This window comes from Ornithorhynchus anatinus, chromosome 5 (genome assembly GCF_004115215.2).
Source record: "Ornithorhynchus anatinus isolate Pmale09 chromosome 5, mOrnAna1.pri.v4, whole genome shotgun sequence".
NCBI classification, from domain to species: domain Eukaryota; kingdom Metazoa; phylum Chordata; class Mammalia; order Monotremata; family Ornithorhynchidae; genus Ornithorhynchus; species Ornithorhynchus anatinus.
Window position 1 is genome coordinate 97,487,587 of NC_041732.1, and position 544,159 is coordinate 98,031,745.

General features: G+C 43.5%; 1 protein-coding gene and 5 non-coding genes across 6 annotated transcripts; 2 read left to right on the forward strand and 4 right to left on the reverse strand.

Moving 5' to 3' along the window:
* Positions 1-23,688: 23,688 nt before the first annotated feature.
* LOC114812523 lies at positions 23,689-23,826 on the forward strand. The gene has a single exon (XR_003760174.1). It is a non-coding gene; the product is annotated as a small nucleolar RNA SNORA7 (small nucleolar RNA).
* Positions 23,827-37,647: 13,821 nt separating this feature from the next.
* L3MBTL4 (L3MBTL histone methyl-lysine binding protein 4) lies at positions 37,648-474,863 on the forward strand. Its single transcript, XM_029064475.2, has 19 exons — positions 37,648-37,735; positions 101,978-102,058; positions 103,865-103,965; positions 117,760-117,814; positions 140,460-140,542; positions 149,054-149,158; positions 151,497-151,632; positions 152,912-153,003; positions 156,705-156,859; positions 159,609-159,685; positions 176,793-176,878; positions 179,619-179,729; positions 216,787-216,901; positions 263,445-263,547; positions 309,253-309,426; positions 324,602-324,672; positions 443,609-443,778; positions 471,785-471,847; positions 473,957-474,863. The coding sequence occupies exons 3-19, from the start codon at positions 103,897-103,899 to the stop codon at positions 474,122-474,124; spliced, it is 1,833 nt and encodes a 610-aa protein (XP_028920308.1). The 5' UTR covers positions 37,648-37,735; positions 101,978-102,058; positions 103,865-103,896; the 3' UTR covers positions 474,125-474,863.
* On the reverse strand, positions 183,494-183,631 carry LOC114812424. The gene has a single exon (XR_003760077.1). It is a non-coding gene; the product is annotated as a small nucleolar RNA SNORA7 (small nucleolar RNA).
* Positions 213,861-213,998, reverse strand: LOC114812554. The gene has a single exon (XR_003760205.1). It is a non-coding gene; the product is annotated as a small nucleolar RNA SNORA7 (small nucleolar RNA).
* On the reverse strand, positions 339,824-339,961 carry LOC114812616. The gene has a single exon (XR_003760267.1). It is a non-coding gene; the product is annotated as a small nucleolar RNA SNORA7 (small nucleolar RNA).
* Positions 474,864-520,355: 45,492 nt separating the features above from the next.
* LOC114812315 lies at positions 520,356-520,493 on the reverse strand. Its single transcript, XR_003759971.1, has one exon. It is a non-coding gene; the product is annotated as a small nucleolar RNA SNORA7 (small nucleolar RNA).
* Positions 520,494-544,159: the final 23,666 nt, after the last annotated feature.

Here is a 544,159-nt window from a genome sequence, read left to right on the forward strand (position 1 = left end):
TTCCTAGGTTGGCCAGTGGCAAGCAAGTGGAAGGCCAACTGCCCCAAGTCAAAACTCACCAGTGCTGGGCAGCAGTGGCATGGGAGAGAATCAAGGGTGGAGACTCAAGTTTACTGCTTGGAAGAAGGCAAAGGTAAACCACTTGAGTATTTTTCCCCAAGAAAATTATATGGATCCATTACCAGAACGATTGCAGATGGAAGTGGGGTATTCTGGGAGAAATGTGTACATGGAGTCGTTATGGGTCAGAGACAACTCGACAGCATAAGACGAGACAAGAACTAGTCAGTCAGGCAGTCATCAGCATCTACTGAGACCATGCTGTGTTCAAAGCACTGTACTAGGTGTTTGTCCTAGCTCGTCTTATGCTGTCAAGCCGCCTCCGACCCATAGCGACTCTATGGACACATCTCTCCCAGAACCCCCCATATCCATCTGCAGTTGTTCTAGTAGTTTATCCTTAGAGTTTTCTTGGTAAATATATGGAAGTGGTTTACTATTGCCTTCTGCGCAGCAAACCTGACCTCCGTTCTCAACTCTCTTCCATGCCGCTGCTGCCCAGCACAGGTGAGTTTTGAATTATAGCAGATTGTCTGTGACTTGCTAGCCACTGCCCAAGTAAGGAGTGGAATGGGTATGCCTCTGCTTCACTCCCCCTCCCATAGACAAGCCTGGTAGAGTAGTGGAAACTCTCCAGGTGCCATCCTGAGAGGGGACTTGGTACTTAGGAGAAAATAATAAAGATAGAAGACTTTCTCTACCCCTGGAGAGTTTACTCTCTAAATGGAGGACCAGATTCATGCCTGAACTACCCTACAGAGCGGTTAAATCCAATCACCTTGGCCCTATTTTCAGTGGGACTGATTATGGTAGGTGTAAAATTACTTTGAATTCAGTTTTCTCTTCCATTTTCTTTGCTCAAATCATGGAGGTTAAATCAGCTTCAAGGAACAGCTAAGAATCCAAAAACCTCATGAGATTAAATTACTTGTAACCCCAGGCAGTAGATATCTGGGTAATTTGTTCAGATGTGAACCATTTGAATTCACTTCCCCAGGTTATGAAAGGAAGACTCATTGGTCTCCACGGGGTTGGGTTGCAAAATCCACTCTATTCAAATGAAACCATCCCTGAGTTTGTGTACCTTTCTCTACCAACTGCTGTTCCAGCAGATTGATCTAGTGCTGATCAGAAAGGCTTACACTTGCAATAAATCTTCCTTTAATATGGAAGTTAACAATGTGTTCTAGGATAATCATATGCAAACAATGACAATCGCGTCTCTGTGTGTGTGTGTGTGTGTGTGTCCTTTTGAGGATCTAGTGTTCAGAATATGTGCTACAGACCAACCAATGGTATGGAAAAGTTTTCCAGTTGCCTACAAATCTATCAAAGGAAGGAAAGAGTTTTCTTGTGGAAGCCCCAGTGGAGTTTTTTGGCCTATAAAAAGTTACACCAGGTACTGGGAAGTTGTATAGGCATAACCAAAGTGAGTATACAAAATAAGATTGTCTCCCGTTACACTGCGGTCCAACAGATGGCAAATTCTGACCAAACATAGCCTGTGCCTACAGCTACCAGTCCCAGGTGGCTAGAGATTCCTCCAGCTCATGCCAACAGGCAGAGATAAGGGACCACTTCCCATTAGATCACTCTGTCTCCAGCATCTTGGACCCAGACATGTGGGAAAAAACTCTGGACATCTCTCATTCCCACTTGCCTGCTGTGTGACCTTGGAAGGGTCACTGAAACTCATTGTGCATCGGCTTCCTTATCTGTAAAATGGGCAGGGGACATGTCTGCTAATTCTGCTGTATCGTAGTCTCCGAAGCACTTAGTACAGTGCTCTGCACATAGAAAGCACTCAATAAATATGATTGATTGATTGAGTGACTGTAAGGAACGGGGGCAATTCAGCCTTGATGTAGCTCTTAGACCTAGTGCCTGAAACAGGATTGAACTTGCATCATTACTGATTCGACAATCTATTGATGATAATCTGTAAAATGGGGATTACTGGTTCTCTCCTTTAGACTGTGATCCCATTGTGGGACATGGGCAGTATTTGAGCTGATAATACAGATGATTGTGGTATTTGTTAAGTGCTTACTATGTGCTAAGCACTGCACTGAGTGCTGGGGTAGATACAAGATATTCATATCAAATTCAATCCCTCTCCCAAATGGGGCTCACAATCTAAGGGGGAGGGAGAACATCTATTGAATTCCCATTTTAGAGATGAGGGAAACTGAGGGAAGGAGAAGTTGTGAATTGCCCAAAGTCTCACAGCAGGCAAGTGGCAGAGCCAGGATTAGAACCCAGGTCCTCCAACTTCCAGACCTAAGCTTTTTCTACTAGGCCATGTTGCATAATCAGGTCCACAACTCATCTCATCTAGTCTTCTCTTTGCCTCCACGCAGGCCTGGAAAAGCAAATATTCCAATCTCATTAGTTCTCTTTTCCTATACTGCTCATGTTTAGATTGCCCATTAGATGGGAAGCTCCTTAAAGGTAGGGACCATGTATTTTCCTTGTACTCTACTGTACCTAATACTCTGATGTACAGTAAACAGTAAATAAAACTGAATGAAGGAATAATGCTCCAAGCAAATAATGAATGCAGAATCCTAGAAGGGGAAGATAGCTCATTAGCTTAATTTCAACCATCCCTCACAGGGGCCCCAGTGCTTTGGAAATGTTTGAAGATAGATAACTAGCATCCATATTTTCAAGTAATGCTTCTCCTCCAGACTTCCCAGAGGCCTGTTTGAAAGCAAGACATTTTGAATTGCTGAAGCTCAATCAAGTAGCATAAAGAGATGGCAAAGTTGCTGTTTAAATACAAGACATAGGTCTTTTTACAGTGCTGTGGCTATAGGCATCAGGCAAGTCACAAAATGATTATGTAATTTTGCTAATGGCAAAATTTGTCCCAATTTGTCCTGCATTGTTGTTCTATACACCTGAGGAAACATTCACACAGAGAAGCAGCATGGTCTACTAGGTAGGACACAGGCCTGGGAGTCAAAAGAATCTGTGTTTTAATTCTGGCTCTGCCACATGTCTGCTGTGTGACTTTGGGTAAGTCACTTCAATTCTTTGTGCCTCAGTTCCCTTCTCTCTAAAATGAGGGCTAAGACTGTGAACCCCATGTGGGGCACAAACTGTGTCCAACCTGAAAACCTTGTATTCAGCGCATAGTACAGTGTGTAGCACACAGTAAGCACTTAACAAATACCTTAAAAAAAGTATGTTTAGTTGGAATAAGGCATATTTGCCTCAGTATAATGGATGTATCTTTAGGTCTATCTTTCCTTTTCAGTTATCATCCCTGAATCGCTTCCAGTATCAGGGTTCACTAGGAGAAAGGCTATCAGGGTTTGAGTAAAGTAGAAAGTTACAGAGCACAGCCATCTATGTGACTGGGACTGCACGTGAAATTTAGCCATTTAAAAAAAAAATGGAATTGGATACCTGACAAAGGTTGATTCTGACCAGAGAGGGCTGTTGCTGACATCAATCCTTTTCTTCTCCCTCCCACGAGAGAGTGGGGAGGGGGGTCTAAATCCAAGGTGGGAATTCATTCTAGAGGGGCCCTGTGGGGTGATGGGGATCATTTTTTCTCCTGCACTATACTCCGCGATGAAAATAAATGTCTTGTTTGGTAGTGCTTACCTACTGCCGAACCTTGGACTAAGGACTGGGCTTAGATATAAGATAATCGGGCTTAGATACAAGACACAGTCCCTATCGCACATGGGGCTGCCTGCCTAAGAGGAAGGGAGAACAGATATTGACCAAATTACCTTACATCTTCCCTGGAAAGTATTTAACAAAGACTACAACTATTGTTATTTTTTCAAGATTATCATCGACTGATTGATCGTGATATTCCTAGTGATCAGTGAGTAATGCAGGTTCAACCCTGATTCAGGCACTGAATCAGTGTGGGAGCTACATCGAGGCTGCATTGCCCTCTATCTCTCACAATCAACCAATCAATCAATCGTATTTACCGAGCGCTTCCTAGGTGTGGAGCACTGTCCTAAGTGATTGGGAGACTGCAATACCACAGAATTAGCAGCCATTTCCTGTCCTTAATGAGCTTAGCTGTGCTTCTGGAGAAGACTGGCTTCTTTCACCAGCATCGTCGCTGCTCAAAGTGGAAGATGAGTTGCCATCATTATCGTTTCAAGTATTGGGAATTGAATTTAGACCACGATAGGAAAGGGAATGTATTATTTTTGTGGAAAGAGTCCGAGGTCACAGTCCATAATCACCCTGTTGGCTCTGTTAAGTTCTGTAAACTGTGTTCTTTGCCACTGTTTTCTTTTGTAAAACCATTCCCCAAGTGGATGTAGTTAAATGTGGAGGTTTGGAGCAATTATTCATAAATCATCCCACCATAAGACCTAATTCTTTTCTTGCTTGTTAAAAGATCAACCATTGAGGAAAGGTAGAGAAAAAGCATTTTGGTCCCAAAATGCAGTATCCTTGAAATGTCATTATCAACAATAATAATAATAATGATTTTTGTTAATCGCTTATTATGTGCCAAGCACTGTACTAAGCACTGGGGTGGATATAAGCAAGTCAAGTTGGACACATTTCCAGTCTGACGAGGGGCTCACAGTCTCAATCCCCATTTTGCAGATGAGGTAACTGAAGCACAGAGAACTTAAGTTACTTGCCCAAGGTCACACAGCAAACAAGTGGAAGAGCCTCTGCTTCTGTGACTATGTCCAACCTGATTACCTTGTATTTACCCCAGTGCTTAGAAGGTGCCTGGCACATAGTAAGTGCTTAACAAATGCTGTGAAAATAAGGAGCATCCCATCAAGCAGTAGAATTATGTGTGCAATACTGAAATAAGTGCTTAGGTAAAGACAATAGAGCTAGTAAACATGATTCCAGCCCTCAGGAAGCTTACACTCACTCAAGGAGGACAGACTTCAAAATAAATTGCAAAAAGTAGGGAGGAAAAAAAGCAAACACTGTATTTTCACTTTCCAAAAGTATGGACTTTGATTGCTTTAAAATTGGGTCAAATTCTCTCCTTCTATCTTTCTCTGTTTCCCTTTACTCCCTACAGTGCCCACTGAAGCAGAGCTTTGAATTTATCATTTACTTATATTGTAGTACAAATTGAGAAATGAAATAATTCATGAGAGAATTTATAGCTTATCATCCTGTTACAAGAGATGAAGTTGGCTGTTCTAAATAAAAAAGTCAAGGAGAACGTATGCTGGGCTTCAAATTGCTGTCTCAAAATCAGCCAAGTGGAACATCGAATTTATGTGAGAGAAGTGCTAGGTTATAACCCTTCTGCTAGGGCTACAAGTTAATTTGCCATAAATATTTCACTCTTACAAATAGTTTTGGTAGGGTCAGTGCATTTTACTGAAAGAAAAACTCTTTATTTATTAAAAGATTAACTTTTGGAGCACTAACTTTCTTATTTCTTATTGATGCCTTAGTTTTATTCATCTTCTAAGTACCTTTTAAAACACTGTATTTGTGGAATTAAATTGCTAACATAAAAAATTTCAGGATCAAAACATTTTTTGTTATAGGGGTAATCAAAAAAGTTGTTCATTAAGGATTCCTAGTGAAAAGAGCATGGATCTGGGAATCCGAGGTCCTGGGTTCTAATCCCAGCTCTGCCACTTATCTGCTGTGTGAGTTTGGCAAGTCAGTTCAGTGCCTCTGTTTCTTCATCTGTACTAAGCTCTGAGGTAGATACAAGATAATCAGGTTGTACACAGACCCTGAACCACATAGGGCTCACAGTCTTAATCCTCATTTTACAGATGAGAAAATGGAAACAGCCTAAGTAGGAGGGAGAACATGCATTTAATCTGCAATTCACAAAAATAATATTACAGGTACTTAGAAGGGCAATAAAACTAATAAAGTGTTCAGGTTTTAGTTTTTAAAAAAAACAGTACAAATACACTGATCTTTGCCAAGACTATTTATGAGTAACATATTTTAGCCAAATTTCCCCAGTGTCCCCTGTAATTGACAAACCTATGAGGTTCAGCGGGAATAGATTAAACAGATATCTAGCAAAATCAGTTTAATAATTGATAATAATAATAATTATGGTATTTCTTAAGCACTTACTATGTGCCAAGTACTGTTCTAAGCACTGGGGTATATACAAGGTAATCGGGTTGGACACAGTATCTGTCCCCGATGGGGCTCATAGTCTCAATCCCCATTTTACAACTGAGGTAACTGAGGCACAAAGAAGTTAAGTGACTTGCCCAAGGTTACACAGTGGACAAGTGGCACAGCCGAAATTAGAACTCAAGACTTCTGACTCCTAAGCCTGTGCTTTTGCCATGAGGCCATGATGCTCTTCATTTAGATGTAAATGTAAATAAGGGTCATACAACCCTTAACTAAGTTAAGGTAGTAGTGAAGGATTTCATAGATTGTAGGCAGAGTAATAAATATTCAGACTCTCCACCCTTTTACCATAGTCTACGATGTTTGCTCACCACTTCACATTTGTGATATTTCAAAGTTCCAAAGGGTTGGGTTTGGCTCAAAGTCAGGTGAAACATTTTACCTCAATCTACTTTTTTTCTTATTTGTATCAATAAATTAATGTTAATCATCTTAATTGAACATTTATTGTGTGCAGAGCACTGTATTAAATGCTTGGGAGAGAATGGTATAACAGTTGGTAGGCATGTTCCCTGCCCAAAGTGAATTTACAGTCTAGAAAGGAAGACAGACATTGATATAAATTAATAAATTACAGATATATACACAAGTGCTGTGGGGCTGAGGGTTGGGTGACTAAAGGGTGCAAATCAAATTCAAGGGTGATGCAGAAGGAGCGGGAGGAGAAGAAATGAGGATTTAGTTAGGGAAAACCTCTTAGAAGAGATGTGTTTTTCACAAAGTTCTGAAGGCATGGAGAGTGATCATCTGTCGCCTAAGAAATAGGAGGGTGTCTCAGGCCAGAGACAGGATGTGGGCAAGAGATTGTAGGTGAGATAAACAAGATCCAGGTATAGTGTGTTGGCTGGCATTAGACCAAGTGTATGGGCTGGGTTGAAGTGGAGAGAAGAGAGGTAAGGTAGGATGGGGTAAGGTGATTTGAGTGCTTTAAAGATGATAGGAAGAAGTTTTTGTTTAATGCGGAGTTGGATGGGCAACCACTTGAGGTTCTTGAGGAGTGGGGTAACAGGGACCGAACAATTTTGTAGAAAAATCATCCAGGCAGCAGAGTGAATTATGAACTGGAGTGGGGCGAAACAGGAGATGGGGAGGTCGGCAAGGAGGAGGATGTAATAATCAAGGCAGGGTAGGATATGTGCTTCAGTTAATGTGGTAGCAGTTCGGATGGAAAGGACAGGGTAGATTTTAATATTGTAAAGGTTAAACAGAAAGGATTCGGTGACCGATTGAATGTGTGGGTTGAATAAGAGAGATGAGTTCAGGATAACCCCAAGGTTACGGGCTTGTGGGATAGGGAGGATGGTGGTGCTGCCTACAGAAACAGCATGTCTTTGTGGAAAGAGCCCTAGCTTAGGAGTCAGAGGTCATGGGTTCTAATCCCAGCTCCGCCACTTGTCAGCTGTGTGACTTTGGGAAAGGGACTTAACTTCTTGATGCTTCAGGTACCTCATCTGTAAAATAGGGATTAAGTCTGTGAGCCCCATGTTGGATAACCTTGTATCTAACCCATTGCTTAGAACAGTGCTTGGCACATAGTAAGCACTTAGTGAATTCTATCATTACAATGATGGGAAAGTCCTAAATAAAGTGTGAGTGCATATTAAATAAGTCCATTTCTGAGCTGGAAATAGAAAACAGCCACATGAATTTATCATTAGAAAGAACATTAAAAAGAAAAAAACTTTTTCTAGGGGTTCTCTTCATTTCACCAACTTGGGTGAGAACAGCCTATCTGTAACATCCCATATAGCTTGTGACAATTATTAGGCCATCACTCAACACTCACACAGGATAAATGGAGTCTCTGACAGTTACCATAGTTACCCCAGAGAAGCCAAATGTGAAGAAATGAAGACAATTAGAACACGTAATTTGCCTAATTAATGGGTGACCTAGGGCAAGTCACTTAACATCTCTGTGCTTGGGTTTCCTTATCTGTAAAATTGGATAAAACACCTGTTCTCCCTCCCCCTTAGACCATGAATCCCATGGGAAGTAGGGACAGGGTCCAATCTGCTTATATTGTACCAACCCCTTGCAGTTAGTTCAGTAAAGGTAATAAAGGTAAAAATAAGGAGTGCAAGCAGCGTGGCCTAGTGGATAGAACACAGGCCTGGGAGTCAGAAAGTCCCCTGGTGGATCTAATCACGGCTCCTCCACTCATCTGCCCTGTGAGCTTTTGCAAGTCACTTCACTTCGCTGCACCTCAGTTTCCTCATCTATAAAATAAGGATTAAGACTGTGAGCCCCATGTGGGACATGGACTGTGTCCAACCTGGTTGCTTTGTATCCACACAGTAAAGTCCCTGGCCCAAATTAGGCATTTAACACTTAGAGCTTAACAAATACCATAAAAATCTCATTATCATTTAGCATAATCTCACAGTACATAAGGATTATTTGATTCCATGGATATACCCTTCCTGAGTTACAAAGTGGAACTGGATTAATTGGTATAGTATTGTCCTCATGGTTTTACTTAAAGCCCGGCAGGCAGAAGTATGTGTTGGTGGGTGTAGCCATTCCCGGCACACGTGGGCCAAATCAAAGAAAGTCTGTTAAAGCCATTGTGCTTCTAGGCTAAATGGAGTATGCTTACAAACACAAGTCTGTGAAAAAGTTCATTATTTCTGTCTGATTTTCAGGTTCTTTCCAAAAGCAGACAGTAAGGGACTCTGTTCAAAAGGATCCAGGGTCTTTACCACAAGCGTCTTGGGACAGCTCCACCCTGATTTTTACATAAATCAATCAATTAAGGTGTTTGCAGCCTAGAGAAGCAATCTTTTCCACAGAGCTCTAAATGGTACATGGAATATGCTTACAAGTACAAGTCTTTGAAAAAGTTCCTTTTTTCAGCCTGATTTTCAAGTTCTTCCTAAAAGTAGACAGCAAAAGACTCTGTTCAAAAGCATCCAGCATCTTTACCGCAAGCATCTGTGGACAACTCCACCCCAATTTTTACACAAATCAATCAATCATTTAAGGTGTTTTCAGTCTAGCGAAGCAATCTTTTCCACAGGACACTAAGTGGTAACATCTGTGTAAAACATTTTGATTTCAGTCAAATTTTTCAGGCAAACTTTCAAAGTAGATATTAGAGATTTCTTGCAAAAAGCATCCCAGAATCTGTATTGCAAATCATGTGGAAGCAATTTCACATCAAAATTAATCAATCCAATGGTATTTTTTGAGCACTTAGTGTGTATTTAGTGCTGTGTATATGTCTGCTGTGTGACCTTGGGCACCCTTCACTGTGTCTCAGTGCTCTTGTCTGCAAATGGGGATTCATTATCTATTCTCCCTCCTACATAAACTGCAAGCCCTAGATGGGACCCGATTATCATGTATCTAACCCAGTCCTTAATACAGTGTTTGGCATATAGTAAGCACTTAGCAAATACCACAAATCTGTGGTACTTAGTGCTTAAAAATATGCATGGAGCTTTTCATTCTTAGCATCTTAAACTTAGGTCATCAGGCAAAAAAGGCAGAGCTCAGGTATATTTTTGGCAAGATTCTTGGGGGTTTATGTTTGTATTTTTGGTCTTTGTGAGCTTTACATAATCAACTCTAGACTTCAAGAATATGAAGGGATACTGCATCGGTGATGAGTATCTAGTCTCCATTTACAAGAGCCCTGGTTTCCTGACATTGAAGGTTGTGGAGATTTTTGAGAACAGCTTAAGAGTTCATCTGTCTGAGATGGGGGAGGAGCAATTTTGATGCCTCGTTCAGCCTTTTAGTTTTGTGTTTTTTAAGAGTTAGAAAATTGTGCCAGGATATCTGTGAGTGTAGGATCTCAGGAAAAATTTTGGAGGATGATAATTCACTCTCTGATGGCTCCTTCTCCTCTGCCTTCATTCAATTGTATTTACTGAGCACTTACTGTGTACTAAGCACTGCAATAAGTGCTTGGAAACTACAAGCACATTCAGTCTCTTCTATCTTAAAAAAGGAACAAACAAAAATTAGAAACTTTCTCTGGATCCCCTTCTACCATCAGGCCTCCCTCTCCCTCCTCTAATTCCTCTCCAAACCCCTAGACAGGGTTTATATACTCGTTGCTTCTACTTCTCTTCCAACTCCTTCCTTTACCTTTTATAGTCCAGTTTTTGCCCCCTTAATATTTTGAAACCACTCTCTCTCTAGTCAGTCAATCAGTTGTATTTATTGAGTGCTTACTGTGTGCTTAACACTGCACTAAGCCCTTGGGAGAATACAATATAACCAAGTTGATAGACCTGTTCTCTGCCCACAACGAGATGGTAACTATGGTATTTGTTAGGCCCTTACTATGTGCCAGGCACTGCTCTAAGCCCTGGGGTATGTACAAGATAATTGCGTTGGACATAGTCCCTTGTCCCACATAGAACTCACAATCTTAATCCCCATTTTACAGATGAGAGAACTGAGACACAGAGAAGTTAAGGGACTTGCCCAGGGTCACACAGCAGACAAGTGGCAGAGCCGGGATAAGAATCCATGACCTTCTGACTCCCAGGCCCATGTCCTATCCACTAGGCCACACTGCTTCCCTAAGATCTAATGGACTCTCCTTTTTTCTGACCTTTCTCTCCTGCTTGATTGCATTGACCCCATGGACCAGCCCGCTCTCCTGGTGACACTATACCTCTCGGCCCTCTCACAGGGCTTCTCCTATGGTCGGTTTGATGCCCCTCAGTCCGTTTCATCTGCTCTTCATCTGCTTCCAGAGCTCCCACTGCTACTTCTTTGTGGATGACTTCCAAAATCCACCTCCCCAGTCGTGACCTCTCACCTTCTCTGCAGTTTTGCATTTCCTCCTGTCTCTGGTACATCTCTACCTAGGTGATCTTAAGCTCTCAGTACAGTGCTTTGCACACAGTAAGCACACAATATAGAAGATTGAATGAATGATCTGCTAGCACCACAAGATCAACATATCCCAAACGGAACTCCTCATCTTCCTTCCCAAATACTCTCTTCCACCTGACATTCCCAACACATTCCTAACATTCTCTAGATGGTAAGCTTCTCTCTAGACTTCTTGTTGTGGTTATGGAATGTGTCTATCAACTCTGTTCTACTGTACTCTCCCAAGTGTTTAGTACAGTGCTCTGTGAGCAGTTAGTGCTCAATAAATACAAATCATTGATTGATTGAAAACAGTTGACAACATAAATTTCCTCTGCATTTCTCAAAACTTGCCATTTTCTCTTTCGATACCTACATTCCATCTGTCCTTAAATCTTCTCAATTCTCCCCCCACACCCTTTCCAGAATCTACCCTTTTTTCTCCAGTAGAACTACCATTATGTTGGCCTAAGCTTTTGGTATATCCCATTTTGACTACTGCATCAACCTCTGAACTTCCTACCTCCAGATATTGAAGGACAAAAAAGTTTTTCAGAAAGAGTCAATCAATCAACTAATTTCTCAGTGGTATTAATTGAAAGCTTATTGGGTGCAGAGCATTGTCATCATCATCATCAGGATTTATTGAGAGATCACTGTGTGCAGAGGACTGTACTTTGCAGATGATTCCCAAATCTACATCTCCAACCCTGACCTCCCTCCTTCCCTGTGATTTCACATTTCCTCCTGCCTTCAAGACATATTCACTTGGAAGTCTCACTGACACCTCAAATTAAACATGCCCTAAACTGAACTCCTTATCTTCCCACCCAAAGACTCTACTCCCCTTCTTTCCCATCACTGTAGAGAACACCACTCTCCTCCCTATCTCACAAGACAGTAAACTTGGGGTTGTCCTCGACTCATCTCTCTCACTCCACCCACATATTCAGTCTGTCACTAAATCCTATGGGTTTTACTGCCACAACATTGCTAAAATCCACCCTTTCTCCTCCATCCAAACCACTACCATACTGATCCAAGCATTTATCCTATCCTGCCTTGACTACTGCATCTGCCTCCTCACTGACCTCCCAGCCTCCTGTCTCTCCCCACTCTAGTCTGTACTTAACTCAACTGCATGAATCATTTATCAACAAAAACATTCAGTTCATTTCCCCCCAGTCCTCCTGATAGTTACCCATCTACCTTCTCATCAAATATCCTTACCATTGGTTTTAAAGCACTCTATCAGCTTGCCCCACCCTACCTCCCCTCACTAATCTCCCACTCCAGTCCAGCCCACATACTCCATTCCTCTAACACCAGTTTAGTCACCATGCTCTGGATTCATCTATCTCGCCACTGACCCCTTTCCCCTATCCTCTCACTAGCCTGGAACTCCCTCCTCCTTCCATATTTGCCAGACCACCACTCTCTCCCCCTTCAAAGCATTACTAAGGTCTCATCTCCTCCAAGAGGCCTTCCCCTCTTTTCCCTGGCTAGCTCTCCCTTCTGCGTCATCTTTGCACTTCAATCTGTGACCTCTGGACACTTGATATTCTCCCCAACTTTAACCCCAGAGCACATGTGCACATATCTTTGGATTATATATTATTAATTACTTTTTCAATCATATTAATGACTGTCTCCCCCTCTATACTGTAAGCTCATTATGGGCAGGGAACGTGTGCTAATTCTGTTGTAATGGACTCTCCCAAGGACTTAGTACAGGGTTCTGCACATAATAAGTGCTCAATAAATATGATTGATGGATTGATCGATTACTAAGCAACTGGGAGAATACAACAGAGAAGGTAGACATGTTCCCTTACCATGGTGAGCTCACAGTCTAGAGAATTGCCTGGGTACTATCTGGTGGCATCCCTACATTGTTTGATGGATCATTTCTCATTCATCATTTTATATGCCCATTATTGACAAGGCTAGATCCAGTGGCAACCCTGGAGACAAGATTGACAGAAGCAAATATCAAAAAACAATGTGTCTAATAGAAAGAGCTTGGGCTGGAGTCAGAGGATCTGGGTTCTAATCTGGATTCCAAACCCAGTTCCACTACTTATCTGCTGTGTGATTTTAGGCAAATCACTTAATTTATCTGTGTCTCTGTTACAGCATCTGTAAAATGGGGAGTTAGACTGTGAGCCCTTTGCAGGACAGGGACAGTGTTCAAAGGGATTATCTTCAATCTTCCCTTGAGTTTAGTACAGTCCTGGCACATAAGTGCTTAACAAATATCATTTAAAAAAGTAAAATATTGCACTATTCAGCTTGGCTGTTATGCTGTAGGTCAGCCCCAATACGCCTCATTTTTCCATTCTTGGATTAATGGTTTTTTTTCTGGGTTCTCATCCCGACTCCACCACGTCTGCTGTGTGACCTTGGGCAGTCACTTAACTTCTCTGGGCCTTAGTTACCTCATCTGTAAAATGGGGATTAAAGGGTGTGAGTCCCATGTGGGATAGGTATTGTGTCCAACCTGATTTTTTTGTAAACGCCCCAGTGCTTGGCACATAGTAAGTTTAACAAATACCATCATTATTATTATTATTATTATCTATTGAGTGCTTGTGGTGTGCAGAGCACTGTGCTAAGCACTTGGGAGAATACAAAACAACAGAGTCAATCAAAATGTTCCCTGCCCACAAGGAGCTCGTGGTATAAAGAGAGAGACAGACATTTAGATAAATGAATAAATTCCAGATATGTTGGAGAGGAGAATTCTTGCTACTTCTCTTCCTTCCTTCCTGCTAGAACACTTTTCCCTGGCCTGGCCAGCTATTCGAGACTTATGGTATTTGTTAAGCGCTTACTTTGTGCTGGGCACTGTACTAAGCACTGAATATTAATAATGGTATTTGTTAAGCACTTATCATGTGCCAGGTATTGTACGAAGCACTAGGGTGGATACGAGCAAATTGGGTTGGGAACAGTCCCTTTCCTGCATGGGGCATCTTAATCTCCATTTTACAGAGGAGCAACTAAGGCACAGAGAAGTTAAGTGACTTGCCCAAGGTCACACAGACAAACAATGAAGGTGGGATTAGAACCCGGTCCCTTCTGACTCCCAGACCTGTACTCTATCCACTAGACCATGCTGCTTCCCCCTTAAATATAAATGTTCCCTAGGTACTTTGTACATTGAAATACGCACACCCCCCCTTGAAAAATCATCAGTTTACTCTCTGGATGAGGGAGAGAGGCCTGACCATCCAATAGTCCTTTCCATGCAACAAGGCTTAGTGGATAGATCATGGTCCTGGGAGTCAGAAGGTCATGGGTTCTAATCCCAGCTCTGCCACTTGTCTGCTGTATGACCTTGGAAAGTCACTTCACTTCTCTGTGCCTCAGTTACCTCATGGGTAAAATGGGGATTGAGACTGTGAGCCCCACTTGGGACAGGGACTGTGTCCAACTCGATTAGCTTGTATCCACCTCAGTGTTTAGTACCCTGCCTGACACATAGTAAGTGCTTAACAAATACCATCATTATTATCATTTTTATTATTATTATCATTAACTCTAAACTTGCTCAGATTTGGGATTCTGTTTCTGGGTAGGAGTGTAAATGCAGTCTTTTCCCTAGTGTAAAGCCTCTGGGACTTATCTTCTGTTCTGTTTCCTGTCGGGAGCGCAGGATTCTCTCTTTGTTAAGCCTATCTCTTTCGTTTCCACCTGTGACTCAGGCAGTATGCTATCTTTCTATCGTATCAACAAGATTAAAATATCCTAGCTCCAGTATCTTTCTGGCAGTACAGAGAGCCGGCTGTCTGAAGGGAGGTCTGAAGCCATCATGAAGACTGTGCAAGGAAATGAACAAACAGCAACAGTGACAGGAAGGACAGAGAAAAAGACAGGAAACCTATAATTTTAAAGTAATTATTATCGTAGACTAGTTTCGTCTTGGGAAAAAACCTGAAATTGGGCAATTTGGAGGGAGGGAAAGTCACTGGAGAGGGTGACTCAAAGGTTCAAAGGGAAAATAATAATTCTAAGGATCAAGCTCAGGGGCAGGGCAGGTAAGAGGAATAGCTTTTGTCTTTTCTGACCCAGAAAGAAAATAAAAGGCTCTCTCCACTGTAAGTCCTTCTCTAGACTGTAAGATCCTTGTAGGCAGGGATCATGTCTACCAGCTCTATCATATTGTTTTTCCTTAGCGCTTAGTATGTTGCTCTGCACATATTAAGTGCTCAATAAATGCTACTGAATTATTGATTAAGCTTATTCAAAGATTGTGGTAGTTTCTTCTGTCTATACCAATGAGGAATAGGTGAGTTTATTTAGTAGTAGTAACCAGAAGCAGCATGGCTTAGTAGAAGCAACGTGGCTTAGTGGAAAGAGCATGAGCTTGGGAGTAGAGGTCGTGAGTTCTAATCCCAGCTCTGCCACTTGTCAGCTGTGTGACTTTGGACAAGTCACTTAACTTCTCGGTGCCTCAGTTACCTCATCTGTAAAATGGGGATTAAGACTGTGAGCCTCATGTGGGACAACCTGATTGCCCTGTAACTACCCCAGTGCTTAGAACAATGCTCTTCACATAGTAAGCGCTTAACAAATGCTAACATTATTATTATTATTATTATTAACTTCTTTGTGCCTCAGTTACCTCATCTGTAAAAGGGGGATTAAGGCTGCGAGCCCCACGTGAGACAACCTGATTACCCTGTATCTACCCTAGCACTTAGAACAGTGCTTGGCACATAGTAAGCGCTTAACAAATACCATCATTATTATCATTAGTAGTAGTAGTAGTAGGTATAGCAGTTGTAGTAGTAGTAATACTTGAAGCAGCATGGCTCAGTGGAAAGACCCCGGGCTTGGGAGTCAGAGGTCATGGGTTCTAATCCCGACTCCACTGCTTGTTAGCTGTGTGACCTTGGGCAAGTCACTTAACTTCTCTGTACCTCAGTTACCTCATCTATAAAATGGGGATGAAGACTGTAAGCCCTACATGGGACAACCTGATTACCTCGTATCTACCCCAGTGCTTAGAACAGTGCTTGGCATATAGTAAGCGCTTAACAAATATCAACATTATTAATACAAAGCTTGTTGTGGGCAGGAAATGTGTCTACTAACTCTGTTATATTGTACCCTCCAAAATGCTTAGTACAGTGTACTGCACACAGTAAATGCTCAATAAATATGATTGATAGTAGTACTAGAAGAAATAGTAATGGTAGTTAACTATCAAGTGCCCATTTGACGTAGAGCACTGAACTAGGTGCTTGGGAAGTACAAAATAAAGATATGCCCTATTCCGGTTCACAAGGATCTTACATTCAAATGGAGGAGATGGACATAAAAATATTTAATCAATCAATCAGTGATATTTATTGAGCACTTTATGCAGAGGCCTGTACTACCACACTGAACTGTGTTGAGAGAGAACAGTAAAATTGGTAGACAAAATCCCTAATCTCAAAGAACACATAATCTGGTGATGGACCCAGGCATTTCAAGAAACTCCTTTGAAAAAGCAGTGGAGTAAAACAATCTTTACATAGCTGTGCGGGCGGGGGCGGGGGCGGGGGCGGGGGGGGGGGAAAGGGAGGGAGGTGGAGGCGTGATTATCAGAGTGCTTAGTGGGGAAGCTCTCCTATCAACCAACTCCTTATAGGGACAGGAGAGTTTGCATAGGTTAATGAAGCTTAGAGTTATGCCATTCAAAGACATTCTCTCACCAAGGTTACTCGTAATGGAAAGGTCTAAGCCGAAGCATCAGAGTCCATTCATTTGTGCTGGGCAGCAGCAGCATAAGAAAGAGTCAGAGGCAGATGATCAAGTGATCAAAATGTGATCAGAAGACTGTGGCAGAGACTTAAGTTTCTACTTTGTGGAAGAAGGGAACAGTAAACCACTTCTGTATTTTTTTAACCAAGAAATCTCTATGCCTACACATACCAGAACAACTACAGAAGAGCAAAGATAGGACGTTCTGAAGAAAATAGGTCCATAGAGTCGCTAAGGATTGGAAACAACTCGACAGCATTTGATAATGATGATTATGGGGGTAAGATCTGAGTGCAAAGGTGACAGAGAATAAAGAGAAAATAGGATGGAGTGAATCAATCAATCACTCAATCGTAGTTATTTAGCATTTACTCTGGGTGCACAGCACTGCACTAACTGCTTGGATGAGTTCAAAATAATAATAATAATTGTGGTATTTGTTAAACCCTTAATAAGTGCCAGGCACTTATTAAGAGTTGGGGTGGACACAAGCAAATGGAGTTGGTCACAGTCTCTGTCCCGCATGGGCCTCAGAGTCCTACTCCCCATTTTACAAATGAGGTAACTGAGGCCCAGAGAAGTTAAGTGACTTGCCCAAAGCCAGAGAGCAGACAAGTGGCAGACCCAGGATTAGAACCCATAACTATCTCACTCCCAGGCCCATGCTACTTCTCACTATGTCATGCTACCAACAGAGTTGGTAGGCACTTTCTATGCCCAGAGCCTGTTTACAGTCTATGATAGATTAATCAGGGAAGGTTACTAGGAAGAGAAACCCTAAAATAGTGTTTTCAATCTGGGGAATACGATGGTCTGTCAGACTTGAAAATGATGGGCGTTCCAGGCAGGAAAGCTTACATTAGCAAGGGATTGATGATGAGAGAGGCCAGATCAAGGCACAGTGAGTAGGTTGGTATTTAGGAGCAAACTAGAGAGGTCACACGTGGCAATGACTTTAAGGAGTGTGGCTGGGGTATTTTAGTCGTTGTTCAGGAATTGGCCCAAACTCCCAGCATAAAATGGGCCCAGCTTAAATGGCAGGTGCATTTGCACTTGTTGCAGAGTGAGAAAGTCTCCAATCGAGATTGAGAGGCAAGCTGTCAAGCTCTCTGAAAGAAGCAGATATTTCATCCTGACCTAAACAACATAGCTCAAGGAAAACCGCTCCATCAAACTCATCTGGGACTGAAAGCCTTCGTGTGGAGTGAAACTGAAAGATGGCAAGATTGTATCACAGCTCTTGGAGCAAGAGGAAGTGAGAGTTCGTCAGGGATCATTTTCTGGCCCTTGATAAGCCTTATCAATCTTTCCTCTTTAGTTACAGCTGCCTTGGGCATTTACCATAGCATTCAATCACTGTCCAGCATTTAGCAGCTACTGTCCGCTAAACTTTGGAGAAATGGGGATTGTTCATGCAGTCAACACTAATGAATCGGTGGAATTTATGGAGCGCTTGCTGAGTGCACAGCACTGAACTGAGCACTCGGGGGAGGACACTATAACAGAGTTGGTAGGCATGTCTCCTGCCTACAAGGAGCTTAAAGTCTAGAGGGGGACAGAGCTATCAGTCAATCAATCAATCAATCATATTTATTCAGCATTTATGGTCTGAAGTTGATAGGCACGTTCCTGCCCACAAGGAGCTTATGAGCTACAGGACAGACCCAGAACAGGTTTTAGAAATTTGAGAGATCCCACAAGCCACAAACACTGGCCTTTAATGGGTCATCTTACCAGGGCTTTAAACTCCAAAACTTTCTGCTTGGAGAGAAGCCATGTAGCCTAGTGGAAAGCGTTAAGGCCCGGGGGTGAGATGACCTGGGTTTTAACCTCAGCTTTACCATTTCCCTGCTGTAGGACTTTAGGCAACTCATTTAACTTCTCTGTGCCTCAGTTTCCTCAGCTGTGAAATGGGGAATAAATACCTTTTCTCCCTTCCTCTTCACAATACTGGGGTATTTGTTAAATGCTTATTATGTGTATCTACTATGTGGATACAAGATAATCAGGTGGGACACAGTCTCTATCCTACATGGGGCTCACAGTCTAAGTAGTAGGAACAGGTATTGAAACCCCATTTTGCAGATGAAGACACTGATGCATAGAGAATCAATCAATCAGTGATTTTATTGAGCACTTACTGTGTGCAGTGCACTGTACTAATAGTTATAATTAATAATTATGGTATTTGTTAAGCCCTTAATATGTGCCAAGCACTGTTCTGAGCGTTGGAGTAGATACAAGGTAATCAGTTTGTCCCACGTGGGGCTCACAGTCTTAATCCCCATTTTACAGATGAGGTAACTGAGCCACAGAGAAGTTAAGTGGCTTGCCCAAGGTCACACAGCAGACAAGTGGCAGAGCTGGTATTAGAACTCACATCCTCTGACTCCAAAGCCCATACTCTTTCCCCTAAGCCACGCTGCTTCTCAGTACTAAGTGCTTGAGAGAATACAATATAAGAAGAGTTGGTAGACACATTCCCTGCCTAGAGAAGTTAAGTGACTCGCCCAAGGTAACACGGCAAGCAAGTAGCAGAGCCAGGAGTAGGACTTGCATCTTCCGACATCCAGACCTGTGGTCTTCATTCATTCAATCATGTTTATTGAGCACTTACTGTGTGCAGAGCACTGCTCTTTCCACTTGGTCACCCTGTTTGAGAGCCCCTGTGGTTAGGAGACTCAGTCTCAGATCTCATTGCATTATATAATAATAATAATGTTGGTATTTGTTAATCGCTTACTATGTGCCGAGCACTGTTCTAAGTGCTGAAGTAGATACAGGGTAATCAGATTGTCCCATGTAAGGCTCACAGTCTTCATCCCCATTTTACAGATGAGGGAACTGAGGCACCGCGAAGTTAAGTGACTTTCCCAAAGTCACACAAGTGAGAGGTGGCAGAGCTGGAATTAGAACCTATGACCTCTGACCCCTAACCCCGTGCTCTTTCCACTGAGCCATGCTGCTTTGCTTAGTAAAGTGCTTGGCATACAGTAACTGCATCACAAATACCATAATTACTATTGTCTTTATTCTTGCTTAGATATTGAGCATGGAGGGGGTCCAAGAAGGACTAAAACTCATGCTGGGGAGTAAGGGTCTTGATCCCCCTCTGAAGGAGGATGCTTAAAAAGGCACTGCAACCCTTCCTTCCCCAACTTTTCTCAGAGCCATCTCCTAGAGCTCAGCTGTCTGTCCCCTGACTGGTAGAATGAATCCCCCAGAACAATAATAATAATAATTGCAGTATTTTTTAAGGGCATACTATATGCCAGGCATTGTTCTAAGTGATGGGATGGATACGAGCAAATCCGGTTGGACACCATCCCTTTCCCACATGGGGCTCACAGTCTCAACCTCCATTTTATAGTTGAGGTTCCTGAGGCCCAGAGAAGTGAAGTGACTTGCCCAAGTTTCACATAGCAACAAGTGGTGGAGCTGGGATTAGAACCCATGATCTCCTGAACCCATGACCTCCTGACTTCCAGGCCCGTGATCTATCCACTATGCCAGGCTACGCCTTTATGTGGGCATTTTCAATTCTAAACACCCAGCTTCCCCTTCACCTTGCCTTTTGCCCCTAAGTGCCACCTCAAGGAAGTAGTGTCCGTATCTTTAGGGTTCTGGGAGGGGAAGGCAGTGATCTGTGGGTATCAGAGGGCATCCCTCAGCAATTACAGGAGATGGACAAATTGCCACCGAGAACATTTTTGTGCATGTCCTTATGATCCCCTTATTTACGTGATGTTAGTTCTGTTGCTCACCTCATGATTAATGATGGCAGTTTTCTTATCAGTTTTGAAACAAAAGAAACATAATATTGCCAGGAATAAATAGAAATACGAACACTAGCCTTTCGCACAGGATGAGTATACATTAGTCATTTATTTTTGATACTTTAAATAGAAGCTATCATTTATTTAAATTAAGGAATGTAGGCTATACAAAGGCTTATCTGGAACCCATTAGTGCCAACCTTTTGACCCTGGGGTCAGAAGCAGATGATTTCTTAGTCATTCATTCATTCAGTGGTATTTATTAAGTGCTTACTGTGTGCATAGCACTGTAATAAGTGCTTGGGAAAGTAATGTTAATGTTAATGTTGGTATTTGTTAAGCGCTTACTATGTGCCGAGCACTGTTCTAAGCGCTGGGGTAGACACAGGGGACTCAGGTTGTCCCACGTGGAGCTCACAGTCTTAATCCCCATTTTACAGATGAGGTAACTGAGGCACAGAGAAGTGAAGTGACTTGCCCACAGTCACACAGCTGACAAGTGGCAGAGCTGGGATTCAAACTCACGATCTCTGACTCCAAAGCCCGGGCTCTTTCCACTGAGCCACGCTGCTTCTCTAAAGTACAATTCGGGAGTTAAAAATGCAAGGGTTCTAATCCCGGCTCCACTACTTGACTGCTGTGTGACCTTGGACAAAACACTTCACTTATCTGTGCCTCAGTTACCTCATCTGTAAAATGGGGACAGATGAGCCCAATGTGGGACAGAGACTGTGTCCAACCCTGTCTGTTTGTATCCACTCCAGTGCTTAGTACAGTGCCCAGCACATAGTAAGAATTTAACAAAAACCATTATTATTATTATTATTATTAATAATACAACAATAAACAGTGACATTCCCTGCTTGATGTACCCAGTGGATCTATGACAAAAAACAACAGCTAACTACATAATATCTCTACTGAGTGGGGTCACCTTGTCTTTTTCTTTCTCTCTCACTTTCTCCCACCAACGTTTTTGTCTTCCAATATCTACCTTGCTTTCCTGCCTAAAACTCCTTCCTTGGCTCATCTCATCTCTTTAGCTTCTGAACATATTTATCTGCAAATATATTGCCCGAGAAGATATTTTCCAGGAGATTTGGGAATTGGAAATCTTGCTTATCCAACTCTTAAAGATTTGGAAATTCTGTGGTGGAGATTCTAAGCCTTTCTCAGAATCACAAGACAGCTCCCCAGTGGGCTGTCTCCCCTTCTAGACTGGAAACTCCTTGTGGGCAGGTAACTTGTCTACCAACTCTTCTATAGTGGACTCTTCCGAGCACTTATTTACCCTTCCTTCATCCTGGAGCATCTATGTGAATATACATAATTTATTTATTAATCAATAATAATGTTGGTATTCGTTAAGGACTTACCATGTGCACAGCACTGTTCTAAGTGCTGGGGTAGATGCAGGGTATTCTGATTGTCCCCTGTGAGGCTCACAGTCTTAACCCCCATTTTACAGATGAGGTAACTGAGGCACAGACAAGTTAAGTGATTTGCCCACAGTCCAACAGCTGACAAGTGGCAGAGCCAGGATTCAAACCCGTGATCTCTGACTCCCAAGCCCGGGCTCTTTCCACTGAGCCACACTGTTTCTCATCAATGTGCCAAGCATTGTTCTAAGCACTGGGGTAGATAGAAGGCAATCTGGTTGTCCCACATGGGGCTCACAGTCTTAATCCCCATTTTACAAATGAGGTAACTGAGGCACAGAGAAGTTAAGTGATTTGCCCAGAGTCACACAGCTGACATGTGGTATAAAGTGTCATCCTTTACAGGTTGGTCCAGAGAATGGTATTACTCATCGATAGTTTGAATGATAGAATTTGTATTTTCATGTTGTTTGTTAAGAGTTTACTATGTGCCAGGCACTGTACTAAGCTCTGGGGTAAATGTAAGTTAACCAGGTTGGACACAGTCCATGTCCCACAGGGGGCTCCGAATCTTAATCTCCATTTTACCAATGAGATAACTGAGGCACCGAAGAGTTAAGTGACTTTCCCAAAGTCATACAGAAGACAAGTGATATAGCCAGGATTAGAACTCAAGTCCTCTGACACCCAGGTCAGTGCTCTTTCCACTAGTCCATGCTGCTTCTCAATTGAGAGCCATCTCATTGTGTTGGTAGTATTGTAACAATAATAATAATGGTATATGTGAAATGCTTACTATGTGTCAAGCATTGTTCTAAGCGCTGTAGTAGATACAAGGTAATGAGGTTGTCCCCCGTGGGACTCACAGTCTTAATTCCTATTTTACAGATGAGGTAACTGAGGCACAGAGAAGTGAAATAACTTGCCCAAAGTCACACAGCTGATTAGTGGAGGATCTGGGATTAGAACCCACGACCTCTGACTCCCAACCCCAGGCTGTTTCCACTAAGCCACGCTGTGACTCTAAGTGCTTGTACTCTCCCAAGTGCTTTGTATAGTGCTCTGCATAAAGTAAGTGCTCAATAAATGCAATTGACTGGATGACTGATTGACTGACAGCAAATTAGGCAGAGTTGTTCACATTTCAGAAGCCAGGATTGGAATTCAAAGTGACTGTAGTAAGCTAGAAAATGTTCCAGTGAAGCTGGGACACATTCATTAGGGAAGGCAATAGAAGATGAAGTATCGAGTCAAAAGCAGTGGGAATGATTAATTAGATACAAGTATGGCTGAAAAAAATCAGGGGGATTCCAAGCAGATCACGATCAGTTATGCAAAATGACAAAAGGAAAAGAAATGGAGACTTGGTCATGTGATGGTCAATTGAAGACCAAAAAAAATGGTGCTATACAGACTGGCCGATTACCTAGAGCTAATTAACTAAGTGATTGCCTATTTCTCCCTTCCTTCTGTTCAGTGTAGTCTGTCCTATGAGTAGCCACGCAGCTTTGCTCAAAAAGAGCAAACATTTCATTGTAGTATAAAAGCAGAAATATTCCGTGCCAATGCGGTAAGATAATCCTGCCCTAAAATAGAGTTTTGGCCTGCAGAAAAGAAGACCAAGGGTCACTAACTGTCTTCCAAAGTTTTAAGGGAAACCTTGGTATGAGAGGGTACTTACTGAGACTTCTCTCCATCTCTACAAAGGGTATCTTCAGGAAATGGGCTTAAATCAAAGCTAGTCAGTTCTTCCCCTGTCAGGGTCACACCTGGAGAGTTTCCAGTTCTCTACCAGTCTCGACTACGGTAGGGAGAGTCAAGCAGAGGCCTACCTATTCCATTCCTAGCTTGGCCAGTGGCTAGTGAGTGGCAGGCAATCTGCTACAAGTCAAAATTCACCTGTGCTGGGCAGCAGCGGCATGGGAGAGGGTTGAGGGTGGAGACTTAGGTTTACTGTGCAGAACGAGGCAATGGTAAACCACTCCTGTATTTTTACCACGAAAACTCTATGGATCCATTACCAGAAAGGGTGGAGGTGGGGAGTTCTGGGAGAGATGTGTCCATGGCATCGCTATGGGTCAGAGGCGACTCGACGACATAAGACAAGACAAGTGAGTTCTTAGTTTAGAAATAATGAAGAACTTGTTGACAGTAGAAGTGGTTGAACTGAAATATTCTAGCCAATGTTAATTCAACTCAGACCCAATATTGCCTCTGATGTTTCTCTGAAAAAATGACTTCACGATACCTCTGGGGAATAAATGCGATAGCAGCAATTATGTCCATCAGGAAGCATCTTTTCTGGTAGCCTATTCATCACAAATTAAAAAACATCAGACTTTAAAATGAACTCCATGTAATGCATTAATTATAATTAGAAAGACATTAATCTCTTGGTCAGTGCGAGCCCCAAAAGGAGTTCAGAGAAAGGCCGGTATTTTCCTGCTTGGTGTTGACATCCTCTGAGAAAATACCTCTCAGACTAAATTACAGTAGTCAGAGCCTTGGGACAGAGGGCAAATTTTTTAAAGAGAATGGGTAGATTCTCTATGTTTTGCTGGTAATGAGTACATGATAGAAATTAAACTGTAATAGCAGGAAGGATTTTTTGATAACTAACTTAGGATTTCTGTTTTATAACATTACTAAACAATGAAAATACAATCCCTGCTATCTTTGAGTTCTCCTGCTAAAGAAATGTGGGTGCACCTATTAAATAATCATGCAATCAGTGCCATGTATTGAGCGCTTACTAGGTGCAGACCACTGTACTAAGTGCTTGGTAGAGTACAACAAAGTTGGTATACGTGTTCCTGGCCCACAAAGAGCTAACAGTCTAGAGGGGGAGGCAGACATTAATATAAATACTTTATTGAAATATTCATACATACTGTGGGGTTGAGGGTGGGGTGAATAGCAAATGCAAGTCCATAGACAGTGCAGAAGGGAGAAGGAGCCGGAGAAAAGAAGGCTTAATCAGGGAAGGCCTGTTGGAAGATGTATAATTTTAATAAGACTCTGAAGGTGGGAATGTGGTGGTCTGGCGTATATGGAGAGGGAAGTATTAGCATAGATTCTTTACTTTCTATTTTATTTTTATAATGTTCTATGAATCCCATAAGGCCTAACCCTTCTAGACATCTAAACCGTCTTTGTTATAAGGACATAGGATATATTCTAATATATGAAAGTATATCTTAATGCAGTACTGTGCTCCTCGTTATCTACTTAAATGGTCTAAAGGGGATTAAAAAAATGAAGACGGACAGAATTGAGTCTGTGTCAGGATGACATAAAAAGAAATGTAGATTTTTAGCAATTCTAAGACATATCCAACACTTTGTAGCTTATGAAATTTCATTTTTAAGGTCTACCATAGTAAACCACGATCGAGTCATTTCATCTGAACATTGAAGAATAAAAGCTATTCGAGGTGTTCTTTCACATCCAAATATATTCTGTGCTAAAAGAAGTTCTGAAGAATTGCAAAGTGTATCACGTATTGCAATGCCGTGATTTCTGGAAGAATGGAGGGGTCCTTCAGGATAGTTGAAATCCACTTGTCTGGGGGAAAGCTAGTCATTATTTCAACAAATGAAAAAGGTGGGGAACTTAAAGGGGTAAGTTAGATTTTAAGTTTAACTAAAATTTTAGAGTAGAAGTGGTTGAGAATTACAGAAACCAAATGTGAGGTCATGGGAATCGTGCCTTAACTCTACAGTCCTCTCCCAGATTCTCAGCAGGCAGGAAGTACTCAATAAACACTACAAGTTAATTGATTTATTTTGCCTGTTTCTCAAACATCTCTTCTTTAGGTCAAACAGGAAAATCACAGTACAGACCTGTTCCTCCAAATGGCCAATGTTAATAAATGGACCCGATTAATCAATAGTATGTATTGTGTACTTCATTCATTCAATAATATTTACTGAGCGCTTACTATGTGCAGAGCACTGTACTAAGCGCTTGGAATGGACAAATCGGTAACAGATAGATACAGTCCCTGCCCTTTGATGGGCTTACAGTCTAATCGGGGGAGACAGACAGACAAGAACAATGGCAATAAATAGAATCAAGGGGAAGAACATCTCATTAAAACAAGGTTGTCCCTCGTGAGGCTCACAGTCTTAATCCCCATTTTACAGATGAGGTCACTGAGGCACAGAGAAGTTAAGTGACTTGCCCACAGTCACACAGCTGACAAGTGGCAAGCAATGGGGTGGATACTAGCAAATCAAGTTGGACATAGTCCCTATCCCACTTGGGACTCACAGTCTCAATCTCCATTTTACAGATGAGGTAACTGAGTCACAAAGAAGTAAAGTGATTTGCCCATGGTCACACTGCAGGCAAGTGGTGGGGCTGGAATTAGAACCCATGACCTTCTGACTCCCAGGACCGAGCTCTATCCATTATGCCATGCCGCTTCGTGATCGCTGCTCTGAAGGAGCTTACACTGTAGTGGAAGAGCATAGGCTTGGGAGTCAGAGGTCATGAGTTCGAATCCCACCTCTTTCACTTAGCTGTGTGACTGTGGGCAAGTCACTTAACTTCTCAGTGCCTCAGTTACCTCATCTCTAAAATGGGTATTAAGACTGTGAGCCTCATGTGGGAAAACCTGATTAACCTGTATCTACTCCAGCACTTAGAACAGTGCTTGGCACGTAGTAAGCAGTTAAATACCAACATTATCATTATTATTATTATTGTTAGTGTATGGGGGCTCTGGAATAATAATAATAATAATAATGTTGGTATTTGTTAAGCGCTTACTATGTGCCGAGCACTGTTCTAAGCGCTGGGGTAGACACAGGGGAATCAGGATGTCCCACGTGGGGTTCACAGTCTTAATCCCCATTTTACAGATGAGGCAACTGAGGCACAGAGAAGTTAAGTGACTTGCACACAGTCACACAGCTGACAAGTGGCGGAGCTGGGATTCGAACTCATGACCTCTGACTCCAAAGTCCGTGCTCTTTCCACTGAGCCACGCTGCTTCCAAGCTCTGGAAGTTGTAGTAAGTGCCCTCTTCCCTATCCCTGGAAACCTGTCTCTAATTTCCAATAACTAGTGGGCTCTTCTGAACTTCACCTCATGTCCTCATTCAAACCTTCAATTATAACACGATTATTTTGAGCCTTATCCTGAAGACAGATTGTCTGTGAGTTCTTTCTGTCTTTTTTTCCTTAGATATTTTTGTCATTTGAAAGATTTAAATCAGTAGACATGCAGCTTAGTCTTTATAATGATTTTATGGAAGACAGACTGTTAGCTCATTATAGGAAGGGTCAGAAAATATTTAAACTGAGTACTACAGAAATAGGTTTGATATGCCTGAATTCAGTGCTGTGCTTATCCTCACCCCTGAAAAATAAGAATTTAGTTGTAGTCGGATGGTCCAATGCACACATTCTAAAGATGCTTCTTTAGTCCTGATTATGGAAATAAATTCTACCAGAGTTAGCGGTAAAGAAGATGTAGACTGTTTCCCTCCTCATGGAACTCTCCCAAGGCTTCTTCCCATTCTTCCCAAATCACAGACCTCAACACCTGAATTCTACCTGAGGCCCTAGCTTCCAGTGGACTTTCTGCCCATTCTGCTGGGTTATCACCCATCCCCATCCCTGATCTCTTGGCAAAAAGTACATAGTTATAATAAAATAATTATGGTATTTGTTAAGCGCTTACCTTGTGCCAGGCACCGTATTAAGCGCTGGAGTGGATACAAGTAAATCTTCTCACTCACTCACTTCTCACAACAAAAACTTCTCACTCTAGGCTTCAAGGCTCTCCATCCCCTTGCCCCTTCCTACCTCTCCTCTCTTCTCTCTTTCTACTGCCCACCCTGCACGCTCCGCTCCTCTGCCGCCCACCTCCTCACCGTCCCTCAGTCTCTCCTATCCCGCCGTCGACCCCCGGGCCACGTCCTCCCGCGGTCCTGGAACGCCCTCACTCCTCACCTCCACCAAACTAATTATCTTTCCCTCTTCAAAACCCTACTTAAAGCTCACCTCCTCCAAGAGGCCTTCCCAGACTGAACTCCCCTTTTCCCTCTGCTCCCTCTAACCACCCCCCCTTCACCTCTCCACACCTAAACCCTCTTCTCCCCCTTTCCCTCTGCTCCTCCCCCTCTTCTGTCCCATCCTCTCAGCACTGTACTCGTCCGCTCAACCGTATATATCTTCATTACCCCATTTATTTTGTTAATGAGATGTACATCACCTTGATTCTATTTATTTGTTATTGTTTTAATGAGATGTTCTTCCCCTCGATTCTATTTCTTGCCATTGTTCTTGTCTGTCCGTCTCCCCCGATTAGACTTTAAGCTCGTCAAAGGGCAGGGACTGTACCTGCTACCGATTTGTACATTCCAAACGCTTAGTACAGTGCTCTGCACATAGCAAGTGCTCAATAAATACTATCGAATGATTGAATAGGGAAGTCAGGAAGAGGACAGGGCTTGGGAGGGAAGATGAGGAGCTCAGTTTTGGACATGCTGAGTTTTAGGTGGTGGGCAGACATCCAGGTAGAGACGTCCCAGAGGCAGGAGGAGATACGAGCCTGAAGGGAGGGGGAGAGGACAAGGGCAGAGATATAGATCTGTGTGTCATCTGCATAGAGATGGTAGGTGAAGCCATGAGAGCGAATGAGTTCACCAAGGGAGTGAGTGTAGATGGAGAACAGAAGAGGGCCGAGAACTGACCCTTGAGGAACTCCTACAGTTAGAGGATGGGAGGGGGAGGAGAAGCCTGTGAAGGAGACCGAGAATGAACGGCCAGAGAGATAAGAGGAGAACCAGGAGAGGACCAAGTCAGTGAAGCCAAGGTGAGATAAGGTGTGGAGGAGAAGGAGATGGTCTACAGTGTCAAAGGCAGCTGAGAGGTCAAGGAGGATTAGGATAGAGTAAGAGTGCTTAATCTGAGTGCTTAATCTGTGCAGAGCACTATACTAAGCACTTGGGGGAATACAATACACCCAAGTTGGTAGACATGTTCTCTGCTTACAAGGAGCTTAAGGTCTATAGGGGCAGTCCCATGTGAAAATGAATTACTGACATGCACATAAATGCTATGGGACTATAGGTGGAGTGAATGTAGGGTTCAAATCCACATCTGTGGGTGATGCAGAAAAGAGAAGGAGTAGCACTGCGTAATGGATAGAGCACGGGCTTGGGAGTCAGAAGGTCATGGGTCCTAATCTCAGCTCCTACCCTTACCTGCTGTGTGACTGTGGCAAGTCACTTCACTTTTCTGTGCCTCAGTCACCTCATCTGTAAAATGGAGATTGAGACTGTGAGCCCCACATGGGACAGGGACTGAATCCAACTTGATCTGCTTGTATCCATCCCAGCACTTAGTACAGTGCCTGGCACAAAGTAAAGTGCTTAACAAACACCATCATTATTATTATTATCATTGGAGGAAATGAGGGTTTAGTCAAGGGAGGTCTCTTGGAGGAGATGTGACCTTAAGAAGGCTTTCAAGTTACGGAGAGTGAGGGTCTGTTGAACATAAAGTAGGAGGAAGGTCCAGGCTGTAGGGAGGGCATGGGTGAGGGGTCAGGGGTGAGACGACGGGATGAGAACAAGGGTCAGAGGTGAGATGATGGGAAGAGAAATCCATGGCTGTGTTCTGCACCAAGTATTTGGATGTTGAAAATGTCCTGCTTCCTGAAACATTTATCAGAGTTTTCATAAAATTAAAATAATCAATCAATCAAATTTATTGAGCACTTACTAAGTGCAAAGCAATGTACTAAGCACTGGGAGAGTACAACTGAATTAGCAGACATGGACCCTGCTGTCAAGCTTGCAGGCTAGAGGTGGAGACAGACATTAATATGAACAAATAAGTAATTTATAACATGTAATTTCAAGATATGTACATAAGTACTGAGGGGTTAGGGGTGGTTAGAATATCAAGGATCCAAAGGTCACAGATTGTGGTGCATAGATGACGCAGAAGGGAGAGCGAGCCGGGGGAAAAGAGGGCTTAATTCAGGAAGGCCTCTTGGAGGAGAGGTGACTTTAGTAACGCTCTGAAGGTGGAGAGAGTGGGGATCTGGATGATACAGCAGGGACAGGAGTTCCAGGCTAGTGGGAGGATTTAGGAAAGGGGTCAGCAGCGAGATAGATGAGTTCAGGACACAGTGAGTAACACCACAGAAGAACAAAGAAATGGAGATATCTGAGCTGTAGGCAAGGCCAAAAATGGATATTCATTGAGGTTTCGAAATGGCCTGTGGGACTGTGGCCTCATGCGATGCTGGGAAAATCCACGTGGGGTGGGATTCATTCATTCATTCACTCGTACTTATTGAGTGCATAATATGTGCAGAACACTGTACTAAGCACTTGGGAGAGTACAAGACAACAACAACAAACACATATTCCTTGCCTATAATGAGCTTGCAGTCTGAAGAGGGGGAGACAGACATTAAGAATCAGATCAGACCATGTGGCTCACAGAAATTCATTTACTTCCTTCTCATCACTCTAACTAGCGTCAAGCCAAGGGGCCAGTACCCACAGCAGTTTGGGAAAGTTGTCCTTCAGTTTCTACACCCCGAAAACTCTGTAGACTGTAAGTTCCTTGTGGGCAGAGAATGTGCCTACCAACTGCATAATTGTGTACTCTCCCAAGAGTTTAGTACAGTGCTCTGCACAGAATAACTACCCAATAAATATGACTGATGAAGGATTGATTGGTAAATACTTTCTATTGACATTTATTTATCCCTCTGTTCATCTATCCATTCACATCTTAACTGTAAATTATTTGGTGTCACTATTCCCCATTTCATACTGAACTCCCTTCAGGCCATAGATCAGGTCATTCATTCATTCATTCATTCATTCATTCATTCATTCGTTCGTATTTATTGAGCACTTACTATGTGCAGAGCATTGTACTACGCACTTGAGCAGTGTACTAATGTCTTCTTCCTGTACCACACTTCTCGAAGCCCTTAACAATGATGATGGTATTTGTTAAGCATTTACTATGTGCCTAAGCACTGTTCTAAGCAGTGGGGTAGATACAAGGTAATCAGGTTGTCCCACGTGGGGCTCACAGTCTTAATCCCCATTTTATAGACGGAGTAACTGAGGCACAGAGAAGTGAAATGACTTGCCCAAAGTCACCAAGCTGACAAGTGGACGGGCCAGGATTAGAACACACATCCTCTGACTCCCAAGCCCGTGCTCTTTCCATTAAGACATGCTGCTTTCTTTGCTCAGTAGCTGCTCAATAAATACTATTGATTGATGTTACTAATAATACTATATAACATCTCAGTACTCAAAAACACGGTATTTAATTTATTTGTATTTAATTCGATGAGAGGAAATGAAATACATGATGGTACTTGAAGGCAGTAACTAAATTTAGTAATTCTGAAAGCATAGAAAAATAGGAAAATATAATTTTCTGGGGTATGTAAAATTGGTCCTAATTATACAGATTTAACAACAGGAGAAAGTATTTGGTTCAACAAACATACTTAAAAAATATAATGCATAGTTTGTGTATAATTAAATATTTAAACCATGCAAAATATTGATTCATCATTAGTTATATGAGAATTTAACTTCAAAATGAATTCACAGAATTGGAAATAATCAGACCTGAAAAGCAGGGATGTAATATCATTAGCGAATGCTATTTCTCTTTTGGTGATCGCTTGATAACGTGTCATACTTTCTCATTTAAATCCATCAGTCATATTTGATTTAAACTCAATTGACATAAATTGAAATTTAAAGAGAAAATTCCAACTCTTCCAAATTTCCACTCATTTATTTTGTGGGGAACAGGGAATTTTCAGTCTCTTGGTTTCATTGAGAAGTCAGACTTTAATTGGGGTTTGAAAACTGGGTGGAAAAGAGCTTGAGCGACCAGTAGTTTACCCTGAACAATGGCAACAGTGGTATTTATTGAGCTTATTATGTGTTTAGTACTATACTAAATGCTTGGGAGAGTACAGTACAACAGAGGTGGTAGCCACTCTGAGAAGCAGCATAGCACAGGGGCTGGAACACAGGTCTGGGAGCCAGACGGTTGTGGGTTCTAATCTCAGGTCCACCACTGTCTACTGCGTGACCTTGGGCAAGTCACTTCTTTCTCTGGTCCTCAGTTACCTCATCTGTAAAATGGGGATTGAAACTATGAGCCCCATATGGGACCGGGGCCTGTGTCCAACCTGATTTGCTTGTCTCCACCCCAGCGCTACGTACAATGCCTGGAACATAGCAAGAGCTTAACAAATACTACAGGTCTTATTATTTATTATTATTATTATGGACACATTCCCTGCCCACCATGAGCTTTAAGTCTAGAGGGGAAGATAGGCATTGATGTAAATAAATAATTTATAATATATGCATTTTGGAAGGGCATTTGAGGAAGAAAGGGTGGGGTCAGTTGCCCAGGACCCATTGTTCCTTCCAGGTTCTCTCTCGCTGTCAGTTTCCCCACACACCCTAGCCAATTCTGGGCCAATTTCACAGCATTTACACCAGCTCAAGTGGATGGAGAGGGGAAGTAGATTTCTAGGTGTTGATTTTATATTGGTTTTAATAAGAGGATGAAATCTCAGTAAATAGCACTGACACTGAAGAATGGGCTATTTTTTTGCCTTGTTTATTTTCAAATTTGATTTTATTCCTTCATAATTCTGTTAGGCTTGTACACTAAATCCATGCTATCTTTTAGCTCAAATAATCTATGTATTTTAAATGGAAAACAGAGCAATTATTTTTGCCTGTGATGATGAAAAGTTCCTTCCAGATGTTTAGAGTGGGCAAATTCTACAGAAAGTGGAAAAATATATAATACAAAATAATAACATTAGAGGCAGTGGGACATTATCGGAGTGTGCAGCCTGCACAATCCGCTCCTCTGCCTCTAACCTCCTCACTGTGCTTTGTTCTTGCCTGTCCCGCCGTCGACCCCTGGCCCACATCCTCCCGCTGTCCTGGAATGCCCTCCCTTCTCACCTCCACCAAACTAACTCTCTTCTCCTCATCAAAGCCCTCCTGAGAGCTCACCTCCTCCAGGAGGCTTTCCCAGACTGAGCCCTCCCGTTCCCTCTGCTCCTCCTCCCCTCTCCATTCCCCCTACACCTTCCTTTTGCTCTACCCCCTTCCTTTCCCCACAGCACTTGTCTATATTTGTATATATTATTTACTACTCTATTGATTTTAATAATGATGTGTATATGTCTATAATTCTATGAATTTATATTGATGCTATTGATGCCTGTCTCCTTGTTTTGTTTTGTTGTCTGTCTCTCCCCTTCTAGGCTGTGAACCCATTTTGAGTAGGGATTGTCTTTCTTTGTTGCCAAATTGTACTTTCCAAGGGCTTAGTACAGTGCTTTGCCCTCAGTAAACACTCACTGAATAGAATTGAATGAATAAATGAACACAGTGGAAAGAGTACAAGACTGGATGGGAGTCGGGAGATGTGGGTTCTGCTTTTGGCACCTCCAACTTGCCAGCTCTGTGAGACTAGGAAAGTCACTTAACCTCTCTATACCTCAATTTTCCTCATCAGTAAAATGGAGATAAAATATCTATTCTTCCTCCCTTTCAGATAATAATAATGGTATTTGTTAAGCACCTACTCTGTGCCAGGCACTGTACTAAACCCTGGGGTAGACAAATACCATCAGTATTATTACCAGCAAATTGGGTAAGGCACAGTCCCTGTCCCACGTGAAGCTCATAGTCTCAATTCCTGCTTTAAAGATGAGGTAACTGAAGCACAGAGAAGTAATGTGACTTGCCCAAGGTTACACAGCAGACAAATGGAGAAGCTGGGATTAGAATCTATGACCTTCTGACTCCCAGGCCCATATTCTATCCACTATGACATTCTCCATGGGGCCAAGGACTGTGTCTGATATGAATGTCTTTCATCAACACAGTGCTTAGAATTTAGGAAATGCTTAATGGGGGAGGAAGCATCACTCTTTCAGTCTACCAATAGACTATGTAGTGCATATATATATATATGTATATATATATAGTAAACACTCAATGAATAGGATTGAACAAATAAATGAACATAGTGGAACGAACATATACATTCATTCATTCAATGAATAGGATTGAATGAATAAATGAACATAGTGGAAACATATATATGTACATATGTATATATGTATATTTGTGTGTGTGTGTGTGTGTGTGTGTATATATATGCATATATATATGTACAAGCACAAACCATTTAGGACTCTCTAGCCCCTTCACGCTCACATCTGGTGCATGAAAAATTTAGCCCCTCTGCCCCCGGCCTCCTCCCCTCAAAAAAAGGCCCAGTTTACTTCTGGGACTCTGGGAAAATTCAACTTAATAACAGTGATCACCATAAAAATACTTTTTAAAAGAACCCCTCTGATCTCTCTCTCTCTCTTCACCACTGTCCATGGAAAGAAGTCTATTTTATCAAGAACTTGGTTATTTTAATCTCATCATCACTTGTTCAAATAGAAAAGATTTTACTCGAGTTCTTTTATTTTCTATGAATTGCATAAACTCTTTACTGATTCTTTTTCCATATAATTTGAAGATGTAACTTTCAACTGCCTTCGGCCCTTTGAATGGATTCAGTTGTACTTATCCACTATCTACAAAATATGACTTTTAAGAAGAGTTCTGAATTGAGGTGATCTGCTTTCTATGAGGTGACTACTAGAGTTTCATACTTGCTTTCTTTTCAGTAATGAGTCATTTAAATGGAATAAACATTCCCAAACTGTTGGTAAAAATGCCACTGAGGAGTTGCTCTGTGAATCAATTCTACAGTTGAAACTAAGGACACGGTGTGATTAAACAACTCTAGTTAGCACTGGCAATGGATTTAAGTGAATATATTTCCAGGATTGGTGGTTTTATTATCAAATCGATGCTGATCGGAATGTGTTTTCCCCCATCGTTCTATCATATTTATTCACCTGGAATCTTGTAGTTGGTGATATGGTTTGGTATGAATTTAGCGCTTATCGCAGTGTTCTGCACCTAGCAAACACTTAATAAATGCAATTACTACTAGAGTTTATTGTGTTAAAATCAGTTTTTAATTTTTATAGCAATATCAATATTAAAATTAGTTTGAGACTAAGATTTGCCATTAGCAATTTCACTTGGTGAACACTTCATTATTTACTCGGTTGTAATCACAGGGCAGAACTTTTTTTGTTTTGTAGAGTTTCAAAGCACGCTGTACTCAACAAAATGGAAAGAGCCCAGGCTTGGGAGTCAGAGGTCGTGGGTTCTAATCCTGAATCCGCCACTTGTCTTGCTGTGTGACCTTGGGCAAATCACTTAATTTCTCTGGGCCTCAGTGACCTCAATTGTAAAAATGGGTCTTGAAAAATGTGAGCCCCACGTGGGACAATCTGATTACCCTGTATCTACCCCAGCGCTTAGAACAGTGCTCTGCACATAGTAAGCGCTTAACAAATACCATAAGTATTATTATTTATTAAATATTGGATACTAATGATTCTGCTTTTAAGCAGCAAACTGAAGTGATGTTCATTTGCTAGTCTCAATTCCCGCTTCGTGGAGAGTGTGCAAGTTGTTGAAAAGATTCAGTGACGATTGTATTCACCGATACAAGAATAATGATAATGGTATTTGTTAAGTGCTTACTATGTGCAAAACACTGTTCTAAGCACTTAAGGTGATCAAGTTGTCTCATGTAGGACTCACATTCTTCATCCCCATTTTCCAGCTGAGGGAACTGAGGCCCAAAGAAGTGCAGTGACCTGCCCAAAGTCACGCGGCTGGCAAGCAGCAGAGGCGGGATGCGAACCCACGACCTCTGACTCTCCAGCCCGGGCTCTTTCCCCTGAGCCATGCTGCTGTAAGAAGAGAAACATTGTAGCTCAGGGGAAAGAACCTGGGCTGGGAGTCAGAGGTCATGGGTTCGAATCCAGCCTCTGCCACGTGTCAGCTGTGTGACTGTGGGCAAGTCACTTCACTTCTCTGTGCCTCAGTTACCTCATCTGTAAAATGGGGATGAAGACTGTGAGCCCCACTTGGGACAACCTGCTCACCCTGTATCTACCCCAGCGCTTAGAACAGTGCTCTGCACATAGTAAGCGCCAACTGTATATATCTTTATTACCCTATTTATTTTGTTAATGAGGTGTACATCACCTTGATTCTATTGATTTGCTATTGTTTTAATATGTTCTTCCCCTTGATTCTATTTATTGCCATTGTTCTTGTCTGTCCATCTCCCGCGATTAGACTGTAAGCCCGTCAAAGGACAGGGACTGTCTCTATCTATTATTAATTCATTCAATAGTATTTATTGAGCGCTTACTATGTGCAGAGCACTGTACTAAGCATTTGGAATGAACAAGTTGGCAACAGATAGGGACAGTCCCTGCCGTTTGATGGGCTTACGGTCTAATCGGGGGAGACGGACAGACGAGAACAATGGCGATAAATAGAGTCAAGGGGAAGAACATCTCGTAAAAACAATGGCAACTAAATAGAATCAAGGCGATGTACATTTCATTGACAAAATAAATGGGGTAATGAAAATATATACAGTTGAGCAGACGAGTACAGTGCTGAGGGGATGGGAAGGTTAGAGGGGGAGGAGCAGAGGGAAATGTGGGGAAAAGAGGGTTAAGCTGCGGAGAGGTGAAGGGGGGTGGTAGAGGGAGTAGAGGGAGAAGAGGAGCTCAGTCTGGGAATGCCTCTTGGAGGAGGTGAGTTTTAAGTAGGGTTTTGAAGAGGGGAAGAGATTCCAAGTGCTTAGAACAGTGCTCTGCACAGAGTAAGCGCTTAACAAATACCAACTTTATTACTATTAAAATGGGATGAAGACTGGGAGCCTCACGTGGGACCACCTGATGCCCCGTATATACCCTAGTGCTTAGCTCAGTGCTCTGCACAGAGTAAGGGCTTAACAAATACCAACATTATTATTATTAAAATGGGGATGAAGACTGGGAGCCTCACGTGGGACACCTGATGACCTTGTATCCCCCCCAGCGCTTAGAACAGCGCTCTGCATAGAGTAAGCGCTTAACAAATACCAACATTACTATTATCATTAACTTCTCTGGGCCTCAGTGACCTCATCTGGAAAAGGGGGATGAAGACTGGGAGCCTCCCGTGGGACAAGCTGATGACCCTGTATCTCCCCCAGCGCTTAGAACAGTGCTCTGCACAGAGTAAGGGCTTAACAAATACCAACATTCTGAGCCCCACGTGGGACAACCTGATCATCTTGATTCCCCCAGCGCTTAGAACAGTGCTCTGCACAGAGTAAGCGCTTAACAAATACCAACATTACTATTATTATTAACTTCTCTATGCCTCAGTGACCTCATCTGGAAAAGGGGGATGAAGACTGGGAGCCACCCGTGGGACAAGCTGATGACCCTGTATCTCCCCCAGCGCTTAGAACAGTGCTCTGCACAGAGAAAGGGCTTAACAAATACCAACATTCTGAGCCCCACGTGGGACAAGCTGATGACCCCGCATCTCCCCCAGCGCTTAGAAAAGTGCTCTGCATAGAGTAAGCGCTTAACAAATACCAACATTTATTATTCCCCAGCCCCGCCCCCTGCCCTAGGCCCCGCCCCCTGCCCTAGGCCCCGCCCCCTGCTCAGGCCCCGCCCCCTCCGGCCGCGCGGCGTCGGCATTGGCTGCGGCCTCCTCCCAGCTGGCGGCCCCGCCTGTCAATCAATCGTCCCGTCCGTCGTTCCGTCCGTCCTCCGGCAGAGCGCCCCCTGTGGCGGCGGGCTCGCTGCGCGGCCGTGGCCGGGGTAAGGAAGCGCTCCCGGGCCGGGGGGGGCGCGGGATCCGGGGACGCCCGGCAGGGTGGGCGAGGGCCGGCTTTCCTCTCCTCTCCGCTCCCTTCCCCTTCCTTCCTTCCTTTCTCTTTCTGTTTGTGCCGGCGGCGCCCTGCTTTTCCGCCGCCTCCTGTCCCGCTCTGCGCGGATCCCGTGCGCCCCGTGCAACGCGTGCACCTCGTACAACCGTGCAACGGATGCGCCCCGTGCAACGCGGGCACCCCGTACAACCGTGCAACGGGTGCACCCGGTGCAACCCTGCACCCGGTGCAACGCTTGCACCCCGTGCAACCGTGCAACGGGTGCACCTCGTGCCCCCCGGGCCTCGGCCACTCCTGCGACCTTCGGGCACCTGGACCCCCCCCCCCCCCCCCCCAGCTCGGGACACGTGTCCGTGCTTCTGGAAGGTGAGGGATGATGGGCCAACACTTGCAGCAGCCCCGAAAAGGGTCGGGGCTCGCCCCGCTTTTTACCCCGGAGGCGTGGGGGACGGGGCAAGAGCTCCCCGCTGCTCCCCTCTTCTCCTTTTGGTCTCATCTCGGGGGTTGGGGGGCTTTTGCTGGGATACCCCCCTTGCCCTGGGGTCTTCCTGGGGCACCCCCTGACCTTTGCCTTCGCCCCCCCTCCCGGGACCGGCCGGGTCTGGGGGTGCAGGGTGAGCTGCTCCTCCTCCTCCAGCAGCTGCGGGCATCTTTCTCCGGACACTTTGGAGCTGAACCGACCAGCTGCAGGCTTGATTTGTTATTTTATTTCTTTTCCTCGCCCCTGCCCGTCTTTACCATCAACACATTTACCATCAGATTTATCAACAAATTTACCATCAACAAATACCATTATTATTAATAATGTTGGTATTTGTTAAGCGCTTGCTATGTGCAGAGCACTTTTCTAAGCGCTGGGGTAGACACAGGGGAATCAGGTTGTCCCACGTGAGGCGCACAGTTAATCCCCGTTTTACAGATTAGGTAACTGAGGCCCAGAGAAGTTAAGTGACTTGCCCACAGTCACCCAGCTGACATGTGACAGAGGAGGGATTCGAACCCATGACTTCTGACTCCCAAGCCCGGGCTCTTTCCACTGAGCCACACATTAGTCATCCGGAGGAGGGGCGGTCGGTTAGCTTCCCCAACTGCCCTGGGGAGAAAAGGGAGGGAGAAGAAGCAGCGTGGCTCAGTGGAAAGAGCACGGGCTTGGGAGTCAGAGGTCGTGGGTTCAAATCCCGGCTCAGCCGTTTGTCAGCTGTGTGACTTTGGGCAAGTCACTTAACCTCTCTGGGCCTCAGTTATCTCATCTGTTAAATGGGGATTGACTGTGAGACCCCTGTGGGACAACCTGATCACCTTGAATCCTCTCCAGCGCTTAGAACAGTGCTTTGCACATAGTAAGCGCTTAACACATGCCATTATTATTATTATTATTGCATCCCTCTGCCCCTCCCCGTCGGGATGCACCAAGCGACAAACCAGTCAACAAAAAGGAACCGGGAAAATAAGCTGGAAACCCAGGGTGACCCATCCTTTCCAGGCCCTAGGACAGCAGGGAGGGACTGTCCCTGCTCCAACAGGGATTTTGCAGGGCAAAGTAGAGTTTATTGAAGCAGAACCTTATTTACTCTCTCCGATGGCTACTTATCTTGTGTGTTTTGGCTCCACCAAAGGTATCGAAGTGTTTTCCCTGCAAGGGTTTTGGGGAGGGGGATGTGGAAAATGGGCCGCAACTTTTAATTAGTTCAGCTTTCCAAATGGTCAACCCGTGCAGAAAGTCAGAGTCGAAACGAGTTTGGAAGAAACGGCGAAGGTTGATCAAAGTAAATGTGAGTTTTGCAGAGACAGGAAAGACCAGCGCTTTGCACACCCTCGGGATCGGTGTAGAGGTGGTGATGGCGGTTAGAGCTGTTCCATCCTGGGCCTGTCATTGCCCGCAGCTCTGTCCTTGGCTTATAATATTCAGTAGTATTTATTGAGCGCTGACTGTGCAGAGCACTGTACTAAGCGCTTGGAATGTACAATTTGGCAACAGATAGAGACACTCCCTGCCCAATGACGGGCTCACGGTCTAAACAGGGGAGACAGCAAAGCAAAACAGAGCAAAACCAAAACAGGACAACATCATCAAGATAAATAGAATCAAGGAGATATACATCTCATTAACAAAATAAATAGAGTAATAAGTAATATATACAAATGAGCACAGTGCTGAGGGGAAGGGGGAAGAGCAAATAATGTTGGTATTTGTAAAGCGCTTCCTATGTCTGGAGAACTGTTCTAAGTGCTGGGGGAGGGACAAAATATAATCAGGTTGTTCCACATGGGGCTCACAGACTTAATCCCCATTTTACAGATGAGGTAACTGAGGCACCGAGAGGTGAAGTGACTTGCCCAAAGTCTCACAGCTGACAGGCGTTTTATCTTAGACTCTCCCCTCCTCTGTTCACCAGGGGCTGAACATTGAGTAGGCAGGTTGAAGTCCAAATCTGGATGGAGAATCTTTTTTTCATAGGCCCCTGGCATTGAGGTGTGGCCTATGAGTGCGATCCTGGTGTGACGATGACCGGGGTCTCCCTTAATAAATGAGGGATAAATCCTGCTCCAGGCTCAAAGATTCTGGGATCCAGGTCCAGTGTATAGTGATAATGGTGCGCATATTTCCACTTTCACCCCTGTCAGTGAGGTTTCAGATGGGGAGCGGGTGGTACAAGTAAGGAAGTAAAGCAGCCATGGAGCACATTGCAAAGTGCTATATCGAGCATGGTCTGGGAGTCAAAAGGGCAAGAGTTATAATAATGTTGGGATTTGTTAAGGGCTTTCTATGTGCCAAGCACTGTTCTAAATCCTGGGGTAGATACAGGGTAATCAGGTTGTCCCATGTGAGGCTCACAGTCTTAATCCCCATTTTACAGATGAGGTAACTGAGGCACCAAGAAGTTAAGTGACTTGCCCCAAGTCACTCAGCTGACAGGTGGCGGATTAGATCCCATGACCTCTGACTCCTAAGCCCCTGCTCTTTCCACTAAGCCACATTGCTTCTCTATCCCAGCTCTGCCATTTGTCTGCTGTGTTACTTGGGGCAAGTCACTTCATTTTTCTATGCCTCAGTTACTTGATCTGTAAAATGGGGATTGAGTCTGTGAGCCCCTTGTGGGACAATGCTTTGTGCACAGTAAGTGCTCAATAAATACAGTTGAATGAATGAATGACAGGGTCTGCGTTCGACCCGATATCCCTGTATCAACCCCAGCGCTGAAGTACAGTGCTTGGCACATAGTAAGCACTTAAAAATACCATAATTGTTATTATTTACAGCCAAAATGACTGCGTTGTCCATTCCAGTGTTGTGTCATAATATAGTATATCTGGAAGCACTGTCAATCGGTGTTATTTATTTATTTTTTTATGGTATTTGTAAGTGCTTACTGTGTGCCAGACACTGTTCAAAGTGTTGGGGTAGATACAAGGTAATCAGCTTGAACATAATCCCTGTCCCACACAGGGCTCACAGTCTCAATCCCCATTTTACAGATGAGGAAAATGAGGCACAGAGAAGTGAAGTAACCAGCCCAAAGTCACAGAAACAGTCAAGTGGCAGAGCTGCGGTTAGAACGCAGTTTCTTCTGATTCCCTTACCCGTGCTCTATCCACTAGGCAGTTCTGCTTCTCGAGCTCTTTCATTGAGCTCTTACTGTGTGCAGGGCACTGTACTAAATAGCTGGCAAAGAACTGTGTCAGGTGCCGGTGGAGCCATCTCAGTAATCAGTGTGGCCTTTGCCTCCCATGTTAGCTGGTTATTTTGGATCAGTCTATTAACCAGGGGCATTTATCGAGCACTTATTGTGTGCAGAGCACTGTACGAAACGCTTGGGGGAGTACAACGCAACCCTAACAGAGACATGCCCTGCCCTTCTTGGAAGAGATGTGATTTCGGGAGGGTTTCGAAGGTGGGAAGAATAGAGGGCTGTCAGATAGGAGAAGCAGTGTGGCTTAGTGGCAAGAGCACGGGCTTGGGAGTCAGAGGTCGTGGGTTCTAATTCTACCTCCACCACTTATCAGCTATGTGACTTTGGGCCAGTCACTTAACTTCTCTGTGCCTCTGTTACCACATTTGTAAAATGGGGATTAAGACTGTGAGCCCCACGTGGGACAACCTGATTACATCTACCCCAGCACTTACATCTACTAAGCGCTTAACAAATGCCAGTATTATTATTATTATTATATGAAATGGGAGGGAGTTCTAGGCCAGAGGGAGGATGTGGGCAAGGGATAGGTGAGATGGAGGTACACACATTGGGTTGGCGTTAGAGAACTGGAGTGTGTGGGTTGGTGTGTACTAGGAAACCAGTGAGGTAAGGTAGGAGGGACGAAGAGTTGATTGAGTGCCTTGAAGTCAATGATTAAGAGTGCCTGCCGAGCCTATCTTTTATGCAAGATGGCCAAGATCTCCCTTCAGTAAAAACTTTCAGTACTGGTGGTACATCCTGAGCAGGATCTCCCTCAGCCCCCCGCATACCTCTCCCTCCCCCAATTTTGGTGGTCTGAGCGAGATGTGGGCTGGAGTTTGAGGAATATTTGGGTCAGTGTCCTCCCATGATAAGTTTGTCTTGCATTGCAGAGATGGGGAGTGAGTGATCTCCCCCCACCATTGGTAAGATTAGATCAGTTTGGCACTCAGTCTCCTTGCCCCCTCCTACGTCACCTCGCTGCTCTCCTACTACAATTCAGTTCACACACTTTGCTCCTCTAGTGCCAACCTACTCACTCTACCTCCATCTCTTTTATTTCATTGCTGACCTGATGCCCACATCCTGCCTCTGTCCTAAATGCCGTCCCTCTTCATATTTGGCAGACGAGTCTCCCCGCCTTCAAAGCCTTATTGATGGCAAATTTCCTCCAAGAAGCCTTCCCTGACTAAGCCCTCATTTCCTTTACTCCCATTCCCTACTACGTCACCCTGATTTGCTTCCCTTATTTAATGCCCCTACAGTCCTTATGAACACATCTGTAATTTATTTATATTAATGTCTGTCTCCCCCTCTAGACTATAATTCTTTGTGGGCAGAGAATGTATCTATTTTCAAAGCATTAGGTTACATCTTCTCCAAGAGGCCTTCCCAGATTAAGCCCTTATTTCCCGGGCTCACTCTCCCTTCTGCATCATCTCTGTGCTTCAACCTGTGACCTTTGGACACTTGATATTTGGCCCACCCTACAACACTTATGTACATATCTTTAAATTATATATTGTAAAGTTCTTATTTATTCATACTAACATCTGTCTCCCCCTCTAGACTGTAAACTCATTAGAGGCAGAGAACTTTTCTGATAATTCTATTGAATGGTACTTTCCCAGGCGCTGAGTACAGTGCTCTTCACATAACATTCAAATACTAGTGATTGATATTTTTATATCTTACTCTGCTGAAAGCTTAGTACAGTGCTCTGACACAGTAAGTGCTCCATAAGTGCGATTGACTGACTGACGATGTTAGTGCTGATCTTGACAAGGTGATGTCACAACAGATGTAAAAGAATCGGGTCTGCAGAGGAAGGCCCTCCTCCCCAATTGGTTTTATGGCCCCTTGCATAAATGTGGTGGACTCATTGTACCAGGACTTCTGATTCCTTCATCTTGTTGTGCCCTTGGTTATTGAGCTTTTCTTTTGTCCTTAGAAAAAGCTCCTAGAATGTCTCTGGGGGCTCCAGCATCCTCTCTGTCATGTGAGCATGCGTTTTCGAGTGTGTGTGTGTAACAAATGGCATCAACTCTATGCCACCACCCCTGGGAATTGTGGGTTGACCCACATGAGTGTAACAAGATACACAACTGCCGAGACGTGACTTATGTTGCACAAGGCACAGAGAGAAGATGGGAGATTTTCCTGTTCTGTGGGGGTAGAATAAAAAGTCCTAGTACAATAGTTTAGCTGTTTCACATCTGTTAGGTTTGAATTGGAGGCAGTGTGTCGCGTTGGTGAAGCTGTCCCTGAATTTGTAAGCGACACCTATGATTCAAAAGTTAGAGTGCCGAGAGGTAGCATTAATGCTCTCTAGGGACCCCTAGTCCCCCAGCGTTGTCTTTATATCAACAAAATATGAAAACTGAGGAAAGAAATGTTGGAGAGAAAAATGTGTATCAAAAATGAAAGCTGGCAATATAGAATAAATGGGCACTGGATTTTGGAGCGTGTGGTCTTTACAAATTCTTGTGACAGAGTAACATTTCTAGTTGTTGGAACCAGTAATTAATTAAAAGTTGTATTGGCTAATGGGTGGAGAGCACTGTACTAAACATTTGGTAAAGTACAATAAGAATTAGAAGATTTGATACCTATCATCAAGGAATTTAGAACACAGTGGAGGAGACAAACACTAAAATTCAAAATATTACAAGTGGAGACAAAATATATTGATATATATATATATAAATCTTGGGTGGGGGAAGCTGTTGAGTTCTCATAGTTGTACATGCTGGGCAGGTGCTGGTATGGCAGTTGTGGGGCATGAGAGATAAATAAGGGAAGGCCCCTGGGGAGAGGTGTGAATGCCAAAGGGCTTGGAAAATTGGAGGGCAGTGGTTTGCTGGATGCCAAGGGGGAGGGAGGTTCCGCCAGATGTTTTGAGGTTATTAGTAGCGAGAGAGAAGAAAATGAAGTACAGTGAGTACTTCTCCCTTTGAGAGTAGTTTGAGAGTAGTGGTGTGAGCTGGGAAAGGTTGGAAAGAACAGAGAATAAGAAGTGCAGAGAGAGTTGATTGAAGGCCTTAGGTTCACTGGGCAGGAGTCTCTGATGGATATAGGGAGGAGTATTTATTCATTCATTCATTCATTCATTCAGTAGTATTTATTGAGCGCTTACTATGTGCAGAGCACTGTACTAAGCACTTGGAATGTACAAGTCGGCAACAGAGACAGTCCCTGCCCATTGATGGGTTTACAGTCTAATTGGGGTAGACATACAGACAAAAACAATAGCAATAAATAGAATCAAGGGGATGAACATCTCATTAAAACAATAGCAATAAATAGAATCAAGGTGATGTACATCTCATTAACAAAATAAATAGGGTAATGAAAATATATACAATTGAGCAAACGAGCACAGTGCTGAAGGGAGGGGACGGGAGAGGGGGAGGAGCAGAAGGAAAGGGGGGAAAAGAAGGCTTAGCTGAGGAGAGGTGAAGGGGGGGTTGGGGGGGAGCAGAGGGAAAAGGGAAAGCTCAGTCTGGGAAGGCCTCTTGGAGGAGGTGAGCTCTAAGTAGGGTTTTGAAGAGGTGAAGTGAATTAGTTTGGCAGAGGTGAAGAGGGAGGGCGTTCCAGGACAGCGGGAGGACATGGCACAGGGGTCGACAGCGGGATAGGTGAGAATGGGGGATGGTGAGAAGGTGGGCGGCAGAGGAGCGGAGCGTGTGGGGTGGGCTGTAGGAAGAGAGAAGGGAGGAGAGGTAGGAGGGGGCAAGGTGATGGAGAGCCTTGAAGCCTAGAAAGTTTTTGAGGAATTGAGGGACATGTAGAACAACCTCAATAGATTGAAGTAAAGACTCGAAGGGAGAGAGTCTGGAAGTAGGGAGGTCAGCAAGGAAGCCGATGTCGCAGTCATGTTGGGATATGATAACTGCTTGAATGGGGTGATGGTAGTTTGAATGGAGAGGAGATGGCTGATTCTAGAACTGTTGTAGAAGAATTGACAGGAACTGAGAAGCAGCATGGCCTAGGGATTATAGCATGGACCCGGAGTCAGAAGGACCTGGGTTCTAATCCTGGGTCCCCCACTTGTCTGCAGTGTGACCTTGGGCAAGTCACTTAACATATCTGTGCTTCAGTTCCCTCATCTGTAAAATGGGAGTTAAGACCGAGAGCCCTATGTGGGACATGAACTGTGTCCAGAGCAATTAGCTTATATCTGTCCTGACCCTTAGAAGATTGCTTAGTAAATGCTTAAATACCAGTAAGAAAAAAAAATTTGGTGACTGGCTGAATGTAGGAACTCAAACTGAAAGAGAAGTCTAATTTTGGAAGCATTCTAATATAAAGGGGAATATATGTGCATATATATGTCTGTATCCCCTAAGTTTATTATTAATAGAAGTGGCTTCAGAAGAAATTTTTCATCATTTGCTAGGTGCTAGTTCTTCACTTCTATTATTATTATGGTGGCGATCTATTTTGTCTTTTAATGCTTTCACTTTAATCAGGTTTTCCAGCTAAAGGACAACAGCTTGGGTTACTTTCATTAATTATGTCTTTGGTGACATTGGGAAATCATCATTTTTGGGTGGCTATTCTATTAGAATGGCCAACTATACCATAACATGGAAGGTGATCTGGTTTTCATTTGTACTGTCTCATGTACGTTACCATGTGTGGCATTTTTGAATGCTGTCAGTGGCCACCATAGTTGCCCTTTAGAATGTTTAATTTTGGGGATCACCTTCCAAATTCAAAAGTGTTTTTTCAGTATTTTTTAGATTTTTGAAATGATATTTGAATGTATTAAACGGAAAGAAGGCTGGGTAGCTTAGCTGTCGTGAAATGGTGGTCTTTGTATTAATTGGATTGACTGTTTTTTAAGCTTGTCGTGGGCAGGGAATGCATCTACCAACTCTGTTATATTGTACTCACTTAAGCACTTAGTACAGGTCTCTGGGCATAGTAAGCGCTCAGTAAACATAATTGATTGACACGGAGGTTTTTGTTGTTCCTAATGACTAGTTTAGACCCAACCAAAGCCAAGTGGAGAGTGGTGCAATTATAAGGTTTTATTTGGATGACTTAGTCAATCCAAATCATTTTTCTGTCTCCAGAGTCCATCCAGTAAGTAATTGTGCTCACTGCCTTCCTTTGCGAGTGGACTGTGAGAGGCACAGAATTGATTCTGGGGTAAAAGAGGGCTTGGCATCTGTCATTCAGATTCCTTTGACTTCTAAAGATTTTTCTTAAAGCTTCTAACCTCAGTCTTCTGCCCTCTTGCCAGCAACTCCACTTCAAGAGCAGTCAGATCCTGGCTCACTTATTTCCCCTGATCATTCATTCATAACTTCCCTCATTTGATCGAGAATGAAATATTACTTGATGACCCAATTGTAGTCTATTGTCTAAAGCCATGGGTCCCACAGCATGAAAATTTTCAGCTCTGGTACCAAGTGTTAAATCCTGAGGATGCAAATAATCTGTTTCTCATTTTGCAAAAATAGAGTAACAGAATTGTTCCAGACATTAATCTTCAAAATTATCAATTACAAGGGAAGCCAGTTTAGATGTGTAGAAATCAATGAAAACTGGCTTGCCATTTTTATTGGTCTTTGTATGGGAGACATTGGACTTGTAATAATAATAATAATGTGTTAATTGCCAAACACTGTTCTAAGAGCTGAGGTAGATAAAAGTTATTCAGGTTGGATACAGTTCCTGTCTCACATGGGGCTTATAGTCTAAATTGGAGGGAGTGGGATTAAATCCCTATTTTACTGATGAGGTAACTGAGGCAGAGAGAATTTGTGATTGGCCCAAGGTCACACAGCAGAAATGTGGCAGAGCTGGGATTAGGACCCAGGACCTGTGACTCCCAGATCCATTCTCTTTCCACTAGGCCACGCTGCTTCTAGGTCCTTTAGATGCTCTTAGTTGAATAAGCTCAATTTCTTCAGTTGTCTGTAGCCTTGCTGTTGTACTAATTAATAGTGATAGTATTTCTTAAGCACTTACTATGTGTCAAGCACTGTACTAAGCACAGGGGTGGATACGAGATCATTAGATCCCACATGGGGTTCACAGTCTAAGTAGGAGGGAGCACCAGGTATTTAATCCCCATTTTACAGATGAGGAAACTGAGGCACAGAGAATTTAAATGATTTGCCCAAGGTCATACAGCTGGCAAGGAGGATCCAACATTTGAATCCAGGTCTTCCAACTCCCAGGCCCTTGCCTTTTCCACTACACCAGGCTGCTTTAGACTCTGAGGTCATTGTCGATAGGAAACATGTCTACCACCTCTGTTGTATTTTACTCACTCTAGAAAACACCACCACTATCCTTCCTGTCTCACAAGCCCATAACCTTGGCATTGTCCTTGACTCATCTCCCTCGTTCCACACACATATTCAATCTGTCACCAAATCCTGTCTGTTCTACCTTTACAACATTGCTAAAGTCCACCTTTTCCTCTCCATCCAAAATTCTACCATGCTGAGCCAAGCACTTTTCCTGTCCCGTCTTGACTTCTGCATCTGTCTCCTCACTGACATCCCGGCCTCCTGTCTCTCCTCTCTCCAGTCCATACTTCACTCTGCTTTAAGGATAATTATTCAACAAGAACGTTCAGTCCACGTCTTCCTAATCCTCAAGAACCTCCAATGGCTGTCTCCAAACCAGTGGTTTTGAAACAATCAGCTCACCTCATCCTATCTCCCACACTAATCTCCTACTAAAGCCCAGAGTGCACACTCTGCTCCTCTATAGCCAGCTCATTCACTATGCCCCAGTCTTGCCCCTGACCCCTTCCCCACACCCTCCCCGTACTTTGGGACTTCCTCCATATATGCTAGACCACCACTCCCTCCACCTTCAATGCATAATTAATTAATTAATTCCTTCAGTTGCATTTATTAAGTGCTTACTTTGTGCAAAGCACTGTTCTAAGAGCTTGGGAGAGTATTTTATTAAGGCCTTCACTGATTAAGCCCTCTTTTCCCCAGTTCCATTTCCCTTCTATATCGCTTATGCGTTTGATTCTGTGACCTTTGGACATTTGATTTTCGCCCCACCTCAGCCACACAGCACTTATTTACATATCTTTAAATTATATTTTATAAATTATTTATTCATATTAATATTTCTCTCCCCTCTAGTCTGTAAGCTTGTTATGGGCAGGGAAAGTGTCTGATAATGCTGTTGTCTTGTACTCACCCAAGTGCTTAATAGAGTGCTCTGCACACAGTAGGTGCTCAGTAAATTGGCTCTGCCACTTGTCAGCTGTGTGACTGTGGACAAGTCACTTAACTTCTCTGTGCCTCAGTTATCTCATCTGTAAAATGGGAATTAACTGTGAGCCTCACTTGGGACAACCTGATTACCCTGTATCTACCCCAGCACTTAGAACAGTGCTCTGCACATAGTAAGCGCTTAACAAATACCAACATTATTATTATTATTATTATTATTATTAAATACCATTGATTATGATACTGGTGTGGAAACTTTTCCAGTTTTATAACCTTGTTCATTGGCTTTTCTTGCATGTGGTTGTGAAGTTTTGCCCACAAAGGGTGAACGTAGTTTCATAAAAAAGGGATGTCAAATGTGTGCTCTTAAAATCAGTCGTATTTTTTAAGCTCTTACTGTTTGCAGTGCACTGTACTAAGCACTTGGGAGAATACCACATAGTATAACAGACACATTTCTAAAACTCTGTCCAACCAAAGCCCCTAACATTCTAGGGCTTGCAATACACATCATCAGTTAAACTCAACTGATGTAGCTTCTAAAACTTCAAATGTAGAAGACGAGGCATTTTCCAGCCAAAAATTTATGCTGGTGCCAATGCAAGTTAGATAACCTTTGATAAACTAGCTGGAACACTTTTACAAATTCCAAAACTGTCTTCAAACAAAACTAATTTGTGCATCCTGAGAACTTTTCTTCAAGCACAGTTATCTGATGTTATATCTCAATCATATACTTTTAATAGCAAACCATGCAGTTTATAGGTGCCTGAGTGCACTTTTATTGATTGGATAAATACATTTTTTTTCCCTGTCCCAAGTGGGATGCCTAACATTATGAGGTTTCTTATTAGATAGTTAAATAGTACACTGACCATCATTTCAAGTCAAAAGGCATTAATTGAACATTTGAAGTGTTCACTTTCTTTTTATGAGTGTATTAAGAACAGCAAACTACTGTATAGCTAATTCTCTGTCTCTTTCTGCCCCTTTTTAAAATGTATGAGTTTCTTTTAATTGTCCCAATTATTTTTTAATGGTATTTGTTAAGTGCTTATTGCGTGCCAGGCACTGTATAAGTACTGGGGTAGATACAAGATAATCAAGTTAGACACAGTCCCTGTCACACAGGGCTCACAACCTTAATTCCCATTTTACAGGTGAGGTAACCAAGGCACAGAGAAGTTAAGTGATTTGCCCAAGGTCACACAGCAGACAAGTGGCAGAACTGGGATTAGAACCCAGTTTCTTTGACTCCCAGGTACATGCTCCTTCCACTAGGCCAAGCTGTTTTGATAATTATTGATATTTCTAACGGCAGTGAGAGGAACTTGGTGCAAAAATTTCCATTTGTACTTCTCAAACCATGGCTTAATCACGTGGTCTGTCGAAAGTAGTCTCTCACTCAAGCTTACTTGCTTGGTATCATCTTGGTTCTAAGAGATAGCTGACTTTTCTGGGCAGCTAATAGATGCCTTTCTGACTGCAAGGTTAACAGGGAGAGTTCTGATGAAATTTTGGCAGGCTTTGAAGGAGTTTGCTTCTGTCCTGGGACACATTCTCAAACATGAAGACAAATTCATGGTACAAAACTAATGCAGCAGCATTTCTGTCTTCCTCACTTATGCCCAGAGAAGACTTATTTTATCTTTATCAAAAAAGAATACATGTGGTGAGCGGGACAGCATATGCTAGCTGGCCTCCAGTTTTGAGGGCAGGGAACATGTCCGTTAACTCTGTTGCACCGTACTCTCCCAAGTACTTAGTATACTTAGAATATTCATTCGTTCAGTTGAATTTACTGAGCACTTACTGTGTGCAGAGCACTGTACTAGGCACTTGGGAAAGTCCACTATAACAATAAAGACACATTCCTTGTCCACAATGAGCTTACAGTCTAGAAGGGAGATATGGTACAAATGTACAGATATGTACATATCTGACATTAATGCTGTGGGGCTGGAAGGTAAATGAATAAAGGGAGCAAGTCAGGGTGACACAGAAGGGAGGGGGAGAAGAGGAAAGGCGGGCTTTGTCAGGGAAAGCCTCTTGGAGGAGATGGGCATTCAATAAGGTTCTGAAGCAGGAAAGAGTAATTGTCTGTCAGATATGAGGAGGGAGGGCATTCCAGGCCAGAGACAGGGTTTGGGTGAGGGGTCGCAGGCGAGATAGACAAGATCGAGGAACAGGTTAACATTAGAGGAGCAAAATATGCGGGCTGGGTGTAGGAGGAGAGTTGCAATGTAAAGTAGAAGGGGGCAAGGTGATTGAGTGCTGCAAAGCCAAAGGTGAGGAGTTTTTGTTGGATGCAGAGGTGGATGGGCAGCCACTGAAGTTACTGGAGGAGTGGGGAAACATGTCCTGAGTGTTTTTGTGGAAAATGAACATAATAAGTGCTTACCAAATGGCATTGATTGATTGAACCTGTGCAACCTGCAGGGGCACAGTGTGACTTATCTTCCAGCTGCTGAAACCTTGGCTTGCATAAGTGCTCATATCCATTTGTTGTTTCGCAGTCACCCAGAATGTTCAGGTCTGACCTCTCAGGATCGGCAACAGAGCTGGATCCCTCACAGCTGCTGCCTTAGTATTTATCGGCATCGGAAAAGTCTTATGGGATTTATGGACAAGACCAGTTAGAACTCATTGTCATGGTCTGTCTGTGAATATACAGGGTGTTGGCAGTGGCTGCAGCTGATCCAGCCCTTTTGGCGACAAATTTATGGACTGTTTGCAAACCTGAAGCAAGGAGACTTTAACCTTGAAGCTTTATGAGCATTAGCTTGGGCTAATAAATCTACTCCCTTGGTTTTATGAGAAAAATAAAAGGAATGGAGGCAGGTGGATATCAGAAAGGCCTAGTGGAAAGAACATGGGCTTTGAAGTAAGAGTATCTGGCTATGCCTTTTGCCTGCTGGGTAACTGTGGATGTCACCTAATATCTCTGTGACTCAGTTTCCTCATCATAAAATGGAGATGCAGTAACTATTCTCTCTCTCCCCTTAGACAGTAAACCTGTGAGGAACAGGGATTGTGTCTGATCTGATTATGTGTGTCTGCCCCAGTGCTTAGTACAGTGCTTGGCACATAGTGCATAACATACCATAATAGTTAAAGTAATAACATAATCGCAAGTATCATTAATGTTTAGTGGGTTGGGCCAGGATTCTTGCCCCAACAGATCGTTTCTATTTTTGTTGGAGGCTTCTAAAGTGTAAGCTCATTGTGAGCAGGGACGGTGTTTACCAACTCCGTTATATTGTACTCTCCCAAGCACTCAGTATAGTGCTCTGCACACAGTAAGCACTCAACAGATACGATTGATTGATTTCACTAGAGCATTCCTTCATTCATTCAATTGTATTCATTGAGCACTTACTATGTGCAGAGCACCATACTAAGCAATGGAACGTACAACTTGGCAACAGAGACAATCTCTGCCCAATAACGGGCTCACAGTCTAAAAGGGGGAGACAGGCAGCAAAGCAAAACAAAACAAGTAGTCTGGCGTAGATATCAAGATAAATACAGTCATAGGTATATGCACATCATTAGCAAAATAAATAGAATAATATATACATATATGCACAGTGCTAAGGGGAGGGGAAGGGAAAGAGCAGAGTGAGGGAATAGGGGGAATGGGGAGGGGAGGAGGGGCAGAGGGAAAGGGAGGGCTCAGTCTGGCAAGGCCTCCTGGATGAGGTGAGCTCTCAGTAGGGCTTCAAAGAGGGAAAGAGTTAGTTTGGCAGATGTGAGGAGGGAAGGCATTCCAGGTCAGTGGTAGGATGTGGCCAGGGGTCATTCATTCAGTAGTACTTATTGAGTGCTTACTATGTGCAGAGCACTGTACTAAGCGCTTGGAATGTATAATTCGGCAACAGATAGAGACAATTCCTGCCCATTGACGGGCTCACAGTCTAATTGGGGGAGACAGACCAAAACAGTAGCAATAAATAGAATCAAGGGGATGTCCCGGGTCAACGGCGGGACAGGCGAGAACGAGGCCCAGTGAGGAGGTTAGTGGCAGAGCAGCGGAGTGTACACGGTGGGCTGAAGAAGGAGAGAAGGGAGGTGAGGTGGGGGGGCAAGGTGATGGAGAGCTTTGAAGCCAAGAGTGAGGAGTTTTTGTTTTATGCGAAGATTGATAGGCAACCACGTGAGGTTTTTGAGGAGGGGAGTGACAAGCCCAGAGTGTTTCTGCAAGAAAATGAGCCGGGCAGCGGAATGAAGAATGGAGTGGGGAGAGACAGGAGGAAGGGAGATCAGAGAGGAGGCTGACACAATAATCCAGTTGGGATATTATGAGAGCAGAAAAAGCAGTGTTCCATAGAGAGCACGGGTCTGGGAGGCAGGGGAGCAGGGTTCTAATCCCAGTTCTGCCACTTGTCTGCCATGTGATCTTGGACAAGTCACTTCACTTCTCTGTGCCTCAGTTTTCTCAAGTTCCTTTGGTTAAATAAGGGCCTTGACATGGGTGTCTGCTAGAAAGCTGAGTTAAGGAGGGAAAGAGGAACATGGGCCAGGGTGAATCTCCTTCCACATGGCTGATATTGAAGGTTCATGAACTTGAAAAAATCCATTCCTTTGAGGCCCAAACATTCTGCGTAATCTGCCATTTTACACCTACCTCCCACTGGGCTTCCAAGAAAGAGGCTCTTATTTCCTCCAGAACAGAGTAGGATAGAGAGTGAGACCAGTGGTCCAAGATAGTAGGGAGGGGAAAAGGCAGAGAATAGGTTTGGGGGAAGAAAGGGAGTGAAGAGCAACAGAGCTAACAAAGCTCTGCTCTCTCCCCTTCATTAAAAAAAAAAACAAAAACAGCAACAAAAGCCCCAGTACTCATGTTCCTCTGCATCTTCTCTACCTCACCCTCAGCCTGGCAGGTAGGTTCCCAGTTCCAGACCTGCCCTGAGTGGTTGCTACTCTGTCAGGTGGAACCACCACTGTCAGCTCTCTGCAGGGTTTTGGCAACCCCCAGAAATCTATCTGAGGGAAGCAGGGGCAAGGCTGGGCGTCCTTTCACAGCCATGGCCCCAAAGCCACTAGTCAAAGCCAGTGCTGGCTGGAATTGGATTGGCACGATAAGGATTAATATTAAGACCACCGTACCCAAGATGGGACATCTGGTCAATTTCCCCTGAAGTTGCATTAAAACAACCCAACAAACAGAAATGCAAATTTAGGTTTGCCTTTCTTCCTTTCTTTACCCTCAGTTGGCTTCAGTCTCCCCTTCTTGTGGGCAGCCAGATTCTATGGGATTTACCAGCCGCTTAGGGCATTCTCTTCCCCAGCTCTCTGTGGATCCATGGGCAACTGTGAGGTTAAGTGTAGTAGAGGATTAAGGCTGTGGTGTGTTGGTGTGTGTGTGTGTGTTTGTGTGTTGAGGCAGGAGTTGGAATGAAATTCCACCCAAAGCCCCACCCTATAAAGGAGAGGATTATTCCTAGACATGGTCCCTTCCCTTAGCACAAATAAATACTGGCCAGACCAGCTAGAGTAGCTCTTTCGAATCCTCAGCCCTGGACTTCAGGGGGCTTTGGACCATTGAGATCAGAAGCAAGAGTTGGTTCTGGTTAAAAAGCCCACTTTTCATACAGCCAGTTCCCCTGCCAGAATGAACTCTTTAACAATTTGGTGTTTGTCGTTGAGATGCATTTATAATCTTATCAAAGGCACGTCTCCTGCAAGAGGCCTTCCCTGCCCAAGCCCTCCTTTGCTCTTCTCCCACTCTCTTCTGCATCACCCTGACTTCCTCCCTTTATTCATCACCCCTTCCCAGCCTCACAGGACTTATGTACATACCTCTAATTTTTATTTATATTAATGTTTGTCTCCCCCTCTAGACTTAAAGCTCAATTTGGGGAAGGAATGTGTCCGTTTATTGTTGTATTGTACTCACCCAAGGGCTTAGTGTAGTACCCTGCTCACAGTAAGTGCTCGATAAATACAATTGACTGAGATTGACCAAGTAATACAGATGATAATAATAACAATGATGGCATTTGTTAAGTGCTTACTATGTGCCAAGCACTGTTCTAAGTGCTTGACATCAATGCTAGGAAGAGAAAGTTTTCACACTGTTTTTTTGGTTTAAACTAAACTATGCATGTTTTGATGGAACTCCATTCTAGTTCCACAATTTGCCTGTTGTGTGACCTTGGGTGAAACATTTAACTTCTCTGTGCTTCAGTTTCCTCATCATTTAAGTGGGGTTTTTAATGCCTGTTCTCCGTCTGCTTCAGCTGTGAGTCAACTGTCAGACTGTATCTGACCTGATTCTCATGTACCTAACCCAGCGCTCAGTACAGTGCTAGGCACATAGAAAACTTTAAGCAAATACCACAATTGTTATAATTATTAAAGTTCAATTTTTTCCAGGCACTCAAATAAAACTTGACAGTTCCTCATTAGGTTGAGGATACCTTCCTAAATTTTCTTCCTCATACTCTTTTAGTATGCATTTAGAAAGGGGTGCCGGTTAGTCAGCGTATTGAGAGCTTACTATATGTACAGAGCACTCTATTAAGCACTTGGGAGAGTACAGTGTAACTATATAACAGATAAAGAGACAACTTTTAAAATATGAAGCATCAGGCTACAAATGAATGAATATTTTCAAATATAATAGTAAAAATGACTGTACGTGCTTTTGGGTGTTTATGTAGATATTTTAAAACTTAGCTATGTTCAGAACAGCTAGAATATTCTGTAATAACCTGTTTCCACGGAAACTAAATATTTTGGTTGAGTATCAAAATAGACAGACTTGTGAAACATTACAGAGGGGTTAACTTAGAAGCGCAGGCTGTGAGATGTTGTAATTAATATGTTCCCATTTCCCAGGGTATTTCCCAGTTTTTTCGAGTAGTCTAAAATAATATCATTGTAGCTCATTGTGGGCAGGGAACGTGTCTGCTAATTCTCTTGTATTGTGCTCTCCCAAGAGCTTAGTACAGTGCTCTGCATATAGCTCTCAATAAATATGATTATTTTCTGAGGAACAGTCTCATATTTTCATCTGTATCTCTCTAGTGATTAACCTAAAACAGATTTTGATAAAATGTGGTTGAAGATTTCCTCTCAAGTTCCTATAATGGTAATTCATTTTTTTAAGAACCCATTTTATATTGTCTTGGCTGTCTCTGCTTTTCAGTAACACTGAGGGTATTTTTCATTGTCATTTTCGTTGAATGGGAAAAGGACTCAATTCACTATCAACTTAAAAATAAAATAAAACTGTCTTAAGACAATTTTTGAAAGACGTCTACTAATCTTCAAGGAAGTTTAGGAAGGAAGTGGAAAATCATGAGTGGAATGCTTGGATGTACACATTTTTCTGGGGTGATAGAATTTGAATTTTAATAGGAAACTTCCTGGAAGCTTGACAGAAGCAATCTGAAGTTTCCCATTGACATTAAGCGCAAACTTGCATGACTGCTGCCCTGATTGTTCTTCTCTTAACTTAAAAATACTGAATTATATTTCCAAATCATATTCAGCCTATTTTCCTGATACTTCTTGCTAATGCTTTTTGAGAGGTTGGTAACTTCTGTGTGTGTCTGGGTAATCACAGCTCATCAAATGCCTGTTTTTCAGGTTGTTTATAAGCCAGTGCTTATAAATGTAATTTTCATGTTAAAAATGAGGCAATTTCTACAGTTAGGTGGCACTGTTCCCTTTTTCTTATGAAAGCTTTGATTCAGTATATATAAAATAATGAAATGCTCAGTTCTTTTGGGTGTCATTAGGTCAGAGGCATAACTAGGAAAATGAAAGGAAAATTCAGGCTTTAAACACAGACATGGGATCATGGAGCTGGTAAAGACTTCAAAAAATCTTCTAGCCTGATCTGTTGCCTCCAACAGGAGAATGGCTAAAGGCTCTGAGGTTTCCTTCTTCCCACACGCCAAGACTGGGGACAGCACAGTCTCCCTTGGCTGCATTTCCAGTATTTTATCACTCATATTTGAGCTGTGTATATTGTGGCCGGGACGAGGTACAGGGGTACTTCAAACCGACACTGGTCCTGATGAATGAAGTGTCTACATCCCTCTAGACCATAAACTCGTTGCGGGCAGGGAACATGTCTGCTGATTCTGTTGCATTGGACCAAAGCAGCACCTAAAGTAGCATGGACAAGTGGAAAGAGCACGGATCTGGGAGTGAGAAGTACCGGGTTCTATTCCCGGCTCTACCACATGTCTGCTGTGTGACCTTGAGCAAGTGGTTTCATTTCTCTGTGCCTCAGTTACCTCATTTGTAAAATGGGGAGTGAGACTGTGAGCCTCATGTGGAACATGGACTGTGTCCAACCTGATTGCCTTGTATCTAGAACAGTACTTAGAACAATGCATGGCACATAGCACTTAAATACCACAGTTGTTATTATTACTCTCCCAATTGCTTAGTACAGTGCTGTGCCCATAGGAGGCACTCAATAAATACCATTGATTGATTGGTTGTCTTTTCACGAACTGAGAGTCTGCAGAGATGGGGCCAGTGGGAGAGTGTTTTGAAGAGTTAAGCACTTCTTACTCTCCCTCCAGCCTCGTCACATGCTCTGATTCCTTGTCTGATGCCCGGAGACTGCTGGCATCTCATCCCAGACCTAGACAGCATTTCCATACTCTAACCATCCAGATATTAATTGAACGCTTACTCTGTGCAGAGCACCGTATTAAACCCTTCAGGGAGAGTACTCTATAGTAGATGTGGTAGTCAAGATCCCTGTCTTCCAGGACCTTACAGTCTAGCTTGGCCTCTAAAGGTCCTGGGAATCTCCTTAAAGCCCCCAGGGCCCTGGAATCGGTCCAAGGATTCTCTGGTGACAAGTCCTCAGAATGAACCATAGCAAGCCGAGGAACAAATTATGCCCCCTGTGTGAAGTTTCTTCTGAATCTCCAAAACCCTCCCGGTTTAGTGAAAGCTCCTTTCCTCTTCTCCAGTCAGTCAGTGGTATTTATTGAGAGCTCACTGTGTGCAGACCACTGTACTAAGCACTTGGGGAAGTACAGTACAACAGAGTTGGAAGACGTAATCCCTGCCCACAAGGAGTTTGCACTCTACAGTCCTTAGCAGACCTAGAGCCCAGGCCAAATAAATATGTGCTTTCAATGCTGTTGCCGACTCTCTCCTTTAATCTCTCCATTCCTCGACAACCCCAAGTTGTGTTCCTTTAACTTATCGGATATACTGGGAAGGCCTCTCCTCCCAGAGGTCTTCCCAGACTAGGCCGCCTCCTTTGCTCTTCTCCCCCTCCCTTCTGCATCACCCTGACTTGCTCCCTTAGTTCTTTCCCCCTTCCAACCCCACAGCACTTACATCCATACCTGTCATTTATTTATATATATTGATGTCTGTCTCCCTGCTCTAGACTGTTCGTTTTGGGCAGGAAATGTGTCTGCTTATTGTTGTACTTTCCCAAGCACATAGTACAAATCTCTGCACAAAGTAAGCATCCAATAAATACGATTGAGTGAATGAATGAATGAATGACTATCTTTTCCTTTGTCACTAACCCCTCATCAGTTTTTTCCTGTTGAGTTGGCCTTTTTTATGTTATTTAAGCTCTTACTCTGTGCTAGGCACTTTCCTAAATACTAGGGTAGATACAAGCTAATGAGGTAGGACACAGTCCATGTCCCACATGGGGCTCTCAGCTTTAATCCCCATTTTACAGATGTGGAAATCGAAGCGCAGAGAAGTAAAGTAACTTGTCCTAGGTGACACGGCAGACAAGTGGCAGAACCAGGATTAGAACCCACGTTCTTCTGACTCCCAGGCCTGTGGTCTAAGCACTAGGCCATGCTTGCTTCTGTTGAAGGAACTGAAGGAGGGAAAATGGGTTTGGCAGTATTTGCTGTCCGTAAAGTCATGCTTTTTGCTTCCTATTATCTTGGACTCTTCCTGGAGTTTGGTCATTTATCGCCCCACATTTTAATATTAACCCAGTGCGTAATGCCGTGCTTCACACATAGTAAGCACTTAGCATATACCAAATAGAACCATGAACAAAAATGTCAGGATAACTGTTTGTAATTACCATGTTTCTTTCCTCTTCTGTTTTTCCAAGGATAGACACATTCTTTGCTCTTTTCCTATCCCTTTGGAATTCTGCTGTCATCCATAAATTCATGAAAATAATGTCTAGGTCCAGCCGGGATCATCCACCCATTCATTTGGTGTCCTGGTTGTTCCAGTGGGCTTGTTTGGCTCTTTTTCAAGATCTTCCTTTCTTTCACAGGGTCTGTTTAGCTTTCAAACTTTCTTCTCAAATGGGACTTGCACTGGACTGTTCTGCATATTTGATCAGTTTCTTAAAGGCAGAAAATAAGAAAAATTAATTTCTTTGTACAGCTTTCTGTTATCAAACTGTCTCTTGTCTGTTGTGTCCAAACTGGAGTATGAGGAGACCAAAGCAGGGAACTGACAGCATTTTCTATAATATAATTGAAGTTTTTAAAAATGTCTATCAAAAGTACCGCCAAGATTCGCCTTTCCTCTCCATCCAAACTGCTAACCTTGTTGGTACAGTCTCTCATCATATTCTGACTGGATTACTGCATCAGCCTCCTTTCTGATCTCCCATCCTCCTTTCTCTTCCCGCTTCAGTCTACACTTCACTCTGCTGCCCGGATTATCTTTCTACAGAAATGCTCTGGCCATGTCACTCCTCTCCTCAAAACCCTCCAGTGGTTGCCTGTCAACCCTCACATGAAACAAAAACTCCTAACTCTTGGCTTCAGAGCTCTCCATCACCTTGCCCCCTCCTACCTCACCTCCCTTCTCTCCTTCTCCAGTCCAGCCCATACACTCCGCTGCTCTGCCACTAACCTCCTCACTGTGCCTTGTTCTCACCTGTCCCACCGTCAACCCTGGCCCCTATCCTACCTCTGGCCTGGAATGCCCTCCCTTCTCCCAACTAACTCTCTTCCCCTCTGCAAAGCCCTACTGAGAGCTTATCTCCTCCAGGAGGCCTTCCCAGACTGAGCCCCCCTTTTCCTCTGCTCCTCCTCCCCTCCCCATTGCCCCTTCTCCCTCCCTCTGCTCTAACCCCTTCCAATCCCCACAGCACTTGTGTATATTTGTACATATTTACTACTCTGTTTTATTAATGATGTGTGTATATATATATCTATAATTCTGTTTATCTATTTTGATGATATCGATGCCTGTCTACTTGTTTTGTTGTCTGTCTCCCCGTTATAGGCTGTGAGCCCGTTGCTGGGGAGGGAATGTCTCTATTGCCGAATTGTACTTTCCAAGCGCTTAGTACAGTGCTCTGCACACAGTAAGCTCTCAGTATATACGATTGAATGAATGAGTAATTCAATCAGTGAATCAAAGTCATTGAGCGCTGTGTGTAGAGCACTGTACTAAGTGCTTGACAGTACAGTACAACTGAGTTGTTAAACACTTTCCCTGTCCATATCGAGTTTACAGTCTAGAAGGGAGACAGACATTAACACAGATAAATTATGGATATGTACATAAGTTCTAAGGGGTTGAGGTTGGGTGAATAAAGGGGGCAAATCCACTTGACACAGAAGAGGAAATGAGGGTTGAGTTAGGGAAGGCTTCTTGGAGGAAATGTGCTTTTGATAAGCCTTTGAAGGGGTGGGAGAGTGATCAGTTATTGGATATGAAGAGGAAGGACATTCCAGGCCAAAGGCAAGAAGCTGGTGTGTCTTTGTCTTGTTTTAGTTACAGCTCTTTTATGGCTTTAACTTGCTCTTGGTCCCAAGATAGTCTCTGTCTCCTTAGGGGTCTTTCTTTAATGCCTCATGTGGATTTCATCCAGCGTGGTTCTTGGTTTACCCAACCTAATATCCTTCTAGCCTTCTCTACGTTTTGGGCCATTGGAGTAAGTTGTTTCTGAGCCTGATGAACTATCTTTTTGAAATCCAGTTGCTTTCTTGGACTCTCATTTGGGACAGGAATGTGTCTTCCATCTCTGTTACATTGTATTCTTCCTTGTGCCTAGTAGGGTATTCTGCACACAGTTAACACTCAACATATGTGATTGACTGATTGACTCAGCCTTGTAGACAAACCTTTTCCCCCACTCAAGGTTCTTCCCTAAATCTGTTAAAACCCTGGTTTGCTAAAGTCCATTTTGTTTATCTCGCTGACTTTCCTTCTTCTCCTTGGGACCTTGAGTATGACCATCTGTGACTGTTTTCCCCAAGACTGGTTTAATGAAAATGACTCTGAGATTAAAAAGATGATGTGTAGCCAAACAGATACTTCATCGTTGACACCTTCCAGTAGCTCATGATTCCGATTTAAAAGGAAACTTACTGAAGCCTGGATCAGGATGTGAAAGTCAAGTTAAGTGAGATGTCCAGGAAGTCAGATGCCAAAGCTGAATGAGAAGAAACTGAAGCAGCCTAGCCTAGTGGATAGAGCATGGGTCTGGGAGACAGAAGGATCTGGGTTCTTATCTAGGCTCTACCACTTGTCTCCTCTGAGGCTTGGGCCAAGCTACTTAACTTCTTTGGGCCTCAGTTACCTTATTTGTAAAATGGGGATTAAGATTGTGAGTCCCATGTGGGAGAGGGACTGTATGTGGCCTGATTAACATATATTTACCCCAGCGCTTAGTACAGTACCGGACACAGAGTAAGTGCTTAACAAATGTCATTCAAAGAAAAGAAACAAACATAATAAATGATCCAGGGTGAGGCAGATTGTCTCTAAAACCATTACTTATTGGTGCTAGCCACACTCTCACAACCCTTCTGGAAAGTGAGGATGGCCCCTGACTCATCACAGAAGGAAAGGAATCCTGAGAAAATCAGTCAGTCATATTTTTGAGCTCTTATGTGTGTAATGCACTCTACTAAGGGCTTGAGAAAGGACAGTGCAACAGAGTTGGAAGAAATGGCAGTAATCCTTCAATATTTTTATGAACATTCCTTTTATTGCCTTAAATCAGACCCAACAAAGCACAGGACCCTTTTACATTTAAATAGGGCTTTCTGGTCACGGCATCAGATCACTTGGTGTTCATCCCAAGCGCTTAGTACAGTGCTCTGCACATAGTAAGCGCTCAATAAATACTATTGAATGAATGAACTTGGTAAATCAATAAATTACGTTAATCAGCATTTACTGTGTTCAGAGTACTGTACTAAGAGGTTGGAAGAGTGCAATACAGTCAACAAGTAGACATGATTCCTACCCACAATGAGCTTACTGACTAGAGAGGGAGCCAGATGTTTATAGAAGATGAAACTGTACTTAAGTGGTGTAGTTCAACACCTGAACTACCAAGAGTGTGCCAAAGGGTATTGGCCAGTCCTATATAGTAACTGCTTTCAAGAAAAATGGGCAAGGTCAGACAACAACAACTACTGTAGTGTCTAATGACTCTTCAGTGCAGTGCTCTGCAAAGAATAAGTGCTCAATAAATACGGTTGAATAAATGGTGAGGTCCTAGCCAGAGGTTTTCGGGTATAACCACTGGCTCTAGACTGTAGACTCCCTCTAGACTGTAAGCACGCTGTGGGCAAGGACTGTCTCTCTTCATTGCTGTATTGTACTTTCCAAGCATTTAGTACAATAAGTACTAATGAGCACTCAGTAAGTGTTCAATAAATATGATTGAATGAATGAATGAAGACTGTTGTTGACTTTTTCTCTCTTCCCTCTCCTTTTTGTGTCGCCCTGATTTGCTCCCTTTGTTCATCCCAACCCACAGCACTCATGAGAAGCAGCATGGCTCAGTGGAAAGAGCACGGGCTTTGGAGTCAGAGGTCATGAGTTCAAATCCCAACTCTGCCACTTGTCAGCTGTGTGACTGTGGGCAAGTCACTTAACTTCTCTGTGCCTCAGTTCCCTCATCTGTAAAATGGGGATGAAGACTGTGAGCCCCACATGGGACAACCTGATTCCCCTGTGTCTACCCCAGCGCTTAGAACAGTGCTCTGCACATAGTAAGCACTTAACAAATACCAACATTAGTATTATTATGTGCATATCTGTCATTTATTTATTTACATTAATGTCTATTGCCCCTTCTAGACTATAAACTCATTGTGGGCAGGGAATCTGTTATATTGTTATAATGTACTCTCCCAAGTGCTTAACACAGTCCTTTACAGTAAATAAATACAATTGACTGACTGCTGGTCTTGAAATCATAAATGGGTGTGGCACACCAGATATGGGCTTTGAAGTCTTTCAGATGAGGCAGTAGCACCACTTTTTATGGACATGGGGGAAAAAAGACTTTTTTTTAGTGGTAAATGTTAAGTACTTACTTTGTGCCGGGGACACAGCGTGCCTTATTGGAAAGAGCACAAGTTTGGGAGTCAGAGATCATGGATTCTAATCTCTGCTTCTTGACTTGTCTGCTGTAAGTCGAGAAGCAGAGATTAGAACCCATGATCCTTGGGTAAGTCACTTAACGTCTCTGTGCCTCAGTTCCCTCATCTGTAAAATGGGGATTAAGACTGTGAGCTCCACGTGGGACAAACTGATAACCTTGTATCTACCCCAGCGCTTAGATCAGTGCTTGGCACATAGTAAGCGCTTAACAAATACCATCATTATTATTATAAGCAGTGGGGTAGATGCGGGATAATCAGGTTGGATACAGTCCCTGTCCCACATGGGCCCATAGTCTTAGTCCCATATTACAGATGAGGTAACTAAGATACAGAAAAGTGAAGTGACTTGCCCAAGGTCACATAGCAGATGAGTGGAGGAGCTGGGTATAGATCCCAGGTCCGTCTGACCCCCTGGCCCCTACAGTAAATCTGAGCTCTCACAGTATGCTTGGAAACTTTCCCTTTTCTTTATGAGGTGGTGCTGACTCAGTTCATTATCTCCTGTCTATTAGTGAGGAATTTGACACTCTCCTTTTGAAACCAGGGAGGTAGCCAGGTGTAGACTCTAAGGTCATTAAGGGTAGGGACTTTGTCTGCTAATGCTGTTGTACCCTTTCAAGCGCTAAGTAAAATAAATAAAATAAATGGTGGTATTTGCTAAGCGCTTTCTATGTGCAAAGTACTGTTATAAGCACTGGGGGATATAAGGTGATCAGTTTTAATCCCCATTTTACAGATGAGGTAACTGAGGCCCAGGGAAGTTGTGACTTGCCCAAAGTCACACAGCTGGCAGGTGGCGGAGCCGGGATGAGAACCCATGACCTCTGACTCCCAAGCCCGGGCTCTTTCCACTGCTCTGTACATAGTAAGCATTCCGTAAATACCAATGATTGTGCGATTTTTGTTTTATTGTATTTATTAAGGACTTGCAATGTGTCAAACATTGTTCTAAGCACTGGAATTTTTACAAGTTCATTGATTGATTCATCTCTAGAGAATATCCATCATAGAAGTCAGATTTTTCTGTAATCAATCAAGGGCATTTATTGAGCACTTACTGTTTGCAGAGCATATGTTCATTCAGTCATATTTATTGAGCACTTACTGTGTGCAAAGCACTGTATTAAGCACTGCTTGGGATAGTACAGAATAACAATAAACAGACTCATTCCCTGCACCCCTTGTGAAAACTGTACTAAACACTTGGGAGAGTACGATATGACGGAATTGGTGCACATGCTCCCCGCCCACAAAGGCTTTACAGTCTAATTGACTTCCTCAACGTATTTGGGCTTCTTGAGCTGTGAGGAAGAATGGAAACAACCTGACCTCTTCCTCTTTTTTTTATGCCCTTCACTCCTGTTTCTTTCTTGGTGAGTCTGAACAACTGTCTTTGTTCCCCACTGGGATAAGATGCTTGATTTAGAAGTTGTGGGGGGTGGGTCTCATAGGAAAAGATCTACTTGTCTCATTCTTCATTTTTTATGGGTTTTTTTATATTTAATCATATTTATGGAACGCTTACTGTGTGCAAAAGCACTGTGCTAAGAGCTTGAGGGAGTACATACAACAATAAACAGGTACATTCCCTGTTCACAATGAGCTTACAGTTTAGAGGGGGAATCAGACCATATGACTAAATAAGGAAATTCTCATGGCTACAGATAAAATAATGACTGAATCACGCTAGCTTTGGACTTGATTGAAAATGTTCATGTCTACCAGTTTATCGTGGCCTCCTTTTTTGTCAAATTACAAAATTCCAAGATGGACAAAGAAGAATTTTTGGGACACTTAAAGAGCCTTTCTTCTTCTTGGACTATTTTACCAATTACCAATTCTAATCTAGTTTTAACAGGAGATGACAGTTTGAGCTGAGGAATTGTTCTCGGACAGGCCCAGAGCTGCCTGTTGATTTGCGATGGAGAGGAAATTCATTGATTCATTCATATTTATTGATTGGTTACTGTGTGCAGAGCTCTGTACTAAGTGCCTGGAATGTACAATTCAGCAACAGATAGAGGCAATCTCTGCCCAACAACAGGCTCACAGTCTAAAAGGGGGAGACAGACAGGAAAACAAAACAAGTAATCAGGCATCAATACCATCAAAATAGATAAATAGAATCAGAGATACATGCACATTATTAATAAGATAGAGTAATAAATATATACAAATATACACAAGTGCTATGGGGAGGGGAAGAGAGTAGAGCAAAGTGAAGGAGTAGGGTGAATGGGGAGGGGAGAAGGGGCAGAGGGAAAGGGAGGGCTCAGTCTGGGAAGGCCTCCTGGAGGAGGTGAGCTCTCAGTAGGGCTTTGAAGAGGGGAAGAGAGTTAGTTTGGCGGATGTTAGGAGGGAGGGCATTCCACGTCAGTGGTAGGATGTGGGCCAGGGGTCAATGGCGGGACAGGTGAGAACAAGGCCCAGTGAGGAGGTTAGTGGCAGAGCAGCGGAGTGTACGGTCTGGGTTGGAGAAGGAGAGAAGGGAGGTGAGATAGGAGAGGGCAAGGTGGTGGAGAGCTTTGAAGCCAAGAGTGAGGAGTTTTTGTTTCATGCGAAGGTTGATAGGCAACCATTGGAGGTTTTTGAGGAGGGGAGTGACATACCCAGAGCGTTTCTGTGGGAAGATGATCCGGGAAGTGGATTGAAGTATAGACTGCAGCGGGGAGAGACAGGAGTATGGGAGATCAGAGAGGCGGCTGATGCAATTACCCAGAGGGGATATTATGAGAGATTGTACCAGCAAGGTAGCTGTTTGGATGGAGAGGAAAGGGTAGATCTTGGTGATGTTGTGAAGGTGAGACTGGCAGGTTTTGGTGATGGATTGGATGTGTGGGGTGAATGAGAGAGATGAGTCAAAGATGACACCAAAGTTGCGGGCTTGTGAGACGGGAAGGATGGTAGTGCTGTCCACAATGACGTTAAAGCCAGGGAGATGACAGGGTTTGGGAGGGAAGATAAGGAGCTCAGTCTTGGACGTGTTGAGTTTTAGGTGGTGGGCGGCCATCCAGGTGGAGATGTCCTGAAAACAGGAGGAGATATGATCCTGGAGGGAGGGAGAGAGAAGAAGGGAGGAGATGTATATTTGGGTGTCATCTGCGTAGAGATGATAGTTGAAGCTGTGAGAGCAAATGAGTTCCTCAAAGGAGTGAGTATAGATGGAGAACAGAAGGGGACCAAGAACTGAACCTTGAGGAACCGCTACAGTTAGGTGATGGGAGGGTGAGGAGGAGCCCGCGAAGGAGACCAAGAATTAACAGCCAGAGAGGTAAGAGGAGAACCAAGAGAGGATGGAGTCCGTGAAGCCAAGGTTGGATAATGTGTTGAGGAGAAGGGGATGGTCGGCAATATCAAAGGCAGCTGAGAGGTCGAGGAGGATTAGGATGGAGTAAGAGCCATTGGGATTGGCTAGAAGGAGGTCATTGGTCACCTTTGAGATGGCAGTTTCAGTGGAGTGGAGGGGATGGAAACCAGATTAGAGGGGATCCAGGAAAGAGTTGGAGTTGAGGAATTCAAGACAGCGAGTGTAGACGACTCATTCTAGGAGTTTGGAAAGGAAAGGTAGGAGGGAGATAGGGCAATAATTGGAAGAGGCATTAGGGTCAAGAGAGGGATTTTTTTTAGAATGGGAGAGAAATAGACATGTTTGAAGGAGAGGGGAAGAAGCCATTGGAGAGAGTGATTAAAGATGGAAGTTAAGGAGCAGAGGAGGGAAGGGGAGATAGTTTTTATAAAGTGAGCGGGAATGGGGTTTGAAGCAAAGGTGGAGGGGGTGGCACTTGCAAGGAGGGAAGAGATCTCCCCTGAAAATACTGCTGGGAAGGATGGGAAAGGAGAGGGGAGGGTTGAGAGCCGGGGGGATGGAGAGGGTGAGGGGTGACTTTGGGGAGCTCAGACCTAAAGCTCTATCAGAAGAAGTGAACCTTGCGACCTAAATCCTCCTTTGGGATCACTTGTGGTGAGAAGTTTTCTGATGACTATTGATTTTTAGAAGGTTGTTCCTGTGGTCATCTGCCTCCCAGGTCTGTGCTTTTTCCACTAGGAGATTAGCTTCTCTTCTTAGCTAGATGTACACAGAGTGGAGAATCTATGTTCCTGTCTTTTCTACCACGTTCTTTCCATCTATCTCAGCCGTAGGTGTAGGGCAGTGGCAAACCCTCTGCCCATCCTTAAGAGCCATGAGAGAGGCATGAGATGAATGGCCAATTTGGAAATGAGATAGCAGGTGGCTCTCTAATGGTAATTTATCAGCTCAAAGAAAGGTGATCCTGGAAATTACGGAACTCTAAGGCAGGCAGGAATAATTTATAAAGTCACGGAACATACATTAAAAAAGAAAATCTGCAAATGTCAAGAGGACAGTGGCTTCATGAGCACTAGTCAGTTGGAGTTTATAAAGAATATGGTGTAGTAGAAAAAATGAGATTCTTTTTATAGCTCCCCTTTAATTTAATGGCCCAGCGGAACGCAATGGGTACACCAAGGGGAACATAGTGTGGATAATGTGGATTAGGATTTTCAATTAAAGCATTTGAGACTCAGGACATAATTTCTTTCTTCTGTAAATTGGAAATTAAATTTGTGAGCCTCATGTAGGACATAGGCTGTGTCCAACCTGATTGTCTTGTGCCTATCCCAGAGCTTAGTACAGCACCTGGTATATAGTAAGTACTTAAATACCAATTAAAAAAGGAATTTACCATCTAGAGGAAGGAGAGTATCAAAGGGCTTTAAAGGTGATGAGGGTCTGGTTAAGATCAAAGTGCTTAAGGCATTCAGACCAAAGTGCGTACTTCGCATAGAAGAGAGGGTGAATCTATTCAGGGATAGTCCCGTAGTTTCAGAGGAGGCCATATTTGAAACCTTTGGTGATAAAAGATGCTTTTCCTGTCAGAAAGAGATGTAGAATTTCAGTGCTTTTTCAAGAACCTTCCATTTTTACTTTCCACCTGGCCACGATGCTTGTTATTCCTGCGGCAGGCAGGGCCCCAAGAGAGAAGTGAAGAGATGCGGTGTTCTCAGTGGCTCTCTTTGCCTCCTAGCTCTCGGGTGACAGGTGCGTTAAGCAGTGCGGCATCAGAAGCACATCTTAGTTAGGCCTCTCTCTTTCAGGAAGGATTACTGCCTGGTTATGTTGCTGTGCCACTGAGCTTCCCATATTGGGAGGATTTTCAGGCTATTCAATGCTGATCAAGATTAACGCCCTGACACCTGCTAGGAAAGCACTATATTCGGTGGCATTTTGGCAGAGATGTAAAGTCTCGTTTGTGCCTAAACGGTAGATGCTAAAGGATTGTGGTCTACCACACACTTACTGCAGTGCTCCGCACATAGTGAGCACTCAGTAAACACCATTGAATGATGATGGAAATGTTGCTGGATTCTAAATGCAACTACAAAACTGTGGCAGATGTTTGAGTCCTAAAATTAGACGAGACCTCGGTAGGTCGTCTAGTCCAGCTCTCTGAGCATAGTAGTTTAATGACCAACTTCTTCCTCCCCACTAAGATGGATGGATCAATTGTTGGATCAGACATGTTTATTGAACGTTTACTGTGTGCAGATCACTGTACTAAGTGCTTGGGAGAGTACAATGTAACAGATTTGGTGGACACATTTCTTGCCCACAATGAGAGGATGCATGTCCTCCCTTTAAAGATCCCAGGAATGGATGTTCCACAGCGTCTGCTTGGAATTCTAGTCTGCATTTTTCTAACCAGGCTGATCCCAGGGTTCTTCCTTTGAGACGACTGAAATATCTCATTTGAATCCATTTTATATGCTTAGGTCCTCAGTGAATGTAGAGAATAAGTAGCCCGCTTCGTCCTATGAAAATACCTCATGTATGCATTTCTCCATGCTAAACAAGCCCAATTCTTTTAGTCTTTCTTCACAGGTAGATGGATTACTTAGTGCATTAAATCAATTAATGGTATTTTGGGGGGCTTACTATACAAAGTACTTGGGAGAGTACAATATTCATTCATATTAAGTGCTAACTGTGTGCAAAGACCATACCAAGCGCTTGGGAGAGTACAGTGCTACAGTAAATAATGTTGGTATTTGTTAAGCGCTTACTTTGTGCAGAGCACTGTTCTAAGCGCTGGGGTAGCTACAGGGTTATCAGGTTGTCCCATGTGAGGCTCACAATCTTCATCCCCATTTTCCAGATGAGGTAACTGAGGTACAGAGAAGTTAAGTGACTTGCCCACAGTCACACAGCTTACAAGTGGCAGAACTGGGATCTGAACCCATGACCTCTGACTCCCAAGCCCGTGATCTTTCCACTGAGCCACTCTAAACAGACATATTCCCTGCCCACAAAGAGATAACAGTCTAGAGAGAGAGACAGACATTAATATAAAGTACAGATGTGTACATACGTACTGCGGGGCTGGGAGGGGGAGTGAATAAGTGAGCAAGTCAGTGTGACGCAGAAGGGTGTGGGAAAAGAAGAAAGGAGGGCATAGTCAGAGAAAACCTCTTGGAGATGTGCCTTCATTAAGGCTTTGAAGCGGCGGGGTGTAAATGTCTGTTGGATACGAGGAGGGAGGGCATTCCAGGCCAGGATATGGGTGAGAGGTTGGCAGCGAGATAGGCAAGATTGAGGTACAGTGAGAAGGTTAGGATTAGAGGAGCAAAGTGTGCAGGCTGGGATGTAGTAAGAGAATAGCGAGGAGTGTTTTAAAACCAATGTTGAGGAAATTGTTTGAGGAGGTGAATGAACAACCACTGGAGGTTCTTGAGGAGTGAGGAAACATGGCATGAAAATTTTTGTAGCAAAATGATCTGGGCAGCAGAGTGAAGTGTGAAAAGACAGGAGGCAGGGAGGTTAGCAAGGAGCCTGATACAGTAATCAAGGTCGGATAGGATAAGTGATTGTGTTAATGTGGTAGCAGTTTGGATGGAGAGGAAAGGGCAGATTTTAACAACGTTGTGAAGGTGGAAACAACAGGATTTAGTGATAAATTGAATATGTGGGTTGAATGAGAGAGAGAGGAGTCAAGGATAATGCGAAGGTTATGGAGTTGTAATAACAATAATTATGGTATTTGTTAGGCACTTATTAGAGAAGCAGCATGGCTCAGTGGAAAGAGCCCGGGCTTGGGAGTCAGAGTTCATGGGTTTGAATCCCGCCTCTGCCACTTGTCAGCTGTGTGACTGTGGGCAAGTCAGTTAACTTTTCTGTGCCTCAATTACCTCATCTGTAAAATGGGGATTAACTGTGAGGCTCACATAGGACAACCTGATTACCCTGTATCTACCCCAGCCCTTAGAACAGTGCTCTGCATATAGTAAGCGCTTAACAAATACCAACATTATCATTATTATTATTATTATTATGTGTCAGTCACTGTATTAAGCGCTGAGGTGGATACAGTCAAATTGGGTTGGACACAGTCCCTGTTTCAAGTGAGGTTCATAGTCTCATTTCCCATTTTAGGGATGAGTTAAGTGAGGCACAGAGAAGTGAAGTGGCTTGCCCAAGGTCACAAAGCAGACAAGTGGCAGAGCTGGAATTAGAGCCCATGAGCATCCCCCCAGCGCTTAGAGCAGTGCTTTGCACATAGTAAGCGCTTAACAAATGCCACCATTATTATTTTGACTCCCAGGCCTGTGCTCTATCCACTACACCATGCTGCTTCTGGGAGACAGGAAGAATGGTGGTACCTTCTACAGTGATGGGAAAGTCAGGATGAGGACAGGGTTTGGGTGGGAAGATAAGTTCCTTAAAGTGCATTAAAGGTGATGATGACACATCTCTATTTGGTGCAGAAAATGATTTTCCAGAAAAATAATCCAGGCAACAGAGTGAAGTTTGGACTGAAGCCGGGAGAAGCTGGAGGTAGGGAGGTCAGCAAGGAGGCTGATGCAGTAATGGAGGGAGGATACTCTAAGTGATTGCCTCAGAGTGGTAGCACTTTGGAGAGGAAGAAGCAATTCTAGAGGTAACGTGAAGGCAGTACTGACAGGATTTCACTACAAATTAAATGTATGGATGGAATGAGAGAGATGAATGAAGGTTATGGGCTTGGAAAGCAGGGAGTCTGACCTGTGCTCTTTCCTCTAGACCGTGCTGCTACTTCATTCTGTCGTGAGCCTCCGGTTCATACCAACAAGGACCTTCATGGGCCAGGTTGGTGACATATAGTAAAGTTCAAATTACACCTCTGATCACCAAGGTTAATGTGGAAAGTTCTTTTACTTAGTTTTACCAACATTCAAGGGAGTGATGCATACACACCCTCACTCCATTCCACTAAGAGTCCAGTATGAGTCTGCTGGTCAAAGGAGCCCTTTCTGCCAATACTTCTTTCTGCTTCTAAATAGGGCTACATTCCGCTGCTTCTGAGTGCTGTTCTCAGCATGCTTCCTTCTTCTGCTCTGGTTGCTTGCCTCTGTGTGTGCCCTTTGCGTGCCTCCTCGTGAATCAAAATGACAATCTTTTATCTGACTTAGGCGTCACAACTGGGACTCTACTTGACAGTCATCGATTGGTCCAGGCCCATTACGGGGTAGAACGGGGAGAGAAGGCTGCACCCCCCCCCCCTCCATGTTCGACCCCCAACAGGTCAGCAATCACCTGTCCCAGGTAGAGCTCATCAGTGCCTTTGCGAGACTCTTCTTTATTCATTCATTCAGTCGTATTTATTGAGCACTTAGAAAGTGTACTAAGTGCTGGGAAAGTACACTTCTGGTCAGGAATTGCAACAACAAACTCTTTGGCTGTGTACTCTCCCAAGGACTTAGTACAGTGCTCTGCACAGAGTAAGTGCTCCAATATGATTGATTGACTCTTTGCTAGAGCTTTATAACATTTTGTTGCTGATGCATAATTCTGCTTCCACCCAGCAAGGGACTGCTGGGCTCCTGGCCTTTTTTTTCCTTTTTTTTTTTTTTTTTTGTATTGGAGCTTAGCCCGGCTTTTCCCTCCAGGATTTGTGTTGTTTGCTTTTCATCCTTTAACATGATCTTACACTTAATGTAGCATTAAATATCTTTATTTAAATGCTAATATTATCACATAAAAATAAACACATAAAGCACTTTAGCTTTTCTCTCAAAACAATCCATATATTGACTATATTCAGCAGGCAAACAGAAAATAACCCGGGAGAACTCTTGTGTCTGTTAGTATTTCATTTTTCCTATTAACACCACCTTTAAATGCACTTGAAAAGGCTACGGTATAGTGCTACTTTTTATCCTTGCCAGAGGAAAACAAAGAAGTGAACTCACATTTTTATATTTTCAGAAAGTAGCTTTTCTAATTTAGATGTAATTTCTTTTCAGCTCTAGAGGTACCCATACAACAGTTGATTTTAAGGCCTACTGAAAAAACTTTGTGGGCCTTTGGAGTAAAAGCCTTGAGGTAGCTATTTTAAAGCTAATATTTTAAAAATAAGGAATGGGTAAACTGGTTTGACTCAGTGAACTGAAATTTAAAATATATCTGAGAGTTGAGGCAAGTTCTTACTTTTTCTTTCTTCTTGTGCTTTAATATTTCTTGGGAAGCTTCATTGTCACCTGATTAAGGAAACCCTGAAGTTTTATAGAAAGTTTGGTTTTTTAGACAGGTTGTCTCAAAGAGGTTAATTGTCCTCTCTAATCATACATCAGAGTGATAGGCATTATTTTGGACAGGCTCCCTGGATTTGGGTCAATCAATTCATCAATGATATATATTGTGTTTACTCTGTATAGGGACTGTACTAAATAATAATAATGATAATGATGGTATTTGATGATGATGGTATTAGTTAAGTGCTTACTATGTGCCAGGCACTGTACTAAGCGCTGGGGTGGATACAGACAAATCGGGTTGGACACAGTCCCTGTCCCTCATAGGCTCACAGTCTCAATCCTCATTTTACAGATGAGGAAACTGAAGCACAGAGAAGTAAAGTGACTTGCCCAGGGTCACACAGCAGACAAGTGGCAGAGCTGGAATTAGAACCCATGACCTTTTGATTCCCAGGGTAAGCGCTTACTATGTGCCAGACACCGTACTAAGTGCTGGGGTGGATACAAGCAAATCAGTTGAGATCAGGGATTGTCTTTCTTACTGAATTTTACTTTCCAAGTGCTTAGTATAGTACTCTACACACAGCGCTCAATAAATATTATTGAATGAATGAGTGATTGAATGAATGAATGAATGAGTTGGACACAGTCCCCATCCCATGTAGGTCTCAGAGCCTCAATCCCCATTTTACTGATTAGGTAACTGAGACACAAAGAAGTAAAGTGACTTGCCCAAAGTCACACAACAGACAAGTGATGGAGCCAGGATCAGAACCTCTGATCTTCTGACTTCCAGGCCTGTGGTCTATGTACAATGCCTTGCTGCTTCTCACTATGCCATACTAAACTCTTGGGAGAGTACAATACCAAAAAGTTACAGAGACATACACGCATACATACATAAAACATAGAAGAGCTCCTTCTAGACAATAAGTTTATTGTGGGCAGAGAATGTATATGATATTATATTGTATTCTCCCAAGCCCTTAGTACAGGGCTTTCACACAGTAAGGACTCAATAAATGCAATTAATAATAATTAATAATAATGTTCCCTTCCCCCAAGGAGCAGGGAGGGGAGGAGAGACAGACATTAAAAGAAATTAGGAATAGGAGAAAGTGTCAGAATATTTACATGACTATTGTGGGGCTGGGATGATGATGATGATGCTATTTGTTAAGCGCTTACTATGTGCCAAGCGCTTTTCTAAACTTGGGGTAGATGCAAGGTAATCAGATTGTCCCACGTGGGGCTCACAGTCGTAATCCCAATTTTACAGATGAGGTAACTGAGGCACAAAGAAGGTAAGTGACTTGCCCAAAGTCACCCAGCAGACAAGTGGCGGAGCCAGGATTAGAACCCACTACCTCTGCCTCCAAGCCCGTGCTCTTTCCTCTAAGCCATTTTGCTTCTCCATTAAGCCACTCTGTGCTTAAGGGGTACACAGTCAAGTTCATAATGGATGCAGAGGAAAGGGCACATGGGGGAATTAAGAACTTTGTTTGGGAGGCCTCCTGGAAGACATGTAATCTTAAAAAAGACGTGTTTTGAAGGTGAGGAGAGAGGTTGAATGTCAGATATGAAGTGGGAGGGAGTCCCAGGCCCAAGGGAAACACATGCTCCAGGTGGTGGAATAGGCAGATCAAGGTCCAGAGAGTACGTTGGTGTTACGGGAGTGAAATGTGCAGGTTGGACTGTAGGAAATCAGTGATCTCAGGTACTACGGAGAGAACTTATAGAGTACCTTAAAGCTGATGCTCAGGATTTTCTTTTTCATGCAGAGGTGGGTGGGCAAGCATTTGAAGTTTTTGAGGAGTGGGGAGATATGAGCTTAACCATTTTTCAATGAAAATGATTCAGGTAGCAGAATAAAGTATGAACTGGAGAGGGGAGAACCGTAGACAGGGAGGTCAGTTGGGAGGCTGATGCAGTTATCAGGTGAGACCTGATAAGTAGGTGGATCAGCATGTTAGCAGTTTGGTTAGAGACGAAAGGGCAGATTCCGTAGATGACCTGAAGTTAGAAATGACTGCATTTCATTACAGATTGGAGGTGTGGGTTGAATGAGAGAAATGATTCAAGGTTATGGGCTTGTGAGATAGGAAGGAATCGTGCTATTGTCTTGAGTGATAGCAAGGTCACGGGGAGGATAATGTTTGGCTGGGAGTATGAGGAGTTCTTTTTTGCACATGTTAATTGTCTCTTTTCAGCGGCACATCCACATAGAGATGTCCTGAAGGCAAGAAGAAATATGAGACTGTTGAGAAGACAAGACATCAGGGCTGGAGATACGGATTTGGAAATCATCCTATAAAGATGGCAGTTGAAACTTTGGGAATGGAGGCATTCTCCAAGGGAGTGGGTATAGGGGCAGAATAGAAGATGATCTAGAACTGACGCTTGAGGGATCCTTATAAATAGAGGAGGGGAAGCAGAGGAGGAGCGTGCAAAGGAGACAGAGAAGGAGCAGTCAGAGAGATAGGAGGAAAACCAGGAAAGGACAGGGTCAATGAGGACAGGGTCAATGAAGCCAAGTTTAAAAATTGTTTCCAGAAGGGGGTGTTCCACAATGTTGAAGACAGCTGAGAGGTTGGGGAGGATTAGGATGGGCTAAAGGCCATTGGATTTGGCAAGAAACAGATCATTAGGGATCTTAAAGAGGGCTGTTTCTGTGGTGTGAAAAGAGAGGATGCTAAATTGGAGGGGTTCAAGGAGGGAGTAGAAGGAGAGGAAGCAGAGGCAGCAGGTGTGTACAACTCTCTCAAAGAGTTTGGAGAGGAATGGTGGGATGGTAATAGTGTCATAACTGGCGGAAGCCACGACGTGAAGGGAGGGTTTTTTAGGATAGCGGAGACATGAGCATGTGTGAAAGTGGGGAAGGAGCCATTTGAAAATGAGTGGTGTAAGGTGACTGTCAGGGAAGGAAGAAGGGAGGAAGCGAATGTTTTAATAAGGTGAGAAGGGATGGTGTCAGAGTCAGTCGGACGGGGTAGAATTTGGCAGGAAGTGGGCAGTCTCCTCTTGGGTTACTGCTGGGTAGGGTGGGAGAGAGAAGGAGCATGATGACTTAGGAAAATTGGAGGAGGTCACAAGGTCAGAGGTCCCAGGGGAACATGATAGATTTGTGGAGAGGCAATGTATGGGAAATAAAGTAGGTGAGGAAGTTGTGATTAGAGACTAGAATTTCAGAGTGGAAGAGGTTGGTGATTTTACAGTGAAAAGAGATGATGAGATCTCACATGTGTCCAAATTGGTGAGTGAATGAGATGGAGTGGAGAAGTAATGATTGGAATGATGGAACAATTGGTCAGTCTTTTTAAGTTTTTGGATAAGCTCAAATGGAATGTTTCGGGGAGCGTAGATGAAAACCAGATTAAAAATCAAGTCCTGACAAAATGACTGATAGACATTTTCATCCTGATTCTATCTCCAAAATGACAGGTAGTATCAGAACATATATATATATATGTATGTGTATATATATGTGTGTATACATATACTCATATATACCGATGCATAGTTGTCTTTATGCTTGAAGAAGGTGGCAGTGATTAAAGAATTCAAGTGTAGTTTAATGCATTCTTCACAATCTCATCTCTACCGTGCACCCACAGAGACTGCTCAATCCAATCACTTATTCTAACCTGCCTTGATTACTGCATCATCTTCCTTGCTGACTCCCAGCCTCCTGTCACTCCCCATTCCAGTCCATATTTCACTCTGCTGTCCGGATCATTTTCTGCAAAACTGTTCAGTCCATGTTTCTACAGTCCTCAAGAACCTCCAGGGGTTGCCCATCACCTCTGCATTAATCAGAAACTCCTTTCTACTGGCTTTGAAGTACTCAATCACCTTTCCACCTCCTACCTTTCTTCTTTGATTTCCTACAAGAACCAAGCCCTTACACCTCACTCCTCTATCCCAGCTCTGCCACTTGTCAGATGTGTGACTGTGGGCAAGTCACATAACTTCTCTGTGCCTCAGTGACCTCATCTGTAAAATGGGAATAAAGACTGTGAGCCTCACATGGGACAACCTGATTACCCTGTAAATCTACCCCAGCGCTTAGAACAGTGCTCTGCACATAGTAAGCGCTTAACAAATACCAACATTAATACCAACCAACTCATTATACCTTGATCTCTTCTATCTCTCCTCCCACTCCTCGCCCATGTCCTGCCTCCGCCTAGACACTCCCTCCCCCTTCATATCCTTTGAGCAGTAACTCTCCTCTCCTTGAAAGCCTTATTAGAGACACATTACCATCCTGAACTAAGTCCTCAATTTTTCTCTCCCACTCCCTCGTGGCTTAGTGGAAGGAGCATGGGCTTGGAGTCAGAGGTCATGGATTTGAATCCCGGCTCTGCCACTGTCAGCTGTGTGACTTTGGGCAAGTCACTTAACTTCTCTGTGCCTCAGTTACCTCATCTGTAAAATGGGGATTAACACTGTGAGCCCCACGTGAGACAACACGATTACCTTGTATCTATCCCAGTGCTTAGAACAGTGCTTGGCACATAGTAAGCACTTAACTACTATCATTATTATTAGTATTATTTACCTTTGCACTCAGGGTTTCTCCCTTTATTTACCCTAACCTTAGCCCTACAGCACTTATGCACATATCCAAAATTTGTCTATATTAATATCTGTCTCCCCTACTAGACTGAAAGCTCTGTGTGAGCAGGGAATGTCTGCCAATTCTGTTATATTGTACTCTTCCAGGTGTGTAATACATTGCTGTGCACATAGTAAGCACTCAATTAATATCGTTGATTGATTGAGCTGTTTTTGTATTGGTGATGATAGTTTGCACTGAGCCATTCACACTCTAACTTCTTAGCCTACAGCAGGAAGCAGCATAGCATAGTGGAAAATAATAATGTTGGTATTTGTTAAGCGCTTACTATGTGCAGAGCACTGTTCTAAGCGCTGGGGTAGATACAGGGTAATCAGGTTGTCCCAAGTGGGGCTCACATTCTTAATCCCCATTTTACAGATGAGGTAACTGAGGTTCAGGGAAGTGAAGTGACTTGCCCACAGTCACACAGCTGACAAGTGACAGAGGCGGGATTCAAACCTATGATCTCTGACTCCTAAGCCCGTGCTCTTTCCACTGAGCCATGCTGCTTCTCTAAGGCAGGGGCCGGTGAGTCCTTCTAAACACAGATCTGCCAGGCCTGCTGTGTGACCTTGGGCACGTCACTTCACCTCTCTGTGCTTCAGTTTTCTTAACTGTAAAATGGGGAATCAATGCCTGCTCATACTTAGACTGTAAGCTCCATGTGGGACAGGGATAGTTCCCAACCTTATTAACTTGGGTGTACCCCAGTGCTTGGAACTGTGCTTCCTATATAGTAAGTGTTCAAAAAATGCCATTAAAAAAACAAAAGCAACACATATTGGGAAATGATTAATTAGAGTATGGGTGCTGTCTGGAGGGAGCTTTATGGATAGGAGCAACGTTGTGAAGGTAGAATCGACAGGATTTGGTGACAGATGAATATATGGGTAGAATGAGAGAGATGAGTCCAGGAAAACACCAAGGTTACAGGCTTGTGAATTAGGGAGGATACTGATATTGTCTACAGTCACGCTTTTGTTTTGTACCTCAGTGCATTTCACTAAGTGGATGCTCATTGCCAATACTAATAAAACTACATATTTCTGTGTATCTTCTTTAGCATCAGACGCATAATAAAGAGGATTAAACTGCATTTTGAATTCAGTGGCAAACCAAAGCTGAATCCTTTTAGAAATCTACATTTTTATACATTTTGAGAACATATTCAGTAACTGAGAAAGTCATCAAATTTTGTTTGGTATGCATTTAATATAAATTATGAATTAATTGAAAACTTTTGATTTTGAGAATATTTTTCACACCCATGTAGACACATATTTACTGTCTCCTGATTTGGTGCTGGCAAAAAATAACTGCAAAAGAGGAACTGTGAAGAAAGGGCTGTGGGAAACTGTGAAGTTGATAGTAAAGCAAGGGTTTTAACTGTAACCTGGTGAAGGAGAACGGAGGAGTTTCGTGTATAGAGAACATTTGGTGTTTGTTATTGGAGCTCCCTTCTACATTGTCTATGCAATCAATTATTCGTATTTTGTGTGCCGAATTGTACATTCCAAGCGCTTAGTACAGTGCTGTGGACATAGTAAGTGCTCAATAAATACTATTGAATGAATAAATGAATTTCTTGAGTGCTTACTATGTGCAGAACATGTACTAAACACTTAAGAGAGTACAATTCAACAGAATTAGTAATGTTTCCAGCTCCTAATGAGTTTACAGACTAAAGGGGGGAAACAGACATTAATATGAATAAAGAAGCAATTTGTAATGTGTCATTTAAAGATATATACATAAGTGCTGCGGGGTTGGGGTGAATATCAAATTTCCAAAGGTCACAGATTAAAGTGCCTAGGCAAAGCAGGAGGGAGAGCGAGATGGGGAAAAGAGGACTTAATCAGGGAAGCCTTCATATAGGAGATGTGACCTTAGTAATGCTTTGAAGTGGGAGTGAGTGGTGGTCTGGCTTATATGGAGAGGGGAGGGAGTTCCAGGTTAAGGGGAGGATGTGGGAAAAGGGTTGGCGGCAAAAATAGATGAGATTAGGGTACAATAAGTAAGATGGCCTCTCTCAAGATCTCACCTGGAGATTTTCCAATACACTACCAATCTCGGCTACAGTAGAGAGAGTCAAGCATTCCATTCCTAGTTTGGGCAGTGGCTAGCAAGTGGAAGGCATCTGCTACAAGTCAGGACTCCCCTGTGCTGGGCATCAGTGGCATGGGAGAGAGTTGAGGGTGGAGACTCAAATTTCCTACATGGGAGAATGTAATGGTAAGCCACTTGCATAATTCAAACCCTACTGATACACTACCAGAATGCCTGCAGATGGAGATGGGCGATCTGGGAGAGATGTGTCTATGGAGGTGCTATGGGTCAGAAATGTCTCGAAAGCATAAGACAAGACAAGTAAACTGAAGCTGGGGAGGAGAGTGTGTGGGCTAGGCTGTAGATTAATGAGGTGAGGTAGGATTGGGCAAGCTGATTGAATGCTTCAAAGCCGATGGTAAGGACATTCTTTTTGATGCAGAGGTGATGGGCAGCCATTGGAGGTTCTTGAGGAGTGGGGGACATGAATTGAATGTTGATAAATGATTCCTGCAACAGAGTTAAGTATGGACTGGAGTGAGGAGAGACTGGAGACAGGGAGTTTAGCAAGGAGGCAGATGCAGTATTCAAGGCAAGATATGATGAGTGTTTGGATCAGCAAGGTAGCAGTTTGGATGGAGAGCAAAGAGCAGGTCTTAGCAGTGTCGTGAAGATAGAACTGACAGGATTTGGTGACAAATTGAATATGTGGGTGGAATTCATTCATTGAATTATATTTATTGAGGGCTTACTGTGTGCGAATAAGAGATGAGTTGAGGAAAATGCCGGGTTATGAACTTGTAAGTTAGGGAGGATAGTGGTGTTGTCTACAGTGGTAGGAAAGACAGGAGGTGGACAGGGCTTAGGTGGGAAGATAAGAGAGGTCAGAGCTGGAGATGCAGATTTGGGAATCATCTGCATTGAGGTGGTAATTGCAGCCATGGGAGCGAATGAGTTCTCCAAGGGAGTGGGTGTAGAGACAGAATAAAAGGAGACCTAGAATTGAACCTTGAGGGACCCCCACATTTAGGGGGTAAGAGGCAGAAGAGAAGCCAGCAAAAGAGACTGACACGAAGAAGTCAGAGGGATAGGAGGTGAACGAGAGAGGACAGTATCAGTGAAGCCGAGATTGGATGAAGTTTCAAAGAAAAGTAGATGGTCTAAAGTGGGTGAGAGGTCTAGAAGGATTAGGTTGGAATAGAGGCTGTCAGATTTGGGAAGAAGAAGGTTGGTAGTCAGGGAATGTGTCTATTTTATTGTTATGTTGTACTGCCCCAAGCACTTAGTACAATGCTCTCCACTCAGTACAAGGACAGATTTGCCTGGGATGAGTGTATGGGAAAGACAGCAGGTGAGAAGGTTGTTGTTAAATAGAGAAACTTCAGAATTGTTGAGGGTAGATGTTGAACAGCTACTGGAGATTATAAAATCAAGTGCCTGCCTAGGTTGATGAGTGTGTGAGGTGGGATGGAGCAGGAGGTCACTGAGATAAAGGCATAAGAGGAGGTGAACAGTGGAAGGATCATCGGGCATATCCACTTGAATAGTGAAGTTCCCAAGGATCAAGGTATGGAAAGAGAATCATTGAAGGAATGTGAGAAAGGGACCAAAGTGGTTCAGAAATGTGGCAATGGGGCCTAGAGGGGTGGAAGTTGATCGTGACTAGTAAAGGCAGATGATGTAGGCTTCAACAGAAAGGAAAGAGAGGGATGGGGGAGGTGGGGTGGTGCGAAAGCGGCATTGGGGAGCAAGAAGGAAGCCGATCATCCCCCTTTCCCAGTGAATCTAGGGGAGTGGGAGAAGATAAGGCCTCGTCTAGAGAGAGGGGCAGGGGAGACTGTCATCTGGGGAGAGTTACAGGCAAAAAGGAGTAATGATTGGGACAGAAACAGGTCAATAATGAAGAGAAGCTTCCCCCTGATGGAGTAGGGGTTCCACAGGCCACATTTAACTGAGGCTGTGGGGAGGGTGTGTGGTATGAGGACAGGGCAAGGAATAAGAAGGGGTTTAATGGGGGTGAGCTGGCGGGGGGAGGGGGAATGAGGGGCCATTCTGGGACAAGGTAATAATAATAATGATGATATTTGTTAAGTGCTTACTATGTGCCAAGCACTGTTCTAAGTGCTGGGGTAGATACAAGGTAATCAGGTTGTCCCACATGGGGCTCACAGTCTTGATCCCCATTTTACAGATAAGGTAACTGAGGCACAGATAAGTTAAGTGACTTGCCCGAAGTCACACAGCTGACAAGTGGAGGAGTGGGGAATAGAACCCATGACCTCTGACTCCCAAGTCCATGCTCTTTCCATTGAGCCAAGCTGCTTCTCTGGTGGCAGGAATGGGGTAAGGAGAGAGGTCTGGGGAAGTGCACTTGGATCTGTACCCTTTGGGCACATGGTATTTACCCCACTGTCTATCCCACTGTACTTATATCCATATCTATGACTTATTTATTTATATTAATATCTGTCTCCCTCTGTAGACTGTAAGTTCATCCTTTAGACTTTTAGCTCGTTGTGGGAAGGGAAGTTGTCTACTGACTCTTGAGTCGTACTCATCTAAGCACTTAGTACAGTTCTCCACAAAGTAAGTGCCCAATAAATACCATTGATCTATCGATTGAGCTATGGTGTCTCTCCCTGATTAATTAAATGCAGAAGGACTGATGACTCCATTCTATTTATTTATATTAATGCCCATTTACTTGTTTTGATGTTTGTCTCCCCACTTCTAGACTGTAAACCCGGTGTGTGTCTCTTTTCATTGCTGAATTGTACTTTTCCAAGTGCTTAGTACAGTGCTCTGCACACAGTAAGCCCTCAATAAATATAATTTAATGAGTGAAGGAGAAGAATTGTCTCTCGGTTTGCGTCTCCTGAAGAGCTCAGAAAGGACTAGGAAGCGGTTAAAGTGAAAAATGCCCTGCATCAAACAGATTTTTTTTCTTTCCGCTGGAAATGTAAAATGGAAACACTTTGGTGGCTCACCAATAAAGGAAAACAATAGACTCGCTTTCTTCTCGAACAGGAGATAGGCAGAGGAAAGACAAATGAGTTTCTTTTGAAAATCAGTTTTATTTCTCTCAGCGGAACATTTCTCATTTCAAAATTGGCACAGTCATAGTTGGATGCTGCTGCTTTTTCATTCCACTGCCACTTACCATTCAGACAGCTTAGAAGCAGATTGTGAAAGTGTCTCATTGTCCAGAATTACTTAGGGAAGAAATTTTACAAGGGGAGGGAGATCCTGATGTGGAACATTATTGACCTACTCTCCCTGCTGCATCAAGACCATCCCTTGGGCCGGGCGTGGATCACCCCGGTCACTGGCAGGCATCCCAGAAGTAGCAGCATGGCATTTAGTGGTTAGGGCATGGGCCTGGGAGTCAGAAGGACTGGGGTTCTAATTCTCGCTTTACCACAGGTCTGCTGTGTGACCTTGGGCAAATCACTTCACCTCTCTGGGTCTCAGTTACCTCATCTGGAAAATGGGGAGTAAGACTGTGAGACAGGGACTGTGTCCAACCCAGTAACGTATAAGGGCTTAACAAATACCACCGTTATTGTTATTAGGAGCTTCTGTCCGTTAATCAGTCATTGGCATTTATTGAGTGCCTACCTTGTTCGGAGCGCTGTTCTAAGTGCTTGGGAGAGTATGATAGAGGTGTTGGGAGAGTTCAGTAGAGTTTTCAGTCCGGGCTCTCAGATGTTCCAAAACTGCTTGAGTGTCAGTCAGTCAGTCAGTCAGACATTTGAGTTCATTCATTCAGTCGAACTTATTGAGCACTTACTGTGGGCAGAGCACTGTACTAAGCTCTTGGAAAGTACAGTGCAGTAATAAAGAGAGCTCCTGCCCACAGAAGTCTCACAGTCTGCAGGAGGGACAGACATCAATACAAGTAAACAAGCATCAATATAAGTAAATATAATGGAGTGCTTAGTGTGTACAGAGCACTGTACTAAGTGTACAAAACTGGACAAAACCTATTCTTCCTCCTTCTTAGGCTGCGAGCCCTGTGTAGGACAGGAACTGTGTCTGACTTGATTATTTTATATCTAGTTCAGTGCTTGGAATATAGTAATTATTTGTATTATTATCATGCCCAGTACTAAGCACTGGGTTAGATACAAGATAATCAGGTTGAGCTCAGTCGAATCCCACCTAGGGCTCATGCTCTTAATCCCCATTTTACAGATGAAATAACAGTTACAGAGAAGTTAATTGACTTGCCTAACGTCATGTGGCAGAAAAGTGGTGGAGCTGGGATTAGAACCAGGTCCTTCTGACTTCCAGGCCTGTGTTCTATCCATGGGCCCTGCTGTTTCCTTATCTGTAAAATGAGAATAAAGTTGAGCCTGAGCCCCATGTGGGACAGCGACTTATCTGATCACGAGAAGCAGTGTGGCTTAGTGGAAAGAGCCTGGTCTTGGGAGTCATAGGGTTGTGGGTTTGCCATTTGTCTGACCTGCCACTTGTTAGCTGTGTGACTTTGGGCAAGTCACTCAACTTCTCTGTGCCTTAGTTACCTCATCTGTAAAATGGGGATTAACACTGTGAGCCCCGCGTGAGACAACCTGATTACCTTGTATCTACCGCAGTGTTTAGGACAGTGCTTGGCACATTGTAAGTGTTTAATAATAATATTATTATGGTATTTGTTAAGCGCTGACTATGTGCCAAGCACTGTTCTGAGTGCTGGAGCACTGATGCCATGATTATTATCTCGATCTTGTATATTCCTGGGTGCTTAGCACAGTGTAAGCACTCACTCAGTGTCTTAAATGTTCTGTGGATGAGCCCAATCCCCAAATAACTGTGGACATCAGGCGCAGGTCAGCACCTGGTGGCATGGGTACAACTGAATCTGGATCGAGAGGTAGAAACAAGCAGAGATTGGATTAGGTTTTTCTAACTGGATTGGTCTCCCTTAATTCATGGCACCAAAGAGATGGTTCTTAGAATTAGGACCTGTCAGGTCTGGTGCAGCCCTCCAGCTGGTAAATGAGGTAATATTCCTATCACAGTCAGAAAAATTTTCTGGATTTCCTGAAGAGGAAATGACATTGTGGTCTAAGGGAAAGAGCACCAGCTTGGGTTCAACGCCCAGGTCTACCACTTGTCTGCTGTTTCACCTTGGGTCCTTTAACTTCTCCATGCCTCAATTTCCCCAATAAATTGATCATATTTATTGTGCGCTTACCATGTGCAGAGCACTGTACTAAGCGCTTGGGAGACTAGTATAACAGAGTTGGTAGACACGTTCCCTGCCCACAGAGAGCTTACAGTTTAGAGCTTACAGCCACATTTGTACCAGGGGATTCAAAACTTATTCTTCCTCCATTTTGGGATGTGAGCCCTGTGTGGGCCAGGGACTGTGTTTGACTTGATTATCTTGTATCTAGTTCAGTGCTTGGCTTATAGTAATTATTTGTATTATCATCATCATCATTATTATTATTACTGTCTCTAGGCACTTAGCGTGAACTCCAGTGAGAACCTAGATGACGTGCTCTTCTTTTCTTTCTAGGTGAGGTGCTTTATTCAAGGGTGACATTTTTGTTCTGGTCTTTGTTATCTACATCAGTGAATCATCTCCAGGAAAGGTTCTAGGATATTTTAGTTCAGGGTGGAGGTCATTGAATTAGTCACATAACTGCCAACCAATGGGAGTCTTTATGAACTCATAACACTATATTCCTCTCCTCAGAACCGGGTTTCTTTGTTTAGAAGACGATGTTTCTCCGTGGTTGAGAGAGACTGCTATAAATATAGATTCCCCTTTCCAAAAGAATTAATTTGTATACTTGACTCTTTAAGAATAAAGCAGGCAGACGGTGTGGGAAAATACTAGCATTTCAGTGGCTTCCTGATCTCCAAATGTAGAAAACAAACATCTGCACTGAGCATACTGTATATTAGTCATTTACTGGGACTATTCAAAGTCTGTCCCTTCTGCAACAAACGTTTTTGGAGACATAAAGTCGAACAACTATTTTTAAACATACTAATGGAGACATTTTCAACATCAACTCACATGTACTCAGTCTCTGACCGTTAACACATTTCTGTGATGAGCCTTCTGAGTTATATATAAGTCTCCTAAATAGATAGTTTTGCTTCAATTTATAGGGTTCTTTTTGTTCTGGAATAGTTACTTCTAGAGAATGGTCATGAACAATCAGATCAAAGGGAAGTTGAAATGGCACTGGCTAAATAAATTACTCTGAAGCCTCTGAACCCAATACCTCTTTGATGTGGGGGTTAGAGGGGAGAAGGAGAAGGAAGAGTGATTATCATCTCTGTGTTTTTCCTTCCTTTCTGGGTTCATAGGTGAGTGGAGGAAGAAGAATTCTGCCAAATTGTGAAGGTGGAGGAGGGAATATATGAGCAGAAAGCTATTCAAGTGCTGAGTCCTATTTCTCTAGCATGGCTAGGTATAATTTTAGAGACCAAAGATGCCTATCCGATATATGCTTTGGATAACTGACAACTGTCATTCTTTCTTCCCCCGGGAAGATATCCTTATCCTCAGGCAACTCAGTATTGGCATTTGTTAAGTGCTTACTATGTGCCAAGCAATATTCTGAATGCTGTTGTCAATACAAACCTATGAGGTTGGACACAGTCCCCGTCATATATGGGTCTGATAGTATAAGTTGGCGGGAGGAGGATTTAATTTCTGTTTGACAGATGAGGTAATTTAGGCACAGAGACTTGCCCCAACCAGCATGGCTTGAGTGGACAGAACACTGATCTGGGAGTCAGAAGGACCTGGGTTCTAAACTCAGCTCTGCCACATGTCCGCTCTGTGACCTTGGGCAAGTAACTTCACTTCTCTGGGCCTCAGTTACCTCATCTGGAAAATTGGGATTAATAATGTGAGCCCTACGTGGGACAGGGACTGTTTCCAACCCAATTACCTTGTATCTATCCCAGCGCTTAGTACAGTGCCTGGGGCAGAGTAAGCGCTTAATGCCAGTTATCATTATTCTTCTTATTATCATCACACAACAAGCAATTGGCAGATTGGGGATTAGACCCAAATCTTCTAATTCCTGGGCCTGTGCTTGTTCCTCTAGGCCACATTGCTTCTCCTGATGATGTGGAACAAAGCACTTGGGCTGTCTTCTCTATCCTCTGATGTCCTCCATCTGGGTTTAGTCAAAGAGAACTGAGTAAAAATTCCCAATCTGTGAGAGCAAGCAATAGGTGGAAGTGGGATTTTTGCAGGTTGTTGTGGTTGTTGGCCACAGATTGTGGTCTGAAGAGACAACAGTAATAATAAATAATATTAAAGAAGAAAATCATGGTATTTGTTAAGCATTTATGATGGTCCAAGCCCTGAGGTAGATGTAATAAAGACAGATTGGACAAAGCCTCCCTCCGGTGAGGGGTTTATGGCCTCAGAGGAAAGGAGAACAAATATTTTTTCCCCATTTTATAGTTGAGGAAGGCCAGTCAGTCAGTTATATGTAATTATCGAGTGATTACTGTTTGCAGAGCAGTGTACCAAGTGCTTGGAAGAGGACAATAAAGCAATATATTTTATTGAGTCACAGAGAAGTTAAGGGACTTTTACAAGGTCACACAACAGACAAGTGGCAGAGGTGGGATTAGAAACCAGATCCTCTGACAGCAAAATCCGTGCTCTTTCCCCTCGCCCACACTGTTTCCTCCCAGTCCCCAGTCACCCAGAAATGGAGGCACATTGGAGTGACAATAATTATTATATCAATAACTAGTGATATTAATTATCATTATGGTATTTGTTAAGCACTTACTGTGTGCCAGACACTGTCCTAAACTCTGAGGCACTGTACAAGGTAAAACAGTCACCCTAATCAAATTTCCCAAGTTCATCTCTATGTAAGATAATAGTTTGGCTAACCTGCCATCATTCTTTCTCCTCACATATCCCACCCAGTGTAGCTGTGTTGAAAGAAGCGTAACTTTGTTGCTAGAAGACTCCTTACCATCCAGAATTTCATTATTTGTAATTTTGTTTTACCATTTTGTATGGGTAACATAATACCATTTATAGGACACTGGCTTGGTTGTCAGAAGGACCTGGGTTCTAATGAACCACAGCTCCACCACATATCTGCTGTGTGACCTTGGACAAGTCACGTAAACTTCTCTATGCCTCAGTTACCTCATCCGGAAAATGGGGAATAAGACTGTATACCCCATGTGGGACAGGGACTCTGTCCATCCCCATCACTTTATATATTCTCCAGAGCTTAGAACAGTGCCTGGCACACAGTAAGTGTGTAACAAATGCCATTAAATAAGTGTATGAAGGATTTCTATGGGGCAGAGATTGGCCAGCATTTCTTCTTGGCCACCGAGGGCTGACCAGGTGGAAGTGGAGCCGACAGGTGAGAAGGAGACAGCTGGAGAGAACAAAAATAACTGCTTTTTCTGTTTGGCGTGTGGACAGGAAGAATGTATTCATCTGGCTTCTGGCTCTGGAAACAGGACTATTTTTATTAGATTTGGCACTCTTGTCAAAGCTGTTTTGTTTTGAAAGAAACTAGCTTGCAGTCTAGGGCATTCTCCTCCTGAGCCCAAATGTGCAGGGTTAAAGTCTGTCACATTTAATGGTATTAACTAAATGTGTCTTTAGGTGAATTCAGGGTGATCACAAGGTGACCTTTATGGGCTTCTAGCATATCTCTAGACTGTAAACTCATCACTAGACTGTATGCTCGCTATGGGCAGGGAATGTGATGCTAAATGCATGTGATTCGAGCCCGTTGTTGAGTAGGGATTGTCTCTATCTGTTGACAAATTGTTCTTCCCAAGCACAGAGTACAGCGGTCTGCACACAGTAAGTGCTAAATAAATACGATCGAATGAATATGATGTCATATGCATTATGCTGGGCATGCAGCATAATGTGGTGATGAGGACCTGTGCACCATTTTGTAAAGGTTTGTTAAGTTTACCTGAACCTAGAGCATTCTCCCAGGGGACCACTGACCTCTCCATTTGGTTAAAAACCTCTCTGTCACATGCCTGCCATGTCCTGGTAAACTTGGGGGATTCGTCTGCTCTGCAGAATACAGTGGCGGGAGCCAAGTTGGATGGAGACTGGATGCTGAAAGTAAAAGTATCAGATGTAAAGGTGTTTGGTGCTATACCACCCCATAAAAACTGGAGTACTGGCCACACTGAATATGAGATACTGACCTAAGGACTACTCTGGAACTCATTTTGGTAATTTCCTTATGAGGAAGGAGCATGGCCTAGTAAGAAGCAGCATGGCCTAGTGGATAGAGTCACGGGCCTGGGAGTCAGAAGGTCATGGGCTCTAATCCTGGCTCTGCCACTTGTCTGCCTTGTGACCTTGGGCAAGTCACTTCACTTCTGTGCCTCACTTACCTCATCTGTAAAGTGGGGATTAATACTATGAACCCTACATGGGACAGGGACAGTGTCCAACCTGATAAATTGTAACTACCGCAGTCTTAGTACTGTGCCTGGTACATTCATGCATTCATTCATTCATTCAAGCATATTTATTGAGTGCTTACTGTGTGCATACTAAGTCCTTGAAAAGTACAATTCAGCAACAAAGAGAGACAATCCCTGCCCACAATGGGCTCAAAAATAAAGTTTTTATCTACCCCTCTGTTTAAAACAGTGCTTGGCATATAGGAAACATTAACAAATATCCTTATTATTATTTGTAGTAGAAGTACTAAGCACTTTATTAAGTACTGTTCTGAGTGCTGGGGTAGATACAAGATATTCAGTTTGGGTATAGCCTTTGTCCCACATGGGTCTCATAGTCTAAATTGGAGGGAGGAGGATTCAGGCCCTATTTTAGAAATGAAATAACTGAGGTGTAGAAAGGTTCAGTGACTTGACCTAGGGCAAGTCATACAGCAGTGGCAGAGCTGAGATTAGAACCCTGGTTCTGTGACTTCCAGGCCCGAGCTCTCTACTAGGCCAAGCTTCTTCTGCTTGTATCAGGGGAAGGCATTTTGGGGCAGAGTTGTCATTTCCCCTGGATCACCAATCGACCCAGTCTGTTGGATAAAACAGACTACTTAACATTGCAGGGCTGTTCTCATCCTTTCCCTGAGGAAAGTCTGACACATGTACCTAAGGACTCCATATCTTCCCACCCAAACCCTTCCCTTCCCGTGACATTCCTATCACTGTAGACAGCACCACCACCCTCCCTGTCTCGCGAGCCCATAACCTTGTTGTTATCTTTGATTCATCTCTCACATTCAACCCACATATTCATTCATTCAATAGTACTTATCGAACATTTAGTATGTGCAGAGCACTGTACTAAGCACTTGGAATGTACGATTTGGCAACAGACAGTCCCTGCCCGATGACAGCTCACAGTCTGAACTGGGGAGACATCAAAGCAAAGCAAAAACAAGACAAGACAACATCATCAAGATAAAGAGAATCAAAGGGATGTACACCTCATTAATAAAATAAATAGGGTAATAAATAATATATACAAATGAGCACAGTGCTGAGGGGAGGGGAAGGGGGAGTAACAGAGGGTGGGGAGGGGGGAAGGGGGAGCAGAAGGAAAGGGGGGGCTCAGTCTGGGAAGGCCTTTTAGAGGAGGTGAGCTCTCAGTAGGGCTTTGAAGTGGGGAAGAGAGTCTGGCGGACATGAGGAGGGAGGGCATTCCAGGACAGTGGTAGGACATGGGCCAGGGATCGACAGCGGGATAGGCGTGAATGGGGGACGGTGAGGAGATGAGCGGCAGGGGAGCGGAGCATGCGGGGTGGGCAGTAGAAAGAGAGAAGAGAGGTGAGGTAGGAGGGGGCATGGTGATGGAGAGCTTAGAAGCCAAGTGTGAGGAGTTTTTGTTTCGTGTGAAGGTTGATAGGCAACCACTGGAGATTTTTGAGGAGGGGAGTGACACGCCCAGAGCATTCCTAAAGGAAGATGATCTGGGCAGCAGAATGAAGAATAGACTGAAGTGGGGAGAGACAGAAGGAAGGGAGAACCAAGAGGAAGCTGACTCCGCTCTCTTGACCCCATCCGTCTCTCCCAAGGCATCTCATTCCACCTTGCCTCCCTATCCTCTCTTCCCACTCTTGATGATCAGGTTACACCTGTCAACTCCATCCTCTCTATTCATCTCAACTCGCTCGCTCCCCTTTCCCTCCGCCACTCTCGCTCCACTAACCCGCTGCCCTGGATCTCTGCCTCTGTCTGCCTCCTTCGCTCTTATGCCTGAGCTGCTGAGCGCTGCTGGCGAAGGTCCAAGTCCCAAGCCAAATTTATCCATTTCAAAGTTATCCTTTCCTGCCTTAACTCTGCCCTCTCCTCAGCCAGGCAGAACTACTTTTCTTCCCTCATTGATGCCCGCGCCAATTGTTCCAGACTTCTAAGTCTCTCCTTAAGCCCCCTGTTCCTCCCCCTCCCCCATCCCTCACCCCCAACGATCTGACCACCTACTTCATCACAAAAATTAACACAATCAGGTCTGAGCTCCCCAAAGTCACCCGTCCCCCTTCTCCTTCCCCCCCGCTCCCAACCCTCTCCCCTACTTTCCCATCCTTCCCTGCAGTATCCTCAGAGGAGGTCTCCTTCCTCCTCACAAGTGCCACCCCCTCCACCTGTGCTTCTGACCCCATTCCCGCTTACCTTATAAAAACCATCGCCCCTTCCCTCCTCCCCTCCTTAACTTCTATCTTTAACCGCTCACTCTGCAATGGCTTCTTCCCCTCTGCCTTCAAGCAGGCCCATGTCTTCTCCATCCTAAAAAAACCACTTCCCCTTCCAGTTATCGTCCTATCTCCCTACTACCCTTCCTTTCCAAGCTCCTAGAACACGTCGTCTACACTCGCTGCCTAGAATTCCTTAACTCCAATTCTCTCCTGGACCCCCTCCAATCTGGCCTCTGACCCCTCCACTCCACTGAGACTGCTCTCTCAAAGGTCACCCATGACCTCCTTCTTGCCAAATCCAATGGCTCCTACTCTATCCTAATCCTCCTCGACTTCTCAGCTGCCTTTGACACTGTCGACCATCCCCTTCTCCTCCACACCTTATCTCACCTTGGCTTCATGGCCCCCGTCCTCTCCTGGTTCTCCTCTTATTTTTCTGGCCATTCATTTTCGGTCTCCTTTGCGGGCTCCTCCTCCCCCTTCCATCCACTAACTTTAGGGGTTCCTCAGAGGTCATTTCTTGACCCTCTTCTGTTCTCCATCTATACTCCCTCGGTGAACTCATTCGCTCCCTCGGCTTCAAATATCATCTCTTTGCAGATGACACCCAAATCTACATCTCCTCCCCTGTTCTCTCTTCCTCCCTTCAGGCTCGTATCTCCTCCTGCCTCCAGGACATCTCCACCTGGATGTCTGCCCTCCACGTATAACTCAACATGTCTAAAACTGAGCTCCTTTTCTTCCCTCCCAAACCCTGTCGTCTCACTGACTTCCCCGTCACTGAGGATGGTACGACCATCCTTCCCGTCTCACATGCCCGCAACCTTGGTGTCATTCTTGGTTCAGCTCTCTCATTCACCCCACACATCCAATCCGTCACCAACACCTGCCGGTCTCACCTTTACAATATCACCAAGATCTGCCCTTTCCTTTCCATTCAAATGACTATCGTGCTGGTATTGGGCTGCGGATTAGTGGAACGAGAGCGGCAGAGGGAAAGGGGAACGAGCGAGTTAAGATGAGTAGAGAGGGTGGAGGGAGAGTGGCAGAGTAAAAGGGGGGCGAGCGAGTTAAGATGAGTAGAGAGGGTGGGGTTGAGAGCCATAACCTGATCATCCAGAGTGGGAAGAGAGGATGGGGAGACAAGGTGGGGTGAGATTCAATCTGTCACCAAATTCTGTCTGTTCAACCCTCACAAGATGGCTAAAATCGCCCTTTGCTCTCCATCCAAACTGCTACCACGTTAATCCAAACATTTTTCCTGTCCCACTTTAATTTCTGCATCAACTCCTTGCTGATGTCCCTGTCTCTCCCTACTCCAGCCATAGTTCACTGTGCTGTCTGGATCATTTTTCTACAGAACCATTCAGTGCATGTTTTCACATGCCTCAGGAACCTCTGGTGGTTGTCCATCCACTTCTGCATCAGACAGAAATGGCTTACTGTTGATTTTATAGCACTTAATCAGCTTGCCTACTCATACCTTACCTCCCTGATTTCTTAGTGCAACCCAGCTCACGTACTTCGCTCCTCTAATCCCAACTACTCACTGTAGCTCAATCTCATCTATCTCACCCCTGCACTCTTGCCCATGTCCTGCCTCTGGCCTGAAACACCCTTCCGCTTCATACCCAACAGATGATCACTCTCCCCACCTTCAAAGCCTTTTAAAAAGGTGGTTTTAAAAACCACATCTCCTATTTAACTGAGCCCTCATTTCACCTTTTTCCACCCCCTTCTTTGTAACCCTTGCCTTAGGATTTGCACCCTTTATTCACCCCTCCTCCAGCCCCACAGCATTTATGTATGTATACATATTTATGTTAATATCTGCTACTTGTCTGCTTTGTGACCTTGGGCAATCAATCACTGACATTTATTGAGCACTTACTAAGTGCTGTACTAAGCACTTCGGAGAGTGCAATACAACAGAATTAGCAGACACATTTTCTGCCCATAAAGTCTAGAGAGGAGATAGACATGAATATGAATAAGCAATTTTGTAATGTATTACTTTAAGTAATGTACACAAGTGCTGTGGGGTTGGGGAGTAATTCACTCAACTTCTCTGTGCCTCAGTTCCCTCATCTGTAAAATGGAGATTGAGACTGCAAGCCTCATGTGGGACATGGACTGTGTCCTACCTGATTACCTTGTATCTACCCCAGCACATAGAACAGTGCCTGGCACATTAGAAGCACTTAAAAATACTATTAAAAAAATTCAGTCCAAGTGAGCATTTAAGTGTTTTTCAGATTTGTGTTTTCAAGGCTCTGTATGGTTACAAAACATTTAGTTTAAGTGAAACATGCAGTAAAGAGAAACTAGGGAATTTATTCCCTGTCCTATCTAGCTGTATAATGTTGAATAAGGGGATCTATTCACGCATTTGTTATAGTATTTAGGTGACAGAGAATTACCTTTCACTCGACAACTTGTTATTAATATGTCATGTAGCAGTTCTGGATTATCAACTTGTACTTAAATAATCATTAAATACAGAGTAAAAAAAGAGGAGATGCAGTTTCAAAAACTATACATCTTTCGGCATTTGCTCTGGACCCCTGGCATTTTTAGAAATCGACAGATACAAAGAGCAAGGTGATAGAGTTTTGGGATTTAAGATTGAAAAATCAGCTAAGGCTCTCAGCGCCCAATAAATAAATGAATAGTATTTATTGAATACTTGCTGTGTGTAGAGCACTGTACTTAGAACTTGAGAGAATACAGTGCAGCAGAGTTGGTGAACACATTCCCTGCCCCCAAGGACCTTACAGTCTAGGTGGGGAGACATTCAATAGATATAAGGATGATTGTGACAATCACTGGGCATTTCAACATGCAGGGTTAGTCCTGTTAAACTCTCTGGAATTTTTTTTTCCAAGTAATTTAAATTAATGTGAGTAATTCTGTTTTAGATTTCTAGAGTACGAACCTCACCTGGAAGGAACCATTTGTGAAAAGGATTTAAGCCTTTTAATCTTCATACCTGTTCATCTAAAGTGGTTCTCAGGCCCAGAGGTGTAAAAAGTCCACCCAGCTCTGAATTGGTAGATACTGTTTTTAACTAATCAGACAGGTACACAAAAATGAAAAGCTTGCTAGACTTCATTAAAATGTGACTTGACAAATACAAGCCATATTTTTCTGGATTTAGAAAAATCTGTGTGTGTATGTGTGTGTGTTGGTATATATGCGTACGTGTGCTGTTTGGACAGAGGGTGGGATGAGTGTCTAGTGAATATCTAGTGTACACCTAGTAAACAGGTGTACTAGGAATTTATAAAAAGGAATTTATAGTTCCTTTTAAGCCCTCCAGCATACTTGGTGGTGCCAATAAGGAGGGACAGAAACAGATTGGTGGATTGGAGTAACATGATCAAAATCTGGGAATACAGAAAAAGCAATTTCCTTACGAAGGTCAAAAATATACATGCCCTTCTCCAGAGGTTTCAATTTGATGTGGCAGTTTTATCATGTTCGTATGCATTTCTTCTCAAAGTAAAAAATAAAAATCCAGATGAAGGAAAATATGCCAAAGGATATCATCCTTGGCTTTGATATTGTTTGTTCCTTCCTTACATGTGTCTGTCTCCTGTCCTCCCACCTCCCTTATTCTTACATTGTGAGTCCCTTAAAGGCCAGGGTCTGTGTCAGATTTTCACCTGTGTATTTATTTTAAGCCCTTAGTACAGTGGTCTGAAGAAAATATTTACCACTGCTACTTCCGTTACTACTTTATTATGTGTTTTATATTGTATGCTGCTGCTGAAGACATCTCTTTTTTAGGTGTAAAAAAAATTTCTGAATCCCTAAGCAATGGCAGAGGAATCACTTCAGTCATATTTATTGATTGCTTTCTGTTTGCATGGTACTGTACTAAGCACTTGGGAAAGTACAATATAACAGCGTTGGAAGACTTGTTCCCTTCCCACAAGGGGTTTACAGTCTAGAGGAAGGGACAGAATTTAAAATAAATTATGGATATGTACGTAAGTGCTATGGGGTCAAGGGTGGGCTGACTAAAGGTTGCAAATCCAATGTTTGAATATGCACAGGGCAACAGTTATCCTAGGTTATGAATGACACTTAACAAAAGTGGAAAAAAATCCCTTTGTTCACTAGCAAAGAGTATGTGTGTTCAGTCTATTCAATCCGCACTCTCACCTATTCTCAGATTCCTCTACCTGAACACAACCTCCTCACCTACTCGCTTTCCCATACTCCCACCCCTGGCAAACCTGTCCTTTTTCCCCACAGAGACCTCCGTTCTTTTGATCCGCTCCAATGATCTATAGCCAACCTACCCCAAATGGTCTCCATATTCAAACTACCTTCACCCGACGCACAAATCGACACACTCAACACCACCCTCTCCACTGAACTGATCTCCCTTGCTCCCCTGTCCTTCCACCAGTCTCATATCACTGACCCCCAACTCTCCCTTCTGCATCATCTATGCACTTCAATCTGTGACTTTTGGACATTTGATATTCACCCCACCCTCAGCCCCACAGTACTTATGTACATATCTTTAAATTTTGTATTTAAATTACTAATTTATATTTATAATTTATAAATTTATATTTATATTAATGTCTGTCTCCCCCTGTAGATTGTAAGCTCGTTATGGGCAGGGAATGGGTCTGCTCATTTTGTTGAATTATAATAATGATAATGATGGTACTTGTCAAGTGCTTCCTATGTGTCGGGCACTGTACTGAACCCTAGGGTCAATACAAGCATATTGGCTTGAACACGGTCCCTGTCCCATGTGAAGCTCACTGTCCTAATCCCCATTTTACAGATGAGGTAACTGAGGCACAGAGAAGTGAAGTGACTTGCCCAAGGTCACACAGCAGACAAGTGGCAGAACTGGGATTAGAACCCATGACCTCCTGACTCTCAGACCTGTGCTTTATCCACTATGCCATGCTGTGATAGTGGAAAAGGAGAGTATAGGGAAGACCTCTTGGGGGAAATACGAGTTTAGATGGGTTTTGAAGATGGGGAGACGGGTAGATTGTCGGATATAAAGGGGAACTGGAGACTCTAAACTCGTGGGCAGGAAATGTCCTGTTTATTGTTATATTGTACTCTCCCAAGTGTTTAGTATAGTCCTCTGCACACAATAAGCACTCATTAAATATGATTGGCTGAGGAAATGTGGGGCCAGAAAGAGAGCATGGGCAAGGAGTTGGTGCTGAGATAAATGAAAGAAATTGAGGTGCACTGAGTGGGTTGGTATTAGAGGAGGGAAGTGTGGGAGTTAAGGTTTAATAATAATAATAATGATAACTGTGGTATTTGTTTAGTGATTACTATGTGGCAAGCACTGTAATGAGCACAGGGGTAGATACGAGGTAATCAGATTAGACACAGCCCCTATCTTATATGGTGCTCACAGTCTAAGTGATGTCTATGTAGTAACTCCTACCCGATGCGTCTTCTGACAGAAGGATGAGGCAGATCGAGAAGGACACAGTCCCTGTCCCACAAGGGGCTCACACTCATCCCCATTTTACAGATGAGTAAACGGAGGCACAGAGAAGTTAAGTGACTTTCCCAAGGTCACACAGCAGGCAAGTGAGGTTGCTGGAATTAGAACCTAGGTCCTCTGTCTCTTGAACCCATGCTCTTTCCATTAGGCCGCATTACATTCTTCTTAGGAGGTGAGTGAGATGAGACAGGAAAAGAGAGAGTGTGGTTGAATGCCTTCAAGTTGATGTTAAGGAGTTTCTTTGTGACCCAGAGGTGGATGGGCAACCATTGGAGGTTTTTGAGAAGTTCTTCCTCCCTCTTAGCCCTGGAGCCTCATGTGACACAGGGATAGTGTGTAAATGAATTACCTTGTATCTATGCCATGCTTAGCACAGTTATGATTATTAAACATTTAATTATTAAAAAAATTATTAAAGAGGGATTATGCAGGAATAAAAATGCCTCATCAACATTAGTTCATGGCTAAGTGTTCTTTCATCCACTGAGATGATGTAATTGTATGTCTAAATTCCTGCCGGATGTACAGCGTGGCCTAGTGTCTAGAGCACGGGCCTGGAAGTCAGAATGACCACTTGTCTGCTGTGTGACTTTGGGCAAGTCATTTCACTTCTCTGTATCTCAGTAACTTAATCTTCCAAATGGGGATTAAGACTTGAGCCCTCTGGGTGCCATGGACCATGATCAACCTGATTATCTTGTACCTATCCTACCGCTTAGTACAGTGCCTGGCACATAGAAAGCACTTAAAAAATCATTCAAATTTGTACATGTAAATGGAGATATTGTAGCTATGTTCACCTCATTTTTCTACCCAAACCCTGGCCTCTTCGGATCTTTTCCATTACTCTAGACAGCAGCAGCATCCTCTTTTCTCACAGCCTACATGTAACCTTGGCCTTATCCTCGACTGAGCTCTCCCACTCTTTCCACCTTATCAGAACTCTGTCCCCCTCCTTTCTTCCCTTCCTAACAACCATTCTCTCTGACCTCCCTTCCTCCTCTCTTGCCCCGCTCCGGTCTATTCTTCACTCCTCTGCCCGGCTCATCTTCCTGCAGAAACGATCTGGGCATGTCACTCCCCTTCTTAAACAACTCCAGTGGTTGCCTATCGACCTCCGCTCCAAACAAAAACTCCTCACTCTAGGCTTCAAGGCTCTCCATCACCTTGCCCCTTCCTACCTCTCCTCCCTTCTCTCTTTCTACCGCCCACCCCGCACGCTCCGCTCCTCTGCCGCCCACCTCCTCACCGTCCCTCGGTCTCGCCTATCCCGCCATCGACCCCTGGGTCACGTCCTCCCGCGGTCCCGGAACGCCCTCCCTCCTCACCTCCGCCAAACTGATTCTCTTTCCCTCTTCAAAACCCTACTTAAAAATCACCTCCTCCAAGAGGCGTTCCCAGACTGAGCTCCTCTTCCCCCTCTACTCCCTCTGCCATCCCCCCTTTACCTCTCCGCAGCTAAAGCCTCATTTTCCCCTTTTCCCTCTGCTCCTCCACCTCTCCCTTCCCATCCCCACAGCACTGTACTCGTCCGCTCAACTGTATATATTTTCGTTACCCTATTTATTTTGTTAATGAATTGTACATCGCCTTGATTCTATTTAGTTGCCATCGGTTTTTACGAAATGTTCTTCCCCTTGACGCTGTTTAGTGCCATTGTTCTTGTCTGTCCGTCTCCCCCGATTAGACTGTAAGCCCGTCAAACGGCAGGGACTGTCTCTATCTGTTGCCGACTTGTTCATCCCAAGCGCTTAGTACAGTGCTCTGCACATAGTAAGCGCTCAATAAATACTATTGAATGAACCATCTTCCACTGTTGCTCTCCCATGGCTTCTTCCCCGCCGCTTTCAAACATGCTCATGTCTCCCCTAACATAAAAAAAAAAAAACCTCCCTTGACCCCACGGCTCCCTCCAGTTATCGCCCCTTCTCCTTGATACCATTCCTCTCCAAACTTCTTGAGCAACTTCTCTACACTTGCTGTCTTAAATTTCTCTCCTTGATGCCCTCCAATCTGACTTCCATCCCCTTCACTCCACAGAAACCACCCTCTCAAAGGTCATCACTGATCATCTTCTTGCCATATCCAACGGCTTCTACTCCAGCCTCTTCCTTCTCTACCCCTCATCTGCCTTTGACACTGCGACCATCCCCTTCTCCTGGAAACCTTATCCAACCTTGGCTTCAGACTCTGTCCTCTGCACTGGTTCTCCTCTTATCTTCCTGGCTGTTCATTCTCAGTCTCCTTTGTGGGCTCCTCTTCTGCCTCCCTCCCCCTAATTGTGCGACTCCTTCACGGTTCAATTCTAGGTCCCCTTCTATTCTCCATCTACACACATTCCGTTGGAAAACATTGCTTCTCCTGAATGCTTAAAGCAACAACTTTCATCCTGAGTTATGATTAACACCTAACAAAAGTACAAAATACCCCTTTATTTTCCAACACATTGGTGCATGTGTGTGTATGTGTGTTTTCTGTGCAGTTCAAAGGCTTGGGTATACAACCTGTACTTAAATCATTAGGTTTATTAGGAAATTCGAATTTGCTATAAGTTTCAAATTATGGAACACATTATGGGAACATAACCCCAATTTAGAATGAGGTGTTTGCCTGTAAAGCAGCTGTCCTAGTTTTGATCTTTGAAGCATTAAAGATAAATTTAAGGAGAAAACTACTTTCGTTAATGGATGAGTGAATAGATCAAGTTTCTTGTGTCTCAAATTATTTTTACAGCTTGCAAGTATCTCTAACACTCAGATCCCCAATTCATCATCTGAGAGATACACTAATAGTGCCACATTTTAGCCCTTATGCTTGTAGTTTAATTTTTCTAAGTATTTTTTTCCCTCAAAAATTTGCATTTAAACTGATGGGTATGTGGAGTCGAAACAAGATTAAGGACCAGAAAAAGAGGCTGTTAGCACACTCAGGATGACTTCATTCTTCCATAACCAAGAAAGATTCATCTTCTTTCCCCTTCAGTGCCTGGGAATCATAATAGATATCGTACTTGGCTAGAAAGAGTCTCTGTGGAAAGAAAGATGCTAAATTCAAAAAGAGTTTGCTAACAGATACAGAGCAGGAAGCAGTACCTATTTCCTCACGTCTCAAGATTCACACAATATGGATATAGGTTTTCTGAAGAAAATTCAGTCTGAAGAAAATCAGTCATGTCAACAATAACCATTAAACAGTGTGATTAACGAATATGACATGCCCAACCTCGCACATCATAAGAGAAATAGCTGGGACCAATACTTAAAATCCCGGTGTGAAAAGGACTTTAAGGATTGATTCCAGCTATAGGGGAATTTATAAGCCACTTTCCTGCCGTGTGACTTGGGGCAAGTCACATGACTTCTCTGGCCCTCAGTTCCCTCATCAGTTAAAAGGGGACTAAATACCTGTCGAATCTTTTGAAATGTGGTGTTGGAAAAAGCTTTTACAAATACTGTGGACTGCCTGAAAAACCAACAAATGTGTTTTGGAGCAAATTAAGTCAAGGTGCTTTTTAGAAGGCCAAATTACTCGACTTAGATTAGCATATTTTGAACACATAATCAGGAGGACTAATTCTCTGGAGAAGACAAAGTCCAGGGAAAACGTGGAAAAGGCAGTCCAGCAGCTAGATGGATAGAAACCATAACAATGATAACGGAAGAACCGTTAGCAAAGTTACGGATTATGGCAGAAGATAGGACGTTCTGGAGAAAATATATCCATATAGTCTCCTGAGTCAGAAGTGACTCGACGGGATTTGATACTAATAATAAGTACTTGTTCTCCTTCTGACTTAGACTGTGAGCCCCACGGGGTCAGGGAGTGTGTCCAGGCTAATGGTCTTGCATCTATCCCAATGTTTAACAATTACCACATTTATCCTTATTATATTAAAGTGTGTCTTCACAGTCTGTGGTGTTACTGTAGTTTGAGCATGGGTTTTACAGGGGATAGAAAGGCAGGTTTCTCTCAGTTGAAATATGCCTGGCTAGGTTGCTCTTGCTGATGCTGACTTGTGAAGATATTACTTTCAAATTTCTTCTTTCTGTCTGGCTTTCAAGGACCTTTCTTTTTTGATTGAGAATGAGATCTTAGAGGACTCTAAAAGAGTTTTGAGAGTTGAACAGTTCTGTTGTTATTGCTTTATTGATTATAAATTTAAAGGCCATGCAGTGAATTCTAAACACAGTTATTTTTCATTAGTAATTAAAAATAGCGATTGCATTTTTTAAGTTATCACAATTACCATGGAGATATTAAGTTAAGGTAACCTTGAGGGGTTCTCGTTATTTTGGAGAAATGTTTAGAGACTGGTTGATAACGAGAATATCAAAGAGAGTCAGTCATACAGGTAGAGAAAGGCATAGGAAAACAGGGCGAAAAGTAAGATCAGATTGTCTTATTTGAGTTTGCCAAATTTGAGGGGATTATTAATAATTAATTAATTCAATCATATTTTTTGAGCACTTAGTATGTGCAGAGCATTGTACTAAGTGCTTGGAAAGTACAATTCGGCAACAGAGACAATCCCTACCCAATAACGGGCTCAAAGGTAAGTTAGACTAGACAGTGCTTATAATGCAGAGTTAAACTAGGGTGATAATGTGTTTCCAAGGCATTACATAGTAAACATAATAATAATGATGGCATTTGTTAAGCACTTACTATGTGCCAAGCACTGTTCTAAGTGCTGGGGTGGATATGAGGTTATCACGTCCCACGTGGGACTCACAGTCTTAATCCACTTTACAGAGGAGGGAACTGAGGCCCAGAGAAGCTAAGTGTTTTGCCCAAGATTACACAGCAGACAAGTGACGGAGCCAGGATTAGAACCGACGACTCTGACTCCCAAGCCTGTGCTCTTGCCACTCTGCCATGCTGCTTCTCAAACAATCAACTAACATAGCTAACATAGGAGCTGTTTTGATAATGTTATTCATATACAAACCGTATATAAAAAATCAATCAGTCATTTATTGAACACTTTCTCTCTACAGGGCACTGTAGTAAGCATTTGGGAGAGTACATTATAAGAGAGTTGATAGCCATGTTCTCTGCCCACATCTAGCTTACAGTCTAGAGGAACAGGACTGTAATTAATATAAATATTCATTAATATTAATTAATATAAATATTATTGTTTCAAATTCAGTTCAGTGGGAGCATCTCTTAAAGGCATAAATACCTCCTGATAGAAGCAAGTATTCGTGACTTAGAATGGTAACTCTTCCCTGTTAAAGGAAACGGAGAAAGGAGGTGATCTTGATGATGTAGGTTCAGTCAACTGTGGTAATACTTTAGCATAAATCTCTTTGACAAAGAAAAAATTGATTTGTAGATGGATTTCTAACTCATTAAAAAGATCGATAACTTCTGTGTGTCTCTGCCTGAATAGAAGTACTTTGTCACTTTCACTTTTTGGCTTTAATGCTATCCAGGAAGGGTTTGGTAATCAGTTCTTCAAGTAGCTGAGATCTTCTAAGACACCACTCTTCTTGACTCTCTCTTCAAAGCAGGTGCCCGCTTCTGTTTATAAGTACATTAATAAGGCAGGGAGCGACAATGCCCTTAATGTATCTTTTCATGTTTGCTCTGTTACAGACTGCTGTGATATACCTCTCATGACAAAGACTATTACAAAGAAGGCTGTTTTCCTTTGGCAGCTTTGATCCATAAGGAAATGTGAGTATAGATGGAATGAAAATTTGGTTGGAGAAAAATGAGATATACATTTGCTGAAAGCAACAATAACAAAAATTGGAAATGCTTTTATAATTATAATAGCTAAGCAAGCTTTTTAATGTAGATTTAGTCTACAAATGCTGTTACATTGATCAAAATATCACTTAAGAGTGTTAAGTATTGCACTTTCTGTTCTTCTGAAGTGGATTATGAATTGCCGACGTTATCTTCTCAGTACTCTCAAGTACCCAAGCAAGAAAGCAGAAATGACCTAATAGATCATAACAAAATAAATAATATCCATTTCCACTTTTAAGCTACTTTGTGGTAAAGAATCCACCTCATCTACTTATCGATCAATCACTTGATCAGTGGTTTTTATTGAATGTGTGCAGAACACTGTAACTAAGCTCTTGGGAAAGTTCAGTTTGAGTTAATACATCTCTGCTAACAAGGAGGTTGCATTTCGGGGGGGGGAACATGAAATACATTAAATGTTAAAATGTTAAAACATTAAAATGAAATACATATAGAGGAAATGGATCTGTACATACGTATATAAGGCTATGAATGTATGTGTTGAGTGCTGTGGGTGGAGTGAATATCGAGTGCTTAAGAGGTACAGATCCGAGTGCATAAGTGATGCAGGAAGTGGGCAGTGAGCGTATAGTCAGGGAAGGCCTCTTGGAGAAGATGTGATTTGATGAGGATTTGGGAATGGGACTATGTCAGGTATGAAAGGGGAGGGTGATCCAAGCCAAAGGGAGGACATAGGCCAGGGGTCGGTGGTGGGAAAGACAAGATCCAGGTACAGTGGGTAGATTGGTGTTAAAAGAACGAACTGTGTAGGCTGGGTTGTAGTGGGAGAGCAGCAAGGTATGGTAGGAGGAGGAGAGCTGATTGAGTGCCTTAAAGCTGATGATAAGGCGTTTCTGTTTGTTACAGAGATGACTGGGCAACTGCTGGAGGTTTTTAAGGAGGGGGGAGAAATGTATTGAAAGGTTTAGTTTTTTAAGAAAATGATCTGGCAGCAGAGTGATGTATGTATTGAGGGAGACAGGAAATGGGAAGGTGAAATAGGATGCTGTAATCAAGGCCAGAGAAAAGTGCTTAAATTAGCCTGGTAGTAGTTTGGATGTTGTGAAGGCAAAATTGACAGGATTTGGTGACAGATTGAATGTGAGAGTTGAATGAGAGAGGAGAGTCAATGATAATGCCAAGGTTATGGCCTTGTGAGTCAGGGACGATTCTGGTTTTGTCTACGGCTATAGGAACGTTAGGGAGTGGATGGGGTTTGGTGGGAAGATGAGGAGTTCAGTTTTGGACATGTTAACTTTGTGATGTTGGTGGAACATCTAAGTAGAAATATCCTGAAGGCAGCAGGAAATGTGAGACTGCAGAAGAGAGAAGGCTATGAAGGGAGGTGTAGATATGGGATCATCCCTTAAAAGATGTAGTTGAAGATGTGGGAGCAATTGAGTTCTGTAAGAGAATGAGTGTAGATGGGGAATAAAAGGGAACCCAGAACTGAGCAGTGAGGGACACCCAGAGATAAAGTGTGAGAGGCGGAGGAGGATCCACTGAAAGAAATTGAGAAGGAGGGGTCAGAGAGAGGAGGAGAACCATGAGAGGATAATGTAGCACAGTCTATTATTTCAGTTTTAACAGTTGTGAAATTCACTGTGTAGTTTTTATTTGGTCTGTTTGCCAGGCAGTTTATAACCTCTACATATTCTAAAATATAAAGAATATGTAAGAAAATGCAGAAAATAATCCAAATCTCTTGTATTTGACATTGTTTTGTAGAAAACCTGGTGGCAAGGAACCCGGAAGGGACGATGAGACAGCTGACCAGAAAGAGAAGGCTGAGTGTGAATTCAAAAGAGCAGAAACAAGATGACAACTTGGTGAGTTGAGTTGTCACCTTCTGATCTCTTGGTGTACACTCCTACTCCTGGTTGGCGTTCAGAGTGCAGTTGCAGCATCCTATGGAATATTTACCAATGTGTTTCTCCGCTGCCTGACTTTGCAACATTTAGGATTTTGAACCTGGTGGTATAGAATCCCCAGCATGATTTAAATGCTGGTAAACTCAGCACCTCCACAGGTGGCCTTGTCTGAAAGCAAGCCAAGTACTGAATGCTTTAGAGGTGAATGGAAAGTATTTTGGTTTAAAAAGTCCGTTTCTATTGGGGCCTAGTGGAAAGAGCACGGGCCTGGGAGTCAGAGCACCTGGGTTCTAATCCCAGCTCTGCCCCTAGCCTTTTGAATGACCCTGGGTAAGTTACTTGGCTTTCATGGGCTTCAGTTACCTCACCTGTAAAATTGGGATTACATGTGATCTAGTTGGGCAGCGTCCCCATTTTCTTGCTAGCTGTCAGAGTTTCTTGGGGTCCTGCTACATCAGCCAGTCAGTTGTATTCATTCAGTCATATTTATTGAGCGCTTAATGTGCACAGAGCACTGTAATAACTGCTTGGGAAGTACAATTCAGCAACAAATAGAGATCGTACCTGCCCACAACGGGCTCATAGTCTTGAAGAGGGGAGACAGACATCAAACAAGTAAACAGGCATCAGTAGCATCATTGTAAACAAGCAGAATTATGGATATATACATATCATTAATAAAAATAAATAGAATTAGAAATATGTAGATAAGTGCTGCGGAGGGGATGGGGAAGACCAAAGAGAGCAATTCTGGCTATGGGAAGGTGGGGGACGGGCACTTACTAAGCACTTACTATGTGCAGAGCACTGTACTAAGCATTTGGGAGAGTACAATATAACAGACATATTCTCTCAGTTTACAGTCTGGGGGGAGACAGACGTTAATATAAATAAATGAATTACAGATATGGACATAAGGATTTTGAGGCTCCAAAAGGGGATGAATAAAGATAGCAGGTCAGGGCAATGCAGAAGGGAGTGGGAGAAGAGGAAAGGAGGGCTTAGTCAGGGAAGGCCTCTTGGAGGAGTTGTGCCTTCAATAAGGCATTAAGGGGGGTGGGGGAGTCATCTGTCGGATATGAAGAGGAAGGGCGTTCCAGGCCAGCGGCAGGATGTGGGTTGGAAGCAGAGCTGCTGGGTGCCTTTAGGAGGGTAGTGGCGGCTGCTGCTGCCATAGCTGCCTTACCTGGTCCTGCACCAAACCACTTCCCTCTCATCAGGAAGACAGAGTGGACAGCCCCAGTGAAAACCTTGGGTCAGCCTCCCAGTCCCACTAGGCCAAGCTGCTTCCTCACAGGCCTGGGAGTCAGAAGGACCTAAATTCTAATCCCAGCTCTGCCAGTTGTTGGCTGTGTGTCCTTGATCCCTGTGTGTCCCTTAGTGCCTGGCACATGGTAAGCACTTAAATGCCACAATTATTGTCATTATTATTAGGTTTGAGAGAAATTCCAAGCTGAAGGGCCCCTGAAAGATTGAGTGTCTGGGGATGAGGATGGGAGGTGTCAGGAGGCAGTACATATATGCTCTGGGTTCTGGTTCCTCCAGGTGAAGTGTAGTGGATCCTCTTGGTTCTGAGATTAAAGTATAACCTCTTTTGTCTGCAGAGGATCAGGATGGATTCTACAGGGCAAAATGGGTGGAGCCTTTTAGGTCATCAGTGTCCTCAGCATTTTTCGAGAAGCAGTGTGATAGTGGAAAAAGCCCATTCCTGGATGCCAGACAATCTGGGGTCTAGTCATGGCCCCCGACTTGCCTGCCATATGAACTTGGGCAGATCATTTCCCTTCTTGGTGCCTCCATTCCTTTATCCATAAAATATGGATTCAAAACTGTTCTCCTTCCTACTTAGATTGTGTGTCCCATGTGGGATAGGGAATGTTCCTGACCCGATCTTCCACGGGGCTTAGAATTGTGCTTGACACATAGTAAACGCTTAACTAATATTACATCTATAATAATAATAATTGTAATCACATTTATTATCATTATTAAGTGCCTCCTGTTTACAGAGCACTGTAGGAGGCATTTGACAAAATTCAATAGCGGAAGAAGAAAGGACTTTGGCCCTTGAGGAGCTTGCAAGGCAACAGGGGAGACAGGCAGGCAAATCTTGCAAGCATATAATACGAATGAGAACCAAACCACTGTCTAGGAGAGGGCTAGATTTGACTAAAGGTGAAGAGAAGGTACACTTCAGTCATTGATTTGGCTGGCCCACTACTCCTTGTTGAGTAACATGTTGTTGAATTCTGTCCTGTGGGCCATTGTTTGGGGGTACAGCAGTTCTACACCTGCCCAGAATCCTATCATAGTCAATGCTGTAGGTTCTTATCACTTAGTTGGCCCTGATTAGAGTACTAGAAGAGAATGGTTGAACATAACCACTGATTCCCTTCAGGTTTCCAAGAAAACACATGCAGTCGAAGGAGCTTCATCAGGAATAAGTTAAATTGTGGGGTTTGGTTCGTTGGCAGGAGTTTATCCATTGTCGTTAGTTGAATTTAACAGTTTTGTCCAGTGAACAGGCTCACATCTGGTAATGCATTCACTCTGGGAAGCGGGGTCCAATTTCATTTCAATTTAGTTAGATTAATTGGAGTACTGCTATATTTCCATATTTTTAGTAATGGTTCTCATGTCTGACGAGAAAGTGAAAGAGATGTCCTCGTAACCCAATGAATTGTAACTAGGCAAGATAGCGCATCTAGAAATATTGAGTGTTAATATTTAGACACTCTCAAGACCTGGTTAGACTCTGGAAAAAAAAAAGCTCACTCGAAAAATAAATAATGAGAGTCATTCATTCAGTAGTATTTATTGAGCGCTTACTATGTGCAGAACACTGTACTGAGCACTGGGAATGTACAAATGGGTAACAGATAGAGACAGTCCCTGCCCTTTGATGGGCTTACAGCCTAATCAGGGGAGACAGACAGAAAATAACAATAGCAATAAATAGAATCAAGGGGATGAACATCTCATTAAAACAATAGCAAATAGAATCAAGGTGATGTACATCTCATTAACAAAATAAATAGGGTAATAAAAATATATACAGTTGAGCGGATGAGTACAGTGCTGAGGGGAGGGGAAGGGAGAGGGGGAGGAGCAGAGGGAAAGGGGGGAAAAGAGGGCTTAGCTGAGGGGAGGTGAAGGGGGGGTAGACGGGGAGCAGAGGGAGCAGAGGGAAAAGGGGGAGCTCAGTCTGGGAAGGCCTCTTGGAGGAGGTGAGCTCTAAGTAGGGTTTTGAAGAGGGGAAGAGAATTAGTTTGGCGGAGGTGAGGAGGGAGGGCGTTCCAGGCCTGCGGAAGGATGCGGCCCAGGGGTCGACGGCGGGATAGGCGAGAACGGGGGACGGTGAGGAGGTGGGCGGCAGAGGAGCGGAGTGTGCAGGGTGGACAGTAGAAAGAAGGGAGGAGAGGTAGGAAGGGGCAAGGTGATGGAGAGCCTTGAAGCCTAGAGTGAGAAGTTTTTGTTTCGTGAGGAGGTTGATAGGCAACCACTGGAGGCTTTTAAGAAGGGGAGTGACATGCCCAGAGCATTTCTGCAGGAAGATGAGCCGGGCAGCGGAGTGAAGAATAGACTGGAGCGGGGAGAGACAGGAGGAAGGGAGATCAGAGAGAAGGCTGATAGAATAATCTAGCGGGGATATTACGAGAGCCTGTAACAGTAAGATAGCCGTTTGGGTGGAGAGGAAAGGGTGGATCTTGGTGATATTATAAAGGTGAGACCAGCAGGTCTTGGTGACGGATCGGATGTGTGGGGTGAACGAGAGAGCTGAGTCAAAGATGACACCGAGGTTGTGGGCCTGAGAGACGGGAAGGATGGTCGTACCATGCACGGTGATAGGGAAGTCAGGAAGAGGACAGGGCTTGGGAGGGAGGATGAGGAGCTCAGTTTTGGCCATGTTGAGTTTTAGGTGGCGGCAGACACCCAGGTAGAGACATCTTGGAGGCAGGAGGAGATACGAACCTGAAGGGAGGGGGAGAGGACGGGCAGAGATGTGGATCTGTGTGTCATCTGCATAGAGATGATAGTCGAAGCCGTGAGAACGAATGAGTTCACCGAGGGAGTGAGTGTATATGAAGAACAGAAGAGGGCCAAGAACTGACCCTTGAGGATCCCCAACAGGATGGGAGGGGGAGGGGGAGCCTGCGAAGGAGACTGAGAATGACCGGCCAGAGAGATAAGAGGAGAACCAGGAGAGGACGGAGTCCGTGAAGCCAAGGTGAGATAAGGTGTGGAGGAGAAGGGGATGGTCAACAGTGTCAAAGGCAGCTGAGAGGTCAAGGAAGATTAGGTTAGAGTAGGAGCCAGTGGATTTGGTGGAGATAAAATGATAGATTCCCACGCTAGGCTCTAAACTATTTATGGGGAGAGACTATACCTGCCATTTCTGTTGCATTGTATGTTCCCAAGGTCTTAGTACAGTGCTTTGCACACAGTAAGTTCTCAATAAATACCTTTGATTGAATACTCTTTGAAAGACGTGTTCATCGGTTTAAATTCTGGCAGCTCCCTTTGAAGTCCCCTTGGTGAGTGCATCATAAAGGGAATAATCTGTATAGGATTGATTTATTTTTTATATTTTACAAGGCACCACTGATTCTCATTATTATTGGTATAATTCTTCAAATATAAAATAATAATAACAATGATAACAATAATAACAATGGTACTTGTTAAACACTTTCTCTGTGCCAAGTACTGTAATTAGTGCTGGGAAAGATACATAATAGTCAGGTTGGACACAGTCTCTGTCCCTAATGGGGCTCACAGTCCAAGAGGGAGGGAGTACAGGTGTTGAATCCACATTTTACTGATGTGGAAACTGAGGCACAGAGAAAATAAGTGCTTTGTCCAAGGTCACACAGCAGACAAGTGGTGGAACCCAAATTAAAACCTAGGTTCTCTGACTCCCAGGCCCATGTTCTTTCCACTGGGCCACACTGCTTCTCTGAGACAAGTTCCCTATACTGTTGTGGCGCAGTGGAAAGAGCATGGGCTTTGGAGTCAGGGCTCATGAGTTCGAATCCCAGCTCTGCCACTTGTCAGCTGTGTGACTGTTGGCAAGTCACTTAACTTCTCTGTGCTTCAGTTCCCTCATCTGTAAAATGGGGATTAAGACTGTGAGCCCCACGTGGGACAACCTGATTCCCCTGTGTTTACCCCAGCGCTTAGAACAGTGCTCTGCACATAGTAAGCGCTTAACAAATACCAACATTATTACTGTTGGGCACCTGTACCTCCTCTGATCATGATTCCCACCCTGCCCTACATGCAAGACTTATTTTACCTCACCCCATTGTTACCCTCAGCACCTAAACATTTACTTTTAGCCGTTGCCTTATTTTAAGAAGAGAGATTTTTGTGAGTCACATTTCCATTTTGACCAACCACCCCTCTAAACTGTATGCATGTTGTGGGCAGGATATGTGCCTACCACATATATCCCCTCCCAAACCCTTTCCTCTCCCTGACTTGCCTGTCACTGTGGCTGGCACGACCATCCTTCCCTTCTCACAGTCCCACACCCTTGGTGTCATCCTTGACTCAGCTCTCTCATTCTTCCCACACATCCAATCCGTCACCAACACCTGCTGGTCTCACCTTTACAAAATTGCCAATATCCTCCCTTTTCTCTCCATTCAAACGGCTATCGTGCTGTTACAAGCTCTCATAATATCCCGGCTGGATTATTGTGTCTGCCTTCTCTCTGATCTCCCCTCCTCCTGTCTCTTCGCACTCCAGTCTATTCTTCATTCCGCTGCCCGGATCATCTTCCTACAGAAACGCTTTGGGCATGTCACTCCCCTCTTTAAAAACCTCCAGTGGTTGCCTGTCATCCTCCGCATGAAACAAAGCTCCTCACGCTTGGCTTCAAAGCTCTCTATCACCTTGCCCCCTCCTACCTTACCTCCCTTCTCTCTTTCACTCTGCTCCTCTGCCGCTCACCTCCTCACGGTCCCCCGTTCATGCCTATCCTGCGGTCGACCCCTGGGCCACATCCTCCCGCTGTCCGGGAATACCCTCCCTCCTCAGGTCCGCCAAACTAACTCTCTTCCCCACTTCAAAGCCCAACTGAGAGCTTACCTCCTCCAAGAGGCCTTCCCAGACTGAGCTCCCCCCTTTTCCCTCTGCTCCTCCCCCTCCACCCTCTGCTCCTTCCCCTCCCCTTTCCCCTCTCCTCAGCACTGTGCTCATTTGTATATATTATTTATTACCCAATTAATTTTGTTAATGAGGTGTACATCCCCTTGATTCTATTTATCTTGATAATGTCTTGTCTTGTTTTAGTTTTGTTTTGATGTCTCCCCAGTTCAGACTGTGAGCTGTCATTGGGCAGGGATTGTCTGTCTTTTGCTGAATTGTACATTCCAAGCACTTAGTACAGTGCTCTGCACATAGTAAGTGCTCAATAAATACTGTTGAATGAATGAATGAATACCAACTCTGTTGTCTTGTATTCTCCCAAGCACTTTGCACAGTGCTCTGCATACAGTAAATGTTGAAAAAATACCATTGATAGATTCATGTCTGACTTCTGAAGATTGCATATGGAAAATTTTAGTCTTGATAATAATAATAATATTCTTTAAATGCGTAGTATGTTCCATTCCAAGCGCTAGGGTAGGTACAGTATATTGAGGTCAAACACAATCTCTGTCTTAGATGGGGCACACCATCTAAGAGGGAGGGAGAGAAGGTATCAATCCCCACCAAGGCAGGAGTTCTCTTCTTGAGATACTGCTGGGAAAGATGGGAGAGTCGAGGAAGGGCCAAGAGGTGGAGGGGCGATTTTAGATGACTCCTGAGCGTTTCTACTTTATCAGTAAAGTACATGGGCAGTTCATTACAAGGAAGATACAGGGGTAGGGGGAAGATGGATGGGGGTTTGAGGAGGGAGTTAAGCATCTGAAGGAGCATGGGAGTTATTTATTCAATTCAATCATATTTATTGAGCGCTTACTGTGTACAGAGCACTGTTTTAAGCATTTGGGAGAGTGCAGTACAACAACAGACACATTACCTACACAAAATGAGCTCACAGACAAGAAGAAGAGAAAGACATTAATACAAGTAAGTAAAAGAATAAATTGCAGATATAATATGGCACTTGTTAAGCACTTGCTTTGTGCCAGGCACTCTACTAAGTTCTGGGGTGGATACAAGCAAATTGGGTTGGACACAGTCCCTGTCCCACATGGGGCTCATAGTTTCAATTCACATTTTACAGATGATGTAACTGAGGCACAGAAAATTATATGCATATGTGTTATGGGGATGGGAGGGAGGGTGAATGAAGGGAGCAAGTCAGGGCGATGCAGACGGGAATGGGAGATGAGGAGGGCTTAGTTAGGGAAGACTTCTTGGAGGCGAAGTACCTTCAGTAAGGCTTTGAAGTCGGGGAGAGCAATTACTGTCTAATATGATGAGGAGGGCGTTTCAGGCTAGAGGTAGGATTTCGGCGAGGGTTCAGTGATGAGACTGTAGGGGTTCTTCACAGGTCAGTTCTTGGCCCTCTTCTGTTCTCCATCTACACTCACTCCCTTGGTGAACTCATTCGCTCCCAAGGCTTCAACTATCATCTCTATGCCAATGACACCCAAATCTACATCTCTACATCGCCTCCCCTGTCCTCTCCCCCTCCCTTCAGGCTCGTATCTCCTCCTCCCTCCAGGACCTTTCTACCTGGATGTACCTCTCTACCTGCCCGCTACCTAAAACTCAGCATGTCCAAAACTGAGCTCCTTATCTTCCTTCTCAAACCCTGTCCTCCTCCTGACTTCACTGTCACTGTGGACAGTATGACTATCCTTCTCATCTCTTAAGCCCACAACCTTGGTGTCATCCTTGACTGCTCTCTCATTCACCCCACACATCCAATCTGTCACCAATGCCTGCCTGTCTCACCTTTACAATATCGCCAAGATCCGCCCTTTCCTCTCCTTCCAAACGGCTATTGTACTGGTACAAGCTCTCATAATTTCCCGGCTGGATTATTGTGTCAGACTTCTCTGTGACCGCCCTTCCTCCTGTCTCTCCCCACTCCAGTCTATTCTTCACTCCGCTGCCCGGATCATCTTCCTGCAGAAATGCTCTGGGCATGTCACTCCCCTCCTTAAAAGCCTCCAGGGGTTACCTATCAACCTCCGCATGAAACAAACACTTCTCACTCTGGGCTTCAAGGCTCTCCATCACCTTGCCCCCTCCTACCTCACCTCCCTTCTCTCTTTCTACTCCCCACCCCGCATGCTCCGCTTCTCTGCCGCTCACCTCCTCACTGTCCCCCGTTCACGCGTATCCTGCTGTCGACCTCTGGCCCACGTCCTCCCACTGTCCTGGAATGCCCTCCCTCCTCACCTCCACCAAACTAACTCTCTTCCCCACTTCAAAGCCCTAATGAGAGCTCACCTCCTCCAAGAGGCCTTCCCAGACTGAGCTTCCCCTTTTCCCTTTGCTCCCTCTGCTCACTCTCTGCTCCCCCTCTGCTCTCTGCTTCCCTCCTTCCCCCCTTCGCCTCCCCTCAGCTAAGGCCCCTTTCCCTCTTCTCCTCCCCCTCTCCCTTCCCCTCTCCTCAGCACTATGCTCATTTGTATATATTTTTATTACCCTATTTATTTTGTAAATGAACTGTACATCCCCTTGATTCTATTTATCATGTTTATGTTGTTTTGTTTTGTCCATCTGTCTCCCCCGATTAGACTGTAAGCCAGTCATTGGGCAGGGATTGTCTCTATCTGTTGCCAGATTGTATATTCCGAGGGCTTAGTACAGTGCTCTGCACATAGTAAGCGCTTAATAAATACTAAATGAATGAGATAGATGAGCTCGAGGTACAGCTAGAAGGTTAGTATTAGAGGAATGAAGTGTGTGGGCTGGGTTGTAGTAGGAGAGTAGTAAGGTGAGGTAGGAGGGGGTGTGGTTATCAAGTGTTTTAAAGCCAATGGTGAGGAGTTTTTGTTTGATGTGTAGGTAGATTTGGAGTCAATAAGAATGGAGTAATAAAGTTGCCTGGTGGAGGAAAGGGAAAAATTAAAACAGGTGAGGATGAATTTCTGATGGATAGCATCAGCCAGTTATCTGAATTTCTATCAGGAGTGCTCCAAAGTCCAAGCATAGGATCAGAGGAAAGTGTATCGTGGAGGTGATTCAGGGCTGTAAGCTCACTGTGGGCAGGGAATATGTTTATTATTTTGTTATATTGTACTCTCCCAATGCATAAGTGCTCTGCACATAGTAAACACTCAGTAAATTTGAGTGACTGACTAGCTGACTGACTGTGGGTTAGTGGGCTGAGAGGCTGGAGGGCCAGGAAAACAAGAGGGTTGAGGGGAGATGGTAGTGTTTTGAGCATTGATTATGTGCCTTGAAATACAAAAATAATACTGATATCCTGAAGTGTATTTGTTCCATTGTAAATTATTTTTTCATACGATTGAGAGACTTCTTTGTGTGACTTCATCTGGACCACACTGCTACCTCTTCACTTTCCTTGGAAAGTATTTACTAAGCACATATGTGCACATAACCTAATTCGGGCTGTTGTTCTCTACAGGATAATAGACAAGGCCTATATACTGTAGAGAGTTTGTGTATGTATGTAAATATGTACGTTGCACACACACACACACACACACACATATGAAGAAAAAGAGAGCGTTGTCGTTTACAGTTAAAGATACCTTATTAATGGTAAACCCGTATCCACACATAAAGCCCAACTCTCAGCCTCTAATCCCATCCACCTTAGACCTACAAGTGGAAGGATTCCCAGGAACAAAAGGACATTTAGACACACCAACAAATACAAAAAAACCCACAAGGCTTCTGCTAGACAGAAGGAGAGGGAAGGATTAGGGACTACATCTTTTCTTACCATTTTGCCCAAATGTTAATAAATACAAAGGGAAATCTCCCTTATCAATCTATCATTTGTATTTTTTGAGTGCTCACCTGTATGCCGAGTACTGTATTTGACATTTGGGAGAGTAAAGTTCAGTAAAGTTGGTAGACCTGTTTCCATCAATCAATTGAATTTATTGAGCATTTACTGTGTGCAGAACATGGTATTAAGTGCTTGAGAGAAAACAATATAACAGAGTTGGAAGACACATCCCCTACCTACAATGAGTTTACAGTCTAGAGGACTGTTTCCTGCCTACAAGGAGTTTGCAGTCTATAGGGGGAGACAGACATTAAAATACATTTCAAAGAGGCTTGGTGGGTCCACCAACTCATTCATTCATTCAGTCGTATATATTAAGAACTTACTATGTGCAGAGCATACTGTGCAATTCTATTGTATTGCACTCTCCCAGGAGCATAGAACAGTGCTCTGCACACAGGAAGTCCTCAACAGATGCATTTGATGATTGATGATAAGAATAATAATAATTCTGATGTTTGTTAAGCACTTACTATTTTCCAGGCACTGTACTAAGTGCTGGGGTGGAGAGAAGCAAATTGGGTTATAGTGACATGTACATAAGTGCTGATGAGTAGGGAGAATATTAAGTGCTTAAGGATATAGATCCAAGTGCATAGGTGACACAGAAGGAAGGGTGAATAGATGTTTCTCAGTTCGGGACTCAAATGTTTTCGATGTTGCCTTTTCCATCATGCTTTTCCTTCGCAAGATTCAGGCGAACAGGTAGAGCAGCAGGGATGAGCTCTTAAATTTCCAAGCATGGTGAATGAAGGGTTAAATGCCTTTCTGCATTTCTAGTCTCCACCGATTCTCGGTGACCTACTTTGTCTGGGAGCTGAAGGGAAAGAGGAAGGTGTATCAAAAACATGGGGTCAGCTTTGGGTTACCATTTATGTTAATAGATTGATTAAATTGGCTTTCAGTATTTTCCACAGTTCATGAGGCCATTGTGCAGCACCCTGTGAGGCAAGGATGTCAGGGAAGTTGGAAAGAGAAGCCGCACCAATAAAATTCTCAATTCCTGGGCAGGGTGGTCCTGGTTATCAAGGGAGTAAAGCGAAGGGAAAGTTTTCTTTCACTGCCACGATGGTGGCATGATTGCCACAAACAAATCAACATTAATATTAATTCAGTTGGATTTATTGAGCGCTTACTGTGTGTAAAGCAGTAATAGTAGTAGAAATAGTGGTTATAGTATTTAAATGCTTACTGTGAGCAAAGCACTGTACTAAATCCTGGAAAGAATATCAGGATAAGAATTAGATGGTGTCTGTCACTCAAACTACTCATAATCTGCTGATTATCTTTATTTTGCTCCTTCTCATAGGTTTTATGAAATGGAGCCGTTGATTAGTTAGGGAAAAAAAAAAGATGAAGCAGCTCTATGGAACAAGATTTATTGTGTGCAGCTGGGGAAATGGAACCTTAGGACCCTTGCCATTTTTTCCCACCTATCAGTCCCCTTTTTAGAACAACTAAATTGTTAGTCAGTGGATGGATATTTTTCTGTTCCATGGCAAGAATTTATGTTTCTTTAAAATCCTTTGCTTGGGACTACATTATGCAAATTGTATTCACCTTTTCTAGTAGGATTTATTTGTGCAGAGAGATATTCTGAAATTTGTTCTCCAGTTTCAAAACTAACATATTGCACCCTACTCTCTTGACCATACACAGGTAAGGATAAAAGCTACTGGGACCACTTTTTCTTCCCTTAAGTTTTTTTTTTAAATTTCTTCCAGTTATTTGCAATATGCATTTATATTGTGCAGACCTATTAAATCATTAATCATCTCTCCATTCAGCTTTCATCACCTATCCACTACGAGGGATAAGCGATCAGAGTAGGAGGACAGAGTGGTCTGGAATGCAGTGAACAAATTAAAATGGGCTGAAACATTTTTGGGGTAGCTACTAAATTCCGCTACTGAGAGAAAAAATGAGCCGAACGAGGACTGAGGCAATAAATTTTTCCCAGGTTGGAGCAATCAAAGCAAAATGCGAAAGCAGATAGAACGGGGACCTGGGAATCAGAAGGGTCTGGGTCGTAATCCTGCCTCCCCCACTTGTCTGCTGTGAAACCTTGGGCAAGTGGCTTCACTTCTCTGTGCCTCAGTTACCTCATCTGTAAAATGGGCGTTAAGACTGTGAGCTTCATCTGGGACAGGGACTGTGCCCAACTTGATTAACTTGAATCTACCCAAGTGATAGAACTTTATTTGGTGCATAGCAAAAGCTTAGCAAATACCATTGTTATCATTATTATTATTATTATTATTATTATTATTACATGAAGCTTATTTCGTTGGCTGGCCGAACTTCACTGTTGAATGGAGAAACGTGAATCTGACATGTTATTTCTGTGTCCTTATCTGAGCGACAATGAGACTGGATGATACCTTTCTCTAGGGGAATGTTCAACGCTGCCAAAAACGATTTGCTAACACAGGGAAGTTGGGAATCTGTTGCGGCACGAGTTCATCACCTCCCCAGTGCCAATTTTGTCCCAGTTTCAGATGTGCCGCAGGAAGTTTTTCGTTCAGAGATCCGGGCGGTGTTCTGAATTAAAGTCTTTAGGTGGGAAGAAGCCACACATTGGGGGTAGAAAACACCCCTTTGGGATTGACAGCAGTTCACTAATTCCCAGGGAACCCATTAGGTTCGGATTAAAGTCAAACTCCTTGTGGACACAAGACTAGTGCATTATTGCCCATTCTTGTGCCTTTTATCTTTTTATGCCATTTATTTTTCTCTCAGGTTTTTGGGGTACATGAAGATTTGTAGTAGCAAGGGAGACAAAAGACTCAAATTAGAGCTGTGCTTTTATCTTTTGTGATATTGGTCCACCCGGCAGGAGGGGATAAAAAGGAAGCCAAAGATATTTTGTGTGGATGATTCCATTACAGGGCTTTAAAAGCCATCCATCCAACATCACCCCTGGATTCCTCCCTGAACAAATATCTTCAGTGCTTCTGTACAACTGAGATCTGCATTACAAATAAGTTAAAATTGATAGTCAATTTGGATTGTGGTGGGCAGGGAATGTGTCTACCAAATGGAGAAGCAGCGTGGCTCAGTGGAAGGAGCACGGGCTTGGGAGTCAGAGGTCATGAGTTCTAATCCCAGCTCTGTCGCTTGTCAGCTGTGTGACTGTGGGCAAGTCACTTAACTTCTCTGTGTCTGTTACCTCATCTGGAAAATGGGGATTAAGACTGTGAGCCCCATGTGGGACAACCTGGTGACCCTGTATCTACCCCAGCACATAGAACAGTGCTCTGCACATAGTAAGCACTTAACAAATACCAACATTAGTATTGCTTTCCCAAGCACTTAGTACGGTGCTCTGCGCACAGTAAGCATTCAGTAAATATCATTTATCGATTGAGTGGTTGTAGTTGTTTTCTTAAGATACCTCCCTTCCCTGCCCCTCTAGACTGAAAGCTCATTGTGGACATTGTGTCTGTTTATCATTGTATTCTACTATCCCAAGTGCTTAGTACAGTGCTCTGCACACAGTCAGCGCTCAGTAAATACAACTGATTGACCGGTGCATTTTATGAATTGGCAGAAAGAATGCATTAGCTGTGGGGAAGAGGGAATTAGGAAGACCAAAGATCCAGAAGCCAAAATAAATCATTGGAATTCATATCAGGAAATTGTATCAAGCAGCTGTATTAACTGATCCAATGAATAGAATGTTCCCCCAAACAAACTGCTGCCCATGAACATTATTCTTGCACTGATAAAATTCAATGTTTAGGGTTTTTTTGGTAAAAACTATCCAGAAATGCTATGTTAACTGGAAGTTTTCTGTCTCATAGGTGCAAAGTGAAGAAGAAAAGAAGCAGATGGGTAATATGGCTTCTTCCTGTGATGGTAATTCTGATTGCAGTTCATTATTATTATTATTAATAATAAAATAATTATTAATATTATTTAAAACTGTAGCAAAATCCAAAATCTAAATTTTATTTAATTCTACTAATTTGTAAAATTTCTGTACGAAATCTAGCTTAGGGTTTTTTTTTTTTTCCTTCAGTGGCCAAGATTCTGGTACATGCACACAAGGAAATGGTTCAACAAATAAATTCTTTTTTGCTTATTTAAAAGTGTTATGGGTATATTTTTTATTCTTTTGACATTTCAAGGTAAAGAAAATTAATAATTCAAGTCACATCAATCAATCAATATTTATTGAGTTTATGTATTTATTGAGTGTTTACTGTGTGCAGAGCACTGTACTAAGTGGTTAAGAGAGTACGGTTCAGTGGATTTGATAAACATGTTCCCTGCCCATAGAAAGCTTACAGTCTCAGGGGGAGACAGATATTAATATAAATGATTCTTTTTTATGCAGGAAATGTGGAGTAACCGAATGAGCGCAGTCTTGGAAGTCCGAGGACCTGGGTTTTAAACCTGGCTCTGCCACTTAATAATAATAATAATTATTATTATTATGGTATTTGTTAAGTGCTTACTATGTGCCAAGCACTGTTCTAAGTGCTGGTGTAGACACAAGGTAATAGGTTGGTCCCACATGGGTCTCACAGTCTTCATCCCGATTTTACAGATGAGGTAACTGAGGCACCAAGAAGTGAAGTGACTTGCTGAAAGTCATACAGCTGACAAGTGGCAGAGCCAGGATTAGAACCCACGACCTCTGAATCCCAAGCCCAGGATCTTTCCATTGAGCCACGCTGCTTGTTTGCTGTTTGACCTTGAACAAGTCACTTAACTTCTCTGTTCCTCAGTTTTTTCATCTGTAAAATGGAGATTAAGAGTATTAGCCCCATTCGGGATATGGACTAAGTCCAACCTGATTGTCTTGTATCTACCCCAGGGTATAGGACACTACATGGCACATTGTAAGTGCTTAACAATAATCATTAAAAGTATGTTTTGTATTATACTCTAATGCAACATGATAACATATATTTATTTTCACCTTGTGCAAAAATTCTACAGTCCAAGCAGTAACCCCATCAGTGGTTTAAGTAGCAATCGAGCTATCTTTGTCAAATGAAAGTAGCCAAAAAATTGAAAAGAATTATCAGTTACAATACTATCTTGGTGGTATTATTATTATCCATAATAGGCAAACTTAATTGCGTCTAAAACATAATTTTAAGAGTAACTAAAAGACCCGTTAATTAATTGGATTCATTTGAAGAACTAAAGCAGTGGTTTCAAAATCTGCCATGTGATCTCACCACCAACCCCTTCCCCACATCCTCCCACTGGCCTGGAACTCCCTCCCCTCTATATACACCAAGACCACGACTCTCCCCACGGTTTTAATACCCATTTTACAGATGAGGTAACTGAGCCACAGAGAAGTGAAGGAAAAAAAAGAAAAAAATCTTCTTGAACTTCTTGAACTTCTCCTAGGTCAAATGGCAGACAAGTGGCTCTTTCCACTAGGACACACTGTTTCTCACTTAAGGCAAAACTGGGAAAATGCTCGATTCTAGTTTGATACATTTTAAAAAGATGATTGACATAGCTAAAAATGGGGAAAGTAAAACCCCCAAAATGAGTTTAACTGTGAGTCATAGGAAAAAGCTTGTGATTGGGAGGGAACATGTCTACCAACTCTGTTGTATTGTACTATCCCAAGTGTTTAGTACAGTACTCTACACTGAGTAAGCACTCATTAAGTACCATTGATTAACGCTTGGTGCTTTTCGTGTTATTTCCTCATGACACCATAACATAGTAGGTTTGTTATATTCATTCTAAGATTTTTCCAGCAAGAGAAACCTTCTTTTCTCTAAGCCAGCAGTTACTGCTCTGGGTTTATGTGTTTTGCAGAACTCTTAGTACTTTGCTGAGAAGTAAAGTATGATGCAGTAATTTTAGTAATTATGTATCTTGACATTTAGGTTTAGTAAAATGCATTCTAGTCATGAATCACTGGAGATTCCTGGGCAAATTTGGATGTGCCTGGCCTTAGCAGGTGTAATTTTTCTGCTAACTTTTCCTCATCATAAGTAAATTGTGATTTGCATATGATGTTATTCCCTTTCATCTCTAGTTCATTTCATTATAATAGTTGCTTTTTGCTACCATTCTATAATATTTTCCTGAGAAAAGCCAATTACTTTAATTGATTTAGTGTCAGACAGTGAAATTTCCTTAAGTCGGTGTGTGATCAGATTACTATATTCTGGATTATTTTTATTTTTTAATTTTTGGTATTTGTTAATCACTTAGTATGTGCCACACACTGTTCTAAGGACTGGGGTAGAAAGAAGCTAATCAGTTTGGACACAGTTCATGTCAGTCTGTCACGTATTTATTCAGGGCTAACTGCGTGTAGAGCACTGTACTAAGCATTTGGGAAGTTACAGTGTAACAATATAACATTCCCTGCCCACAACAAGCTAACAGTCTAGAGTGGGGGAGACAGACATTAATATAAATAAATTCCCTATATGTACAAAAGCTATGGGGATGGAAGGAGAGAGGTGAATAAAGGGGCCAAATCAGGTTAACGCAAAGGGAGTGGGAGAAAAGGAAACAAGAGTTACTTCTATTGAAACCACTGATATTTTCTGCCTAACCAATTTCCTGTGGTACCAAATTTTGTATGCTTTCTCCCCTGTGGTGTCAGACTGAGTTTTCTTCATGGCATTGCTCTCCCCAGAGGAAAGGCAAAAAACTATTTGACTTTCTTGATCATACACTATTTTCTTGAAAAATGTCAGTCAAAAAAATTCCTTCATTGATTTAATGAGCAGTCTCTTCACTCTCCTACTTAAAGATATCTGTAGAGTCCAGAAAAAACATCCCAAAATGATTTCATCTTGGTTAATTTCCTTTCCTGAGATTTATGAATACCATTTTTAAATGCACAATGAAATACTTAAATTGATAAATATTTTGGTCCCAAATGATAATTCTAACATTGCATGTTGCATTGTGATGTTTTTTATCTTTCTACATCCAAATTGAACTTGGAAAATCTGATAGTTCTGCCAAATCATTTTTTTTTTTCAGTTTTCTGGCAAATCACGAGGTCTTTCCGGCTAAAGTGTATCAACCAAGAATAATAATAATCAATAATAGTTGTGCTATTTGTTAAGGTCTTTTATGTGCCAAGCACTGTACTAAGAGCTGGGGTAGATAAAAGATAATCAAATTGGGCATAGAATATGATCTATGCAGGGCTCACATCTAAATAGGAGGGAGACTGGCATCGGCTTTCCAAATTACAGATGAAGAAACTGAGGCCCAGATAAGTTAAGCGATTGGGTTCTAATCAGTTCCACCACTTATCTGCTGTGTGACCTTGGGCAAGTCACTAATTCATAAAATGGGGATTAAGACTGTGAGCCCTATGTGGGACAGGATCTGTGACCAACCTAATTAACTCACATCTATCCCGGGGTTTAGTACAGTTCCTGGTAGATAGTAAGTACTTAACAAATGCCATTAAAAATAGTTAGAAGTAGGAATTCTATGGGTCACCTGGAAATCTACAGATTTTACTTTTATTCCACCCACTGCCTGTTGCTTGTATCCTGCCCACTTTACTCAGAATAATACAGAAATCTGCCCCCATTGAACAATAATTCCTACAAGTGCCCCTCTTCCTAGCTCCTGAGTTCCTTGAGGGCAGGTACTTTTCTCTCTGTTTTCTGTGTCATCCTCAGGGTCCAGTACAGCTGTCTGCAGAATGAGGTAGTCACTCAGTAAACAGTTTCTGTGTTAACTCATTTTGTACAATGCCTTGTACCCTACGGGCACTTAAATCCTTGTTGATATCAGGAAAGCTGTAGCATTTGAGATGTTTTTAAGCAATTACGTTTTAGATGAGGATCTGATGGAACTTGGAGTGTTTAAGAACAAAACAGCAATTTTTCATCGCCTCATAATTTTGTGACTCTGTAGTGTTCTTAAAACTCAAGCAAGAAGTTGTACCTCACGGACCGGTTCGGTTTGAAGTGTAAAAGCTTTAAAGCTGATTTGGTTTTTATTAGTTTTACTTTCCTTGCAAAATGAAAATCACTCAAATAGATTTTCCTCAAACCTTTCCCAAGCAATCACTCTGGGATGCAACTAAGTGTGGAAAATAATTTCTGTGGAAAGTATCTGAGGAAAAAGGAGAGGTGATTATGAAAGCCCGGAATGTTCAGTGTTCCTTCAGTCTGGGAGCACTGGGATGAGAATGAAGACAGTAGGTGGTGGCAGAAACAGATCTTGGACCACGTGAGACTCACAGTCTCAATCCCCCTTTGAAGGTGACTTCAGCTCTGAGTCCCAGCAAAGGGATTGGAATATGAATGCGACTCCTATCTAAACTCTTGTTCAAGAGGTTGGCCTTTTTAGAATGTGAAAATCATTTTAGTGGAAGAAATCTTATAAGGTTATCCATCAATCAGTTGTATTTATTGAACGCTTACCATGTGCAGCACACTGTACTATGTGCTTAGCAGTGTGCAGTGGTGTGCAGTAAGACTGAGTTGGTGGGCTTGTTCTCTGCCTACAATGAGCTTAAAATCTAGAGCGGTGACAGACATTTAAAACAAACTGTGGCTATGTACGTAAGTACAGTGCTTTCACATAGTAACCTTTCAGTAAATTTGATTGAATGAATTCTTTGTGGCTGAGGGTGGGGTGAATAAAACTTTATCTCCAGCCCTGATCTCTCTCCCTCTCTGCAGTCTTGCATTTCTTCCTGCCTTGAAGACACCTCTATTCAGATGTGCTGCTGCCACCTAGAACTGAACTTGTCCAAAACAGAACTCCATATCTTCCCAACCAAACACTGTCCTTCTCCTGACCTTCCCATCATTGTAGACAGCACCACCATCTTTCATCTCTCACAAGCCCTTAACCTTGGCATTATCCTTGATTATCCTTTACTCCTCTATCTCATTCATCCCACATATACCCTATCACTAAATCCTGGCTGTTCAGCCATCACAGTATTGCTAAAATCCACCCTTCGTCTTCATCCAAACTGCTTTCACGTTAATCCAAACACTTATCCTATCCTGCTGTGATTACTGTGTCAGCCTCCTGTAGACCTTCCTGCCTTCTGGCTCTCTTCACTTCAGTTCATACTCTACTCTGCTGCCCAGATCATTTTCCTACAAAAAGGTTCAGACCATTTTTCTCCACTCCTCAAGAACCTCCAGTGGTTGCCCATTCTCCTCCACATTAAATAGAAACTCCTCACCGTTGGCTTTAAAGCCCACAGTCACCTTGCCTCCTTCTACCTCACGTCTCTACTCTCCTACTACAATCCAGCCTGCACACTTTGCTCCTCTAATGCTAGCCTTCTCACTGTACCTCAGTTTCATCTGTCTAGCTGCTGACCCCTTGCCCATATCTTACCTCTGTCCTGGAATGCTCTCACTCCTCAGATCCGACAGACTCCTGCTTCAAAGCCTTATTGAAGGAACATCTCTTCCAAGGGGCCTTCCCTGACTAAGCCCTCTTTTTTTTTTCTTCCACTCCCTTCTGTGTCACCCTGACTTGCTTTCTTTATTCATCCCCTGTCCCACCCCCACAGCACTTATGTACATATCCATGATTTATTTATATATATAAATGTCTCTCTCCCCCTCTAAACTATAAGCTCGTTGTGGGCAAGGACTGTGTGCTTGTACTACTTGTACTGTAGTCTCCCAAGCGCTTAGTTCAGCACTCTGCACATAGCAAATGGTCAAAAAATACGATTGATTGATGGATGGATTGATAAAGGGTACAGATCCAAGTGTAAGAGTGATGCAGAAGAGAGAGTGAGTAGGGGAAATGGCTTAGTTGTGGAAGGTTTCTTAGAGGAGATGTGTTTTCCATAAGTCTATGAAGATGGGGATAATGATCGTCTGTTGGATATGAATTGGGAGGGAGGTCCAGGCCAGATTCAGGTCGTGGGTGAGGGGTTGGAGTCAAGATAGACAAGATGGCGTTATAGTGAGTATGTTGGTTTTAGAGGGCTGAAGCGAGCGTTCTGGATTATAGTAGGAAATTAGCCAAGAAACATAGGAGGGGGCAAGGTGCAAGAAGACTGCAACCCTTTACAGTGGGTTGAAGGGAAGGCCAATTCTCAGATAATGATTTAGCTGCATTTTACACCATTGGAGGCTGAGTGGGACTGGGGAGGATTGGGGAAGGGAGGTTCAGACTGGAGAGCTAAAACAACACTTTTAGGCGCCTTGTCAACTCTGAACAATAAACTCTCATGGAAGAAGTCCAACAGTGATGTAGGGCAACAAATCACCAGCTATATGATCCCTCATTCTTCTCTACTCTGGCAAATACTACATTTGGTTTTTCTGCAGACCTAAGTTGTTACGTCTGCCCAGTCAGACAAAAATTGTCCTTGTTCCAAAAGAACTCTAGAGAAGAAGACAATTCTGCAGGCTCCATTACTAACCCATTCTGGTGCTTTAACCCTCCCTGCCAGTAAATTCTCTGTCTAACCTTATCCCTTCTACTACAGTTTTACCCCATCACCATCATCCTTGTCTACACGAATCACATCTACCAATTCTCTTGTATTATACTTTCCCCAGTGCTTAGTAAAGTAAGTGCTCAATAAATACCATCGATTGATCTCCTTTATAGCCACTCTTCATGGACTTGAATACCATTTAAAAGTCATTTCTGTATGTGGAGGGGTTGGTCACTCTGCCACCAGATTTCATTGGTTATATCTTCACAACATCACTAAAATCGGAAAAGCAGCATGGCAGAGTGGATAGAGCACAGACCTGGGAGTTAGAAGGTCATGGGATCTCATCCCATCTAATAATAATAATGTTGGTATTTGTTAAGCGCTTACTATGTGCAGAGCACTGTTCTAAGCGCTGGGGCAGATATAGGGTAATCAGTTTGTCCCACGTGAGGCTCACAGATAATCCCCATTTTACAGATGAGGTAACTGAGGCACAGAGAAGTTAAGTGACTTGCCCACAGTCACACAGCTGACAAGTGGCAGAGCTGGGAGTCGAACCCATGACCTCTGATTCCGAAGCCCACACTCTTTTCACTGAGCCACGCTGCTTCTCCACTCTGCCACTTGTCTGCTCTGTGACCTTGGGGAAGTCACTTCACGTCTCTGGGCCTCAGTTACTTCAACTGTAAACTGGGGATTAAGGCTGTGAGCCCCAAGTTTGACAGGAACTGTGTCCAACCTGACTTGCTCGTGTTCACCCCAGTGCTTAGTACAGTCCCTGGTTTAACAAATGCCATTATTGTTATTAATTAGACGAACATTGAAACTTCAGTCACTCTATTTTTTTTCCAGTTTCTCATAAACAGAGATGGGGCCTTGAGTGCCTGTCATGATTCTAATTAATATTTACTGGCTCAGATATCAGGATTTCAGATGCATAGCTGAGTTAACTATTCCCCACAGCTTACATCAAAAAGGGCTATCATTTCATAGAAATTAATTAGATTATCCCTGCATTTTATCAATATATTCGGTCGCCTTTTCTCTAATCATGATTATTTAAATTCCAATTTTTCAGTGATAAGCACCCGTCATAATTTATCAGACCTCCAGCTTCAGAAAATATTTTTATACAGTTTAAAACAAAATGTGTATTTTCAAGCCCTTAAGGGTTCTTGAATCCCTCAAATCAGAGATTTGATCTCAGGGATCATCTCCCACCTTTTCCTCACTCTTCTTCAAGTTTTGCATGAGCCAGTTTTGCCCAGCCAACTCTGAGCTCAGAGACAAGATAAAGAAATCAATACTAATCCAATTAGTTCTAAGAACTGAAATGCATAGAGGTGAGAGTACACAAATCTTTTTTATTTGTATACCTATCTGCATATAAAGTTATGCCTGATCTTGTCCCATTATGTTTTCTTTCTGAATAATCTTCCTTCAAAGCCACCTTTCTCCATGAGGAATTCGATTGGCTCCCACCATCAGACGACCCTTCCTTTTGGCAACTTCAAGCCCTTTTCATTCATCTTACATCCTTTACTGTTCATTTGCTACTGATTTATTTGTCCACCTGCATTTCTTAGTGGTAATGGTATGAGGAAGCAGTGTAAGCTTAGTGGATAGAGCACGGACCTGGGAGTCAGAAAGACCTGAGTTCTAATCCTGGCTCTGCAAACAAGTCTATTGTGTGATCTTAGGAAAGTAACTTAACTTCCCTGTGCCTCAGTTATCTCATCTGTAAAATGAGGATAGAGTGTGAGCCCCATGTGGGACAGGGACTGTGTCCCTCTTGATGCTGCCTCATCCTTCTGTCGGAAGACGCATTGGATAGGCGGTCTCTGCATGTAGCCTCCCAGGCTTTCCAAAGTCCAGTCTTGACCAGAGCCCTCACGGAGTTCTAAAATTGGTCAAGATAAAGTGCTGTTCCAAGTCAGATCTTCATGGTCCGTAGGCAGAGGCACATTGGGAAGGCGGCAGAAGATACTGGGGCATATATATTAGTAGCTTATGTGTTCACCTTCCCCATTAGCTTGTTAGGGAACTTAAGGCTGGGACCTCTAGACTGAAAGACTCTAGACTCTAGACTGTGGGAGGGGACTGTGTTTGTTATATTGTTATATTATGCTTTCCCAAGAGCTTAGTAAAGTGCTATGCACCCAGTAAGTGCACAGTAAATATGATTGACTGACTGACCGTGTCTTCCACTTCCATTATATATTTTCTTTATATATTGCTTGTATCCACCCCAGGGTCTTTAGTATTCATTCAGTAGTATTTATTGAGCACTTACTATGTGCAGAGCACTGTACTAAGCATTTGGAATGTACAATTTGGCAACAGATAGAGACAATCCCTGCCCATTGACGGGCTAACAGTCTAATCGGGGGAGACAGACAGACAAAAACAGTAGCAATAAATAGAATCAAGGGGATGTACATCTCATTAACAGAATAAATAGGGTAATAAAAATATATACAAATGAGCGGACGAGCACAGTGCTGAGAGGAGGGGAAAGGAGAGGGGCGGGAGCAGAGGGATGGGGGGAAAAGGGGGCTTAGCTGAGGGGAGTTGAAGGGGGAGGCAGAGAGGGAGCAGAGGGAAAAGGGGAAGCTCAGTCTGGGAAGGCCTCTTGGGGGAGGTGAGCTCTCAGTAGGGCTTTGAAGAGGGGAAGAGAGTTAGTTTGGCGGAGATGAGGAGGGAGGGCATTCCAGGACAGCGGGAGGACATGGGCCAGGGGTCGACAGTGGGATAGGTGAGAACGGGCGATGGTGAGTAAGTGGGTGGCAGAGAAGCGGAGCCTACAGGATGGGCAGTAGAAAGAGAAAAGGGAGGAGAGGTAGGAGGGGCAAGGTGATGGAGAGCCTTGAAGCCTAGAGTGAGAAGTTTTTGTTTCGTGCGGCGGTTGATAAGGCATACTTTTGTACAGTGCCTGGAACATAGTAAGCGCTTAACAAATACCATCATTATTATCATCATTATTATTATATTTCCCAAATGCCTAGTCTGTGCTTGACATACAGCGAAATATTGCTAGTTGTAGTTGTTATTGAAAAGCAGGTAGGTAATATGGTTCTCTTAATCCCTGGATTAAAAGATTGCTTTTGCATGGCAGCAGAGCATGAAACTGGGAGTACAATGTAAGAAGCGTGGCTCAGTGGAAAGAGCACGGGCTTTGGAGTCAGAGGTCATGAGTTCGAATCCCGGCTCTGCCACTTGTCAGCTGTGTGACTGTGGGCAAGTCACTTCACTTCTCTGTGCCTCAGTTACCTCATCTGTAAAATGGGGATTAAGACTGTGAGCCCCCCGTGGGACAACCTGATTCCCTTGTGTCTACTCCAGCGCTTAGAACAGTGCTTGGCACATAGCGCTTAATAAATACCAACATTATTATTAATGTAAGTGTGTTCCCCAAGTACAGTGCCCTCAACACATGAAGGTCTCAGTAAATACCACTGATTGATTGATCGATTGATTGGGAGTTAGAAAACACAGGTTACTTTCATTTTAGCCTCGGAAAAGTCACTTGACTTCCCTGCCCTCAGCTTCTCCATCTCCCTCCCTCTTAGACTTTTAAGCGCTCATGGGATGGAGCAACATTTAATCTAATTGTATTGTATCTACCTCAGTGCTTTGTTAGCACTTAATAAGGACCATCATCATCATCATAATTTAATTAGACATGCAGGAGATAACCAGATTATACAAAAGAATTCATCAGAACCATGCCTTGAGGAATAGCCTTATGATTGGTGCTGGAATTGAAGATTCAGCAATCGCAAATTGTATTTTCATTTTTTTCTATGGTATGCGTTAAGTACTTACTATGTGTCAAACACTGTTCTAAACACTGGGGTAGATGCAGGTTAATTAGATCAGACATGGCCCTGTCCCACATGGAAGTAGGAAGTGCTAAGTAGGAAGGCACACAGGTATTTAATCCCCATTTGAAAATTGAAGAAGCAGAGGGACAGAAAAATGAAGTGTTTTGCCCAAGGTCACACAGCAAGCAGTTGGTAGAGCTGGGATTAGAAACCCATGTCCTGTGACTCCCAAGCCCTGCGCTTTTTCCACTAGGCCATGCTGCTTCCTCATCACGAATCCAGGAGCCTGATGATGTGCACATTTTATTCCTAATTTTCCATCCCTCTAAAAAATGCAGTGAAATTACATCTCAGAAATAAGGTATGAAAGTGCATTGTTATTCATTTTGAGGTCCTGAGATGTAATAGAGTATTCTCTAGAAGGTCATAGTTGTTTGTAAATTGTATTTGACCAGTTTTCAGTTGTTGTGGTTGCCAGGTCAAAGGGTCTGTTGAGATCTAGGTCTTTGAACAGAAACATGCATTAAAAAAGTGGCATTTAACAGTCCAAGAATTCCAAGTCAGATACATGTTTATTATAATGTGAGGCATAACAGTGGCTATGTATCTGTTTCGTGCTGATAAACAGAGAACAAGCTTAAAGGTTGCAGTTGTTGTACTTTCATTTATCTGCAGCTTTCTCCCTGTACGCAGGGTCTTGGAAAGAAAATGATAGACTAATCTCAGCTATTTCAGTAAGCCATTTGTGATAAACTAATTTGAACTTAGCAAGGCTTGAACTAAATTCAAAAGGCAGGTGTCGTCATGTAGATGTTAACGCATAAGGATAGTTGGAAATGGCAGGCAATTTCCCAACTGTTCCTTGGATTATCTTTCGATTTTTAGTGTTATTATCAGGGCATTGAGATGTGGATAATCAGCAGGAGTAGCTTAATAAATTTGAGAGCCGAACACACACTCCCATGAACCTGGTGTTGTCTTCTATTTTGTTCTGTATTAACTGTGCCATTCCCTGTGAACTCCTAAAATATGTTATCACCCAAGGCCAACTGTCTGTTACTTCTCTGTAACTAAGGCAATAAGGGAAGAGAATAACTATTCCATTAGGCAGAATAACAGTTCAGGTACATTAGGTTGCATTTGAAAGTCATCATGCGTTGGCATAAAAGTTGTTGCACATTCCCACTGTCTTTCCATGGCTTTCAATTTGAGATGCTCCTAATGTTATTTTTATATGGAAAAGTCCAGTGGGAAAACCAAATGCTACAGGCTAATGGTAGGAGTCTATTAACAGTTCTGCTATCATTTCTGTAATCCGGGTACATTGAAATTTAATTTCCTGAGTCAGGTTTTGGGCATTTGGGTTTTTTCATAATAATAACTGTGGTATTGTTCAGCACTTACTATCTGCCAGTCAGTCAGTCAGTCAGTAGTATTAACTGAACTCTTACTATGTGCTGAGCACCGTACAAAGCATTTTGGAGAGTTCACTTCATCAGAGTTGGTAGACATGTTCCCTGCACACAATGAGCTTACATTCTAGAGGGGAGACAGACATTAATATAAATAATTAATAGATATGTATATAAGTGCTTTGGAGCTAAAGGGAGGGTGAATCCCAAATGTCCCAAAGCTCCCAAAGATACATGGGAGTGTTTCTAAGTGCTTAGATAATACAGAAGGGAGAAGGGGTGGGGAAAAGAGGGTTTAATCAGGGAAGACTTCTTGGAGGAGGTGTGACCTTAGTAAGACTTAGAAGGTGAGGATAGTGGTGGTGTGGCACATATGGAAGGGGAGGGAGTTCCAGGCTAGTGGGAGGATGTGGCAAAGAGGTTAGCAGCGAGGTAGATAAGATCGAGGCAGAGTTAGCAAGCTGGCACTACAGTAGCAAAGTGTAATAATAGTAATGATTATGGTACTTTTTAAGTGCTTACTTTAACCAAGCACTGTTCTAAGTCTTGGGGTAAATACAAGGTAATCAGGTTGGATGCAGTCCCTATCCCGCATGGGACTCACAGTCTTAATCCCCATTTTAAAGATGAGGTAACTGAAGCACAGAGGAGCGAGGTTACTTGCCCCAGGTCATACGGCAAGCATGTGGTGGAGTCGGGATTAGAATACAGGTCTTTCTGACTCCCAGGCCCGTGCTCTATCCCTTAAGCCACACTGCTTCTCATGTGCAGGTTGGGCATTAGTAGCAGATTTGTGAGATAAGGTGGGCGAGGTAGAGCTGAGTAAGGATTTATAGCCGATGGTAAGGAGTTTCTGTTTGTGGTGGAGGTGGGTTGGCAACCACTGGAGGGTCTTGAGGAGTGATCTTTCTGATCTCCCAACCTCCTGTCTCTCCCTGCTTCAGTCTAGACTTCACTCTGCTGCCCAGATTATCTTTCTACAGAAACGCTCTGGTCATGTCACCCCCCTCCTCAAAAATCTCCAGTGGTTACCTATCAACTTTTGCGTGAAGCAGAAACTCCTCATTATTGGCTTCCAAGCTCTCCATCCACTTGCCCCCTCCTACCTCACCTCCCTTCTCTCCTTTTCCAGCCCAGTCTGCACATTCTGCTCCTCTGCTGCTAACCTCCTCACTGGGCCTCGTTCTCGCCTGTCCCGCCGTCGCCCCTTGGCCCTCGTCCTTCCTCTGGCCTGGAATTCCCTCCCTTCTCACATCTGCCAAACTAGCTCCCTTCTCCCCTTCAAAGCCCTACGGAGAGCTCACCTCATCCAGGAGGTCTTCCCACACTGAGCCCCCCTTTTCATCTCCTCCTTCTCCCCTCCCCATCGCCTTTACTCCCTTCCTCTGCTCTACCTGCTTGTCAGCTGTGTGACTTTGGGCAAGTAACTTAACTTCTCTGTGCCTCAGTTACCTCTTCTGTAAAATGGGCATTAAGATTGAAACCCACGTGAGACAACCTGATCACTTTGTATCCTCCCCAGCACTTAGAACAGTGCTTTGCACATAGGAAGAGCTTAACAAATGCCATCATTATTATTATTACCTCTTCCCCACTCCACAAATATGTGTATATTTGTACATATTTATTAATCTATTTCGTTAATGAGTCTATCTATAATTCTATTTATCTATTTTGATGGTATCGATGCCTGTCTACTTATTTTGTTTTGTTGTCTGTCTCCCACATCTAGAATGTAAGTCCGTTGTTGGGTAGGGATTGTCTCTACCTGTTGCAGAATTGTACTTTCCAAGCACTTAATACAGTGCCCTGCACCCAGCAAGTGCTCAGTAAATGCGATTGAATGAATTAATTAATGAATGAGAGGGGAGATGTGGACTGATAGTTTATTCAGAAAAATGAACCGGGCAGCAAAAACTGGAATGGAGTGGGGAGAGACAGGAAGCAGGGAGGTCAGCAAGGAGGCTGATAGAGTAGTCTAGATGGGGCATAAGTGCTTGGAACAGTGTAGTGCAGTTTGGATGGAGAGGAAAGGGTGGATGTTAGTTACATTGTGAAGGCAGATTTAGTTCAAATATGTGGGTTTAATTAGTGAGTGAGTTGAGGATAATGTCAAAGTAATGCATTTGTGAGATTGGAAGGACAGTGAGACTGTCTACAGTGATGGGTAAGAAAGAGGAAGGGTTTGAGTGGGAAGATAAGGAGTTTTGGACATTTTTAGTTTGAGATGTCAGCGGATCATCCAGGTAGAGATGTCCTGATGGCTGGAGGCGAACTGAGACTACAGAGAGGGAGAGAGATCAGAGCTGGAGATGTAGATTTGGGAATCATCCACATAGAGATGGTAGTTAAAGTGATGGGAGCGAATGAGTTCTCCAAGGGAGTGGGTGTTGATGGACAATAGAAGGGGACCCAGAACTGGACCTTGAGGGATGCCCCCCCCACAGCTAGTGGGGAGGAGGCAGACAAGGAGCCCACAAGAGAGGCAGAGAATGAGCAGTTAGATAGGAGGGAAACCAGTATCAGTGAAGCCAGGGTTAAATGATGTTTCCAGGAGAAGGGGGTGGTCCATAGTGTCAAAGGCAGCTGAGAGATCAAGGAGGATTAAGATGGAGTAGAAAGCCGTTGGATTTGGTGGGAAGGAGGTCATCAGTAACTTTAAGAGAAAGCCGTTTCTGTGGAGTGAATTGGTGGAGGCCAGATTGCAGGTGGACAAGGTTGAAAGAGAGGAAGTGGAGTCTGTGAGTGTAGACAACTCACTCAGCGTATTTGGAGAGGAATGGTAGAAGAGAGATGAGGCGATAACTCGAGGGTGCTAGAGGGGAGTCAAAGGAAAGTTCTTTCAGGATAGGGCCTACCTATATTGATTTATGGATCTAATTATAGTCAGATGTTCCTCTCAGGATTTCTGAATGCCTATCAGGTAAGAGTTAATTTCATGGCTTTCTTGATTCCATATCAATGTCACTTGAGTTACTTGAGGTCTCAAGGAAAGAGAAGAAACTTAGCCGTTGGAAAGGATAGATGAAAAGGAAAAATTATTTCATTAGAACCCTGCTAAACATGCTGCAGTGCCATTATATGGGGTGAGTTTAATAGGCTCGGTGATTTACATACGAAGTTAAAAAAGAATCTTTACGATTTCATTACAGTGCAGTAATGGTTGGATGACACCAGGAAAATTCTTTTATTGCACTTCTGAGAGGAATCATTGTCCATCACAGCCTGCTCCAGTATTAGATAATCCTTGACATTATGGGGCCATACTCTAAAATAACATAACTGGAATAATTGAAGTTCTAATGTTGGTGAGGAGAATTGAGAGTGTTAGTGTGGCTTTAGAAATGCATTCCTCTGAGTCATAACTCCGAGTTCTAAATTCCTAGGTTCTAAAGAGTAGAATTGCTTTATTTTCCATTCCAGCTTTTAAGTTTCTGCTGAGTTGAAAAAAACCCAAAATACACAGCAGTGAGTGAAATGCCAGCATAGTCCCTGCACCTAGGGCAGAATTTGTAAATATAAGTGGATGGGTATCAGAATCAATATTCTTCTTCGTTAAGTTTATAACAATATTGTGTTGTTAAAATATTGGACTGTAAAACTCAACAGTTAGCTTAAATTCCAACACACAAATAGGATAGTAATAGTGATAATGATGATAATAATGGTACATGGTACTTCTTAAGTGCTTACTATGTGTCAAACACTGTAATAAGAAAAGGAGTAGATTGAGTAAATTAAATCACATTCAGTCTCTGTCCCACACTAGGCTCACAGTCTGAGGGAGAAAGAGGAGGTATTTAGACCCTATTTTATAGATGAGGAAACTGAGACACAGATAGATTAAATGACTTGTTTAAGGTCATGTAGTAGACAAATGCCAGCATCTGGACTAGAACGAGGTCTCCTTTTTTTTTTTTGCACTGCAATTTAAGCGCTTACTATGTGCTAGGCACCGTACTAAACATTGGGATAGATACAAGAGGGTCAGATTGGACAAAGTCTGGTGTCTCACGTGGTGTTCACAGTATTAATTCCCCATTTTGCAGGTAAGAGAACAGGGAAGCTAAGTGACTTGCCCAAGGTACACAGCAGACAAGTGGCAGAGCTGAGATTAGAACCCGGGTCCTTCTGAATATAAGACCCATGCTCTTACCACTAGGCATTCATGCCTCCCCATATTGTCTTTGATATTCAGTAAGGACTAGGGATCAGGTCGTGGGTCAGTGGAACGAGCACGGGCTTGGGAACCAGAGGTCATGGGTTCAAATGTCAGCTCTGCTACTTGTCAGCTGTGCGACTGTGGCAAGTTACTTAACTTCTCTGTGCCTCAGTTATCTCATCTGTAAAATGGGAATTAAGAATGTGAGCCTCACGTGGGACAACCTGATTACCCTGTATCTACCACATCCCAGTGCTTAGAACAGTGCTCTGCACATAGTAAGTGCTTGAATAGCAACACTATTGTTTTTATTATTAATAATTATCTGCCATATATTCTTCCCCGGCACTTAGTACAGTGCCATGCACAGTCTAAGCTCTTAGTAAATGCTATTAGTACTATTACTGCAAATTTATTTTCCATAGCTGAGTTTGTCCATTTTAGCTTCTTCTATGCCGTCCATTTTAGCTTCTTCTATGATTCCTATTTTGTCTTCTGTTCCTGATTATGAGCCGTTACCATGAATGTGATCCCCCAAATTATGCATATGAATGTTATTTCTGTGGAATTTTGTGTTAGAAAGTTATGTTCCTGCTTTTCTGACTAGAGCTATACAAATGATACAGTGTTTACTTGAATTTTCTATTCCTCATCTTTTACCTTGGTTTTCATTCATTCATTCAGTCATATTTATTGAGCTCTTACTGTGTGCAAGGCACTGTACTAGGTCCTTGGGAGAGTTCAATATAACAATTAACAGACACATTCCCTGCCCATAACAAACATTTTCCTAATTTTCATATCTGATTATATTCCCTCAAGTATGTTTCCTCTCCCTAGCATGCTATTTGGAGCTCCCATTGCCCATTCAGCTCAGGATCACCCTGTGTTTTCCACAGAGTAATAATAATATTAATTGTGGTATTTTTTAAGTGTTTACTGTGTGTCATCAAGTGCTGGTGTGGATACAAGCAAATGGGGTTGGATAAAGTCCCTGTCCTACATGGGACTCACGGTCTTAATCCCAGTTTTACAGATGAGGTAACTGAGGCACAGAGAAGTGAAGTGACTTGCCCGAGAACAGGAAACAAGTGGCATAGCTGGGGTTAGAATCCAGGTCCTTCTGACTCCTAGGCTGGTGCTGTATTCACTAGGCAACTGCTTCTCTAGCTAATGTCAGCAGCACTCAACTTTACAATTGGTAGAAACCTAGGGCAGAGAAGTTTGGTAATTTGCCAGCCTACTATTACCCAGGAAATCAGATGGACCTGATTTGGTTTTCCCTTCTCTCCAAACCCCTGTAATGGTTGCCTGCCTGTCTCTGCATCAAGCAAAGACTCCTGACCTTTTATTTTATGGCTCCTACTGCATTACTCATTGGCTCTCCTGTCAATCAACAAATCCATCATAATTATTGAGTGCTAATTGTGTGCAGAGCACTTTACTCAGCATTTGGGAAAGTAGAATATAACAGAGCTGTAGACATGTTCCCTGTCCATAAGAAGCTCACAGTCTAGAAGAGGAGGCAACTATTAATATAAATAATTGAATTAGAGATATGTAATAATAATAATAATGTTGGTATTTGTTAAGCGCTTACTATGTGCCGAGCACTGTTCTAAGCGCTGGGGTAGACAAAGGGGAATCAGGTTGTCCCACGTGGGGCTCACAGTCTTAATCCCCATTTTACAGATGAGGGAACTGAGGCCCAGAGAAGTTAAGTGACTTGCCCACAGTCACACAGCCGACAAGTGGCAGAGCTGGGATTCGAACTCATGAGCCCTGACTCCAAAGCCCGTGCTCTTTATTAAAGTGTTGTAGGGCTGAGGGGAGGGGTGAATCAAGACTGCAAATCCAAGTGAAAGGGTGGCACAGAAGGGATTGGTAAAAAAGGAAATGAGGGGTTAGTTGGGAAGACCTCTTGAAGGAGATGTGCTTTTAATGAGACTTTGAAGATGGGGAGAATGATCTTCTTCTGTAGGATATGAAGAGGGAGGGAATTCCAAACGAGAGGCAGGATGTGGGTGAGAGGTTGGTAGGGAGATTGATGAGATTAAGGTACAATGAGTAGGTTGACATTAGAGGAAGGAAGTGTGTGGGCTGGGTTGTCACAGTAAATCAGAGAGGTAAGATAGGAGGGTGGCAAGGTGATTGAGTGCTTTAAAACCACTAGAAGTTTTGGTTTAATGTGGAAGTAGATGGGCAATCACTGGAGCTTCTTGAGAAGTGGGGAAGCCTGACCTGAATGGTTCTTTAGAAACATGATCTGCTGAAATGTGGACTGAAGTGGGGAGAGACAAGAGGCAGAAGCATCAGCAAGGAGGCCAATGCAGTAGTCATGGCAAGATAGGAAATACGCTTGGAACAAAGTGGTAAGCAGTTTGGATGGAGAGGAAAGGGTAGATTTCAGTGATGTTGTGCAGGTTGAACCAAGGTGTGGTGACAGATGGAATATATGGGTTGAATGAGATAGGTGAGTTGAGGACGCCAAGGTTATGGTCTTGTCAGACATGGAGGATAGTGGTGCTGTATACAGTGTTGGGAAAGTCTTGGGGAGAGCAGGGCTTGGGTGAGAAGATAGGAGTTTTGTTTATATATTTTAAGTCTGAGGTGTCCACAGGATATCAGAGGAGAGATGTCCTGATGGCAGGAGGAAATGGGAGATTCTAATGGGCTGGAGATGTAGATTTGGGAATCACCCTCATAGAGATGGTAATTGAAGCCTTGGGAGCTAATGAGTTCTCCTGGTGAGTGGATGTAGACAGAATATTCGTTCATTCAGTCATACTTATTGAGCACTTACTCTGTGGAGAGCACTGTACTAAGCTCTTGGAAAGTATAATTCAGCAGTAAAGAGAGACAGTCCCTTCCCACACTGAGTTTACAGTCTTGAAGCGGTGAGACAGACATCAAAACAAGTAAAAATGAATTAATATAAAGAGAATTATAGATATATCTATATACATGAAAACAAATAAACAGGCATCAATATAGGTTAATAGAATTATAACTATATTTATATATACATAAGTGCTCTGAGGTGGGGAGAAAGGAGTAGAGCAAAAAGAGCGAATTGAGGTGACATGGAGGGGGGCAGGAGTTGAGGAAAAGGGGGGCTTAGAGAAGGCCTCTTGAGGAAGTGAGCCTTCAGTAAGGCTTTGAATGGAGGAAGACTGATTGGCAGGTTTGAGAAGGGAGGGCAACGAGGCCAGAGGTAAGACATGGGCAAGGGGTCGATGGCGGGAAAGGCGGGAACGAAGCAAAGTGAGGAGGTTAGCGGCAGAGGAGCGGAGTGTGCGGGCTGGGCTGTAGAAGGAGAGGAGGGAGGTGAAGTAGAAGGGGACAAGGAGATGGAGAGCTTTGAAGCCAAGAGTGAGGAGTTTTTGCTTCAAGCGAAGGTTGATAGGCAACCACTGGAGATTTTTGAGGATAACAATAATAATAATAATAATGTTGGTATTTGTTAAGCGCTTACTATGTGCTGAGCTGTTCTAAGCGCTGGGATAGATACAGGGTAGTCAGGTTGTCTCACGTGAGGCTCAGAGATAATCCCCATTTTACAGATGAGGTAACTGAGGCACAGAGAAGTTAAGTGACTTGCCCACAGTCACACAGCTGACAAGTGGCAGAGCCGGGAGTCAAACCCATGACCCAAGAAGCCCAGGCTCTTTCCACTGAGGATGGGGATGACATGCCCAGAGTGTTTCTGTAGAAAGATAATCCGGGCAGCAGAGTGACGTATGGTCTGAAGTGGTAAGAGGCAAGAGGTTGGAAGATCAGAAAGGAAGCTAATGCAGTAATCCGGTCGGGATAGGATGAGTGACTGTACTAATGTGGTAGAGGTTCAGATGGAGAGGAAAGGGTGGATTTTGGTGATGTTGTGAAGGTGAGACTGCCAGGTTTTGGTGATGGATTGGATGTGTGCTTGGCACATAGTAAGCACTTAACAAATACCACCATTATCATTATTATGTGTGGGGTGAATGAGAGAGAGGAGTCAAGGAAGGCACCAAGCTTGCGGGCTTGTGTGATGGGAAGAATGGATGTGTTGTCCACAGTGATGGGAAAGTCAGGGAGAGGACAATGTTTGGGAGGGAAGATAAAGGAGTTCTGTCTTTGACATGTCGAGTTTTTGGTGGTGGCAGGACATCCAGTTATAGATGTCCTGAAGGCAGGAGGAGATGCGAGCCTAGAGGGAGGGAGAACAGATGAGATATAGATTTGGTTGTCGTCTGCATAGAGGTGGTAGTTGAGGCCTTGGGAGCAAATGAGTTCCCCAAGGGAGTTGGTGTAGATGGAGTATAGAAGGGGACCAAGAAATGAACCTTGAAGGACTCGTACATTTAGAATAGAAGGGGACCCAGTACTGAGCCTTGAAGGATTCCCACATTTAGAGGGTGGGAAGCAGAGGAGGAGCTAATGAAAGACTGTGAATGAGCGACCAGAAAGACAGGGGGAGAACTAGGACTGTGTCACTGAAACCAAGATGAGATAATGTGTCCAGGAAAGGGGGATACATGGCAGTGTCAAAGGCAGCTGAGTTATCGAGGAGGATTTGGATGGAACAGAGGCAGGTTTTGTGGCATGTAGGGGGACAGAAGCCAGATTGGATTGGACCTAGAAGAAAATTGGAGAAGAGGAAAAGGAGTCAGTGTGTGTAGACAACTCACCCAAGGAGTTTGGAGCAGAATGCATGCTTTCTTTCAGATCTTGGGCAAGTCACTTAATTTCTCTGTGCTTCAGTTTCTCTTCTGTAAAATGGGGATCCAATTCTTGTTTTCCCTTCCACTCAGACTCTGATTCCAATGAGAGACAGGAACTGTGTCCAACATGATTATCTTGTATCTTAATACAGTGTCTAGGACATAGTGAGCACTTTACAAGTGCTATAATGCTTACAACATCTTCCCTGGCTAATTATTAGCTTGCCATTTCTCATCATCCCTTCAGCCACTTCTTGCCCTTATGCACGTATTAGTGTCCATTCTCTTTATGGGCAGGGAGTGTGTCTGCTAATTCTTTTGTATTGCATTCTTCCATGTGCTTAGATCAGTGCTCTGCACATAGTAAGTGCTCAATAAATATAATTGATATCAGTGTTTAATTTTCATGTGTCTATCTTCCCAATTAGAGTGTAGGTTCCTTGTGAGCAGGAAACTTCTGCTTCTGCAGTATTTTTAAGTGCATAGTTCAGCACAGTCCTCTCAGTCAGCACCTAAAATACAACAACTGCTGTTGAGCCCTCTTGATGGTCAGCATTAATCACCAAGTCCTACCTAATAATGGTGTGGAATCTGTTAATCGCTTACTACATGCCAAGCACTGTATGAAATTTTGGTGAAATTGTAAGATAATCAGGTTCCTCAGGGGCTTCACAGTCTAAGTAGGAGGGAGAACAGGTATTGAATCCCCATTCTGCTGATGAGGGGACTGAGACACAGAGAAGTTAAGTGACTTGCCTAAAGTCAGTTAGTCAATCATATTTATTGAGTGCTTACTGTGTGCAGAGCACTGTACTTAGCACTTCGGGGAGAACAGAATAACAGACATATTCCCTGCCTACAACGAGCTTACAATCTCGAAGGAGAGACAGACATTAATATAAGTAAATCTCACTCTAGGCTTCAAAGCTTTCCATCACCTTGCCCCTTCCTACCTCTCCTCCCTTCTCTCTTTCCACTGCCCACCCCGCACGCTCCACTCCTCTGCCGCCCACCTCCTCACCGTCCCCCTTTCTCGCCTATCCCACCCTTGTCCCCTGGGCCATGTCCTCCCACGGTCCTGGAACCCCCTCCCTCCTCACCTCTGCCAAACTAATTCTCTTCCCCTCTTCAAAACCCTACTTAAAGCTCACTTCCTCCAAGAGGCTTTCCCAGACTGAGCTCCCCTTTTCCTTCTGCTCCCTTTACCCCCCCCCCCCCACCTCTCTGCAGCTAAACCCTCTTCTCCCCCCTTTCCCTCTGCTCCTCCTCCTCTCCCATCCCCTCAGCACTGTACTCGTCCGCTCAACTGTATATATCTTCATTACCCTATTTATTTTGTTAATGAGATGTACATCACCCTGATTCTATTTATTTGCTATTGTTTTAATGAGATGTTCTTCCCCTCGATTCTATTTATTGCCGTTGTTCTCATCTGTATGTCTCCCCCGATTAGACTGTAAGCCCGTCAAAGGGCAGGGACTGTATCTGGTACCGATTTGTACGTTCCAAGCGCTTAGTACAGTGTTCTGCACATAGTAAGCTCTCAGTAAATACTATTGAATGAATAAATCAGTGACAGATATGGATGTGAGTGCAGTGGGGTTGGGAGAGGGGATGAATAAAGGGAGCAAGTCAAGGTGATGCAAAAGGGAGTTGAAGAAAAGGAAAAGAGGGCTTAGTCAGGGAAGGCTTGTTGGAGATATGCCTTCAGTAAGGCTTTGGAGGGGGTGCAGGGAGTAATTGTCTGCCAGATATGAGGAGGGAGGGTGTTCCAGGCCAGAGACAGGACCTGGGCAAGAAGCTGGTGGTGTGATAGATGAGATTGAGATAACAGCAGACAAGTGGTGGAGCCAGGATTAAAAACCAGGTCCTCTGCCTCCTAGGCCCCTGCTCTTTCCATTAGGCCACGCGATTTCTGGATCTTGTTGGAGATTATCAACCAGTGAAAGAATTTATAGTTGCAATAGTCACTTTTGCTGCAAAATAATTACTTTCTCTTCTTATAACTCAAGCTGCTGCCGAGGGAGTATGGTCTTGGGATAAGTACTTGAAAGAACAGAAGGCCATTGCAGCACCGGTGGAACTGTTTTCTGAGGTAAGTCATTCCACATTTTACTCTTTTGTTAAACACATGAGCAGTTATAACAGGAGCGGCTCTTTCATAAATGAATAACTTGATGCTTCGATTGATTGATTAGACTATCAGGAGATCATTGCGGGCTAGATAATCCAGCTACAAAATACATTTTATGGTCAGTTTGGCTACACAATTCAACTGAGATCATTTAGTAAACATTCTCAATAAGATGCTTCTTGTGGGTGGGGAATATGTCTACCAAGTCCATTATATAATACACTCCCAGATGCTTAGTACAGTGCTCAAGAAATGCAATTGATTGATCGATTGATTGAGATAGTATGACTGACTTCTGCACGCTTAGGAGTGGAAATTCCTAAGTGAGTCCTTTTGGTTAATGTAATAGGGTTTTCATATAATGGTGAGGAATTGAAATTTAAAGAGGGAAAAGAGAGGGGCATTCTTCATAGATCATTTTCCATGAATGTCAGTGTTGGAGATATTATTATTGATGAATCATTGTAGTAATCCTTCAGATTTGAGAGGAGGTAAAAAAGATCAGTCAGTTCAGAGTTTTCATGCAGTTGAAGTCCGTGAGTTAAGAACATTATAGTTACAAATCCAAAGCATTGAATCAAGACGTTCAGTAAATCTAAATAAGTTGGGTGCCAGAAAGTAAGATGAATCCTGCGTGTGTGTTCTGGGCAGTGCGGTATTAACCTCTGTGGAGGCTGCTTATCTGTAGCTCCAGCTGGAAACTGAATGTCGTGTTCATAGCCATCTGAAAGGCTGGAAGATCAAAAGGAGAAAATTGAAACTCCCAGAATCATGGGATGATGGATTTACATTTCTCCCGTTGAATTAAAAAAAAAAAGTGTCCATAATGAAGGAGACTACCTCTCTTTGTTCTTCAAGAGTAAGTTACATCTGTGGAAGCACTGTTTTAGGCTTTACCTAGAAAGAGTGTGTTACAAACTTTTAGCCTAAAGTAATTTTGAGACCTTTAGGGAAACGATCTAGAGAGTGGCTATTTCCCGATCCTGGCTTAATGGAAGGAACACAGGTCGAGTTAGAGGACTTGGCTCCTAGTCCTGCTTCCACCACTGGATTTCTATGTGACCTTGGGCAGGTCACTTAACTTCTCAGCTTCCTCATCTGAAAATAGAGATTCAGTACCTATTCTCTCTCCTGCTGATACTGTGAGCCCCATGTGGGACAGGGACTGTGTCCGGGCTGATTGCCTTGTATCTATTCTGGTGCTTAGTGCTTAACAAATATCACAGTTATTAGTAATAGTATTCTTTTTGGTGCAAATAACTGTTCTCTAAGAACTAATCCTCGTTTAGATTCTTAGATTTGCTCAAAAGCAGGTGATCTTCATTTAAACCCATGTGGATGTGTTTTAATGAAAATTATGGTATGAAGAATTTTCTATATGCTGAATACTGAAAATGAAATCTAGTCATTTATTAGGAGGTTTGAAAGTAGATATTTTTGGCAGTCCTTGATTCTCAGTATTTATCAAGAGGTTTATTGTGCAGCCTGACTAGTTACCCTTGTTGACTTTTAGTTTTAGTGGGCTTAAATTGGCGGTGTTTATGACTGAGAATAATTGATGGTTAATAGGCTTCAGAGATGAAAAGGAAGTATTCTCTTATCTAAAGAACTGTGTATCTGCTATTTATTTTATATTGTGTAATCTAGTTCTTAAATATTTGAAATCAAAGTAATGAATTAAGGAAAAAAGTTAAAAATAGGATTAAAAGTGCCCTCCAAAATATGGCAGAAAAATATGCCCCAGTTCCACTTAAATTTTTCTGTGGCTGTTGCCTATATTCTGAATTAGATTATCTGGGCTCCAGCTCTCCAAGGGTAGAGATTGCTTTTTATTGTTAAAGAACTCCCTGAAGCTTTCAGCACAGTTATACAGTAGACTTTCAATGAATACTACTAATTACTCCCCCAAGTATTCAGCACAATTATACAGTAGACTTTCAATGAATACTACTACTTATGATTTTTTTGGATTAGAAAATGGAAAGGAATTCCTGTTAGACTACCATCAGATGGCTTAAAGTTGAGTCCTTCAAATACATGGGAACTGGAAGATTGTATTATCACCAATCCACATAGTAATAATAATAATAATAATGGTATTTGTTAATAGTGGTACAGTGCCAGGCACTGTTCTAAACACTGGGGTAGAGACAAGTAAATTTAGTTGGACACAGTCCCTGTACCATGTGGGGCTCACAGTCTCTCTCAATCACCATTTTACAGATGAAGTTAACTGAGGCACAGGGAAGTGAAATGACTTGCTCAAGCAGTCAGGTGGCAGACCCGGGATTAAAACCCATGACCTCTGACTCCCAAGTCTATCTTCTTTCCACTACACCATGCTACTTCGCAAGGAGCATATCCATAAGGTCATGAACTACTCTAAATTTCAAGTAGCCCTGTAGCCTAGTGAATAGAGCATGGCCTGGGAGTCAGAAGGGCCTGGGTTCTAACTCTGACTCCTCCACTTGTCTGCTGTGTAACCTTGGGCAAGTTACTCAACTTCTCTTTGCCTCAATTCCCTCATCTGCACAATGTATATATTTTCATTACCCTATTTATTTTGTTAATGAATTGTGCATCGCCTTGATTCTATTTAGTTGCCATTGTTTTTACCAGATGTTCTTCCCCTTGACTCTATTTATTGCCATTGTTCTTGTCTGTCTGTCTCCCCCGATTAGACTGTAAGCCCGTCAAATGGCAGGGACTATCTCTATCTGTTGCCGACTTGTTCATTCCAAGCGCTTAGTACAGTGCTCTGCACATAGTAAGCGCTCAATAAATACTATTGAATGAAAGACTGTGAGCTACATGTGGGACATGAACTGTGTCCAATCTAGTCACAGGAGGCCTGTGTAAGAGACTGAGAATGAGTGGCCAGAGAGATAGGAGAAGAACCAAGAGAGGATGGTGACAGTGAAGCTGAACTTGGATGTTTCCAGGAAAAGGGAATGGTCCACAATATCAAAGGTAGCTGAGACATCGTGGAGGATTGAAATAGAGAAGAGGCCCTCAGATTTGTCAAGAAGAAGGTAATTAGTTACCTTAGAGAGGGCTGTTTCTGTGGAGTGGAGGGGATCAGTAGCCAGATTGAAGAGGATCAAGGAGAGAATTGTTGGAGAGGAAGTGGAGACAATGGGTGTAAAAAACTCTCTCAAGAAATTTAGAGAGAAATGGTAGGAGGGAGATGGGGAAATAACTGGAAGGAACTGTGGAGTCAAGGGACTTCTTTTGAGACAGGTACTTAAGCATGGGGGTAAGAAGCCGTTGGAAATTGAACAGTCGAAGATGTCAGTCAAGGAAGGAAGAAGGGAGAGAGCGAGTGTTTTAACACGCTTACTTATTGGATCTTATCTTCTGTGGTGTAATCTTCAAAAATAAAAGCCAACTTTATATGACAGGTATCTGCAATATTGATGGGAGAAGCAGACTATCATGACAGGTTACACCTATGAGAAACCCAGACATTTTTGGAAACTTTTTTAAAAATACTTTTTTAGGCAACTGTGAAAGTCATGTAATTTTCCTGGTGCATGCTGGATTAAACCAGTTTTCACAGAGATCTGTCTTATTTCCAAGAAATAGGTTATACACTGTCAGGCTAGTAAACAGCAACCTATAAGCACCACATTAAATTGTTTCTTGGTGATGCTATTTTCTCCTCCTCCCTTAAAAATTTGCTTGTTTGCGTGTATTGCCCCAGCGCTTAGTACTGTGTGTGACACATAGTAAGAGCTTAACAAATGCAATTATTATTATAATAATTATTATTACACATCTGTTCTAGATATGCTTAAATAAAAACATTTAGAAGGAAGCTGAAATGGTGAATAAAAAGGAGAACTCAAAAATGTACAAGCAAGTGGACTTGGCTACTATGTATTCCTCTTGGAAATGCTAAAAATGTTAGCTTTGGTTTGAATTTGAACTCCTCAGAGGAAAGGTGCTATTGAGCTCATATTAGGGCTAGTCACAGTATTATACTTGTTTACAGCTGTTAAATGATCAATTGGCAAGCAGTTTTGATACACTGATAGCATTTCCATTGGTCATTTTCTGATAATGAATTCTTGTTGTGCTTTATGTGACTGTTATGCAGTATAACAAAATTGAGCTTCTGGGGAAACCAGGTTTTTTATTTTTCTGAATTAATTTCTGTCATTTCTGAAAAAATAAACAAGTGGCATATTCTGTCAGCTGCCTCAGCTGCTTAAATTTCATTTTAGTGTTATCAATATATTTTTTCCTGTTTTCAAATGGCACTTTTTCAGAGAGATCACAGTGAAAATTTTCAAAGCAGTGAACAGGAGGTAGTCACACAAACTTGTTAAATAAAATCTGCTAGAAAGCAGGGTGGATGTGTGAGAAGGACTGAGATAGTAAAACACACACACACATGCACATACACACACATGGCATTTTACTTTTGTACAAATATAAAATGCCTTTGAAATCTTTCTGAGCCTTGGCATTTCATTTGGAGCTTTTGCCATCTTTAAAGAAATGCTTTGCTCAAATATAAAATGATTTATATTTGTGGATTTCTTTGGGTACTTCGTGCCTCAATTTTTAATGTTCTGAAAACAGATTTTATTTTCAAACTAAAATGGCCCCTAAATGTTAAATCCATCTCTGCTTATTAACCTAATTTAGCAGTTGAAGGCTGTTTGGAAGTGGTTTATGAAATGATTGAGCACTAGCAGTTGCTGGGTGCAGATCTGTTTCATTTCCATGTAAGAATTAATCACTGGGAAATGTTAATCCAGGTTATTACAATTTGTATAACTATAGTAGTGTGCCATTTTGCCTCTGAAAAGTCCATGTAGCTTTTGATTCTTAAGTGACATGGAATAATAATATCCATGATAACAATAATTTTGATAATCGTGGTTTTGAGGCATCACAGTCTCATGCACGAAATATCGTCAGCAAACAGAAGATGACATGAAAGCTAGGACCCTTGGCAACCAGCAGACAGTGGCCAGAGATTCATGCATTTATTTATTCATTCATAGAGAAGCTTCATGGTGTAGTGGATAGAGCATAGGCTTTGGAGTCAGAAGGTCATGGGTTCTAATCCCGGCTCCACCATTTGTCTCCTCTGTGACTTTGGGCAAGTCACTTCATTTCTCTGTGCCTCAGTTGCCTAATCTGTAAAATGGGGATTAAGACTGTAAGCCCCACATGGGACACCCTGATAACTTTATATCTACCCCAACACTTAGAACAGTGCTTGGCACATAGTAAGTGAAGATCACAGTCTAAGTAGGGGGGGATAAGAGGGATTGAATCTCCATTCTATAGATGAGGAATCAGAGGCAAACAACAGTTAAGTGACTTGACCTAGGTCAAACAGAAGGCAAGTGGCAGAACTGGGTTAGAACTCAGGTCATCTGATTCCCAGGCCTGTGCTCCTTCCATTAGGCCATGCTGCTTCTCTTTACTTTCCTCCTCCTCCGCATCGTTTAGCATCAGTCATTCACTGGTATTTATTGAGTGCTTCCTGTGTGCAGAGTACTTTACTACACGCTCCGGGGAAGCAGCATGGCATAGTGGATAGAGCACAGGCCTGGAAGTCAGAAGGTCATGGGTTCCAATTCCAGCTCCACCACTTGTCTGCTGTGTGACTTCTCTCAGTTACCTCATCTGGAAAATGGGGATTAAGACTGTGAGGCCCACGTGGGACAACCTGACTACCTTGTATCTACCCCAGAGCTTAAAACAGTGCTTGGCACATAGTAAGGCCTTAACAAATACCATAATTCTTGATATTACGGTATAACAGATGGTAGACACAATCCCAACACCGTATTCTCCTCATCCCTTTGACATGTCCTTTATATGCTTACTTCAAATGACTATCATAGGTCTCTACTCACAGCAGGTATTCAATAACACCTCTGCTGATTTATCCCTAGATGCATTTTTCGTGGTATTTATTAAGTGCTTACTATGTTCCAGGGACTGTTCCAAACCCTGGGGTAGGTACAAAGCAATCAGGATAGATACAGTCCCTGTCCATATGGGACTCACAGTCTTAATCCGTATTTTGCAGGTGAAGTAACTGAGGCAGAGAGACGTAAAATGACATACAGCAGATAAGTGGCAGAGCTGGGATTAGAACCCAGTCCTTCTAACTCTCCGGCCCACGTTCTGTCCACTAGACCACACTGCACTGTTAAACTGTAATCTCCTTGACAGGAGGGATTGTGGCAACCAACTCTATTGTACTCTCCCAAGTGCTGAAAACATTGCTCTGCATAAATTAAGTACTCAATAAATATTACTGATCCCTCACACCCCTCCCTCCCTGCATCCCTCATCTTCCCTCTCCCTGTTTCTCACACCTGACTGGTCCTGAGTGAAGCCACCCTCGGGGAGAGTCTCTCCTGTGTCCTGTGTACAATCCTTTTCAATACAATCCTGTGTATTGAAGGCATGTCTCCTCCAAAGAAGCTTTCCCTAAGCCCTCTTTTCCTTTTCTTTAACTCCCTTTCACTTTGCCTTGGCTTGCTCCCTTTATTCATGCACCCCAGCCCCACTGCACTTACCTCTATATCTGTAATTAATTAATTTGTTCATTTATATTAATGTCTGTGTCCCCCTCTAGACTGTGAGCTCATTATGGATAAGGAATGTACCTACTTATTGTTGAATTGTACTTTCCCAAGTGCTAAGTACAGTGCTTTGCACACAATAAGCTCTCAATAAATGTGATTGATGAATGAATGAATGTTCTTCACACAACAAGTGCTCAATAAATATGATTGACTGATGGCTTATTCTTATTATCATCATTATTATTATCATTACTAATACATCATGTGGAAGAAGGTTTAACAGCAGAATGTGGGAATTCCTGTAAACTTTTTAAAAAATAATAATAAAATTAAAAAAGTATTATCTACATGGCCCTAGAAGAGTCAGGTTCAAGGCAAGGTAGTCTAGTTTAAGGCCCAAGGGACTGTGAGACAGGTGACAAAAATTTGAATCCTGATTCCACCATTGTCCTTCTCAGTCACCTTGGACAATTCATTTAACCTCCCTGTTCCTCTATTTCCTTATTTTCAAAACAGGGATTAAAATACCCTATCTCCCCCACCTTAGACTGTGAACCAGGTGCTGGAACTTTATCCAACCTGATTGTTTTGCATTTACTGAGGCATATAGTACATGCTTAATTAATTCTGATTATGAAGGGAAGCATCCTGAGGGAGAGACAGGCTGAAAAAGCAGGAAAGGGACAGTCAGGATGAGGGAAGGAGGTGAGGTAAGAGGGTTATATTAAAGGAAATATTGAAGATTAAGGAGAAAATAAGTGGGACAGAGAGAGAGAGAGATGGGTTTTTAAATGGCAAGGATGGAAAGACTGGAGACTGGTTTTAGGTTGAAGGAGCATAGTGGACTAGGGAAAGGGGCTGTTAATAGCCAGAATCCCCTGCCTCTTCTACAAGTTTGACAGGACTTCCAAGATGTGTTCACCTCTTTAGGTCTTCTATTAACAATGGATGAATCATATCATTTTTCCATCTGTTTCCTTCATACGCAATGATAATGCCTGAGGTCTGATGTCATAGGGATTTATGATAATGATAATTGTGGTATTGGTTAAGGGCTTACTAAGTGCCAAGCACTGTACTAAGCGCTGGGTTAGATTCAAGATAATCAGATTGGATACATCCCTGTCCCACATAGAACACACAGTCTAAGGAGGGAGAACAGGTAGTGAATACCCATTTTACAGAAACTGAGGCACTGAGAAGATAACTGACTTGCTCTAGTTTACCCAATGGGAAATTAACTAATGGTATTTATTGAGTGCTTATTGTGTATTTAGCACTCAGAGAGTACACTACAACAACGTCAGTAGTTTCCTACCCACAGAGGTTACAGTTTAGAAGGGGAGTTAGATATTAAAATAAATAAATAAATGAGTTGGCCATGTGTACCTAAGTGCAGTGGGGCTGAGGGTGGGGTGAATATCACGTGCTTGAAGGGTACTGGCCTAGGTGCATATGCGGCAAAGAAGGGAGAGGGAGTAGGACAAATGACAGAACCAGGATCAGAGCGCAGGTCCTCTGATTCCCAGGCCCATGCTCTGTCCACTAGTCCATGGTGCTTCTTGATACTCTGAAATACAGGTGGTTCATCTCTTGCAAGCGGTTAGACGCTTCACAGCAAATCAAGAAGTGTCTAGCTTTTTGATGTGGTCACTCTGAAATGTGAAAGCAGCGAAATGTTTTCTTCTGCATATCTCTTTGAAGTGTGGTGAGTCTCCACACTTTGAAGTGGTCATCTCTTGGCATCCTGCCTACACGTCTCAGAGAAGTTTCTCTTGCCGTTTCTTCCCAAGCAAAGCCGTAGTTTCATCAATGGAGTCGTCTTGGTGACCACTGCTCACTGATAGCAAGGGGCAGAAAAGGATTGTATTCACTGCTGTTTAATCGTCTGCTCCTCAATAATTCCCCCCAGGACCAGTCTTTTCCTGAACACGAAAATGGCTTTCAGGTTGGAATGAGATTGGAAGGCACTGACCCCCGCCATCCCTCCATATTCTGCGTGCTGTCCGTAGCAGAGGTAAGAGGAATTTCTTTGGGTGGACTCCGGAATGGTTGCCCTCAGGCAACATGAAGGGATTCTGAGCATTAATCTGTTAACAAATACCCTGTAATAGGAATTAGGGGAAAAAATCCCAGGGCCTTTTGGATTTACCTGTGTGTTGTATGGGGGCAGTTGTGTTTCCAAATAATTTTTTTATCCCACCCTTTTAGACTGTGAGCTCCTGGTGGGATGGGGAATGTTTCCAGTGTGATTCTCTTCCCCAGTATTTAGCACAGTGCTTGGCACATAGTGAGCTCTTAACAAATAGTATGTGTGTAATTCATTCCATAGTATTATTAATAACCAGCTACCTAATGAGTTCCATCTTATTGCAACTATTCCCAACATCATTGGTGGATACTTTTCAACTGAGGTTGTGGCAGTTTCCGTGATATAATTAAAACAGTATTATTTTTGTAGTTGTTACTTTTATGGCTCTCATAAGCAATTACCATGTTCAAAGCACTTAGGTAGTACAATACAATCAGATCAGACTCCTCCCTGCCCCACATGGGCTCGCACTCTGAGGGGAAGGGAGAACAGATATTTAATTCCCATTTTACTGAAGTGGAAACTGGAAGACAAGAAAGTTTAGCACATTGCCCAGGGTCACAGATCAATCCATCAAAAGTATTTATTTTGAGCGCTCATGTTCAGAACGCTATACTAAGTGAATGGAGAGTACAACACAACAGATTATTGTGGGTAGGGAATAATAAGAATAATAATTATGCTATTTGTGAAGCTCTTAGTATGTGCCAAGCACTGTTGTAAGCCTTGGGGTAGATACAAGGTAATCAGGTTGTCCCATGTGGGGCTAATATTCTCAATCCCCATTTTATAGAGGAGGTAACTGAGGCACGGAGAAGTTAAATGACTTGTCCAAGGTCACATAGCGGACAAGTGACAGAACCAGGATTAGAACCCACGACCTTTGACTCCCACGCTCATGTTCTTGCCACTAGGCCATGCTGAATGTGTCTGATGTACTATGTATTCATTCAGTCATATTTACTGAGTGCTTACTGTGTGCAGAACACTGAACTAAGTGCTTGGAAAGTACAATACAGAAACAAAGAGAGACAGTCCCTGCTTCCACAATGGGCTCACAGTCTAGGGGGGAGACAGATATCAGTGCAAGTAAGCAGACATCAATATGAATAAGTAGGATTATAGATATATGCATATATACATAAGTGCTGTGGGTCGGGGAGGTGGGGGAAGAGCAAAGTGAGTGAGTGCTGGTGATGTGAAACAGAGGGGGAGCTGAGGAAAAGCAGGGTTTAGTCTGAGAAGGCCTCTTGGAGGAGTTGTGCCTTCAGTAGGGCTTTGAAGTGGGGGAACATGATTTTTTGGTGGATTTGAGGAGGAAGGCGTTCCAGGCCAGAGGTAGGACTTGGGCCAGGGGTCGGCAGTGGAGCAGATTGTGTGGGTTGCAATATAGAAGGAGAGAAGGGAGGTGAGGTAGGAGCGGGCAAGGTGATGGAGAGTGATGAAGCCAATAGTGAGGAGTTTTCATTTGATACGGTGATGGATAGGCAACCACTGGAGATTTAAGAGGGGGGGTGACATGCCCAAAATGTTTCTGGGAGAGATAATCTAGGCAGCGGAGTGAAGTATGGACTGAAATGGGGAGTGGCAAGAGCTTGGGAGGTCAGAAAGGAGGCTGATGCAGTAATACGGGCAGGATAGGATGAGTGATTGTACTAACGTTGTAGCACTTTGGATGGAGAGGAAAGGATGGATCTTGGTGATGTTGTGACAATGAGATCGATAGGATTTGGTGATGGATTGGATACCTGGGTTGAATGAGAGAGCAAAATCAATGATGACACCACGGTTACAGGCTTGTGAGACGGGAAGGATAGTTGTGCCATCTACAGTGATGGGAAAGGTCAAGAAAGGTATATTGCACTCTTCCAAGCGCTTAGGACAGTACTCTGCACACAGTAAGTGCTCAATAAATACAATTGAGTGACCGATTGACTAGACACATTCCCTGCCCACAAGGAGTTTAGGTAAATTCCTAATACTAATATTCCCATGCTTTTGTTCAACTTTATTAAGGCGCAGCTAGATTAAAAAAGAGCAGCTGAAGTGGGGAAGACCATCCCTCATTTCATGAACAGTGAAATTTATCCCTTTTATAAGAATTTTGTTTAGCTAATGCAATTGTTACGCTGTTGATACAGCTTTAAGTCTGGGATTCCAGAGGCTAGAAATCAAGGCTGTGCAAATTTTCTGGGGCCTATTTGTGTCTTACCGGAAAGCATAAAATTGAATTAAAGCTGTGTCATTCATTCTCTTTTTCCAGGTGTGTGGTTATCGCATGAGGCTTCACTTTGACGGCTACTTAAGCTGCTATGATTTTTGGACCAATGCAGGCTCCCCTGACATACATCCTGTGGGATGGTGTGAAAGTACAGATCATGAGCTACACATCCCTAAAGGTAAGCAGAAGCATTTTGATCTTTTTTATTATCATTTTTTGTGATATTTGTTAAGCATCTACTATTAGTCAAGCACTGTTAAAAGCACTGGGGTAGATACAAGTTAATCAGGTTGGATACAGTTTCTGTCCTATGTGGGGCTCACAGTCAAAGTAGGAGAGAGAATAGGTACTGAATCTTCATTTTGTAGTCACAGAAACTGAGGCACAGAGAAGTGACATGCCCAAAGTCACACAAGAAACAAGTGGTTGAGCCAGGACTAAAACCCAAGTCGTCTGGCTCCAGACCCGTGCTCTGTCCATTCGACCACACTACTCCCCAGTGAAAAGGTATCCAGTGGTATTTTTTATTTCATTCTGTGGCAAAAGAGAAAGGTTATCAAACACTGTAGCGAGGATCAAGATCTGAAAACATGGGTGATGTAGAAAGTGTTGGTGGCAAATAATGAAGGTACCGATCCCATAATGTCAAGGGGACTTGTTACAAAGGTTTTTTTTCTTACTGGGGGATCCAAAAGCACCTCACTCCCCATTGATCGCACCACAGACAAATGGGTTCTAATTCCGGGTTTCTAATTCCGGGTCTACCATGTGTCTGCTGCGTGAACTTGGGCAAGTCACTCTACTACTCTGGGCCTCAGTTACCTCATTTGTAAATTTGGGATTAAGACTGTGAGCCCCATGTGGGACAAGGACTGGGTCTTACCCAATTTACTTGTATCCACCCCAGGACTTATTACAGTGTTTGGCACATAGTAAGTACTTAACAAGTACCACAATTATTATTATTATTGTTATGGCATATTTTGGGGTGCCTGATGGGAGGGACACCATTAAGTGCCTGGCACATAGTAAGTGCTTAACAAGTACCATAATTATTATTAAAGACTGAGATTCTATGAGCTCCCCTCTAAGACTATAAGCTCACTGTGGACAGGGAACATGTCTACCAACTCTATTGTATCATACTCTCCTAAGCAATTAGTACAGTGCTCTGCAGAAGGTAAATGCTCAATAAATAGGATTGATTGATTCCCTGGGAGTGAAGAATTCATTGGGAGAATTTGGCTGCTGGAGCTCCTACCACAGTGCTCTGCTCTTCTGTAATGTGACTGGCTGAATGTGGAGGCTGTTTGACATTCAACATCATTTAGTCCTTAATGTCATTACTGGCTGTGTATGGGGTAATCAGTAACAATCCTTGGGATGTGATAGAATTTTATTTTCATTGAGAATGTTTGGCATACTCATAGGTCTTTCTTTCTTTAACTCTTCATTAGGTTACAGAAAAGATAAATTTATTTGGACAGATTATTTGAAATCCTGCAAATTGCGAAATGCCCCCAAGAGGTTATTCAGGAGTCGAAGTTCTGTGAGTATTTGCTACTGTCTTCAAGCAAATTAAGCCGAAGGCAGCCCCAGCTGTGTCCACACCGGATTTTCTTCTTGGCTACCAGACAGTGATTGGCAGGGAGACCAAAACTATGGGAAGAGATAGAGTGCTAACAGGAAGATGGGGGAGGGCAAATAATAGTAATAATAATGATGGTGTCTGATGAGCGCTTATTATGTGCCAGGCACTGTAATAAGTGCTGATGTGGATGCAAGCAAATAGAGTTGAACATACTCCCAGTCCCGTGTGGGGCTCACAATCTCAATCCCCATTTTACAGTAGAAGTAACTGAGGCAGAGAGAAGTGAGAAGCAGCGTAGCCTAATGGAAAGAGCCCGGGCTTGAGAGCCAGAGGTCATGGGTTCTAATCCCAACTCTGCCACTTGTCAGCTGTGTGACTTGGGGCAAGTCACTTGACTTCTTTGTGCCTCAGTTGCCTCATCTGTAAAATGGGGATGAAAACTGTGAGCCCCACTTGGGACAACCTGATGACCTTGTATCTACCCCAGCACTTAGAACAGTGCTCAGCACATAGTAAGCGCTTAACAAATGCCATCATCATCTTTTAGACTGTGAGCTCGTTGTTGGGCAGGGATTGTCTCTATCTGTTGCTGAATTGTACATTCCAAGCACTTAGTACAGTGCTCTGCACACAGTAAGTGCTCAATAAATATGATTGAATGAATGAATGAATGAATAAATGAAGTGACTTGCCTCATGCAAGATCACACAGCAGATAAGTGGTGTAGTCAGGATTAGAACCTATGACCTTCTGATTCCCAGGTCTGTGCTCTCTCCACTCTGCCGTGCTGCTTCTCTGGGGAGGAAGAGAGAGAAAGAACGAGAGTGCCAGGGAGGCAGTGGGGACAAAGCCATTGGGACAGCGGAGGTAGTGCTGAGCAGAGTCCAGATGCAGAGGGGCAGCGATCTGGGACAGGGGCAGGGCTGCCTTATAATCCCAGCTCTGCTACTTGACTGCTGGTGACCCTGGGCAAGTTACTTCACTTCTCTGTTCCTCAATTTCCACAGCTATAAAAATGGAGATTAAAAACAATTCCCTCCTTTATAGATTGTTAGCTGCATGTGGAAGAGGGACTGTTTCTGAGCTGATGAATGAAGCAATTGTATTGATTGAGCAGGGAATAATACAAAACACTTGAGAGAGTACTACACAACACTATAACAGACACATTCCCTGCCCACAACAAGCTTACAGTCCATTCATTCATTCAGTTGTATTTATTGAGTGCTTACTGTATGCAAAGCACTGTGCTAAGCATTTAGGAGACTACAATGTAACAATGAATGGGCACATTCCTTGCCCACAGTGAGCTTACAGTCTATAGGGGGAGATAGACCTTAATATAAATAAACACATTACAGATATGTATATAAGTGCTGTGGGGCTAGGAAGTTAGGATGAACAAAGGGAGCAAGTCAGGGCAATGCAGAAGGGGGTGGGAGAAGAAGAAAGGAGGGCTGAGTCAGGAAAGGCCTCTTGGAGGCCTTGAAGTGTGGGGAGAGCAGTCGTCTGTCAGACAGAGACAGGACATGGGCGAGAGGTCAGCGGCAAGTTAGACGAGATTGAGGTACAGTGAGAAGGTTAGTGTTAGAGGAGCAAAGTATGCAGGCTGTGTTATAGAAGGAGAGTAGTGAGGTGTGATAAGGGTCAGGGTGATTGAGTCCTTAAAGGCAATGGTGAGAAGTTTTTGTGTGATGTGAAGGTGGATGGGCAACCACTGGAGTGCCTTGGGGAGTGGGAAAACATGGTCTGAATGTTTTTGTAGGAAAATGATTCAGGCAGCAGACTGGAGTATTGACTAAAGTGGGAAGATACAGGAGGCAGGGAGGTCATCAGTAAGGCCGATATAAGAATCAAGGAGGGATAGGATAAATGCTTGGATTAACATAGCAGCAGTTAGGATAGAGAGGAAAGAATAGATTTTAGCCTTGTTGTGAAGGTAGAACTGATGGGATTTAGAAATGGATTAAATATGTGGATTGAATAAGAGAGAGGAGCCAAGGTTACAGGCTTGTGAGACATGAAGGATTGGGAAAATCGGGGGGAAGTTAGGGTTTAGGTGGAAAGACAAGGAACTCTGTTTCGGACATGTTAAGTTTGAGGTGATGGGAGGATATCCATTCAGAGATGTCTTGAAGGCAGGAGAAAATGTGAGACTGCAGTGAGGGAGTCAAGGCCATTGGATTTGGCAAGGAGGTCCTTGGTGATCTTTGAGAGGGCGGTTTCTGTAGAGTGAAGGAGATGGAAGCCAGATTGGAGAGAGTCAAGGAGAGAATTGGAGGAGAGGAATTTGAGAGTCTACAGCGGGTGTAGACAGTAGCTCAAGGAGTTTGGAGAGGAAAGGTAGGAGGGAGATGGGGCGATAACTGGAGGGAGCCAAGGGGTCAAGGGAGGGTGTTTTTTAGGATAGGGGAGACTTGGGCTTGTTTGAAAGCAGTGGGGAAGAAGCCATCGGAGAGCAATCAGTTGAAGATGGCAGTTAGGTAGGGAAAAAGGGAGGGGACAAGTGTTTTTGTAAAATGCAAAGGAATGGGATCAGATGTGCAGGTGGAGGGGGTGGATTTTGAGAGAAGGCAGGAGATCTCCTCTAGAGATACTGCTGGGAAGGATGGGAGAGTTGAAGAAGGAGCAGGATGAGGGAAGGACTGGGGAGGGGCAAGGAGAGATTTTAGGGCTCTCATGCCTGATAGTGTCAATTTTCTTAATAATGTAGATGGCCAGGTCACTGGTCATTGCTCAGTAAGTCGCGATCCCCCTCTGACTAAGGGAAGAAGGAAACAGGAAGCTGCTCTGCGGTGAAGGGGAAAGCCTCCTCTCTTGGTCTCCCATCTTCTGATCCTCAGACTCCAAGCTTTAAATGAGAGTTTAGTGGGCAGATATAGCTAAATCTGCAGCTCACAGCAAATGGATGTCGTGAATGGATGCTTGCTATGTGCTGAGCGCTGTACTTGGGGGAATACAATACAAGTATTTGGGGGTGTACTATACAACAGAGTTGGTAGACACGTTCCCTGCCCGCAATGAGTTTACAATCCAAAGGATATGTTTTTAAAGCAAAATGTAATCTGTAACACCAGCAGACTTGAGCATTAGGCATTTCTATCGCAGTTTGTTTAGAAATCTAGGCAGATACTCCTTAAGTCTTGGGAACCAGCTGCAGTTTTCAAGATATAATGCCCATAGGAGATACTTTTTCTTTTTCATTTGTCCACCGCAGCATGAATTTCTTTCGCATGTTCCTCTTAGCAGACCAAACAATATTCAGTTTTTTCCTTCCACTGAGTTAAGTAAGCAAAAGTAGACTATCAGGGGTAATTACAAATTCTCTATGTAAATGCTTCATGTCTTGTTTCAGCATTGTTGTTTGTAAAAATCTGATTGCATAAAGGATTGGGAGGGTAGAGAAATAATGAGAGGTAAAAGCCTGCCATTTAGGCCAAATGGAAACAAAATATAAAAGCTCACGTCCTCTGACATATGTTTGGATTGCAAGCCGTGTACTAGCTCAGTTGGACGTTTAAGGCTGACCTGGGCCCTGTCCAAATTCCAGATAACAAGAGTCGGTTATGGAACAGATCATGGCTGTACGCGAAAAAGTCCTTGCTTTCTTGATATCAACTTAAACCTTTGCTTGTTGTTTCCTTCCCACCCCTCACTAGAACACCACAGTGCCTGAAGCATTTCAGGTTGGGAGGAAGCTTGAAGCAGTGGACAGGAAAAATCCTTCCTTGGTGTGTGTGGCCTCCATCGCAGACATTGTTGAAGACCGATTACTTGTGCACTTTGACAACTGGGAAGACAGTTACGATTATTGGTAAGGAGTGTGGCCCCAAATTGGGCATGCCGATAGTGGTGAGAGGTTTAACTCAAGAATATCCATGGAGAATAATAATAATAATAATAATAATGATGGTATTTGTTAAGGGCTTTACTATGTGCCAAGCACTGTTCTAAGCACTAGGGGAGATACAAGGTAATCAGGTTGTCCCACGTGGGGCTCACAGTCTTAATCCCCATTTTTCAGATGAGATAACAGAGACACAGAGAAGCGAAGTGACTCGCCCAAAGTTACACAGCTGACAGGTGGCGGAGCCAGGAGTAGGACACACAACTCTGACTCCCAAGCCCGTGCTCTTCCACTAAGCCACACTGCTTCTAGAGCACGAGTATGGGAGTCAGAGGACTTGGGTTCCAATCCCGGCTCTACCACTTGTCTGCTGTGTTACCTTGGGCAAGTCATTTCATTTCTCTGTGTCTCCGTTTCCTCATCTGTAAAATGGGGGTTAAGACAGCTCTATGTGGGACCTGGGACTATGTCCAAGCTAATTATCTTGAAACTACCCCAGTGTTTAATACACTGCCTGACATATAATAAATCCTTAAGAAATACCATAAAAAAACCAGGAGTAATTCTTGGGATTGCTGCATTGCTTTAGTCTTTAAGAGATGGAGTAATGAATTAAAGAGGAGAGGAAAATTCCTCCAGCATTCCCGGAGACATTAACTAATGAGACCACGTTTGAAATGCTGGTCTCGGTTCCGGTCACCTTGCTATATTTAGACAAGTTAGTTCAGGAAGTGTGACTGGCGAAGGGGTATTTGATTCTCTGGGGATTGAAGGAACTTGGTTTCTTTTTCCAAAAAGCTTTGAGAAAATAGGTCTGCAAATTAAAATGAAAGGGTTTGGAGGAAACTCTTCAACAGCCTATAGATGGCAGGGAACATGGATGCTGAAAGACCAGCAACCCAGCCCACATGCTTCGCTCCTCTAATGCTACTCACTCTACCATCATCTTGTCTATCTCACCACTGACCTTTTGCCCTCGTCCTACCTCTGGCCTGGAACTCCCTTCCTTCTCACATCTGACAGACAATTACTCTACCTTCAAAGCCTTATTGAAGGCACATGTCCTCCAAGAGGACTTCTCTGACTAAGCCCTCATTTCCCCTTCTCCTACTCCCTTCTGTGTCACCCTAGCTCCCTTTATTCACCACTGGCCTCCCAGTGACTTAAGTGCTTGGCTTAAGTGCTTAAGGACTTAAGTGCTTGGCAGAGTGTGACACAACAATAAAACAGACACATTCTCTGTCCACAACAAGTTTACAGTCTAGAGGAAGAATCAGGCATTAATATGAGTAAATACATTAAGGATAAGTCCTGGGAGGCTGGGAGGCCGGTGGTGAATAAAGGGAGCTAATCAGAATGCTGCTCTGCATACAGTACATGGTCAATAAATATAATTGATTGATTGATTGAGAAGACATGAGTTCTAATCTCCACCCTCTTGACTGCTTTGTGACCTTGGGCACTCACTTGACTTCTCTGTGCCTCAATTCATCTATAAAATGGTGGAATCAGTTCCTCCTCTCTCCAACTTAGATCGTGGAAGCAGCATGGCCCAGTGGAAAGAGCCTGGGCTTCGGAGTCAGAGATCATGGGTTCGACTCCCAGCTCTGCCATTTGTCAGCTCTGTGACTGTGGGCAAGTCACTTACCTTCTCTGTGCCTCAGTCACCTCATCTGTAAAATGGGGATTAACTGTGAGCCTCACTTGGGACAATCTGATTACCCTGTATCTACCCCAGCTCTTAGAACAGTGCTCTGCACAAAGTAAGTGCTTAACAAATAACATTATCATTATTATTAGATTGTGATTCCCATGTGGGACAGACTGGATCAGTTAATCAGTCATATTTATTGAGCTTTTAATGTGTGCAGAGCACTGTACTAAGTAAACACTTGGGAGAGTAAAATAGAATTGGTGGACAAATTCCCTTCCCACAAGGAGCTTACTGCCTAGAGTGGGAGACATGCATTAATATAAATTATTGAAATACAGATATAGATGTAAGTGCTGTGGGGCTGAGGGTGCTGTGAATAAAGGATGCAAATCCAAGTGCAAGGGTGATCCAGAAGGGAGAGCAAGTAGGGGAAATGAGGACTTCATCCAGTCTGATAATCTTGTATCTATGCCAGTGCTCAGTACAGCACCTGGTATACAGTAAGCACTTAATAAGTAGAACTAAAAAACAACATGGTACAAATGAAAAACAAAACAAGATACTGAACTTGGCTGTAGAAATGTATGACCACACTGAATGACCATCCTGCTCAAGTGTTGCAGCCACTGGAAGATGATAAATTTTCAATCCAGAGGGCAGTTGATTCTGCCTTTGATTTAAGAAGCCAGTGGTATATTTTTTCCTGAACTCTTTAAAGGGTTATGAACAATGACAAAAAGAAATTTATAATCCGGTTCTCTCCACCTCCCCCCACCAAAAGGAGGGCAAAAGGGTGGCCTCTCTGAGTGGGCTCTGTCAATTGATGCCATGTCAGGCTTGGGGCTTGTTGGGAGGTGGTATAGGGTCTTCCATCCCCATCCCACAGGCCAGTTGCTTAGCGTATGGGTTTTGATGTATTTATTGTTAATCTCAGCACTCTAATGGCAATTTTAGTTTTTCTCTTATGCAATTATCCTCATTTATATTCTTCTTGTACCCCAACCCTCCATAATGGATTCTTTCTCCATTCACTTTTAGAACCGTCTGTGATTTTTTTTTCAGGTGTGATTTTACCAGTCCATACATCCACCCTGTTGGCTGGTGTCAAGAAAATGGGCGAACGCTGATAGCACCCCAAGGTGAGTGAGCCTCTTACTTTCTGTCTTCTCTGTTGATGGCATTCCTTTGATTGGCATTACTGTGATTCTATTGTTATTGTGGGAACAGTATTACTAGGGCATCGTTCAAAGTGAAAGAAATATTCAGCTTTCATGTCCACAGAGGAGCTGAACTTGGGCCTCTCACACAAGTGAGTGGAAAGAGCCTGGTCCTGGAAGTCAGAAGGTCTGGCTCATTCATTCAGTAGTATTTATTGAGCACTTATTGTGTGCAAAGCACTGTCCTGTCACATGTCTGCTAGGAGACCTTGGAAAAGTCACTTCACTTCTCTATGCCTCATTTTATCCTCACAACATTTCAGTAAGCAAGGGGGAGGTAGATGTTGTGCCTATTTTAGTTGTGTATCCTTGAGGAAAGAGCATGGATCTAAAAATAAGACTGTTCTAATCCCATCTCTGCCACTTGCCTACTATGTGACCTTGGGCAAGTCACTTAACTTCTCTGTGCCTCAGTCTCCTCACCTGTAAAAGGGTGATTCTATATCTGTTCTCCCTCCCACTAAGACTCTTTGAGCCCTCTGTGGGCTTTGCCTGACTTGATTACTTTGCATCTATCCAAGTACTTTTTGGTGCTTGTCACACAAAAAAGCACTTAACACATTCCAAAAAACCTGGGGTAGATAATTGGCTTGTTGAAATTTTTCTGTGAAGGTAAGGAACGTTACCTAGTGGATAGAACGCGGGCCTGGGAGTCAGAAGGACCTGGGTTCTAATCTCAGCTCCACCACTTGTCTGCTTGTGACATTGGATAAGTCACTTACCTTCTCAGTGCCTCAGTTACCTCATCTATAAAATAGAGATTAAGACTGTGAGCTCCATGTGGGACAGGGACTGGAATACTTTCCCTCTTCATAGCCCTCTTCCTCTTCCTGCCTCCTTAACTTTTTGCTTCCAATCTCACTAGATGTGGACACAAAAATGTTTCAATCTGTGGCTTACTTGCCATAAGGAGACTTGAACAAAACAGTCAATCAGTGTTATATTTTGAGCTCTTAAAAGATTTTAAATATAATTAAATAAGTTGAGGATTAAAATAAATCAATCTTAAAACAACATTTAAGAATCCATCGGTCTAGGAAGATTTCGTGGAATGTTTAATTTTGATCCATCAAGGATGCATTTAGAAAGTATCTCTCATGTATGCTGGGATGCCTTGTGCACCTGCAGAGAGAGCAAGTCTTGCCTTCCAATTTCTCTGTTGATAGAATGCCCTTTACATTCCCTCCCAGCTTGTTCTCAGCGCACTCCAGGATAGAATTTGAATGCTCACTTGAAGCCCAACACCCTCATCTTTTGGCACCAAGTGATTCTAGAAATAGTCTCTGCAATCCATCATGAGACTAAAGCACAATTGCCACCATCATTGGCAAATAGTAGGATGAGCCAAAAAGCCGATGAGGCAGAGGATTGATTGCTCTTGGAGGATATGAAGAGTGGATTAATTTGGTTGTAGAATGAATAAAAAGCATCAGAAAATAGAACTCATGTTTATCCCTCTCAAGGGGGAATGGGTTGGACCAGGTCTACTAACTCCATCATACTCTCCCCAGAACTTCTTAGAGTGTTTGGCACATAGGCTCTCAAATACTATTGAGCGAAAGGTTGATTACACTCCCTTCTGCGTCTCCCTGACTTGTTCCCTTTATTCACTCCCCACCTCCCAACCCCACAGCACTTACGTACCTATCTGGAATTTATTTATTTATATTGATGTCTATCTCCCCGTTTGGACTGTAAGCTCGCTGTAGGCAGGGAATCTCTGTTATATTGTTATATTGTACTTTCCTAAGTGCTTAGTGCAGTGCTCTGCACACAGTAAATGCTCAATGAATACAACTGATTGATGGATAGTCATGTAACCATTGGCCCCCACCACTCTGAGCCCCTCATGCTGGAGATCAGCAGGCCCTGCGGGGGTGTTGGAGGGAAGGGGTACGGTGAGTGTTGGTGGTGATATCGGCTGTGGTGGCAAGTGAGCTGGCATTCGTGGGCCAGCGGATGGAATGAGGGCAAGCAGGTCTGCAGAAATGGCCACACAATCCAGGGCCTTGAGGGGACTAAGCAGGGTGGCCTGGTGGAAAGAGAGTGGGTCTGGTAGTTAGAGGACCTGGGTTCCATTCCCAACATTGCCACTTGCCTAACTTTGTGACCTTGGGCAAGTCTTTTTTTGTTTTCCTCAGTCACCATATCTATAAAATGGGAATTTAAATCCCTTTTGTCATCCTATTTAGACTCTGAGCCCTGGATGTGATAGGGGCTATGTCCAGCCTGATGATCTTGTGTCTACCCTGGAACTTAGTACAGTGCTTGGCCCAGAATAAGTATGTAATGAATAGTGTGGAATGTGTCTGTTTACTGTTACATTGTCTCTTCCAAGTGGTTAGTACAGTGCTTTGGGCACAGTATGTGCTTAATAAATACGATTGAATGAATTGAATGAATGAAAGAATGCAGAGCACTGTACTAAGTGCTTGGGAGAGTAAAATATGATGGTAAATAGAGGCATTCCTTGCCCACAACAAGCTGACAGCCTAGAGAGGGAGTCAGCCATGAATATAAATAAGTAAATTACAGGTATACCACATTAATTATTACTAAGGTGGGAGAGCGTGCTCTATACTGTGAGCCTGTTGTGGGCAGGGATTGTCTCTCTTTATGCTGTATTGTACTTTCCAAAAGCTTAATACAGTGCTCTGCACACAATAAGCACTCAATAATATGATTGAATGAATGACTGAATGAAGGAGAGGTGAGACTGTGGGAGAGAGCAACCGACAAGGAAGCAGTGGCTGGGGTAAGGGCAGAGCCCAGGCCCTTCCCTCCGCTTCCTGACCTGGCTGCCCCCTCCCTTCCTTCGTCCCTCCACCCCTCCTAGATCTTGTTCGTATACCAGTGCTGTATTCAGTCTGGTTCTGACTTACTTGGAACACTAAGTACCTCCCATCAGGGGTGTAACTTGGCCTGCTCTTTCTCTCGATACCATCCAAGGCCGTGGAGGGTGAGCCATTTCTGCAGCTGTGCCTACTGCAACACTGGACTATGGGGGAATTCAGAAACTGGGGCAACTTGATGTGTCCTGGAATGCTCCCAAAAATGCAATAGGATGGCAGTTTATGTTGAAAAATTGAGTTTAGTGCACTCATATTATGAGAGCATTTAACAACATAGGACAGTGAAAGAGAATAATAAAGGATCTCTTGTTCTGATTAATTTTAGAATTGATTTCTAGATAAAATGCTAGTTACTGTTTTATGAGTAATGGAATTTATTGAGCACAGGGTGCAGTGCGGTGTGCTAAGAGGGAAAGAACAATAGAAACCTGAGAACCATTTCCTACCCACAGTAAGAAGCAACGTGTGCAGCCTAGTTTGAAAGAACATGGGCCTGGAAGTCGGAGAGCCTGGTTTTCTGAGGCCCAGCTATGCCAGTTACTTGCTATGTGACCTTTGGGCAAGTCATTTACCTTCTCTGTGCCTCATTTTCCTCAACTGTAAAATTCAATACTTGTCCTCCTTCTCCTTAGGCTGAGGCCTCATGTGGGAAGGAACTTGTCCAACCTGATTAACTTGTACCCCCGCGCTTAGAAAATGCCTGCCCTGTAATAAGCACTTAACAAATACAGTAAAGAACCATGATATTAATTTTAAAAAGAGATTATACTGTCCTTGTAGATGTTTCCATCAAATCAAGTAATTCCTCATAATGTCCTTTTAGGCAGTTTCACTAAGAAATATGACTTCTTTCTCCTATCCACATCTCAAGATGAGAATATCTGGTACATGTGGATTATGTCTAATCTTCTAGACTGCTAACTCATTGTGGGCAGGGAATGTGTGTGTTATATTGTACTCTCCTAGCACTTAGTACAGTACTCCTGCACACAGTAAGCACTCAATAAATACGACTGACTGACTTGTTCATGGTAAAAGATATGTTATTAGTCAATCACACTTTCACAACCAATTAAAGTTGTGTGTTCGGGTTAGAGCAATAAATTTTCGTTCTACGGTCTAGCTCCTCTAACTGAATTAGACAACTTGTTTCAACTTCTCTGAACCTCACTTTCCCTCTCTGTAAATGGGAATAATATCAGCTCTTCTCTGCCGCAATAGTGAGGTAAGAACCAGCAATATTGTTCTAGATACTTAGGAATACCGAAAAGTATACACATGAACTTGGTCTTAATAGTGAATAATAGAATGTGGAAATCACTTTGAATGATTAAGAAGAGAGTCTAGTGATCCAGAGATATTGTAGTGGATATTCTCCATCGTAACCTATTATTAATCTTCCTTTAATCATTTATTTCCTAGGATATAGGGTATTTTATGCCACTTAAGTTATTTTTCTGTAAATTGTATGAGTCTGTTCCATCAAAATTTTAATGCCTACAGATTTTACATCCAAATATATTTTATAATAGCAATCATATTATTGTCAGAATAATGTATTTTCTATATCCGTCAGAGTTTGTAACAATTGGCTCTTCAGAGAGCAATTAAAGTACTTGAAAGTAGAACAGCATGTGCATCTTTGTCATTGCTCTACTGTAGATTTGAAATCTCAAAGTTTCGAGATTAAAAAAACTCTGAAAAAACAGGAGAAAAGGTCAATTTTTCAAAGCAAATAGATCAATCAGTGGTATTTTTTGAGTATTCTGGCTCTGCCATTTTTCCTGCTGTTGACCCTAGGCAAGTTTTTTAACCTCTCGGCCTCAGTTTCTTCATGTAAGATGGAGATTAAAGATATGAGCGCCATGTGAGACAGGGACTGTTTCCAACCTAATTAACTTGGATTTATTTCAGTGCTTACTACAGTGCTTGGCGCATACTAAGCACTTAAATAATTATTTCATGTCTGAGGCCAATAGGCTTTTCCCCAAAACTTGGTTAGAAGAACTCTCTGGGCCAATAGAACAAGACACATCCCTAGCTAAAATCCCATCCTCATAATAATAACAACAACTAGAGTACTTGTTAAGTGCTTACTAAGTGCTAAGCACTGTTCTAGCTCTGGGGTAAATACACATTAATCAGGTTGGACACAGTCCCTGTTCCACACTGTTATTCCCCGTTTTACCACTGTAGGAAGAGAGGCCCAGAGAAGTCAAGTGATTTGCCCAAGGTCACCCCACAGACCTGGGGAGGAGCTGGAATTAGAACCCAGGTCCTTCTGACTCCCAAGCCTGTACTCAGTCCACTAAGCCATTCTGGCCAGTGGCTTAGCAGAAAACTGTTTCCCGACCACTTGGCTTCTTTCAATTTGGTCCCAGTCCTTAGACACGATGACTTCAATTCTCCAAACTACAGTTCCCTCAGAGACCAGTGCTGGGTGTAACCAAAGGAGCTTTTCAAGCTTTCTCCTTTTCAATCAGTCAATCAATCAGTGGTATATATCGATCGCTTACTGGGTACAGAGCACTGTTCTAAGCACTTGGGAGACACCATGCAAGAGAAGTGGCAGACTGCCCATAATGTGTTTACAGTCTAGATTCATTCATTCATTCATTCAGTAGTATTTGTTGAGCACTTACTATGTGCAGAGCAGTGTACTAAGCGCTTAAAATATACAAATCGGTAACAGATAGAGACAGTCCCTGCCCTTTGACGGGCTTACAGTCTAATTGGGGGAGACAGACAGACAAAAACAATAGCAATAAATAGAATCAAGGGGATGAACATCTCATTAAAACAATAACAAATAAATAGAATCAAGGTGATGTTCATCTCATTAACAAAATAATAGAATCAAGGTGATGTACATCTCATTAACAAAATAAATAGGGTAATAAAAATATTGCTGAGGGGAGAGGGGGAGGAGCAGAGGGAAAGGCGGGGAAAGGGGAATTAACTGAGGGGAGGTGAAGGTGGGGGCAAAGAGGTAGCAGAGGGAGCAGAGGGAAAAGGAGAAGTTCAATCTGGGAAGGCCGCTGGGAGGAGGTGAGCTCTCAGTAGGGCTTTAAAGAGGGCAAGAGAGTTAGTTTGGAGGAGGGAGGACATTCCAGGATAGCAGGAGGATGTGGGCCAGGGGTCGACGGCGGGAAATAGGCAAGAACAGGGGATGGTCAGGAGTTGCGCGGCAGAGGAGCGGAGCCCTCCGGGGTGGGCAAGTAGAAAGAGAGAAGGGAGGAAAGGTAGGAAGGGGGCAAGGTGGTGGAGAGCTTGAAGCCTAGAGTGAGAAGTTTTGTTTAGTGTGGAGGTTGATAGGCAACCACTGGAGGTTTTTAAGGAGGGGAGTGACATGCCCAGAGCGTTTCTGCAGGAAGATGAGCCGGCAGCAGAATGAAGAATAGACTGGAGTGGGGAGAGACAATGAGGAAGGGCGATCAGAGAGAAGGCTGACGCAGTAATCCAGCTGGAATATTATGAGAGCCTGTACCAGTAAGATAGGTACATTTGGGTGGAGAGGAAAGGGCGGATCTTGGCGATATTATAAAGGTGAGACCCGGCAGGTCTTGTTGACAGATTGGATGTGTGGGGTGAACTAGAAGAGCTGAGTCAAAGATGACACCGAGGTTGCGGGCTTGAGAAGACGGGAAGGATGGTCGTAGCCATCCACAGTGATAGGGAAATCAGAAAAGAGGACAGGGCTTGGAAGGGAAGATGAGGAGCTCAGTTTTGGACATGTTGAGTTTTAGGTGACAGGCAGACATCCAGGTAAGAGACGTCCTGGAGGCAGGAGGAGATAGGGGGAGAGGACAGGGGCAAGAGATATAGATCTTTTTGTCATCTGCATAGAGGTGATAGTTGAAGCTGTGGGAGCAAATGAGTTCACCAAGGGAGTGAGTGTAGATGGAAAACAGAAGAGGACCAAGAACTGACCCTTGAGGAACTCCTACAGTTAGAGGATGGGAGGGGGAGGGGGAGCCCGCGAAGGAGACAGAGAATGAACGGTCAGAAAGATAAGAGGAGAACCAGGAGAGGACGGAGTCAGTGAAGCCAAGGTGAGATGAGGTGTGGAGGAGAAGGAGATGGTCAGCAGTGTCAAAGGCAGCTGAGACGTCAAGGAGGATTAGGATAGATTAGAAGCCATTGGATTTGGCAAGAAGAAGGTCATGGGTGACCTTAGAGAGAGCAGTCTCAGTAGAGTGGAGGGCATGGAAGCCAGATTGGAGGAGGACCGGAGAGAATTGGAGTTAAGGAATTCTAGGCAGCGAGTGTAGACGACTCATTCTAGGAAGCTTGGAAAGGAAGGGTGGTAGGGAGATAACACGATAGCTGGAAGGGGAAGAAGTGGGGTCGAGAGAGAGTTTTTTAGGATGAGAAGACATGGGCATGTTTGAAGGCAGAGGGGAAGAAGCCATTGAGAGTGAGCGGTTAAAGATAGAAGTTAAGGAGGGGAGGAGGGAAGGGGCATGGTTTTTGTAAGGTAAGAGGGAATGGGGTCAGAAAGCACAGGTGGAGGGGGTGGCACTTGCGAGGAGGAAGGAGATCTCCTCTGAGGTTACTGCAGCGGACAATGGGAAGTAGTGGAGAGGTTGGGAGGGTGGGGAGGCAAAGGAGGAAGAGGGGGGAAGTAGGGATCCTATTTTACAGACGAGGAAATTGAGGCACAGAGAAGTCAGTAATTTGCTCATCACCGCAGCAGGCAAGTCTCAGACCTGGGATTAGAACCCAAGTCCTGTGACTCCCGCAGCCCAGGCCTTTCCATTAGGTCACACTGCTACTCTGAATCAATACTCACTCCTATTTTATTGAACACTTACTGTGTAATGGAACACTGTACTAAGTGCCTTAGAGAGTACAATAAACAGGATTTGGGGGAACTTGTTCCCTGCCCAAGTGAATTTACAGCCTAGGGGCCCCATGCTGGCACCTCCGGATTTGAATTTCTGCCCGCTTGCTGAAGCCACCCTGAGCACAGTGACATTGTCATAAGCCACAGAAGCTACACAGGGATCTATGACATGAGTACGCTGTATCCTGAGGATAGAAAAACTCTAGAGGTTGCCCATCCGACACTGCATCAAACAAAAACTCCTCACCATGGGTTTTAAAGCATCCCTTGATCCTTCATACTGCACCCATTACTCTCCCACTACAACCCAGCCCACACACTTTTCTCCTCTACTGCCTACCTTCTCACTGGACCTCTGTCTCCTCTATCTCACCACCTACCTCTCACCCACTTCCTGCCTCTAGCCTGGAACGTCCTCCCTCCTCAAATCTGGGAGACACTCTCCTCCCCTTCAAAGCCCTTTATTGAAGTGACATCTCCTCCAAGGGGCCTTCCGTGCCTAAGCCCCCTTTTCTTCTTTTCCCCCTCCACTCTGTGAGGCTCTGTCTTGCTCCCTTTCTTCATCCCCCTTCCCAGCCCCACAGCACCTATTTACATATCTGTCATTTAATTTATTTATTATATTAATGTCTTTCTCCACACCCTAGCCTGTAAACTTATTGTGGCAGGGAATGTATTGCTTATTGATTGTACTTTTCCAAGCATTTAGAATAGTGCTTTCACACAGTAGTGCTCAATAAATAGGATTAAAAGAATGAATCCTGGTGGGGCTGGATTTTAAGTGGTAAAGAGTTCAATCCACACAATCTCCTTCATCGGAATAGAAATGGTTTTAGGACAGCTTACTCTCAAAAAACACTCAAAGCACTTAGAAAATACTCTTTGAAGTGATTGTGATTTTTCAGAAACCGAATAAAAAAAGGATTTTCTTCCTACTCATCTCAGGAGGTCATTTGCCTGTGGCTATTTACTATTTTGAACTGAATCACACTTTTTAATTGCTTTTAAAAATGGTAACTTTTTTTAAATGCTTACTGTGTGCCAGGCACTGTATTAAGCCTAGGGAAGAGACAAACTAATCCGATTGGTCACAGTCCGTGTCCTACATGGGGAATCACAGTCTTAATCCCTATTTTACAGATGAGGTTAGTGAAGCACAGAGCAGTTAAATGACTTGCTCCTGGTAAGCAGACAAGTGGTAGAGCAGGGGTTGGAATCCAGGTCCTCTGACTTCCAGGCCCTTGCTCTAACCATTGGATGATAGTGGTTCTCGCATTCAACGTTGATACTGATGTGGGAATTGTAAAATTAGTTCCTAGAAATACTTTAGTCGAATAAATCAGATTAATTGTGTTTTGATGTCGAGCACACTTCATCATTTTTTTTGAAAAGTTAAAATTACGGTAGCAAGATGTTCAGTATAAATATTCAAATAATATCATGCTTTATTAATAGACCCCATTTTTTTTAGTGCTAGGAAGAATTATGGCAGTGCTGTAAATGGCATCATGTTCCCTCCCCCAGAAGCCGTTGGAGTGAAGAGGAGAAATATAACCCTTTTCATTAAGCAGTGGCATTATAATTACAGACCTAAGAGAAGTTATTAAGGGTATTCTACTTTTTCTTAAGTAGTTGGAAGAAATTGATTTCACAATTCAAGCACCTTTAAAAAGGAAATCATTTATAGATCATTTATGTTTACTGTAGCTGTGGATATTTATGGTAAGGAACAAAACCTCCAGAAAATTAAAGATTCCATAAAATGCTTTACCAAAGACAATTTGATATTTTGGAGAAGGCTACGTTATCAGAGAAAAAAGAGGATCTGGATGAATAAATTGTGTCTTTAAGTGAAGGAGAAGTTTTAAGTTATAGCAAATAGGACTTGGAATGCGCAGTAGAGAATCATTAAAAATAAGATTGCCGTTAAAGCCCCCAACGCAGGCAAGGCTGCTGCAGCTCTGACTCAGTGTCCTCAGCCTCAAACTCTACCAGGAGGGACACGTGTGGCGAAGGGAACCTAGCAGGATGGAGTCTGGAGCAGCTGCTGCATAATGAACTGGAACGGGGACCACCCGCAAATCGGGGGAGCAGAACCCACAATTTAAAAACAAAAGGGATTGGCAGTGTCGAACAATTCTCCATAGCAGTGGGTTCTTGGAAGACAGCAGCAACGCATAGACTGAGCTGGCAGACAGCGATGCAGAGAGAACTTGCCCGCTTTGGGCAAAAGCATTGCCAAGATCGGGTGAGTGGCAGTCTCAAAAACAGATACGGGCCCCGGGAATCAACTGTCTTTAAGTGCACACCACAGGCTAGGGACTGTTGATCACAGATTGATCTTTTCAAACCTTCTCTCTCTCTCTCTCTCTCTCTCTCTCTCTTTCTCACTCTCTTATCTCTTTTGCTCACTCTCTCATGCTCTCTCTCCCTCGTTCTCTCACTTTTTTTCTTTCCATCGGCCCTGAGAGTCAGGGGTCCTGGGTTCTAATGTGAGCTCTGCCACTTGCCTACTGTGTGGCTTTGGACAAGTCATTTAATTTTGCTGTGCCTTAGTTTCTTAATTTGTAAAATGGAAATTCCATACAAGTTTTCCATCCTGCTTTCATTGTGAAGTCCATGTAGGGCAGGGACTGCATCCAACTTGATCATCGTATATCTATTTCAGCACTTACTACAGTGCTTAGCACATAGTAAGCCCTTGAACAGCTATAACATTATAGTTACTATTTCTCTCTGTCCCTGTTTCTCTTTGTCTGTGTTTAATTATCTCTTTCTCTTGCTTTCTCTTTCCTCTCTAATCATTCATTCATTCAATAGTATTTATTGAGCGCTTACTATGTGCAGATCACTGTACTAAGCGCTTGGAATGTACAAATCGGTAACAGATAGAGACAATCCCTGCCCTTTGATGGGCTTACAGTCTAATCGGGGGAGAGAGACAGACAAGAACAATGGCAATAAATAGAATCAAGAGGAAGAACATCTCATTAAAACAGTAGCAAATAAGTAGAATCAGGGTGATGTACATCTCATTAACAAAATAAATAGGGTAATGAAGATATATACACTTGAGAGGTCAAGCACAGTGCTGAGGGGATGGGACAGGAGAGGGGGAGGAGCAGAGGGAAAGGGGGGAAAAAGGGGCTTAGCTGAGGGGAGGTGAAGGGGTGAATAGAGGGGGAGCAGAGGGAAAAGGGGGAGCTCAGTCTGGGAAGGCCTCTTGGAGGAGGTGAGCTTTAAGTAGGGTTTTGAAGAGGGGAAGAGAATTAGTTTGGCAGAGGTGAGGAGGGAGGGGGTTCCAGGACCGTGGGAGGACATGGCCCAGGGGACAACGGTGGGATAGGCGAGAAAGGGGGACGGTGAGGAGGTGGGCGGCAGAGGAGCGGAGCGTGCGGGGTGGGCAGTAGAAAGAGAGAAGGGAGGAGAGGTAGGAAGGGGCAAGGTGATGGAGAGCCTTGAAGTTCTATATGTTGCACATTTCCAATCAGGTATGGTTGGATATTTTGCAACAATAATTCTCAAACTGCAAGGAAGAGCAGCTTTGCCTAGTGGATAGAGCACAGGTCTGGGAGTCATAGGGACCCGTATTCTAGTCCTGGCTCTGCCAGCTGTCTGCTGTTGTGACTTTGGGCAAGTCACCTCACTTCCCTGGGCCTCAGTTACCTAATTTTTACAATGGAAGTTAGGATGATGAGCCCTATGTGGGAAATGGACTGTGTCCAACCTGATTAGCTGTATCTACCCTGGTGTTTAGAACAGTGTCTGGCACAACATAGTAAGCGCTTAACAAATATTGTTAAAAAAAAAGAAAAAGAGCAGAAAAACAATGTGGTCTAGTGGAAAGAGCATGGGCCTGGAGGTCAGAGTATCTGGGTTGTAATCCTGGTTCTGATAATTACTTAGGCAGATGTGACCTGGGGTAAGTCAGTAAGTCATTTAACTTCTCTGTACCTCAACTTCCTCAACTGTACGATGGGAAAGACATGGCCCTGGGAGTCAGAGGACCTGGATTCTAATCTTGGCTCTTCCTCCTATTTGCTCTTTGACTTTGGGCAGGTCATGTAGCTTCTCTGTGCCTCAATTCCCTCATCTGCAAAATGGGGCTTCAGTACCTGTTCTCCCTTCTACTTAGACTCTGAGCCCCATATGAGACTGGATTATTTTCTACCTACCCCAGTGCTTAATACTGTGCTTGGCAATAATAATGATAATTATCTTGGTATTTATTAAGCACTTACTATATGTCAGGCACAGTATTAAGCACTGGGGTAGATATAAGGTAATCAGATTGGAAACACTCTCTGTCCCACATAGGGCTCACAATCTTAATCCCCATTTTACAGATGAGGTAACTCAGGCACATAATAAGTACTTAACAAATACCACAGTTGTTATTATTATCATTATTTTTATCATGAACATATAGTAATCGCTTTATAAGTACCATAAAAATTAAAGAAGATATGGAGACCGCTTTCTTTGACACTTAGGTGGGGGAAGTGTCTTCATCCCCATTTTATAACCAGGAACCTGCAGTGAGAACAGATTCCTCAGTGGTGGAGCTGAGCTGTCCCTCAAGGGTCTTCATCACCAGACCATCCCTCCAGGCCAGGGCTGCCTTCCCACGCCAACTCTGGGTCTGCCCATGATGGCAGAACAGTAAACATGAACAGCCAGCCAGAAAACATCCAGCTGCTTCAGATAGCTTTGGTCATCCGGTTTCCCCTGAAATCTGGTCCTTCTCTGATCCTGGTATTTCAATGAGGAAGCAATTCATTCCACTATGTCTCGTCCCCAGTATTAGTATTGTTATTGTGGTGTACGTTATTTGCCTATCACAGTTCTAAACACTGAGGTGGAAAAGAGAAGCAGCGTGGCTCAGTGGAAAGAGCCTGGGCTTTGGAGTCAGAGCTCATGAGTTCGAATCCCGGCTCTGCCACCTGTCAGCTGTGTGACTGTGGGCAAGTCACTTAACTTCTCTGTGCCTCAGTTACCTCATCTGTAAAATGAGGATGAAGACTATGAGCCCCCACGTGGGACAACCTGATTACCCTGTATCTACCCCAGCGCTTAGAACAGTGCTCTGCACATAGTAAGCGCTTAACAAATACCAACAACAACATAAGTTAATCAGGTTGGATATAGCCCCTGTCATTACATGGGACTCATGTAGGAGAGTGGAGAGATATTGAATCCCCATTTTAAGATGAGGAAACTGAGGCAAAGAGAAGTTAAATGACTTACCCAAGTTCACCAAGCAGAGCTGGGAGTGGAACCCAGGTCCTCTGACTCTGAGCTCCTTGCACTTTCCACTAGGTCAAGGTGCTTCTCACTTCCCCCTTCCCAAGGTATTAGAGCAAGAGGAAGGGGTTGGGATTCAGAGGATGTTCGTTCTAATGCCGGCTCCGCTACTTGTCAGCTGTGTGACCTTGAGCAAGTCAGTTCAATTCTCTGGGCCTCAGTTGCCTCATCTGTAAAATGGAGATTAAGACTGTGAGCCCCATGTGGGACAGGGAGTGTGTCCAACCTGATTACCTTGTATATACCCCAGTTCCTAGAACAGTTCTTGCTACATAGAAAGCACTTAACAAATACCATAATTATCATTATTATTATTTTTAGTCTGTATTGCTAGTCACAGAAGCCATAATAACTTTAGTAGGAGGGTAATTTTATCAAAAGCATTTTTAAAAAATTTATTGGGCATACATATACCAAGTCCTGACTGAATTCAAGTGTATCCAAAAGAGAGCATCATTTTTTTTTTCCCGTGGACCGTGGAAGTTAAATAAGATGTGAATTAGGGATGCTTTGAGAAGCTGCTTGACTAGTAGCAGTTGCTAGGATACCCAACCTGTGAGGAAACCCCTTAGGAAGGAGATTGGGAGACCTGGAAGGAGCAGGGACATGAGCCCAATTTCCATCCTTCAAAACTCAGGGGGTCCCAGCTGGGTGGCATTTTTCAACACCTGGACCCAGGCCTATCACTCCAGGGGTCCTGGCCTAACCAGGATTAGACCCCAAAGGAGAAATAGAGAAACACCCAAGGATCTTGAGACTGTTGAGGAAGCTGAGGAGCCGGGCTGGAAGCTGGAGGGAACCTTAATTCGAGCATGTGACAGAATACAGAGAAGCGAGAAGCGGTATGGTCTGGTGGATAGAGCATGGTCCTGGGAGTCAGAAGGAGCTGGTTTCTAATCCCAGCTCTGGCACCTGTCTGCCTGAGTGACCTTAGACAAGTCACTTCACTTCTCTTTGCCTCAGTTACCTCATCTGTAAAATGGAGATTAAGACTGTGAGCCCCAGCATGGTGCAGTGGATAGAGCATGGACCTAGTAGAAGGTTATAGGTTCTAATTCTGGCTCCACCATTTGTCTGCTCTGTGACCTTAGGCAAGTCAGTTCATTTCTCTGGGACTCAGTTACCTCATTTGTAAAATGGGGATTGAGACTGTGAGCCCACTGTGGGACAGGAACTCTTTCCTCTCCCCGATTTGCTCATATCCATCCCAGTGCTTAGTACAGTGCCTGGCACATAGTAAGGGCTTAACAAATACCACTATTATTATTATTATTGGCAGGGACTGTATCCATAGTGATTAGCTTGTATCTACCCCAGTGCTTAGAAGAGTGCTTGACACAGAGTAAGCACTTAAAAATACCTTCATTATTATTATCATCATTATTTCAGGGAGGGCCTGAAATGACCAGAGAAAAGAACTGCAAAGTCACAGGCTGCATAACCTTCCTGAACTTCTGAACCATTCCAGTAGTTATGGATTAGGTCTCAGGAAAGAAAACATTTCATTTTGTGTTAGGAGCACTGCTTGGCACATAGTAAGCACTTAACAAGTATTATTATTATATAATAGGATTTTATTTTAAGATCTTTTGGTTCCCTGAACTCATATCTAGTGGAGCTGATAATATTCCAGATCTGTTAAGTGCTTCATTCTCCCTTTGGTGTGTCCTAAGAGTCCTTTTAGTTTTAGAAACATGTACTATATTGTTGAAAGGATATATACAAGTGTATGGCATTTGCACTATCATAACCTCTTTATCACCCCACTAAAGAGAGCAGTCTAGACTGTAAGCTCCTTGTGGATTGGAAGCAGTTTTACCAATTCTTATGTATTGTGCTTAGTAGCCCAAGTTCTTAGTCCAGTCCTCTGCACACAGTAAGTGTTCAATACATACCACTCATTGATTGATTGATTGACTGATCCAGAAACCCCACTTTTCGTCATCTTCCACTCCCTGACTTGCTCCCTTTGCTCTTCCCCCCTCCCAGCCCCAAAGCACTTATGTATATTTTTGTCTATTTGTATTGATGTCTGTCTCCCCTCCTCTAGACTGTGAACTCATTGTGGGCAGGGAATGTCAGTGCTTATTGTTGTATTGTACTTTTCTAATTGCTTAATACAGTGCTCTGCACATAGTAAGCGCTTAATAAATATAATAAATACGATTGAATGAATGAAAGCCCTTTAGCAAGGTATCTACATACTTCCCACGGGACTGAACCAGACTTGTCAAACCCCGGCCAGTTCCAGGACTGGTAAGAGTCAATTTTCAAGGTGGCAGCTTAGAGGGGAAATTGTTGGTTTTGGGACTCTGAAAAAAGTGAGGATCACTCTCTGCAGCTGCACCTGGGGAGGTAGATTTGTAAAACGCTCATCAGAGGTGGACCTAGGAAAGCGTGCTGAGTGTGGAAGCAAAGGGAAGACTTGGCATAGGCCTAGGTGAATCCCAAAAGAGGGTACAGCCGAGAAAATTCTTAGCCTGTAAGCCTGAACCATGACATGGTAAGCCGGAGTTCCTTGTATCTGCCCCAGTGCTTAGTACTGTGCCAGAAATATAGTAAGAGCTTAAAAATTACCATGACTGTAATTCTTATCATTACTATTATTATTATTACTCCAGTGAGCAAACTGCCATGCACCCAGGAAAGTACTATAAATAATGCTGAGCACTCAGTGCAGTGACCAGAAACTTGACTTTAGGGTCACAATTCCACATTCTCCACTTCACAGTTTTTTTTCAAATGAAGACTGTAAGCTCTTTATGGGCAGGCGATGGCATTGTTTATTCTTGTATTTTCCCAAATGTTCAGTACAGTGCTTTGCACACAGGAAATGCTCAATAAATATAATTGAATAAATAAATTTAGGTGCATTATATTTGAAATGTGATATTCATAGGGAACTAAGCTGTCTCAGTAGTGATGAGTGTCTTTTTGCACAGTAATAGAAATAATAGTAATGCTATTCACTCAGTGTGTACTCTGGGCCAGGCACTCTGCTAAGCGCTGGGGTAGATACCAGATAATCCAAACAGATGTGGTATTTGTCCCACACAGGGCTCCAGAATCTATTTTTCTTTTATTTAATGTCTCTTTCCCCTTCTAGACTGTAAGCTCGTTGTGGGCAGGAAACTTGTCTACTGACTCTGTTGTACCATGTCGTAGTGACTAGAGCCTGGGCCTAAGAGTCAGAAGGTCATAGGTTCTAATCCTGACCTTGCTACATGTCTGCTGTGTAATCTTGGGCAGTTCTGTGAGCCTCAATTACCTCATCTGTAAAATTGGGTTAGGGACTGTGTCCTAACTGATTTGCTTCTATCCACCCCAGCACTTAGTGCAGTGCATGGCACAGTAAGCTCTTAACAAATGCCATTATTATTATCACTATTATTGCTCTCCCAACCACTTAGTACAGTGCTATGCATACAGTAAGCACTCAATAAATATCAGTGATTGATTGATTGTTTAATTAATTAAAAGGGAGGGAGATCAGATGTGTTTCTACAGGTGTGGAAATGTTGGCTTAGAGAAGCTAAGTGATTTGTCCAAGGTCACTCACCTGACTGGGACATCTTTCACAAATGATGTATTGACTTTAGAAATTGATCCTTTCAATGAAGTGAATGCATCTTTTTTATAACAAATTCATTCATTCAATTGTATTTATTGAGCACTTGCTGTGTGCAGAGCACTAGTACTCCATAACCGGCTCAAAACAGCTGATTGAAATATGCATGTACTCATTGCTTCTGATTTTTATGCCATTAGTAAGAAATGTCTATTGATACATAGGTTTTTAGGAGTTATTTTTTCAAAGTAAGATGGATTCTGCAATGGCAAACTCCTTGGTATGAATAGAATGCTAGAAAGAGAAAAAATAAATGCTATTAAAATGCCATTTTTCCACTTGAGACCTTATGCAATGTAATTATACAACAGCTTTTTTTAAAAGCACACCACATTTCTTATTGGTTTGACCAAAAGAATTTACTGCAGTTCCTTTTTTCCTTTCTTTTTTTATATATAGATTACCCTGATCCTGAACATTTTTCCTGGAGAGAGTATCTGAAAGCTACACAGACTTCAGCGGTTCCTGCCAAAGTATTTAAAACGGTCAGTCTCTCAGGAAGCTATTCAGTTTACAAAGTGCTCTAGCTGAGACGGTACTTCCACTGGCGAGGAAATGGAGAACCGTGTATAGTCCACATCTTCACGGCCAACTTGCCTTCTTTTTCTCTTTTTTGTTCTGTTCATTTGTTTTTTGGATATGGTGATACTCTCATTTCTCCTGAATCATAATTGTGGTGTTTAAGCACTTACTATGTGCAGGCACAGTCCTAAAAACTGGGAGAGATACAAGGTAACCAGGTTGGACAGAGTACCTGTCCCACTTGGGGCTTACAGTCTTAACCCCCATTTTACAGATGAGGGACAGAGGCACAGAGGAGTGAAGTGACTTGACTAAGGTCACCCGGCAGACAGGTGGCAGAGCCAGGCTCAGAACCCAGGTCCTCTGTCTCTCATACGGATCCTGAATGTATCAGATGTACATGATTGTCAAAAGCCAATGTTGATCACAACCCTTCCTCACATGTGAGAAGCAGTGTGTCCTAGTGGAAAGAGCATGAGCCTGGGAGTCAGAGGACATGGGTTTTAATACTGATTCTACCCCTTGCCTGCTAAGTGACCTGCAAGTGACTTAATATATCTGTGCCTCAGTTACCTCATCTGTAAAATGGGGGATTAAATACCTGTTATTTTATTGGCTCTTTAGACTGTGAGAGCCACGTGGGATAGGGATTATGTCCAACCTTTTATTTTTGTATCTCCCTTAGTAGTTGGTGCAGAGTAAGCACTTAACAAGTACTGCAGTTGTTATTATTATAATTATTGTTCTTATTCAAATTTTAGTGGATTAAATAATTTAAGTGAGCTTGTTACTGTTAGAATAACTGTCTGCCTGATCGTGGTGTGTTTTTCTCTATGCTTTCTCTCCTTTTTCTCTTTTTATCTCTGCCCTTCTGCTTCATCTTTAACAATAATAATAAGAATATAATTATAATACCTATTAAGCACATACTACATACAAGTATTGTACTAAGTGTTGGGGTAGATACAAAATTAAAAGTTTGAACCCACTCCCAGTTGCCTCTGGGGTTCAAAGTTTAAGTTGGCAGGAGAACAAGTATTGAAATCCTGTTTGTCAGATGAGAAAACGAGGCTCAGAGAAGTGGCAACAGGTCAGGGGGTGTAGCCTGGAGTAGAACCCAGGTCTCTTGATTCTCCTTCTCCTCCTCCTCCTCCTCCTCCTCCTCCTCCTTCACAATATGGAACTTGTGAAGAGAAGGGTTTCAGGCTTATATGTGTTTCAAACTCTACTGAAGCATTGGAAGATCCAGGTTCAGTCTTTTTAAAAAAAGAAGCCTCAGTTATAAACACAAATAGAACCACCACCAGGAGCCTGCTGCTGCTGCTGCTGAAGATGATGGTGATAATAATAATAGTAATTATTGCTGAGCACTTAATATATGTGAAGCCCTGAACTATCACTGGGGTAGATGTCGATGATGATAAGAGTTATATTAATTATGTATTATTATTATTATTCCTAAGTACTTAGTTATATTAATTATGTTATTATTAGTATTCCTCAGTAATAATAATAATAATAATGTTGGTATTTGTTAAGCGCTTACTATGTGCCAAGCACTGTTCTAAGCGCTGGGGTAGACACAGGGGAATCAGGTTGTCCCACGTGGGGCTCACAGTCTTACTCCCCATTTTACAGATGAGGTAACTGAGGCACAGAGAAGTTAAGTGACTTGCCCAAAGTCACACAGCTGACAAGTGGCTGAGCCGCGATTCGAACCCATGAACTCTGACTCCAAAGCCCGTGCTCTTTCCACGGAGCCACGCTGCTTCTATGTGTCAAGCCATGAACTAGCAGTGGGGTAGATGATGATGATGATGATAACAATGGTAATGGTAATAATAATAGTAATGATAGTATTTGTTAAGCAGGCAATATATCCCGAACATTGTTCTAAGTGCTAGTGCGGATACAAGATAATCACTTAATTGTTTTAAAATATTAATCCTTTTATTATTGCTCCATCTTTACATGTTCTATGATTATGCAAGGTCCCACGTGGAACTCACGATCTAAGTAAGAGGGAGAACAGATATTGAATCCTCATTTTGCAGATGAGGAAAATGAGGCACAGAGAAGTTAAGTGATTTGCCCAAGGTCACACAGCACTGATGTGGGGGTTGCTGGGATTTGAACCCAGGTTCTCTGTGCTCTTTCCACTAGGCCGTGCTACTTCCTATTACAAGATACAGTAGGGCCAGATCAGACCCAATCCCAGAAGGGAGGACAGTTCTCACACCTGGATTTTTAGTGAGGCACCAAAAAGTTTAGTGGCTTGCCCAAGGTCACACCGCAGGGTGGGGTTTTGTCCTGAGCTGTAGCACTATCTGTGTGATCTAATCTTCCTTAGCCTCCTTCTCCACCTTTGAAAATGGCGATGCTAATGCTGGCCTTTGAGCCATTATATTCTGAGTTTCTCAGAACAAAGGCCCTATATAAATTCAATATATCATTGAATCATTTCATCCTTTGGCCTGTTTTGAGCAATGGCTTTAGGTTAATTCCCTGCCACTACTGAAATGAGCCCATTTCTAACACCCAATTATAATGAATTTCACACAAAAATGATTACTTTGATAGTGGCCTGCCGGATAATTTATTATCTGTCGAACATCAATCTGCATAATCAGCTTCATTCATGTCTTGCTGCCTCTCTTGGATGGGTCTCATAGGCCTAATTCATATCTCTCCTGATTGTTTCAGAGGGCTTCCCACGGGTTCCTGGCAAATATGAAACTTGAAGTGGTGGATAGACGGAATCCCAGATTAATCCGCGTAGCCACCATTGTAGATGTAGAAGACCAGAGGATAAAGGTGAGGCCTTTGGGATATTGCTTCCTTTGCCTTAATTTGATATCCTTTTTATTTCCTTTGAATGACGTTGCTGCCAGCAGATTAGCCTGGAGAAGAACAATGAATTACGTTGCTCTCATTCCGCTTGCCTGTAAAATCATTGTGGCAGGAAGTGTGTCTACCAATATAACAATATTGTACTCTCCAAAGTGCTTAGTACAGTGCTTGGCACACAGTAAATATGATTGATTGGTTGAATGATTGATGCTTCTGACCTTGTCAATGGTGATTGGCTAGGTGTGCTGGTGTCCCTGAACAGAAGGTCGAGGTTAGCGCAGAGCTGATTGGAGTGGCCCTTCTTGCTTCTGCTTTTGGCTACCGCCCACTGCCCATCAAGAGCTTAATACAATGCTTTGCAAACACTAATTAGAAAATGCAGCTTCTCTTATGACATTTAGTAAGCACTGACTATGTCCCGAACACTATTCTAAGTGCTGGAGTAGATAAGAGTTAATCAGGTCATAGTCACTGTGTCCACATAGGGATCACAGTCTACGTAGGGAGAATATGCTTCAAATCCCCATTTTACAGATGAGGAAACTGAGGCCCAGAGAAGGGAAGTGACATGCCTAAGGTTACACAGCAGAGAGGTGGCAGAACTGGGATCGGAACCCAAGTCCTCCGACTCCCAGGCCCCTGTTCTTTCCAGTAGGGTACACCTCTTTCCACAGTGTTAAGATCCTCACCATAGCTTTCTGGGCCCACTTTCCGCCTGTCTGTGCCTGTATCGAGAACAGAAACAAAAAGAATAGCGGATCTGATGGGGTGAACGGTACATTTCTCTGAACTCCCCCCATTTAAACCTTCAGTATAGCTTCAGGTGAGTTTACCCTCCATACCCGGTCATGTGAGCAAATGTATCGACAGTAGTTATTAAGCGCTTCCTGTGTGCATTGCACTCTATAGTAAGTAAGCTCTTGGGAGAGTATACTAGAGATGTCCCTGCCTTCGAGGACCTTACAGTCTGATGCAGTTTTTCTTTTTCTTTTTGTGATTTTTTTAAGTGCTTACTTTGTGCCAGGCACCGTACTAAGCACTGGGGTCGGTATAAGCTAACCAGGTTGGACACAGTCCTTGTCCCCCATGGGGTTCACAGAAGGTATTCCCAGTTTTACAGATGAGGTAACTGAGGCACGGAGAAGTGAAGTGACTTTTTCTTTTTTCATGGTATTTGTTAAGTGCTTACCATGTGCCAGTCACTGTTCATCACGTTGGACACAGTCCATGACCCACATGGGTATCATAGTCTTACAGATGAGGTAACAGGCACAGAGAAATGAAGTGACTTGCCCAAGGTCACACAGCAGACAAGAGGCAGAACTCAGGTCCTTCTGAATCCTAGGCCCATGCTCTCTACATTACCCACCCTGCTTCTCTACTAGAACAGTAATTCCTTTTAATTGTGTCTATTGCAAATCAAAATTATTGAATGTAAAAAAAGTTTTACTTTTGGGGCAATGTACTGACTAATATTTGCAATTCTGTATTCATTTCCAGATGACAGTCAGTGCAAACATACTAAAAAGAATGATTTTTATTGCATTTTTCGCACCAGGAAGCCTAAAGGATCTGTGAAATTCATTAAATTATACAAAACACATAATATCAATTAAGAAACCACTTTCCAAAGGCATGGTTCATTTTCATAACAATAAGAAACTGAAAGCAATGTCATTTTTATACTCTTTGTGCTGAAAGAAGCAAATTATTCATGTTTTAGGGCAAGGTGGTCACCTAATGGATAAAGCTCAGGTCTGGGAGCCTTTAGAACCTGGATTCTAATCCATGTTTTGTCACTTGCCAGGTATGTGATGTTGGGCAAGTCACTTAACTTCTTTGTGCCTCAATTTCCTTAACTGCAAAATGAGGATTCAATATCTGTTCTCCCCCCTACTTAGGCGGTGAGCTCCTAAGGGTCAGGGACTCCATCTGGCCTGATTAACTAGTATCTACCCCCATGTTTCAACAGTGATTGCACATAGTAAGCGCTAACAAATACTATAAAAAAGGGGGGAGAAACCTTTGGGATTTGTCACTTCATAAATGAAGGATGCTAAATTGTAAGCACATATTTCAGATCCAGGTCAAGTGTTTAATCAATTCAGAGATTCTGTTAAATATTTAAGGTGATAATCTCTGAATTGGCCATAAATTCATGCAGGAAGAATCACAACTCATCTTAATTTTTTGAGGAATGCGAAAAATAACAAAAATAGTTTACAGATCAACTTTTTACCCTTTGATTTTAATATCCATTTGAAATATAGGGTGAGGATTTGATCATTCCCTAATTCAGGTATATTTTGATATGATTGTAATACTTGATTTTCAGGCTTGGCATTTACAGTAGTTGATGCTATGGTACTGGAAATCAATTTTGGTATCACCCTGACAAGTTTTGTTTTCCATAGCTGTTTGCAAGATTTAACCATGCAGAATGCCAGGGAAGTCCACAAACTTTATGCTGTCTTCCAAGCAGAAAGTTAATGTCTAACAAAAGTATCCTCCCAAACGTTTAGCACCCTTGCACAATAAGCACTCAAGATATATGATCAAAGTACTTGAATGTCCACATTTGTATTAATCATTCTTAATTACCTGAGGATCAGCGTGGTCTAGTTAAAAGAGCACAGACCCAGAAGTCAGAGGACTTGGATTCTAATCCTAGCTCTACCACATCCCTGCTGTGTGACCTTGAGTAAGTCACTTTACCTATTTGTGCCTCAGTTTCTTCATGTGTAGCATGGGAATTTTATGTATGTTTTCCCTCATACTTAGACTGTGAGCCTCAAGTTTGGCAGGGAATGTGCCCAACCTGATAAACTTGTATCTACTCTAATGCTTACTACAATGCTTGACACAAAGTAATGCTTAACAAATAATACAACATTAATAATGATGGTGATGATAATAGTAGCAATGATTAAATAATTCAGGCAGATGTAACCTACCTACTCTTCTTCTGGTATCTGATTATTATTATTAATAATAATAAAACTAATAGTAATGATTGTAACCTACCTACTCTTCTTCTGGTATCTGATTATTATTATTAATAATAGTAATACTAATGGTGACAGTGATGAAATAATTCAGAGAGGTGTAACCCACTTCTGATCCTGGTTTCCAATTGATTCACTCCAATCAGTCAACATTTCTGGGAACGTTGGCTTCCCCTTCACCCAGATTTCCAAAAAATGGACAGTTAGTGAAAGGGCAAAATCAGTCATTCAAACAATTGTATTTATTAAGTGCATCTTTTGTGCACAAGATTTTACTCAGCACTTGGGAGGGTCAGTATATCAGAATTAGTAGTCACGTTCCTTACGCATAAGAAGCTTACAATCTGGAATAGAAGTAGATGATTCTCTGCTCCAAAAGGCCTTCCCTGATTAAGCCCTCTGTTCCCTGGCTCCTTCTTCTTCCTGTGTCGTCTTTACATTTGGACCTGTTCCCTTTGAACAGTTGGTACTCACCCCTCCCTTGGCCCCTCATATATGTCTTACCTTATGCCATCGAGACATTTCCAACCCATAGCGACACCGTGATCACAACTCTCCCAGAACGCCCCGTTCTCCATCTGCAATTGTTCTAGTAGAGAATCCACAGAGCTTTCTTGGTAGAAATCCAGAAGCGGTTTACCATTGCCGCCTTCCACACAGTAAACTCGAGTCTCCTTTCTCGACTTTCTCCCATTTTGCTGCTTCCCAACATGGGTGATTTGGACTTGTAGCAGATTGTCTTCCACTCACTAGCCACTGGCCAAGCTAGGAATGGAATGGGTAGGCCTCTGCTTGACTCTCCCTTCTGTAGCCGAGACTGGTACAGTACTTGAAGCTCTCCAGTTGAGACCCTGAGAGGCCCCTCATATATGTAGATATCTATAAATATTTATTCATATTAATGTCTATCTCCCCCTTTATACAGTAAACTCGTTGTGAGTAGGGAACATGTCTACCAACTCCATTGTGTTGTACTCTCCCAAGCACTTAGTACAGTGCTCTGCATGCAGTATTATTATTATTAAATGCCATTGAGTCATTTCCGATTCATAGAGACTCCATGGATATACTTTCTCCAGAACGTCCTGTCCTCTGCCATAATCCACAACCTTCCTAACTGTTCTTTCACTATCATCGTTATGGTCTCTATCCATCTAGCTGCCGGTCTGCCTCTTCCATGTTTTCCGTGGACTTTTCCTAGCATTAGCGTCTTCTCCAGAGAATTAGTCTTCCTGATTATATGTCCAAAATACGCTAATTCTAAGTCGAGTCATTTGGCTTTCCAAAGACCAGTTTGGTTTAATTTGCTCAAAACTCCATTTGTTTAGTTTTTTGGGCAGTCCATGGTATTCGCAAAAGCTTTCTCCAACACCACATTTCGAAAGAATCGATGTTCTTTCTATCCTGCTTTTTCACTGTCCAGCTTTCGGATCTGTACACTGTCACTGGAAACACCACAGAGTTGACAATTTGTATTTTTGTGGCAATTTTACATCAGCACATTTTATGACTTTTTTTCCAGGCTCCTTATAGCAACTCTTCCTAACATTAATCTTCGGCGTATTTCTTGGCTACTAGTTCCTTTATTTTTGATTGTCGATCCCAGGAGAGGAAAACTGTCAACTATTTCAATCTTCTCTCCATTCCCTACAAATGTGTTAAAACTTCCAGTGGTCACGATCTTTGTTCTCTTGACATTCAGATGTAGGCCCATCTTTCTGCTCTGTTCCTTAACTTTTAATAATAAGCCCTTCAAATCTTCTTCCCTTTCTGTTAGTAGGGTTGTATCATCAGCATAACGAAGGTTGTTTATATTCCTTCCTCCAGTCTTTACTCCCCATTCTTCATCCAATCCAGCTTCTCTCATTAGGTATTCAGTGTAAAGGACGAACAGATAAGGCGATAAGATACATCCTTGTCTTACATCCTTACTAATGGGAATCCAATTGTTTCTCTGTATTCTGTTCTTATCGTAACCTCCTGTTTGTTGCAGGTTCTGTATTAATGCAATTAAATGGTCTGGCATGCTCATTTTCCTTAATGTTCTCCGGAGTACCTTGTGATCCACTCAGTCAAGGATTTACTACACTCAATAAACACATGCTGACTTCCTTTTGCTATTCTCTTGTCTTTTCAGTTAGCCAGTGGACATCAGCAGTGATATCTCACACCCCTTGTCCTTTCTGTAATCCCACTTGAACATAGGGCAGTTAGCGTTCCATGTAGGTCTCCGTTCGAAGCTGTCTCACTTTTAGCAGTACCTTGCTGGTGTGTGAGATCAAGGAAACTGTGTGATAATTGTCGCATTTAGTTATGTCTCCTTTCTTCATTATTGGAACATAAAGTGCTCTCTTTCAATCAGATGGCTATTGAGTGGTTATCCATACCTGTTGACATAATTTGGTAAGGACTCTAACCGATTCCTATTCAGCTGCCTGAAGCACCTCAATCAGAAGCCTGTCAAAGCCAGGTGCCTTATTTTTGTCAAGGCATTGTAAAGTTTATCTAATTTAACTCTCCATGATGAGTGGCTCTAATTCAAAAGGAACTTTTTCAAATACTTGTATATTGCTATCTCTCTTGTATAGTTCCTGTGTGGATTCTTTCCGTCTCTGTTTGATTCCACTGGCATCATTTGTCGTCAGTCCATCTTTGCTTTTGACAAAACCAATCCAAGGATGAAATGGTCCCTTAATTTCCTTGATCTTTTGAAAGTCCTCAATAAATATCATTGATAGATTGCTTGATTGATTGATCATTATTGTGTAAAGTGGAGGGAAGGGAAAGAGCGGAATAAAGGGGAAAGCGACTCTTATTCTCAGGTGATTAGCATGTATATTCCATAGTTTCAGAAGCAGCGTGGTGTAGTGGATAGAGCGTGGGCCTGGCAGTCAGAGGGTCATGGATTCTATTCCTGGCTCCTCCGCTTGTCTGCTATGTGATCTTGGGCAAGCAATTTCACTTCTCTGTGCCTCAGTTAACTCATCTACAAAATGGGGATTAAGACTGTGAGCCACACGTGGGACAGAGTGTCCAACCTGATTTGCTCATATCCACCGTAGTGCTTAGTACAGTGCCTGCCACATAGTAAGCGCATAACAAATACCATAGTCATTATTATCAGCCACAGGGTGTTCAAGTGTTTCTTAGCCTTGGGGACAAGTGAGGGTAGTTTTCGGAGCTCAGGTGCCATGTTTCTTGGTGACTGAGTTTGGTAAAGAGCCAGACTACTTTCTAAGGACAGGAGGACCCTCAAGAGTACCTGGCCTAGAATTTGGGCCACTAAACTGGCCACCCAGATTGGACGTCTCAGGATTTTCTGTAGGATTTAGCCAGATGTAGTCCTGGAGTGCAGTTGTGGAGAACTTGATGGGATGGGGAGATGAGGGGTCCATCACTTTCTACAACTCCCTCCACCATACTTTTAAAATGACCTTAATTAAAGTGATAATCATAACTTTGGCATTTGTTAAGCATGCACTACGTGCCAAACTCTCTTTAACTATGGAGTAGATACAAAATAAATGGATCAGATACAGTCTTGTCTCACACTGGGCTCACAGTTTGAGCAAGTGGGAGCCAAAGTACTTACATCCCATTTTACAAATGTGGAAGTGGGGCATAGAGAAGTGAAGTGACTTGCCCAAGGTCACATGGCGGAAAAGTGGTGGAACCAGGATTAGAACCCAGTTCTCTCGACATTCAGGCCTTTGCTGTACCCACCAGACCTTCCTGCTTCTCCTTTTTATTAGCTATCTCTTGCTTCTTTTCCCTGCTGGATTGGCAGTTTTGCAGGGAAAATTCCCCAAGAGATAACTTAAACTTTAGGGGAAAATCACAGACCTCTTCTCTCACCAAGAATCCTGCTGCTTCCCTATCACAAGGGAGGACAGAGTACGGCTTTTGGGGTGGGATTTCTTTTGCCTTGGAAGAGCTGGAAATCTTGTATATTTCCAGGGAAACATGATATTTCCCTTGTGTTGAAGATTAGAAATCTTTTATCAATCACCATGTTTGCCTCTTGTATAATTAATATTTATGAAATTCTGCCGTGAATGTCTATCTTTCTGTTCAATTTACCATCAGCTTCATAATTATGCTTTGCTTAACATGCTCTGTCTAATCTGAAAGTCTACTACTGGCTGTTGATTAGAAGGTCTCTGTAATGTCTTCATCCAGTTGATGGATCCTCTCCCAAAATTAGGCCTTTATTTGGGAAAAATGACCTTCTCCAAATAAACATACCAGGAGTACTTAAAACAAAGTAATATTCAATAAATATTTGCCCTGTGGGAACGGCAACTAAATGATGAAATGAATAACAAACGAATTCCAAATAGATGCTTTCAGAATAAGGCCTGCTGAATCACTTATAAATTAAATCCCTCCACTAAGACTTTTCATATTTAATGCATTAACTCTACATATTTATGGCATTTCATAATCTGAATTAACAATCTTCTGGCCAAGAAGAATAAGCACAGCTCATTTGACAACTCATTTGGAAAATAGGACTGAACTTTAGTTCAGGCAGTTCAGTTTCTGTTTCTGTTTCAAAAGATGAAAGGAAATTGGTGTGGGATAACAGTCTAAATCCAAGCCTATGAGTAAAGAAATGACATTTTGAGTCAGTGCTTGACTGTCAGTGGCCTGTTAGCCTCTGAGAAAGTCTCATGACTTCTGTGAGTGTTTGTGGTGGTCAAATATTGAAAGAATTTGGGAGGGAACATTTATTAGACTTGACAAAATTCCTCACTGGGTTGCCTGTTTGAAAGATCTGCCATTTAGAATAAAATGTTAGTACTGAATTACTTAATTAGTGTCTGCTCATTCTAAGCCTCAAGCTTATAAATATGGATCGCCTGAGTAATATGATGGTGCATATCCCCATTTGGGAAAGATTTGGAAAATGTAATCACTTCAAAAATTGTGAAAAAGATAGCAGAAAAAAATAGTTTGGAGGTGAGGAGTTTCACAGTACTGTTGATACAAAAACAGTGTGGCCTAGTGGAGGGAGCCCAGACCTGAAAACCAGAAGGGCTTGGGTTCTAGTCCCGTCTCTGCCACCCACTTGTATGCTGTGTGGCCTTGGGCAAGTCCCTTCACTTCTCTGGGCCTAAGTAACCTCATCTGTAAAATGGAGATTAAGACTGTGAGCCTTATGTGGAACAGAGACTGTGTCCAACGTGATTATCTTGTTTCTACCTCAATGCTTAGTACAGTGCCTGGTACATGATAAGCGCTTAGCCAGTACAGTAAAAAGGGAAGAAAAAAATGAATCATATGAACCCAGCAAGCATTGCATTACCTAAAAAAACTCAAATAGTACTTATTGTAGAACACTGTACAAGACACTTGGGAAATATAACAAAAGCAATAGGTCATGATCCCTGCCTTTAAAGACTTCATACTCTAATGAGTCCTTTTCTCTTGCCTCTCTTGCCGTGCTGGGGTTAGGACAATGAAAAAAAATCCTCAAAAAAAGTCCAGCCTCTATGTTCACCAGCTACTTTCCATCCCACCCTTAGTCGTTGTCTTAGAGAGTTTGATATTTGGGGTTCATTGTCACTTTGGGTGTCAATTCCTCAAGGGTGATGGGGTAATGGCCTCCAGCACTTTTGAACTTGGCTTCTGGCCTTGGTCATCCCAGCTTTCTGTCAAGACCCGAGTCTTTCAACTCAGAGCCAAAAAGATCCAAAATGGCAGCTTTTTGACCTATTTCCTCTTTGAAGCCTTCTCCCTCCCTATCTTAATCCCTGCCCTCCCCACCAACACCCCCTCTCTCTCTCTCTCGCTCCCTCACTCTCACACTCACTCTCGCACTCACTCAAATCCCAACCCCTCTCCCTCCCCTTTCACCCCTCCACTCAAAGTCAGAAGTCAGCACCTAAGATTGCAAAAACACTCCATGTCCCCCTTTTGGCGCTGCCCAATAAAATATCAGTGGAAACACAAGGCAACAGAGTAAAACAGTATTTTTAGGAATTTTGGTTTATTTGAAATCTGGCTAAGGAGCAGGAGATAAGTTTCTTTAAGATAGGCCTAAGGCCACTGTGGGTACACAGCTGTGACATTTTACAGTCAAAGCAGGTAAGGGTTTGTTTAAAAGTAATTCATATTTTTCCTTTCCGTAAACACCTTGGAAACTTTGTAGATCAACACCTTGATTCTCGAAAATATTAGCAGTGCTCGAGTCTGAATTGGCCATGTAGTGATCCAACAGGAATTGAAAAGTGTCTTGATTTTTTTTGAGGAATTTGAACTAACAAAATTAATATATGGATTAGGTATTTTTCCTTTGGTTTTGGTGTCCATGTTAAATTTAGAGAATGGACCTGATAATCTTGAATTCTGAGTTTTTTTTTATGTGTGAAGTCGATGTTTTTCACACTTGGCATTTAACGTAGGCATCATACTAGATTAACTCCAGCCTCCACAAAGTTATATTTATTTTAATAAAGGTTTCAAAATGTCTCTAATTGTCCGTTAGCCGCCGTCCTTCCTTTAACTTCCTGTACTTATTGTTATAATAACTATTCTCATCTCAGCTACTGTTTGAATCACTATAAGCTAATTTTCTTTCCCCATAGACTTGAAATCCTCAGCAGTTGTATTATTGAGCCTTACTGTGTAGAGCAGTGAATCAATCAATTAATCGTATTTATTGAACAATCACTGTGTGCAGAGCACCTTACTAACCAATTGGGAGAGTAAAATATAGCAATATACCAACACATTCTCTGCCCACACCGAGCTTACAGTCCTCTAAGTTTTTGGAAGCAAAGGTCTGATCTTTCAGATTGTATGATAAGTATGAAATAGATTTGCTCACTTGAGTCCAGAGGAGCTGTAATAATGAAGTTCGAGCTTAAAGTGATGCCTTTTGCTGGGTGAATTTAAGCTTACTCAAATAGAGAAATAAAAACAGTGAAAAAAGTGATTAAGTGGGAATGAGGAAACTTCCCTTCACCAGACTCAGCATAGAAAATATTCTGCCTTTCTAATCAAATGTCCAAACAAGCCATTCACCTTTTCTTTCCCTTAAACCATTTTTGCCTCATTGGTTTTGCAGTTGATTGAGTCATTTTCCTTGTCTCTCATTTTAATAATGTTGGTATTTGTTAAGCGCTTACTATGTGCAGAGCACTGTTCTAAGTGCTGAGGTAGATACAGGGTAATAAGGTTGTCCCATGTGAGGCTCACAGTAAATCCCGATTTTACAGATGAGGTAATTGAGGCATAGAGAAGTTAAGTGACTTGCCCACAGTCACACAGCTGACAAGTGGCCGAGCCGGGATTCGAAGCCATGGCCTCTGACTCCCCAGCCCAGCCACTTTCCACTGAGCCACGCTGAAAGGAGCGTAGCCTAGGGGATAGAGCCATGGGCCTGGTATCAGAGGGGCCTAGGTTTTAATCCCAGCTCCACCACTTGTCTGCTCTGTGACCTTGGGCAAGTCACTTCACATCTCTGTTGCCTCAGTTACCTCATCTATAAAAGACTACGAGCCCCATGTGGGACATGGACTGTGTCCAATCTGATTAGTTTGAATCTACTCCAGCACTTACTGCGGTGCCTGGTATATAGTAAATCCTTAACAAAAACCTTTAAAAAAAAAACCCTAAAAAACAAAGAGTACCATACAACAGAGTTGCTGAAAGTCCCTCACATTTTTAGGACAGTTCTCTGCACATATTATATGCTTGTTGATGAAGACAAAAATGAAGAATTGCTCACGATATGCCAGCAGCCAAATTTGAACTAATACTAGTGAGAACCTGCTATGTGTAATGAATTATACTAAGTGCTTGGGAAGGCAAAATAAAAACATTAAATATGTTCCTGCCCAACGGGGTCTTAGACTGTGAGCCCCATGTGGGACAAGGACTGTGTCCAACCTGAGTAGCTTGTTACCTAAACTTAATAGCTTAGTAACCTTAAATGCCTGCAAGTGGAGACTGCAAGTTTCATATTTTTTTCTCTAAGGACCAATATGTTCAGGGTAAGCTTCAATTATGTTTCTGGTGGGTGAAGAATTAGTTTGCTAATGAGGGAAGAATTACCCCTTGTTGAAACATTATAAGTTTTCTAATGTTATCTGTAAGTGCTTACTTTGTATCAAGCACTCTTCTAAGCTCTGGAGTAGATGCAAGGTCAGACATGGTCCCTATCCCACATGGGATTCAGTTTTAGTTGGGATAGCGAACAGGTATTGAATCCCCATTTTTACAGTTGAGAAACTGAGCACAGAGTTAAGTGACTTGCTCAAGATCACACAGCAGACAAGTGGTGAGCTGGGGATTACACTCAGGACTTTTTGGCACCCAGGCCCGTGTTTTCAGCAAGGCTTAGTGGAAGACCACAGGCTTGGGAGTCAGAGTCATGGGCTCTAATCCCTGCTCCTCCATTGTCTCTGTGTGACTTGTGGCAAGTCACTTCCACTTCTCTGTCCCTCAGTTCCCTCATCTTTAAAATGGTGATTAGATTGTGAGCCCACGTGGGACAATCTACCTTGTATCAACCCCAGTGCTTTAGGAACAGTGTTTGGCACATTCATAAGCTCTTAACAATGCCATCATTATTATGGGATTGGCGCAGGATACCTCAAAGAGAAACCTTGCTTAAAACACTGTATAGGGCTCAGATCACAAGAATCACCAGCGTGGCTTAGTGGAAGAGCACAAGTCCCGTTCCAGCGAGGGCTCACAGTCTAAGTAGGAAGGAGATCAGGTAATTAAATAATCATTTTACAGTGAGGGAACTGAGCCCCAGAGCAGTTAAGTAACTTGTCCAAAGTCACCCAGCAGGCAAATGGGAGAGTTAGGATTAGAACCTTAGTTCTAGAATGGCTTAGTGGAAAGAGCACAGGCTTGGGAGTCAGAGGTCATAAATTCTAATCCCAGCTCTGCTACTTGTCAGCTGTGTGACTTTGGGCAAGTCACTTAACTTCTCTGTGCCTCAGTTACCTCATCTGTAAAGTGATTATCATTATTACTAATAATAATAATAATGTTGCTATTTTATAAGACTGTGAGCCCCACGTGGGACAACTTGATAACCTTGTATCTACCCCAGCACTTAGAATAGTGCCTGGCACATAGTAAGCGCTTAACAAATACTATCATTATTATGGGTTTGTGCTTACTTTCATTCAATTATATTTTTGAGTGCTTACTGTGTGCAGATCATGCTAACCTAAGGCATTGTTTCTCATTACATGAGATAGTTTCTGTTAAATCTTTGTGTTGTATTTGGAGAATGCACAATACAGTTAGTATGTTCCTCCACCAGCCCCGTTAAGAGTCTCACTCTGGTTTTAATGAGGTTTAGGAAAGCTGTGTGGCCTAGTGAGAAGAATGCGGGCTCGGGAATCCAAGGATCTGAGTTCCAATCCCAGCTCTGCTAGTTGCATGCTACGTGACCTTGGGAAAGTCTTTAAACTTTCTCTGTGCCTCAGTTTTTGTAAAATGGGGATTCAGGAGCTGTTCACCTTCCTTCTTAGACTGTGAACCCCATGTGGGCCAGAGCCTGTCTCTGATCTGATTATCTTATATCTACCCCAGTACTTAATACAGTTCTTGGCAAATAGTAAACAATAAATACTACAGTTATAGTTATTAGAAGAGAGCACATACGTTGGCCTGAGGCATATCATATAGCATTTGGATAAAGAAAATAATGCATCATTGCAGTTGGATCTGGTTCTATTACTCCTTGGAATGTTGACACCGTAAATCTGTGTGAAGTTGTAACAGCATAAATGAATAGCCTATTATGGAATCATTATCCTACTACTGAAAACAGTTAGATCATATAATAGTAATGGGTACATAATGGAGAATAAATGACCAAGAAACACTCTAACTGTAATGGCTAGTGAATTTTTAGCATTAATAACAACATTCATTACAAAATGACTTTATAAATAAAATCAACATGTCCTTGAGAACGCTCTACGTAAGAGGGAGACAAGATGAACAATTGTAGATTTTAGATATTACGTTTTTCCTTGGGCTCTGAGGAGGAACAAAATTTTTATTTTAGGGTAGATGGACTTACTATCCCTCTCAGTTCTGCCCCTTTCTGTCTTTCCTACTAGCCACCAGCTATTGCAGATATGAAGTCTTTCATATTTGAAGAAAACATCACTCATGGCGAAGTTCACCTATAAGCACATGTGTGGCTGAGGCCAATTCGTGCAGTGTGCACATGAAAACGTTTTCCCTTGTGTTACACTTAATATCACAATTAGGCCATTATATCAGCCTCCTCAATAGTTTTCCTGGCCCTTCCTTCCTTCCTTCCTTCCTTCCTTCCTTCCTTCCTTCCTTCCTTCCTTCCTTCTTCCTTCCTTCCTTCCTTCCTTCCTTCCTTCCTTCCTTCCTTCCTTCCTTCTTCCCTTCCTTCCTTCCTTCCTTCCTTCCTTCCTTCCTTCCTTCCTTCCTTCCTTCCTTCCTTCCTTCCTTCCTTCCTTCCTTCCTTCCTATTTATGGAGCACTTACTGTGGGCAAAGCACTGGACTGAGCGCTTGGGAAAGTACACCAAACTATATTGGCCATTGGTGCACAAATCATCATCTTATGTTTTCCTTGCCACCCTCCACTGCTTTCCCATTTCATTCTACTTCAAGCAAAACTCCTCACACTTGGCTTCAAAGCTTTCCATTAACTGCCCCCATCGTCCAGATTGGATCCCTTTATGTCCTGTTCTTCAGCTTCCATTCTTCATTTCTTCCAAGCTTATCTTCTTTTACCATACCTCATTTTTCGCTCTTCTGCCTCCATTCTCCCCCTCTAGACTGTGAGCTCATTTTAGGGCAGGGAATGTATCTATCAACTCTGTTATATTATTACATAGTACTCCCCCAAGTGCTTAGTACACTGCTCTGTACACAGTAAGTGCTCAATAAATATCAGTTGATTGATTGCCACTCACACTGTTCCCCATCCTGAAACTCTTTCTACCCTCGTCTTCCATTCCACAGTTCTCTCGCTCCTCAAAGACCCCCTGAAATACTGTCTACTCCAGCAAATCTTCCCTAATTATTTCCTAAATGTAAAGTCACATGAGCTTCAAAGCCTCTCTAGAAATTGCATTTTCTAGCTAGATTGCAAGTTCCTGAAGGACCAGAATCATATCTGTTAACTACTGTTCCCTTCTCAGAATAAGCACTCAATAAATCCGATTGCTATTTGGTTATACGCCTGCTTAGCATCCGTGTATATGTGTACATTCTGCTGTACACTCAATCATTTATTCTTATTCTTCAGTTTGTAAATGTATTTTTATCTTTGACTCTTCCATGAGGATGAAAGCGCCTTATGGGCAGAGAAGATATCACAGACTATTGAACTTTCCCAAGCATTTAGTACAGTGCGTTTCACCCAGTGGATACCATTATTAGTCGTATTACTGTTATGGCATTTATTAAACCTTTACTATGTGTCAAACACTCTTCTAAGCACTGGCTGTCCTGGTCCCACTTATAGCTCATGTTTTAAGTAAAAGGGAGAACAGATATTGAATCCCAATTTAGACTATAAGCTTGTTGTCTAGATTGTAAGCACACTGTTGGCAGAAAGTGTGTCCATTAATTGTTATACTCTCCCAAGCTCCCAACCACCTAGTACAGTGCTCTGCCCTACTGTCCTGTGCTCAAAGAGGCCAGGCAGTGATTGGGAGAAAAGCCCTTTCCTCCAAGAAGCCTTCCCCAACTAAGTCCTCATTTCCTCTTCTGCCATTCCCTTCCACAGTCTCCTTCGCAACTTCTCTGCCTCCTGTCCCCGTAGTGTGGGATGTCCCTTGGGGTTCAGTTCAGTTCAGTTCTGGGCTCCCTTGGGTCCCCTTTTATCCTCCACCTACGTCTACTCCTCTGCAGAACTCATGCACTGCACACGGCTTTCAACTACCATCTCTAAGTAGATGATACTCAATTCTACATCTCCAGCCCCGATCTCTCACCCTCTCTGTCCTCGCATTTCCTCCTGCCTTCAGGACATCTCTACCTGGATGTCCTCCCATCACCTCAAACTAAGTATGGCTAAATTGGACTTCTTATCTTCCCACCCAAACCCTGCCGTCCTATTCACTTTCCATTCACCGTTGATGGCACTACCCATCCTTCCTGTCTCACAAGCCTTGGTGTTATCCTTGACTCCTCTCTGTCATTCAACCCACATATTCCAAGCCATCACTAAATCCTGTCAGTTCTTCCTTCAAGCATCGCTAAAATCTGCCCCTTCCTTTCTATCCGAACTGCTACCACATGAATCCAAGCACTTATCCACGCCTGCCTTGATTATTGTATCAGCCTCCTGCTGACCCTACCTGCCTTCTGTCGTTTCCCCACTCCAATCCATAACCCACTCTGCTGCCAGATCATTTTCTTCAAAAACATTCAGACCATGTTTCCCCACTCCTCAAGAAACTCCAGTGGTTGCCCATCCACCTCTGTATCAAACAAACACTCCTCACCATTGGCTTTAAAGCACTCAATCACCTCGCCTCCTTCTACCTCACTTTGCTTCTTGCCTACTACAACCTAAAAAAACCCGCTCTTGACCCCACTTCCCCCTCCAGTTATCGTCCTATCTCCCTACTACCCTTCCTTTCCAAAATCTTAGAACGAGTCGTCTACAATCGATGCCTAGAATTCCTTAACTCCCATTCTCTCCTAGACCCCCTCCAATCTGGCTTCCGTCCCCTCCACTCTACCGAGACTGCTGTCTCTAAGGTCACCCGTGACCTCCTTCTTGCCAAATCCAATGGCTCCTACTCCATTCTGATCCTCCTTGACCTCTCTGCTGCCTTTGACACTGTCGACCATCCCCTCCTCCTCCGTACCTTATCTCACCTTGGCTTCACGGACTCTGTCCTCTCCTGGTTCTCCTCTTACCTCTCTGGCCGATCATTCTCGGTCTCCTACGCTGGAGCCTCCTCCCCCTCCCATCCTTTAACTGTTGGAGTTCCTCAAGGGTCAGTTCTTGGCCCTCTTCTGTTCTCCATTTACACTCACTCCCTCGGTGAACTCATCCGCTCTCAACGGCTTTGATACCATCTCTACGCAGATGACACGCAGATCTACATCTCCGCCCCTGTCCTCTCCCCTCCCTTCAGGCTCGCATCTCCTCCTGCTCCGGACGTCTCCACCTGGATGTTCGGCCGCCACCTAAAACTCAACATGAGCAGACTGAGCTCCTCATCTTCCCTCCCAAGCCCGGTCCCGCTCCCAGACTTCTCCGTCACCGTGGATGCACGACCATCCCTTCCCTGTTCCCGCAGGGCCCGCGAATCTCGGTGTCACCTTGACTCGTCCCTCTCGTTCACCCACACATCCTATCCTTTACCGAGAACCTGCCGGTTTCAACCTCTACAATATCGCCAAGATCCGCCCTTTCCTCTCCACCCAAACGGCTACCTTACTATTACGGGCTTCTCGTTGATATCCCGGCTAGACACTGTGTCAGCCTTCTCTCTGACCCTCCCTTCCTCCTCTCTCGCCCCGCTCGGTCTATTCTTCACTCGCTGCCCGGCTCATCTTCCCTGCAGAACGAATCTGGGCCTGTCACTCCCTTCTTAAACAACTCCAGTGGGTTGCCTATCGACCTCCGCTCCAAACAAAAACTCCTCACATCTAGGCTTCAAGGCTCTCCATCAACCTTGCCCCTTCCTACCTCTCCTCCCTTCTCTCTTTCCTACCGCCCACCCCGCACGCTCCGCTCCTCTGCCGCCACCTCCTCGCCGTCCTTCGGTCTCGCTATTCCCGCCGTCGACCCCTGGTCACGTCCTCCCTGCGGTCCCGGAACGCCCTCCCTCCTCACCTCCGCCAAACTGATTCTCTTTCCCTCCTTCAAAACCTTACTTAAAATCACCTCCTCCAAGAGGCGTTCCCAGACTGAGCTCCTCTTCCCCCTCTACTCCCTCTGCCATCCCCCTTTACCTCTCCGCAGCTAAAGCCTCATTTTTCCCTTTTCCCTCTGCTCCTCCACCTCTCCCTTCCCATCCCCACAGCACTGTACTCGTCCGCTCAACTGTATATATTTTCGTTACCCTATTTATTTTGTTAATGAATTGTACATCGCCTTGATTCTATTTAGTTGCCATTGTTTTTACGAGATGTTCTTCCCCTTGACGCTGTTTAGTGCCATTGTTCTTGTCTGTCCGTCTCCCCCGATTAGACTGTAAGCCCGTCAAACGGCAGGGACTGTCTCTATCTGTTGCCGACTTGTTCATCCCAAGCGCTTAGTACAGTGCTCTGCACATAGTAAGCGCTCAATAAATACTATTGAATGAATGAATGAACCCACCCCTCACACTTCATTCCTCTAATGCTAATCTTATCACTCAACCTTGATCTCATCTGTCTTGCCTCCAGCCACTTGCCCACATCCTGTCTCTGGCATGGAACGCCCTCCCTCCTCATATCAAACAGATAATTGCTCTCCCCTCTTCAAAGCTTTACTGAAGGCACATCTCCTCCAAGAAGAGAAGCATTCCCTGACTAAGACCTCCTATCCTCTTCTCCCACTTTTTTCTGCATCGCTCTAACTCAGTCCATTCATCCACCCTCCCAGCCCCACATCACATGTGCTTATATCTGTAATTTATTTATTTATGCATAATAATGTTTGTCTCCCTCTCTAGACTTTGAGCTCATTATGGGCAAGGAATATGTCTTTTGTTGTATTCTCCTCTCCCAAGCATTTAGTTCAGTGTTTTGCACACAGTAAGCACTCAGTAAATATGATCCAATGAATGAATGCATCACTTTGCACTAGTATTTGCACCCTTTATTCACCTCTCCGTCAACCACACAGTACTTATTTATGTATCTGCAATTTATTTATATTAATGTCTGTCTCTTGTAGACTGTAAAGTCCTTGGGGACAACACTGATGTATTGTACTTTCCCAAGCACTTAGTACAGTGCTCTACACACAGTAAGCACTCAGTAAATGCCAGCGAGTGAATGATTGAATCATTGAACCTGTTAGTGGGAAGGGAAATCATGCACATTTCCTTTGGAACTCCTGCCTTGGAAACAATCCTCTTCTCAAGCTTTTGCTCAGCTAATACTAATAACAACTGTGGTATTTGGGAATCATTTACTATGTGCCAGGCACAGTACTAAGCGTTGGGATAGTTACAGGTAAAACGGTTTGGACAGAATCCCTGTCTCCATGGGGCTCATAGTCTTAATCCCCATTTAACAGATGAGGTGACTGAGTCACAGAGAAGGGAAGTTACATTCCCAAGGTCACATAGCAGACTAGTGGCAGAGCCTGGATTAGAACCCAGGTCCTTCCGACTCCCAAGTCCATGCTTTTTCCATTAGGCCAGGCTACTTCTCAAGTGATCTTGCATCTACCAGATTACACCCAGGGAGGCATCGGGCATGGAGGATGTGCGTGGAGGATGTAGGTGATTTCGATGAGATTTTCTGATGAGACACCCCAGGGCGGAGGCAATGAAGCAATACAGAACTTCTCCTAATTCACCCTCAAGTCCCATGGCCTCCCTCCTCCCTAAGAAGACCCCCTCCTCCCACCTCCTTGCGGGAGAAAGAGAAGTTACACAAGTGATGAATAGAATAAAATTTCCCTGCAACAAATCACAAATTTAAACCACATAACAATGATGATGGTGGTATTGGTTAAGTACTCACTATTTGCCAAGCATTTTCCTTAAGAACTGGGGTAGATGACTCTGGACCGTGAACTCGTGGGCAGGGAATGTCTCTGTTGATTGTTGTATTGCACTTTCTCAAGTGCTTAGTACAGTGCCTCTGCACACAGTAATCACTCCATAAATACGATTGAATGAATACAACATAATCAGGTGAGACACAGTCCCCATCCCACAGAGGGCTCACAGTCAAAGTAGGATGGAGATCAAGTATTGAATCCTCATTTTACAGATGAGGGAACTATATCCAAGAGCAGTTAAATAACTTTTCCAAGATTACCCAGCAGGCAAATGTGAGAGTTAGGATTAGAACTTAGTTCTAAGAATGGCTTAGTGGAAAGAGCTTGGGCTTGGGGACAGAGGGTTCTAATCCTGGCTCTGCTGCTTGTCAGCTGTGTGACTTTGGGCAAGTCACTTAACTTCTCTGTGCCTCAGTTACCCCATCTGTAAAATGGGGATTAAGACTGTGAGCCCCACGTTGGACAACCTGATTACCTTGTATCTACCAGAGCGCTTCAAACAGTGCTTGGCACATAGTAAGTACTTAACAAATACCATAATTATTGTGATTACAAGCAAATAGAGTTGGACACATTCCCTGTCCCCATGTGGGGCTCACAGTTCTCAATCCCCATTGTACAGATAAGGTAAGTGAGGCCAGAGAAGTGAAGTGACTTGACCATGGTCACATAGCAGACAAACTAGCAAAGCCAGATTAGAACCCATGACATTCTGACTCCCAGGCCCGGGCTTCTATCCATTGTGCCATGCTGCTTCTCTGGGTACTCACACCCAGGGAGGCACCCAGCCTCCACACCTGCTAAGGAGACCCTGCTGTAGTCCTCCTGGCCCAACGCTTTGAAGAACCAAATTATTCAACCACCCAGAAACATTTTTTATGGTATTTGTTAAGCACTCATTATGTGCCAGGCACTCCTCTAAGCACTGTGGTAGAACAAGGTAATCAAGTTGGACACAGTCCATGTCCCACATGGGGGTCACAGTTTTAATCCCCGTTTTACAGATTATTGAAGGATTACAGATTACTGACTTTTTCTCATGGTATTCGTTAAACACTTAATCTGTGCCAGGTTACTGCTGGGGTAAATACAAGGCAATCAGGTTGGACACAGCCCAACAATTCCACCACAAAAAGTTATCAGGGCCCACCTTCTTTTACCAGAGTCTTGTTCTGGACTGTATCACCTTACTTCCACCCCTGTGTTCAAGGAACCACAGTTTCTTTTTTTTTTCAGTTAAAATATTTCCCATTTTTGGCAACTGTTTATCGGTCTTGTCTGAACTATCTTAATATTTTGGAAAACAAAAGTGATCTTGCAACGATAGTTTCCTTTGGAGAAGTCTTAAATAAAAGAAAAAACAGGGTACAAGGATATGAGAAAATGACCCTGGGAAGACTGGCATTTTGAGGAAAAAGGTTATTCATTTTAATGAAGTTCAAGATACCTAAAAATGGTACAGGCGTAGCAGAAGAAACAGGAGTTGGGGACAGGCCCAGACACCTTGGGAAGTATTGGATTAGCATGGTCAAATTGAGTATATTCAGAGTTGGGATGAAAGCTTGTCAGTGAAGTAAAAACTAACCTTCGCTTAGATATTCATCAAAAGTACGTGTTGAGTGAAGCATTAATTTGATTGACAAGTGGGATGCTGAGGCATAATGTAGCCATCGGAGTAGCTTACAACAGAAAGATATGCTTTTGCACTTGGGTTATTCTGTCTTCAAGCTGCAATTACCCGTTAGTTTCAATGGGAGAATGTCTGGTTAGGAGAATATGAGAGAATCAGAGCCACAGGAAGGGCTAAGGAAAGATGAAAGCAGATTTTGCTCTGAGAGAGAGAAGATCACGGTGACATTGAGGGATCAAAGCATTCACTGAGTTTAGAGGGGCTGAGGTTGTGTGGGAAAGATGATGAAAAACCATGTGAGGAGCACCCAAGGGCTGACAGAGATTGAAGTGACCTGGGGAAAGAAAATAAAAGTGCTTGTGAGTGGCTTTCTGAGCCCTGAGTGAAGTATCAAGACATTTTCCCAGAAAATGAGTCGCTGCATCCCCTGGTGGAAGATGAGACATCATAGGGACGCTCCAGGTAATGCAAAGGAACTCGAGAGACTGTGGATGCATGCGAGACTCCTCCCCTTCACCAAAACCAGCGATTTTAATCTGGGCTGAAATCTCCGTGGCGAAAAGGGATCTTTAACATTTGAAACCACTTTTCAGATCCAAGAAGGTGAGAACCAGGATTTTAGCCCCAAATCCAGATTTTCTAAAACAATTGATAGGACTTATAGAGCACAGAGAAGCTGTGGATAGAGCACAAGACTGGAGTCAAAGGGCCTGGGTTTCTAATTTCCGGCTCCTGCCAACCTTTCGGCTGTGTGACCTTGGGGCAAGTCGCTTCACTTCTCTGGGCCTTGATTACCTCATCTGTAATGGGGATAAAGGACTGTGAGCTCCATGTGGGACAGGGACTGTGTCCACCCTGATTTGTTCCTATTCACCCTAGCAGACTAAGAAAGTGCATAACAAATACGATGATTACCACCACTTACAGTGCAGAGCACTATATTGAGAGCAGTTTATGAGGACTTTGGGAGAATACAATAGAGCAAGTTACACAAGATCCCTACCCTCAGGGAATTTCCCAGTCTAATGGACCTACCTTCCTGCCTCCTTAGCCCTGGGGAAGAGACAGCGAGGTCAGCCACCAGTTGGTATATTTTCTTGTACATGAGAAGTGGATTTGCCTACATGCCCATCTTTGAATACTGAGCAAAAGAGCAGAGTGTCCACTTGTAATTGCAGGGATAATGCAGTGCTTGCAATAAACTGAGGACACTTTGAGATACCCACAGATGGGTTGCTGCGGTTCTAGAGAACAAGCAATCAGTCCATGGTATTTAATTAACCAGTCAGTCAATCATGTTCTATTGAGTGCTTACTACATGCAGAGCATTGTGCTAAGTGCTTAGGGAGAGAACAGGAGACGCCAGTGTGGTCTAGTGGATAGAGCACGTGCCTGGGAGTCAGAAGGACCTGGGTTCTAATCCCAGCTCTGCCACTTGTCTTCTGTGTGACCTTGGGCAAGTTACATAATTCTCTATGCCTCAGTTAACCTCATGTGTAAAATGGGGAGTAAGACTGTGAGTCCCATTTGGGACAGGGACTGGTCCAACTAGATTAGCTTGTACCAATCCAGAATGTAGTACAGTGCCTGGCTCGCAGTAAATGCCTTAACAAATACCATAAAAAGCGCAACATATATATACAATATATATATATAAGTTTGGTAAACACGTTCCTGCCCACAACTAGCAAAAAGCCCTGGAGGGGGAAATTCATTCATTCAATAGTATTTATTGAGCACTTACTATGTGCAGAGCACTGTACTAAGCGCTTGGGATGAACAAGTCGGCAACAGATAGAGGACAGTCCCTGCCGTTTGACGGGCTTACAGTCTAATCGGGGGAGATGGACAGACGAGAACAATGGCAATAAATAGAGTCAAGGGGAAGAACATCTCGTAAAAAACAATGGCAACCTAAATAGGAATCAAGGCGATGTACAATTCATTAAGAAAATAAATAGGGTACATGAAAGTATATACAGTTGAGCGGGATGAGTACAGTGCTGTGGGGATGGGAAGGGAGAGGTGGAGGAGCAGAGGGAAAAGGGGAAAAAGGGGGTTTAGCTGCGGAGAGGTAAAGGGGGGGTGGCAGAGGGAGTAGAGGGAGAAGAGGAGCTCAGTCTGGGAAGGCCTCTTGGAGGAGGTGCGTTTTAAGTAGGGTTTTGAAGAGGGAAAGAGAATCAGTTTGGCGGAGGTGAGGAGGGAGGGTGTTCCGTGGCCCAGGGTCGACGCGCGGGCCTAGGCCGAGGCGAGGACGGTGAAGGAGGTGGGCGGCAGAGGAGCGGAGCATGCGGGGTGGTGGTAGAAAAGAGAAGGAGGAGAGGTAGGAAGGGGCAAGGTGATGGAGAGCCTTGAAGCCTAGAGTGAGGAGTTTTTGTTTGGAGCGGAGGTTGATAGGCAACCACTGGAGTTGTTTAAGAAGAGGAGTGACATGTCCAGATCGTTTCTGCAGGAAGATGAGCCGGCCAGCGGAGTGAAGAATAGACTGGAGCGGGGCGAGAGAGGAGGAAGGGAGGTCAGAGAGAAGGCTGACACAGTAGTCTAGCCGGGATATAACGAGAGCCTGTAAGAGTAAGGTAGCCGTTTGGGTGGAGAGGAAAGGGCGGATCTTGGTGATATTGTAGAGGTGAAACCGGCAGGTCTTGGTAACGGATAGGATGTGTGGGTGAACGAGAGAGACGAGTCAAGGATGACACCGAGGATCGCGGGCCCCGAGAGACGGGAAGGATGGTCGTGCCATCCACGTGATAGAGAAGTCTGGGAGAGGACGGGTTTGGGAGGGAAGATGAGGAGCTCAGTCTTGCTCATGTGAGTTTTAGGTGGCGGGCAGACATCCAGGTGGAGACGTCCTGGAGGCAGGAGGAGATGCCGAGCCTGATCATATAAATAAATTAGGGATATGTACATAAGTGTTGTGAGAACAAGAACGGGGTTTAAAAAGGGAGCAAATCCAAGCTCAAGGGTGACGCTGGAGAGGAGTGGGAGAAGAGGAAATGAGAGCATACTAAGGGAAGACTTCTTGGAGGAGATGTGCCTTCAGTAAGATTTGAAGGTGGGGAGGGGGATCATCTGTCAGATATGAAGAGGGAGTGCATTCCTGGCCAGATGCAGAGCACAGACCAGAGGTCAGCAGCAAGATAGAGAGATTGAGGTATAGTCAGTAGCTTGATATTAGAGGAGCCAAGTGTACGGGTGCTTAGTACAGTGCTCTGCACACAGTAAGCACTCAAAAAAATATAATTGAATGAATGAATGTAAGCCCAAACCAAGGTAGGCGGGGGAAAGGTGATTGAGTGCTTTCTAGCAATGGTGAGGAGTTTCTGTTTGATGCGGAGGTGGATGGGCAACCACTGGAGGTTCTTGAGGAGTGGGGGAAACCTGGACTGAATGTTTTGGTAGAAAAATAATCCGGACAGCAGAGTGAAGTATGGACTGGAATGGGGAGAGGCAGGAGGTAAGGAGGTCAGTAAAGAGGCTTATGCAATAATCAAGGAGGGTTAGGTTAAGGCCTTGGATTAACATGGTAGCAGTTTGTATGGAGAGGGAAAGGGTGGATTTTAGTGAGGTAGTGAAGTTTAAAACCGACAGGATTTAGTGATAAATCGAACTACATGGTTTACCTGAAAGAGCATTAATAGAGGGATAATGCCAAGGTTATGGCTTGTGAGGCAGGAAGAATGGTGGTATTGTCTATAGTGATGGGAAAGGCAGGGGCAGGACTGGCGTTTTGGTGGGAAGATAAGGAGTTTTAGTTATTGAGAGCTTATTGTGTGCAGATCATGGTACTAAGTGCTTGGCAGAGTACAAACAACAGAATTGCTAGCAACTTTCTCTGGCCCATCGTGAGTTTACATTCTAGAGGGTGAGATAGACATTAATCAAAATAAATTATGGATATGTACATAAATGAAGTGACACTGAGAGTGGGGTGAAATATCAAGTAGTTACCAGGTATAGATCCAAGTGCCATAAATGATGCAGAGAGAGAAGGAGTAGGGGAAAATAGGGTTTAATTAGGGATGGCTTCTTGGAAGGAGATGTGACTTTAATAAGGCTCATTGTGAGCAGGGGTTGTCACTGTTTACTGTTGTATTGCATTTTCCCAAGCGCTTAGTCAAGTGTTCTGCACACTGTAAGCACTTAATAAATATGATTAAATGAATGAACGATTGAAGGTGGGGAGAGTGGTGGCCTGGCATACATGCCAGGGAAGGGAGTGCCAGGCCAGAGGAGGATGTGAGAAAGGAATCGGCGGCAAAATAAATGAAATCGAGGCACAAAGAGCAATGAGCAGTCAGCAGTGAGCAAGCTGGCACTAGAGGAGTAAATCGCGTGTGCCCAGACTGAAGAAGGGAAAAACTAAAAATAAGAAACAAGGCCCTAACTAGGGGTATCGTCACCCAGAAGCTCTCTCTCTCCCTATCTTGCAAATGTTGGATTTGCAAGGAAAGAGTGTCAGTGAGGGAAAATAGAAAAATCAAGAGACATTGACACCAAGGAGGCTGACCCAAGTCAAGGGAGCTGGGAGGTTTGTTTTTTTTTATCCAGAAATAATTTTCTTTGTTTCTTAGAAGAGAGCTCTGAGTATTTTTCAGGCAAAGCTGTCTTGTGCGGCTGCAGAAAAGGACCCGTGAAACATTGGAGAAGCAGCGTGGCTCAGTGGAAAGAGCATGGGCTTTGGAGTCAGGGCTCATTAGTTCGAATCCCAGCTCTGCCACTTGTCGGCTGTGTGACTGTGGGCAAGTCACTTAACTTCTCTGTGCCTCAGTTCCCTCATCTGTAAAATGGGGATCAAGACTGTGAGCCCCACGTGGACAACCTGATCCCCTATGTCTACCCCAGCGCTTAGAACCAGTGCTCGGCACATAGTAAGCGCTTAACAAATACCAACATAATTTCTTGGATTTGTCGTGTTGCATACATTAATGCATATATTCCTCAAAAAGTGCAAAGCTTAAAGTTTACCATCCCAAATAATCTGCTCTATCAACAGCCCAAAAGACAACAGCTTCCGTCAGCTTCACAGAGGGAGCAAGCCAAATCAATCCCTCCACACCACTCTGGCTTGACAAATGTAGCCGTGACCTAAATGGATAGAGCATGGGCCTGGGAGTCAGAAGGACCCAGGTTCTAATCCTAGCTGTGCCACTTGTGTACTGTATGTCCTTGGGCAAGTCAGTTAATCACAAACATTTTTCAGTCAATTGATGGTGTTTATTGAGCCCTTACTGTGTGCAGAGCACTAACTATGCTAAACACTTGGGAGAATACAGTATAATAAATCTGGTAGACACGTTCCATACTCATAAGGAGCTTAGAATCTAGTGAAGGACAGGCATTAAAATAATTGAAGTGTTCAGTATATATGACGCACTGTACTAAGTACTGAAGAGAATTGACACAGCTTCTGGCCCACAAGGAGCTCACAGTCCCACTGGGGTAAAACAAGCCCATGATCTCCGACATCAGTGGCCCTTCACAGCAGTAATAATAATTATGTTATTTGTTAAGTGCTCACTATGTGCCAGGAACTATACTAAGTGCTGGTGCGAATACAAGCAAATTAGGTTGGACACAATCCCTGTCCCCACATGGGGCTCACAGTCTCAGTCCCATTTACCAGATGAGGTAACTGAGGCCTAGAGAAGTAAAGTGACTTGCCCAAGGTCACATAGCAAGCAAGTTGGCACAGTCGAGATTAGAACCTATGACCTTGTGACTATCAGGCCCGGGCTGTCTTCACTAGGCCATGCCTGCTTTCTAAGTCATTGCCGGCTGCAGCTGGCATTTTATGCCAAACAGTTGTGTCCCGTTCTAGCCATGATGTGTGGATCTGACATTTATTAGAAAGTTCCAAATACTGAACAAAAGAGAGAAAGCAGAGCAAACACTGAAAACCCCTACTTAATAGAATTAGAGGTTAATTATGCTACAGTCAATCTTCAGAAATCACAAACTATAATTATATAAGATATCTCTCTCTATGTTTCATTTGTGATCATAATAACCATTTGACATTTCAACTATAAATGTATTGGCATCACAGGCTCAGTTGGTTGTTTTTAAAGCCAGGTGACTGTACAGTTGAACGAGTTCTTATTAAAACCAGGAAACCTGGAGATTGGTTGCAAATCCATTTTAAAATTGCCAAATTTTAGAAGAGTGAGCCAGTAAGGGTGGCTCTGAGCACACAGTTATCTTTCTTCTTCAGTTTCCTTTTTGATGTTGTAGCAGCTTGGTTCTTTGCAGAGATCTTATTGCCATTTTATTGTGAGAAGAAGCTCGGCAGGACATAAGCATGCAGTTGCATTGATGGATAAGACAGTCCACAGGGGTTAAGAAAATGACATTAGATGATAACTGTAATTCTTCATTGTCTTTTAGCTGCTTTGAATTTTTAAGTCCTTTTTGGATCAGAAGGAATGAAATGGATTTTTTATCTCTCTTTTCAGACCTACATGAGGCTTATGTAATTTTTAAGAGGGTTAGTTTGATGGAGAACACTGACTACCCTCAATAACTTCAACTGTCATCTCCACGCAGATGACACCAAAATCTATATCTCCTCCCCTGTTCTCTCTCCCTCCCTCCAAGCTCATATTTCGTCCTGCCTTCAGGACATCTCCACCTGGTTATCTGCCAGCCACTTAAAACTCAACGTGTCCAAGACTGGGCTCCTTATCTTCCCTCCCGAACCCTGTCCTCTCCCTGATTTTCCTCTCACTGTGGACGGCACTATCATCCTTCCCTTCTCACGGGCCCTCAACCTTGGTGTCATCCTTGACTACGCTCTCTCATTCACCCCACACATCCAATCCGTCACCAAAGCATGCCGGTCTCACCTTCACAACATCGCCAAGATCGGCCCTTTCCTCCCCATCCATTATTCCTCTCATTATATCCTGGACTGGATTATTTGCATCAGCCTCCTCTCCGATCTCCCATCCTCCTGTCTCTTCCCGCTTCAATCTATACTTCACTCCTCTGCCCAGATTATCTTTCTACAAAAATGCTCTGGGCATGTCACTCCCCTCCTCAAAAACCTCCAGTGGTTGCTTAGCAACCTTCGCATAAAAACAAAAACTCCTCACTCTTGACTTCAAAGCTCTCCATCACCTGGAGAGCCCCTTCTATCTCACCTCCCTTTCTCTCCTTCTCCAGCCCACTCCGTACTCTCCGCTCCTCTGCCACTAACTTCATGGTGTCTCGTTCTCATCTGTTCTTCTATCGACCCCTGGCCCACATCCTACCACTGACCTGAAATGCCCTCCCTCCTAACATCCGCCAAACTAACTCTCTTCCCCTCTTCAAAGCCCTACTGAGAGCTCACCTCCTCCAGGAGGCCTTCCCAGACTGAGCCTTCCCTTTCCCTCTGCCCCTCCTCTCCTCCCCATTCCCCCTACTCCCTCCCTCTGCTCTACTCCCTTCCCCTCTCTACAGAACTTGTGTATATTTGTATATATCATTTATTACTCTATTAATGATGTGTATATATCTAGGATTCTATTTATTTTAATGGTATTGATGCCTGATTGTTTTGTTTTGTTGTCTATCTGCCCCATTTAGATTGTGAGCCCACTGTTGGGCAGCGATTGTCTCTATCTGATGCCAAATTGACATTCCAAGCACTTAGTATAGTGCTCTGCACACAGTAAGCACTCAATAAATATGATTGAATGAATGAATGAATCACTCCAGTGAGCTGAATAACTGAAGATACAAATCGGATGTGCTTTTGATAAGCCAACACAGTGTAACATTTCCCTTGGTCATCTTTCTTTCAGTACTATTCACGTAGCCTAGTGGATAGAGCAGGGGCCTTAGAGTCAGAAGAGTCTTTCTATGTCTAGGTCTCTCTCCCCGCCAGACTGTGAGCCCGTTATGGGCAGGGATTGTCTCTCTTTATCCCAGCTCTGCCACTTGTCAGCTGTGTGACTGTGGGCAAGTCACTTAACTTCTCTGTGCCTCAGTTACCTCATCTGTAAAATGGGGATTAAGACTGTGAGCCCCACGTGGGACAACCGGATTCCCCTGTGTCTACCCCAGCGCTTAGAACAGTGCTCGGCACATAGTAAGCGCTTAACAAATACCAACATTATTATTATTATTATTTATTGCTCTATTGTACCTTCCAAGCGCTTGGTATAGTCCACTGCACACAGTTACGTGCTCAGTAAATATGAATGAATAAATAATGAATGTACATATCCATAATTTATTCATTTATATCAGTGCCTGTATCCTTCTCGACTGTAAGCTCGTTGTGAGCGGGAGGGAACATGTCTACCAACTCTGATATATTCTAGTCTCCCAAGCGCTTAGTACAGTGCTGTACATACTGTAAGTGCTTAATAAATATAATTATTTGAGTGTTTGAATAATTGACTACAAGTCAAAGAAGACATTTTCTCTGCCCATAAGGAATTTGCACTCTAATTGAGGATACTGTGGGTCCAAACTTCACAACTTTAAGAAGACTGCATCGGACAGTTGCTTTATATCTTTAGCACCTAGGATGCATGGTGTCTGTATCCTACATTGTAGTAATGGAATGTTGCATTGCATTTATTGAACATCAGAAATTTCAGTGTTGTTGAGAATCAGCGTGGCCTAGTGGATAGGGCACAGGCCTGGGAGTCAGAGGGACCAGGGTCTGCCACATGTCTGCTATGTGATTTTGGACAAGTCACTTAACTTCTCTGTGCATCAGGGACCCCATCTGGACATGATGGATTAAGGCTGTGAGCCCCAAGTGGGACAGTGACTGTGCAACCTAATTAGCTTGTATCTACCTCAGTGCTTAATATAGTACCTGGCACATAGGATCCACTTAAGAAATATCGTTAAAAAACCAAAAAAAACCCACTCCAAAACATCTTAGGTTCCTTGTTTTTTGTTTTTTTAATGGTATTTGTTAAGGGCTTACTATATGCCAGACACTGGACTAAGCGCTGGGGGAGATACAAGATAATCAGGTTGGACACAGTCTGTGAACCCTAGGTGTGACAGGAATTGTATCCAGCCTGGCTCGAACTCAGCTATCTGTATCAATCAATCAATTGATGGTATTTATTGAGCGCTTATTATGTGGAGAGCAATATATAAACATTTGGAAGAGTACAATATAACAGAGTTGGTGAAAGCATTCCCTGCCCACATTAAGCTTAGAGTCTAGAGGGGGAGATAGACATCAATATGAATGAACAGGTCATTCATAATATATAATTTAAAGCTATGTACATAAGTGCTGTTGGGTTGGGGGTGACTATCAAATGTCCAAAAGTCACAGATTGAACCACATAGATGATGCAGAAAGGAGAGTGAGCTGGGAAAAGAAGGCTTAATCTGAGAAGGCCTCTTGGAGATGTGACCTTAGTAATGACTTTAAAGGTGGAGAGAATGGTGGTGGTCTAGTGGATATGGAGGGGAAGGGAGTTCCAGGCTAGAGGGAGGACGTGGGAGTGGGGTCAGCAGCGAGGCAGTCAGATTTGGCAAGAAAAAAGTCATTGATTACCTTAGAGAGGGCTGTTTCTGTCAAGTGGAGGGTGTGGAAGCCAGATTGGAGGGCATCTAGGAAAGAATTGGAGGAGACAGTGGAGACAGCCAGTACAGACAGCCCTCTCAAGACTTTTGGAAAGAAATGGTAGAAGGGAGATGGGGTGAAAATTGGAGAGAGCTTTGTTGTCAAGGGAGAGTTTTTTTAGGATATAGGATACATAAGCCTGTTTGGTAGCAGTGGGGACAAAGCCGTTAAAAAGTGAACAGTTGAAGATGGCAGTCAGGGAGGGAAGAAGAGAATGGGCAAGTGTTTTAAAAAGGTATGAAGGGGTGGGGTCAGAAGCACAAGTGCAGGGGGGTAGATTTAGAGACGAGGTGAGATTTCATCTTGAGTTCCTGCAGGAATTATAGGGAGAATTGAGGAGGATGGAGGAGGAAGGGGGAATTGGACAGGAGCTGGGAGATTCTAGGGTGATCAAGCCCACGACTCCCTACAGTGGTCAACTTGGGAGTTTCTAGAGATGTGAACCCTGGACTGTATTACTAATTGATAAAGATGATAATACTAATATATTACTAATAAAAAGAATAATAATGATGATGATGGTATTTGTTAACCACTTACAATATGTCAAACACTGTCCTAAGCACTGAGGTAGATACAGGCAAATCAGGTTGAACACAGTCCCTGTCCCATGTGGAGCTGGCAGTCTCAATCCCCATTTTACAGATGAGGTAACTGAGGCAGAGTAAAGTGAAGTGACTTGCCCAGGTCACACAGCAGACAAGTGGCAGAGCCAGAATTAGAACACAGGTCGCTCTCTATCACTGTGCCCCTTCTTACCTTGCCACCCTTCTCTCCTGTACATCCCAGCCTGCACACTCCGTTTCTGTGTTATTAACCTTCTCACTGTGCCTAAATCTTGCCTTTCTCACCTCCGATCCCTGGCCCACGTCTTACCTCTGGCCTGAAATGCCCTCCCTCCACAAATCTGCCCTTCAAAGCCCTACTGAAGTGTACCTCCTCCAACACGCCTTCCCAGACTAAGCCCCTTTTTCCTCAGCTCCCCCTCCCTTCCAGGTAACCTCGACTCGCTTCCTTTAGTCCCCCCCCTTCCCCCACCCCACAGCAATTATATATATACGTATATGTCTATAATTCTGTTTATTCATGTTAATGCTTGTTTAGTTGTTCTGATGTCTGTCTCCCCCCCGAGACTGTAAGCCCATTGTGCATGGGGATTGTCTCTACTGATGTATATTGTACTTTCCAAGTGCATAGTATGGTGCTCTGTACAGTTAGCGCTCAATAAATACGATTGGATGGATGGATGGATTGGATTGGATTGGATTGGATGGATGGATGGTCGATCTAACTTGCAGGCCTTTGCTCTATCCATTAGGCCAACAGTTAAGGCATAAGACTTCTTCCACTGACCTATTTATGCCCTTCTTCTACCACTGGTCGGACCTAGTCCCTGCACCCTGAGATCACCGCTTGGTTTAAAGAAGGTTTCTCAACCAGGATAGTTTAGGTAGGAGTACTCAGTTTAGCAGACTTGTATAGAGCGGTGTAAATCAATTCTAAACCTCATGACAGACTGGGGCAATCATTGGGGCTCTGCTCTTGGCACTGGATGCCAATGGGAATCCAGGTAGACTGGGCATAGCTACCTGTCTGGACACCCCATACTGAGGTGTGCTCATTTGAAACAGGTGGGCCTGAGGAGAAGCCCCCACACCCCATAACTACATCCTGAACCAAGGTTTCTGAGTTCAGTCCCAGCCCCCGGGTGATGGTGACATATCCAGAGGAGCCCCATCCTCCATGTGGGCTAGACGGTGTCCACATGGGGGGTAGTTGACGCCGGACAATTCCGGGCCCTGGCAGAGCCCTTGAAGAGTACGTTCTGCCCACTGCTAAGTGAGCTGGACAGCATAATGAGAGCAGACCACAATGGCCCCTCAGACCCAGCCTTCAGAATTCTCAGTCTAAGCATATTTAAAACTGTGGTGTCTAAAATTTGCTCCATTTTTGTAATATTTCCTGGGCTTCATTAGAAATTTAATTCATTCTCAAGAGCCAATGTTGTGTTTTAGTAATTATTCAATTTCACAATGATTAAGGATGCTGGCTCCTGCTGTCAACTGGGTAAATTCTACGATGGAAAGGACAGTTCAGGTAAACATCAACAATCCCAACAGAAAAAAAAATCCAGCAGAAATTCAGCGGACCCTTTTTTTTTCAGTTCAGTGTCCCATTAGTTCACCATATTGCATTCCCTCTGTCAGAATGATAATTAGTTTAGCCAGTTCTAATGAAATGTATATATATTTTGGCTTGAAAATGAAGGCCTCCTTACTACAAATGTGTGTCGACAAACTCCTAGGAAAGTGTTTCTTTAGCGAGAAAAAATTCAAGGGGTTCTGCTCTTTTTTGGTAGTACAGCAGTTCCTCTCTGGCTTTGAGATGACATAATTGCTGAACTTTGAGAGGGGCAAGTGCATCAAGGCCTGTGGCGCAGCAGATTGATATTTCATTCTTGCAGTAGGTTTCTTTCTCCCCCAGGTCCTCTTTGTAGCTCGAACCCCCAATCACTCTGCGGAAACCTCAAGTTTTAGACATTTTCCAGTCTTCTCTGAGAGTGATCTGACCTTCCTATCACTCCCACTTTGTTCCCGGTTGCTATCCCCTGTGGGGAGTATGTTTAAGGAGTTATGTTCTAACCAGCTGCAGTTTTGATTTCATTGAGAAACAACTCTGAATGTTTTGAGCCTGAGATCATTAATACACTGTTCTGCACCCAATAAGCCCATAATAAATACAGTTGATTAACACAATGGTCCAGTTCCTGCCACTAGAAGCAGGCTAATGTGGCTATTAATCAGTCAATAGTATTTTTTGAGTGCTTACTGCGTGCAGAGCACATGTTCAGTACTTGTTTATATTAATACTTGTTAGTATTTTTGAAAACTGCCGGTGTGAGTCATGACTCTAAAGCAAGTGTGTCCATTGTGATTGCCCCACTCATAAAGCATTTTGGTGCTTGAATACAAGACTCTTGTGACATTTGACCTTTCCTAGCAGGCTGAGATGACAAATAATAATAATAATAATGATGATGGCATTTGTTAAGCGCTTACTACATGCAAAGCACTGTTTTAAGTGCTGGTGGGGGGAATACAAGGTGATCAGGTTGTTCCACGTGGGGCTTACAGTCTTAATCCCCATTTTACAGCTGAGTTAACTGAGGCACAGAGAAGTTAAGTGACTTGTCTAAAGTCACACAGCTGACAAGCGGTGGAGCCGGGACTAGAACCCATGACCTTGGACTCCCAAGCCTGTCTTCTTTCCACTGAACCACACCGCTTCTCAGCATGTCAGTGTCAAATGTCCATCCCATTCTTCTGGATGTTATCCTACCTTGGCTCCACTGACTCCATCCTCTCCTGGTTCTCCTCTTATCACTGTGGCCATTCATTCTCAGTCTCCTTCGTGCGCTCCTCCTCCCACCCCCATCCCTTAACTGTAAGTGTCCCGCAAGGTTCATTTCTTGATCCCCTTCTATTCTCCATCTACAGTCACTCCCTTGGAGAATTCATTAGCTCCCACAGCTTCAACTCCCATCTCTATGTGGAGGACATCCAATTCTACATCATCTCCAGTTCTCTCTCCTTCTCTACAAGCTCGCATCTCCTTCTGTCTTCAAAACATCTCTACTTGGATGTTCTCCCGACATGTCAATCTTAACATGTCCAAAACAGAGCTCCTTATCTTCCCTCCCAAACCCTGTCCTCTCTAGAACTTTCCCGTCACTGTAGACAGCACAACCATCCTTCCCGTCTCACAAGCCCTTAATCTTGGCATCAACCTTGACTCTGCTCTTTCATTCAACCCACGTAACCAGTCCATCACCAAATCCTGATGGGCATCTTCACAACATCATTCAAATCTGCCCTTTCATGTCCATCCAAATCAGCCCCACGTTAGTACAGTCACTCATCCTATCCTGCCTGATTATTGCATCAGCCTTTCTTGTCTTGTGCCATCAAGTCATTTCCGACCCATAGCGACACCAAGGACACATCTGTCCCAGAATGCTCCTCTCTCCATCTGCAATTGTTCTGATAGTGTATCCACAGAGTTTTCATGGTAAAAATATGGAAGTGGTTTACCATTGCTTCCTTCCACGCAGTAAACTAGAGTCTCCACCCTCGACTCTCTCCCATGCTGCTGCTGCCCAGAACAGGTGAGTTTTGACTTGTAGCAGATTGCCTGCCACTCGCTAGCCACTGGCCAAGCTAGGAGTGGAATGGACAGGCTTCTGCTTGACTCTCCCTCCCATAGCCGAGACTGGTAGAGGACTGGAAGCTCTCCAGGTGTGACCCTGAGAGGGGATCAGCCTCCTTTATGACCTCCCAATCTCTTGCCTCTCTCCACTCCAGTCCATACTTCATTCCGCTGCCCAGATTATCTTTCTATAGAAATGTTCCGGGCATGTCACTCACCTCCTCAGGAATCACCAGTGGTTGCCTATCCATCTCCGTATGAAACAAAAACTTCTCACTGTTGGCTTTAAAGCTCTCCATCACCTAGCCCCCTCCTACTTAACCTCCCTTCTCTCCTTCTACTTCCCAGTCTGCACACTCCACTCCTCTCCCTAACCTTGATCTCACCAGTCTCGCTGCCGACCCCTGGCCCACTTCCTGCCTCAGGCCTGGAACGCCCTCCCTCCTCAAATCCACCAGACAATTACTTTCCCTCCCTTACTCTGACCTTACTGAAGGCGCATCTCCTCCAAGAGGCCTTCCCAGACTAAGCCCCACTTTTCCTCATCTCCCACTCCCTTCTGAGTAACCCTGACTTGCTTCCTTTGCACTTCCCCTCTCCTCCACTCCACAGCACTTTTGTACGCATCTGTAATTTTATTTATTTATATTGATGCCTTTTTACTGGCATTGCTGTCTTTCTTCTCCTCTCTCAACTGTGAGCTCCTTGTGGGCAGAGGTTGCCTCTCTTTATTACTGTATTGTACTTTCCCAAGCACTTAGTTCAGTGCTCTACACACAGTAAGTGCTCAATAAATATGATTAAATGAATGAATGAATGAAATTAGGTTCAGTATTTTCCATGTATGAGGGACTCTGCTTTTTACAAGTATGATTTGATTTTCTGGTAAAAGTATATTTGTTCCAGGTGTTGCAGAAATGGTGAAGAGATTGAGTTTGCATAGGGGAACTCCAAATGATACAGTCTATGTATTGAAATCTAGGTGTGAGTGTAAGCAGAATTATACAGTGATCAAAGCCCATCTTCCTTCTTCATGCTCTCCTTCCATTAAGAACTATTTCAACCAGTTCTATAACTTCTGAATCATGAGAATATGAAGGATAACATGTCACTGGATTGTTTTCTATACCAATTTTGCTGCAGGTTCCTGAGCAGTACATGCGACTTAAAAATGTTATGGCATGCCAATATTGAACAGCAACCAATCAGTCCGTAGTATTTATTGAGCACATACTGTGTGCAGAGCACAATTGTAAGTACTTGGGAGCAATAAAATAAAGTACGGAGACAATTTCTCTGCCCTTAGTGAGCTTAAAATCTAGCAGGGGGATGACTGGCACTGAATTAGAAGCAGCAGCATGGCCTAGCAGAAAGAGCATGGGCCTGGGAGTCAGAAGACCTGGGTTCTAATCCTGACTATGCCAACTGCCTGCTGTGTGACCTTGGGAAAGTCATTTAACTTCTCTGGACCTCAGTTACCCCATTCGTAAAATAGGGATTGAATACCTGTTCTTCCTCTTACTTGGGCTGGAAGCCCCTTGTGGGACAGGGACTGAGTCCCCCCGATTGACTTTTATCTGCCTCAGTTCTTAGAACAGTGGTTGCCTCAGAGAAAGCACTTAATCAATCATATTTATTGAGCACTTCTTGTGAGCAGAGCACTGTACTAAGCACTTGGGGGAGTACAATATAAGGAAACAGCGTGGCGTAGTGGATAGAGCACGGGCCTGGGAGTCAGAAGGTCATGGGTTCTAATCCCAGGTCTGCCACTTGTCTGCTGTATGACCTTGGGTAAGTCATTTAACTTCTCTGTGCCTCAGTTACCTCATCTATAAAATGGGGATTAAGACTGTGAGCCCCATGAGGACCGGGACTGTGTCCAACCTGATTTGCTTATATATGCCCCAAGTGCTTAGTAAAGTGCTGGGCATATAGTGAGCACTTAATAAATACTATAGTTATCATTATGAATATAACTGAGTTTGGAGACATATTCCCTGCCCACAACAAGCTTAACAAACACCATAAAAAATTATGAAAAAGAACAGTTCTCCAGTACTACTCAACCATTACTACAAAGCTGCTGGATTAATAAACATTTCTAGATCGCTTTACTACCATAGCAATAATAATAATAATAACAATAATAATGATGGTATTTGCTAAGCGCTTTCTATGTGCCAAGCACAGTTCTAAGCACTGGGATAGATATAGGTAGTCAAGTTGTCCCATGTGGGGCTCACGGAATTAATCCACATTTTACAGATGAGGTAACTGAGGCCCAAAAAAGTGAAGTGACTTGCCCAAGGTCACACAGCAGACAAGTGGCGGAGCAGGGATCAGAACCCATGACCTTCTGATTCCCAGGCCCCTGCTCTATCTACTACACCATGCTTGTTCTTGTACATTTGGATGAGTGGCACTCAGAATGTGTGTCAGTCAATCAATGGTATTTATTTAGCACTTACTATGTGCAGAACACTGTACACTGAACACTCTGAGAGTACAGTACAACAGAATTAGCAAACACATTCCCATTCCCTGCCCATAACGAACTTACAGTCTAGAGAGGGACACAGACATTAATATGAATAAATCAATAATTCAAAATATATAATTTAAAGATAAGTACAGAAGTACTGTGGGGTTGGGGGTGGGGCAAATATCTAATAATCAGAGGTCAAAGATATAAGTGCATAGACAATGCAGTAGGGAAAATGAACCCGGGAAAAGAGGGGGAAGAGATGTGACCTGAGTAATGATTTCAATTTCCTCAGTGAATCACATGACATCCAATCAATAATCACTAGTTCCTACTCATAAACAGCTTTGATGTTGTGCCATGTTCTAATGGGAGCTTCCTCTCTTCTCTAAGCATAAGCCCTATTTTAACAGGTGCATTTCGATGGCTGGAGCCAGAAATACGATTATTGGATCGACGCTGACAGCCATGATATTCATCCGGTGGGTTGGTGTGACGTCACGGGACATCCACTCGAGCTGCCCCATCGTAAGTCAAGTGCTTCGACTACTTTTTTTTTTCCCCCAAAATGGTCCGGAGCTTTGGAGTCTTAATAAGTATGATTGCATTTATTTGGTAAATCATGTATTGTAATTGAAAGCCAAAGGTTCAAAAGAGGAAAAAGGATTTGTCCAGGGTGGAATACCCCTACAAACCAGGAATCTATCTCAGACATTTCCATGTGTAAATTATGGGTTTATTTGTCTTCCCCAAGAGGGAGGAATTGATATTGATAGAGAAGTTACTGATTAGAGAAGCAGCGTGGCTCAGTGGAAGGAGCATGGGCTTGGGAGTTAGAGGTCATGGGTTCTAATCCCTGCTCCTCTGCTTGTCAGCTGTGTGACTTTGGGAAAGTCACTTAACTTCTCTGTGCCTCAGTTACCTCACCTATAAAATGGGGATTAAGACTGTCAGCCCCATGTGGGACAACCTGATCACCTTATAGCCCCCCCAGTGCTTAGAACAGTGCTTTACACATAGTAAGCCCTTAACAAGTACCATCATTGTTATCATTATTATTATTATTGATAATATTAGTCAAAGCAGCCTTTAATTCGTTCATTTTCATTATATAAATGGAGTCAAACAGGTCTAAATAAGCCCATGCACTTGTATTTGTACCCTTTCTTCACCCCGCCTCATCCCCACCGCGCTTCTATACGTATACATAATTTTTTTTAACATTGGTCTCCCCTGCTAGATTTTATGCTGCTTATAAGTAATAATAACTGGGTATTTGTTAAGTACTTATTATGTGCCTTGCATTGTACAAAGTGCTAGGGAAGCAGCGAGGCTTAGTGGAAAGGGCCCGGACTTGGAAGTTTGAGGTCATGGGTTCTAATTCCAGCTTTTCCACTTGTCTGCTGTGTGACCTTGTGCAAGCCACTTCACTTCTCTGTGCCTCAGTTCCCTCATCTGTAAAATAGAGATAAAGACTGTGAGCCCCACGTGGGACAACCTGATTTCCTTGTGTCTACCCCAGCGCTTAGAACAGTGCTTGCCAAATAGTAAGCACTTAACAGATACCATCATCGTCATTATTATTATTATTATTAGTAGAGTAGATGCAAGATAATCAGGTTTCACATGGGACTCATAGGCTAAGTAGGAGGGAGAGCAGGTACTGAATCCCCATTTTGCAGATGAGGGAACTGAAACAGAAATATTTACTGACTTGCCCGAGGTCACACAGCAGGTAATGGCAGAGCCAGGATTAGAAGGATGACACGCAAATTCGTGAAGCGTTCCATATTTTTCTGTTTATTGCCATTGTTCTTGTCTGTCTGTCTCCCCCGATTAGACTGTAAGCCCGTCAAATGGCAGGGACTGTCTCTATCTGTTGCCGACTTGTTCATCCCAAGCGCTTAGTACAGTGCTCTGCACATAGTAAGCGCTCAATAAATACTATTGAATGAATGGATGAATAGAACGTAGTTCTGTTTCCCAGGCCCCTGCTTCTTTCACTGCTTCCCTTTGGGCAGGGAACTTGTCTACCAACTCTGTTATAATATGCTCTCCCAAATCCTTAGTTCAGTGCTCTGCCCATAGTAAGAGCTCAATAAATTGATTGATTGGTTGCTCCTGCTGTGAGAGAAGAAGGATTAACTGAAAACAAAGAAATGTAGGAATCAGTTTCTTAGGACTGGTGCCAGTCCAACTCTGACTCTACCTCCCACTAGTTCAGGACAGAGCCAGTTACTCCTCAGATTTCTGTAACTGTGAACCAAAGTGACAAATTCTTTGTCCTGTCGTGTAGCAAGTTCAGGTCATTCTCTTTCTGTCCGATTTTGTTGATTTCAAGATTTTCCCTGGGTGGAAGGTTATTCACTTATCTAGGATGTTGTTAATCCCCAGAGGAACTGTGCTTTCATTATAAGAAGAATGGAACCACCTGCCTCTTGAAAGTGGCCTTTACCCTCTCAGGATCTAAGCCAGTTTTTACTTTCTGTGAGGAAAAAGCACTCTGGTTTATTGGTTGCTTACAATAGTCAAGATTCAGAAGAGGGAAGAGTAAAGGTGATAAATCATAGCAGCCGACAGGAATGGTGATATCTGTTCTTCAACCATGCCTTGGGTACCATTAAAACAGTTGCTGCCAATATTTCTGAGATCTTCTCTTTGTCGACTGAATGAAATTGTGTGCCAACTTCACACTGAGAAAATGACCCTGGGGAGAATTTAACACAGTCATTTATTGTGGTCTGAGATTTATTTCACCCCTTAATTCCTATAAACTCACACTGCTTTTTTCCTTTGATTATTGAATTTCATTTTCACAACTCCTTTGGCACTTAGGGAGGGGAGGGAGTTTGTGGTTCCCTTTAAAAAAGAGGAGGTAAACTGAGGCCTAGCGAGGTTGGGTCATCTTCATGAGGGAACACAGCACATTGGTAGAAGAGTGAGGACTTCTGGCCTAGTTTATATTTTTTTAGTGCAACCCCAGGCTTCCTCATTCTGTAACTCCAGGAGCGTGCGCTGTGGGGAGGTGGGCCTAGACCAGTTTGAAACTGGCCCATCTGGCTCTTACTGGTGCAGTTCACTCACTGACTGTGAGCTCGTCTCTAGGCTGTAAGCTCCTTGTGGGCAGGGAATGTGTCTGTTTATACTGGACTCTTCCAAGTGCTTAGTGCAGTGCTTTGCACACAGTAAAGGCTCGATAAATGCAAATTAATTAATTAATTGATTAATGAAACACTTGAGCAGAGCAAAACAAAGTGACATGACCCCTTCTCACAAGGACCTTTATAATTACAATGTTGGTATTTGTTAAGCGCTTACTATGTGCTGAGCACTGTTCTAAGCGCTGGGGTAGACATAGGGGAATCAGGTTGTCCCACGTGGGGCTCACAGTCTTAATCCCCATTTTACAGATGAGGGAACTGAGGCACAGAGAAGTTAAGTGACTTGCCCACAGTCACACAGCCAACAAGTGGCAGAGCTGGGATTCGAACTCATGTGCCCTGACTCCAAAGCCCGTGCTCTTTCCACTGAGCCACGCTGCTTCTCTAATGTTAGTAGCAATAATAAAGGCAGGGAATATTTATACCAACTCTGTTGTATTGTACTCTTTCAAGTGCTTAGTACAGTGCTCTGCACACAGTAAGTGCTCAAGTACCATTGATTGATTTATTGATTAATAATTATAGTTTATGTTAAGCTTATTGTGTGTCAAGATATGTGTTTAGGGCCAAGGTAGATGCAGTGCAATCACATCATATCCAATCTGTGTCCCACAAGGCTCACAGTCTAGCGAGGACAACAGGTATTGAATCCCCAGTTTAGAGGAGGAAATTGAGGCAGAGAGAAGTTAAGTGACATAACCGTGGACCCCTGGCCCACGTCCTCCCACTGTCCTGGAATGCCCTCCCTCCTCACCTCCGCCAAACTAACTCTCTTCCCCTCTTCAAAGCCCTACTGAGAGCTCACCTCCTCCAAGAGGCCTTCCCAGACTGAGCTTCCCCTTTTCCCTCTGCTCCCTCTACTGCCTCTCTGCCTCGCCCTTCACCTCCCCTCAGCTAAGCCCCCTTTCCCCCCTTTCCCTCTGCTCCTCCCCCCTCCCTTCCTCTCCCCTCAGCACTGTGCTCATTTGCTCATTTGCATATATTTTTATTACCCTATTTATTTTGTAAATGAGTATATCCCCTTGATTCTCTTCATTGCTGTTGTCTTTGTCTGTCTCCCCCGATTAGATTGTAAGCCCATCAGTGGGCAGGGATTGTCTCTGTCTGTTGCCGAATTGTACATTCCAAGCTCTTAGGACAGTGCTCAGCACATAGTAAGTGCTCAATAAATACTATTGAATGAATGAATGAATAACCAACGACACAACAGGTGAGTGGCACAGGCGGCATTAGAACCCAGGTCCTCTGACTCCCAGACCCAAGCTCTTTCCAGTAGGCCCACTATTCATTTGTAGAACTGACTCCTCATAAACAAAACCCTGTACGACCGACTGAAATTTCTAACTAGGAGGCAGAAGACTGGTGTATTGGATGCTGTGGTTTCAGTATAAAATTTGAATTTTTTTTTACAATTTCATGAAGAGCGGTCGTGGTTTAGGGGATGGACCGACTGAAATTTTTAGCTAGGAGACAGAAGATTCTGATGTATTGGTTGCTGTGGTTTTAATATAAAATTTGAACCTTTTTTTTTTTTTTTTTTTTTTACCAATTTCATTATGAGCTGTGGTGGTTCAGGGGACACTTGAGCAAAGTCACTGAGTGCAGAGACTTGATCTTCCAGTTCTAACTGCTGGCACAAAGTCATGGCAAGTTGAAAACCAATTGCCCATGGCACCCCATGATGGAAATTGAGGGGAAATAGTGATACTCTTGCCCCTTTGCCCCCTCCTACCTCCCCTTGCTACTCTCCTACTACAACCCAGCCCATGCATTTTGCTCCTCACTACCTTCTCACTATACTTCATTCACTCAATCGTATTTATTGAGCGCTTATTACTACTACTACTACTAATATTCATTCAATAATATTTATTGAGCGCTTACTATGTGCAGAGCACTGTACTAAGCGCTTGGGATGAACAAGTCGGCAACAGATAGAAACAGTCCCTGCCGTTTGACGGGCTTACAGTCTAATCGGGGGAGACGGACAGACAAGAACAATGGCAATAAACAGCGTCAAGGGGAAGAACATCTCGTAAAAACAATGGCAACTAAATAGAATCAAGGTGATGTACAATTCATTAACAAAATAAATAGGGTAACGAAAATATATACAGTTGAGCGGACGAGTACAGTGCTGTGGGGATGGGAAGGGAGAGGTGGAGGAGCAGAGGGAAAAGGGAAAAATGAGGCTTTAGCTGCGGAGAGGTAAAGGGGGGATGGCAGAGGGAGTAGAGAGGGAAGAGGAGCTCAGTCTGGGAACGCCTCTCGGAGGAGGTGATTTTTAAGTAGGGTTTTGAAGAGGGAAAGAGAATCAGTTTGGCGGAGGTGAGGAGGGAGGGCGTTCCAGGACCGCGGGAGGATGTGACCCAGGGGTCGACGGCGGGACAGGCGAGACCGAGGGACGGTGAGGAGGTGGGCGGCAGAGGAGCGGAGCGTGCGGGGTGGGCGGTGGAAAGAGAGAAGGGAGGAGAGGTAGGAAGGGGCGAGGTGATGGAGACCCTCGAAGCCTAGAGTGAGGAGTTTTTGTTTGGAGCGGAGGTCGATAGGCAACCACTGGAGTTGTTTAAGAAGGGGAGTGACATGCCCAGATCGTTTCTGCAGGAAGATGAGCCGGGCAGCGGAGTGAAGAATAGACCGGAGCGGGGCGAGAGAGGAGGAAGGGAGGTCAGAGAGAAGGCTAGCCGGCATATAACGAGAGCCCGTAATAGTAAGGTAGCCGTTTAATTATTATTACTAATAATAATGTTGGTATTTGTTAATCACTTACTATGTGCCAAGCACTCTTCTAAGAGCCGGGGGAGATACAAGGTCATCAGGTTGTCCCACGTGAGCCTCACTGACTTACTCCCCCATTTTACACGAGGGAACTGAGGCACAGAGAAGTTAAGTGACTTGTCCAAAGTCACACAGCTGACAAGCGGCGGAGCCAGGATTAGAACCCACGGTCCCTGACTCCCAAGCCCGGGCTCTTGTCACTAAGCCATGTTGCTTCTACTATGTGCAGAGCATTGTAATATGTGCTTGTAACCTACAATTGGGCAACAGATAGAGACAGTCCCTGCCCAAAAAAGGGCTTAGGGTCTAAACGATCTCATCTCTCTCACTGCCGACCTGTTGTCCGCATCCTGCCTCTGTCCTGAAATGCCCTCCCTCCTCGGATCTGACGGACAATTACTCTCACCCCTTTTAAAGTCTTATCCAAAGCACATCTCCTCCAGGAGGCCTTCCTTGACTAAGCCCTTCTCTGCTCTTCTCCCATTCCCTTTGCCCTGACTTTCTTCCTTTATTCACCCCTGCTTCCAGCCCTACAGCACTTATGTCCATATCTGTAATTTATGTATATTAATGTCCGTCTCCTCCTCTATACTGTAAGCTCGTTGTGGACAGGGAATGACTCTGTTTATTGTTATAGTCTCCCAGGTGCTTAATACAGTGCCCTGCACCTAGTAGCTACTCAATAATATGATTGAAAGAAAGAATACCCTGAAGACCCAATTCCTAAGTATTTTCCTTTGTCACAGCTATGTCCACTGCACCCTAGGAGAGCTAACAGTTTTTGAAAGAACTAGCCTGCTGTGTTTCAACACCTCTTAACCTGTGTCTTCTCAAGATTTTTTGCCAGGACATTATCAATTTGCAATGCCATGTCTATGCCAAAGTATAAGGCTTGACGGGCACATTGGTTATCAGCATTCTACCAAGAAGATTTCACTGCAACCGCGGGCACCGTAGAGTATTATTAATTCCTGTTCATTTCACTTGAATGTGTTTAGCTCCTGGAGTGCATTAAAATATTTCCATATTTGATGTGATCGGAGGAATACTCAAATTCTTCCTAACGATAGAAGTATTACTGCAAAGGAAATTATTTTTTTTCTTCAATTTCATTCCTTCTCCTCCTACTTCTACCCCACATGCACTCCTTTTGTAAATAGCAACTACTCTCTCAATCCTTAAAAAAAGTTCTGTTTGGTTTCTGGTGCACGGAACTGATGATGACAGTCCTCCTTCCATGTGCCAAGCACTGTGGTAAGCAATGGGATGTATACAGTGCGGTCAGATCGGGCACAGTCCCTGTCCCACATGGAGCTCAGAGTCCGAGGGAGGAAGTGCGAGTATTTAATCCCCATTTCACAGATGGGGAAACAGAGAAGTTAAGCAACTGGTCCGAGACCATACAGCAGGCAAGCTGTGGAGCTGTCACTAGAACTCAGATCCTGACTCCCAACCCTGTGCTCCTCCCACTCAGCGACACTGCCTAATTCTGAAAATACGCTTCCCCCCTGGGGACCTGGGGACTTAAGGGGTGCTAATGGAATCTGACTCTTTATTGTTTATGAGGAGATCTGTTAGTAACTTTTGAAGGATTTCAGAGTAGGAAAGAAGAGTAATCTTAGTTTGAGAGCTCTGGGCTAGTTTTGCGGTGAAATCGTGTTGAGGTGTGTGCTGGGAAACTTTCTGGTGACAGTTGAGCTCCAGATGTGCTGACTCTCCCTTCGTTCTACCTGATTCCACTCCTAGCCTACATGTACATCCAAGTGTGCACTTTGTACTTGCCTTTGTACCCCTTAAGCACTTAGTCACTTTCCGCACACCTTACTCTACAGCAATTATTAATCAATCAGTCATATTTATTAAGTGCTTAATGTATGCAGAGCCTGTACTAAACTCTTGGGAGAGTACAATATTCCAATATAACAGAGTCGGTAGACACATTCCCTGTCCACAGTAATAATAATAATAATAGCAGTATTTGTTAAGCCCTTAATATGTGCCAGGTACTGTTCTCAGTGCTGGGGTAGATACAGATTTATTGGGTTGGCTGCAGTCCCTGTCCCGCATAGGGCTCACAGTCTCAATCTCCATTTTACAGATGAGATAAGTTAGGCACAGGTAAGTAAAGTGACTTGCCCAAGGTCACAGAGCAGACAAGTGGCACAATGAGCTTTGTATGTATCTTTGTATTCATCTTCATTCCTGGCTACTTCCCCTACCCGTAATTTATTTGAATGTCTCTCTCCCCTGCTATTTTGCAAGCTCCTAGAGAGCAGGGATCATGTCTATATTGTAATAATAGCAATAATAATAATTACTGTGGGATTTGTTACGTACTTACTATATGCCAAGCACTGTTCCAAGTCCAGGGAAAAATACAAGATAATCAGTCATTCGAGTGTATACAGTACCTTCAAGTTGGTAAACATGATCCCTGTCCTCAAGGAGCTTATGGTCTGGTGGAGGAGCTTTTATTTTGGCAGCCAAACTCTTGGGCCTCCTTGTCACTGTCTATTTACAAATGAGGATCAGAGGCACAGCATAGTTAAATGACTTGCCCAATCATTGGTATGTATCAAAAGCTTACTTTGTGCTGAGCACTTGGGATACACCAAAGAATTGGGAGATACGATCCCTTGCTCTCCCAAGGCACTCTCACTTTATCACATTTTTGCCCTAATAGCAGCCTTGTGAGGGAAGTAGATTGGCAGAGATCATTCTCGTTTTGCAGTTGAAGAAACAAGTTCAGGGAGTTCAAGTGACTTGGCCAAGTTCGCACAGCAGGCAAGTCGCAGAACACAGACTCAAACCCAGGTCCTCAGGCTCATAGGCCAGCACTATTCTGCTACCCTTGACTTGCCTTCCTTATCTCTGAGGAAGAATAGCTACTTGAGTTGCTTATTGTTAAGATGATGGCAATTGTTAAGCACTTACTATGTGTCAAGCACTGTTCTAAGCTCTAGCTAGGGTAGATAAATAGTTAATCATGTCTGACACAGGTCTTGTCCCACATGAGACTTGCAGTGGGCAGAGGCAGATATTAAATTCCATTTTACAGTTGAGTAAACTGAGGAACAGAGAAGTTAAGTGACTTGTCTAAAGCCACTCAGTGGGCAAATAGTGGGGCCTGGATTAGAGCCTAAACTTGTTGTTGGGCAGGGAGCATATCCAATAATAATAATAATAATGATGGTATTTAAGCACTGTTCTAAGCACTGGGGTAGATACAAGGTAATGAGGTTGTCCCACATGGGGCTCACAGTCTTAATCTCCACTTTCCAGATGAGGTAACTGAGGCACAGAGAAGTTAAGTGACTTGCCCAAAGTCACACAGCTGATAAGTGATGGAGCCGGAATTAGAACCCACAACCTCTGACTCCCAAGCCCGGGCTCTTTCCATTCAGCCATGCTGCTTCTTGCATTGTACATCCTAAGCACTTAGTACCATGCTTTGCACATAATAAGCGCTCAATAAATAGCATTAATAGTGATTAGAACTCAGATCTGCTTACTTCCAAGTCCTTGCTTTTTCTGATAAGCCACGCTACTTCTTTAAGAAGGAGGGCTTCTGAGTTAATAATAATAGTAATTCATTCATTCATTCAAGCATATTCATTGAGCGTTTACTGTGTACAAAGCTCAGTACTCAGCGCTTGGGAAGTACAATTTGGCAACAGATAGAGACAGTCCCTACCCAACAACGGGCTCACAGTCTAGATGGGGAAGACAGGCAACAAACCAAAACAAGTAGACTGGAATCACTACCATCAAAATAGTTAAATAGAACCATAGATAAATGCACTAATAGTGTATGTTAAGTGCTTACTATGTGTCAAACACTGTTCTAAGTGCTGGGGTTTTTACTAGCTAATCAGGTTGGACACATTCCCTGTCCCACCTGGGGCTCGTGGTCTCAATGCCCATTTTGCAGATGAGGTAACTGAGTCACAGAGAAGTGAAGTGACTTCCCCAAGGTCACACAGCAGACAAATGGCAGAGCCAGGATTAGAACCCATGACCTTCTGACTCCCAGGCCCATGCTCTGTCCACTAAGCCGTGAGTTCTTAGATATCTTGTGACAACCAACAAAAAACTGATCATAAAAATCACATTACAAAACTAATAATGGTGTTTCTCAGGTGCTATTTGCAAGCATCAGGATGATCCTTTAATCGGTAATGTCAAAATGATTTGGGAATTGGGAATGTGATTAAAGCTTAATCATTTTTGACGTGAAGTGCTTGTCGAGAAGAGTACATGACCTTTTTCCAACTCCTGCTCTATCTCTCTGTTTTATTTGAAGAAGTGATGACAACTCATATTTCATTTTCACACCTTGCCCATACTAATTTTTCAGTAAAGCCTTCTGGAATATACGCTCATTGTGAGCAGGGAACATTTCTACCAACTCTGTTACACTGTATTCTCCCAAGCACTTAGTACAGTATTCTGCACGCAGTAAGCACTCAATAAATGCCATTGATGATGATGATGATATAACAGAGCTGAAAAATCCACTGAGTTTCAGGATAGGACATAATAAAGGAGCATTTCAAACATTTTTCATGACCTTTGGATTTGTCCTCTCTTTAGTACCATTTGGACATTGGTATCTGAGAATTTGAGATTCTGTAAGGGTATACAGAACTATTCAGGAAGTGGAATGTGGCATCTCTGTGGTTCCAAGATTCACAGTCAGAAAAGAGGTTGTATACTTCAGTTCCTCTCTATATCTTCTGCTTGGTTTGAATCTTGGTGCCACCATCCATCTTTGAATTTTCCAAAGGGCACACTAGCCTTCAAGATTTGCTTTTCTACTTCCTTGCCCCTTCTTTCATAATAATAATGATGATGCTATTTGTCAGGCACTTAATATGTGCCAAGCACTGTTTTAAGCACTGGGATAGATACAAGTTAATGGAGTCAGAAGGTCATGGGTTCTAATTCCAGCTCTGCCATTTGTCTGCTCTGTGCCCTTGGGTGAGTCATTTCACTTATCTGTGCCTCAGTTTCTGTTATGAGCAATAGAAATTGCCTATTCTCTTTTCTCTGAAGCATTTGTTACCAGAAAATGTGAACAAAATTCATTGCCCTTCCCAGGCCAGATCACATCAGTGCTTTGTTTCAGTTGGACAGTGCAATAGCACCTGAAGTCAAGGCATTTTGGGAAAATATTGAAAGCCACATTTTGGGAAAATATTGAAAGCCACACTCCCCTTTCTTTTTAAAATACTGTTTTCCACCCACACTTTAGTCCCAGGGTAGGCTCTCTGCACTTAACAACTACCCATAAAAAGGAAAAAAAAGTTACTTGCCCAAGGTCACATAGACAAATGGCAGAGCCGGGACTAAAACCCAGTTCCTTCTGACATCCAGGGCCATGTTCATCCACTAGGCTCCACTGACTCCAGAGCATCATAGGCGTGATTATTTTACAGTTATGGTTTTGTTAAATGTGTGTTCAGTGTAACTATAGCAAATACTCATTTGGGATGGTGGCAGGCCCCTATTTATCTTGTTCCTTAACTTGCCTGATTATTTATGAACCGAGATGAGTGAACAGTTTCTCAAGGAAATGTAACTAAAGTAGTGGGGGATTTGCGTAAAGGATCGATATGAGAAAAGGTGAGTTCTCAAAGCCACTTGGGCTGCAATGTTTTAAATAATCACTTGGCTCTTCGTCTTCCATGATAGAGGATACTGTCTTTTGCTCACTGCAGTGTCTTTGCTAAAATCTAGTATTTTGCAATTGTAATATGATTTAGCCTAGATGAAACCCTAGAGTGTGGGTAAAAGAATCCTATGCTGTCTTCTTATGGAATAAATCACATACTATTTACATTTCCTTGGTAACTTGGGAGTACCCATCTGACAAACGATATGTTAATATTTATTGCAAGCATAACACTGTTATCTACTCAGTGCATCGTAGGTATTCTGTAAAATATGATTCAATCATATTATTTTTACCTTTTCCCACGTCCTCCCTCTAGCCTGGAATTCCCTCTCTCTCCACATACGCCAGACCACTAGTCTTTGCATCCTCAAAACCTTATTAAGGTCACATCTCCTCCAAGGCGCCTCATTTCCCTGGCTCCCTCTCCCGTCTGTGTTAACTATGCACTTGAATCTGTAGCCTTTGGGCAGTAGATATTTGCTCCACCCTCCACCCCAAAGCACTTCTGTACATAGTAAATCATGTCACACAAATTATTCACTTATATTAATGTCCATCACTGCCTCAAGGTTGTAAGCTGGTTGTGGGCAGGAAACAGGTCTCCCAACCCCGTTGTATTGTGCTTTCCCAAGTGCTCTGAACATAGTAAGTGCTCGGTGAATACTATTGATGAGGGTGATGGTGATATTATTAAGGATTTCCACTTTACATTCGAATCACTCTGTTATATTGTCAGTCTTTGTTGTCATTATTGCTCATAATACTAACAACACTAATGATAATAATAATGCTGTCAATAAAGGGGTTATTTGTATCCCAGTCACATTCTACAAAATGGTTTTTGTCTCCTCAGCTCATTGCCTTCCAGTTACCATGCCAGCACTTATGTCCTAGATATTTTGGTTTGTCTCCCTATTAGATCGTAAGCGCCTTGTGGACAGGGGCTGTGTCACTTCATTAATAGGTCCTTCCCAAGTACCTCATATAGTGATCTGTACCACGTGGGTTAATCAGTCAGCCACTCTCAGCCCACAACAGCTTATTGACTAGAAGGGGAGACAGACATTAACATAAATACATAAATTGCGCTATGTACATAAATGCTGTGGGGCTGAGGGGTTGGAGGTGGTGAATAAAGGTAGCAAATCAGAGCGATACAGAAGGGAGTGGGAGAGAAGGAAAAGAGAGCTTAATGAGGGCTGAAGCAGCGTGGCTCAGTGGAAAGAGCCAGGGCTGAGGAGTCAGAGGTCATGGGTTCGACTCCCGGCTCTTCCACTAGTCAGCTGTGTGACTGTGGGTAAGTCACTTACCTTCTCTGTGCCTCAGTTACCTCATCTGTAAAATGGGGATTAACTGTGAGCCTCACGTGGGACTACCTGATTACCCTGTATCTCCCCCAGTACTTAGAACAGGGCTCTGCACATAGTAAGCGCTTAACAAATACCAACATTATTAATCAGGGAAGCCCTAATTCATTCATTCAATAGTATTTATTGAGCGCTTACTATGTGCAGAGCACTGTACTAAGCGCTTGGAATGAACAAGTCGGCAACAGATAGAGACAGTCCCTGCCGTTTGACGGGTTTACAGTCTAATCGGGGGACATGGACAGACAAGAACAATGGCAATAAATAGAGTCAAGTGGAAGAACATCTCGTAAAAACAATGGCAACTAAACAGAATCAAGGCGATGTACATTTCATTAACAAAATAAATAGGGTAATGGAAATATATACAGTTGAGCGGATCCCCTCAATAACGCTTTGAAGGTATAGAGAGTAATTACCGGTCGGATATGAAGGGGAAGGGCATTCCAGGTCAGAGGCAGGATATGGGTAAAAGGTTGGTGGTGAGATAGAGGTATAGTGAGTAGGTTGGCATTAGAGGAGTGAAGTGGGTGGATTGGGTTTTAATACGAGAGTCGCGAGGTGAGGTAGGCTGGGGCAAGGCGATTGAGTAATTTAAAGCTGATGGTGAGGAGTTTCTGTTAGATGCAGATGTGGATGGGCAACCATTCAAGGTTCTTGAGGAGTGGGGAAACTTGGACTGAGTGTTTTTGTAGAAGAATGATGTGGGCAGCAGTATGAAGTATGGACTGGAGTGGGGAGAGACAGGAGCCAGAGAGGTCAGCAAGGAGGCTGAAACAGTATTCAAGGTGCGATAGGATAATTGTTTGGATTAGGTGCAATAGGATAACATGTAGCAGTTTGGATGGAGAGGAAAGGGCAGATTTTATTGAAGTTGTGAAGGTTGAACTATAACAGGATTTTGTATAGATTGAATATGTGGGTTGAATGAGAGTGATGAGTTAAGGACAACACCAAAGTTATGCGCTCGTGAAAAAGGAAGGATGGTGATGCTGACTATAGTGATGGGAAAGTCACAGGGAGGACAGCATTGGGGTGGAAAAAAAAAGTTCTGTGTTGGACATATCAAGTTTGAGGTGATGGCATGGAGTTTTCAGTGAATATTATAACTACCACTACAACCATGCCTCTATGCTTGTTGGGTTTTGTTGTCTCCCTCTTCTAGACTGTAAGCCCCTTTTTGAGTAGAGATTGTCTCTATCTGTTGCCAAATTCCAAGCGCTTAGTACAGTGCGCTGCACACAGTAAGAGCTCAAAAAATACAATTGAATGAATGAATGAACCATTCAAAGCACTTATATATATATAGTAATTTATTTAGTTTATATTTAGATGGATAGTTCTCCACTTATTCATCCTTCCATTCTCTTTGTATAACTGGCTGAATCTTTATTTTCTCCTAAGTGCAAATAATTTTGTCTTGTTTGTCTCAACTGCTAGACTGTAAACTCTTTCAGGGCAGAGATAGCGGTTTTTACCTCTTTTGTATTGTCTCATGCCTTCCACAGTCCTCGTCCCTCATGAGGCTCACAGTCTAAATAGGAGGATGTAGGATTCAATCCCAGTTTCACAGGTGAGGAAAGCGAGGCTCAGAGAAAATAGTTTTCTCCCATTCCCTTCTGTGTCCTCCTTACACTTGAATTAGCACCCTTTATTCACCTCTCCCTCAACCATAGCATTTATGTACCACCTGTAATCTGTTTATTTCTACTGATGTTTGTCTCCCCCTCTAGACTGTAAACTCGTCATCTAGACTGTAAATCCGTTGTGTGCTGGGACTGTGTCTACCAACTCTGTTCTATTGTACCCACCAAAGAGCTTACTACAGTGCTCTGCACACAGTAAACACTCAATACATATTGATTGATTGAAGTGACTTGCCCAAGGTCACCCAGGAGACAAATGACAAAGCGGGGATTAGAACCCAGGTCCTTTTACTCCCAGGCCCATATTCTTCTTCCTTAGTATCCTTTCCTCTTTTTCTAGTCTTATTTCTGTGGAGTACAGAAGTCTTTAATAATGTTGGTATTTGTTAAGCGCTTACTATGTGCCGAGCACTATTCTAAGCGCTGGGGTAGACATAGGGGAATCAGGTTGTCCCACGTGGGGCTCACAGTCTTGATCCCCATTTTACAGATGAGGGAACTGAGGCACAGAGAAGTTAAGTGACTTGCCCACAGTCACACAGCCGACAAGTGGCAGAGCTGGGATTCGAACTCGTGAGCCCTGACTCCAAAGCCCATGCTCTTTCCACTGAGCCACGCTGCTTTATTGGATATCATGCTGCTGATCTGTTAGGCAAGTGGAATTTTATCAAAAAATACGTTTATTTTCTAAATTGTTAGATAATAGTCATTAGAGCTAAATCCCTACTATTTCTCCAATCCCTATTCCATTTTAATGTCTGTCTCTTCCTGTAGACTGTAATTTCCTTGTGGGCAGGGATCATTCATTCATTCAGTCATATTTATTGATCGCTTACTGTGTGCAGAGCACTGTACTAAGTGCTTGGAAAATACAGTTCAGCAACAGATAGAGACAATCCCTACCCAACAACGGGCTCACAGTCTAAAAGCGGGGAGATAGACAACCTAACAAGTAGACAGGCATCAATAGCATCAAAAGTAGATAAATAGAATTGTAGATATATGCACATCATTAATAAAATAGAGTAATAAATATGTATAGATATACACAAGTGCTGTGGGGCAGGGAAGGGGGAGCATAGGGAGGGAGTAGGAGCGATGGGGAGGGAAGGAGGAGCAGAGGAAAAGGGGTCTCAATCTGGGAAGGCCTCTTGGAGGAGGTGAGCTCTCAGTAGGACTTTGAAGAGGGGATGAAAGCTAGTTTGGTATAGGAGGGAGGGCATACCAGGCCAGAAAAGTAGGACGTGGGCCAGGTGTCAATGGAGGGCCAGGCGAGAACGAGGCACAGTGTGGAGGTTAGCGGCAGAGGGGTAGAGTGTGTGAGCTGGGCTGTCCGTTTGTACCCATTGGTTAGATTGCAAGCCCCCTCAAGGGACAGGGAACATGTCTAGCTGCTAGCTGTGTATTCTCTCCCGGCACTTAGTACTGGGCTCTGCCCCAGTAAACGTTTAATAAATAAAATTACTACTAATAACGTTTCTGTTGTACTTTCCCAAGTGCTTATTTCAGTCTCTAAACACAGTAGATATGCAATAAATATCATTGTTTGACAAACCAAATTTGACGGGTTCTTGTCAGAATCGATAGCTTTTATTGATCATGTACTGTGGGCAGAGTACTGTACTGGATGTTCGGAGAACAATATGAAAGAAGAAAAGGGTGCAATCCCTCTCAATCAATTGCATTTATTGAGCATTACTGTGGGCAGAGCACTGTACTAAAAGCTTGGGAGAGTACAATAAAACAGAGCCCACAGTGAGCTTACAGTCTAAGGAGGGTTTATAATCCAGTGAGTGATAGTCTACATAAATAAATAAAAAATCAAAGTAGTGAAAAAAGGGATATGAATCAGACTCATGTGAATAAATGAATGATAAACACAAAAATACTTGTGTCCCGGAGGCCTGAAATGGCTGATGGGAGGAATGTCCTGGAAAGTGATGACTACTCAGGGAATTTTTTCAAAAGTCTTTGAACTGTTATAAAGCAAGTATTCAATTAATTGCAGTCCAGGCTAATTCTATGTGATAGGATTCCTGAAAAATGAAAAAGGATAATTCCAAACTAGAAGGAATCATGATTTGAAATCAGCCAAGAGTCCACAGGGTGTTGGGTGTGAAGTGTAGAATTTCCAAGAGAAAATCCTGTTACGTGTTCGGCAGCATTCCCTGTTTAGTAAGATCAGCAGAGCAAATTTGGGTAATAAACACATCATGGGCAGGGAACGTGTCCTCTAATTCTGTTGTATTGAACTCTCCCAAGCACATAGTACAGTGCTCTGCACATAGTAAGTGCTATTAAATACTACTGCTTGGTTGATTCAGCTTGATTAATTGAGCTTTTATTGATGTTGACGCATTACGTCATAAACATGAATCAATTACTTTCCACGCTGACATTTAAGAAGATAGTATATTCAAAAGGAGAGAGGAATGGATTATCAGCCAAGTATTACTCTTTTAAAACTGTCACATTTCTTGGGTTCTCAGCCCCAAATCTCAGATGAAAGAGTCACAGGGTTTACTTTAGGGGCAGTCCAGTATATATTCTTTGCCTGGAAAGATTTTCCTTTACCATGTGCTAATAGTTCCCATACACTTGCCAAGTAAAGACTGATCTGGTGGCACCTTAAAATACCTGTTGCTTTTTAAAGCTCTGCCTTTTTGGTGCCCTAATCTTCCTTTTTATGGCATTTGTTAAACCCTTATTGTGTTCTAGGGACTCTGCTAAGCACTGGGGTGGATACAAGCTAATCAAGCTGGACCCAGTCCATGTCGCATGAGGATCAGAATCTAAGCAGGAAGGAGAAAAGATATTAAATCTCCATTTTACAGAAGAGGTAACCAAAGCACAGAGAAGTTAAGTGATTTGTCCTTAAAGCCCAGAGCAGACAAGTGGCAGATCCAGATTCTTCTGACTCACAAGGCCGTACTCTGTCCAAGAAGCCATGCTGCTTTTCTAAAATCTTCTGGAAGTCTGTGTGCCCAGAAGGAAATGCCTCTCCTGATTGCCTCTTATCAGGCACATCTTCCTGTGGCAGTTGTGTCCCAGCAGTCTGCCTGAATCAAGTGCTTAGTACAGTGCTCTGAACATAGTAGGCACTCAATAAATACGATTGAATGAATGAATGCATTCCAAAACCTCATCTTTGGTGATTCTGCTTTGCCATTTGATGGTACATAGGCAATGACAATGAAACTGTGATTGATCCATTGGAGAAGCCTGGACACCACCACCCCAGACTCAGAAAACTTTCATTTGGCATAAAGCCTTAGATAATAATAATAAGAATAATAATGGTGATGGTATTTGTTAAGTACTTACTGCGTACCAGGCACGTTGTACTAAGGGCAGGGGTGGATACAGTCAAATCGAGTTCTAGACTGTAAGCCTGCAGTGGGTAGGGAGTGTATCTGTTTATTGTTATATTGTACTCTCCCAGGAACTTAGTAAAGTGCTCTCCACACAGTAAGCTCTCAATAAATACAATTAAATGAATAAGTTGGACACATCCCCTGTCCCTAGTGGGGCTCACAGTCTCAATCCCCATTTTACAGGTGAGGTGACAGGCACAGAGAAGTGAAGTGACTTGCCCAAGGTCACACAGCAGACAGGTGGCAGAGCCGATATTAGAAGCCATGACCTTCTGACTCCCAGGCCTGTGCTTTATCCCATATGCCATTCTGCTTCTCGCTGGTACCGTCAAAGGGTCCTGACTCTCTGCATTTGGGTTTCTTTTTTATGGCCAACCCATGCACCATTGGACATCTTTGAGCCTGAAGGATTGCTGGATACATAGTGGCAGGGATACATTCAGTCAGGGGTATGAATGGAGCACTTTACAGAGCACTGCACTACACTTTTGGAAAAATATAGTTTTTACTATTATTATTGTCATTATCATGTATCATCGAGTCATTTCCGATTCATAGCGACTCCATGGATGTACTTTCTCTAGAACATCCTATCCTCTGCCATAATCCGCAAGCTTTCTAACGGTTGTTCCGTTATCGTTGTTATGGTCTCTATCCATCTAGCTGCTGGTCTGCCTCTTCCACGTTTTCCCTGGACTTTTGCTAGCATGAGTATCTTCTCTAGAGAATTAGTCCTCCTGATTATGTGTCCAAAATAGGCTAATCTAAGTCAAGTCATTTGGCCTTCCAAAGACCACTTTGTCATAATTTGCTCCAAAATCCATTTGTTTGTTTGTCGGGCAGTCCCTGGTATTCTCAAAAGCCTTCTCCAACACAACATTTCAAAAGAATTGGTGTTCTTTCTATCCTGTTTTTTCACTGTCCAGCTTTCAGATCCATACACTGTCACTGGAAACACCATAGAGTCGTTAATTTGTAAAGTACCAGAGAGTTATTGAACAGCCCTCCCTGCCCTCAAGGAGCTTACAGTCTAAGGAGACATGCGTATCAGTCAATCAATCAGTCAGTTGGATTTATTGTGAACTTACTGTTAGCAGAGCACTGTTTTGAATGCTTGGGACAGTACAGTGTAAGAGTTGGTAGACCCATTTCCTGCTCATAAGGAGCTAACAGGTCAGAAGGGGAGACAGACATTTTATAAATTAATGAATTACAGATATGTACTTTAAGTGCTGGGGACTTGAGAATGGGATAAATAAGAGGTACAAACCCAAGTGCAAGAGCAACTTAGAAGGGAGTAGGAGAAGAGGTAATGAAGGCTTAGTAAGGGAAGTCCTCTTATTTTTGCACTTTCTTTAAGCACTTACTATATGTCAGGTATTGTATTAAGTGCCGGGTTGGATCCAAGATAATCAGGTTGGACACAGTCCACGTCCTACATGGGGCTCACAGTCTTAATCCCCATTTTACAGATGGGGAAACAGAGGCTCAAATAATAATAGTAATAATTATGGTATTTGTTAAGCACTTACTATGTACCAGTCACTGTTCTAAGGGCTGGGGTGGATAGAAGCAAATCGGGTTGGACACAGTCCCTGTCCCTTGTAGGGTTCACAGTCTCAATCCCCATTTTACAGATGAGGTAACGGAGGCCCAGATAAGGTACGTGACTCTCCCAGAGGCACAAAGCAGATACGTGGCGGATCGGGATTTGAACCCAGGTCCTCTGACTTCTAGGCCTGTGCTGTATCCACTAGGCCATGCTGTTCTTCCTCTTGGAGGAGATGTAATTTTAATAAGGCTTGGAGATGAGAGAGTGATCATCTGTCTGATGCAAAGGAGCTGTGATGCTCTCTCAGGGTGCTTTTGCCCTGCCAGTAAGCAAATGGATTACTAGTACTAAGAAAAATAATAATAGTAATAATTGTGGTATTTGCCAAGTGCTTATTATGTGCCAGGCACTGTACTAAGCACTGAGCTTAGTAGATACAAGGTAATCAGTTTAGATACAGTCCCTGTCCCACATTGGGGTCACTATCTTAATTCCCATTTTCCAGAGAAGGTAACTGAGGCACAGAAAAGTGAAGCGACCTGCCCAGTGTCACCCAGAAAACAAGTAGCAGATCTGGGATTAGAACCCAGTAGTTGCCTATGAACCTCTGCACAAAACAGAAACTCCTCACTCTTGGCTTCAAAGCTCCCCATCCCCTTTCCCCCTCCTACCTCACCTCCCTTCTCTCTTTCCACTGCCCACCCCACACGCTCCGCTCCTCTGCCGCCCACCTCCTCACCGTCCCCCGTTCACGCCTATCCCGCCGTCGACCCCTGGGCCATGTCCTCCCGCTGTCCTGGAATGCTCTCCCTCCTCACCTCCGCCAAACTAACTCTCTTCCCCTCTTCAAAACCTTACTGAGAGCTCACCTCCTCCAAGAGTCTTTCCCAGACTGAGCTCCCCCCTTTCCCTTTGCTCTCCCTCCACCCTCTGCTCCTCCCCCTTCCCCCTTCACCTCCCCTCAGCTGAGCCTCCTTTCCCTCTGCTCCCCCCCTCCTTCTTCTCCTCCCCCTTCCCCTCCCCTCAGCACTGTGCTCATTTGTATATATTATTTATTACCCTATTTATTTTGTAAATGAGGTGTACATCCCCTTGATTCTATTCATCATGATATTGTTGTCGTGTTTTTGTTTCGTTCTGTTTTGCCCTGATGTCTGTCTCCCCCGTTTAGACTGTGAGCCCATCATTGGGCAGGGATTGTCTCTATCTGTTGCCCAATTGTACATTCCAAGCACTTAGTACAGTGCTCTGCACATACTAAGCCCTCAATAAATACTACCGAATGAACCCAAGTCTTCTGACACCCAGACCCATGGTCTAATTTTAATAGAGTGGGACAGGGCCTGTGTCCAACCTGATTAGCTTGTATCTACCCGAGTGATTAGTACAGTGCCTGGTACATAGTAGGCACTTAGAGAAATACCACAATTATTATTATTATTCAGAGCTGCTCTGTAAATGGTTCTGAGCTCTGCCACATTGCCATTCAGGTCACATTTCCCCAACCTCATTACCGGCTAAATTTGCCTTCACAAATGGAAAGTTGAACAGCTGACCGAAGACAATTTCACATTTAGCATCCATATCTAATAATTTTTCCATTGTGTTCTTTGAGTTCATGGTTTATTTATATTTGAAAGTAATTGATGCTTGATAACAGGGGTAAGATAAAGGAAACATTGCAGAGTCCAAAAGAACACTGGTAAATACACATCTTTGCAAAATAGTCAAGCATTAAGGAAACAGTAAAAATCTGAAAACTCCTCTGAGAATCCTCTTTTCAATGGTTTTATCAAGGATCATGGAAATCATATATTTAATACACTGCCTGCATATCACATGCTATGGTTGTATGCTGTTGTGGGTAATGTGAATCCTGCAGGTAAATATTCACTGAGAAAGAGTGAACGTTCAGTTTGTTTCCCTACTCCTCAAGAACCTCCTGTGGTTGCCCATCCCGCTGTACTTCAAACAAAACCTCCTTCAGCTTTAAAGCACTCAGTCACCTCTCCCCCTCCTACCTCACCTCACTGTTCTCATACTACATCCCATCTAGCTCAACCCCAATCGATCAGTGGTATTGATTGAACATTTACCATGTCCAGAGTATTGTACTAAGCACTTGGGAGAGTTCAATTCAATAAGCACAGCAAATGGGTCATTTAGGTGAGAAGGGGCTCAGTTATGCTTAATTTCAGTGGAAATTTCAAGAGGAATTTTAGCACTTGCTCTTCCAGAAAATGGCAAGCAAGTAATCTGCAGGTTTAAGAGTCCCTAAGTACTCGTTGACTTAATAGACAATTGCAGTGCATGGTGTAAAAAAAGTCAGCTATTTTAAAAGTCCCTAATTACAGATTTACATGATAGACTTATTCAGCAAAAATGCATTTCCAAATGTACTTACAGACTTCTCAACAACATCGCCTGCTTTAAATACCGTGGTTCAGCATTTACCCTCTATAGTATATGTTTGTAATGGATTGCAACCTAAAAGCAAAAATAATGCTCTGTATTTCAAAACATAGTCTTTGAATAACTATTGAAAGCTTAAAATAATTTTTCAGGTTTTTGATTCCTTTGGTTTAGCCATCTTCTTGTTTTAATCTAATCTACCTACATTTAAGAGCATGATGTAATATGTATATACATATATATAGAATGGTAGTGACTTTCTTTGTATATATATATATAAAGAAGGGAGAGCCTGGGCTTCCGAGTCAGAGGTCATGGGTTCGACTCCCAGCTCTGCCACTTGTCAGCTTTGTGATTGTGGGCAAGTCACTTCACTTCTCTGTGCCTCAGTTACCTCATCTGTAAAACGGGGATTAACTGTGAGCCTCACGTGGGACGACCTGATTACCCTGTATCTCCCCCAGCGCTTAGAACAGTGCTCGGCACATAGCGCTTAACAAATACCAACATTATTATTATTATTATTATTAAGAAGAAATGAGGGCTTAGTCGGGGAAGGCCTCTGCTAGTTGGTGTCATGTAACTATGTGAGATGTGTCCAACAGAGACTGTGTCCACTCTCCATATATTGTATTGGAGAAGCAGCGTGGCTTAGTGGAAAGATCATGGGCTTGGGAGTCAGAGGGCATGGTTTGTAATCCTGCCTCTACCACTTGTCAGCTATGTGACTTGGGCAAGTCTGTGTGTGTGTGTGTGTATGTGTGTGTGTGTGTGTGTGTGTATGTGAATGTATATACATATATATATATGTATATATATGTAATATATATAAATATAAATAGAATAGCCATTACCATTTTTCCTGGTATTTAACACCAGGCTCTGCCTAAGTATATTGAGATTTGAAAAGGAGGCTACTACAGGGAGATTTCATCCTTTTCTGTAAGCATGGCAGAGAGCAGGGCTAGTGCCAATTGACTCCTCCTATTTATTATGCTTCAATCAGTCAGTGATATTCATTAATCATGTACTTTGCATGGAGGACTGGAGTAGTACTTAGAAGAATACAATACAGTTGATTCACACAATCCTTGTCTTCAAAGAAGCATCAAAAGATAATCCCTTTCTGAGCTTTAGCATTTGGTATCCACAGCAATCATCATCATCATCATCATCATTAATTGTGGTATTTACTAAGCCCTTCTTGGAAGCTAAGGATGTGTAAGTGCTGGGGTAGAGAAACTGTGTTGCCTGTTGGATTAGAGCTCAGGCCTGGGATTCAGAAGACCCCAGGTCTAGTCCTGGCTCTGCCACTTGTCTGCTAGGTGACCTTGGGCACGTCACTTCTCTGTGTCTCAGTTCCCTCGTCTTTAAAATGGGGATTACGACTGCGAGCCCGGTTTGATGCATAGGCAATGTCCAACCTGATCAGCTTGTAACTACCTCAGTGTTTAGTACAGTCACTGGTACATAATATGTGCTTAGCAAAAAATACATTCAAATCAAACACAACCTTTCTCATACAGGGCTCCTCATCTTCAAGAGGGAGGGCCAACAGGTATTGAATTCACATTTTACCACTGAGGAAATAGGGGCACAGAGAGGTGAACTGCCCAAGGTCACATAACAGGCAGGATTAGAACCAAGGTCTCCTGACTCTAGGTCCTGTAATACTTTCCCCTGGGACACATTGCTTCTCTGACCTCAGTTCTTGAGTGGGCTTCAGTTTGTGCTCCTTTTATTCTAATCTTCTCAGAACCTGTGTTTTAGGAAGGTCAGTCCATTTCTAACTGCTGTATTATAAACTGGCATCCCTTCTGCTGTCTCTCAAACTGTCGCCTGGAACATTTCCCCTGTCTCTCCTTTTTAAATTCTCCTCATTTCAGCTCACTGTAGAGCAGCAGTTTGGGTAGCTTGCTGTTGTGCAAGCTCCTTGTGGGCAGGGAACAGGTCTACCAACTCTGCCATATCCTACTCTCCCAAGTGCTTAGGTCAGTGCTTTGCACACCGTCAGGGCTCAATCCATACCGATGATGGATCGACTCGTCGATTGATGAGTCCGGATTCCATGTTGATGGACTGAGGGATCCAGGATGAGGTTGGCACATTTCAGAACACAAATAACCTCATTTTAAAAAAAAATTGAAATTCTGAAAGTAATACATTCTTTTGATGTGATGACACCTAATTTATTGTATGCTGTATAGGCTCCTGTGTGCTTCTGCGTAAATCCCTTGACTTTTCTGTACCTCAGTTAGCTCATCTCAAAATAGGGGTAAAATACTTGTTCTTCCTCTCTCTCAGGCTGTGAACCCCATCAATCAATTAATCATATTTATTGAGCATTTACTATGTGCAAAACACTGTACTAGCACTTGGGCGACTACAATAAGAAGCTGCATGGCGTAGTAGATGGAGCACGGACTGGGAGTCCGCCATTTGTCTGCTTTGTGACTTTGGGCAAGTCAGTTCACTTCTCTGTGACTCAGTTACCTCATCTGTCCTGGCTTAGTGGAAAGAGCACGGGCTTGGGAGTCAGAGGTCATGGGTTCTAATCCCGGCTCTGCTTCTAATCCCAGCTCTGCCTCTAATCCCGGATCTGACACTTATAATAATAATGTTGCTATTTGTTAAGCGCTTATTATGTGCAGAGCACTGTTCTAAGCACTGGGGTAGATACAGGGTAATGAAGTTGTCCCACGTGAGGCTCACAGTTAATCGCCATTTTACAGATGAGGTAACTAAGGCACAGAGAAGTTGTGACTTGCCCACAGTCACACAGATGACAAGTGGCAGATCCGGGGTGAGAACCCATGCCCTCTGACTCCCAAGCCCAGGCTCTTTCCACAGGGCCACCCTGCTTCTCACTTATCAGCTGTGTGACTTTAGGCAAGTCACTTAACTTCTCTGAGCCACAGTTACCTCATCAGTAAAATGGGAATTAAGACTGGGAGCCCCACGTGGGGCAAACTGATTACCTTGTATCAACTCCAACACTTAGAACAGTGCTTTGCTCATAGTAAGCACTTGAGAAATACCATAATTATTATCTGGAAAATAGGGATCGAGGCTCTGAGCCACACATGGGACAGGGATTGTGTCCAACCCGATTACCGTGTATCCACCCCAGCGCTTAGTACAGTGCCTGATGCGTAGTTAGTGCTTAACAAATACCGTAAATATCACAACATAACAGAGTTGATACACTTGTTCCCTTCCTGCAACGAGTGTACAGTCTAGATGGGGAGACAGACATTAATGTTAATGTAAATAAATACTTTACAGGTATGTATCAGTGCTGTGGGGCTAAGGGAGGAGCGAATAAATGGTGCAGATCCAAATAATAATGTTGGTATTTGTTAAGCGCTTACTATGTGCAGGGCACTGTTCTGAGCGCTAGGGTAGATACAGGGGAATGAGGTTGTCCCACATGAGGCTCACAGTCTTCATCCCCATTTTACAGATGAGGGAACTGAGGCACAGAGAAGTGAAGTGACTTGCCCACAGTCACACCGCTGACAAGGAGCAGAGTCGGGATACGAACCCATGGCCTCTGACTCCCAAGCCAAATGCAAAAGTGACACAGAAGGGAGTGGGAGAAGAAGAAATGATGGCTTAGCCGGGGAAGGCCTCTGCTAGTGGGTGTCGTGTAACTATGTGAGACATGTCAAACAGAGACTGTGTCCACTCTGCTTATATTGTATTGGAGAAGCAGTGTGGCTTAGTGGAAAGAGCATGAACTTGGGAGTCAGAGGTTGTGGGTTCTAATCCTGCCTCTACCACTTGTCAGCTGTATGACTAGGACAAGTCACTTAAATTCTCTCTGCCTCAGTTACCTCATCTGTAAAATGGGGATGAAGCCTGTGAGCCCCACATGGGACAAGCTGATTACCTTGTATCTACCCCAGCGCTTGGAACAGTGCTTGGCACACAGTAAGCGTTTAACAAACGCCAGCATTATTATATTGTATCTACCCCTGCTCTTAGGACAGTGCTTGGCACATATTAAGGGCTTAACAAATCTCACAGTTATTATTAATCAATCAATGGCATTTCTTGTGTACTTACTGGCTGTAGAGCACTGTACTATTCATTCACTCAGTTCATTCATTGAACGAGCAGTATACTAAGCACTTGGGAAAGTACAATATAGGAACAAACAGTGACAATCCCTTACCACAATGAGCTTCACAGTCTAGTTACAAATAGAAATGAACAAACATCAATATAAATAAATAAAATAGCTCTGTACGTAAGTGCTGTGGGGCGGGGATAAGGAGGGAGAGCAAAGGGAGCAAGTCAGGGTGACACAGAAGGGAGTGGGAGATGAGGAAAAGTGGGGCTTAGTCTGGGAAGGCATCTTGGAGGAGATGTACCTTCAGGAAGGCTTTGAAGCGGGGGAGAGTAATTGTCTGGAAGATATGAGGAGGGGGTCTTCCAGATCATTGTTTGGGAGGTAAACATGATCCACATCCTCAAGGAGCTTACAGTCTAGGTGTAAAAATTTCACTTAATTGTTGGTTGGACAACTGGAAACCTGTAAAATATGGTGCTTGTTAAGCACTTACTATATGCCAAACACTGTTCTAAGTGCAGGGGTGGATATGGGCAATTTGGTTTGGACACAGTCCCTGTCCCAAATGGGGTTTCCAGTCTTAATCCTCATTTTACAGAGGAGGGAACTGAGGCATAGAGAAATGAAGTGACTCGCCCAAGGTCACATGGCAGGCATGTGCCAGAGCCGGGATTAGAACCCCAGTCCTTCTTACTCCCAGGCATGTGCGTTATCTACTAGGCAAAACTGCTTCTCATAAACATATTTTATATCCCCCTGGAAAGATTTCAGCCTTTTCACGAGGCAGGGAAGGGAGGGTTGGGGGGATCATCAGTCTAAAATGTGCTGTGATCTGGCTATGTCCTGCAGAAGTATTTAATATGGAGAGATTTCCAGGCTTATCAAGCACACCTGTCTTTCTTTATTAGAGAGGACCAAGCAAAAAAAGGAACAATGCCATTTGACAGTGCATCTCATCATGTCTTTAAGTAACACATACTCGGTGGATATTTCCATAATAATAAAATGGTTCAATTTAATATCCATGTGTATGTCAATTTACAGGTGGATAGATCTTTAAATTATTCTTTGGAGTCATGAGTGATAATAAATGCACTTTAAATCAAAGCTTTGATAGATCTTTGAATTATTCTTTGGAGTGATCATAAGCATGCTTTAAATCAAAGTATGCTTTTTTATGATACAAAGAAAACAGTGCAATGTTATAATTTCTCCATATGTCATCCTGTGTTTCTTATTTTAAATCTATAAGCTATTTCTATTTGTGATTCTTATTGGGAATCAATAAGAGGAATATGTACACAAATTGAAATTCAGTGAATAGTACCACAGACACAAATCTAGATAAATGTAATCCATGTAGGCGGTGCTTTGGCTGAATCTCCTGCTTATGAATTAGTTTTATTTTTAATGGATTTGAATCGAACCACATGTTTTCTCCCTTAGCAAAAAATGAGCCTCATCACTCAGAGAAGGGAATCTCCTGAGAGTGAGGTCCATTCTGACGCAAGGCAGGATGTAAAATGGGGATTAAGACTGTGAGTCCTATGTGGGACAGGGACTGGGTCCAACCTGATCAACTTGTATCTACCCCACTTTGTAGTACAGTGCCCGGAACATAGCAAACACTTAACAAATACCATAAAAAAGAAAAGGCAACTGACCCCATGTACAGGAGGCAGGGTTGTGGAACAGTGAAGAGGTGGAGTGGAAGTTTTGACCTTTCCTTCTTAGAGGGGGCAGAGGAGAGCTGCAGGTGGTGCTCTAATGATGCCCAAATCTGCTATCTGGTCAATAATAATAATAATGATTTTAGTATTTATTTAGTGCTTATTATGTAGTAAGCACTAAGGGAGATGCAAGATTGTAAAATAGGACACAGTCCCTGTCCCACTTGGGGTTCCGAGTCTAAGGCAGAAGGAGATAACAATAATAGTAGCAGGAAGAGTAGGAGTTGAATTAGTAGTTATCAGCAGTGTTGTCCAGTGGAAGGAACATGGGTCTGAAAGTCAGAGGATCTGGATTCTACTACCAGCTTCACCATTTACCTGCTGTGTGCTCTTGGGCAAGTCACTTAACTTCTCTGTGCCTCAGTTCCCTCTGCAAAATGGGGATTCACTATCCCTTCTCCCTCTTACTTTCTCTGTGAGTCACATGTGGGACCTGATTATCCTGTACCTATTCCAGTTCTTAATACAGTGCTTGGTATATAGTAAGCATTTAACAAGTAGCACAATTATTCATGATTATTATTATTATTTTTATTAAAAGTAGTAATAATGGTATCTTTAAGCATTTATTCTGTGCAGAGGACTATTCCCGAGCACTGGGAGAGAATACACAGTAAGGAGTTAGACACGGCCCTTATCCACTGTGGGGCTCACAATCTAAGACTGTAAGTGGGGAGAAGGGACTGGAGTTTGATTTTGAATGATGATGATGAGGAGGAATGATGAAACAATAAAACACAATGCAAACAAAAACATAGAATAAAAATTAAAATCATCGGATGATGTGGCTAGCAGAGCAGAATTTCAGGGTCCTCAGAGTTCAGGACACCCCCATAGCCACAGGAACCACTCCAGCAGCCACGAATCTTCCCAGCGTGGGGGGCAGGGTGTGTAAGTGGGATTTTTAGGAGACCTCATGTTGTAGATCCCCTCTCAGGGTCACACCTGGAGAGTTTCCAATACACTACCAGTCTACAGGAGGGAGAGTCGAGCAGAGGCCTGCCCATTCCATTCCTAGCTTGGGCAGTGGCTAGCGAGTGGCAGGCAATCTGCCACAAGTCGCAAGTCACCCGTGCTGGGCAGCAGTGGCATGGGACAGAGTTGAAGGTGGAGACTCAAGTTTATCACACTGAAGGAGGCAGTGGTAAAAACCACTTATGTAGTTTTATCAAAAATACTCCATAGATACACTACTAGAACAATTGCAGATGAAAACAGGATGTTTGGGAGAGATGCATCCATAGTGTTACTATAAGTCAGAGATGACTCGACATCATAAGGCAAGACATACTGTAGGTGTTTTTCTCTTTTCCACCATAGAGGTGAAAGACAGGATGGGTTGGAATCACCCTGATGGCACAGAGAAGGTAGGGGTAGTGCCGTGGAGGCAACTTCGCTGACTGTCCGGTGTGGTTGACACTGACAGGACACCCCAGCAGCTCTCATCCCTGGGCCCGCGGCAACGGAGCATGCCGGAAGCAGGGACCTCGGTGTGCCAGATAATAATAATAATAATAATGCTATTTGTTAAGCACTTACTATGTGCCAAGCGCTGTTCTAAGCACCGGGGTAGATTCATTCATCCATTCAGTAGTATTTATTGAATGCTTACTATGTGCAGAGCACTGTACTAAGTGCTTGGAATGTAAAAATCGGTAACAGATAGAGAGAGTCCCTGCCCTTAGACGGGCTTACGGTCTAATCAGGGGAGACAGACAATAACAATAGCAATAAATAGAATCAAGAGCAATAAATAGAATCAAGATAAATAGAGTCAAGATACAAGGTCAAGTTGGTCTCAGCCCCTGGCTTTCATAGGGCTCACAGTCTAGGTGGGGAGCGAGAACAGGTACTTAATCCCCACTTTTCAGGTGAGGAAACGGAGGCATAGAGAAGTGGAGTGATTTATCCAAGGTCACACAGCAGAGGAGTGGATAGAACCCAGATCCTCTGACTCTCAGGCTCGTGCTCTTTCCTGTAGGAGGCATTTACCAGGGTGCTTTTATTGGTGGTGATGGAGGGGGTCCATGAGCTCGTGGGAGCAGATTTTCAACCTGGCCTGGTACATAGGGTATGCCGGAAACAAGCACCCTCACTGGTTGGAAGGAAGGCAACAGTTATCACGGTTGCCTTGTTTAGCCATGGAGAAATGGGGTATTTAATAATAAGGTGAACAAGTATTTAATTCACATTTTACTATTTAGGAAAATGAGGCACAGCGAATTTAAACCAACTCAGATTGTAATCTCCCAAGTGCTTGCTACAGTTCTCTGCACTCAGTAAGTGCTCAATAAATATAATGGATTGATTGACTGATTGACTCTCTCAAGGTTATAAAGCAGGCAAGTGGCAGAACTGGGATTAGAACCCAGTTCCTCTGACTCCCAGGCCCATGCTCTTTCCCATAGGCCATTTTACCTCGTGGCTGCTGGCATTGCCTTGATCATAATTCATTCAATCAGTCAATGGTACTCATTGATTGCTTACTCTGTGCAGAGCACTGTATTAAACAATTGGGAGAGTAAAATCAATTCAGTCGACCCATACCTGGTCTCAGTAATCTTACAGTCTAGTTGGGGAGAGAGAGACATTAAAATACGTTGCAGCTAAGGGAAGCAGCTACAAAGAGGGATATGTATCTAAGGGCTGTTGGAGGATAAGATACCAGGTCTCTCCCACTGAAACCCTCAGTCAGTGGTATTCATTGAGCACTTACTGTGTGCAGAACATTGTACTAAGCACCTGGGAGAGTACAATAAAATAAAGAGTTAATAGACACTTTACCTGCTGACAAAGAACTTACAGTCTCCAGCCCCTTTTGCCTCTTCTTTCTTCTCTTCTTTCTCTCTTCTCTTCTCTTTCTTTTAAAGCAGTGTGGCTTAGCGGAAAGAGCCTGGGCTTGAGAGTTAGAGGTTGTGGGTTCTAATCCCACTTCTGCCAGTTGTCAGGTGTGTGACTTTGGGCAAGTCACTAATTTCTCTGGGTCTCAGTTCCCTCATCTGTAAAATGGGAATGAAGTCTGTGACCCCTACTTGTATCTCCCCCAGCGCTTAGAACAGTGCTTTGCAAATAGTAAGTGCTTAACAAATGCCATAATTATTATTGTTATTATTAATAGTAGTACAATCACTTATCAGATTCTGACAGGATTAGTGCATCAGCATCTTTTCTGATCTCCCAACCTCCTGCCTCTCCCCACTTCAGACTATACTTCATTCTTCTGCCCAGATTATCTTTCTACAGAAACGCTCTGGACACGTCATCCCCCTCCTCAAAAATCTCCAGTGGTTGCCTATCAACTTTTGCATGAAGCAAAAACTCCTCACTATTGGCTTCAAAGCTCTCCATCCCCTTGCCCCCTCCTACCTCAACTCCCTTCTCTCCTTCTCCAGCCCAGCCTGCACACCCTGCTCCTCTGCCCCTAACCTCCTCACTGTACCTTTTTCTCACCTGGCCCATGTCCTACCTCTGGCCTGAAATGCCCTCCCTCCTCACATCCACCAAACTGTCCCAGGGTGACTCTGGGGTACCGACCATCTCAAGGTAAAATGCTGTCTCATGACCTCCTGAGCCAGCAAGCAGAACCTGGAAGTGAGGGTGGGATACTGTCCCCACAACCGAAAGTGCTAGATTGACAGCCCAAGCTGGGAATACAGAAGGTGCCCCTCACCCCCGTGCCAATCAAATTAGGTATGGAGGAGGGGGGAGGGCAGAGGTTGAATAAACTGAGGCCGGAAGCTTGGAATGGCCTGAGAGCTCAGGTGAGAGCACAGCTGGCTGCAGGTCGCCTCTCTCCAGAGCGTGAGAAGGCTGCTCTGCTTGCACCAAGTGAGGAGCTGTGGGATGGGTGAGTGTCCCATCCTGCATTCAGTGTGGGGCTGGAAGCCAGATGCTTCACCATGGGTATGTAATGTTTAAATGGATTCCTCCCGAGTGGGATGTGAACATGGTGGGAGCAAGCCATCTCACCAAGTGCAAGTTGCACATAAGTGGATTTAATGCCTAAATAGATGCCTCCCGGGTGGGATGTGAACATGGTGGGAGCTAGCCACCTCACCAAGTGTGAGTAGCACATAAGCGGATTTAATGCCTAAATCAATGCCTCCCGAGTGGGCGTGACCATGGTGGGAGCTAGCCGCCTTACCAAGTGCGAGTAACACATAAAGTGGATTTAGTGCCTAAGTTGATTCCTCCCGAGTGGGACATGAACATGGTGGGAGCTAGCCACCTCACCATATGCAGGTAACACATAAGTGGGTAATGCATAAGTGGGTGACGCATAAGTGAATTTCTCCTGAGTGGGACGCGCACATGGTGGGAGCTAGCCGCCTCACCACGTACGAGTAAATCATAAGTGGGTTCTGCCTGGGTGGGCCGGGGTGTTCTGCCCCGTGCGAGTAACATAGGGGTATATTCCTCCCATTCGGAAGCTCTAAAACCATATTCCTCCAGAAAGGAAAAGTCAATTTGTTGCATCTAAATAACCAAATAATTCAATTCGCCTCTCGGAATAAATTTTATACAAAACTCAGGCTTTCCATCCTCAGTCTCTATCTCGCCACACCGATTCTGAACGAACCCATCCCCAGCGATGAGTGACACACACTTCCCTCCTTCCTAACCCTACTGAAAGCTCCAGGGAGCCTTGCCAGACTGAGCCCCCCTTTTCCCTCTGCTCCTCCTCCTCTCCCCAGTGCCTCGACTCCCTCCCTCTGCTCTACCCCCTCCCTGCCATGCACCACTTGTTTATATATTTACATATTTATTATTCTATTTATTTTATTAATGATGTGACTATATCTATAATTCTGTTTATTTATTTTGATGGTATTGATGACTGTCTACATGTTTTGTTTCATCTGTCTCTCCCCTTCTAGACTGTGAGCCCGTTGTTGGGTAGGGACTGTCTCTATTTGTTACCGAATTGTACTTTCCAAGCACTTAGTACAGTGCTGTGCACACAGTAAGCGCTCAATAAATATGAATGAATGAATGAATGAATGTTTCAGTCAGTCATATTTATTGAGCTCTTACTGTGTGCACAGCACTGTACTAAGTGCTTGAGGGAGTACAGTATTACAGACAAATTCCCTGCCCACAGTGAGCTGTCTCCTTCCCAGCCTGTTGTGGGCTGGGATTATCTCTCTTAATTGCTATATTGTACTCTCCAAGTGCTTAGTACAGTACTGTATACACTGTAAGCCCTGAGTAAATACGAACGAGCGAACGAACGAACGAACGAACGAACGAACGAATGAATGAATGAATGAATGAATGAATGAATGAATGAATGAATGAATTCTGTCTACTAAGCTGCACCCAGAAGCAGGAACCTAAAAAAGCAATAAGTACAAACTGATTTAATTATTTGAAGGACTTGTCTTGTCTAGAGAAGCAGCGTGGCTCAGTGGAAAGAGCCCGGGCTTGGGAGTCAGAGGTCATGGGTTCGAATCCCAGATCCACCGCTTGTCAGATGTGTGACTGTGGGCAAGTCACTTCAGTTCTCTGTGCCTCAGTTCCCTCATCTGTAAAATGGGGATTAAGACTGTGAGCCCTACATAGGACAACCTGATTACCCTGTGTTTACCCCAGCGCTTAGAACAGTGCTCGGCACGTAGTAAGTGCTTAATAAATACCAACATTATTTATTATTATTATGGCGTTGTCTTCTCTGACCCATAGCAACGCCATGGACACATCTCTCCCAGAACACCCCACCTCCATCTGCAGTCATTCTGCTAGTAGATCCTGGTAAAAATACCGAAGTGGTTTACCGTCTCCTCCTTCCGCACAGTAAAATGAGTCTCCACCCTCGACTCTCTCCCATGCCACTGCTGCCCAGCACAAGGGAGTCTTGACTTACAGCAGATTGCCTTCCACTCGCCAGCCACTTTTCAGGTTAGGAATGGAATGGATAGGCCCCTGCTTGACTCTCCCTCCCGTAGCTGAGACTGGTATAGTACTGGAAACTCCCTGGGTGTGACCCTGAGAGAAACATTTGAACGGCTACTCTTTGCTATTTAGGAGTCGTCTATTTAAACATTGGTCTAGCTGCTAAACCTCTACTCGTGGTGACCATGGCAGCCTGCCTTTCTCAGAATGTAAGGAAAAGATGAGTCATTATTTTATTAATGTCTTCCACCGTCTTAGGCAAAGTGCCGAGAACCCAGTAAAATATTGATTAATTGAGCCTGTGGGTCTACATCCCTACTCTGCCACTTGTCTGCTAAGTGATCTTGAGCAAGTCACTTCACTTCTCTGTCCTTCAGTTACCTCATCTGTAAAATGGGAAATAAAACTGTGAGCCCCACATGCGACAGGGACTGTGTCCAGCCCGATTTGTAACTCTTCACTCCAGTGCTTGGCACTTAGAAAGCACTTAACAAATGCCAGAGTTATTATTATTATATCGTTCATATTCATTCATTCGTATTCATTGAGCGCCTACCTTGTGTAGAGCACTGTACTAAGTCCACATTTACCTAATCCAAAGAATATCAATTAATAAATCATATTTATTGAATGCTTAATGAGTGCAGAGCATTGTACTAACTGCTTGGCAGAATACAAAATGAATGAACAGTGGAATCCATCAATCAATAGTATCAGTGCCCAATGCTTAGAACAGGGTCCAGTGCTTAGTATAGGACCTGTGCCTCATACATAGTAAGTCCTTAACAAATGCCATAAAAAAAGTATTTATTAAGCACTTAATCTGCATAGAGTGCTGTACTAAGTCCCTGGGAGAGGACAAAAGAGTTAATAGTCATGACCCCTGCCCTCAAGGAGCATAGAATTTAAGCCAGCATTTGCCTTATTGCAAGTGCTTGACTCCTATTACAATCATGATTATTTTGAACAGGCGGGCTGGCAGCCAGAGAGTTTGCTTCTTCGCACCTGTAACCAGCATTTCCCCTTAAGCGCATTCACTGAGGTGGCTGAGGGAGTTTTTCCAGGGATTTAGGGGTGTAGATGAAGCCGAACACACGTTTTAGGCAAAGAAAATGTCATCACCTGGAGAGAGAGAGAGAGAGAGAGAAACGTTTTAGCTGATTGTATTCTGCAAAGCCCTTTCTGATTTAAAATGGCCATTAGGTTATTTGGCCACTAATGGCTGATGTCATGGAGCACTGCAGTACATTTAGGGGCCTGGATAAGAGCCAGGAGGCTTGGTAGCATGTCATTTTGAAAATAACATCCCTGGGAGGGTTTCTGCTCTAGTTCACATTCATTTTATATGGTTCAGAAGTCACTTGATGGGAAACAGAGTGGCTCAGTAGCTGGCGCAGTGGAAAGAGCACGGGCTTTGGAGTCAGGGCTCATGAGTTCGAATCCCAGCTCTGCCACTTGTCGGCTGTGTGACTGTGGGCAAGTCACTTAACTTCTCTGTGCCTCAGTTCCCTCATCTGTAAAATGGGGATTAAGACTGTGAGCCCCACGTGGGACAACCTGATTGCCCTATGTCTACCCCAGCGCTTAGAACAGTGCTCGGCACATAGTAAGCGCTTAACAAATACCAACATTATTATTATTATTAAAGAACCTGGGAGTCAAGGTATCCAGGTTCCGATCCTGGCCCCGCCCCTTGCCTGCGGTGTGACTTTGGACAGGTCACCCAACTTCTCTTGGCCTCAGTTTTCTCTTTTGTAAAATGCGGGCTCAGCACCACTTCTCCCTTCCCTAAAAAACAGCATGGCCTAGTGGATGGGAGTCAGAAGGACCTTGGTTCTAATCCTAGCTCTGCCACTTGTCTGCTGTGTGACCTTGGGCAAGTCACGTCACTTCTCTGTTCCTCAGTTACCTCATCTGTAAAATGGAGAATAAAATTGTAAGCCCCATGTGGGACAGGGACTCTGTCCAACCTCATTTCTTTGTATCTATTCCAATGTTTAGAACAGTGCTTGGCACATGTTAAGTGCTTAACAAATGCTATTATTATTTTATTATCATTATACAGTAAGCCCATATGGGATAGGGACTGAGTCCCCACCTGATTATCATGTATCCACTCAGCATTCAATACAGTGTTTTGCACATAGTAAGCACTTAACAATTATTATTAATATCACTATTATTAATCATTATTATTATAGGCAATGTCTGCTCAGGTTCAGAGGAAAAATAATCTTTACTGAAGGAGTGCTTCTTAACTCACCCATTTATTTAAAGTCATCTGAGAAGATTGCCTATCTCCACACAGTCATCATCTTGAATTGGTTAATTAGTACTTTGTACAGAGCAGGATACTACATATTCATTCAGTCAGTCAGTTGTATTTATTGAACACTTACTGTGTGCAGAGCACTGTACTAAGCCCTTTGGAAAATACAGTACAACAGTAAATGGACACATTACCTGCCCACAACGACCTTACAGTTTAGAGGGAAGAGCTTAGGTATTTGGGAGAATACAGCGGGATGGAGTTAGTGCCCATCCCCCAAGGAGCTTATCTCCTAAAGGGGGAGACAGACGGGCAGGGAATGTGTTTGTTTATTGTTATATTGTGCTATCCCAAGCACTTAGTACAATGCTCTGTGCATAGTAAGTGCTCAGGAAATATGATTGAGTTGAATGAACATTAAAATGAATTCCTGAGTGGAGAAATGGCAGATTGTAAGGATGTGTATATAAGTTCTGGGAGTGGGGTGACTATCAATGTACTTAAGTAGACGAGATCCAAGTACGTAAAGTACACAGAAGGGAAGGTAAATATGAGAAGTCAGGGAAAGCCGCATGGGGGAGATGTGATTTTAGTAGAGCTAGGTAGTCGGAAGAATGGGGGATTGTTGGATATGAAGTGGGAAGAGGTTCCAGGCCAGAGGAAGGAGACAGACATGTGAGGACTTTGGTGGTGAGAGAGATAAGATCAAGATATGGGTTGATATTAGGGGAACAAAGTGTGCTGGTTGAGTCCTAGTAAAAGATTTGCAAGGTAAGGAAGGAGATGGAGAACTGAATGAGCGTCTTCAAGGCAATGGTCAAGAGTTACTCCTGGATGCGGAGACAGATGGGTAAGCTTTGGAGGCTTTTGAACAGAGGGGAGATATGAACAGAACATTTTTAAAGAAACAAAAGATCCAGGCACAGAGGGAAGTATGGACTGGAGTTGAGAGAGTTAGGAGTCAGGGAAGTCAGCTCTGGGCCGGATGCAGTAGTCAAGGAGGGATACGTATCCTTGGCTCAGCAGTGGTAGCTGTTGGGATGCAGAAGAGGAGGATTCTAAAGATGTGAAGGTAGAACCAACAGAATTTGATGATAGACTGAATGTGTGGGTTGAATAAGAGAGATGAGTCAAGGATAATGCCAATATTCCGGGCTTGTGAGACAGGAAGAATGGAGAACAATTTTTGTAGAGTTAGCAGCCCTTGTTTCTTCTAGTATTAGTCCCTTTTCACTTCAATCTCTTCTGTGTACCCTAAGTTTCACATCTCATCGTTGGAGCATTTCCTCTCTTAAAAAAATTGATCTTGAAATTTTGCTTCTTTTGGTGAACCACTTGCTTCGAGACATTCAAGGACTTTTTTCCCCCCAGACTCTTGGAATAATAATTATTGTGGTTTGTTAAGCGATTACTATGTGCCAGACATTGTACTAAGGGCTGCGGTAGATACAGTGAAATCAGATCAGTTGCAGACCCTGTCCTGCAAGGGGCTCATCATCCAAGGGGGAGGGAGAACATATGTTGAATGCTGATTTTACAGATGAGGAAAGTGAGGCCTGGAGAAGTTAAGTGACTTGCCCAGAGTCATGTAGCATAGCTTGTAGTTGCACAGATTTGTCTGTTTGAAAAACTCCTGAATTCAGCACACTGTATATTCACTGGATTCAGGATTATATTTTCTTTTGGACATGAACTCACAACTGTTCATTCATTCAATAGTATTTATTGAGCGCTTACTATGTGCAGAGCACTGTACTAAGCACTTGGAATATACAGTTCAGCAACAGATAGAGACAATCCCTGCCCAATGACGGGCTTACAGTCTAATAAGGGGAGACAGACAAAACTAGACAACATAATCACGATAAATAGAATCAAGGGGATGTACACCTCATTAACAAAATAAATAGGGTAATAAAAATATATACAAATGAGCAGTGCTGAAGGGAGGGGAACTACTTCTTTTTAGTTTTTGAAGCATCTCAGTTGCTAGTTATAGTGTCCTGCTGCAGCCTTCTTCATGCAAGGGACCTGCCAGGTTTGAGCAAGGGAAGAAGCAAGCCTTAATGCAAAGAGCACAGTATTGAGAGTCAGAGGACCTGGGTTCTAATCCCTCGCTCTGCCACTTGTCTGCTGTGTGACCTTGGACAAATCACATAACTTCTTTGTGCCTCCTTTCCCTCAACTGTAAATTGGAGGCTCAATACATAGTAATAATTACACTGTAAGCCCATCAATGGGCAGAGATTGTCTCCATCTGTTGCTGAATTGTACATTCCAAGTGCTTAGTACAGTGCACTGCACATAGTAAGCACTCAATAAATACTATTGAATGAATGAATAATATTTATGGTATTTTTAAGTGCTTACTTATGTGCCAGGCACTATACTAAGCGCTGGGGGAATACAAGCAAATAGGGTTGGACATAGTCCCTTCCCACATGGGGCTCAAAGTCTTAATCCTCATTTTACAGATGAGGTGACTGAAGCCCAGAGAAGTGAATTGCCCATGTTCACATAGCAGACAAGTGGCATGGTCAAGATTTGAACCCATGTCCTTCTAATAATAATAATAATGTTGGTATTTGTTAAGCGCTTATATGTGCCGAGCACTGTTCTAAGCGCTGGGGTAGACACAGGGGAATCAGGTTGTCCCACGTGGGGCTCACAGTCTTAATCCCCATTTTACAGATGAGGTAACTGAGGCACAGAGAGGTTAAGTGACTTGCCCAAAGTCACACAGCTGACAAGTGGCCGAGCCGGGATTCGAACCCATGACCTCTGACTCCAAAGCCCGTGCTCTTTCCACTAAGCCACGCTGCTTCTCTAACTCTCTGCCTGTGCTCTATCCACTAGACCATTCTGCTTCTGCCTGTTCTCTCTCCTTCTTAGGCTGTAAGCCCCATGTGGGATGGGGACTATGTCTGACCTGATTATTTTGAATCTACCCAAACACTTAGTACAATGTTTTTAGCACACAGTAAGCACTTAACAAATACCACCATTATTTTCATTTTATCTCAGCAGAAGTTAAAAAGGGGCTCCAGGGAATTTTTCTTTCTGATTCCTGCTGGTAGAACCTGTTTTTCTATTATAAAGAAAATCAGTCCTGATTGAATCCATTCTCATGATACGAAGATTGGCTAACTCTTGATCAACCTATGGTTTTAGATTCAGAGAGTTGCAGAATGTTTGCTTTATCCACATTTGAAGTAAGTGATTATTAATAAACCTGTGAGTCAGTGACTTTGAGAAAGTCAGAACCTTTCTCAGAGAAAATTAATTTTCCCTGGACATTCTCCAAAACCAGGCAGGAAGAGTGAAATTAAGTCTCTGAGAATCTGTCATATGTGGACTTACAGAGTTTGTGTTTTATTACTCTGTATTTTCTCTAGGTAAATCAGTCATTTATGAAAAGATATAAAGAAGTTCTCAGATAGGAAGGGGATGGCACCCTGTAGCTCTTTTTCATTAGAAGACTTGTAATTATTTTATCAACAAAAAGACAAAATGATGTTTGATGATATGACCGCCTCAATACTAATGTTGTTTTCTGCGCAGGAACAATTGACAAAATTATCAAGTACTAGTCAACTGGGTAATTATGCTAGACAGCTACTAAATAGTTTGAAACTTCCTCATTCCCCTGCGTTGATTTTTCTACCTGTGCAATAATATTGGCAATTCTAAGCCTACACTTTGGAAAGAGATCTTCTTGCCCAGCTTCATGAAATTATCTTCATTAGATGCAGTCACCCCTCATCCCATCAAATAAGGTGTAATTCAAAAGCCTCTCTGAGTGGAAATGGTTTCTTATTCTGTCTAGTTGGGGGAAGGCCTCTTGATTTCTTAACTCTCTGTTAAAGGGCTAGTCAGTCAGTCAGTCATTTTTACTGAGAACTTGTATGCAGAGCACTGTACTGAGAGCATGGGAGAGTACAATATAACAAGAAACGGAGACATTCCCTGCCCACGATGAGTTTACAGTCAAGAGAAGTATGTCTGTATCCATTTGAATCATTTCTTAAAAGACAGGAATGGTGACTTTCCTCCCTTGTTTTTCCAATGGGGAAGAAACCACATTACGTTTAGCGGGATGGAGCTGATTTTAAGTATTTCTTTTCGAAGGCAGCCCTGCAGTGCTCTCACGATGCCCTGGTTCTGTATAGTGGCAGAGCGGCTGAGTGCATCGGGAAAGCAGGAGGAAATAGAAGCCTGAGCTGCTTCTTCCTCCCTGTCATCTCCTCCAAGAGGCCTTCCCTGCGTATGCCCTCCTTTCCTCTTCTCTCCCTTCTGCCTCACCCCTACTTGCTCCCTCCCTGCACCACCGCTCCCAGCCCCACAGCAGTTATGTACATATCTGTCATTTATTTATTTTTTATATTCATGTCTGTCTCCCCCTCTAGACTCTAAGTTAGTTGTGGGCGGAGAATATATTTGTTGTTATATTGTACTCTCCCAAGTGCTTAGTACAGTGCTCTGCACATAAGGACCTCTTTGCTGACCTCCTTGCTCCCATACTTTGCTGCCGAGATCATTTTCCTACAGAAATGGTTAGTCCATGTTTCCCAACTCCTTAAGAAACTCCAGTCGTTGCTCATCCACCTCTGTATCAAACAGAAACTCCTCACCTTCAGCTTTAAAGCGGTCAAACACCTTGCCCCCTCCTATCTCACCTCACTACTCTCCTACTCCAACCCAGCCTAAACACTGTGCGCCTCCAATGCCAACCTACTCATTGTACCTTGATCTTGTCTGTTGTGCTGCAAACCTCTTGCCCACATCCTGCCTCTGGCCTGGAATGCCCACCCTCTTTATATCTGACAAACAATTACTCTCCCCCCGCCTTCAAAGCCATATTGAAAGCACATCTCCTCCAAGAGGCCTTCCCTGACTAAGCCCTCATTTCCTTTTCTCCCGTTCCCTTCTGCGTCACTCTGATTTGCTCCCTTTATTCACCCGCACCTCAGCTCCACAGCACTAATGTACATATTGGTAATTTATATTAATATCTGTCTCTCCTTTTATACTTGTAAGTTCTTTGAGGGTGGGGAATGTATCTGTTACATTCTTTTATTGTATTCTCCCAAGCCATTAGTACAGTGCTTTCCACACAGTAAGTGTTCAATAAACACAATTGATTGATTGAGTGTTAGATTGATTCAGCACCATTTTGAAGGACAAAAAGAACACAATCAAGCTGAGTAGAAAGAAAAGATGGTTCCTTATGAGAGTGGCTTGTATAACTGTTTGGCAGTGATTTTGGAAGAGGTCCATAATTTCTAAATTCCTCTTCTAGCCCACAACTCTAAGCATCCCTAGGGACCAATTAATCAACCATATTTATTGATCGCTTACTGTGTGTGGAGCTCTGTACTAAGCGATTGGGAGAGTTCAATATAATAGAGTTGGTAGGCCCATTTCCCTGCCCACAGTGAGGTTACAGTATAGAGGGGGAGACATTCATTAATACAAATAAATGAGAATCAGCGTGGCTCAGTGGAAAGAACATGGGCTTGGGAGTCAGAGGTTGTGGGTTCTAATCCCTGCTCCGCCACTTGTCAGCTGTGTGACTTTGGGTAACTCACTAAAAGTCTCCGAGCCTCAGCTACCTCATCTGTAAAATGGGGATTAAGACTATGAGCCCCATATGGGACAACCTGATTGCCTTGTATCTACCCCAGTGCTTAGAATAGTGCTAGGTACATAATATGTGCTTAACCAATGCTGTCATTATTAAACAAATTAAATTAATCACCACCCCCCAGGACTGTAAACCCATTGTGGGCAGGGAATGTGTCTACCAACTCCATACTACTGTTTCTCCCAAAAGCTTAGTATAGTGCTCTATAATAATAATGATGATGGTGTTTGTTAAGCACTTACTATGTGCCAAGCACTGTGCTAAGCGTTGGGGTAGATACAAGATAATGGGGCTCACAGACTTAATCCCCATTTTACAGATGAGGTAACTGAGGCACAGAGAAGTTAAGTGACTTGTCCAAGGTCACACAGCTGATAAGTGGTGGAGCCGGGATTAGAACCCACGGCCTCTGATTCCCAAGCCCGTGCTCTTTCCACTAAGCCATGCTGCTTTTCACACAGTATACACAATATACTGTCTTCTATACAGTATGTCTTCTATACACAGTAAGTGCTCTATAAATACAATACTGTAAACGCGATTGATTAAATTAATTTTGGATAGATTTACAGTAGCACCATAAGTCTGAGGGAGAGTCAAATAATGTGTTCAAATTCATTCATTCATTCAATAGTATTTATTGAGCGCTTACTATGTGCAGAGCACTGTACTAAGCGCTTGGGATGAACAAGTCGGCAACAGATAGAGACAGTCCCTGCCGTTTGACGGGCTTACAGTCTAATCGGGGGAGACGGACAGACAAGAACAATGGCACTAAACAGCGTCAAGGGGAAGAACATCTCGTAAAAACAGTGGCAACTAAATAGAATCAAGGCGATGTACAATTCATTAACAAAATAAATAGGGTAACGAAAATATATACAGTTAAGCGGACGAGTACAGTGCTGTGGGGATGGGAAGGGAGAGGTGGAGGAGCAGAGGGAAAAGGGGAAAATGAGGCTTTAGCTGCGGAGAGGTAAAGGGGGGATGGCAGAGGGAGTAGAGGGGGAAGAGGAGCTCAGTCTGGGAAGGCCTCTTGGAGGAGGTGATTTTTAAGTAAGGTTTTGAAGAGGGAAAGAGAATCAGTTTGGCGGAGGTGAGGAGGGAGGGCGTTCCAGGACCGCGGGAGGACGTGACCCAGGGGTCGACGGCGGGATAGGCGAGACCGAGGGACGGCGAGGAGGTGGGCGGCAGAGGAGCGGAGCGTGCGGGGTGGGCGGTAGAAAGAGAGAAGGGAGGAGAGGTAGGAAGGGGCAAGGTGATGGAGAGCCTTGAAGCCTAGAGTGAGGAGTTTTTGTTTGGAGCGGAGGTCGATAGGCAACCACTGGAGTTGTTTAAGAAGGGGAGTGACATGCCCAGATTGTTTCTGCAGGAAGATGAGCCGGGCAGCGGAGTGAAGAATAGACCGGAGCGGGGCGAGAGAGGAGGAAGGGAGGTCGGAGAGAAGGCTGACACAGTAGTCTAGCCGGGATATAACGAGAGCCCGTAATAGTAAGGTAGCCGTTTGGGTGGAGAGGAAAGGGCGGATCTTGGCGATATTGTAGAGGTGAAACCGGCAGGTCTTGGTAACGGATAGGATGTGTGGGGTGAACGAGAGGGACGAGTCAAGGATGACACCGAGATTGCGGGCCTGCAGGACGGGAAGGATGGTCGTGCCATCCACGGTGACGGAGAAGTCTGGGAGCGGACCGGGCTTGGGAGGGAAGATGAGGAGCTCAGTCTTGCTCATGTTGAGTTTTAGGTGGCGGGCCGACATCCAGGTGGAGACGTCCCGGAGGCAGGAGGAGATGCGAGCCTGAAGGGAGGGGGAGAGGACAGGGGCGGAGATGTAGATCTGCGTGTCATCTGCGTAGAGATGGTAGTCAAAGCCGTGAGAGCGGATGAGTTCACCGAGGGAGTGAGTGTAAATGGAGAACAGAAGAGGGCCAAGAACTGACCCTTGAGGAACTCCAAGTGCAAGGGAGAACTACCTCCATGGAAGGGCACTTAAAACTCCAAAACAATAACTCTGTTTCACACAGAGTTACCCTTGGGGCTGGAAAGTAGAGCTGAAGTACAAGCAGGTAACCATGACCTTACTGGTTTCTCCACTCCTTTTCTGGTGCTGTAAGCTCATTTGGGTCAGGGAATGTGTCTGCTTATTGTTATATTGTACTCTCCCAAGAGCTTCGCTCTGCACACAGTATTCACTCAATAAATACGATTGACTGACTGGCAGACTAACTGGTGCCGGTGACACCTGGGTTGGTGATCAGCACTGGAAATGAACCTCCGGGCGGAAAGAGGGCGGAGGCTTATGGGAGATCTAAAATTCCGCCCTGGATCCTGTGCAAGTAAAGAAGAACATTTACTCATGACTGTAGGTCAAAGCCATAGAGCTTCATGTTTGCTAAATTTTAGATACTAATTAATTCAGGCTAAGAGCAAAATACTCATTCCACTCCACTCTGATACATTCAGTCAATTAATTAAATTGGTATTTATTGAGCGTTATACTAAGCAGAGCACTATGCTAAGCACTTGTACAGTGCAACAGAATTAGCAGATACATTTCCTGCCCTTAATGAACTTACAGTCTAGAGTGGGAAACGGACATTGGAATGAATTAACAAATAATTTATAATTTATAATATAGAGATATGTACATGAGTGCTATGGGATTGTGGATGGGGTGAATATCAAATGTCCAAAGGTCACAGATCGAAGTGCGTAGATAATGCAGAAGGGAGAGTGAGTTTGGGAAAGAGGGCTTAATTGTGGAAGACCTCTAGGCATAGATGTGACCTCATTAATGCTTTCAAAGTGGAGAGATTGGTCTGGTGTATACGTAGAGGGAGGGAGTTCCAGCTTCCCTCATTGCTTGTACACCAGATGACCCTTACATATCCATCTCATTGCGTGTACACCAGGCATGCAAGGTTTTTGCTTTTTGAGTTTTTTTGGTAAAAACTCTGACACTTGAAATAACTAATCATGATGTTTAAGACTCGTAAATTCACCAGACACCGAGATGTGATAAGCACTTTCTGTGTGGGAATCACTGTACTGAGTGCTGGGATAGATACAAGATAATCAGGATGGACACTGCCCCACAAAGGGCTAAAAGTGGGAGGGAGAAGAGACAATGAATCCCCCACATTACCATTGAGAAAACTAAGGCACAGAGACATTAAGTCACTTTCCCAAGGTCACACAGCAGGCCAGTGGAAGAAGAGGCTTAGAACTCAGGTCTTCTGATTCTGGACCCTTTCTCCTAGACCATGCTGCTTCCCATTGTAGTGGTACTTCTATGACTCCCTAGTAACAGAAGTATCACTTATTAATTTCTCACTTGGTGTACCACACTGTACTAGGCCCTTAGAAAGTACAGATTAATAAAGTGATGCATTACCTGCCCACGAAGAGAATGACCTGTCTTCATCAGTGTTTTTTATTGAGCACATACAGTTTGCAGAGCACTGTACTCAGCACTTGGGAGGGTACAATACCATCACTGCTCAATAAATACTATTGAATGAATGAATGAATCACTACCATGTGATATTTATTAAGAGCTTACTAAATGTCATGCACTGTTCTAAGTGCTGCAGTAGAAGCAAGGTCATCAGTTGGATACAGTCCCTCTTCTGCATGAGTCTCTCAGTCTTAATCTCCAGTTTACGGGTGAAGTAACTGAGGCATTCAGAAGTGAAGTGACTTGCCCAGGGTCACACAGCAGACAGCTGAGACTAGAACCCAGTCATGCCTCCCAGGCCTGTGCTCTGTCAACTAAGCCACACTGCTTCTCAGCTACAGCAGAGTTGGTAAACATGTTCCCTTGCCCACAACGAGCTCGCAGTCTAATAAGTCATAATGTTCACACCCCATGGACTCACAAAGTCTTGAGGAAGTGGACATATAATAATAATGTTGGTATTTGTTAAGCATTTACTATGTGCAGAGCACTGTTTAAAGTGCTGGGATAGATACAGGGTGATAGGTTGTCCCACGTGGGGCTCACAGTTTTAATCCCCATTTTCCATATGAGGGAACTGAGGCCCAAAGAAGTGAAGTGACTTGCCCACAGTCACACAGCTGACAAGTGGCAGAGTCAGAAATCGAATCCATGATCTCTGACTCCCAAGCCCGGGCTCTTTCCACTAAACCACGCTGCTTCGCATATGACAGGGTGGCATTCATTGGCCCACCCTGGAGCTGGATACCTTCACCTCACCATCAAGCCCTTGCCCACATCCTCTCTCTAGCCCGGAACTGCCTCCCCCTGCTTCTGCAACAGATCACCACTCTCTCCCCACCCTCAAAAGCCTCCTTAAAATCCCATCTCCTCCAAAAAGCCTTACCCAACCAAGCCCTCATTTCCCTTACTCCCTCTCCCTGCTACATCACCTTTACACTTGGATTTGTGCTCTTTAAGCAGTTACTATTCACCACATCCTCAGCCCCACAGCACTTATGTACGTATCGCAGTCATAGGTCACACTTGTCTGCTGTATGACTGTGGGCAAATCACTTCACTTCTCTGTGCCTCAGTTACCTCATCTGTAAAATGGGGATTAAGACTGTGAGCCTCATGTGGGACAATCTGATTACCCTGTATCTACCCCAGCGCTTAGAACAGTGCTCTAGACATAGTAAGTGCTCAACAAATACCAACATCATTATCATTATTATTATTATCTCTAATTCATTTTAATGTCTGTCTCCCCCCTAGACTGTAAGCTTTTTGCCAGCAGGGAACATCTACCAACTTGATTGCATTGTACACTCCCAAGAGCTTAGAACAATGCTTTCTTTGCTCATACTACGTTGTCAATAAAGATGATTGATTAGTTGATTAATTGAACCTGACCCCTGGTCTGCTTGGCTCATCGTGACTCTGACCTCAAAGTCAGAGGACTTGAGTGGAACCAAAAACACCTGGTGGTCACCATGCCCTCATTGGCTAGAACCATGGCTCTTTTGGGCCAACGGCTGGAGGCTATTGAGACCTTTCAGTGTTTCCAAACTGCCCTGCAATTCGCTTGTGGCAGATACAGTCTCTGTTCTATCCTCTCCTGGATCCTTCTTCTCACTGTGTTTTCCATCCGAAGGTGCTCTGATCCATCTCTCTATCTGTGTATCTATCTCTATGAGAAGCAGTGTTGTGTAGTGGATAGAGCCTTGATATTGGATTTAGGAGGTCAAGAGTTTTAATCCCAGCTCTGCTATTTGTTTGCTATGTGATTTCAGGCAAATCCCTTCACTTCTCTGTACCTCACTTACCTCATCTGTAAATTGGGGATTGAGATTGAGAGCCCTATGTGGGACAGGAACTGTGTCCAACCTGCTTTGCTTGTGTCCACTTCAGCGCTTAGTACAGTGCGTGGTATGTAGTAAGTGCTTAACAAATACCATAATTATTATTATTATCTACTCCTGGGGTCATTTTAGGTTTTTTTTCTGCTCTGGATTAAGGAGGTTTATATTTTTCAATTCCTGTTTATTTTCACCACAGGAGCAAAAAATTTGAAGACAACTTCGGGTCAGGCTTGTTGTCCTACCCCTGGCTGCCGGGGAATTGGCCACATCCGAGGTCCTCGTTACGCGGGCCACCACAGGTAAGGTTATTCCTTTTGGAGTTCCCTACTAAATAAGGCACGTCAGCAGAGAAAAACTGACTTGGCCTAGCGCCATAGGGGAATGAAGCCCCAACAGGTATCGCACAGTGGTACCTCTTCTGCTCTCCCACCTATAATCTGGGCCCTTTGAGGAACAGAGACTGCCTGATTTGATGTCTTTGCACTGTGCACAGTACTTGGGCTAGGGTAAGCACTTAAAGAAATATATGAATTCATTAATACTACCACTTACAAGAATCTGCAGGCCCCCATACCTAAATTTCTTGCCATTTATGCCTTGCCCATCATGTGCCTTGTGTGATGATAATAATGATAATGTTTGTTAATCACCATTTTTTTTGAATTGGTATTTATGCTTAATGCTTTTTTTTTATGGTACTTGGTAAGTGTTTACTATATGCCAGGCACTGTACTAAGCACTAGGGGAGATACAAGATAATGAGCCTGGGAACATATCTTGTCCCACATGGGTCTCATAGTCTGAATTGGAAGGGGAGGGATTTAATTCCCATTTTACAGAAGAGGTCACTGAGACACAGAAAAGTTAAGTGACTTGCCTAATGTCACATAGCAGACCAGTGGAGGAACCAGGATTAAAATCCAGTTCCTTCTGACACCCGGGCCCATGTTCTATCAACGATTCCGGCTCTACCTCTAGTCGATTCATGTCTCTCTGATTCTTTCTTTTCCACCAGGAGAAATGGCATGAGAGAAAGTTGGTTGTGCCATAAACATAAGTCAATATTCAAATGAATGCAGAAATAGTGTTCTCTTTTTCCTATTCCAATTCTGCTAAGCCTGTAAATTAATAATAATAATTCTGGTACTTGTGCTTACTGTGTGTCAAGCATTGTAGTGAGCTCTGGTGTACCCTGAGGTACTCTGGGGTACGTACAAGTAAATCAGCTTAGACACAGCTCCTGTTCCACACAGGGCTCCCACTCTAAGCCAGAGGGAGTAGGAATGAATCCCTCTTTTGCAGAGAGGTAACTGAGGCACAGAGAAGTTAAGTGACTAGCCCAAGGTCACCCAGCAGACATGTGGGAGAGCTGAGGTTAGAACGTAGGACTTCTGACTCCCAGGCCCGTGCTCATTCCATTAGGCCACAGTCCTTCTCATGGTTAATGGGTAAAAATTGGTTAAAGTAAATCAAATCCTTTATTTCCAGAACTACATTCACCTCATGGTGACATAACTAATCATTGTAGTGCTAGAAACCAGGACATATGTGAACGCAAGTGATTTTTCACACAATGTACTGAAAGCACATGGTATGCGTTAACTCAAACATTGTTTAATTGAAACGGCAGATTCTCCTAACCTTGGGTGTCTGAGCAAGAAGGCAGAAATACGTCCTTGGAGACTCAGGTTTAAAACACAGAGGAAGGAAAATCCATTCAACTGCTAACTTCCATTTAAGATTAACAACTTCAGTGATATCAAGATTTCAGAAATGCAAAAAAAATTAAATAAGCTCCCCAAGGGAAAACAGTAGAGTTACAATTTGTAATTTTCTTAGGATATTTAAGCACTTACTGTTCTAAGTACTTACCATACTCCCCCTCTAGACTGTAAGATACCTATGGGCAGGAAATGTGTCTATCAAATTTATTATATTTTCCCAAGCACTTATTATGATGCTCTACACACAGTAAGTCCTTATTAATAACAATAATAAAAGGTATTTCTTAAGTGCTTACTATGTGCCAAGCACTCTTCTGAGCGCTGGGGCAGATACAAGGTAATCAGGTTGTCCCACGTGGGGCTCACAGTCTTAATCCCCATTTTACTGATGAGGTAACTGAGGCACAGACAAGTTAAGTGACTTGCCCAAGTCACCCAGAAGACAAGTGGCAGAACCGGGATTAGATAAATATGATTGGTAGACTGATAAGAACTAGGGTTAAAAACTAGTTAATCATGTCATAAACAATCCCAGTCCCACATCGGGAGTACAGCCTAAATTGGAGGGAAGATTAAGTCCTCACAGATGAGGACAAAGAAGTTAACTAATTTGCCTTAAGGTCACATAGCAAACAAGTGGCAGAACAGAGATTAGAAGCCAAATCCTCTGAATCCCAGGCCTGTCATTTTCCCATTAGGTCATTCATCCATTCATTCAGTTGTATTTATTGAATGCTTACAGTGTGCAGAGCACTGTACTAAGCACTTGGAAACTACAATATGGCAAAAAATAGAGACAATCTCTACCCATCAACAGGCTCACATTCTAGAAGGGGAGAGACAAGTCATGCCGCTTAGTAATAATAATAATAATAGCTATGGTATTCATTAATCACTTACTATGTGCCTGCCACTGTACTTAGTGCTGGGGTAGGTAGAAACAAATTGGGTTTGACACAGTCCCTGTCCCACCTGTTTTCTGATGGGTAGGAGGTGGAAAATGTTCAGTTAACCCTGAGGCTGGAAGAGGGTCTCGTTCCTTATTTATCTTTGTGGTTTCAAATGATAGCCATCTTTATCCTGCTGGAATTTCTAAGTTTGGACATTGAAATAAGCAAATGTTTATCTGCAAAAACGTGTCCAGTGAGCATAATCTCACTGTGAGCGGGGAACCTATCTACCAACTCTGTTGTATTCCAGTCTCCTCAAGTTCTCAGTACTGTGTTCTGCACACAGTAAGTGCTCACTGAATACCATTGAAGATGAATATGATATCAAATCAACCAATCAACAATATTTATTGAGCGCGTACTGTGTGCAGAGCACTGAGGTATGATTTATTTCTTTGAAAGCAGAGTACTATCTGTTTTTCTGTGGATCACTGCTCCCAAACTTCACTTGGCAAGCCATCAGCCTCGTTTGCTAACAATGCACACAAACTAAATGAACAGATTTCTATTCCTCTATGATTGACAAGGCTGGGGTGTTTTGGCATTACCCGTAATTCTGGTATTTGTTTTCATGCGGTGTAGATTGCAGTATTCTTCAATTTTATGCTTCCTAAGGGAAAACCACATTGATTTACAATATTTCTCTTCTGAGGAAGGCATCGAGGGTATTTTCCTTGTTGCTATGTGTACATTACTGCAAGAGTTTTACCATAACACAGTCGACATTATGGGATCATGATATTGCCTAGAGGACAATAAAATGAGGGAAATGGGACCCGCAGACAAGTAAAGAAATATTTATGGAATACTTTCAGGCCTCCAAGTCTCTTCCTCCAACACGTTGGGGAAAATCAGCAAACACTTTGTATTTCCTCCACTCTGATACTCCACTGGAAGTTTGTACTCTATACAAACCAAATCCCGATTCTTGAGTGTCCAAGCAGGCTGAGATCTGCCTCCAGTCGCTTTGGTCAGTGAGCACCAGCCAGAGTTCCAGAAGGTCATGGGTTCTAATCCCAGCTCTACCACTTGTCTACTGTGTGACCTTCAGCAACTTCACTTTCCTGTGCCCCAGTTGCCTCATCTGTAAAATGGGGATTGAGACTGTGAACCCCACATGGGACAGGGATTGTGTCCAACCCAATTTGCTCATATCCACTCCAGTGCTTAGTACAGTGCTTGGCACATAGTAAGTACTTAACAAATACCATCATTATCATTCTTACTATTAGTACTCCATCAGTCCAGGTAGCAATTGCAATAGCATGTGAGTTGATTAAGGGCATCATTGTCCAGTGGGTAGAGCACGGGCCTTGGAGTCAGAAGGACCTTGGTTCTAATTCTGGGTCCACCACTTGTCTGCTGTGTGACCTAGGGAAAATCACTTCTCTTCTCTGTGCCTCAGCTTCCTCATTTGTGAAATGGGGACTAAGACTGTGAGCCCCATGTGGGACAGGGATTGTGTCCAACCTGACTTGTACCCACCCCAGTGCTTGGTACAGTGGGGCACAATTATCATTATTATTATTATTTTTATCATTATTATTATTAGCTTGTATCTACCCCAGGGTTTAGTACAATGCCTGATACATAGTCAGCGGCTTACACATAAATAAATTGATTGATTGATGGATTGGTAGAAGTTCACATTCCTACCTTTGCTTTGAATCCACCTGAGTTTAGGAAAGAATGAAACCCAAATCTAAAGAACATTTAATGGGACATTTATCCTCCCTCTTTCTCTTTCCTCTGCCTACTGAGACAGTAGTTGAGGTAGCATTAGTACTTTTTGAGGGTCCAGTGCAAAAGTAAGAGACGATGCATTCCCTGCCCAAAAGAAGCTCACACTGTATTGTAGGATACAGGCATAAAAATATTTGCAAATGGAGTAGAAAGTAAATAATTGTATGTCTCATTTGGAAGATAACATGCGGAAGAGCACAGATAGGGGATCGTGAGTTTGGACTTAAATTCCAGCTCTGCCACTTGCTTGCAGGGTGAGCTGGGGTAAGTCACTTATCCTCTTTGGACCTCAGTTTTCTCATCTGTAAAATGGGGATGAGACAGATCGTGAGCACTATTCGGGAGAGGTACTGTTGCTGATTTCCTAGCCTTGCATCTTCCTCAGTGCTTAGCCCATAGCAAATGTGTAATAAATGCCATAATTGCTAATTGGATAAACACATATCCACAAAGCATTAGAGTTAATTGAACATTTTCAGCCTCCTGCCTTTCAGAAACCTGCCACAGAATCGCCCAGAGCGTGCAAGGATGTGAGGCTGCCATTACTGCATATTTTGTTTCCACACATTGGACCAATCTCTCATCTCAGGTCACGTGTGACCATCACTCTGCTCCCCACCCATAACTCAGTCAATGATAGTTATTGAGCGCTGTGTGCAGATCACTGTTTTAACTCTTGTGGGAGTACAAAAATTTAATAGAAAGAATCTACAAGGAGTGTACAATTAAAGTACCTTACAGATGGAAGTGAGAAGCGCGCGTGTTTTTAGGTCTTTATTCAAGCCTATATGGATAAATAGAGCTGTATTATTGTCACCTAGAATCTCTTCTGTCCTATGAAATCAACACGTTACCGAGGCAGAGTTTGTGTTGTCTAATCAAGCTTAGAGTTTTGCCATTGAGAGATACTCTCTAGTCAGGGTTATCCATAATGGAAAGGTCTATGCTGAAGCATCAGACAAAATTGATTCGGCTGTGCTGCTCAGTGGCGGCACGGGTAATAGTCAAAGACGGATGATAAAGTGATCAAAATGTCGATCAGAGAACAGCGGAGACTTAAGTTTTTACTGCATAGAAGAAGGTAATGGGTAATCCATTTCTGTATTTTTACCAAGAAAACACTATGAAAAAAGAACCGTAGAGTAGCTATGAATCAGAAATGACTCGACAACATCTAAGAATCTATTAGACTGTGTTACCATTGTGTGTGGGTGTGTGTATTTGAAGACAATGATGATGAAGTTCACCAGTGAGTTTATGCGTGGCTGAAAATACCAATGCGGGATCCACAGTCCCTGACACATTTTGCAAGTAGAAAGGTTGTCCCTTGTTATACTTGTAAATCCATATTCATGTTTGAAAGGATGACACTAGAAGATGCCAGAAAAAGTATCAAATCAGAACTCTCCTCTAAGAGGGCTGCACTTGAGCTACAAGTGTATAAATATGCATATTTTTTAGGAATGAGGTATGTATTTTTTTATGGTATTTGTCAAGTGCTTACTATGTTCCAGGCACTGAACTAATTCCTGGGATAGACACAAGATAGGTGGGAATACAATCCATTTCCCACCTGGGGCTCACAGTCTTAATCCCCATTTTACAAATGAGGGAACTGAGGCACAGAGAAGTTAAATGCCTAGCCCAAGGTCACAAAACAGGCAAGTGTCGGGTTCAGGATAAAAACCCAGGTCCTAATGATTCTCAGGCCCGTGCTCTATCCACTGGACCACACTTATGTACTTATGTACAGTGTAGAATGCCTGTTTTCACCCTTTGCTTTTAAGTTAGGAAGTTTTCTATGATGAAGTGTTGCTGCTTTAAGGGGAAGAAAATCCTGCTTCCTAGAATAAGCTCCTTACTTCATGTGGCTGACAAGTTAGCTAGGATATGGAGACTATAAGATTCTAGCCGCCAATCTCCTTGTAGGCAGGGAATGCCTCTACCAACTCTTTTGCCTTTACTCTCCTAAACGCTTAGTATAGTGCTCTGTACACAGTGAGGACTCAGTAGATTCCATTGACTGAGGGAGAAGATATTAGGAAATTTGAAAATGATTCAATCATTTAAGTACATTAAATGGACCATTTGGACTCTTTTTATTTACTGCAGATGGGTTTCATTTTGCTTTCATCAAAACAGTCAAGGGATTAACAGTAATATTCAAAGCCTTGCTGAGAACATGTGGAATCTGCATAAACCATTATTTGAAAAGAATTGCAACCGTTCTTATCTGGATGAAAATGGGACACTCGGAACACAATTATCCCCCAATTTACATTTTATTTGAATGCATTTACATAGTGATCAAATTTAAAGAGGTGTATTTGTTAATAGAGAAATAAACAAGTGGAAATGCGAGGGAATATTCAGGCTGCAAGTCAAGAATTTGCTTTTCAACTTATTAAAAAAAAAACCTCTAGCCTTGATTAGTAATATTCAGATTTTGAAAGCCATCTTCTAGTACTTTCTGTGCTTAGAAAATGAGAGTAGGTTCTATTTAAGTGCTGGTAATAAGTAAACCTGGCCAAGAAAGAGTCTTCCTAGTAATTCAGTCAGTCAATCAATCGTAGTTATTAAGCACTTACTTTGTGCAGAGCACTGTACTAAGCTCTTGGGAGAGTATAAGGTAACAGAGTTGGTAGACATGTTCCCTGCCCACAGGTGATGTAGCCGCAGACCATTTATAGCCCACTGGCCTCTCAGTTGATGCCAGCAGAAGGCCATATATTCCCTGGGGACAGAAGTAGAGAATGGCAGCACAATAATTCCTTTAAACCCATGCTGGAGAAACACAGTTTTTGTGGGAATGTCTATGTGGTACTAAGCACTAGACTAAGCATTAGGAGAGATACAAGACAATCAGATAAGGTGCAGTTCCTTATCTACATGAGTCTTACCATTCAGCAGGTCTTTTCTGAACATATCTTATCCCCATTTTATGGATGAGAAAACTGAGGTACAGAGAAGTTAAGTACCTTTCTCCAGCTCAAACAGTTGTAGGGCTGTGATGAGCACCTTAGTTGTCCTGAATTCCCAGTTGCAAACCCATTCTGCAAGACCACATTCATTCTTAACTAGGCTAATTTATCAATCAGTGGTATTTATTGAGTGCTTACATTTTGAACAGCACTGTACCAAGCGTTTGGGATAGTTCAATACATGTGGTAGACAAAAACCCTTCTCTCAAGGTGTTTACACAGGGAAGCAGTATGGTGTAGTGAAAAGACTATGGGCTTGGGAGTCAGGAAGTCATGGGTTCTAATCCCTGGTCCCCTACTTGTATGCTGTGTGTGACATTAATATAATTCAAGTTGCTTCTCTTGTCTGTGCCTCAATTACCTCATCTGTAAAATGGAGATTCATTCATTCATTGTATAGTAATTATTGAGCCCTTACTGTGAGCAGAGCACTGTACTAAGTACATGGGAGAGTACAATGCAATAGTAAACAGACACATTCCCTGCTCACAGCGAGGTTACAGACCATTATTAGAACAACGATTGAAAATTAGTCATGATCCTTTTCTGTTTATTTCCAGCTGAAGCTCCTTGTTGATCGGGAATGTATTTCCCAACTCTGTTGTACTGTACTCTCCTAAATGCTTAGTACAGTGATCTGCACACAGAAAACCCTCAATAAATATGATTTGATTGATTGAGCCAGGCAGTATGTCAGCCATGTTGATTTTGGGAATGTCCAGAGTACAGTCATTTTTTGCTATAACCCGTAAAGGAACCTCTCAAGTAATTTATTGAATTGTATTAATGTCTGCATATTGTTGTATTGTACTCTTGCAATAATAATAATAATATTGGAATTTGTTAAGTGCTTACTATGTGCCAAGCACTGTTCTAAGCACTGGGGTAGATACAAGGTAATCAGGTTGTCCCACGTAGGGCTCACAGTCTTCATCCCCATTTTACAGATGAGGTAACTGAGGCACAGAGAAGTTAAGTGACTTGCCCAAGGTCACACCGCTGACAAGTGGCAGATCAGGAATCAGAACCCATGACCTCTGACTCCCAAGCCCGGACTCTTTCCACTGTGCCACAGTGCTTCACAAAGCGCTTAGTACAATGCTCTGCAAACAGCTCTCAAAATGTGATTGAATGCATGAATGAATAAAACAGTCACTGCAGAGCTTTATTCTCCACAAATGATCCCTCTAATTTGCAGTGAAAACTTTTGATATGGTGCTCTGCCTTTCTTTAACAATATTGGAGATGGTGCCATGTCGTTTTTCACCGGGCCATCTCCTTCGTGGACACTGCCCCATTTTCCCATCATTTTCCAGGTTAGAAAACATTGTTCCTGAAAGGCTCGTGGGCTGGGCGGGGTCCTCAGGGGGACCAAAAGGAGACTCGGAAACACACTCAGAGACCTCCCTCTGATTGGCACCACTGAATTTCCTCTTTTTTCTTCTTTTTTCATCTCCTCTTCCCCCAAACTCCCATCCTCTCCATCTTGCAAAGAGAAGTTCTAAGCTCTTGGGTAGATACATACTCATGAGGATGGACATTTTGTGTCCATAATGTGGGAGTTGCTGTCCTACATGGGGCTCAAACTCTTAATGCCCATTTTACAGATGAGGTAACTGAGGCACAGAGAAGTGAATTGAGTTGCCCAAGGTCACACAACAGATATGTGGTGGAGCTGGGATTAGAACCCAGGTCCTTTGAACTCCCAGGCCCTTGCTCTATCCATTAAGCCTCTCTGCTTCCCATACTTAAAGGTAGATACAAGTTAATCAGACTGGACACAGTGTCTGCCCCACATGAGGCTAACAGTTTAAATAAGAGGGATAATAGGTATTGAATCCCGTTTTTATAGTTGAGGAAACTGAAGAACAAAGAAGTTAAGTGACTGACCCAAGGTCACACAACAAGCAATTGGCAGAGCTGGGATTAGAACCCAAATCCCGTCTGCCCCACCTTCACAACATAGTTAAAATCTGCCCTTTCTTCTCTATCTGAACATCTACCGTGTTAATATAGTCACTTATCTAATCCCACCTGGTTCACTGCATCAGTCTCCTTGCTGACCTCCCTGTTGCCTGCCTCTCCCCACTCCATTCCATACTTCACTCTGCCGCCAGGATTATTTTTCTACGAAAACATTCAGGACATGTCACCCTGCTCCTCAGAAACCTCCAGTGGTTGCCCATCCACCTCTGTATCAAACAAAAACTCCTCACCACTGACTTTAAAGCGCTCCATCGCATTGCCCCCGCCCATCTCACTTCCCTTCTATCCTGCAACCCAGCCTGTCCACTTCGCTCCTCTACTGCTAACCTTCTCATTGGACCTCAGTCTCACCTGTCTTGCCACCTAGCCCTTGCTCAAGTTGTGCCTCTGGTCTGGAACACCCTCCCTCCTCAAATCCAATAGACAATGACTCTCCCCTCATTCAAAGCCTTATTGAAGGCACATCTCCTCCAAGAGGCCTTCCCAGATTAAGCCCCACTTTTCCTCATCTCTAACTCCCTTCTGTGTCACCCTGACTTGCTCCTATTGCTCTTGCCCCCCTCCTAGCCCCACGTATGGGATATGATGCACATATCTGTCATTCTGTCAAATAGTATTAATGTCTGTCTCCCCCACTCTAGACTGTAAACTCACTGTGGGCAGGGAATGTGACTGTTTATTGTTGTATTGTACTCTCCTAAGCATTTAGTACAGTGCTTTGCACACAGCACTCAATAAATATGATTTAATGAGGGATTGAAGTCTATGCTCATTCCACTAGGCCACCCTGCTTCTCTAGATTTATGCATGCAGAGTTCAACGAGGTCATTGAAAACAGCTGTCCCTTAGCATATGGTTGAGAAATTAGCAAAGGCCACTCCCATTACCATTTGGCAATTGAATACAAGCCTTTCCATATTATGTTACCATATGCTTGTTGTTGGAAAAGGAAAACTCCGTTACACCAGCCATTAAAAAAGACCAACTTTAAATTATCAAAGCAAGGAATGTGGGTTTTATGCGAGATTAAATTTGGAATGAAAACTAGAGTCTGATTATCAGGTAGTAAACAGGGACACTCCAATGCTGCATTCTCCAACTTATGCTATATGAAAGTTTCCTGACCTGGAAAGAATTCCCTGTTGACTCTGAAATTTGGAAAAACCTTAGTGCTTTCCAACCTTAGAAATGTCACTTGGTTAGTACAGTGCTTAGTACATAGCGTGGCTCAGTGGAAGGAACCCGGGCTTGGGAGTCATAGGTCATGGGTTCTAATCCCGGCTCTGCCACTTGTCAGCTGTGTGACTTTGGGCAAGTCACTTCATTGTGCCTCAGTTACCTACCTCATCTGTAAAATGGGGGTTAAGACTGTGAGCCCCATGTGGGACAACATAATTACCTTATATCTTCCCCAGCGCTTAGAACAGTGCTTAGAACATAGTAAGTGCTTAACAAATACCAGCATTATTACATAGTAAGCAGTAACACATATCATCATCATCATCATCAAAGGTTTAAGAATCCCATCTCCAAGTTGTTTATTCCATGGTGCTTTTGAGACCTCCAACCTCTAGACTGTAAGCTTGTAATGGGCAGGGAATGTGTTGGTTCTTGTTATATTCCATTCTCCCAAGCAGTTAGTACAGTGCTCTGCACACAGTAACTGATCAATAAATATGATTGATTGATGATTGAGGCACCGTGTCTCAGACTTTAAGATGACTGTAGTTTAAAGATTCAACTTTTAGCCGGTTGTGGGGAACTCTCACTTGAAGAATATATTGGTCTGCAACAGTCATATGTAATCCTTCTTCCTGGCCATACCTTTATTATACCCTGGCCATACCTTTATTGGGAGGCTTAGTGAGAAGCAGCACGGTGTAGTGGATGAAGCACAGGTCTGGGAGTCAGAGGTTCATGCATTCTAATCCTGACTCTGCCACTTTTCTGCTTTGTGACTTTGGGCAAGTCGTTTGATTTCTTTGTGCCTCAGTTACCTCATCTGTAAAATAGGGATGAAGACTGTGAGCCCCATGTGGGACAGGGACTGTATCCAACCTGATTTGCTTATATCTAGCCTAGTGCTTAGTCTGGTGCCAGATACCATTATAAATCTTGGACTGTAATAAGCTCTGCTCTGTTAGGCTGAGATGGCCAGAGTAGTAATATTTATTACGCACTTACTGTGTTCATAGTACTGTATTAAGCACTGGGGAAAGGTGTTCAGGTTAAAAATAGGCAAGGTGCCTGGCCCTGAAGGGATTCACCCTTTAATTAATGGGGACCACATTTTTGGATTTCCTTACACTGCGCAAGTCTACCAAAAATTTTTTCCAGATTGATTCCTAAGGTACTCTTTGCTCATTTTAGGTGTACAGTGTGAATTTCTTTGCCACCGCTAATGCTGTCCATTCCTGCTGTAGTGGTTAGGGTTTTTATGTCGTTGGCTTGGTAGGAGATTAGAGGAGGAGCATGGCCTAGTGGATAGAGCTTGGGTCTGGGAGTCAGAAGGTCCTGGGTTCTAACCCAGTGAGAAGGCAGTCAGAGAAGAGGAGGAATAACAGCAGTAGGAGAGCAGCACTCAGAAACAGAAGGCAGCACTTGGAAGCAGAAAGAGGAAGCACTGGCAGAATGGGCTCCTTTGACCAGCAGACTGGTATTAGACCCTTGGTGGAGTGAGTTAGTGAGTGTGTATGTATGTATGTGTTGGCAAAACTAATTAAAAACCTTTCCCGAGTAGTCTTTGTGATCAGAGGTGTGGTTTGACTGTACTACATGTCACCGATGCTTCCCCGGTCCAAGAAGGTCCTAGTTGGTATGAGCCGGGGGTTTCACAATAACTTCACTTCTCTGTGCCTCAGTTTCCTCATTTATAAAATGGGGATTAAAACTGTGAGTCCTATGAGGGACAGGGACTGTGTCCAACCTTATTATCTTATATCTATCTCAGAGCCTAGAACAGTGCCTGGCACATAGTAAACATTTAACAAATACCATTATTATGATTATTATCATTATTATCCTGGGAATCACCATTTGATCCCACCTTCTGCGGCTGGGCAAATGCCACCTTGTCCACCAGGGTTAATGTGATTGGTATGATAAAACTTTTGTAAATTATTTCCTAAAAGTTAAAAGGAGATTTCTGGACATGAGAATGGCGCTCCTGATTACACCATGGCACCGGAGACTGCACTTGACTTAAGAAACCACAAGGTCCTATTAGTTCTTAATCTGAGTTATTTCTTTGAGTGAAAGTAGATTCTTCAAGCAACTCAAGAAAATTAATGAGTACGTTCATGACCCAATTTGTTTTTGTAAAATGTTTCACTGCATGACGCTAGTTTCTTTGAGTGAAACTAGATTCTTGAAGCGACTCAAGAAAATGAATGAGTATATTCATGGCCCACTTTGTCTTTGTAAAACGTTTCATTGTATGATGCTAGGGGGATCATCAGAAGGAGACAACAGAGCAGAGGTCCCAGAAGACCTCTTGTTCAGGCCCTCCTTCCTGCCTGGAACTTCTTCCTCTTCACTGCCTTCATATCACCACGCTCCTCATCCTTAAAGGCTTACTAAATTTACATCTTCTCCAGGAAGCCTGCCCTGACTCCCATACTATCTTCCTTTTGCACCACTTAGCCCACTCCAGTGCTTGCCGCGCAGCCACCGCTAAACTAATCCCATCATTATTATTATTATGTATAGGCAATTAGTACAGTGCTTTGCACACAGTAAGCACTTAATACAATTGAAGGAATAATTGTGGTATTTGTTAAGGCCTTACTATGTGACAGGCACTGTACTAAGTGCTGGGGTGCTTACAAGCAAATTGGGTTGAACACTGTCCCTGTCTCGCATAGAGCTCACAGTCTCTATCCCCATTTTACAGATGAGGGAATCGAGGCACAGGAACCTAAAGTGACTTACTTGCACAAGGTCACCCAGCAGACATATGGTAGTGCTGGGATTAGAACCCATGACCTTCTGACTTCCAGGGCCATGCTCTATCTACTGTGCCATGCTATTCCTGTTTATTATTATTATTATCATCATCACCATCATCGCGTATGCACCTGAATCCTTATCCACCCCCATTTCATAACTGATGTACAGTTCCTTATAGCTGATTGTATTGCTTATCTGTAATTTATTTTAGCATCTGTCTCCTCCATCAGGTGGTAAGCTCCTTGAAGACAGGGATCATGTGTACTTACTCTATTTAACTCACCCAAGGCTTAGTACAGTGTCTGGAGGAGCTAAGCACTCAGTAAATACCATTGATTGATGGATAAGATGGGCAAGACATGAAAAGGAGAACCATATTTCCTGTTTTATGTGTTATAATCTTGGTTGGGTTTAGGGGGTCAGCTGTGTTCCATTCAGCTGTTTTCTCAAGTAAATGGGACTGGCTGTTACTGTTGCCACAGAGTGTTCAATCAGGAGTTCTTGAAATGAGAAAATTCTTAATCATTCAGTGTATGGCTGTGGTTGTAAAAGGTACGCAGAGACATAAGGCTATTTAGGAAACAGTGGAAGACATGAGACAGTGAACCATGAAAATAGAAGTTATGCATCCGACCTTCAAAATCCTGTTTTTTGGGTTTAAAGTGACCTGATTACCTTTGCAACTGTTAAAATCATTCATTAAGTAACCAAAAGATAAGGGACAGGTGTTTAAAACCTTTTTATTCCTGCAGTCCTGTCAGATTCTCTAAGGTGAAATCTGGGCCCTATCTTACTGTGCAGAAATGCTTCCACCAACCTTTACTGTGATCCTAGGGTGTTTCCAGGAATGAAGTGCAAATTGGATGGCGACTTTTGAAGCAGACGCATTTTGTGTGACCAGCCCTTGGGTCTGAGGGAGGTCTCAGGGTCACTTTGTTTTGGGATTTACTAAGGAAAAGACCTCCCAAGGTTGGAAGCCCCGACTGGGAGGGGCTGGGAAAGGCATCCTTGGTTGGAACAGGCTAGGAATGACCGATTTGGAGCAAGGGAATGCAGCATGCCTTAGTGAATAAACCACAGACCTAGGAGTCAGAAGGACCTGGGTTCTAATCCTGATTCTGAGACACATCTGCTGTGTGATCTTGGGCAAGTTGCTTCCCTTCTCTGTGCTTCAGTTGCCTCATCTATGAAATGGAGAGGCCTTCCAGGAGGCCTTCTTAGACTACCATCTGACCCCCTTCCTCTTCTCCCAATCTGTTCTTGGTGGCCCTGACTTGTTCCATTTGTTCTTCCCCTCTCCCAGCCCCACAGCCCTTATGTACATATCTGTCATTTATTTGTTTTGCTGCCTGCCTTCCCCCTTTAGACTGTAAGCTTGTTATGGGCAGGAAATGTGACTGTATATTGTTTTATTGTACTCTCCCAAGCACTTAGTAGAGTGGGCTGCACACAGTAAGTGCTCAAATATGGTTGAATGAATGAATAAGATTAATACTGTGAACCCATTCTGGTTTGGGGACTGTCTCCACCCTGATTAGTTTGTATCTATCCCAGTGCTTAATGCAGTGCCTGGCACATAGTAAGCACTTAACAAATACCACATACACACACCCACGACACACACCCACACACACACAAAAGAAACGTTTTTTCCATTTTAGTCAACATCCTATCAGCTGACTCACTAGTAAGGAGGTTTTGTGCTCTACTACTGCTATTACTGAGTTTTGATCGAGACACATTGAGGCAGATCTTCTTGGTGTTCCTCTGTTCCCTGTAATATGTTAGCCATCTTTGCAAGCGGTGTTGTATACTGAACATACCCTGGTGGCCTGGCAACCACTATGGCATCTTCACAAACTACCTTAATGTACTCCAGGGAGTTGCTCAGGTAAGATGAGACTCTGGCTACTTATTTTTTAGTACAGAAAACTGGGCATGAAAGCCTGTTCCAGGAATGGTATGCGTGCATGTGTGTGCGTGCATGCATGCGTTGAGAAGTTGCTTAGTCTCAGTTAGGAAGCTCAGAGACAGAGGTTTATACAGATAGCTACTCAAATCCACATTAAACATCAACTCACCAACTACAACAACCCCCACTTCTTGCCAAATGTAGTTCTTGTTTGAAATGTGAAACAGAAAGCAATCTGAATGCAAGCTGCTCAGCTTTTGGTGTGCAACAGCTAAATTGCCCGAGAATTATATGAAGCTGACAAAGTGGAATAATAGCTTTAGCTACAAAATAAGGGAGTTAAGGTGTGTGCAAAAAGAGATTGACTTTTTAGTCGTCCTCATCATTTCGATGGACTAGATTTCATTTCATCCTTCATTATTTCATTTTATTATCTGCATATGTCAGTTTTAATATTCATTTGCTTGTGTAAGTGTGCATGGAGCCAGATGGAAGTACATTTCCCATTTAGAAAGAGCAAGTAGTGATTACTGCATTTTCCAAATTCCCTGAATGAGAGCAGTGAGATTGAGGATGTCGCAAATGCATAAACAAATCTCAAAGCTGTGATCGATGGAAAATGACACATTGCGGAATATTTGTTTAATGGACTCATCCAAATTGCCAGCAATGCACAAGGATATTGATTTTTATTGAGCATATTTTTAAATGAGAAGCTTCAGCTTCAAGGACATTGTGTACACATCTGTATGTGTCTATATACAGTTAGAGCTGCCTTTTAAGTTTGAAGCTGATGCTATGGACTGTGACATTTTCCTTCTGTCTGCAAATAGTGATTGATCAGCAGATCAATACTAAACTAATGATCCCTTCCGTATCATGTACATAGAAGAATTTATCCTTGGCTGCAATATTTTGCTTTTCTTAACTGCTTTGGCTGGTGCTGTTTCCATTTCTCCCTGCTGACATCGAATCTTGCTGGTGTATCCTGTAACTCCATTTGTAATTTCCGGCCACTGGGCTATCTTAATTGTAATAGTATCATCTATTTATCGATCAAGCAATGATAGCACTGAACTAGACACTGGGGAAAGTACAATAAAACAGAGTTGGCAGACATCATTCCGGCCCACAAGGACCTTATAGTCTGTAAGGAGACAAATGTTAAAAAAAAATATATATATGGATGGGGAAATAGGAGATTATAAAAATATGTACATAATTGATGTGGTTGGGGTGCATATCTGTGTGCTTAAGGGGTTCACAGCCAAGTGCATAGTCGACACGGGGCTAGAGGCTGATAGAGGACATGGGGGCTTAAGTGCTTACTATGTGCCAGACACTGTTCAAGGAGCTGGGGTGGATACAAGCAAATCAAGTTGGACACATTTCCTGTCCCGCATGGGGCTCACAGTCTCAATCCCCATTTTACAGATGAGGTAACTGAGGCACAGAGAAGTCAAGTGACTTACCCAAGATCAGACAGTAAACAAGTGGCAGAGCTGGAATTAGAACCCATAACCTTCTGATTCCCGGCTTCATCTTCTATCTACAAGGCCATGTGATTTCTCTAACATCGAGGGACATGTTCTCTGCCCACAAGGAGCCTAGAGTCTAACAGGATGATAGACATAAATGTGTTTACAAATGGGGTATTTGGAATAAATACTTGAGTGGGTAAATGTTGACAATTAGTATAAATGAATCCATAATTCCTAGAGTGCTAACTTTTTGAGTGCAGGCATTGTGTAGACTTACTGTGTTGTACTCTCCCAAGCATCTAGTACAGGGTTCCAGACAGAGTATTCAATAAATACTGCCGATTGATAAATATCAATTGGTAGAGATGGCAGATGGGATATTGGGAATTTGATTGAGGCAGGCCTGACAGGGTGATGTAGTGGATAGAACACAGGCCTGGGAGTCAGAAGGTCATAGGTTCTAATCCCAGCTCCTTCACCCATAATAATAATAATGTTGGTATTTGTTAAGCGCTTACTATGTGCAGATCACTGTTCTAAGCGCTGGGGGAGATACAGGGTAATCAGGTCATCCCACATGAGGCTTACAGTTAATCCCCATTTTACAGATGAGGTAACTGAGGCCCAGAGAAGTGAAATGACTTGCCCACAGTCACACAGCTGACAAGTGGCAGAACCGGGAGTCGAACCCATGACCTCTGACTCCGAAGCCCAGGCGCTTCCACACTGCTTCCCCATCCCACTTCTCTTCACTTCACTTCTCTGTGCCTCAGATACTTCATCTGTAAAATGGGGATTAAGACTGTGAGCCTCACGTGGGACAGGGACTGTGTCCAACCTGATTTGCTTGTTTCCACCCCAGTGTTTAGAGCAGTGCCTGACACATAGTAAGCACTTAACAAATACCATAATTATTATCATGTCAGAAAAATTGTCTCCTGCTGCTGTCTTCCAAAATCCCACTGTGATATATCATTTGAGGCTTGGCTGTCCAAGTCTTTAAAGCTGATCACCAGTCCAGCTGTCCTTTGGATTTGAAGATAAAGCTATTGATATTGATATTTCATCCATGTGTGATGCAAAATATTTTCTCGCTACGTGAGACAGATAGAAGAATATTGTACACATTTCTAGATCCTTGTTCCATCAAGGTGATGGGGGGGATAGGAAGTCCTTCCCCCACCCACCGGAGAATTTGGGCTCTCACAGAGGTACCCCATTTCACTTTTCCTGCAAATACAAATAGATTGATGCTAAAATAGAAGCAACATGGCATAGGCAGATAGAGCACGGGCCTGGGAGTCAGAAGGTCATGGGTTTTAATCCCGGCTCCACCACTCATCTGCTGTGTGACCTTGGGCAAGTCAATTAACTTCTCTGGCCTCAATTCTCTCATCTCTAAAATGGGGATTAAGACTGTGAGTCCCATGTGAGACAGGGACTGTGCAATCCAGTTTGCTTGTGTCCACCCCAGTGCCTAGTACAGTGTCTGACACATAGTGCTTTACAAATACCATAATAATAATAATAATTTTCTAGTGATTCTGAATCTTTATGGGATGTTGTAAAACTACATTTCTAGATAAGAATCAAAAACAGTTCTCTTCTAGGAAGGCTGGCCATTCTTTTAGCCAGCCATTTCCAAAGAATATGCAGACTGGTGTTGACTCTGCCTAAAGTAGTTCTGAATACTCCCCCAGTGAAAGTCTGGCCAGCTGGGTTTATTTAGCGAAGAAATCCCTCATTGTGCCCTTCCACTTCAAGCCCAAAATTAATCCAAAAAATCAAGCCCAAACTGAAATCTGCTCCCAACAGGGCACGCTAGCAGATGGTCTAACTCAAGAAAAGATTAGCCTGTTGCTAGAATCGAGAAATTATGTGAGTGTAGGCCCTACGCAGTTTGGTGTGGCAAACCCTTGTGGCAAAGCAAGGGTAGCATCCGTCATCTTTAAGTACTATTTTTTTTCAAGTGGTATTCATTAAGTTCTTACTGTGTGCCAGGCACTGTATTAAGCATTGGGGTAGATACAGGATAATCAGGTTGAACACAGTCCCTGTTCCACATGGGGCTCAGAGTCTTAATCCCCATTTTGCAGATGCAGTAACTAAGGCACAGAGAAGTTAAGCGACTTGCCCAAGGTCACACAGCAGGCGAGTGGTGGAGCCAGAAACAGAACCCAGGTCCTCTGACTATGGGGCCCATGCTCTATCCACTGGGCCACACTGCTTCTCACCTGACTGACCTCCAGCCAAGTAGTTAGTCCAGAAAGACCCCTCCACTTTAGGTTTCTATCATCTGCCCTGAGATCTCCCTTGAGCACTGTACAAGCAATGAGGAGGGCAATCTGGAACCCAGTAGAGTGCTCTGTACCCAGGAGGCCCTCTATAAATACTGATGTTGATGAGGAGGAAGAAATCCATCTTGAGGTTTAGGGAACAGAGCATGGCTGAACTCTGTTCACGTCTATTGGGTTTTAGAATGAGGCAGTTGACTGTCTTTCCCGTTCTATTCTCCATCTACACCCACTCTTGGGGAACTTGTTAGCTTCCTTGGCTTCATCTACCATCTCTAAGCGCAGATTATTCCCAAATCTACATCTCCAGCCTCATCACTCTCCTTCTCTGCATTTTTGCATTTCCTTCTGTCTTCAGGACATCTGTACTTGGATATCCAATGAAAAATAAAACTTACTGTATCCAAAAACAGAAATCTTCCCACCCAAACCCTGTCTTTCCTATGACTTTCCCATCACTGTAGACCGCAGCCCCATCCTCCCTGTCTCACAAACCCATAATCTTGGTGTTACCCAAAAGAAGCAGAGAAACAGTATGGCCTAGTGGGTAGAGTATCATGGGCCTGGGAGTCGGAAAGACCTGGGTTCTAATCTCAGCTCCACCACATGTCTGCTGTGTGACATTGGGCAAGTCCACCCTTTTCTCTCCATCCAAACTGCTACCATGTTAATAGAATCTCTTATCCTCTCCCGCCTTGATTATGGTTTCAACCTCCTAATTGCCCTTTCAAGCTTCTGTCTCTTCTGATTCCATTCCATACTTCACTCTGCTGCCCTGATTATTTTTGTACAAAAGCGTTCAAGACATGTTTCCCCACTTCTCAGGAAACTCCAGGGTTGTCCATCCACCTCCACATTAAACAAAAACTCCTTACCATTTGCTTTAAAGTACTCAATCACCTCACCCCCTCCTACCTCACCTCACTACTCTCCTACTTCAACTCAGTCCACACACTTTGCTCTTCTAATGCCAACCTTCTCAGTGTGCCTCCTTCTCGTCTGTCTCACCACCGACCTCTCGCCCAGGTCCTGCCTCTGGCCTGGAACATCCTCCCTCCTTACATACAACAGACAATTACTCCTCCCACCTTCAAAGCCTTATTGAAGGCACATCTCCTTCAAGAGGCCTTCCCTGTCTAAGACCCCCTTTCCTCTTCTCCCACTCTCTTCTGCATCTCCCTGACTTGCTCCCTTTGTCCTTCCCCTCTCCCAGCCCCATAGCACTTATGTAAATGCCTGTAATTCATTTATTCATATTAATGTCAATCTCCCCCTCTAAACTGCAAGGTGGTTGTGGGCAGAAATGTGTCTGTTCATTGTTGTATTGTACTCTCCCAAATGCTTAGTACAGTGCTGTGCACTCAGTAAGCACTCAATAAATATGATTGAATGACTAACTGACTGATTGACAGATGCAGGCTCGGGGGGAAGGAGAGTCCTCTACAAGCATCTCCCTCCTCCACCTAGAGTCCTCTCTCCAACCCTGGAACTAGCAGGGACAGAGAAGAAGCACCACGGCCTAGTGGCAAGAGCACAGGCTTGGGAGTAAGGGGACGGGGTGCTAATCTTAGCTTCTCCACTTCATTCTGCTATTCAGTTGTATTTATTGAGTGCTCACTGTGGGCAGAGCACTGTACTAAGCGCTCCATTCATTCATTCATTCAATAGTATTTATTGAATGCTTACTATGTGCAAAGCACTATACTAAGCACTTGAAATGTACAAATCGGCAACAGATAGAGACAGTCCCTGCCCATTGATGGGCTTACAGTCTAACTGGGGGAGACAGACAAAAACAATAGCAATAAATAGAATCAAGGGGATGTACATCTCATTAACAAAATAAATAGGGTAATGAAAATATATACAATTGAGCAGTTGAGCACGGTGCTGAGGGGAGGGGAAGGGAGAGGGGGAGGAGGAAAGGGAAAGGGGCAAAAGAGGGCTTAGCTGAGGGGAGGTGAAGGCGGGGGTAGAGGGGAAGCAGAGGGAGTAGAGGGAAAAGGGGAAGCTCAGTCTGGGAAGACCTCTTGGAGGAGGTGAGCTCTCAGTAGGGCTTTGAAGAGGGGAAGAGAATTAGTTTGGTGGGGGTAAGGAGGGAGGGCATTCCAGGACCGTGGGAGGACGTGGCCCAGGGGTCAACAGCGGGATAGGCAAGAATGGGGGACAGTGAGGAGGTGGGTGGCAGAGGAGCGGAGCGTGCGGGGTGGGTAGTAGAAAAAGAGAAGGGAGGAGAGGTGATGTAGAGGCTCGAAGCCTAGAGTGAGAAGTTTTTGTTTCGGGTGGAGGTTGATAGGCAACCACTGGAGGTTTTTAAGACGGGGAGTGACACGCCCAGAGCGTTTCTCCAGGAAGATGAGCCGGACAGCGGAATGAAGAATAGACTGGAGCGGGGAGAGACAGGAGGAAGGGAGATCAGAGGATATTATGAGAGCCCGTAACAGTAAGATAGCCGTTTGGGTGGAGAGGAAAGACGGATCTTGGCGATATTATAAAGGTGAGACCGGCAGGTCTTGGTGACGGATTAGATGTGTGGGGTGAACGAGAGAGCCGAGTCAAAGATGACACCGAGGTTGCGGGCTTGGGAGATGGAAAGGATGGTCGTACTATCCACAGTGATAGGGAAGTCAGGAAGAGGACAAGGGCTTGAGAGGGAAGATGAGCTCAGTTTTGGCCATGTTGAGTTTTAGGTAGCGGGCAGACCTCTCGGAGACGACTCGGAGGCAGGAGGAGATACGAGCCTGAAGGGAGGGGAGAGGACAGGGGCACAGATGTAGATCTGTGTGTCATCTGCATAGAGCTGATAGTTGAAGCCGTGAGAGCGAATGAGTTCACCAAGGGAGTGAGAGTAGATGGAGAACAGAATAGGGCCAAGAACTGACCCTTGAGGAACCCCAACAGTTAGAGGATGGGAGGGGGAGGGGGAGCCTGCGAAGGAGACCGAGAATGACTGGCCAGAGAGATAAGAGGAGAACCAGGAGAGGACCGAGTCCGTAAAGCCAAGGTGAGATAAGGTGTGGAGGAGAAGGGGATGGTCAACAGTGTCCACTTGTCTGCTCTGTGACCTTGGGCATGTCACTTCACTTCTATGAGCCTCAGTTTCCTCATCTGTAAAATGAGGATTAAGACTGTGAGCCCCATGTGGGACAGGGACTGTGTCCAACCTGATTACCTTGTATCTTGCCCGGTGCTTAGAACTGTACATGGCACATAGTAAGTGCTTTATAAATCCCATAATTATTTTGAATTATCATATGAATGGGGGAAGAGAGTAATGGGGTGATGCCTTTTAACGCCCTGGTCTGAGGAGGCAAGCCTAGAAACACCACCCATCCAGCTCTCTTGCTGAGGGAGGGCATCACCCTCTGGCTTGGGAGTCTCAGAATCTGTACAACCTGAGTTACCCCCATTCTCTCTCCAGGGGAGGCCACGGGGTAGGGTGACAGCTTTCCCCAGCCCCACCACCAGTCTGCTGTGTGGCCTCAGGGAAGATTGATCTCTCTGGGCCTCGGTGCCTTCTCCTTGCACGTAACCCAAATGAGGAAACACTTTCTGCTTCTGCAGTTCCATATTTGCCCCTCCGTACGGAACTACGGAAGCAGAAAGTGCTTGATCAGCCTTGGAAACCATAAAGTATGATAGTAGAAATAGGTTTCTTTCTCTATTCTGTCAAAAATGGTCTTGAAAAAAATGGTCCAGCAATGTCAATAGTGCAGCAGTATCAATAATAATAACAGTAATAATAGTATTTGTTAAGCGCTTACTATGTGCCAGGCACTGTACTAAGTGCTGGGGTAGATAGAAGCAAATTAGGTTGGACATTGTCCCTGTCCCATGTAGAGCTCACAATCTCAATCCCCATTGTAAAGATAAGGTAACTGAGGCACAGAGTAGTAAAGTGACCTGCCCAAGGTGGTGGAACAGGGATTAGAACCCATGACCTTCTGACTCCCAGGCCTGTTCTGTATCCACTACACCATGCTGCTTCAGCATGGCTGTTTGCCTAACTAACTTATTGTTGAATGTATAAAAACTATGTGTCATTCAGTTTTTTAATGTGGAACCATCTTGTAACATGTAAAATGTTGTCAGTAAAAAATGTGAAAGTCAGTGTTTTTAAACTGTTTATGAAAATTATTCTCAGGATCTCGGAACTCTGACTCAGTTCTATTATTTTCTCTAGAGTTCCTTTGAATGACTCCTTAATTTTGCACACAGATAAAATATCTAAGGACTGTGATAATTATGTTTCTTGAATCCAAGCCAGGATCTGCTGATTCACCTTCTAGTAGATAAAAAGTTAACATTTCTGTTCACTGTTTGAGTTTGCCTGTTTCTGAATGACTAACTCTGTTGTGACTTCTGACAATTAAGTAATTAGTGAAGTACTAGTTCACCTGGGTTCGGTGTCTCATTTGTCAAAGACACTTTTTGGCAGGCACTAACTTACCAGCCATTCCCAGCAATATATCAACACTAATATATAACACATTAAAGGAGAATGATAAAGTCAGTTTCACTTAAAGAAAATATGTTTGTATGAAGTTATTGAACTTCTGTGTCTCCATTACAGAAGGAACCAGAGTAAAAGCCCTTAAAAAATGATGTCTTTAATGTACATTTTTTTCAGTCAGTACTGATGTTCCAGATTTGTGATATCATTCTTTCATTCAATCATATTTATTGAGTGCTGACTGTACAGAGCACTGAACTAAGTGATTGGGAGAGTACAATATAACAATAAACAGACACATTCCCTGCCCACAATGAGCTAGTAGTCTAGAGTCTCTTAGCGTGTTAGCCTGTTAACTTTCAAACCACAAGAAAACAACATGGCTCTGTATAAAGAGCATTCATTTATTCAGTTGTATTTATTGAATGCTTACGGTGTGCAAAGCACTGTACTAAGTGCTTGGAAGAGTACAGTATAACAACAAAAAGACATGTGGGCCTGGGAGTCCATAGACCTGGATTCTAATCCTGCCTATGCCAGTTGTTTGATGTGTGATCTTGGGCTATTCACTTATCTTGTCCATACCTTAGTTACTTTATTTGTAGAATGGGAATTAAATGCTCTTTCATTCATTCCTTCAGTCGTATTTATTGAGCGCTTACTGTGCGCAGAGCACTGTACTAAGCACTTGGAATGTACAATTCGGCAACAGATAGAGACAATCCCTGCATAACAATAGGCTCATAGTCTAAAAGGGGGAAACAGACAACAAAACAAGTAAAGCATCAATACTATGAAGATAAATAGAATAATAGATATATATATATAATTAATAAAATAGAGTAATAAATAATATATACAAATATACACAAGTACTGTGGAGAGGGGAAGGGGATAGAGCAGAGGGAGGGAGTAGGGGGAGTGGAAAGGGGAGGAGGGACAGAGGGAAAGGGAGGGCTCAGTATGGGAAGGCCTCCTGGAGGAGGTAAGCTCCCAGGAGGGCTTTGAAGAGGGGACGAGAGTTAGGTTGGCAGATGTGAGGAGGGAGGGCATTCCAGGACAGTGGTAGGGCATGGGCCAGGGGTTGACGGCGGGACAGGCAAGAACAGGGCACAGTGAAGAGGTTATTGGTAGAGGAGCAGAGTGTATGGGGTGGGTTGTAGAAGGAGAGAAGGGAGGTGAGAGAGGAGGGGGCAAGGTGATGGAGAGCTTTGAAGCCAAGAGTGAGGAATTTTTGTTTCATGTGAAGGTTGATAGGCAACTACTGGAGGTTTTTGAGGAGGGGAGTGACATGCCCAGAGCGTTTCTGTAAAAAGATGATCCGGGCAGCGGATTGAAGTATAGACTGGAGTGGGGAGAAACAGGAGGATGGGAGATCAGAGAGGAGGCTGATGCAATAATCCATTTGGGATATTATGAGAGCTTGTACGAGCAAGGTAGCAGTTTGGATGGAGAGGAAAGTGCGGATCTTGGCGATGTTGTGAAAATGTTGTGTTCTTCCCTCCAACTAAGACTATCAGACCCATGAGAGACAGGGATGGTGTCCAGTCTCTCCCTCCAAACTGCTACCATGTTAATACAATCACTCATCCTGTCCTGCCTGAATTACTGCATCAGTCTCCTTGCTGACTTCCCAGCCTCCTGAATCTCCCCACTCCAGACCATATTTCACTCTGCTGCCCAAATAACTTTTCTACAAAAATATTCAGGGCATGTCACCCCACTCCTCAAGCAACTCCAGTAGTTGCCCTTCCACCTCCACTTCAAACAGAAACTCCTCACCATTGACTTTAATGCACTCCATCACCTTGCCCCTTCCTACCTCAGCTCGCTACCCTCCTACTACAACCCAGCCCATGCACTGGACTCCTCTAATGCCAACCTTCTCACTGTACCTCATTCTCATTTTTCTCACCACCAACCCCTCACCCACATCCTGCCTCTGGCCTGGAATGCCCTCCCTCTTCAAATCTGACAGGCAGTTACTCTCCCCGCCATTCAAAACCTTATTGAGGGCACATCTCTTCTAAGAGGCCTTCCCTGACTAAGCCTCCCTTTCCTCTTCTCCCACTCCCTTCTTTGTCATCCTGACTTGCTTCCTTTGCTCTTGCCTCCCTCCCAGCCCCACAGCACTTAGGTGTCAATGATCTGTCATATATTATTGTCCATGTCCCCCCTTTAGGTTGTAAGCTCACTATGGGCAGGGACTGTGTCTATTTATTGTTGTAACTGTATTGTCTCAAGCACTTAGTACAGTGTCCTGCACACATTAAGCCCTCAATAAATACGATGGAATGAATGAATCTATCCCTGTGCTTAGAACAGTCCTTAAAACATCATAAGCACTTGATAAATGCCAAAAAGAAAATAAATATTTTCCTTTAAATAAACTGGTATTTGGGACTTTTACCATTGGAAAACAGTGTGGAAATCAATAGAGACAAAACAAAAATAAGTATTTAAACTTTTAACAACTCTACTTTTGCAATGCACTCTGAGAAAAGATCTCCCCAAATAGGGAATGTCCAGATGTAGTCTCTGTGAACTATTGCTCATCAGCCTCTTCCCATCACCCCCAGTGTCTACAGGCAGCTTGTAACAGAAGTGCAGATGAGATGTCACTTCCCTTTTATCTCCTAAGAATTTTCCCCAGCTTAAAAAAATATCATTTTCCAGAAACCATTTCTCAGTTTGCCCTACAAGTAAATGGATTTTTGAGGAGCAGTTTTTGCCTTTACCAGTGCTTGAGGGAGAAAGATTCTTTTCCCCAAGATTTTCTTAGGGGAGCTGCATTATCTTGTGGAAAGAGCACAGGACTGGTAGGCTGGAGACCTGATTTATAAGCCCAGCTCTGCCACTAGCCCACTTTGTGAGCTTGGGCAAGTCATTCAACTTCTCAAGTCCCCCTTTTTCACCATAAATGGAGATGAAATCCCTGCTCTCCCTCCCTCTTAAACTGTGAGTGCCACATAAGACTGTATACAACCTGATGATCTTGTAACTTGCCTAATGCTTAGCACAGTGCTTAGTCCATAGTAACAAATACCATTATCATTACCCTTGTTATCATTATTAGATGATTATTATCTTCAAACTGTAAGCACATTTTGGGCATGAACCATGTCTACATCTCTGTTATATTGTTGTCTTCCAAGCACTTAATATCATGTACTTATCTACATGTCAAGGTTATGATTTGTTCAGATTATTATCATTATTGTTATGAGACCTAGAAATGGCAGCAATATAGGACACTTACACGATGAAAATCCAGTTATAGGAGGAGAGAAACCCAAATCAAACATTATCATTGTAATATAGCATATACTAATAATACATAGTAATGTTTCATTTGGGTTTTTCTCCTCCTATATCTGGATTTTCATCATGTGAGTTTCCATTTATAGGTCTCTTCAGCTTCACACACTTAGGCAAACATTGGAACTTTTTCTCCATGATATCATCTGTAATTCTAAAGCTCAGTGCCACAGGGGTACATTACAGGAAAATTCTGTGCCTCCTTGCTGGGCCACTGTTGAAGACATTGTAGATAACCCTGGGACTGAACTTCTTCCTCAAAGCCAAAGAAATGAAGAGGAAGTCGTGAACGTGATGTTTGCCCAAAGGAGATCTTCTGAAGGGCAGATTGTTGGCAGAACAATACCGCTGCTGTTAAAAGCCATTCCGGTGGGTTAGTTAACAAGGGCAGAACTCACCCAGCTCAGCCTTCCGCGAAGGCCAAATCCATATCAGCCCAGGAGTGGGATTTCTCTAGGTGGAATGGTTTAAGAGAAATGGTTCAAGAGTCAAAGGGTGATGTGTATTGATCAGGAAAGGAGCCATCAGAGAAGTTAAAATGGTTGCCTAGGTTATTGAAAGTTATTGATAGAACCACTTCAAATGGATAAAAAATTTTTAAAAATCAATTACATTTGTGGGAACGATCAGAGAAGTTGTGGGCAAAAAACAGTGTTTATTTAAGCATTTGGGGACTGTGATCTTGACCGTTTTTATTTTTTAGCATTTATTTTGGCATTCTCTGATCGTGTAGGTGACCATAAGAAAAGCAGCATGGCTCAGTGGAAAGAGCATGAGCAAGAGAGTGAGAGGACCTAGGTTCTAGTCCTGCCCCCACCCCTTGTCTTCTGTGTGACCTTGGACAGATAACTTGACTTTTCATTCATTCATTCAATAGTATTTATTGAGCGCTTATTATGTGCAGAACACTGTATTAAGTGCTTGGAATGTACAATTAGGCAACAGATAGAGACACTTCCTGCCCAGTGATGGGCTCTAGGCCTCATTTACCCCATCTGTAAAAATGGAGAATAAGACTGTGAGTCCTATGTTGGACAAAGACTGTGTTCAACCTGATTATCTTGTATCTATCCCAGACCTTAGGAGAGTGCCTGGCACCTAGTGAGCACTCAACAAATTCCATTAAAACAATCTAAGAGGTTGTTTTTTTTTTAAAAGCACATAGCCTCACCCATCCCTTCAGACACTGAGCTTTCCAATCTTTTCGAATACTTCCAATCACCCATCACTGCAAACAATGCATGTCAACTGCTTTTATCTGCCTTTTTGATTCTATCCCATTGCCCTGTGGTTTTTGAACATTTAAATGTTCCAACTGTATTATTCCTGTACCTTTACTCTCACCTCCCCTTTCCAATAGAGCATAAATTCCCTGAGATGAGAAATTATGCTTTTCCTTTGTATTTTCCCCTACGGCCACATACAGTGTATTTCATGCACTGGGTGCTCAATAAATTCTGATGAAAGCCACAGGTTTGAGTACGTTAATAATTCCAGTGATGGTGGTTGTCTTGCCACCACTGTGTAACGGGAAGGAAATCGGCTAGGTGGGAGGCTTGATATTACCAATCAGAGTTGCAGGAATTCTGATCAGAGGGAAATCACTGAGTTTGTTTCAGGAAAGCTCTTTCATCTCTCAGTGTTTCTCCTTGTGTAGCTGTACCATAGCATAAATATATAACTGTATAAGTGAAAGTGTATAAGTGTGTGTATATAAATATATACAAGCTATAGATTATAGATAGGTAGAAATATAGTGATATATACATATATATATATATGTGTGTGTGTATATATATATATATAGTGATTTATAGAGAAGCAGCATGGCATAGTGGATAGAGTGCTGGCCTGGGAGTTACAAGTTCATGGATTCTAATCCTGGCTCCACCAATGGTCTGCTCTGTGACCTTGGGCAAGACACTTCACTTCTCTCACTTCTCTCTGCCTCAGTGTTCAACTCAAGTTACTTTTATCCACCCCAGCACTTAGTACAGCGCTTGTTACATAGTAAGCGCCTTAACAAATACTGTAATTATTATTATTATATGTTCAAATGTATTTTTAAATGGATGAGAAGCAACTTGGCATAGTGGATAGAGCACAGGCCTGCGAGTCAGAAGGGTTTGATAGTAATAAAGATGGGATTTGTTAAATGCTTACTATGTGTGAAGCACTGTTCTGAGCATTGGGGTAGATATAAGCTAAAGAGGTTGGACACAGGCCCTGTTTTTCATTTATTCATTTATTCATTTGCATTTATTAAGTGCTTACTGTGTGCAGAGCACTGTACTAAGTGCTTGGGAAAGAACAGTACAACAGTAAACAGTGTCACTCCCCGCCCATAACGAACACACAGTCTAGAGGTGGGGAGAGAGACAAATAAGTGCTGTAGAGCTGGGAGTTGGGGGGAAGAGCAAAGGGCGCAATTCAGGGCTATGCAGAAAGGAGTGGGAGGTGAGGAAAAGTGGGGCTTAGTCTGGGAAGGCTTCTTGGAGGAGATCTGCCTTCAATAAGGTTTGAACGGGGAGAGAGTAATTGTCTGGCAGGTATGAGGAGGGAGGATGTTCCAAGCCAGAGACAGGTTGTGGGCCAGGGGTTGGCAGCGAGACAGAGGCCCAGTGAGAAGGTTAGCACCACAGGAGTGAAATATGCAGGCTGGGTTGTAGAAGGAGAGAAGTGAGGTAAGGTAGGAGGCAAGGTGATGGAATGCTTTAAAGCCAATGGCGAGGAGTTTTGTCTGATACGGAGGTGAATCGGGAACCACTGGAGGTTTTCAAGGAGCGGGGTGACATGTTCTGAATGTTTTTGTAGAAAAATGATCTGGGCAGCTGAGCGAAGTATGGACTGGAGTGGGGAGAGACAAGAGGCTGGGAGGTCAGTAAGGAAGCTGATGCAGTAATCCAGGTGGGATAGGATGAGAGATTGTATTATCATGGTAGTGGTTTGGACGGAGAGGAAAGCGAGGATTTTAGTGATGTTGTGAATGAATGAACAAACTGAACAGGATCACGTTCATTGCAGAACCTTACTTTGCTCCATTGCTAGTGGGGAATTGATCAGTTAGACATGCTATCATGTGAAATCATTGTGGGCAAGGAATGTGTCTGTTTATTGTTATAGTGTACTCTCCCAAGCGTTTAGTACAATGTTATGCCCACAATAAGCACTCAATAAATAGGAATGAATGAAAAAATGAATGAATGGAGTAGTTTCAGTATCTCGAGGAATTTTTCAGAGCCAACAAATCTTCATAGTAATTTCCAGAGCCCAGATGTACAGATAGCATCAAATGCTTAGGTGAGAGCTCTGTGGATGGTGAAGAGTTTGGGATGTCTTTCCTAGCCCTTCTCCTAGATTTGATGTAGAGCAGAGATCACATCCAGGATTGCCACATTGAGTTTTGTAGCATCCTGATACACTTTCAGGGATCCTCTGAATTTTCTTAATGAAACATTTGTAAGATTTAGAGATTGGTTGGTGAGAAAGCCTAGGTAAATTTATAGGCTCATGACTACTCCATGTGCTATTATGATTTGCCATTTCTCTCTTATTTTCTCACTTCAACCCCAGTGCACCTACTTATAGATGTCATTGCTTTGCTGAAGATGAAATGAAAATTCTGCTGCCCTCATGCGTGCCGTAGTGTACATTTATTTCTTTTTGTCTCATTTGAATATTTTTGTTTGCTTAAGTCCTTGTTCCATCCTATCAGAGTTTCTATTAAAGGAGGAAACAATTTACTTCCTGGGGGACGAATATGTTAGCTTTTAATTCTAATCAGATAATACACAATCAACATGAACCAGTCATTTTTCTTTCTCTACTCCTGTCCGTCTCCTTTTGTTTTTGTTATCAGTATATCCTATTTTGTAAAGCGTTTCTCATTATTTTATCTCATGGAATTGCCTTTTTGAGAGACACTGGGGGGAAGCTGCCAAACAACCAAATTGAATAAAATGTGAAAAGCAGTTAGAGGATTTGGGACCTATTTTTTTCCATTAATGAGTTTAGGTGTTATGCAGGCATAGCTCATTAACACTGATGGAAAAATTCATTATTAACATGAGCACTTACAAATAAGAGATGGATTTTTTTTAGGCTTTTTTTTCAGCTTGATTGGGATTTAAAATTGATTATGTCAAATGAACCACCTGGGGCAAAAAGGAACTTCTCTCTTAATCGTCACATTGATTTTTCCCCATTAATTTGAGCACAAATGCCCAAGTTTCCACTGAGGGGTGGGAACACCTCAAGACATCCCAGAAAATAACTTTTTCTCTTCTTTCATTTGTGGAATTCCCACTGGAAAAAATGGATAAGGTGACTTTATTATGCTCTAAAAGACATCTAAATGCAACCTGCAGCTAAGATGAATGTTTTTTTATTTAGTTATGTTTGTAACATTGTTCGGTTTTAAAAGATTAAGCAGAACAGAAATTGCAAAATAGTTGCAAAAGAAAAGACTAATGTGTGCTGGAAATAGAAAATAGCTCACGATGTATTTGTCACCAGCCCTGTGAGCCAGTTAAAGGATGTATCAGTAAATGATCTCATTGGGAGTTGAGAATTCTGGGCAGTGATACAAATTCATTAGATAGCAATTTACGCGATAGCAAACACACACATATATATTTCATAATGCTTTTCAGAAATAATGGCTGATTAGAGCACTCATTTTCCTTCACTAAACCTAACAAATCAATTATTGAAGCTCAACAGGGGCCTCAAATCTAAGTGGTGCAAATGGATTTTTTTTTTTTATTTCTAGAAAGATTAACAGAAAAGGAATGAGCACATCCGAAAGAATGGCATCACCCAACAGCAGTTACTTCGTATTACCTCTTAGGTAGTCTGATGTCCCATGGATCCAGGTGTTTTTATATCCACTGGGGGGTTGTCTTGGGAAAGACAAATGTTGTAACAGAGTCAACGTACACAGCAGGAGTTGGCACTGCCAGCTGGAAGAGAGGGAAGGGAGAACTCCTGCCACTTTTCTATAAGGAAAGAGAGAGGAACGAAAGGGAAAAATGTGGGGGACAAAGGTTTCCTCCTGGAGTGAAAACATCTTAAAGCAAGCTGGAAACCCCAGATTAGTTGGGACTGTTTTAATCTAGAACTCTGCTGTAAGATCTTTCTATCATGAACTTATGAGTTTGAAGACTGTAAGCTCGTTGTGGGCAGCAAATGCATCCACCCACTCTGAGTTTGAATGCTCCCCAGTGGTTAGTACAGTGCTCTGCACACAGTAAGTGCTCAGTACGTACTATTGACCACACTCATCCAAACTGCTCTTTTTTTTTTACAGAGTGACATCAAAAGCAGAGGAGGCCTTATCACTCACAAGAAATAGAAATCCCCCTAGTAATTTTGGAGGCCCAGAACAAGCTACGTCAAATTCAGGCTACATCTGAAGCAACAGTGGTTTTCAGACCAGCAGCCGGCTGCAGCAGGGAACCAGAAAGAGAACGTTATAGCCAAGGGGGGCCCATCCCACACCAGACCCCAGCTCCTTGATCATGGCTAAAGGGGCTGATGCTGCTACTGTAATAATACTACTTGAGGGAGTAGTTAAGTGCTTACACTGTACCAAGCAATGTGCTAAACCCTGGAGCAGATACAATACAAACATTTCAGATGGCCACTGCCACATTTAGGACTCACAGTCTAAAGGGAAGGGAGAATAGGTATGTTATCCCTATTTTGCAGATGAGGAAACTGAGGGCCACTGTCTGACTTGTTCCAGGTCACACAACAGGCTATTTCTGGAGCTGGGATTAGAACCCAGGCCTCCTGATTGTGAGTCCTTTGCTCTTTCCACCTGGCTTCGCTGCTTCTTGTCACTACTGCTTTTCTTCAGGATCAATCAATCAATCGTTTACTTGAGTGCTCATGTGCAGAGCACTGTCCTGAGCACTTGGGAGCATCCAACAGAGTTGGTAGACACATTCCCTGAACGCAACAGAAGAAGCAGCATGGCCTAGTGGAAGGAGCACAAACCTAGTATTCAGACTAGTTACCTCATCTGTAAAATGGGGATTAAGGCTGTGAGCCCACTGAGAGACGGGGACTGTGTCCAAACTGATTTCCTTGTATCCACCCCAGTGCTTAGTACAGTGCGTGGTGCATAGTAACTGCTTAAGAAATGACACAGTTATTATTAGTATTATTATTATTGTTATAAATACCATTTATGATTGATTGAATCACAGTCCGTACGCATACAACACTTATGTCACCTCTCTGCAGAAGTGAATTGTACATGCCTAGCTTAGAGTAAATGAGTGGAACCTGCAGCACATGAGCAGAAATTGTTGATCCCAAAATTGTGCGAATTAGGGGAAATAGGAGGCTTTCAGTTGATTAATCATATTTATTGAGCGCTTACTGCTTTCATTGCACTCTGTTGAAATCTTGCAGGAAAATACTGAACCACCAGATCAAGACCTCATTCATTCATTCATTCATTCATTCATTCATTCATTCATTCATTCGTATTTATTGAGCACTTACTGTGTATAGAGCACTTTACTAAGTGCTTGGAAGGTACAATTCAGCAACAAAGAGAGACAATCCCTGCCCACACAGGGCTCACAGTCTAGCAGTGGGGAGAGCTAAATATATATATGAATGAGTGTAGTTCCAGGGAAAAAAATGGGGAATCTAGGAATGTCTTGGGTTTCACGTTAGAAAGAATTTGCAGTAAAAATAGATGGTGGACAAAGAAGCTTGGTGTATCGGATAGAGCACAGACCTGGGAGTCCAAAGGTCATGGGTTCTAATTCCACCTCTGCCACTTGGCTGCTGTGTGAGCTTGGGCAATCACTGCACTTCTCTGGGCCGCAGTTACTTCATCTGTAAAAAGGGAATTGAGACTGTGATCCCCATTTGGGATAGGGGCTGTGTCAAACCCAATTTGCTTGTATCTACCCCAGCGCTTAGGACAGTGCCTCATACGTAGTAAGCCATTTAACAAATACCATAATTATTATTACTGTTATTATTGGTTAGAAACCTCACCATGTGGGAGTCTTGAGGTCCCAGAAATCCAGATGCTAATTTTTCTTTTTTACATAGCACAGTTCCAAATTGATCTGCCATACCATTTCCTCCCTTCTGAGCTACTTGTCGAACGACTAAAACAGAATTTTCAGAAAGCACTTAGTGCAGGGGGAAGTTGACACAGCTGTGCTTTCTAAGCTAAGGGGAAACCCATCTGTTCCAGGGCAGCAAATCTGCCTCCAGTTTCATGGAGGGTATGTACCTCATCCATGACTCTAGCTCTGAAAGCTAATTCTATGAGATAAAAGTGTCTTCACCTTAATGCCCCCTGTTGGGACAAACGATTGCAATTTGAACTGGTTTTGTTTGAATGACTTAATAGGTTTCAAAGATCTGTTCCCGAACACTAACAGGAAAAATTTTTTTAAGTCCCAAGTGTAGGTGTTTCTGCACAGCACCTTAATAAAATGAAATAAAGAAACGAAAAGACCCAAAGCACAAATATCTGCCGGCACTGTCGAGTGGGTTGAGTGCTTAATACAGTGTTCTGCACACAGTTAGCACTCAATAAATTCAATTGAATAGGAAAGGTAGAAAAAGCATGATTACACGTCTATCAATTTCAGGAAGTTCATTTGGGGTTCATCATTTTGGTGGCCACCACCTCTTTGGTTTAAATGTGGGTAGAAAGGGATTTGGATCCAGGTCCAGTGAGCTCCAGTTACTTAGCCAGGAGGATTTACTAAGCACCTCCACAATGTACTAAGGACCACAATATAGACTGACTAGGTTCTTGAAGAATTCCTGGCCCAAAGAGAGTCAGTGAGTTGTATTTATTGCATGCTTTCTGGGTGCACAGCACTTTACTAAACTATTGGGAGAGTACGATACAACAGTAAATGGACAAATTCCCTGTCCGTCTCAAGATTACAGTAGACAACACAGTACATATGGACACCAGACAGGCGGAACTTGACATGGCTTGGGTGAAACTTAAATTCATTATGGTGTCTTTATATATTGTATTTATTAATTACTTATTATCTGCCAAACACACTACTAAGCACTGTGGTAGATATGAACTAATCAGGTTAGACAAAGTCCATGTCCCACGTGGGGCTCATGTTCTTAATCCCCATTTTAATCCCCAAAGTCACATAGCAGCAAGTGGTAGTATCAGGATTAGAAGCCAGAAGAAACACCAGGATCCTTTTTGAATCCAAAGGCGGCTCCTTTATGAATGTGTGCTTTCTAACTGAACAACCGGACCAAACTATCCCAGGAGTTGTCAAAGCATCCTGGTTATTTTGTTACAGATGCAGAATTGGTCTAAGAAATAATGCACCAGTGCTAGAGGGTAAACTCACTCTGGGCACAGAACATGTCACCAACTCTGTTATACTGTATTCTTTCCCAAGTTCTGAGTTCAGTGCTCTGCTCACCGCCAGTGCTCAATAAATATGAATGACATTGATCCATTGCAGCAGGGAACTAGTGCCCACAATAGGGAATGATAGTAATAATAATAATAATATTTGTAGAGCCCGGGCTTGGGAGTTAAAGGTCATGGGTTCTCACCCTGGCTCTGCCGCTTGTCAGCTGTGTGACCTTGGGCAAGTCACTTAACTGTTCCGCGCCTCAGTTCCTTCATCTGTAAAATGGGGATGAAGACTGTGAGCCATATGTGGGACAACTTGATTACCCTGTATCTACCCAGCGCTTAGAACAGTGCTTGGCACATAGTAAGCACTTAACAAATACCAACATTATTATTATTTGTTAGGTGCTTATGTGCCAGGCACAGTACTAAGCACTGGGGTAGATACAAGAAAATCAGGTTGGTTACATACAGGCTCTGTCCCACATAGGGCACACAATCTAAATCCCCATTTTGCAGATGAGGAAACCGAGGAAGTTAAGTGACTACCCAAGGTCACCCAGCAGATAAGCACATCCTCTGACTCTCAGTCCCATGCTCTTTCCAGAAGGCCAGACAGTCTTGCCCTGGCATCAGTGGTTTCAGCCATTCATCCCTTGACGAAGTCTCACCGACATCAACACCGTCATCTTACACTGTATGTGGTATATATTCAAATTTGATATTACTAGAAATGAGGTCCTATCCACAGCCTAATATGTGGCTGAAAGGACCAATGAAGAATCGACCCAATTTGGAGGTTTATGATACTAAAGTTTGTTCCACATTGGGTCTATCTGCTTTTGAAATCTGGAATTTTTCTGTCATTTATTTTAATCCCTGTCCCCCCAGGTAGACTGTAAGGGAAGGGATCGCCTCTGTCGATTCTATTGTATCATCCTCTCTCGGGCACGTAGTCCAATGTGCTCTGCACTTAGTAAGCGCCCAATTAGTGCCTTTGATTGATTGATGGTGCCATCTTACATGCCTGTCTTCATCCCATTTATTAAGGCTGGGCCTTGCTTCCGTGCTGGAGAATCGATCATTTTTCAAGTTGTTTTTGGCAGCCGTATCCTGTCATTTGATGTTGAGTAGGTGACACTGACGAAAGTGCTTCAGGAACAGAAAGTGTCTTCTTTAGTAGGGTCAGGTGTTCTCATCTTATGGAAGCCTGGAGCCTTCTTCAGCTTTGTTTCTTAGATTCTGAGCCCGCCATTCCATTGCACTTTATCAAAACATTTGCCATATGCCTTCTTCCCTCCCTGACCGCTATCTTTAACTGTCAGCTTTCCAATGGCTTCTTCCCCACTGTTTCAAGCATGCTCATGTCTCACCTATCCTAAAAAAACCCTCCCTGGACCCCACAATTCCCTCCAGTTGTTAACCCATCTCTCTTCTACCATTCCTCTCCAAAATCCTTGAGTGAGTTGCCTACATCCGCTGTCTAAAGTTCCTCACTTCCAATTTTCTCCTTAACCCCCTCCAGTCAGGTTTCCGTCCCCTTCACTCCAAAGAAACCATCACAAATGGTCTCCTTCTTTCCAAATTCATCGGCCTCTAATTCCATCCTAATCCTCCTTGACCTCTCAGCTGCCTTTGACGCCGGCCACCCCTTTCTCCCGGAAACATTATCCAACCTTGAATTCACTGACACCATCCTCCTGATTCTTCTCTTACCTCTCTGGCCTCTCATTCTCAGCATCTTTGACAGGCGCCTCTTTTGCCTTCTCCCTGCCTCCCAAATGTGGGGGTCCTCCAGAGTTCAGTTCTGGGTCCCCTTCTATTCTCCATCTACACCCACTCCTTTGGAGAAATCATTCGCATCCATGGCTTTAGCTACCATTTCTATGCAGATGATTTCCTGCCTTTCAAACATCATGGCCTAAGGGATAGAGCATAGGCAGGGGAGTCAGAAGGTCATGGGTTCTAGTCCCAGCTCCTCCACATGTCTGCTGTGTGACCTTGGGCAAGTCACTTCATTTCTCGGGTCCTCAGTTCCCTCACCTGTAAATTGGAGATTAAGACTGTGATGGCTTTGTGGAACAGGGACTGTATCCAACCCAATTATTGTGTATCTTAGAACAGTGCCTGACACATAATAAGTGTTTAACAAATACAGTAATTATGATTATTACTATTTGGATGCCACGCCATTGCCTCAAACTTAAAACAGCACTCAACTCCCCACCCAAACCCTATCCTCCCCCTGACTTTCCCATCACTGTAGAGAGCACCCACCATCCATCCTGTCTCACAGGCCTGTAACCCTGATGTTATCCTATCCTACTCTCTCTCAGTCAACCCACATATTCAGTCTATCACTAAATCCTATCTGTTCAATCTCCACAACATTGCTAACATCTTGCTACCACATTAATGCAATCACTTATCCTGTCCCTCCTTGATTACCGTATCAACCTCCTTGCTGTCCTCCCTGCCTCCTTTCTCTCCCCACTGCAGTCCATACATTAGCCTGCTACCCACATTATTTTTCTACAAAAACGTTCAGGCCATGTTTCACCACTCCTCAGGAACCTCCAGTGGTTGCCCATCCACCTCCACATCAAACAGAAACTCTTTACCTTCCCTTTAAAGCTCTCGATCACCCTGCCCCCTCTTACCCCACCTCACAACTCTCCTGTTGCAACCCAGCCCCCACACTTCTCTCTTCTAATGGCAGCCTACTTACTGTCTGTCAATTTCATCTATCTTGCCACTGACCTCTCACCCACGTCCTGCCTCTGGCCTGGTATGACCTCCCTTTTCTTATCCGACAGACAATTACTGTCACCACCTTTCAGTATTTTATTGAAGGCACATCCCCTCCAAGAGGCCTTCCCTGACTAAGCCTTTATTTTCTCTTTTCTCCCTCCCTTTTGCATCACCCTCACTTGCACCCTTTTCTTACCAACTACCTCCTCCCCTAATCCCACAGCCCTTGTTTATCTATTTGTAATTTACCTGTATTAATGTCGGTCTCCCCCTCCACACTGTAAGCTCATTGTGGGCTGGGGATATGTCTTTCATATTGTTGTGTTATCTCCCAAGTGCTTAGTACAGTGCTCTGCACACAGGAAGTGCTCAATAAGTACAATTGATTGATGGATGGATTGACTATGTCTAGGTTCCACATTTACCTTTATAGTCAATACCCGAACTTAGTACAGTGTTCTATTGACAGTAAATGCTTAACAAATAATATTTATTACCACCACTTCTAGACCTTCAATTTGGTAGGGAGTTAATCTTAATCTCCCACTGTCACAAAACTCTGCTTTAAACTTCCTGCGCACACACACACACACGCACGCAGACATGCGGCTATATTTCCTCGTGAATTGAGTGAACACTTAGTGCACTACTAGAAAAATAAATATAATCATCTAATCATCTTCCTCTAACAGGTTTGGGCTGGATCATTTGATCTTTCTGTGGCAACATCTCAGGGCTATCTCCTCTTCCACATTTTCCTTTCTTGTCCTAAGGCTTTATGAAGAACAGCTTGTCCCCAAATAAAATGATCCAGATGGCCAATTCTTCACATCCCATTTTATTCTGCGGAGACAAACATGTCTTTGTTTCCCAAGGCACAGTCTACTCATCCTACCACATATTCTGTTTGGTGGCATTGCGGTACTTTTAGAGAAAAAGGCATTTCCAACAGGAGTTGGAATTTCCTTCAGACAACTTCTTCCCTTGTTTTCCCTCATAGTTTGCAATTACAGTGGATTCCTTATAGAATCAGAGTGGAAAGGAATTGTTTCTAGAGGAGAGTGGAAGTTGTTCTCAAATAGTAAGCTCCTTGTGGAAAGGGATGGTGTCTAAAAAGATTGCTTTATATTGTAGTCTCCCATGTACAATGCTCTGTACATGGTAAGCGCTTAATAAATATGATTTACTTGTCGGTAACACAATTTCTCTATTCATTTAATGGATGAAGTTGATATCTAAATGTTTTTCTCACTAGAAAAATTCCAAGCCCCCTTACCTTTTCTAGTAAATCTGATTTGACTTGAAAGATTACACACTTTTTACAAATTTGCTTTACTAAAAAGATAAACCATAAATTGGCCATACCATCTAAACATGGTCATATTCAATTCAGTTGAGAAGGCATACTCCAGAATTCTTCTCCTGAAACAAAGTGAAAATTCACCCTTATGAATAAATTACATTTCTGCCCTATAACCTACTTGCTCAGAATTAAAAATATGGAAATAATGACCTTTCAAGATTCACTTAAAGATCCCCATCTATACCTTTGACTAATTAAAATAATATTGCTTTATGCAAAGTAATTTACAGCGCATGTTTGCCATTGGATATTTATTCAATTCATCTAAAGAAAATGGGATTGGCAATCAGCTACGGTAATGAGGAATCTGCCTATATGTATTTGAATTTAGGAATGCCAGGCTGCTTTTTCACTGCACTGAAGAATGTTTGAAGATCAGTGCTTGAACAAGGAGGTCAGGGAAATTCTGCATAATAGTCAGTCATGCAGTTGAGAAAGAACATCTCTTTTTTCCAGACTGTATGTATTTGTCAATCTTTATCGAATCCCTAAGATTGGGCTTTTTTGTTTTTTACAAATTTATTTGAATTTTGAACATTATACTGAAGCTAGGTCATGGACTGGTCTGATCTGTAAATAGCATTGAAACAGGTGCTGTTACTTATGGACTAACTTTCAAAAATTTGCACTTCTGCCTTTGATTAAACAATGAAGGAGTCTTTGAAGTTGGGTAATGAAATGCCCTGAACTGTAATCATTTCTGAATTGTAATTTGCCTATTTTAGCACTCTGTCCAAGAAAAAATTAAGATCCATTTGCGCCTGCTCAATTAGTCTTCCTCATGAATGAAATTGTCTCAACATTTTAACCCCCAAATCCATCTCTTTTTTTTTCACCTGGGACTTGTTAAGCACTTACTAAGAGCACGGGCTTGGGAGTCAGAGGTCGTGGGTTCTAATCCCACCTCCACCAGTTGTCAGCTGTGTGACTTTGGGCAAGTCACTTAACTTCTCTGGCCTCAGTTACCTCATCTGTAAAATGGGGATTTAGACTGTGAGCCCCACGTGGGACAATTTGATGATCTCTACCCCAGCACTTAGAACAGTTCTTGGTACATAGTAAGCACTTAACGAATACCATCGTTATCATTATTATGTGCCAGGTATGCTAAGGTAGATTCAAGAATATAAGGTTGGACACAGCCCCTGTCCCACATGGGGCTCCAGTGTAAGTAGGAGTGAGTAGGATTTAATCCCCATTTTGCAGATGAGGGAACTGAGGCACAGAGAATTTAAATAACAGTGTAAGTTAAATTGATTACTGAAATAAATATTTTTGCCAACTTATAAGACCAAAGAATTGACATGTTGAAACCATTTGGACACAAAGATCCAAAACATCATAATTTTACCCTTAAAATTATAAATTGTAAATTTAAATGATCATGAGCAGCATGGCTTAATGGAAAGAGTACAGGGTTGGCAGACAGAGGTTGTGGGTTCTAATCCCAGCTCTACCATTTGTCTGCTGTGTGACCTTGGGCAAGTCACTTAACTTCTCTGGGCTTCAGTTATCTCATCTGTAAAACAGCAATTGAGACTGTGAGCCCCATATGGGACAACCTGATGACCTTGTATCTACCCCAGCACTTAGAACATTGCTTGGCATACGGTAAGCACTTAAATACCATCATTATTATTTTAACACAAATTCATTATTATGTTTGTGATCGTATGGCATTCATAAGGATATATTAATCCTGTCTTATGTTTGATTTATTACTTAATTTAATAATGCTTGTGTCTCGAGCCCCCAGCTCGTACTGACCAGAACTTTCCTGGATGGGGAGAGCCTCAGTAATACATAGTAGAAGTCAGTCCACACCTCTGATCGTCAAGGTTAATGTGGAAAGTTCTTTACTTAGTTCTGCCAACGTGCAAGAGAGTGACACATACACTCACTCACTCACGACTCAGTGGAAAGAGCCTGGGCTTCGGAGTCAGAGGTCATGGGTTCGACTGCTAGCTCTGCCACTTGTCAACTGTGTGACTGTGGCCAAGTCACTTAACTTCTCTGTGCTTCAGTTACCTCATCTGTAAAATGGGGATTAACTATGAGCCTCACGTGGGACAACTTGATTACCCTGTATCTACCCCAGCACTTAGAACAGTGCTCCGCACATAGTAAGCGCTTAACAAATACCAACATCATTATTATTATTATTACCAGGCTGTGGTCAAAGGAGCCCATTCTGCCAATGCTTCTTCTTTCTGCTTCCAAGGGCTACTGTCTCCTGCTGCTTCTGCCTGCTCTAAGCATCCTTGCTTCTCTGCTTGCTTCTGCCCCTCTGTGTGCCTCCATGCTGCCTCCAGATGCCCTCTCACAATTCAAAACGAGTGCCTTTTATCTGCCTTGGATGTCATAGCTGTGGCTCTACGGGGCAGTCATTGATTGGTCCAGGCCTGTTACCCGGTTGAAAAGGGAGAGAAAGCCCCACCTCCCTCCATGCTACACCACCACAGGCCTGCAATCACCTGCCTCAAGTAGTGCCCATCAGTGCCTTCACCAGTCTCTTCCTTGTTGTTGTTGTTTGCAGGATCACAAACAGTCACTCGAAAGGCAGCTCACCGCAGTTTCAAGTATATTTTTCAAAATTTGCACAGCACACTGGGGTCAGTAAGATACTTAGAGGCGGTGATGCTTCTTATGCAGTGGTCTATCCCTATTTGGGGAAGTAGGAGAAGAGGAAATCAGGGAGAACCTCTTGGAGGAGATGTGCTTTTAATAAGGTTTTGAGGTGAGGAGAGTGATGCTCTGTTGGAGTTAGTTTCAGGCTAGAGGCAGTGGTTGGCCTTGAGTTAGATGCAATCGCAGTACAGTGAGTAGGTTGGCATTAGAGAAGCAAAGTGTGTGGGTTGGCTTGTAGTAGGAAATCTGGGAGGTAAGATAGGAGGGGTGAAGATGATTGTTTTAAAGCCTATGATGAGGAATTTCAGTTTAATTTGCAGGTAGAGGGACAACCCCTGGAGGTTCTTGCAGAGTGTGTAAACATGGAGTGAATGGTTTTGTGGAGAAATGATCCAGACAGCAGTGTGAAGTACTGCCTGAAGTGGGGAGAGACACGTGGTAGCGAGGTCAGCCAGGAGGCTGATATAGTAGTCAAGGAGGGACAGGATAAGTGCTTGGCTTAACATGGTGTCAGTGTGTGGGGAGAGGAAAGTGTGGATTTTAGGGATGTTGGGAAGGTAGAACTGACAGGCTTTGGTGACAGTTGGAATATGTAGTTGAATGAGAGATGATTCAAGGATAATGCCTAGGTTATGGGCTTGTGAGACAGGGAGGATGGTGGTACTGTCTACTGTTATGGGAAAGTCACTGGGGGGACAAGATTTGGGTGGGAAGATGCAGAATTCTGTTTTGGACATGTTAATATTGAAGTGTCAGTGAGACATCCAAGTAGAGTTGTTCCTGAAGGCAGGAGGAAGTGTGAGACTGCAGAGAAGGGGAGAGATCAAAGTTGGAGATGTAGTTTGGAAATCACCCATGAAGAGATAGTAGTCAATTTCCTTCTTGCCAAATCCAATGGCCTCTACTCCATCCTAATCCTCCCAAACCTCTCAGCTGCCTTCGCTGTCGATAATCCCCTACTCCTGGAAACATTATCACGCCTTGTCTTCATTGACACCATCCTCTCCTGATTCTCCTCCTATCTCTCTGGCTGCTCATTCTCAGTCTCTTTTATGGGCTCCTTCTCTGCCTCCCACCCCCTAACTGTTGGGGTCCCTCAAGGCTTAGTTCTGGGTCCCCTTTCTATTCTTCATCTGCACCCACTCCCTTGGAGAACTCACTTGCTCCCATGGCTTCAACTACCATCTCTACGCAGATGATTCCCAAATCTCTATCTCCAGTCAGAGACGTCAGAGAGGTTAGGAGTACCAGGCAAAGACAGTTTCAGTGAAGCCAACGTTGCATAAAATTTTAAGGAGAAGGGAGTGGTTCTGGTTGTTGAAAATGGTAGTCAGGAAGGGAAGAAGGGAGGAGGCAAGTGTTCTGTTTGATAGAGTGTGAAGGGGTAGGGTTCCAGGCCCAGGTGGAGGGACAGATTTTCAGAAGAGGCGGTACATCTCTACTTGAAATAGAAAGATGGGAGAATCGAAGAGGGGGCAAAAGGATTACACATAGTTATGCTTATTACTGCTCCCATCTGCAATTCATTTTCATGCCTGTCTTCCCCGCTAGCCTAGATTGCACGCTCCTATTGCATGCAACAATCAGGCCTATTAGTATTTTATTGTGCCAAGCATTTAGTGTACTGTTCTGCACACAGTAGGAACTCAATACCTGCTATAGATTAATTGAATTACTGTGGTTGAGAGAACAGTAAGAGGGATCACTAACATTATAATTCAGCTTCCTGAAAGGGATTAAGGGAAATCATTTTCTATCAACTTTCTACCATTTCCTAGCTCACTGTGGATTCGGGAACATCTTATGTGATTTGCTATAGAAGAGTCCACCGTGACTCTAGAAGATTCATCCAAGATCAATTTGTGGGTCCATCCTTTTTAACTGTGTTAGTCAACTGTACAGTGGTAATTGTGTTGGAGAGGTTTCCCACTTTTGAAACTAATACCTCAGTGAAAGCCGTCAGTTTACTTTAAGTTAACGTTCTATGAAAAAGAAATACATGTAATTACAGTTGAGAGACGTGAGACACATTTTGACATTTCTAAGAATTACACTCTAAACGTGCAGGAATGAGAAAGAGTTTAACTAAGTGACTTCTATTTGCCCTCAACATTTAGGCTCAACTTCTATCTACCTCCAGGAGTAATTTCATAATAATTAAAGCTGTAAGACATTAGAGTGTTAGAGCCTTGCCACTCTTCCATTGTTAATTGCAGTATGCATTCTCTGCATTTCCTTGTAAGCTAATTTTCATAAAGGTGAAATCAGCATCAATGATAAAATTCATGAAGTAGAAAATGGAGCATCTTCAAAAGACTTCTGTATTTTATGGCAAGTACTGTTGCTATTCTATAATTAAGGCGATAGCTGGTATTACAGTCTTTATCTTGTCTCTTTGATGGCATTCGGCAAAGAAAGCAGTCGTTTCATAATAATAGAAGACATCCATTTAACGTGAACCAGCAGTCCAGAATACCTACTCATTAAAGGCAATAAGACTCTGAATAGGTATAGTTTAGCCTCAGTTATGAAGAGAGCAAAGGTGACAAATTCCTGAACCTCTCGGTACTAATCTGAGGTCATTGCAAAACAGTTTTGCTCCAAAATCTCCAACCTATGAGCTCTTATTTCCCCCCTACCTTTTCCTCCAGCAATTATTTTTCTCTCTTAACCAGACGTTTCTGGGTTTGGCAGATTTTTGGTCTAATCTGTTAAAATTTCCTGTTGAGCTTCAGATTTTCCTTGGGATCTCGGGTTTTGGAAACAGAAACATCCTTATAAACCATGTCTTGTGGAACTTGGAGATATTGAATTCTAGTGAGGCTGTGGGAGTTTACATTTAGTTTTGAATCCCTCATTAATAGAGATAACGACAAGCTAGAGGGGGCTCAGGAAAGATGAAATAAGAAGATAATATGACTGGAGGGATTGATTTGCAAGCAAAGATAAATGAAAAGAGATCTTCGTAACTTGAATAAGCAGCAAGTAAGGGAAATGGTAACTGTCGATGAATACAAGATAATTAAAAGTTTAGAAGAAAAAAATGGGTAGTGCAAAGCTTTCAAGTAGGAGCAATGGAATGAAAATTAGGAATTAAATAAAATGGTAATAAAAATTCTCTCAGAGAAAATAACTGAATTGCAAGGTTTTCTCGTTGTAGCTAGTGAAATGGTAATATCTTCATTGATTTTTTAAACTTGATGAGACAAAACACAATGAGTTATTATGAGAAGCAATTTTGTATTTTCCAGGAAATGGTTTAAATGATTAAAATTGCTCTTCTCCATTTCTCTGTGAACTGATAGATCTCTTTGAATTTGCTAGGTAAGCTGAAAAAATGTTTGGAATTTCAAGATGCTTAAAAAGCAAAATTCAGGACAAGCAGTGTGTCCTAGTAGAAAGAGCATGGGTCTGGAAGTCAGAGGATCCAGGTTCTAATCCTGACTCAGTCAGTTGCCTGCTGTATGTCCTTAGGCAAGTCACTTAACATCGCTGTGCCTCATTTTGCTCATCTGTAAAATGGGGATTTAATACAGGTCCTCCCTCCTATTAGACTGTGAGCCCCATGTGGAACAGGGGCTATGTCTAACTGCATTAACCTATATCTACACTAACAATTAGAACAGTGCTTGATATGTAGTAAGCCCTTAATAAATATCATTATCATTATTGTTACTATTATATTTATCAGTATTATTACCATTATCATTATTAAGGACTTTGCAGTGGTTTTCCATCCCTCAATTTCATGGTGAAATATAGCATCTATATATAGAGAGATCTATCGACATATATCTATACTCCTTATCAGTATATATCTCCTCATTATAATTTGTGGCTTCTTCAATCACTAAGCTATTTATTTTGTTAAATTAACAGAAGGAGAGTTTCTGTTACTTTAAAACTGGCGAGTTGAAATAAAATGTAGTTGTAGCATAGCTGTAACCATTAGAAAAAAAAATTAAAACAAACCTATTAGAACCCAGGTCCTCTGGTTCCGGGGCCCAGGCTCTTTCGACTAGGCCACGGTGCTTCTGGTGGATTTTTACTTTCTCTTACTAACAGCAACTCTCTCTTCTCTATGTGACCCAGTGCTTTTGGATGCCCGTATTCAGACATTAACTTGAAAAAGGAGGCAACACTTCATGACCGTCTCGGAGAACAAGCCCAGGCAAATTCAGTTCCAGATGCTCCACACTCAAAACACAAAGACCTCAGTAACCTGAACATTAATGGAAGGCACAAGAAGACATCCAATGAGCCCAGGTAAGAAACATGCATGTGTAAGGCTCACGGTAACAGCCCTGACAGGTGTAGTGGAACAGCTTGTGCTTCATTCATTTCACAAAGGTTCGAGAGATTATTGAAGCAGCGTGGCGCAGTGGAAAGAGCACGGGCTTTGGAGTCAGGGCTCATGAGTTCGAATCCCAGCTCTGCCACTTGTCAGCTGTGTGACTGTGGGCAAGTCACTTCACTTCTCTGGGCCTCAGTTCCCTCATCTGTAAAATGGGGATTAAGACTGTGAGCCCCACGTGGGACAACCTGATTCCCCTGTGTTTACCCCAGCGCTTAGAACAGTGCTCGGCACATAGTAAGCGCTTAACAAATACCAACATTATAGGTGCTTCTGACTGCTAGGCCCATGCTCTATCCCTAGGTTATGCTGCTTCTCCCCATATACTGATAATAATAATAATGATGGTATTTGTTAAGCACTTACTATGTGCCAAGCACTGTTCTAAGCTCTGGGACAAATACAAGGTTATCAGGTTGTCCCACATTGGGCTCACAGTCTTAATCCTCATTTTACAGATGAAGTAACAGGCACAGAGAAATTAAGTGACTTACCCAAAGTCACACAGCTGACACGTGGCGGTGCCGGGATTAGACCTCATGACCTCTGACTCCCAAGCCCGTGTTCTTTCTACTAAACTATGCTGCTTCTCTGTATCTCTCCACTTCTCAAAAACCTCCAGTATTTGCCTGCTCACTTCAAGCAGAAATTTTTCACGTTGGGCTTTAAGGCACTCAGTCTGCTCTCTCCCTCCTACTTCAACTTGCTGATCTCCCACTGCAACCCAGCCTGCGCAATCTGCTTCTCTAACACCAACCTATTTTTGGAACTCTATCAGATGTACCATGCCTCTACCCTTTACTCGTTTCCACCTCTTGTATGGAACTCCCTGCCTTTCAATATCTGACAGTCCACCATTCTACCCACATTCAAAATCCTCCTAAAGTTACATCTCCAAGAGGCCATCTCCTATCCACCCTCCCACCTGTGTTGATTCTGCACTTTACTGCTTTCCCAATAAGCACTTTGATACTCACCCCAGCCTCACAGTTTTTATATAAGTAGTGTTATACTTTTCTCTTTCCCCTCTCAATAATCAATTTTGATGTCTGTCCCCCCCTCAAAATTTAAGCTTCTTGTGGGCAGCGATTGTGTCTACCAACTCTCTTGCAGTTTAGTTTCCCAAGCGTTTAGTGCAGTATTCTGCACACAGCAAGTGCCGAGTTAATATAGCGATCATGTCCACCAACTCTGTTGCATTGTACTTGCCCAAGCACTTAATGCAGTGATCTGTGCATAATAAGCGCTCAATAAATACCATGGATTGATTGATTCTGGACACCATGTTTTAAGTCAGAGTCAAATGGAATTCAGGGGGCTTAAAGAGCCTACAGGCCTGACTTTCGTACCAGTGGAATTTGGATCACTGTTACAATGCAGTTGAAGTTTTCAAGGGGAATTCAGGAAGGATTGCTTTCTCTTTTTTCACTGACATTTTTATTTATCACATGATAGAGTTCATGTTTATAAAATACATTGCTTTCAATTTTATAAGGTATTCCTCTCACTAACCCCAGGAAGATGAACTTCCCTCTGTTTCTGTATTATGTTATCTCTTTTTTATGGGATTTGTTAAGTGCTTACTATGTGCCAGGCACCATTCTAAGCAGCACCAGGATAGATGCAAGGTAATCAGGTTGGACACAGCCTGTGTCCTCCATGGGACTCACAGTTTTAATCTCCATTTTTCAGATGAGGTAACTGAAGTCCAGAGAAGTTGTGACTTTCTCAAAGTCACAAAGCAGACAAGTGGCAGAGCCGGGACTAGACCCAGGTCCTTTTGACTCCCAGACCTGTGCTGTATCCACTAGAGCACGCTGTGGATAAATCTGCATTTTTCTTTTTATCGTTTGTTATCCACCCACTCCCCTTCGTAGAAATTGTTCAGGGTCTAGTTGTTCTTCAGTGTTTTTCACACCCACAATGTTTACAAGTTTTGGAGAGCTCCCACTCCTCTAACATCTTTGCCATTTGCTGGTATAGACACATCCTATTTCCTTCCTTTTCCTTCTTTATTTTTCAAAAGAACAGGACTTTCTGTATTGGCTCCGGGAATACCTTGGATTCTGCATGTTTAGGAACCTGGTGTCCAACAAACATTTCTGTGGCTTGAGGTTCCAGAATAGTTTGGGACTGTGAGGCGGTGGTTGGGGAGACCATTGTCACAAGCCCCGCCGGGACTTTCCAGGAGAAGCCAGGACTTCCCTGATCCGGAAGGAGCCTCAGTGACACGTAGAGAATCAGACCACACCACCAAGGTTGCTATGGAAAGGTTTTTTTTATTGAGTTTTACCAATGTGCAAGGGAGTGATACATACACACTCTCACTCACTACACTCCACCGAGGGTCCAGTACCAGTCTCCTGGTTGAGGGAGCCCATTCTGTCAATTCTGTGGCAGAAGGTCGGGAGAGGTTCCTGGGGCACAGACTGCTGGCTCTGCAAGCCGCCGCAGCCGCTTCCCTCTGAACCCTGCTTCCTCTCTGCTTCCAAGTACTTCTGCCTTCTGCAGCTTCAGCGTCAAAGCTGCTCTCCTCCTTGCTTCTCTTCGTATGCTTTGTCGCAATTCAAAACATCAGCCTTTTATCTTGCTTAGGCGTTGCAGTTGTGGCTTTTTGGGGCAGTCATTGATTGGTCCAGGCCCATTGCCGGGTAGAGCAGGGCGAAAAGGCCATGCCTCCCTCCATGCTTCGCCCCCCACAGGCGAAGGGAAGACAAGGGAATCACTTGTCCCCAAGTAGAACCCAACAGTGCCTTCCCCAGTGTCTTCCTTATTGTTGTTCGCGGGATTGCAGTCACTAATAAGGCAGCTTCCTTTGGGCTCACAATAGCTACGAATTCCAGAAACACTTGGCAAAGTCAGTCAGTTATATTTTTTGAGTGCTTACTGTGTGCAGAGCACTTTACTAAGCACTTGGATGAGTACAATACAGAAATAAAAAGATAGACTCCCAGTCTATGTTATGAAGATGGAGCCTACAGTGGTTCCATCTTCTCCTCCTCTGCCATCCCCCACTCATGGCTCTGGTGCAAATCAGTTTGTCAATTAGAGATATTCATTAAGTGCTTCCTGTGTGCAGAGCACTGGACTGAGAACTTGGGAGAGAACAGTACAATAAGCAGAATTGAAAGACACAATAGTGAATATCGCTCCAGTATTGCAGTGGACTTCATACTGCTCATTCCCTCCAAATTAGCCAGATTTACCAAGGATAAGCTCTGCCGATCATTGTCCCTTCAAATCACCTTAAGATTTTCCATCTTGGAGTCAAAAAACAGAAGTAGCAAACAGATCCCTGGGCAGAAAAGTGATTGTGATCCTATCCCTGGAACAGAGATTTGGTTTTGTTTGATCAGTTCCCTGCCTCTGCTTGCTTTATGGTCCCAGAACAGTCCGTTTTTCTGTGGTATGTCCCTGTTGTTACCTTAGTATTGCAAGAGACACAATGTAAACCGATGATGAGCATGATACTTGCAAATCAAAAGACAAGGGATAGGCTGTTCAAATGATATTTGAGTAGAAAATCAATAGCAGCTTCATTGTTGTCTTGTTCCATAAAGCTGTTCGCCACACAAAGAACCTCATTTGCACTCTCCCAAGGGTTGAGTAAGGTATTCTGCACACAATAGAGAAACAGCATGGCCTAATGGAAAGAGCATGGCCTGAATGTCAGAGGACCTGGGTTCTAATCATGACTCTGCCACTTACCTGGTGTATGATTGGGGGCAAGTCACATAATTTCTCAGTACCTCAGGTCCCTCGTCTGCAAAATGGGGATTCAACACCTGTTCCGTTGTATCCACTCCAGAATTTAGTACAGTGCAAGCATGTAGTAAGCCCTTAAAAATACAGCAGTTTTTACTGTTATGATTAACACTGTTATCGTAGGAAGTACTTGGTTAAGTCTATTGATTGACAACAGAGTCTCAGGTCAGCTTCAGCTCCTGCAGAATTATTGAATTTCCACTCTTTTAATGACTGCCTGACCTGGACTAACATTGGGTTTTAATGTTTCAGAAGTCCTGATATGACTACCTCCATTCCCTTCTCCCCTCTTATAATTTTACATTATGAGGGACAGGGACCATGTCTGCTTCTGTCGTGTGTATTCTCCCCCAGTGTTTAATACAGTGCTCTGCACATAGTTAAAGTGTTATGAATACTATTACTACGAATTCTAACCACTACTACTACTAATAACAGTTATGGTATTTGTTAAGGGCTTACTTTGTGCCAAGCACTTTTCTAAGCACTGGGATAAATTCAAGGTAATCAGATTCTCCCGTTTGGGGCTCACAGTCTTAATCCCCATTTTACATATGAGGCACCTGAGGCACAGAGATGTTAAGTGACTTGCCCAAGGTCACCCAGCAGACAAGTGGCAGAACTGGGATTAGAACCCACGGCCTCTGACTCGGAAGCCCATGTTCTTGCCACTAGGCCATGCTACTTCTCTTCCTACTACTGCTATTACCACCAGGCACTTAGTACATTGTTCTGCACAAAGTGCTCAATAAGTATGATCAAATTGGATTATTACTACAGTGCTCTGCAGAAAGTAAGCACTCACTAAGTAGCATTGATTGATTGATAAGAGCAATTGCCATTGTGTCCTCTCTTCTTTTGGAGACAGAGGGCCTCATACATCCCATAGTTCACTGTACAAATGAGGCCCTCAGGCCTGAGGGGGCAGGGGTGAAGCTAGAAAGGGCATCAGGCCAGCCCGTCATAGTAATAACTGTGGTATGTGCTAAGTGATTACTACATGCCAAGAACTGTGCGAAGCGCTGGAGTAGGCACATCATAATCAGTTTTGACACAGTCCCTGTCTAACACATTGCTCACAGTCTTAATCCTCATGCTACAGATGAGGGAACTGAAGCCCAGAGAAGTGAAATGACTTGGCCAAGGTCAAACAGCAGCCATGCGGCGGAGCTGGGATTAGAGCCTAGGTCCTTCAGACTCCCAGGCCTGAGCTCTGTCCACTAGGCCACACTCCTTCACCATAGGATGATGGGGCTAATCACAGGCCAAAGTCTGCATCACTGGTTCAGGCTTCTCCTGCTGGGGCAGCGGTGCCACCTGGAAAGCCAGCTGGGCAGCAGCAAGGTTCCCGATCAGCCCGCTCACAAGTGGCCCTGTGAGGGGACCAGCTCCCCAGCCGGTGGGGCATCCAGCCTTGCGAACATCCTGCACAGCCCCCTGCAGGCCAGATGAATTCTTAGTACAGTGCTTTGCACATAGTAAGCACTCAATAAATACAATTGAATGAATGAACATGGAGCCATACCCCTGTGGACCCCAGACCTTTTCTCACCGGAAGCCTAAGGGCCAAACTCGTTGGAGCACAGTAATTTAAAGGTGAATTGAAAAATTTTATCCCCTTGATTTTTATGGGCCGAGGAAACGAACCGACAGTCAAGTCAGTCCGTCAGTCGTATTTAGTGAGCACTTACTGTGTACAGAGCACTGTACTAAGCACTTGGGAGAGTACAATTCATTCATTCATTCAATAGTATTTATTGAACACTTACTATGTACAGAGCACTGTACTAAGCGCTTGGAATGTACAAATCGGTAACAGAGATGGTCCCTGCCCTTTGACGGTCTTACAGTCTAATCAGGGGAGACGGACAGACAAGAGTCTTACAGTCTAATCAGGGGAGACGGACAGACAAGAACAATAGCAATAAATAGAATCAAGGGGATATAAATAGAATCAAGGGGATATAAATAGACTCAAGGGGATTAAACAGATACATTCCCTGCCAACAATGAGCTAATAATCTAGAGGGGGAGACAAATATAAATATGAATAAATCCATTGTGGACTGTGGTAAACAGCAATAACAATAATAATAGTAATAATGATTGTGGTATCTGTTAGGCACTTAGTATAGTGCTCTGCACACAGTAAGCACCCAATAAATATGATTGAACTTACTACGTAACAAGCACTGTACTAAGATATGTGCTGTAGTAGATACAGGCTAATCAGGTCAACTAGGTTTCCTATCCCATATGGGGCTCACACTCTAAGGGACAAAATTGTACAGGTATTTGACCCCCGGTTCTATAGATGAGGGAAGTGAGGCAAATAAAAATTCAGTGACTTGCCCAAGGTCACAGAGTAGACAAATGGCAGGGCCAGAATTAGAACCAGGTTCCCTGACTCTCAGGCCTCTGTGCTTTCCACGAGGCCTCTCTCTCCTGCTTAATCAATAAGTCATATTTATTGGGCTCTTAACCGTGTGTAGAGCACTACATTAAGCAGTTGGAAAGTACAACAGAGTGGGTAGATGTAGTCCCTGCTCACAAGGATTTTACAGTCCATGGATTAGAAATTAGAAATTAGTAGATTAGAGAAAGGGGAAGTAGTAGAGTATAAGAATATTTACCAAAGTACTGTGGGGCTAGGGTAAGTATCAAAGAACTTAAGGGATACTCAGACAAGTTCATAGTTGATGTAGAGGGGAGGACGGATAGGGAAAATAAAGGCCTTTCTCTGGGAAGGCTTCTTGGAGGAGATGTGATTTTAGGAGGATTTTGAAAGTGAGAGTGGTGGTCTGTCATATATAAAGTGGGGAGGGAGTTCCAGGCCAGGAGGAGATTGTGTGCAAGGGGTCAATGGTGAGATGGACGTACCCTTATGTACATATCCATAATTTATTTATTTGCATTAATGTCTGTCTCCCACTCTAGACTGTAAGCTCCTTGCGGTCAGGGAATTTGTCTACCAACTCTGTTATATTGTGCTCTCCCAAGCATTTATACAGTGCCCTGGCCACATTAAGCACTCAATAAATATGACTGATTAATTGATTGCAAAGCACTGTTGAGGGGAGTCAGGAGTTCTCCTTTTAAGGTACTGCTGAGTTGGATGGGAGAGTTGAAGAGGGGCTTGGAGGAGAAAGGAACTGTAGAGGAGCAGGGGAGAGTTTAGGGAGACTTTGTTTACTGGTTTCAAAGTGACCGACCAAATACATGGCCAGGTCATTAGGGGAAAAGAGATGTAGGGTGGGGTGTGATTGGGGGGGAGTGGAGGTAGGAGTGCAAGATGTGAGTAGAGAATTTAAAGATGAAACAGCTGTCATAGACATTGAGCATAATCTGAATTAATACAGATGGAGAAATACCATTGCCAATTGGGTGTGATGGCAGAATCAAATCAGGTGAGGATGAAGTGGTGATGAACAGCTCCCTAAGGGCAGGGATGGTGTCTACCTACTTTTGTGGCTTAGTGGATAGAGCACCGGCCTGAGAGCCAGAAGGTCATGGGTTCCAATCTCGGCTCTGCCCGGTGTCTTCTGTGTGACCTTCGACGAGTCACTTCATTTCTCTGGGCCTCAGTTACCTCATCTGTAAAATGAAGATTATGAGTGTGAGCCCTCTGTGAGATAGGGACTGTGTCCAACCTAACTTGTATCTACCCCAGTGCTTAGCACAATGCTTGGCACATAGTTTGTGCTTAACAAGTACCATAATTGTTACTGTTACTCTCAAGTGTTTAGTACAGAACTCGCCACACAGAAAATTCTCAATAAATGCACTGATTAATTGGTTTGGCGATGAACTTCATACTGTATTGAATTTTCTAGACCCTTCAGGTGAACGAGGTTTCCAGATTCTAAAACAGTGTTTCTGCAATCAATTCAAAGGGACCTCCAAAGCAATTTGGAGATCTCCAAAACCATGACAGCTCAGGAGAGTATGGGCCTGGGAATCAGAAGGACCCGGGTTCTAGTCCCATTTCTGCCACAGGTCTGCTTTGTGACCTTGGGCAAGTCACATAACTTCTCCGGGCCTCTATTCCCTCTTCTGTACAATGGGGATTAAGATTGTGAGCCCCATGTGAAACAGGAACTATGTCCAACCTGCTCAACAGGTGTCTACCCCAGCGTTTAGAACAGTGCTTGGGACATAGTAAGCACTTAACAAGTACCGTGGCTCAGTGCAAAGAGCACGGGCACAGGAGTCAGAGGACATGGGTTGGAATCCTGGCTCTGCCAGTTGTCAGCTGGGTGACTGTGGGCAAGTCACATAACTTCTCTGTGCCTCAGTTCCCTCATCTGCAAAATGGGGATTAAGACTGTGAGCCCCATGTGGGACAACCTGATTACCCTGTATCTACCCCAGTGCTTAGAACAGTGCTCTGCAAATTGTAAGTGCTTAACTACCAACATCATTATTATTATTGAGAAGCAGCTTGGCTCAGTGGAAAGAGCATGGGCTTGGGAGTCAGAGGTGATGGGTTTGAATCCCAGCTCTGCCACTTGTCAGCTGTGTGACTGTGGGCAAGTCACTTCACTGTGCCTCAGTTCCCTCATCTCAAAAATGGGGATGAAGACTGTGAGCCCCACGTGGGACAACCTAATGACCCTGTATCTCCCCCAGTGCTTAGAACAGTGCTCTGCACATAGTAAGCGCTTAACAAATACAACATTATTATTATTATTACCATAGTCATTGTTATTATTATTATCCTTAACCTAGTTCTGAATCAGCTGTGTCATTGTTATTATTAGAAATAGCATGGCCGAGTAGCAAAAGCGTGGGCTTAGGTATCAGAGGTTGTGGGTTCTAATCCCAGCTCCACCACTTGTCTGCTGTGTGACCTTGGGCAACTCATTTAACTTAGTGCAAAGAGCATAGACTTGGGAGTCAGAGGTCATGGGTTCTAATCATGGTTCTGCCACTGATCAGCTGTGTGACTTTGAACAAGTCACTTGACTTCTCTGTGCCTCAGTTACCTCATCTGTAAAATGGGGATTAAGACTGTGAGCCTCACATGGGACAACCTGATGACCTTGTATTTTCCCCAGTGCTTAGAATAGTGCTCAGCGCATAGTAAACACTTAACAACTACCATCATTATTATTATTAGGACCACTAGTACTGCCATTGTCATGGACCAGAATAGAAGTCAAAGATGATGAGATGGCAAAGTAACCAGAATTCATTAAGTGCACACACACTTTTCCAAAGTCCAGGGAATATCATCATATTCCCAATGCTCCAGGTCAGTCGTATTTATTGAGCGCTTACAGTGTGCAGAGCACTGTACTAAACGCTTGGAATGTACAATTCAGCAACAGAGATACTCCCTACCCAACAACGGGCTAGTTGTCAACTGTAAAAAAAGAACTGTAGGAAAACAATTTCCAGAGCTGATTTTCTTAAAATATTTTGTCATTCAAGGTGGAATCTGTAAATTTCAATTTTGGCCCCGGTCTTTGGATAATTAAATTTGATGGAACAATCTGTGCTCAAACTGCCCGTAGTTCCATCCCTAAATGAGATAGTGACATTCTTGTGGCTCTGAAAGGAAACAAACCTCTGTCATTAGAAATAAAGCTTGGGTTCGCTTGTTTTCCCTCATCACACTCACTTGGCCTTGAAAGGACTGTCTGCCACAAAGCACTGCAGAACAGTATGAAAAGGTAACCCAGCAGTTTTCTTGAGCTTTATTCTTCTCATCTTGAGCATAATTATCTTATTAAGAAGCACTCTCCCCCTTTAAACCAGGAATTAAGTCAATCAAATTTTCACAACATCTTAAGCTTGGATCCTTTTTCTGCTGAACCTGTGTAAAAAACAAATATCTGGAAAATATATTTTGAAGAATGTTTTTATCAGGGAACAGGCAACCGGGACCCCTTAGTTTCCCACTGAAGCCCCAGGTTTCCAACTCTGGATTCAGATTACTGGAAGGGAGGAAAAAAGATTTTGAAAAGTTTCATTAGCTTAAACCCCAAGAGCATAATTTGTAAAACAATCAAAGACATTGATGATTCCAGTATTTTAAAACCTTGCCTGTCATACCTATGCTTATAAAATCAGATTTCTAGCAGTAGCAAAAACGTGATCTCTAAGGAGCACAATGGAATCCCATCATTTGTGCAAATGTAAAATCATTCAAGCCTTAACGATGAAAAAATAGATAGGAGGCCAGAAAAAGAGAACACAGTGTTACTGCTGGGTCCCTTGTGCCAGGAATTTTCATCTCCTTTTAGAAAAATATATGTGATTTGTTCTTTTCAGCACATTTATTCTTCTCCCCCATTATCATCGTTGTGAACATCATTACCAAGCATAACAGCCCATCCTGAGCTTGTGTCTTTGTGCTGAGACCTTGATTACAGAATGAACTTGAGTTGCAAGGAAAATCATGTTTGTATTCAGTTGAAAACATTTACTAACATTGTAGTTATAAGAAGAAATGTATTTCTCCACATTTGAAATTTGACTCTATCTGACGGAGAACCAAAAATTCGCTCTGCTCTACAGATGGGTCAATTGGAGGAGAGGTATTGATGATATTTTGAGGAGAAATTTGAATTAAATAGCCAACCTCTTAAAGGCCCATGTTCTTACCTTTAGGGGGCAGGGGGAGTCACTACACTTTTCAGGAGCAGCACAACTTAGTTGTGGGGTTTAGTGCAGGGTTCCTAGCTCTCCTTCACCCCTACTTTCCTCATTCCATTTCCAGCACATTGTGCACAGTGCTAGTCTCGGTTTACTGGCACCCCAAAATAAGACAAATTGTATTAGGGGTGCTACCTACATTATGATGATGATGATAATGATGCTGTATGTTGAATTCTTCCACTGTGCCAAACATTGTCCAAGCACTGGGATAATTATAACATTGGATTGTGTCAGATTGGATACAGTCCCTCTCCCACCTGGGGCTCATTCCCTAGAAGGTAGAATGAATATTTTAGCCCCACTTTACAGGTGTGAAAACTGAGGCACAGAGAAGGGAAGTGACCTGCCCAAGGCCACACAGCAGTGAGTGGGCAGTCCTGGATTAAAACCCAGGTCTCCTGAGTCCCAGTCCTGTGCTTTTTTTAAGCACAAGGTTAATGCCTCATCTCCCAACCCCCACCCACAAAAGAGTTCCTGGATGGTCTCCAGTGCTATTCTTAATCCTCCACCAAGTTCGTTGTTCCCTTTAAGACTACCATATTTCCCACCAGGATCTCAAGAGGTTCAGTTCAGCTCAGTTATATTTATTGACCACTTATTGTGTGCAAATCACTACTAAGTGCTTGATTTCCCAAGTTCTCTTGAAATCTCACCCTTCCATTTTGTTCATTCATTCATTCAATAGTATTTATTGAGCGCTTACTATGTGCAGAGCACTGTACTAAGTGCTTGGGATGAACAAGTCGGCAACAGATAGAGACAGTCCCTGCCATTTGACGGGCTTACAGTCTAATCGGGGGAGACGGACAGACAAGAACAATGGCAATAAACAGAGTCAAGGGGAAGAACATCTCGTAAAAACAATGGCAACTAAATAGAATCAAGGCGATGGCCTCTGGGCCCATCCAGTCACAACTTATTAAAACCCTGGCCTTCTTCCCTCCCTGGCCTTTATCTTCAACCACTCAATCTCCTTGGCTCCTTCCCAGTTGCTTACAAAAATGCCCCTGGCTCTCATATCCGCCAACCCCCTCCCTTGGCCACCTCCCGCCCCCAGCTCCTTTCAGGTATTGTCCCACCTCCGTCCTAATCATTCTTTTCCCAAACTCAAATGAGTTGTTTACCACAGCTGCCTCCACTTCCTAGCCCCCAATTCTCTTCTTGACACCTGAAATCAGCTTCCACTCCCTCCCTTCCAAGGAAATAGTCCTCTCTAAGGTCATCAGTGCCTTGCCGAATTCAGTGGACTCCACTCTGGCCTAAACCTCCTTAACTTCTCAGCTGCTTTTGACGTTTTGGACCAGTCCTTCCTTCTGGAACTCCTTTTTCCCCCTCACACAAACCCTGTCTTCCCTGAAACTCTCCCACCACTGTAAAAGCCACTTGTCTTGTCCCACCTCGACTAGGCAGCAGCATTGGCGTAGTGGATAGATCTTGGGCCTGGGAGTAAGAAGGTCATGAGTTCAGATCCCGGTTCTGCAACTTCTCTGCTGTGTGACCAAGTCACTTCACTTCTCTGGGCATCAGTTACCTCATCCGTAAAATGGGAGACTAAGACTGTGAGCCCCATGGGGGACAGAGACTGTGTCCAACCTGATTATTTTATATCTACCCCAGCATTTAGTACAGTGCTTGGTACATAGTAAGTGCTTAACAAATGGCCATCTTCTAGACTGTAAGCCTGGTGTGGGCAGGGATTCTCTTTCTTTATTGCTGAATTGTAGTTTCCAAGCACTTAATACAATCCAATTGAAAGAATGAATGAATGACTACTCTATCAGTCTCCTCTCTGACCTCCCTGCCTGCAGTCTGTCATCATTCTTTTGCCCAGATCATTTTTCAAAAAAATCATTCAGTCCACATGTCCCCACTCCTCAAAATCCCTCGGTAGTTGCCCGTCCATCTTTGAATCCCTCACCGTAATTCTTCACTGTAGGCTTTAAAGCCCTCAGTCACTTCTCCCGATTCCATCTAACTTCACTCAACTTCCACTGCAATTCAGCCCACACATTTCATCCCTCTAATACACACCTACTCAATCTCATGTCTCTCATCATCAACCCCTTGCTCAAGTCCTTTTTCTATAATAATAATAATGTTGGTATTTGTTAAGCGCTTACTATGTGCAGAGCACTGTTCTAAGCGCTGGGGTAGATACAGGGTAATCAGGTCGTCCCACATGAGGCTCCCAGTTAATCCCCATTTTACAGATGAGGTAACTGAAGCACAGAGAAGTTAAGTGACTTGCCCACAGTCACACAGCTGACAAATGGCAGAGCCAGGAGTTGAACCCGTGACCTCTGACTCTGAAGCCCAGGCTCTTTCCACTGAGCCACGCTGCTTCCCTGGAACACCCTCCTCCTTCATGATGATGATGATGATTTTGATATGTTAAGTGCTTTCTAATGCCACGTGAGTTACAGATGAGGTAACTGAGGCACAGAGAATTCAAGTAACTTTCCCGAGGTCATGCAGCAGACAATTGTCAGAGCTGGGATTAGAACCCATGACCTTCTGACCCCCAGGCTCGTGCTCTATCTACTGCACCATGCTGCTGTAGAGAAGCAGCGTGGCTTTCCCCTAAGCCATGCTGCTTCTCTATAGAAGTTGCAGAAGTAATAGTAATAGTAGCAGCACTGAAGCAGCGTGGCTCAGTGGAAGGAGCACGGACCTAGGAGTCAGAGGTCATGGGTTCTAATCCTGGCTCCACCTACTGTCAGCTGTGTGACTTTGGGCAAGTCACTTCACTTCTCGGTGCCTCAGTTACCTCATCTGTAAAATGGGGATTAAGACTGTGACCCTCACATGGGACAACCTGATTACCCTATATCTACCCCAGCACTTAGAACGGTGCTCGGCACATAGTGCTTAACAAATACCAACATTATTATTATTATTGGACTTGTAGTATTAGCAGCAACAATGGCAGTAGTCATAGCAGTAATAATAGTAATAATAATGTTGGTATTTGTTAAGCGCTTACTATGTGCAGAGCACTGTTCTAAACACTGGGGGCGATACTGGGTATTCAGGTTGTCCCGCGTGAGGCTCACAGTTAATCCCCATTTTACAGATGAGGTAACTGAGGCCCAGAGAAGTGAGGTGACTTGCCCTCAGTCACACAGCTGACAAGTGGCGGAGCTGGGATTAGAACCCTTGACCTCTGACTCCCAAGCCCGGGATCTTTCCACTGAGCCACGATTGAGCTCCCACTTGATGTGACACTCAAGCAGTAGAATATGATGAAGTGGCAAGGACTTTGCCCACAAGGAGCGTCCACTCTTATTTTGGACTCATCGGCTACCTGTGTTTTGTGTTTTCCCCTTAGAAGCAAGAATGCTGGAGATCTGGGAAATGAGGGAAAAAGGACTTCAGTGTAATGAATAAGTAACCCAGTTGTACAGTATTAGAATTAGATGAAAGCCAGTTGTTTTTGAGATGATTCTCAAATTGAGTGGCCAAAATAAGCTTTGGGGTTTGATCATGCATTTCCTTGGGGTTTGGTTTTGCCATGATTAAGACACAGGGGATTTAGTTATCCTTTGTTGTTGTAAGATGTTTACTTCAATTACTCTCAATATAATAAACCCCCAGATTCTCTCAGATCTTTGAGTAGGACATAAGATTCACATCCCAGTTACTCTGTTATCATAGGAATCAGAAACCATATATTCAGTGTCTACCCTCCTTCCAGTACTTAGCAGCCCAAGACATATTTCTTTCAATAAACTTGCATATGTATCATCAAGTCTGCTAACTCAAGTTTTAATAAAGTTCCATGATGAAATAGTTATAAAATTAAACCTAGTGCCTACTGTAATATTTTAAAAGTTAATGAATTCCCTGACATTCAGCAACTCAATTGGAGTCCCTGTTTTGCAGTAAAGTACAATGTTAGTATTAATCTCATTGTCCTGATGTGAGGTAAAATCTCCAAAAGCAATTGTTTTTCCTGTGTTCACCTCTTTTTCCATTTCCAAAGGGAGTTGTCTCTTGAAGGTCTGTGGTATTCCCTACAGTAGATCATTCATTCATTCATTCATCCATTCATCCAATTGTATTTATTGAGTGCTTACTATGTGCAGAGCACTGTCCTAAGCACTTGGAATGTACAATTCGGCAACAGATAGAGACAATCCTTGCCCAACAATGGGCTCACAATCTAAAAGGGGATACAGACAAAAAAATAAAACAAGTAGTCAGGCATCAATTCCATTTTCCACATTTAACAGTCTCTTCTTACCTTTCCTTTCTCCTACTCCCTTCTGCATCACCCTGATTTGCTTCCTTTATTCATCTCCCTTCCCAGCCTGACAGCACTTATGTTCATACCTGTAATTTATTTATATTAATGTTTGCCTCCCCATCTGGTCTTTAAGTTCGTTGTGGGCAGGGAATGTGTCTATTTATTGTTTTATTGTACTCTCCCAAGGGCTTAATACAGTGCTTCACTCATGGTAAGCACTCAAAAAAAATGAATGAATGAATGAATGAATGAATTCTTACATGAAAAAAAATAAGGAAAGCTTGCTGCCATAAAGTGCTGGCTAAGTCACTTGCGTTTACCCTGTGTTGTTTATTTCAGTTAGTGGTGCTATCTTGATTTATTTTCACCTTCCAGAATAATGAGCCTAGGTTTTATTTCTGTTCCTTTGTCAGCCTTGTACAGCAGGCAAAGTGTCTGAAAATGAAAGGAAAAGAAGATATTGACTTGGATAATCTACTCGGAGGTAAGATCATTTTACATTTTCCTGGGAAGAATTCCCTCTCCCTTCCCCTTTCCTCCTATCCTCCCTGCCAGAATTGAAAGAAAAAAAAATGAACAATGACCAGTTAAAGCCAAAGAAGCCACTTGGATAAGAAAGTCAAAAGATCTGGTACACAAATATGAGACGTTATGAAGACAAAATATTCCTGAATGAAAGCTATCAGAGCCACTTGAATTATCGAGGATTCAGTCACGATCAGTCTTTCTCCCAGAAAATTCCGTCCCTGTCCCACTTGGGACTCTGTGGTGAGGAAAGATTTTTCCCAAGGGAAATTTAATGAAGGGGGAAATCTGAAAAAAAGGAAAGCTTGCTAAGGCACCATTTCAGGTCCATCTACCTTGTCTTCAACTCACCCCACCCTAAGTCATAGGTGATAAACATTACAGTTGTTTTTGTTCCTCCATATTCTCATTTATTCATTCATTCAGTTGTATTTATTGAACACTTACTGTGTGTAGAGCACTGTACTGAGTGCTTGGAAAGTACAGTTCAGCAACAAATTGAGATGAGCCCCACCCAACAATGGGCTCACAGTCTAGAAACAGAAGCAAAATAAACTATCTGGCTTCTCAAACTGGATTTTCCCTGAGATATACTATGGTCCAGGTGTTGCCTGAAATTATTTTCTACAAATCATCAAATCAAGTTTTTCACTTTTGTTTTATTTACACTTTCATGAATCAGTGTCGCATTTAGCAACCTGAAGAGTGGTTGCTTCAAAACCAAGATGAGTTTCGTTTGCTTCTTCCTTTAATAATAATAATTATGGTATTTGTTAAGCACTTATTATGTACCAAGCACTGTTCTAAACCCTGGGGTAGATTCAAGGTAATCAGGTTATCTCACGTGGGGCTCACAGTCCTAATCCCCATTTTACAGATAAGGTAAGTGAGGCACAGAGAAGTTAAGTGTCTTGCCCAAGGTCACACAACAGATGAGTGGAGGAGTCAGGATTAAAACCCACGTCCTTTGACTCCCAAGCCCATGCTCCTTCCACTAGGCCAGGCCATTTCTCTAATTCCTTTGTCATTCCTCCTTTCATTTTAGAACCATTAATCAATCAGTGATATTTATTGCATGCTTACTGTGTGCAGGGCACTGTACTGAGTGTGTGAGATTGTACAGCACAGTAGTTGGTAAGCGATCTCTGCCCACAAGGAGTTTACAATCTAGAGGGTGATAGATTAAAATAAACTACAGATAGGGAAAAGGAGGGAGTATAAGTATATTTACATAGGTGCTGGATGGCCGGAGATGGGGTGAATATCAAGTGCTTAAGGGCTACAGATCCAAGGGGGTAGGCAGTGGAAAAGGGAGGGCAAATTGAGGAAATGAGAGTTGAATCGTGGAAGACCTGTTGGAGGAGATGTGATTTTAGGATGGTTTTGAAAGTGGAGAGAGTCACAGTCTGTCAGATATGAAGATGGAGGGAGGTCCAGGACATAGGAGTGATGCTACGTTAAGGTAATGGTACATAGTAAGACAGAGCATGAACCTGGAATTTAAAAGGACCTGGGTTCTAGTTCTGGTTCCACCGCTTGTTTGCTGTGTGACCTTGGGCAAATCACTTACCTCTGTGCCTCAGTTACCTCATCTATAAAAAATGGGGATTAGAGTGTGAGCCCCAAGTGTGACAGGGACTTGGCAAATAGTAAGCACTTAAGTACTATAATTATTATGTGAGCATGGGGGTCAGCGAGGAAATAGATGAAATTGAGGTACATTGAGTTGGTTGGCATTAAAGGAGCAAAATGTGCTGGTTGGGTTGTAGAAGAAGATTGGCAAGTTAAGGAGGTAGGAGAGGGAGGTTTGTTTGAGTACTTTATAAACCAAAGCATCTTCTCCACATCACAGTGATAGCAGTTGCCTACCAGTGCCCTTCAGAGAGCCCTATCCTGAATTCTAAGCCATTAGATTTTCCGTCCCTCTCCCCACTCTTCTCTGGAGGCTTCCGGAGAGGAAGGACGGGACCCAGGTGCCGGAAGTGTCACTCTGATGACCGATGATGGAGTTGGAAATGGCAGCCGAGACTCGGCTCTGAGACCTTCTGGACCGAGGGCTGGCACAGAGGAATCGGTGGTCATCTGGTGAGCCACACGGTGCTATTCTTTTCCATGCCAGTCATGTTCCCACTGGGCCATGGCCTGTGGCCAGCCAGGAAGTGGGCAGGAGCCGGATGACATAGTGGAAAGAGCACAGGCCTGGAAGTCAGAGGACGTAGGTTCTAATCCCTGCTCCACCACATGTCTGCTGTGTGCCCTTGGGCAAGTCATTTTACTTCTCTGGACCTCAGTTACCTCATCTGTAAAGTAGGAATTAAGACTGGGAGCCCCGTGTGGCTGTGTCCAACATGATTACCTTGTATCTACCCCAGCACTTAGAACAATGCTTAGCACATAGTAAGTGCTTACTAAATACTATAATTATTATTATTATTAGCTAGCTGTAGGCAGAGCCAGGACTAGAAACTAAGTCTCCTGATTATTAGTATCGTTATTATGTTTGTTCATTCAGTCGTATTTATTGAGCACTGTATTAAGCGTTTGGAAGTACAGTTCGGCAACAGAGACAGTCCCTACCCAACAGTGGACTCACAGTCTAGAAATGGGCTCACTTACTATGTGCTAAGCACTGGGATAGATAAAGTTAATCAGATCTGGCCCACATCAGGCTCACAGTCTTCTTAAGAGGTGCAGGTCCAAATGCCTTAGCAATGGAGCTGGGAGGGTAAATTGGGAAATGAGGAATAATAATAATAATAATAATGTTGGTATTTGTTAAGTGCTTACTATGTGCCGAGCACTGTTCTAAGCACTGGGGTAGACATAGGGGAATCAGGTTGTCCCACATGGGGCTCACAGTCTTAATCCCCATTTTACAGATGAGGTAACTGAGGCCCAGAGAAGTTAAGTGACTTGCCCACAGTCACACAGCTGACAAGTGGCCGATCCGGGATTCGAACTCATGACCTCTGACTCCAAAGCCCGTGCTCTTTCCACTGAGCCATGCTGCTTATGTGATTTTAAGAGTTTACACTCTAGAAGGTCAGATGGACATTCAAACAAATTACAGCTGTATATGTACGTAAGTGCTGTGGGGGTGGGGTGAAAAGCAAAGTGCTGAAGGGTTACAGGCCCAAATGCAGAGGTGCCACAGAAGGGAAGGCAAATAGTGAGGGTTTAGTCAGGGAAGGCTTCTTGTGGGAAACCTAGAGTCTAGTGGGTAATAATAATAATTAATAATTATGGTATTTGTTAAGTGCTTTCTCTGTGCCAGGCACTGTACTAAGCACTGGGGAGGATAAAAGTAAATTGGGTGGAACACAGTCCCTGTCCAACATAGGGCTCACAGTCTCCATCCACATTTTATAGATAAGATAGCTGAAGCACAGAGAAGTAAAGTGACTTGCCCAAGGTCACACAGTAGACAAGTTGCAGAGAAGGGATTAGAACCCATTATCTGACTCCCAAGCCCGTGCTCTATCCACTATGCCGTGCTGCTTCCCACAAGAAGCAGCTGGAGTAGAGCACAGATCTGGGACTCCAAAGACCTGGGTTCTTACCCTGGCTTCTGCCACTTGCGTACTTTGTAACCTCGAGCAAATCACTAGACTTCTCTGTGCCTCAGTTTCCCCAGCTGTGAAAAGGGAACCAAATCCTACTTCTTCCTATGAAGTTTGTGAGCCCCATGTGGGACAAGGACTGTGTCTGACCTCATTATAATGTATTTACTCCAGTGCTTTGAACAGTGCTTGGCACAAAGGAACTTTGTAAGTTCCATTATTATTAGATGAGAATTTAGGAGGTGGGGAGAGTGATGATCTGTCATATCTGAATGGGGAGGAAGTTTCAGGCCAGAGGGAGGAGCTGAGCTCTTGCTACAAAAGCGGGCAGAACCCAGTCCTGGGAGAGTATTTTTGCAGAGGACATTAGCCTTTGCTTCGTTATTCCTCTCTTCCCTCCTTCCTGATACTTCATTCTTTCTCTCCTTTGCCTTTTTTCTTTCCCATTCTTCCGTGTCTAAATCCCTGCCTGTCCATTCCATTCATTCAATCATTCATTCAGTCGTATTTATTGAGCACTTACTGTGTGTAGAGCACTTTGCTTGGAAAGTACAATTTGGCAACAAATACAGACATTCCCTACCCAACAACGGGCTCAGAGTCTAGAATTTACCCTCCCCAAACTCCTCTCCCTCTGCCTCTTTCTCCCCTCGGTGTCTGTTTCATCGAGGCTTACTCAGAAGCTACCAGAAGGCTTTTATTTAGCTGGGCTTTAGCAAATGTAAGATGTCAATTAAAGGGGGGAAAGGTGGAAAGGGAAAGAGAGATGCAGAGATTTCTAGAAAGCTGAGTAGAAAGAAGTAACAGATTCATTCAGAAGGTCTTCTTAAATCCCGGATCATCTCGGCGCTTTGAGTGGATGATAGTGCACTGCATTGCTTCCAGCAGAAATGGATTGTCATGGCCTTATCTCTGGGCCTGAAATTTACTTGCTGCAACCATCATTTTTCATCAAGAAAATCTCATAAAGCTGCCCTGGATGTGAAGTAGTCAAGATCGCCATTCCAGCCAGGTTTTAGTGGCTTCTGGTAGAAGGATGAGGGTGTATGCCTTTATCTGGCTTGATGAATTTGGGTCTGGACTGGAGGATAGTCTGGAACTTTTCATTTTTACCTTAAAGCCCTGGGGATATTTTAGTCCAGTACTGAGGAGGCCAAGTAGCTAGGGTGAGACTAAGTTCAGCTGTTCATTTAAGTCAGCTGCCTTATCTGCCATATGGCTCTTTGATTGAGGATGGAATGAATTTAGTTGCTGCTTTTCAGATCAGCTCCTCTGGGGATCCCGTTGCTTGCCATTGTATTTTTCATTTTATTAATTGATTGATGGTATTTATTGAGTGCTTATCAGGTGCAGAGCACTGCATTAAGTACTTGTGAGAGTCCAATATAACAGAGTTGGTAGACACATTCCCTGCCCACAGGATTTTAAAAGTCTAGAGGGGGAGACAAGCACTGAAATATTACAGACATATGCATAAATGATGTGGGGCAAATAAAGTATACAAATCCATGTGCAAGGGCAACACAGAGGGAAGAGTAAAGGAAATGGGGGCTTAGTTGGAGAAGGCCTCCTGGAAGAGATGTGCTTTTTAATAAGGTATTGAAGATGGCAAAAGTGATACTCTGTCATAGATGAAGGGGGAGGGAGTTCCAGGCCAGAGGCAGGACATGGGTGATAGGTTGGTGGTGAGATAGATGAGATCCAGATACAGTGTGTAATTTGGTAATTTATTGCCTTTGTTCTTGTCTGTCCGTCTCCCCCGATTAGACTGTAAGCATATCAAACGGCAGGGACTGTCTCTATCTGTTGCCGACTTGTTCATTCCAAGCGCTTAGTACAGTGCTCTGCACATAGTAAGCGCTCAATAAATAAATACTATTGAATGAATTTGGCAAGAGAGGAGCAAAGTGTGTGGGCTGGGTGATAGTAGAAAATTGGAGAGATACGTTAGGAGGGGGCATGATGATTGAGTGCTTTGAAGCCCCTGGTAAGGAGTTTCTGTTTGCTGTGGGGTTGGATGGATAACAACTGGAAGTTCTTGAGTAGTAGGGAAAAGACTGAATGGTTTCGTAGAAAAATGATCTGGGCAGCAGAGTGAAATTTGGACTTGGAGTTAGAGCAGACAGAGGCAGGGAGTTCAGCAAGGAGGCTGATGCAGTAGTCAAGAAAATCACAAATGCCAAATGCCCATCACAGATCTCCGTTTCACCATCAATAAAAGTCTCAAACCAGATTAATGACCTTTATATCCTTCTTCCTGGCCAGGGGAAAAAAAAACAAAACATCATGCATGAAGCCATTTTCCGCTGACTGAGCCAAAAGTGAAGTCCAAATTAACCCAGCTGGAGTCCCCCAGGTTTTGTAATTTGATGCCCATTAGACTTTTCTTCACAGTCAAACAAAGTGTACTTGGCAGTTTGTTGAACAGAGTTTGCGATTCCTACAAATACACCAGTCTATTTCTGCTAATTGCAGCTGGGGACGAAGCACAGCTTGTGGTTGAAAATACAGCTCTTAATTTCATCCTAGCCACGAAGAAGGATCTTTTCTGTCACAAGCACCATAAAGGTTGATTAAAACACCATGGCTGTATTTCACACCCCTGAAACCATGGCATTCCCAGCATATTTGCAGTATAATTATAAATTATGATTTACAATGTATATGAATTATATTATGAATTGTGTATAAATATATATATATATATATACATTTGGGGTTTTATTAATTTATATTAGTGTCCATTTCCTGCTCTTTTTTGTAAGCTTATTGTGGGGGGGAATATGTCTACTAACTCTGTGGTAACAATATTATCATTGTTATCATAATAATAATGATAATGGTATTTGTTAAGTGCTTACTATGTGCCAGGCATTTTATCACACACTGAGACACTGTACTAAGGTATTGTACTTTCCTAAGCAATTAGTAAAATGCACTGCATACAGTTAGTTCTCAATAAATACCATTGATCAATTGATTGGAGATCAGACTTGAAGTGGCCCTGTATAGTTGAAATCTTTAACAAATATTGAATTCTTCATTTTAAGAGATATACAACAAATAACATTTTCTGCTACCAGTTGCTTTATCAAAACACTATCGGACTTCAGTGAATCTGAAAACGTGATATTTTAATTCATATTTATCTAGGTTTTTGACTGTCTCCACAGGGAAAATGGAATATATTGTTTTACCATTTCTTATTTAAGCAATTCATATAATTAAGATGGATTTGATAATTTATTCTTATAGAAATGAAGTTCTTCATTTTCTTACACTCAATTGTTCATGGTCTTAATTGAAGCAACATGGTGTAGTGGATAGAGCACGGGCCTGGGAATCAGAAGTTTCATGGGTTCTAATCCCAGCTCCACTACTTGTCTGCTGTCTGACCGTGGTGAAGTCACTTTACTTCTCTGTGCCTCAGTTACCTCATCTGTAAGATGGGGATTGAGACTGTGAGCCCCATGTGGCACAGGGACTGTTTCCAACCTAAATTTACTTGTATCTACCCCAGGGCTTAGTATAGTGCCTGGTACATAGTAAGTGCTTAACACCTACCATATATTATTATATTTTCTTGTGTTTCTTAATCTCTTTGAGAGCAGGCACTTATTTCATTTACTTCTTTTGAACATCCCCTCAATGTGTAACGCAGTGTTTTACACAAAGTTGGTATTTGTTTGGTCCTAACTAGATTGACTGAGCCACTTCCGCATGTTTTTTTTTTCAGTTTCCCCATTAATAAAAGCTGAAATCTCACTATCTTCCTTCCGAAAAAAAGCAATGTGTATGAGTGCATGAGAGAGACAGAGAGAGGGGAGAGAGAGCTAGGTATTGGAAAGATTATAAACAATGCTATCATCATTTATAATAGAACTGAGCTTTCCTCTCAAACTATGTAAAAAATTGAACATATATTCAAATTTTAGTCCAGAGAAGTTTTAGTAGCTCGTTCCAAGCCTCTGAAATGCTGTAGGGGTGCATGAATGATGAGCCGAGAGATTCCCTTCAGTGACGTGAATAGTGCCATTTTTAGACACTGCATGTATATTGCATCTGTTTCTTCCCATCCCCTCCTGCAGACAATCTGCTCCCAGCTTTGGATATGAATTAGAATATGAACAAAAAGAACTTCATTGAAAAATCAGATATTTTTCAAATGCTTATTAAAAAGGAACCCTAAAAGGTTCATGGCATTTTCCCGAAAAACAGAGGTGCTCTAACCCTAAGCTTGATGGCAAGTGTATTAAGATAGGTGCATGGTTTTCAACAAGGCATTTGAGCTCTATATGACTTGAATTACTAAAACAACCTCCTCCATAGTGAGAATTTCTTTGATGTAGTACAACTCTAGCTAAATCTTTAAATCAGGGTGGTAACATTTGTTTTCTGCTTTCAGTCATAACTAATCACGATGAAATTTTCACTTTCTACAGCAAAAATGTCTTTTCCTTGGACTGTCTAATAGTAAGCCATTTTCTCATTGAACTCCAGATTATGAGACTTCATGTGCATTGTGTATATGCACAAATTTAACTACTACTACTGTATGAGTGTAAATTTTTACAACTTGTGCTGTGAGTATTTTTAGGAAATAGTTGTGCACTAAATTTGTGAGGATGTTGTAAGGCTTTAAAACTTCTGCTAGTTAATTTATCATTTAGCAAGTCACTGTACAGAGTAAACAGTGATATTCATTGGGCACATAATAATAATTATGGTACTTGTTAAGTGCTTACTATAATAATAATACTAATGGTATTTGTTAAGTGCTTACTGTGTGCCAAGCACTGTTCTAAGCACTGAGGTAGATGCAGGTTGACTGGGTTGGACACAGTCCCTGTTCCACATGGGGCTCGAACTTTTAATCCCCATTTTACAGATGAGGTAAATGCGGTCCTGAGAAATGAAGTGACTTGCCCAAGGTCACACAGCAGATAGGTGGTGGAGCCGGGAGGGCACGCCAATAAGCACTTCTGAGAATGTAATAAAATAGAGTTGGTAGACGTTCCCTGCCCACAGGGAGTTTACAATCTAGAGCAGGAGATAGACATTAATATAAATAAATAAAATACAGGTATGTACAAACTGCTGTTGGACTGAGGTTGAGGTAGCAAATGTTTGAAGGATACAGATCCAAGTGAAGATATCAAAAGATAACTTTTTCTTTATTTCATACTTATGTACTTGAATTGGTTGTCTGTGTGTGGGTGAGTTAGGGTAAAAATGCCCTGGATAATTTTTGTTTAAAATTAAAACGTGGGATTATGTAAAATGGAAGAGTCTGGGAAATAAGGCTAAAAATAAATCCATTTAATAAGTAATATATATTCTGGAATATGAGTCTGGAGGAGCACTGTCATCTCTGTAAACTAAATCCCATTCCATGTAATCTGATGTAAGCTTCCTCAAGGAATTCCAAAAATAATATTCTCTCTCTAAGTGCAGTCAATCTCTGTCAAGTCTTTTTCCTCTCCAAACTTGGTACAGTCCCTATCTGTGGGTGTATCTGAGAAGAGGGCCCTTCCACTTCATGGTTAACTCATCTGCTGGAGAGAACTTCAGTTCACCAAGTCCATTCCCCTGCCTCCTGGCAGGACTGCAGCTAAATGATCCTAGTGCCATTTTTTTTTCTTTTTAATGATCACCAGAGAAGAAAAGACCACTGTTTCCCCATGCAGGTTTGTTCAAGGGACTCTACTAAATGTGTGATTAACTTTAATTAACATTAATTAGAACTGATCTGCAGCCATCAGGCTGTATTTCTGAACCCGCAGTTGATTTGTGACTCATTTTAGACAAAAACAGAGCCACTCCACAGAAGTTCCACATGCCCCAAAACCCCAAAAGCATATCTTATTTCAGAGAAGGAATTCCTCTATCTTTCATGTATAGAGGACCCTTCCAGCAGCAGAGCTTGAACCCAGCAAGGCTGGATATACCATAAAATGCACTGGCCTATTGAGGTTAGGGAGCATAATGGCCTAGGGGAAAGAGCTTGGGTCTGGGAGTGAGAAGATATGGATAGTAATCTTAGCCCTGTGGCTAGCTCTGTGACCTTTGGCAAGTCACACAAATTATCTGGGGCTCAGTTTCCTCATTCGTAAAATGGGGATTCAAAGCCTGTGTCCTGTGTGGGACAGGAACAAATGTCTTAATCTTGTATCTACCCCAGTGCTTAGTAAAGTGTCTGACACATAGTAAGCACTTTACAAATACCACAATTATTATTACTATTTTTATTATTGAGTGACTTATTGGAATTGTGGTGCATATCATCTTATCATCATGCTCAGTGGTATTTATTGAGCACTCACTATGTTCAGGGAACTGTACTAACATCTTGGAAAAGTAAAATACAACAGAGTTAGCAGACACATTCCTTGCCCACAATGAACTTATAGTCCAGAGGGGGGATCAGACGTTACTCTGAATAGTTTGCAGTTATCCATTCATTCATTCAATCATATTTATTGAGCGCTTACTGTGTGCAGAGCACTGTACTAAGTACGTGGGAGAGTACAATATAACAATAAACAGACATATTCTCTGCCCATAATGACCTTACAGTATAGAGGAGGGGAGACAGACATTAATGTAAATAAATAAATTACAAGTATGTACAAAAGTACTGTGGGTCTGGGAGTGGGGAAGAAAAAGGGAGCAAGTCAGGTTGATGGAGAAGGGAGTGGGGAAATGGGGGGGTGGGGCGGCTAGGTGAGGGAAGGCCTCCTGGGGGAGATTTGCCTTCAATAAGGCTTTTAAGGAGGAGAGAGTAATTGTCTGTCAGATTTGAGGATGGAGCATGTTCCAGGCCAGAGGCAGGACATGGGCAAGAGGTCAGTGGTGAGAGAGACAAGATGGAGGTACAATGAGAAGGTTAGCAGTAGAGGAGCCAGGTGTGCAGGCTGGGTTGTAGTAGGAGAGTAGTGAGGTGAAGTAGGAGGGGGCAAGGTAATGGGGTGCTTTAAAGCCAACGGTGAGAAGTTTTTGTTGCCCAAGGTCACATGGCAAACAAGTGCCAGAGCTGGGTTATTTATATTGACACTATTGATGCCTGTTTACTTATTTTGTTTTGTTGTCTGTCTGCCCCCTTCTAGACTGTGAACCCATTGTTGGGTTGGGATTGTCTCTATCTGTTGCTGAATTGTACTTTCCTAGTGCTTAGTACAGTGCTGTACACACAGTAAGCACTCAATAAATACAATTGAATGGATGAATGATTAGAACCAAGGTCCTTCTGACTCCCTGGCCCATGCTTTCTCCACTAGGTCATCTGTTTCTCTAAACAGTCCTGCCTGTTTAGTGACAAGATTAGAGGCCATCCATGGGATTTGGAGTTCTCAAAAAATTCAGCAGAACAAAACTTTTAAACTTTTAATCCCCATCAGTTGTACCTGTTTCTATTATTCCTATCATCGCTATTATCATCATCATCATTATGATTATTGTTATTGGACTTTAAGCACTTACTATGTACCATGCACTGTGCTAAGCACTGGAGTAGATGTAGTCTAAGTAGCACATAGAGTAGGATAGAAGCAACATGGTTCACTGGGTAGAGCAACATAGCCTGGGAGTCAGAAGGATCTGGGTTCTAATTCCACACTCCTTCCCTTGTCTGCTGTGTGACCATAGACAAGTCACTTCATTTCTTGTGCCTCAGTTACCTCATCTTGTAAAATGGGAATTAAGACTGTGAGACCCATGTGGGACAGGGACATAGGGCAAGTCACTTAACTTCTCTCTGCCTCAGGTACCTCATCTGTAAAATAGATATTAAAACTGTGAGCCCCATGTGGAACATGGACTGTGTCCAACCTTATTTTCTAGAATCTACCCCAGCACTTAGTACAGTGCCTGGCACATAGTAAGCACTTAAATACCACAGTCATTATTGTCCCTATTTTGCAGTCGAAGTAACTGAGGCACAGAGAAGTTGAATGACTCTCCCCAGGTCATACAGCAGACACATCACAGGGCTAGGATTGGGACCCAGGTCTTCTGATTGCTAGGCCCATGCTCTTTCCACTAGGTCACACTGCTTTCTACATTAAGAATACTGATTTAACATCATGGAACCATAGTACTGCTCCTTAGCCCTTATTTAGAGTCTCAGACATGCTTCAAGTCAAATTTTGGAAGTGTAAGTTGCTCAGTAGAGAGTTAGAAGACCGTGGCTCCAGACCTTAGGGCTTTTAAGTCCCTTGTTGGAATTCATCCCAGTCTGTTGAACTGACTATAAAGATGATCCACAGTAGTTAATACTCTGGGACATCTTTAGAGGACAGAGCAAGCCATGAAAATGGATGTTTTACATAAGAATGTTTGGAGACTAGTTTGATGTAAGAAAAGACCTATATAATAAGAAGGTATTAGACATTAATTTCATACATCAGTGAGATGTTTTGTTGAGTCACAAGAATACATGGCATCTCTAGCTGTTGCCATAGTTACCATTGCTTTGTAAGGTACATTGTGTATTACTTATGTCTTGCACTTTATTTACTGGGAAAGACAGCAATTTCATCTATTATTTACATCATTCTCCATTTTGTTCCCTTCTTGGCTGTGTTTTTCTGGACTGACATTTTCTTGTGAAATGATGTGTGTGTTTTCAAGCGAAGCAAATGGCATAAGAGCGGTAATGTTATTTTACCTTCAAAATTTGCCTGACATATGTAAAACCTTCAATGCTTTATGTGTGGAAGAGAGCCGCGTTGCAGGTTTCATACTAATTATCTGATCCCAATCAGATGACATTTATTTGCAGTGATAGAATGGCAGAAAATTATCTGCACCTCACCAATTTGATCGGCAGAATCTCTGGTTTAAAAATTCACTGTGATACCTTAACACTGCAAATACTATTCGGCAAACCAGTAAAGACAAGGAAGAAGTGATTCAGCATGCTCAGAGGTGACAAGGGCTCATAGATGTCTCCTTTATAACCATCATGGTGGCAATTACATAGAAGATAATAAACAGGGCCACACAGTAACCAGAGACCTGGCCAAACCCCAGTGAAAAACCTCATTAAACTAAATGTTTTGAATCTCATCTGATCATTCTCATCTTCGAGTTGTATTAATTCATGGGCAGTGCCTTAACCGAAAAGATGAGAACTCGTGTTAATTGACTTGGGCTTTTAACATATATTTATACATCATTCAAGGCAAAACAGTTGGATAATTTTTAATGCAAATTATGTTGTTCCACTTTGATATGTTTTATATTAAATTAAAGCACACTGTAACTGAGTGGACTCTGAAATTTCTGGCTACATCAACTAAAAGTAAATATTTCCACACTCCTGGATTGCTCATTTTAAAACATTTATCTTCAAGTAAGAGAAAGTTAACATTTCATTTGCATAATTTCCAGTTTTTGGACCGATTTTTTGCAACCCCAAAACAGGCGAGGGGCTAGTAATACTGGGAATTAGTCAAGGAATTAAGGAGATTAGGACAAAAAGGAGGAAAAGGAAAAAAAGAGAGGAGGAATGGGGAAAGAAAGAAGAGGAAGGTAAGAGGATACTTAAGGGTACTTAAGATAGCATCTCTTCCTCCCTCTTATCTTTCTGACCACTCCATCTAAATTCCTTTTGCAGCCCCCCTGCCTCCCATCCTCTGACACTTGGGGGAGGAGGGTGGTCCCTCAAGGTTCAGGTCTATGTCTCTTCCATCTACACCCATTCACTTGGAGAACTCATTCGCTCCCATGGCTTCAGTTACCATCTCTCTACAGATGTTTCCCAAATCTACATCTCCAGCCCTGACCTCTCTACTTCCCTGCAGTCTTGCATTATGTCCTGCCTTTAGAACATCTCTACCTGGATATCCTGCCAAAACCTCAAATTAAACATGTCCAAAACAGAACTCTTTGTCTTCACATCCAAACCCTGTAGATAACACCACTATCTGCCCTAACTCACAAGGCCTTAACCTTGGCGTGGTCCTTGATTTATCTCTCTCATTCCACCCACATATTCAGTATGTTACCAAATCCTATCGGTTCTACCTTCACCACATTACTAAAATCTGCGCTTTCCTCTTCATCCAAATTTCTACTTTGCTGATCCAAGCACTTATCATGTCCTACCTTGATTATTACATCAGTCACCTCACTGACCTCCCAGCCTCCTGTCTCTCACCACTCCAGTCCATACTTCACTCTGTTCGGATCATTTATCAACAATAAGGTTCAGTCCGTGTCTCGCCACTCCTCAAGAACTTCCAGTGGCTGCTCAACCACTTCCACATCAAAGAGAAACTCCTCACCATTAAAGCACTCATTCACCTAGTCCCCTCCTACCTCACCTCTCTGCTCTGCTACTATAACACAGCCCGTACACTGTGCTCCTCTAGCACCAGCTTCCTCACTGTGGACTGATCCCATCTATCTCACCTCCGACACCTTTCGTATGTCCTTCCCCTATCCTGGATTTCCCGTCCCCTCAAAATGCACCAGATCACCACTGTCCTCACCTTTGAAGCATTATTAAAGTCACATCTCCTCCAAACGGCCTTCCCCAATTAAGCCCTCTTTTCCCCATCTAGTTCTCCCATCTGCATCCTCTGTGCACTTATATCAGTGACCTTTGGACATTTGATATTCTCCCTATCCCCTACTACTCAGCACTTAGGTACATATCGCAAATTCACATATAAGTTATTTATTCACATTCACATTTATTCACACATCCACATTCCCCTCTCCAGACTGTAAGCTCATTATAGGCAGGGTACGTTTCTGCTAATTCTGATGTATTGTACTCTCTCAAGCACTTAGTACAGAGCTCTGCACATAGTAAGCTCTATGTGAATATTGTTGATTGATTGATCAATTGATTCCTGTAGACTAAGGTCCTTGTGGGCAACGATCATGTCTACCAACTCTGTTATATTGTACTCTCCTAAATCCTTAAAACAATGCTCAGCACATAGTAAGCTCTCAATAATTACCATTGATTGACCAATCAATCGATTATTTCTATTGCAGTCTCGACTTGCAGCAGACAATAGTCTTTCAATAAATGACAGTAACCCCTCTTCTCTTCTGCACTTCCTACTCCAGAGCAAGATCATTTTGGAGAAATACTCCCCTTCCCTAGCCCAAACTTATCTCTTCAGCATTTCTTCATTCTGTCCCTTTTCCTCTAGACTTTAAGCAGGAAATGTGTCTTTCAGCTCTTATCGTGTACTCTCCCGATTGCTTAGTATAGTACTGTGTACACAGTAATCAGTCAATAAATATGATTGTTCATTCCTACCCAGTCCAACTGCTTATAATTATTAGTATGTGGTGCAAAATATCCAAAGAAACATATCTTGTCTTATGCCATCGAGTCGTTTCCAGCCCATAGAGACAGCATGGACACATCTCTCACGGAACGCGCTGCTCTCCATCTACATTCAGTCTAGTAATGTATCCAGAGAGTTTTTCTTGGTAAAAATACAGAAGTGCCCTCTTCCATGCAGTAAACTCGAGTCTCCACCCTCCACTCTCTCCCATGTCGCTGCTGCCCAGCATGGGTGAGTTTTGGCTTGTAGCAGATTGCCTTCCACTCGCTAGCCACTGCCCAAGCTAGTAATGGAATGGGTAGGCCTCTGCCTGACTGTCCCTCCCATAGCCGAGACTGGAAAAGTACTGGAAATTCTCCAGGTGCAACCCTTTGAGAGGGGAAAGAAATGTATACCCTCTTCAAATAAATGGTTGGGGCGTGGGGACTAGCAGAGGCAATTATGTGAGTAAATATGGTAAATAGGGAGCAGACTGATCTTTTACTCTTACTCTCATTTTTACTCTTCCAAGCTGAAACCACCTTTTTTCCTCCTTTTTGTTAAATTTCCACACACAGTATGTTTTCTGTTCCATATGGGGCCAGAATTTATTATCAAATTGTCTGTCTATTGTAGTTCATTGGTAGTCTCGGGGAAGTAATTTGGTTTTTGGAAAGAGCGTGGGCTTGGGAGTTAGAGGAGGTGGATTCTAATTCCGGCTCCACCACTTGTCAGCTGTGTGACCTTGGGCAAGCCACTTAACTTCTCTGTGATGATGGTTATGATATTTGTTAAGCTCTTACTATGTGTCAAGCACTGTGCCTCAATTACCACATCTGTAAAATGGGGATTAAGACCGTGAGCCCTTTGTTGAACAACCATACCGTGCATCTATCCCATTGTTTAAAACAGTGCCTGGCACATAGTAAGTACTTAACAAATACCATAATTATTATCATTTTTATTATTGTGGAGGTTTTTGTCTAGGAAATTCCCCTCAATACAAGAGGAATAAATTAAAGGGTGGGATTGGTTTGGGATTTAAGACAAAGTCACCCCCTATCATATGCACTGGATTTGTTGTCAGATGAAATGTTCCTTTGCTCTTGTTTTTTAAAAAAATTATATTTGTTAAGCACTTACTAGGCACCAGGCACTGTTCTAAGTTCTGGGGTAGATACAAGCTAATTAGGTTGGACACAGTCCCTGTCACACGTGAGGCTCACAGTCGTAATCCCCATTTTACAGATGAGATAACTACCAACATATCTACCAAACAGAGAAGTGAAGTGACTTGCCCAAGATCACACAGCACACAAATAGGGGAGCCGGGATTAGAACAGGTCTTTCTTACTCCCAGGCCCATGCTTTATCAACTAGGTCATGCACGAGTCCTTTTGTATACCACTGTAAGAAAAGTCATTCTTCTCTTGAAAGTACACTTAATCAGGGGACCTGCTTCAGGAGAAATAAGTACCTAAACACAGATGCTCCCTCCACTAGGTTCATTGCCAAAATCTCAGTTTAAAAATGGCTGAGAATGTCAGTTTTGGAAAGCTTGAGAGTCTTGCTTCATGCTTAACATGGGCAATGAAGCCTGTTATCAGAAAAATATTTCAACACCTCTGACATTCTTATTTCCTCGATGCTAGACTCTGCTTTCTTCAGCTGAAAGTTGCTTCCTACTTGGCCTGAAAGTTTTTCCTTGAGGTGACATTATGCTGTCTAGTTAGAGTTGATTGCTCCAGCTCATTTTCATTTTAGAAAAGCATGGGCATATCTATGTCAGCCATTCTTTCAAAGGAGGAGAAAAAACAGATTATCACCCACTACAGTATACTGTGTACCTGCAAATGACTGGTGTCCTGCACATTTTGGAAGAAGTTTAATGAGCGTACTCAGAGATGAAAAGTAAAAGGACAATGTGCTTGCAAAAAGAAAGCTGAGCCTGAAAGCTGAGCTGAGCCCAGTAAATTTCAGAATAAGAAGCAGTCTCCTGCTTTGTCTTTCTTTTGCTAACTCAGGTTGACAAATTGATTCTCTCTCTAAACTGTAAGCTTGTTGTGGGCAGGGACCGTGTCTGCCAACTTTGTTATATTGTACTCTCCCAAGGGCTTAGTACAGTGCTCTACATGGAATAAACGCTCAAAAAATATGACTGATTTATAGTTAATTTCTTTGTCTATGTAGGCACTTTATTTTATATCCTTGCTGTTAAGGACGCTAGAACATTTGCCTTTAAAAGCATGACTTTGAAGTACCATTATCAAAGTGCCATCTTTTTGAGGAGTTTTCTGTGAATTTCTGAAAATGACGAATTTCTGAACCTCATAGTTCAGTGTAGTCTGCATTGAACTACTGATTTTGGACTCAACTTTTCTGTATTTCTAGCCTCCTGTAAACAGTCTGATTAAACGGTATCTATGATGTAGCCTGTGGAAAGGGAATTAACTTGCTATCCCATAGTGAACACAGATTGAAACTATGTGACTTTCCCTTCACTGTAGACAGTGCCGCCATCTTCCCTCTCCCTCAAGCCCATAACCTTAGCATTATCTTCGACACATCTATCTAATTCACCATTTTTAATCTGTCACCAAATCCTGTTGGTTCATCTTCAAAATGGCTAAAATGCATCCCCTCTCCATCCAAACTGCTACCTCATTAATCCTAGCACTTATCCTATCCTTCATTACTGGATCAGCATCCTTGCTGACCTCCCCGTCTCTCCCCACTTCAGTCCATACTTCATACTGCTGCCCAGATCATATTTTCTATAAAAACATTCAGTCCATGTTTCCCCACTCCTCAAGAAAGTCCAAAGGTTGCTCGTCCCACCGCCACATCAAACAGAAACTCCACATCATCAGCTTTAAAGCCTTCAATCACCTTGCCCCCTCCTACCTCACCTCGCTACTCTCCTACTCCAACCCAGCCCACACACTTTGTTCCTCTAATGCCGACCTACTCACTGTACCTCAGTCTCATCTACCTCACCACCGAACCCTCGTCCACAACCTGCCTCTGTCCTGAATGCCCTCTCCATACCTGACAATGACTTTCCCCACCTTCAAAGCCTTACTGAAAGCACATCTCCTCTTTGAGGCTTTCCAAAACTAAGCCCTCATTTCCTCTTCTACCACTCCCTTTTGGACTTGCAGGCTTTATTCCCCCCACCATGAGCCCCATGGCACTTATGTACATATACCTAATTTATTTATATTAATGTCTGTCTCCTCCTGTAGACTGTAAACTCACTGTGGGCAGGTAACATCTGCCTACTCTGTTATATTGCACTCTGCCAAGTGCCTAGTACAGTGCTCTGCACATAGTAAGCACTCAGTAAATCTCTATGCACTCACATTCCATGCCCATATATGAACTTCCTAATTCTGTATCTTCCTTTGGTGACCTAAAGTGCAGGATGGATGTTCTTGGTCTTATTACATTCTCCCAAGTGCTTAGTACAGTAGTCGACAAACAGTAAGTGCTTAATAAATGCCACTGATGAGTGATTTACAGTTAGTCAACAATCCAGCCCCAAATTTGATTATGCACACCTTGACCAATATGACTGGAATTGTGGCAGCAACTAGGACTTCTGTTATCATTATTAATGATAATGATAATATTTGTTAAGCCCTTACTATGTGCCAAACCCTCTGTTAAGTGCTGGGGTAAATGTAGGATCAGATCAGACACAGCCCCTGACCAACATCACTCAGAGTTGTAAGGAGGGGGGGGAAAGGGTATTTAAACCCCATTTACAGATGAAGAAACTGAGGCACAGAAAAGTTTTGACACAGCAGGCAGCATGGTCTAGTAGAGCACGGGCCTGGGAGACAGAGGATCTGTGTTTTAATCCCAACTCCGCCACATACCTGCTGTGTGACCTTGGACAAGTCAGTTAACTTCTTTGTGCCTCAGTTCTGTCATCTGCAAAATGGGGATTCAATATTTGTTCTCCCTCCTACTTAGACTGTAAGACCCATATGGGGCCTGATTATCTTGTATCTACCCTAATATTTAGAACAGAGCGTGGCATATAGTAACCTCTTAACAAATACCATAGTTATTGTTATTATTGTGTCAGAGGTGGGATTAGAACCCAGGTATCCTAACTTCCAGTGCTGCACTCCATCCAGTAGGCCACACCGTCTCTCCTCGAATCCAACAGACAATTACTTTCCCCCACTTCAAAGTCTTATTGAAGGCACACCTCCTTCAAGATGCCTTCCCTGTCTAAGCCGTCCGATCCTTTTCTCCTCTTCCCTTCTGCATTGCCCTGACTTGCTCCCCTTTATTCATTCCCCTTCCCAGCCTTTCAGCACTTATATCCTAGCCCGTTGTGGTATATCTCTCTTTATTACTGTATTGTACTTTCCAAGCGCATGCTTTGTACACAGTAAGCTCTCAAGAAATATGATTGAATGAGTGAAGGAATGAATGTACATATCTGTAGTTGATCTATTTATATGAGTGTCTGTCTCTCCCTCTAGATTGTAAGCTTAGTGTGGTCAGGGAGTACGCCTGCTAACTCTGTTATATTCTACTCCCCAAACACTTAGTACTGTGCTTGCACACAGCAAGCGCTCAATAAATGCAAGTGACTCTTCTAGTTGGGCTCCTGGCTGGGCCAAGAATGGCAAGGGGAAAGCCAGCAAGGGACAGAGCAGAAGGTAGGAAGCATCACTGCTGATCACCCTGCCACTTCTGGCTTCCCAAGAATGGAATCCAGCAGGAGAAAAACGATCAAGTAAGAAAAGAAACCAACCCTGCTGCCGCAAGGAAAGGCTCAGAGGCGGCACTGTTGCTAAGAAATCCGAGGCCCCACCAAGATCCTCTAGATTGTGAGCTCACTGTGGGCAGGGAATATGTCTGTTTTTGGATTGTACTCTCCCAAGCGCTTAGTATAGTGCTTGGCACCCAGAAAGCGCTCGACAGATACGATTGAATGAAATGAATGAATGGCGTCAGAAGGAGCTAAAGCTTCTCTTTGTTGTTCCTGCCTCGGCTGGCCTGCTGTGCTCTGGAGATGTCACATTCAACTTATGTCTCTGTGTGCGCATCAGAATTATTTATATGACTGTCTCCCTTTGTAGACTGTCAGCTTGTTGTGGGTAGGGAATATGTCTATTATAGTGTTATATTGTCCTCTCCCAAATGCTTAGTTCAGTGCTCTGTAAACAGTTAGCACTCAATGAATACAAGTCACTGACTGACCATAATGGCTCTTGGTGATGAGTGTGTGTGCATGTGTATGAGTATGTGGGTGTTTTGTACATGTGTGTGCATGTACACCGGTGTGTACTGGGGCTGTGTGTATGTATGTGTGTACATCTGTGGGTGACTAAACGTTTTCTAGGAACAGGAAGGGAAATTGAGCACTTCAGGTATGTGTCTGCCCAGCCCCAGCTAAAGCCTGAGTCATTTTTCTAGTTAATTATAATTCAGATGTTTGCAGTGATTTCCAGGTTACAAATATCATTTGCCACTCTAATGAAATTGCTTCTATTAAAATCCAGGGCTACCGGAAAACATAGAATGGAAGTCCCTTTTAACAGTTCCAGAGGAACAGGCAGGGAAATGAAACCAACGTTACATATGGGCATTAAATGGAGCCTTCAAATACAATTAATATCCAGAGGGAAATGGACATGCCGGAATTTTGTGATGGAGTTTATTGCCTCCTAAATGTGTTTTCCCATATCTGCTTGCATGGGGACCATTCTGAGGATTTATAGCATGTGCAATTGCAAAATAATTTCATAGTGTTGCTGCATGTTTCCTGATTAGTGAAATGTGCTTTCCCTTTAAAGTAATAGACCTCATTTCTTGATTTCCAGTGCCCTGGGTTCTTATTCACTGAATCTTGAAACGTAGAAAAAACTGTATTTTATGTAGATGTAGCTCAGACCCTGACAACCTCGATAAACCTTCTTCGCCCCGGCCAACCAAACTACTAAATATTTATCTTCTTAGTTGTCTATGACTGCGAAGGAAAACTAATAAAATAAACTAATGAAATAAAGTAAATATAAGGAAAACTAATAAAACTAATAAATACTATAAATAATGTATAAATGTATTTATGGCTATGAAGGACAGATAATATATCTATATGTATACCTTTATACTTATATACATACACTATGTAGATATATAAATATTTATATTTATAATATATAGTAATAACAATTCTGTCTGTCTCCCCCGATTAGACTGTAAGCCCGTCAAACGGCAGGGACTGTCTCTATCTGTTGCCGACTTGTTCATTCCAAGCGCTTAGTACAGTGCTCTGCACATAGTAAGCGCTCAATAAATACTATTGAATGAATGAATAATAATTATATATATATATGCTGTCCTTAGTAGTCACTGACAACTAAGAAGATAGTAAAGTTCATCTACAACTGCTTGTGGAACCAAAATGGCCAGTCTGTGATTCACAGTCCTGGCCCCATTGGTCACACAAAAAATAGTCCCTTGTTGTGTATTTGGATGTAACGTTTGTAGCACCTAGCACAGTTTTGTTTTGTTTTTTGCCTCCTCATCTGTCTTTCCATCCTAAGCCTTTGCTCAAAACAAGCCACTCCCTTTTTGATGAAGGGCACCTTGCTGCTCTGTCATCAGAGGTTGACTCCCAGTTTTCAGCTGGGATGAAGAACCATCTGAGCCTTTGTTTCATGGCGTCCTTAAAATGCTCTTCTGCCTTCCTTGTTATCCATTTCCCAATTCCAGCCCTATCTGGGTACTCCGCTGTCTCTCATTCCCCGCCCACGTCCCACATGAAAAGCATGTAGTTTCCGTGTCTAAAGGCTATGTTCCAGTTGGTCCCCTTCTTTTTTTTTTAAATGGTATTTGTTAAGCGCTTACTATGTGTCAAATATTGTTCTTAGCGCTAGGGTAGATACAAGCCAATTAGGTTGAACAGAGTTCTCAGTGATAATAATAATTGATAATTGACGGCATTTGTTAAGCTCTTACTAGATTCCGGGCACTGTACTAAGCACTGGTGTGGATGCAAGCTGATCGGGTTGGACACAGTCCCTGTCCCATGTGGGGCTCACAGTCTCAGATGAGGTAACTGAGGCACAGAGAAGCAAAGTGACTTGCCCGAGGGTACACAGCAAACAAAAGGTGTAGCCGGAATTAGAATCCATGACCTTCTGACTCCCAGGCCCATTCTCTATCCACTATACCATACCACCTGCGTCTCTTAGTCTAAGTAGGAGGGAGATCAGGAGAAGGGAGGCACAGAAAAGTGAAATGACTGGCCCAAGGTCACACAATAAGCAACAGGCAGAGACAAGATTAGAACCCTGGTCCTCTGCCTACCAGGTGCGTGCTCTTTCCACAAGGTCAGGCTGCTTCTGGATAAGCAGCAGATTCCAGCTCCCTGCAAACAGAAGTAACAGTAGTGTCACCTGCCCCCTGCCCCCATTTCTCCCTGGGAAAATCTGGCAAGGCCTGGGCCACTTCCCACGCACAGGGCCTCCAAGCACATCTCCTCCAAGAGGCCTTCCCTGACTAAGCCCTCATGTTCTCTTCTTCCATTCCGTGAGAAGCAGCGTGGCTTATTGTCAAGAGTATGGGTTTGGGAGTCAGAGGTCATGGCTTCTAACCCAATTCCGCCACTTGTCAGCTGTGTGACTTCGGGCAAGTCACTTAACTTCTCTGTGCCTCAGTGATCTCATCTGTAAAATGGGGATTAAGACGGTGAGCCTCACATGGGACAACCTGATTACCTTATATCTACCCCAGCACTTAGAACAGTGATTGGCGCATATTAAGCTCTTAACAAATACCATCATCATCATCACCTTGCACTTGATTTGTACCCTGTATTCACAACTCCCTCAGCACCACAATAATAATAATAATAATGATAATGGTATTTGTTATTGTTAAGCACCCACTATGTACTCAGCTTTGGGGTGGATACAAGTATATCAGGTTGGACACAGGCCCTATCCCACGTGGGGCTCACAGTCACAGTCCCCATTTTGCAGATGAGAGGACTGAGGCACAGAGAAGTGAAGTGATTTGCCCTAGTTCACACAGCAGAAAAGTAGCAGAACTGGGATTAGGACCCATGATCTTCTGACTCCTAAGTCCGTGCTCTATCCACTAGGCCATGCTACTTCTTTTATATACAGCACTTATGTACATACCCAATTATTTATTTATTGAAACTAATATCTGTATTTTATGGTGTTTATTATGTGCTTACTACATACCAGTTACTGTACTAAGCGCTGGGGTAGATAAAAGTCAGTCAAGTTGGACACAGTCTGCGTCTCACATGGGGCTCAGAGTCTTCATCCTCATTTTACAGATGAGGCACGGAAAAGTTAAGTTACTTGCATAAGGTCTCACAATAGACAAGTGGCGGGGCCATTCATTCAATTATATTTATTGATAGCTTACAGTGTGCAAAACACTGTACTAAGCACTTGGGAGTGTACAGTATAACAAATAGACACAGTCCCTGCCCACAATGAGCTCACAGTCTAGAGAGATTAGATTCCACTAATGCTCTATCACCCTCTAGACTCTGAACTTGTTGTGGGCAGGGAAGACAGCCACCCACTCTGTTATATTTTACTCTCCCAAGTGCTTAGTACGGTGCTTTGCACACAGTAAGCGCTCAACAAATCTCTAAGTGTTCACACTTAGAGATGCAGCATGGTCTAGTGGATAGAGCACGGGCCTGGAAGTCAGAAGAGCCCGAGTTCTAATCCTGGCTCCACCATTCGTCCACTGTGTGACCTTGGGCAAGTCACTTCACTTGTCTGGACCTCAGTTACCTCATCTGTAAAATGGATATTATGACCATGAGCCCTACGTGGGACAGGGAAGGTGTCCAACCCTATTTTCTTGCTTCTTCCCCAGCACTTAACAAGTACCACCATTATTATTATTAAATACCATTTTTGATTAATTGATTGGTTGTGAGAACCTTCCTGGGGAAGTCTTACTTTCTCTGTGCTTCAGTTCCCTCATTTGTAAAATGGAGATTAAGCTTGTGAGCCCCACAAGGGACAGGGACTGTGTCTAACCCGATTACTTTGTATCTACCCCAGCGCTTACTAAAAGTGCCTGGCAAATATTCATTTGTTCATCCATTCAGGCATATTTACTGATTGCTTAATGTGTGCCGAGCACTGTACAAAGCATTTGGGAGAGTGCAATTTAACAATAAACAGGCCGTTGTTGGGCAGGGATTGTCTCTATCTGTTGCCAAAATGTACATTCCAAGCGCTTAGTACAGTGCTCTGCACAGAATAAGTGCTCACTAAATACAACTGAATGAATGAACAGACACATTCCCTGCCTTAACAAATACCGCAGTTATTATTATTGTTAGTATCATTTCCTAACTGAAGGCTTGAGGCGGGAAGACGAGGGAAAGGGTGGAGGAACAGAAGCTCTGCTCTCACTGGCTGCCGTTTCCATGGCAACCCCTCCACAGCTCCATCCCTGACCACCTCCACCAGTGTGTCTTCCAGGCTCAGCCCAGTTCAGCCCTGCTCGGACACCAGCCCGATCCACTAAGTTCAGTTCATCTGTGCATGGCATAATGGATGGAGCATGGGCCTGGGAGTCAGAAGGTTTTAGGTTCTAATCCCAGCTCTGCCACATGTCCACTGTGCGACCTCAGGCAAGTCACTTCACTTCTCTGGCCTCAGTCACCTCATCTGTAAAATTGGGATTGAAACCGTGAGCCCCCCACGGGACAAGGGAATGTGTCCAACCCGATTTGCTCGTATCCACCCCAGACCTTAATAAGATGTCTGGAAGCAGCGTGACTTAGTGGCAAGAGCACGGGCTTGGGAATCAGAGGTCGTGGGTTCTAATCCTGGATCTGCCACTTATCAGCTGTGTAACTTTGGGCAACTCACTTAACTTCTCTGTGCCTCAGTTCCCTCATCTTTAAAATGGGGATTAAGACTGTGAGCCCCACATGGGACAACCTGATTACCTTATGTCTACCCCAGTGCTTAGAACAGTGCTTGGCATAGTAAGTGCTTAAGAAAAATCATTATTATTATTGTTATTATTACATAGTAACCACTAACAAAACCCTAATAATTATTATTTATTGTCCTTGAAAATGCATGCCGAAATCCTCTATCGGTGCCATTGGGAAAGTGCCTTCCATTAAGAACTAGGTGACTTTGCAGGTTTTTCTCAAGGAGCTGTTTGTTTTTCCCTTTGCACATCCAGCCTCCCACGAGAAAAGTCAGCCACTCTTTCATTTTTCATACTCCTCCGAGGCCCTGAGAAGCTCTGGAGCTAAGTCTTCTTGACTCAGAGACCTTGAAATTGGACATTTTATTTTACAGCCCAGCTCAGCACCAAAACAGCAGCTTCCAAACCCACTCATCTAAGTAGAGAAGCCCCAAGGATTATCTGTTAGCAATTAAATATAAAGTTCAGGATCCATGTGTGCTCTGTGGCCGTTAAATTCAACAAGGGAGACAGGTGATGCTGAGCACAAGAAGCCAGCTTACAGTGCTTTACTATGAAAGAGAAGAACCCTAATAACTAGTGATAACAATAATAATAATTATGGTACTTGTTAAGCACTTACAGGGTCAGGCACTGTATTAAGTACTGGGATGGATGCGAGCAAATCAAGTTAGACACAGTCCCTGTCCCACGTGGACAATACCCATCTTACACATGAGGCAACTGAGGCCCAGAAAAGTTAAATGACTTGCCTGAGGTCACACAGGTAAGTGGCAGAGTCAGGATTAGAACCCATGACTTTGACTCCCGGGCCTGTGCTCTATCCACTACGCCTCAGTAATAGAAGTAGTGTTGTAGCATGATCTAATGGAAAAACAGGGGCCTGGGTTTCAGAAAATGTGGGTTCTAATCGAGGCTTACCACATGTCTGCGTGTGACCTTGGACTAGTCACTTCACATCACTTCATCTCAGCTACTTCATCTGTAAAATGGGGATTAAGACTGTGAGCCCCATGTGGGACGGGGATTGTGTCCAACCTGATTACCTTGTATCTACCCCACTGCTTATTATAGTTCCTGGCACACAGTAAGCGCTTAACACTACAATTATCGTGATTACTCTCCCAAGTGCTTAATAGAGTGCTCTGCACATAGTAAGAGACCTTGAAATTGGACATTTTATTTAGTCCTCAAATAAAGTACTCAGTAAATACCATTTTATTTAGTCCTCATATTAAGTACTCAATAAATACCAATGATTGGCTGATTGATAATGGTGGTAGTAGTAGTGGAAAAAGAAGAAATATTATTTATTAAGCACTTTACTGTGGGCACAACACTCAACTAAGTACTAGGAAAGATACATAGGTGAGTGTTAGACCTGTGTTAGAGAGTTAGAATAAGATGGGGAAGAGTTTGGCAAAGGACAAGATGTAAAAGATGAAATCAGTCAGTCAAGTTTATTTATTGAGCATTTACTGTGGGCAGAGCACTGTACTAAGCACTTGGGAGAGTGCAATAGAACAATAAACAGACACATTTCCTGCCCATAACGAGCTTACAGTCTAGAGGCTGCAGTGATACAAAGACAAAAAACAACAAAAAAGACCAAGTTGAGGGTCTGACAAGTCCAGTGGTCAAGGGGAATAGGAGGAAGTTGAGGCCGCTGCCCCCCAGGTCATCGAGGGTCCCGTTGCATCCAAAGCCCCCTAGAATTGTTCAGTGGGTAGAGAGCTCACGTTGATGCTGTTTCAATCCCTAGGGACTCCATATGTTCAGCTCATTAAAGGCAGGAAAAATGTCCACCACTTCTGTTGTACTCTCCTAAGCTCTTAGTACAGTGCTTTGCACATAGTAAGCCTCAGTAAGTACCATGATTGATTGATTGATTGAAGGGGACAGACTTTCCCAGTGGCTGCCCCTACTGTCCGGAGGAAAAAGAGGCCTTGGGGTATGTACATTTCTGCATTGGAATGTTAATGCTCCAAAGGGAGGACTTTTGAATGAGATACAGAAAGCCTCAGTGGGGAAACTAGGTCGTTTGCAGTGGTGATGCATTGGGAAGCTGAGGTGCCTTAAACAACCAATTATCAACACGTGATGAGCTTGAACAACCCCTTGCATAAGCAGTGGCCTTTATGGACTGAATGATTCCTCCAGTTCTTTTCACCTCCCCTTCGCCAAGTGATTTAACTGTGTCTCGATCGAAAAACCTGTAGGTTTTAAGATGGTTCGTTTCTGAAAATAGTTGCCTGTACTTAAAAATTCTGCAGATATTCTTGTTGTGCCCAAATCAGGGCACTGATTATCGCATATGTATTCAAGTTCCCAGTATTGCAGCTTGCATTGAAATTTACCTTTCAAAAAATGTATGAGTTGCACTGAACTCAAGAACACTTTTGGTTTTAATGGAAACCTAATTGACTAGAGTTAGTAATGCGGTTTTACCTGCCTTGATCTCATCCTTCTGTTCCCCCCAGAAACTCACTGCAGATGGAAGAGAAGTGGGAAAACTAATTTAATTAGATGTTGGTTAGGGATTGAACTTTCAAAGCTCAATTTGGACGATCTGGTGTATCGTAATAGTTACCAGTCAGGTGCCTCTGGCTTCATTCTTAATAATAATCATATTTATTAAGCACTTACTATGTGCCAAGCACAGTTCAAACACTGGGGTGGATTCAAATTAAACAAGTTGGACACAGTCCCTGTCCCACAGGGAGCACAGTCTTAATCCCCATTTTACAGATGAGGAAACTGAGGCACCGAGAAGTGAATTGACTTGTCCAAGGTCACAAAGAAAACAAGTGGTAGAGCCAGAATTAGAACCCATGACCTTCTGTCTCCCAGGCCTGTGCTCTATCCACTATGCTATGCTGCTTCTCTTTCGTTCTATTCTCATTTTGGGCAGGGTAAGAGCTAAATCAAGAAGTAACTCCAATATATTTAAATCAGATAATTCAATTAATTTAAATTAATTTTATTTAAGAAGATAATTTTGGAGAAAAACTAGGAGAAATATTCAGATTTCCTCTCCAGAACTCATTTTTAAATCCAGGTATTCTCCTAAGAGAAGACTCCGATTAAAAATAGAAGCCCTATCTTGAAAGGCCAATTTTTTGGAATGACAGAAGAAACTGTCATTTCTGTTCAGCTGGTGACAAATGCTGAGAATTATTATGCATATTTGGACTTGTTGATATTGTATTTTGAAAAATATTGCATGACATTAATTCATTTGAGGTGTTTGGGCAGGAAATGTGTCTGTTGTTACATTGTACTCTCCCAAGTACTGAGTACATCGCTCTACACTCAGTAAACGATCAAAAAATACGATAGAATGAATGAATTGTATGTCCTTGAAAACCCTATATAGGTTTTAATAATAGAAGTGATCAGCTTTTACAGGATGAATGAAACTTGTTCTTAACTGGTTGAAACGTAGAACCCTACAGTTCCTTGTTTTCCTTTTTATGTTCTTTTAGTGCCTTTAGTTTCATCTCTCCATATCTGTCTGTCACCAGTCCCCTTTCCCCTTTTTTATTTTTAGATTTTCAGCCCTCCAAGAGACAGGGACTGTGGATTCTTTCCCAGTGTTTAGTACAGTACTCTGCAAATAGTGTTGAGGTTAATAATATATTTTATCATTCCAGAGACAGAGTTTAGAACCGTGCTTGGTACACAGTAAGTGCTTAACAAATACCAATACTATTATTATTACCATGGTTAATTGGTTGGAGTTGCACAATAAATGGCTAGTTGCACATAGTTTATATTTTTCATCAATTGTTGGGGGGAGCTGAAAACTTTACAAAAGAGTATGTTGAGCTAGCAGCTAAGGTAATGGCCCACAGCAAACACAAGGAGAAGCATGGCATAGTGGATTGAGTATGGGCCTGGGAGTCAGAAGGTCATTGGTTCTAATCCCAGCTCTGCACTTGTCTGTTGTGTTACCTTAGGCAAGTCACTTAACTTCTTTGTGCCTCAGTTCCCTCATCTGTAAAATGGGGATTAAAATTGCAAGCCCCATGTGGGACAACCTGATCACCTTGTATCCCCCCAGTGCTTAGAACAGTGCTTTGCAAAGGTAAACGCATGTAAGCCCCATGTGAGGTAGGGACTGTCCAACCTGATTACCTTGTGTGTACCCCAGTGCTTAGAACATAGTAACATGGCACATAGTAAGCACTAAACAAATGCTATAATTATTATTATTAATAAAAATTAGTTCTTTGCAGTTCTCTCTTACAAAAAGCCTTGGGAGGATAATTTACGTCCCATCTAACTTTACATTTTGGGCCCTCCAGAAGCAGCGTGGCTCAGTGGAAAGAGCACGGGCTTTGGAGTCAGGGCTCATGAGTTCGAATCCCAGCTCTGCCACTTGTCGGCTGTGTGACTGTGGGCAAGTCACTTAACTTCTCCGTGCCTCAGTTCCCTCATCTGTAAAATGGGGATTAAGACTGTGAGCCCCATGTGGGACAACCTGATTCCCCTATGTCTACCCCAGCGCTTAGAACAGTGCTCGGCACATAGTAAGCGCTTAACAAATACCAACATTATTATTATTATTATTATTATTGTTTTAATCATTGTTATCATTATTATTATTGTTGTTAAATGCTTACTTTGTGCCAAGCACTGTATTAAGCCCTGGAAAAGATACCAGTTAATCAGGTCTGACACAGTCCCTGTCCCAAATAGGGCTCACAGTCTAGAGGAGAGGGAGAAGAGGTATATAATCCCCATTTTACAGATGAGGAACTGGCTTTTTAAGATAGGAATTCATTATAGAGCTCAGAAATTAACTCAGTTGCAATTCTGATCCTATGTCCGACTTGCACTGTGTCAACTCTGCTGCTTTGTACTTTCCTAAGCATTTATTATAGTGTTCTGCACTTGCAGTTTTGGACAAGACTATTCATCTTTCAAGCTTCGGTATTCCCGTCATCAATCAATCAATTAGTGGTATTTGTTGAGCTCCTATTCTCTGTAGGGCACTATATTTAAGACTTGAGAAAGAACAGTAGGATTAGTGGACCCCAGTCCCTGCCCTTAGAGAACATTCTTCTGCATTCTTCTGTGTGTAGAGCACTGTACTAAGACTGAGAAGCAGTGCCCTAATGGACTAATGGAGAAGCAACGTCTCCTTATGGATAGAGGAGGGACCTAGGAGTCAGAAAGATCTGCGTTCTATTCCTGGCTCTGCTATATGTCTGCTGTGTGACCTGGGGCAAGTCACTTAACTTCTCTGCGTCTCAGTTAACTCATCTGTTAAATGGGGATTAAGATTGTGAGTCTTGTGTGAGACAGGGACTGTGTCCATCCTGATTACCTTGTATCTGCTGCAGCACTTAGAACAGTGCCTGGCATATAGTATGCATTTAACGAATACCATAAAAAGCAGTGTTGTCTAGTGGATAGAGCACAGTCCTGGGTGTCAGAAGGCCCCGGGTTCTAATCACACTTGTCCGCTGTTTGGTCTTGGACAAGTCACCTAACTTCTCTGTGCCTCAGTTACCTCATCTGTAAAATGTGAATTAAGACTGTGAGCCCCATGTGGAACAGGGGACTGTGTCCAGCCCGATCAACTTGTATCGATTATTACTATTGTTAAGTGCCGTCAAGTCGTTTCCTATTCATAGCACCTCCAAGGATTTACTTTCTCCAGAACGTCCTGTCCTCTGCCATAATCCACAACCTTTCTAGCGGTTCTTCCGTTCTCGTTGTTATGGTCTCTATCCTTCTAGCTGCTGGTCTGAGAAGCAGAAGCAGAAGTGTCTTAGTGGAAAGAGCACGGGCGTGGGAGTCAGAGGTAACAGGATCTAATCCCGGCTCCGCCACTTGTCAGCTGTGTGACTTTGGACAAGTCACTAAACATCTCTGTGCCTAGGTTCCCTCATCTGTAAAATGAGGATTAAGACTGTGAGCCCCACATGGCACAATCTTGATTAGCTTGTATCTACCCCAGTGCTTAGAACAGTACTTGGCACGTAGTACATGCTTAAATATCATTATTATTATTATCATTACCCTGGTGCTTAGAACAGTGCTTGGCACATAGTAAGTGCTTAACAAATACCATCATCACCTCTGTACTAAGCCCTGAGGTAGATACAAGGTAATCGGGTCTCATGTGGAGCTCAGAGTCTAAGTTGGAGGAAGAACAGATATTCAATCCCTATGCTGCAGATGAGGGAACAGAGGCCCAGAGAAGATAAGACCGTAAGCCCATCAATGGGCAGGGATTGTCTCTATCTGCTGCCAAATTGTACATTCCAAGCGCTTAGTACAGTGCTCTGCACATAGTAAGCACTCAATAAATGCTGTTGAATGAATGAATGAATAAATGACTTGCCCACAGTCAAATATCAGACAAGTGGCAGATCTGGGTTTAGGGCCCAGGTCCTCTGACTCCGGGGCCCGTACTCTTTCTACTAGGCCACGCCGTGTCTCTGTCGATCAATAAAGCACTTTTGTTGGGCTAAACCACAACAATGCCATAAGTCACTGTCCAGTTTTATGATGCATCCTTTAAGGAACCTTTTGCTAAAAGTAGTCCATACAAACACTTGTGCTCCAAACAGAATTTCAAAACTACCAGCTAACCTGATAAATAGAGCACAGGTCTGGGAGTCAGGAGGACCTGGGTTCTAATCCCATTCCACCATTTCTCTGCTCTGTGACCTTGAACAAGCCCTTTTTTTTTCTTTTTTAATGGTATTCATTAATTGCACAGAGCTTGCCCTGGGATTGAAGTGTGGGTGGAAAAGAGTGTTTTAAAAAGAAAGGGGAGTGAGGCTTTCAGTATTTTCCCTAAATGCCTAGACTCAGGTGGTATTGGATTGTCCAATTTAAACATAGTATTTAAGTGATCTGGCCAGGAAGGGCACTGAATTTTGTTCACATTCTCTGGTGACAAATGCTAGCGAGAAAACAGAATGGGCAGCTTCTATTGCTCATAATAGAAAGAGGAAGGTTTCTAGGAGGTCGTGTTTATAATTTAAGTGTAAAAGGATCATTTTTTGCATGTAAGCAATATCATTCATTCGTTCATTCAGTCATATTTGAGCGTTTACTGTGTGCAGAGCACTGTACTAAGCATTTGGGTGAGTACAAAATAATAATGAACAGGCACATTCCCTACCCACAGGGAAGGGACTTTCAGTGGACCCTCCAGGCCGGACTTCCGCCTTAAATTCCCCTCTGATACTCCATCCAGGCTCTCTTTCCCAGTAATTTCCCTGAGCCCCTTCTAAACAGATTGATATTTTTATCCTTTTTTTTTCCAATGGTATTTGTTATGTGTTTACTACATGTCAGGCACTGTACTAAGCACTGGGGTAGATACAAGCTAATCAGGTTGGTCTCAGTCCCTGTCCCACATGGGGCTCACTGTCATAATCCCTATTTTAATCATTATTATTATTATTGTTATTATTATTATTAATAATAATAATGGCATTTGTTAAGTGCTTATTATGTGCAAAGCACTGTTCTAAGCCCTGGGGCAGGATACAAGGTAATCAGGTTGTCCCACATGGTGCTCACAGTCTTGATCCCCATTTCACCAGTTAGGTAACTGAGGCCCAGAGAGGTTAAGTAACTTGCCCAAAGCCACACAGGTGACAAGTGGCAGAGTCGGTATTAGAATGCATGACATCTGACTCCCAAGCCCGTGCTCTTTCCACTTAGCCACACTGCTTTAGAGACGTGGAACAGGCACAGAGAAGTGAGTGACTTGCCCTAGGTCACATAGACAAGTGGTGGAGCTGGGATTAAAACCAAGGTAGGTCCTTTAGACTCCCAAGCCTGGGTTCTATCCAGTAGGCCACACTACTTCTCATCTGTATCGTATTTCCTCCTCTCCATCCCAAAGTGGCTGCTCATCTCACCCCTCTGTCTCCTGTTCATTAGCCAGTGTACTTATTTAGCCCCATTTTATTTGTCCTTTGTTCCCCAATGATATCGGTAAACCCCTTGAGGGGACTAGGTCGCTCCTCAAGTGAGAAGTCGTGTTGTTTAGTGGATAGAGCACAGGCTTGAAAGTTAGAAAGTCCCAAGTTCTAATCCCAGCTCCGCCACATGTCTGCTGTATGACCTTAGGCAAGTCACGTAACATCTCTGGCCTCAGTTACTTCATCTGTAAAATGGGGGTTAGGACTGTGAGTCCCATGGAGGCCACAGACTGTGTCCAACCTGATTTGCTTGTATGTACCCCAGCACTAAATACAGTGCCTGGCACAGAGTATGTGCTTAACAAATACCATAAAAAATGGACCTATGTCATTGGTGCATTGTCCCTGACACTGGCCATTTGGTGACCATTGAGATACTTGGTGCTGGTGTTCCATATTGGAAAGACCTGAGGGCAGGCTTTCCCTAGATAGCCAGGGCAAGCTGGGCAGCTCTCTGTGGACAAAAATTCCTTTGTACTCTCATTCATTCATTCATTCATTCATTCACTTATTCAGTGATATTTATTGAGCACTTACTATGTGCAGAGCACTGTTACTAAGCTCTTGGAATGTACAATTCGGGCTACAGATAGAGACAATCCCTGCCCAATAATGGGTTCACAGTCTAAATGAGGGAGACAGGCAGCAATGCAAAACAGAACAAAACAAGACAACATCAAGATAAATAGAATCATGGAGATATACATCTCATTAACAAAATAAATAGGGTAATAAATAATATATACAAATATGCACAATGCTGAGGGGAAGGGGGAAGAGAAAGAGGGTTGGGGGGGAGGAGAGGAGGAGCAGAGAGAAAGGGGAGGCTCAGTCTGGGAAAGCCTCCTGGAGGAGGCGAGATCTCAGTAGGGCTTTGAAGAGGGGAAGAGAGTTATTTTGGTGGATGTGAGGAGGGAGGACATTCCAGGACAGCGGTAGGACGTGGGCTAAGGGTCACCAGCAGGACAGGTGCGAACAGGGGACTGTGAGTAGGTGAGCAGCAGAGGAGCAGAGTGTACAAGATGGGCAGTAGAAAGAGAGAAAGGAGGTGAAGTAGGAGGGGGCAAGGGGATGGAGAGCTCTGAAGCCAAAAGTGAGGAGTTTTTGTTTCGTGTGAAGGTTGATAGGCAACCACTGGAGGTTTTTGAGGAGGGGAGTGACATGCCCAGAGCATTTCTCTAGGAAGATGATCCAGGCAGTGGAATGAAGATTAGACTGAACTGAGGAGAGACAGGAGAACGGGAGATAAAAGTGGAGGCTGACACAATAATCCAGTTGGGATAATATGAGGGCTTGTACCAGCATGATAGCAGTTTGGATAGAGAGGAAAGGGTGGGTCTTGGTGATATTGTGAAGGTGAGACCGGCAGGTGTTGGTGACGGATTGGATGTGTGTGGTGAATGAGAGAGCAGAGTCAAGAATGACACCAAAGTGGCGGGCCTGCGAGAGGGTAAGGATGATCATGCCAGCCATCCACAGTGACAGGGAAGTAAGGGAAAGGAGAGGGTTTGGGAGGGAAAATAAGGAGCTCAGTTTTAGACATGTTGAGTTTTAGGTGGCGGGCAGACAATCCAGGTGGAGACGTCCTGGAGGCAGGAGGAGATATGAGCCTGGAGGGAGGAGAGAACAGGGGAGGAGATGTGGATTTGGGTATCATCTGTGTAGAGATGATATTTGAAGCCGTGGGAGCGAATGAGTTCACCAAGGGAGTAAATACAGATGGAGAACAGAAGAGGGCCAAGAACTGACCCTTGAGGAGCCCTGACAGTTAGTGGATGGGAGTGGGAGGAGGAGCCTGCAGAGAATGAATGGCCAGAAAGCTAAGAGATAAGAAAGATGTTGCTCAGGGGTAAGAGGTGCCTTCAAAAGTTTCACCTCTTTAAGAACCTGGCATGGATTTTCCTCTCCTGCTCTTTTTGCTAGAAATTTCCAGAAGCCTAATGTGGATAACTTAATTATAGTATTTTTAAGTACTAACCATGTATTTAAGCTCTTAACTAAGCCCAGGAGACGGTAACATAGTATCAGATCTGATACAGTCCCTCTCCCATGTGGGGATCAATCAATCAGTCAATGATATTTATTGAGTGCTTACTATTCGGAGAGTATGATATAACAGAGGTAGTAGACCTGTTCCCATAACAAGCTTATGGGAAGAGTAGTATTAGTAGTAATAGTTGAAGTATTCATGACACATTTACTGTGTGCAGGGCACTGTACTAAGCACTGGGAGAGATGACAGGTAGGAATTCGACACGGTTCTTGCCCCTCTGAGGGCTCACAATTGAAGATTTTGAGAAGACAGAAGAGATTGGAGCTGGACACATAAAAAGTGGTGAAACGTTAAAATATAACACAAGTACACAAAAAAGTCTGAAAGTGTTGGAGGGTCTGGAGGGGTCCAAGAGCATGTGGGAGCAGCTTTTGTCTCTGGCTCAGTGGGCATAGAAAATGCTGGGTTTGGGGGGTGGAAGAAGGACCCTCGGGGAAGGGGGGACATGGCAGGGCTAATCACGACCAAGAGGGAGTGAGAGCAGATGGACAACTTCACACTTTGCCATTTTTCCTCTTAAATTCAGTATAGTGCTGCAAATATGTATTTTAGAGGGTATACTGCAGATAATAACGATAAGCATGGTATTTGTGAAGCGCATACTATATAACAAGCACTGTACTAAACGCTGGAGTGGATACGAGCAAATTCGGTTGGACACACTATCCTATGCACTATCCATGCTCCATCTGCAACGCCATGCTGCTTGACGAAGCGGTCACCCTGGCCTTTAGCAGGCATCCCGGAAGTAGCAGTGTGGCTTATTGGATAGAGCCCAGGCCTGGGAGTCAGAAGAACTTGTGTTCTAATCTCAGCCCCATCACTTAGCTGTGACACCTTGGGCAACTCACTTCACTTCTTTGGGCCTCAGTTACCTCATCTATAAAATGGGGATTGAGACTCTGAGGCCCATGTGGGATTCATTCATTCATGTATTCATTAGTATTTATTGAGCACTTACTATGTGCAGAGCACTGTACTAAGCACTTGGAATGTACAATTCGGCAACTGATAGAGACAATCCCTGCCCAATGACGGGCTCACAGTCTAGTCGGGGGTATGGACTGTGTCCAACAGGATTAGCCTGTATCTACCCCAGTGCTTAGCACAGTGCCTGGCACATAGTAAGCACTTAACAAATACCGCTAAAAATTAAGACCTTAGCGCAATGGCTTTTTCTTATGGTATTTGTTAAGTGCTTAGTAAATACCATTATTATTATTATTGTTATTATCAGGTGCTTACTATGTGTCAGGCACTGTGCAAAGTTCTGAGGTAGGTGCAAGGTAATGAGGTTGGATAGGGTCCCTGTTCCACTTAGATATCATAGTCTTAATCCCCATTTTACAGATAGGGTAACTGAATCACAGAGAAGTGAAGTGACTTGTCCAAGGTCACATGGCAGACAACTGGCAGAGCCAGAATTAGATCCTTAATTCTCTGACTCCCAGTCCTAGGCTCTTTCCAATAGGCCTCACTGCTTCTCATTCTTAGTTTTGAAGCAAATAGTGCCTGATATGTGTTCAGCTTATCAATCAATAATTCAAACAATGGTAATTACTGAATGCTAACTGTGCAGAGCACTGTACTATGTCCCTGGGAGAAAATAATACAGTAAAGTTGGTAGTCATCCCCCCATCCCTGTCCTCAAGGAGCTTTCAGTCTAATGGGTGCTCAATAAATATCACTGTCTAGTAGCATCCATATCAAAAAGATACTTTTTCTCTGGTTAATTCCACTTCTCTCGAAAGAGAAGATAATAGACTCGAAGAAAGGATCCTCTCATATGCTCCTAGAAAGAGTAATCTTCTGCTGCCTGTGATTCAATAGTTGAGGTTTTTTTTGTGCTGACTTTTCCTTATTAAGAGAACCATACCTTCTTTCCGGCTTTCAGTTAGACAGCTCCATGTCTCTCTTGGTTCTGCAGGAGAATTGAAGAAAACATCTTTGATTAATGATTTCGTGTCATCACCAAGGCTTGAAACTCCTATATATATAGTGTCTTCTCTGAACTGGTCTGGTTTTCATAGCAAATGATTTATGAAGCTCCGTGCTGCGCTCATTTGCTCATGATTGATGCAGTCTCTTTCTCATAATCAAGGCTGTCAAAGTTTTAATCAGTTCAAGTCGGGCATATTTGAAAAAGAAAACATTTACTAGGACTATCAAACCTAATTTGATGTGATAAGTAGTGATATCTTCTCTGGAAGGTTAATTGTTCTATTGTAACTACTTTTATTTTAACTACCTTCCAGTTGAATTTTGAACGGTTTGAGGTAGGAGTGTTTATGCGTGTATATTTGTGCATGTGTGTGTGTGGATGTGTGCATACATATATACTGATATCTCCTAGTGGGATATAGTTTAGCAGGGGAAACAGTCATGAAAGAATATTATAGATATGAGAAGCAACTGAGTTTAACTATATGTACCTAAGTGCTATTGGTGGACTGGGTTTCTAAGTGTTTAGGTGACAGGACTAAGCGCATAGGGAAGATGATAGGGAAGGCAAATAGGATGTGGGAGATGAGAATAATAATAATAACTATAATGAGGGTATTTGTTCATTCATTCATTCAATACTATTTATTGAGCGCTTACTATGTGCAGAGCACTGTACTAAGCACTTGGAATGAACAAGTTGGCAACAGATAGAGACAGTCCCTGCCGTTTGACGGGCTTACGGTCTAATCCGGGGAGATGGACAGACGAGAACAATGGCAATAAGTAGAGTCGAGGGGAAGAACATCTCGTAAAAACAATGGCAACTAAATAGAATCAAGGCGATGTACATTTCATTAACAAAATAAATAGGGTAGTGAAAATATATACAGTTGAGCGGACGAGTACAGTGCTGAGGGGATGGCAAGGGAGAGGGGGAGGAGCAGAGGGAAATGGGGGGAGAAGAGGGTTAAGCTGCGGAGAGGTGAAGGGGGGGTGGTAGAGGGAGTAGAGGGAGAAGGGGAGCTCAGTCTGGGAAGACCTCTTGGAGGAGGTGAGTTTTAAGTAGGGTTTTGAAGAGGGGAAGAGAATCAGTTTGGCGGAGGTGAGGAGGGAGGGCGTTCCGGGACCACGGGAGGACGTGGCCCGGGGGTCGATGGCGGGATAGGCGAGACCGAGGGACGGTGAGGAGGTGGGCGGCGGAGGAGCGGAGCATGCGGGGTGGGCGGTAGAAAGAGAGAAGGGAGGAGAGGTAGGAAGGGGCAATGTGATGTAGAGCCTCGAAGCCTAGAGTGGGGAGTTTTTGTTTGGAGCGGAGGTCGATAGGCAACCACTGGAGGTGTTTAAGAAGGGGAGTGACATGCCCAGATCGTTTCTGCAGGAAGATGAGCCGGGCAGCGGAGTGAAGAATAGACTGGAGCAGGGCGAGAGAGGAGGAAAGGAGATCAGAGAGAAGGCTGACACAGTAGTCTATAACGAGAGCCCGTAGCAGTAAGGTAGCCGTTTGGGTGGAGAGGAAAGGGCGGATCTTGGCGATATTGTAAAGGTGAAACCGGCAGGTCTCGGTAACGGATAAGATGTGTAGGGTGAACGAGAGAGACGAGTCAAGGATGACACCGAGATCGCGGGCCCGAGAGACGGGAAGGATGGTCGTGCCATCCACGGTGATAGGAAAGTCTTGGAGAGAACTGGGTTTGGGAGGGAAGATGAGGAGCTCAGTCTTGCTCCTCATTTGTTAAGTGTTTACTATGTGCCAAGCAATGTATTAAGCACTAGGGTGGATACAAGGAAGTGGGTTGGATACAGTCCCTGTCCCACGTGGGCCTCATAGTCTCAGTCCCCATTTTACAGATGAAATAATTGAGGCACTGAGAAGTGAAGCGACTTGCCTAAGGTCACACAGCAGACAAGTAGTGGAGCTGGGATTAGAACCCATGCCTTCTGACTCTCAGGCCCATGCTGTATCCACTGTGCCATGCTGCTTCTCAGAACTTAGGAGTGGCTTCCTTAGCAATCTTCTGGGAGGTATATAGGATGGGTTGAAAGAGAGGATTGGAGGAAAGGAAGAGGTGGTAATAGATGTAGATAACTTGTTTGAGGAGTTTGGAGAGGAATGGTAGGAGGGAAATCGGGTGATAACTGCAGGGAGCAGTGGGGGTCAACAGAGGGTTCCCTTACCCAGCGAGCCATCTTTCTTGGGCTTCAAAGGGTGAAGAGCTGCCTCTGGCCTGCTCATTTTGCTTGCATGCAGGTGACCCCGGTGACCAGTGACTTCTTATCTTCCTACCCAAGCCATGTCCTCCCCTGACTTTTCCATCACTGTAGATGCCACCACCATCCTTACTGTCTCACAAGCCCATAACCTTGGCATTATCCTTGACTCCCCTCTCCCATTCCACCCTCACATTCAATCCATCACTAAATCCTGTTGGTTCGCCCTTCACAACATCGTTAAAATCCACCCTTTCCTCTCTATCCAAACTGCTACCACGTTAATCCAGTCCAGTGAACTAAGCACTAGGATAGATACATGATAGTCACATTGGATACATCCCTGTCTCACAGGGAGCTCATGTGCTAAGGGGGAAGGAGTACGGGTATGGAGTCCCACCTCCAACTTCTTCAGCCTGGTCCCACCTGGTCCCACCTGGTCCCACCTCTGACTTCTTCAACCACCTTGACCCCTTTCTCACCTTCCTTCTCTCCTTCTCTCTGCCCACTCTGATTCTCGGAGACGTCAACATCCACATGGTTGTACCCAGTGACTCCTCTGCCGCCTGCCTGCTATCACTCCTCGACTCTGCCAACCTCCTGCTCCACCACACCTCGCCCACTCACCAACTTGGTCACTCCCTCGATCTCGTCATCTCCTACCGCTGCACTATCTCCTCCATTACCAACTCTGAAATCCTTCTACCTGGATGTCTGCCCACCACCTAAAACTCAACATGGCCAAAATTGAGCTCCTTATCTTCCCTCCTAAGGCCTGTCCTCTTCCTGACTTCCCTGTCACTGTGGATGGTACTACCATCCTTCCCGTCTCTCAAGCCCGCAACCTTGGTATCATCCTTGACTCAGCTCTCTCATTCACCCCGCATATCCAATCCATCATCAATGCCTGCCGGTCTCACCTTTATAATATCACCAAGATCCGCCCTTTCCTCTCCATCCAAACGGCTATCTTACTGGTACAGGTTCTCTTAATATCCCGGCTGGATTATTGTGTCAGCCTTTTCTCTGATCTCCCTTCCTCCTTTCTCTCCCCGCTCCAGTCTATTCTTCATTCCGCTGCCCGGGTCATCTTCCTGCAGTGGTTGCCTATCAACCTCTGCATGAAACAAAAACTTCTCACTCTAGGCTTCAAGGCTCTCCACCACCTTGCCTCCTCCTTCCTCTCCTCCCTTCTCTCTTTCTACTGCCCACCCTGCATGCTCCACTCCTCTGCCGCTAACCTCCTCACTGTCCCCTGTTCACGCCTATCCCACCGTTGATTCCCGGCCCACGTCCTCCCACTGTCCTGGAATGCCCTCCCTCCCCACTTCTGCCAAACTAACTCTCTTCCCCTCTTCAGAGCCCTTCTGAGAGCTCACCTCCTCCAAGAGGCCTTCCCAGACTGAACTTCCCCTTTTCCCTCTGCTCCCTCTGCTCCCTCTCTGCCCTCCCCTTCACCTCCCCTCAGTTAAGCCCCCTTTCCCCCCTTCCCACTGCTCCTCCCCCTCTCTCTTCCCCTCCCCTCAGGACTGTGCTCATTTGTATATATTTGTATTACCCTATTTATTTTGTTAATGAGGTGTACATTCCCTTGATTCTATTTATTGTGATTAAGTTGTCTTGTTTTGTCCATCTGTCTCCCCCAATTAGACTGTAAGCCCATCATTGGGCAGGGATTGTCTCTATCTGTTGCCGAATTGTACATTGTACAATTTGTAGTGCCTGGCACCTAGCACTTAACAAATACCACAATCATTATTATTATCTGTACCTTTCAGTCACCATCTGCCCTCAGCCTCACAGAACTTATGTACATATCCATAATTTATTTTAGTGACTGTTTCCCCATCTAGACTGCACGTTCCTATGGACAGGGAACATGTCTACCAACTCCATTATTATATATCCTCCCAAGCTCTTAGACCATAGCTGTAAACACATAGTAAGTGCTCAATATGTATGATTGATTTTTTGATTGCTTAATTGATAGTAAATGCAGGGCGGATTGCAGGGGGAAGCAGCATGGCCTACTGGAAAGAGCATGGACGTGGGAGTCAGAGACCTTCTAATCCAGTTCTGCCACTTGTCTGCTGTGAGATCTTAGGCAAGTCATTTAACTTCAGTTGCCTCGTCTGCAAAGTGAGGATTTGATACCTGTTCTCCCTCCTACTTAGACTGTGAGCCCCATGTGGGACTTGACTATCTCATATCTGTCCCAGCTCCTTCTTCATTCTTTGTCACCTAGTAAGTGCCTAAAAAATACTACAAGTATTATCATTATTATTATTTATTATAATTCATAGACTTATGTGGTAGTATACTTTTCCCCTACCTGCCTTTTCCCTGGCCCCCGCTGCTCTCTCCCCTGTGCTTGAATCTCTAAGAATAGTAATAATAATAATAACAGTACTTGTTAAGCACTTACTATATGCCAGTCACTGTTCCAAGTGCTGGGAGAGATACAAGCTAATCGTGTCAGACACTTTCCCTGTCCCACATAGGACTCATACTCTTTATCCCCATTTTACTTTTGAGGTAACTGAGGTCCAGAGAAGTTGAGTGACTTGCTTAGGTCACACAGCAGATGTGGTGGAGCCGGGATTAGAACCCAGGTTCTTCTGACTCCCAGGCCCATGCTCTGACCACTAAGCCTTGCTACTTAATGCTTCCCCGCACAGTTCCACTTGAAGGGGGCCCTGGGGAAGTAGGGGGTGCGGGTGGCTGGCTTACATTGGGACTGATTCTGCTCACCAGCCGGGCCAGGACGGACCAGAGTAGAGGGCGGCATTGGCAGCATTTCCCTGGCTGGCTGGTCTCCTGCTGAAGCAGCTACTCATCTGCTTGAAATGAAAAACAGTATGGAGAGACAAGGACTTGATCTGGGAAGCTTTGGATAGAAGAGCCCAGCTCCTTGTAAATACTGACTCATCGCCCAGGAATATGATATGAATTACTAGCACCCGTACTGATGAGCAGATTAAAACAGTGGAAATTAAAAAGAGAAAAAAAGAAACATTCATTGTCCATGGAAGTATAGCAGCGGGGAGATAAGCTTATAAAAAGCGATTAATCTGGGAGAGTCTAACCTTTGCCCCTTTCCAACTTGGGCATGGCTATGTACCACTGATCCTTTGGGGAAAATTACAGCTCTGCTCCTTCTCCTCTCTCCCTGGTTCTGTGCTTGATGATTTCCTCCAAGGAGGTATCACGGGGATCAGGGTAGGCAGGAAAAAGCTCAAGCAGAGAGAGACAGTGCGGTAAGGAATAGTCGGATAGCTCTGTTGGTGTGGAGTTATTGTTTCTCCTTAATGTGCTTCTATCTAATAAACGGTCAGGAAATTACAGCTACTATCCAGCCAGTAATGGAGTAGGAGAAAGCTAGGGGTGGAGTTGAGTGGAGAGTCCTAGTCAGTAAAAACCACTAATAATTAAGGTGTAATGGAGAGAGATGCTCTTATCAGATTAATGAACATGGCGATCATGGGAGCATTAGTAATTTAGAAGGGAGGGGTGGGAGGCAGTTTCAGAAAATGGAGGTGGGAATCTGGACCTATTTTTGGCTGTGTGAAAGCACGTAGACAAATAGACTGACCTGGATTCGGGAAAACGCAGTCTCCAAACTCATTGTCGGTGTCAGGGGGAGGCGGATGCTTGAGTCAAAGCAAGTCGAGAAGTTTCAGACTAGGGCCTGCTCCCCAAATTTGGGGGGCCCAAGTGAAAGGCAAGGGAGAAGGGCTTAAAATATCTAGCTAAAAAAGTCCATTTCTTGATTGATTTCTGGATTGCTTAGCAGAAAATATAGGGAATTGTTTGTTAGGTTGTTTTCTGAGCCACCATAGTGCTACCAAAGAGTACCAGTGTGACCTGGTGGAAACAATAGGGGTCTAGGAATCAGAAAACCTGAGTTCCAATCCTGCTGCTGCTTCTCTGCTCTGTGACCTTGGACAAGGCACCTCCCTTCTCGGTGCCTCTGTTTCCTCATCTATAAAATGAGAATTAAGTACCCGTTCTCCTTCTTACTTGGTCTATGAGCCCTATGTGAGACAGGGACTAAGTCTGATCTGCCTTTCTCATATTCAGCACAGAGCTTGGCAATTCCATAAACAATTCCATAATAATGAGTACTGTTATTATTAGCCATAATTATTATTCTCTTACTTGTTAAACACTTACTGTGTGCCAGGCACTGTATGAAGCACAGGGAGGGATACGAGCAAGAATGGTTGCACACAGTCCCACATGGGCTCACAGTCTTAATCCCCATTTTACAGATGAGGAAACAGAGAAGTGAAGTGACTTCCCCAAGGTCACACAGAAAACAAGTGGCAGAGACAGGATCAGGACCCAGGTCTTTCTGACTCCCAGGCCCTTGTTCTATCCACTATGCCATGCTGCTCTGATAAAACTGAGGTGTACCATTTAAAGATATCTGCCTGAAACCAAAGCAGACCCATAAGAATCTTGGACATCTGAAAAATCATGACTCAAAAACTGAGCAGAAGGGAAAGGGAATTGCAGGGGAACAATGTGAGGAAAAACAGGGAAAATCAATCGATCAATCATAGGTATTGAATGTTACTGTGTGCAAAGCACTGTTATAAGTGCTTGGGAGAATAACAAACACATTCCCTTGTGCACAGATTTACAAACTACAGAGGGGGATAGACATTAATATAAATAAACAAAATACAGATATGTACATCTGTGCTGTGGATCTGAGGGATGAATAAAGGGTGCAAATCCAAGTGCAAATGTGATGCAGAGGAATTGGGAGAAGACTAGTAAAGCTAGAGAAGAAAATGGAAGAGGTTTGACAGACTTCGTTAGAAATGTTTCTTTTAAGCCCCCGTAAAAAATGTTCGGCCAATTTTGGAAGGGTGCTGAACTTTATTTTCAAGTATGTGATCTTTTCACAATCACTTACAAATTCCCGGGGTGTGGTAGAGTGCTAATTAACTACTCTGGCAGGCGCAAGCAAGCTTCACCCTATGAGAATCAATGATTTTAAATGCCACTTGATTTCATTAATGTGAGAAGAACCCATTATGTATTAACTTGAAGCAGTCGGTGTTAGCCTTGGTTTCTCTTGTTCTTAACTAGAAGAGGATCGAAATGTACTAGGGATACTGTTGTTTGAAATAAGGGAGATTGGCTTCTTTTGATATAATTTGTTAACTCTTTAAAAGAAGAATGCCCTCTTCAATGACATATATAATTTAATTGTATTATATATTATTTCTATTAAATTACATCATCATATATTACACGTATTGAGAAGCAGCATAGCTCAGTGGAAAGAGCACGGGTTTAGGAGTCAAAGTCATGGGTTCTAATCCTGGCTCTGCCACCTGTCTGCTGTGTGACTTTGGGCAAGTAACTTAACTTCTCGGTGCCTCAGTTCCCTCATCTGTAAAATGGGGATTGGATTAATACTGTGAGCCTCATGTGGGACAACCTGATTATCCTGTATCTACCCCAGTGCTTAGAACAGTGCTCGGCACATAGTAAGCACTTAACAAATACCAACATTATTATTATATTATCAAATATGTACTATTTAGAGAAGCAGTGTGGCTCAATGGAAAGAGCATGGGTTTGGGAGTCAGAGGTCATGGATTCTAATCCCAGCTACACTGCTGATCAGCTGTGTGACTTTGGGCAAGACACTTAACTTCTCTGGGCCTCAGTTACCTCATCTGTAAAATGGGGATGAAGACTGTGAGCACCATGTGGGATACCCTGATCACCTTGTATCCCCCCCAGCGCTTAGAACAGTGCTTTGCACATAGTAAGTGCTTAACAAATACCACCATTATTATCATTATTATTATTATTATTATACATATATATATATACTTAGCACTATACTACATCCTGGAAATTTGTATGTGATTGTGAAAAGATCACATGCTTGAAAATAAAGTTCAGCCCCCTTCCAAAATTGACTGAACATTTTCTATGGGGGCTTTAAAGAACCATGTCACATATATATCTATATCTAGATAGATAGATAGCGAGAGAGGGAGATAGATAGATATAGATAGATAGATAGATAGATAGATAGATAGATAGATAGATAGATAGATAGACAGATAGATAAATAGACAGTAAGATAGATTTCACCCAGATTACAAGTTTCCTCTCAGTCAGTTGGGAACTTCAGGAGGAAAAATTAACTCTCTCCATCGTGTGACTTAAGGAACTGGGAAAAATTAGGCTGAGGATTCAATAAATTATTCAATCATTCAGTAGTATTTATTGAGTACTTACTGTGGGCAGAGTACTATCCTAAGCAGTTGGGAGGGGACAATACAACAGAGTTGGGAAATGTGTTCCCTGCCCTCAAGGAGCTTACACCTAGAAGGAAAGACAGACATTAAAATAAATTTTGGGTATGCACATGCAGGTGCTGTGGGGTGGAGGGTAGAGTGAATGTCAAGTGTGTAAAGCCAACACAGAAGGGAGAGGGGTTAGAGGAGAGGAGGGCTTAGTCAAGTAAGACATCTTAGGAGTTGTGATTTTAATAAGACTTTGAAGGTGGAGATATATATGGTGGTTTGTTGTATAAGAACGGGAAGGGATTTCCAAGCCAGAGGGAGGACATGAGCAAAGGGTTGGTGGCAAGATGGATGAGATTGAAGTACAGTGAGTAGGTTGGCATTAGAAAAGCAAATTGTTTGGGCTGGGTTGTAGTAGAAAATCAGCCAAGTATGTTAGAAGGGCAAAGCTATAGGGTGCTCTTTAGTCTATCAATGGTGTATATTCAGCACTTACTATATGTGCAAAGCACTGTACTAACTGTTTGGGGGAGTATAGTATAACAGAGTTGGTAGACACATTCCTTGCCCACAATGAGGTTACAGTTTAGAGGGGGAGGTAGACATTAATATAAATGAATAATTTATAATATATGATTTAAAGATATGCATGTAAGTGCTGTTATGAGAAACAGCATGGCTTAGTGGAAGGAGTATGGGCTTGGGAGTCAGAGGACGTGGTTTGTAATCCCAGCTCCACCACCTATATGCTGTGTGACCTTGGGCAAGCCACTTAACTTCTCTGTGCCTCAGTTACCTCATCTGAAAAATGGGATTAAGACTGTGAGCCCCACATGGGACAACCTAATTACCTTGTATCTACCCCAGTGCTTGGCACATAGCGTTTAACAAATACCGTAATTATTATTATTTAGGTGAGGTGAATATCAAATGTCTAAAAAGCACAGATCAAGCTGTATAGACAACAAAGATGGCAGAGCGAGCTGGAGAAAAGAGCTTAATCAGGGAAGGCCTGTTGGAGGAGATATGGCCTTAAGAATGCTTTGGAGAGAATGGTAGTCCGGTCTATATGGAGGGGGAGGATTTCCAGGCTAGGGGAAGGATGTGGGGAAGTGATCAGTGGTGATATAGACAAGATCAGAACACAATGAGGAAACTGGAGCTAGAGGAGCAGTATGTGTGGACTAGTCTATATTAGGAAATCAGTGAGGTCAGGTTAGATGGGATGAGCTGATTGACTGCTTTAAAGCCAAGGAGTTTCTTTTTGATGCTGAGGTTGAATAGCAGACATTGGAGGCTTTTAAGGAGTGGGGAGACATGAACTGAAAGATTTTGTTGAAAAATGATCCAGAAGCAGAGTGAAGTATGGACTGGAGTGGGGAAAGACAGCAGGCTGGGAGATCAGTGAGGAGGCAGATGGGGTAGTCAAGGCAGGACAGGAAAAGTGTTTGGATCAGTGTCATGGCAGTTTGGATTGAGAGGAAAGGGAAGATTTTAGCAATTTTGTGAAGGTAGACCCAACAGGATTTGGAGATAGATTGAATATGTGGATGGAATGAGAGAGATGAATGGAGGATAATGCCAAGATTATGAGTTTGTGTGATGAGAGTAGGGGTATTGTCGACAATGATGAGAAAGACAGGAGGAGGACAGGGTTTAAGTGGGAAGATAAGGAGTTCTATTTTGGATATGTTCAGCTTAAGACGTTGGTGAGGCATCAAATTAGAGATGTCCCTAAGGTAAGACATAATGTGAGATTGCAGGGAAAGAGAGTGGTCAGAACTGGAGATTTAGATTTGGGAATCATCTGCATAGAGGTGGTAGTTGAAGTCATGGGAGCAAATGAGTTCTCGGAGGGAGTGGGTGTAGATGGAGAACAGAAGATCTAGAACTGAGCCTTGAGGGGACCCCCCCCCCCCAAAAAAACTGTCAGAGGATGGGAAGCAGAGGGGGAGCGAGCAAAAGAAACTGAGGAGCCATCAGAAAGATAAGGAGAACCAAGAGAGGACATGTCACTGAAGCCAAGGTTTGATAAAGTTTCAAGGGGAAAGGGTCAGTCTACAGTATCAAGGCAGCTGAGAGATCTTGGAGGATTAGGATAGAGTAGAGGCTGTTGGATTTCGTGAGAAGAAAGCCACTGGTTACCTCATTGAGGGCTGTTTCTGTCGTGTGTTTGGTCCACAAGCCAGATTGGATGGGATCTAGGAAAGAATTGGTACTGAAGAGAGTGGAGACAGCTGATGCTAAAGATGTTTGAAGAAAAATGGTAGGAGGAAGATGGGGTTGTTAATGGGGGGGGAGCTGTGGAGTCAAGAGATGGTTTTTCTAGGTATGGGAGACTTGGGTATGTTTGAAAGCAGTGAGGAAGAAGCCTTTGGAAAATGAACAGTTGAAGATGGCAGTCAAAGAGGAAAGAAGAGAAGGAGCAGGTGTTTTGTACTAACCAGTGGGATAGATACAAGGTAATCAGGTCAGAAACAGTCCATGTCCCACTTGGGCCTCACAGTTTCAGTCTACATTTTACAGATGAGGTAACTGAGGCTCGGAAACTTTTAGCGAGTTGCCCAAAATCACACAGCAGACAGGTGGCGGAGCCCAGATGAGGATCCAGGTCTTTCTGACTCGCAGGCCCGTGTTCTGTCCACTAGGCTACATGGCTTCTCGGCTTTGTTTAGCATGTCCTGATTTGTTTAACATTTAGGTACCACCCCAGCATTTAGCACAGTGCTTGGCACTGAAAGTATGCTAAATAAATACTATGACTATTAAGAAACTGGGAGAAGGAGGAGGAAAATAGAGGAGATTCTGAGGAGGAGGAATGGAAGGTAGAGGGGGAAGAGGAAAAGGAGAGTCAACTGGGTAGAGGAGAAAACAAGGAAAGAAATGAGAGGAGGGTCGTTTTGGAGGGAGAGAAAAATAGACCAGAAAGGAGACATAGGGAAAATAACAGAAAGAGGAACAAAGAGATGGATATAGGAATGGGTGGGGTGAGACAGCAATAGAATCGAAAAGGAGAGGGAGCACAGAGCAATTAAGGGAAGAGAATCAGGAACGTTATTAGGGAGAAAATCAGGCAGGCAAAAGAGTGCAGCAAAAGAGTGCAGAATGTTCTAAGTAGATGGAGGGGGAGGAGAGAAATGTTGAAAGAGCATGAATGTTTCACAGGTATCAGCTAGTTTTTTTGCTTGCTTAAAAGTTTTTTGAGGTCAACAGATATACTCCCTACCAGAGCAGGTAGCTTCTCGATTTTGCTTTTGAATGCCGAAACCATTTCAATCAGAGATTTATTCTTTAAAGCTGAAAGGATCGCTGTCACCATCTTCCCTTTTTCCCAGATTAATTTTTTTCCTCCAAAATTCATGAGAAACAATTCTGCTTCTGCTCCCCACACACAGAAGTAGCTCTTGGTTTTGTTTTTGTTTGAGAAAATTAGGTCGCTGAGCAAGAAATTGAGTAATTTGCAAAGCCAAGGGGCAAGCTAATGTCTGGATTAAAATTAGTCTAGGCTTGGCCTACATGTAAGGGGCACTTCTTAGGATAGTTTGGGCACGTCTTTCATGAAGACACTGCAACCTTCAAATCCTGACTTTTCTTCTGTGAAGACATCTCTATCTGTTGCCGACTTGTTCATCCCAAGCGCTTAGTACAGTGCTCTGCACATAGTAAGCGCTCAATAAATACTATTGAATGAATGAATGAACATTGTGATGTTCTGGTAACATTGATGTGATGGCACTCGTAAGTGATTTATGTCAAACTTTATATGAAGGTCCTGTCTTTATCATATAAAATGGCCTAGCAGATTAAAAAGTGCCACCTCTGGGTAGACAACACAGTTTTGATAAATGCCAAAATTAAGAAATAAAGAAGCAGTTTGGCCTAATGGAAGGAGCAAAGACCTGGGGGTCATGAGACCTGGGTTCTATCTCCACCTGTGCCACTTGCCTGCAGTGTGACCTTAGGCAAGTCCTTCAGGTTTCTGTACCTCAGTTTCCTCATCTGTAAAATGGGGATTAAATGCCTGCTTTTCCTTCCCCTTAGGCTGTGAGCCCTGTATGAGACAGAGACTGCATATGTCCTAATTACCTCGTATCTACCCCAGCGCCTAGTACGCCTGGAATATATCAGTAAATCAGTGGGAGTTTTTGAGTGATTACTGTGTGCTGAGCACTGTACTAGGTGCTTGGAAGCAAGTGCCGCTAATATTATTATTCTTGTTATTATGATAAAGGAAACCAGCCTGGCCCAGTTAAACGAGCACAGGCCTTGAAGTCAGAGGACCAGGGTCCTCATCCTGGCTACACCACTTATGTGCTGTGTGACCTTGGACAAGTCACTAACTTCTTTGTGCCTTAGTTCCCACATTTGCCAAATGGGGATTCAATACCTGTTTTTCCCCCCTCTTTAGTCTGTGAGCTCCATGTGGGACCTAATTATCTTGTATCTACCTCGCCGCTTAGTGCAGTACTTGGCACATATTAGGCGCTTAACAAATGCCACAATTATTATTAACAGGAAGCTTTCCCAAGAGATGGAGTTTTTCCTGTTTCAGTGGGGCCTCAGTGTGAACAAGCCTCTCTAAACTTCAGGTCCCTTTCAGTGCCGAGTCTGTAAGTTCTTTGTGGGCAGGGAATGTGTTATATTCTTGTATCGTACTCTCCCAGACACTGAGTACAGTGCTCTGCACACAGTAAGTGCTCAATAAATATCATTGATTGGCTGACTGACTATCCCAGTTGCCCTCAGGGTCTCAGGGTTTTTTCAGAGAGCCTTATGGCTTGAGGTATTTTTATTAATCCCTGAATTTTTTATGTTGTCTTTTGTATCCCCAGAACTAATGTGAACAATTGAGCTAGCTTTATGCCTTTTTTTTAAGTACGTAATGAAATCTTGCCTTTGAAAATCTTCAAGATAATGTAAATTTAGTGAGGACATTGGTCTATACAAAGTAAGTGCTCAATAGATACCTCTGGTTGATTGATTGATGGTGCAGGGAAGAAAAGTCAAGGAAGAAGCTTAATAGCTATGAAACTTACCTAATCAGTTCACTTCATTTCTACTCTCAGGAATACACAAGGGTTTTTTACAGGCTTCACTACCTTCAGTGAAGTATCATTTTATTTCACTCTGGTATATGTGGAGCATTTATGCAGAGCACTGTTCTAAGCACCGGGGAGAGTACAGTTCCACAGAGTTGTTAGACATGGCCCCTGATTACAAGGAGCTTACAAGTCTCCAGGAGGAGCTTTGATTTTTCTGTTTAACTGTATTTTCCAGGGAAGTCTAAAAAGCAATTTTAGACTTGGATTTTTCAACAGAATCAGGAGGCTCCCTAACATTTTTTTTTTCTAAATGCTTTGTGTATATTAGAAGTAGGGGCCCATGGTAAGAGGTCGCTGGACAAGGGAGAGGTTTAGAGAGGAATAGGACAGGTAGCAACAGCAAATTACATCTTCCAATTGGCTCCAAACAGGATAACTATTACTCCTGTGAACTACTGTCTCTCACGACTGGCGGGTGTTACAAGGAAGCTGGAGAAAGACTGGTGACAGCTGTATTGGTTTTTGAGGACAGTGGTGACATGACATGACTTGATGTTATGTTTTTTGTATGATATTTTTTAAGTGCTTACTATGTGTCAAGCAATGTTCTGAGCACTGAGGTCGATACAAGTTAATCAGGTTGGATACAGTCTCTATCCCACAAAGGGCTCACAGGCTAAATCAGAGGGAAGAGGATTTAATCTCCATGTTCTCACCGCGAGGATAGTTAGAGACCCACCCCATTCCAATCACCGAAAAATGAATCATGCCCAACTTCCTGCTTGTGTAAGTGGACTTCTTGGTGGCTTTCTTGGCCTGGGATTCAGAAAGACTTGGGTTCTAAACCTGGCTCTGTCACTTGTCTGCTGTGTGACCTTGGGCAAACACTTCACTTTTCTGTGCCTCAGTTGCCTCATCTTTAGAATGGAGATTCAGACTGTGAGCCCCAGGTGGGACAGGGACTGTATCCAACATGATTATCTTGTTTCTACTCCAGCACTCAGTACAATGCCTGGCACATAGTAAGCCCTTAAAAAACAACATTAAAAATCAGAGAAATTACATATGAAGTTTAAAATGCAGTACATAAAGAAATACTGCCCTGTATGTCTTACCTCTTTGTAAAAATGATCTATAACAAAAAGATAAAATCTCCAACCACTACTCCCACCCCTTTAAAAACAATAATAGGTTCACCTGGTAGGCTTGGTTTGATTGGGTAAGAATGGGAGAGGAAGAAAGAGAGACAGACAGGCATAAAGCAATTTACAAATTGAAGGGACTGCTTCCTATTAAATCTGTGTTCTTCCTCCTATTCCCATTGTTCGTAAATAATATATGTAGTTTCCTCATATGTAAAATGGAGATTAAATACCTGCTCTCCCTCTCTCTTAGACTCTGAGCCCCACATGGGACAGGACAATGGCTGATCTAATTATCTTGGTTCTATACCAGTGCTTAGTACAGTACTTAGGACATGGAGCTTAATAATTACTATTATTATTATTATTATTACTTGAAAATATGGAAATATGAGACTGCAGAAAAGAAGAAAGATGAGGGTTGAAGATGTAGACTTGAAAATCATCTGCATAGATATGGTAGTTGAAGGCATGGGAGCAAAGGAGTTCTCCAAGGGAGCGGGTACAAATGGAGAATAGAAGCGCACCCAGAACTGAGCATTGAGGCCCCCCAAGGTAGGGGTTGGGAGGCAGAGGAGAAGCCGATGACAGAAACTGAGAATGAGTGGCCAGAGAGATAGGATGAGAAACAGGAGAGGACAGTGTCAGTAAAGCCAAGGTTGGGTAATGTTTCTAGAAGTGGGTGGTCGACAGCTGAGTGGTCGGGAAGGATGGAGTAGAGGCCATTGGATTTGGCAAGAAGGAGATCATTGGTGACTTTTGAAAGTACAGGTTCTGTGGGGTGAAGGGGGCCAAAGCTATAATGTTGGGGGTCAAGGAGAGAATTGGAGGAGAGGAAATGGAAGCAGGCTGCAGATGTAGTTAACTCAAGGATTTTGGAGAGGAATGGTAGGAGGGGGATGGGGCGATAACTGGAGGGAGCTGTGGGTTCAAGAGAGTTTTTGTTTTTTTTTTTAAGAAAGGGGAAACAAAAGCATTTTTGAAAGCAGTAGGGAAGAAGCCATCGGAGAGTGAACAGTTGAAGATGGCGGTCAAAGAGGGAAGGAGGAGGGGCAAGTTCAGGCATCCAACCTCATTGGAATCCCACTGAACAAGGGAGATGTCTTAAGTTTAAGGAAACATTATCCAGAGCACTCAGGCACACCCTAGCCACAAAGCAAAGCCCAAGTTTTAATAGGAGTAATGGAATTTATTTATTAAGGATTGACTTTGTTAGAGCATATTTTCTAATAGTAGTAATGGTATTTATTAAGCACTGACTGTGTGTGGAGCATTGCCTAAAGTACTGGGAGACGTCACAGGTGGGACTCAGACATGGTCCCTGTTCTGCAGGGCATTCACCATCTAATGCTCGTTTTAGAATATTCAATCCTTGGGGGTGGATGCAAGATAATCAGTTTGAGCACAATCCATGTACATGGGCCTCCCAAGCTAAGTAGGAATGAAAACCCCTTAGACAGATGAGGAAAATGAGGCCCAGAGATGTTAAGTGACTTTTCTAAGGTTACAAAGTGGGGAGGTGGTCGGGCTGTGGTTCACATCCAAGTCCTTTTACTCCCAGGTGAATTGGCGTTTTGAAGAGCACCCACAGTTTGATTCAGTAAAGAGTCAAGCATTAGTCCAGCTTCAGTTCCTACTGGGAGTTCATTCAGCTGTAGTTCATCTGCTGCTTGTCTCCTGTGTGAACTTTGGCAAGCCACTTAACTTCTCTGGGTCTCAGTTCCCTCATCTGCAAAATGGGATTCTAACCTGTTTTTCCTCCTACTTAGACTGAGTCCCATGTGGGACCTGATTATCTTGTATCAACCCCAGTTCTTAATACAGTGATTAACTCATAGCAAGCACTTAACAAATACCACAATCATTGTTAACTCTCTCTCAACACTGACCATTGGGCGCTAAAATCCACCCTTTTCTCTCCATCCAAACCGCTACAATGTTAATCCAATCTCTTATTCTATTCTGTCTTGATTATTGTACCAGCTTCCTTGCAGATATCCCAGCCTCCTGTCTCTCCCCTCTCCAGTCATTCATTTATTCATTCATTCATTCGGCCATATTTATTATGCACTTACTGTGTGCAGAGCACTGTACTGAGTGCTTGATAGTACAATACAACAATAAACAAACACATTACCTGCCCATAGCGAATTTACATTCTGGGGTGGAGGGCCTGAGGAGGAGACAGGTATTACTATAAATAAATACATTACAGGTATGTACAGCCATACTTCATTTTGCTGCCCAGATCATTTTTATACAAAAGCGTTCAGGACATAACACCTCACTCCACAAAAAAACTGCAGTGGTTTCCCATCCACCTCTGCATCAAACAAAATCTCCTCACCATTGGCTTTAATACACTCTATCACCTTGCCTCCTCCTACCTAACCTCACTCTTGTACTACAACCCAGACAGCACACTTCATTCCTCTAATGCTGACTTTCTCACTTTACCTCAACCTTGTCTATCTCACCACTGACCTCTAGCCCACACCCTGCCTGTGGCCTGGAATGCCCTCCCTCTTATCCCACAGACAATTACTCTTCCTGCTTCAAAGCCTTACTCCTCTTCCCACTTCAAAGCCTTACTCTTCCCAGTTCAAAGCCTTATAAAAGGCACATCTCCTCCAAGAGGTCTTTCCTGCCTAAACCCTTCTTTCCTCTTCTCCCACTCCCTTCTGCATTTCCCTGACTTGCTCCTTTTATTCATTCCCCCTTCCCAGCCCAACAGCACTTATGTACATAGTCCTAATTTATTTATTTATATTTTTGTCTGCCTCCCCCTCTAAGCTGTAAACTCCTTGTGGGCAGGGAATGCGTGTTAAATGACACTCTCCCAAGTGATAAGTATTCATTTGTTCAATCATATTTATTGAGCACTTACTTTGTGCAGAGCAGTGTACTAAGCACTTGGAAAGTACAATTCAGCAATAAAGAGAGACAATACGTGTGCATAATGGGCTTACAGTCTAGAAGGGGGGAGATAGACATCAAAACAGGTAAACAGGTGTCAATATAAATAAATAAAATTATAAATGTATATATATATATATATACATAAGTGCTGTGGGGTGGGGAGAGGGGGGAAGAGCAAATTATTAATTATTGTCTTATTTGTTAAACGCTTACTATATGCCAAGCACTGTTCTAAGTGCTAGGGTAAGTACAAGGTAATCAGGTTGTCCCATGTGGGGTTCAGTCTTAATCCCCATTTTACAGATGAAGTAACTGAGGCACAGAGAAGTTAAGCGGCTTGCTCAAGGTCACACAACGACATGGCGGAGTCGGGATTAGAAACCATGTCCTCTTACTTCCAAGCCTGTGCGCTTTCCACTAAGCCCCACTGCTTTTCTAATAGTAATAGTATTTGTTAAGGGCTTACTATGTGCCAGGAACTGTACTAAGCACTGGGGTGGATACAAGCAATTGGTTTTGATGCAGTCCCTGTGCCACGAGGGACTCACAGTCTCAATCCTCATTTTACAGATGAGGTAGCTGAATCACAGAGAAGTTAAGTGATTTGCCCAAGGTCACACAGTAGATAAGTGGCAGAGCCAGAATTACATCCCATTACCTTCTGACTTCCAGGCCCATGCTCTATCAACTTCATCATGCTGCTTCTCCGATGGGAAGGGAGTAGTGACTTGAGGTGACATGGAAGGGAGGGGGAGCTGACGATAGGGGGCTTACTCTGGGAAGGCCTCTTGGAGGAGGTGAGCCTTCAGTAGCTCTTTAAAGGGAGAAGAGTGATTGGTGGATTTGAGGAGGGAGGGCATACCAGGCCACTGGTAGGACATTGGCCAGGGGTTGGCAGCAAGATAGGCAAGATCGAAGCACAGTAAGAAGGTTAGTACCAGAGGAGTGGAGTGTGCGGGTTGGAATGTAGAAGGAGAGAAGGGAGGTGAGGTAGGAGGGGGCAAGGTAATGGAGAGCTCTGAAGCCAAAAGTAAGGAGTTTTTGTTTGTTATGGAGGTTGATAGGCAACCACTGGAGATTTCTGAGGAGTGGGGTGACATGCCCTGAACGTTTCTGTAGAAAGATAATTCAGCAAGTGGAGTGAAGTATGGACTGAAGTAGGGAGAGACAGGAGGTTGGGAGGTCAGAAAGGAGGCTAATGCAGTAATCTGACTGGTTAGAATGAGTGTCTGTATTAACATGATAGTGGTTTGGATGGAGAGGAAAGGGCAGATCTTGGTGATGTTGTGAAGGTGAGACCGGCAGGATTTGCTGAAGGATTGGATAAGTGGGGTGAATGAGAGAACAGAGTCAAGGATGACACCAAGGTTGCGAGCCTGTGAGACAGGAAGGGTGGTTGTGCCATTCACAGTGAGGGAAAGTCAGGGAGAGGACAGAGTTTGGGAGGGAAGATAAGGAGCTATGTCTTGGACATGTCGAGTTTTAGGTGACGGGAGGACATCCAAGTAGAGATGTTCATTCATTCATTCAATAGTATTTATTGAGCGCTTACTATGTGCAGAGCACTGTACTAAGCGCTTGGGATGAACAAGTCGGCAACAGATGTCCTGAAGGCTGTCCTGAAGGCAGGAGGAGATACAATCCTGGAGGAAGGGAACGAGAACAGGGGAGGAGATATAGATTTGGGTGTCATCCACAAAAAAATGATAGTTGAAGCTGTTGGAGTGAATGAGTTCTCCAAGGGTGTGAGTGTAGATGGAGAAAAGAAGGGGACCAAGAATTGAACCTTCAGGAACTCTTACAGTTAAGGGATGGGAGGGGGAGGAGGAGCCCACAAAGGAGAATGAGAATGAAAAGCCAGAGAGATGAGGAGAACCAGGAGATGACAGAGTCAGTGAAGCCAAGGTTGGATAATGTATTGAGAAGAAGGGTATGGTCCACAGTGTCAAAGGCAGCTGAGAGGTCAAATAGGATTAGAATGGAGTAGGAGCCGTTGGATTTGGCAAGAAGGAGGTCATTGGGAAATTTGAGAGGGTGGTTTCAGTGGAGTGGAGAGGGTGGAAGCCAGATTGGAGGGGGTCCAGCAGGGAGTTAGAGGAATTCGAGGCAACCGGTGTAGACGACTCGCTCCAGAAGTTTGGAGAGGAAGTGTAGGAAGGAAATGGGGCGATAACTGGAAGCAACTGTGGGGTGAAGAGGGTTTTTTTTAGGATGAGGAAAACATGGGCATGTTTGAAGGCAGTGGGGAAAAAGCCACTGGAGAGTGAGCAGTTTTAAATGGTAGTTTAGGAGGGAAGGGGCGAGAGTTTTTGTAAGGCGAAGGAATGGAGTCCGATGCGCATTTGCTCTCCACACAGTAAGTGCTCAATAGATATGATTGACTAACTGACCATTGCATAGTGTTTGGGGAAGACGCTCTGCCCTGGCAGCCACGGGTAGGGGTCAGCCTGTATCGGCCTCAAGAAATCAGTTCCAATTCGGCTGGTCTGTCCTAGCAGGATAAATGAACTGGCAAGAGCACCGTGGGCCTCAGCATGCACTTGATCAGGGTTTTGTGGTCTTTTAGGAGAGTGAGCAGCAACAAGTATTAGTCATCCATTCGGTCAGTGATAGTTCAGGCCAAGAGAGAAGAAGGTTGAGTTGTAGCCAAGGTCTCCACCTGACGTCATCGGATAGACAGAAAGAGCAGAGCAGAGTTGATAGCCAGAAGAAAAATAAAATGACAACTGATGCAAGGATTTTCTAATCAGCAGACAGAAATATCTTATAGAAATCACAATGTATCCATATTTGCGATTACATATTTGGTTTAATGGTATTTTTTAAGCATTTACTCTGTGCCAAGCATTGTGAGAAGCAGCGTGGCTCAGTGGAAAGAGCACGGGCTTTGGAGTAAGAGGTCATGTGTTCGAATCCCGGCTCGGCCACTTATTAGGTGTGTGACTTTGGGCAAGTCACTTAACTTCTCGGTGCCTCAGTTACCTCATCTGTAAAATGAGGATTAAGACTGTGAGCCCCACATGGGATAACCTGATTCCCCTGTGTCTACCCCAGTGCTTAGAACAGTGCTTGGCACATAGTAAGCACTTAAATACCAACATTATTATTAGAAGGTGATCAGTTTGAAAACAATCCCTGTCCCTTTTGGGTCTCACAGTCTAAGCAGGAGGCAGCTTCAATCCCCATTTTACAGATGAGATTACTGAAGCACAGAGAAGTTAGAAGACATGTCCAAGGTCACACAGCAGACAAGTGGCAGAGGTGGGATTAGAATCCAGGACCTCTGACTCCCAGGTCCTGTGTTTTTTTCAGGTCATGCTGTTTCCCATTGTGTACATATACATTGTGAGTACAATGTCCATGAATAAACACAAAATCATTCTATCTATACCATAAGATAAAAACATCATTCCCATTATCATTATTTTTACTACCCCACAGAGATGCAAATTATTCAGTCAGAAGATTTCATCAAAACCTGTCTTTAAAATCAGGGACTCTAGTTGCAAGCCTTTTCAGACTGTGAGCCCCATGAAGCACAGCAACTGTGTCTGACCTGACTGTTTTGTATCTACCACAGCTCTTAGTTCAGGGCTTGGCACGTAGTAAGCACCTAATCAATCAACCAATTCATTGTGTTTATTGAGCACTTACTGTGTGCAGAGCACTATAGTAAGGACTTGGAGGAGTACAATTCAATACAGTTGGTGGAAATATTCACTGCCCTCAAGGAGCTTATGTTGTAGAGGGGAGACAGACATTAAAATCAATTACTGGTATGTACAGAAGTGCCTTCCCTCTCAGGGTTGCACCTAGAGATTTTCCAGTACTCTATCAGTCTTGACTATGGGAGGGAGAGTCAAGCAGAGGCCTGTCCTTTCCATTCCTAATTTGGGCAGTGGCTAGCGAGTGGAAGGCAATCAGGCAACAAGTCAGAACTCATCTGTGCTGGGCAGCAGCAGCACAGGAGAGAGTCAAAGATGGAGACTCAAGTTTACTGGGCAGAAGAAGGCAATTGTAAACCACTTCTGTATTTTTACCAAGAAAACTATATGGATCCCCTACCAGAATGATTGGAGGTGGAGGTGGGCCGTACTGGGGGAGATGTGTCCATGGTGTCGCTATGAGTCAGAGACAACTCAGTGGCTACAGACAAGACAGAAGTGCATGGTTTTCAAGGTTTAAGCACTGGATAGTCTTTATCCAGGGAGAGTGCTTAGTACAGTGCTCAAGTGCTTAATACAGTGCTTTGCACCCAGTAAGCACTCAGTGAATATAATTGAATAAGTACAATTGAATGAATGAGAGGAAATAGGGGACATGAGGGCTTAGTTGGGGTTTGCCTCTTGAAGGAGAAGTGATTTTAATAAGGCTTTGAAGTGGGGAGAGAAACAGTCCATCATATATTGACAGGGAGGAATTTCCAGGCCAGAGGGCACGGGCAGTGGCAAGAGACGAGATTGAGGTAGAGTGAATAGGTTAGTGAGTAGGTTAGCATTAGAGGACTCAAGTGTGCAGTCTGGGTTGTAGTAGGAAATCGGTGAGATAGAGAGGAAGGGGCAAGGCAATTGAATGATTTAGAGCCATTGATAAGGAGTTTCTGTTTGATGCCAGGGTGGATGGGCCATCACCAGAGGTTCTTGAGGAGTTGGGACACATGGAATGAATTTTTTTTTTAGAAAAATGATCTGGGCAGCAGAGTGAAGTATTGACTAGAGACAGGAGGCAGGGAGGTCTGCAAGGAGCATTCATTCAGTAGTATTTATTGAGCACTTACTATGTGCAGAGCACTGTACTAAGCGCTTGGAATGTACAATTCGGCAACAGATAGAGACAATCCCTGCCCATTGGCGGGCTTACAGTCTAATCGGGAGAGACAGACAAAAACAATAGCAATAAATAGAATGAAGGGGATGTACATCTCATTAAAATGAATAGGGTAATAAAAATATATACAAATGAGCATGACGAGCACAGTGCTGAGGGGAGGGGAAGGGAGAGGGGAGGAGCAGAGGGAAGGTGGGGAGCAGAGGGCGGGGGGAGGCTGCAGTAGTCAAGGCGGTATCGGATTCATGCTAGGACCAGTGTGCCAGCAGTTTGGGTGGAGAGGAAAGGGCAGGTGTTGTGAAGGTAGAATTGACAGGATTAGGGGACAGATTGAATGTGCATGTTGAATGAGAATGATGAGTGCCAAGGTTATGGGTTGTGAGGCAGTGAGGATGGTGGTATTTTCTACAGTGATGACAAAGACAAGAGGAGGACAGAGTCTGGGTGGGAAGATAAGGAGTTCTATGGATATATTAAGTTAGACGAGTCAGCAGGACATCCAAGTAGAGGTGCCAGAAGGCAGGAAGAGATGTGAGACTAGAGAGAAAGAGAGAGATCAGGGTTGGAGATGTAGATTTGGGAATCATCTACATAGAGATGGTAGTTGAAACCATGGGTGTGATTGAGCCCTCCGAGGCAGTGGGTTTAGAAGAGAATAGAAGGGGACCAAGGACTGAACCTTTAGGGATTCTGACAGTTAGCACTTAACAAATACTGCCATTATTATTATTTATGATGATGATGTTGATGACAACAATAACTTCAGTACTCTCCTGCATCCTTTTTATGAAATGTTCTTCAAGTGAGTTTTTAGTCTTCTGATTTTTATTTCATTTATCTGCATGTGGGTATGTTACGTAGCTTTATAGGATCTTTATTTTTCCTAGACCTCACCAAGGTGCTTTTCTAGCTGTTTCTTAATTCTGTTTCCTTATTGCGATGATATTTTTATATCTTGTAGTTTGTTTTCTCTTGCAAGTATACAAGTTTTGGTTATGGGTTATGATCCTCTGGTTTCTTGAAATGCCTAATATACTGTTATTGCAGTATCCCCCTCTCCACCTCCAGATTAAATTGCCTTTACTAGCCAGTTTATGCAAATCACAGATTTTAAGGGAAAATTAGTCTAACGTGCTCCAGACGGAAAGTTACTTAAAAGATTTATTGAGCACCTCCTTTATGCAGAGCATGCGTTAACCTCTAGGAAAAATACAGAAGAATTGATCAACCTGTAAACTCATGGAGTTTACAGTCTAGATGGTGAGAGTGACTCTAAAATAAATTGCCGAAAGGGAGAACAATAGAAAATAAAGAAATATGCCAAAATTCAATGGGGGCTGTGAGTACCCTAGTGTTTAGCAGTTGTAGAAGTACTGAAGTGGCAGCTGGTGGGGTATAGGGTAAGGAGTAGGGGTGAAAGTACTATGTGCAGATTAATCAGGGAAGGCCTCCTGGAGGGGAGATTATTTCAGAAGGGTATTGAAGCTGGAGAGAGCAGGGTCTGATGGATGTGAAGGGGGAGGGATTTCCAAGCAGAAGGGAAGAATTGAGCAAGAGGTCAGTGGCAAGAGAGTTGAGAACGAGGCATAGTGAGTAGGTTGGCTTGAAAGGAGTGAAGCATGCTAGCTAGGGTGCGGTGAGAGAATACATACTACATTGGAGTGGTCAGAAGCAGCCAGACTGAAGATAGTTGAAGATAAATGAAAAATCAGCCCCTAGGAAGAAAAATCAACATGCTTAACTAGGAGGTGACCATTTGATATTCCCCCCAACCTCTTTAAATTATATGTTATAAATTACTTTTTTGTGTATATTAACATCTGTCTCCCCCTCTTGACGCTAAGCTCATTATAGGCAGTGATCATGCAGGCCAATTCTATTTTATCGTACCATCCCAAGTTCTTGGTACAGTGTTCAGCCCATACCAAGTGCTCATTAAATACCACTGATTGATCGATTATGGGCAAGAAGAGTAGAAAAAGATCAAGGGTCAAAATGGATCACAAATTGATTACATGTCAAGAAGGTAGCATTGTATCCAAAAACCAAAAAAATCTGATATTGGAATGTCTGGGCAGAAGAATAGCATTTGGAGGCTGTGAGATAATCCTTTTTAGCTCAAAATGGGTTTGAGCTTTATTAGTGTGCTGTCTCCAGTTCTGGGCTCTTCAGGAATAGAGGGATGTGTGGGCTTTGAGAGAGTTTAGAGGAAACACAATGATGATTAAAGGGTTGGAAAATAAAGTCTGTCAGGCAAAATTAAAAGAGGGAGAAGTGAAACTGGGCCAGGAAACCCCAGCTCCCACCCTTTTGCGTGGATGCAGAGAATATTTTCCAACCAATCAGAAGGGTTTTTACTACCCAAACTGGTTGGGGCCTGGGAGATCTCTCAACGGCATTTGTGGGAAGCGGTCAGGGGCAGAGTCTGTTGTTCCCTGGTCTAGTGGGAGCTGATCAAGCCATAATGGGGCCCCGGTGGTTTTGGGGTGGCCAGATCCTCTTATCCCCATCCCTGAATTTGGGAATCACTACACTGCTGCCAGTTTTCCATAACTACCGGGAGAATCCAGCCAGACTTGCCATAAAGGGGCCAGATCAAAAGTGCCCCGATGTCTCATCTTGTCAAAGTAATAACAATAATTTTGGTATTTGTTAAGTACTTACTATTGCCAGGCACTGTACTAAGTGCTGGGGTGGATGCAAGCAAATCAGGTTGGACAGAATCCCTGTCCCACTGGGGCTGACAGTCTTAATCCCCATTTTACAGATGAGGAACTCAGGCATAGAGAAGTGAAGTGACTTGCCCAAGGTCACATAGCAGATAAGTGGTGGAGTCAGAATTAGAAACCTTGACCTTCTGACTCCCAGGCCTGTTCTCTATCCATGAATCTTCCCACTCCTCGAGAACCTCCAGTGGTTTCCTGCCCACCTCCATATCACTCACTCCTTACCACTGGCCTTAAAGCACTCAGTCACCTTGCCCCCTCCTACCTTACCTGACCTCACAGTTCTCCTACTCCAACCCAGCTGACATACTTTGCTCCTCTAATGCCAATCTACTCACTGTATCTCGATTTTCTTTCAAAACCCTACTCCCCCTCATAACTTTTCTGTCATACTTGACATCACCAATGTCTCCCTCTCCCAGGAGCCCTTGGTGTCTTCTTTGGCTCCACTGTCTTTTAGGTCACTCATTCTGTTTGTTGTTAGTCTAACCAGTTCTTCCTCCAAACCTTTCCTAGATCCCAGATGGTCACCATTCTGGTTCAAGATCTCATTATCCCTCTAGACTATAAGCTCTTTGTGGTCAGGGAACATGACTAGCGACTCTGTTGTATTGCACTCTACCAAGCGCTTAGTACACTGCTCTGCACATGGTAAGTGCTCAATAAATACTATTGATGATGATGTTGATGATGATCTTACCTATCTCACCACCAACCTCTCAAGTACATTCTCCCTGTGGCCTGGAACTCCCTCCCCTTCTGTGTCTGAGAGACCACCACTCTTCCCACATTCAAAGTCTTACCAAAATCACATCTCCTTCAAGAGGCCTTCCCCAACGAAGCCCTCATTTCTCCTACTCCCCCTCCCTTCTGTGTCACCTGTGCACTTGGTTCTGTACCCTTTAAGCACTTGGTCGTCACCCTACCTTCAGCCCCATAGTACTTATGTGCATAACCCAAATATATTGTAATGTCTGTCTCCCCCTCTGGATTCTAAGTTCTTTGTGGGCAGGGAACATATCTACCAACTCACCTGTATTGTACTCTTTCAAGCATATAGAATAGTGCTCTGCATACAGTAAGAACAGAATAGATACATTGATTGGCTGATTAATTCCATGATGGACAGAACTTCCTGAAACGGGCAACAGGGAATATCATAAAATGATGTTTGGGTGAGCCTACTAAACTACACATGTAATCATCCCCTGTCCCACAGTTTGTTCCAATTCTGACAAGCAGCTAGAAATGTAATACAAAATCATAATATTTAAGGGGCTCAAGATCTCATGAGCCTTGTCAGAGGTGACTGTAAGAAGACGTGTTGGGAGAAAATTGAGTGAATTAACAGTATTCATGTTGGTCAGACTGATCATTTGCTAAATTCCCCACAATCATTCATTCAATCAGTGGTATTTCCTGTGTGCAGATACTATACTAAGCAACCCGTGACTGACTAACAACAAGTGCCGGTTCGGGCACAGGCAAAAACCACCCCTTGGGCTATTAAAACTCTCAAATTCATACACTCCTTGATGGCAGGGCCATCTGCAGTCTTGTTTTCAGCCCGAAGAATCTCAGTGAGGAATAATGGAAAGCATTTGGGAGTGATCATCAGGAGCCTTGGGTTCTAGTTGCATCTCTGCATACAGTATAACCTTGGACTAGTCACCTAACCTCTCTGGGCCCGTTTTATCAACTGCAAAATGGGGATAAGGCAGATTATGAGCCCCGTGTGGAACAGAGGCTGTGTTGCACAGTCTTCTATCTTCCAGTCTTTTAATTTGTAGTAGTGCTTTAATAAGTGCCCTTTATTATTATCATTATGAAAGAGAGATTTGTCGCTAGTAATTTTGGTCCATATATTTAAAGTTCAGTTAAAAGCTGTCTTCTTGAGGGGGTAGTACAGACAAAGTTTTTCGACTGCATGCCTGCTCCTGATTGGCTGAAGCTGTCTAATTGACAGCTATAGTCTGGTGTACTTATGTATATATGTATATATCTATAATTCTATTTATTTATATTAATGACTGTTTACTTGTTTTGATGTCTGTCTTCTCCCCCCCACCCCCAATCCCCACCTAGACTGTAAGCCTGCTGTTGGCAGGGATTGTCCCTTCATTGCTGTATTGTACTTTCCAAGCACTTAGTACCGTGCTCTGCACATAGTAAGCAATCAATAAATACAGTTGAATGAATGAATGGTGGCCCCAGGAGGCTCCTGTCACCCCTCTGTTAGCCGATCTAGACCATGGGGTCCTTCCTGACAGCAGGGTGGACTGCAGAGCTGGGGCCACAAAAGCAAAATGCAGTGCTAATCTGGCCATGTGCTGCTGTCCAGATTCTTGGAATGGGCTGTGAATTCAGTGGGTGGTTTGCTGCTCCAGAAGTGTTTCCTTTGTGAGAATTAGGGGGGCCTAGTGCAAAGAATTGCTTAGAATGGGAATCCAAAGACCTGGGTTCTGATTCCAGTTCTACCGCACAATAATGATGATGGTATTTAAGCGATCGCTATGTGTCAAGCACTGTTCCAAGTGCTGGAGTAGATACAAGCTAATCGGGATGGACACAGTCCATGTCCTGCATGAGGCTCACAATCTTAATCCCCATTTTAAAACTGAGGTAACTGAGGCACAGAGAAGTTAAATGACTTGCCTGAGATCACACAGCAGACAAGTGGCAGAGTTGGGATTAGAACCCAGTGCTGTACTCTGTCCAGTGGGCCATGGTGCTTCATGCTGCTTCATGCTACTTCATGCAACACTTGCCTGTCATGTAACCGTGGGTGAGTCACATAACTTCTCTATGCCTCCGTTTCTTCTTCTGTAAAATAGAGATTAAATACCTATTGCCCCCATGTGGGACAAGGACTGCATCTGATATGAGTGGATTGTATTTGCCCCAGTGCTTAGAACACAGCTTCGGACATTGTGAGCAGTGAACAAATACTACAATCATTATTATTATTATCTCCCACTAAAAATGTCTGGTTGTCATGGTGGTTCAAATGTGTACCTGCAGATTCAGGCTTTAGCCTTTCTTCTTAACTCTATCATACTCTCCCAAGCACTTAGTAAAATGCTATGTAACCAAAGGGGCTCAGTAAATACTAGTGCCCTCCACGTCCCCTTCCTCAGCACTTAGTATAGTGCTCTGCACATGGTATGCACTTAATAAATATTATGACTACTACCACTACTGTTTGATTCCAGCAGAAAGTCCTTTTCCCAAAATACACCTGCCTCAAGTATCTACAGTCAGTGTCTGAGAAGGCAGAAGCAGGAAGCGTCTCTACCCCAACCTCTCATTCCCACTTCCAGTTCCTATCACTATCATTATTATTAGTACTATCATTATTACTACTATTACTTTGTATTTTAATCTCTCCCTGGAAGGTCGCTAGAACTGATGGACAAACAGCTAAATGAGACTTTTCATCTGCTGCTTATCTTACCTTTTTTCAAAGAAACATAAAAAGCACATGGAGTAATTAAAACTGCTCTAGAGGACTTCTCTCCCCGGCCATGCACTTTTCAATATTCCCTGTAAGGCACCACAACTTGATAAACGATTATGTTGTCAGCAAAAACAATAGCAGAGTTTGCATAATGGTAAACACTTTAAAGACTGCTATTTTAGAGAGTAATTACCCAGATTGATTTTCTCACTCTCAGGGTGAAGATGCTAGCATTATTAAGTATCCAGGAACTGCCTTAAATATTCATTTAATCTCCCTCAGGGCAGCCACCCATGAAATTTCACCTCATAATTTGGAGCGTTTTCAGAGGACTCTCTTATTCCTGGATTTCTGATTCTCCATGCAGTTTGATTCTTAGGCTGGGATCAGATTCAAAGGAGGCTCAGAATATGCTGTTCTTGCCCTTTCTAATGAGAACATTTCCAGTTCTTAGGCCTCCATTTCCCTGCTCCTGAGAGCTAAAAGAGGTATCCATGAAAAATATATTGTCTAAGTAAGAGGAGATGGAAAGTGTGAACCATATCATTTAACTGCCATGGAAATCCAGGCCAACACTAAAACTTCCGGTTTCGATCTCTATTTTTCCCATTTCTGTGTCAAAAGAAGAAGTGTTCATTCAACCTCCAAACTGTAAATGTTTCTGACTGAAGAAATCATTTGCAAAGGCACCTGGACAGTTGCTTTCAAAACCAACATCTTCTGCTTTGTTTTTTCATCATTTGAGGTTTTAATCTGATCCAAATACACAGCTGACAAATATTTTTGATGTGAAATCGAGGGGATAGAGCAGAGGTGTGGAACAGATCAAATCACAGCTGCTAGGCACTTCCCAATCATACTCTATTTCATTCCAGACTAGTCACATTTTAAAATGGAAACTCTCACTCGGTGGCATTTTCATTAGCACTTCTTCCATGTGCTGGCTTTTAAATTTTAATGCCTGTGTTAAAAAAAGGGCTTCCATCAGGAATACATTACTTCCAATTTAGCTACTTTAAAAAAAGTTCCCGTAAAGCATGCCAAGGCGAAAGCAAATGGAAGAGAGCCGAGGAGGACTTGGGAAGGTTCAGAGAAGAGGCACGGGGAGGATTAAGAGGTTGGGCAAGAAGACCTAGGAGGAACAGCTGAAGAAGCATTCATTCATTCATTCAATAGTATTTATTATTTATTATTTAGTATTATGTATTTATTTATTGAATGCTTACTATGTGCAGAGCACTGTACCAAGCACTTGGAATGTACAGCTGCCTGCCTACTCCTGACTGTCTGAGGAAGCTGTCTAATTGACAGCTGTAGCTCTGAAGCTCTGATTTTTAAAAAAATACTTCTCTAAAAACAATTCATACCAACAAAATTACAATAGTAAATTCTTAAAAACATGAGCAATATCCCTTTATTTTTTCTGTCTTCTTTGCATCTAGACATTTGCACTCTATTTGCACTTTGATCTGTTTCCTTTGGACATTTGCTTTTGCCCCACTCCCAACCCAACAGCATTTACATACATATCTAATAACAATAATAATCATGGTGGTATTTGTTAAGCACTTACTATGTACCAGGCCTGTACTAAGCGCCTGACCCTGTATTACTAAGCACTAGGGTGGATACAAGCAAATTGGGTTGGACCCAATCCCTGTCCCTTGTAAGGCTCACAGTGTCAATCCCCATTTTACAGATGAGGTAACTGAGGCACAGAGAAATAGAGTGACTTGTCCAAGGTAACAAGCAGACAAGTGGCAGAGCTGGAATTAAATAAATAAATAAAAATGAATGTTGGTATTTGTTAAGCGCTTACTATGTGCAGAGCACTGTTCTAAGCGCTGGAGTTGATACAGGATAATCAGGTTGTCCCACGTGAGGTGGGGTTGATACAAGATAATCAGGTTGTCCCACTTGAGGCTCACAGTTAATCCCCATTTTACAGATGAGATAACTGAGGCACCGAGAAGTTAAGTGACTTGCCCACAGTCACACAGCTAACAAGTAGCAAATCCGGCATTCGAACCCATGACCTCGGACTCCCAAGCCCAGGCTCTTTCCACTGAGCCACACTGCTTCTCAATTAGAGCCCATGACCTTCTGACTCGCAGGCCCATGCTCTATCTGACTCGCAGGCCCATGCTGTATCCACTACTCCATGCTGCTTGTCCTACCTGGAATGCCCTCCCTCTTCATATCCAACAGAGGATCCCTCTCCCCTCCTTCAATACCTTATCTGACGGCACATCTTCTCCAAGAGGTCTTCCTGACTAATCTCACATTTCATCTTCTCCCACTCTCTTCTCTGTCACCCTTGCACTTGGATTTGCATCCTTTATTTATCCTTCCTTCAGCTCCACAGCATTTACGTACATATCTGTAATGTATTTATGTATAGTAAAGTCTGTCTCCCCTCCTAACCTGTAACCTCATTGTGGGCAAGCAACATGTCTAACAACTCTGTTGTGTTGTACTCTCCCAGGTGCTTAGTACAAAGCTCTGCGCACATTAAGCACCAAGTAAATACAATTGACTAATTGATAAAAATAGCTCCCTCAAGGAACTTACAATCTAGAGGGAGAAACGCACATTAAAATGAAATATACAGGACACACTGAGCATAAGGACCTGTGCATAAGTCCTTGTGGGGTGCAGGCTATTAATTCAGGTTGGACTAAGTGTGGAGGTGATGCTGAATAGAAAAATTAGAGTTGGGAGCTAAGGGATTAGCTGGGGAAGTCTTTCTGAAGGAGATGTGATTTCAAAAAGGCTTTGAAGATGAGGAGAGCAGAGGTCTGCTGAATGTGAAGGGGGAGGAAATTCTAGGCAGAAAGGAGACCGTGAGGAAGAAATTGATGGCAAGAGAGCTGTGAATAATCCTCTGGGTTTTTTTCCACCATGGGGCGTTTGGTTCAAAAGTGTTCCGGGGTTTCTAATCCATAGTTTCTCCTCCTACCTTCAAGTTTGTTTAAACTCTTCCCTTGTTATGTCTATCACATCTATCATATTCTCTTAAGTGGCCATAGTGCCCTGCCCATATTAGGGGGCTCAGTAAATATTTTGAATAAATGAGTGCCATATGATACATTGAGTTAGAATTGCCCCCATTTTAGAGAAAAGAAACTAGAGGTTGACTTTTCGGGAAAAAGCACAGTCGAGAAAGTCAGCTCTGGTTTTCTTCTATCCAAGTTTGTTTGAATGATGTAGTAATGGTATTTGTTGTGTGTCTATTGGGTGAAGTGCACTGTAATAAACACTTGGGATAGTGCAATAGAAGTCCAAGATATGTTCCATGACCACAAAGAGCTTCTGTAACGGGAGACTGGAGCAAAACCATTTACAAATAGAATTATGAGAATAAATAATGAAATATACTCTTATGTATATTCACCCACAAATTCAAGTGTTGAGTACAGTTAGAATTCAGTGTAAAAGGGCTAAAAATTAGCTTTTGGATTGATTCAAGGGGATGTTGGGACTTAGGGTAGGTTTGTTGGCATTTTGGCAGCTCTGTGGTTTCTGATCTTGCTATAAAACCTCTCTTCACCTTACTGCAGTAGACAGTGTTTCCTGCTATTCTGTGGTAAGTTTTATTTTATTGAACTTCAGCACCTTCAAAGCATGTTTATTGTAAATCGTTTTTTTCAGGCTCACATAAATAGTATAGGTTTAGATAATCATAAGCAATGAATGAGAGAGAGAGAGAGAGAGAGAGAGAAGCAGAGACAGTTAAATCTCAAGCTTTTCTGAAAATAAAATATTTCCCTTGCTTCTAACTCTGGCCAATTTTCTGAATTTCCATTTTCCTTGTCTTGGTCACTATAAAAGAAGTCCATCTTGTCAACAACTCATAATTTTTTTAAGTTCCCCTTCTAAAGATTGAATAATTGTTTCATCTTCAAGGTTGCAACCTCTGCTCTGCACTGAAGTGAAGGTTGTATCAGCATGTTGTTGGGGTAATGCATGATAGTGATTGCTTTAGGTTTTAATCTAATCTACTCTGCCTACTGCTGTTTTATTTTTCTAAGTGCTTGATTGCATCTTTACCTTTCAGTGCTGCAAAAAGCATGATCATTTGGGTAGAACACACACAGATGGCAACTGTCAAGATTCATGCATCAAATCTGTGTCCATCCTGGTGACAAAATTGTCCTTTATCTCTATATAGTCATTTTTCAAACTTTTGGAAAATTTAGCTGGAATGCGTTTTTATTTTGGAAATAAAAATTCACCCTGGGGCTTTTTTAGGTATCATTTTCCAGGGCACTGTAAATTAGGAATATGAATTCATGTTGAATTGGTAAAGAAATAGTGTTTCTTGTTTATTTTTTAAATGGTATTTGTTAAGTGTTTACTATGTGCACTAAGCACTTAGGGTAGATACAAGCTATTCAGGTTGGACATAGTCCATATCCCATATGGGCCTCACCACCTTAAATCCTGTTTTATAGATGAGGAAACTGAGGCACAGAGAAATTAAGTGACTTGTCCAAGGCAACATAGCAGACAAGTGGTGGAGCTAGGATTAGAACCTAGGTCCTCCCGACTTCCAGGCCCCCGCTCTAACCATTAGGCAGTGCTGCTTCCAATTTTTCTAATTTCTCATTTTTCATCTTTTATCCCTCAAGATTTCTTCAGGGGTGAAATGTTAATAGAACTGTTTTATTAGTACATGTAATCAGTATATGATTTCCATTTTCAGAGTCTGCACAAAAACATTTGCATTCACCTGAGACTTGGTTTCTTTGATTTCGTTCTGTATAATCCATTCCTTAGGTGAGGTAAAATCTGCTAATCTTAACTCACATGAAGACCATAATGGTCTCTCATATTTCTGAAAACTTTCCAAACATGTGAAGGAAAACCAAATATTCTGACAATGGGTATTTAGTTATCCCATCTCATTGTTCTCGCCTATCCTGCCGACGACCCCTGGCCCATGTCCTCCCTCTGTCCTGGAATGCCCTCCCTCCTCACCTCTGCCAAACTAACTCTCTTCCCCTCTTCAGAGCCCTACTGAGAGCTCACCTCCTCCAAGAGGCCTTCCCAGACTGAGCTTCCCCTTTGCCCTGTGCTCCCTCTGCTGCCTCTCTGCCCCCTCTTCTCCTCCCCTCAGCTAAGCCCCCTTTCCCCCCTTTCCCTCTCCTCCTCCCCATCTCCCTTCCCCTCCCCTCAGCACTGTGTTCATTTGCTCATTGGTATATATATTTTATTACCCTATCAATTTTGTTAATGAGATATACATCTCCTTGATTCTATTTATTGCTATTGTTTTTTTCTGTCTCCCCCGATTAGACTGTAAGCCCATCAATGGGCAGGTATTGTCTCTGTCTGTTGCCGAATTGTACATTCCAAGTGCTTAGTACAGTGCTGTGCACATAGTAAGTGCTCAATCAATCCTATTGAAGGAATGAATGAATGAATTGTAGAACAACCATTTAGCAACAAGGAAAAAAACAGTGCTGTACAACTTTTGCCCAAAAGAAAACTTCAGGAAGCAACCTTCTAAAACAATTCCCTTTTAAAATCATTTAAAAATTGAGTTTTTTTCCTCCAGGGGGAAAAAAAAAGTCTGTTTTCTAAATATCCCCAGATCTTAATTTCATCTCCATCTCCACACTGGTAATCAGCCCTCAGATATACCTTGATTGCATATTTCATTTGGGAATGGATTGTTTAAGGATATGGCTTTGGACCCAAAGATGCAGGGTACCGTATGAAAGAGCATGGCCTAGTGGTTAGAGCATGGCCCTGGGAGTCAGAAGGTCATGGGTTCTAATCCTGCCTCCAGCACTGTCTGCTGTGTGACCTGTGGCAAGTCACTTCACTTCCCTCTGCCTCAGTTGTCTCATCTGTAAAATGGGGATTGAGACTATGAGCCCCATGTGGGATAGGGACTGTGTCCAACCCGATTAGCCTGTATGCACCCCAGCGTTTAGTACAGTCCCTGGCACATAGTAAGTGCTTAACAAAGACCATTATTATTATGATTATGTACTTATGCACACAGTGTGTTACACAAAGACTCACATAAATAAAATCTACCCATTCTTCTGTTCTGTGCTTTCCCAAGTACTTAGTACTGTGTCCTGCATACAGTAAGCCCTCAATAAGTACCACTGATTGACTGATTCATTGGGAAATGCAAGCATCTGTCATTAAGCATTTTAAGCAGAGGAAGGGGGTGATGGTAAAATTGAAGGGCATTATTTTAAAATTAATTTAATGATAAAAATGATTTTCAGACCCCCACACCTTATTGGGTTTTGTGCTTATAATTGTACTTATAATTGTTTATACTCCCTTGAAAACTCATTTGCTCCCGTGACTTCAACTCCCATCTCTATGCAGGTTGATTCACAAATCTACATCGCCAGCTGTGATCTCTCTCCTTCTCTGCAGTCTTGTATGTCTTTTTGCTTTCAGGACATCTCTACTTGGGTGTCCCAGTGATACTTCAAACTCAGCATGTCCAGCTTCTCATCTTCTCACCCAAACCCTGTCCTCCCCCGACTTTCCCATCACTGTAGATGGCACCACCATCCTCCGTGTCTCACAAACCCATAACCTTGGTATTATCCTCAATTCATCTCCCTCGTTCAACCCACATATTCAATCTGTCACCAAATCCTGTCTGTTCAGCCTTCACAACATCACTAAAATCTGCCCGTTCCTCTCCTTTCAAAATATTACTACTTCAAGTCCAACCACTTAGCCTATCCCACTTTGACTACTACAACAGCCTCCCTGCTGAACTCCCTGCCTCCTGTCTCTCCCCTCTTCATTCCATACTTCACTCTGCTGCCCTGATCCTTTTTCTACAAAACTGTTCAGTCCACTTCTGCCTACTCCTTAAAAACCTCCAGTGATTGCCCTTCCACCTCAACATCAAACAGAAACCCTTCACCGTCTGCTTTAAAGCACTCAGTCACCTTACCCCGGTAACTTACCTCCCTGATTTCATACTACAACCCAGCCCGCACAACTCACTCCTCTAATGCCAATCTACTCACTGTATTATGATCTCTTCTATCTTACCATCAGCCTTTGCCCACATCCTGCCTCTAGCCTGGAATGCCCTCCTGTGATAGGATGGGCTTAATTGGACCAACTCCATTTTGTCAGCCAAGTAGCCATTAGCCCCAGGTGACCACATCACAACCACTGGTGTGATCAGCAGACGACTGGTATTGCTGATGGCTAGAATTTGAGGAAGCGGTGTATTGCTGATAGCAAAGGAAAGGTCCCCAGAAAATGGAAAGTGATATGTCACCACAGCTGCTGTCAGCAGAGTGAGGGTGTAACCTTCAACTGATATAAATCACCCAATCAATCGTACTTATTTAGTGCTTACTGTGTGCAGAGCAGAGTTCAGTATAACAGAGTTGGTAGACCCATTCCCTGCTCACAATAAGCTCACAATCTAGAGGGGGACACAGACATTATAAATAAATGAATTATGAATACGTACATTAAGTGCTGTGGGGCTGAAGGAAGGATGAATAAAGGGAGCAAATCAGAGTAGTGCAGAAGGGAGTGGGAAAAAAGGAAAGGAGGTGTTAGGTAATGCCTCTTGGAGATGTGCCTTCAAGAAGGCTTTGAAGGTGGAGAGAATAATTGTCTCTCCATTGATAGGAAGAGGGAGGGCATTCCAGGCCAGAGGCAGGATGGGGTGAGAAGTTGGCAATGAGATAGATGAGATTGAGATACAGCGAGTGGGTTGGTATTAGAGGAGTGAAGTGTGAGGTCTGGCTTGTCATAGGAAAGCAGTGAAGTGAGGTAGGAGGGGGCAAATGGATTGACTTCAAAGCAGATAGTAAAGAGTTTCTGTTGGATGAGGAGGTGAATGGGCAACCACCGGAGATTCTTGAGGGGGAGACATGGACTGTAGGATTTTGTAGAAAAATGATCCAGGCAGCAGAGTGAAGTATGGACTGGAGTGGGGAGAGACAGGTGGCAGGGAGGTCATCAGGTAGACTGATACAATAATCAAAGCAGGATAGGATAAGTACTTGGGCTAATGTGGTGGCAATTTGGATGGAGAGGAAAGGGTGGATTTTAGCAATATTGTGAAGATTGAACCAACAGGATTTAGTGATAGCTTGTATAAGTGGATTGAATGAGAGACAGGAGCCAATGATAGTGCCAAGGTTACAGGCTTGTGTGACAGGAAAATGGTGGTGACTGTCTACAGTGATGGGAAAATCGGGAAGGACAGAGTTTATTTCAGAAGATAAGAAGTTCTGCTTTAGACATAATAAGTTTGACGTGTTGGCGGGACTTCCAAATAGAGATGTCTTGAAGACAAGAAGAACTGCAAGACTGCAGAGAGAGAGAGAGACAGATTAGGACAGGAGATGTAGATTTGGGAATCATCTGCATAGAGGTGGTAGTTGAAGCCATGGGAGTGAATCTGTTCTCCAAGGGTCAGTATTGCTTAGCAGGACTAGAATGCTGACACTTGCCCCTACCTCAAGTGTGGGATGCTCATTCTTTGTTGGCTAGTAGCCATGAGGAACCAGCTGGGAATGCGAGCATCCCCTGCTGTTGACCTAGAATAGAGCTAGGTCTCCCTCTTTGAGTTGGAGTGCACATAACTGACCTATAGGCATGTCCCTTGAAGACCTGGTGTGCAGTGTTTACCTGTGTTACCCTCTAGAGCGGGTTGTATTGGGTTTACCTTTGCCTCTTTCTCTCGCCATCTTTGTTTTCTCCCTCTTTCCCACTATTTCTCTCACATTGAGAAACCCATATTCTTTGTATTACTGTTGGGCTGTGGAAATCCAGTATGTTCCTGATGAGTGATCTTAGCACGAGCGACTTCCAATCCCATTTCTCTGCTATTGTGAGTGCAAGCAGCCAAATGAAGAAACTTGTATTCTGAATAGCCAGGCATGGCTGTTCTGCTTAACTCCGCTCATAGGATGAAAGTCAGAACCTCAGATCTGTATCTTAATGACCTGTGCCACGTCCCTTTTTGTATCGGACCCCCCAGTCACTCTCCCCACCTTCACAACCTTATTAAAGCCTGATTATCTTGTACCTACCCAGTGCTTACTACACTGCCTGCCAAAAAATTAACACATCTCCTCCAAGAGTCCTCCCCCAACGAAGCCCTCATTTCCTCCTCTTCCACTCCCTTCTGCATCACCCTTGCACTTGGATTTGCACCTTTTTTCACCCCTCCTTCATCTGTACAGCACTAATATACATATCTGCAATTTATTTATATTGACGTCTGTCTCCCTTCTAGACTGTGAGCTCATTTTGGGCAGGGAACGTGTGTAGCAACTCGTTTGTATTGTACTTGCCCAAGTGTTTAGTACAGTACTAAGCGTCCCAATAGACTGTGAGCCCATTGTGGACAGGGATTGTGTCTACTTGTTGCTGAAAGGTACTTACCAAATGCTTAGTGAAGTGCCCTGCACACAGTGAGCACTCAATAAATATGATTGAATGAATGAAATACCACTAATTGATTATCGAGGGTCCCACGACCAACCTTCATAGCTATCCCTTCATATTTCCCTTCATATTTCAAGCTGACTCTACTAATGGGAGATCCTATCCCTGCAGAAAATTAAACGTGAAAAGATAGATGCGTTATTGACAATCCGTTCCACATTATAAGGGCCTAAAAATTATCTATTGTCACGCTTTTGCAGTGACCACTTGCAAAACCAATGTTTGTTCTTAAAAATAATGATAATATAATAATAATAATTTTTAAATGGTGGTATTCGTTAAGCACTTACTACAAGCCAGAAACTATTCTAAACACTAGAGTAGATATAAGATTATCAGGTTGGACACAGCCTATGTCACACATGGTACTCTCCTCACAGTCTCATCTCCATCTTAAAGTTGAGGTAACTGAGACACAGGGAAGTTTAGTGACTTGCCCAAGGTCTCAAAGCAGACAAGTGGCAGAGCTGGGATTAGGATCCAGGTTCTCTTGATTCCCAGGCCTGGGCTCTTACTCTAATCTGTTTGATTTATTGAATGCCTGCTGTGTGAAGACAATTGTGCTAATCAGGTGGGAGAATACAGTAGGGTCAGAGGACACAATACATGTTCTCAAAGAGACTGTCTAGTCTTATCCCACCCAGTCATTTCTGCCCCATAGGGACACCATGGATACATCCCTCCCAGAACACCCCACCTCCATCAGCAATCATTCTGGTAGTAGATCCATAGAGTTTTCCTGTTAAAAATGCAGATGTGTTATCATTGCCTTCTTCTGCACAGTAAATTTGAGTCTCCTCCCTTGACTCTCTCCCATGCTGCTGCTTCCCCTCAAATAGATTACAATCCAACTATCTAACACTTTGATTCTCATCCCAACATCCCAGCACTCTATTGTTTCCTCTATCCATAATATATTTTATTGTCTGTCTCTCCACCCTTTAAACTGAAAGCTCCTCTAGCAAGGATCATATCTAGTAACTCTGCTGTATTGTACCTCCCCAAGCTCTTAGTACAGTGCTCTGCACTCAGTAAGCACTTAATAAATACCATTAATTGATAAATTGATTGATTGAACATTGGAGTCAGAGAATATTTTACAAATTAGAGGGAAAAAGGGAAAGGCAGATATGCCTCTGTGTTTATGGGGAAAAAGGTTTGGATTTGGGGGTAAAGTTTGCATGCTTTGGTCTGGTGCATTATTTCAGTGATTGATTTTCAGGTGTGTTTTCCTTCCCTGGCACTGTGCTGATTCTACAAAGCAGTTAAGGACCATCTGCATTTCTTATTTCTTATTCTTCTAGAGAAGCAACATGGCCTAATGGCTAGAGCATGGGCCTGGGAGTCAGAGGTACCAGGGTTCTATTCCCAGCTCTGCTGTGTGACCTTAGACAAGTCATTTTCTGTGCTTCAGTTACCTTATCTGTGAAATGGGGATAAGGACTGTGAGCCTCATATAGGATAGGGACTGTGACCAGCCTGATTTGATTGTACCTACCCCAGCCCTTAGAACAGTTCTTAACACATAGTAAACATAAGAAATACCATCATCATCATCATCATCATTATTGTGCCTGGGTCAACAGGGTGAAATTGTCAGTGTATAGCAGCTCCTGGATGGATGAATGAATGGCTCAATGGATGGCTCAAAGATTTTCAGGGATGCTAATAACCTGTTCACTTGGAATTTCCTGATGAATCGGAAAGTTAAGCCTAACACATCATCTGAGTCATATCATCTCTTCACCCATCTGTAAAAAATTCACCACCCTCCTTAGCACTTGTGCATACATGACTTCTGAATTTATTTTGGCTACTCTAATTGTAAATATTTTAATGTTTTCCTCCCCCGGTAGAGTGTCAACTCGTTTTTGTTCTAGGAACCTGTCACTCTTTCATTTTGTACTTCTCAAGCATCTACTACAGTGGATCCCACCAAGTTAGTACTCACTAAAGTACTTGAGAAGCATTGTTACCTAGTAGATACAGCATGGGCCAGGGAACCAGATGACCTGAATTCTAAACCCGGCTCTGTCACTTGCCTGCTGTGTGACTTTGGGCAAGTCACTTAACCTCTCTGTGCCTTGGTTTCCTCGACTCTAAAATGGGATTTCAGATATTGTTCTCCTTTGTACTTAACTGTGAGCCCCATTATGGCACAGGTCTGTATCTGTCCTGATAAACTTGTATCTACCACAGCTCTTAGAGCAGTGCATGACACATAGTAAATGCTTAACAAATACCATAATAAATAAGCAAGTAGTACTATTACCACTTCTATTACTACTACTGCTACTACTGCTTCTCCTCCTCCTACTTCCAGTTCACATAGATCTTCTTCATTCATTCATTCAGTAGTATTTATTGAGCACTTACTATGTGCAGAGCACTGGACTAAGCACTTGGAATGTCCAATTTGGCAACAGATAGAGACAATCCCTGCCCAATGACAAGCTCACAGTCTAATCAGTGAAGACAGACAGCAGAGCAAAAGAGAACAAAACAAAAACAAGACAACCTTATCACAATAAATAGAATCAAGGGGATATACACCTCATTAACAAAATAAATAGGGTAATAAATAATATATACAAATGAGCACAGTGCTGAGGGGAGGGGAAGGGGAAAGGGGGAGGAGCAGAGGGCTGGGTGGGGAGAAGAGGGGGAGCAGAGGGAAAGGGGGTGCTCAGACTGGGAAGGCCTCTCAGGTGAGCTCTCAGAAGGGCATCCATCCGCAAACATAGCAGAATGGACTTATTGAATCCTCTCACTAGATTAAAACTCCTTTAGAGCAAGATCATGTCTACTAGCTCTATTTTACCCTCCTAAATGTGTAGCATAATATTCTGCACACAGTAAGTGCTCAGTAAATTAATAAATAATAATAATGGTATTTGTTAAGCACTTACTGTATGCAAGGCACTGTACTAAACACTGGGGTGAATACAACAAATCAAGTTGGACGTAGTCCCTATCCTGCATGGGGCTCACATTCTTAGCCCCCATTTTACAGCTGAGGTCACTGAGGTAATAATAATAATAATAATGATGGTATTTGTGAAGCGCTTACTATGTACAAAGCACTGTTCTAAGTGCTCAGGAGGATACAAGGTGATCAGGTTGTCCCACGTGGGGCTCACAGTCTTAATCTCCATTTTGCAGATGAGGTAACTGAGGCACAGAAAAGTTAAGTGACTTTCCCAAAGTCGCACAGCTAACAGGCAACAGAGCTGGGATTAGAACCCATGACTTCTGACTCCAAAGCCCGTGCTCTTTCCACTGAGCCGCGCTGCTTCTCGTAAAGTGACTTGCCCAAGGTCACACAGCAGACGAGTAGTAGGACTGAGACTAGAACCCGGGACCTTCTGAGGAAATCAGTCAAATTGATGGATTGATTGATTGATTGGAAATGAACTGGCTGTAATGCCAGTTCACCTCTGACTCAGCCAGTAATTTAGTAATAGTAATATGGAAGTAGCGATCATAGAAGTAATGATTGAGTATCCATTGAGTATCCACTGTACTGTGTACATGGGAATTTGCAAAATAAGCAAGTGATAAATTCCCTCCCCTCAAAGAGCTTACAATCTAATGAGAAGGAAAAAGACATGAAAATATTTGCAAACAAAGTAATCAAAGGAAGTACTTGAATGCATGATTGAATAGCTTTATATACAAAAGTGCTTAGGGTGTGATAAATAAAAATGTTCTTGGTAGTTGGCAGAATCCTGGTGTGCTGATGGTGTCAAATGCTTTTATACCGACTCTGAATTCATTTCAGAGCTCTTGAGGTTACTCTCTTCTCTTGTATCTGTCAAGGGGAAAAGATTATGTCTGCTATGTTCAGGTATGAAGTCACAATGTGACTTTTTTTTTCCCTAAAATGATGCTGGTTAAGTGCTTACTGTGTGCCAGGCAGCAGCATGGCTCAATGGAAAGAGCCCGGGCTTGGGAGTCAGAGGTCATGGGTTTGAATCCTGGCTCTGCCACTGGTCAGCTCTGTGACTGTGGGCAAGTCACTTCACTTCTCGGTGCCTCAGTTCCCTCATCTGGAAAATGGGGATGAAGACTGTGAACCCCACGTGGGACAACCTGATCACCTTGAATCCCCCCCAGCACTTAAAACAGTGCTTTGCACATAGTAAATGCTTAACAAATGCCTCCTTTATTTAAGAAGCAGCGTGGCTCAGTGGAAAAAGCATGGGCTCGAGAGTCAGAGGTCATGGGTTCGAATCCCCAATCTGCCACTTATCAGCTGTGTGACTGTGGGCAAGTCACTTAATTTCTCTGGGCCTCAGTTACCTCACCTGTAAAATGGGGGTTAAGACTGTGAGCCTCACGTGAGACAACTGGATTACCTTATATCTACCCCAGCGCTTAGAACAGTGCTCGGTACATAGTAAGCGCTTAACAAATACCAACATTATTATTATTATTAACAGTGCTCTACACGTAGTAGGTGCTTAACAAATACCAACATCATTATTATTATTATTACTAAGCTCTGGGGTAGATACAAGGTAATCAGGTTGGACACGGTCCATGTCCCACATGGAGCTCACAGTATTAATCCCCATTTTAGAGATGAGGTAACTGAGGTGCAGAGAGAGTGTGACTTACCCAAGGTCACACAGCAGAGAAGTGGCAGAGCCAGCATTAGATCCCAGGTCCTTCTGACTCCCCGGCCCATATTCTGTCTCCTAGGCCATACTGCTTCTCAGTTGTGATTCTGGGAGTTACAAATAATCTTATTGGTTAGTTGCTTTAGGGTTTTTCTAATCATTTCGTGCAAATCATATTTAACCATTTTAGTCAATTACATAAACCCTTGAGTAAGGTATATCATCTATCCAAGAATGTGTCAGCCATTATTTCTAATGCTATAGCACTTCTGAATTTTTTTTCCCCCAAGTCCTCTGATTTGCTGATCCATTGCAATACCTTGAAAAGAGTTAAGCCGTGGCCCTCTCTGGCAGATTTTTTTGATGAGGGTTGCAACAATCACCACAGTAATTCACACAATGACTTTCCACTAGTGAATTGCATGGTTTTGTAATAGGGCTGTAATATGTTTAATATTTTAACGTAATCATGCATAATTATACATCACAAACGCCCAGTGGGTCTGATTTGCAGCAATGTCTCAGTACAATGCACCTAACAGTGGAAATTTTTCAGAAACAAGGAATCTGAATGTACATTAGACAACAGATTTCTTGCCTGGGAAAATATTGATGTACGGGTGAGAAGAAATATTTTTCAGTTCATCGGTTAAAACCTCAACCACAGGCTTCCTAACACCTTTTAAAGGCTCCTTCCCAATTGGATGCCTCAAAATCTCTTTCTACCCTGTCTACATCACAATCCGAACCCAATTTTCTTTGAAAAAACCCACCTTTCCAACATTGGTGCATAGTAAATGCTGAACAAATGCCATTATGATTATTATTATTGTAATTATTCAGTATTCCCATTTCACTGATTATGGACCAGGTCCTGACTCAATGGTATTATACCTATGATTTTTTATGGTATTTGTTAAGCATTTACTATGAATCAAGCACAGTACTAATCACTGGGTAGACTTAAGATGATCAGGTTGGACTCAGTAGTTGTCCCTCATGGGTCTCACAGAGAGAGGCTTCAATCCCCCTTTTAATAATAATAATAATGTTGGTATTTGTTAAGCGCTTACTATGTGCCGAGCACTGTTCTAAGTGCTGGGATAGACATAGGGGAATCAGGTTGTCCCACGTGGGGCTCACAGTCTTAATCCCCATTTTACAGATGAGGGAACTGAGGCACAGAGAAGTTAAGTGACTTGCCCACAGTCACACAGCCGACAAGTGGCAGAGCTGGGATTCGAACTCATGAGCCCTGACTCCAAAGCCCATGCTCTTTCCACAGAGCCATGCTGCTTCTCAGAAGCAGCCACGCTGCTTTTGCAGAAGATGTAACAGAGGCATAGAGGACTTAAGTGACTTGCCCAAGGTCACAGCAGGGAAGTGGCAGAGTGGGATTAGAATCCAGATCCTCTGACTCCCAGGTCCATGCTCTTTCCACTAGGCCATGCATGCTGCTTAAGTGGATGTGCTGCCGCAAATCATTAAGAGATAAAATTGTGGTATTTAAGTGCTTATTATGTGCAAAGCACTATTCTAAGCGCTGGGGGATACAAGGTGAGCAGGTTGTCCTGCGTGGGGCTCAAAGTTTTAACTCCCCTTTGACAGATGGGGTATCTGAGGCATAGAGAAGTTAAGTGACTTGCCCAAGGTCACACAGCTGACTAGCGGTGGAACCGGGATTAGAACCCGTCACCTCTGACTCCCAAGCCCGTGCTCTTTCCACTGAGCCACGCTGCTTCAGTCAGATGAGTAAAGGCTCCTTTGATCATACCCCTGATTCATCTGCAAGTGGAGCAAAGAGGTGGTCATGATCTCTTGTAGAGCCTCTACTTTAAATGCATTGGGTCATCCTTGCTCATGTGAATCTGTTACTCAAGCTAGGTGCCCTTTGCCTCTTCTTGATCTGATTGTTACCTTGGTTTACTCTCTTCCCTGAAACATCTCTTCCTCCTCCATGATCCTTTAAGTGGAGAATAGCATTGCTTGCAGATGCCAGTCTTATTTTTCCGCTCCTTTAAAATCATCACTGTCACTTCCTGAAGTCCATAAGCCATCCCCAACCTTTTGGAAATCTGGCATTCTCCGCTGGCTCTCTGCATTCCTCTACTGCTTGTCATTTCTGGGATCTAAGCCAGTTTGGCCCTATAAAAGATTAGCAAACTCTTAATTTCTCCTGGCATATTGGACTACAGTTGGCAGAAAGAGTGTTTCATTCCAGAGTTTACTCCAATAGTCTTGGGATTCTCCTCATATAAGGCCAGGCTTGGTTTTTCCATGTCATCATAAGGCACACCTTATGTATCCCTGGAGACCCTTCTGTCTGGGTTATTTGGCTCTGATTTCTGATTTACCTGCAGTTCACCTGTTATTTCACACCCTCTCCTATTGGGTCTAGTCCATTATGGGATTATTTTTCATGTGGGCAGGGAACCTGTTTATCAACTCTGTTGTATTGTCCTCTCCCAAGCCCTAAGTATAGTGCTCTACCCACAGTAAGTGCTCAATAAGACCAGTGATTTATTGATCGTTCCCTTATTTTTTCTTTGCAGTCTTACTTTTTCCATGATTCTCTTAATGAACTTTATGATATGCATTTTTTTTTACCTGACTCTCTTAATGGGTTTTATGAGGTGGTAAGCAGCTTTTCTGCATAACAGATTTCAAGGCAAACTATATATAGCCCCATTTTGTAGGGAGGCAAAAAGCTGTCTGGAAATGTTGTGCCTTTCCAGAGAACTGTGGCTCAGAGGTTCATCATAGGATTCTGGGAAGCTGCAAGTTATTTTTAAATTTTCTAAAAGACAGCGTATACTGTTGCTTCTTTGTTGTGTCCTTATAGAAGCCTCTCATACTTCTTCTTGGGGAAGCATTTGAAGAACACTTTGCCTTAAACACGTTTAGATTCCCAAAATGGGAATTGAAGATATTTTTCTTTACGAGGTTATTCCTTAAGATGACTGCAGTTGACATAGACCTTATCACTAATGGCTGCACTAAGCCTTAACTATTCTCACTGAGGTCATATTTTTCTTTTTTATGGTATTTGTTTAGCACTTACTGTATGCAAAGCACTGTGCCAAGTGCTGAGATAGATAAAAACCCATTAGTTTAGACCCAATCCATGTTCCCCGTGGGCCTTACAGTCTTAATCCCCATTTTACAGATGAGGCAACTGAGGCATAGAGAAGCGAAGTGACTTGCCCAAGGTCACACAGCAGACAAGTGGCTGAGCTGGGATTAGAACCCCGATCCTCCTGACTCCCACGCCCATGCTCTGTCCTCTAGGCTGTCTCATCTGTCCAACAAACCTCTAAACTCAGCTATGGGAACAATAATAATAATAATAATAATAATAATAATACCAACAAAAACAGCAATAATAATACTAATAATCTATTAGAGAAACAACATGGTCTAGTGGATAGAGCACGGGCCTTGGAATCAGAAGGTCATGGGTTCTAATCCCAGCTGGCCACTTGTCTGCTGTGTGACTTTGGGCAAATCACTTCACTTCTCTGAGCCTCAGTTCCCTTATCTGTAAAATGGGGATTAAGACTATGAGCCCCACGTGGGACAACCTGATGATCTTGTATCTACCCCAGCGCTTAGAACAGTGCTTGGCACAGAGTAAGCGTGTAATGAATACCATAATTATTAATTATCATTAATAATAATAATATGTGAGTCCCATGTGGGAGAGGTACAGAGTCCAATCTTATTATCTTGCATCTGTTCCAGCACTGAGTACAGTGCTTAGCACATAGTAAGCCCTTATAAGTACCATAATTAATAGTTAATTTCAGTAATAATAATATTGTCATATTTTTTGAGCACTATGTTCAGAGCAATGTACTTAGCACTTGGGAAAGCACCATACAACAGAGTTGGTAGTTCCCTGCTCACAACTATAATGAAGATTGTGATGATAGTGGTATTTGTGTAGTGCACAAATGTGTTATGCACTGTACTAAGTGTTGGGACAGGTACAGTATATTCAAGGAGGACATAGTCCCTGCCCAACATAGGGCTCACAGTCTAAGTAGGAGGGAGGACATGTTTTGAATCGCCATTTTACAGATGAACTAATTGAAGCACAGAGAAGTGAAGTCTGTGCTTACATGGTCACTTAGACCAGTGGTGGAGGTGGAATTAGAACTCCGGTCCCATGTCTCCCAGGCCCATGCTCAATGGATTAGAACCGAAGCAAAGTTCAAGGAAAAAAGGATTTCATTCAGTCATATTTATTTAGCACTTACTGTGTGCAGAGCACTGAACTAAGCATGGGAAGTACAATACGGCAATAAAGAGAGACAATTCCTGCCCACAGTGAGCTCACAGTCTAGAGGATTTCTTCAAGGACTGTGTGTGATGAATCATTCAGCCAGTATTAATGGAAAATACCATATCTGATATCCCCCAAATCACGGTGGCATTGTCATCACAACAACCTGCATTCCATATATTTTAAAAGACCTGAAATTCGACCACTTTATCTTTTCAGTGGCATTTTATCTCTTAGAAGAATATGTCTTCCTTGGCATATAGTCAAAACTGCTCTCTGCCAGCAGCTTCAGAATCCCCAGAGCTGGGCTTTGCTCTGCAGTATTCTGGAAACCATCAGAATTACCCCTTCTAAGGTTCGCATTATTATTAAAACACTTAGAAATAGGTTAGTGTGTTTGGGTTTTTCTGCTGAAAAGTACAGCATTTCTACCATTGCCTAAAGATCACAGTTGAATCCTCATAGTATGTGGCTTTGCAGTTATAGATATTTAGAAGATTCCCAATCTGCCTCCTCTGTAGGTAACCAGAGTGCTAGCCCTCTGGTTAGACTGTCAGACTCCTCGGGCAGGACAATGTATTAATGATCATCATTGTCCTCAAATATTTTTTACCAGCTCACGGGATGAAGTGAAGTGGCAGAGAAGCAGCATGACATAGTGGAAATAGCATGGGCCGGGGAGTCAGAGAACCTGGGTTCTAATCCTGCCCCTGCCACTTGTCTGCCATGTGACCTTGGGGAAGTCACTTCTCTGGGCCTCAGGTACTACCTCAGCGTGGCACAGTGGAAAGAGCCGGGCTTGGGAGTCAGAGTTCATGGGTTCGAATTCCGGCTCTGCCGCTTGCCAGCTGTGAGACTTTGGGCAAGTCACTTAACTTCTCTGTGCCTCAGTTACCTCATCTGTAAAATGGGGATTAAAACTCTGAGCTCCACATGGGACAACCTGATCTCCTTATATCCACCAGCGCTTAGAACAGTGCGTTGCACATAGTAAGCGCTTAACAAATGCCACCATTTATTTACCTCATCTGTAAATAGGTATTAAGACTGTGAGCCCCAGGTGAGACAGGGACTGTGTCCAACATGATTAGCTTGTGTCTACCCCCGAGATTAGTACAGTGTCTGGCACAGAGTAAGCGCTTAACAAATACTATTAAGGGGACGAGGGGCAGTGTTCTAGCTGCTGGATGAAATGTCAAAAATGAATCAAACACTGTTCAGGCTCTAGCACAGCTCACAATCCCTCAAACAGAGAAAGCCCAAATTTGACATTTTCAGTGAAGGTTCTTCTCCACATGGAATTGTGGTTGAAGGGAGGGAGAGAAGACCTTTTGATCAGGTCCTCCTCTAGACTATAAACTCCTCGTAGGCAGGGATTGTGTCTACCAACTCTTATATTACATGTTCCCAAGTGCTTAGTGCAGTGCTTTGCACATAATAAGCTCTCAATAAATGCCATTGATTAATTGATTGATTTATTAGATCTAGGGACTTTGTAACTTTTCTGAGAAAGGTTGGTCTCCTTCAAGTTGCAGAGAGTCTCTAAGAATCCAAGAGCATGGGTTTAATCTGTTATATTCTACTGTCCTGGGCGCTGAGTACAGTAGTCTGCACGGCTTGAGAGTCAGAGGACGTGGGTTCTAATCCCAGCTCCACCACTTGTCTGCTGTGTGACATTGGGCAAGTCACTTAATTTCTCTGTGACTCAGTTACTTCATCTGTAAAACAGGGATTAAGACTGTGAGCCTCACATGAGGCAACCTGATTACCTTGTATCTACCCCAGGACTCAGAACAGTGCTTGGCACATAGTAAGTGCTTAACAAATACCATCATCATTATTTTTATTATTATAATAAGCACTCAATAAATACCACTGATGGATTGATTGATTCTGACCCAAGGGGGTTTGATCTTGGATCCACCCGTGGATCAAAATCACTTCCAGAGATCCCAGATTCAATAGGAGTGTGTGGATAATCCATCCCAGTTTTGAATTCCAGGCTACAGGGCAGAGACTTTGCAGTGTCCACTCTCACACAGCTAAAAATCTCCAGGTAGCTCATATTTGGATATGAAAAAATGTGCTGGAGTTGCTATCAGAGCCATGTGTTATCTCCTTTGCAGAGCTTTTTGGCTTTATTTCCCCCAGATAGCTAATTAGTTCTGCTGGTAATGGCTTTCTGTTCATGATTTTCTATGTCCATTTCCACACTAGCCATAAAAGTGCTATATTATGGGAAATTATACACTATCTCAGAGCTTCTAATGCCCTCTATATCATTCTAATAGCCAGAACCTGGCCACAGTGCCATGGAAATAGGTTAGTTGAAAGAATTTTTCCAGCAATTTGAAGATCACTGTGAAAATTTAGAGCTTTTTGAAGAGGATAGATAGGGTCTCATGACAGCTGGAATTAATAGCCTTTGACCTGTTCATGCTATCTTTCATTCATTCAATCGTATTTATTGAGCACTTATTGTGTGCAGAGCACTGTACTAAGTGCTTGGAAAGTGCAATTCAGTGAAACCAAATCACATTGACTAAGACTTCTCTCAGGGTACCACCCAACTACATCTCCCGGCAATAAAGAAGCCCTAAATTATTATCCCAATACTGCAAATTCCTACGCAGCACAAACAGATTACTTATTATCATTATCATGAATATATTATTAACATAATTATATTAATAATAATTGTCATATTCGTTAAACACTATGTGCCAAGCACTGTACTAAGTGCTGGGATAGATACAAGATAATCAGGTCCCACATGGGGGCTCTCAATCTAAGTGATTATTTCATGAAAGAGGAAATTAATCAGTAGAATTTTATTGAGATCTGACTGCGTGCAGAACACTACTAAATAAAGATTTGGGAGAGTACAGTAGAGATAAAAGACTTGATCCCTGCTCTCAGGGAGCTTCCAATCTAATGGGGAGACAGACAAAAAATGATTTATAGATGAGAAAAAGGATAATGGAAAAATGGATGTGAATAAATAAGCACCTGAAGAGCAGAGTACATAAACCGTTGCATATCTTAGTTTCTTGTGTGGCTCTGAGCAGTAGAAGTAATAGTAGTAATAGTATTTATTAAGAACTTTGATTGGAGCACTGTACTAAATGCTTAGAGAGAATACACGTGTGAGAAGCAGTATCGCATAGTGGATAGAGCATGGGTCTGGGAGTCACGCGGCCATGGTTTCTAATCATGGCTCTGCCACTGGCCAGCTGTGTGACCTTGGGCAAGTCACTTCACTTCTCTGGGCCTCAGTTTCCTCATCTGTAAAATGGGGGTTGAGACTGGGAGTCCTGTGTGGGACAGGGACTGTGTCCAACCTGATTTGCTTGTATCCAGCCCAGCACTTAGTAAAATGCCTGGCATATCGTAAGTACTTAACAAATACCACAATTATTATTAGTATTATTACATGGACCCAATCCCTCATGGAATTTACGGTCTGTGAGTTCATAGTGCTTTGGTGGTAGTATGCCTTGGGGAGAGGGAAATAATCAAGGAATGCCTCTGAGAAGAAATGGGATTTCTGGAAGGCTTTGAAGATGAAGGGAGATGGCAAGAGAGATGAGAGTGAGGGAAAATGAGGAGTTCCTTTGGGACGAGGGTCAAACCTTAGGTTGGGTGGGAATTAGCACATTGAAAAAGGCAGATAAGGAAAAGGAGAGACCGGTGGCGAGCCTCTAAGTCAGTGGTTCCTTCTTTTTGCTTGACATTGAGGGAATCAGACGTTTTGGAGGAAGAGAACCACTTGAGTAGAAGATGCTCCATGTGGCAGATTGGGGTATAGACTGGAGAAGGAAGAGCCTGGAATCCAGGAGACTGGTGAGTAAGAGGAGGCTGATAAAGTAATCTCACTGAGAGAAGGTGAGGGCTTAGAGTGGAATGGAGGCCAGTTGTCTGCTGTGTAACCTTGGGCAAGTCACTTTACTTCTCTGTGCCTCAGTCACCTCATCTGGAAAATGGGGATTAATAAGGTGAGCCCCATGTGGGACATAGATCGTGTCCAACCTGATTGGCTCATATCTATCCCAGTGCTTAATACAATGCCTTAGAACGTGACAAATACCAATAAAATGGAGCAACAGACTGAATGAGAAGGTTAAAAGCTAGTGAGGCAGTGAAGACAACACTGAAGTCATTGGCTTCTGGGAGAGGGAGGATGGGATGGTGTGGTTGGTAGAAACGGCAAGTTGGGAAAGGCATTGGTTCTAAAAGGGAATTTGAGGAGTTCAGGTTTAGACTCATTCAGGTTAAAGGGTCAGTGGAACATCTAAGGGGAGATGATCAGGAGGCAAGAGGAAACGTGAGATTGTATAGCAGAAAGGACGTTAAATCTAGGAAGGTAGGTTTGGGAGTTACCTGCACAGAGGTGGTAACTGAAGCAATGCAAGCAGATGAACTCCCCAAGAGTTGGATTCAATCAGTTGATCAGTGGTATTTTTTGAGCTCTTATTGTGAGCCAAGCACTGTACCAAGCACTTGACAGAGTACAATACAGCAGAGTTGGTAGACACGTTCCCTACCCACAGTGCGTTTGCAGTTTAGAGACTGTAAGCTCATTCTCTAAACCGTAAACTTGTTGTGGGCAGGTATTGTGTCCGTATATTGTATTGCAGTCTCCCAAGGGCTTAGTAAAGTACTCTGCATACAGTAAGCTCTCAGCAAATATGATTGAATGAATAGTGATAATACTAATAATAATTTTTATAGTATTTGTTAAGTATTTACTCTGTGCCAGGCACTGTACCAGGTACAGGGGTAGATACAAGATAATTAGGTTGGATATAGTCCCTATACCACATAGGACTCAAAGTCTTAATTCCCATCTTTAGACTGTAAACTCATTGTGGGCAGGGAACGTGTCTGTCAACTCTGTTGTATTTTACTCTCCTAAGTGCTTAGTACAATCCTCGGCACACAGGAAACAATAAATGCCACTAAATGATTTTTGCGGATGAGGTAACTAAGGCACAGAGAAGTTAAGTAACTTGCCCGAGGTCACATGGCAGATGAGTGGTGGAGTGGGAATTACAGTCCAGGTGCTCTGACTCCCAGGCCAATGCTCTATCCACTAGGCCATGCTGCTTCTCTGTGTGCCAAGCTCTGTGCTAAATGCTGAGATAGATTCAATACCATAAGGCCAGAAAAGCCAGGAATCGAGAACCGACCCTTGTGAGACACCCACAGTCAGGGTTTGAGAAGAGAGGAGCCTGCAAATGAGACTGAGAAGGAGTAGTAAGAGAGTGAGATGGAGAATCATGTGAATTCCAGAAATAGCCATCACTGAGAGCTGGATATATTGCAGTGGAAAAACTATACTTGACCTGTTCAACTTCAGCTCTGAAGATGAGAAATTTAGGAGAGGGCCAATTCCTTTCAAGTGCCAAAATACTTGAAGATTATGTTCTTGCACAAATCCTTGTAGGACTTTCCTTTAATATTTGCTTTGTACTTATCCCCATTAGTTAATAAGATTAATCCTTTAGCTGCCTCTGAAAAGAAGTAAAGCATCGCCCAATAAATATCAAAATTCCCCTGGACTGCAGTCTTGTTTCATTTCCTTGTTCAGAGAGAAACATTCAAAAGTAATAATGGAATTAGCGATTATGAAGAGCTAAACACTGGGCTAAAAGCTGAAGTGGATTCAAGATAATCAGATTAGACACAATCCCTGACCCACAAGCCGTTTGGTCATTAGCTGAACTACAAAATTTATCTAATCTTGGAAAGATAGGCTTCTGGACAGCAACCCTCCTTATCCTAAATTTCTGAAAGGATTACACTACTCTGTCCTACCTAATCATTTCGAAAGACCTTTTTCAACCCAGCTCTGTACAGTATTGCAATTCAAGCACTAAAGTAAAATTCGACTCCCAGGCAACACGCTGTGGAACTAAAGTGAATAAGACTTAATAGGATAATGTTAAGACCAAGGAAGTCCGTGGAAATGTGAACAGTTCCCACCTATGGAAATATTCTGGAGAGAGTGGGGCTAGGAAAGCTTTTCTGTCCTAGAAATTTTCCATTTTCTGTTTTCATGTGTCCCCTGCCATCATTGGCACTGGATTTAGTTATCATTCAATCGCTTTATCTGATCCTTCTCTAAAAAAGGGTTTAAGAACAATCTTAGGGAAAAGGTCCCAAGTTATGCCCATTGGCTCCAAGAAGATTGAGTTTGTGGTGATGATTTTCTCGAACTCATTCCATCTAGGATAGCAGCTTTATTTTTCATTTCCTAATGTTCTGACACCTGTTTTGTTTTCCTTGCTCCATGAACATAAACTGCTTATTTTTTTCCCTTGATAATTAAGGGTTTTGGTAAAGGCTTTGAAGTAATTATCTCAAATATGTAATCCTTTAAGGGAAAAATCACAGTCTTCTTTTATGCTATTTGTTAAGTGCTTACTATGTGCCAGGCACTGTACTAATCATGGGGTAGATACAAGCTAATCAGGTTGGACCCAATCCCTGTCCCACATAGGGCTCACAGTCTTAAAATTCTCATTTTACAAATGAGGTAACTGAGGCACAGAGAAATGAAGTGACTTGCCTAAAGTCACACAGCAGATAAGTAATCCCCATCTGTAGACTGTAAATTTACTGTGGGCAGGGAATGTGTCTATGACCTCTGTTGTATTGCACCCTCCCAAGCACGTAATTCACTGCTCAATAATCATGTTGGTATTTTGTTAAGTGTTTACTATGTGCAGAGCACTGTTCTAAGCGCTGGGGTAGATACAGGATAATCAGGTTGTCCCTCGTGAGTCTCACAGTCTTAATCCCCATTCTACAGATGAGGTCACTGAGGCACAGAGAAGTTAATAACAATGTTGGTATTAGTTAAGTGCTTACTATGTGCAAAGCACTGTTCTAAGTGCTGGGGTAGGTACAGGGTAATCAGGTTGTCCCACGTGAGGTTCACAGTGTTCATCCCCATTTTACAGATGAGGTCATTGAGGCACAGAGAAGTTAAGTGACTTGCCCACAGTCACACAGCTGACAAGTGGCAGAGCTGGGATTTGAACCCGTGACTTCTGACTCCCAAGCCCGTGCTCTTTCCACTGAGCCACACTGCTTCTCAATAAATGTCACTGATTGATTGATTGATTGATTTTACAGATGAGGTAACTGAGGCACAGAGGAGTGAAGTGACTTGCCCAAGATAACACAGCAGGCAAATGGCAGAGCCAGGATTATAGCCCGGGTCCTCTGACTCCTAGGCCCATGCTGCTCGATCCTCTAGGCCATGCTGCTTCCCTAATGCCCTTTTAAAACTTCATCCTCTAATCCCCAAATTTAAGGATCTTTGGTTGGCCCATTTCCCCAGTGCCTCTAAACTAGCACTAATACAGCAAGTTTTCAGTGGAAACTATGTGAGAATTGAATCTACATGGGGCATGGCTTATAATGATAATAATAATAATTATGGTACTTGTTAAGCACCTACTATATGCCAAGCACTGTTCTAACCACTGGGGTAGATACAAGGTAATCAGGTTGGACACAGTCCCTGTCCCACATAGGTCTCACAGTCTTAATCCCCATTTTACAGATGTGGTAACTGAGGCCCAGAGAAGTGAAGTGACTTGCCCAAGGTCACACAACAGGCACTTGGCGGAGCTGGGATTAGAACCCCTGACCTTCTGACTCCCAGACTCTGGGCCGTATCAATTGTAATGAGGGAATCAATAAATCAATCCATGGTGCTTACTGTGCAGAGCACTTGACGAAACGCTCTAGGCTGTGAGTTCCTCTAGATGGTGAACTCGTTATGGGCAGGGATTGTCTCTCTTTATTGCTGTATTGTACTTACCCAAGTGGTTAGTACATTGCTCTGAATACGTAAGCGCCCAATAAATATGATTGAATGAGTGAATGAATGAGAGTATAATGCAACTGATTTGGTAGGCATGTTCCCTAACCACAAGGAGTTTACAGTCTAGAGGGTAGCATGCACCACACAGGCAAGGTATGTGCTTTTGGAACCCAGCACTTAGCTTACCCTAGAAGCCCCGTTATGTCCACATTTTCCTGAATGATAGAGCTTCTGTTGTTTCTTCACTTCACCCCAACCCTTTTGTCACCTCAGTGCCCTCTCAAGAATTCAAGTAAGGCTGACACCACCCTGGGACAGTAGCTGTCAATCACACAGCCTTCTGCTCCAATTAGGAGGAACCTAAGTGCAGGCCCAATTGACCCCATCAGTACAGCCCCAACCTACCTTTTTTGAGCCCTGGTCTCCTGTCTTCTAACAAAAAGCACAAACAGTAAATCCCCTTATTGTTAGTCGAGTAATGAGTCAGGCAAATTGCTTGAACTCTTCACCTTTTTTACTTTTTTATGGTATTTATTAAGCACTTACTATATGCCATGTACGTAGATATAAAGGGTAGGTACAAGATAATCAGGTTGGACACTGATCCTGTTCCACATGGGGATCACAGTCTTAATTCCCATTTAACAGATGAGGTAACTGAAGCACAGGGAAATGAAGTGACTTGCCCAAGGTCACACAGGAGAGACGCGGCAGACCTGGGATTAGAACCCAAAATCTTCTGACTTCCAGAGCACGGCTCTATCCACTAGGCCATGCTGTTTCCCATCGTGCATGTTGTGGACCAACTTGTGTACTAGTCTAAGCATATTATTTCTGGTGACAGTTTTGGCAGTTCTAGTTGACTATAATTTTTTATTCATTCATTTCCACAATCTTTTATTCCTCTTCTCAAGTGAATTTTTATAAGCATTCATATTCATCGAGTACCAGAAATCAAGTTTTGTATTTATGAAAGAATGTTGTTATTGTTGTCATACGTTATCAAGTCGTGTCCCACCCATAGCAATATGATGGACACATCTCTCCAGAATAGCCTCCCCAGAAGCAAATGATTCAGCGACTTCTTAATGGTTTGTTTTGTTGTTGTTCCTTTCTGGCCTCCTGCAGGGCAGCTTCTATCCCCAAGTCTGTTTCATCAATGACTCCTCACTGGGTTCAACTCAGAGGGAGTTCATGGAGTAAATCAATCTATGGAATTTATTAAGCATTTACTCTGTGCAAAGCACTCTACTAAATGCTTGGGAGAGGACAGTATAACAGAGTTGGTAGACGTTCCCTGCCCTGAAGTAAACTCATTTTCTCTGAAGCTACTCCTCATGGTCAGTTCAATTTATGGATTAGTTTTGATCCTGCTACTTGAAGCTTAAAGTCATCCTATAGCAAGAGGCCCCCACACCCCATCATCCACTTCATGAGTTCTAGTCTCTCTATTGCAGAATGGTGTAATGGATGGAGCACAGGCCTGGGAGTCAGAAAGTCATGGGTTCTAATCCCGGCTCCACCACTTGTCAGCTACAAATCACTTCACTTCTCTGGGCTTCAGTTACCTCATCTGTAAAGTGAGGATTAAGACTGTGAGCCCTATGCATGGACAGGGACTGTGTCTAACCCTATTTGCCTGTATCCACCCCAGTGCTTAGTACAGTGCCTGGCACATAGGAAGAACTTAACAAATACCATAATTTTTATGATGATTGTTGCTTCAGATAATAGCACCAAGGATGGGCAGCAATACAAATACTGGATGGACAAGGCCCGGCTTAGTGCAAGAACAGCCACAAAAGACTTAAAGGGGCAGAGTTGACCAGAAGCTGAACGTGAGTCAGCAGTGTGAGGTGTCATTAAAACAGGCATTTGAGCACTAACCTATTCTCAGGAGCTTTGAGAGTTGGGATGGAATCCTCTGTCTCTGCTCTGTGGGATTCAGGCCCTCTTCGCATTATCATATCCCACTTTCGCCACACCACTTCAATAAGAATGTGCTGAAATTGGAGAGGGCCCAGAGAAGAAGAGCAAAATGATGAGGAGATTGGAAAATAGGTGCTCTGGGGAAGGATTTAAGAGACTGGATAAAAGGAGACTGGTAAAAAGAGGGCTGAGAGATGACTTAATAAATGTTTTCAAGTAAAAGAAGGAAATTCCCAATTTCCACTGTCCATTTCCTCCCAGGAGCTAAGACAAAACAGACATCTCATTGTGTAAAGCAGCGTAAACTGGAGCGGTTTCAGATTCATGAGAACTACCTTCTGTAGGGACCAAAACACACCCCATTCATTCAGTCATATTTATTGAGTGCTTACTGTGTGCAGAGCACTGTACTAAGCACTTGAGCGAGTACAATACAACAATAAATAGGCACATTTTCTGCCCACAGCAGGTTTACAGCCTAGAGGGGGAGACTAGATTGTAAGCTCCTTAATGACAAAAGTAGTGTCTACTTACTCTATTGTACTCTACCAGATGTTTAATACTGCGCCCAACTCAGAATAAGCAGTCAGTAAGTACCATTTTTACTTGTATTTTTTAAGCGCTAATTGTGTGCCAGGCACTGTACTAAGCACTGGAATGGATACGAACTAAGGTTGGACACAGTCCATGTCGTACATGGGACTCACAGTCTTAATCCCCATTTTGTAGAAGAGGTAACTGAGGCACAGAGAAGTGAAGTGAAGGAGTGACTTGCCCAAAGTCACACAACAGACAAGTGGCGGAGTCGGGATTAGAGCCCAAGTCTTTCTGACTCTAAGGGCCTTGCTCTTTCCACTAGGCCATGATGCTTCATTGATTGATGACAACATTTTCTTCATTTGAAACATTAATAACATCAGTAGGATGTACTGTAACTTCACCCTACTTCACTTTTATCCTGTCAAGATCCAGGCAAGATGGTTCCAGATATTTCCCAGTTCCTGTCAGATTACAACAGTCCCTTCATTTCCCTCTGATCTGGATGTCACTCAGTAGATCAGTCGTATTTATTGAGTGCTCACTGTGTTCAGAGCACTGAACTAAGCGCTTGGGAGAGTATAGTATGCATGCTAGTATACATGCTAACAAAGACTATAAATTGAATTATGTGACCTCCTGGTAGCAGGTCTTCCAAATCCAATGAATTTCCCATTCGCTTGGCTTGTGAACGGAGATTCCACCAGATTTACGGGAAAGCCTTTGACCATACTGGTGGTGCAGCAGCTTGGGGAATCTGTCCAGCATGGATAAAGAAAACAGCAAGGCTAAATGAAGTCACCATATTGCTCAGGGCAGGCCATCAAGGAACTTGTCAGAAAGATATGAAGCGGGTGAGGTAGTGAACACATAAAAAAGATTCTGTCGCGTAAGGCAAGAAAGGCAGAGGATTGAGGTTGTGGCAAGTCATAGTGAGGTCTTATGCTAATCTTCCTTGCTGCCAGACTTTTTAAATGTACAACATTTCAACTAAGTGTGTTTGACTCGATGATTTTTTTTTAGTTTCCTTTGACGCATTTTTTGTTTGTTTCTGCTAGACCAGAGATTATGATGGTGACAAGCTTGTACCATCTCCTTTCTATTTTTAATTGTCTAAGAATACTGAAAGGGTTTCATGTCCTCAGACGCTGATGAATTGAAATTATGTTTCCTTTGTCTATTAGCCATAGGGTGTATTTATTTTAGGTGAAAAATGGATCATGGATCAATGGATTACTTAGCATCAGTGGATTACTTAGGATCAGTCAATCAATAGTATTTATTGACGGTTTACTCTTCGTAGCACTATACTAAACCCTGGGGAGAGTGCAGTGGAGTTAGTAGACATGATTGCTGCCTATCAAGAACTCACTTTTAGACAACGTAGCCTTGAGTTGCTTACTAAATCTGACTCAGTGAATCAGTGTTATTTATTGTGTGCAGAGCACAGTGCTAAGCATTTGGGAGAGTACAGTATAATAGCATTGATAAACATTATCCCTGAACTCAAGGAGCTTACATTCTAGTGAAAAAGACAACTATTAAAATACATTTCAGAGAGGAGATTAAAAAATGTAAGGGTATGGACATAAGTATATGGGATTGGGGATGGGGTGATTATCAAAATGCTAATGAGGATCAGACCCAAGTGGAGAGGTGATGCAAAGAGAGGGCAAATAAAGGGGGATATGAGAAGTTAGGTAGAGAAGGCTTCTTGGAAAAGATCATTTTATTAGGGCTTTGAAGACGGGAAGAGTGGTGGTCTAATGGATATGAAGGGGGAAGGATTTCGAGGTCAGAGGAAGGATGTGGGTGAGGAGTCAGGAGAGAGACAAAACTGAAGTACAGTACGTTGGTGTTGGGGGAGCCAAGTGAGTGAGCTGGGTTGTGAAAGGAAAGGAGTAAAGTTAGGTTGGAGAATGGTAAGGAGTTTCTGCTTGATGTGGGAAGGATGGATGGGAGAAGGATGGATGGATGGATGGATGGATGGATGGATGGATGGATGGATGGATGGATGGATGGATGGATGGATGGATGGATGGATGTTTTTGAGGAGTGGAGAGTTGTTCACAGAACACATTTTTGAAAAATGATCTGGGCAGCAGAGTGAATTATGGACAGGAGTGGGGAAAGAACGAATGCAGGGAGGTCATCAAAGAGGCTGATGCAGTAGTTGAAGGAATGCAGTGGTAAGAAAATCTTCATTGAATAGTTGATCTAACTCAGAAGGAACCCACAGGGAATTGTGGACCAATGCAAGACACATGGATCACACATCAGCTGATTTTAATGGCCAACCTGTGTGTCCTGCCCAGACCCCTCTGCCTTTGCCCATCTCACTACTCTTGGCTCAGGCATGAAGGAGTTCCCTCACATTCTCTCATCCTCATCAACAGGATGCACTGAGCTCCTACTGAGTGCAGAGCACAGCGCTAAGCATCAGAGGCAAAAGAAAGAAGTGATCCAATCCCAATTCTAAATGACCTTACTTTCTCAGTCATGTTATTATTTATTTATTTATGTGTTTATTTATTCATTTATATTAATGTCTCTCTCCCCATCTAGACTGTGAGCTCCTTGTGGGCAGGAATGGATCTATTTGTTGTTTTTTGTACTCTCCCAAGTGCTTAGTATAGTGCTTTGCACACAGTAAACACTCAATAAATATGAATGAATGAATGAATGAATGAATGAATGAATGAGTTAATGTGCATATCTCAGCCCTGGCACCCAGACTCACTCAATCAACCAATCCATCAGTGGTATTTATTGAGCATCACTGCATGCACAGCACTGTACTAAGCATTTAGAAGTATAATAGAGTAAGTGGACATGAACCCTACCCTCCTGGACCTTAGAATCTAGCTGAGGAAACAGACATTAAAATAAATTACAGGTAAGGGAAGACACTGACTGTAGGGATATGTACAAAAATGCTGTGTTGGGAGAAGGGGAGGAGTGAATACCTAGGTGCTTAAGGGGGACATATTCACTTGATGCAGAAAGAAGGGAAAATAGGGGGAGGAGAGCAGGGAAGGGTTCCTGAAGGAGATGTGATTTGAGCAGTAATAATAGTATCTACTTAGCACTTACTGTGGGCAAAGCACCATCCTGTGCCCTGGAAATGAATACACAGGTGAGAATTAGACTGGAGACAGCCACCTAAGGAAATAATAAGAAGATAAAAATACAAAGTCAATGTAGAAGATGGAGGATAGAGATAAATACAAAATAAAATATCATTTCCTTCCCATCTTTGTAAACCGTAAGCTCCTGCTGAGCAGGGAATGCTCCTACCAACTCTGTTGTATTGTACCTTCCCAACTGCTCAGTATAATGCTGTGTGCACAGTAAGTGCTCAATAAGTACCATCGATTGATTGAGGAGGAGATCATTTGAAGGGTGAGAAAAGCCTAAAAGTTGTCTAAATAATAAGCAGGAATCGATAAGCCAACACAAAACCCTAATAAAGTTCCTTACCCTCAGTACTGCACTGCAGTATCTAAAGAATAAAGGAACCCAAATACTCTATATGGGGTCTTCTAATGAGTACAATTCCCAGTTATTGTCCAATCAGTCAATCAATCATGGTTATTTTCAGGCACCTGCTGTATCCACAACACCAGGCTAAGTGCTTGGGAGAGTACGATAGATGCAAAACATATGTTCCCTACCCCCCAGGACTTTATAATCTTCTTTCTCTCTGAAAATCTAGGCTGTACATAGGCCAAAATATGCTTCTCTCCTTAATGGCTTCCTGATATTACCTGCTAAAAAGATTAGTAGAGAGAAATCCTTTTGGGAGATTCAAAAGGGAATCCTTCTGGGATTAGAAAGGAACTTATTTCTTTTCATTTTGGAGAAAGGAAAGGAATCAAAGTTGGACTACCATAGAAAGACACCTCAATTCTAGTGTTTGATATATAGAAGAAAACAGGAAATTGTAAAGTTTAGGGTCATCATTTTCCTTCAACTCTTCCCATTTTCTAAAGAATCACTATACAGTGGAGAAAAAAAATTAGGCAATAATATTATTAAGAAATCCAAAGGGATTGCTGAAAATCACATCATAGGATCAGATCCCAGAACACGAAAACTGCAACTGTGAGATGAGTTGAAGGAACTTTGAAACTCTCCCTGTATTCAGGACGCTTCCACAAATTCTAACGGTTTTCCAGTTTATAGGTGTGAAAACATCAGTCCCTCCGTGAGGATGGAACTTGGCAACCACTCTGACTTCTGTACAGAGCTCCTTGCCAAGGATAGAAGCAGATATCAGAGATCCAAAGATCAGAATTTCAACAGGTCTCATTTGGCAGTGGAGCTGTGTGAACAGAAAACTCCCAACCTATGCTCTTTCCACTTGGCCATGCTGCATCTTGTTCTTTGAGGCTCTTTGGGGAATAAATATAATAGGGGTTGAGGGAGAAGGGGTTGGGGGTTTGGTTGGCCACCATCTATGGATTCTGATAAAGTCCTGCAATGTCCCAGGAAACTTGGAGGGAAATGCCCATCAGGCTCATCTCTGGACCATTCTTGGGGAGCTCAAGGGCAGATCTGTGGGAGCGCTGAGAAATTGACCCCATTACATTAGCTTCAAGGTTGGACTTCCCATTGTTTGTTCTCTCCCCATCCCCAAACAACAGGAGCCAACTATAAGCCTTGGAAACCGCAGACAATAGCCCTCGCCACGTCCAGAGTCCCCTTGAAAGCCCACCTCTTCAAGAAGCAGCGTGGCCTGGAGAAGCAGAGTTCCCTAATGGATAGAGCACAGGCCTAGGAGTCAGAAGGACATAGGTTCTAAACCCGGCTCCTCCCCATTCTGCTAGGTGAACCTGAGCAAGTCACATCATTTCTCTGTGCATCAGTTCCCTCATCTGTCATGGGGATTGAGACTGTGAGCCCCATGTGGGACAGGTACAGTGTCCAACCCTATTCACTTGTATCTATCTCATCACTTAGTACAGTGCCTGGGACATAGTAAGAGCTTAACAAATACCATAATCATTACTTTTATCATTATTAACATGCTTTCCCTGCTTAATTCCAGCACCTCAAGTGACAGAAAGCCATCAGTCATCTCTAGCCCTCATAAACCTACTTATTCTGATCCCCAGCCCAAGGCGTATACAGTTATTTAGTTGGTCATTCAATTATTTGTTTTAATGTCTGGTTACTCCATTAGAATGTCAGCTTTTTCTGGGTAAGAAGTGGGTTACTTGCTTGTTTTGTGTTTCCCATACTTAGAAAAATGCATTGCATTGAGTGGAGCTCAATAAGTGATAATAATAACAGTAATAATGTTGGTATGTGTTAAGCACTTACTATGTGCAGAGCACTGTTCTAAGCACTGGGGTAGATACATGGTAATCAGGTTGTCCCATGTGGGACTCACAGTCTTCATCCCCATTTTAATAATAATAATAATGTTAGTATTTGTTAAGTGCTTACTATATGCAGAGCACTCTTCTAAGCGCTGGGGTAGATACAGGGTAATCAGGTTGTCCCACGTGAGGCTCACAGTCTTAATCCCCATTTTACAGATGAGGTAACTGAGGCACAGAGAAGTGAAGTGACTTGCCCACAGTCACACAGCTGACAAGTGGCAGAGCCGGGATTAGAACCCATGACCTCTGACTCCCAAGCCCATCCTCTTTCCACTGAGTCACGCTGCTTCTCTAATTACCACCATTCCTTCTTCTACTTCAAGTACTGCCATTACTGCTGCTGCTTCTACTTCTACATCTCAGCTGCAAATCAGTTTGAGTGGAAACTCTCCTTGAGATCTAGGACCAAAGGGGAAAAAAAATCCAGAAGAAATTTCAAGCCCCTTCCTCCACTCCCCACCCCCAAACTTTCAATATTTCAATACTGGTTTCAGTATTTCAAAAGTTACCCATTAGAGAAGCAGATTTCGCTCCTGTAGCAGACTGAGAAGTTAGGTAGTTGACCCCTTTCCTCTTGAGTTTTGTAAAACTAGCCCCATGCCTACTTCTTCCAGGCCCTTTCCGCTGCCCATTCAGGGTGGTGGAAGGATCGGGGGGATGGGAGGGTGACAGGGGAATTCCCTTATGCCTGATAGCCCACCTGCCACCAAGCTCAAAGCTTCCCCTCCCCAGCCCTCTCCCACTTAGAGGCATAAACACCACCCACACCCTAACTGGAGAACTGGCAGCCTTAGGGTGTCAGAGAGGAAAGAAACCCTTCTCCTCCCCTTCCCACCTCCTGAAGCCATTACCCCCCCCATCCTCCCTCTGCCCCCCTCAATCTGATTTCACACCTCCCACCCCTGTCACTCTGCAAGTCCTGTGGAGGTGTCAAGGTGGGGAGCGATCTTGGAGGTCAGGGAAAGGGGCTGGGAATTCCACAAGAATGGGGAGGTCTGGGCTAAGAAGTTACTTCTCCAATTAATTTGCCAAAGCTGTGATCCAAGCTTCAATCATTTCAGAGAAGCGATTTCTGCCTGGCTGACACGGTCATTTCAATATTGTAGGCACTTTTGAAGCTTACAGACTTCACTCCCTACTGGTGACACCATGAAATACTGCCTGTCTCTGGCATGTGTCTTTTCAGAAGACTTTCAAATTCAGAATCAATTCTCTTGGTCAAAACGTTACTCTGTCTTCCAGCTTAGTCATCATGTATCAGTCTGTGGTACACCATCGCTCAGATAGAAAGAGAGAGAGATTTGTTCACTGAAATAAAAAGAAGATTGTGTGGTCCTTCTGACCTGTGAAATCCTGAATTGTTAAATCTCCACGGTCACAGTGCATGACCAGCAAAATGGATGGCTGAAACCTTTTGTTCAGCAGAGTTGAGACAAAGTTTGAAACTACTTAATGCCCTGAATTGCTCTGTCGCTCCCTCCATTCCACCCTCCTTTCCCTCAATTGAAAACACCAATTGAAGCAGTGTGGCTTAATGTGAAACAGCATAACTTATTGGAAAGAGCATGGGCCTGGGAGTCAGAAGGTCCTGGGTTCTAATTCCAACTCTGCCATGTGTCTGTTGTGTGACCTTGGCCAAGTCACTTCACTTCTCTGGCCCTTAGTTCCCTCATCTGTAAAATGGGGAGTAAAACTGTGAGCCCTATGTGGGACAGGACTGTGTCCAACATGATTAACTTGTATCCGCCCCAGTGCTTAGAACAGTGCTTGGCATATAGTGCTTAACAAGTACCATTATTACTATTTTTATTGCCTGTACCATTATTACTTTTATTATTGCTTCCTCCCTTTCTCCATTCCTCTCTTCTTCCCCCCATTTGAAGACTGGCATTACTCACCCTCCCTCCCTCCTTCCCTCCCTCCCTCCCTCCCCTGATTTGAAGATTGGCTTATTGCAAATAGAATTGTAGGGAGCTTAAGCTGTCACTTCTCGTATTCAAGAGCTCATTGGAGCATGCAGAACTCCAGTTGTCAAGGAACCTGACACACTTTATTGAAAATTTTCCTTTGGTTGCACTAGAAGATTGACTTAGCAAGTCCTCTTCATTTGTTCATAAGCAGGTTAGGGGCTTTTGAGAAGAAATCTTTTGTGCATTTTCCTTAAGGTGTGGTCAAATTCAATAGAGGCCTGCTAACAATAATAATAATAATAATACTTGTTAAGCTTTTATTATGTCAAGCACTGTGCAGAGAACTGGGTAGATAAAGTATAAACAGATCAGATACAATCCCTGTCCCACACCGGGTTCACAGTCTCAAAGGGAGGAAGAACAGTTATTTAATTCCCATTTTACAGATGAAAAAACGGAGGTGCACAGAAGTGGCTTGCTCCGGGACACACAGCACGCAAGTGGTGGAGCCAGGATCAGATTCCCAGTTACATTCTCTTTCCACCAGGCCTTGCTGCTTCTCCAAGTAGTATTTATTTTGAAAGAAAATATGTGGCTTCCCTCATTGTTAGATTTAGAGATTATTCGTTTTATGTTCAAACTAAACAGCTAGTCTTTTTTGCATTGGTAAGAGTCTTCTTGATTGGAAATGAGTCCACTTGCTCTTTATTACTGCTGAGAAGAAACAAATTAAAGTTCTACCTTAATCGCAAACAAACCAAATTAATAGATGACTTTAGTTTTCGGAATCGCCCAAGGCAATGTGAGTGGTGGGTATGTCGAATGCATAATTGAGTATCACTGCTTACTGTGGTAACAGGCTGACATCACTAGACTTGAGGCCAGGGAATGTGTCATATTGTGTTCTCCCAAGCTCTCAATTTAGTGTTCTGCATCCAGGAAGTGCTCAATAACTACCACTGATTGACTGATTAGAATTTGACAGTCATCTTATTTCTCAGATTTATCACAGAAACCAAGTTGAACCCTATGTATTTGTTAAGTGCCTTCTATATACCAGGAACTGTACTAAATGCTGGGGTAGATATAAACTAATCAGGTAGATACAAGCTAATCAGGTCAGACACAATCCCTGTCTGACATGGGGCTCACAGTCTGAATCCCCATTCTACAGATGAGGTTACTAAGGCACAGAAGTTAAGTGACTTGTCCAAGGTCACATAACAGATAAGTGGCAGAGCTGGGATTAGAACCCAGGTCCTTCTAACTCTCAGGCCCGTGCCCTATCCACTAGGCAACACTGCTTCCCTAGAGAACCTACAGATATTCCTTCCATTCTGCTCTGCTTCATTACCATTGTGGCTGAGACCATTCAAGGTCACAAAATATTTAGAAACTATAAAAAGCAAAGCAGTTTTTAAACCCATTTAGATATTAATGAGCAAGATGTTCATCCCGGACTTGGGGCCATGGGAAGGCTGTCAGATGATTTAATGGTTCCATTGGTGTAATATTCAGTAAACTTTAGTCAAGGGGGTTTCCTCAATATCCCCAGGTAGAAGGCCATTTGACGGTCTCAATTATGTTAATCTGCCTAAATCAAGGAAGGAAGAAGGTTATTTCCAGTCAAAGGAAAGAGGGGTGAAAAAGCACACATCTCTCTGTGAAAAAGTGTGTCCATATCAAGTTACTTCATTCATTCATTGTAGAAATCACTTGATGCTTGCTATGGCCAATGTAAGGTTTTCAAGCTAAAGATCTTTTGATCTAGAGAAGCAGCGTAGCTCAGTGGAAAGAGCACGGGCTTGGGAGTCAGGAGTCATGGTTTCCAATATCGGCTTGCCACTTGTCAGCCTTGTGACTGTGGGCAAGTCACTTAACTTCTCTGTGCCTCAGTGACCTCATCTGTAAAATGGGGATTAAGACTGTGAGCCCCACGTGGGACAACCTGATTACCCTGCAACCTGATTACCCTGTATCTCCCCCAGCGCTTAGAACAGTGCTCTGCACATAGTAAGTGCTTAACAAATACCAACATTAATTAATTAATTAAATCTGGCTCAGCTATCAGGTGATGCGACCCACCCCTGAAATCTTAGAGGGCCTGGAACACCCTCCCTCCTCAGATCTGACAGACAGTTGCTCTCCCCTGTTTCAAAGCTTACTGAGGGCACATCTCCTCCAAGGGGCCTTCCCTGACTGGATCCTCCTTTCCTCTTCTCCCATTCCCTTCTGCATCACCCTGACATGCTCCCTTTATTCAGCCTCCTCCCCGGTTCCAACCCCCACAGCACTTGTAGTAATAATAATGATAATAATAGTATTTGTTAAGTGCGTAATCTGTGCCAGGCACTATTCTAAGTACTTATCAACATATCTGAAATTTATTATATTAATGCCTGTCTCCCCATCTAGATGTAAGTTTGTTGTGGGCAGGGAATGTGTCTGCTTATTGTTGCACTGTACTCTCCCAAGCACTTAGTAAAGTGCTCTTCACACTGTAAGTGCTCATTGAATAAGAATGAATGAATGAACAAATGAACTAGCGATTGGGAAAAACCATTTTAAAATCTCAATATGAAATCAGCTGGGCTCAGTGAAGATACCTGGAAGACCAGGATTGAGTGCAATGCTCTGCACGCAGTAAGAACTCAATAAATACCCAAGATTGATAGCCTGCATTATCCAAGGCTACAGGAAGGAGGGGGAGGGAGATATCTCCCCCCCACCAAGCTCTGTTTCCAGAATTCTGGGCGCAGAATTTAGCTGTTTGTCTCTCTGCACGGTGCTCTTCGTAGAGGAGAGAGCACAGAGCCAGGCTGTTCCGTGGGTCAGCTTGGTTCAGCCTGGGGACCATGGAGTCCTCGGTTCTAGTTCTGATTCTCCTGCTGGCTCACAACCTGGCCCCGGATGTGTCTCGAACCCCTCCGGGTCTCATTCCCCACATCTGTGTCATGGAGACTTAGCGGGAAAGAGTGAATGCTGCGTAATGACTAGGAGCTGGGATGAGAAATTAGTCAACCAATCATCATATTTATTGAGTGCTTTCTGTGTGCAGAACATCGTAATGGTGATAGTAATAATAATTATGGTATTTGTTAAGTCATTACTATGTACCAGGCACTGTACTATGCTCTGGGGTAGATACAAGCAAATCAAGTTGGACACAATCCCCGACCCATATGGGGATCACAGTCTCAATCCCCATTTTACAGATGAGGTAATTGAGGCACAGAGAAGTGAAGGGACTTGCCGAAGGTCACACAGCAGACAAGCGGTGGAGCCGGGACTAGAAGCACTTGGGAGAGTACAGTATAACAGAGTTGGTAGAAACATTCTTAGGTGGAGAATGTGTCTGTTATATTGTTATATTTTACTTTCCCAAATGTTTAGTATAGTGCTGTACCCACAGTAAGTGCTTAATAAGTACAATTGACTGACTGCCCACAATGAACTTACTTTGCAGATTTAAATGGTTGAACTCTAAATAGTAAACCCATGAGAAAGTGGATGCTGGAGGGTAAGGAGAAAAAATAAATGTGTTTATTGTTGTGGATTTTCCTCCAAGAGGCCTTCCCCGATTAAACCCTCTTTTCCATGGCTCTCTGACAATGGAAATGGGTGCCAATAAGGATGGAGAAATAATTTTGCCAGTCACAGAAGAGGGCAGAGTTAAAGCATGCAATGATAAACTTGAAGTGGACAAAATCAGCCTGATATCTAGATTTCTGCCAGCAGTACTCTGCTCATGCACAAGAACGAAGAAAGCAGACTTTGCAGGTGATCCAGGTCTGTGGGTTAGTGGTACGAGATAAATGAAGGGATAGGAGGATGACTGTGTTGAGTTCAGCAGAGAAGGTGTTGATGAGAGTATCAAATGGGTCATCAAAGGAAGGTAGTTTGGGTATGGAGGCCAAATGAGATGTGATGAATTGAGAAAATTGGATGGGCTCAAAAGATCAGAGGTCTCTATGGAGGAACCGCACAGATTTGCAGGGAGGAGGTGTGTGGTAGAGAAGGCAGGTGAAGAGGTTGTGGTCAGAAAGAGGGATTTCAGAGTTTGTGAGAGTAGAGTTTATGCAGTGGCTAGAGATGATGAGATGGAGAGTGTGTCTATATTAGTAAGTGGGTGAGGTGGGGTGGTACAGTAGGTCAGTGGAATTGAGGAGTATTAGAAGGCAGGTGGCGGGGGTCATTGGGAACATCTTTGTGGATATTGAAGTCCCCAAGGATCAATGTAAGCATGAAGAAAGGGAGAGGAATGTGAGACAAGGATCAAAATGGTTATAAAAGTTGGAAGTGGGACCTGGGGGCAGGAGAGTTAGGGGAGACAGGGAAGTAGATGACCGTTACTAGAAGCTGGTGTGGATTGTAGAGGCAGATAATATGGGCTTCGAAGAAAGGGAAAGAAGAAATAGGGGAAGTGGAATAGTGTGAAAGTGGCATCGGGGTGCAAGAAGGAAGTCAACTCTTTTCCCATTGAGTCTAGGGGAGTGGGAGAAGATGACTCCCCCCCTCCCCCAGAGAGAGCAGCAGGGAAGACCATATTGTCTGGGGACAGTCAAGTTTCAGTGACGGCAAGGAGGAGGAGTAATTGGGTCAGGAACAGGTCAGTAATAGTGATGATGGTATTTGTTAAGTGCTTACTATGTGCTAAGAACTGTTCTAAGCGCTAGGGGAGATACAAGGTCATCAGGTTGTCCCACGTGAGGCTCACAGTCTTAATCCCCATTTTACAGATGAGGTAACTGAGGCACAGAGAAGTGAAGTGACTTGTCCAAAGTCACACAGCTGACAAGTGGTGGAGTCAGGATTAGAACCCATGACCTCTGACTCCCAAGCCCCTGCTCTTTCCATTAAGCCATGCTGCTTCAAGGGAAGCTTCCCCCATGATGGATCAGCGTTCCAAAGGCTATACTTGTTTGAGGCTGGGGGACAGAGGAGTGGGGAGGGAGTCTCTAATCTCCTTCTGCCTTCAAGACATCTCTACTTGGATATCCTCTCATCACCTCAAACTCAACATGTCCAAAATGGAGGTCCTTATCTTCCCATCCAAGCCCTAACCACCCCCTGACTTTCCCATCACTGTAGACAGCACCACCATCTTTCCTGTCTCACAAGCCCATAACCTTGGCGTTATCCTTGACTTCTGTCTCTTATTCAACCCACATATTCAATCCGTCACTTAATCCTGCCACTCCCACCTTCACAACATCACTAAAATCTTCCCTTTCCTTTGCATCCAAACTGCTACCACGTTAATACAATCACTCATCCTATCCTGCCTGGATTACTGCATGAGCCTCCTTGCAGACCTCCCAGACGCCTGTCTTCCCACTCCAGTCCATACTTCACTCTGCTGCCTGGATCATTTTTCTACCAAAACAGTTCAGAACATGTCACCATGCTCCTCAAAAAACTCCAGTCGTTGCCCATCCACCTCTGCATCAAACTACTCTGTGGTACTTTTTTCCTCCAAGGGTTTAGTATAGCATTCTGGGTACGGTAAGTGTCACTAGACTGTGAGCTCATTGTGGGCAGGGAATGTGACTGTTTATTATTGTATTGTACTCTCCCAAGCACTTAATACAATGCTCTGCACATAGTAAGTGCTCAATAAATACAATTAAATGAATGAATGAGTGGTGGGAAGGGAGTTGCCGGGGCCTGGTGCAGGGGAGGGGAACGAGGAGTGGTGCTGGGACAGGATTACAGGAATGGAGCACTTCAGTCTATACCTCACTCTGCTGCCCAGATTATCTTTCTACAGAAACGCTCTGGGCATGTCACCTCCCTCCTTAAAACTCTCCAGTGGTTGCCTATCAACCTTCGTAACAAGAAAAAACTCCTCACTATTGGCTATTATTGGCTATAAGTACTAATGTACTGTTCTTTTACATATGCTATTCTGCAATTCTTCAGCATTACTAAAATCCTCCTTTTCCGCTCCGTACAAACTGCTACCACGATAATAAAATCAGTCATCCTATCCCACTTGGATTAGTGCATCAGCCTCCTTGCTGACCTCCCAGCCTCCTGTCTCTCCCCACTCCAGTCCACACTTCACTTCGCTGCCTGGATCATTTTTATAAAAAAAACGTTCAGAACATGTTCCCCCCGCCAAAAAATCTCCAGTGGTTGCCGATTCACCTCCGTATCAAACAAAAACTCCTCACCATTGGCTTTAAAGCAGTCTATCACCTTGCCTCCTACTACCTCACCTCACTTCTCTCCTTCTACAACCCACCCTGCATACTTTGCTCCTGTGGTACTGACCTTCTAACTGTGCCTTGATCTCGCCTGTCTTGCCGCTCACCCCTAGCCCTCGCCGGGCCTCTGGCCTGGAACTTCCTCCTTCCTCAAACCTGCCTGACAGTTACTTTCTCCCCCTTCAAACCCTGTTAAAGGCACATCTCCTTCAAGAGGCCTTCCCAGACTAAGCCCCACTTTTCCTTATGTCCCACTCCTTTCTGCATCACCCTGACTTGTGCCCTTTGCTCTTCCCCCCAACTCCCAGCCCCATAGCACTTATGTCTCTCTCCCTTCCTCTAGACTGTACACTCGTTGTGGGCAGGGATTGACACTGTTTATTGTTGTATTGTTCTTTCCCAAGTGCTTAGTACAGTACTGTGCACACAGTAAGCGCTTAATAAATGCAATGGAATGAATGAAAGAATTGGGAAAGACAATCTTTTTGCACTTCTGACTGTAGAGAATTAGGGAAGCAGCGTGGCTCAGTGGAAAGAGCCCAAGCTTGGGAGTCAGAGGTCATGGGTTCGAATCCCCGCTCTGCCACTTGTCAGCTGACTGTGGGCAAGTCACTTAACTTCTCTGTGCCTCAATTACCTCATCTGTAAAATGGGGATTAAGACTGTGAGCCTCATGTGGGACAATCTGATTACCCTGTATCTACCCCAGTGCTTAGAACAATGCTCTGCACATAGTAAGCGCTTAACAAATACCAAGATTATCATTATTATTATTATTATTATTATCATGGTATTTGTTAAACTTTTACAATGTGTCAAGCACTGTTCTAAGTGCTGGGATAGATTTAGGTCAAACACAGTTCCTGCCCTTCCTGGGGCTCACAGTGTAAGTAAGAGGTAGAAGAGGAGTAGGAGGGAGAAGCAAAGGTTGCCACAGGTTGCCTTTCCAGGGCCTATAACGCCCTGGGTTGAAAAGGTAGGAAAATGACAGCATTTGCTCTTCTGCACCACAACAGTTTTATTGTCTTTTCTTTCCGGTTCATTTTCTTCCTCTAAATCACATGGTCCATCTCATTCAGCCCATTATTTGAGAGGCTGTTGTTGACTCTAGAGAAGAAACTTTTGTCCAGGTATATTTTTGCACCACAAAAGGAGACAGGATCTGGCCTTTTTCACTTCCCTGACAACCAACAGTTAATCAGTTATTTCTTGAATTTCTTCAGGAACTGTGTCCAACCTGATTTTGCATTCATCTACCCCAGCGCTTAGTACAGTGCTTGGCACATAGTAAACACTTCACAAATGCCACAGTTATTATCAGGACCCACAGACAGCATTCAGGAGATAGTTGCTTCCAGCAAGAACTTGGTGACTTAAATTTTGGAAAGACCCACCTATTTTATCCTTCCTTTTTGAGTTTTGTGGGAGAGACTTGTCAGCATTTGCCCTCTGCATCAGCCCCTCTGTCTGGCCTTTGATGGGAGCTGAGCAGTCTGATTGTGGCAGTAGCGAGCACTGGAGCAGTGAAATTTCTCCAAGGAATACCATCACTCACATCACAAGTAGGCTAAGCTCGCACACCTGCTGGGCACAGGGATAGAAATCCTCAAAACTGGTTCAAAGCCTGTTGAGAATGCAGTTTGTAGTGCTCTGTGGTTCATAGCATGGAAGGGGTTTTTGACTCTGTGGCAGACGAGAAGCCAGATGAGAGTTGCTGTGGACAGAAGTGTAGCTGCATCTGCCTTCCATACCACCCCCATTGCTTTCACTGTTGAGCACGGGTTTGGTAGTCAGAGGACATAGGTTCTAATCCTGGCTCCGCCACTTGTCTGTTGTGTGACCTTGGGCAAGTCACTTAACTTCTCTGTGCCTCAGTTACCTCATCTGTAAAATGGTGATTAAAACTGTGAGCCCATGTAGGACAAACTGATTTCCCTATACCCCAGTGCTTAGAACAGTTCTTGGCACATAGTAAGCACTAAACAAATACAGTTATAATAATAATAAAAACCTGATTATCAACCCCCAAAATGGCAAGATTCTTTTAAATGAATCTTTCTTTGCATTGTATATGTTAAGCACTTATTATGCTCCAGGCACTTTTCAAAGTGCCGGGGTAAATACAAGCTAATTAGGTTGGACACAGTCTCTGTCCCACATAGGGCTCACAGTCTTAATCCCTGTTTTACGGATGAGGGAACTGAGGCACAGAGAAGTGAAGTGACTTGCGCAAGGTTATACTGCAGGCAAGTGCAGATCCAGGATTAGAACCCAGATCCTCTGACTCCCAGACCTGTGTTCTTTCCACTAGTCCACTCTGCTTATCATCTCTAGTGGAAGATGAGCTTAAAAAAATCCTGCCAGCAAAACAGCCCATGAGTGAATGATCTTCTCATCTTGTATCTACCCCAGCACTTAGTATAGTGCTTGGCATAGAGTAAGTGCTTAACAGATACCACTATCATCATTATAACATATCATATCATATTATTATATATTATTACTAATAATAATAATAATAAACTTACCCAAAATGGCATAAGGCAACTTGACAGTCAGTGTAAAAGCAACTTAAATTTTTATTTGGTTTCACCTCCAAAGTTAGGCAAAGCTCAGGCAGTTCAATACAAATTTCATGATACGTTGCTGGTATATTGAAGCCCTCTCATTAGTTACACAAACTGTCCACTGGAGAAAAATGGTGTCATAACGTTGTATTCCCTTGACTGTTATTTAAAGACTCTGGAGCTTACTGGATGAAATATCCTAATTTGCCCAGGAACTGCAGTGAGAATGTTATACTGTCTTTCTGTGACAGAGGTTCTCTTGGACACAGTGGCTCCATTTTATCAGGGGGTGGTATATTGAGGACTCTGCTTCTTCCGATTTCATCACCATGGGTACCTCAAGGATTGGCTCTGGGACCCACAGACACTTCAGGTCTATTTTAGACACACTGGAAAAGGATTTCTTTCTTCCCTCTGGTGGAACACCCGCCCACTCCGTATATGTCAGACCACCACTCTCCCCACATCCAAAGCCTTATTAAACCTAATCTCAGTACATCAATCTTCTCTATTTCGCCGCCGACTTCTCACCCATGGCCTCTGACATGGAACGCCCTTCCTCTTCAAGTCGGACAGACAGTCACTCTCTCCATATTCAAAGCCTTATTAAAAACACATCTCCTCCAAGAGGCCTTCCCGGAATCAGCCCTTATTCCCTTTTCCACTCCCTTCTCTGTTGCCCTTGTACCTTGATTTGTTCTCTATATTTATCCTACCATCAGCCTCACTGCGCTTATGCTTAAGGGAAGCAGCGTGGCTCAGTGGAAAGAGCCCGGGCTTGGGAGTCAGAGGTCATGGGTTCGAATCCCAGCTCCGCCGCTTGTCAGCTGTGTGACTTTGGGCAAGTCACTTAACTTCCCTGTGCCTCAGTTACCTCATCTGTAAAAGGAGGATTAAAACTGTGAGCCCCACGTAGGACAACCTGATCACCTTGTATCCCCCAGCGCTTAGAACAGTGCTTTGCACATAGTAAGCACTTAACAAATACCACCATTATTATTATGTACATATTTGTAATTTATTCATTTATATTAATGTCTGTACCCTGGTCTACTCTATAAGCTCATTTGGGGCAGGGAACATGTCTACCAACTCTGTTATCTTGTGCCCTCTCAAGCTGAGCTCGGCACACAGTAAGCGATCAATAAATGGAATTGATTGAGTGATTAAGGTTACATCTCCTCCAAGAGGGCTGCCCCAATTAAGCCCTCTTTTCCCTGGCTTGCTCTCCCTTCTACTTCATCTCTGTACTTGGATCTTTGCCCATTGGGTATTTGATAATCACCCCACTCTCAGCCCCACAGCACTATGTGCATATCCAGTGCTTGACACATAGTAAGCGCTTAACAAATGCCATAATTATTATTATATCTGTAACTGAAATATTTATATTAATGTCCTTCTTCTCCTGTAGACTGGAAGCTCTTTGTGGGCAGGTAAGTGTCTTCCAGTTCCGTTGTGTTGTTCTCTCTCAAGCACTTAATAGCGCATTCTGCACAACATTGATTGATTGAAACGTCCCCAAGTTTGAATGGAGGCTTGTAAACTCCTTACTTTGGCACCGTACTAATGACCTCCCCAGTGGTATTTATTTACCATTATTTACTGTGTTTAGAGCACTGTACTAAGTAATACATAATAATGATTACAGTATTTGTTAAGCACTTAAGTTAAGCACTTACGGTATTTGTTAAGCAGTGTTATGACTGTACTAAGCGTGGGGTGGATACAAGCAAATTGGGTTGGACACAGTTCTTGCCCCACATGGTGCTCACAGTTTTAATCCCCACTTTATAGTTGAGGTAACCGAGGCCTAGAGAAATGAAGTAACTTGTCCAAGGCGCACAGCAAACAAGTGGAGGAGCCAAAAGTAAGACCCAGGTTCTTCTGCCCCCCAGGTCTGTGGCCTATCAACTAGGCCTCTATGCTTCTCTCTCCCAAGCATAAGTGGTTGAAGTTGCCCTCCTTCTTCTAAGACTTTAATTCCGATTGTAGCACGCTTCCTTCTTTGGCTTGGAGACAGGAAGAAATCAGTAGAAATAATATTAGTTGTAGTGGTGTTCCTTGCATGCCTACCGAGTACAAAGCTACTAAATGCTTCAGATCGTACAACAGAAGCAAAATGTTATTATCTAATGGGGGAACAGATGTAAAATACTGTTTACGAATAGTGGAAAGAACTGTTAGAACAAGGAACATAGAGTTAGCAGAGCTGTGACACCAGGATGAAATATTAGAATAAATCAGCATATATAATTGAATGTACAATTGAAATATACATTGAATGTGTAGAACATATACATGCTAGGGGGTGGCTGTTGAATTAAAACAGTAATGATAATGAAAAAATAATAATTTGATAATTAATACTTATCAATCCCAAAGTACCAAGCGCTTTGCTAGGCCCTGGGGTAGAAACGAGATGGAGGTCACAGTCTGAATCCTCATTTTCCAGATGAGGTACCTGAGGCACAGAAAAGTTAAGTGACTTGTGCCATGTCACACAGCAGACAAGTGGCAGAGCCAGAATTAGAACCGAGATCCTTCTGACTCCCAGGCCTGTGCTTTTCAGTCATTCATTCATTTATTTATTCGATCATATTTATTGAGAACTTACTGTGAGCAGAGCACTCTACTAAGTTCTTGGGAGAGTACAATAACAGATACAGTAAACAATAACAAAAACAGACACATTCCCTGCCCACAATAAGCTTATAGACTAGCAGGAAACATTAAATAAATATAAATAAGTTATAGATAAGCACTTACTTCAGATAAGTGCTGTGGGTATGGGAGGGGAAAGTGAGTAAAGGGGGCAGGTCAAGGCAATGCAGAAGGTAGAGGGAAAAGATGAAAGGAGGGCTTAATCAGGGAAGGCCTCTTGGAGGAGATGTGCCTTCAATAAGGGTTTGAAAGGGGGAGAGAGCAATTGTCTGTCAGATTTGAGGAAGGAGGGTGTTCCAGGCCAGAGGTAGGACATGGGCAAATGGTCGGTGGTGAGATAGACTAGATAGAGGTACAGTGAGAAGATTGGCAGTTCAAGAGCAAAGTGTGCAGGCTGGATTGTAGTAGGAGACTAGTGAGGTGAGGTAGGAGGGAGCAAGGTGATTGAGTGCTTTAAAGCCAATGATGAGGAGTTTTTGTTTGATGTGGAGGTAGATAGGCTACTATTGGAGGTTCTTGAGAAGTGGAAAAACATGGCCTAAACGTTTTTGTAGAAAAATGATCCGGGAAGCAGAGTGAAGTATAGACTGGAGTGGGGAGAGACAGGAGGCAGGGAGGTCAACAAGGAGGCTGATACAGTAATCAAGGCACTGTAGGGTAAGTGATTGGATTAATGTGGTAGCAGTTTGGATGGAGAGGAAAGGAAGGATTTTAGCGATGTTGTGGAGGTGGAATCAACAGGATTTAGTGATAGATTGAATATGTGGGTTGAATGAGACAGAGGAGTCAAGGATAACGCCAAGATTATGGGCTTGTAAAACGGGAAGGATGCTGCTGCCATCTACAGTGATGGGAAAATTAGTGGGGAGGACTGAGTTTAGGTGGGAAAGCAAGAAGTTCAGTTTTAGAGACATTAAATTTGAGGTGATGGGAGGACATCCAAGCAGAGAAGTCTTGAAGGCAGTAAGAAATGTGACACTGGAGAGAGAGAGAGAGAGAGAAATCAGGACTGGAGTTGTAGATTTGGGTATTATCCGCAAGGAGGTGATAGTTGAAGCCATAGGATAAAATGAGTTCTCCAAGGGAGTGGGTGTAATAATATAATAATTATGGTGTTTGTTAAGTGCATACTATGTACCCAGCACTGTACTCAGCACTGTGGTGTATACAGTGAGATCAGGTTGGTCACAGTCCCTGTCGTATGTGGGCCTCACAGTCTCAGATGGAGAATAAAACGGGGACTCAGAGCTGACTGACTGATGATGTGGGTGTTCAGTAAATACTGCTACTACTACTATTACCCTTACCTCATAATAATAGTGGTATTTTATAAGTGATTACTCTGTGCTAAGCACTTTTTTAAGCACCTGGTTAGAATATAAGAGGGTCAGACAGAGTCCCTGTCTCACATGGGGCCACAATCTAAGTGGGAGGGAGAACAGCTATTGAAGCCTCATTTCACAGGTGAGGAAACTGAGGCAAAGGCAAGTTAACTGATTTGCCCAAGGTCATAGAGCAGTGAAGTGGCAGAGGCAGGATTAAAACCCAGAGCTCTTGACTCCTGTACCCGTGAAAAACGAAAAATGAAATTATGGTACTTGTTAAGGGTTTACTACGTGCCAAGCACTGTTCTAAGCACCAGGGCATGTACAGGTTAAGCAGGTTGGACACAGTTCCTCTCCCACATGGGGCCCACACTCTTAAACCCCATTTTACAGATGAGGGAACTGAGTCACAGAGAAGTTAAATGATTTGCACAAAGTCACACAGCAGACAAGTGGTGGAGCTGGGATTAGAACCCATGTCCTTCTGACTCCCAGGCTGAGGCGCCATCCACTAGGCCATGCTGCTTCTCTGCTCTTTCCTCCATGCTCCTTCCACTAGGCCATGCTGCTTCTGCACCCCACCCTGGCTAAAATCCAGTGGTAATACGAATACAAACTCCATTTCGGTGCCAGGCCCTTTCCCACGCCTTCCGTGAGAGCCCCAGAGAATGCTGGGGTAGTTCACTGCCAACCTGCCAACTTCATCAAAAAGTGTTTTCATTAGCAAAGACATGGGCTTTCCAAAGACAAGTCCAGGTTTTCTTATGAGCCCGCTGCCTTACATGCTGTTAAGGGGTCTACACGGGTGGAGATAGCCTATTCACATTCTAATAGGTCAGGATTGGACACAGCATTTGAAGATGAATTTGCACTGCGTGCAACTGAAGCTGGGTGAAGCTAGCAATTTTGCTGTCTCTTTAGCAGTGGCTCCCGTCAGCATAGGTAAATATGCTGGAGACATCCTTGCCCAAGCTTTAGCAACCAGGTTTTAGAGGGGAACCTGTGATTGACAGATTCCTTTAGTTTCAAACCTTTCTGATCACTAGTGGGAATACGACAGTGGAGAGAAACATGTAGCCCACAAGTCGGACTCATCAACTAGAAACTAATGTATTCAAGAACATAATATTGACATAATAGCTACCGCTTTGCTTCAGACCTAAGTTAGCAAAGTCCAAGCCGCCATAATAGTCTTTCAATCACTGTTTACTGAACCTACCATGTGAGTTAGTCGAGGTAGGTTTTAGATTGGCTTCAAATATTTCCCTTCCTGCTCATTTCAGAGGAAGCGTCTTACAAGGATCTGCAGGTACGGAAGGGACTTGCAAGTGCCTGCTTCCCTTCTCATGTAAACATTGATTTTGGCTTTTAATGTCATCATGTTTTCAATCCTTATCCATAAACCAAAACTTCATTCCTAATAGTAGGGAGGCAGGATGGTCTAGTGGAAATGGAACTGGGACTGGAATCAGTCAATCAATTGTTTTTATTGAGTGCTTACTATATACTAAGCGATTGGGAAAGTACAGTATAACAGAATTGGTAGACACATTCCCTGCCCACAATGAGCTTACAGTCTAAAAGGGCCCAAAGCAATGATAATTGTGGTTTGTGGTAAATGCTTACTATGTGCCAAACACTGTACTAACTCCTGGGATAGATATAAAATTGGAAGTAGCGTGACCTAGTGGATAGAACATGGGCCTGGGAGTCAGAAGGACCTGGGTTTGAATCCTAGCTCTGTCACTGGTCTGCCGTGTGACCTTGGGCAAGTCATTTCACTTCTCTGGGCCTCAGTTACCTCATCTGTAAAATGGGGATTGAGACTGTGGGACAGGACTGTGTCCAACCTGATTAACTTGCATCTACCCCAGTGCTTAGTACAGTGCCTGAAACATAGTAAGTGCTTAACAAATACCATAAAAAAATAGAAGGTAATCAGCTCAGACACAGGCACTGCCCTACTGCGGATTTACAGTTTTAGTAGCATGGAGTAGGGGATTGAATCTCCATTTTATAGATGGGGAAACTGAGGCACAGAGAAGTTAAATGACTTGCCCTGGCTCACACAGCAGGCAGGTAACAGAAGCTGAATTAGAACCCAAGTCCCCTGGATCCCAAACCTCTGCTCTTTCCATTAGGCCATGCTGCTTCTCAAGAGAGCTGGATTCTAGTCCCAGATCTACCACTGGCCTGCTGAGAGACCATTGACAAGCTACTTCACTTCCCTCAGACTCAGTTTCCTCCTCTGAAAAATAGGGATAAATTAGCCGGTGATATCTGAGTGTGGCAGGAACATTGTCCAGTCCAATAACCCTTTGTTACCCCAGTGTTTACCACATAGTAAACACTTATGCAGAGATCGCTACCATTGCCACCTGTCAGCTGTGTGACTGTGGGCAAGTCACTTAACTTCTCTGTGCCTCAGTTACCTCATCTGTAAAATGGGGATTAAGACTGTGAGCCCCACGTGGGACAACCTGATTCCCCTGTGTCTTCCCCAGCGCTTAGAACAGTGCTCTACACATAGTAAGTGCTTAACAAATACCAACATTATTACTTTAAGGTGGCATTGTTTAATCCTCTTGGAAATACATCATTTTTATGGAGTTTGGGTTTTCAGGACACATTTTAGATAGAATGTGACAGAAGAATTACAGAATGTTCTTCCAACTACCCTCATCTGTCTGGACAGACCACGATGTGGCATTGGAAGAAACAGCTTTGGTCAGGAAAGCAGCGTCAGTCATGGGATGAAGCCTGAAGGTACAAGTTTTCCTTTCTTTCAGAAAGGCCGCCTCTCCATTAGAGGAGACCGGAGCTAGTCAGAGAATGTAGAAATTGAAGGTAGTCACTGACTCAAGGGGTATAGACAAGAACATAAAAACCTTAACTTTCCAACATCAGAATCAATTCTAATCTTCCTCCTGTCCTCCATCCCAGAAGCATCCAAATCCCCCATGTTCTAAAAACTTGAAAACCCTGCTTCATCCACTATACTCTTGCAGGTAGGAGAGGTTTGGCAGGCAGTGCTTGAGAAGGAAAAATCGGGGAGACTGATAAAATAATCAGTGGTCTGTCAGAGTTAAGGCTCCTGACAAAGAGATAAGACTAGTGTGTGGCCACAGACTCCTTCATTGTGTGTGTTTGTTGGAGCGGGGGAGGGTTGTGCATGCACACATCTGTGTTTGTATCCAATCAGCATAGTGTAGTGGATAGAGCACGCACCTAGGAGTCAAAGTGTCATGGGTTCTAATCCCAGCTCCAGCTCCTGTCTGCTCTGTGACCTTGGGTAAGCCACTTCACTTCTGTGGGCTTCAGTTACCTCTTCTATATAATGGAAATTGAGACTGTGAGCCCCACGTGGGTCAGGGACTGTGTCCAACCGTGATTTGCTTGTGTCTACCTAATCGCTTAGTATAGTGCCTGGCACATAGTAAGGGCTTAACAAATACCACAACTATTATTATTCTCATCCCTTGCAGTTCTAGAGCATTTGCTACCTGCAGAGCCAGTTGCCATTTTTGTTTCTGCATCTTTATGTCATTCTCTTCTCTCAGCCTCTGCTCTATGAGTTTCACTGCATCTGCAAATGCTAAATTGAACCAGGCTAGTGGGCTAACCCCTCCTTTGTAAGCCTTTTGGAACTGTGGCTTCTTTTCATTTTTCCTGCCATAGCAAGGAAGGGAAGTTTAATTTCACTAGACATGCCAAACTCATCTTATTTAAATACCAGTTTCCTCACCCTGCATTCCACCGTGGCCCATGTATCTATGTTTTGGTCATTAATGCTTGACCAGTGTGATTTGAGGTCACTCGTATGGAGAGTTGTGGTTCCGTTCAACAGCGTATGTTCATTTTTTAAAAGAACTTGTTTATGTCCCAAATGCCAGCAGTTAACACATATGGTATATGCTCTCTTGGAAGGAGCTCCAAGTAAGATAATACCACGTTACTACTAGCCAGCCACAGAAGAGCTGGAATGTCTGTCAAAATAGTCTTTACCAGATTTACCCACATGATTATTTCCATTTCGGCATAATTAAAATGGGATGGGGCTATTAACCAGGTCACAATTAGGAGGGGAGAAGAAAAAGGAAAATAAGAGGTCACTTGGCACCACACCTCTTATTTCCTTTGCAGTCTCACAAATGCCGAACAAAAAAGACAGGAATTGAATTATTCTCCTCCTCCTCGCCTGGTCCCCCGGAGTCTTCAAGAATTAACCCTCCTGCCTCCTTCTGTGACATTGTATTCTCACCCTTCTCTTCCCCTGGCATTTATGGCTATCACCGTTTACAATTATGTGGTATAAAAAAAGTTGTGTTTCCTCCTTAAAAATCAGGGTGGGGCTAGTACAGCATGGCTTAGTGGAAAGAGCACAGGGAGCAGAGGATATGGGTTCTAATCCCAGCTCCGCCACTTGTCTGCTGCGTGCCCTTGGACAAGTCTCTTCACTTTTCTGTGCCTCAGTTACCTCATTTGCAAAATGGGGATTAAGACTATGAGCCCCATGTAGGACAACTTGACTACCTTGTATCTACCCCAGCGGTTAGAACAGTGCTTGGCACATAGTAGGCGCTTAACAAATACCACTCTTATTAATATTATGTGATGATCAACTGAGGGCAATTATGTGAGTAAATTTGGGCCTTTCAGAAAGAGTGTGTTTTTCCTGGCCATGGGCGGGAAGGCGAGGGAGGAAGGGCGGGTGGTCCAGGCACCCCAGCACGCAGTCCAGTGAGCTGAAAGATCTCATGCGACCCTGCTTCCTTCCTCAGAAGACTCCACGGATAGCATCCAGAATGCCCTGCACCAATCCATCTTCATGTCGGCCATGTCGGTTCACCCCTCCCGCGACCTACCCCTCTGCTGGGAGCAGCACTGCAAGCTCCTTCCCGGAGTGGGAGATATTCAGGCGAGTGAAGTTGCCAAGTGGACTGTGGACCAGGTGAGAAAATCATTTCTCTTCTGTGTTGTGCTGCTTGGGGCCTCCGTCTTCTCCCCTGCCCCAGGCTGCCCAAAAGTGGAGCAGTAAAATCATTTGGATTTTATGTTCTCTGGAGGGATCCTTTTTTCACTGCCCTAAAGCTGTCTGTGGAGATATATTCTGCTCAAAAACAGGGTTTTTGAAAGGGTTAGTAGGTCAATCAATAAAATCTATTGAGTGCCTAGCATGTGCAGAACACTTTACTAAGCACTTGCAAGTTTTATATCTACCCCAGTTTGTAGCACAGCTCTCCCCCTCTAAACTGTAAGTTCCTCATGGGCAGGGTTCCCACAACTTATGTCTACCAACTCATTATATTGTACTCTCCCAAATTCATAATATACTGCTCTGCACATAGTAGGCACTCAATAAATGTGATTGATTGATTGATTTGCATATAAGAAGTACTTAACAAACCTCACAATTTTTACAATAGAGTAAGCAGAAGTGTCCCCTGACCTCAAGAGAATTTATAATCTAGTGGAGACAGACCCAGAAAGAAATTATCAATTGGAGGAAGTAATAGAGTACATAAGATAGGCATATAAATGCTATAGGATTCTCTGCTATAGGCGGTTGTATGAGAGAAGTAATGGTATTTATTACATGCTTATTGCTATCCTGAGCCCTGGGAGAGCATGCACAGATGGGAATTAGGCACAGTCTCTGTCCCTCCAGGAGTTCAAGATCTAAGAGGATGATGTTTAATTACTGAAGGGGTAGTTGAGGAGATGTAAGGTGAGAAGATTATATATTAAGTGGGGAGGCCTTCAGAAAGAAGTGGGATTTCCTAGGGACTTTGAAGAGGGGGAGAGTTGTCTGACAGATGGGATGGGGAAGGAAGTTCGTGGTGTGGAGAACATAAGCAAGAGGTCGGCAGCGGGAGAGATGAGACCGAGGCACAGTGAATAGACAAGCTTGGAAGGAGAGAAGAGTGAGAGTGGGGATGTGGTGCGAGAAAAGAGTAGGTAAGGAGGGAGAAAATTGATGGGTGTCTTAAAACCAGTGGCTATAACTTACTGCTTGTACTGAGAAAAATGAACAACCATTGAACATTATTGAGGAAGGAGGAGATGTGTGAAAAATGACAGGTTAGACAAATGATCTGGGCAGCAGAGTGAAGAGGAAAGGGACTTAGAAGCAGGGAGATCGGCAAAGAGTCTGTTGAAGTAGTCAAGCTGTGATATGAAAAGCGGTTGGACCAGTGTGATGATCATTTGAATTGAGGGGAAGGGTCAGATTCTGGAAATGGGGAGGAATGACCAACAGTATTTGGTCACAGCTCCAATGGGTAGATATGGATGAGAGTCCTGTGAGAAGGACTGGCGGAGATGTTGAGGAAAACTGGAAAATCATGTGTCCAGTGTTTTGATCCTTTTTTTCTCCAAAAGTCTCGTCAGTAAACCAATTGATGGCATTTATTGAATATATTGGCACTGTACTAAGTGATTAGAAAAGTACAACAGAGTTGGTAGATGTGATCCTACCCAGAAGGAGTTTACATCCCATCAGCACTCCTCCATGTGGCTCATGACTGAATCCCTAGGCCCCAGAGACAGAATCTCTCTGGTGGTGCATTGCTCAAATTATGTCTCAGGTTTAACAGACACCCATTTAACTCCAACATTAACTTATTTGGTACAAGAGCTTATACTGAGGAGAAAGTAGAAAGATTAAGCGGGCAGTTTAACATTACCTTAGCTTTCTATAGTGGTTTTTAATGGGGTTCTGTTCAGCATCATTGCTTAACAGAATTCCGCCATCTAAAAAAGTCAGGATGTTTTGTGGGAATGACTCCCTCTCTTATTCTTCCAGAGAGGTGGGCGAAGGCGAAGAAATTGAGGTTGAAAATAGATTTGTCAGGAGTTCCTCAGCAACCCATGACCAAAGCTCTCTCTACGGAATCATGCTCTGCCCCTCACCCTGGTTTTTTGTTTGTTTTATTTTTGGTATTTGATAAGCCCTTACTGTGTGCCAGGCACTGTACTGAATGCTAGGGTAGATACAAGATAATCAGGTTGGGCAAAGTCCATGTCCCACATGGGGCTCACATTCTTAATTTCCATTTTACAAATGAGGTAACTGAGGCACAGAGAATTTAAACAAATTGCCATAGGTCACTCAGCAGACGAGTGGCAAAGCCAGAATTAGAATCCAGATCATTCTGACTCCCAGACTTGTGCATTACCCACTAATAATAATGTATTTGTTAAGCGCTTACTATGTGCAGAGCACTGTTCTAAGCGCTGGGGTAGATACAGGGTAATCAGGTTGTCCCACGTGGGGCTCACAGTCTTCATCCCCATTTTGGGGATGAGGTAACTGAGGCACAGAGAAGTGAAGTGACTTGCCCAAGTTCACACAGCTGACAAGTGGCGGAGCCGGGATTCGAACCCATGACCTCTGACACCCAAGCCCGGGCTTTTTCCGCTGAGCCACGCTGCTTCTCTAGATAACATTGCTTCTCTAACTGGGTCTCTGTTAACTGGGTATTTTTTAGAGGCCAGCTATCAGGCTAGGGGGGTTAGGAGCATGGCCTAGTGGTCTAGTAGAAACAGGACAAACCTGGATTTAGAGTGCCTGATTTCTCCTGACTCTGCTGGCAATGCCGCCCCGTCCTCTCCCCCTCCCTTGAGGCTCACATCTCCTCCTCCCTCCGGGATGTCTCCACCTGGATGTCGGCCTGCCACCTAAAACTCAACATGAGCAAGACTGAGCTCCTCATCTTCCCTCCCAAACCCAGTCCTCTCCCAGACTTCCCTATCACCGTGGATGGCACGACCACCCTTCCCGTCTCTCGGGCCCGCGATCTCGGTGTCATCCTTGACTCGTCTCTCTCGTTCACCCCACACATCCTATCCGTTACCGAGACCTGCCGGTTTCACCTTTACGATATCGCCAAGATCCGCCCTTTTGTCTCCACCCAAACGGCTACCTTACTGCTATGGGCTCTCGTTATATCCCGGCTAGACTACTGTGTCGGCCTTCTCTCTGACCTCCCTTCCTCCTCTCTCGCCCCGCTCCAATCTATTCTTCACTCCGCTGCCCGGCTCATCTTCCTGCAGAAACGATCTGGGCATGTCACTCCCCTTCTTAAACAACTCCAGTGGTTGCCTATCAACCTCCGCTCTAAACAAAACTCCTCACTCTAGGCTTCAAGGCTCTACATCACCTCACCCCTTCCTAACTCTCCTCCCTTCTCTCTTTCTACTGCCCACCCCACACGCTCCGCTCCTCTGCCGCCCACCTCCTCACCATCCCTCGGTCTCGCCTATCCCGCCGTCAACCCCCGGGCCACGTCCTCCCGCGGTCCTGGAACGCCCTCCCTCCTCACCTCCGCCAAACTGATTCTCTTCCCCTCTTCAAAACCCTACTTAAAACTCACCTCCTCCAAGAGGCCTTCCCAGACTGAGCTCCTCTTCTCCCTCTACTCCCTCTGCCACCCCCCCCTTCACCTGTCCTCAGCTTAACCCTCTTTTCCCCCCTTTCCCTCTGCTCCTCCTCCTCTCCCTTCCCATCCCCTCAGCACTGTACTCGTCTGCTCAACTGTATATATTTATTACCCTATTTATTTTGTTAATGAAATGTACATCGCCATGATTCTATTTAGTTGCCATTGTGTTTACGAGATGTTCTTCCCCTTGACTCTATTTATTACCGTTGTTCTTGTCTGTCCGTCTCCCCTGATTAGACTGTAAGCCCGTCAAACGGCAGGGACTGTCTCTATCTGTTGCCGACTTGTTCATCCCAAGCGCTTAGTACAGTGCTCTGCACATAGTAAGCGCTCAATAAATACTATTGAATGTGTCTCTATTGTTGTATTGTACTTTCCCAAGTGCTTAGTACAGTGCTCTCCACACAGTAAGTGCTTAATAAATACGATTGAATGAATGAACTTCCCTTCTGGGTGACCTGGAGCAAGTTACTTAATATTAATAATAATAATGATGATAGAATTTGTTAAGTGCTTATTGTGTGCCAGGCATCGTACTAAGCACTGGAGTGGATACAAGCAAATTGAGTTGGATTTAACTTCTTCATGCCTCAGTTTCTTCATCTGTAAAATGGTGATTTTACATCTCTCCTCCATCCTACTTAGACTGTGAGCTCCAGGTGGAAGTGGAACTGTGTCTGACCTGATTGTTTTTTGTCTGCCTCTGTTCTTAGTACAGTGCTTACTTAACACATTGTATGTGCTTAACAAATAACCACAATTACTGTTCCCGCAGTTAAAAAATAAACAGAGCTTTTTTTTCCAAAACCTTTTTTCCCTTGATATAACACCCAATAAAACAGGGAAAAGAAGCCAGGCACTCACTGATGGGTTATTTGTTTTGGACTGGGGTGAGTTTCAATTTGAATTTTCATCTTCCATTGGTAAGAGAATCCAGTGGCTCCAGACTCCGTTACATGAACTCAATCCTGGATGACTAAATTTGCCCGGATCATTCTCATTCTCATTGTCAGGTGACAATGAGAATGTACTTTGTAGGACTTTAGAAATTCTGCCATTTGGGGCAAAAATTGTCTGTGACTTTGTATTAGTTCATTCAGTTGTATTTATTGAATGCTTAGTTTGTGCAAAACACTGTACTAACCACTTAGCACTGTACCAAGCACTTAGCACTGTACTAAGTAAGCCCTCACACTGTACTGTGACTATAACTCTGGAGAGCTCATATACACTGTCTCTCACCTTCCAGTCTGCCCCTTCACGGCAGTCAGGTCTTTCCTGTTGTTTTCTTGTTTTCTAGTACACATATCAACCATTCATTCATTCATTCAATAGTATGTATTGAGTGTTTACTATATGCAGAACGTATTTCTTGAGTGTTTACTCTGTGCAGAGTGCACTCTGGCTTCTGCCCCCTTTACTCCATGGAAACCGTCATCTTATAGGTCAACAATGACCCCCTTCTTGCCAGACCCAGCAGCCTCCACTCCATCCTAATCCTCCTCGACCTCCCAGCTGCCTTTGACACTGTCACCCACCTCCCTCTCCTGGAAACATTATCCAGGACACTGTCCTCTTCTGGCTCTCCTCCTGTCTTTCTGACCACACCTTCCCAGTTTCTTTCCCCTTTACCTCCCACCCTCTAACTAGGGGAGCCCCCCAAGACTCAGTTCTGGGTCCCGTCTACCCCCACTCCCTTGCAGAACTCATTTGCTCCAGCAGCCTTAACTAATATCTTTATGTAGATGATTCCCTTATCTATGCCTCAAGCCCTGACCTCTCTCTGCAGTCTCTCATTTCCTCCTGCCTTCAGAACCTCTCTACTTGGATATCCCTCTGACTCAAACTTCATTCATTCAATTTATTGAGCACTTACTGTGTGCAGAGCACTGTACTAAGCACTTAATATGTTCCCACTCTAGACTGTAAGCTCGTCATGGGAAGGGAACATGTCTAATAATAATAATAATAATGTTGGTATTTGTTAAGCGCTTACTATGTGCCAAGCACTGTTCTAAGCGCTGGGGTAGACATAGGGGAATCAGGTTGTCCCACGTGGGGCTCACAGTCTTAATCCCCATTTTACAGATGAGGGAACTGAGGCCCAGAGAAGTTAAGTGACTTGCCCACAGTCACACAGCCGACAAGTGGCAGAGCTGGGATTCGAACTCATGAGCCCTGACTCCAAAGCCCGTGCTCTTTCCACTGAGCCACGCTGCTTCTCGTCTAACAACTCTGTTATATTATTCTGTCCCAAGCACTTAGTAGAGTGCTTTGCACACAGTAAATCCTTAATAAAAACACTTGGTTTAGGTCAATTCAGTCATACTTATTGAGCGCTTATTGTGTGCAGAGCACTGTACTAGGTGTTTGGGAGAATACAATACAATAATAAGCAGACACATTCCCTGCCCACAGTGAGCTTACAGTCTTGGGGAGGGAAACAGATATTATTATAATAAATAAATGCCAGGTGATATGTACATAAATGTTGTGGGGTTGGGAGAGGGGGAAGTACAAAGGGGGCAAGTCAGGGCACATAGTAAGCATTTAATAAATACAGTAATTATTATTATTATTATTATTAGAGCTGCCTCTTGAAGCCCCCCATCACCACCTCCCCAGTAGGGTCTCCTCCTGTCTGGTGCTGTTTCCACCTGCCCAGGCTCCACCATTCAGGCTAGCCCAGTGCCAGGAAAGAGTAGGAGCCAACTGGAGAGGGAAGCATGAGGTGGAGGAGCAGACAACATCTCACCCTCATTTGCCACAGCTTCGGTTTCCCAATGCAGCTCTCATCTTTCCATTCTCTGCAAGGTAGATGTCACACCCTTGCAAATAGCACCGTGGCCTTTGGAAAACCACCAAAGTGCACATTAAATGTCATCTCCCTGGGCGATTGATTGAATATAATCGATTGATTGATGTCCAAAACCCTGTCCTCCCACTCACTTTTCCAACACCACTGACAATACCACTATCCTCTCTCTCTCGCACGGGCCCATATCTTGGCATTATCCTCAATTCCTCTCTCATTCATCCCACTTCGTCTGTCACTAGATTCTGCCAGTTCTACCTTCACCACACTTTCTTTTATGGTATTTTTTAAGTGCTGGGTTAGTTACAGGAGAATCACTTTGGATACAGTCCCAATTCTACATAGGACTCGCAGTCTCAATCCCCATTTTAGAGTTGAGAAAACCGAGGCACAGAGAAGTGACTTGCCCTAGGTCACATAGCAGACAAGTGGTGGAGCTGGGATTAGAACCCAAATCCTTGGATTCCCAGACCTGTGCTCTTTCCACTAGGCCACAGTGCTTCTCAGAGAACCTCTAGAATCCGCCCATTCTTCTCAATACAAACTGGTCCAAAAATCTATCCCATCCCTCCTTGGCTACTGCATCAGCCTCCTCGCTGACTTCCCTACCTCCTGTCTCTCTCCACTCCAGTCTATAGTTCACTCTGTTGCCCAAATCATTTTTCTAAAAATACGCTCAGCCGTCCACCCTGTACTCTCTAAAACTTCCAGTAGTTGTCCATCCATCCCCACATCAAACAAAAACTCCTTATCCTTGGCTTTAAGGCACTCAATCAGCTTTCCCTTTCCTTCCTAACTTCTTTAATCTCCCATTACAATCCAGTCTGCTAACTCCATTCCCTAATTCCAACCCTCTCACTGTACCTCACTTTCATCTATCTTACCATCGTCCCCTTGCTTATGGAACTCCCTTCCTGTTTGTTTCTGACAGTCTGACAGTCTCTCCACCTTCCAAACTTTACTAAAATCACAGCTTCTCTGACTAATCCCTCATTTCGCCTTCTATTCTGCTTTGCCTAGGCACTTGGGTCATTACCCTTTAAGCACTTTGTTACCCTCCCCTTCCCAGGCCTTCATCACCCTTAAGCAATTTAATACTTTGATACTCAGCACGTCAGACCCACAGCATTCATCTGTATATTCTTATACTCTGCTAATTCATTCAATAGTATTTATTGAGCGCTTACTATGTGCAGAGCACTGTACTAAGTGCTTGGAATGTACAAATCGGCAACAGATAGAGACAGTCCCTGCCCTTTGACGGGTTTACAGTCTAATCGGGGGAGACAGGCAGACAAGAATAATGGCAATAATGTCATTTACTCTGTCTCCCACAATAGACTGCAAGCTCCTAGAGGTCAGAAATCATATCTCCCAAATCTACTGGGCTGTATTTACCCAAGTATCTGAAATAGCAAGTGTTCAATAAAGTGCTCATTGATTGACTGATTGATTGGTAAAGTACAGTAGAGTTAGTAATAATAATAATAATTATGGTATTTGTTAAGCGCTTACTACGTGCCAAGCACTGTTCTCAGCACTGGGATAGATACAGGGTAATCAGGTTGTCCCACGTGGGGCTCACAGTCTTCATCCCCATTTTACAGATGAAGTAACTGAAACACAGAGAAGTTAAATGTCTTGCCCAAGGTCACACAGCAGACAAGTGGCAGAGCCAGGATTAGGACCCACGTCCTCTGACTTCCAAGCCCGTGGTCTTCCCACTAAGCCATGCTGCTTCTCTCACAGTCCCTCCTCTTAAGGATCATACAATCCAGTGGGGAAGGCAGATATTCAGATATTTAGTAGGGGAACCAACCAGATATCGAGACATGTAAGTAAGTGCTATATGCATTCACCAGGTATAGCAGATGTGCTCATTTGATCTGGAGAATCCAGTGTCCAGGTCAGTGTGCATTCGAATCAAAAACTGATTTTATTGGAAAGGTTTCCTGTTCCTGATACGATATTCCAGTTCTGATCTGTCCCTTCAGAAAGCCTTCTGATTCTTCACCACACACTTAGACTCCATCACCTCAGAGTTCTTCTGTGCTGTACAACCTAGGGTCTATGTTACTTCCTTTCCCTGTCAGGCATTTAGAGTAAGGGAAATTTATGGACATTACTCCTTTCAACAGATTTTTTTAATGGTATTTGTTAAGCTCTTTGTGCCAGGCACTGTTGTAAGTACGGAAGTAGATATAAGGTAATCAGGTTGGACAAACTCTAGGTGGGGTTTACAGTCTTAATCCCCCTTTTACAGACAAGGTAATTGAGGCACAGAGAATAGTAAAAATGATGATGATGGTATTTGTTAAGCACTTGCTGTTTGTCCAGCATGTTTTTAGTGCTGGGTTAGATACAAGTCAATCAGGTTGGACACAGTCCCTGTCCCTCATGGAACTCACAATCCCCATTTTACAGATGAAATAACTGAGTCACCGAGAAGTTAAATGACCCTCTAGATTGTAAGCTCATCCCTTGAGACTGTAAGCTTGTTGTGGGCAGGGAAAGTGACTGTTTATTGTTGTAATGTACTCTCCTAATCATTTAGTACAGTGGTCTGCACAAAATAAATACAATTGAATAAATGAATATAAATGAATTTGCCCAAGGTCACTTAGCAGAAAAGTGACAGAGTCGAGATTAGAACCCAGATCCATCTGACTCCCAGGCCCATGCTCTATCCACTAGGCCATCCTACTTGACACAGAAGTTATGACTTCTCTGCTGCTTCACAGAGAAGTTAAATGACTTGCCCAAGGTCACACAGCAGGCAAGTGGTGGAGCCAGATTAGAACTCAGTTACTTCTGACTCCCAGGCCTGGACTCTATACTCTAGGACACTCTTTCTTTATCCCTCTTTGGAAGAGACCGAGCTAGCTAAACAGGACTGAAGTTGGAAGAACATTTAATGGCATTACATACGAGGGGATGCAGTGATTCCATTAAAATGTCACCTAAATATTTTAGATATTTGCGTTTCAGAAGAAATGCCTTTCTGAATTTTGAAGGTTGAAGATCAGGGATAGAGAGAACCTTTAGTGAGACATAATAAAGGCAGTAAATAGACTGTCACTTTTCTAGTTTAAAAATGATGTATGTCCTTTTTGCCACCGGGCACAGACTAGAAACAAAACCTTCTTATCAAGATTGGACTGAAGGAAAGAATTGTTTGAAGAAGGCAATTTGTGACCAGAGGAATTGGGAGATGTCTTTTTTTCAACTCTGTTGTACTGTAATCCCCCAAACACATAGTACAGTACTCTGCATGCATAAATATATTTATTGATTGCTATGCACAGAGTAAAAGATCAATAAATTGCATTGATTGATTGATTGATTACTCTGCATACAGTAAGGGTTCAATAAATGCCACTGATAGATTGATTCCTCTATACTGAGTAAACATTCAATAAATACAACAGCATGGCTTGGTGAAAAGAGCACTGGCTTAGGAGCCAGAGATCCTGGGTTCTAATGCCGGCTCCACCACTTTTCTGCTGTGTGACCTTGGGTAAGTCACTTCACTTCTCTGTGCCTCAGTTAATTTATCTGCAAAATGGGGATTAAGACTGTGAGCCTCACATGGGACAACCTGATTACCTTGTATCTACCCCAGCGTATCTACCCCAGCTCTTAGAACAGTGCTTGGCACATAGTAAGCGCTTAGCAAATACCATGATTATTATTGATTGATCACTCTGCACACAATAAATGGTTAATAAATGCCATTGATTAATTGATTAATTTCTTGCTGGTTTAGCATAGTAATGGAGGGAAGGTTACTGGCTGGTGGTACAGTGTAGTTGGAAGCAAACTTCTGGACCTTCTTTTGAGTGAGTCTTAAATGGGATAAAAGGTGGGTATCAATCAGTGATATTTATTGAGTGTTTACTGTGTGCAGAGCACTGTACTAAACTCTTGGGAGAGTACAGGACAAGAGAGTTGGTAGACTCATTCTCTGTCCACAAGGAGCTTACCATCTAGATGTGTGAGTAAGAATAGTAAAAAAAAAAAAAAAAAGGAAAAATACATCTCCCGCATCTATCATCCCACGAACCCGAATGATATCCATCCCTTAACCTGCCAGCTTGTATCAGGAAAATCCCAAGTTAGAAGCATCCCCCTGCTCTCACTGTTTAATTGGCACAGTTTTGGACGGCTTCTTAATTCCTTTGATAATGATATATTCAACAGTGTTTACTGAGCACCTGCTGTGTATAGAGTACTTTCCTGGGCAGTGGAAATAGAAAAGAAATGAATAGGAAAGGAAAATTAGGAAGTTAAAATGAAGACTCAACCTGTGTCCTTAAGTAATTTACAATCTAGAGGGCTATATGAAACATGTAAATGAACCAGGAAACTTTGTAAATGAAATTGATGCAATAATAAATGATATATTTTGAAGCAACCAGAGTTTATAAACCAAAAACCATTACAGAAATTGGAAAGCATATTGAAAAATGTTTCACTGTAACACTAATGTTTAACCTAAAAAACAAAGCCCTGTGCACCTGGATTTAATGAATGGACTCAACTACATGTGAAACTTGCTGGACTTTATTGGCGATACCGCCTGTGGTTACTCACATCCCTAATCGCCTCACTTTCCTGCCTACATCTCCCATCTTCCCCTTTCTCCTCCCCCCTTCACCTTCCCTGTCTTCTCATCTCTTCCCTTATCCTCCTCCTCTTTACCCATTCCCCCTCTTGCTCTTCAGTTTTCCCCATTCCCCAGGGAACAAGAGAATAGGAAGAGGAGGGAAGAGGGAGCAGAAGATAGGAAAGGAGATGAATTAGGGGATGAGAGAGAGGGAGTCAGAGAGGAGATGGAAGAAAGAGAGGGACATCTGGGAGCAGAAAGGATTCAGCCACTAAGACTTGTCAGAGGAATTCATGAGGCAGGTGAAGATAAGCAGACAGACTCTCCCCAGAGACAGTTTCCCCAATCACTTTGAAGTACAAGTTATAAATCTCACCAAATTGGGTTTTCGTTTTGGTTGGTTGAATTTTAGGTGTTCTGTTGTTAATGTTGTGGATGAACTGGAGTGACTGGAATGCCTAGAATTGGGTTGGATCCATCTGGGAAGATGTCTTAGACAGAGGCAAGGCTTTAGCTTAATTTGACCAAGAGGAAGTGAGGAGGTAATCTAGGCAAGGGGAATTGTAATAATAATAATAATAATAATGTTGGTATTTGTTAAGCGCTTACTATGTGCAGAGCACTGTTCTAAGCTCTGGGGAGACACAGGGGAATCAGGTTGTCCCACGTGGGGCTCACAGTCTTAATCCCCATTTTACAGATGAGGTAACTGAGGCACAGAGAAGTTAAGTGACTTGCCCACAGTCACACAGCTGACAAGTGGCTGAGCCGGGATTCGAACCCATGACCTCTGACTCCAAAGCCTGTGCTCTTTCCACTGAGCCATGCTGCTTCTCTTCTCTTGTCATTGTGTGAGCAATGACAAGGTGGTGGGAGAGCTGAGTGTGTAGCCAGGAAACTCAGCTACAGTCAGTCAATCATTGGGATTTACTGAGCTCTTGCAGTGTGCAAAGCAGTGAACTGAGCATTTGGGAGAGCTGATAGACATATTCCCTGCCCACAGTATTCATTCATTCATTCAATCAATAGTATTTATTGAGCGCTTACTATGTGCAGAGCACTGTACTAAATGCTTGGAATGTACAATTCGGCAACAGAGAGAGACAATCCCTGCCCAATAACGGGCTCACAGTCTAAGCAATAATAATTGTGGTACTTGTTAAATGCTTATTATGTGCCAGGCACTATACTAAGCAGCGGGGTAGCTGCAAGATTGGACTGGACAATTGGGTTGGACACAGTCCTTGCCCCACACAGGACTCACAATCTTAATTCCCATTTTCCAAATGAGTGATTTGCCCAAGGTCACACAGCAGACAAGCGCCAGAGTCAGGATTAGAACCCAGGTCCTCTGATTCTCAGGCCCGTGCTCTTTTCACTAGGCCAAGCTGCTTCTCAAAGAGCATACAATCTAATGGAATCAGATGAAGTAAAGAAGATGGGGGCAGATAAGTAAGGGGGGACAGGGAGGGAAGGCATGTTATAGGCAGCCCTGACAAGAGTTTGCATTTCATCTCCACTTCCACATCAAACAGAAACTCCTAACCATTGGCTTTGAAGTACTTAATCAGGTCAACCCATCCTACCTCACCTTACTTATCTCCTACTCCAGCCCAGCCCACACACTCTGCTTCTATAACCCCAGTTTATTCACTATGCCCTGATCTCGTCTCTCTCCCTGCTGACCCTTTTCCCATGTCCTCCCCCTAGCCGGGAACTCCCTCAACCTCCATATATGCCAGACCACCACCTATAAAGTATCTTTCTACCTACAAAGCATTATTAGGGCCTTTTCTCCTCCAAGAGGCCTTCCCCAATTAAGCCCTCTTCTCCCATCTCACTCTCCCTTCTTTGTCATCTGTTCACTTGGATTTGTGACCTTGGGACATTCGATATTCACGCTACTCCAAACCCCAGAGGACTTAGGAACATATCTTCAAATAATATATTATAAATTACTTATGGATTCATATTACTGTATGCCCCCCTCTAGTGAGAAGCAGCGTGGCTCAGTCGAAAGAGCCCGGACTTGGGAGTCAGAGGTCTTGGGTTCTAATGCTGGCTCCGCCACTTGTCAGCTTTGTGACTTTGGGCAAGTCACTTAACTTCTCTGGGCCTCAGTTACCTCATCTGTAAAATGGGGATTAAGACTGTGAGCCCCACATGGGACAACCTGATCATCTTGTATCCCCCCCCAGCGCTTAAAACAATGCTTCGCACATAGTAACAAATGCCATCATTCTTTTAGATTGTGAACCCGTTGTTGGGCAGAGATTGTCTCTATCTGTACACACAGTAAGGATTCAATAAGTACGATTGAATGAATTGAATGAATGACTATAAACTTTTTATGGGTAGAGAACATGTCTGCTAATTCTGTCATACTCTCCCAAGTGCTTAGCACAGTGCTCTGTGCAAAGAAGGTGCTCAATAAATGAGATCGATTGATTGATGGATTGACTGTGAGATTTCTGGGAGCAGCAAAGGCTGCTGGGTAGACAATAAGAAAGGAACAGTGCTTGATGCGTCCATTTTCTGTTGACTTCAAGCTGGCTTCATGCTGCTGAATTCATTGGAGTTCTCCTCAGTGCAATGCCAAGGTGTCTGTGTCTCAAGCCCCTGAGAAGACTTGCAGTCAGTGCTTGGCACAGTGATGGAAATTTCCATTCCACATATTCAAAAAATCTCTTTAGAGCCCTATATCTAAAAATGTTCCTGTCTTAACCAAGCACTCCCCAAAGGTGTGTTAACTCTAAAGGATGGCAGACACTTAAAAAGCTGGTTTTCCCTAAGGGAAAATAATGCAAAAAATATAAAATAGCTGTTAGGCAAACAGGAATATTTTACAATTCAGCCTTCTAAGTAGAGAGCAAATTTCAAACTCTACTGCTGGGAAATGAGAGCAGGCCTGAAATATGCACCCAAGCAAATAAAATGGTACCCAGTGTGCTGGGCTTGGTGAATCCCAGAATGCCATCATTTGGAAGGAATTGGGAAGAGCTTCAGCTGCACTAGGAAAAGCTAAAGTTCCTGAAATCCTAAGAGGGATTTCACTTCAAGTAGGTCGTTAGGCAGGAGGGAGGTAAAGTAACAGGGACTTTTTATGAAGGTAGAAAAAAGTGAAACCAGACTTTTTTCCACCCACCAAATTGTAGCCATTGAAAACTGCTTGAAGTTAGGGAATGTGTGTTTTGCTACTGCTCTGCTCACTTTCCAATCGATCAATGATATTTATAGAGGGCTTGCTATATGACAAGCACTGTACTAAGCGCTTGGGAGAGTACAATACAATGGAGTTTGGCAGGCGTGTTTCCTGCACACAACAAGCTTAGAGAAAATAAATACAGGTGGGGAAAGCAATAGAGTAGGAAGATATGCCATAAATTCTGTGGGGCTGAGAGCTGAGTTCCCAAGTGCTTTTATTTTTTTATTAAGATTTTTTGTTAAGTGTTTACTGTCCCAGGCACTGTATTAAGCAATGCAGTAGATGCAAGCTATTCAGGTTGGACATGGGCCATGTCCCACATGAGGCTCACAGTCTTAATCCCCATTTTATAGATGAGGTAATGTCGAGTCCCAAGTGGCCAACTTATTACCTGAGATTATATTAGAGGGTTCATGTCTTGGGGCCGCGGAGGGAATGACCACCATAATTTAATTAGGAATGAGATACTTTAATATTCAGTATGAAATCAACAGAAAGTCAAAGATGCAGCTTTAGCAAAGAAAACACCTGTACCCTGCCCAACCCAGGCAGAAAGTTTTCCTACCACGAGATTATCAGTCAAATCTGGTGGTCTGGTCCTTAACTAGCCAGCCCAGTGCAGGCGTCCCTAGCCTAAGAGTCCCTGGACGCGGACCATCTCTGCCTTCGGAGGATAGTGAGCAGCAGCACGGGATTTGTTTCCCCCTCCTCTCCTCCTCTTATTCATTTCTTTTTTTTTATGGTATTTGTTAAGCGCTTACTAGCAGCCAGGCACTATACTAAGTGCTAGGGTGAATACAAGCAAATCGGTTGGACACAGTCCCTGTCCATGGAGGTGCTCACAGTCTCAATCCCCATTTTATAAATGAGGCCCAGATAAGTGACATGCCTTGCTCGAGGTCACACAGCAGAAAAGTGGTGCAGTGAGGCGGAGTGAGGAATAGAAACCTTGACCTTCTGACTGCCAGGCCCATGCTCTACCATTTCTCCATGCAAAACATGGAGCTTCTTCTGGGTGTGCCCTAATCTATTACTACCAGATAGTTTTTTCGGTTCCTGGCATTTGTGGTGACAGCACAGTTTTCTTTCTTCTCCGGTCTCTTTCTTCTCTGATCGCTAAACCGGGGGTCTCCCCACCTTGGCAGGATACAATAAGCAAAAGACTGGGGGTCGTGTTTGTTGAGAGAGTTAGTTTAGAAAGTGGATTAGGGTTTGAGTTCATGTTAAAAAGAGGTAGTCTCAAGAAGTGGGTCCAGGGGTCATGCTTTGTTACCAAAAGTTAGTTTTAGCAAGTGCACCAGAGTCCAGTTAATACCAAGGACTTTAGCTTAGCCTATCTTCCTTCGACACTCCACCCCAGCCATAGCAAGAGTGTGGCTCTGGCTCACTTCCAGTGTCCAGGCTGTGAGTAGCCCCAGGGGGCTATAAACCTGACATTCCTTACACAAAGGCAAACAACAGAGTATTAGGTGAATCAATACCCATAAAAATACGAAGAATAAGCCAGTATGTAATATCATTTGGTCTTTGCTTGGAGCCTACCTGGCTGTCTGGCTGTGATCACAAAAAGCAATAGGCCGAAGGGCATTAAGTTTCACATGTTGTTTACACAAGGTCCAAGCTGCACTAGTCAGATAACTAAGACATAGGGAAGTAAAGCAGCTTGCCTAAGTTCACCCATCCCCATCGCCCCTACTCGCCCCCTTTGCTCTACCCCCCTCCTCGCCCCAAAGCATTTGTGTACATATGTACATATTTGTAATTATAATTCCATTTATTTTATTAATTATGTGCATATATCTATAATTCTCTTTATTTAGAATGATGCTAGTGATGTCTGCTTCCTTGTTTTAATGACTCTCTCCCCACCTTCTAGACTGTGAGTCCGTTGTGGGCAGGGATTGTCTCTGTTGCTGAATTGTACTTCCCAAGCACTTAGTACAGTGCTCTGCACATAGTAAACTCTCAATATATATGATTGAATGAAAGAATGAATGAAGTGGAGGGCTGGAATTAGAAATCAGGTCCTTCTGATGCCCAGGCATGTGTTCTGAACTCTGAGGGCACTTAAAAAATACCACTCAGTCAAATCATCAATGATATTTATTGAACACTTTCTTTGTCCAGACCACTCTTCTAAGTGCTTGGGAGAATAAAATAGGGAAGCAGCATGGGAAGCAGCATGGCTCAGTGGAAAGAGCCTGGGCTTGTGAGTCAGAGGTCATGGGTCTAAACCCGGCGCCGCCGCATGTCAGCTGTGTGACTTTGGGCAAGTCACTTCAATTCTCTGTGCCTCAGTTACCTCATCTGTAAAATGGGGATTAAAACTGTGAACTCCACATGGGACAACCTGATCACCTTGTATCCCCCCAGCGCTTAGAACAGTGCTTTGCACATAGTAAGCGCTTAACAAATGCCATCATTATTATTACAATAAAATGGAGTTGGTAGATATGATCCCTGCCCTCAAGTAGCTTAAACTTATTGAGCATTACTCAGTATTGCTCAGTGCAGCACTTAGTAGTACAGTGCCTGGTACATAGCAAGCATTTTACAAATGCCATAATTATTCATTACTATTGATCTGTGCAGTGCACGGTATTGAACTGTCAGTAGAGTGCAGTAGAATGGACACATTCCATATCCTCAAGGACTTACAGTCTAGTAAGTGCTTAGTACAGGCTCTGCACATGGCACATGCTCAATAAATACCATTGATTGATTGATTGATTGATAGTGGGAGACATGCACTGAAAGAAATTATAGGTAGTAGTAAGTGATAGTGTTAAAGGCAGGTTCATATTTGCTGTGGAGGAGGGTGGGGTGTGAAATGGTGCAGAAATGATGAAATGGCAGTAATTGAGGAGATGGGAGGTAATAATAGTGATGGTATTTGTTAAGCTCTTACTATGTGCCAAGCACTGTTCTAAGCACTGGGATACAAGCTTATCAGTTTGTCCCACTTGGGGCTCATAACCTTGATCCCCATTTTGCAGATGAGGTAACTGAGGCACAGAGAAGTTAAGTGGCTTGCCCAAAATCATGCAGCTGACAAGTGGCGGAGTTGGGATTAGAATCCATGACCTCTGACTCCCAAGCCTGTGCTCTTTCCACTAAGTCACACTGCTTCTCTACAAGCAAGATCTCCTTGAGGAGATGTGATTTCAGATGGTATTTGAAAATGGGGAAAGCAGTGGTCTGCCAGATAATAATAATAATAATGATGGCATTTGTTAAGTGCTTACTATGTGCAAAGCACTGTTCTAAACACTGGGAGGATACAAGGTGATCAGGTTGTCCCACGTGGGGCTGACAGTATTAATGCCAGTTTTACAGTTGAGCTAACTGAGGCACAGAGAAGTTAAGTGACTTGCCCAAAGTCCCACAGCTGACAAGCGGTGGAGCCAGGATTTGAACCCATGACCTCTGACTCCCCAGCCCGTGTTCTGTCCACTGAGCCATGCAGCTCTAAAGAGTAAAGGAGTTCTAGCGAGAAGAGAGGTTGTAAGCAAGAGCTTGGTGGGCAGAGGGATGAGAATAAGACCCAGTGAGTGGGTTGCTTGAGCAGTCAAAAGGTTTTAAAGGGGGTTATGGTGTGAGAAGAGGATTAATCAGTAGTGGGGACAGAGCTGACTGAGTACCTTAAAGCCTCAGGGCAGGACTTTCTGCTTGATGTCAAGGTTGGCAGCCTTGGAAGGTTTTGACTACTGGGAAGATGTGTGCAGAATAATGTTTTAGAACACAGATCCAGGTAGTGGAGTGAACTATATCGTGGAAAGTAGAGAGACTGGAGGTATGGAATGATCGGTCAAATATCTGACAAGTTTCTGGATAACCCCATGCCAAAGCAGGTATAATTTTAGCTGAAGTAGGAAAAAAGTAGGGAAGCAGCCTGGCATAGTTGATGGAACACAGGCCTGTGAGTCAGAGGACCTGGGTTCTAATCCCAACTTTGCCAGTTGCTTGATGTGTGACCTTGGGCAAGCCACTTAACTTCTCTATGCTTCAGTTTCTTCAACTCTAAAGTGTTAAAATAACTGCTCTCCCTCCTACTTAGGTTGTGAGCCCTACGTGGGACAGGGACTGTGTCTGACCTAATTAACTTGTACCTACCCCAGAGCTTAGAACAGTGTTTGACACAGTATAAGCACTTAACGAATACCATAAAAAAATGGCCTCTGACACGGTGGGTCCAGCCAAGGAATCGAAATGTGAAGAAGTGGCCACTATGGCCAGGTATATTGTTGAATCGGAAGCCCGTCATCCTCAGGGCCAAACTTAGTGGCTGTTATAACGTCCATAGAACTAAGAGAAACTCTTGTCACAGTGATTTCCTACCAACAATCTTCGAAGGCTGCTATAATCACCATCTTCCTGAGGAAAATTGGCTCTAGAATGGTTGTTCCCATGACCACCCCAGACTCAAAGGGTCCGTTTTGTACTTTATCATTTACTGTGGAACAAAACCACTACTTGTTTATCCAAGAAAGATTTCACTCCATGCGTTCTGAACAGGGCCTTGACAGTCTCTGAGACAGAGAGGTCTGATTTGTGATTGACTTAATGCCAAATAAGCATTTATGGAGTCACAACCTTCAAAGATGCTCCTAAGCTTGTATATTTACTGGACAGCACTGCTACACCATCCCCAACTTATAAAATATTTTTAAAAGTTTTCAAAACAAATGCCCTTGAACAAAAACCTTGCCAGCACACTTGTCAGCTCTGAGGCTAAACTGAGCCTACAAGAAACAAAATTTTTCAGAAGTAGCGAGCTACTGCCCGTATTTTTAGCTGCCTGGACACACTCAATCACATCATTCAGGAACACAGGGAATGACACTGTTTATTGTTGTACTGTACTTTCCCCTAGCACTAATACAATGCTGTGCACTTAGTGCTCAATAAATATGATAGATTGAATGAATGACCAAGTGGTCATGACAACGATTGGCATTTGGGATGTTGAAACAGTCACATAATAAAAATTCCCTTCCACCTTCCTGAATATACCCTTCCAACAAAGATGGCAGTACTAGAGCAATTTTATCTAGTGGATAGGGTTTGGGCCTGGGAGTCAAAAGGACCTGGGTTCTAATCCTGACTCCACTTCTTGTCTGCTGTGTGAGCTGGACCAAGTCACTTCACTTCCTCTGTGCCTCAGTTACCTCATTTGTAATGGGGATTAAGACTATGAGTCCCATGTGGGATATGGACTGTGTCCAACCTGATTACCTCGTATCTACTCCAGCACTTAAAACAGTGCCTGGCACACAGTAAGCACCTAACAAATATAAGAAAACAACAACAAATAAAAACATGTTTGGTGTCCTGGCTACCAGACATTGCATAAACCAAAAGTAAGTGTATAAACCAAAAGTAATTGCATAAACCAAAAGTAATTTGGGCAGAGCATATTTTTCAGTCATTTACTATGTGCAGAGCACTGGGAGAGTGAAATGTAGACGAGTAGGTATAAAGAATCCAAGGAGCTTTCAGACTGGATTTTGCAGCTTGCCCATTAAAAGGAACTGGTATGCCTGTCTGCCCCAGAAAGAAAAGAAAGCAAGCATGATTACCGCAATAGGATAACACAGTGGAGGAAAATGATGGATGTGGACAGACAGACATAAAGACACCCTACCCATGAGTCCCCCAAAGTACACAAAAAGTAAAATGTGTGGCCCTTAAAAAAAAAAAAAGGAAGAAGTAGAGAATATTTAATTCTCCTCTTTTAATTTGTGCCCCAGAGGGCCCTGGGATTTAGCCCTCAAATTGTCTGATATCTGATAATAGGCAAATGAAGCGAGAGTTCCACAGTTTGTGAGCAGGTTGAGTTTTAAGACAATAAAATGGAACACAGTTGGCCAACTTGGCAGGCTAAGTCTACACTGCTCATATTCATTGTGGCATTCCCAGAGGCGATGGGTGTTACACGCTGGGTGTTGAGACCACTAAGGTTAACAGATGCTTTTGCAGTTGGCAACAGCAGAAAACAGGCCACAGAGCATATTTTCTGTACTATTGGTACACATTCATTAAGCCGCAGGGAATTTCTTAAGCACCATACAGGGATGTTATTCCCTGGATTCAGGTCTCTGAATTATTGCGAAAGAGTAGCAATGCCTGTTCCCATTGAAAATGTACCTTGAACATAGACCATGTTCTTTTTGTGAACAAGAATGCATGTGTGCTTACTACTGCCCAGAGGAACCTATGTAACTCCACGGGTCTATATTATTTTTGACAAAGTAGAATTCCTTTCTGCTGTATTAATAGTAATAATAATAATAACAATAATAATGACACTTGTAAAGCATTTACTATGTGCCAAGCCCTGTTCTAAGTGCTTGGGTAGAATCAGGTTAGCGAGGTCAAAGTCCCTGTCCCGCAGGAGGCTCACACTCTTGTCCCCATTTCACAGATGAGGTAACTGAGGCAAAGAGAAGTGAAGTGACTTGCCCAAGGTCACACAGCAGACATGTGGTGGAGCCGGGATTAGAATCCACACTCTTCTGCCTTCCAGGCCCAGGCTCTATACTTGGAAGAAAGCTCTTCCCAGGGTCACTCCATTATTAGCTGATTAATTGTTGAATTTGTTGAGCACTTACTCTGAGCTTATTATCCTTATATCCTGCCACTTCTCGTTATATGTGTTGATTTCATTGTCTGTCTTCCCTTCTAGACTGTAAGCTCCTTGTGGGGAAGGATCATATCTCCTAACTCAATTGGATTGTCCCCTCCAAGTGCTTAGTACAGTGCCCTGCACACAATCACTACTATTGACAAGCACTGTACTAAATATTAGGGTTATTAATTCTCTTTTATTGTGCTCTCCCAAGTATGTAATGCTTTTTTCTGCACATAGTAATCATTAAAAATAAAATTGATTGATTGATTGATAGATAATCAGATTTGATCCAGTCCCTGTTCCACATGAAGCTCACAGTCTAAGGGGGAGGGAGAATAGGTATTGAATTTCCATTTTACAGATGAAGCAACCAAGGCTCTAGAATGTAAGCTCACTGTGGGCAGGAAATGTGTCTGTTTTTATAATGTACTCTCCTTAGCACTTAGTACAGTGCTCTGCATACAGTAAGTGATCAATAAATATGATTGACCGACTGACTGACTGATTGACTTGCTCAAGTTCACACAGCAGGTCACTGGCAGAGCTCAGATAGAACTCAGGTCCCCTGACTCCCAAGCCCCTGCTCTCTCACTAGGCCACGCTGTTGAAATATTGTTTGCCAAAGGGGAAATGGACCTGCATTTCCTGTACTCTTGTTCTCGGCAAGTAGATCAGCCAGGGGTGACACCCTAAGCATTCTGGGAAGCCTTTTAAAAATATTTTATAAGTCAGGAATGGTGCAACAAAGCCCTCCAGTAAATATAGAGGCTTAGCAGCATTGTGGAAGGTTGTGACTCCATAAATACTTATTTGGCATTAAGCCAATCTTAGATTGGACCTCTGTTTCAGACATTGTGGAGGCCTTGCTCATAACACTTAGTACAGTGCTCTGCACATAGTAAGTGCTCAATAAATCTGATTGAATGAATGAACGCATGGAATGGAATCTTTCTTGGTTAAACAAGCTCTGGTGCTAAATGATAAAGCGTAGAGGGGACTCCCTTTGAATCTGGGGTGGTCATGGGAACAGCCATTCTAGAGCCAAGTTTCCTCAGGAAGATGGTGATTACGGCAGTATTCAAAGACTGTTGGTAGGAAATCACTGTGAGAGCGTTTGTTTCTCTTAGTTTTATGGACATTATAACAGCCACTAAGTTTGGCTCTGAGGATGACAGGCTCCCTATTCATCAATGCTCTTGGCTGTAGTGGCAACTTCTTCAGAATTTGATTCCTTGATTGGACCTGTTGTTTCAAAGGCGATTTTTTAAATGATAATTGTTACACACCTACTCTGTATCAAACACTGTGGTGCACCCTCAGCCTCCTCCCTGCTCTGAAGCCCAGACATGGTCCCCAGTGCTTTAACAAGTGGTGGGAGAAATGATGACCTCCCTACAGTCCCTCTGAGACTGACCAAGACTACCAATCTCCTCGTCTGGTGCTGCTGTTTGGGGCCAGTCAATTTGTCAGTTGCATTTGTTGAGTACCCACTGTTTGCAGAGCACTATACTATGCCCTTGAAAGGCTACTCTCAAATTAGTAGACATAATCCCCACTGTCAAGGCGCTTACAATCTCTTGGGGGAAATAGATGATTAAATAATTTATTGATGGAAACCCTTCTTAAAAACCTCCAGTGGTTGCCTGTCAACCTCTGCACAAAACAAAAACTTCTCACTCTAGACTTCAAGGCTGTCCATCACCTTGCCCCCTCCTACCTCTCCTCCCTTATCTCTTTCCACTGCTCACCCCGCACGATCCGCTTCTCTGCCGCCCACCTCCTCACCGTCCCCCCTTCACGCCTATCCCGCCGTCGACCGTTGAGCCACGTCCTCCTGCGGTCCTGGAATGTCTTCCCTCCTCACCTCCGCCAAACTAATTCTCTTCCCCTCTTCAAAACCCTACTTAGAGCTCACTTCCTCCAAGAGGCCTTCCCAGACTGAGCTCCCCTTTTCCCTCTGCTCCCTCTACCCCCCTTCACCTCTCCGTAGCTAAACCCTCTTCTCCCCTCTTTCCCTCTGCTCCTCCCCCTCTGCCTTCCCATCCCCTCAGCACTGTACTCATCCGCTCAACTGTTTATATTTTCATTACCCTATTTGTTTTGTTAATGAGATGTACATCGCCCTGATTCTATTTATTTGCTATTGTGTTAATGAGATGTTCATCCCCTTGATTCTATTTATTGCTATTGTTCCTGTCTGTCCGTCTCCCCCGATTAGACTGTAAGCCCATCAAAAGGCAGGGACTGTCTCTATCTGTTACCGATTTGTACATTCCAAGCACTTAGTACAGTGCTCTGCACATAGTAAGTGCTTAATAAATACTATTGAATGAATAAATAATGATTAGGGAACTTTTCAAGGGCTTACTATGTGCCAGGCAGTGTCCTAAAGTACTGGGGTGGATACAAGGTAATCAGGTTGGGGACGCAGTCTCTGTCCCACATGGGGTTCATAGTCTAAATAGGAGGGAGTGGGATTTAATCTCCATTTTACAGATGAAGAAACTCAGGCACAGAAACATTAAGAGAGTTGCCCAGGTCACCTCATTTAGTCATATTTATTGAGTGCTTATTGTGTGCAAAGCACTGTACCAAGTGCTTGAGATAGTACAATATATCAACAAACAGACACATTCCCTGCCCACATCAAGCACACAGTGTAGAGGGGAAACAGACAGCATGGCCTAGTAGAAGTAGCATGCCTAGTGGATAGAGCCCAGGCCTGGCACTCAAAAGGTCATGGATTCTAATCCTGGCTCCTCCAGGTGTCTGCTGTGTGACCTTGGTCAAGTCACTTCACTTCTCTGTGCCTAAATTACCTCATCTGTAAATGGGGATTGAGACTGTGAGCCCCACATGGAGCAGGGACTGTGTCCAACTCGATTAGCTTGTATCCGCCCAAGCGCTTGCCTCAGTGCCTGGCACATAGTAAGCATTTAACAAATACCATCGTCATTATCAGACATTAATATTAATAAATAAATAAATTACAGATATATACATAAGTGCCCTGGGGATGGGAGGGAGAATGAATGAAGGGAGCAAGACATCCGGAAGGGAGTAGAAGAGGAGAGGAGGGCTTAATCAGAGAAAGATTCTTGGCGATGTTCCTTCATTAAGGCTTTGAAGTTGGGGAGAACAATCTGTCTGATAGGAGGAAGGGAGGGTGTTTCAGGCCAGAGGTAGGTTGTGGGCAATAGGTCAACAGCAAGATAGATGAGATCGAGGTACAGTGAGAAGTTTAGCATTAGAGGAACGTAGCATGTGGGCTGGGTTGTAGTAGGAGAGTAGTGAGGCGAGGTAGGAAGCGGCAAGGTGATTAAGTGCTTTAAAGTCAATGTTGAGTTTTTGTTTGATGCAGAGGTGGATGGACAACCACCGGAGTTTCTTGAGGAGTGGGGAAACATGGTCTGAATGTTTGAAGGCAAATGATTTAGGCAGCAGAATGGACTATGGACTGGAGTGGGGAGAGACAGGAGGCAGGGAGGTCAGCAAGGAGGCTGATACAATAATCAGGATGGGATAAGATAAGTGTTTGCATTAATATGGTAACAATTTGGACAGAGAGGAAGGGGCAGATTTTGGCAATGTTGTGAAGGTAGAACTGACAGGATTTAGTGATGGCTTGAGTATGTGGTTTGAACAAGAGAGAGAAGTCAAGGATAATGCCAAGGTTACGGGTATTAACCTTGTGAAACAGGAAGGATGGTGGTGCTGTCAACAGTGATGGGAAAGTGAGCGGGAGGACAGGGTTTGTGTGGGAAGATAAGTTCGCTTTTAGCCGTAATAAGTTCGAGGTGAAGGGAAGACATCCAAGTAGAGTTGTCTTGAAGGTAGGAGGAAATGTGATACTGCAGAGAGGGAGAGAGATCGGGGTAGAGATGAAGATTTGGGTGTCATCAGCTTAGTTGTGATAGTTGAAGCCATGTAAGCTAATGAGTTTTCCAAGGGAGTGGGTGTAGAAAAGAAGGGGACCCAGAACTGAACCTTGAGAGACCTCTACAGCTAGGGGATGGGAGGCAGAAGAGGAGCCTGCGCAAGAGACTGAGAATGAGAGGCCAGAGAGATAGGAGAATCAGAGAGGACAGTGTCAGCAAAGCCGAGGTTGGATAATGTTTCCAGGGCAAGGGTGTGGTTGGTCGAAAGTGTCGAAGGCAGCTTAAGTATCAAGCCTAACGTATCCAAAATAGAGCTCCCTATCTTCCCACCCAAACCCTGTCCTCCCCATGACTTTCCCATCTCTGTAGATGGCACCACCATCCTTTCTGTCTCACAAGGGGGGGAACCTTGGCATTATCCTTGACTCCTCTCTCTCATTTAACCCTCATATTCAATCCATCATTAAATTATGTCGGTCCCACCTTCACAACATCGCTAAAATCCTTCCTTTCCTCCATCCAAAGTGCTACCACATTAATACAGTCACTCATCATATCCTGCCTAGATGACTGCATCAGTCTCTTGCTAATCTCCCCACTCTTCCCTCCCCTCCTGTCTCTCCCCATTGTAGTCTCTACTTTGCTCTGCTGCCTAAACACATTCTACTCTCAAACACCATGATCATCGTGGGGAATCTGGAGAAGGAGCAGGTCATCTGATATCGGAGTTCAGTGGGTCCCAAACATCATTGCCAAGGAAAGACGACTATGTGGACTTCCTTACAGATCAGGAGTCTTGAACTGACTGATTACTGGACTTGATGCCGATTTACATTCTAGGGGGTAAAAGAAAGGCAAGATACAATTTGAACGATCAAGACTTTGTTTAATGAGAAACAGTGTGGCCTAGAGGAAAAGCAGCATGGCTTAGTGGATAGAGCACGGGCCTTGTAGTCAGAAGGTCATGGTTTCTAATTCCGGCTCCACCACACTCCATCTGTGTGACCTTGGGCAAGTCATGTAACTTCTCTGGGCTTCAGTTTCCTCACCTGTAAAATGGGGATTAAGAATGTGAGCCTCATGTGGGACAGCGACTGTGTCCAAACTGATTACCTTGTATCTACCCCAGATCTTAGAACAGTGCTTGGGACATAGTAAGCACTTAACAAGTACCAATGTTATCATTATTATTATTATTATTATCATTTACTATAAAAACATTCAGAACATGTCACCCTGCTCCTCAAAAACTCCAGTGGTTGCCCATCCACCTCTGCATCAAACAAAAACTCCTCACAGGTGGCTTTAAAGCACTCCCCACCTTACCCCTTCCTACCTCACATCGCTTCTCTCCTCCTACAACCCAGCCCACAGACTTTGGGCATCCTCTAGTGCTAACCTAGGGCCTGCCTACACTAAGCCCCACCTTTCCTCATTTCCCAATCCCTTCTGCCTCACAGAATAAATGAATGAACTGTACTAAGCACTTGCACTTCCTGAGAATAATAATAATAATAATAATGTTGGTATTTGTTAAGCGCTTACTATGTGCCGAGCACTGTTCTAAGCGCTGGGGTAGACATAGGGGAATCAGGTTGTCCCATGTGGGGCTCACAGTCTTCATCCCCATTTTACAGATGAGGTAACTGAGGCACCGAGAAGTTAAGTGACCTGCCCAAAGTCACACAGCTGACAAGTGGCCGAGCCGGGATTCAAACCCATGACCTCTGACTCCAAAGCCCGTGCTCTTTCCACTGAGCCACACTGCTTCTCTAGCAACTAGTAGTCAGTCCTCTAGACTATAAGCTCATTGTGGACAGGGAATGTAACCGTTTGTTGTCATATCATACTCTCCCAAGTGCTTAGTACAATGCTCTGCACATAGTAAGTGCTCAATAATTATGATTGACCGACTGAATGACTGAGACATCATGTCTAAGACTATAGCTCCAACCTGAGCTGACCTCTAGCCGAACCCTCGGGAACAGAGATCAGATCTCCTCCCTGCCAGAAACACACTTTTTATACCCAGGAAAATTTACCCTGATGAACTCAAGTAACATCCACTCTCTGTTTGCTATCAGAGGATGTAAGAAAAGTATGATTTAGACAAATTTCTCTGAAAAAACAATTCCTTTGGGAGTAATGGAGACTTGGTTGAGGGGAATCCTTACCTTACATCTTTTGTTTTACCAAAAACTCTATAAATTATGTCCTTCTGGTAGTGCTCAATGTCTTCCTGAGATGACATGAACTCATTGTGGGCAGGAATCGTCTGCCAACAATTAGATTGTACTCTTCCAAGTACTTAGTACAGTGCTCTACACAGTGGGAGCACTCAATAAATGTGATTGATTGACTTTATGAGTCTCTGAATTTCAGAACTTTCACTTAGAAAAGGAAGTTTGATGTTTGTAGGTGTGGGACTGGGTGGAACCTCAGAAGAGGTCAACGGGGAACAGGTACTGAATCCCCATTTTGTACAGGAGGAAACTGAGGCACAGAGAAATTAAATGACTTACCCAAGGTCACACAGCAGACAGGTGGCAGAGTTAGGATTAGAAACCAGGTCCTCTGACTCCTAGGCCCACACTCTTTTCACTAAGCCACACTGCTTCAGTTTGGGAAGACAGAGCTTCTGCCAGCTTGTTCCTCATTAGTATGCTCTTTGTTCTCACAATCCATCATCCTATATTAATAAGGGTATTTTGTAAATGCTTACTTTGTGCCAACCACTATACTAAACTCTGTGGTGGATACAGTATTAGCAGATCAAACCAGTCCTATTCCAGCAGGCAAGTGGTGGAGCTGGGATTAGAACCCAGGTTTTCTGACTCCCATGCCCGTGCTCTTTCCACTAGACCACACTGCTTCTCAGTATGTCAATAGTATGTTCTCTTGCAGATCACTGTATTAGGTGCATGGGAGTGAGAGTACTATAGAATTAGCCAAAACAAAGCTTCCCTTTTTCTGTTAAACTGACGGATTGTACCGAGCTGTCTCTAATCCCGATGCCTGTGACACAAGATCTTCAAGGAAGCAACAGGCCTTAGTAGAAGTGGAAAGGGCATGGGACTTGGATTCAGAGACCAGCTGTGTGTTCTTGCACAAGTCACTTAACTTCTCTGTGCCTCAGTTTTTTCATCTGTAACAGGGAGATTTAATACCTGTTCTCCCTCTGACTTAGATTGTGAGCCCCATTATGGAAAAGGAGTGTGTCCAACCTAATTTTTCTTGTATCTACCCCAGTGCTTAAAATAGGGTTTGGCACAATGTTTGTAAGTGCTGAACATAGTCCCACTATCATTATCATAACTATTGTTAATATTATTATTTTATTAAATGTATGTTTAAATTAGTTTTTTTCTTGTGTTGTAGGTGGCAACCTTTGTCCAGACCCTTCCAGGCTGTGAAGAACATGCAAAAGACTTCCAAAAAGAGGTAGGTGTGGAATAGAGAGTGTCATCTCCAGTTCTAGGCATAGCACAGCTCAGAACCCGCCCCCTCTAGTCTGTAAGTTTGTTGTGGGTAGGGAATGTGTCAGTTTATTGTTGTATAGTACTCTCCCAAGTGCTTAGTACAGAGCTCTGCACCCGGTAAACACTCAATAAATATGATTGAATGAATGAATGAACCCTCTTTCTAAAAGAATAATCCATGAGGGACCAGAAATAAGAACAACTAGTGGGTAATTCAGAACTCAAGTTGGGACAGACCAGGACTAGTCAAAAAATCAACCAAAACAGAAACAGCAACCATGATGAAAGGGAATTTTCCTTCCCATTGTCCTTAGTACTCCTGGCTCAACCCACCCTGGTCACCTGCTGCCCAGACCTAACAAGAAGCGGCGTGGCTCAGTGGAAAGAGCATGGGCTTGGGAGCCAGAGGTCATGGGTTCGAATTCCGGCTCTGCCACTTGTTAGCTGTGTGACTATGGGCAAGTCACTTCACTTCTCTGTGCCTCAGTTACCTCATCTGTAAAATGGGGATGAAGACTGTGAGCCTCATGTGGGACAACCTGATTACCCTGTATCTACCCCAGCGTTTAGAACAGTGCTTGGCACATGGTAAGCGCTTGACAAATATTAACATTAATTATAATTAATAATAATGTTGGTATTTGTTAAGCACTTACTATGTGCCAAGCACTGTTCTGATTCATTTATCTGTGCTTCAGTTACCTTGTCTGCCATGTGACCTTGGGCAAGTCACTTCATTTCTCTGTGCTTCAGTCACCTCATCTGCAAAATGGGGATTAACACTGCGAGCCCCATGTGGGATATGGACTGTGTCCAACCTGTTTATCTTGTATCTGCCCCTTGTATCTATGTGCCTGGCACATAGTAAATTCATAATGAATACTGTAAAAAAAAAATCCCAAAGTGATTGGTTAAATACATTGGTGACAGGCAACTTAAGCTGGGCTTCCCCATAGGCACTTGGGGTTTTGTCAACTAGAGCCCTACCCCAATCTCAAAGATCACCTACAAATAAATTATGAGAAGCAAATTAATCAGTAATATTTATTAAGCACTTACTTTGTGCCAAGTGCTGTATTAAGTTATTGGGATAGTAGAGTATAATTGAGTCAGTAAAATGTGCCCCTCCCAGGATCATACCTGGAGAGTTTCCAGTCCTCTATCAGTCCCAGCTACTGGAGGAAGATTCCTAGCTTGGGCAGTGGCTGGTGAGTGGAAGGCAATCTGCTACAAGTCAAAATTCACCTGTGCTGGGTAGCAGAGGCATGGAAGAGAGTTGAGGGCAGAGACTCTATTTAGTGCGCCGAAGAAGGCAATGGTAAACCACTTCCAGATTTTTACCCAGAAAACTCTATGGATACACTACAAGAATGATTGCAGTTGGAGGTGGGGTGTTCTGGGAGGCATGTGTCCATGGAGTTGTTATGGGTCGGAAGCGACTCGACAGCATAAAACAAGTAAGATGTGGTCCTTGCCCACAAGGAGCTTGCAGAGTGTAGAAAGAGAGACATTAATAATAATGTTGGTATTTGTTAAGTGCTTACTATGTGCAGAGCACTGTTCTAAGCGCTGGGGTAGATACAGGGTCATCAGGTTGTCCCATCATCAGGTTGTCCAACATGGGGCTCACAGTTAAAATGCAATTCCTATATTGTAATGTGAGCCCACGTCGGGCTCACATTAAAGTACAATACCTATAGGGAAATTCGCATGAGTGCTGTGGAGCTGAGGTGAGTTTTCTAAGTACTTAAGGGGGACACAGCCAAGGGAGTAGGCAACACAGAGGGGAGGGCAGATAGGGGAAATGGGGACTTAGTCTGGGAAGGCTTCTTAGTGGAGGTGTGATTTTAGGAGGATTTTGAAAGTGGGTAAAATGGTGGACTTTCAGATACTAAGGGGAGAGAATTCAGGGCCTAAGAGTCAACTCTGTTCTTCATCATATTTCAAACATTTGGCCTACTCTGCCTTTTAACATATTAAAGAGCAGTTCTGAGCATTTCAGGTCACTATAGCATAGAGTTTGTTATGGAGAGTGATTACAACCCATTTATTTTAATTTTTTTATCTGCAGCAGATTGATGGCAGAGCATTCCTTCTTCTGACCCAGACAGATATCGTTAAGGTGATGAACATCAAACTTGGTCCAGCATTAAAGATCTATAACTCCATCCTCATGTTCAGAAACGCCCAAGACGTTGTAGAAGTGGATTCTGCATCTAGCAAGGTCATCAGGGGATAAGTGCAATGTTCTCTTCTTATCACTGAAGCAATAACATTTGGGATAAGTGAACTTGATTTTAGCGTTTCACATTTTATCCCTCCCGATTTAATCCGACAATGTAAAAGGGTCTATGTTTTGTACATTTGGAATATTTTGATGATTAAGTGCCAAAAACAACAGCAAGAGATTTGGGCACATTTACTTGTAAAAAAAACTGTCTTTAGTGGAGTCTTTTCAGCCTGGTTACATCAAATCAAGCAGACATACGAACGAGGTCTATGTGTACATTTTTATTCTGTATCTTCCATTTGCCATCTTATAAGCATAAAACCCATAAGTGGTGAAATATTAGAAAACTGGTATTCGTAAATAGGTTAATATTGTCACCAGAACAACAACATCTGAGCTGGGTTCAAAGTTATTACCTGTACCATAACATGTCTGCAAAAGGCATATAAGAGAAGTGAAAAAGGCCTAGGGCTTTAAAAAGACTTCATGTGAAATTTTTGTATACTTACTCAGGAACGTGTGAATGTGCTGGGAGGTTTTTGTAAGTAAAGCACATCTTTTCATTATTTTTTCATCATGCTGTGTTTGTTCATGTGTCCAGTCCACTGTTTCTCTCAGACAGCTTCTCTGGGCCCAGAAAGTGCCATATTCAATAAAAAAACTCAGGCCTGGGTCTTTTAACAATAATAATAATAATAATTATGGTATTTGTTAAGTGCTTACTAAGTGCCAAGCACTGTTCTAAGTATTAGGGTAGATACAAGGCAATCAGGTTGCTCACAGTCAGTCCCCTTTTACATTTGAGGTAACTGAGACACAGAGAAGTTAAGTGACTTGCCTAAGGTCTCACAGCAGACAAGTGGTGGAACTGGGATTAGAACCCATGATCTCTGACTCCCAAACCGTGCTCTTGCCACTAGGTCATGCTGCAACTATAAAAGTGGACAGTGGATAGACCACAGGCCTGAGAATCAGAAGGACCTGGATTCTAATCCCTGCACCACCACTTGTATGCTCTGTGACCTTGGGCAAACCACTTCACTTCTCTGGGCCTCAGTCACCTCATCTGTAAAATGGGGATTAAGGCTGTGAGCCCCATGAGGGACATGACCTGTGTCTAACCTAATTAGCTTGAATCTACCTCAGTGCTTAGAAGAGTGCCTGGCACATAGTAAGCACTTAAGCAAATGCAATAAAAAAAAAAAAGGGTCCAGATCCTTAAGGACAATCATCTTTGAGCTGCTGTTTAACAAAGGAGTTTGGGGTGCGGGTGGGGGCCTGGGAGACATGGGAAGGTCTCGATAAAGGGAAAGAATGTAGTAGGGGGAAGGGGTTTGAAATAATGTTGTTTGTTAACCAAGTGTTGGTGTGTGTTTGTAGGACAGTTTCCTTCTTGTCCATACCCAAAGTTTGAATTAAGTAGGTGCTGATTCTCTTAGCTTGTTTTTACCTGCAGTTGTCTTTTAATGGACAGGCAGGAAAACAAATAGATCACAGACAATCTAACACTATCTATGCCATCCGAGCAAAACTCTGAGCACACTGTTCCACTGTTTCCAAACCCTCTAGGTTTTCAAAGGTTGAAATTTATTCTGGGGACTCGAATGGGTCGACAAAGACCATGTCACTGAGGGAAGCTATTTCTTCTGTGAGATTTACTACATACATTAGGTTTCTTAAAGTTTCTTGTTTCAAGTTAAATTTTAATATATTACTGATTGATGTAAATTTTCACTTCTGTGGCTTTACAGAATTTTTCCTTGGACATTGGAAGCTCTCACTTTCTCTACGTTCATATTTTAATATATTTTAACTGATAATAAACAAGTTGAATACACAGGTCTCCCAGTGTGTTTCTGAACATGGCATCCCACATAAAAGATTCCGTGATGTCCGAAGCTTTGTTTTTCTAAGTTGAAATGGGAAGAGTGGGATGACAAACATTTGGAGGCAAAGGAAACATTCACGTCTGAATTTGTTGGAATTGGAAAATAAATTTGTCTCTGTTAATGAGGGAGATTGAATTGAAGCTGAAAATTTAAACTAACCAGAATCCTGTATGAGAAGCAGCGTGGCTCAGTGGAAAGAGCAGGGGCTTTGGAGTCAGAGGTCATGAGTTCGAATCCCAGCTCTGCCACTTGTCAGCTGTGTGACTGTGGGCAAGTCACTTAACTTCTCTGTGCCTCAGTTCCCTCATCTGTAAAATGGGCATGAAGACTGTGAGCCCCACGTGGGACAACCTGATTTCCCTGTGTCTACCCCAGCGCTTAGAACAGTGCGCTGCACATAGTAAGCGCTTAACAAATACCAACATTATTTTTCTGTCTTGAGAAAGTTAGACAATTTGTAGTTGATATATTTCAACCTACTTGACTCCTTCACAACAAACGCTTAGTACAGCACTTTGCACACAGTAAGCGCTCGATTAGTACGATTGAATGAATGAATGTCTCCCATTAGTCATTTCCTGGTGTTTGTTTATAGAAAATGAATGATGTGCTTTCCATCAGCCTAATTGGACTGTAGCTTCTTGAGGGCAGAGATAATGCCTGTACACTCCCAAGTACCTAGTAATAATTGTGCTATTTGTAAAGCACTTACTAGTTGCCAAGTACTGTACTAAACACTGGGGTAGATAAAAGATAATCAGGTTGGACACAGTCCCTATCCTACATGGGGCTTACAGTATAACAGGTATTTAATCCCCATTTTACAGAGGAGGAAACTGAGGCAGGGAAAAGATCAGTGATTTGCCCAAGGTCATTCAGCAGACAAGTGGAAGCATTTGGAAGAGTTCAGAAGAGTGGGTCGACATGATCCCTGCAATCAAGCAGCGTGGCTCAGTGGAAAGAGCCCGAGCTTGGGAGTCAGGTCATGGGTTTGAATCCCGGCTCTGCCACTTGTCAGCTGTGTGAATGTGGGCAAGTCACTTAACTTCTCTGGGCCTAAGTTACCTCATCTGTAAAATGGGGATTAACTGTGAGCCTTACGTGGGACAACTTGATTACCCTGTATCTACCTCAGCGCTTATAACAGTGATCTGCACATAGTAAGCGCTTAACAAATACCAGCATTATTAATCAAGAGGCTCACAATCTAATGGGAGAAATGGAGATTAAATCTCCCAGTAGAGAGAGGCAATAGAGTATTAAGATATATACATAAGCACAACAGAAGCAGCATGGCCTAGTGTTCTAATAGCAGCTCTGCCAACTGCGGACCTCGGGCAAGTCACAACTCCTCCATGTCTAAGTTTCCTAAACTATAAAATGGGGTTTAAATACCTGTTCTCCCTCCTAATTAGACTGTGAGCCCCATGTAGGACAGGGACTGTGCCCAAAATGATTAACTTGTACCTTGCACTTAGTAGTGCTTTACACATTGTAAGTGCTCAACAAATATAATAATATAATAATAAGTGCTTAGGTGACCCAAAAGCGCTGAAGTGGCAGTAGGACATAGTAGAAAGAGCAACTAGACTGGGATCAGAAGACCTGGGTTCTAATGCCGACTCAGCCTCGTGTCTGCTATATGACCTAGGGTAAGTCATTTAATGTCTCCTTGCGTCAGTTATCTCAACTGTAAAAGGGGGATTAAATCGTCCTCCCTCTAACACAGACTGTGAGCCCCATGTGGGACAGGGACTGCATCCAACCTGATGGTTTTGTATCTGCCCTAGCATTAGTACAGTGATTGGCAAATAGTAGTATTAGTAATACTAGAAGCTCAATATGGGCAGGGGTCAAGTCTACCAACTCTGTTGTGCTGTGCTCTGCACACAGTAAGTGCTTAATGCATTTGATTGATCGAATAAACAAGATTAAGATGCAGTGAGAAGACTGGTATTAGAGGAGCAGAATGCATGGACTGGATTATAGTAGGAAGTCAGCAAGGTTAGATTGGAGTGGGAGAGCTGATTGAGTGCTTTAAAGCCAATAGTAAGAAGTTTCTGTTTGATGCAGAGGTAGAATGGGCAACCACTGGAGGGTTTTGAGGAGTGGGGAGATGTGGACTGAACGGTTCTTCAGAAAAGCGATCTGGGCAGCACAATGAATCGGGACTCGTTATGGACAGGGAATGTGTCTGGCTGTAAGCATATGTTGATTTCCTAGCCATTAGGTTAGTTATGCTGATTTACAACAGATGTATCATTTCTACGAGAATGATTTGGAATCGTTTGGTGAAATTGTATCTTTGGAGACCCAAAGGTGTTGTGGAAATACTGTAAGCTCCTTGAGGGCAGGGATTGTGTCTACAAAATGCATTCATCATCACTGTCATCACTTGTATTTTTTGAGCAGTTATAGTCTGCGGAGCACTGTATTGAGTGCTTGGGAGAGTTTAATACAACAGAGTTGGTAATAATAATAATGTTGGTATTTGTTAAGTGCTTACTATGTGCCAAGCACTGTTCTAAGCACTGGGATACATACAAGGTAATCAGGTTGTCCCAAGTAGGGCTCACAGTCTTCATCCCCATTTTACAGATAGGTAACTGAGGCACAGAGAAGTTAAGTGACTTGGCCAGAGTCACAGAGCTGACAAGCAGCGGAGCCGGTTTTATAACCCATGACCTCTGACTCCCAAGCCCGGGCTCTTTCCACTAAGCCATGCTGCTTCTCATTGGTAGACACATTCCCTGCCCACAACGACCATACAGTCTAGAGCAGGGGGACAAACATTACTATTGTTAAATAATTTACAAAGTATAATTCATAGATATGTACATAACTGTGGGGCTGAGGGTTGGGAAGGTTCCAAAGGTCACAGATACAAGTACCTTGAACTCCCCAGAGTGTTTAGTGCCATGCTCTGAACACACTAACCATTCAATAACTATCACTGATTGATTGATTGATCGATTGATTGAGTCAATGCTCTGCCAGGCTCAATTCTGTAAGTTTCCACAAGACAGTTAACAATCCGAGCTGTCATGGTTCACAGTTAGAAATGAAATGAATTGAATGGGTGGGTTTCTTCCTTGGGCGCTAGGTTTTGATAGTTGTGTTACGTTCATTTTGTCTGCACAATAACTCCCTTTAAATTTTACACTTCCTTGTCTTTGAGACCAACTTATCCTGTCAGTGATTTCAGAAGTGAAATTAATACATGAAGAAACCAGAGTGATGAAAATCCTAGGTTAAACCCAGATCTTCCTAGAGGATTTTCTGAAATTGTCAAGCTGCAACAGATGGTAATGCTCAAATGGACTGAGTGAAAAAAGATAGGAAATTTTATGGCAAAATTCTGAAGTTTCAAAACCTTTGGGTATAATTAAGTGCCAGAATTCTCAGTAATATTACCTAGGCTCCACTGAAGAAGATAGGGGCTAAAGAAGATCTGAATTATTATCATATGTTATCATTATTGTAATTAGAGTATTTGTTCAGTGCTCAATATGTGTCAAGCACTTTCCTTTAGTGCTGGGGTAGATACAAGTTAATCTGGTCAGACACAGTCCCTCTCCCAAATGGGGCTTACAGTCTAAGTAGGAAGGAAACCAGGTATTGAATCTGCATTTTGCTGATGAGGACACTGAGGCACAGAGAAGGGAAGTGACTTGCCCAAGGTCACCCAGCAGGCAAGTGGCAGAGCTGGGTTTAGAACCCATTTCCTCTGACTCCGAGGCCCGTGCCCTTTCCATTAAGTCAAGCTGCTCCTAAATTAGCTGAGTGCATCCTCTCCCTTTCATTTCTTAAAAAGTATTTGGATGTGCTCACAGGTGACAGGACATGGACATGGTGTTTTCATTCAGTGGTGCAGTGGGAATGTATATGTCCATTAACTGTCTACTGATGGTCATGTGTACATTGAGACATCTTAAACTCACAGTGAGGCCCTCATTTTTCTTGGAATTGGCTGGCAATTTGGTTTGGATTATGATGTTATGGAAGTTTGCCTCAAAGTGGAATTATATTTCAGAAGTAATTTGTGTCTCCTTCCCTCCCAGATGTCACTGAAGAATCTTCTCTCAGAATTTCTTGTGGCATCTTTCCTAGAAGAGCTTTTTCTCTCCTGTGCTTGCTTGCTTTCTGTGTTTTCTCTCCTGTGCGCTCTCTCTCTCTCTCTTCCTTTCATTAGCTAAGTCTCTTCCTAAGACACCCCCCCACCCTTCCTTGTCTCCATTTGTGGCTGGCCAGAACCTGTCAATTACAAATTGTATGCTGTTTTATCAGGGTCTTTAGAAGATTGTTTTTCTCAGTTGTATTTTATTTGGAATTTTCCCCCTATTACTAAAATCTGAATTGTGAGGCTCTGAGTGAGACAGGGCACCTTAGGGCGCTTCAATTCCTGGAAAGTCTGGCATATTTCCCATTGATTGAATTGTATCAAAATGGGAAAAGCATTTGATTAGAAGTTGTGTCTTAATGCATAGTTGCTGCAGAGCTAATCGTTTGCATGATAGGTCAACATCCTGAAAAGCTGGGAAGTATTTAAGGCAGGTTTTTCCTGACTCAAATCTCAAATATTCTTTTGGGGGAAGGAGGCTTTGGTTTCCACCTAATCCAGCATTTACCGGATATAGTAAAACAAAGCCTCGGCTAGTGCTGCATCTCAGTCAGTTGACACAGAGGGACAAGCACAGAGCACTGCAATTAACAAAGGAGCAGCACTTTCTGAGCAGAAACTTCCTAAGGACCGTAAGACAATAAATAATAAGTGGGAGATTTGGAATTTACTATGGGTCAAGCACTGAACTGAGTGCTGGAGAACATACAAAATAATCAGGTCGGACACAGTCAATGTCCCATGTGGAGCTCACAGTCTAAAGTAGGGGGAAAGAACAGGTATTGGATCTCCATTTCACAGATGAGGAATGTCACAGATGGTCACACAGCAGGAGTGAAAACCAGATCAGGTGCTGCAAACAGTGATGTGAAAGCACAGTGCCAAAGAGCACTGGTGTGTGTTCATGAAGTTGGGATTGTGAGATGACCCTATTTTGGTTTTTTCAGCAACACACAAATTCACAGGTGAATTTGACCACTGGTGACATCTTCTTAGAGCATGAAGGACAGGAACAACATCCCAAGTTATAATTATCGCACACCAATGTGTCTGTGATCGGGGCACTGCTCTGGGGAACAGACAGGGTTCCAGCCACTCCAAAGTGGTGTTGCCTCGGCAACAAGGAATCTCATGTGTGTATGTGCTGATAGCATCGTCATCCTCACATCAGAGAGACCTGATGAAGAGCCTGCCGGCAGGCAGCTCACATGTAAAATCACATGCGGGTGGCAATATCATTTTGCTCCTGCTCAGCAGAAGGATCTGGTGTTCATCTTTACAGTGACTGTTGGCCTCAAGCCTGTCGTCAGTTCAGTGCCAAGAAAGCCCTTCAGCTGCCCTCAGGGTACATGGAAAGAGCCCGGGCTTGGGAGTCAGAGATAATAAATTCTAATCCCAGCTCTGCCACTTGTCAGCTGTGTGACTTTGGGCAAGTCACTTAACTTCTCTGAGCCTCAGTTACCTCATCTATAAAATGGGGATTGACTGTGAGTCCCACGTGGGACAATCTGATAACCTTGTGTCTATCCCAGGGCCTGGAACACTACTTGGCACATAGTAAGCACTTAACAAATACCATTGTTGTTATTATTATTATTTGTTAAGTGCTTACTATGCGCCAAGCACTGTTAGATCTCTTTTTCTGCCCAGTTCCATAATTAATGAAAAAATTAGTGGTATTTCCTGAAAACTTACTGAGAGTGAAGCAGTGTAATAATAAAAATAATAATGGTATTTGTTAAACACTTACTTTGCGCCAGGCACTGTACTAAGCGCTAGGGTGAATACAAGTAAATCAAGTTGGACACAGTCCATGTCCCATGTGGGGCTCACAGTCTCAATACCAATTTACAAATGAGTTAACTGAGTCACCGAGAAGTTAAGTGACTTACCTAACGACACACAGCAGACAGGTGGCAGAGCAGGGATTAGAACCCATGATCTTCTGACTCCCAGGCCCATGCTTTTTCCACCACATCATGCTGCTTCTCTGTACTAAAAGCTTGGGAGACTACAACATAAAGGAGGATGCATATTAGTTTATGAGCCCTGCAAGTGGCAGAATTTGTGTCTAATTCCCATCTGTGTTCTCTCTCCCATCACTTAGTAGAGCGCTCTGCACACATACCACATTCCCTGCCTTCAGGAAGCTTCTAATCTAGTGAGGGAGCCAGACCAAAAGAAACACTGGTCTGTTTTTACAAGCCCTTTTTCCCTTTTTAAAGGCAGCATGGCATTGTGCGAGAAGTGATGGTTTAGCTACCAATGCCTCTACCTTGACCAGTGTTAGGTATGATGAATGATGACTTTCTCAGAGAGTTGAAACTTTGGAGCTTTCCCAGTATTTATAAGGAACGCTCAATACAGCTCAGCACTGGAAGGTGCAGATCAACTCTCCCTACAGAAGGGATGGAAATCACAACCTGATTAGATTGGGCCCTAACATTGATTTCAGTGGACGGTAAACTCGTATGACCAACTGTGTCCATATTTGGCCTTGAGACTACATCTCATAAACAACAGGACTCAAAATGAAGGTTTCAAAAGCAGGGGAAGGAGACAGGAAACCAGATATGTGAACTAAGGAAATCCCTTCTTTGACGCTTAATGGTGTAAGCCAGTTCCATCAGTCAATCAATGGAATTTATGGAGTGCTTATTATTTGTAGAGCACTCTACTAAGCACTTGGGAGAGTAAGACAAGCCTTGCTATTTTTTCCAGCTCCCTTAATACCGATTTCATTTTAATGTAAACCGTTACCTGGAAATCTCCATGAAAATAATTCAGACTACGAATGGCAATTAAGAACGGGTAATCAGAGACACTTCTAATGTGATTAAATGAAATTGTCATCAGGAAGATATTTTACTCCGCCACACTTTAAATACAGACTCATTAATTGTAACTCAGTGTGAACTGCTATTTATTATGCATAAACAAGGGTTTTCAGAGTTTATATATTTTCATATTGTTGCATTTACTCAGGAAATTCTCATAAGCTTATTAAATTCTGAATTATTACAAATACCCAAGTGGGATAGATAGTGGATAGTCCCTTTAAGTAGTGGGAAAACTGGGTGAGGGAAAGGATAACAATTTATTTAAAGTTGGTTAGTAGAAAGAGCACAGGTCTAGGAGTCAGGGGATCTGGGTTTTAATCCTAGCTCCGCAATTTGCCAGTGGTGTGACCTTAGGTAGATCATTCAACTTCTCTGTGCCTCAGTTTCCTCATCTGTAAAATGGGGATTCACTACCATTCTCCCTCTTTCTTAGACTATGAGGCCCATGTGGGACCAGGGATAGTGGCCCACCTAATTGTATCTACCCCAGTGCTTATTAGTCAGTGCTTGGCACATAGTAAGCACTTAAGAAATGCCATTATTATTATTATTATTATTATTACCAGAATCAATGAAACAACCCTAATGAGCTGTGACGATGAGGAAAGGCTACCCCAGCACAATCTCTCTCCCTCCCTGTCTGCATGTATATTTCCCAGAAGCTCCTCGCAAACAGAAACAGTTTCTCTTACTTTTATTTGACTCTCCCGAGCACACAGAAGGTGTTAAGTACTATTGATTGGTGGATTGAGTGAGACTACACTATTCATTTTGGCCTGTTTCGTCTCACAAACACTTCAATTTCCACTATTGAAGTTTCATTGATTGAACTCAGTTTGGAGATTTTAATTATACAGCAGAAGTTAATCTGCACTGAAAAATGTACGATTGGATGAGAACAGTTTACTTTGCCTCTTTTATAGGCTGAAGTTTTGTCTTGTTCTCCACAGACTTAGGCAATTCCTTTTTGCTGAGAGTTCTTTCTCTAAGAGCATAGACAATCAACCAATGGTATTTACTGAGCGGTTGCTGCGTGCCTAGCAGTGTCCTAAGTTCTTGAGAAAGTAGAATACAACAGAGTTGGTAGACAAATTTCTTGCCCACAGTGAGTTTACAGTCTAAAGCTTATATGGTATATATAGTATATATACAATATGCCGTGTAGCACAATATAGTAGACTTGTTTATACACTCTATACAGTTCAAGGCTTTTCTTTTGAAGCCTCAGTTCCTCTTAAGAATTTCATCTGTGGTCTTGATTTTTCCAATATATTTAAATAGTCATTCATGACCATATGCTAGACTCTCTTTTTAGCCTTGAATTAATTGGAAATTATTATACAAGTTGGTTATCTGGGTTCATGTAAGTTGTCTGTTGGTATTCTCCACATATAATAGTGATGTTAATAATAATAATAATAACTGGGTTCTTTGTGAAACACTATGTGCCAAGCACTATACTAAACCGTGGAGTAGAAACAAGATAATCAGGTCAGGCACTCTCTCTGGTCCCACAGGAAGGAGAACAGATGTTGAATCTCCATTTTACAAATGAGGAAAGAGCATAAAGAAGTTAAATGACTTGCACAACGTCACAGAAGGAAGAAATGAAAGAGTTATCTGAATCCTTTATCCTTCAGTCTTCAGGCAAAGTCACCCAGGGGTGTAAGGATTTATAACTTTTGAAAATCAATCAATCACATTTATTGAGCACTTACTGTGTATAGAGCACCCTACCAAGCCTTTGGGAGACTACAATATACCAGAATTGGTAGACCTTTTCTCTTCCCACAAGAAGCTTACAGACTAGAGGGGGGAGAGACATTAAAATAATCTTTCAATGGTATTTATAGAGTGTTTTTAATGTGCAGATCACTGTACTAAGCGCTTGGGGGATGTTTCCTGGCCACAGTGAGCTTTTGGTATAGAGGACGAGCTTATGTATGTACGTAAGTGTTGTGGGGCTGAGGGTGGGGTGAATTAAAGGGTACAAATCCAAATGCAAGGGTGACACAGAAGGGAGACGGAGTAGGGGAAAAGAGGGCTCAGTAGGGAAAATAAAGGCTTAATGGGACAGGCTTCTCGCGAAGAGATGTGATTTTAATAAGGCTTTGAAAGTGGGGGAGTGATGGTCTGTCACTTACAAAGGGGAAGGAGTTCCAGGCCAGAGGCAGGACGTGGGCACGGGTAGGCAGTGAGAACTCCACTGACCTCAATGGATGTCCATTCAGCTTAGACGGTGGTCGCGGTGAAACACCTGCTCGTTTCCATCTGCTTTCTGACGCTGCCCCATGCAATCAGTCGATGGTATCTAATCAATCAAAATTGCAATATTTATTGAGCACTCACCGTGTGCAGAGCACCGTACTAAGCACTGGGAGAGTACAATATGAAAGAGTTGGTAGGCACTATGCCTGCCACCAAGGACCTTACAGTATACTGGGGGAGACATAAATAAAATAAGTTATAGACAGGAGAAACAAGGTAGTGTAAGGATATGTACTTAAGTGTTAGGGGGCTGGGGGTGGGGAGATTAATGAAGTGCTTAGCAGAAAGTGCTTAGACTGTAAGCTCATTGTGGGCAGAGAATATGTCTACCAACTCTGTTATAGTCTACTCACCCAAGCGCTTAGCTGTGCATACCGTAAGTGCTCAATAAATGTGATTCATTCATTGATCCATTGATTATGGACCTAAGTGCATAGGTGACACAGAGGGAGGGAAACGAGGATAGGGAGATGAGACGTTAGTCAGGGAAGGCTTCCTTGAGGTGGTATGATTTTAGCAGGACTTTGGAAGGAGCCCATTTCCTTAGGCTAACTGGCTCGCTGGAGTAACCAGGGTCAGTCCTGGGCCAGCTCAGGCCTCCATGCCTGTCAGGAAGATCAGTGTCCCTCCATGACAGGAAGCCAGAGGCCTGCATTGGAGGATGAGGGGAGGGTAAGAGTTAACCCGGAGAGCCAACACTTGGCAAACTGTCATTTTGACCGCTGGACTGGAAGAAAATCATCTACTGGTGTCGCGGTCTTTGTTTTAGGGTTTCCTTTGTGTTGTGAGAAGACAATAGATGTTCTCCCCAGTGGGGCCTGGGCAGTGCAGCTGGCAGTGCAAGCAGAGAACAGAACGAAAGCCTACGTGGGTGGGGGCGAGAACAGATCGGGGCGGCACAAAGTCACCTCGTCTCCCCTCCACACTCTGCCGGATCACGGCCGTGAAGAGCCGTCCCTTCTGCCACCCTGCCAACTGCTGGCATGTGGGCAGCTGCAGAAATGGCAGCTGAGTGTAGAGAAGGACATGCTCCGAAAGACCCAGAGCTGAGGAGATGGAGGTAGGTGTTGGAGCTTCTGGGATTCCCCTCCCCCTCTCCCTCCCAAAGCACTGGCCAGGACTGTGGCAACTTCCTCTCTGAAACAACAGTAAACTCATCTTCTTTCCTCAGCCTACACTCCTCCTCTTTCTCCCATAGCCTGAAGCATTCGTTGCTGCATTGCAGAGTGGGCTTTCCGACTATAACTTCCCAAAGCGGCAGCAGCCCCGGTTGGCCTAGGGAGCAGGGCGGTGGTCTGCCTCAGACCCTGGGAGTCAGTTCCTGGGCTCAAGTGAGTGGTGGAAGGCCGGTATGTCCTCTGGAAAAGTGACAGGATGGGGCAGCATCAAAGCATCCAAGAAATCTAAGCTGCGCTGCAATTCTACCATCTTTACGGCTGGGAGATTTGGTCTTTCCCCAGAAGGAACGTCAAGCCTCCTGAGCAGTGTCTTTACAGTCTTCTATGATGTGTACAGAAGCAGCGTGGCTCAGTGGAAAGAGCATCGGCTTTGGAGTCAGGGCTCATGAGTTCGAATCCCAGCTCTGCCACTTGTCGGCTGTGTGACTGTGGGCAAGTCACTTAACTTCTCTGTGCCTCAGTTCCCTCATCTGTAAAATGGGGATTAAGACTGTGAGCCCCACGTGGGACAACCTGATTCCCCTATGTCTACCCCAGCGCTCAGAACAGTGCTTGGCACATAGTAAGCGCTTAACAAATACCAACATTATTATTATTACATAATGATGATAATGATAATAACAATCGTATTGATAAGGGATTACTATGTGCCAAGCACTGTGCTAAATACAGAATTAGCATGGCTTAGTGGACGGACCATGGTCCTGGGAGCCAGAAGGACCTGGATTCTAATCCAGACTCCGCCACATGTCTGCTATGTGACCTTGGGCAAGTCTCTTAACTTCTCTGACCTTGGGCAAGTCTTTTAACTTCCCTGGGCCTCAGTTACCTCATCAGTAAAATGGGGATTAAGAGTGTGAACCCCATGTGGGACAGGGACTGTGTCCAACCTAATTAACTTGCATCTACCCCAGTGCTTAGAACAGTGCTTGGAACATAGAAAAATGCTTAACAAGGACCATAATTACTTATTATTTATTATTATTAATAGACACAGTCCTTGTCTAACAAGGGGCCCCCAGTCTGAAGGGGACAACATATATTTAATCCCCATTTTACAGATGAGGAAACTGAGGCATAGCAGACAAGATGCCAACAACGAGGTCCTGGAGCCAGGACTCTCACCGGCATTGAGAGAACACTCTAAGTAGCTCAGCTTCACAGGTTGGGGCTTGGGAAGGGAAGGGGTGACAGCAGGGAACCCAAGCAACTGCTGTGTAGTGAACTGAAACGGAACCTACGCAAGCTGGGAGGACAGAACAAATTATTTAAAGACATGGTGAAGCAGAGTCTGGAAAATGTGGATTAGCAGTAGGTTGTTAATAACAGCATGTATTTGGAGAGCGCTTTTATTTTCCCCAAATGCTTTCTCATCAAATGTTCTATTTTATCCTCACAACATCCTTGTGAGGTGTGCTAAGGCAAGTATTATCTCCATTTTACAAGTGAGGAATTAGGCCCAGGGAAGTTAAATTGTTTGCCCCACCTCGAACAGCTTAAGATCCTGCCTCTGGTCTGGAACGCCCTCCCTCCTCAGATCTGACAGACAATTACTCTCCCCCTTTTCAAAGCTCCCTGAAAGCCCATCTCCTCTGAGAGCCCTTCCCTGACTAGGCCCTCCTTTCCTCTTCTCATTCATTCATTCCATAGTATTTATTGAGCACTTACTATGTGCAGAGCACTGTTCTAAGCCCTTGGAATGCACAATTCGGCAACAGATAGAGACAATCCCTGCCCATTGACGGGCTTACAGTCTAATTGGGGGAGACAGACAAAAACAATAGCAATAAATAGAATCAAGGGGATGTACATCTCATTAACAAAATAAGTAGGGTAATAAAACCCACTCCCTTCTCCATCACCTTGACATGCTCCCTTTATTTATCCCCCTTCCCAGTCCAATAGCACTTATGTACATATCTGTAATTTATTTTTATTAATGTCTGTCTCCCCCTCCATTCTATCATTCAAATATATTGAATGAGCACTTACTGTGTGCAGATCACTGTACTAAGCTCTGGGGAGAATACAACACTAAACGGACACAGTCCCTGCTCTAGACTGTAAGCTTATTGTGGGCAGGGAATGTGTTCATTGCTATTTTATCTCTCAATAAATACACTTGACTGACTGACAAAGCCAATGGTAAAGTTGGAAATAGACTAAGCTAGTGGGCAGGAATCAGAAGACCGGTTGCTGTCCTTGAGGCAAGGCTCCTAAAGGGTCAGGAGACCTAAAAACACATTCTGAACTGCGACCAAAGCAGCAAGAGAAGCACTTCAATAGCACTGAACTTCACCAGGTGACCAACTGAAGGCTCAGAGTTAGACACAATAGGTTCCTCAAAGGATTGGCGCATTTTGCGCTTCGACTCGTTAATCATAATCAGTGGCATGGCCAAAGTGGGACATGACAATGCAATGAAAACCTGAATCTCAGTGGAACAGAGTGGAAGGTTTCCATCCCAACTCTCAAACATCCTGAGAATAGCTCACTGCTAAATTGGACTGTTTTAATAACAGCGCACTGCTGACTCACATTCAGCTTCCAGTCAACTCCGTCCTCCTGGTCGTTTTCTGCTGTTCTTGTGCTAAGCTGTTTTTTCCTCCATCCAGGATTTTGTTATTGCATTTGCCCCTCTGGGTAGTTCTTAAACTCAAGGTCCAGTTTGTTTCTGACTTCATAGGAAGTCAAAACCTAAGTCAGAACCAACTTTCTCCTCGGGAAAATGTTATGAAATTTGAAAATATGGTCTAGCAGAAAAAGCATGAGCCTGGGAGTCAGAGGGACTGAGTTCTAATCCCAGCCCTGACACTTGCCTGTTGCATGACCTTGGGTAAGTCAATTAACTCTGCTGTACCTGTTTCCTCCTCTGTAAAATGGGGATTATCTTTTCTCCCTCCCACTTAGTCGGTGAGTCCCATGAGGGACAGGGAGCATGTCTCATCTGATTACCTCCTATCTACCCCAGTGCTTAATACAGTGTTTGGCACAGTGTAAGTACTTTAACTTAATGCCATCAAGGAGGTTAATGGGTCAAGTCACCACAAATGTATCGTAAAGTTAGAACAAGGTGTGAATTTAGGAACACATCCAATATCTGACTACTCTAAACATCTTAAGTTGAGGTCTACATGTATGAAATTTCTGCCTGCTTTGTGGCATCCTTATTCTAATTGATCAAATGTACTTTGAATTCTGTTCCTGTCCTTCTCTTCTCTGCAAATGTGCTGAGCAGCCCCTTGATTCCTTTGACTGTCTATTACTTCATCCTGCTTACCAGCCAAGGTCCAGAGTGGAAGCTAATTCAGGAGCAAACCCTGAGAGTCCCCACTCCCTGAGGGTTATTGTTTATTGAGAGTAAGCCATGTCATTCAATCAATCAATTGTGTCTATTGAGCATCTACTGTGTGCAGATGCACTAAGCACTTGAGAGAGAACTGTGCTCTCAACTTGGCTGACATGATCCCTGCTCTCAAGGAGCTTACAGTTTAATGGAGGACACAGACATTAAAATAAATTGCAAATATTAGGAAGTAAATGCACACAAACAGCAGAATAGGATAGAGGTTGGAGTTTCGACTCCAGCCCAACAGACCAGGGGTAGCAATTTCCAAAGACCCTGAGCAGAGATCTTGGCTCATGCCCCAGTGTCTGAATCTGCAAAGTGATTGAAAATCCTGAACCTCCTTTAGAAATTAGTAAATGGAAAAACCCCAATAATTCCTGTGATACAGCCCTGCTGATGTTTTATTGGTGAGTAGAAAAACCTTAGGAACTCTCGAGAGGGTATGAGCACTTGCCTGGTACTGTCAGGGCAGGGATTCGAGACCTAAAGAAATCAACCTGGACATAAAGTACAGCAGGCTAAGAATATCAGTCTTGCGCGTTGATTAGAGTTCCTCAGGTTTCTGTCACTCATTTCCCTCCCTTCCCCATCTCTTGCCCCTAATGACCTGAACTACATCCTTTTTTGAGGAAATTGAAACCATCAGACATATGACATAGTGGACAGAGCATGGGCCTGGGAGTCGGAAGACCCTGGGTTCTAATCCCAGATCTGCCATTTGTCTGCTGCGTGAGCTTGGGCAAGCCACTTACCTTCTCTGCGCCTGTTACCTCATCTGTAAAATAGGAATTGAGACTGTTAGCCCCATGTGGGACAAGGGATTGAATCCAACATGATTTGCTTTCATCCACCCCAGCGCTTAGTACAGTGTCTGGCACATAGAAGTCCTTAACAAATACCCTCATTAATATTATTATAAACTCCCTAAAGTCTCCCCTGCTCTCACCCAATCCTTCCATCCTCCTGCCCCTTCAATTCTTCCATCTTTCCGAGCAGTATCTCAAAAGAAGATCGCCTCCGGTTTTTTCTCAAAATCCACCCCCTGCACCTGGGCATCGGACCGCATCCCTTCACACCTTATAAACATTTGCCTCCTCCTTTCTTCCCTCCCTGATCACTGTCTTCAACTGTTCACTCTCCAGTAGCTTTTTTCCCTCTGCTTTCAAACATGTTCATATCTCTCCAATCTTAAAAAAAACCTTCCCTTGAGCCCATGGCTCCCTCCATTTGTTGCCCAATCTCCCTCCTCCCATTCTTCTTCAAACTTCTTTAGTGAGATTTCTACCCCTACTGTCTCCAGTTTCTCTCCTCCAATTCTTTCCTTTACTGCCTCCAATTTGGCTTCCTCCCCCCTCACTGTAGAGAAACTGCCCTCTCAGAGGTCACAAATGATCTTCTTGCCAAATCCAACGGCCTCTACTCCAGCCTAATCAATCCACCTCAACCTCTCAGCTGCCTTCAACACTGTCAAGCAACGCTTTCTCCTGAAAACATTATCCAATCTTGGCTTCTTCTGGTTCTCCTATCTCTCTGGTTGCTCATTTTCAGTCACTTTCACAGGCTCCTCTTCTTTCTCCCACCTCCTAACCATGGGAGCCCCTCAACATTCAGTTCTGTGCCCCTTTCTTTTCTCCATCTACACCCACTCCCTTGGAGATCTCATTCACTCCCATGGCTTCAACTACAATCTTTGTGGATAGCTCCTCATCTTCCCTCCCAAACCCGGTCCTCTCCCAGACGTCCCTATCACCGTGGATGGCACGACCATCCTTCCCGTCTCGCAGGCCCGCAATCTCGGTGTCATCTTTGACTCGTCTCTCTCATTCACCCCACACATCCTATCTGTTACCGAGACCTGCCAGTTTCACCTTTACAATATCGCCAAGATCCGCCCTTTCCTCTCCACCCAAACGGCTACCTTACTGCTACGGGCTCTTGTTATATCCCGGCTAGACTACTGTGTCAGCCTTCTCTCTGACCTCCCTTCCTCCTCTCTCGCCCCGCTCCGGTCTATTCTTCACTCCGCTGCCCGGCTCATCTTCCCGCAGAAACGATCTGGGCGTGTCACTCCCCTTCTTAAACAACTCCAGTGGTTGCCTATCGACTTCCGCTCCAAACAAAAACTCCTCACTCTAGGCTTCAAGGCTCTACATCACCTCGCCCCTTCCTACCAATCCTCCCTTCTCTCTTTCTACCGCCCACCCCGCACGCTCAGCTCCTCCGCCGCCCACCTCCTCACCGTCCCTCGGTCTCGCCTATCCCGCCGTCGACCCCCGGGCCACATCCTCCCGCGGTCCCGGAACACCCTCCCTCCTCACCTCCGCCAAACTGATTCTCTTCCCCTCTTCAAAACCCTACTTAAAACTCCCCTCCTCCAAGAGGCCTTCCCAGACTCAGCTCCCCTTCTCCCTCTACTCCCTCTACCACCCCCCCCTTCACCTCTCCGCAGCTTAATCCTCTTTTCCCCCTATTTCCCTCTGCTCCTCCCCCTCTCCCTTCCCATCCCCTCAGCACCGTACTCGTCTGCTCAACTGTATATATTTTCATTACCCTATTTATTTTGTTAATGAAATGTATATCGCCTCGATTCTATTTAGTTGCCATTGTTTTTACGAGATGTTCTTCCCCTCGACTCTATTTATTGCCATCGTTCTCGTCCGTCCGTCTCCCCCGATTAGACCGTAAGCCCGTCAAATGGCAGGGACTGTCTCTATCTGTTGCCGCCTTGTTCATTCCAAGTGCTTAGTACAGTGCTCTGCACATAGTAAGCGCTCAATAAATACTATTGAATGAATGAATACCTCTCCAGGCCTGATCTCTCTTCTTCTCTGCAATCTCACATTTCCTCCTGCCTGCAGGACATCTCTACTTGGTTGTCCCGCAGACATCTCAAATTTAACGTGTTCAAAACAGAATTGCTTATCTGCCCACCCAATCCTTCTGCTCCCTTTGCTGTCACTGTAGACAGCACAATCATCCTCCGTCTCACAAGCCCATAACTATAGTATTATCCTCAACTCATCTCTTTCATTCAACCCACATATTTGATTTGTCCCAAATCCTGTCAGTTCAACCTTCACATCACTAAAATCCCCCCTTTCCTCTCCATCCTCTAGACTGTAAGCTCGTTGTGGGCAGGATATATGTCTGTTTATTGTTGTGTTGTACTCTCCCAAGCGCTTAGTAGAGTGCTCTGCACACAGTAAGCACTCTATAAATACAATTGAATTAAAGAATTCCAACTGTTACCATATTAATCCAAGCATTTATGCTATCCTGCCTTGATAATAGTAATAATCATAATGGTATTTATTAAGCGGTTACTATGTGTCAAGCACTGTTCTAAATGCTGGGGTACATACAAGATAATCAAGTTGTCCCATGTGGGGCTCACAGTCTTAATCCCCATTTTAAGGATGAGGTAACTGAGGCAAAGAGAAGTTAAATGACTTGCCCAGAGTCACACAGCTGACAAGTAGTGGAGCCGGAATTTGAACTCATGACCTGTGACTCCCAAGCCCATGCTCTTTTCACTAAGCCAAGCTGACTGATTACTGCATCAGCCTCCTCACTGACCTCCCTGCCTCCTGCCTCTCCCCACTCCAGTCCATATTTCATTCTGCTGCCCAGATCATTTTCCTTCAAAAATGTTCAGTCCACGTTACCCTCCTCCTGAAGAACTTCCAGAGGTTGCCCATTTACCTCCACAACAAACAGAAACTCCTTACCATTGGCTTTAAATCACTCGGTCCCCTTGGCCCCTCCTACCTTATCTTGCTGCTTTCCTACTAAAACCCAGCCTATACTCTTCGCTCCTCGAATGCCAACCTACTCACCATACCTCAATCTCATCTATCTCACCACTGACCTCTCACCCACATCCTGCCTTTGGCCCAAAGCAGCCTCCCTCTTCACAGCCGACAGATGATCACTCTCTCCACTTTAAATGTCTTATTAAAGGCACATCTCCTCCAAGAGGCCTTCCCCAAAGAGGACTTCATTTCCTTTTCTCCCACTCCCTTCTGCGACACCCTTTCACTTGGATTTGCACTTTTTATTCACCTCTCCCTCCACCCCATAGCACTTAATGTACATTTCTGTCTGTCTCTCCCTCTAGATTGTAAAGTCACTTTGGGGAATGTGTCAACAAACTCTGTTATATTGTACTCTCCCAATTGCTTTGTACCATTCTCTGCAACAGTAAAACCTCAATAAATACAATTAATTGATTGTTTGCTTTTTCAGCTGACACATTTTTATTGCACATGTCATTTGGTCCGGGAGGCCTTCCCTGGTTAATTTCATTTCCCCCATCCCATTTTCCTCCCAAGGGATACTTCACCACTTCTAAATCACCTAAACATTTGGGAACTTCTGCCCCTCTTTAGCATGTATGAACAAATCTTTATACTCTATTGTCCTGACCTGAAATGTATTTTATTGTCTGTCCCTCACTAAAACGTAAGCAGGTTGAGGACAGGGACCGTGTCTACTAACTCTACTGTATTATCCCAAGCATTTAGTGCAGATTCAATGCACAGATTAAATGCCCAGTAAATTCTATTGAGAGATAAATTGATGATTGATTGATAGGACATGGTAAATAGGAGAACAGATGGGGAAAACTCTGATTCCTGACAATCATTTCTTGGTGCCACTAGGGTCCAGAGCAGTTCTGTACCTGGATTGGAGAAGAGGATGCTAAATTGAAATTTAAACACCAAGAACTAGGGTCTGTAAAATTGCTGAGAGAAGCTTTAATGCTGAATTGCTTCCTACCAGAGTCATTTCAGGCCACGGTGGTGGTATGGGAGAAACTGCAGTAAATGCTTCCCTCCAGGACGGATTCTATAGAGATGGAAAATGCTGGGGAGAGAGACTGTGACTTTGTGCCCACAAGAAACATATAGAAGAACCAGAAGCACTTAACAGTAATGATCATGGTACATGTTAAGGTGCTCACTATGTGCCAAGCACTATACCAAATGCTGGAGAAGTTAAAAATCTTTAGGTCAGATACAGTCCCTGTCCCATCTGGGGCTCAGTTTAAGAAGGAAGGAGAACAGACATTTGATCCCCAATTTGCAGATGAGGAAACTGAAGCACAGAGAAGTTGAGTGACTTGCCATAAATCACACAATGGGCAAGTGACAGAGCCTGGATGAGAACCCAGCTGCCCTGAATTCCCCCTGTTATGTTTCCAATAGGCCTTGCGGCTTCTTCCTTACATCTGTTAATTGAGATTATTCCCCTGAGTAGCTCTAGCCGCTCCTTTTGTGGGTATGTTTTTGGGTTAGCCTTGTTCTCACAAAGTTTTGAAACCACTAACTGCCCAACAGGGACTAGGAATTGGAGTCCCAACCAAGACTAATTAAGCAATCCATGGTATTTACTAGGTGTTTACTATGTGCCACGCATTGTTACTAAGAGATCAAGATCAGGAGGGTTATCACCTGCTCCAGTCCTGATTCCCTAGCTGACAAAGAGAATGAGGTGAGGAAGACTAGAACCTTTCTGGGTTTTCAGGGGCCCGAATGCAGGGTGGCAACCACACACCCTTATCTCTCTGTGGGAGGGTGGGCACAGCAATCAATCAATTAGTGGGATTTCTATGGATCCACCACCAGAACGATTGCAGATGGAGAGCTGGACGTTCTGGGAGAGATGTGTCCGTGCTGTCACTCTGGGTCGGAAATGACTCGACAGCATAAGACAAGATATTGAGTGCTTATTTTATACAGAGCACTGCCCTAACCTTTGGGAGAATATAATACAACAGAGTTGGTAGAAGACATGTTCCTTGCACACAAGGAGTTTACAGTCTAGAGGTCATGGGAGTGTGGGTGGCTCTGAGTCCCAGGACAGAATCAACTAAGAATCAATAATAATAATAATGTTGGTATTTGTTAAGTGCTTACTATGTGCCGAGCACTGTTCTAAGCGCTGGGGTAGACACAGGGGAATCAGGTTGTCCCACGTGGGGCTCACAGTCTTAATCCTCATTTTACAGATGAGGGAACTGAGGCACAGAGAAGTGAAGTGACTTACCCACAGTCACACAGCTGCCAAGGGGCAGAGCCGGGGTTCGAACCCATGACCTCTGACTCCAAAGCCCGTGCTCTTTCCAGTGAGCCACGCTGCTTCTTTACAGCGGATTTCAGAATCTGGCTGGGATCCCTAAATCATCTCATAAAATGGTGATCAGCCCCTTTGATCTATCAACCAATTGTATTAATTGAGCACTTACTGAGCACAGAGCACTGTACTAACCACGTGGGAGATTACAATAGAGTAAATAGACATAATCCCTGCTCTCAAGGAGCTGACTGACTAGCAGGGAAACCGACATTAAAATAAATTACAGGTTGAAGGAAGCAAAGGAGTATAAGGAGGTGTACATAAGTGCTGTGGAAATAGGGGCTGGGAAGGAGTGAATTCTTAAGGCCTTGGGGGAACAGAATCAAATGCATCAATTACACAGGAGGGTTCACTGATTCGGAATGGTTCCTCTAGTCTGTAAACTCCTCATGAGTAAGTAACATTTCTACCAACTCTGCTGTACGCTGTAAACACTCATTTAATAATAATGTTAGTATTTGTTAGTATTTGTTAAGCGCTTACTAAGTGCCGAGCACTATTCTAAGCACTGGGGTACATACAGGGTAATCAAGTTGTCCCACGTGAGGCTCACAGTCTTAATCCCCATTTTACAGATGAGGTAACTGAAGCATCGAGAAGTTAAGTGACTTGCCCAAAGTCACAGAGATGACAGGTGACAGAGCTGGGATTAGAACCCATAACCTCTGACTCCTAAACCCATGCTCTTTCTACTGAGCCACGCTGCTTCTCTTTTAATACCATTTAATTTAATTTAATACTTCTGTTTCTTCTCTCTCTAGATTAGACTAGATTAGCTTCGGGAAACAGTTGATTCTTCTTCTTTTCCATTTCCTGAGAAACAGGAAATTATCTGACCTCCCTCTCCACTCTGCCTGTCAAAATATATCAATTTCTCTGTCACTTAGGATGTTTGGAAAGTGCTATTTAGCTCTGTGGACCAGTAGAGAACCGTGTCTGACCTATGGCCCCTCAACCCCTGTCTGTGATCCTGGGACAGAGATCATCAGGATGGCAAGCCTGTAAACTCGCTGGGAACAGGAAACGTGTCTACCAACTCTGTTCAGTCAATCAATTTTATTTATTGAGCACTTACTCTGTGCAGAGCACTGTACTAAGTGCTTGGAAGAGAACAGTATAACACTACACAGTTGGTAGACACATTCCCTGCGCATGAGCTTATATTATACTCTCCGAAGCACTTAGTACAGTGCTCTGCATGCAGTAAGTACTCAATAAATACAATTGATTGATAGTTGTGCCCACATGAGACCCAACTTAAAAGCAGGGTAAAAGAGTTTTCCAGGATCTGCCTGTGTCTTCCTAATGCTAATAATTTCTAATTAGTTAGACAACTAGCTGCAAGGTCATCAGGAAAACATTTTTGATAATTGTGTTAATTGCTTCCTATTTACCAAGTGCCAAACTAACACTGGAGAGAATGTGTCTGTTATATTGTACTCTCCAAAGCATTTAGTACAGTGCTCTGCACACAGTAAGGGGAAGCAGCGTGGCTCAGTGGAAAGAGCCTGGACTTCGGAGTCAGAGGTCATGGGTTCAACTCCCGGATCTGCCTCTTGTCAGCTGTGTGACTGTGGGTGAGTCACTTAACTTCTCTGTGCCTCAGTGACCTCATCTGTAAAATGGGAATTAAAACTGTGAGCCCCACGTGGGACAATCTGATCACCCTGTATCCCCCCCAGTGCTTAGAACAGTGCTTTGCACATAGTAAGTGCTTAATAAATACCACCATCATCATTATTATTATTATTAAGCTGGAATTAGAACCCAGGTCCTCTGACTCCCAGCCCCGGGCTTTATCCCCTAGACCACGCTGCTTTCCTGTTTATCTATTATTTGTTCTCTTTGTTGTGATTCTGCAAGAAACTGCCACAAAGTATGAGTTGATACAGAATTGTGTCCACTTGCCTGTCCCTAATTGATCCAGTATTCTGCCCAATTGACAGCTACTGCTGATCAAACAGATCACAGTGGTGTTTGTGATTGAGGTCTCAGTAAATGAATCAATTAATCAGTGAATGGTATTCATCGAGTGCTTACTATGTGCAGTGCACTCTATCTGTCGGCTGTGTGACTGTGGGCAAGTCACTTAACTTCTCTGCGCCTCAGTTCCCTCATCTGTAAAATGGGGATGAAAACTGTGAGCCCCACGTGGGACAACCTGATTCCCCCATGTCTACCCCAGCGCTTAGAACAGTGCTTGGCACATAGTAAGCGCTTAACAAATACCAACATTATTATTATTATTATTATTACAATACAGTAGAGTTGCTGGACACAATCCCTGCCCACAAGGAGTTTACAGTCTATAAGAGGAAGCAGACATTAAAATAAATTACAGATCGGGAAAGCAACATTTATATTGAGTGGGTATAAGGTGAACCTCAAAGTGTTCAGGGGGTACAGCCTAGGGGCATAGGTAATACAGAAGGGAGGGAGAACAGGATAGGGAGCTGAGAGGTTAGTCAGGGAAGGCTTCCTGGAGGAGATATGATTTTAGTACGGCTTTGAAGGTGTGGAGAGGGGTGGTCTGTCAGACCTGAAAGTGAGAGGGCATTCCAGACGGGAGGAGTAAATAGGTAGGTGTTAAAGGAATGAAGTGCACTGGGTGAGTTGTTGAGGGGGAGGGAAGGGGGTAGGTAAGAGGGAGAGAGCTGACTGAGTGCCTTGAAGCTGATGGCAATGAGCTTTTGTCATTCAATAGTATTTACTGAGCGTTTACTATGTGCAGAGCACTGTACTAGGTGCTTGGAATGTACAAATTGGTAACAGATAGAGACAGTCCCTGCCCTTTGACGGGCTTACAGTCTAATCGGGGGAGATAGACAAAAATAATAGCAATAAATAGAATCAAGGGGATGAACATCTCATTAAAATAATAGCAAATAAATAGAATCAAGGCGATGTACATCTCATTAACAAAATAAATAGGGTAATGAAAATATATACAGTTGCGCGGATGAGTACAGTGCGGAGGGGAAGGGAAGGGAGAGGAGGAGGAGCAGAGGGAAAGGGGGGAAAAGAGGGCTTAGCTGAGGGGAAGTGAAAGGGGGGGATAGAGGGAGAGCAGAGGGAGCAGAGGGAAAAGGGGGAGTTCAGTCTGGGAAGGTCTCTTGGAGGAGGTGAGCCCTAAGTAGTGTTTTGAAGAGAGGAAGAGAATTAGTTTGGCGGAGTTACTCTGTTCTGTGACTCCAGACTGCACCTGTTTCCCACACAAGCCAACTCGCAAATTGTTCTCCTGGGCACAGGGGGACCAGCAAAAGAGTTTGGATGAATCAGGGCAAGCCATCGCCACTCCTGCAAACACGACCCATGTCTCCGTCCTGCTAGCGATAGAATTCAGCATGATAAAATGGTGAGAAGCAGCTTGGCCTAGAGAATAGAGCCCAGGCCTGGGAGTCAGAAGGATCTGAATTCTTATCATGCCTCTGCCACAAACCTGCTGTGTGATCTTGGGCAAGTCACTTCACTTCTCTGTGCCTTAGTTACCTCATCTGTAAAATGGGAGTGAAGATTATGAGCTCCATTTGGGACAGGGACTGCACACAACTTGATTTGCTTATATCCACCCCGGCACTTGGAACAGCGCCTGGCATTGAGTAAGCATTTAACAAATAGCATAATTATTATTAATTATTAATGCACCTCTCCTCTCTTACCAATTGACATCTGAGCACAGGGCCAGAAAGAGCACTCTTGGATTTTCCCGGACATGGTGTGCAAGAAATCCTCTTTCTCAAAAATATTCACACTCACAGATACAGTCTCATCACCAGCTGTGTTTTCTTCAAACTGAGGACAACTCTATAATGATAATGACAGGAAGATACTTCTCTCCCTTCTCCACTTCCAACTTCTGCTCCAGCCAGCCTCCCTGGACTGGGCACCAGCCACCCAGGATGGCAATGACGGAGGGAGCCAGAGCTGGTAGAAATGTCTGAAATGCAGACTGCCAATCGGGGGGCAAAGCTTGCCTCAGAATTCCAGGAGTCCAAGCCAACGTTAGTCTCATCTGCCAGGGGCCATCCCTGCCAGTTAGCTTGGCACTGTGTCTTAGGTTTGCCAAGTGACGATTCGAGCCCCCGAATGGAATTTTCCATGGGAAAATCCTCCCTCAAAAGAGTAGTTGCCCGGTGTTGACCTAGCCAAAGGAGAATTAAAGGGCAAGCAGGTACTAAACTTCTTCTTTAGAAAAAGTGACCTTAATGTCCTCACTTGGGTATTGTCTCATTAACCTTGGAAGAGGCTGAAAACTCAGGCTTTTGCTCAGGGAAATATGAATTATGCATTCAGTAGTGAGAGGATTCGGAAAGTGGAGCAATGTAGCAGTGAAGGATAGCATGGGCTGAGGTGTCCAGGGAGGACGGGGAGGAGGAGGAAGAGGAGAAGTCTCTGCAGGGGGTATCAGGAGCAACCGAGTGAGACGGAGACGATTCCTCAAGCTGATTCTGCACACAGCCTCAGGCAGAGACAGCAAATGCTAAGTTGGCTTCTTTATTGGAAATAGTAATAATAATGATGGTATTTGTTAAGCGCTTACTATGTGCAAAGCACTGTTCTAAGCCCTGGGGTAGATACAAGGTAATTAGATTGGGAAGCAACGTGGCTCAGTGGAAAGAGCCGGGGCTTCGGAGTCAGAGGTCATGTGTTCGACTCCCGGCTCTACCACTTGTCAGCTGTGTGACTGTGGGCAAGTCACTTCACTTCTCTGTGCCTCAGTTACCTCATCTGTAAAATGGAGATTAACCGTGAGCCTCACGTGGGACAACCTGATTACCCTGTATCTACCCCAGCGCTTAGAACAGTGCTCTGCACATAGTAAGCGCTTAACAAATACCAACATTATTATTAGATTGTCCCACGTGGGGCTCACAGTCTTTATCCCCATTTTATAGATGAGGTAACTGAGGCACAGAGAAGTTAAGTGACTTGCCCAAAGTCACGCAGTGGATAAGTGGTGGAGCCAGGATTCGAACCCACAAGCTCTGACACTGAAGCCTGTGCTCTTTCCTCTAAGCCATGGGAGCAGAATGATACAAAGAGGAACAGAGTTAATTTCCGAACTCTTTTTTGAAGTATTTGGAATTGGAGCAGGAGCACGGGGCCACATAAGCAACGAATGAAGAAAAACTCACTAAGCATGTCCCAAACTACAAGCTGGTGTCTTCCCACAGGCTACACGGGAAAATGTGACAGCAGTCAATGAGCAGTGTGGGCAAGTTCCCAAAGTTCCAAAGTTTTTGCAGAAAATCCTTGGAGTTGAGAGCCTCTGACCTCATGTTAACATCCTAGGGCCTCTCTAGTCACTCATCCCCTTTTGCCTCTTTCCCTCTAGTAATGATAATAATAATGATAGTAATAGCTGGGGCATTTGTAAGTACTCACCCCACCCCCAAATCTTACGTACATACAAATTCTTATACTCGGTTGCTTTCTCTGGGTAATTTATTTAAATGTCTATCTCTGCTAGATTAACAAGCTTCCTAAAGTTAAATATCATGGCTGCCTATCCTGTGGTACTCTCCCGGGTGCTTAGTACAGTGCTCTGCACAAATCAAGTGCTCAATAAATGCTACCGAACGATTGATCAGAAACAGTAACTCTCCATTCAAACTGTTACTATGTTAATACAATCACTCATCCTATTCTGTCTGGATTACTGCATTAGCCTCCTTGCTGACCTCCTAGCCTCCTGTCTCTCCCTACTCCAATCCATACTTCACTCTGCTGCCTGGATCATTTTTCTACAAAAACATTCAGGACATGTCACCCCCTCTTCAAAAAAATTTCAGAGGTTGCCCATCCACCTCCTCATCAAACAAAACCTCCTCACCAATGGTCTTAAGGCAGTCCATCACCTTGCCCCCTCTTACCTCACCTTGCTACTCTCCTTCTACAACCCACCTCCCACACTTCGCTCCTCTAGTGCTAAACTTCTCCCTGTGCCTCCATCTCACCTGTGTCGCCACCAACCCCTGGCCCATATCCTAATTCTGGCCTGGTGTGCCCTCCCTCCTAAAATCCACCAGACAATTACTTTCCCCCACTTCAAGGCCTTACTGAAGGCACATCTCCTCCAAGAGGCCTTCCCACACTAAACCCCACTTTCCCTCATCTCCCACTCCCTTCTGCATCACCCTGACTTGCTCCCTCTGCTCTTCCCCGCTCCCAGGCCCACAGCACTTCTGCACCTAGCTGTAGAGAAGCAGAATGGCATAGTGTTTAAAGCACGGGCCTGGCAGTCAGAAGGTCATGGGTTCTGATTCTGACTCTGCCACTTGTCTCCTGTGTGACCTTGGGTAAGTCAATTCACCGCTCTGTGCCTCAGTTACCTCATTTGTAAAATGGGGATCAAGACTATGAACCCCACACGGGACAGGGACTGTCTCAAAACCGATTTGCTTATAACCACTCCAGCGCTTAGTACAGTGTCTGGAACAAAGTAAGCACTTAACTAATACCACAGTTATTATTAAAATGGAGAGTGCAATACTTTTAGACTGATTACCAAGTGGGACAAGAATTGTGTCTAATCTTATGTTGCATCTACCGCAGCGCTTAGTACAGTGCTTGACATACAGTAAGCGCCTAACAAACCTTCATTCAAATGTATTTATTGAGTGCTTACTGTGTGCAGAGCACTGTACTAAGCACTTGGAAAGTACAATTTGGTAACAGATAGAGACAATCCCTACCAGGCAACAGGCTCTCAGTCTAGAAGGGAGAGACAACAAAACAAAACAAGTAGACAGGTATCAATAGCATAAATACTATTATTATTATTCAGATGAATGTCAAGGAGAGCCAACTATCACCTCAGTTCTTCAAAGCATTCCTGATTCCTCTTTTGGAGACAGAATGGTGGACCGGTTAGGCCGTTAGACCGATGCAGTAATGGCAGTACCGATATTCTTAAATCCTGCAGGCATTCTCTGAGCTTGGTGATTTGGGTACCAGTGGGAATTGGAAAGGAGAAAAGGAGGAAATTTATGGTAATAAGCATGAACATGGGCCTGGGAGTCAGGGGAACTGCGTTCTAATCCTGACTCCACCACTTGTCTAGTGTGTGACCTAGGGTATAATGTTTAACTTCTCTGTACCTCATTTTCCTCACTGGTAACATAGGAATTAAATATCTATTCTCCCTCCCACTGAGACTGTGAACTCTATGTGAGTTAGGAACTGTGCCCGACTGATTATCATGCATCTACACCAGCGCTTAGTATAGTACTTGGCACATATTAAACACTAAACACTGCCACAACTATTATTATTTTTTCAGTCTACTGAGTACAATGCACTGTATAAAATACTTGATAAAGTACAACAGAAAAAGCAAGGCACTTTTGCTGCCCAAATGGAGATTGTATTTTAATAATAATAATAATAATAATGTTGGTATTTGTAAAGTGCTACATGCAGAGCACTGTTCTAAGCGCTGGGGTAGATACAGAGTAATCAGGTTGTCCCACGTGAGGCTCACAGTTAATCCCCATTTTACAGGTGAGGTAACTGAGGCACAGAGAAGTTAAGTGACTTGCCCACAGTCACATAGCTGGCAAGTGGCAGAGCCGGGATTCGATCCCATGACCTCTGACTCCCATGCCCGGGTTCTTTCCACTGAGCCACACTGCTTCTCAGAGCTGGGATTAGATTCCAGGTCCTCTGATTTCCTGGTCAATGCTTTCCACCAGACCATTTAAAACAAAATGCCAGGATTAAATTTCAGAAAAAAACAAAAAAATGAATAATTGTTAACTATATACATATCTGTAAATTCTGAGAATGAGTACAGATACATAAGTGTCAGAGGTGGCTAATGGAAGAGGTGACTGCTCATTTTTGCAAAATGAATTGTCAAGCTCCCTCAACACATCGCCTTCCCTTTTTTGTTTCAAACAGCTTCATTTCACACCCCCCATCACTTTCTGAATCCTTTGATCTGCTCTTTTAACTTGCTGTAGAGTTTTCCTTTGGTTTGAAAGTGATGCTGCTGACAGTAATGAAACTACATTCTGACTCTGGGAGAGAATTTCTTGCACAGTTACTTACTTTGTTCATAAAAATACGGTAGTGCAGTTTTTCTGAGTCCTTACTGTTTAAGTGAGCGTTGCTCAGATACTAATGAGAAAGAGAGGAAAGGTGTGTCTGCTGCCAGCAGATTGGAAGTTACTTATGAGCAGGGATCATGATCATCTCTGTATCTACCTACCTACTCTATCATACTCTCCCAAGTGCTTAGTATAGTGCTCTGCACACAGTAAGCCCTCAACAAATGCCATAAAAAGCCCCCAAACTACCAGTGATTTATTGATAAAGCAACATTCTGCAAAGGGCCAAGTCTGAAAGCAGATGTGTTTTACCAACATCAACCTCCAGGCTGAAAGTCTCAAGATGTTTCTGCAGTAGTGGTTAGATGGGAAGCAGCGTGGCTTAGTGGAAAGAGCCCGGGCTTGGGAGTCAGAGGATGTGGGTTCTAATCCCAGCTCTGCCATTTGTCAGCTGTGTGACTTTGAGCAAGTTACTTCACTTCTCTTGGCCTCAGTTACCTCATCTGTAAAATGGGGATTAAGACTATAAGACCCACATGCGATAACCTGTTTATCTTGTATCTGCCTCAGCACTTAGAACAGTGCTCAGCACATAGTAAGCGCTTAACAAATAACATCATTATTATTATGATGCTTTATGTTAAACCAACCACACACTCTCATTCAATCCAATTAATCAATCAACTGTGCTTATTGAGCACTTCCTTTGTGCAGAGGACTGTACTAAGTCCTTGGGAGGGTTCAATATAACAGAGTTGGTAGATACTGACTTGCTCCATTTATTCAACCCCTCTCCCAGCCCCATGGCATTTATGTGCACTTCTGTTATTCATTTATTTATATTAATAAATGTCTGCCTCTCTAGACTGTAATAATAATGTTGGTATTTGTTAAGCGCTTACAGTGCAGTGCAGAGCACTGTTCTAAGCGCTGGGGTAGATCCAGGGTAATCAGGTTGTCCCACGTGAGGCTCACGGTCTTAATCCCCATTTTACAGATGGGGGAACTGAGGCACAGAGAAGTTAAGTGACTTGCCCATAATCACACAGCTGACAAGTGGCAAAGCTGGAATTCGAACCCATGACCTTTGACTCCCAAGCCCGGGCTCTTTCCACTGAGCCATGCTGCTTCTCTCGTTGTGTGCAGGCAAAGTGTCTTACACTGTTATATTGTACTCTCCCAAGCACTTAGTACAATGCTCTGAATACAATAAGCATTCAATAAATACGACTAATGGACTAACTAGACACATTCCCTGCCCACGATAAGCTTACTGTCTAGATGTGGACAGACATTAGTATACATAAATAAATTATGGATATATATACAAGTGCTGGGTGGGTGGCTGTAGGAGTGGTGAATAAGGGGTGCAAATCCATCTGCAAAGGTGATGCAGAAGGGAGTGGGAGAAGAGAAAAGGAAGATCTAGTTGGGGAAGATCTAAGTCCACTGGGCCCAGCTGCACATATTTCTAGGTGGTGGTGGGAGAACATTTATAGTTAGTGGTCCTAGAACAGAAAAACTCTGATACCTTAACAGCAGCAGAGCAAGTCTGCTGGAGGTTTTGAGTTAACACATACTTTTTCTAGGGCTCTGACCAATGAATCCTCTTAAATCTTTTCTCTGCTGGGCTTTTCCTGAAGAAAATTTATCCCAAAATACCTTCCTTCATCCTTTATCCAGGACCTCATTACTCAGCACGGAGAGTCAGACATGGCAAACTCCTGATAAGAAACTCAGTTTAAGTGGTAAGAAATAGGAAGAGATAGGAATGAAGGAGAAGAAAAATCCAATAAACCAGTTAAGAGGTCAGATATGAGTCAGTGCACCATAAGAGTCCTTTGTCAATCTTTCTTTACTAAATCAGCTAGCCCATTCCTTAATATACTGTAAGCTCCTTCTGGGTAGAGAATATGACTATGAACTCTGTTGTATTGTTCTTTCCCAAGTGCTTAGTATAGTACTCTGCACACAGAAAGTGCTCAGTAAATACTATTGATTGACTGGGAAAGCAAATAGTGAGGACAGTGCTTTTCTAGGATGTTTTCAAGCCATCAGGTCTCCTCAGTAGTCAACAGAGCCTCCAACATTGAGACTCTCATGGCAATGAAAATCAGGATCCAGAATCCTGACAGTGCTGGTCTTTGTTGTTGAAAGACATGGTTCTGGTGGGAAGACTTCCCCTTCTTGTGTGTGTGTGTGTGTGTGTTTTTTTTTCAGATTGTATTGGGTACCTATGATTTAACCAGTCAGAGTGGCTTGTTAAAACGGACACTCCCCTAGTTTTAGCTATTACTGGCTAATACTCTCATTTCAAAACCCAATATAAAAGTTTCCTTATTCCTCTACAAGTAGGATTACAAAATTCCAGGGGAAAGGTCACAGTTAGAGATGCCAGCAGTATTGTTGAAGGCTGTTTGGAAACTTTTTCAAGGAAAGGAGTTTAGGATTTCATGTAATTATTCTGAGTGAAAATGAGTACCTTTCAAAGAACTAAAAGCCAGGCTTCCAGTTCTGTAATTCTGATCAGCAGCTATTTTCTCTACAAACTCTCCCCAGAGGCTTGCCTTTCAGTTGTTTTTTATGCATTGGAGACTGAAACCTCACACATATTTTATCTGGCCAAATATAATTCCGCCTCAAAATAACACCTCCATTTTCAGCTCTGAAGAGGTGACGGAAATCATTAGGGGTGGTTTTGTACTGACCCCTAATGCTGGAGGGCTGAGAATAGACAGGGTCACCAAATGTGTTTTCAGGAAGGGACTTTTCTGGGAGAAAAATCAATTCATTATCCTGGAGCTTTGTGGAATGGTGGGGGTTGATCTCATAGAAAAGAGTGACAATTTTGGAATCCAGTTTTTACAATAATAATAATAATGATATTTGTTAAAGCCTGACTCTGGGTCAAGCACTCTTCTAAGCACTGGGATAAAATAAAAGTTAAGCAGGTGGGACACAGTCACTGTTCCACATGGGGCTCACAGTCTAAGTGGGAGAGAGAATAAGTATCCAATGCTGAATTTACAGATGAGGAAATTGAGACACGGAAAAGTTAAAGGACTTGCCCAAGGTCATACAGCAGGAAAATGGCAGAGCAGAGACTCAACCTCAGGTCCTCTGACTCCCAGGACTGTGTTCTTTCCACTAGATCATGCTGCTTCTCTAGGGCCACCTCTGAGCCTGTCTCTGGAGCCTTGATGCTTTCCAGCCCACCTGACTCACCCAAAACATTTCAGGACCTTCTGCCCCGCTCATGCCATGGAGGCCTCAGGACAGCCTCCAGACTTCAGGTGGGCTGGCAGTGATATGAGAAGGGAAGACAGACTCTCCTAGCACCCCTGGGCAGAAGCTGTCAATCAGGTGGAGGCCTAGATCAATCGGGAAGTCCACCCGAGGATATTCCCCATGGCTCAAACCTCCCTGTCTACTTGAGCCCTTCTGATCTTTTCTCAGTCCTTCTACAAATGGCAACATAGTCCCTTATCAATAACTGGGTGACCAATCAGAGGCTGTTAACATTATTAAGATCCAGACAGATTCTACGACATTCTTTTGACCTGACTTTGTTTGTGCTAAGCCAACATAGCTTCTGTGCTTCTGGATCTTGCCCATTCAGCTGCTTTTGTCCATTAGTTAGCCTTTCCCTTGACTCTAGATACCTTGAAATTTGTAGTCAAACTAGTAAGGGTAGCCATTTGAGTTACTTTTGCAATGATACCTGATAATTCTATATACTTATGTTCCCAGCACTACCCAGTCGAAAGCTGTAGAACCTCCTAAATGCTTCCAAACAGGGGAAAATTGATGCAGCAATTCTTCAATAGACATATCATCCTTACAGTGATAATAACGATAATAATAATCACTTACTAGGTGCTGGGTTTAGATACAAGAACATTACATCAGTTAAGGGGTGATGTGGGCTTCAATCAGTCAGTAGTATTTATTGAGCATTTCTGGTCCATGCACAGTACTAAGCATAAGCTATCTTTCTGCATCTAACTTCCTTTTTTTCTACTTTGCGTTTCTTTAACTCCCAAACCTTCACCCTACCATACTTTGGTTGGTTGGTTTGTTCACATTTAAAAAAGAGTTGCATTTAACAAACTCGTCATTATTATGTAATATTGGCAATAGACTCAGGCACTGCAGAGACCAAAGAAACTGTAATTGCCTGTCCTGCTTTCATAACTCCCTATATTTGTTTGCTCTGTGGATCTCCCTCCAAGCCACTGAGTCATATCATCCTTGTACTTTGAACCTAAATCTTTCTTTTCTCTTTAGCTTCAGATTGACACATTCTCTGGGAAACATTTCATAACACTGTGCGACAAAGTTTCAAATATATTCTGCTGCATTAGGCATGGGTAACTAAGGATTAGGGATGTACTAAGAAAGATTCCCAATGTACTTCTTGGTGGACCAGGTCAGCCCAAGCCCTAAGTGAAACCTTCACTGCTGGTATGTCTGAATGTCAATTCTGGTTGATAATGTCCTGGGGAGATTGCTGTGAAAATCCATTTTTCCCGTAAGTCAGCTGTGTCCTATGGAATATATAGCATTCAATTTAAAATACAGTAATGGGATACCTGGGTATCTACTTTTCACTCCTATATGCTCTCTTGCCACAGCACAGAAATTTCCAAAAGATTCTTGTCTAAAGGCTACACTTGTTCAGAAACATTTGGGTACTCTCTCTCTCTCTCTCTCTCTCTATATATATATATATATGTATGTATGTATGTATATATCAGATGTTTTTGGTAGATGAAGCAAAACATTTTTCCTATTAGCCTCAAACATAAACATAGGTACAATAATTATAAAACTAAAATAGAATGCTGTACAAATTACACTGATATTGGCAACAGCATTTAAAATTGAATTGCCTGTCTTCCAGGTAAGCTTCCAGACTAAAACAGCTGCCATAGAGAGGAAAACCCAAGGTTGCCTTGCAAAAGAAATGTATTTTCAAAAGAAATCACTTTGGGAAGATGTAAGAAAATCCGAAAATGTATAACGGTTGGTCCTGTGCTAAATCCCATTTCAGTAACTCTGAGATATTTCATTTTTTTTATCAGAAATACCCAAATGTTGACATGGTCTACAAAATGTCATCAATCAAAGTACCCTAATACCTTGTGTTTGTTAGGCTGTATGTTAAATCAGATCACCTGGTCTCAAAATGGAAATCCTGAAGAGGGTGCATCTGTACTCAACTTCGTACGAATTGGTTACTTGCAGGAGGATATGCTGATTATAACTCTTTCTTAGGCAGTCCCTGAGATGATGACAGAAAGAGAAATCTCACTTGGGGGCAGGCTGCTGGAAAAGCAGGGTTTCAGAAAATGATTTTCAAAGGTTTTACTCTCTACATCTTGCTACCTGAAAGTATAATTCACATTTTGTGCACTGGCCTCCACCTTCCAAAATGGTTATGCAAGTAAAAAACAACCACCGCCTCCAGTAAGGTCTAAGGTAGGGTACCTGATTTAACTTCTGAGGGCAGACATGTTCCAGTGACAACGAACTTCCTATAGGTGGGCCTAGTTGAATGAGACCCATTAGGGCAATGCCAGTTTAAATGGGAATTATTTTAAGTGGTGCAACTTGTTTTAAAATAGCTAGCTTATTTCCACCCAGGCCCTCTTTCATCTGCCCCTGCCCTCCCACTCAGTTTCCATGTTTCAATTCACTCTTAGGTGAGTTCGTGTAGAGGGGTGGAAGATGGTTCACACGTAACAAGTTTTGCAGCATTCACCCTCTTGGGTCAAGGAGACAGTGTGGCTGAGCGGAATTAGCAAGGGTCTGGGAGTCAGCAGACCTGGGTCCTATTATCAGTTTTGCCACTTGCCTGCCGTGTGACCGGGGACAGTCATTTAATTTATCTGTGCCTCAGTTTCTTCATATGTAAAATGGGGATTCAATAACTGTTCTCTTCCCTTAAACCGTGAGCCCCATGTGAGACAGGGATTGTGCCTAACCTAATTATCTTTTATATCTGCCCAGGGCTTGGCACAATGTAATTACATTGGAAAGTCACAGTTATGATTATTAAGGGAGGACCTCAGTGTATTAAATGGCATCCTATGACCGCAGAGAAAAGACCCTAACACCCATGAACTGTTTAAGGTGGTAGGGTCCTGGAGATTAACCAAGGGCCATCTTCTCAAATGCCACTGGTCTGCTGTGTGATTTTGGGCAAATCACTTTACTTCTCTGTGCCTCAGTTACCTCATCTGTAATGGCGATTGAGACTGTGAGACCCTCGTGGGACAAGGACATTGTCCAACCTGATTTCCTTTTGTCCACCCCAGCACTTGGTACAGTGCCTGGCACATAGTAAGCACTTAATGAATACCACAATTATTATTATTACTATTGTTAATAATAATAATAAACACCAAGGACATTGGGAATATCTTTTCAAGGTCAAACTATGATGCTCTGCCTTCCAAACTGGTGACACCTTCTTTTTGGAAGGCACAGTGGTTGGGCTGTGGGTTAAACAGAAAACCAATTTGATCTCTTTTCATTTCCCCTGACTTTAACAAAGGAACATTCTCTCAGTGTCAATAAAACCCCCACTTCCATAACATTTTCTACCTGGTCTGTTTAATAGGGGTAAATATGGAGCTATCCACTGAGACTGACTTGCTTCTGTGCTTGAGGTTCTGAATTTTTTCCAGAAAGTGGGGGAAGAGTAAGTGCGATTAAGCAAGGGTTATTGGATGAAATGAATCGTATCGGTTCTGTTGTCCAACCCTATGCAATTAAAATAGCTTCCAGGCAAAAGAAGAGTAAAATGGAGATAAGATGAACTGTGAGCCCCATGTGTGACAGGGACTGAATCTGATCTCATCATCTTGCAACTACATAGCATTTTAAGGCACTCAATTATCCATCTCCTTCTTACTTGTGCACTCTCTTCTCCCATTATTCCCCAATTCACCTGCTTTGTTTCTCTCAAATGAAACTACTCCCTGGCCCTCACACTCCTGTCTTCAGCCACACATGCTCCCTGTTGCCTGGAACTCGCTCCCTCTACATATCTGACAGACCAACACTCTCCCCATCTTTATATCTCACTCCACGCCCCAATAATTTTATAAATGTCCTTATAATCAGTACCTTCTCTTACCAGTAATTTATTTTAATGTCTGTCTCCTCCAGTAGACGGTAGGGTCCTTGAGTGCAGGAGGGACTGTGTCTACCAACTGTATTTTGTTCACCCACGCACTTAATACAGGGGTCTGCATAATGCCAGTGCTCAAAAAATAGCATTGGTTGATTACTTGATTGAGCAGATCTGCAGACCCATTATTCAGAAAGACTTTATGGGAGGAACTGGCAGAAGTGAAAGTGAGAGAAATTATATTCCTGAATGAGAAATTAATAATAATAATAGTATTTGTTAAGCACTTAGTATGTGCCAGGCACTGTTCTAAATGCTGGGGTAGATACAAGGTAATCAGGTTGGTCATTCCCTGCCCCACATGGGGCTCACAGTCTTATTCCCATTTTACAGATGAAGTAACTGAGGCCCAGAGAAGTGAAGTGACTTGCCCAAGTTCACTTGAGCAGACAAGTGGCAGAGCCGGGATTAGAACCCATGATCTTCTGACTCCCTAGCCCATGTTCTATCCACTATGGCATGCTGCTTCTGGTAGTAGCACTGAGTTTTTAATAAGCACTTACTGTGTGCAGAACACTTTACTAAGTGCTGGGAAAGCATACCCAGGCCAGAATTAGCTATGGTCCGTTTACCCTCAGGGACTCATAATCTAAAAGTGGAATTGAAGGCTATAAAATGGCTGACATGCAGAGGTAGTGAGAGAAATTCACAAACTGGAAAATGTGAAAAGAAGTGGAAAGATCAGCCATCGTGAAAATGAAGATAGCAGGAACAAATGGAAAGTGGAGGTGAGAGAAAGTATTGCTTTTGGGAAAATGGGAAATCCTTCACATTTTAGGTCTAACAGTTTTCATTTTGCCTCAATTTGCCTTAAAGAAAAAGAAGAGGGTGTTTTGGTGGCAAATAAATGGGTAAAAGCAATCTCAAGAGGGTTGTTTCTTCCTCTTCTATTTTATGTGCTTATCTTTTTATAAAATGTCTAACTGTTGCCTGAGCAACTAATGCTCAACATGCCATTTTATGGCTTATGTGCACAAGTGGCCTTACAAGTTAAAAGTTAGTTGGGGCATTTATTGTGCCCTTACTATATGCAAAGCCCTCTACTAAGTGCTGGAACAAGTCTAAGATAAACATGTTCTTAGCCCTACCCTGGGCATAGTATTTTAGTGATCAATGCACTAAGTATCCAGTGACCTACATAGAGGGCCCTAAGAACATAGTAATCAGTAGCATTTATGGAGCCCCTACTGTGAGCAGAACACTATCCAAAGTATCATTTCACCAACTTAGAGATGTATCTATACCCACATGTTTTGAGTATAGATGAAGAGTCCTTTGATAGAATGTTTTACTTCCCTACTTTGATGAGTTTCCTGAAAATTTTCCCTGAAATCAAACCCCCGCCCCCCTGCAGGCTTCCATTTATAGGACTACAACATATGCAGTTGGCAGGACACTGTAATCTCTGCCTTTTAGAAACGTCCATCCTTTCGGAAACAAAACGAAGAAGCATACATAATATCTGCTCCTCTTTCCTACGAGCTTTCCTCGGTGAGCCTTGTGTGGTACAGAGACTGAGTCCGATCTGATTATCTTGATTTGATCCTAGCACTTGGTACAAACTAAGCATTAAAAAGACGCCAATATAACTATATATTGCTTGATTTTTTAGATCTCCATGTGAATGTGCATGTGTGTCCGTCAATTTTCTCTCTCACAGGGGGAACCGGCTTTCTTATTTCCATTTAATTAGGAAAAGTTTGGGGAGAAAAATCAGATTAAATGTGTCTAGAAAACTTCAGAGAGAGCCCAGGAACTTCAGTACTTACAATAGCCTGGAAGTATTATTATTATTATTATTTGTTAAGTACAGATGGGAAGCGTTTTGTTGAAAGCAAAGATGACAGCAGCCATCCTACCCTTAAGTGAATAATTCCACTCTGGCATTTATGTTTATGCCTGAATCCGGAAGAGAGAGTGCAAGCATCCATATTATATTGTGGGTTAACTAGGTAAGTGATTGTTTCTACAAATTAATAAAATTAGAAGTATTTCTTAACACCTAGATTTCTAACCTCTGCTAAATTACAAAAGGATTATATAACACCATGCATCTATATTAAAAACAAATTAGGTGATAATCGTGATTTTATTTCCTGAGTACCGAAGACAAAATGATTAGCTGCTTGTTGGGAATTGTCTGTAACATCTTTGTGATTATTCTTTAACTAATTGTTCCATAATTTAAGTGTCTAAATGTCTTTCCATGTCATGACATTAAGCACTGAAGCCCTGTATCTTTCTCCCCAGAAGTCATTAACACCTGAATATTTTGGAGAGTACTCTAAGGACTTGGAAGGTAAAAAGAAAATTAAATGAGGTAAAGAAGTAGTTTTTTTTTTCAATGCGGCCTTTGGAAAATTTGAGTTCAGTATCGATCAATCGATCAATCAATGGTATTTATTGAGGACCTGGCCTCTAATCCCAGTTCTGCTGCTTGTCTGCTGTGTGACCTTGGGCAATTCACTAAACTTCTCTGTGCCTCATTTATTGAGCACTTACTATATGCAGAGCACTGTACTAAGCTCTTAGGAGAGTGCAATAAGAATTAGCAGATACATTCTCTGCCACGACGAGTTTACATTCTACAATATATAGGATTCTAATGAATGTGAGACCCTTGTGGCTGATCTGATTGGATTGTATTTACTCCAGTAATAATATTGTTGGTATTTATTAAGTGCTTACTATGTGCAGAGCACTGTTCTAAGCGCTGGGGTAGACACAGGGGAATCAGGTTGTCCCACTTGGGGCTCACATTCTTAATCCTCATTTTACAGATGAGGTAACTGAGGCACAGAGAAGTGAAGTGACTTGCCCACAGTCACACAGCTGACAAGTGGCAGTACATAGCACACACTTGGCTCGTAAATCCTTAATAATAATAATAATAATGTTGGTACTTGTTAAGCGCCTACTATGTGCAGAGCACTGTTCTAAGCGCTGGGGTAAATACAGGGTAATCAGGTTGTCCCACGTGAGGCTCACAGTTAATCCCTATTTTACAGATGAGGAACTGAGGCACAGAGAAGTTAAGTGACTTGCCCACAGTCACACAGCTGACAAGTGGCAGAGCCGGCAATCGAACTCATGACCTCTGACTCCGAAGCCCAGGCTCTTTTCCACTGAGCCACACTGCTTCCACCTTAACAAATACCACAGTTATTATTATTTCTGCTTAAGCACATCTGTGGCACGCAGGAAGTGTGATAACTCTATCAGTCAACTAGAGGACTGTTTAGCCCCCACAGTTTAAGAAAGGGTCTGAATGAGAGACTTTAGCATGGCACAGTTGGAAAACCTAGGTGGGCTTGCAATTTAAGAATGTAATGGAATTGTAGTTGTAGTAACAATAATGGGGGTAGTAATAGGATGTTTGTTATGGGCAGGGAACATGTCTCTAATTCTGTTCTGTACTCTCCCAAGTGCTCAGTACAGAGCTCCGCACATAGTAAGTGCTCAATAAATACCATCAATTGAATGATAGTAGGAGGAAGAGGAGTAGCATTTTATGGGCAAGGAAAGTATCTACCAACTGTGCTACACTGTACTCACCCAAGCCCTTAGTACAGTTCTCTGCACCCAGAAAATTCTCAATAAATATGATTGATTGATGTAATGCATTGTATTGAGCCCTTGGGAAGTAAAACAAGTGACAAGTTGCAGGCCCACAGAGCCTGTATTCTAATGGGGAAGATGGATGTAAAAAGGATGGGTTTCAGGACCCCCAAAATTACCAAAAAAAACCCCAAAACCAGTGTCTGTGCATAGTCTCTTCCTTTCCCTCCTCCTTTGCCGTGCAGGGTTTTCGGTGCTAGAATGTGGGAAGAAGCATGGACTAGTAGAAAAAGCATGGACCTGGGTGTCAAAGGACCTGGCTTCTAATCCCAGCTCTGCTGCTTGTCTGCTGTGTGACCTTGGGAAATTCACTAAACTTCTCTGTGCCACAGTTACCTCCTCTGTAAAATGGGGATTAAGACTGTAAGCCCCATTTGAGACATGGACTGTGTATTTCAATTTCATGTGTATTTATTGAGCACTGTGTGCAGAGCACTGTACTAAGTGCTTGGGAGAGTATAATATAACAATAAACGGATGCATTCCCTAGTCTAGAAAGACCCTGTCCTCCCCTTGACTTTCCCATCACTGTAGATTTTGTCCAGCTTGATTAGCTTGTGACTGTAAATTCGTTATGGCCAGGGAAGATATCAGCTAATTCTGTTGTACTCTCTCAAGAACTTAGTCAAGTGCTCTGCACATAGTAAGAGATCAATAAATACTGTTGATTGATTGAATAACCAAAATCATAAAAAAAATTTACTGCAGACTCATTGCTAACATTACACTCCTTGCCCACTGCTGATGGCCTGAGGATATGTCAATGGACGGACATAGTCCTAGAAATCTAGAAGCCCCTCCACCCTCTTTCTGCCCCATCCTGGGGTCCCAAGCAGACAGGGACCCTGATCTGAAGCTTCTCCTGGAGCCTCATTCCCATGGCTTGCATGAGGCTGATCCCAGAGAAGCAGCATGATGTAGCAGACAGAGCACAGGCCTGGGAGTCAGAAAGGCATGAGTTCTAATTTAGACTCCACCACTTGTCTGCTGTGTGACCTTGAGCAAGTCACTTCACTTCTCTGTGCCTCACTTACCTAGTATGTAAAATGGGGATTAAAGCTGTGAGCCCAATGTGTGACAGGAATTGTGTTCAACTGATCTGCTTGTATCCCCCCACTGCTTAGTACAGTGCCTAAGAACATTACATGTGGTTACACTGAACCGAACAGATTGTCTCAATACAATTCTCAGCTGCCCTGTGCCTATTTTTCAAAATCAATCATCGGTATTTATACAGTGCTTGCAGTGTGCAATGTATTTGGGAAAATAAAAGGTAATAGAGTTGAAAGTCATTATCCTTGCACTCAAGAAGCTTACAATCTAGAGGCAACCCCAGTAGCAGCAGTAGAGCTGAGAGTCTCAGGAGATTGAGGGCATTAATTGAGAAACAGTTTAGGTTTTAATCCCTATTTTCAGGATTTTTTTCCCCATCATCTCCACCTCAGTTTCTCCCCGTGAAAGATGAAAATCATACTTAATCCTCTGCCTTACCCTGTGGGACACCTTGAGAACAGGTTCATGTTTACGAAGAGTATGGGAACTGACAAAAGCTGTGAATTATTTTTAGAGGAGAGCCTTCACTTGAACTGACAGGACAATAGACAGATTGACAGAACAACACGAAGAAGCCATTACTCATGTGGTATCTTTCTTGTGAATAAACACAGAACTCCATAATCCATCTGGCCTCTTTCAGGAACACTAAATTATTGGCTAAACATTCAAACAGATCTTGAAAGCCATTATGTGGAATGTGAAAAACAACACAAAGGAGCAACAGAGGGGTCGCTTTGATCCATGGTGGAAATGGATGCTATTTGATCTGGGAAGTCTAAATGTATGTCTCAAAAATAATCCACCATTTGTACGAGTCCTCCTCTGACTTTTCCACCTCCATCCCCGGCTTTAATACAGATGTTGTGAGCATGGTAAGGGGACAGAGCTTTACCCTTATCAAAGTCTCTCAGTAACTGAAAGCTCTCCAGTAGCCAGCTGAGAAAGTGAAAAGAAAATGCATATTGAAATTAACATATTTGAGTTTTCTTCTTAAAATTAAGGAAGATTCAGAATCCCCAAAGAAGGACAAATCTCAGCAGTGAGATGACTACTTGAATTAGCTGTAATAAGAAAGGGTGGGGGAAACTTTTTTAATTTTAAGACAACAAAGTTTGGGAAGAAATTGGATGAGTGAAAGAATAATGATAATGATAATAATTGCATTTAAGGAACATTGTAATTAAGGAACATATGCAATTGTTTTACCTGTGTACTCCCTAAATTTGGTTAAGATTGGGATTTTTCTCTTCTCTTGTTCTCAGTAAATATGGCTTGCTGAAATTGGTCTGTTTTTTTTTCATTACTTCCTATTCAGTCTAACTGTTGATGTTTCATTTTGCACCTTCCCCACTACATGACAGAGGCCTGGACTGAGTTTAAGAAAGTCTAATTTTGGCATATGATCTTGGTTTAGTGGTAAGCACATGGGCCTGGGAATCAGAGAAGCTGGGTTGAATTCCTACCTATGTTGTGTGACCTTGAGTAAGTCATTTAACTTCTCTGTGCTTCAATTTCCTCATCTGTAAAATAAGGATTAAATATTCTTCCTTCTACTTAGACAGTGAGCCCTATGTGGGTCAGGGACTGTGTCAGACCTGATTATCTTTTATCTCTCCCAGTGCTTAGTACAGTGTTTAGCACCAAATTAGTGCTTAACAAATACCAGAGTGATTTTTGTTATCTAAGCCCATTCATCTACCTCCTTTAAACCTGACAAGGAAACATTTCTGATTAAATGAAAAATATAAAATGCCTGGAGACCCTGATTTTTAAAAAAGTCTCTAAAAGAAGATAAAGGAAAGTATTTTGAAATAGCATTTACTGTTCTTAATTCAGAATAACAGTACTTAACACTGGACACAGACCATTACATATGCCTTCCCCATAATGAGGCTTCAATTTATATGTAATATTTCTTTAAAAAATTGAATTAAACTGGCTTGCATATTTTTCTATTTTGGACTAATATGGGCCTTTGTTTTGAGGTACCTGAAACTAAAGCAAAATCTTCAGTACAGATGATCCAATCAGAACCTCCCACTGAGCTCCCGGCCTCATGAGAAATTCTTTAATGACCTTGAGGAGGGAGTGAGCAGCACAAGCATGAAATCCTTGGTGCGACTGAATGAGGAGGTGGGAGAGGCAACTTTAAGAATCGTGAAAAGAGAATGAAGGGACTTGACTGGTGAGGAATCGGGGCAAGAAAGGAGAAAATATTGGAAAAGTGCCAACTTGCCCCTCAGGAGAAAAGGCAAGAAAAACAAGATCAATAATGAATGAGATAAACCTGAAAAGCAGCCCTGTCACAAGAGACATATGTGTCTTTTTGTTGTTTGTTGTACTCTCCCAAGCACTCAGTACAGTGCTCTGCACATTAAGTGCTCAATAAATGTAATTGAATGAACAAATGAATGAGACTTGGGGGCCCAGATGGTGCTGGGAGGGGTGGTGCCCAAAATATGTGATGGGTATTTGTGGGGGACTTTCATGGTCAGTAGGGTTTTCCAAGGCACGTGCAGAAGTAACGCAGAGAAATGATTTTCTCCTTAATTTTTTTTATGGTTTTGGTTAAGTGCTTATTAGGGGCCAAGGGCTGTATTAAGTGCTGGGGTAGATGGCTACAGCATGATCGGATTGGACACAATTCAGGAGAAAACAAGCATCAGAGCATTAAAGCTTACGTTTGGATCCTTTACCAGAGATTATGTAAAAGAGGCTTATGATCTTGCTGTGAATTTGAAGCAAAAGGCATTGATAAAAGCTGGCAAAGTCAAATTCTCTATCACCACGGAAATGTCACTTGTCACTTCAATACCTGCCACTGTTTCTCCAACTTTAAATGAAATTTAATCCCAGCTCGTCGCTTAATAATGATAAAAGGTAATAATAATTGTGGTTGTTGTTAAGTGCTTACTATGTGCCAGGAACTGTATTTAAGCACTGGGGTAGGTTCCAACTACTTAGGTTGGACACAGTCCCAGTCCCACAGAGGGCTTGCAGTTTTAATCTCCATTTTTCAGATGAGATAACAGAGGCCCAGAGAAATAAAGTGACTTGTCCAAGATCACGTAACAGTCAAGTGGTGGAACCAGGATTAGAACCCAGGTCCTTCTGACTCCCAGGTCCATGCTTTCTATCCATTAGGTCAAGCTACTACTCATTTGCCTGCTATGTGACTTTGTGCAAGTTGCTTAACTTTTTTTTTTTTGATGGTACTTGTTAAGTGCTTACTATGTACCAGGCACTGTTCTAAGCTCTGGGGTAGATACAGGATAATCACATTCGACACCGTCCCTGTCCCAAGTGGGGCTCACAGTCTTAATCCCCATTTTACAGATGTGGTAATTGAGGCACAGTGAAGTGACTTGCCCAAGGTCACACAGCAGACGAGCAGCAGAGCTGAGATTATAACTCAGCTCCTTCTGACTCTGAGGTCCATGCTCTATTCACTAGGCCATGCTGCTTCTCAACTTCAACTTCTCTATGCCTCAGTTACCTCATCTGTAAAATGGGGATTAAGATTGTAAGACATGTACTATCTCTAACCTGATTATCTTGTATCTGCCCCAGTTCTTAGTACAGTGCCTGGCGTGTATGAGAGCTTAATAAATACCATTTTAAAAAATGGTCCATCTGCCAGGAGATGGGTCTATTTAACCAGCTGAGGGCCTATTTACTTTGCATTTCTCTGGCTTGATCTTTCCCCTCATTTTAGAAGGAGAGAGACAAAAATAATAATAGTGGTAGTTTTTTAGTTCTTACTGTATGTCAGGAACTGTACTAAGTGCTGGGGTAGATTCCAGATAATCAGGTTGAACCCAGTGCCTGTCGTCCCACGTGGGTTTCACAGATTAAGAGGAAGGGAGAACAGGGATTGAATCCCCATTTTAGAGATGAGGAAATAGAAGCACCAAAAATTTAAGTGACTTGGCCAAGGTCACACAGTAGCAGATGGCAGAACCAGGACTTTAATCCTGACCTCCTGACTCCTGGCCCTTTGCTGTTTCCACTAATAATAATAATAATAATGTTGGTATTTGTTAAGCGCTTACTATGTGCAGAACACTTCTAAGCGCTGGGGTAGACACAGGGGAATCAGGTTGTCCCACGTGGGGCTCACAGTCTTAATCCCCATTTTACAGATGAGGGAACTGAGGCACAGAGAAGTGAAGTGACTTGCCCACAGTCACACAGCTGACAAGTGGCAGAGCGGGGATTCGAACCCATGATCTTGGACTCCAAAACCCATGCTCTTTCCACTGAGCCACACTGCTTCTCACTAAGACTTGCAATATTTCTAAAAGGACCATCACAAGATCTTGTCAAGTCTTAAGCTGTCGAGTTGTTTCCAACCCATAGTGAATCTCTCCCAGAATGGCCAACCTCCATCTGCAATTATTCTGGGAGTGTATCCATAGAGTTCTCTTGGTAAAAATACAGAAATGGTTTACCATTGGCTTCTTCCATGAAGAAAACCTGAGCCTCCACCCTCGACTCTTTCCCATGCCACTGCTGCCCAGCTCAGGTGAGTTTTGACTTGTAGCAGATCGTCTTCCACTTGCTAGCCACTGGCCAAGCTAGGAATGGAATGGACAGACCTCTGCTTGACTTTCCCTCCCATAGCCGAGACTGATAGAGTACTGGAAACTCTACAGGGGCGATCCTGAGAGGGGAATCAAAAGGTAACAGAATTCTAACAATCCATCAGTGGTATTTATTGAGCACTTGTGTACAAAGCACGTAAACAGTAAGCTCTTGGGAGAGTGCAACACATTAGAGTTGGTAAACACTATCCTTACCCTCAAGTATCTTGTACTCTAACATTTCCAGAGTGGAGATATAACATATTCTTTTAGTCCCAAATTGATGGCAAAATCGTAGGTCTGACAAGATAATGACTCAAGACTCCAAATGCAATTGTTTTTTTCAGGATAGGCTGATCTAACTGCTATGGAACTGAAGATGAAACTAGTTTCTTAATTCTCCAACTAATGATATAGGCCTTGCTGTGTTCTTAGTGCGGAAGGATCTGATGAATGTGCTCTTGCAAATGAGTTTCACAAATCACTGTCCTTCCTTTCCCTATGCCCTCCCTCTGATGGTTTTCCTGACTAGTTCATACATTTATTTATCTCGGTAAATGAAAGAAATCATTTCTTTCGGGGACAGAGCTACTTGAGAGGTTAACACTAATTTGTTTCATCCCTTTGCTATTCAACATAAATTAGATAAATGTATTAATATTCAGGTCATCAAAAGCCTTTGGCTGTCATTGATTCTGTAGCCTGTGACAGAATTTAGTGACATGGCTAATTTAGCTTTTTAAAAATTGACATATAGTGCTATTTGTACTCGATTGTACCTTTTTCTGGAAAAGCCTCATTACATATGAAGTGGCTTTGAGATGTGCTGAAAATGAAAAACAGAGGTTGAAATATTTTTATATCAGGCACTTTGAATTCTCTGAACATGCAGTACATTGTGGGCAGACATTTGGTGTTTTTTCCAGACCACCATAGGAGATTATTGGCCACAAATTTATCGGGAATTAATGTCAATTTGGGCCAGTAAACTCTAGGATCATTGTAGAAAATTCCCTAATCTTTGGATTTTTGTGTGAATAATATATTGTATTTAGCAGTGTGGCTAAAACCTCCAAGGTCTTCCTACATAGCAAGAAAATCGTTGTGACACTTTTCTGTTTTAATGATACTCAAGTTGAGTGTTTTTGTTTGTTTTTATCTGAAGCCAGTGCCTTTCATATGGTATTTGTTAGATGATTGAAGAGGGTTCAGGGATCTTCTAGTTAGAAGCTAAAATAAATAAACCCAGCCCACCAAAAAGGGTACCTGCAAATGTTCAACACTGAAAATATTCTGCATTTTGTGCCATACCTGTATTACTAGGTGCTGAAGGGAGATTTCCGAAGCGAGCCAGAGAAAGTCTTCCATTTCCCTGGCCTTGGGGGAGAAACACTGCTCAGAGCAGGTGAAAGCAGTAGAGAGGCCAGGCTCTATAATCAATCAGTCAATCAAATGATCAATCAGTGGTATTTATTGAGGTCTTCATGCAGAGCACTGTATTAAGTGCTTGAGAGAATACAATTCAGTTGGGAGACAGGGTTCCCTGCTTCCAAGGAGCTTACAATCTAAGGCAGACATTAAAACGCCTCACAGCTGGGAGAAGCAATGAAGTATAAGGATATGTTCCGAAGTGAAGAGAAGCAGCATAGCCTAGTGGATAGAGCGCTGAGGCCTGGAAAACAGGATGTTATGGGTTCTAATCCCAGCCCCGCCACTTGTCTCCTGTGTGATCTTGGGCAAGACACTTCACATCTCTGTGCCTCAGTTCCCTTATCTGGAAAATAGGCTTCAAGGCTCTCCATCACCTTGCCCCTTCCTACCTCTCCTCCCTTCTCTCTTTCTACCACCCACCCTGCATGCTCCGCTCCTCTGCCACCCACCTCGTCACCGTCCCTCGGTCTCGCCTATCCCGCCGTCGACCCCTGGGTCACGTCCTCCCGCGGTCCTGGAACGCCCTCCCTCCTCACCTCCGCCAAACTGATTCTCTTTCCCTCTTCAAAACCCTACTTAAAACTCACCTCCTCCAAGAGGTGAGACTGAGCTCCTCTTCTCCCTCTACTCCCTCTGCCATCCCCCCTTTACCTCTCCGCAGCTAAACCCTCTTCTTCCCCTTTTCCCTCTGCTCCTCCACCTCTCCCTTCCCATCCCCACAGCACTGTACTCGTCCGCTCAACTGTATATATTTTCGTTACCCTATTTATTTTGTTAATGAATTGTACATCGCCTTGATTCTATTTAGTCGCCATTGTTTTTACGAGATGTTCTTCCCCTTGACGCTGTTTAGTGCCATTGTTCTTGTCTGTCCGTCTCCCCCGATTAGACCGTAAGCCCGTCAGACGGCAGGGACTGTCTCTATCTGTTGCTGACTTGTTCATCCCAAGCGCTTAGTACAGTGCTCTGCACATAGTAAGCGCTCAATAAATACTATTGAATGAATGAATGAATGAATGAATGATTGAAAATGGGGATTAAAACTGTGAGCCCTATGTGGGACAGGGACTGTGTCCAACCCGATTATCTAGTTTCTACCCTAGCTCTTAGAACAGTGTTCTATATAAGCTATATAAGCCATATGTTTATATAAGCATATAAGATGAGGGATGAGAACTTAATCTGGGAAGGCTTGCTGGATATGGTACGACAAGGACTATGATAACGATTATAATGATGATGATACATTAGTAGCTGCAACAGCAGAAACAGCAGAGAAAGTCAAGGATGCTGGCAGCGGGAGGAGTCGGGGCATGGCTCCACTACGTACCGCAGTGTGATCTCAATTTCTCTGACTGAAGTTTGTTCTTCCTCCTACTTAGGTCCCACTTGGGGTTCCTGGTCTGATTGTCTTGGGTCTACCCCAACATTTAGTGCAGTGCTTTGAACATAGTAAGAGTTTAGCAAATACCACAAATAATATTATCATTCCTATTATTATAGTATTATTATTATCAGCCTCTAAACCTTCTAACAGAAATTTGGGGCAATGCAGGCAGCCAGATCTTTTAATACGAACATTGAAGCCACTTGCCAAATTCTTCAGCTACCTAGAAGGTCTCTCTAGTCTGTAAGCTCCTTGTGGGAAGGGATCATCAAGACCTATTCTGTAGTACTGTTCATTCATTCAATAATATTTATTAAGCACTTACTATGTGCAAAGCACTGTACTAAGTGCTTACCTCCAAGCACTTAGTACAGTTCTCTGTGCACAGTAAGCACTTAATAAACACCACTGACTGCTTGATTGATTGATCAATAGGCTTCTGTATAGTCTTGGAACAAAGAATTTAAATTTGCCATAGACAATAATAATAATAATAATGGTGGTATTTGTTAAGCACTTACTATGTGCAAAGCACTGTTCTAAGCACTGGGGGGATAGAAGGTGATCAGGTTGTCCCACGTGGGGCTCACAATTTTAATCCCCATTTTACAGATGAGGTAACTGAGGCACAGAGATAAGTGACTTGCCCAAAGTCACTCAGCTGGCAAGCAGCGGATCTGGGATTAGAACCCACAACCTCTGACTCCCAAGCCTGGCTGTTTCCACTGAGCCACACTGCTTCTCATACCACATCCTTCAATGGAGAGGACAACAGACCCAGTTCCTACCTCCGGCCTAGATTGCCCTCCCTCCTCACATCTGCCAAACTAGCACACTTAACCCCTTCAAAGCCTACTGAAACCTCACCTCCTCCACGAGGCCTTCCCAAACTGAGTCCACCTTTTCCTTAGCTTCTCCTCCCCTCCCCATCGCCCCTACTCCCTCCCTTGCTCTACCCCCCTCCCCGCCCCACAGCACTTGTGCATATATGTACATATTTATTATTCTATTTATTTTATTAATGATGTGTATATATTTATGATTCTATTTATTTATATTGCTGCTATTGATGCTTGTCTACTTGTTTTGTTGTCTGTCTCCCCCCTTCTAGACTGTGAGCCCATTGTTGGGTAGGGATTGTCACTTTTTGTTGCCAAATTATACTTTTCAATCACTTAGTTTAGTGCTCTGCACACAGTAAGCAATCACTAAATATGATTGAATGAAAGACTGAACAGACAGGGTAGGATCTCTCTCTCTCTCTCTCTCTCTCTCTGTTTTCTGTATTGCTGCATCTTCTAATCGCCAGCCTCAGAAAGAGAAGATTGGAGGGAATTAGGTCTTGCTGCCTCTTGCCTCTTGGCTAATTTGGAGAAGAGTGTAAAGCACTACGCATGTGGAACCCACAAATATGGAATGTAATATGGATAATGGGTAGAGCCCGGACCAGGGTTCTAACCCACTTGTCTGCTGTGTGACCTTGGGTAAGTCACTAAACTCCTCTGGACCTCAGTTACTTCATCTGTAAAATCAGAATCGAATGTGAGCCGCATGTGGGACATGAACTGTGTCCAAGCTATTCAGATCCTGTCTAACCCAGTGCTTTGTACAGTGGCTGGCACAGAGTAAGTACTTAACAAGTACTAAACTTTTTTTTAAAAAAGAGCTATCTGGGATTCAGAAGACCAGACTTCTAATCCCGGCTCTGCCACTTGCTTGCTGTGTGACCTTGGGCAAGTCATTCTTCCATTCATTCATTCAATCATACTTATTGAGAGCTTACTGTGTGCAGAGCACTTTACTAATTACTGGGAAAGTGCAATACCACAATAAACAATGACAATCCCTGCCCACAATGAGCTCACGCCTAGAGTGGGGGAAACAGATATCAATACCAAAAACCAAACAGCAATACAATAAGTAAAATTAAATATATATACATAAGTACTATAGGGCTGGGGATGGGTAGAGCAAAGGGAGCAAGTCAGGGCAACGCAGAAGGGAGTGGGAGATGAGGAAAAGTGGGGCTTAATCTGGGAAGGCCTCTTGGAGGAGATGGGCCTCCAATAAGGCTTTGAGGGGGAGAGATTAATTGTCCTGTGGATTTGAGGAGGGAAGGTATTCCAGGCCAGAGGCAGGACAGGGGCCAAGGGTTGGCAATGAGACAGGCGAGATGGAGGCACAGTGAGAAGGTTAGTCACTTGAGAAGCAAAGTATGCGAGTTGAATTGTAGAAGGAGAGAAATAAGATGAAGTAGGAGGGGGCATGCTTTGACACCAATGGTGAGGAACATCGCTGTGACTCAGTTTCCTTACTGTAAAATGGACTGTAAGCCCCATGTGGGAAAGGGACTGTGTCCAACTTGATAAACTTGTATCCACCATAGCCAAAGGAGGCGGGTGACATGCCCACAACGTTTCTGTAGATAAGTATCTGTAGAAAAATAATCTGGGCAGCAGAGTGAAGTATGAACTGGAATGGAAAGAGACAGGAAGTTAGAAGGTCAGAAAGGATGCTGATGCAGTAATTCAGTCGGGACAGGATGAATGATTGTACTAACGTGGTAGCGTTTTGGATGGAGTGGAAAGGGTGGATCTTGGCAATGCTGTGAAGGTGAGACGGGCAGGATTTGGTAATGGATTGGATTTGTGGGGTGAATGAGAGAGCAGAATCAAGAATGACACCAAGGTTAGGGGCTCGTGAGACGAGAAGGATGGTTGTGCCATCCACAGTGATGGAAAAGTTCAGGAGAGAACTAGAAACCTCCTCTCGTGGGTGCAATGGCCACCAGAGGTCATTTCCCAATGGGATCATTGCTGTGAACGGTCCCTCCGAATCTGCGTAGTGGGTCGAGTATGGGTCTGTGAGTCAGAAGGTTCTAATCTTGGTTCCACCACTTGTCTGCTGTGTGACCTTGAGCAAGTCACTTCACTTCTCTGAGCCTCAGTTCCCTCATGTGTAAAATGGGGATTGACATGCAGCGTGGCGCAGTGGAAAGAGCATGGGCTTTGGAGTCAGGGCTCATGAGTTTGAATCCCAGCTCTGCCACTTGTCAGCTGTGTGACTGGGCAAGTCACTTAACTTCTCTGTGCCTCAGTTCCCTCATCTGTAAAATGGGGATTAAGACTGTGAGCCCCACGTGGGACAACCTGATTCCCCTGTGTTTACCCCAGCGCTTAGAACAGTGCTCTGCACATAGTAAGCGCTTAACAAATACCAACATCATCATCATCATCACATGGTGAGTCCCATGTGGGACAGGGACAGTCCCATGGCCAATCTGATGTACTTTTATCCACCCCAGCACTTAGTACAGGGCCTGGCACATAGTAAGTGCTTAACAAATACCATGATTATTATTATCTGCTCAGAGGTAGAATAATGCTTAATAAAACATTATCAAGGTCACATCAGGCCTTTCCCAATTTAGCCCAGCTCCCTCTCCCTTCTGCATCATCTAGGCCCTTCCTTCTGTGAACTTTGGACATTTGATATTCACCCCACCCCTCTGCACTTGTGTACATATCTTTAAATTATTTATTATAAATTATTCATTTATGAATATTAATGTCTTTCTCCACCTCTAGACTGTAAACTCATTATGGGCAGGGAATGTGTCTGCTAATTCTGCTGTATTGTATTCTCCCAAGCTCTTAGTACAGTGCTCTGCACATAGTAAGCACTCAGTAAATGTAATTGATTGATATTATAAATTACTTATTTATAATAATGCCTGCCTCCCCCTCTAGACTATAAGTTCATTGTGGGCAGGGAACATATTCATTCATTCATTCAATCATATTTATTGAGCACTTATTGTGTGCACAGCACTGTACTAAACGCTTGGGAGAATACAATTCAACAATAAATAGACACATTCCCCGCCCATAACAAGCTTACAGTCTAGAGGGGGGGAAGCTGACATCAGTACAAATAAATAAGTTATGATATGTACAAAGTGCTGTGGGGCTGGGAGGGAGCAAGTCCAGGCGACACAGAAGGGAGTGAGAGAAGAGGAAATGAGGGGCTTAGTCTGGGAAAGCTTTTTGGAGGAGATGTGCCTTCAATAAGGCTTTGAGGGTGGGGCAAAGTAACTGTCAGATTTGAAGAGGGAGGGAATTCCAGGCCAGAAGCAAGATGTGGAGAGATACATGAGAAGAGGCACAGTGAGAAGATTAGCATTAGAGAAGCTAAATGTGCAGGCTGGGTTTTAGAAGGAGAGTAGTGAGGTGAGATAGGAGGGGGAAACGTAATGGAATGTTTTAAAGGCAATGGTGAGAAGTTTTTGATGCAGAAGTTGATGGGCAACCACTGGGGTTTATTGAGGAGGGGGGGTGACATGTCCTGAATGTTTTTCTGCCACCCCTGTTGTATATTACTCTCCTAGTAAAGTACTCTGCACATAATAGGCTCTCGATAAACGCCATCAATGATGATGATGATGGTGAGGCTGTTCTGTTCTGAAATAGCCAACCTCAAGTGCATATGCGCTGCTTGGATCATCCTGTTGCTTCCCAGCTCTCTCTGTCTAGTCATGAGGAAGACAATTATATATTTTGTCTTTGGTCTGGTCATTGTTCTCCATTTATCGTTTCTCATTTCTTGCTTTCCCCCGCCGGTTTATATAAGAAAGTGGAAAGATTATCTTAGCCCATACTAAGCCACTCAGCACTGTACTCCAAGATGGCTTAGAAATGGGTGAGGGCCCAGTTAGTGTTGGCTGCTAATGAGGTCTTAGAGATGTGCTGTCCTGTGGCTAGAATGCACCTATTCTCTCCAGGAGCCATCTCACTGTGCTGTTAGCCCCGAGGCAGGGGAGTGTTGGGGGTACTGGACAAGAGTCTGTGAACCCTATGTATGACACAACCTGATTATCTTGTATCTACCCCAGTGCCTGGCACAGAGTACATGCTTAAGAGATACCATTAAAAAGAGAGAGAGAGCAAGTGTGGATGGCTCAGTGCAAGCCATCACCACTACTGTTCAAACAAGTAGGGGATATTTCTTGCTGGAAGTAGAACATACCTTTCCTATTTTAAGCACTGGAGTCTGAACAACACTCCCTCCAAATGGAAGTGGGCCAGGAAAGGTGCACTAATGCACTAAGGCTTAAAAAACAACCTAATCTTTGAATTTACCATCCTAAAATTGTGGGCACGGATTGGAAAACACTTCATTTCTGTGTCATCATATTCTGATCTTCAAATCACGTTTCCTTACTTTTGGACAGCCGGTTCCAAGCCCATGTGCTCCTCCTTCCTGCCGGGAAATGTCAGCAACCTGCATCACAATTAATTCTGCAATGAGATCAGACATGCTAGCTGCTTTAGCTCCCAGTAGGACACATCATCTCTTCAAAGGGCTTATAGATTATGAGAAGTAGCATTTACTCCATAAATTTGGAAATCCTCAATAGGTTTTAGGAATCAGGGAAGCAGCGTGGCCTAGTGGAAAGAGTACAAGCCTGGGAGTGAGAGGATGTGGGTTCTAATTCCAGCTCCACCACTTGTCTGCTGTGTGGCCTTGGACAAGTAATTTAACCTCTCTGTGCCTCAGTTTCCTTTAAAATGGGGATTCAATACCTGTTCTCTCTCCTATTTAGACTGTGAGCCCTATGTGGGACAGGGACTGCAAAGGACCTGATTTACTTAAATCTACCCCAGAACTTAGAACAATGCTTGACACACAGTAAGTGCTTATTATTAAGAATAATAATAATAGTTGGACTGTAAGCCCCATGTGGGACAGGGGTTATGGCCAACCTGGTTATCTTATATCTGTCCCAGCACTTAGTACAGTGCTTTGCAGATATTAGGCACTTAGGTATAATTATGATTATTATTATTGTTATTATGAATAATGAGGAATGTGTTAGCCTATAACTTTTTTCTATAATTTCTGAGATTGACCAGTCCTACGAAGCTCGTAATAGTGGCATTTGTTAAGCACTTACTATGGGCCAGGCACTGTGGTAAGATACAATACAATCATCAGGTCAGACACAGTATCTAATAATAATGATAATAATGATGGTATTTGTTAAGCGCTTACTATGTGCAAAGCACTGTTCTAAGTGCTGGGGGAGATACAAGGTGATCAGGTTTTCCCACGTGGGGCTGACAGTCTTAATCCCCATTTTACAGATGAGGCAACTGAGGCCCAGAGAAGTTAAGTGACTCGCCCAGAGTCACCCAGCTGACAGGTGGCGGAGCCGGGATTAGAACCCATGACCTCTGACTCCCAAGCCCATGCTCTATCTGTCTCCCATGGGGTTAGCAGTCTACTAGGGAAGTTGAGTGACTTGTGCAAGATCTTTTGCTTTTTCCACTAGGCCATGCTGTTTCTCAAGCTCACATTTTCTCTTCTCAAAGGCTTAGCAGGCTGTCCCTGAATTATGGATTTCTCATCTAACAGCACCATTTTTTAATCTCTTTCTGGTTTTGTGATCATACATTTTAATGTTTTTCGGGCCCTAATGAGTCCTTCAGAGGTGGCAGCAAATCTGAAAAGACTCAAGAGATGGGAGAGTGAGCGGCTAAAAAATTCTCTGAGGTCTGTTCCCCTGATGGAGGGCTACGAGGGGGTATGTGCCTGGCGGACTATGGTGGGCATGTGGTGAGAGGTTGAATAAGAGACAGAGGGAGGATGGTCTGAACCCTTCTCTGGACTGTAAACTCCTTGTCGTCAGGGAACTTGTCTATGAAACCTCAGTAAGTGCTCAATAAATGCAATAGATGGATTCACCTGGTTTTAGGAAGCCTCAAAAAGTGCCATCTAGAGGGAGAGTGCTAACCCCGCCAGAGAAGCTAAAAGTCCCCAAGAACGCTTTGAAGAAAAGGGAGGAGAATCGGGCAGGGCCTAGCAGGACACCACCTCTTTCTCCACCTACTCTTCTCTCAGAGAAGAGGCAGAAGAGGGCCAAGAGTGATTCAAATTGGGCCATGAAGCCAAATAAAATGAATGAGAAAATTTTCATTGCATTTGGGCTCTGAATAAATGAAAATTGAACATATTACGTAAGGATGCTTCTCTAGAAAACTACATTACTGGAGGGAGAGTCACGGTTTTTATGTAACGCTGTGGGACCGAGTGTAATTCTACTAAAACAGGTTATTCTTCCTTTTTTTTTCCCAGAGCTTCATTAAGGTCTTGGTTCCAACAGTGCTCTGCACATAGTAAGTGCTCAATAAATACTATTGAATGAATGAATGAACACCTGGCCTAACCTCTACAGTTCTAGGCTTGTTGAGTTTCACAGTCCCGTACTCAATCATTCAGTGGTATCTATTGAGCTCTTACTATGTGCAGAGCACTCTACTAAGCATATGGGAGAGTACAATGCAATAGAATTACCAGATACATTCCCTGCCCATAATGAGATCCAAAAAAGAAGCCTCGCCTTGACTAAGTGCATAGATTCATCAAGGAGGAAACCAAAGCAGCAAATCAGAAATGAATTAGTTTGGTTTTTCAAAATTAGAAAGAAACAAAAAAGGGCCCCCTCGGGGAAGGAGATAGTCTCGTTTCCCTTTAAAAATCTCCCTCTAACTCCGGAGTCCCTTCCGATAGCGTCTGATGATACTGCATTATTGATGTGATACCAGTCTCCAGTGGAAACAGATGTAATATATTCAGTTTCTCTTGGCATCCTGGGATTAAAACTAAGCAAAATACCAAACATAGCCACACTGAAGTTTAACCAAGCAGTTCAAAGATCGGTGGGAAAGGCAGCATTAGAATAATAAACCTCAAATTTGGCTGCAAGCCTTTCATTAGGGAAAGTTATGTAGCAAGCCAAATTATCCAGAGTGATTTCTTCCCCTGTAAGTCTCTCAATTGAGTTTTAAGTAACATGTATAATAAGGCGCATGTAAGCAACAATTTGAAGCTATGAATTACTTAATCCACTTTACAGCCCCCTGAGGTAGGTCACCATTATTCTACAGGTTTTTACAGCTAACCAAGTTGGCCAAAATCAGCGGGAGAGAGCCAGCAGTGGTCCCGGATTAGCATTCAGGACCAGTAAGGTTACAACCGCGACTCGCCCAGTTCATTTTTCAGAAACCGGAAAAAATAAACCTTCCATTTGACTGCTGACATTTTATAGAGAAAAGTTAGTTAAGGAGCAAGCCAAATCGGCCAGACTTGCAGCTTCTCAGCTTTGAGGTGATTGCTTTATTTGAAAGGGAAAACCCAGCGTGTAATTTCAAACTTTCCCCTGTTTTCTGGAGGTCTCTCAGCCTGCATCACATTATGTGGAAGGAGATTGATCCACATTTAACTGAACAGAGTTTAGGCTCAGCTTCGGCTTGAATGGGGACCTAGGCCAGGGGGCCACCGCCTCGCCCCAAAGCAGGTGCCTTCTCTCCCTTCAGAAAATAAGACAAGGGAGAGCTCTTCCCCTCCCTCCCAACCCCATAAACACCATCAACAAAGACATTAAAAGGTCCTGTGACTTTTGCATTCCTTTACTTGATTCATCTGGCCTTGAATCGTGTTTTGTGCAAAAACCCAGATCCCCTTCTAATGCAGAGAGAAGGTTGGTATGTAAGCAGGGCATGGAAATAGCTGTGTGTTTTCTGTCACTGACCGCTGAATAGCCCAAACGTCCTGGTCTTCGCCTGTAGACGCTGACCAGATATGTGTGGGATGGATCCCTAACGTTGGATGTGGCTTTACCTGCGTTTGCTTTGCTTTCTCCCGAGTCCCCTGGCTGCTGGGTGAGATCATTAAGATCCTCTTTACTCTCTCAGTCGTCAGCAGGGAAGTTTCCACTTGACATGGGCTTTTTCTTTTCTGTGGGAGCTTTTCCTTCCAGCCTGCCGTCAGGACCCTTCCCCATTAGAATGGCGACGGGGGCGACGCTATCCAGATTCTGCGGGGGTCTGAGGCAGGTTTTGACCCTCTGGGATCCATCCTGTGGGACCCGGGATTCGGGCAGAAGTTCAGCCCCTGCCTGTGGGCGATGCCCAACTCCCGGCACTGGCCCGGCGAGAGCATCGGACTGAGGGATGCAGAGACATAGCCCGAGTTTGGTCTGCCTAAAGGAGCCCTGGCCTCTATACCATGAGGGTGGCTGTCTGGGTGGTTGGGTGGATGGATGGGTAGATGGGTAGATGGATAGATGGATGGATTCATTCATTCAATCGTATTTATTGAGCACTCACTATGTGTAGAGTTCTGTACTAAGTGCTTGGAATGTACAATTCGGCAACAGAAGACAATCCCTGCCCAATAACAGCTCCCAGTCTAACCGGGGGAGACAGACAGCAAAGCAAAACAGAACAAAACCAACAGTCACGTCATTAACAAAATAAATAGAGTATTAAATAATATATACAAATATGCACAGTGCTGAGGGGAGGGGAAGGGGGAATGGGGAGGGGAGGAGCAGCAGAGGGAAAGGGGGGACTCAGTCTGGGAAGGCCTCCTGGAGGAGGCGATAGGTGATGGGCAGGGATTGTCTCTATCTGTGGCCGAATTGTACATTCTAAGCGCTTAGTACAGTGCACTGCACATAGTAAGCGCTCAATAAATACTATTGAATGAATGAATTATTGGATGGGAGGATAGATGAATGGGTGAACGGATGGTCGGACAACGCAGAAACTTACTGTTCTTCATCCCTAGTCCAAAATCCCAAGTGGGAAGGGGGAAAAGAAACGGGTTAGAATAGAAATAGGACACTGGACACACACTCCTGCCCAGTCTGACTCCCACAAACTCGCAGACACACGCTCCCAGTCTCTCTCTCTTTCTCTCTCACACACAGACACACAGTCACCCACACAGACACACACACACACACACACACACAGAGACCCTGACTCTAGCCCGGCAAGGTGTTTCGGGGAGGGGGTTCGGCTCTCGGGCACCTCGTGGGCAGGAAGGCAGTTGAGGTGGGGAGGGGGCCCACGCGGAGTTGGCACTGGGGAGGTGCGATGCCCCCCATCCCCAAGACTCTCCCCCACCCCAACCCCCGCTGCTGCCCGGGGGGGCAAGGACTGGTCGCTGGGCCCTGCGTCCCGCCCCGCCCGCCGCCTCACCTGGGAGGTGGCAGGACCAGGGGGAGAAGCCGGGGCAGGTGGCATCGGGGCGGACAAAAAGGGGGCGAGAGAAGGGGGTCCGGGAGGAGAGGGGGAGGGGGACGAGGAGGAGAAGGGGGAGAAGAAAGAAGGAAGGGGTGAAAGGGAGGAGGGGGGAGAAGAGACAGAAAAGAAAGGAACGAGGGAGAGAGGAGGAGGAGGAGGGTGGGCAGAGGGGATGGAGGGGGTGAGGAAGGGGAGCAGGGGAGGGGAAGAGGAGAAGGGGGAGGGGAAAGGGAGGGAGGGAGTGGCCCGGCTCCCTTAGAGGAGGTCGTCCGGGAGTTCTCATCCCTGCCCGGCGGCAGTTTCCCGGTGTCATGGCTCCGGTTTCTTAGCAACGGTCCCGGGCATCCATCCATCCATCCGTCCGTCCGTCCGTCCGTCCGTCCGTCCGTCGATCGGTCGGTCCGTCCAGCCCAGACCGGCCTCCTCCTAGCCGGATCTCTCTCCGCCCTGGGCCGTGTCTCGGCGGGTCTCTGGGCCAAAGCGGGCGGGCAAGTGGGCGAAGCCCCCGCAACTCAGGCAGGGGCAGGGGGAGGGCACCGGCCGGGGACACAGAGGGACAAAGAGGGACTGAGGGACAGAGAGGGACAGAGGGACAGAGGAGAAGCGGCGGACAGGGGCAGAGGGGAAGCGGGACGGAGGGACGGGAGAGGACCCGGAGAGGGCCAGGACAGAGACCCAGCGGCAGAAAACCTGGAAGGAGAGAGGCCCAGCAACAGAGAGGACCGGCAACCGAGGCAGGAGAGGAGTAGGAGGAGAGCTGCGAGAGAAGTAGGAGAAGAGGACAAGAGGAGGGGAAGAGGGGCAGAAGGGAAGCAGGAGAAAAGGGATAGGAGAGAAGTAGCAGGGGAGGAGAACAGCAGGGAGAGAGCAGCAGGAGCAGAAAAGCGGGAGAGAGGCGCAGCAACGGAGAGGACCGGCAACTGAGGCAGGACAGGAGCAGGAGAAGAGCCGCGAGAAGAGCAGAAGAAGAGGAGGAGAGGAGGAGAAAGGGAGCAGGAGAGGAGAGGGAGAGAGCAGCAGCTGCGGAAAATCAGGAGAAAGAGGCAGCAGAGAGGGCTGGCAACGGAGGGAGGCAGGACAGGAGCAGGAGAAGAGCTGCGAGAAGAGCAGAAGAGGGGAAAGGGGGCAAGAGAAGAGCGGGAGGGAGCAGCAGCAGCGGAAAATCAGGAGAAAGAGGTAACAGAGAGGACCGGCAACTGAGGCAGGAGAAGAGCTGCCAGAGGAGCAGAAAGAGAGGAGGAGACAAGGGGCAGGAGAAGAGGGTGGGAGAGAAGAGCCGAACAAGAGTATTAGAGGAGGGAGAAGGGGCAGGAGGGGAGAGCAGGAGAAGGAGCAGGAGAGGAGAGCAGCGGCAAAAGAGGGAGAGAAGCGCAGCAACCGAGAGGACAGGCAACTGAGGCACGAGAGGAGCAGAAGAAGAGCTGAGAGAGGAGCAGAAGAGGAGGAGAAAAGGGGCAGGAGAGGAGCAGGAGAGAGAAGCAGCAGCGGAAAATCAGGAGAAAGAGGCAGCAGAAAGGACCGGCAACTGAGGCAGGATAGGAGCGGGAGAAGAGCGGTAAGAGGAGCCGAAGGGAGAGAAGCTGAAGAATAGAAGAGGAGGAGAAGAGGGGCAGGAGAGGAGCAGGAGAGCAGCAGCAGCAGAAAAGCAGGAGAGAGGAGCAGCAAAGGAGAGGACGGGAAACTGAGGCAGGAGAGGAGCAGGAGAAGAGGAGGGGAAAAGGGGCAGGAGAGGAGCAGGAGAAGAGGAGGGGAAAAGGGGGCAGGGGAGGAGCAGGAGAAGAGGAGAAGAGGAGGGGCAACTGAGGCAGGAGAGGAGCAGGAGAAGATAACAGCGGCAGCAGAAAAGCAGGAGAGAGGCGCAGCAACGGAGAGGACGGGAAACTGAGGCAGGAGAGGAGCAGGAGAAGAGGAGGGGAAAAGGGGCAGGGGAGGAGCAGGAGAAGAGGAGAAGAGAGGAAAGAGTCAGGAGACGAGCAGGAGGAGGGGAAAAGGGGCAGGAGAGGAGCAGGAGAAGAGGAGAAGAGAGGAAAGAGTCAGGAGACGAGCAGGAGGAGAGGAGCAGGAGAAGAGAACAGCGGCAGCAGAAAAGCAGGAGAGCGGGGCAGCAACGGAGAGGACGGGAAACTGAGGCAGGAGAGGAGCAGGAGAAGAAGAGGGGAAAAGGGGCAGGAGAGGAGTAGGAGAAGAGGAGAAGAGGGCAAAGAGGCAGGAGAGGAGCAGGAGGAGAGGAGGGGAAAGGGGCAGGAGAGGAGCAGGAGAAGAGAACGGCGGCAGCAGAAAAGCAGGAGAGAAGCGCAGCAACGGAGAGGCCGGGAAACTGAGGCAGGAGAGGAGCAGGAGAAGAGGAGGGGAAAAGGGGCAGGGGAGGAGCAGGAGAGAAGCCGGAGAGAAGGAGGGGGAGGCGAGAGCCAGGAGAAGAGGCTGGAGCGGAGCTGGCAGGAGAGGATCAGGAAAGAGAGGAGAAGCAGATCCGCAGGCAGAGGAGGCAGAGGAGCAGGCGGGCAGGAGGGCAGGACGGCGGGCGGGAGGGCAGGATGAAGCTCGGAGAGGGCCCAGCTCGGCGAGGGCACTGCCCGCAGCGGGCCTTGGCCGGGCCCTCTGGCCCGCAGCTCGGATGTCCACTGGGCCTGAAAACTTTGCCCAGGCTGGCTGGGTGTGCCCGCCCCGGCTCCCGGTAAGTGAGGGGAGGGGATCGGGCACCGGGCCAGCGCTTAGGACAGTGCTTCGCACATAGTAAGCGCCTAACAAATGCCATCGTTATTATTATGATGATTACAGAGCTGCTATTTTGAGCAATCATTGCAGTCCTCGACCCCCCCGGACCTACCCCCTGCTCCCTGCACCCGGACTCGTGTCCGCGGGGCAATGTCTGGCCCCTGGCCACTGGCCACCGGGTGGGGCTGGGGTCGCCCACCGGTGGCATGGCAACAGAGAAACACAGCTCGGGGTGGTCTCCCGTCCATCTCCTGCCCCCCTGGAGGGGGGTAGGAGGGAGAAAATGGGGGAGGAGGGACCTTGAGAACCCGGGTTTGGGAGTCAGAGGACGTGGGTTCCAATCCCGGCTCCGCCACTTCTCTGTTGGGTGACCTTGGGCCCAGTGGGGATGAAGACTGGGAGCCCCACGTGGGACAACCTGATAATAATAATAATGGTGGTATTTGTTAAGCGCTTACTATGTGCAAAGCACTGTTGCAAGCGCTGGTGGGGGAGAGGGGGGGATACAAGGTGATCGGGTTGTCCCACGTGGGGCTCACAGTTTTCATCCCCATTTTACAGATGAGGTAACTGAGGCCCAGAGAAGTTAAGTGACTTGCCCGAAGTCACACAGCTGGCAAGCGGCGGAGCTGGGATTAGAACCCATGATCTCTGTCTGACTCCCAAGCCCGGGCTCTTTCCACTGAGCCACGCTGCTTCTCAGTATGTGTGTATTTGTGCTTAGGACCGTGCTTGGCACGTAGTAAGCGCTTAACAAATACCGTCGTCGGTACGATTCCGAGTAGCTAGAACTAGGAGGCCGAGGCAGTTGGGAAGAGGGGATGGATCCTCGGTCGTCAAGCCGCCGGTTAACGTTGGGAAGGGACTGAGTTACCCGGAGAGCAGGTGTTTCGGGTGCCCACAAGAAGTGAGAGTCTCCAAGAGCCGAGTTCCTACAGGTCTAGAAACCCCTCGGGAGATGCCGGCCTTCAGTCCCGGGGGAAACATGGGGGTTGCCTTGGGAGATGCTTGCAGGGGTTGGACCCCACCCCATCCTCCCACCCCCACATCTCTGCCCCCCACCCCTACCTGGCTGGGAACCGCAGCGCGACCCCCGTGCGAGAGCAGGCAAAATGGGTCCTGGTCATTTCAGTCCACCTCGTTACCTAGGAAGAAATATCACCGAGATTGCCTTCGGGGCCATCCAGTCTTCATTCCTTTTCCCGCCTAAAACGACCAGCGAAGGCCTTTGGCAAAGGGTCTGGGATTCGGCCAACTCTGGCCTGGAAGGAAACAAAGAAGGGGTTTCATTGAAATGATTTTGGGATCCGTCTTGGTGGCCCAGGCGCTGGCAATTAGTCCACCCCCGACCCCTTCCCGCCCCAGAGAAAGAAAAGACTGGCCCTTTGTCCACCCACTCTCCCCGGGCGTCTCAATGCCATTATTGAGGAACCAACTATTCTCCCTCCCGCCCCTTCTCCCTTCCTAGAGAGCCACCTTTCAAGATCGGATTGAGTTAGCTTCTGAAATATCTGCTCCCCGGAGTCTCCTTAAAAATAGCCATTAATCTCCCGGTTACAGTCACAGCCGAGATACTCTGGGGATTACTTAAATAGCTCTCAATATGTCACAACTACATAATATATGTACATAATGTGCATTTTAAGAGATTCTGATGAAACAATAAACGCTATGTAGTTTTCTTCTACAATCTGTTTTGAATCCTCGGGTGATTTTTCCCTCCTAAAACAATGTATGGTTTTAGGATGTGATCCCATGTTTCCATCCTCCGACTCCATAGCAGTGTCGATTCGCAAACGCGGTCCGGGTTTTAATTGTCATCTGCTTTTCCAAACGGAAGGTGATTTTTGTCCCTGTTGATACGATAAAGGGATGTGTGAACCAGAGGTGGTCACAGAGCAGACAACTGACAGCAAAACCCCACCTTGGAAATCACGCATTTTCAGAGTGAAGTCATTTTCCAGCTAAAAGATTTCATAAAGAAGGCATCCACTCAAGCCTTTCATGGTCTCAACAGACCCCTTTGTTACTTTCTGAGGAAATGAACAAACTGATCTCAGAATATTCAGTTTATTCTGAAAGCGAGGCAAGCGTGAGATTTGCATTGACCTGATGGCCAAAATGGGCATTGGTGAAGTTCCTTAATCAGCTTTTAAAGTACAGATAAAACTTTATTTAATTTGGCCTGTGGATGGCTTGTCATCTTTCCTGCCAAAAAAAAAAAGTGACCTTCAGTCCCTTCCAAAAATGAAAAAAAAGAAAGGCTCAATATTCCAAAAAGAGGAAAATTTTCCCAACGGGAAACAAATGCTTGGCTACTTTTTTCTTTTTTAGTTAATCGTTACGCTACAGGAAAAAGTACTAGGCTATTTGCTACCTTTTTTTTTTTTAGTTAACCGTTATGAAAAGGACTCTTCTCTAAAAGTCCATCCGTTTTTAATACTTTGCCGAATGCTCATGCTACTGTAATAGGGACCTAAACTTGCTACTTTCTTCTCCCGACAGTTGTTTTTTCAAGATTGTCATTTTCCCCGACACAAGAGTCAGGGGATGGGTGCTCCACCACTAATGAGATGTGACAAACGCTGACTTTTAAAGAACCTCAGTGGATGGGGAGGAGGAAGGCGGAGTGGGAAGGACTCCAGGCCAACACAGGCAAATTGAATTACATAACCAGGGCCCTGAAACTACCTAGTCCAGATCAGCCAGCTGCCCGGTAGTGGGTTCGAGGTGGCGGTTCCGATGGCCTCTTCATTACTACTACTACTAATAATAAGGATATTTGTAAAGCGCTTACTATGTGCCAAGCACTGTTCTAAGCATTGAGGTAGATACAGGCTAATCAGGTTGTCCCACATGGGGCTCACACTTTTAATCGCCATTTTACAGATGAGGTAAGTGGGGCACAGAGAAGTGAAGTGACTTGCCCAAGGTCACATGGCAGACAGCGGAGGAGGGATTAGAACCCACGTCCTCTGACTCCCAAACCCACGCTCTTACCACAAGTAACATAATCTGGGGCAGACGACTTTTTGAAGAGACTCCTCTCTGGTAGTCGAATATTGCTCTGGCACACTGGGGGCCATCAATCCCTCGGTGTGTATTATCGCCAGAAAACAATCCCCCGGAAAGCCCGGTCAACCTTCCAGCTCCCAGGCAACGGCATGGACCCCTTTGGATACGTCCCACCAAGTCAAGGGGACGAGCCTGCAGCCGGAATTTGGGGCTGCATCCCGGACCCATCAGGAGGGATTTCCCAGGAGAGATGAGGAGGGATTTCTCAGGAGAGATCAGGAGGGATTCCCTGGAAGAGATCAGGCCGGATTCCCCGGGAGAGCTCAGTCCCTTCAGCCTCCACGTCGAGGGGTCGGTCCTCCGGCCCGGGAAGAGGCTGGCATGCGCTCTGCTCAGACGGGCTCCTTCAGCTCTCCCTTTTCTTTTTTTCCTTTTGCTGTTTTTTTTGTTCTCTTTTGCTTTCTTTGGTTCTCTTTTGCTTTTTTTGTCGTGGTTCTTTCGGCTGCACGTGGCTTGACTTCTGACCCCACGGTCAGAAGCCGTGGAGGCTCTGTCGTCAGGAAGATGAGCCAGGCGGGGGGCAGACAGGCAATTCCTCCCCTGGGGACACATTGTCAGGAGGGGTTGGGAGGGAAGGATCCTGGACCCAAGATATGAAGGGGGTCGGGGGGAGGGCAAGGTGCTCTTGCCTTTCCGAGGATCACTAAAGGCCCCCCTCTTCCAGACTCACCTCCATGATGGCTCGGCGGCCTTTACAGACACAAGGCCGAGTTGGCCTGTGTGCAGGTGTGTGTATGTGTATGTGTGTGTGTGGTTGTGTGTTTTTTTCTAATAATAATGATGGCATTTGTTAAGCCATTACTCTGTGCAAAGCACTGTTCTAAGCGCTGGGGAGGATACAGGGTGATCAGGTTGTCCCACGTGGGGCTCACAGGTTGGGGGGAAGGAGTGTGTATAATAATGGTGGTATTTGTTAAGCGCTTACTATGTGCAAAGTACTGTTCTAAGCGCTGGGGGGGATACAAGGTGATCAGGTTGTCCCATATGGGGCTCACAGTCTTCATCCCCATTTTACAGATGAGGTAACTGAGGCATAGAGAAGTGAAGTGACTTGCCCAAAGTCATACAGCTGACAAGTGGCAGAGCCGGGATTAGAACCCATGACCTCTGACTCCCAAGCCCGTGCTCTTTCCACTGAGTCACGCTGCTTCTCAGTATGTGTGTATTTGTGGGCTTTTTTGGTGGGTGGAAGGGGTGTGTATGTGTGTGTATTTGTAGGGGGTTTGAGGGGAAGAAAGGGGTGTGTATGCGTGTGTGTATTTGTGGGGTTTTTTTTGGCAGGGAAGGGGTGTGTATGTGCGTGTGTATTTGTCGGGGGGGGGAAGTTGGTGGGGAAGGGGTGTGTATGTGTGCGTGGCTCACTGGAAAGAGCATGGGCTCGGGAGTCAGAGATCATGGGTTCTAATCCCCGCTCCGCCACTTGTCTGCTGTGTGATTTGGGGTAAATCACTTAACTTCTCTGAGCCTCAATTCCCTCATGTGTAAAATGGGGATTAATAACAATGGTGGTATTGGTTCATTCATTTATTCATTCAATAGTATTTATTGAGTGCTTACTATGTGCAGAGCACTGTACTAAGTGCTTGGAATGTACAAATCGGTAACAGATAGAGACGGTCCCTGCCCTTTGACGGGCTTACAGTCTTACAGGGGAATAATAATAATCTCGGTTTTAAGCACTTACAAGGGCTTACTATGTGCAAAGCACTGTTCTAAGTGCTGGGGGGGATACAAAGTGATCAGGGTGTCCCACGTGGGGCTCACAGTTTTAATCCCCATTTTACAGAGGAGGTTACTGAAGCCCAGAGAAGTGAAGCGATTTGCCCAAAGTCCCACAGCTGACAAGCGGCAGAGCCGGGATGAGAACTCACAACCTCTGGCTCCCCAGCCCGGGCTCTTTCCACTGAGCCACGGATGAAGACTGTGAGCCTCACATGGGACAACCTGATGACCTTGTACCTACTCCAGCGCTTAGAACAGTGCTTGGCACAGAGTAAGCACTTAACAAATACCAACATCATCATCATCATCATCATCAACTTCTCTGGGCCTCAGCTCCCTCTTCTGTAAAATGGGGATAGAGACTGTGAGCCCCACGTGGGACAGGGACGGTGTCCAACCCCATTTGTTCGTATCCACTCCAGCGCTTAGTACAGTGCCCGGCACCTAGTAAGCACTTAACAGAGGCCATAATTATGATTATTATTATCACCACGGTGCTGCACCTGATCCCCTCCTCCTCCCCCTTGCCTCCCCATCCTCTCCCTCCCCCTGCTTCCAACTGAAAACCCGTTGTTGGTGGAGGGGTAAGTCCCCAGCTGCCCCTCTCCCCTCCCTCCACCCCCCCAGGGACCAACACACTCCAACAAATCCCCTCCCCTCCAGACCACCAACGTCGCCAGAAAATTATACTTTCCAAGCGCCTGGTACAGTGCTCTGCACACTGTAAGCGCTCAATCAGTCAAGTCGAGGGAATGAATGAATACAGACTGATTACCCTGCATCTACCCCAGCGCTGAGAACAACGCTCGGCACGTAGTAAGCGCTTAAGGGAAAGCAGCATAGCTCAGTGGAAAGAGCCCGGGCTGGGGAGTCAGAGGTCATGGGTTCTAATCCCATCTCCGCAGCTTGTCAGCTGTGTGACCATGGGCAAATCATTTCACTTCTCTGTGATTCAGTTCCCTCATCTGAAAAATGGGGATGAAGATGGTGAACCCCACGGGGCCCACCTGATCACCTTGTATCTCCCCCGCACCCTCTGCACAAGCGCTTAGAACAGTGCTTGGCCAGCAACAGAAAGAGCCCAGGCTAGGGAGTCAGAGGTTATGGGTTCGAATCCCAGCTCTGCCACGTGTCAGCTGTGTTATTTGGGCAAGTCACTTAACTTCTTGGTGCCTCATTTACCTCATCCGTAAAATAGGGATTAAGTGTGAGCCTCACGTGGGGCAACCTGATGACCCTGTATCTACCCCAGCACTTAGAACAGTGCTCTGCACAGAGTAAGCGTTTAACAAATACCAACAAAATTATTATTAAAATGGGGATTAACTGTGAGCCTCATGTGGGACAACCTGATGACCCTCTATCTCCCCCAGCGCTTAGAACAGTGCTCTGCCCATAGTAAGCAGCATGGCTCAGTGGAAAGAGATCGTGGGTTTCTAATCCCGCCTCTCCCGCTTGCCAGCTCTGTGACTTTGGGCAAGCCCCTTCACTTCTCTGGGCCTCACTTCTCTCCTCTGTAAAATGGGGATGAAAACTGTGAGCCCCACATAGGACAACCTCATCACCTGGTATCCCCCAGCGCTCAGAATGGTGCTTTGCACATAGTAAGCGCTTAACAAATACCAACGTTATTGTTATTCTCCATGCCTCAGTTCCCTCCTCTTGTCAGCTGTGGGACCTTGTCCCTTCACTTCTCTGGGCCTCAGTTCTCTCCTCTGTAAAACGGGGATGAAAACTGTGAGCCCCAGGTGGGACAACCTCATCACCTGGTCGATGCTTTGCTTTTACAGTGCTTTGCACATAGTAAGGGCTTAACAAATACCACCCTTTCTTTATTTTAAGTGCTTGACAAAAAACAACATTATTATTATTCTCCATGCCTCAGTTCCCTCATCTTGTCAGCTGTGAGACCTCGCCACTTCACTTCTCTGAGCCTCTGTTCCTTCCTCTGTAAAATGGGGATGAAAACTGTGAGCCCCACGTGGGACAACCTCATCACCTGGTTGATGCTTTGCTTTGCTTTTATGGTGCTTTGCACATAGTAAGGGCTTAACTTTGCACATAGTAAGGACTTAACAAATACCACCGTTTCTTTACTTTATTTAAGCGCTTAACAAATATCAATATTATTATTATTCTCCATGCCTCAGTTCCCTTATCCCCCAGTGCTCAGAACAGTGCTTTGACATAGTAAGGGCTTAACAAATACCACCCTTTATTTTAAGCGCTTAACAAATATCAACATTATTATTATTCTCCATGCCTCAGTTCCCTCCTCTTGTCAGCTGTGGGACCTTGTCCCTTCACTTCTCTGGACCTCAGTTCTCTTCTCTGTAAAATGGGGATGAAAACTGTGAGCCCCAGGTGGGACAACCTCATCACCTGGTCGATGCTTTGCTTTTACGGTGCTTTGCACATAGTAAGGGCTTAACAAATACCACCCTTTCTTTATTTTAAGCGCTTAACAACTCTCATCATTATTATTATTCTCCATGCCTCAGTTCCCTCCTCTTGTCAGCTGCGGGACCTTGCCACTTCACTTCTCTGGGCCTCAGTTCCCTCCTCTGTAAAATGGGGATGAAAACTGTGAGCCCCAGGTGGGACAACCCCATCACCTGGTCGATGCTTGTGCTGCTTTGCACATAGTAAGGGCTTAACAAATACCACCGTTTCTTTACTTTATTTAAGCGCTAAACACCAACATTATTATTATTCTCCATGCCTCAGTTCCCTTAACCCCCAGTGCTCAGAACAGTGCTTTGCACATAGTAAGGGCTTACCAAATGCCACCGTTTCTTTATTTAAGTGCTTAACAAATACCAACATAATTATTATTCTCCATGCCTCAGTTCCCTCCTCTTGTCAGCTGTGGGACCTTGTCCCTTCACTTCTCTGGACCTCAGTTCTCTTCTCTGTAAAACGGGGATGAAAACTGTGAACCCCAGGTGGGACAACCTCATCACCTGGTCGATGCTTTGCTTTTACGGTGCTTTGCACATAGTAAGGGCTTAACAAATGCCACCGTTTCTTTATTTAAGCGCTTAACAAATACCAACATTATTATTCTCCATGCCTCAGTTCCCTTCTCTTGTCAAGTGTGGGACCTTGCCACTTTACTTCTCTGGGCCTCAGTTCTCTCCTCTGTAAAACGGGGATGAAAACTGTGAGCCCCAGGTGGGACAACCTCATCACCTGGTCGATGCTTTGCTTTTACGGTGCTTTGCACATGGTAAGGGCTTAACAAATACCACCCTTTCTGTATTTAAGTGAATAACAAACACCAACATAATTATTATTCTCCATGCCTCAGTTCCCTCCTCTTGTCAGCTGCGGGA

Excerpts from the sequence above, each read along its gene's own strand:
- L3MBTL4 (XM_029064475.2), top strand. The coding sequence starts at position 103,897 with ATGAGACAGCTGACCAGAAAGAGAAGGCTGAGTGTGAATTCAAAAGAG. Across the intron at positions 140,543-149,053 it reads CGGTGGAACTGTTTTCTGAG|GACCAGTCTTTTCCTGAACA; the intron begins GTAAGTCATTCC and ends AATTCCCCCCAG. Across the intron at positions 216,902-263,444 it reads TCCACTCGAGCTGCCCCATC|GAGCAAAAAATTTGAAGACA; the intron begins GTAAGTCAAGTG and ends TTTTCACCACAG.